Source organism: Nesoenas mayeri, assembly GCF_963082525.1.
Source record: "Nesoenas mayeri genome assembly, chromosome: 10".
Taxonomy (NCBI): Eukaryota; Metazoa; Chordata; class Aves; order Columbiformes; family Columbidae; genus Nesoenas; species Nesoenas mayeri.
The window spans coordinates 3,414,498-3,991,213 of record NC_137560.1 but is presented as its reverse complement, the minus strand read 5'-3'; the positions used below and the strand labels follow the sequence as shown (position 1 = coordinate 3,991,213).

The following is a 576,716-nucleotide window of genomic DNA, read 5'->3' as shown; positions in this document are numbered from 1 at the left end:
TAAAATGGCTTGTTGAATTAAGGAATATATATATACAGGTCAGACCAAACTTCCTCTGGAAAGACCTCTGGCAAACAAAAACCCACCCTAATTTCTAGGATTTCTGGCCTCACTCTCCCTTGATGAGTTATTTATTGGTACGACAAAGCCACGCCACCTGTCAGACTCAACCTCCTCAGCCCATACACCTGTATCTTTTCTATAATTTTGTGATACTCTATATTATTAGTCGTATTTTTCACAACAGTTAAAGGCTAATAATTACATCTTTTGAAAGAACTGATTGATGTATTCATATAACATGCAGAATATGCACAGCAAAGGAACCTAATTAAAGCAGAGCAGAATACCATGTATCTGGTAACAAAGAGAAACCTCCATACATAGCATTCCTCCGTTTGTGTATTAAGTCACGAAAAATGACCTGAATTCTGGTTGATGACACAGAGATCACATCTGCCCCCCTTCCACTGATAACAGCTTGAAAACCACCGATATCGAGTGCAAAAGAGCAGTCAACCACCCATTGAAGCAGGGGAAGTATCGTTATGAAAGCAGCGTATCTTTTCAGATCGACAATTTTATTCTCAATGGAATTATTCCAAGTAGCCAAAGGAAGAAGAACTGAGCCAGCCCTTTGATTTGCAAAATCTTTTCCACCTCCTTTTAAATAGATGAAGTGCAAACCAGCTACAGCAGAGGAGGAGAGGAGATAAAAGCAGAGCCCTAAGTGTTAGATACAGCAGGAGTGCGCTTTGGTAAACCCACGCTGCTGCCAACCATGCGAGGGAACGATTAGAAACAAACAAAACCCAGAACATTTCTAAGCATGTGAACAACCAGCTTCAACTCTACTGATTTCATTACATCCACAACACAGCAATTCGTTGAGTTGAAGGTTGGTTGGTTGTTTTTTCCCCTAGAAAACAAAATCAAATCCAACGCCCTAAACTGTCCTTATTGCAGAAATGCACAATCAATCAGGCCCAACTTCATTAGTTTAACCTTGACAATTATTTATAGGTTTATATTGTCCACATCTAAGCTGAAATATTTCTTGTGAACTAAAGCTAACAAACTGCATTTCTTAACAACGACTGTCGGCTCATGCCTCACCTCATCATTTTTTTTAATAAAATAGACCTTAATAACAAATTATTCAGATGGCAGAGCACCACATGTAGGTATTTGGTTTTGACAGGCAGGGCCTCAGCAAGGATTGGTCATCCCTGTGGAAGAATAAAACGTTAGTCTTCGGTTTTACCTGTACCCTGAAAAGGTGTCATTTACATTTCCTTAAATTATTTGCTTAGGAGCATGAAAGGGAGACAGCCTGTGTAATCCTCTAGTTGTGAACGTGAGGACGGCCACGCTCCAACACAGGAATGCCCCTTCTCATTGCGGCATTTGGGAAAAATCAGCCTGCCAGTTTTAATGAGGAGGGACGTAAAAAAACCCAGATGGCAACCGTTTCGAACGCAGTTTATTGCATTCTTCATTTGGTGACTCAGCTTCATTTCTCAAGCTGTGTACACCCATTACATCGAGAGCCTCAGGTATTTAAAAATAAGATAGGATTACTGCAACTACACCGTGAAGAACAGATCTCTGTGATAGTTTGTTAACTTCCAGACATACACATTTACTTTTCTGGGGTCAAAATAAGGTAAAACTCTTTGAATTCTTCATATTGTTCTCAAGGAAATGCAGTCGGCTCTCAAAACCCCAGTCTGCAGCTCCTCGGACCTGCTCTCGCCTCCCGCTTTGTACAAACAGCATCTCCACGAGCAGGCAGTGGGAACAACAATCCACACGCATTCAACAAGCGGCACCAGAATGAAAAGGCCAACGATTATTTGTGTGCCTCTCCCTCTGTAAACCAAGAATTTCTGTAAAACGAGGCTATTTAGCCTTTCTTTCTGCAAATCCAATAAAACAGCTTAATTGCTAGTTCAGATAGTTCATTATTTCTTAAGTGCTGTTGCTGTCTGAGCAGTCATTAAAAACCATTGTTATTTTCATATTGCAGCGTACTCAGCTTTCAATTATAACCTTGAAGACCGTTGGCTACGCTCCCCATTTTTCCACGTGCTGGTTACACTGCCTGCTGGCCTGTGAAAACACATCTGTCTAGAAATACTGTATAAAAAACCAGATTATTCACAGAATAATTAGCAAGGTCATACGACACATCAGTAGAGTAACAGACTCATCTTTACAGCTGCCATTCCATTCTGATCATTATTTAAGATATGACAGAACTCAAATTCCATGGGTGGCATGACGTGCACAAATGGATGCGGGAAACGCTGCCCTATAGAAAATAGTCTGGGTTTGTGACTTAGTCCCAAGGATTCTTTGCACAGGGAGCGGAGAAGTGGGCCTGACGCTGCTTGCAATATCAAACTTAGCTGAAGACGTCTCCTGCTGTAGCACTTGAGCTGTAACTTCATTAAAGATGAAGCCCTTTTTGCACAGCCATGCACAGATCCTTGACAACTACGTACAGCACGCTGTAATTGACACACACAGCTCCTGTGAGAAAGCAAGAGTTCTGGACAGATCTTATTTAAATAACATTAAATTGAGCTTCACTTTTCATCCTTGTCTTATGGCTTAGCGATCTATATGTTCAGAAAAATGTCATCTTTCTTTCCTTTCTTTAGACAGCTTTTCTTTCTTTCTTTCCACAGCGTAGCTTTCTTTAAACTAGTTTTTCTAGTTAACCAGCACATAAATCCTGTTCATAGTTTTATTAACCAAATGAAACCAGACTATAGAGCTTTCAGTAACTTCCTGGATGTTTATGACAATACAAGGAAAATTATCCCTAACAACAGATATAGCTGATAAAGCATTAAGACTTCTATGGAATGGTGCTCATAGTCACAGTTAGATACAGTTTTCAAATCAATTTATCAGCATATGGTCCTATATCCAATCGCAATGAACAGCATGAAATCTTGATGGACCTTGGAACCTCTACTCACCCATTTTGTCTCAATATCCTGCTCCCTAAAGGGTAAATGAACACAAGCTAGAGAAAATACAGACTATTTCTCTTGGCTTTTAATTCACCCACTGCACACTGGACTTATTTCTCTGTCACAGTACAGTTTTTACCGTGTTATTTGTAAAACTTGTCCTTAATTAAGGATTGGGTAAAATATGTATCTATTCTACAGATCAGTGAAGTCTGAAACATTCCTGCTGTTTCCAGCTTTCTAATAGTATTAAAAACATATAACTCTTAACTGGGTACTCGTAAAGCTTTTTAACACTATCAACAATAAGAAATCACAAGGGAAGTTGGCTTGAGATACGCCGGTTGGTTTGCCTATTACTTAGTTGAATAACAGAGAAGAGTTACTTTACTGTCTTACAACTTGATGTTTTTATAAGTCAGTAAAGATACGATCAAAAGGAATCACCTAGGAAGAAAATCTGGGGTGATTTTTCTCTCCAGAAATCAAAACGTGGCTGTTTTACTCTGCCTTCCCCTCCAAAGCCGCATCGCTGGGACACCACATTTACACCTAGAAACTGGAACAGGAAAAAAGAGACAAAGATGAGCATCATTTACAGAGCTGATGATAACGATGAGAACAAAAGCCCAAGTTTGGCTTCTCTCCTGCTCAGACTTGTTTTTACACAGCCTCATCCATTTCTACCATCTAAAACAATTATTTGATTTTCAATACTTATTGGTTGCCAATTTTCTGTTCATAGCACATCAAGTTCTAGTCTGGCTTTCTGGTCTCATCACAGGTTATTTCTTTGAGCTGTGAGTACATCTAATTTCTGTTTGTAGAATTTTGTTCTCTGATCTTAACATGCTATCAATAGCTGTATTATTTAATTGCGTGCTTTAAAAATCCTTAAAGTACTTTCTCATAGTTCCTGGGATACACTTCGCACTGTTAATGTAAAGTTGCCCAAAAGTTTGGGGGTTGATTTTTGTTGGTTTGTTGGGGTTGTTTTAATTAACAAAAAGCAACTTTGAGAAACAGATAAAGGCAATTAACCCCCAAATCAGAGATAGCGTATCAGGAAGGTGAAACAATTCCTCCAGAAAAGCCTAATTTCATCAATTTCTGTTTGCAACTTCCAAGAGTCTCAACACTTCCTCCAACAGTGTTTCAGGAAGTGGAAAACTCCATGAAAACCTACAGATGGCAATAAACGGGTATCGTGTGCCCTCCCAGGGCCACAAGCTGTTCCTGAGTTTGCAGCTGGTTTAGGAACCATCAGACACTCTAGTTTTTGGACATCCCCCACAAAAAAAACCCCACCCCATCTACTTCTAGCATTTGTCATCTTGTTTTGATTCATAAATCTGATTCTGTTTTCATGCTTGAACCAGCTGTTATGAATTACTTGGACCATCTCCTTCTGATGTGGGAGCTGCTCGTCCTAAACCACAAACCACTGTGGGCAGAAGTTGCTGTTTACCTGGCCCATAACCAGCCCCCCAGGTGCACATGCAGAACCTGCCTTGACACATCTACTTTGGAACATCTCATACGCTAAACAAGATCCAAACTCTAATGAATTTGCGAACAAAACAAGTAAGCCAAAAGTCCACTAAGACCTCTATAAAGTGACAATCAGTCAGTGGGGAGCTGTGGGGCAGCTGGAGAATGGGCACAATCCTGCTGACCGGCACAGAAAAGCAGAATGTTCTTGGTGATACTTCTGGTGGATGGTTCTCACAGGAAAGAGTTACAAAGGATGAAAGGAGGGAGAAATCAGCATATCATATAGAGAAGAAGCATCTAAATATACTGATACCTACAGTACCAGGAAAGCTTCCTCTCGATTCATACGAAGAGCAAAGAGGCTGTTGCTGGCTGCAGCTCCAACAGGCAGGGAACGTCATCTCTGCTATAGAACTGAATAGACATCATGTGTATTTTACCCTAGGTGTCAAAATTGAAAGAGACATATCTCTGCTCATACAAAGCACTGCAATGTTATAACCCTAATAAGAACTAAATTTAGAACACTATAAAGATGCATTATTTTAGGTTGGCCTCGAGTACATTTTTCCTTTTCTCGCTCCCTTTAGTTTTTGGTGCACAACTCAAACATGCATTTCCAGAATAATCAGTTCCAGCCAAGTTCAAAGGATGTCTGCTCTCAACTGCAAAATAAAACAAGAGTTTGGATCTTATTAGTGAAATATATAACTAGCCTTATATCTGTCAACAAATACTTCAGCTAATTATCTGTAATGTTACTTTTGAAGGAAGAAATGGAAGCACGCCATGGCTCCGCAGACCACTGTACTGGCAAAAGGCAACACTGCAGGACCGGTAACGTGAGCTGTGCCTAACGTTACTGGCAGTCTTGTCAGCCTTTTTGTATTTAATTCATCTCCAAGCAGAAGTTTAAGCTCAGGTAAGCTGCAGGGAGGGAGCTCGGCACTGCACCAGGCTAAGTCAGAGCACCGGCCCCACCACAATCACTTCCCATGCCCAGTCAATCTTTTCAACCAAAATGGCAATTTTGTCTTTCCACGGTATTCTGAATTTAGCTCCAGGAAGCAGCGCTACGTGCAGCACACGCACTCGTGCACATTCCAAGGCTGCAGGAAAGCAGGGCAGGTGTTACCGGCTTCATCCTAAGGCCCGTCTGGCTCAGCGCTGTCCTTGCGTTGAGTCGCGCACGGAGCAAAACAAACCTCTGTTCTCAGTGCCATGGCCAGCCTAGGAGAGAACCACTCCATGAGCTGCTCCTTCGTACAGCTCTCCCAAACATCACCTGTGCTTGTAAGAAATTAGTTCTATCGACCTGCACTAAAAAGTGACTGGCTGTAACAAAACGGCTTGCATAAAGAAGGGAAAATTAAATGAGCAGAGGATGGGAAATTAAGAGATTACCAAAAGTGTCAGGATCAAGGAAAGACTAAATACCTCAAAAAATCACACCTATTTCAAGTCCACCCTGAAGGGTCATTTAATAATTTGGAAGCTCACCCCTAGAAGGGTTGGGGAACACACAACCTGCGCTAAATTGAAGGCAAGTTCAGGACACAGCATCCCTTGGGATTAAGCCCTTTAGTATCACTTGTGATATGTTCTGTCTTCAGAATCAGCCAGGGGCTAGAAGGAAGATAATCTTCCATTGAACAAAGATAGCAGGTGAATTTTCTTCTTCACCAAGGGATTGCAGTTTTCTTGGAAGAAAAATGTTGTCCATTATTCAAAAGCTGACACAGCATCAAGATCCCAGACCCTGCAGTGTTCAGAACACAGTGAGATCATTCAGCTCCTGGCAGCACAGCGCAAGCAAAATCTACAGCCAAGATTATGAACTTCAAAACTTGATTTCTCAGAGAGCATTCTCCCCATATAAGACACAACTGTACAGCACAGCTTGTAAAGTACAAGAAATTCTTGAGCGTCACTTCAAAGACCACAACTAACAGGCAGCCAGCGCTGAAAATAACCATGGGATGGGTGGGTGCAGGAGGCATTTCTCAAATTTTTCCTTGGATTCATGATACAAGTCTGGGACACGACAAAACAGAGACAGGGAACTGCTGGAGAGAGTCCAGCGCAGTCACCAAGATGCTGAAGGGAGTGGAGCATCTCCCGTGTGAGGAAAGGCTGAGGGAGCTGGGGCTCTGGAGCTGGACAAGAGGACACTGAGGGGGGACTCATTCCTGGGGATCAATATGGAAAGGGGCAGTGTCAGGAGGATGGAGCCAGGCTCTTCTGGTGACAACCAGTGACAGGACAAGGGGCAATGGGTGCAAACTGGAACACAGGAGGTTCCACTTCAATTTGAGAAGAAACTTGTTGGGGTGAGGGTGTCAGAGCCTGGCCCAGGCTGCCCAGGGGAGTTGTGGAGTCTCCTTCTCTGCAGACATTCCAACCCACCTGGACACCTTCCTGTGTAACCTCATCTGGGTGTTCCTGCTCCATGGGGGGATTGCACTGGATGAGCTTTCCAGGGCCCTTCAACCCCTGACATTCTGGGATTCTGTTAAAGTCAAACAAACAAGTCACACCTTCAATGTGAGATAGACTGATATTATCATGTAAAGCTAAATTTTAGTCAGGGTAAGAACACGACCACAGCACCAGCGCGTGTAACGCCAGGTCCCGTCCCGGCATCTGCTGCAGCTTCATATGCCAACCGGTAGAGCAAACAGAGGAAAACAACTCTTTCACTTTTTTTTTTCAATATATCTTGCACATGGATGACCAGCAAGAAATGCAGGTTTGTACATTAACTATAATCTATTGAACAATCTTCACTAGTTCTTTCTTAAGTAATTTGACTCAAAACTAATGTCCTATTACGAAAGACAAAGCCTACTAGGTCTTTCTTCAAGGTGGGTTTTTGGTTGGAAGCTACAGCATCAGTTCTGAAATGCTCCTTCCTATTATTGGAGAATTTTATAGTTACAATTGCAACTAAAAAAAACAACCCAACACGTCAAAAAACTCCACCATTTTTCCCCATAAAATGCGTGACTACATGGCCTTCTTCTGGCAGACTTACCTAGGCCTTTGTGTTACACAGAAGTTTGTCAAAGATATAAATTGTGATGGCTGGAGGTCAAGGCATGGTTTCCATGATGAAGTTTTTGGTAAACTTTGCCTAATGATGACAGTATATTAACTATGAACCATATAATATCAGTGGTGTAAATTCAACTTACAAACCGTTTCACCACTTCTTTTTGAAAAAGAGTACATGTTTATCTTGGACTAGTTTCTTAATGTGTAAAAATTCATCTTTTGGTTTCAGCAACCAAGTCAAATATCACGCTAAATTAAATTTTTTGAAAGACATGAAGAGTTCTCTGTTTGCCAATTCTAACTTCACAATGAACACTGAAAACGCAGTCAACACGTCCATTGCTTAACGACGGCAAATTTTACAGATGCGTCTGAAAGCGACTGGCAGGCTCTTCTGCAAACATTCTTTTCTCTCTGAAAAGACATTGATTTATAAAAGACCTCTAACAAATTACTGCGACCTTAACAGAAGCTTAGTTTAGTTTAATACCTGTAACAATAAAATACGAGTTACGTCCCCTTATGTATATTGTGAAGTTGGAATTAGAAAGTGATTGTAACCCCTTACGATGACATCTTAATAAGTATTTGGATGCAAAACTTCCAAGCTCACTGTAAGAGGCCAAGACATGAACTCTCAGAGAAGCCACTTGCTGTTGACAAACCTTGTACCGTTCAGAGTTTTGGTTACATCTTCTTGTCTTCCCAATAAACTGTTCCATTCCAAGTATTTGACAGCCAAGACACATGAAGTAAAAAGTCAGTCAGTGTTGTTCAACGTCATTTTAATTTCCACCGAGATAAAATAATAAAAGCATGTTAACACAAACAGAAAATGTCTTGGAAAAGATGATAAGGTATTATAACAGTTTGAGTTTGTAGAAATTTAAGTTATAATTTTGTAAAAATTATACGAAAGAACAACATCTTTCAGTAACATCAGACAGTATAGAAAAAATAAATCAACATCAGTTGTACTCTGATGATCCTTCTAGTAAGAAATTTAAAAGTGCCTTTTAATAACAGTGTTGCAACTCAAAATTAGTGCAATATGTCAAATCTCTTTTAAAGCAGATATTTATAGCAATTGTGCAAGTTCTTACAATTAACAAACCTCAATCAATCTAAAAATTAAGACTAAGTGAGGTAAGTACTCTAATTAGAATTAAACATTCCTTAAATAGCTTATGCACCAATTCTACACGGAAAATACTGGTGTTCCTACATAGAAGGGCTCCAGCCTAAACACAACATCAAACTTGTACTAAGGGTCAGTGAATACTTGGAAGTTAAAGCTCTTGCAAAATATACAGTTTAGTACATTTACGACCCAATGCTGCAAACAGTACCTAAAGCAAAATACACCAATTGAAATAAAACCTGGCTTTACAGTTAGCGCACTCAATTTGCTTTTGAATATGTTATTTTGTTCCCAAATCCTCCCAGAAGCTCCCAGATGCTTGCACATTAACTTCATGTAGAAAGTTCACTGTATTTTTATCTGTAAATGTGAACAATTTGCTTACCAACTATGACTGCAACTATGAGTACCATTACTCTTCCAGCAAGTCAAAAACACAGCACTAGTTGGGGGGAAAAAAACAAAATCAAAATTTCACTGTTTCATACATGACAAGCTGGCAATAATAAGCTACCTTGTATTTCTATATCATATTTTCCGCAAGACTTCTCAGAACCCTAAAATTAGCTTTCCATTTCATTGTCGTTTCTTTGCTCTGTGATTTATGATGCATAGTAACTATTGCCTTTTATATGCAGGCCTCGTTTTAAAAGAGGCAAAAACTAGACTGGTAATGCTGAGCCCTTAATGGCTCATTTGCATTTGGCGCCAAAGGCATTTCATATTTTATTTCTCAAGGTGTTTATAAGTAGGATTTAAGTCACTATCAACAACAGGAATAAAATACAAATTAATGAACTTTCGTTCTAATAAGCTAAGGCTTAAAAGCCTACCGACTGTTTTTTATAGTATTGCACTTTGCTTTAGTATTAAACTGACATTTCAAGCCAGCACAGAACTCGTTTTATAACAATATTTCAACAGAAAAAGCAATACATAAAAAGCACTATCTTAAAAAAAAAATGCCAGTAGGTTCAGTCCATACATTTCCCACCACAGTCCGAACTGCATCACCTCAAATAGGCCTGGGACAGTCTTTGGATACCAACTGCATAGTTCTTTCAACATAAGAGACTACCCATAACACGAAGAGAAGCAATTAACGCTTTTTACAGTAATATTATAGTGTGAAAGACAGTACCCTGGAGTTTATGTCTCCATTAGCTTGAAAGGATTTGTTGCCTTTGCTCAAGACAGCTCCAGAAGTTAGACACCATTACTCTGTGACTGCATATTATCTCTACGGTGTTATTTTACAGGCAAGCTGAGTGTTCTTAAAACATTTTATTAACCCTGATAATGACGTGGAGACTCCTCGCTCCTAAAGCGGAGGCTGTTTCCTACAATTCAGGAACTTGTCATTGCAGTGACAAGTTGCTGAAGTCTTGAGCAGAGTCTCTAATCATCTGTTCTACCTTGGGATTCCCAGCTCCGCTGGCCGCCAGCTCCTTGTCAATGAGCCCCAGGCTGTGCAGATTGAGGATGGAGTCGGCGATAATCCGCGCCGTCCTCTTCTGGTAGCCCCCCGACGTCACCATCAGGATGGGGATTCTGCGCCTTCTGGCAGCCTTGAATACGACTTCATCGCGCTTCACAATTCCCTGCAGGTTCGCAACAGTTACAAAGGAAAAAAGATACCAATGTGATATTTTAGTTGTAGCCTATGGCTTATGGATTTATAGTATTGGATGCCTGATAAGCAATTAAGCCCTACGTTTTACAATATGAATAAATAAATGCATTTAAAGGTCCCATTAGCAGCTTTATATGCATAAGTCAGTTTAAAAAAAAAAAAGGAAAAAATCAAAAATCCTTGAGTTGGTTTTAGAGGACACAACAGATAAAAGTCTTCACTGTAAGTTCATAGAAGAATTCCTGCTCAAAGGCCATAAAGCCTAAACTGAGAACAAAACTTAGAAATGTTCACCCTGTTTCCAGGGCAGGAATTGAGCTCAGAAAGGCTGCCTGGATTCAAAGCGCTTTGTCTTGTGCTCGACTTGCATCCTCTGACAAGGGTTTAGCAAGTTGACCAAAATTTCACAAACCTACAGAAGAACCAGAAATCCAAATCAGATTTTACACGTTTGCAATTGCTAGCTGAATTTTAGCTTGTATTAAAGGAACTGGAAGCTCATTACTAAAAGAATCCATGACTGAAGAGCGAGTTGAAGAATTTAAGTAATGGTAAACCCACAGAAAGGAAAATAAATTCTAGAAAACCTCTTACTAATAGAGAAAGGTATGGAACAACAAAATAACAAAGACTGCTGTGCTGTCATTGACCCATACAACAGAAGACATGCAGTCTCAAATAAGTACACGTGGGGGGAAAAGAGAACTGAGAAAAAAGTGCAAACAGAATTAAAATCTACTTTTGGGGAAAAATGAAAAGCAGAGAGTTCCAGAGGTACATAGGAAGCATAAATAATCCATTGCAAGTCCACAAAAAAAGACTAACAACATAATACACAACAGGTTACAATGGACAGCTCAAAATTTCACTGCAAAGGCTGGAGAGGGGAAAGGAGTAAAATGCTATTAGATACAAAAAATTTAGGAAGCAGCAACAAAAGTGTTACAACAAAATGAATATGCACTACTCAGACTGCTGAGAGGAAGACTGTAAATACATCATTAAAAAAAAATTAGACCACAAACAAATGGTAAAGGGAAGTCATACGATTCAAATGTAGCTGAACAAACACTTTGTAAAACCATAGAACAGTAATGGGTTTTGTACAGTTTGACACAGCCCCATAAAAGAAGAATGGGAGTGCGGAATAATAACTGAAAAATAAGACAAAGGCAACTGCAGAATTCAATGAGGAACAGCTCCTTAAAGACTGTAAGAGAAGAAGAGATGTGCGTCCCTGGGGAAGCAGCACTGCATCCCGAGCCGGGGTGGTCACCGCAACCCACAGGCCCCATCCCACTCCAGCATCTCCAGCTGGGAGCACCCGCGGAACACGCAGGGGCTTCTTCCAGCAGTTGTGTCACCAGCAAAGAAAATGCATGAAATGACAACGACAGCCTGGTACAGTGCCCACTTACAAACAAAGACGAGAGGGACTTACCTGCTACACCCCAAGTTTTCCTTCTGTAGCCTCAAGCACCAAGAAACCATCACTCATTGCACTCCGAGGAGGCATAATTTTGAGTAGAAGGAGGACTGTAGCAAGATATTAAAATATGAATGACATCTACAACTGTAGGACTGAAGACTGGACTAATGAACCTTGATGAGATTAATTATCCAGTTCGCTGTATGTCCAGCAGCCTGGGATTTCAGGCTAGTGGAGTGTGCCCTTCACACCTTGGCCAACAAGATCAGACAGGCAAGAAACCCTGCCTTCATTTCACAAACCAAAGGCCAGAGCTACAGAAACCTTTTCTCCACCAGGCAGCGGAGGCCCTGGCTGCACAGAGGGACGGCATTCTGCCTTTCATCTCAACTTGTGACCAGAAGAATCATCTCACCTTTTCCCATCCCTACATTTTATCTCTTTCCCGACCCAGCACCCAGCAAGCTGTAGCAACTCCTTTTTCAGGCAATTAACATTGCTCCTTCTCAAACGGCAAAAAGAATTTTGAGAAGCCACATCTTAAAGTATTCTCTGCCTACCACCAGCTTCCACTTCACAGAATCCCAGAATGTCAGGGGTTGGAAGGGCCCTGGAAAGCTCATCCAGTGCAATCCCCCCATGGAGCAGGAACACCCAGATGAGGTTACACAGGAAGGTGTCCAGGCGGGTTGGAATGTCTGCACAGAAGGAGACTCCACAACATCCCTGGGCAGCCTGGGCCAGGCTCTGCCACCCTCACCAGTGGAACCTCCTGTGTTCCAGTTTGCACCCATTGCCCCTTGTCCTGTCACTGGTTGTCACCAGAAGAGCCTGGCTCCATCCTCCTGACACTCCCCCTTTCCATATTGATCCCCAGGAATGAGTCCCCCCTCAGTGTCCTCTTGTCCAGCTCCAGAGCCCCAGCTCCCTCAGCCTTTCCTCACACGGGAGATGCTCCACTCCCTTCAGCATCTTGGTGGCTGCGCTGGACTCTCTCCAGCAGTTCCCTGTCCTGCTGGAACTGAGGGGCCACAGCTGGACACAAGATTCCAGGTGTGGTCTCCCCAGGGCAGAGTAGAGGGGCAGGAGAACCTCTCTGACCTACCGACCACAACCCTTCTCCACCCCATCAATGAGATCTTACACATCAGGTCATACCCTCTCCAAGGTCAAACCCAAGCAAGTCCAATCACTCCAGCTTTTCTTTTCTCCTTAGAGACTTTTCCACAGCCATGGAAACAAAACCTGGAGGCTCAGAGCGGGTCCCAGGTCGTCCCACCTCGGTGCATCGAGGACTCTGCAGGCAGGGAGCAATGGAGCAGCTGCTCAGTGATAGAGATTATAAGAATAAGGAAATGCAGAAGAAAGCCAAGCAAACCCAGCAAGGAACCAGAGCTCTGTGCCAAAGGAAGCATTTGAGAAGTAAAGTACTGCAAGACAGAATGAAAAGTGAACAGATCAAGCGTTGGCTCAATTAGAAGGGAATTCAAGAGCTCACAAATCAGTAAAGTACTTTTCTGTATTGAACTGGTGGACACTAAGAGAACCAAATGTGAAAACCGGAGAGAGACAGAAGTGTGGAGCTGTCAAAGAAGTAATCGCTACAAAAAGAAGAATATATGAGATCTGTAGGTCTTTGTTCATTTTGAGAAAAGCAGAGTTGTTCTACCTGGAAGGTAAAGACTTCCATGAAGCTATACAGAATGAATCAAAATTTAAATCTGGTACCAAACTGAGGAGAAGGGAAACTGAACTGAAAAAGGGTAATGATAAAAATTCTGTTTCTTTGCTAAGACTACACGGACAGGCTGCACTAAATTGCTACAACTGGAAGATACCAGAAGAGCAGCTTAAAACAGCTGGGAGTGCTACAGAGATAATTAAATGTAACACACATACTGGAGAAATACATCACAAAATGTGTTAGGTGAGAGTAGAAGAAACAAAAACACTGGAACAGGCACCTGAAGAACAAAAATATTTAGTCAGGAAGAGACAACAACAAAAAAATGCTGAAAGAGCAACAAAGCTGTACCTGTATGAGTCTGTAACAGGAAAACGCTCCCGGTTAAAGTACAGTCCTTACCTTCACCTAACAACGAGCACACTACCCTTCAGCACCTGCTGAGGAGTCAAAGTCTGTTGGTAGATGATATCTGATATCATAAATATCCAATATCATAAATAATGATACAAACCTGAGGCGAAACAGCCAGTCCTCCCAGCGGGTCGCCGTCCAGAATGTCAGTGCCAGCGTTATAAACAATGATATCAGGCTTTAATTCATTTAACGCTCCTTCCACGTGAGTATGTACCTTCTGAAGATATTCCGTGTCCTCTGTACCCCACTCCAATTCCACCTTGCGTTTAATGGCACCTAAAAGAGTCTTGACGTTATTCAATAAACAAAGTATTGCTTTGAAAGAAAATGCAAGGCTTGGCTAAGCAGGAGAAAAAGATAATATTTCTGGAAGTTTTGTAAATACATTACATTTGCACAGAACCTTGAAGAAAATTGTTCAACTACTTGTTTTCTAAGCAAATGTAAGCACAGTGACCTTGAGAAAATTCCACTGAAGAGAGAATATTAGATGCAGGGTAGAAAAAGATTATAGATATATATAGAGAGATAGATACATATATATCTCTGAGACAAAAGTAGAAAATGTTATTGAAAAGCAGCTGATCTACATGTCCCTGAATGTCAGGGATTGGAAGGGCCCTGGAAAGCTCATCCAATGCAATCCCCGCATGGAGCAGGAACCATTTACCAAACAGCAAAGAAATCATAAAGAAAATAATTAACTGAAAAGTAACCTAACTAAAGCATAAGGGAAAGAAAACACTGAATTGCTATTGCACAGGGAACAGCTGGGGGAAAACACAAGGTAAGTATCACTGAGAAATTATTAAGGTGTTTTGTTTTTATCACAACACTCAGAACTTAACAGCAAGGGATCATGAATTTATGTGAACTGCTTTATGAATGTATAATATAACAGGATTCAGCTTTGCCCCAAGCATTTTTAATTTCATGTTCTTACCCTGTAATCCTACCAGAAGAACAAATATCTACTCTTAATTTAAATCCAATTCTTTCTAATGCTTCTAATAAAGAAGGGTTGAGAAGGTAGAGGAAAGAAACCCGAGGCCTGGCTTTGGGTGCTTTTACAGACTTCCATCTAACTCTGAGTCTGAATTAATCACATCTATGTCAGAGGTGTTTCAAGGTACAGTTTCCACCTCACCACACCCTGTGCCTTGAATTCACTGACTTGGAGTCTTAAGTGTGAGCTCAGCACCCACCAAGTGTGCCCAAATGCATTCAACACAGGATGAGACTTATTTATTCTCCTGATTGCTGGGTAGGGTTTTTTCCTGCTTTCCATCCTTGTTGAACATTGGTCAAGCATTCTTTTTCTTTATTTTATAGCATGGACAATAGTTTCAAGATTTGTTTCTTCGTGATATTTTTCCTGAATCTTCTCATTGCTAGAGATGTTCATGTGAGTCTGCACAGCTGTGCTCCTGAGAGCACCACTTAGAGCCCTCCAGGGTGACAAACGCAGAGCTGGGGAGGAGGAGGTGAATACAACGCTTGGGGAACAAATAAGCCTTGTTCTGATGAAACCATTAAGAAATTGAGACAAGATCCCACACCTCTGCAGATCTCTTGTCTTCAACAAAACACAGAATCAGTGATTAGTTACTACCCAGATCAGGGACTGCTGATGGACATGGTGGATCCACAGGCCAGAATGAACACAGCTTTTGCATCTAACAGCTTTTGTCCATCTCTTGCTAATTAGTGAATGTACTTCTACAGCTTTGAACCCTGTAAAATGACACTTGGACCAACAGCAATGCTTTTTGAAGGCCTGAACTTTGAGTTTCAGCTGTCAACTTCTTACATTCACCCCTCAGTGAACTGGTGCTTTCCCCTATTTATTTTCTTCCTCTTCCTAAACTCCTGTGTCATTCCAAACTACTTCCCCTTAGGGTCTCATGGTTGAGCATTAGGCAACATCAGCTACATTGGTTTTTTTTTTTTTCTCCCCCCCCAGTGAAGTACATGGGGCAAAAAGAAAAGTACATAAGAGACTCCTGTAACAAAACGTGAAGAAAATGAGCACGAAGCACAGGGAGCCAATGATGAGTTAGAGCTCAGCCTAATGATTCAGACTCTCAGGTTCAAGCCTCCCTTCACAAGATGCCCTTTTTGGTCTCACCTTCCTCTGCTCACTCAGCACGAGTTTAGAGTATTTAGCTGCTGAACTCCTGTTCAGACACGTTATGCAAACTACAAGGACGACATATTCACCTGCCTTGGGCTGCATGTTTCTGCCCCTTGAGCTTCATCTGCAGAATGGGACCGGCAGCACCGCCAGCTCTGCAGGAGAGGGGCGAGCTCAGGGCTTCACAATTGTCAACAGGGGCTTAATCTGGTTTGGTCCTAATCCATCTGTTCAAAATGTTGCCATTTGACATAAAAACCAATGAATGCTTTTCTTAGGGTAAAAAAATCATTTGCCGGAAATTTGTCTGCTTAGACACAGTTTGCTTTAAAAGGTCATTTTTTAGTTTAATACCTTGAAATACATACACTAAAATTTTCCAAGTCTTTACTAGCTAAAAAACACAAGTCCAATGCACTGCAGCTAATTCTTGCCAAGAATCCAAATTAAGTATGCTTTTCAGAATGACAGTGTCACTGAAGAAATCCAATAGCAGAAGAACATCTCCCCCAATAGACTATGATTCAGTTACAAATTAAGCCTGTAATAAAGGACAGTGTAACAGAATCAAAGATCAAATCAACCTCGGGTATTTGCATTCCGATTTAACCATTATCAAAACCCCACTAATTCGGTGTGACAGGTCACCAGACGCAATAGGCACATCACAATAGAGAACAACAACAAGAACCAAGCACCAGCTCTTCACATTCGCATCACTTCCTTCTGCTTCCCACCTTGGTTGGCATTCAGATGCACCTTGTTCTCTGGATGCTTACAAAACAAGCTCTACTGAAAAGACAACACCTAAATATGTCATAATTTATAACTTTCAGAAGAACATGAAACCTTTTTATACAGTAATAGCTAATCCCTAGTGAATTCTTATTTATAAATATAGTATAAGGGGAAAATTAAGTTTTAACAGTCATCTTCAAATCGAATGGATTATTTAACTCACTATGTGAAGTACAGCAGGAACTTTGGAATGCACTGCTAACAAAGTCCATGTAATACCCACACCTCGCATTCCAGAAATGAGGGGAAACGCTCCAGTGTCAACACTATTGTGATGTATCACAGTGATCATTGAAAAGTGTATGTTGTCCTGGTTTTGTCAAAAAACAAGTTTCTCTCTTAGTGAATTTGCCTGTCAGCTAAAGCTTCATATTAGCTGCATTTTCCTGGAGAACCAGACACATGTTTTGGTGAACACAGCAATGGAATGGGAAGTTATTGATAAGTGTGGATGGACATCTCGTCAGAGGGGCAACGAGAAACAAGTGACCAAGAGACTGACCAACTGTGTATAACAGCCCATTCACGTGAATACTTCATATAAAAGTGGGAGACCACGAGGATCTCGTCCCTCTTCCCTTTTCCTTATGGCCGACATTAGGAGAGGACCTTGCGAGTCATCCCTGCGAACTGAGGCCAGTGACAGACTGAATCCAGCTCCAACTGGCTGCAGAGTCCAGTCCAGGCCTTCGGGTGCCGGCTCTGCAGTTGCTGCGACTTTCAAGATTGGTTTTGTATATTTTGTATTATTTTCTCTATTTTATCAGTAGCATTAGTAAAACATGTTTAACTTTCTCAACTCTCTTCTCCCTGTCCTTCTTTCCCTCCCGATCGCCTGTGCTGAGTGGGAAGGGGGAGAGGAGGTTAACAATACATCTGCCAGGGTTTGATTGTCACCCCACAATCAAAACCCTCAACATATGTTCAATGTGAAATTCAAAAAAAAGAAGGCAAACAAACACAAAACACACAACAAACTACGTAACATTGTTGCAAGGAAGCTTATTAGTCAATGAAGAAGTTACTTAACAACACAGTATGTCTTTTACACTTCGGAATATGAATTTCAATTGTACTTACGTTTAGCAAATCCATCCCCTGGATAAATATATCTATTGTACACATCCATAATATATACCCGATGATCATCCATAAAGTCCCTCTCATGGCCATTTCCCTGAAGGAAATTTACAGTTAGCTATTGCTACCATACTAACACAGAATTAAGTAATCTGCAAATTCTAGAGTAATTAAGACTATAAAGACCTAATATTTAAAACTCCTGAGTCGTCATCTTAGAGTGTTGAAGGTTACTTTGAGGTGTGGAGTTTGGGGGCTTTGAAGACTGCAAGAATTATCAAGATCAGCTGCCTTATATCTCTGTGAAGGTAATTATCATGGATATCGCCATGCATATAAGAAAAATACACAAAAATTAGAAGCTAATTGTCTTCAGCAACATCGCAAAAGCAGCTGTGACCACCAAACAGATTTCTCATCTGCCAAGCATGGGAAAAGACGTCACTTTCAAACACTGCAGGAATACTCATCTTCTTATAGAAGGATTAATAAATAAACAAAGCAGACTACAGCTCCTCTGATAATTCAAACCTTGGTGAGAAGCAATCCCTGGAAAAATTACAAACGGTAAAGACCCAACAGTTTAACCTACTGTTTAATAACAGGAACTCCCCACAAAAAGACTGTACTGGGCGTAAAAACAGACACTCAAGAGCAAACTCATTCTAAATATCATATTGCCCTCTCCCCTATTTCTCATTTTAAATAGTATTCTTTCGGTTCTCTTTTTGACTTTTTTCCATTAGTCTAAAGATCATCTTTTCATGGCAAGCACTAAGATCATTTTGTTGAAATCAGTGTGTATCATCCAGGACCCCAATCTAAGTTCATTTACACTACATTTCCACAGGTACATCTTCTGTTATTCAGTTATATACTTTATGTTCATTTTGCAACGCTTCCCGAACAGGCAGATAAAATATATTCCTGCTACAGCTTCCCCTGCTGGAAACAAAGAAAGAATGGCTGGGCTAAAGCCAGTCAATGGGTGTGAAAAATGGCAACTTCCACCTATTTCTTTAGCACCTTTGGTCCACAAATAAGAAGTTCATGGATAGAAATCAAGAAATACGAGAGTCCCTGGGTGAAGCATTTTCTTATGGAAGGTGAAACGCGCCAGCGCACCAAGAATTGGAACATGCACAAGATAGATATATATATATATATATATATATAATTCCACATGCTGACAGAGATGGCTGAAGAGAATCACAACCACAAAACATCTTTCTATTGCCATGAATAACAACACAGAGTCAGCAACTGTAGGATGCCTTCACTTGCAGATAAGAGAACTGCCAGAGGATGGAAAGCTTGCAGCCATTAGGCTTCCTCACTGCCACGCAGCTACTTAAAAAAGGTTTATGTTTACATAATAAAGTATCTTCAATGCTTCAGACTGGACATCATTTTGGTGCATTAACTGCTTTTCTAAAAACACAATTTGCCTCCTTTCAGGATTTATTTTGGAAATCCTCCCAAAGATGAGATTTGTTCTCAGTACCCGCAGTAAATCCCTTGACCGGGGCAGAGGGACGTGTTTGTCACACCACGAACCCCAGGCCAGGCTTTCCCAACACCGCAAAGATCACTGAACTAAGTGTAATTCTGCTTTAGAGACTCTTCTGGAGACTGTTCTGCCTCAGATCAGTATGCAACTCAACAAGATTTTTAGGTCTAGCCACATGATGGAGCTACAACTCAGTTCAATTTCACTAAACTGGCTTAAGAGCCTTTTGGGCCATAAAATAATTAAACAACTAAACTGTTCACAGTTTCCTTCATCTATGATCAACTCTGTATTCTGCAAGTTTATACTACTATTAGAAAAAATGGTATTTATTACACATTTGTATCTGCAGCACTGAATACAGGTAAGCTACTCACCTGATGAGCATCCAGATCAATAATTGTGGCTTTAGACACGCCTTGTACTCTTTCAAATAAGAACTGGATATATAAGCAAAGAAAAAGGTGGGAGAAAGTTACGAGGTTAGGTGACAGATTAAACTGAAGGCTTGAAGCTTACGCAGTATATTACTGTTCTGATTTGAATGTTATGTGTGTCTATTCATTTCATTCACCAAATAAACGGCTAAATACTTCTAATAGATTTAATTACAAAAGCTCTAGTTACTTCCCATAAAAATATAATGTTGGTATGCAATAAAAACCCCATATGTTTCCACCAGATGAGACATACATTGCACAGTCACCTGTGCAGGTGTCTGCCGACCTGTAGAGAAAGTTCACAGAATCCCAGAATGTCAGGGGTTGAAGGGCCCTGGAAAGCTCATCCAGTGCAATCCCCCCATGGAGCAGGAACACCCAGATGAGGTTACACAGGAAGGTGTCCAGGCGGGTTGGAATGTCTGCACAGAAGGAGACTCCACAACCCCCTGGGCAGCCTGGGCCAGGCTCTGACACCCTCACCCCCAACAAGTTTCTTCTCAAATTTAAGCAGAACCTCCTGTGTTCCAGTTTGCACCCATTGCCCCTTGTCCTGTCCCTGGTTGTCACCAGAAGAGCCTGGCTCCATCCTCCTGACACTGCCCCTTTCCATATTGATCCCCAGGAATGAGTCCCCCCTCAGTGTCCTCTTGTCCAGCTCCAGAGCCCCAGCTCCCTCAGCCTTTCCTCACACGGGAGATGCTCCACTCCCTTCAGCATCTTGGTGGCTGCGCTGGACTCTCTCCAGCAGTTCCCTGTCCTGCTGGAACTGAGGGGCGACAACTGGACACAATATTCCAGGTGTGGTCTTAAGTTGATGGTGAGAGGGAAGAAGGAGACTTCTGCTCATCTCCTTTCTCCCACAAGGTACCAGACACAGGACCAGGGATGTGTCACTGAACAGCATCCCACACTAACTTATAAAGTAGATTCCACAAATGAGGGGTGAGCCCAATGGAACCGAATAATGGGCAGTAAACCCTGTAGTAAGAGCAGCTCCACGCAGGTGTAGCTGGTGCATCCTCGTGTCCTGCACCAGCCTGTAAAGCTGACAGTGACCTTGGTGCTGCCAGAGGCTGGAGCAGAACAAATCACAGCATGGAGGAAGCAACAGCGACAACTGGGCATTGGAATGGGGCGAAGTGAGAGCTGCCCAGGCCCCAAAACACCGGAGCCAACTGCATGAGACACAAACAGGCACAAGTGAGAAACAGCCAGTGACAGCATCCAGCTGCACCGGCACCACATCCAGCCTTTAGGAAAAGCTGCAGCAGGGACTGTCGGCGTCAAAGCCACTTTTAATAATGGAATCCATTTCTTATTCCACTTCTGCGAAGGGAACAAAAAAAAAAAATCTAATTCTTTGGCTCCTAACTCTGACAAGTTACTGTCTTTAATACAGATATCGTAAACTCCAAAGATTTTGTACAAACCCGCTATAATTTCTCAATCTGTCTTTTAATGATAGGGAAAATAGAACACTGTGGATTACTTTGCTGCAAATTACCACGTGCTGAAATTAGCATGTTATGTCATATAGTGTGCTGCAATCATTAGAGCTTTTTAATATTTGATTATTACTGATACTTTATAAATATTCTAGTATACAAATACACCACAGTACATTTGATAAAAATAAGCCCTAATTGCAGAAGACTCTTGGTTCAGCCTTTCAACAGCTGAATACCAAATGTATTCATTCACATTCAGTGATCATTTAGGAGACATTCACATTTTTATTCATGAGTTTGAACCACTCTGAGCACTGCCTAGTGCAGCTTGATTCAGTGAGAGGATTTCTGTCTCTGCATTTGTCTTGATTGTAACCACTGAAAACTAACGGGGAATGTTCAGGTTCGACTGCAAGGCTATAGGGTAATTATCACTGAGGAGACTAAAAGGTGGTTTGATTTGTAGTGGGTTTTCTCAAAAAAATCCCCACAACATTATTAATGCAATTGTAGTGGTTCCTATTTACATTCGTAATTCTGACCCCTGCGACTCTGCCCTTCCAATTAATACTGCATATGCATTATGTCTGCAGCATCACGTACCACAGTTTTCCTATCCCCACCCATCTATAGATGGCTTCATTTTCTACTAGTAAGATGCAAATTAGTTTTTATGGATTTATGTGGATTTTTTTTCCATCTGCACATCTGCTTAAATAGCACCTCTTACCTTTATAGCCAGGGTGATATCGGCATACGCGCAAAATCCTCCACCTTTGTCACTTGAGCAGTGATGAAAACCACCCCCTAAATAAAAATGTTGAGGAAGTGAAAAGTGAGATACTAAGGAATATAGATCGTCTTTGAAAGACACAGAGTTCATGTACATGTCAGGCACATCTTTAGCAAATACCCCGCATAGAGCTGTTGAACCTTTACCAGCAACCTGGGGCTTCTGTACAGACCTTACATGTGGCACAGGACCTGCAGCTGCCCATGTCCAAGGGAATTGTCCCTTCCAAGAGCTGAGACACGCACATCTCTAACACCTGCTGCTCCACGGCAAAGCATCGCTGGGAAAGTTCAGCTCCCCCACGTATGTCTGAGCTGGATAATTAACATTACGGGGCAGGCAAAAAGGACCTGTACAAAGTTCTTTCCTATGCTGAGCACCAGGTCAGAAAAAAAACCACCCCAAACTATGACTATGGTGTTATCAGTATTTGTACATACCCGTGTCCTTTGCAGACACTTAGATCGGAAGAAACTTTGAACAAGTTGACTTAGTAGATCAGTAAATATAACAGGCTTTGGGGGTTGTTTTTCACGTCTATTTAATTTTTAATATTAGACACTCACTTTGTACAAGATGTGTCTAAAATAATGGAAAAATCCCAGAACTGATGAGCTCTATGAAAATGACAAGGCAAGTATTACATGGCATAAAATATTGCTTCAATAGTTTACTGGGTCTGTGTTGCTATTTGCTATGAGCAGGACAGCAGATTTATGTTCACTATATTCTTCAGAATTCATTCAAGTCTTTTCCAGGAAAAACTGCACAGCAAAAAATAGACAGTAACTGGTACAGCCCTGCTCTCCAGCATAGCAACCAATTCCTTCATCTGGTATAATTTATATATTAGCTGATGAGATCTACAAAAATTATAATTTCATGAAAACAAATATTTTATTGAAATAGCTACATCTATTGATATCATATCTGTATCATGTTATCTTTTTTATTTCAAAAAACATTGAATTATAAAACTGCAATACGGGTGATAGTGAACGAGAAAACAAATCTAGTATTCTTTCCTTTTTTTTCCTTTAGGGTTGATTTTGGTCAAACACAATGCAGTGACTATTATTACAAACAGAACACACATCATGCTAAATGAAATTGAGGATACTTTAAACACACCATCTAACGCACTATGTACTTACCCACGTTGATTGCCCAGCCTCTATCAACAGCAAGTTTTCCTGCCTTAAGAAAATGACAGTGAGAACTTCCCAAAGGAACAAACCACCCCAAGCGCAACTCCTGCCGTCCCAACGCACCCACTGAATTCTGGAATATTTTACCACCACAGCTCATTCTGAAACAAATCTCTGAATACAAACCAGACAAAACTATCCTCAGTGTAATTAGTAAAAAAAAAACCAATTGATCTGTTATCTTTATTTCATTTTCTGGCTGTTGGACGATCAAACTGTGCTTTGCAGAGATGAACACCCAGCCCCAGCTGACAAAGGGAAAGGGAAGGTACAAGTGTTGGTCAGAGCGATGAATTAGCAACAAACTGCTTTCTGCTCACGTAAGAATAGGAGTAACATAAGCTCAAAACCCTGAAAATACAAGTTAACATAGTTCTGGCTGAGAGGGGGGACAGAAAAATGCTACAGTATGAAGTGTCCTGACTTGGTTTTTTTGAATGACACAGCATGTATAGTATAGGATATTACCAATTTTTTTCCCCTCATATACAGAAAACCTGTGCCTGTATCTCTCCTTTGAACTCAAATGACAGTCAGAGAAGGGAAAGTATCAACAGAAAAGAGATAAACAAGGCTTGAATTATGATATTTTAATTGGAAAACCTGACTTATCCTGGCCAGGAAGAGTCAAGCAAGTGTTTAGTTGCAGTATTCCTTAAGTGTCACATTAAAAAAAAAGACACCACCAGCTATAATGGGAGAAATAAAAAAAGGATAAAGAGAGATTATTCTTTTTCATAATCACAGAAAGAACGTATTACGCCAGGTCCTGTGCTTTGGCCACAACAACCCCCTGCAGCGCTCCAGGCTGGGCACAGAGTGGCTGGAGAGCAGTCGGGCAGAAAGGAACCTGGGGGGACTAATGGACAGGAAGCTCAACATGAGCCAACAGTGTGCCCAGGTGGCCAAGAAGGCCAATGGTGTCCTGTCCTGTATCCAAACCAGCGTGGTCAGCAGGACAAGGGCAGTGACCCTTCCCCTGTGCTCTGCATTGGGGAGGCCACACCTGGAGTGTTGTGTTCAGTTCTGGGCCCCTCAGCTCAGGAAAGAGACTGAAGTGCTGGAGGGTCCAGAGAAGAGCAACAAGACTGGGGAAGGGACTTGAGCACAAGCTCTGTGGGGAGAGGCTGAGGGAGCTGGGTTTGTTCAGTCTGGAGAAGAGGAGGCTTAGAGCTGAGCTCAGCACTCTCTAGAACTACCTGAAGGGCAGTTCTAGCCAGGTGGAGATTGGGCTCTTCTCCCAGGCATCAGCAATAGGACAAGGGGCCATGGGCTTCAACTCTGCCAGGGGAAATTGAGGCTGGAGATTAGAAAGCAATTCTGTGCAGAGAGAGTGGTCAGGCATTGGAATGGCTGCCCAGGGAGGTGCTGGACTCACCGGCCCTGGAGGTTTTTAAACTGAGATGGGACATGGCACTTAGTGCCATGATCTAGTCAATGGACTGGAGTTGGACCAAGGGTCTCTGAGGTCTTTTCCAAGCCAGTCTATTCTATGATTCTGTGATACATCATATAGGAAAGGAAGTTTGGGCAGTTGAGAGTTTTTCATCACCAGTATTTATATTTGAACAGTTCTAATTTAGTATTAAGAAAACTACTGGGAAATAAACATCATCCTGTTACGAACATGCTAACGTACACAAATTAGATCTTGAGAAAAGATTGTAGTTTCTGAACTATAAAACCCATTAAGTCACAGGGAAAGCACATTATCTGTGATTTAGCATACTTGCGCAGGGATTCCTCACCAAAACTCAATCTTCCCAGATTGCTAAGAAATCATTAACAAGTACAGAAACTCAACAAGAATCTTCACGATAAATGGGACCATCAGGAATAGCACAAGATGGTACTTCTGACTTGTGCTGTACAGATTTTACTGCCTGATGAATCAAAACTGCTTTTAAAGCACATAGCTATTTCCCTATAGCGAAGAATAAAAAAGGTAAAAATAACAATATATGGCATCAAGATCAATCCAAAAGTGACCGGTGGTGTCATCTGTATTTCAGAAGACATGACACAAAGACTTAACAGACAACTCGTGGCTCTCTCTTCTGCATGACCACACTTGTAACTAGTGAATGCACATCTATGAGTTATAGATAACATAAGCACAATGAAAAACATCACAAAACTATATAAAAGCATTAACTAGTGAGAACCAAGTTGAAAAAGATCTCACACATGCTACTGTCAAGACCCTGATGGGCTAATTCAAGTAAAATTAGGAAATGGGATTTAAGAAGTGAGAGCAACAACAGGTGGAGAACAGAGTCCAAGATGGGCAAGACATATACAACAGATGTTATAAAATAAAGCCATTTCCCAGTCATAAGCCTGAATTAAACCAGACTCGGGAAGCTGCAGGATACTTACCCACAGCAAGCGTCACGGAACTCGCTGCTGTCCTAATGATTTTGGAAGAAATCACTGGCCATTCTTACCTCGCAGCTCATCAGAATAAGCAGCAGTTAACTCACTTCACCCAGACAACTTCAGCAGCAAGAGGTGGCTTTTGGATCTTTCCCTCTCCTACCCCCATGTTCAAAAACTCACGGGAAGTCTTCCTTTGCTACTTCTCTGCTCTGATCGCAACTCTCACCTTTTCCTCCCGCCATAAACAAGATTTTTCTGAACACATGCATAGGTTTGTCGATACATTTTGCAACTACTCCGAGTACAGCACAGCATCCTGAAGAGCTACATGACAAATACTACATTCCCCACTATAAATAATAAGCTGTGCCAGTTTGCATCACAGCTCAAACAGGACAATATAATCAAACTTTCTGTAGAGCTCCCAGTGTTTAAATACGTATTACCAGTGGTTTGGATATTACAAAGAGAGTTAAGATGCCACATTTCAAACAATTAAATCGCACTGTTAGCAGGTGTTTCCGAATCCTCATTTAAGCCCAGTCCATTCTATTCCTTTCTCCGCTACCTTTTGGTGACCAAACCTAACAAGTGGCAGAGAGTTACTTTTACATACACACTTGCAAATCCAGCAGCTGGATAGGACACAGATTTAACAACAGAGTACTAAAATACTGAGAGAAATTGCCACTTTTTTCTGATAAAGAATCAGGCATTGAATAGTTCTATCATTAAAAAAGTAAATACAACAGAAAAGCAGGACATTTTATCTTGCCTTAACATTTCACAACAACTGGCTCTAGACTGTCACTTCACGCGGCAAAACCCAAAAGAGCTGCAACACAATAGTGCCCAGACCCACTTATAAATGACAGCAGCGACAGTTAATCTCACGTGAGCCCCACAAAATTAAAGACGACTCGGAGAGCTGCTTCACCAAGCTTCTGTGCTCCCTCACATCATCCTCAGCTTAGGCTCACAAACAGATTCAGCCTTTCTGATTGTTTCTGAAAACTCTACTGCACTGCTATTTAAAGACTACTCATACAAGAGCTCTTCACATTATTTATGTCTTTAATGGATGCTTGATATATTCATGAAGGTAAGCATTTAAAAACAAGAAACCTTGATTTCAGCACACAGATTATTAAGTACCTGCGTTTCTGTTGACAGAAGTGGGAAGCTACCGACTAGCCTGTTTCTGAAAATGATGCCACTACTTTATCACTCATTCTTGGCTTCCCAGTCTCACTTTTAATATCTAGTGGTTGCAATAAATCGTGCTCTCCTATCTGGCACAGAGGTACTCTGAAAGGTTTGCCAACCCATAGAATAGTGTTCTTCAATAACTGGCTTCAAACAGATACAGAAAAAGCAATAGGGGCTTCTATCCTTTTCACGTGCCCCCACTGTAACAGTTGCCTTCAGGAAGAGCAGCTAAAATGCAGCAGGGATCTATTTGTACCATAATATTAATAATTTCAGACAGGATTGTCTTCCATTTAGGTACCTGTTACAGCTCAGTGCCTGCAAAGAGAGATGGGGAGCATTACCAGCCTCTCCCAGCACCACGCTACAGTCTGAGCTCTAATATGACAAAGAGTGATAAGAAGTGCAGAAAAGGTTCCATTAGTTACTGGTTTACAATTACCAAGGCATCCTTTCCTCAACACATGGTTTAAATACCTCATTCCCAGCTCCAGGTATTAACAATTTTCTTTCCTCCTACCTCCTCAGTGTCTCTCATGGCAATTCTCAGGCACATTAAATGTCTGGCAAACCTACACAGCTCTTCCGATCAGAGCATTCACTTCACTTATTAGAAAACAATTCTGTTCAGGTGAAGCAGGCTACATCTCACTCAAGTTCTGCTGAACTGCTTATGTAGTATTTACAATAGAAGAAACAGATTAATCATCAAAATGAGCAAGGTGATAGGATTTCTAAATTTAAACACTTAAGAGCAAACAAACCATGCACCTCTCCACATACAGCACTAAGGCCGCTCAGCAAATTTGTGCTTGATAGATAGCCTCTATATTACCAATTTTGAAACCTTCCATTCCTCGAATTTGCCTGTATTTGACTGCTGTTCAGAACTATTTCAGTTTCTATATATGCTGTACATCCCACCATATCTATCGCTGCTTGCCCAGGCTGCCCCTTGCTCTCTCTTCTGCTCCTGCAAATTACAGACCATACAAACCAGGCCTGTCCCTCACCCTGGTAGCTGCCAGCAAGCTGCAAACTTTGCTCCTGTTTGGGTCTGTACACAAACTCTGTTCCCTCTACAGGGCTTAAGCCTTCAAGTTAGACAAATTATTACAACCCACGGGTTTAGAGTGTTTTATCAACAAGCTTAAATACGATAAAAGGGAACCAAAAGCACCTTACCATTATTGTTCCTCCTGTCTGGGTTCGTAGAGGTCTCAAAACTTTTCTCTGAACAACAAAATTGGGAAGAAAGGCGACCGGTGGGATTTCTGTGATCGTAGCCACAACAAAGGACCACTACAAGGGGGATAAAAGTTGCAGTTAATGAAGTCTATCTTAAGGATGACATTTAGATCTCGTATCGGTTGCTATTTACTGAAGAGGAGCTCACAGGTCCTTCGCAAGATTTTTAATGTTTTTAGGTGGAGGTGACAGCAACTATCCTTATCTGTAACCTCCAAATAGGTTCATCCTGAAGTTGTTAACTAGGAGAATCATCACTTTCCATCACTGTCACGAGGGTTTTCAGATTTTAGTATCAAATGGTAGCAACACAGCTATTTTTCAGCAAGTTAGTATTTCAGAATATCTAATATCCCTGGGACTGGGAGGAAGAATTGTAAAATGTCCTTCAGCAGTATTAATAGCAACTTGATATATTGTTGAAACCTGAAATATCTTTCCCTGTGTCAAGTTAAAAGGATATACCAAGGAGAAAGGAAAAACAACTCAAACAAGAAGTTCAAATACTTAAGTGAACACACAGTGGAAATTTTCAGCATGGAGAACTGATTAAAATATATTTAGCATATTGAACACTTCTGGAAAATGTTTCAAGGAAACATTCTGTTCAAAAGTCATATCAATAAGAATATGATTTGAAGGTTAGAATACAAAATATTTGCAATATGTAAATGCTTTTTTTGCAAACATATAGATCACTTCAAAGAACTTCTACTAACATGGCTGCCAGCGATAACACTCCTAAATATATTTCAAAGCATGAGTCACAAGCAATAATTTACCTCTTCATCCAGTATGGAAACATTCTGGTACTGAGAATTGCGGGTTTGACACCCTGTACAAAGATTGTGAACGGATCCCATTCTCTCCAACATCAGGAAATCTGAGCAGACTCAGTAAATCTGCCACCTGATCACCGTCCGTTCTGTTCACACACGATGGGATGCACAAGCGGTCAATGGGAACCACAGACAATCACACCCTGACTTCAGGGTCCTCCGATATTCAAAGACTTCAGCTTCCCAGTTCCCAGTGCTGGGAACCCGGAGCACCGCGAGGTGGGATGCAGGGGCAGCACCACTCACTGCTCTTCAGTACTAAATACAGTTTGTCAACACCTCATTTTAAGCTCTCACAACTTCTATATTTCTAAGACGATATTCTATTGCCATACTGTCAGTTCTCCGCCATCAACAAAGTGCTTTAATTATCTTGTAACACAGTCACTTTTCCTTGATTAAGCCCAAACTCTATAACATACACATTTAATGGGAATATTCTTGCAGGACTCCACTTACAAAATATTATCACTACTAAACTGAGTTCCTTAACTATAAAACCTTTTCAGTAAGGTTAAATGACCTGACAAACATTTCAAATTATTAGTATTCAAGGACTCAAAGTTACATTGAAAAACCTATATTAGGAAGATAAAGCTGAAGTAGTTGTTTTTATGTCGATACATCCTCAATTAATGCATGACTGATCAAAACCAACCTCCAATGTCCCGCCTTTTATGTTATGCATTCATTGCATTCCAGCATTTTAAAACAACCAACAACACATCAAATTAAAAAATAGAGTCAATTTTGTTCTTTAATATCTAAATTTAAACTGTGTTTAAATCTCATTGGTAAGTGCCTGTAGCCAGTCCCAGCTTGAAGGGAAAATTCATGGACTTACAAATCAAACATCAAACAACTAAAGTGATTTATAATTAGAAACTTGCCTGGGACAAAGCTCTTCAGGTCCACCTTCAGTAGATAAAGAAATTCTGTTCTTAGCTTGAATTAACATAGATAAAATCATAAAGTACTGCAAGAAGCTTGCAATTTTCACAAAAGTTTCTAGGTCAAGAAACAAACACACTATTATGATCAGGAATAAGACACTGCACTGGTGGAAACTGGTGATAACCAGATGACACAACAGAGAAAACCAACCAGCCAAAAAATCATTTTGGTGCATCAGTCTCCTAACCAGTAAGTTGGAAATATTAAAGAAAGGATGAGACTGTTAATCAAATGCCACCTGATCCTTTCCTTTGAGAGGCCTAACAGTTGTTGTAGCTGCAAAGAACACCCTACAGCATCCGTGCAGGGGTGGAGATACTGAAACCTGTCACGCCTTGTTCCCTGAGCCCAAGTCGTCTTGTTCAGTGCTCTTTCCAAGTATATTCAATTATCATCACCTTTAAAATAAGATATTTTTTACATTCCTACACATCTTTACTAACACATCAACAATTAAGTGAAAATTTAGGTGAAGAGGATCACATTTATGTATCTGCTCTCCTGACCTTTTAAATGAACATTCTACAGCAAAATCCACTCAGTTTTTCACCAATGAAGTTTACAAAAGCTGAGCAAGTAAAAGCAAAATGCAGAGAGCAAAGACAAGGGGTGAAAGCACAAGAACTGCATGAACTGAGGAACAAGACAGGGAATCTTAAGCACTTCTGTAGGTGCCCATCTCACCCAAACCAAACCACAGGTTTCCAGCTGTGTGCATGACCACGGGTGACTCGGCAGCTGGAAACCCGTGCTTTGGGTGTGGATGAAATGGGCACCTATAGAAGTTCACGGACGCACAAGCATTACCCTCACATTTGCATTTCAGCATTCGCTCACGTGTTATCACAGAACTTCTCACGGATACAAATGGTTCAATGAAAGGCTCCAGGTCTGGCAGTCGCTTAAACCGCAGTGCCTGTCTCCTTCCAAAATTTCGGAATGCTGCTATGCAGGAAGCTCATTATTTTATGTAACACCAGAAAAAGGCAGTAAGTGGAAAAGTACTGCAAATAAATGATCCAAAGTCCAGTCACTACCTTAGAGACCTAAATTCTTCAAAGGAATATCTGAGGTGGAATCACCTCAATTCAAAAGGTCGAATTTTGTTTTAAGGACTAAAGCAGGGACACAGAGACCGTTCCTTCCAACACAGAACAGATTTCCACATCTCTTTTTGCACATACCATTTTGTTTCTCTTCAGCCAACCCCCAGCCATGTTCTTCAGCTTCTGCTATGACACCAACCACCACCTCTTCTTACCACTCTATGGAATTTCCTACCAAGTCCAGGACCAAATTTTAAATGAAGAATACTCAAGTGATTCACCATTCTGAGAGACCCAGGCACTCTCAGAAACACAAGCACCTCTGCAGTCTCCAGAGCTGATCTCACATAAAACAATGTATTGGTAGACCTGTATTTGTCTGGACTTACAAAAAATAGCACAGCAAACCTTGGATAAAGCCATACAGAGGATACCCAGGGCCTTACATCTAGCCATGTTATCTTTGATTTGCAACTAAGCGCTTTTCCCTGCTTGACAGGAATTTGCTGGCATGACCAATACAACATCTTCCAGTTTCTATGATTGCCGCAAACATTCTCTCAAGAAAAGGGGAATGATGACTGGGTAGTGAGGTGACTGCGAACTGGCTGAAGGGAAGAAGCCAGAGAGTCGTGGTCAATGGGGCAGAGTCCAGTTGAGGCCTGTATCCAGTGCAGTGCCTCAGGGGCAGTGCTGGGACCAGTACTGTTCAATATATTCATCAGTGACTTGGATGAGGGAACAGAGTGACTGTCAGCAAGTTTGCTGATGACACCAAGCTGGGAGGAGTGGTGACACTGGAAGCTGTGCTGCCATCAGAGACCTGGACAGGCTGAGAGCTGGGTGGGGAAAAATTTAATGAACTAGAACAAGGGCAAGTGTAGAGTCTTGAATCTGGGCAGGAACAACCCCAGGTTCCAGTATAAGTTGGGGAATGACCTATTAGAGAGGAGTGTAGAGGAAAGGGACCTGGGGGTCCTGATGGACAGCAGGATGAGCATGAGCCAGCACTGGGCCCTTGTGACCAGGAAGCCAATGGTACCTGGGGTGGGTTAGAAGGGGATGGTCAGTAGGTCAGAGAGGTTCTCCTGCCCCTCTGCTCTGCCCTGGGGAGACCACACCTGGAATCTTGTGTCCAGTTGTGGCCCCTCAGTTCCAGCAGGACAGGGAACTGCTGCAGAGAGTCCAGCGCAGCCACCAAGATGCTGAAGGGAGTGGAGCATCTCCCGTGTGAGGAAAGGCTGAGGGAGCTGGGGCTCTGGAGCTGGACAAGAGGACACTGAGGGGGGACTCATTCCTGGGGATCAATATGGAAAGGGTGAGTGTCAGGAGGATGGAGCCAGGCTCTTCTGGTGACAACCAGTGACAGGACAAGGGGCAATGGGTGCAAACTGGAACACAGGAGGTTCCACTGAAAGATGAGAAGAAACTTGTTTGGGGTGAGGGTGGCAGAGCCTGGCCCAGGCTGCCCAGGGGGGTTGTGGAGTCTCCTTCTGTGCAGACATTCCAACCCGCCTGGACACCTTCCTGTGTAACCTCATCTGAGTGTTCCTGCTCCATGGGGGGATTGCACTGGATGAGCTTTCCAGGTCCCTTCCCATCCCTGACATTCTGGGATTCTGTGAGAGATACACAGTTAATCACATCTGAATGCACAGGACAGGACCGGTTTTGAACACCCAGACACAAGTTATACAGACAATTCCCCGTGAAGTCATCCTGTAGATACTAAAAATGTTATTATGGTAGAGCAAACTGAGCTATGCACATCACACCCTGCTGCAAAGAAGTGATTCAACAAGAAGAGGTGGGTGGTTGTATGGAATTGAAAGCTCACTATCAAGAATAGCTGCAAGAAGATCAAATCTAATGATGTATAAAATTGCATGTAACATTATAGCACAGAACGAAGAAGTGTAAGAGAACTTGGAAAAGCAGTAAGAGAGAAGAAGGTTCACGCAAATAACAGATCCCTTACACAGAAAAGTAAAACATTCCAGAAATAGCAACACAAGGACTCTTGCACTGTGGAAGGGCAAAGATGACTCAAAATAACTTCTTTTGAATTATGAAATGGAAGATTATTTCTCATGCAAATTCCTTCTCTGCCCTCCAAGTGAAGAGGTGCAAAATCAAAGCAATGTCACCTGTGCTCATAAAGCAATCCTTGCATTAAGCATCATCCAATAAAGTACTCCATTTTGGTGCTCTCCAATGTATTTTCAATTTGAGAACCATATTTTACTAGAGTAAATCAAACTTACCCTTTTGAAGATCAAAACCTGCGTACTAAAGAGAATATCATTTGCATCTCAAATATTAAAATATTCCTTATGTTCATTTAACTTTGCTAAAATATTTCAGGTCACTTATATAAAGTGGCAGATCCTCTTTCCACTCCAACCCCTCTACAGTGTGAATTCCCTACTATTTCTATGCTTTTCTTTCAGTATTCTCAATGACAACATTGAATTAAAAATGTATCATCCTACAACCTGTAAAAGTCGATTCTATAACAAATCTAGTAGGATATGTGTTGCCCTTGACACTAATTCTAGACACTTTGCTTGAAAAACACATTAATAAGTACAGCACCTTCAATTTATTAAGGTAGCGCCTTGTGTGAACAACCAAGAGATCTTCATCAGTAGCTTCCCGTGCCTGCACAATCAAGTCATCTGCAACTAGTTTTTCTTCTGAAATAGGAGAAAAATAAAAATTGGCATTGTATTCCATCGCTTAACTTTCCATATTCCCCCCACCAAGGCAGCTACTTGGACCTTAATATAATAACTTCATCTGTAAATCACTGAAAGAACTTCTGTTTACTCAGTGCTTGCAAATTTCGCGAATACATACCTTCTGTACACATAAGCTATTAAGGTAGTGTGTATATCATAAATATTGTTTACAGAAAGTTGTGTAATCACGGTACCTTCTTGTTTAAACTGAAAGAAAAGACGGGTAGTGATGGAGGATGGACAGACACAAAACAATCCTTACAGTCTAGGGCTTGATATACTGAGGAAGCCTTTGTGCTCATACCATCACATATTCACCACTCTTTAACACGCTTTAAGAAATTCCACATTTGCTACTGGTATTTAATTCCTTAAATCAGGGGAGAGCAACAAAATAAATCTAAACAAAATAACTGCTTTGATGCTCATGGAAGCAAATGATTAGGATATTTGTCATACCTCACCTCCATTTAATTTCAAGAAATACTAGTGACCAGCTACTAAATCTTCCCCTTAGGGACCAAAAGATAGTTTATTTAAAAACCTACTCTTTTAAAAACAACTTACAAAATATCACTCCGAGGTTTCAGAAAGCGATCAAAGACAATACGTTTGAATGCATACATCTGGATATACTTGCCAAGAACTTCAAGTTAGGATCAACTAAAAAAGCCGAGCAGTGCAAATAAACAACACTGCTTTGCATATGATCACTATAAACAACAAATATAAGGCACTGAGCTGATCTTCCCAGATAAATTTTGCTATTTAACTGCTGCACAGCTGCAGTCTTCTAAAACAGTTACCTTTTCTTCAAGATATACTTGGAGGTGGAAGAAAACAACTCACAAATGTGAGAGATTTTGTTCTGAAGTGTTATACAAGAACAGCACCTGCAACAACATTTGTCTTGGCAAGCTTGTGCTTCTCCTGACTGAGGCCCGAGGAACGTTTCATTCATTCGTGTGTCGGACAGAAAGCCAAGCTGCTAACAGTGTCATCTGGAAGAAGGAGAAGGTAAGTGCAGGATTTTCAGTGGTGATTTTCTAGAAGATGACAGGGAGCAGTGGAGATCAGCTGCTGCCAGGAGTGGCTACAGAGACAGAGAACACCAGGAACACCCGGGGGTATCCCATGGCTTCTTTCTGCTTTGCAAAGCAAGAGGAGTTGAAGTGACTGGAAAAACTAATTTTCTGTGGAAGACTGAGAGTAAAGAGTGGACACTTGACAGAGAAAAAAAAGCTAGAGGAAAAGACTTTACATGAAGAAGGAGGAGAAAGGCAAAGGTTTTGATTAATTAAGAAAAAAGTCATGAGATCTAAGGCAATTATTTAAGGGAAGAGCCAAAACTCAGTTACTAGAAGAGGAGTTTAAACCTGGTTAAATGAATACAAGGCAGCCTAAAGTCGGAAGGCCAACACTTAACTGTGAAAGATCATCAGCTGAGGGAATCATTAGGAGCATATAAGCGCAAGAGGCCTGGCCCTTGGACAACCTTTGTCTTGCCAAGAGAAGAAGTCTAAAAAAACCACACAAACACCTTAAAACTTTAGATAGAGAGATACCAAGATTTTACAGGCCCTGATGCTAACCTTGGTTCTTATGTTCATACTTTCTTAATGTACTTCTGCCTGTACCTTCCACTTTGTTTAAAGAGCAATAATGAGCACCATCGCAAAAAGTTCCACCTGTCACCAGAGGCGTCTCTCAGAGCTCTTCCCAAACACTATCAGAATAACACCATGAAGTTTATAAAGAATGGATTTATAGAAGCTGCGCTAATCTTTCAGCCTGAAAAGTGCCTTTTGCCAGCAGGCTGCCTGCAGCTGCAGTAGAGTAACTAAGCTACACCCTGCAGCAAGGCCATCATTAACACCTGTAGTTACCAAAGCCACAAGGAACGTCCCAGTTCTCCTTATACCAGGTGTAGCAATGGAAGCACAAAGCTCAGGAAGCCAAACACAGCACTCCCAAACTGTAATTCAGGTCTTGCAAGCTAAACCGTCTGCAAGCTTGCTAACACTGGAAGGATTTTCCATTCACCGCTACAAAACTGAAGCCTGGGTTCTGTTTTAGATCCAAGCTCGGCCTTCAAAAGAAGCAACTGGAACCACAAACAGCAGCTATCCTCAAGAGGAAACTGGAAGGAAATATCGTTCTCGTACATTAATCTAGAACTGAAAGTGTTGGAATCCTCAAAAATCCGTTGAATACCAAAACACAGCACACTGAGCTATGTCCAAAAGGCTCCAGTATTCTGCACCTGACTTGAGCCAGGCTGGACATCAAGATCCTGGTGCTCACTTCAGGGGTGGAAACAGTTTGCAAATACCCAACAGGAATGTTTCCTAGAAAGGACAAGCAAGGAAATTCTGCTCACTTCAAGCTTCCATTCAAATTGCGAAGACAAGAAATACTTAAGATGGTTTAAGACACTCCTACGCTCATGCTTCTCCTCACTCCCTTTTACTCATAGTTTTGGGCCAGACTGAAATGAGTCGAACTAGTTACTCTAACTAGTATTATTTACACCTCCAGGAAGAGCAAACCATTTAATGAGCTTGAAATTTCAATCGTATTTCCTGAGTTTCACTCTGCACAGACACCACAACTGAGTCGAGACCAAAACTGTAGGTGTATTTAGCGGAGCGGGCTAGAATACACATTTTCGAAAGGACTGTGAAACAAACCTTTGTATTAAAAAGCTCTAGTGTAGGATGTTTGCTCTAACACTTCAATTTCATCTTTTAAATATTTCACAGGCAAGATGTTCAACAATGTGTTATACACAGCATCCAACTCACCTCAGAAATCCTACAGTCAAATGAACTTGCTAACATTTAAATCTGCAAATATATAAAAATACTGAAGTACTTCAAATATGATTAAAGAGTGTCGCTTACATGTACACAGTGAGCAATGAAGATGTACAGTCACTATTATATTTGCAATTGTTAACATGAGTGTACACTAACTACATCACTTCCATTAGCTTTAGTGCAAATGTTGGTTTAAGAGGTACCTTCTGTTGTTTTACCTTTCAAGAAATTGATTACTTTTCCCCATTTCCCTGCATCGAATGGATGCAGTTTCTCAAGTCCCACGAATGTGATGTTGTAGTCTGGAGAATATACGATAGGCCAGCATGCTGCCGGGGGGTCCTCGTACAGCGCGGTTCTGTGAGGCCTTCAAAGGCAAAAACCAAACTTGTCACCGTTTTTAACAGCCATTTACGAAGTTGAATGCTTTTATTAAAATCTCAAATTATAAATTAGAGTCCCTATTAAAACCAAGTTCACACTATGGTTCCTGATAACGCAGTTTCCCATGGTTACTGAAGGAAAACTTGGCTGTTTAACTGCTCAGCAGTTAACCCTTCAGCAGTAGGGTCAGGGAGAGCAACACCTCTGACTTCCCATCAGTACAGTTAAACTCTTGCACAGTAATTGGGAAAAAAACCTGAAGAATGCATATGAATTATGCACACAAAGTTCACTGCAGACATTAATGAACGGAAACATTTACTTCTCTTCCCTTTCCAAGCTTGTCAAGCAGCACCTCTACCTTAGAAGGTGCACCCGGTTTTACAGACAGCATAACCTTCAACAAGCACGTTAGAGGACTCACAGTTCAAAGTCTGTACCAAAACACAATTGAAAAAAACAAGCCACACTGTCCCTACACACAATGCTTCTAACACAAAGGTGGAATGATGTCTAGGATCCCTTCCTAGGCGCAACAGATTAATTCGTGACTAGCTCAGCAAAAGCAGAGTGGCTTGGGTTTGTGTCTGTGCAGCGTTGCAACCACAGGACATAGCCCAGCTTGAGATCTCACACCTGTAACCCTTAACCAACACTTTCCTTTACTCCCCCTCCATATTCCTGGATTCTGCAACCCCCAACGGCAGAGCCACTTCAGGGCCTCCTTCACAGCACACTGACCAGACGAGCAGCGCTGGGCTCTGCAGGTACAAGCCCAGCCCCGGTGGGTCTGGTGCTGGGGGGACCCCCGTGTGCACCCCTGGGCCCAGAGCCGACCCCGGGTTCTCGCTCAGCCCGTTCCCCCCGCCGGGGCCCCCGTCGCTCCGTCCCCTGCCCCAAACCGGCCACCAGCTCACGCTGGGACCCCTCTTGCTCCCCGAAATTCAGCTGAACTTGGCAAAGGGCTTTTTGCAACTTACTGCGCAGGCCAGAACGGCCCTTTGTCAGGTGAATACCGAAACAGAAAACCCCTTATTTCCAGCCTAAATACGATCCAAAATACCCTTTTAAAATCCAGCTGAAACAAAACAAAAGAGCAAACACGAAGACAATGGATGTTTTGAGCAGAGCCTGCACCCCACGCAGGGACAGAGCCCGGGCCCCCTCCCCGCGACAACGGGCGGCTCCTGTCCCACGGGCCGCGCCCCCCCGCCGGCAGGGCCTCGCACCGCGGGGCCGGGAAAGGGGCGACTGCCGCGGCCTCCCCGTGCGCTCCCGCCCGCTCACAGCGGACACCTCACCCCGGGCACGGCCCGGACCCCGCCGCCTGAAGCCTCCAACCCGCCAGCGCTGGCGCCGAGCCGGCGAAGCGGCGCTGCCGCAGCCCCAGGCCGCCCCCCCGCTCCCCGGGCGCACCTTGCGGGCAGGGGCGGGCCCCGGAGCCAGAGCGGCCTCCGCCCGCCGCCTCAGGCCCCAGCGCCGCGCCGGGCGCGCCCCCGCGGGTACTCACATCCCCCCGCCGCCCGCGGGAGCGGGCCAGGCCGCGCACGGACCGCGGCGCCCCCGGGACGGCACCCGCAGCCCCGCCCGCCGCGGGCGGAGACTCCGAGGAGAGGGCGGGGCTGGGGCGGGGCTGCCCGGCCCCCCTCGGGCCTGGTCCGGGCAGGGGAAGCCGGTGGCGCGGGGCCGCCGTCACCCGCGGGCGGAGCTGTCGCCGCTCTGGGACAGTGTGACGTGTGTGACGTGCGGGACCCGCGGGGGACAGGACTGTGGGAAACCAAAGACGTGGGAAAGCGAGATGCGTGGTTGCGCCACCTGGATGATAAAGGAAGATCAATACTAACATGACCGGCTGGACGGTCAAATAAATAGCATCACAGGATCCCAGAGTGTCAGGGGTTAAGGGCCCTGGAAAGCTCATCCAGTGCAATCCCCCCATGGAGCAGGAACACCCAGATGAGGTTACACAGGAAGGTGTCCAGGCGGGTTGGAATGTCTGCACAGAAGGAGACTCCACAACCCCCCTGGGCAGCCTGGGCCAGGCTATGACACCCTCACCCCCAACAAGTTTATAGTAGAAGTTAGAGTACTAACATAATTGGATCGTAGCAAAATATAAAGGGCCTTGGCCAGATTGTGCTGAAGTACGTTTCTCATAATTGAGTCACAGCCCACACCCGTGAGAATGGTATCTGGGCTGGATGCCCGCCCCCAAGCGCATGGTGCATGGGAATGTAGCGGAAGATTTGGCGGGGAGGTTGGTTAAATGTAAACACGCTCAAGTGACTTGCAGCTGTCTGTAGAAAAAGCTCACACATCACACTAATTGTTTTACTGACCTTGGGTGCTTGGTGAGTAGAACCTCTGTGCTGGATGACACAGGCCTGTGAGAAACTCTGGGTACCTTATCACCATGTCTGAGATTCCTGCTCTGTTGTGAGAAACAGCGTGAGGTTGTGCCTGCCTGAAGCCTTGAAATACAGGCGAGCTCAGCAGGGCCGGTGATCTTAACAGGGCTGAACTGACCAGCGTCTGTGTCCCCGCTGGTGTCACCTCTGCCCGGGAGCTCAGGTGCCACTTCGGAGATCCCCCAGCAGAGACATAACTAAAATAAAACTTGCTCTTTGCAATGCATTCGTGGCCCCTGGCTCTTCTTGCGTATGTGTATACACATGGGATGTGTGAATGTCCTTGGGCCTGTGAATGAGTGGGAATGTAACTGAAACAAACATGAGTGTGGTGTGTTTTTAATAACGATTATTGGAAAAACATCTCATGTAACATCTTATTCCAGGCCTGTGTCTGTAAATCCTATAAATTGTCAATGGCTAATAAGAGGGCCTCAGCCTGGCTCAGCTCTGCTGTGCCTGGCTCTGCTCTCATTGCTAACGAGACCTCTGCCTGTGTGTGCGTCTTTGCGTCCCGGTGTGCGTCGTCCTCATCACCGCACAGGAGGGGCTGGGGCAGCTGCAGAGCCGGTTGGTAATGGAGCCGGGTCATGGGTGGGCCCGCAGGGTGCTCTTAAAACATCCAACCCCCACTGTGCGTCGGACGCGATTTTCTATCAAGGGCCTCGAAGCGATTGCACGCAAACAGTATGTTTGGATAGGAAAATATGATTCTCATTATAAAATAAAATTAATGAGATACCACCAGGTGAAAAGACATGGCAGGTGAGCAGCAGAATGAGGCAAACACAGGAGAAATAGTGATGTCATGTAACTGAGCAGCAGAACTCCCATGGCTTTTGTCAGGCCGAGGTTCACCCCAGGAACATCATCCCTAATGTCAGACACACAAGAAAAATAAGCTAGTTTCAAGTCAAAAGGCAAGTTCTAAGTGTACTTTACTAATTCTGCTTGAATATATATATAAAAAACGTTTCTTATGCAGCTGTAAAGCTAAATCGATAATACCATCACTAAAAATGGTCCCTCAATAGCAGTGGTATCTATCAAACCAAGGATAAACTTCCTTGTGAGGAATAATGTCTGTTTATGAGAGTTCCAGATAAATGTCTTTCCTCTTAAAATATGCTGGCTTTGGCTTGGCATTCAGTTTTGATGGATGCCTGGACTTCACCTTGGTATTTATTTAGCAGCAGGAGACACTTATCCCAAGAAAACATTCTATCCATTTGACATTATCTTTTAATTAACATTTCTTATTCTTCTGGCCCTTTGTGCACTTTCCTCAGTGTTAGTTCAGCATATCTGCTTTATATTCCTTCTTCCCGACTGCTTAATGCTTGGTGCTTAATTAGCGACTGTTTGGTTAACTAGATACAAATATAACATGTTGTTACTTCATTTTCATTTCAATTAGCTTTTAAACTTAAATTAAAAATAAACTTGCAGCACAGTTTGCATATTTGTTGTAAACTGGTTTTCGTATGCACTTTCCCGTTAGTCATTCCCATCTAAACTATGACCCACACTTCTCCAAGTGGGAAGTTTCCTTATTCACTATTTTGTTCTGCCCAGACCCCAAAAACACCTTTTCTGCGTGAGCGGCAGCGCCGGCTTCTCTTGGTGGCACCCGATAACAACGGCACGTGGTCAGACCGAGGCCCAAGCACTCTTGCTGGGATACGATTCTTTTTCTCTCCAGCAGAATAACAAATACAATCAAGGCACGTACCTGTTTCAGTGAGTTCTAATCGTCTTTTTGCAGATTTGAAAAGCAGGGCAACAAGCATGAGTCAGCAGCAAATATGGGGAGATGACCTTAGTCCCTTAGGATAAAAGCACACATAACAAGCAGAAATTAGTTACAGACCATGCAGAACCCAGCCTTCTCCACATTTCTGGGAATCCTTCAAAATTAGGCCCCAAATACACCACACGAGTGAGAAAACAGATGAATTACAGCCCAGCTTGTGCAGTACTGACATCGTTTGTCAAGCGATAGCTCTGTTTTCCCAAGACAAAGGAAATGTTTTCTCCTTACACCACTTTGCTTCTGTTGAGACAAAGTGCAACTTGAATGGTTTTGACAACGTTATGGATAACACCGGGTCCTGTGGGAAGGAAGTTCATTAATTGCTGCACACTTGAAAGCACAGGCATGTTGTTGTTATCATAAATAACCAGCAGCCTATTAGCTCTCAAGGTCTGGCCTGTTTAACGTGCTCTTCGTCATCCAGGAGATCATTTGTCTCGTGTTGAAAATCACCAAAAGCACATCTGGGAGGACAGGCTGCGTCCCAAGGAGAGAGGTAGACTGCTCCAGTTCGACATTGGTTCTGATAACAGCCCTGTCCTTTGGGGAGCTCTAGTTCAGGCTGCGTGACTGGTCTCTTTAAAATTCGGGATCCACCTGTGCAGATCCATTTGAAGATGGGTCCCTGAGTCTGAATTGCTGGCAAAACCAATTCTTAGCAAGCAGAAAAACAAGGCTGACTGATGTCCCATGTGAAAGAGATGGGCTGGTCCGGCCTGCCAGTCATTGTGCCAGTTTATTAAATCTGTTCAAGTCATTTGTTGCACCGTTCATTCTTTAGTGGAATGAGGGAATTTGGCAAAAGCCCTTCACCAGCATCTCAACCTCCCATAGAACAGAAGATGACTCCTTAGTTCTGATGTGCCCTGATGGCAAAATTACTTAAACAGGATTAATGGTGAAACACGATCAGGGTTTTCCCATGTCAAGAAACAGTGAAGTTAGAGACAAAAGTCAGTGGCAGCAGTTCATGATCCTATAAACACTAGGACTATGGATGCAGTCATCCATAATCTATATCAATGATGGAAGCTTTGGGTCACCTGCCTCACTGTATGATGACAAATGAAGGGCTGATGCCACTTATGGTATTATTTTAACCTCCTAGAAATTTACCAGTCCTGCTTGGGGCTGGAACGATGCGAGAGTTGGAATAATCCCAGAAGGTCTGGTCACGAGCAGCTGTTCTCCTCCTCCTCCTCCTCCTCCTCTTCCTCCATGCCGAGGCAGCTGAGCTACCACCAAAGTCTCACCCAGCTCTTGTCACCACGGCCTGTCCTCTGTCGAGAAAAAAGCTCTGTGCAAATTGGCTCGTTTTGTTTCACTCATGAGGTGCAAAATATCCTTCCTGAAAGGGCAAGACACACTCAGGACTGAAATAAGAGCCATGTCACAAATAATATCCCTTCAAACTACCTTGACTTGGAGGTTTTGAAACAGGTAACATGAAGAAATGTGCTACAGATAAAATCAGGGGTGAAACACTGTTAAAGGGGTATATAGAAAAGGGATTTTTTAATTTATATTGGGACTGACTTCTCCTGTAAAAATGTTTAATGGTAGCTCATTACGTGAACTTCTTACAGAAATGTTAATTAGTGGTTTTCAATCAGAAAACAATACTTTGAGAGCCTGTGCTGCTTTAATCTCTTTGATCCTGAGGGCTTTGATCTGCCCTGTGGTGACATGACTGAGATCAGGCTTCTACTTTCGTGGTGTGTAGAAAATGTGAAATTATCGATTCCTGTGCTCCAGCAGAGCAGGAAAAGGTCTGTGCTTTTTAGAGCTCAGAAACTGGTACAGTTTTCTGCCCTTGCTGTTGCTCAGAGCAGCTGGAAATGCAAGGCCTGAATATTCCTAAAGAAATCATTATTCTCCTCACAGTCTGATCTTCACTCTTATTAACCCAAGTCCTTCTCCCTCGCTGGCTTACATCTCACTGAATTCCTCAGTTTTTAAAACAATAGAGCTTGATACCACTAACTGCTGCTTTGTGCTTTCAGTGTCATGTGATTTTCAGAACGAGACGTGTAGGCTATTGCAACAGAATTCAGATTATACAGATCCCAGCGAGGGTTTCTCTAAACCAGACTTTAAACGGCCTTTTCAAACTCACTAGAGGGACTCAGCTCAATGCCTTGTGCCAATGACCAGGGAAGGAAGCCACAAGACTTCATTTACTCTCAAACACTGCAAATATCTGCAAGTTAATGGCAAAATGGAGAAGACGGTGTAGGGTACAAAGAGGTGTTTTCTGAAGCAAGAAGAGTTTTCAAAGAAGTGATTAATTTTGCAGGTCCCTCCAGACGCGCTTCTTAACCAGGTAAACACGAGCACAGGAGAGACACACAATTAATTAATAACACACTCTCTAATACCTCAGATTTGTGCTCCAGTTGATTTGTAGCCATTCTTCCAAAGCATATTTATGTATGGCATAGAATTTTGTAAATTCATTGCAAATTACAGAGACAACCTGAAGTCTAGTACTTTGTTACCTCTCAAAATAAACAGGGGTGTATATAACACACACAGTTTTCATAATATTCAGTCCTAAGAACAACGAGATTCACAAAAAACTGTTTTCATCTAATAATTGGCATGTTCAGCTGAGCATGTTTAGTTGACATTTGCTCCGTTCTGATTTTTAAGTGCTTTGATAATAAAACTGATATTTAGTCTGCATATAATACTCAAGAAAGCAGCGAAGTCAATCACAAATATCTTCCTGTGTTTTCCAGGGACATTCAATAGAAATCCATTCAGACCACAAGTACTCAGTATACTACCAGGAAAAGATGAAATCCCAGATTTCAGGACATCTTTTTGTCTCTGATGGCCTGAGGCACCTTTCCCATTAACAAGGTAACAATTGCTACAGTTTTCAATGGAACAATTGTGACAATTTCCTAGTAATTAGGCTTGGTACTTAATCAAATTAGAGGTGGGAAACGAAATGCAGTTTTACAGAATATGTCTAAAGATATAAGTAGAAAGGGGGATTCCCACTGGGATAAAGGCTAGGAAGGGACTCAAATGTCCAGTCCAACAGCCCCATGAGAAGAGATTCATCAGAATCATTGATGTGTCCTTTACACAGGACACATCTCTTGGCATGGCAGTGTTCTTTAGAAAAAGGGCCGTACAATAAGGAAGGACATTCAAGCTTATGCTGCAAAACACACACGTGAAAGTTCAAGTTCCCTTGAAAGAATCTTCTCTAAAAAGATAAGTTAATATAGAAATCTGGTTTAAATATAGAGGACAATTATCTTTAACTATTCCTTTGTTCCAGGTTAAAGCCAAGCACATAAAGCATCACCAGGAGTGTGTGTTTTCTGCTACCAGCAGAAAATCAGCATTTGCAACTGGGAACACTTTGGTGTCCCAAGAGAAGTCAAGGGCTCATTGAAAAAAAAATTGCCATGACACAAAACATACTTGAAATATTTCCAAATCCATTCTTCCTTTTCAATATTTTCATATTCGTGTGCTAGCTTCAGATTCATAAATTGCAACAACAATGCCACAAGGGATCTCCTGAAGGAATTTCAATATCAATATTCACCTGAGCACAGCCAAGAAAAGCAAAGGAACCACAACAGTGTGAGCTGTGACTAAACATCCTGGCTTTAGTCCAGGTTTGATAAGCTCAGAGCTATTCAGAAAAGCTCCTTCAGAGTCAAAGGCCTTCAGCTGAAATTTTGCACCGGCACCACGAGATGTTTACACGTTTAGACAGGGACGTCTTGCGGTAACTACACTGGACATTTTATTTGTCCTCAGATATCATGGCACAAGTTAGAGGTGAATTATCAGTAACTGGCACTCAGACAATACTGGGCATCGTGAATTAATAGCGCTGTTTCGCATCGCTTGTTTTAGCACACAGGCAGCCTGTACCAGCCAGCTCCTTCTGTCTGGCATCACCAAACAGATGTTTCAGCTGCTGAATGACGATGATGTAACCACCGCAACAACACAGATACGGCAAAATATAGTTGAATAAGGTCACAGCAGGTTCTGAGATAAGCGCCCCGCACCACTGCATTCAGCCAAACTGGTTATTGAAGGAACTAAACCAGTACAGGAAACACTAAAAACAAAACAAAAAGTGGCATACTTATATGTGCTTATTTTTAAACAGTGAAGAACCCTCCTTCAAGTCATGGTGATTGAATTCCCTGCAGAACTTCCCTGTGGTATTTTTAAATCAATATTTCAGTCATTTTTTAAAAACTGATTTAATTACTACTGATGCAGAAATGCATATACTACCCACAAACATTAGAGGGATTCTGCAACAGTGCTTGCTTTGCTTTGTACCCAGGAAACTCTTAAGGAAGGCAGAAATCTATGAAGTGAAGATAAACCTCATCAAGAAGAAAATAAAGTGCCAAAGGAGAGCCTGTGTTGGCTCTGTGTAGCTACAGCATGACTCTGGGGTTTGTCTCGTTGGGACCTGTATTACCACATCACACTCCCACATCTGGGATGCAATCCATGTTTATTTGCTGTAAAACAATGTAACATTTCTTAGTTGTATTGCAATAAAAATTCCCACTGGTAAAGAATCACAGAATCTCAGAATGTCAGGGGTTGGAAGGGCCCTGGAAAACCCATCCAGTGCAATCCCCCCATGGAGCAGGAACACCCAGATGAGGTTACACAGGAAGGTGTCCAGGCGGGTTGGAATGTCTGCAGAGAAGGAGACTCCACAACCCCCCTGGGCAGCCTGGGCCAGGCTCTGCCACCCTCACTGGGAACAAGTTTCTTCTCATCTTTCAGTGGAACCTCCTGTGTTCCAGTTTGCACCCATTGCCCCTTGTCCTGTCACTGGTTGTCACCAGAAGAGCCTGGCTCCATCCTCCTGACACTCCCCCTTTCCATATTGATCCCCAGGAATGAGTCACCCCTCAGTGTCCTCTTGTCCAGCTCCAGAGCCCCAGCTCCCTCAGCCTTTCCTCACACGGGAGATGCTCCACTCCCTTCAGCATCTTGGTGGCTGCGCTGGACTCTCTGCAGCAGTTCCCTGTCCTGCTGGAACTGAGGGGCCACAACTGGACACAAGATTCCAGGTGTTGTCTCCCCAGGGCAGAGCAGAGGGGCAGGAGAACCTCTCTGACCTACTGACCACCCCCTTCTAACCCACCCCAGGTCCCATTGGCTTCCTGGCCACAAGGGCCCAGTGCTGGCTCATGGTCACCCTGCTGTCCACCAGAACCATAAGAGATATCTATATAGATATATGCATATATAAGAAGATAGTATAAGTAACATGGGAACAAAGATAGTGCACCCTGATGCAATCCCAATGTAAGAAATGCTTGTTTTTTAGAAAGTATCAAAGCCAGGGATCCTTCATAATGTCCACACAGAGAAGGAGAATTTCAGAAGATGACCTCTTGTGTTTTCCTCACCATCTTCCATGTGAATGACACAATGAGAGCAAAACAAAACCATGGTTTTCAACTATCTCAGCAAAACTCTTCGTAATATGGAAGGAGCAGCTCATTTCTTATTTTTCTTCCACAGGAAGTTATTTGGACAAGACATGCTGATCATACCATATGATAATAATAAACCCCCTTCATTTCGAAGAGGAATAAGCTACTCATCAGCTGAGGTATGTCAATGACCAGTAATTAGCACCCTTCTCATTAAGCTACTGTGATTACACCAACTCTTGTATTAGTCCTGCATTAATTGCAGCTTATATCATCCTGATTTGGGGTGTGTGCTGATTTAAAGCAGCAGGTGGGGGTGAAAACTTTTCTGATTTCTCTCAGTGCCAGAAAAGCTGGGAAAAAATCACCCAGACAACAGGTAAGGTGATTCATCTCCTTGCTGCGTGTCACAGGCTTATTTCTGCTGCTCAGCCCTTCTCTCTAATCAGTGACACTTGGGAGAGCATTTGCTGCTCACTCACATTTAACTCTTAATTGATTATGAAATACAAGATTAACTTCAAGGTAAATTCTGCCAGGCCAGCCTGGTCTTTTCTAGTGCCTCAGTTAAAAATATTTGTGTTTGTTTCATCCATGTGTCTTTGGGTTATATTGGCTACTATGACAGAGACAAAATCTCCTATTCGGGACTTTGCACAGCCCCTGGGAATTTGCAACTTTGCATCTATGCCAAAAACTGTTACGGCTGAGTAAGGTGAACCAAAGCAATGAAATTTATTGGTACTGGGTTTTACCTATTGAGAGTGGTATTAACCTCACCTGTGAAACCGAGTTCTTACTAATTAGGGCCGGAGCTTGTCACAGATGTTCACTAATATTGTCATGGATAGGGGGTGCCTGACACTGGAATTACAGAATCATTTATATGTAAAATTAACAAAACTACAATCTAAACATTTCAGTGTCAGAAATCCTTGAGTATGGCCCTAAGCTAGGCTATTTTGAATGAGTAGTTACTTGTGCATGGTGCATCCGCGCTCAGCTGTCCACCGGTGTATTTAGTATTATTAATGCTACTACTCCTATAATTATGACTAATAAAACTCTTTTGGCTCGCAAAAATGTGGCGATCTGTTTACTAGTGGTGGCTCTTGGATGGGTGGATGTGACAGAAAAGGAAATAAATTATTCTCCTCTAGAGCATGGTTTGAATCATGTGCAGTAGATAAAGCTTCAGGGCGCACACTTGAATAATGAGGAGAAAACAAAAGAGCTCAGTGCCATCCTTTCTGTGCCCTTGAGCAGAGCAGGGGATTTGCTGAATGGCCAGATACCAGACTCTTTGAAGAAGTAATTAAAGATTACACAACCTTACATGTGGACAAAAAGAGGTACACTATGTTTGATCAAGTAATGCTACTCTGGTATTACCTAACGTTTCAGTGTGGTTGTTTTGGGAGTTTTTTTAAATGTAATTTTTAGCATACTTTTATCTGACCTTGCTGTATGTTTTGTAACAGCCTGTCTTCCTGCAAGCTATTACTGGGTTATTTGAATGTTTGCATGATTAAACAATGGCATTTTGTGGAAAAGAAAACAAAACTAAATGGTGAATGGGTTACCCTCCTTATAAAATACAATATTCCCCTCTCTGCAGTGCAAAACTAACCCAAATTGGAAGCCACTGTCCATAGAAGCCCAGCTGGACAGCTGCAGCATGTTTGATTCATTTAAACTGTCACAACAACTAAACCTTGGGGGAGGCACCTTCTTTGTGCTTCCAAGGGTGTCGAAGCTGAAGGCCAGGGGTGTGGGATCAGCCATAAGCCAATACTGAGCTATATGGCGATTCTTCTGATTCTATTAATGTGTTTCACAGAACTTATTGCAGACCTCTTACCTGGGAAAAGTAAGAAAAACTGTTGGTCCACTGTTACTAAAAATGAACAAAAATGTTTAAATTGCATGAAAACTTGTTGACAAACACCCTTCTGTGTTTTCAGTTCTGGGTTACCACCACAACTAAAGGACTGTTTGGCAATTCCACCGGGGAAAGGGTTTAAAATTGCACTTTCACACTGGAGCAGAGTTAATCTATCGAAAATATCAAGTCTTGTAGGATTACTGTTGTTTCTAGTATAACTAACTTTGGCTCTCAGCTCAGCACGTGTAACGCTAATGAACTTGTATGGCTCTTTGTCTCCCACAACTAATATGCTTGTTATGCACAGAACTGATGTGAGGTAGTGAGAACTTACTCAAAAGGAACCAAAACCAGTAAGAAAAGCAAATGGGGAAAAAAAGGAGAATACAAATGTGCCTCCTGGATCTCAAGAGGAAACATTCATCGAGAACATAAAAAATGGTGTAATCAAGCTGCCAGCTAGTTAGGAGAAATAAAGAAGATTGATGCTGGTGTCCTCAGGGTGATCATAAAGCCAGAGGAGTAGAGTGATACCAGCTTGTAGAGAGATCTTCTCCTGATAAATGGAGAGAAAGACATTCAGGAGAACACCACCAGCTGGCACTGAGCTTGGTGATGAAAAGCAATGGGAGGCGAACGATCTCCACAGAGTCCTGCACAACCCAGCAAGTGTTACAACAATGGGCTTCCAGCCTCTTGCATCAGAAACCAATCAGAATTGGAGGTGGATTTAGGAACGATTAGCGACACAGCCCTCTCCTGTCATATCCCCCAGGAGATGGAATGACCCTATTGGAAAGTTTAAAGTAAAACTGGAACTAAGACTTTCCACCATATTGTGGGTCTTTTCTATGCTATTTTTTTGGTATTACAACACTTTATTTAGACTGCAAGTGCTGCTGGGCATTGACAAGAGCTTTAAATTGTGCTGGGTGCTCTCTTTCCCTGAGCAGTTAGTGGTAAGTTACAACGGGGCCAGGCGTACAAGCAGCTCTGATTTTTCATTCTAACGTGTTCTACCCTGCATTTGTCAACGTCTGAATTTCATCAACCATTAGACTGCCAATTTGTCTAGTCCAGTTTCCCTGAAGTTCATCACAACCGTCTTTTACCAAGACTTGCATTAAATAATTTTGTCATCTACAAATCCTGCTGACCTCATTTTTCTTTGTTCTAGCCCTCATTTCTGCCTTTCTGGAAAATTAATGAGTGTATTAAATACTAACTACAGTACAGATCCTTGAGACATACTAATATTAACCTCCTACTGAATTGAAAACTGACAGCCTAATGAATTAAATGCACTACATAAGAACAGCAGTGGTGACAGTGAAAATCAGGATTGCTTGTGATTTATCCCTAATCTGGAGAGGAAATAAAAACAAAGCCAAAAACCAACCACCAAAAACTCTGCGAATACAAGCACCTGCAATTTCCATTGACTTTTCTGAGACTTGTGAAAAAACAGGTTACTTAAGGGAAAACCAAAGCCAATTTAAAAGAGAGGAACTGTCACCTCTGTATACCTGTTCCACTTGCTGCTTACGGAATCATTGAGCTATCAAGCAGTACTTCAAGAATTTTTTCCCCTATGCAATTGTTAAAATTGCCCTGGCCAGAATATCCTTGGGATGTCAAAACTTGTTTAGGTATTTGATCCAGAGAGGACAAGGTAGAGAATTCATAGCTAATAGAAGCCTAAAGTAAAAGATGAAGCAAATTAACAAAACTGATGGCTACTATAGCTGTAGACATGTTGGCAGGACATGCTTCCTTGTCAAAGTCATTTAGTTTTTTTCTAGATATCAGAAAATTTCCCACATTTCTCTGACACTTGGCTACAGTATCTGTAGCGGACATTTCTGTAAGCAAAAAACGTATTCAGAAGAAACATCACGAAGCCACACAAAAAAATGGCTGTTTCTTAGTGTTCTCTTACTGTTATAAAAACTGATGTATTAAAAAACTTAGATGTTGTATAAACACCAGCAGAAGATCTAGAGTTATTTTTTAAACTATTATATCTCAGCATATTAAAAAGTGTGTAATTTATACAGCAGCTTTAAAATACTCTAATTGGTGTCTTCCAAGTACGAATCCTCTTGTTTGAACTTTGTACCAGAGAAGAGCTGGAAGAATAATACAGAAAATACTAATGAATATTCATGTGTTTTGAAATAAACCTTTTTCATTCGTGAACATTTTGAGAGAACAAAACGTATACAGGTGTAATAATGCATTTGAATTATCAGCATTCTAATAACCTGTGTTACTGAGCTAATAGGCCTTTTCCTAGGAAGCCATAAAGGTCTTTGGGAAATGTGCTTTTTCTTACTAAAGCTTTCACTGTAGGTTCTAATCAAAGCAGACTCCTTTCCTTAGGTTAGATTTTACTAAACACCTGAAGGCAGATACAGATTCCTAATGTGTGATGCTGAGAAAATTCTGCTAAAGTTTAACAAAAAATGGGAGCATTCTCTCCTTTAAGTTCCATTGGATGCTACCTGCATCATTAGGTACCCTCTCACATTTAGTCACCTGGATCGCCAACTTCAGAAACTAAGACTAAATCTCAAAGATAAATTAGGCACTTAAACCTCAGTGAAGGTCATGGTAACAGGATCAGACTGTACTTTCAGTGGTCATGCCAGGGTAGAGCAGCATTCAGCATATCCTAATACCAGGGTAGAGCAGCATTCAGCGTATCCTAATTCTTCTCCAGATGTCCACCACGCTAGATGTTTGTTGGCCCAGATGGTACAGTCAGATTTACTGTGCTCACACCTATACAGGAGATTTTCACATGTGCAGTGGCTGCACGATCTCCAGGTGCCCAGGCAGAGGTAACGCTACTGTTCTGTCTGAACAAAGTCCTCGTCAGCCTCCATATTTCACCCATATCCCATTTCCAGACATCATACAGGCCACCTAGGAAGCTCCAACACAGAGCAGACCGGCAAAGCGCTTGGTATTTTACACAGGGATATTGAATGTTAAGAATGGAATTTCTAGCATAATGTCAGATTTTTTTCATGAGTTTTAGTTGCACGACTGCAAAATGGAGATAATGACAAGCTGTGAAACACAATTAAATACCTGTGAAGCAGGCTGGACCAGTGGTAAAGTGGCAGTGTAAGATACAGGCCAGAAAGGGTAAAAGCAAGCATGAGGCTTGCACGTGACTAGAGTCTGAGTTAGAGGCAGCAGAAACAAAAACCAAAAAAGGAGAAAGATGTCTGCATGTGGAGATGGCCGTAAGCCGCAAAACTCTGACCTGAGTTTTGCTTGTTGTGCCATACCCTGGGCACAATTTTTTCTCCCGAAGCTGTGTCTGTGTAGCTGGGACTGGATCCCGATTTGCCAGGATTCTGAAAGTATTTTTAAAAAACAAGAGGTCTTTAAAACCTCTGTCCACTGCTTCAGTACCTGCAGTGATCTTGTCTCACTTACACTGTATTTAACATTGTTTTGTTACAAACCTGCAGTTTCAAATTCATATTGAAGACAATTTTGCGCTTCATGAATGAGATGTTATTTCAATGTTCAATATTCCATTCCCCAAGGTAACTTGGCCCACCTGGACAAGTGATCCTGAAAGTAGACAAAATAGAAATGGGCTCACTTCAGTGCAATGCGTATGTGGTATGTAATATTCTGTTGCATATTGCCGCACCTCCTGCTTTTTCTACTAAAATTCTACAGCAGCAAAGTGAAATCTCTGTTGGAAAGACTCACTACAAACAGAACACAATTTGTGTTAGGTTTCTTCAAGATCTGAATTTGTTGTACTTATGTATATATTAGAATGGAAAGAACGGGAATTTTAAATGAAAAAATTGGAACTTTCCAGTTGAAATGCATACTATATACTGCCAGGCTATATGGAGAAACACAGCAGAAGTCTGACTCTTGCTGTGTAGGTACAGAAGCGCTCGAGGTCAATGTCAGTGCTGAGATCAGCGCGGCCAGAAAACTACTGCAGGGACAGAATGGCAAAAATAGAAAAGGCGATGGAATGTTATAAATTGTGCCATGTTGGTGTTTAAAGCACAGAAAATACCAAACCAATGCAGAACAGTGTAAACGTTTAAAAAGCCTCAGAATTATTGTACTTGATGGCGCACTTAATATTTCTCAGGTGTACACACCATAATTTGCAACCAAGTAACCCTGAAAAGATGACAATTCACTTCCCTTAGTATTATTAACGGAGTCATTAAACATATTCACATGCCTGTTTATAAATGGTATTAATTCTTTTCAAGATTTCAGATTCCTGTGTTTTCCTGAAGTTCCCTGAAGTATTTAAAGCAGAAACAAAGGCCAGGATTTCTGTTTGTTTGCTACTTGTGTTGTGAATTCTCATCACTCAGGCGTTCATTCAGTTGTTCAGTGAAAAGCTCATTACAATGATTTCTGTCTGGGTAGAAAGGCACATGGCAAAAGCACTTTATGTAACTGTTTGAACAGACGGCTATAAATAACCTTTTTAATAACCAGAAATTTACATTAGAAAGGTAGATAAACTCTGAAGTGAAAAAGGTTTATTTTTATCTGATGTTACTGTTTCATAAGTTTTCAGACTTATCCTGAATAATCTGGTAAGGCCTTGGGGTTTTATACCATCTGCGAAAGTCTTGCATATCAAATGGATTTATGTGATAGGAGCAGAGATTTAAAAAGAGAGACATTCTTCTTTTGGGACTCAATCACATTCAAAAACTCCCAGTGACATCCCTGGCAGATTAGACTGTGCAAAGAATGGCAAGCTTGGCCCTTATTTTACTGATTTTCTAAACACAAGTGCTTCCTTCTGAATAACCAGAAGGAAATCAACTTTGATGGAATTTTATATTTTCCATCCTTATTACCATTAACTGGCTGCCTTGATTTTGGAAATTGACTGAATTTATGCCTTCTGTTGGCCAAACATCTTCTCTTGGAAGGAAAATATTGGCAGGCATAACCGAAGTGTTCAATTTTATAGTTGCTACCAATCCATCATTATGCCTGTAGAGCACGGTTTTAAGGCTGAGAGGATGTTCTCATAAAACCTTCAATAGATGTATGAAGACACAAAAAGTCTAATACGGTAAATTGAACATGATAACTCTACTACTAGAGAAAGTGATAAAGAAATAATTGAAGGAGGAATGTTGTTTTATATACTCTGTAAGTCTATTTTAAAGTAATGAAGTGTAATGTCCCCTTTTACAATTTGGTCTCTGCAGGTAGGCAGGAGCCATAATGCAGAGGCAGAAACCTCTCCTACGCACATCCAGCCACAGGATCAACACCTAATTAATGAGTTTTGCCAGTCAAGCTTAACTGCTGTGTACATTAATATATATGCAAGACCTTCCATTTAATTTTCAAATAATGGATGGTTCTAAACACATGAGCAAATACCATGACCTGTGAACTACTAACTTTCGTGAGCCTTCTGCCAGCACTAAGGGACACCAGTTGTCACCTTGTGAGTGTTGGTCTCTTCTCCCAAGTAACAAGGGATAGGACAAGAGGAAACAGCCTCCAGTTGCACCAGAGGAGGTTTAGAGGAGGTTTAGATTAGATGTGAGGAAAAATGACTTTACCAAAGGGATTGTTAAGCACTGGAACAGGCTGCCCAGGGCAATGGTGGAGTCACCATCCCTGGAGGGGTTTAAAAGACACTGTAGATGTGGCACTTAGGGACATGAGTTAGTGGTGAACTTGGCAGCGTTAGGTTAATGGTTGGACTTTGTGATCTTAAAGGTCTTTTCCAAACAAAACAATTTTATGATTTTTGTTCCTCTGTTGACTCTTTTTAAGTACCTTTGCATGTGTTGGACTACTTCAAATACTTCTTTGACTGATGTCTCTTTGGTGGAGATATTTTGCCAGGCTCTGCAGCTACAAGGACAGAACCAGACAGCAAACTAAGCAGGAAAAAACCAGAGCAACAAAAGCCATGGAGCTGGTCAGCGAGGGAGAGACACAAAAGGGCAGCTGAGGTGTCTCAAGGTGCAGCCTGATAAGGAGGAAGGAAACTGTCGATCTTTCACAGCGATTTTTGCAGGATACTGTTTTAGTCTTCCCCTTAAACACAGACAACATCAGACAAAAAAAGGCCCAGCACGGTTCTTCTCACGCTCAGTTACTATTCCCTGACCACTTTCTTTCTCCAAGTCTATTAACCTGCCCTTTTCATCTCCTACTCAGCCTGGTGCAGGCAACTCCCCATCGCTTCTTAATCCCTAGAGGAACAGTCTTTTCACTAAACACATTACTATTACTTGTCAGTCAGTCTTTAGCCTTTAAATCATGTATTATTTTACTTGAGAGGTTCAGGAGCCTGACAGCACACAATATTTTTAATCATTCTACCGGGTGAGCCCTGACCCACCCAGTTTAATAAGACTTCTTACAATTACATTGAACACAGTGCATTTCACTGCTCATACTACGCTGAACCAGCCCTATGCTGTTAACAGGACTACAAACAGAGCTGAGAGGGTTATGGTTGGAACTGCTTTGAGTTAGCTTGACCCAGTACACTTTAAAATATCTTCCATGCCTCATTGCCTTATCATTTGGCTGGAATTTCACCTTCTGAGCTTCAGAGTTTGGGTTGGGGTGGGGGGTCGATTAGTGTGGTTTGGTGGTTTTCATTTTGTTTTGGATTTTTGTTTGTTTTTGAGAGAAGCATTTTTTAATATTTTAAGTTATTGAGGCATTTTGAAATATGAAATGCCAGAAAATAAAATAAGGTGTTCCTTGGCCATATGGGTTTTTTAAGTAACCTTTTATTTTCCTGAAAGAACTCAAGGACCTGAGGTTTTCTTAATTCAAAATTTGTCAGAGACTCAGGCCTAAATCCAGGAAAGCACGTGTGCATAACCCCAAGGTCAGACCCATGTTTAGTACTCGTATCGGGTTGGTTTAGGCTTCCTGCACGTGATGAGATCCTCAAGTCCCTGTACTGCCAAAATACGAGACACGTTGTATACGCTTGAGATGTGAAGGCTGGGGAAACATCGAGGCAATTTAAAGTGAAGATGGGCAAACAGGTACCACCATCATTGTGCCATTCCAATACTTTATTTTTTTGAACAAGGATTTTAAATTATTTCACTGTGAACAGAAGATCACCTCATGATATAATGATAGAGGTTTCTTCTAGGTCTATAAAAAACCAGAAACTGATCAAGTGAAAAGATTTAATTCATGTCTCCTTGCTGCCTTGGGAGTGTTTTCAGATCTTCTGACCAAGCAAATTTGTAAAGTCTCCCCCTTTTATTTTTGTATTTCAACAGAAACATTATCAGCACCTGGTGCTTTGTTATTTACTGTGTGTATTTTGATTGCCTCTTAAATTCTTCCACAAATGGCTCAGCTGCTTGGAGAACAACCATTTATTGTTTGCTTTTATCCCTCTCACAATTAAACAGCTCATTAAAGTACTCCCTCTATCATTCTATAATTGTATTCTTTGTGACTAAGAAATTTCCGTTTTTGTTCTTTATCAGACTTACTCAGGTGTACATCGATACTCATGTAAAATTATCTCCTGTTCCTAATAGGTCTGCCCTGTTCCAATTCCCTGCGGTGCCAGCTAACTGCTCAGATGACTGGAGGTATTCTTATGTTCTTTGCACTGTCATTTTAGCGTGAGGAGGGATGCGCTGACCCTATCCCCGTCTCACCACTGCAGTTTGGTAGAAGAAAGCAGCGCACTGCAGCGCCTACACCAAGTCAAGCTGTGACTGCAGTAACTTCTCCCAGAGCGCGTGGCTGTGCCGTCTGCCTCCCAGCCTCCTGTGCTCTGTCCAAAACAGCCTCCGACATTCACACAGTGCTGCCTTGCAGGACTTTCCGTTTCAGTAAGCAGCAAACTTGCTTTGTAATTTCACTGTGTAACGGAAACTGCAGACTTGCTCATCAACGTCCCCTGCTTCACTCTACTTTTAAAATTGCTTAGAATGCTTTTGAGTATGCTCTGGATGATATGCCAGACATTTAATCGCTGTACTTAACTGCCATGTTTCATCAATAAGCTTTAAGGTCCTAAGTGCACTTTGCTGTTTCCTTTGAAAAATCACTTTAAGTCTAAGAAGTATTTGAGAACAACAGTAATTTTGAATACTCATCACTCTGCTGATGAAAGAATGTAAAGACTTATTGAGATTCCAAAACCTACTTTGAAAAGCCAGGATGTACTGGGATACAGACATTTTCTTGTGTCATTCATAGCACAGGATGCAAGGTACTCACTATCTATTTCTTATCCACTCAGCTATAATTATACTAACTGTAAACACATTGTACTGATTTAGTCATGTGCTATTTTATCACATCCCTCCCTAACAGCTGAGTCCTTACTGACTTTATCTTCACAACATGCTTTTGAAGGAAGGTTAGAGATTAATTGACAGAAGAAATAAAGAAAAGAAATAACTCTGTATTTGAGGAGCAATTTCAACTGTAGTGACTTGATTTGCCAGAGCTTTTAATACCATATATCTTTCTGGGCCCAACTCCCAGTGACTTAAATTGCAGCTGTAAAGTTCAGCCCTTCTCTAAATCAGACCACACAATTTCAAGATGTGCATTCGAAAAATGAGTAATATACAAACAGAAGCTGCAGTGAGAAGTGAACTGTCCAGCTGCACACAGTCCTTTGGGGCAGGAAATGGAATAGCCTTGCTGAGGTACTGATAAATAAAACACTAGCTGAATAAACACTGAAAAAAAATACTCTTGGGTAAATAAAAAGTTCTGTATAAGTTTACTTGGTTAGAGTAGATGAAAACTGGTTAACTTCTATACTACCTAAATTAGGACTGGGCAAGCTCCCAGGTGTCCCTAGACAGCATCTTCCTGGGCAGCTTAATTCCAAGATGATTGTCTCCTTCTTAAAATCCCTTCTCTTGCCACATATCTATGCCATCCCTCTGTTGTAAGTAGGGACAGGCAGACCCTCCACATGATAACTTCATTCACTAAACAGCTTTGATTAATTCCAGGAGTGTGACCTTTCCCATGCACCATGAATGGTGAAGAGGTCCTACCGTTAAACACATCCTGAAATGATATATGTGAACGCACACTGGCAACAAGGGCAAATTAAGATTGCAATACCAGCCTGACTTTGGACTTAGAGAACACAATGGTCTTTCAAGAGTACTTTAATGTATGTTCCAAGTTTCTGAGAAAGCAAAGTATCAACTACACAGAAATTCCATCCTACAGAATCATGTTTATACCCACATAAATCAGCAGTTAACGAAGAGGACTAAGTAGTAAGATGCCATCCACTACAAAGTCAAATCAACACCAGGAGGAAAAATATACATTTTGCAATATACTTACAAAATGTAGGGGGAAAAAACCCCAAACAAATGGAGACTTGTGATTCCTGAATTCCATGCCATGCTCTGAACACACTTAAAATTATTACCAATTTGCCAGCTATGGTTAAAACATCTCTCCTTTTCCTTTTCATTCCTACACGGTCCTACTTCCCATGCTGTTCCACCACAGTTTTGAGCAATACACAGGATAAGGCTGAGCTCGTGTTAGGTTGGCTGACGAAATCCAGCTACTTACTGTGTTCCTGGAGGAGCTCCAGTGGGTCAGACCAAAGCTGCTTGTGGTCTTCACCCTGTTTGTGGAGTTGACCTACCACCAAGTTCCTTCTCTTGACTTCTTCACCTTTCTCTGCACTTTGGTCTGCCTAACATTTTTTTTTCCCTAGGACAGAAAGTTATATGAGAAAATAAGTCTTAATTGAAGGGGGTGAGCATATAGAAAATCGATATTTTTATGATAAAGAACCGTTGCTTAACTTGGCTGTCAGCATCACTGTATGTACCATAATGGAAGAGTATAGTATGTAATGTAATACCTGTATCTGTCAGATTTTTTTTTTAGGGTTTTTCTAATCAATTGGATTTGGGATTTAATCCACTTAATGGTTTGGGCTTTGTTTTGGTTTGTGTTTTTTGTTGGTTTGCTTTGTGTTTTGCTGTTGGCTGTTTTTTGTGTTTGTTGTTTGTTTTTTCCCACCGTTTAAAAGCACCGGCTCGCCCCGCTGCGCCGTCCCAGGCCGCTGGAAGGTGCTGCGGGGAAAGGGGTGACAAGAGCCGCTTGTGACCGACTCGAGGCCGCTGCTGGGGCGGCTCCGGCGGGTGACAACCACCACCTGGGCCGCAAGCACCAGCCACAGCCGAACCACCTCCCTCTCCAGGCGCCCAAGGCGTTCCCAACAAGTTGTGCCCCGTTAGGAGCCCGTTCGGCCACACTCTGCGGTGCTCGGACCCGGCGGCCGCCCCCCGCCCGGACCACAGCGCCGGGAATCACCTCAGGGAGGGCGGAGGGGCGAGGAGAGCGGCCGGGCCCGCCCCGTTCCCTCGCCCCCCCGCCCCCCGGGGCGCCCGGCCCCGCCGCTGACGTCCCAGCGCCCTTTCCCGCCCCCGCCGGCGGCCGTTCCCCGCGGCGGAGCATGGCTCCCCCCGCGCCCGCTCTCCTCCTGCTCCTCTCCCTTCACCTCACCGCCTCCTCCAAGCTCAACACCCCCAAGGTGCTGCTGCCCTTCACCCGCGGCACCCGCGTCAACTTCACGCTGGAGGCCAGCGAGGGTTGCTACCGATGGTGAGTGCAGGTGCCGCCGCCCTTCGGCCGCCGCTTCCCCCCCCGCCAGATGCACCTGCGGCGTTTCCTCAGCCCGCGGCGGGAACGCGCGGCCCGGCGGGGCCTGAGCGCGGCCCCCGGCCCGCGCCCCTCGCCCTTCTCACCTCACTCCGGCCGTGTGCGGGGTGGCCCAGCAGCCCGGGGACAGAAATGGAGATAACCCCTGAGGGGAGCGGCTGGGCTCTGCAAACCACGGCTGGTTAATTTCTGCGGCGGGGGTTCAGGCCGCTGGAGGGGGCGCTGTGTGGCGGCCGGGGCTGGTCCCTGCTGAGGGAGATTCCCGCCATGGCCGGGTGCCCCGCGTGCGCCTCGCGCCCGACGTGTGCGTACCCCACGTGTGCGTACCCCACGTGTGCGTACCCCACCGGTGTCCCCTCCGCAGCTTTGAGTTTGAGGAGTGGGTGCAAAGGCTGGGTCCCAGCACCTGGCTGAGCCGAGAGCCTCCTGGCGCTGGCGACGCCCTGAGCACGTCGACTGGCGAAGACAAAAGTCAAGTTTTAAAAGATCGTGTGTTTTCTGGGTTTCTTCTGGAGCCCCGTTGCTGGGCAGGTGGGGTGTCCTGGCTGGGCGCCCCTGTCCCGCTCCCCCAGGAGAGGCCCGTGGGCCAGGCTCGCAGCAGCCGGTTCTGGGCTGTGCTGAGCCGCAGGGCTAAAGAGGAATACCGCTGTGTGTGCAGATTTACAAACTGTGTCCCCTTCGTGTTAAACAAGTGTTGCCAACTCCTTCAGCATGCCAGAATTGTAATTTGGATCACTAATGAGCAGGAGGTACCCACCTGATAAAAAAGTGGCAGTCAGGAGATGTTTGGGGTGATACTTTTCCTCTGTGCCAGATGGATGCATGTCGCAGTTTTCAGTTGTTATTTTGTGGCTGGCAGTTACTGAAATACATCGTGCAGGGCTGTGTTTTCACTCTATATCCGTTCATTTGCCTGGTGGTCCTACACTTCTCATCCCTGGGCTGGCTACAAGCCTTTGGTCTGTGGCAACTTACACATTTGAGGGTGTTTGCACCCAAGAGCAATAATCAGAGTTACTCCAAGAGCTGACTGAAAGGACGTTACTAGGTGAGCTGCTTGTGCTTGTGTAATTTAATTTTTATATGGACCGTCTTAGTGAAAATCTCTCAAGTATGGGGTGGTTTTTTTCCTTACTCTTTAAAGGCAACTGAGTCTTTAAGGCATTTTATTTATGTGGTGATGTACATTTTATGAAGGTAAAATATAAGCTCATCAAAGCACTAGTAAAATCTAGGAGGTGTAGACTGTCTGTCCTATTTTGCCAGTGAACTGCCAGGCAATATTGGGCTGGATACAGCTGTTTCTGCATGTTCCAGGTGAAATCCAGCTGTCAGAAGTATGTAGACCTTTGCAAATCTCACTGAAATATGCGGATGAAAATATATGAGACTGTACTCTAGGGAAGTACCAGATTTGGTCCACATATGTATCTGTAGCGAGGGTGATGTGTAGGCACTTCAGAACATGTTCTGTTGGTGCCAGTTGCCAGTGATAGATCATCCAGGTAGGCTTCAACATGCTTTTCCATCCTCACCCTCTGGCTGCCCTTTGGAGATTAATTTTGCTTGAGAACTGAGGAAACTACACCAACTTCACACAGAGTGTGTTGTCATTTTCTGTACTGGGGTTGTAAATGTGTGTTTATTCACTTCTGCTTTACAGGGGCTGGCAGGAAGTGGGTGGTAAAACTCAACGTGTGCTTACAAAGCCCTCAGGAGGAAGCAGCCGCTGGGCATGTGTGGCCAAGCAGAAGTAGTAGTGCTCGTCGTGGGGCTCAGAGCATGTTTGCTGGATGGCATCTGTAGGCCTTGAGGTGTAGGGGATTAGATCGAAGTGTGCTTTGGAGGGGGGCAGCTCTGCAGCTACATGCTGATGAGTTTCCTGTACTTTCCCCTCAAAGCCATCAGTAGTAGCTGTTCCTGGAAGGAGGCCCGTTAAACTGAAGGAGTTAGGAAGTACCAAATGTAATGGCTTCAGAAGTAGTGACTGCTTCTCACCCAGGGTTTGCAAAATGGTGGGTGGGTTTGCATGCATGAAAGATGGGATTTGGAATGTAAATTGTGAGATTTGGGCCCTTAGTGTATGGAGAGGGGACCAGGGCTTTGTAATGTGGGTGATGGGGAGGTTAGAGGGAGCGGATGGAAGCTGTCTTACAACAGCATCTGTCTTCAAAGTACGTCTTTTGAGTATTTGAAGGGCTGCCTTACTCATCTCAAAGATTCAGAATTCATACCTGAGTGTCCAGTTTTGTGACAAATCAGGCTATGGCATAGAATCATAGAATCATTTCAGTTGGAAGAGACCCTCAGGATTGTTGAGTCCAACTATAACCTCACTCTAGCACTAAACCATGTCCCAAGAAGATGATGTGGCCTTGTTTCTTTCCAGTTTCCCTTTGGGGCTTCAGGTTTACCACTGAAAGCAGGAGATTTTCAAAGTGATTGAAGTGGTGTCTGAGAATTCCAGTGATTCAAAGGGAAAAGGTCAAATTTTATCATCATCCCAGCAGATTGGGAGCAATAATAGAGTTAGAAGAATGGCTTTAAAGTATTTTCTGATTTTCAAGATGCTCATGCAGTCTAGAGTTTGGGTTGCCTTTATGTTAAATTGTTTTTTTTGGTAAAAGCTTTGTTTTCAAAGCATACGGATTTCCCATCTGTAAATATTGTACATGGTACTATCTTCAGGGATAAAACACAGTCTGCGCAGTTATATTTAGCTTTTAAATTACATCTGTATTTATCTTTTAATTACCAGAAATTACACCTGGAAGAAGGAAGGCATTCAGGAGCAAAATTCTCTCCTTGAAATCTGCCTTACCATGATAACATTTTTAGGGAACAGTGGGAGAAGACACAAACAAAATAACCCATTTTCCCTTGAGGCATACAGCATGGCACAGGGTATTTATAGCAGAAATTATCTGTAGCATACAAATATGCTTACATGTCTGTAACATTATTTCATATCTTGTAGAACTGAGATACATCAGAGAGCTGGTGGGAGGTTTAAGATTCAGGAGTTACCTTTGAGCAATAGAACCTATTGGATTTGAACCACAGAGCACTGAAGTCGGAGTTTTAGCTATGGAAAGGTTTCACCTATAAGGGAATGTTCAAAGGCAATAATGGCCCTGAACAATGTTATTTGTTACAAATATGATGGCGAGTTTATTGCCACCTGGAGCCCTCTCTGACGAGGCTGCGTGAAGCTAATTGCCATTGTGAGCAGCACCGGTGGCAGGTGGTGGAGCAAGACCCAGCGGCCGAGCTGTGCAATGCACAGGTACTGCCAGAGAGCCCTGCGGACACTGCTGCTGTGGGACCTGGCCAGCAAAGCTCATTCTGTAGCGTCTTATCTTGTCAGGTTTCTGATATTGGGTTGTAAATTGATCTTATCGCTCCATGAGACATGTGCTGTGGCTTATGTGTTTTAAAAATGTGTATTAAATAGAGCATTGCTGATTTGGGTCTGGTACTTTGCTATAAAGCCGACAAGCTCATCTCTGATAATCTGAGGGTTTTGTTGCTGTTATTTCGTGGATTACCTGTTTTACCACAGGTCTAAAAACCCCTGTCTTTGACTCTCACTGAAAATTGCTTTGTGTGAGATGCTGACTGTTAATTTCCATATTATGAAATAACATCTTAGATACTGATTATAATCCCCTGCCATCCTTCCCCCTGCTCTGGTTCTCGCCTGCTCTGCGTTTCCCGCTGACACATCAGAGCATGCAGCAGGATGTTCTCCCTCTCTCTGGGAGGTGCCTGCGCTGCAGCGGCCGCGTTCCCAGCGCAGCTCCAACTCCTGGAGGCACCACAAGGAGCTCAGAACTGGGCTGAGGTGTTCTTGTGTGTAAAGTGAGAGGGGCTGGGCTGCTGTGGTTCAGCCCTGTGTTACCTGAGTGCGTTGGCTCAAAACCAGACTGGGTAGTGTGAATCGGTGGCATAGTTGTTCTGCCAGAGCTCAAGAGGCAGGGGAAGTAATAGTTGTTTTCCCTCTTGGCTGCTGTGTCAACCTGCAGTGCAGGTTTGCTGTTGAAAAAACTTTTTTCTGCATCTGAGCATAACCTGCCTGGGAAGGAGGACAGAAAGAACAGGGAGTATTGTTAATTTTGGGCAGCATTTACTGCTCAACACCCATTAAATGTTTTAAGACTTTTGCTCTCTTTGGGTGCGGGTCTCACAGTTAAAGTGTCTACATGTGAGAAAAGTTAACAGAATGGAAAATATTGTTGAAATAATGCAAAGTGTGACATTTGTGTTTTGGAAGCAAGCTGTCACATATTAGTTTTATTTTTTAATTTGCCATCAGGCTAAGCTAATTTCAGAACAACTTGGTTAGACCCACATTTATTCACTGCATTTTCCTAGTGGGAAGATGTCTGTCTCTAGCCATTTTCCTTCATGCAGCTGGAGAAAACACAAAGATAAACACTTGTGGTAAAATGCCTTTGGCCACCAGTTGATTTGATGAAATATCCCAGTTACCGTTGGGCACCTGGGCTGGATTTTGATACCCATCTTCACTGGTTTAGCTCTGTGTCCTTGGAAGTTTGTGGCATGCCAGCTGATCATCACTATAAAATCCCCTGAGCAAAAGCTTTGTCCTTGGCTCATTCCATGGTGCCTGATGTTTCCCTTTTTTAAAACAGAACTAGGTGAAGGACTCTTTTCTTCCTGCTCTTTGTTTTCCCAGTGACTAAGAAACATCCTAGGGGAGGACTGAGGGAACCATGGGGAGATAATCTGCCACTGTGTTGTAAAAAATCCATTAGACTTGAGGGAATTCTTTGGGCTCCCTCTGTGTTTGCTTTGGAATAGGTTCAGTTCCCACATCCCTGGTTCTCTGGGAATCTATTTTTTATTACAAAACTACAGTCACCTGGATGCTTTTTTGGCTCTTATATCTCTCTTCATTGTTATATGTCAACAGTGTTAGTCCTAAGAGTGACTAGAAATAAGGTACCTAGTGCGTCGGTTGATCCAATCTTATCAAACTGTTGAAAACTTTAACTGTCCGGTTTCCCTCTGGCTACATATCTGCCCGCATGTCTGATACAAATTCTAAACCATCAGATCAACAAACAGTCCTTGTACATCTCAAAAAAAGTGGATTTTTGTTAATTTAATCAGTTGAGTTTAGTCCAAAGAGCTGACAAAACAAATGTAAGATGCTGAAGCAGTAAGAATCAACGGAGTATTGCTAGAGTGAGGAAGAGAGTAACATTTGCCTGATCTTTAAACGAGCTGATAAATAAATTAAGTATAATCCTTGAAGTATTAACGTGTGGTACTACAGAACAGTAGATACAGTCTTGGCACACAGTTCTGTATCTGGGGGTGGGAGGGGGTGAAAATCATGAATGAAATGGAAATGAGCATTTCTGTGGCCTGGTGGTCTTTATTGCAAGTGTCATTAACTCCTCTGCACGCAGGATTTTGTTCTGAGGGAAATAAATATTGGGACTTTTGTTGGCTTTTCTTCCTCCCCTCCCCACTCTCGTCCTCCCCTGCCGCGCTGTTTCTCACAGGCGCTGGTGCCAGAAATGCTGCCCCTGTCTGCTCCGCGGGATCTAATTTTGACCCCTGACAAGCCCAGCTCTCAATATCACACACCGACGTGCTGCCAAAGGTCTGCTGGAATTGGAAGAGGGTATAGATTGCAGCCTTTGATGTCATTTTAAAGCCAAAGTTTCTTTTTCTTGTTCTCTCTGTGTGTCTTACAGCAGAATAGTGCCAGTGTAATATGCAGTGCCTTGTCCTTTCTGGACTTGACCTTGAATCGGATGTAGCTGTAAAGAGCACGTTCTTTTGGTATTGCTGAATGATATTGAGGGGTCGTCAAATATTTCATATGCGATGGTGTAAAAAAATTGGTCATGAAGTTGTTTTTTTTTAATTATAAATTACAGTAGTAAGCCAAGCCTCAGAAAGGCCCGACTTAGCCTGCCCAGCTCAGGTACTTGCCTAAAATAGCAGACAACCTATTGTTAATAGAACTAAGAATGTATTTGTATTAAAAGAGTAAGAAATTCAGCTGATAATCTACCTCCTATTTTATGAATAAACCACTGTTAAGAGGCCAAGTAGTATCAAATCTCAGGTTCCCTGTGTCAGTGACAACTAAGAGTTAACTGGCATTTGGCTGTAAAATCTTGAAAGTTCCTTTGTAATTGTGGAGTGTAAGTTTACAGCTGAAATTCAATGCAGACTTTTAGTTTATATTTGTTCCTTCCCTTTTCTATTCTGAAAAATATCCTGTAATTACATTTAATTTGACCACACTGCTGTTAGTGCAAACTGTAGTGGGTTATGTATTACAAGGCACAGCCATAGATTAAAAGAACAAACACAAAACACAGCGAACCCCCTGTTGTGTTATAAACACGATCAATTTCAGACTGTAAGAACACAAAACCTGCAAATTAATTAAAAAAAATCCAATGGTAGGGAATATTAAGCAGTGTAAATAACTAAATAATAAAAGTAAAAGTCAATTCCAAACGTATAATGCTTATTTTTAAATGTCTGTGTGCATATTAAGTCAGATTCACGTGCTCAGCTTAAAAAGCCTACCAGCCAAGGACAGCAAAAGCCTTACTGGTTGTGAATACTAACATTGTTTAAAGAAACTTGCTAAATGTTGGAAAACTGTTTTGTGCTTGCCTAAGAACCTACAGAATAACAGGAAAATAACTAGTTGTTCGCTCTTAAATGAATCAATATATAGCGAAGTTAAATGTACTACTGATAGAGAAAATAAATCATATTATTTTAGAAACAATGTAAACCCTAATACAAAAAAATATGCTCATATTTGTCCACGTTGCTTAGGTATCTAGAATATAATAAACTATTTTCAGGTTTAAGCTTCTAGTTGGTGTTCCGATTGTCCATTGCCTACTGCTATGGGTTGTTTTCCTTCATCAGTTAAGATACTTTGAAATTTCTTGGTTAGTGCTTGCTACTATTGTTTCAAAATCCTTTAAAATTAGTCTTTTGTGAGCAGAATGTTGCAGGGAGCATGGCAATATGATGATTTAATAATTCATTGACTTAATGAATTTCGCTCAAGACAAACCTGTTACATCTTCATTAGCAAACACAGTTAAAAATGTTCTGACTGGGCTTTCATGCCCTTGGATTGCCAGATTTTGAGGCCTCATTATTTGGACAGTACCATGTGATAAAATCCAGACCCACAGGTAGGGAAGCAGAGAGCTGACACCAGTGTATTTCTGTTTCATATGAAGTTCTTATGAAAAGTGCATTGGTTGTTGTCTTCCCAGCTGCTTCAAACCAAAGGGATCTCGAGGTCTTGCACGATTGGATTTGTCTTCAGAATTGTGCTTTTCATTGCTTAAGCCTAGAAACAAGGTTTGTCATTTTATTGCAGCGATTACAACCAGACTGGTCCATATTCACCTGGACTGCAACCAAACATACTGCCATATGTTATTTTTTTTAAATGGCTACGATATTGGTTAACAAGAAATGTTCTTCCTCTCTGTTTTGAGTTTGTTGGTTCTGCCAGTGACAAAAGTCAAGCAAACCTCTGTCTAGAGAGAAGGACCTGTAAGATATTGCTGCTGGTTTGAAGCTTCCCTGCAGCTCCTTGCTGAGTTAGCAGGTTTGCCCCATAGATCACTGGTTGGCATTTTCGAACATCCTCCAGACAAAAAGTCTGGGTCAGTCCAGCCTCACAATCTTTAGGTGGGGATCTAGTACCTGGGTTAGATTGCATCGGCCAGATAACGCAATGTTTTCATCAGAACTGCCACCATCATCAGAGAGCACCAATTCCTCAACAGTTTTGTCAGCAGAGCTTTCTTTGATTTGTTTTAATCCTTCATCCCTTGTGGAAGAGCTTTGAGGTGGGATCCCTGGGCAAGCAGGTGGCTGTTTGGGACGCTGGATTCGGGAGCCGGGAGCTACTCTGCAGTGATTCTGGTGGGGACCCAGTGCTGCAAACCAGGCGGCAGCTCGGCCCGCTCACAGGGGTGACGTTCTGTGACTGTTTCACAGTATCACAGTATGTTTGGGATTGGAAGGGACCTCTAAAGATCATCCAGTCCAATCCCCCTGCTGGAGCAGGAACGCCCAGGTGAGGTCGCACAGGAACATGTCCAGGCAGGTTTTGAATGTCTGCACAGAAGGAGACTCCACAACCCCCTGGGCAGCCTGGGCCAGTGTCTGTCACCCTTACTGAGAAGAAGTTTTTTCTCAAATTTAAGTGGAACCTTTTGTGTTCCAGCTTGATCCCATTACCCCTTGTCCTATCATTGTTTGTCACTGAGAAGAGCCTGGCTCCATCCTCCTGACACTCACCCTTTATATATTTATAAACATTAATAAGGTCACCCCTCAGTCTCCTCTTCTCCAAACTAAAGAGCCCCAGCTCCCTCAGCCTTTCCTCATAAGGGAGGTGCTCCACTCCCTTAATCATCTTCGTTGTCCTACGCTGGACCCTCTCCAGCAGTTCCCTGTCCTGCTGGAACTGAGGGGCCCAGAACTGGACACAATATTCCAGATGTGGTCTCCCCAGGGCAGAGTAGAGGGGAAGGAGAACCTCTCTGACCTACTGACCACCCCCCTTCTAATACACCCCAGGTACCATTGACTTTCCTGGCCACAAGGGCAAGACGTGTGACCTGCTTCAGTACTTTAATTGCTTTGAGCACTCCACATTCAGGCCTCAGATGTATATTGCTGCTATCTCAAATGGAATTTGAGGCTTGGTTTTTAATAACTTAGATATTTATTTGTTTTTCCTCATCTTGATGTTTTTGGCACATGGTGAGCTTCCCACAACCTCATTCCTGGAGCCGTTGTCTTTAGAAAAGCCATACAAGTCAGAGCAGGAAATAGCAGATGCATCAATTTTAGGTCAGAATTCCATGTAGACTTACATGTCACCAAAGATGATTATACGACTTTGCGTGTTTTACAGTGTTACACACTTCAGCTAAACAGACTAAATCAATTTTTTTAATTTCTTGATTAAAAAATGTCTCTTACTTGTTCAGAGGCTCTGATGTAGCAAACATCTATGTGGTTTTGCTTGTTCTACGCCTTCTTCTCAACTCCTCAAGTAGCTGTTGCAATGCAGCTCTTCTGAAAGTCTGGTCCTGACCATGTAGCGTTTCTCATGTAAATGATTTTAAACCGGATTTCCGTCCAGCAGTAACTCAGATCCCGCTAACACAACCCCATAATCTTGCAGGTCCTCCACCAGGCCGGAGGTGGCGAGCATAGAGCTGGCGGATCAGGACGAGCGCCAGTGTTCGCAGAAAGCGCTTGTCCAGGCACGCTCCTCCCAGCCCACACGTCTCACGAGTATCATCTTCGCTGAAGATATAAGTAAGTTTTAACTTCGGTAAGCTCACCACTGCTTGGTTTGGGGCATTTATAAATATATGAAGAGTGAGTGTCAGGAGGATGGAGCCAGGCTCTTCTCGGTGACAACGAGCGATAGGACAAGGGGCAATGGGTGCAAACTGGAACACAGGAGGTTCCACTGAAAGATGAGAAGAAACTTGTTGGAGGTGAGGGTGTCAGAGCCTGGCCCAGGCTGCCCAGGGAGGTTGTGGAGTCTCCTTCTGTGCAGACATTCCAACCCGCCTGGACACCTTCCTGTGTAACCTCATCTGGGTGTTCCTGCTCCATGGGGGGATTGCACTGGATGAGCTTCCCAGGGCCCTTCTGATTCCTGACATCCTGTGATTCCATGATCCTCCAGAAACACAGTAGAGATTTAAAAGTGCACAAAGCAAGAAATGTCCATTCGTATGCACAGTCATTTTAGGCTTTCCATGGACATGGGGTTTAAGTTCTGTTTGTTAAAGGCTTCAAATAAATGTTAATTATATTAATGATGCATCCAGGAAAATGGGTAATTCGTTAAAAAGAAGAATGGGGTGGCAGAAAATAATTTTCGGTATATACTTTTTATATAATGCAAATTCAGATGTTTTGCATTTAGAAAGCTGGAAATTGCCTTTATGTCTATCATACAATATATCTGGTTAGTTTTTGTAATGCGAGATGGGCAAAACAGATGGTCAAGTCAGTGTCTTGCAGTCACTAAATGAAGAAGTATATAGGGGTTTATTGTCTGTGGGTAAAAGTCATTAAGTTCTCCAAGATGTGAGCGAAGTGTGACAGTTGCACTGTAGAAACTCTTAAAATGTACTCAGAAAATGTCTCTATTTGTTAGTATAGATGGAAATCACAATTTTTAAAGATTTCTTGTGGAGTTCAGTGAGGAAGGGAGCTGCTTTCCTTGCATGCTTAGGCACAGTCACCCTTTGACCAAGTGTTTCTTAGTCAAGGTCACAACCCAGTTTCAGTTCCTTCAGTATCATGGGCTAAATTTGAGGTGATTTTGTCATCTTGGTGCTCTTGATGAGCACATCTAGTGTTGCTGATTTCATGTGCTCTTTCTCATGTCTCTTCAAGTGACTGGACAAGTGCTTCGTTGTGATGCTATAGTTGATATAATTCACGACATCCAAATTGTGTCCACAACAAGAGAACTCTATCTTGAAGATTCACCACTGGAGCTAAAAATTCAGGCTTTGGATTCTGAAGGTAAGAGGTTTACTAGCAAGAGATAAAATCTATATTGAGAGTCTTAATTGTCTGATCACAGAATCATGGAATATTTTCCCAGGAAGCTTAACTCTAGTGGTAAAGGTGTTTTTTAAAATCAAACCTAAAATAATCAAAAAGAAGGTGTCAGCTCTTAGCAATTGTACCTCCTGGTCAGGAGTAAGAATGTAACGAGAAAGGTCCCAACACTTGTCTTGTTGAAATGTCCCATCAGGATTTAACCAGCTTGAGCAAAGCTGCATGCGGATGTGAACAACTGTGTTGGTTTTGATTTTCTTTTGAGCTGATACAGTCAAAATAATTTTGCACAAGTCCATTTTATCGGAATCCAGTCCAGCATCCAACAGGACGTTCAGAGGTGGTGTTGAAGACCAACTACCTATTGTTTGGATTGTGTGTTTATCCACTGACCCTGTTATTTTCCACTGAAGCAAAGCAAGAGTGTAATGCAGCTTTGCAAAGCTAAAGCATGCATCATTAAAGAAAGTTAGACTTGAATGCATGTTAAATAACTTGGTCTCAATCCATTGTAATTGTATTGCCTTGTGTGTTTAGAGTTTTCTGCTTAAAATCCTGTTTGTTTGGGATTGGGAGCTGTCTGCAGTAAGGTGCATAGAAAGGGAAGGAGAAAGCATAAGCTGTGCAATGTGTTCACTTGGCTTAAAATGGTTTTGTGGCTTACTGTCATAAACCTCCTTTAAGCATAAGAATTCATTTTTAACATAGACATAAGTGTCAAAGGGAGAAACACAAATGAAAATGTATTTTAAAATATAGTAAATACTGGGGTTTCAATTCCATATTTATTTGTGCCAGTGGACACTGCAATTTAGAACAAAACTCATAAGTTTATAAGATATTTGATGTTAGCAGCTTATTACACTTAAAGGTAATAATAAATCTTGGGTTTCAGTCTGCTTATTTCTTTGTTTTTGTTCCTTTTAAACATTTAGAATTGTCCTTGTTCTAGCGGGTCACAGTTTCTAGAAAGCAGGTGCTCAGTTTGAGCTCCTTGAGTGGTTGTGGGTAAATCACACTTGTGCTCAAAACCAGAACAACGTGTGGAAGGTGCAGTTCATGGGTGCTGTGAGCGCACATCACCCAGGTGGGATCTTGGATCCACATGGTTCAACATGAAGGATTGTTTGGCAGGTTTTTTTGATGTCCTGCTAATATCCAAGAACTAGTAAGGGGTTTGTGGTCAAAGAGGAAAGAAGGTGACGGGTGCCAAGGATCTCTGAGGGAGATGGTGACACCTGCACCTATGCCATGGGCTGTATGAAAAACATCAAGTGGTGTCTGGTGCAGCAAAATGTGAACAGAAAATCTTAAATTTGCCAGTAAAGCAAGGTAGATTGTGATTTTTTTAACTAAACACCAATAGCGCTGCTTTTAGGGATAAGATAGAGAACCTTCCTGGCGGAAAAAAGCATCATTTGTGTTCCAGGAAGACTCTCTGCATGTTACTTATGTTTGTTTTAATCGGTATGATTTCTAGGAAACACTTTCAGCACATTGGCAGGGCTTGTCTTTGACTGGACAATAGTAAAAGACACAGAGGCTGATGGCTTCTCGGATTCCCACAATGCCTTACGGTAAGTTCATTTAATTTGTGCTCAATAGTCTTATGTCCATTAAGTTTGTGTGTAACTATTTCCCCCCTTCTAGGCAGTTTACTGAACTGATGCCTAAAATAATGCTTGTGGGTCAATTGTTTCAGGGTTTTTTTAAGTGCCTGGGCATTCTCATCCTTGTTTAATTTAACAACAGATAGTGTTAATGAGCAGCCCAGCTGGCTCTAATGCAACAGCGAGAAATGAATAGATGGAATTGATCTTCTGAACCATCTTGTGCAAAGGAAGGTTTTATCAGTAACACTCTTATCTCGGGATTTCAGCAGATAGTTGGTTGTGGTTTGGTTGGTTGGTTTTGTAGTAGTTTTTGTTTGTTCTGGTTTTTTTTAAGGACAAAGAGTCCTCTTCCATTTCAGAAAGGAGATCTCTGAACTCAAAGAGTTTAGTGTTTCAGTCAACACTTAGTTCTGGTGTTGTAATAGCTTTCCAAGCTTCAGAGTAGCAACCTTCACAGTGGGAAGGACCAAGTGGCTGCTTGTCAGCGAGATACAGCTCACAAGGCCAGGTGAAATAATTCAATGAAGGTATTCAATACATCGTCTTTCAGACAAAGCGGTGAATGGAAAGCACGTGCTTGATAAATAAGCCATGGTGCTTGGTTCATCATCTCTACTGAGTCAAAGAATAAGTTAATTTGCATTTAGAAGTGCTGTATTTTGTGGAAACTTCTATCCAAAGATCCTGAAAGTGCTTTTCAGCTGACAAGATAAGTGGTTTTCAGCATTTCTGTATAACTAAGTATTCCCTCCCTTTAATGCAGGTGAAGTTCTTGCCCCAAAGTCAGCAAGCTCACCTGTGGCAGGCTTAGGAATAGAATCCAGACTGTATGATATTTTTTTCTACTTTTTTTTCTTCCAATATTTGTCACCAGTCCATCTCTGGCCTGTGTTTTGCTGTATTTTATTTTATTATTTAAAAAAAAAATGTATATGCATGTGCACCGTGTAGCTTTACAGTGAAGACGTTCTGTTCTTTAGTGTCTTTAAACAGAAATTTGAGTTTCCATCCTTATTAAACTAACTAGAATTGAAGGCTACACAGCAGTACGTTGTATGGGATGTTTTTCATGTTTGATCTTTGCACTGACATCAACTGGTGTCAACACACCAGGACCCTGTTATCTAACAGTATTGAGCTAGTATTCATCATCAGGTATGCCATGGTGAATCCTTGGTGTTGCTCGACGTGAAGGTGGGTAGAAAAAATGCTTCCCTGATATAGACGTGTTTGACCAGACTGCAAACATGTGAGACATGGGTTTTTCCTCACAAAACAGTTCACAGACACTTCGTGAGTGCCGCTTTAGTCAAAACTTCCCAAACTTACGGTAAGCTTGAAAGATGAAATAGATTCAGTCATGCACCAGAGGCTTCAGTTACTGCAGAAAAGAGGTTCCAAGTGTAGGTAGATTGTGGAACATAACGTAGGAAACTATATCTTCCTTTAAAGAACCTGGCTTGGGTCTGGGATTCTGTACCATATTATGATTCTAAGACTAAAGTGGGGAAACTAGTTCTCATGGAAAGCAGAATGGTTACCAGTTAATGTCCATCCTCAAACCTGTATTCCAAATACAGGGGAGATGGGATGTGGGCAGCAAACAAGACTCGTGGTATGAACTCTGGTTTTGCAGCCTTAGAGCAAAGCCTGTTGAGCCCGTAATATGCCTAAAGCTGCGGGTGTGAGGTACGTGTGGCCCGTCCCTGCAGCGGGACCCAGGCCGTGCTGATGGATCAGTGGGACTTTGATCCACGTCAGTCCATACGCAGCTTTTTGTTTCAGTATAAGTATTTGCTGGAGATGGGATTTTAAGCAAACTAATATTGACAAATGCTCTACTGTTAGCACAGCTATGATAACATAAAAATGTTCTCATGGTGTTACAACTTTGCAAAATAAGCAATGAGCTGTTAATATTTGTACCTGTTCACAATTTGGCTGTGCAGATTTTCCTGTGAAAGCCAAACAGGTCCTGTGCGTGCAGAAGCTGCCAACTTTTAAAACATGGTCCTCTTTCAAGTTCTGTCCTGCCGTTTACCCACTCGTGGCAGATTCCTTTCCCCTCTGTTATTACATCTCATTGAAATGTCTACACACAGAATACTTGTAGTAACTGTTATTTTTTTTTCATAGTCATTTATTAAATGTGTCCTGGCTTCTTCAAATAGGCTGAACTTGTGTTCTGATTTGTTAAGCTGTTGCTTTTGTAAACTTAAGTTTTGGGTCTTTCACATCAGTCGTTCCACAATAATCTAGAGAGCTTTGCAGTCTACACCTACTGTAAAAACTGGAGGGCTTATTACAGACAACATGTGCAGCCTTCTGATATGTCTTGAAAGCCCACAAACAGGCTTCAAACAGACTTTCCTCAGTCACAGAAATTAGCTGCAGATGTCTTGAAGAATGAGTAAAACTGAGATATCTGGTCCTGGGCAGACATCTTAAATTTGCTTAAAAATGGAAATAGCTGGGAGCAGACACTGGTGGTGTTTCTCTGTGGGTTTACGAAGATTGGTTAACAATTTTCTGTTCACTTTTTGTTTCACCTTTCAGTATTCTCAAGTTCTCAGAATCCACTTATATACCACCTTCCTATATATCAGAGATGGAAAAAGTTGCCAAGCAAGGAGATACCATTTTGGTGTCTGGAATGAAAACAGGGAATTCTAAATTAAAAGCAAGAATACAGGAAAGCGTCTATAAGGTAAGAACTTGCAAATTTTTTGTTTGTTTGTTTCATTTATCTAACAGACCGATGTTAGAGGAGCAGTGTAAGTTTGCCGTGCCGTATTTTTCCATTGCGGGTATCAGTGCGGAACCTCTGTCTGACTGGGTTGACTCTGTCACCAAAGATGACAGTGCTGAAAGGGCTGGAGCCAGATGCAGTTTCCTGACCCAGGACGGGGTGTTGCCAGGGAGCATTTCTAAAGCCAACTCTCTGACAAAAGGCCCTGTGGCAGAGGAACACGCTCCAGGGAACTGCTGGAGAGAGTCCAGCGCAGGGCAACAAAGATGACTAAGGAAGTGGAGCATCTCCCGTGTGAGGAAAGGCTGAGGGAGCTGGGGCGCTGGAGCTGGACAAGAGGACACTGAGGGGGGACTCATTCCTGGGGATCAATATGGAAAGGGGGAGTGTCAGGAGGATGGAGCCAGGCTCTTCTGGTGACAACCAGTGACAGGACAAGGGGCAATGGGTGCAAACTGGAACACAGGAGGTTCCACTGAAAGATGAGAAGAAACTTGTTCCCAGTGAGGGTGTCAGAGCCTGGCCCAGGCTGCCCAGGGGGTTGTGGAGTCTCCTTCTGTGCAGACATTCCAACCCGCCTGGACACCTTCCTGTGTAACCTCATCTGGGTGTTCCTGCTCCATGGGGGGATTGCACTGGATGAGCTTTCCAGGGCCCTTCCAACCCCTGACATTCTGGGATTCTGTGAAATACTCCTGTGCCATTTAATTATTCCCAATAGGGGTTCACATTCTGTATATATAACTCAAATCAAACTGGATAGGGCATTTTTAAATGCTTTTTTAAAGAAATAACCGACTAGAACACTTTAGGTCTTTTTTTTTTTTCCCAATAAATAAATATCTAGAACACGGATTATTATTTTGGATAAACCTTTATTTCCCGTTGTCCTTGAAATGAGTGTCATATGAATACTTGGTTAGTATCTAATTGTACCTCATTATATTGTGCCCTCCTTTGGGATCAGAATGTCAGTTCTCCAGGGGTGCTGAACTGCAGCATTGCTGCTTTTCCCAGCCAGCGTGTAGACCCATGCTGCTTCTTTCTTTGTAACTTGTGGGGACTGAGTTTTGAATTTATCTCTGGTAACAGAGTTGGTTTTTCCCTTAGTAGAATTTCCAGGCACCTCAGAGAGTTTTTGTGGGTTATCACTTAGAGGAACGCTGGGCGTTGTGTGAGTATCAACTTGATACTGCACCTTACAACCAAAACTGGTCTATGAAATGGTGGGGTTTTGCTGAAGCTCATCTCCTGCCTGCAGTCTGCTTTTGCAAATTTGTGTTGTATTTAATGTTTCTGCTTAAAGCAGAATTGCCTTGACTATCTAACCCATGTTCTATGAAAGTGTTTTCTAAATGTGTAATGCTAGTAACGTGGCACAAATAGTGCATGTCAAGAATTCTGTTTTTGTTACCGTTCTACCTTTGTTAATTGTGCTCAGTATAGTTGTTCTACATGAGATCAGTCTGATTTTTTCTTGAATGCATGTAGCTTGGTTAGGTATTTATTAGTTTAATATTCATTTTTCTGAATTAGTTTTAAGCTGATACTGTAAGTGAAATTGAAATAATGTTGTTCTGTTTGCAATTTTTATGGCTTTCTGGTTAGTAGTTCCTTTAAATCTGCTGCCAGACTACACATAGAATAGAATTTTTATGATTTATACAATTATCTCATGTATTCCTAATTTACTAGACCAATGATTTTGGTACAGATCCCTCAGTGAAGTTATAAAGGACATGTTATATGGAGGCACCATGTAATACAATAGGGAAAATAAGTTTCTAGATGTCAATAGTCACTGTGCATCTGTATCAAGTTTTTCTGTGTTTTCCAGAAAACGAAACTTAAATTATGTTCGTACAGATGTGAGTTTTTCCTCTCTCAGCCTTGCACAGTGTGCACAGAGCAGATCTCTGTACCATTCGTTATCCTTTGCATTTCCCTCTTATGACAAAATTTGAGATGATAATGAAGAGCCAATTACAGCAAATAATATTTTTCACTTACAGATTATAAATTATTGCCATATGGTCTGTTTCAAACAAATGAACTGCTTTGAATGTGTTTGTGGGTTTTTTTTTCCCTCTCAATCAATAGCATGTACCTCCTGCAGAAGTCAGATTGCTTATTTTGGAAAACATCCTTTTAAATCCAGCATATGACATTTATCTTCTGGTAGGAACATCAATTCAGTACAGAGTTCAGAAAATAAAGCAAGGGAAGATTACAGGTTTGTCCAGTTCTCTCTCTTTCTCCTTTTTTTTTTTACACTTTGTATGAGTTTTTAACTGCTGAGAAATATTTAATTGTGTTTAAACTGCTTTGTTAATATTTATACTGTTGTCCTAAATCACATCATGATACAGCTGTTTAGTTTTTTGCTCTCAAAAAAATGGTGTCTATAAAGGATACACTCTGGCAGATTTGTTAAGGACGTGAAGGTAAGGGTAACCTGGAACAGGAGCTAATGCTGTCATTTTAGATGTAGGCATTTATTTCACCTTGACTAAGAAACTGTGCCTGATTTCTTAGTTAAATCAAGTTTAGATGAGCAGTTTTTCTAACCAAAATATTTCCTTGACAAATGGATTTGCTCCACTTGTACAAGTGTGGGTAGCAAGCCTCATGTCCATTCAAATGTGCAGAAGGCTGTGACTGCAGGTGTTGCTCCCAAGCCGCCTGTGCTGCTCACCAGGGAGTAGCCCAGAAGGGAGCAGCAGGAATTGTGAGTAACTTGTAGAAGGTAATTTGACTGCTCAAAGCTGGCAACGAATTGAATGTTAGGTCAAAACAAACGGGATGATATTAGCTGGAAATGGCAGCTTTGAAGCTCGTTTTTTATGTGTGTGATATAATCACCAAAATGCTGTTTCTGTGAGACGTTGAAAATAATGTGTGCTCTAGGCAACAATAAAAATTAATCAGCAATAATCAGCAGCAGCCGAACACTGACACACTTCTATTGTTTCGTGTGTTGTCTTGTTTTACGTACAGAATTAATGATGCCGTCTGATCAGTATGAACTGCAGCTCCAGAACCACGTTCCTGGTCCCGAGGGGGATCGCTCTGGGCCGGTTGCCAAGCTGGAGCAGGCGACATCGCTTGTGACGGCATTGCAGCAGGGACAGACCAACCTCGTGCTTGGCCACAAGAGTATCCTTCCTCGCTGATGCTTTTCCACCCAGAGCTTCATGGCAGGAGACAAATTTCCACCCTTTGCAGCACAAAAAGTTAAAAGTTCTCCACATTTGCACCAGTAGTCTAGAAAATGAGAAACACCTGGCACAGCCATAGGGAGCAGTGCTGCTGTGGATGCAGCCTCAACAGAGCTGTCCGGTGCCTTGGAATGTTCAGAGAAATTAGGTTGGCAAAAGATGGGTTAAATCCTGTCTGTTCACCCAGTCAGGGTGGAAATGTGATGGGACTTTATTTAATTTTCACATTTAGAGCATGATGTTCTCTAGTGAAATCTCTCTGAAATGCTCACTGTCTTTCAGGATAACCGTTACTTTCAGTGTACAATTAGCTTTAAATATCCGAAGAGGCACAAGGAACAAGCTGATCTTTACTTGACTGTTGTCAAAACTTTTCTGATCCTTTACTGAAACTGCAGGTATCCGCATGCAGGGGGTTTCCAGGCTACCAAACAGCACCATCTATGTTGTGAATCCTGGGTACTTAGGTTGGTACTGACCGCAGTTTTCTTGATGGCTTAATAGAAGTTCTTGCCTTGTTTTCATGTTGGTGTGTTCCTTTATGTGTACATACACGCTTCCATTTCTCATAGTATTTTTCACAGAGCAGTAAATTTATTCATAAAAGTAGCTCAATGTGAAATAAGTTTAGTAGTAAGTAGTATTTATTTTCTTTCCTCTCTGTATTCAGCAGCTTAAAGCAATGAAGGGGCATCTTCAGAGCGTGGGCACCAGAAACAAAATGCTTATATCTGTTATGTAAAGAGGCCATTGATTTGTGCTGTTCAATATTTCCTGTTTTGTAGGATTTACAATTCATCCGGGTGACAGATGGGTCCTAGAAACAGGCAGACTTTATGAAATTACAATTGAAGTGTATGATAAATCGAACAATAAGGTGTATTTATCTGATGTAAGTAAATGTTGATACACTTCTGAGTGTCTGTCTCCTAAATCCTGGCTTGCTTTGAAATTATTTGAGCAGTTTCTTATTTACATTGAGTTACAACATTTCAAAGCGTGTTGTTCTTTGCCTTTTCCTTTTTTCCCTTTGTTTTATTGTTGTTCTTTGTGCATGTGGGATTTTTTGTTGGTTTGGTTTTGTTTTTAAATAAAGCACTCCGGGCAATTCATGCGAAAGTGCTCATTGGAGTCTGTGCTGTAGAAGAAACTGAAAGAAGTTTCATGAAGCTGGTGAGGGGCTGGAGCACAAGTGTGATGGAGCGGCTGAGGGACCTGGAGGGTTCAGCTGGAGAACAGGAGCTGAGGGGAGACCTTCTGATCTCTGAACTGCCTGAAAGGAGCTTGGAGCCAGGGGGGTCGGGCTCTGCTCTCCAGGAACAAGCGCCAGGAGCAGAGGAAACGGCCTCAAGTTGCGCCAGGGGAGGTTGAGGTTGGATGTGGGAACAATTTCTTCCCCAAAGGGCTGTGGGGCATTGGAACAGGCTGCCCAGGGCAGGGCTGGAGTCACCAGCCCTGGAGGGGTTTACAACACATATAGATGAGGTTCTTAGGAACCTGAGTTAGGTTATGATTGGACTTGATGATCTCGAGGGTCTGTTCCAACCGAAATGATCCTATAATTCTGTTCTATAAGTTGAACAATGCACTTGGAACATGTAGCACTGGAAATTGCAGATGGGTGTAACTAGTGGAGTGCAGTACTAATGCGGTTCTCCGTCTCATCAGTTCCCCCAGATATCCTATTGTCCCATCTAGAGGTGATCTTTCCTATCACAGAACGTGCTGACAGGCAGGCTCCGAACGCTCTGGAGGGAGCTGCCCGCTTCCTATCAGCTGCTTGTTGGCAAAGCTTGGAGGATTAGCTGGCATGGAAATACTTCATTGTTTAGTAGCTAAATCAGATTAATTCTAGGTGCTAGATACCAAATTTACATTATTCTTAAAAAAAACCCACAAAATTTAAATAGTTCATTTGCAAGCAGAAAAATTTATTATTGCTTTTCAGAATAACAAGTGTCTGTGAATGTTATTTGATTTGCACTTATTTGCTTCCTGAGATGGAGATCTGAGTTTCAGCTGGGTCTCAAAAGTAATGTGCTATTGGGGCAGTGTATTTGCATGTGTTTCCCCTTCTGTGTTAAAGAATGACGAATTTAAGAAATTATTGTAAAATATGAATTATTTAGTAGTATAAATAATGGCACTTTTCCTGTTAAATTGCACATTGCCTATAATTTTACAAAGGAAATATTTTCTGCCGAGTTAATGCTGTGTCTAAAAGATAATCTTGTTGAAAGACTGGAAGTTTCTTTGAACTGTGTTATTAAACAATCGTTTTCTGATTGATTTATTGCTGATATGCTTCTGACTGTCTGTACAGTATTAATGTCAGTTATCTGTGGCAATACCTATTTCATGTGCTGGCTTTAGAATATCAGAATTGATGCAAAGCTGTCCGAAGAATATTTTGAGGTGCTGAAGTCATCTCTGAATGGATCGTATCACTACGTGAAAGCAATAAAGAAGGGTCAGACCATTATTGACGCTGCGCTCACATCAGTAGTGGATCAGGTATGTTTTTATCACAACTTTTCTGCTTTACTGGTAGGCCTAAAAATAATTGACCTGTGCAATAGTGACTTACTAGTGACATAGTAAAAGGAAACCAAAGAGCGATATGGGTTTGAGCCGTCTTTGTTTAAACAGATTAAGAACCGAATTCTAAAATCCTTACCTCAGGAAAATTGTCAATTAAGTCAACAGAGGATTGGCTTAAATAAAGTCGGTGGGATTTTGCTACTGAGTGCGTGGCAAACACCTGTTAAACCAGTGGTGCACAGCACTGATCTTTTATTCACGACAGATGCTTGTGTGGGCACATATCGTATCTTTGTGCTGGTGCAAAGGTCCTGTCACATTCTCTGAGTGAACTTTACAATTTATTGCGGTAGGCTCGTCAGTGTCATACCCTGGCCTTGTTCTGCATTCAGTTACATTTGGGAAGTTTTCTGTCATTTGGTAAGTGATGTTAAATGCCGGAATGAAAATGTGCCAAATGTATCAGCCTGCAAATTTCTTCAAATTAATATTCATTAACTTTCTGCTAGTTGGGCAGGCTGCTGAATGTATGGCTAACTAGGGCACGTGCTGTGAAAGTGATTTGCTTTTGCTTGAAACTTGGAAAAATTCAACACTCCAACCCATCTGCTGTGGAATGGTTTCAGTGATCCCTTGAGCAGGACTTAGTAGATCCTTGTATATGCTAAGCCGTGCTCATTCTCTGTGTCAGAGAGGTTCTCCTGAGCCAAGTGAGAGCTGTTAAAGTCTTCCTTCAAGAGTCTAGGAAGAAGCAGCGTGTTTTGCCAGAGGGTTGTGGCATTATAAGTACAGCAAAGTTGTAAAGGCCGGTGTTTCAGGGCAGGTTGAGGAACTGCAGATTTTAGGCTGAGTTTTGTCTTTACCTGATGCAGAGCGGAATGTGCAAAGAGTAAATGCAGGTGTGGAGTTACCAAATCAGTTCTCCAGACAAGGTCTCAAAAAATAGAAGTAATGAAAGAGAGTATTTCTTATTGCTGTTTGCCTTTTGCATTAATATGGGCACCTGTATCTCCATCGCGATACTACTCATTTAATACAGTAGCACCCTTTGCTGCGATGAGCTGACCGTTTGCTCACAAGCAATGCTGTTCATAAGCAACCCTAAATAGTTGCTTTCCTTTTTCTCTGAAATGTTTTCAGCAACTTGTTTACATACAAGCACTAAACATTAATTCTAGAAAGCACTATGATGTCATTTATAATCATGCGCTGTTGCTTTTTGTAGGATGGAGGAGTTCATACATTACCCGTTCCGGTGCGAAACCAGCAGGATGTTGAAATCTACGTTCCCATAGTTCTTTCACCCAGCATTTTGACGTTTCCTTGGCAGCCAAAAGCGGGAGTCTACCAGTACACCATCCAGGTACGCCAAAGAAACACCTGTGCGCAGGAAGTGTTGCTCAAGCAGGCGCAGTGAGGCCTGTAACCACTTGCTCTGGATACTTCAGGCACAGTGATAACAAAGACTTCATTCGGAGGAATTTTGTTGGATGTTAGTTACAGGAATTAACGCGGAGTTTAATTCATGTGTGTGCATATACACACACAAAACCAACCCCAAACCACCACAAAAACATAAAAACCCCGCCGACTTTTACCTCTTCTCTTTGATTCGCTTCCTCTGTCCCGCACACGTGGGTTTGGAGTTGCGAAAAACATCCTAGGCACAAAGCTTCATAGTAATAATTACAAGCTGCCATTTACTGTGGAGAGATGGAAATATGGGAGTATGAATCGGAGTGTGAAGCGACAGCAAAAAGGGCACGACAAGATCAGCGAGCAGCGCCCCGTCAGCCTTTGACATCAGTGACCTTCACTCCCCACATCTCTTGCTTCTAATAAAAAGTCCCAGGGAGGGAAGGTGAGGGCCACAGTGTCATTTAGCGAATGCCCTTCTAAAGGAACTTTTCTCTAACATTTCTTGTGTGTGTCTTTGCTCCCATGCTGCCAGTCCTTCCATGCACTTAATGAAACAAATGGCTTGTTTTCTGGTACCCAGAGTACAGTCTAACTGGAGAAAAGAACATTGTTGTTCTCCAGCCAGGACTCTCACCCCACCGCAATGATACTCGGATCCTGTGCTCAGCTCTTTCATGCTCAGTTCCTGCCTCTCCCTTTTAGCATAGAGTGCTGCTGAGTTTTGGGTCTGTCTTCAAGTAAACACATGGTATCTGAAGTAAACAAATCAATCTCATAGGGATAAAGTTGTGTTCTCGTGTAAATCTGAAGGCTGCCGAGTTTAGCGCTGCCATCTGTAATTTTAATTTCTGTGGGATTAGAGTTTGGTTTAATTCATGCTATACCCAACCACACCAACAGTGTGGTAAAAATTCCTAGTACAAATAGGCATTTTCAGTGCTTCATCGTAACTTCTGCTAGAGCCCAGTATGGGAAAGTAAATGTGTTGCTCTGTTTCCTGCCTCTTTTACAGTTCCATTCTTGTTTCACCTTATCTTGCTTATATCATAGAACATTCCTTGGTATTACTCCAATAATATGGATCAGTATTCTCACTATACTGTGATTTTTTTTTTTTTTTTTCATTAACAACATGAAAGATTTCTTCTCCCAACACTTAAATCAGTTTGTGTTTACTGAAACTGAGAACATTTTCCCAGTCTGCCTGTTCGCCAGCACCAGTGGCTGTTTACAGTAGCGCACAGCTTGACTGTTGTTCCTGCCCGTACATCAGCGTTTGCCTCCTACTCGGTGGTTTTTGAGCCAGGCTATTCGAAATTGGTGAATATACTTTTTCTCAAAATGACTTGAAAGGGATTTTGGATCTAGCCAAGTTCTGTTTATAGCTAAAGCAACTCCTTCCAGATGGGATCAGAATGACTCTTCGCTTTTACTTTGTCAGCTGTCTGTTTTTTTGTTGCTGGCGTTGTTCATATTTTTGCTAACAAGATGGTTTCTGTTGCAAGTAAAACAGAGGAAAAAAAACCCAATCTTCCCTTCCCTTCCCTTCCCTTCCCTTCCCTTCCCTTCCCTTCCCTTCCCTTCCCTTCCCTTCCCTTCCCTTCCCTTCCCTTCCCTTCCCTTCCCTTCCCTTCCCTTCCCTTCCCTTCCCTTCCCTTCCCTTCCCTTCCCTTCCCTTCCCTTCCCTTCCCTTCCCTTCCCTTCCCTTCCCTTCCCTTCCCTTCCCTTCCCTTCCCTTCCCTTCCCTTCCCTTCCCTTCCCTTCCCTTTCCTTCCCTTCCCTTCCCTTCCCTTCCCTCCACATAATTTAGATTTGTTTCTTTTCCACACTGCCCTTCTAGATAAGATTTATCATCTTGTTCAGTTTTAGTTTAATTATGAAATGGGTTAGAGCAAATGCTGAGAAAGTTAAAGAAATCAAAACAAGGCACGTAAAGAAAAAAGTTGCTCTGATGTTCACCCTTGTTTTACTCTGATGGAATTTTGCCATTTATTGTGGATTTTGAAAGTTCTTTGGTTTTTTTTTTTTTAAGCTTGCTTTAAAAATGCATGATTCTCTGTGTGCCTTTCTGCACATATTTGGCTCAACAGACCCTTCCTATGGCTCCCAATAATGATGTTTAAAGTCTATAGAGTTACAGCGGTGTAATGATTGTTTCTTCAGTAGCTAGTATTGCACATGTAGGAGGACAATACTTATGCTGGGAAAATGGTTTTGGCCTTTCACTTTATAAAATAAGTACCTGCAGCAGATATTACCCTGTCCTGGCTGCCAAGTGCTCATACAGTGGGTGCAGTAATTTGTCTCTGTGGGCCAGGATATCACGTAACTAGTTCTTACCGTTCTGTAGAATAGTTCCACTCGCTTAAGCTCCTGGAATTGTGAAATAACACTTCAAGAGCTGGCAGCTCTAGGAAAAGGGTGGGTTTTAGTTTGTGGTTGGTTTGAGGTTTTTTATGGGGACCGGCATGATAAAGCTGAGCTGCTACGCTCGGCAGTGAGTGAGTCCTCCCTTGGGGAGCCCCGGGGAGCGGAGCCTGCGCGTTGGGCAGAGCCTCGGGGTGCTGGGGCAGCTCCCGCCTGTGCCCAGCGCCGCCTCCTCACCCAGCAGCCGCGGGAGCAGCTCGTTCCTTGGGCGGCTGCAGGGACACGTGCTGATTTTCAGCATCAAAATACAGCAGTAATGCCGGGAAGAGAGTGACTTTTTTCTTTCTTTTTCTTTTCTTCCCCTCTTGCCTCATTCCCTCCCACCTCCTTTTCTTTTCTCTTCCCTTCCCATCCCTTAACAATTCCCACTGAAAGACATTAGCAGGTACCGAGTGTGTCAGGTTAGCAGCTCTGAGACCCAGAATCAGCACTTTGGCCATCAGCAACAGAGCAAGAGTGGGAGCGTTCAGAAGTACGATAATCCCACGTGCCAGGCCTCCGGTGTGCCGGTTTGTGAAATGCTCTGCTGGCTCTGAGCACTGTCAATCACCCGGAGCTGTGAGCATCAGCCTTCTGCAGCTGGGAGAGAGAGATTTGGGTTAGCGGCACTGGTGAGCACATAGATATGTGCATGAAGAAGCTGACATTCCAATGAGTGAAGGGTGGTAATCTTCTCATCTCTCACTTGCCCTTGCTTGGTTGAAAGTTCTGAGGCGTTATTTTATTTATATTCCCTCAATGATAGCATTGTCATTGCTCAATGTGTCCCTGGTTTTCCTGCAAGATATGGAAAGGCTTGACAGCTGAGAAGCATTAGAACCATATACTCTATAAAATATTTGAAAGGTTTTCTCTTTGGATTCTAGGCTCATGGTGGAAGTGGAAATTTCAGCTGGTCCTATTCCAACCAGGCAGTTGCTACAGTGACAGTCAAAGGAGTAATGACGACTGGAAGTGATATCGGCGTCAGTGTCATTCAGGCGATTGATGTTCAGAATCCATTGCATTATGGAGAAATGAAGGTAAAACTCTTATTTTCCCAGGTCACTCTTATATGAATAACACTTCTAGAAACAGTGAGGAAGCTGAGAATGCCATAGGCATTCCCTTTCCAAAATATTCCAAAGAGATTTCCTCACCTGCCCTATGGCAGCTTCAGTGATGGGTTTTGGAGTTTGTGCTTCTGGAGATTCAAGCTCTCTCCACTGCATTTACTCCCATTTTTGCCCCTTTCTGGTTTCCTTGGCAAGTCTTTTCCCTTGTTGAAATTTGGAGTGCCAGAAGGAAATAGCAGTTTACTGCTGGCCTAGCCACCTGAGCAGGCAAGCCAAACTGAAAATGCATTCTGCAGGGGAAGAGGTGGGTGTTTTCCCTCGCTGTAAAATGGTGACAGCTATCAGGATGTGCAAGGAAATTCCTGCCTGGAGAAGTGGCTGAAATGCTCTACAGTGGATCTCGATAATGAATGTAGATACCAAAGCTGGCCAAGAAAACATAATCTTTTAGGAAAATGAGGAAAAAATGGGAATGACAAATACCTGTCCCAAGAGGGATTTTGTGGTCTCTGTGTGCATCATACCTTATTCTTGGGATTTGGTCAGGGTGATCAGTGTGTGGTGTGGTGTGAAGAAAACACAGGAAAATATATGTAGCAGCTCCCCAGGAAAGAGAGCACAAAGACTGGTAAAGAAGCTGCTCTGGTTAACAATGTCAATCTGCAATCTGAACTATTTTTGTCTAGAATGTAATTGATTTGGAAATATCTACTCGTGTCCTTTGAACACAAATAATTTTCCTTAATGAAGTGCTTGCTCTCTCTGTCAAACTGTTAAGAACTACCAGACCTGCTGACCTGATAGAGCGGAAACTAAAAGTACTACTGTGGTGCATATTTGCTGCTGTGAAGCAGTACAGCTCTGCTGCCTTCACAGATTTGGGCATTTCCATCTGTGCTTTAACGCTGTGCCTTTTGCAAGGAGCTAAGCATAGGAATGGAAGGCTAAGAGGGAAGAGGAAATGTGCTCTTGACCTCAGAAAAGCTAAAAGATGGTGCACTGAGCACATGTACTGACTGGGAATCCAAAGGCTGTTTGCCTGCATAGGCAGAAACAGAATTGGTGCGTTGATGCTGAGGCTGGCAAGCAACCTCCATCTAGTGAAGGCTCTGTAAAGGTGATGCTCTTGGTTCTGAGGGAGCACAGACGTTGATTTAGGAAGCACGTCTGGCAAGCCCTGGGACAGCACGCCTTCCTTTACACGCCTGTAATTTAGCAACTGGTGGGGCACAAGCTGAGTGTATCAAATATGCGTGCGTTAGCTATACACTGTACCTCGTCATGCTGAAGCATTCCCGTGTGCAGCACTGCTGGCGTTGTTGTACTGCACTTCTGTTGCACTCAAGCCCCTTTTGACAAAGGTGTTAAAAAACGTGTTTGGTCAAGACTGCCAAGTCTGTCCCGTAATGAAGACAGAGCTATGGAAGCAGAAATCTTTCCTCTCTTTTGCTTCTTCCTGCACCTACCAGTGCTGGGTTTTTTGAAGGGAAAATTAGCTTGAGTTTTGTGCTCAGATCATTTATGTCTATTCTACAGAATTGATTTGAGAGGTAGTAAGCTTCATGCTTAAAATAATAACGCAAATTAAAATTTGTGCAGAATTTAGTTCTCAGACTTGCTCTGAAATGACTCTGGACAAGCCAGGATGTTGGTTTTTAGCAGTGCGACAGTCACCAGCAGGAGATACAGGAATGAAGAATCATGGTTGAAACTTCTTGTCCTCAAACATAAGTCAAAGCCTGAAGACAGAAAAAATACATCTCTTGATGTGAGCTTTCAGTGTACTGCACAATCTGAATAGGTTATTTTTGAATGCTTTACTTCTAGTGTTAGGAATTGCATTCTACGTAGAATAACTCTTCAGAGTTTTGTTTACTGACCTCAGTGAGCAAGTTTTAGGAATAGTTAGCTGTGTTCCACGAGGATTACAGTCTTAACTCTATACCATATGGCTCAATATTCTATCCTGAAGCCATTTGCAGATGGTTGGCAAGTTAAGATATTGCAGCCGAAGAGCTTTGACCATAGTGATTGTTATGAAAGATGCGGTCAGTCTGTGGTGGATTCTTGAACTTTAATGGAAAAAGTAGCAAATCAGGATAACAATTAATACAGTAGGGCTTGCTCATCAACACACCAGCTATAATAGCGTGGAAGATCTATTTCTGCTGGTCTTAGTTCTGAAAGTAATCCTTTTGATTTCCAGAGTAGCTCTCACATAAGTGTTACTTGTTGAAGCAGAAGGCTGGTAAGTTATGCAGTAGATATTTGTGCACTTATTTTAGATTTCTGACAATTTACTGTGGGGAAATGTTGAGACCTGGACACCTTTAACAATGTTTTGTCAACAGAAATGCAAGAAAGAAAAAAAAAGGCCATTAACCCTTAACTTCACATACGTGCTGCTGTGGGCGCTGGAGGCTGCGGAGCCTTGCGGACTGTGTCAGGTTTAGCTCAAGTATTTACACTGGGAAAGTCAGGGCTGGATCAAGATCTGTCCCAGCTGGTGACAGTACCTCCTGGAGATATTGTGCAACTTAGTCCGTACTTGAAAACCTACAAAGGAAAAGAGAGAATTATAGATGTAAAATGATCTGCAAACTGATGTCGACTTGGCCTGCTATGGGAAGAGAGCACTAAACCAGCGGCAAGCTTTGCCTGGCCCTTTCTGATTCCTTTCTGCAACAGGTAAACACAGAATAACAGAATCGACTGGGTTGGAAAAGCCCTCAGAGATCATCCAGTCCAACCCTTGGTCCAACTCCAGTCCATTGACTAGATCATGGCACTGAGTGCCATGTCCAATTTCAGTTTAAAAACCTCCAGGGCCGGTGAGTCCAGCACCTCCCTGGGCAGCCATTCCAATGCCTGACCACTCTCTCTGCAAAGAATTGCTTTCTAATATCCAGCCTAAATTTCCCCTGGCAGAGTTGAAGCCCATGGCCCCTTGTTCTATTGCTAAACCAATGTTGAATCTGAGAATTGTTTCCAGCCATCAGAGGGAAGTCAGCAGCTGGGATAAGTACGTGAGAGAGCTCATTAAAAGAAGGAGAGCATACTGAAGTTGTTTTTCTTGCTGGTAATGCTTTGTGGAGTTCTGTTCATACACCTGTGTTTCTTTCCACCTTCAGGTGTACGTGACTGAACCCCGTGGGATGGAGTTCACGCCGTGTCAAGTTGAAGCACGTGTTGGCCACGTTTTGGATCTGCCCCTGAGGATTAATGGCATGACAAATGTAGAAACGGGCGAGACAGTCCCGCTCAGCGACTGCTCACACTTCGATCTGCTTGTGGAAGTAGAAAACCGTGGTGTGTTCAGGCCACTTCCAGGTGATTTGACGCCCTCCCTGTTTTGAAAGTTAAATGAAGATGTTACTAAGTCACACTTCTCCTTTCAATCACTGTTTCAATTGCTGTGTACGGTGTTCTTAGAGAGGTGGGATCAGGGTAGTTTTGTTTTGAGGATGAATTTTCTTTCTTACGCAGAACTTCCCTCTGATCTTTTTGCTGTTTTGAGGGACTCTTGAAAGCATTTTGGCCATTGGATAATGTTTAGTTTTTTTAACATGCTCCTGTAACAAAGCTGATGAGTTTTCTCATAAAAGGGCTCCATATTTATTGTGTTTTGAGGTAGCACTGGAAGTGAACACTAAGGTTAGTAACTGCATTGCCTGAATTGTCCAGCGGTATTTTCAGTTCTATAAAGACACTGTTCATTGTTTGCTCATGAGGACCTAAGACTAATCAGCTGCTTAAATTTTGCCAAAGCTGTCATTAAGCCCATTGCTTTAAGAAATGCCTCTTGTCAGGCATATTATAAAGAGTACAGGATATGCATCTTATTTTCAAAGATTGCCATTAATGTCGCTGGGATAAGTGGACATTGAGCAACGTGCTTGTTCCTGTGTCTGCTGAATTCAGTATGTTATTCAGATGTACCATTGTTTTTTCCGAGTGTCTCTTGAATGGAAGCTCTTTCCTATGCCAGGAAAACCATCTGCATCATAGCATATGTTTGCCTGGGAGGCAGCTATTTTACATGTCAATATACAGTATGCTGTTGTACTCTTTGTTTCCAAAAAAGAAAAAATAGACCCCTCCCAAATCTCAAGATATAAGCAGAGAAATCTCATAAAATTACCTTCAGCTATGGAAAGGATGTGTTGTCTGCGGTCCCTGTGCAGGACAGCTTGTCTAAGCACTGTGACTTCTTTGTGCTTTGTTACGAGCCAGTTTCATTTTAGAACAGCAAGATGAAAATAGCAAGAGATAGAGTTATATTAATTTGTGCCCGAATAAAGACTCATGTCCTGCTTATGACAGTGTGAAAATGAAGTTTGTGAGACATGGCTATTTTGTTAAGTGTGGGATTTGAGATGAAAGATGGTAATGAACATTTTTACCCGTTTGGTTGGAGAACACATCTCTACTTAGTTCTGGTTGTAATGCCGCTGTCGAGAAAACACATGTTGAACTTGCATTTGTTTTCCAATATGTATTTATGTATTTTTAATTGATCTGACAGGAAGGCTTAAGCCAACTGCTGATTTTTGCAGTGGAGTCAGAGTGAAAGCTGAAACTCAAGGATACACGACGCTTGTTGTTAGTTACACCCATGGTCATGTCCACCTCAGCGCCAGCATCACCATTGCTGCTTATCTACCATTAAAAGTAAGTGTTTTCACTGTTCCTGAAGCAATTCATCGCTTAAAATGACAAAGAGCAAGTTGATATTAGGTAATGAGTATGTTAACACAGAAATGAGGCGCGTGGTTGATTCACAGGATAAAAGCTTTATGGGCTGTTTTGGGGAATGGTGTTTAACCCTTTCTTTGAGGAGCAAATCTATAGCAGCGTTTGCCTACATGGATGTTGCAAGACAACTACAGAGGAGTGAACAGTGCGATAGTGAACTAACAGACTGATCCAACTTCTGAAACGGAAAGAGAATTTGATATCCTTGCCTAATTTTCAGATTTTTGGCGAAGGAGTCACAGTTGCTGTCACCTGAAGAAATATGCAGGACAGTAACAGGAGTCAGTACTGATTCAAGCCGGGATGTTTATCTTGCTTTGCACAGCACACCTGAATTAGTCTTTTCAGCAGACTCTAGCAGGGTTTAAAATTATGCCAGATACAAATAGTTTGGTTTTTGACTACCCATTTTAAGTGATGAACAATTGGCTTAATGAGGTAGTAAAGGGGCAGTCACCATTCTGTGTCCATGATGGCAAATAGAAGCAGACATAGCTGATGATTTCTGCTTTCTTAGTACATAGTCCTGATGTTTGCAAGAAAGCAAACCTGGCTTGCCTACACAGTAGTGCAAATATACGCTTTTTCCCTACAAATGGGAGAAACGTATTTTACTCTTGGGCAACTCACTAGAAAAAACAGGAAGAACAAACCTGAGTGCAGGGTCAATATATGGAAATATTACACAGTATATTACTCATCTTCATTTATCCTCATCTTCAGAGATCTAACACTGAGTCTGCAAAGCTGAACTCCAATACATTTGACCATATGGGGTTTTTTTCCCCCAAAATCTGGAACAAAAGTTTGTGCAAATCGTACAAAATTGTGACAGTAATGATGATTTTACTTTTAAAACATGCTTTTCCTTCACCAACTATAAATTGCTGGGTACAATTATTTGAAGATGCTGAGGCATCCTGAGCAGACTGTGTAAAATTATATTATTTGCAGCAATGTGAGACATGTAGTCCCTTTAATTAGGAATTTTTCATATGTATGTTGTCATTCACAGTTATTAGCCAAGCCCCTTGAGGTATTGTAACAGTGCTTTTCACATATAAAGTTAAATGATTCTAGGGTGTTTAACAGAGCCAATAAGTGGTGACAATGAGAGCAGATAATCTGTGCTTAGATATCCCAGTGAAGAACCTTGTTCTTTGAAGTGTAGAGCAGTGATTTCCACATTCTCTTCCCTCCTTTCTGTAGAATGAAATACTTATGCCCAAAAATGTGAGGCAGCATTTTGCTATCAGATATCTGTTTTTTAAAAAATTGTAACATAAAAAGTGGGAGAAAGATATACAGAAGTGGAAGGGCAGGCACACACTTGAGACTGAACCTCACACTTTTCCAGATGGTTTTTACCTTTATATTACAAATATAATGAGGGAATAAATGGGAGAAAAGAGGAACATTGATGCCAGCCCTTCCCATGACTTCTCTCTCTCTTCCTACCAAAACACACCTGTGGAAATAGTTGAATCACCCTTTATTTTGGCTGCTATTTCTTTTTTCCTAAACTCCTGAGTAATGTGGTGTTGTGGAACAGAAACCACAAATGGTTATTGGGTATTAAAATGTCAGGTTGACTTCTGTGATTATAAGCAGCACAGGCTGTCCCATTGATGCACATCTATGTAGAATTATTGTAGAGGGCTGATGTAAAACTTGTGTAGGAGAATAATTGCATGCACAGAACTGTGCTGGAGGGAGCACAGCCAAATGAAAGGGGTTTTAAAGAGCAAAATTTGACATCATTTCATTAGTGCTGTCTGCTTAAAAAATGTAGTAGGATACTCATCTCTCTGTGCTCAGAAGAGTATATTCAGGATTTTTCTCTTGTTGTAACTCCTCATGGAAGAGATATGGTTGGAATGTAGTTAAAACCTTTCTTTGGATCTGAGGGTTCCATTGAATATAATCTGACTGGACAGAATCCGTGTAGGTGATGCTCATTATTTTGGTACCGCTCTGCTCTTAAATAACCATGTTTACAAAGTCCTGTGTGGGAAAAACCATAGCTTAATCAGATCTTTCACTGAGAAGTACATTTTGCAAAGTACAACCGAACTGTATGTAAATAGAATCATTAATTTATAACCGTCATCCTTTACAGGCTATTGATCCTCCGTCTGTTGCTTTAGTGACTTTGGGTTCCTCTAAAGATATGTTATTTGAAGGAGGACCTAGACCATGGGTACAAGAACCTTCCAAGTTCTTCAGGAACATCACCGCCGAGGATGCAGAAAGTGTTGCTTTGTCTTTATTTGGACCTCCTACGTCTCGCAATAACATCCAGCACTGGGTTAGAGCGTCTTGCAAAAGCCTGGGAGAGCAAGTAAGTGCCAGAAGGTATTTGTGTTGCCCTCTGTCAAACACAGAGCTAAGGCAGCTGAGAACAGGCTTCGGGCAGATTTATCATACCATATACCTTTTATATAAGAAGTTTTTAAAATAAGGCAGTTAAGAACTTAGGTAAGTACATAGTCTATGCTTTGTCATGCTGGTACAGGTTTTAGAGTGAGCATTTGATAACATTATGTGATAAAGTGCTTTTTGATGGGTTTATTGCAGTATAAAGCCAAGTCACAGAAGCCGTATGTTACAGAATGTGTTAAACAGGTCCTGATAAGTGCAGCTTCAGTTTGCATGAACAGGATGATAGCAGAAGGTTGCTGCAGTAAACTGACTCTTTTGTCTGACCTCTTCCTCTTAACCAAGTGACCTTCCAGTGTGATTCTGTTTATGCAAACAAGTGACAGCCATATGAATGTACTGCCTTTTTATTTGTGCAGGCTTTCTGATAGTGGCTGTAGTCACTTTCCACCTTGCCTTGTTTTCACCAAGATGCAGAAATGATTTATCCTGCTTTACTCACCCTGGCCAGATTACAAAGCATTTAGCTTTGATTTAATGTTTTTCTCCTGTAATTCTGCAAGGCCTGAGCATTTTGGTGTGGCTGCCAAATTCTGTAGCTCGTTTCCTCAGCGGCTATTGTACAAAGCATAGCTCGTTCTGTAAGCACAAATTTAGAAAGGAAAACCATTTTTTTGTTGTTTTCTATGACTGTGTGTGCGTCGACTGGCTGTCCTGAGTGTTGTCCGGACAGATCACGTCTGCATGGGTGGATAAGGCAGGTAACCAGCGCTACCCCAGCCTGTGGGAATGGCCTGCTCTGTGTTTACATCCATGCTATTGTGTTGAAGGCTAAAAAAGGAATTTAAAATAAAACATCAGCTGTTTTTAAACACACTGAAGTGACTCAAAATATTATCTTTGAGCTGTTCTATTCTCACTCTGCAAAAAAAAAATGAAACAAACCTGCATGTTAACTTTTTAAGTTACAAAAGATTTGTTGTTGGACTGAAGCCTGATGGTAATAAACAGGACTCCCTAGGAAAAGTTCCCAGGAATAGTACTTTGATAATGATATAGAACTGTTAGTGAAATATGCACCTGCTTTTCCATCTGCCTGTGTCTTAATGGTGCTGTAAATCCCCAAGACTCATATTTTTGTTTGTTCATTCTGACATCAGCGTGCCACTGAGATGTGTCAGCTAGAGTATGCCTGAGCTCACTAGTTCTTTCCTCTCTCCTCACTTGCCTGTTTTCATAATTGTCCAGGTTATTGAGTTAACAGTTGGAAACAAACCCACGATCACCAACCCTTTTCCAGCGGTGGAGCCTGCGGTTGTGAAGTTCATCTGTGCGGTCCCTTCTCGACTCACTCTGACTCCTGTTTATGGAAGTCCTCAGCTTGATCTCTCCTGCCCTTTGCTGCAGCAGAACAAGCAAGTGGTAAGTCTGAGGAGTGACAGGAAAAGAGGGTGTTGGGAGAATTTAAAAATCGGTGTTTGGATGTCCACGTACAAAATGATTAAGGGAGTGGAGCATCTCGCTTATGAGGAAAGGCTGACGGAGCTGGGGCTCTTTAGCCTGGAGAAGAGGAGACTGAGGCGTGACCTCATTAATGTTAACAGATATATAAAGGGTGAGTGTCAGGAGGATGGAGCCAGGCTCTTCTCGGTGACAACCTACGGTAGGACAGGGGGTAGTGGGTTCAAACTGGAACACAAAAGGTTCCACTTAAATTTGAGAAGAAACTTGTTGGGGGTGAGGGTGTCAGAGCCTGGCCCAGGCTGCCCAGGGGGGTTGTGGAGTCTCCTTCTGTGCAGACATTCCAACCCGCCTGGACACCTTCCTGTGTAACCTCATCTGGGTGTTCCTGCTCCATGGGGGGCTTGCACTGGATGAGCTTGCCAGGGCCCTTCCCATCCCTAACATTGTGGGGTTCTGTGAAAATACAGTGTGTGAGTTGCTGCAAGAGCAGCAGTAACTCCAGTGCCTTGTGGCCATGCTGGTATCATCATTGTCTGCTTCTGCAGAGCAGTCTGAATGGGAGTTTCCTACAGTGATCGTTTAAACAGGTTTATAAAGGGACCTGCCAAAAAACAGGAGTATACGCAGAAGCATTTGGATTGTGGCTGCTCACCAGAGTGTCACTGCGGAAGCCTTTTTGACTTGTCTTGAGATAAACTTTTTTATTTTAAAAGAAAGGGAGGGTGGGAAATGTTTCAAGCAGCCGTTTCGAAGGAAAGTACTTTTTCCCTGTACCACTCCATTCTAGTCTAACGATTCCATTGAGTAGAGACCTATTTTACCATACATACTTTATTACATGAGTGTGTATTTGTGTGTGTCTTCTTAGTGAAGGCACAAACGCTGGTGACGTGAAGATACCTATGGAAGCATATACAACAAGTATTGTTCGGTGAAATCAGATGTATTTGGCTTTACAAATCTGAGTCACAATAAACAGACAGTGTATATGTGTAGATTATCAAGCATAAAGAACACTCTGTTCTATATCCTAATGAGTGCTGTCACGCATTCTCTGCTGAGTATACTGGGGGTTTTGTCGTGTTAATGTTACCAGGTAAATATACAAGTCTGCTTGCTTTCATAAAACAGCAATGTTTATGGAGTTGATGAATCATTTTAAGTAACTTGTATGTAACAGCAAGATGAGGAGGAGATTTCTGCGTATTGTAATTCACTTCAGCCTCCGCCTGTTGTTCTGGCTGCGTTACACGTCAGGCTACATCAGCACACTGCTGTCGCTAATGCATCTCACAAGATGAACGCTACAATTTTGAGCCGTGTCTTCTGACAAACAGCAGTATTTTTCATTATTTGAATCCCAAAGCCAACAGAGTTGAGCTGTGTGGCTCGATTTTTGTTTTAAGGTAATTCACTAACTAAAAAAGCCCCCACCTTCCCACCCTCCCAAAAAAAGCCCTTGTAGTGTAAGTACAGCTTAAAGACTTTGCACTGATGGCTCATTTTAATGAACATCACACACATAATGAGTGTTAAAATAAATCTCATGGAACTCAGCATACTTCTGCACCTGTTCAGTTCAAAGTATTCATTCTTTTTCAGGTTCCTGTTTCAAATTATCGCAATCCAGTACTGGATTTGGCTGCATATGATCAGCAAGGCAGTAAATTTGATAACTTCAGTTCTCTTAGTCTGATCTGGGAATCAACAAAAATGTCCTTGGCTAATATTGAGCCTGACATGCCAATGAAGCTGACGCTGAAAGAAGATGGAAGCGGTCAAAAGAAAATGCACGGTATGGATTAGTTTAAGTGAGCATTTCATTATTTGAAGAAGGTCGGGATTAAATCTATTTGGGAATGTATGAGCTTGATTAAAGAAATGTCTGTAATCTGCAGTCGTATTTCAGTTTATCCTCAATATGCATTTGAAGTGTGCACAATTTGAAACAAACAAAACCCAACAAACCAACCAAAAAAAAGCCAAACAAAAAGCTAAACCAAAACTCAAACCCAATGCCTAGAACCTGTCTTGAGAGAGAAAACTCTTGTCTGTTTAGAAAGATAATAGAAGGGATTAGCAGTGTATATCTCATCCTCTTCTTCCCCATAATCAGATGTATTTGACTTTTTGTGTGGTTCTAGGCTTACAAACTGTTGTAGTGCATCGTGAGTCTGGAACAACTGCCATCTCTGCAACTGCAACAGGATACCAGCAATCCCACCTCAAGGCAGCTAAAATAAAAATACCGGTATGCAGAACTCTGTTTTTTTGTTGCTGTTTCCTATGATGCTTAATGTATAGTGTTCCTGTGTATTTATTTCCTCGGTGCATATTCATGTCAAAATAAGGCAGCTCTGTAGCTGATTCTGAAGACAGATTTGTACCCCCAGGTTTTCATAATATTCATGGCTTTTTCCTGCTTTCCTCTGCAGTACATGCTCCTTTCCATATAAAATACATCGAATTCTTTTTTATTTTCTTTAAGCCATCTGGGCAAGGGGGATTACCGAGAATTGTTTCAGTTGGTTTTGTTTTGATGTAGGTTTTTTTTTAATGAATTGGTGAATCTCTGCTGCTTGTCCTTCACTAAAGCAACCATGTGCTCAGCACAGCTGTCACTGGGGAAAGCAAATGTGTTCTTTCCACTGCCAGACTGGGTAGAACAGTCCTGCATGAGCAGAGCAAGAGCTGGCTGATAGCCTCGTGTGGTCCATAGGTAAAAGCTGGACTGTGACTAATACAGTTTGGCTTTCTTTTTTCCTTTGGTCTCACGTTGATCTTACAGAAGGGAGAGGCTGCTCATATGTCCAGTGCCAGCCCTACGCCTTGGCTCTAATTTTACAAGTCATTAACCACCCCCTGAAATAATTTAGTTTGTAGATACTCAACATAGGGAAGAAGAGCAGCAAAAAGCAGTGGTGATATTCAAAGGTGGCAGATGTAAAGAGATGGCAATTTACTGTTTGTATCACTTTTTTTAACGGAATATAAAGGCAAGTTTCAGTCTATGGGACAACCTGACACGCATACTAACTGCCTCTTAAAATATCCTGCTTCGCTACACTGGAATTGTGTTTAATTATGTTAAGCAGGGTTTAAGTGGGTTTTGACTATATGAAGTTCTGAATTGTGTACCATGAAAAAAAGAGTTGAGACAAAGAGCAAAATATGGATCTAGTGGTTACACTATTTGTAAGTCAAAACAGGTGACAGATGAGCACTAGTAATGTGAAATTCTTGTGATTTCTGTCAGCATGTCCAAGGTTTGGTATCTGGATGGTAAATCTAATGTATGGCCAGTCAAAATGACTAGATTAGAGGCAGTTACCTTGCCGCCTAAGATACTTGGTTCTGTATCTTTTTTTCTCTTAAGAAAATTGAGTTGTAATAAGAACGCCTGATGTTCTGCAATCATTTTGTAATTCACTGTGCTCTGCTTTGTTAAACCAATATTCAATATTCTTTCTTACATTTAGAGATAATTAGAGAAGTGAATTCTCTCAACTTTGCCTCGAGTTCAGAGCAAGTTTATTGTATTTCGGTGTGGGATTCCTACCTGTGAAATGGCACTGGAGGTCTCAAGTTCTAGTCTCTGTGTTTTGTTTTTGGGAGGAATCTTTGATAGTTGGACAGTAGTAGTAGGTACCACTTCTGCTACAGTTCCATAGGTGCTTGTGTTGTTTCTTTAAATACATTAGAAATGAGTTGCTATATTCTGCTTTAAAACCCATCAGTACTTATACTTCTTCCTTACAGACAAAAATGCAAGTAAAAATCTAATAGATGGCATAGTAAGATGTCTAGATCATTGTTCCATGTTTAGGTGGAGCATCCTATTATGTCATTAGGGAAGGACAACATCCTTTCTACATCAAGGAAATTATTCTACTAATTAGGTGAAATGCATACATAATACTAACTTCCTCTAAAAAACATTTTCCCTTTCTAAGCTAATGTAATTATGAGTGAAAGATTAAACTTGTGTCTGGCTCGGGGTTTATGTATTTACATTGAAGGAAGAATTTCTTTTGGTGGCTTGCCAGGAAGAATTCTAAAAAGACGAGCTTAAAGTAGAAGACAACATTCTGTCTCTAAGCTTTAGCAGGTTGTATGGACGCCTCTCCTGTCTGTGTACGTCAGGCTTGGTTAATTGACCCTTCTGCATTGTTAATGCGGGGGCCATTGTTCTTGGTCCGGGTGGGAGATGCAGGATGCAGCAGCATCCTGCAAATACCAGAGATTGGTGCTGTTTTCTGGCTCTTAGTGTTTGCTGTAACAGCTGGAATGGTTTCTTGCAGTACGAACCTCTTCTGCCAGTGTCTGCTGCTATTGAACTGATCCTAGTGGAAGATGTCAAAGTGAGCCCTACTGACATCTCCATTTACAATCACCCTGACGTCCAGGTGAGGAATTGTTCTGCTGCTTTCTAACTGCAGGGAGGAAAACATCGAAAATCATATGATCACAGAATCAGACAGAATAACAGAATCAGCTGGGTTGGAAAAGACCTCAGAGATCATCCAGTCCAACCCTTGGTCCAACTCCAGTCCATTGACTAGATCATGGCACTAAGTGCCATGTCCAGTCTCAGTTTAAAAACCTCCAGGGCCGGTGAGTCCAGCACCTCCCTGGGCAGCCATTCCAATGCCTGACCACTCTCTCTGCAAAGAATTGCTTTCTAATATCCAGCCTCAATTTCCCCTGGCAGAGTTGAAGCCCATGGCCCCTTGTCCTATTGCTGATGCCTGGGAGAAGAGCCCAATCCCCACCTGGCTAGAACTGCCCTTCAGGTAGTTCTAGAGAGTGCTGAGCTCACCTCTGAGCCTCCTCTTCTCCAGACTAAACAAGCCCAGCTCCCTCATGTGTGTAAGGATACTGCCTTTAGCAATATGTTAGAAAGGCGCAGCCTAATTTTGGATGCTCTTCTGTTTTTGCAGGCAGAACTTTTCATCAAAGAAGGTTCTGGATATTTTTTCATTAACACCAGTGTTGCCAGTGTTGTAAGAGTGGTTCATGAGGAAGCTCAAGGTATCGCTTTGGTGAGTGAAGTTTTTTGCTGGTTTATGTCTTTTTCGCATTCTACCATTCTGTGGTTTCATCACAACTGGTTGTTTTCCATGCGTGTGGACAGAGGCAATAACTGCCCCTTGGGCACGTTTGCCTGTTGCAGTCAGGGTGCCTTTGCTCTAGCTATAGAGCAAAGTAGTAGTTTCAGCTATAGAAATAGTTTCCCTGCAGTCATGCTGCACATGTATACTCTGTAAGGCCAGAGACAAGTTGTTCTTTTCCAGTTACAATTTTTTCAGTAAATTGTTCCTGATTTCATAAGCATAAAATGAAAAATAATGTGCCGGAATTATTCAGAAGTGCTATACGAAAGATTAATTGGTTTCTAGAATAATATTGGAATATTTGTTGTAGGCAAGTACTTTTGAAACCTTCAAATTCTTCCAGTGCTATTTCAGGATATTTTGCTATCACAGTATTTCATCCTCATTTTGTGAATAAACACCTATTAAAGAGCTGATTTCTGATCTCCATATGAAGTTTTTAATGTGCCTTTCCACTAGAAGATGCAAGTAAACTACAGTTATCCAGACCCAGGATAGAAGATACATTCTACAATGAGTAACAATACAACTATTTGCATTCTAGCTTTCATTAGACAAGAATTGGAAGTGACACAAGTTGTTTTAAAGAGTAGCCTTCACAAATTTATAATTCACACATTTATCTTGTAATAAATAACGTTGATAAAGCTGTGAAATCATGATGATAAAGGTGGAATTTTTTAAGTTGTTTAGAGTATGCAAAGTGTTGGTGAAACATTTTGGTTGTCTCTGAGAGCCTAAGGTGGGAATATTTGTCCAGCTGGGCACAGAGGAGCAGAAAAATAGAGGAGATGAGCTTATTTTTGTACGTTGTACGCTCTCCTGTTAAATCCCAGTGTCGCCTATGGGTTTTCCTTCCCATGGGAGCCAGCAGAATGCTCTGCAGGTGTCAGTGGAGCCAAATTGGTACGGGGTGGTTTATGGTAAACTGCTCTGAGAAACCCAAGTTATCTAGAGCAGAGGCTTTCTCTTCATTGTTTGATTCTCATTGTATTCTCAGAAGTGTAACGTGTTTGTTCTTCGTATAAAAAGAAAAAAAGACCTAATTATAGTTGTATCAAAGAAATACCTGATTTGTCAATCGTCCTCTTACTTGGGAAGGCGTACCACCAGATTTTGGCTATTCATTCAGATGAAAAGCAATACCTGTAAAGTAAGAATCTGGTAGGAAGTAATACCAATGCTTTATAAGCATAGTCTCTGTCCTTGTTTTTTTTTGACTTATCATTTTGTTTTTCACTCCCCTAAGAAAAGTTTCGTTGCTCTGAATGATTTGTTGTGGATTTCTTGCCCTTGTGTTGGCAGAAGGAGAATACCAGGGTGCCAGACTGCTTCTAGATTAAGACACATTCATTCAATTGCTGCCTGTTTGCCCTAGCTCAATAGTATGATACTTTCAACACACATTTTACAGCTTTACTTTTGCTTTGGTGGAAGAACTATCTGCGCCTAAGGCTTGGAGACTTCTGCACTTGACTGCATCTCGAAGCGCTATAAATTCTATCCCAGGAGTGACAGGCAAATGAAAATAAAAGGTGCTGTAATAGAATTTTCTTTTGGCATTGCAGGTGCATCCTCTGCTTCCAGGATCGGTGACTGTAATGATTCATGACTTGTGTTTGGCTTTCCCCGCGCCAGCCAAAGCTGACATTTATGTATCTAATATACAGGAACTGTACGTCCGAGTTGTTGACAAGGTCAGTGGCTTTGAAACCAGCATTATGAGCTGATCCAGATTGCCCCGAGTCCTTGTGCTGATCACGGACATCTAGATGAGACATGGTCACTGTGATGCGATGCAGTGGTTGGGGCTCTGCTGCAGCTCTGCCACCTTAGAGAAACAGTTTGATCTCCCTGTGTTTATGTTTCTCCCTCCCAAATTTGTCCTTTTAGGTTATAAACCTTTCATACTATCAAGTGTCTCTTGCTCCATGTTCTGCGTGGCAGCAACCTCAACTTTTGCATCTACACAGCAATGTTAATTCATAATTTATATGAACGTGCTGATTTACATTCCCCGTAGTTTAAAGTGCAGGAGAGCAATTCTTTCAGGAGTAGGTTTTGCCCCAGGGTCATTTTCCATATGTCATGTTTTAAAAATGAAGAAAAAAAGGTCCAAGTCCTTTCACTTGACAGCTTGGGTGCGTCTTATACAAAATAAGTGTTGATATTTCTGGATGTTTTAATTATGCCCTTGCCAGCTGAAAGACTTGAATTCATTTATTTAATTTGACACTAACCGTAGCTGGCAGGGATTACTCTTTAAAATCAGTGCTAATCTAACCTTGGGGCTTTATCTCTAATGTCCTACTAAGAGTGTAATACAAAATAAAATGAAAACGTTTATGCTAATAAATAAGAATAGTTGAAATGAGAAATGACTGGATGTGCCTGTGTTTCAGGTGGAGATTGGAAAAACAGTTAAAGCTCATGTCAGAGTTCTGGATGACTCTAAGAAGCCTTTTCTGGCAAAATACTTTTCTGTCATGGATCTAAAACTAAGGGCAGCATCTCAAATTGTTTCGCTTGTGTAAGTGAATGGTTTTTTTATTAATCTGCAAATATGTTTGTAGGCAGAATAAGCAAAAAATGAGTAGAAGTGTTGGCTTGGAGCCATGGTAGTATACAATTGAGTTTTTATTGATTTTATTTTTGTAAAGTTGTAATTGCTTATTACATGGTAAAAAAATGCTATTTGTCAGGAAAATCTCCTAAACTAACAGTCTAAATCTCGTTGACTGAGACTCCATTCATACGCTATAACATTTCACGGAGCTTTGCGCATCTTGGAAGCGGCAACTTGGCAAATAATGTCAGGTGAAGAACTCTGTGAAGACACATTTGATGTTATCAAAGTGCTGGCTTGGCTGGGATAGAGTGAAGTTAAACCATGACACAAACTCTTATCTGTCGCTTCACCTTTTAGAAACAGCCTAAATCATCCTGTTGCCTTGAAGCTTCTTATTTTCCAAGCTCTAAATACAATTATTATAATGACAGAAGAAAGTTTTTTGGACTGTTGAATTTTGAAATGTAGAAATGTGATGGTTACCTTAATTTGCTTAAGGCGTAGTCATACAGTCATTTAGTCATCCTGCTATGCACTAAATAAGTCCTTTGCTTTTGTTATTGCTGTAATTTATTCAATGAACTTCTCTGTTTTAATGGGTTTTTGCTACAGGCCCCTCAGTGAAGCTGTCGATGACCACACTGCTGCTTTTCTGGTGCACGGGATGGCCATCGGTCAGACCAGTCTTATGGCAACTGTTGCTGACAAAAGAGGACAAAGAATCAACTCCGCTCCACAACAAATTGAAGTAAATAATGTCATATGAAATACATGTGTAAACAAAATCTATGTTATTTTAGAACAGTGTGTTATAGTTAACTTATAGTGTAGTAATTAATATGCCAGAAAAAGTAAACAGATCCTTTTCTCCAGAAGTTACCCAAATCTACTCCATTTGAGATAGCAGTGTTTTTTAACTGCAAGCAAGCGATGAGTTAAATTTCTGCATGCTCAATTTACTGTAATTAAGCAAGTGAAGACCCAGTTTTACACTTGTATGTGCTGTTTTATCTGATTGAGATAGTGTGAACACAAGTATTTGTATTTCTGTTTTCAGGTCTTTCCCCCATTTAGACTACTGCCAAGGAAAGTGACCCTAATTATCGGGGCCATGATTCAGGTAAAGGCATCTTCTTCTGTCTTTTCTCTCTTTTGTAGTTTCTATTTTTAAAATAAATGTTTGAAACTTATTTTTCAGAAGATATTCAACTTGGCAATTTAGCTACATTCACCACATTGAATACTCCTCCCAACAAGAACAGTTTCATTCTTGAGCCACCTTCCATTTTATTGTATTGCTGGATCCAAGGTTTTGTATTTATTTGTGTTAAGGTGGTATCAGCTTTCCAGTGTTAAATACAGAATCACATAATGGACTGGGTTGGAAAAGACCTCAGAGATCATCCAGTCCAACCCTTGGTCCAACTCCAGTCCATTGACTAGATCATGGCACTGAGTGCCGTGTCCAATCTCAGTTTAAAAGACTCCAGGGCCGGTGAGTCCAGCACCTCCCTGGGCAGCCATTCCAATGCCTGACCACTCTCTCTGCAAAGAATTGCTTTCTAATCTCCAGCCTCAATTTCCCCTGGCAGAGTTGAAGCCCATGGCCCCTTGTCCTGTTGCTGACTGCCTGGGAGAAGAGACCAATACCAGCATTAACAATCTGTCACTTCCCTGACATGAAGTGTAGTGGGCAGTTCTGCCAACCGAACCACAGAGCGAAGCTGGACTGTGTGTGGTGAAGGGAACAGGAGGGAACTTGTTCTGAAACTTTCTGGGCTGGCTGGAGATCAGCCCGTCGCATTCTGCACAGCACATAGGCCACTTCTGTGCTTTGCTCACTTATTTCGCAGTCTGACATCATGGAAGGACCAGTGTGCAGGAGAAATAAGCCCTGAGGTGCCCTGGAAGGTTCAAACAACTTTTTCTTACTGAAGACATTGTGGTGCTGAGCAGGGAAGGGGTGTGCCCTGTCATGTTGACCGGAACAAAGATCTGACGGGTTAATTTTAGTTGGTTTGTGTGCTCTTAATTATAGATCACTTCAGAAGGAGGCCCGCAACCTCAATCCAACATCATTTTCTCCATCAGCGATGAGAAGATTGCTTCAGTGAACAGCACCGGCCTTGTCACAGGAGTGGCGATTGGGAACGGGACAGTGACAGGAGTGGTGCAAGCTGTTGATGCAGAGACAGGGAAGCTTGTCGTGGTGTCTCAGGTAGTGTTTTCTGATACTGTTTGTGGCTGAAAGAGACTCTCTTTAGCTCATGGGTTTGGCTTTAAAGGGACAAATAGTCTTTTCGTGTTAGTACTGTTATCTTGTGTATTTGATCCCTGGTTTCCTTCAGGAGATGAAAAATCAGGGTTTCTTATTCCCTGGCCTGTGAACTTACGCATTCGCTGACGCAGGTGATACTGTCAACAGACAGCTAAATCTTGCTGTACCTTAAAACAAAGACCTACTGATAACCCAGGGAGACTCTATGAACAGTCTGGGATGTTTAGAATTGATCAGTAATTCCAGAAAAGCCTGAAGTCTAAATAAGCCTCTCTAAAACAGCAGAAGGTTGTCCTTGCCTGCATTACCTTACAGTTTAGTAGCGTCTTATGGCAGCAGAAGTCAGAAGGTAGATGTTGAGTAAGAAGCACGTTGTCTCTGAAGCTCTAGGCAGGCTGTGCCTCGTTCCATGCTGTGATCAGAATCCATCCGCAAAGTTCAGGTGATGAATCCCTGACATTCCATCAGAATCTCTGTCTTGGGCCAAATCTTAGGGCTCTTCATGGGAGGTCAAGAGAGGACATTGCTGCACACCACGAAGCTCTGCTGCTTGAAAGATGGCACCACAGGCCAAGAGGAGACAAAGGAATGGGGGTTTTTTTAAATTAAAAATCTCTAGATGTATGTATCTCTGAACTTTGTAATGCGGGAGCAGCAGCCTGCCCTGGCGCTGAGGCAGGGAGCAGAATGAACTTGAAAGCTCAGTCTTGGAAACTCAGACCAGTGAGGTCCAGGTCTGACCTTTCCTTCGCAGTATAAAGTAGGAATAAAATCTGTCAGGAATGTCAGGATGTGTGAAGAAGGGTCATCAGAGTATCACATCATCCTTTTATTCTTGATTGTCCCCTTTGCTGCTTACCGTTCTCACTTCCTTCTAATCCCCTCAGTGTGTTCTTTGCCTACTGGGATTATTCATCCTTCTCGCAGAGACCCCATGATCTTGTCCTTTGCTGTCACCTCTCAGCTCTGTCATTCAACTCATCACTAATTTTGAGCAGAGCTTTTTTTGTTGTTCCTTTTAAATTTCGGTGACATTTTTTAAATGCCTGTCAATTTACAAAGTTAATGCTTTTATCATTGTTTTAAAGTCCTACTGAGTTATGTCCCTCTGTATCTTCTGTGATCAGTAACACACAAATCACGTAGCAATAGTGATTAAATAATGGCAAAATGGTGAATAGATCCTGAAAGTGACACCTAGTTCAGACCTGACAAGTGCTTACAATGTCTTCTTCCTCCTGTTCAGGACAAAGTGGAACTTGAAGTGGTACAGCTGACGGCTGTTAGAATCCGTGCACCAATTACACGGATGAAAACTGGTACACAGGTTAGTTGATTTGTGATTAGCTTTTATTGCCTTAAAATGCTGACCTGCAAGCTGTGACCATTCTAATTCGGTCACCTGATAATGCCGCCCAGCTCGGAGCGGTTCCTGCTCTGGGGCTGCCACCGCTGCTGCAGGAATAATGTGCTGTCAGTGGGGAAGCTCCAGAGCTGGACATATTCAAAGGGAAATCAGGACACATTTCCCTTGTACACCGAGCTGATTTTTAGAAATTCAGGTCCTGCTGAAGCAGCATCATTTGATATGGAGAAGAGTTCTCTCATCTTCATTCTGTTTGCAGTGGAGACTTTCTTCCTTTGTACATTAAAAATCGACAGTGTGTCTGTTATAGCCAGAACAACAGATGCTGTTCAAACTATCTTTTTGTAAGTCTATTTCCCCTTTTAGTTATTCATTCCAAAATGGCTGGTGGTTCTACCTCACTGGTCCCAGGTGAATTAATTCCTTTGAAGATTAAAAAAAGAGTTGAAAAAGACAGTTTTGTGTTTCTATGTTATGTTGTCTTAATTTGGAGAGCTGGAAGGGGAAGGTTGATGACCAGAGCAGAGCTAATCAGGGAGATCATCTTGACAAAAATGCAGAAAATATAAGAGCATATGACTTGATGCTGCAAATGGGACAAATGAATTATTGAATTAATCTTTTCTGGTGAAAAACTGGCCCTTGTTTTTTGTAGAGCATGTAGCAAATGACAATAAATCAAAACTTGCTTCCTACAAGGTGGTGGTGCTTTGAGTCTTCTGCAACATATACAGCAGCCAAATTATTTTCTTTGGAAGAAATACCAGCTCTTGATGGATGAATTTGAAGTTTAATTCTGTTTGCTCTGTGCGGGTTTGGCCAGCATCCTAGAATTACCTAAGAAAGTTGGTTTCTCTGTTTCTAGATGCCAGTTTACGTAATGGGCATCACCAGTAGCCAGACTCCTTTCTCATTTGGCAACGCAGTGCCGGGGTTAACGTTCCACTGGTCTGTCACAAAGAGAGACACTCTGGATGTCAAGACGAGACACAGTGAGGTAAATTGTGTGCGTGTGTTTGTGTACTTGCTTGCGCGTGTATGTTGGGGAAAAGGAAACTGCTTCATAACGAGAATTGAGAAAATATTATTCCTTCCATTTACCCAAAATCAAAGAGCGACTATCAGTGTTGGATGGCTTTTCTCTGTATCAATGTCAACTCTTTCCATGAGTAAAATTTGAATTACTTTCTCCTGTCCAAGGCTTCTTTTCAACTTCCTGCAAAATATAACTTTGCAATGGATGTTTACGGCAGAGTAAAGGGAAGAACAGGACTGAAAGTTGTTGTGAAGGCCCTTGATCCTGCAGCCAACCAGTTTTACAACATGGCAAAAGAACTGTCCGATGAAATCCAAATTCAGGTATGATAATGTTCCTCGCAGTTAGTATTTTAGTATTTATTTCAGTGCTGAATTCAAGTCTGTATTTGAGGTCTGGAATTCGAGACGTGAAAGAGTAGTTCTGGCTTTGGTTTGTCTTTGAGCCCTTATTCTTGTTTGCGTAATGTTTTGCTATTTGGAAACCTCCAAGCTCCCCAAGTGTTGGTAAGGTTGACACTGAACAAAATTCAGGAGTTAGTTTTTGTTGTAGACCACCTGAAATGGAGGTGAATTGTGTCTTGTGGGTAAGCAGTGTTAGACCTGTTAAAGAACTTGGGTGCTGTAGTTCCCTTCTGCACAATCGTACTTCTTGGTGACAGTGCTTATCTTACCTGTCTACACAGGCATGTTAATTTGGGTCAGGAAATGAATCTCCTGGTAGTTCCCACTTGCTTTGGGGAGCAGCTTCAGATGTGCAAACCTAATTCCTTTAGATAAGAACAAAGCTGGAAAATGTGCTTGAGGAGTCTATCTCATGTGGGCACTCAGTTCATGGGCTCTGGCTTGGGGAAGGTAGAAGTAACTTGGGTGGATGTGGAGGCTCCAAATCTGCTTCTTTTTTCATATTAGTTCATGGTATAGCTACAGCCATAGAAATGAATGCTCTTCAGAATAACTGGTAGAAGACGCTGCCATTCTCAAATATTCATGTTTAATTTTGATTTTTTTACTCTACATATATATTATAGAAGGTTAAAAAAAAAAAGGCGTTATGGTTTTATCTGGGTTGGGGTTTTTTTGAGGGTGAAATAACTGGAAATAAATGACTTGCTGCACAGAGCAATAGGCTAAAATGCCTTTTATTTTCCAGGTGTTTGAAAAGCTTCATCTAGTCACTCCAGAAGTAGAAGTGGAACAGATCTTAATGTCACCAAATTCCTTTATTAAACTTCAGACAAACAGGTCAGTGATTGGTTTTTATGCTGTGATTCGTGTAAACAGTTTATCCAAACTGTAAAGCAATTCTTTTTGAAGTAAGCTGGGTTAGGCTTTTAAAATTACTATCACAGTACATCCATATCATACACAACTTATCTGGTGATTAACAGTATCTTATCTGTACTGTTGGGCTCTGTCAAATCTTGCATTAGTTAGATTGTAGCTAGAAAATTCTTTTGGTATTTGGAACGTATAGATGCTTATTTTCAAAGATACTGAGCCAGTTAAAGCAGTAACCTGCTTCCTCTAGAGGCTTTACGAAACATACTTCTCTGTGTTTCTTACACAGAAGCTATGATTAGATGTTGAGGTTCGAATGTCCTTTCCAACTGAGAAGTCCTTTTTGCATAAGGTGTTTTCAAAGTCTGACATCTTGGACTCAGATCAGGCTCGACGTGTGTTTTTCCAGCACACAGTGTGCAGACAGACAGGAGGACACACGCTGAGCGCCAGGCGTTAGCTGCATTTACTTGTTAAGAGATGGGAACCTTTAGTTTCACTGGAGCTCCAGTGACCATGGTCATTCAGCACCTACTTTTGAAACAGTTCTGTAGGAGCCCCGTCACTTGCAGCCACTTACGTTGTTTTGCTGTCTCTTTGGAGCAGTTTCCTGATTAATTAGTCAATAACCGGTCAGATATCAGTTTGTCTGTGGCCCATTATGTTCACTATCCAATGTTGGAGCCCGTATGTCTGAACTCTACTACCAAAACCAATGGCACGATTGCCAAGAAAAGGGCAACTAAAAATGCAGCTTTAATGCTTTCTTTCTGGGAGAAAGTAATTTCTATATGAATGAAGAATCTTAGGAGAAAAACAAAACAATCATTTACAGATCTTTCAGAAGATACGATAAGTGATACTTAAAAGTAGCTAATGTCTCAGAATGCTCACTAATTACAGTTTATGTATTTGCTCACTTTATTAATATGCAAATACCATGGTGAGAGTTGTTCCAAAAATTAACCTTGTCTACAAAACCATTTCCAGGAAACTGATGAGATCTAATTAATCACATCCCTGGCGTTCTCTCTAATACCAGCATTGGCCCTGCAGACTAATCTCCCTCTAAATATTGTTTACAGACAATGACGGCAGAAGCTGCTTGTTGTAGCCTTAGCCATTATTATCTGGAATCAAGTTTCCATGGGTGAATGATGACACTGTGGGGCAGTGGGTCAAAACTAGATATCATTCCATGCCTAAAGCCAGAGAAGAATTCTTCCAAGTGAGCTTGAATGAGAACTAAAACTTCCTTCTTAGACTAGAACGCAGGCTTTTCAGCTTTTATTGCAGACATGTGGTCTAGACAATAGAGTAGTGAGGTGAGTTGCAAACTGGCTTAAGGAGAGAAGCCAGAGAGTGGTAGTCAATGGTGCGGAGTCTAGTTGGAGGCCAGTACCTAGTGCAGTGCCTCAGGGGGCAGTGCTGGGGCCGGTATTATTCAATATATTCATTAATGACTTAGACAAGGGAATTGAGTGCACTATCAGCAAGTTTGCTGATGACACCAAGCTGGGAGGAGTGGCTGACACTGGAAGCTGTGCTGCCATCAGAGACCTGGACAGGCTGGAGAGTTGGGCGGGGAATAACCTGATGAGATTTAACAAGGGCAAGTGTAGAGTCCTGCATCTGGGCAGGAACAACCCCAGGTTCCAGTATAGGTTGGGAAATTACATATTAGAGAGGAGTGTAGAGGAAAGGGACCTGGGGGTCCAGGTGGACAACAGGATGACCATGAGCCAGCACTGGGCCCTTGTGGCCAGGAAGCCAATGGTACCTGGGGTGTATTAGAAGGGGGGTGGTCAGTAGATAGAGAGAGGTCCTCCTTCCCCTCTGCTCTGCCCTGGTGAGACCACACCTGGAATATTGTGTCCAATTCTCGGCCCCTCAGTTCCAGCAGGACAGGGAACTGCTGGAGAGGGTCCAGCGTAGGGCAATGAAGATGATTAAGGGAGTGGAGCACCTCCCTTATGAGGAAAGACTGAGGGAGCTGCGTCTCTTTAGTTTGGAGAAGAGGAGACTGAGGGGTGACCTTATTAATGTTTATAAATATATAAAGGGTGAGTGCCATGAGGATGGAGCCAGGCTCTTCTCAGTGACAAACAATGATAGGACAAGGGGTAATGGGATCAAGCTGGAACACAAGAGGTTCCACTTAAATTTGAGAAAAAACTTCTTCTCAGTAAGGGTGGCAGAGCCTGGAACAGGCTGCCCAGGGGGGTTGTGGAGTCTCCTTCTCTGCAGACATTCAAAACCCACCTGGACATGTTCCTGTGCGACCTCACCTGGGCGTTCCTGCTCCAGCAGGGGGATTGGACTGGATGAGCTTTTGAGGTCCCTTCCAATCCCAAACATACTGTGATACTGTGATGTGGAAAAAACACAGACTGCATAGCAATCTTTTAGTTTTACATAATATATTGGTGTAAATATGGTTTTACTGATTTAAGAGGGGTCCCCTGTTTTTTGTCATTCTGGTTTGTTTGTTTGTTTTCTTAAGGGACCGAGTGGCTTCACTGAGTTACCGTGTCCTGGACGGACCAGATAAAGTTCCTGTTGTAAAAATCGATGAAAGAGGTTTCCTGAACTCTGGGTCTTTGATAGGATCATCGACAGTTGAAGTGGTTTCACAAGAATCGTTTGGGATCAACCAGACCATTGTAGCTGCTGTTAAGGTAGTATCCTCTCTCTTTGCAGTTTTCTGTTTTACGACTGAAATGGGGATGGGTAACTGCACATTTTGAACTCCCCTTGTGAAAAATGTGAAGTATAGGAATTAATAGTCAGTTCTGAGCTTTGAAAAAAGTTTAGTGTAGGAAACTAGATGGGTAAGCGTTAAATCCCAAATCCTGTTTTAAAGAAAGGCCTTTAAGTGCATGTGCCGTAAATACTTGAAAAAAAGTTTGTCCTAAAAATCTCTTAGGAGGCTGTAATTACACAAGTTCAATTAAAAAAATATGTTAATGTCATAAACATACTTTTTGCAATGTGCATAAAAGGCAAATATCATCTGGAGTAATGAATCTAAATGCAGCTCATGTTGTGAGGTACATAAGTGCTTCCGAGATTTCCAAGATATTGGACCTGTAGCTGCACAGTGCCCCAAAACTTCACTTTCTCTGCCGTTTCGCAGCAGTTCAGCCTTTACACACAGTGTGAATCTCTTCATGAGAACCTGTTTTATCCGAGGCAGTAATTGCGCTGCTGTGGCCAGTATCGGGTGAGCTGTGAGCAGCACAGCCAGGGCTGCCCCATGCGCCGGAGCTTCACCAAAACATGGACAATTTGGGGAAATCTGGGCCAAATCTGGAACAAAACTCAGCAGTTTGTTTCCAGGCTAATGAAACCTCTTTTTTTTTCCTCAAAACTTCATCTGTTGATGGAATGCTGTTCTGTGAAGTCTAATACATCTTTACTGGTTGGGCACTTGGGACATATGGGAATGTATGTCCTTCATTTCTGTTCAAAAGTCTTTGTGCCAAGAACTTTCTGCATCCGGCAACATGAGCCTTGAGACACCCACTGCTCCGCTCCCTTGTATCCCTTGCTACTCTGTCAGCATCTTTCCTGTGCCCCAGCTGAAGGAGAAACACATAATTGAGTGCTGACTCCAAATTCTTTGGAAGTATATTATAATCACTGTGAAGTGGCTTGATATTTTGTGTGGTTTTGTAATGTTTTTTACCATAATGTTCAGCGGGTAGCTCTGTCTTCCTGGCTGGACCGTGGAAAAAGACACTGTGGTGCAGTTTTGCAGTTTCAGTACTGGCAGCGCTGCTGCGAGGCGGTGACAGGGCATGTCTGCAGCTCTGCGAGAGGTGACCTTGTTTCTTCACGGCTGGATCTGGCGAGTGAAAGACATCTGACAAGTTTGGGTTGGCTTGAACGACCTAGAGTGGTACTGAAGTTAAATTCTCTCTTCGTGCACACAGGATATCACAGAATTGAGGAGCTGGTGCACTGTGATCTTAAGCTTGTGAGCCTTTTGTAGTAGGAACCATCTCAGTTCAGCATCTTGTACGACCGATTTGTTTTTCGGTGCTTATTAGGACTATGCTGCTTTTATAGAAATACTATTTTTAACCACACAGTAACCCCATGGGGTCACACAGCGCTGCTGCTGTCACTTTGTGGATGAGGAACACACAGAGGGTTTGAGTGGCTTTGCTGAAGGTCATACAGGAAAACTTGTGACAGAGGAGATGAGCCGGAATCTGTTGTGTCAGTCTAAGGCAGAGTTCTCTCCTTCACGCCGTCCTTCCTCTCTAAGTTCTTGTTTTGTCTGGTTACAACTGTACACAATTAAGAACCGAACTGCTGCAGCAGCATCACTTACCACTTACACCTTCAGCTTTGCTCAAAAAAAGAGACTATAAGGTAAGGAGGACGTTGCAAGTGAGGAGTGACTGTGCTTAGCACGGCAGCAAGCTAAGCACTTGCCTGCACCAGCTGTACTCAACTGAATATTTTTATTTAAATACTTTATAAATTGAGATACTTCAGCATAGCTGTTTTCATCAATATTAAATGTAGCAGTTGCCCCTTGTCGGACAGTGTCTGAGATTTTAAAGTAAAGCAAGCTGGAAAACCTGTCGGGGAAATGGTGCTTTTGTTGGCTCATAACCTCAGCTGGTTGGGCAGATGACTCTGTGCACTGATACTTTAACTGAGTATGTCGGCCTGGGGAATAGACAGTTGTATATACTGGTATTCTAGCCACTTTTTTTTCCAGACTCACCAGAGATGCTGTTTGCTCGAGGCTAAATTTGTCCTTTCCTTTTTAAGTTTTGACATGTATGTTTTCAGATTGCAGGGTTTTACTTTTTAGCGTAGCCTCTTCAGTTAGAAAAAGGGATTTTCCTACAAGATGAGCCTGAGGGCTTCTTTTAAAATAGTTTTATTTATATATTTGAGGGTGCTTGCTTTCTCTATCCTTCCATTACTTATTTCCAACAGCTGTAACAGAAGGAACAGATGGAGTTCTTTTTCTTGGGTCATTTTGCTGGTCAACCTAGATAAGTTAATCAAGAATAGTAACATGTGACTTAAAAGAAAACCAAAAGGAAGAAGATGGTTTTGAAGTCTTTGTCTTCAGACAAACTTCCTTCATTGGAGCGTCACTGCACACACGTGGGGTGTGCACATGTGGATAATCCAGCAGACTTTTCAAACGCATTTGGAGCAGAGGTCAGATGGTGTTTGACAGGGCTCACGAGGGACCAGCTTTGCAGCTATTGCTCGTTTCCTCCGCTGGGCAGGCCTTGGCTCCATAGAAACGGCCTGGATCACCTCGGATTTCTCACCTGGGGCAGTGCAAGTGGGGAAACAGCGACTGTTTCATCCCTTTATTCTCACATATGTTGCAACTGGCTCTGGGTGACCCAGCTCGAGCAGGGGCAGCTGGACTAGACCGTCTCCAGAGGCCTCTTCAACCTCCACCGTTCTCCGATTCTTTGAAATATATGTACTGATAATAAAAGCTCCACGTCTCAGTGCTGTCAGCTGGCTCAACATACAGCAAATGGTTAATAAAGAAAGCTTTGTATATTTGTATTATAAGAACCCCCTTTAGATGACTTTGTAGAGGCATCAAAAATAGGAGTTTAATTTTCACTGCCGCTGTTTTGACAGGTCTACCCCATCTCCTACCTGAGGATCTCCATGAGCCCTGTTCTGCACACACAGAACAAAGAGGCATTGTTGGCTCTGCCCCTGGGGGTGACGCTGACATTCACAGTCCATTTTCATGATAACTCTGGAGACACTTTTCATTCGCATAACTCTGTGCTCAACTTTGCAACAAACAGGTAACTATCAGATGGGCATTTCTGCTTTAAGTGACTCCACATCATCAGGTTCCATACATCAGTGGCCTATAGAATAAACCGATCTTAGGAGCATTTACCTCGTCTTGCCTCTTTTCTCCTCGTGCTCTGTTCCACTGACTCACTGCAGATGGGGAAGGTTCTGGATCGGGAGCTGTCTCTTTTGCACAGCAGAGCCAAGCCTCAAAAGGCCTTTTGGCTTCTGCCTCAAAGAATGAGAAATACTCTAAAACAGCCTTCTGTCATTAGTAACCAATCGCTAATTCCATTACCAGAACATGGCTTGTTTTCTGCAGAGCCCCTTGCAATTGCAACACAGTGATCATGATTAAAAGGGAAAACAAAACTAAAAGAGGTTGTGTGCCAGATTTTCTTTCTCCTACCTAAATGATCTGCGGAAACTTCTGTAGCATATGGAGGTCCCCAAGATGACACAACCTCAGCTTCCAAAATAGATGTGACAGAGTTGCTTCAGCATAGAGCTAATTATTAGCCCCGGAGAGAGGAGCGTTAACCTTCTTGAGCTCACTTGGGTGCCCAGGGGTGACCCAGCTCCACCGCTCTCCTTTGCCGGGGCAGTTGGGAATGCTGAACTGATATACCAGTTCTGAACCAATTTGCCAGTTCTGGTGAATACCAACTGACCACTAATTTACCAGTTCTGAACCAATTTGCCAGTTCTGGTAAATACCAGAACTCACAATCAAAGGTGATTTAGTAACACTATGGCTGGAAAACTGCATATTGGTGTTTAAATTTCTTTGCTTCTTAACTCCCTGAGAAAGGGGAAAAAGACAGATTCCCTCATTCTGAAGTTCTGAAACTCTTAACATTGGGAAGGAGTTTTCATAGATACCTTAGTATTTCCTCAGCATAATGATGTGAGAACTGAAATTTGCTTCAGTAACACCTGAATAATTTTTGTGTTTTCTTTCTTTTGTCTGACTTCATTAGAAGATAACCATTGCTGAAAACAAGAAGTCAAGCATCTGAAAAGAGTTCAATACCTACTATTTATTGTAGAGATAATGACATTAGCAAACTTGCCTTAACATAAAAGCATTTCTTTTTTTATCTACAGAGATGACTTTGTACAGATTGGGAAAGGAGCCACAAACAACACATTTGTAATCCGGACTGTAAATGTGGGTTTGACCTTGCTCAAAGTCTGGGATGCCGAGCACAGCGGAATTGCAGACTACGTCCCGCTTCCCGTGCAACACGCCATTTGTCCCGAGCTCGCAGACGTGGTGGTGGGTGACGTCCTCTGTTTCAGTACGTCGCTGATGAACCAAGAAGGTAAGCGGCACTTCGGTCGCTGTGTTTTTGCAGATATATAATTTGACATCGGTGTGACTCTTCCTCATTCTCAGGAAAACGAAATGCATAATTTACGATGTTTGTTCAGAATCAAACGTCACTCTTCTTGTTAATGGTAAAAATAGGCTTCATCAACTCCTCTAACTTCAATAGTGCTGTGCAATACACGGCTTGTGTTGAATTCTTGCGTTTCAGACTTCAGGCATTTCCATTCTGTTAGCTTGAGAGGTTTGTGTTTTGTGGGAATCCTGCAGAGTCAGGAATGTAAATTCACTCACTGTATTTGATTCTTAGTATTAATGAGTATTTGTCAGGTTAACTGCAAGTCCCTTTGGTGTCGGGCTGCGAGGGTCCTACCACGTGAGACCTTCAAATCTCACGTCTGTGCATTGGGGAGCGTGTGTGATAACAAAAGTCACGCTGTCTGTGCAATGGGTACCTACAAGACACCAAGGTGATCACGAAATGCTTCAGCTAGCACAAGTTGCTTGAATGGTGCCCAAATGGTTTGTGTTCTCAGGCCCGCCAGGCGTGTGGAGCTCCTCCGTACCAAGTGTCCTGCAGGTCGACTCCAAGACTGGCGTAGCAGTGGCGAGGGATTCTGGGGTCGTCACTGTCTACTATGAGATTCCTGGATTACTTAAAACATACAGAGAGGTGAGGCACTGTTAAATCCTACCAGAGCTGCCTTGGTTTGTTTGCTTTGGGTGCTTTTTCACCAAAAATGTATTCTATGATTTATTTTTTTCTATTACAAATATGTAGAAATGTTACTTTTAAAGGAAAAAGTATTAGAAATGCAATTATTTTGATATGCGTCCAAGCACATCATGGAGGATAATTCAGTAAATAGTTTCTATTTTTAGCCTATACTGTTCTCGTACGTTTAGATTTCTTTGCCTCGCTCAGTTGTTTCCAGAGGCTGAACATATTTTGAGTGTGGCTGCTTTTATGAATAAAGTTTCACTGCAGGGTGAGATGCCAACAAGAACTTTGTGAAGCCTTGTGCCACATGAGCGTGCATCACTGACCAGAACTACTCAGTTCAATCCCAGTCGCAGAACGTCCTGAGTTGGAAGGGACCCACAAGGATCATCGAGTCCAACTCCTGTCCCTGCACGGCACCTTTGGGCTATCAACAGTGCGGTTGTACTGTTGACACAATTCACTGTATTGGCCGACATAAGCACCATTATTTTAAAATTAAATTGAGATATAGAGCTTTATGCCTATTAATTTATGGGGGTTGAGTAGAAAAAGTCTTTACTTTACACTTCCACCTTCAGCTGCTACAAATAAGCGCTCAGGTGACAAACCTTCTAAAACTGGGTATCTCTGCAGCTGTAACACCCAGTGGCTCTTATAGGTGTTTTCTGGCCATACATCAGTGCCTTCACCATGCACCGAAATACAGTGCAGGTTAAGACTAGGAGTAAGAAAAGCAATCAACAGTTTTACTGTCTGCAAACCATCTTTACTGACTTAAATTGCCTTGAAAGGCAGTTTTCCAGCTTAGAGAAATGAAGGGTTTTTTTATAAACCCAACCTCTTGGAGTCTTCTGTTATACACACATGGATGTGTGCATATACAGTCCAGTCTGCTTTTGCCTTTAGTTGTTAAACAGTTTTTCTTAGCAATGTACTTCATCCTTTTTTCAGATAGTGATTAATGTACCTCAGAGGACGACGGCAACACATGTGAGTGGAGGGAAAACCAGCTTACAAGGAGTTTCAGCCTCCAAAGTGATCATTTCTATTGGGGAAAGAAAGAAAAATTTGAAAGGTACGATGAAAGCAAATCTTGATGCTAATTGTTAATCGCATGGTGTATATTCACAATAGGTGGTTTGCGCTTGTTTTTACGGGTCTGTGAAGCTGGTGTAGTGAGGTTTCTGTGAACCTCCGATCCCTTTCAGGGATCCCAGGAGCTCTAAAAGAGTCTTAGGGCCACATTACAGAATTTGGAGGGTGTTCTGGGGCACTATTAGGATTTCAGAACTATTAAAATTGGTAGATAACAGAGGTGTCATATTTGACCATCTCAGAAACCAATTAAGAAGCAATCAGCTGATTGTTTGCTTATATATTTAATTCCAATTGCCTTCTTGAAGTTAGTATTTTTCTTGCTGAGAGTGTTTAAAGTAGTTACCATCCTTAAGTCTTTTACAGAAGTTATCAGTATTTCAAGTCAATACAGAGATGAGGCATCATATTGTGTCCTCTATTTAGTAAGCTATATTTTGCTTGATTATGGTTCCTTTTAGGTTTTTGCTTAACACTTAGCACTTGTTCAAATAGAATTTTGTTGTGCCTTATGTAAATTATTAGCCTACAAAAAAAAACATCTTGCCGGATACTAAAATATAAATGGAAGCTTCCAGGATCATATCATTTATTCAACAGACACATCTGAGCTGAAAATTCTCTCTAGTTCGCTCTTTCCTGTAAATAAATTATTGCTGTCAAAAAACCCCACAACATATAAAATGTTCATTTGCCGTCTCTTTGGGCTCAGACCTGAGGTAAGAGCAGCTGTCTGTGATTTCCAGCTGCTGTAGGATCATCATAACCTTGTGAAACTTGTTTCAGAAGGTGGCAGAACAATCCGATATTTCAAGCCATGCTTTTGCTTTTAATTAATTAATTAAAATAATTAGTTATCATTTTCTAATTAATTACTTTAGAGATGAATTACTTCTTTTCTTCTCCTTAGGGGAGTGCTTGCCTGCTCAGATTGAAGCCATTGCTGAATTACAGCCGCAGTCCATTATCAATTGCCATCTAGATTTTAACCATGACGGATTTGACTTCCCAGCACGTGAGATCTTTATAGCTGAGCCCGGATTTGACGCAGTTTCAGGTAAGATGAGATAAGATGTCACACTCCAGATGGACACTTTGCACTTACTGTGATTTAATCCCAACGCCCTTGGCCCAGCAGATTTCCTTTGGAAGCCGCTGAGCTTTGCTGTGTAGGATCTTGGGCTTCAGGGAGCTGGGAATGTGGACTCTCCTTTAACTCCACACTTTTCTGCCTATGACAAAGCCTTTTTTTTTGCCTTCAGATAAAGCCAGAAATCACCAGCAGCCCATGTCATGTATTTTTCAGAGCTGTAGTAGTAAATCAAAAAGAAACTCTGAAGCATTAATTTGCTTGGGGAAGAAACAAACTTTGTGGTTTTGACCACAACTGTAGTTCCTAATTTTGCCAGTTCCTGCTTGTGTATTTGTAGGTATATAGACAGTTCGTGGGACCCTGAGACAGAAATGATGTTGGTGCAGGATGTGGACATCATATGCTGGGGTCACACATTATTGCTGGTGGCTGCCACCTTTTACTGCAGCTGAACTGTGCAAAAATAGATTGCCTTGTGTATACCTTAATTTAGAAAAGAAAATCAGGCTCGGTATTTGTGAAGCTGTGAAAGCAAAACACTTCCACCTTCAGCTGCTACAAATAAGCACTCAGGTGACAAACCTTCTAAAACTGGGTATCTCTGCAGCTGTAAACACCCAGTGGCTCTTATAGGTGTTTTCTGGTCATACATCAGTGCCTTCACCATGCACCGAAATACAGTGCAAGTTAAGACTAGGAATAAGAAAAGCAATCAACAGTTTTCCTGTCTGCTTACCAAGGATCTTGAGATTTCACCCAGTTGTGCTCTACAGAGTCAACTATTCTTTGTGCGTGACGCTGGCCTTTCAAAAGCCACTGCAGTTGTTGCAGCATAACTGACCTCTGGGATTGAAATGAAGGAAGTCGCTTAAATGCAAAAGTCTGGTGAAAGTTCACAGTATCACAGTATGTTTGGGACTGGAAGGGACCTCAGAAGATCTTCTAGTCCAATCCCCCTGCCGGAGCAGGAACGCCTGGGTGAGGTCGCACAGGAACATGTCCAGGTGGGTTTTGAATGTCTCCAGAGGAGGAGACTCCACAACCCCCCTGGGCAGCCTGGGCCAGGCTCTGTCAGCTTCACTGAGAAGAAGTTTTTTCTTAAATTTAAGTGGAACCTCTTGTGTTCCAGCTTGATCCCATTACCCCTTGTCCTATCATTGTTTGTCACCGAGAAGAGCCTGGCTCCATCCTCCTGGCACTCACCCTTTATATATTTATAGACATTAATAAGGTCCCCCCTTAGCCTCCTCTTCTCCAAACTAAAGAGCCCCAGCTCCCTCAGCCTTTCCTCATAAGGGAGATGCTCCACTCCCTTCAGCATCTTTGTTGCCCTACGCTGGACTCTCTCCAGCAGTTCCCTGTCCTGCTGGAACTGAGTGACCCAGAACTGGACACAATATTCCAGATGTGGTCTCACCAGGGCAGAGCAGAGGGGAAGGAGAACCTCTCTTGATCTACTGACCACCCCCCTTGTAATACACCCCAGGATGCCATTGGCCTTCCTGGCCACAAGGGCCCAGTGCTGGCTCATGGTCATCCTGTTGTCCACCAGGACCCCGAGGCCCCTTTCCCCTACACTGCTCTCTAATAGGTCATTCCCCAACCTATACTGGAACCCGAGGTTGTTCCTGCCCAGACGCAGGACTCTACACTTGCCCTTGTTAAATTTCATCAGGTTATTCCCCGCCCAACTCTCCAGCTTGTCCAGGTCTCTGATGGCAGCACAGCTTCCAGTGTCAGCCACTCCTCCCAGCTTGGTGTCATCAGCAAACTTGCTGATAGTGCACTCTATTCCCTTGTCTAAATCGTTAATGAACATATAGAATAATACTGGCCCCAGCACTGCCCCCTGAGGCACTGCACTAGATACTGGCCTCCAACTAGACTCTGCACCATTGACTACCACTCTCTGGCTTCTCTCCTTAAGCCAGTTTGAAACCCACCTCACTACTCCATTGTCCAGACCACACCTCCTCAACTCTTCTGCAATTCAAACATTTCTGGAATTTATCATGCTTTCAAACTTCCCTCTGCAACCGGAGTGCTGTAATTTCTAATGAAAGGTAGGATTCTTATGTATACGCAAAAGATGTCCTGGGACTTCAAAGAAGAGGAAATTACCGGAGACTGTGGAAGTGGAAATAAAAGTGTGAAAGTCTACAGCATGTGTTAGTGACTGTATAACTGTATAACTGTATAACTGTATAACTGTAACATGATCTTCAGAAGAACCAAAGCACCATGGGCTGTATGGAAATAACATGAATTATCAGTTAGATTAGTCCCTATGCCCGTTGTATACAACACTATTACACTTTGCATAATAGTGGCTGCCTCTGTTACTTCATTAAGGAAAGAAACTAAGGGGAAAATGTGTATTGAGCAAATTCTGCTTTTACTTACATTCTGAATCTTCCAGACCCAGGGAGCTTTTTACTGTCTTTACTGCTACTGATAGACAAATAGGTCCCATAAGACACTAGAAAGCTGGTAAATATCTAACCTTTAAAGAAGCTTCCATAAATAATAAAGCATGTCTCCACAGAATGGATGATGGTGATGTTAGCTGACTGCAACTTTTAACATGAGGTGGAGAGAGTATGAAATAAGATGTTAAATTTCGTTTCAGTAAAGTTTTTCTATCAATATTAGCATAAATGTTGTGTTCTATGTAGAATTGAGTCTCGCTGGCGTAGTATAATAAAATGTGACTGGAAACTGCCATTGTAGGGGTTTTTTCGTGATGTTTAGTTTGGGACAAGAAATATCATGTGTTGTTTTAGTGCTGGGATTGCGATGCTTGGACCAGCAGACACGCTCTCCCATTCTTCTGCACATTCCTGAGCTTGCCGTTGGAATTCCACCACCTTTTTAGCTCTTCTCTGAAGATGCCACCGAAACTTCGCTCTGCACGGGTAAAAAAACCAATAAAGATGAGCAATTCACAGTCCACCTGCATTTGTTTTTGTAGGACATTACACCTGTTCCATCACCATGCACAGGCTCACTGACAAGCAGCTGAAGCATCTCAGCACGAGCAAAGCCGCCCTCAGCGTTACGGCTTCAGTCCAAGGCCCCTTCTCTGGGGAGCAGATCAGCGCTGAGGTGCCATTCAGCCCCGGGCTTTACGCTGACCAGTCGGAAATGGTGTTAAGTAACCGTTACACAAGCTCCGATGTGAAAATATTTGGTGCCACTGAAATTCTTGATACCCTGGAGGTGAGTCTATTGCTGGGAAGTAGCCCAACACATGCAAAAGCGTTTTGAACTCTAGCCCTAGGCACACCATGTCACCTTTGCCATGTTGATTGTCCCGGAGGTGCTTTGGAAGATGGAGATGTGCTCTGCTCTCTCAAGCAGTCTAGCTCAGGTTGCTTTTTTCCCTCGGCAGGTGAAATGTGGGTCACCAACCGTGAAGGTGTTTGAGAAGGAGAAATCCTACGGGCTGCCCAGTTACGTAGTCTACACCGTCAGTCTGGCTGATCCAAGACTTTCAAGCCAGGGACCCTTATCAACCACTCTGAGTGTCTCTAGCCCTCTGACTGACCAGTCTATCACTATCCCAGTGACTGTGATTTACTTGACAGACAGAACCAGTGCATCAGTGGGACGTAAGTTTTTCTCTAGACTTCATGTGCCAAAATAAACCTCTAACTTCTGTTCGTGTTCAAGATGTTTTAAAATTTGGTGTGTTAAAATCTGAGCTGGCAGCTAACATTACCATGGACGTGCAAGCTGCTCCTATGACCAGGAGACATGATATAATTGCTCACTGTGACTGAAGCTGAACATAGTTTCCTTTCGGGCCAGCCCAAAATACACTGAAGTTGGCATCAATATCCCAGTGCTAAAGTGTCTGGAAGTAGTTTGGTTTGCTCTGCTTTTATTTACTCTCAAGCATGTAGTGTTATTTTGAAAAAAGGTGAGCATTTTGGGGCTGAGAAAGTAAAGAACACACTTAAGACGTGTGTATCAATGTCTTAAACTGTTATTGGCAGATTTTGAAGACTGCACTGGAAATAGTCACTAGAATTGAAGTTGTATTATCCAAGTTGAATACACTTATTTGCTATAAATAAAAACCTTCTTTTGGCTGTTTTAATTTGAGTTAAGATCTATTAACTCTTAAAGCAGATTGGAGATGCTATTTTAACGCAATATTGTCTCCTCTTCATCGGTTCTACAGATGGAGCCAGTCTCATCCAGCACTTTCTTGCTTCTTACCAAGTCATGTTCTTCACGCTTTTTGCACTATTAGCAGGGACAGCTTTTATGATTATAGGTAAGAGAATGAAAGATTGAAGAAGTTGTTTTTTTCATAACTTCTTACAATGCATTAGCTGTAAGATCTAAAGGAATAATTTCTTTGTGGAATGATTTTTTTTCCCCCACAATATCTTGCAGCCTATCATGCAGTTTTCTCACCGAAGGAACAGCACAGTTATCCCGCGTTTACCCCAAGGACAACTCCTCAACACACCCAGAACAGTAAGCAGCTCTTACCCTGTTACGAATGAATTTTACCTATTTGCAGTGCTGTGGAATCAAACTCTTTCAGAAACATGCAAAAAATACTCCTTTACACAGAATCACACAGAATCACAGAATCGACTGGGTTGGAAAAGACCTCAGAGATCGTCCAGTCCAACCCTTGGTCCAACTCCAGTCCATTGACTAGATCATGGCACTGAGTGCCATGTCCCATCTCAGTTTAAAAACCTCCAGGGCCGGTGAGTCCAGCACCTCCCTGGGCAGCCATTCCAATGCCTGACCACTCTCTCTGCAAAGAGTTGCTTTCTAATCTCCAGCCTCAGTTTCCCCTGGCAGAGTTGAAGCCCATGACCCCTTGTCCTATTGCTGATGCCTGGGAGAAGAGCCCAATCCCCACCTGGCTAGAACTGCCCTTCAGGTAGTTCTAGAGAGTGCTGAGCTCACCTCTAAGCCTCCTCTTCTCCAGACTAAACAAGCCCAGCTCCCTCAGCCTCTCCCCATAGGGCTTGTGTTCCAGCCCCTTCCCCAGTCTTGTTGCTCTTCTCTGGACCCTCCAGCACTTCAATCTCTTTCCTGAGCTGAGGGGCCCAGAACTGAACACAACACTCCAGGTGTGGCCTCCCCAATGCAGAGCACAGGGGAAGGATCACTGCCCTTGGCCTGCTGACCACGCTACTTTGGATACAGGACAGGACACCATTGGCCTTCTTGGCCACCTGGGCACACTGTTGGCTCATGTTGAGCTTCCTGTCAATTCGTACCCCCAGGTCCCTTTCTGCCTGACTGAATGGGAGGTCTGTCATTAGCAGCTATTAAACTAAAATTCACATGGTTACAGAGGTACCTAAGTTAGAGTGAGCTGCAGTCCTTTCTGTAAAACCACATCTGAAATAAGTCAAAGTCAAACTGAAAGTTACTTGCTGAGTTGAAATGTGCTCTGCCCCCCTCAGACTCAATTCTTTAATTAAAGCCCATAATAGGAAGACCTTTAAAATTTTGGTACTTATAAGGTGTCATTTCAACAGGCAATAAGCTAAAGGGCTGCTTCTTCTTGGAATGGCTCATTAGACTCCCTTGCCAGGTGTTCCAGCAGTGATTTGTTTCTTCCTTCTCCACCATTTCTGAGGATGATTTTCTCTTTCCTTTTCCCCTGTGCTGTAGGTTTCTCTGCATCACCTACACTTTCCTTCAGCCCTCAGCCCACCAGCAGGAGAACCAGCCCCTCATCCACGCTCTGGAGCACTGATTATGGTTCATGTTAGAGGCAGCGGGACTCGTCTTCATGCTGGAAAATTAAAAAAAATAGCAGTGCCTTTAACAATAGCAAATTTAAGAACTTTCACAGTTTCAGTAGAATTCAAGTCTTGAATGTAACTAGCTTAATTTTTTGGTTTTGTATGTATTTAGAGCTCGTAGATTATTATTGAGGTTTTTTCATGTTAGTGTTTCAGTTCTCTAAAACTTCTTTTCCCTGTTGTTTTCTGCTCAGCTGACAGGGATGGCTGCACAAAAAGCAGAGTTTATGCTAAGCTGGCTTTCTTGCACTCTTCAAGCAACTAGATGTTATGTCAAAGTGATAGTGAGAAAAGCTTTTCTTTACTTTTGTAAAAATTAACTTTCTTGTTAATGAACTTCTTTTTTAAAAAGGGGAAAACAGGTCAAACATGAGCCAAAAATATGGAGGATTGCATATTTCCAAGAGCTAGTTTTTTATTGTGAGTTCCCAAGTCTCAGGAATGCTCTGCACTGATAAGTGTCCTTCTGTTTAGCCTTACAATGTGATTCATCCCCATCGTTTGCTGTTTTAACATCAGGAATGCTGGAACAACTGTGAATAATTTGGAGTTTTTTACAACGGTAACAAAAAAGAAGAACATAACTGTCTTAGCGCAGCCTCCTTTGGGTACAGCTGCAGCGTTCCCTTCGTGTTACTGTAAGCACTTTCTTTTGGACTGGGAATGTGAAGCCTGTGCCTTTGAAGAGGACCTCTCTTCTGGTAGTAAATATTTCTAATTAAAGGTAATTACCTTACCTGTGTTCTGATATAAATATAATACATTTATATCGGTCGTTTTGCGTACAGAAGTACCTCAATAGAAACTGAGCCTCCTTTTATTACCACTTGTCACCTGCTGCACTGGAAATAAGTGGCTAATTTCACACTTGGGATGAGTGACTTTGTCCCTGGTGTATTCGGGTACCAACTGATCCAGCCACCCCCAGAATCTGGAGTTAAACTATGCAGTAAGATACCACTGGCATCACCAGACTCTGGAATGTTTGTACCACAATATTCAACTAAGAATTCTCATTTGTGATTCTGTAAAACACCATGTAGCATTTAATTGTGTAAGTATTAATGTGGAGGAGTTTTGGTTGACTTTTTTGTTTTCTTCTTGACTGTCTTAAGACACACAGGTATGAAACGCACAGTTCTGGGTACATCGAGTGCTGTGCTAGACCAGGCAGCTGATCACTGTGTGCTCAAAAGAGTTTTGCTTTCTAAACAAGATGCTGACTTGAAGAATTTTTTTCCAAATTAATTTTAAACAGATGAGAAAAAAAAACTTGGTTGCAATTCTTAATCCTAAAGTACTGCCCTGAGAACAGGAAAAAAGGATCTCAGTGGGAATCCTTTATTTTGAGGATTGTAATTGTAATCATAGTAATTTCAGTCCATAAGCAGGATTTTGCAGCTATCAGATAAGGGCTTTGTTTACATATAACGAGTATCACAGTTGTAACTGTGAATAATATTCAGGCTGTCTGAGCTCTCCTAAGGACCATAGTGAAGGTGATGGCAATTGTTCTGTTTCAAAGAACAAAACATGTCATGCAAAATATCTCATGGCAAATAAAGGAATGGAACACAGTTAGTTTATGGTATACAGTTTTGGTTTCAAGCAGCATTGTTACATGTCATTGTATTGAGTCTTATGTAAGTTATTGGCTAATTTTGGCGAAGCGGTGCCTTACGTGCTAGTACTACTTAAAATTGACAATTTGGATGTAAATAATAATCATTTGTATCTGTATTATTTAATAAAGCTTTGTAAGAATCCTCAGTACGCTGTTGATGAACTTTCTTGTCTTTTGGCTATTCAGGATTTGGCACCAGACTGTGTTATTTGTACTTCACATTTTAAAGCCCCGTAGTATTTGCAGACATGATTTCTGAATTGATAATTTTCACTTTTGTTGATTCTGTAATGTTTTTAAATATTTGGACAATTTTTCATCGAGTATTTGTTGTCAGGGCCATTTCCCGGTTTTCACTAAACATCTTCAGTTCCTCCTGAAGTCGGTGGTGGCTGAGGAAGCAGCTCTTTATTTTCCAGGTGTGTTCAGACTTCCCACTTGATTCATTTGGGTTTTATAAGGAAAGACGTCATCCTTCTCCAGCTCCTTTCAGAAAGAAATGAAAGCGTTACGAGTATCTCAGTGCTACTGTTATAAACATTTCAGAAACACTTACAGGAAAGTTTTTACTCTCCTATTCCTTCTCCTTCCCATGCAGCCTACCAGTCTGGCACTGGTTGTCCTGAGAAATGAAGTGTTCCAGGTGGTGAGAGCACTTTGGCAAATGCCCCCTGTTTATTTCAGGTCGTTAATGAAGTGTGAGCTGCCCCAAGCTAGAGCTAGAGGGGCCTGTAAGAGAAATGAATGTATGAATCAGGAGCTGGTGCGGTTCAGTAGGCAGGCTCTTGCCTTCAGGAGCTTGATGGTCTATTGGGTGACTGGGTGGGTGGCACCCAAAATTTCTCTGAATGTGTCGCTGCCAATGTAGAGATCGAATTTATGTATTTATTTTAAAACGACTAAGCTGAGGTTGGAGTTTGTGGCATTAAATGCTGAGTTTTTCCTCAATTCACTTACTGCTTGTTCCTGAGTGGTGGGAGAGGGGCTGCTGGGAATGTGTGTAATTATACAGGTCTCATGTGAGTTTAATTGTCTTTTTAAGGTTGTTAAGTAACCAAACAGCCCTGCACTCAGACCCAAACCTTGGTCCTTTCGGATTCAGCAGGAGCTTTGCGATTGTTCGTAGAATCAGGATTTAGTGGCAGGTTTACCACATCATGTTGGTTCTTGGGCAAAAGGTTTGTCTTTCTGCTGGGCTGACTGGAGCTCCAAAACCTGTGAAATGAGCAAACCTGATCTGTGAGTAGTGAAATCACTGGAGAAACAGCTCGGGCTGTCCTTGCAGCCCCGGGTTTCCATCTCTGAACACGCAACCAGGAGGGCTCTGTGACCCAAACTGGGAGCGCTCGTGTTAGATAGAAACCACGGGATGTGCTCAGGGAACAGCATTGCTTTTCACAATTGCAAATACTTGTGCTGAAAACGCAATTTCAAGACTTTTTTCCCCTCAGACAACAGACGGCAACACAACCTGAGGGGCTCCCGCGCTGAGGGCAGGCGGCCGCGGGGCCTGGGCCGGGCAGGCCCTGCCAAGGCGCAAAGGTGTTTGTGGTACAAAACCTTCCTCTGCCTCACTTTAACCACTTTTTTCTTTTTAAAAAAGTTCTACGGCATGGAGGAGGGAAGTCTTACCATGTATTTCAGGGGTTTTTTTAAACCCTTCTGAGCCTGGAGTGTCGCAGACTTGAATGTGATAAGTCATCTAAAAGGTACAGTTGTGTTCAGCAACTGCCATCCGCCAAGATTAGGAAAGAAGAGGAAATTTTATATTTGAAAGAAATGATCCTGAAATCCCAGTCGTGGGATCTGCGTGGAGGGAGTTTGTCCCCGAAGGGGAAGGAGATGCTGGGTTTACAAACAGTGAGCGGGAGTGCGGGGGATTGGGAGGAGAAACCACTAGGGAAACATGTATTATCAATCATACTGAATAATGTCATACTGAAATGTAACAGAAAAAATAAGAGTGCTCATTAGAGCGCTGGTACCATGTCTGAAACAGCGTTCCGTACCGAATAAAGCTGGCCTGGGGTGCCGTGCGTGTCTCTGAGCAGAAGTGCGGAACGATAACCTGTGTCAATCTCGTGCGTTTTGGTGAAGTGGCTCAGTTTGCTCCCCGGGACACTCGCTGGTGACAATGGGGCTGGTTCTCACCCGCCCGGGCCAGGGATAAAGAGTTCTGTTCTAGATTGTCTTGCTGCATCCAGAAACTTCCTGCCTGTCACCAGTTGCAAGGACTTAATTACACTGGCCAGTCACAGTATCACAGTATGTTTGGGATTGGAAGGGACCTCAAAAGCTCATCCAGTCCAATCCCCCTGCTGGAGCAGGAACACCCAGATGAGGTTACACAGGAACATGTCCAGATGGGTTTTGAATGTCTCCAGAGGAGACTCCACAACCCCCCTGGGCAGCCTGGGCCAGGCTCTGTCAGCCTCACTGAGAAGAAGTTTTTTCTCAAATTTAAGTGGAACCTCTTGTGTTCCAGCTTGATCCCATTACCCCTTGTCCTATCATTGTTTGCCACCGAGAAGAGCCTGGCTCCATCCTCCTGGCACTCACCCTTTATATATTTATAAACATTAATAAGGTCACCCCTCAGTCTCCTCCAAACTAAAGAGCCCCATCTCCCTCAGCCTTTCCTCATAAGGGAGGTGCTCCACTCTCTTGATCATCTTTGTTTCCCTATGCTGGACTCTCTCCAGCAGTTCCCTGTCCTGCTGGAACTGAGGGGCCCAGAACTGGACACAATATTCCAGATCTGGTCTCACCAGGGCGGAGTAGAGGGGAAGGAGAACCTCTCTCGATCTACTAACCACCCTCCAATACACCCCAGGTACCATTGGCTTCCTGGCCACAAGGGCCCAGTGCTGGCTCATGGTCATCCTGTTGTCCACCAGGACCCCCAGGTCCCTCTCTCCTACACTGCTCTCTAATATGTAATTTCCCAACCAGTCTAGGTTAATGCTGGTCTTCAAGGCAATCTGCTCTCTGATAGAACATCTCAAATGCAGCAGCATCATTATCTCCCCCCTTAAAAAGCAGGGCAGATAATGAATAAAACATTGAGCCAACCTTTTTCTTTAAGAGTGTGTGTGATTAGGAGCCAGGATTACTGTGTAGTACTTAAGAAGAGGATATTCTAGCAGCATGTTTGCTGACTTTTGTTCTCTGTATGACGAATTTGAGTTTTACAGGTGTTATTCTAGCATCTTCCCTAATCACTGTGTTTCCTTGCAGATTTGCTGTTGGTTGCTGATATATGCATTCATACAGCACCTGCATGTTAGTCACTCAAACATCCGCCGGGGATTTCTGAAATCACCTTTAGTGCTGGAGGCAGAGTCGGGGTGTACAGGGAAGATTTGGTGATTTCCTTGGCCAGTTTTGTTAATATATATCCACATTTATCAGAAAAGTCCGGCCTACTGTTGTGTTTGTAACAAGCTGAGCGCAAATGAAGCTCATGAATGAGAGCCTTTAGGGGAAAAAATCATTTTAAAGTAAATCTTGAAGGTAAAGTCTTATTGTTTGTGTTGTTTTGAGGAAGCAGTAGCAGCACAGGGTGCCTTCTACTATCCCAGTGCAGCAACCAGGGATATCCCAGCCACTGAACAACCCCTAGAAGCCTAACTGTTGGCTTTAAGTACACAAACATTGATATGGTGCATGGAGCTCAGCTTGGAGAAGTCCTGGACGCAGCGTTTGGTTGACAGGCAAGGTATGTGCTCTCAAATTCATTCCTCTTCTTTTAAGTGGCTTTCCTGGTAAGGCAAATGGAAGTTTATTCATGTATTTAGCTTTAAGTACCTATGTTTGTCTGTCTAGTATTGGTGATATGATTAAAACCATTCTTTTTCAGCTCTTTGTCGTCTCAGTTACAAGTTTAAGGTCATAGCTGGTCTTACAATCCAGTCTGATCTTCCCCATCTTCCCCCTCTGCTTTCCTCTCCTAAGAAATGCACCAACTTTTAAGCTGAAAAAAAGGCATTTAATAAGCAATGGTTATCTGACTTAAGGTCTCCAGGTGACATTAAATCTTGCATTTGTTATTTGTTTCATTGGCAAAATTCAGAAACTTCTGCTTTACTTTCAGTTTGAATGAATCTGGGTTCACTTTTAACTTCCATGCGACCACTTCTCTGTATAGCTTAGGCACAAGATTTGGTAACATAGTTTCCTTGGGTTCTTCTTCAAGCTTGCAAAACTAAAACAAGAATGGGAAACTGATTTTTCTCCTTGATTGATACGTATCATAATTGGATTTGAGCTGTGAATTTACCAACAGTAAACCTAGTACCATTTTCCAGATTTTCCCTCTTACTACTTGTCCGTTCTATCTTCAGAGCTATTTTCCTTAGAGGTACTGTGTTTACCACTGTGGCTGGCCTGCTCCAGAGCTTTTTGCATTAACAAACTATTTCCTACAATTTATAATGTCTTTGCAATTCAGCACAGCATCTTGTTTCTCTGCTCAGCGCGCTGTGTCTGTTTCAGTGCTTTGGGGTCTGTTTTGCCGTAATTACTAAATGGATTGCAAGCTGCAGTTGGTATTTTCCATGTTTATAATTCACCCAATCATTCATTTTTGCTGAGTTCTCTCCTCTTAGTTGCCATGTGATGTTTTAAAGTGCCATTGCCATTCTGCTTAATCCAAAGGACTAAGCCTTGTACTTTTGTGCTTCACATAAACAAGTTTATTTTCAAACTGTTGTGCTTATGGACATGTCAGTGTCACTCTTGTGACCTTTTATTCACTTTCTTTAACTCCATTTTTCGTAAGGGAGTGGTTTCTTACCGAGCAAAAATGAGGTGATGTGAAGCTGTAGTCCCAAACATTCACCTTTGGTGTTAGAATTCTGTTACTTTTGGGAGTTATTCTCATTGCTGACAACCACCTTCTAGTGCAGACCATGGGAAAAAACATCTTAAGAGACTTAATGTTCCATTGCTTTATTTCTAAATAATACACCAATGCAGGTGTTCCAGTGGGTGTGGTAGTTGCATGGTACCTGCACATATCTCTGTGTTCAGAACACTTTAATGGCAAATTTTGATATCGAACAAGAAGCTGATCTAGTGCTGCTGATTGTCTTTTCCTCGTTACCCTCCTAGTAAGTGGCTGCTTTGTGTACACCAGATATCTTGATATCAGCCTAAAGAAAGGCCTGGGATTTTAAGAGGCATTTATTCTGCGCTGTCCTTCCCAAGGAAAAGAGAGAGACCTCCACGCAGTCGGGGTGCAGTGTTTTTCACTTGTATTGCAGAGCTGAGCTCACCCTTGTTGTTCAGCTGGTGTCTGTGCTCCTGCTACAGCATCAGAGCGAGTCTGTTCTGAACCCCGACCCGCAACACCCGAAGGTGGGATGGGATTATGGGCAGCACTGTGACTTCTAATGTCACTGATGCTGTACGGTGCTTTGGATTTTCTAGGGGAAGCAGCAGAAGGAATAAAGGAAATACCAAATGGGCTGAAAGTAGCAGAAACAGAATATAGACAAGAAATCTGTAAAGAAAAATCAGCATAGCTGCTTGAATTCTAAGTTATTTCTATTTCCAGCAAGGCTGAATTTTGAACTATGAAGGGGAGGAGGGGACAGCTAAGAAACATTAAGACATATTGAGAGGAAATGTAATGAAGAATCAAATGAAGGACTTGACTCTGTTCTCTATGAACATAAGAACAAATCAGAGGCAATAAGCTTGATGGATTTAAAGGAGAAAAGGCTTTAAAGCGAGGATTATGATGGGCATAGCAGGAAGAATAATAGTTCTCTGAATGTTACTTTTGGCAGAGAATCCATGTGAGAACAGACAGCAGGCGGCTCAGAGTTCAGTGGTGAGGTCTGAACTGCAGCCGTTTCAAAAGGAATATCCCAGTGTGGAAGATGTTTGAGCCAAAGAGTGGTCGTTTTGCTTTCCAAAGCCCCTGATCGATGGATGGCAACGTAGGGCCAAGTGACAGGGCCTAGAAAACACACGGCAGGGAGTCCTACTGGGATCTGTCTTTGCCCTTTACCCAGGGAAGGTCAGGATCACTCCATCTGCAGTTCTGAAGATCAGAGGATAACAATGATGCTGACTTGCAGCTTTTCCCCTGAAAAGATGCGCTCCCCTGGGGAATGATGGCTGTTCATTCGTGAGAGAGAGAGACAGAGTCTTCTAGGAACTGGAAATATTAACCTGAGTTAATACTGGGAGGAGTGGCTGACACTGGAAGCTGTGCTGCCATCAGAGACCTGGACAGGCTGAGAGCTGGGTGGGGAGAAATTTGATGAAATAGAACAAGGGCAAGTGTAGAGTCTTGAATCTGGGCAGGAACAACCCCAGGTTCCAGTATAAATTGGGGAATGACCTATTAGAGAGCAGTGTAGGGGAAAGGGACCTGGGGGTCCTGGGGACAGCAGGGTGACCATGAGCCAGCACTGGGCCCTTGTGGCCAGGAAGCCAATGGTACCTGGGGTGGGTTAGAAGGGGGTGGTCAGTAGGTCAGAGAGGTTCTCCTGCCCCTCTGCTCTGCCCTGGGGAGACCACACCTGGAATCTTGTGTCCAGTTGTGGCCCCTCAGTTCCAGCAGGACAGGGAACTGCTGGAGAGAGTCCAGCGCAGCCACCAAGATGCTGCAGGGAGTGGAGCATCTCCCGTGTGAGGAAAGGCTGAGGGAGCTGGGGCTCTGGAGCTGGACAAGAGGACACTGAGGGGGGACTCATTCCTGGGGATCAATATGGAAAGGGGTAGTGTCAGGAGGATGGAGCCAGGCTCTTCTGGTGACAACCAGTGACAGGACAAGGGGCAGTGGGTGCAAACTGGAACACAGGAGGTTCCACTGAAAGATGAGAAGAAACTTGTTCCTGGTGAGGGTGTCAGAGCCTGGCCCAGGCTGCCCAGGGGGGTTGTGGAGTCTCCTTCTGTGCAGACATTCCAACCCGCCTGGACACCTTCCTGTGTAACCTCATCTGGGTGTTCCTGCTCCATGGGGGGATTGCACTGGATGAGCTTTCCAGGGCCCTTCCAACCCCTGACATTCTGGGATTCTATGAGAGATGCACATAATCTTCTCTAGTATTAGGGAGCCCATGCATAGGCAATTTCTGGATCTTGTCATCATGGATGTTCTGTGGATAAGGACAAGGTTACATAAGAGCTTCCAGAGATGTGTGGATTTATTTATTTATTGGTTGTTTGGTTTGTTTGGTTTGGTTTTTATTCCAACGTTAACCGCTCTTCACAGCAGATAGTTAGTGGGGGTATCCTCCGAAGTGATCCACTAAGAGGGAAGGGAGCAGGCAACAGGGAAATACAATAGGATTTTTGGGCAGGGGGAAATGCCATTTAATAAAAGGATGCTGCACTGATGATCTTAGCACTGAAGGGAAATGGGCACCAGCCAGTGTTGGGCCTCATTTGGGATAATAATCAGAGAAAATCATCAGAATGCAACAGCTTCCTCACATGAGAGCAAGTCTGCTGGGCTTTCGGGACATGTACTTTCGGGATTTCTAGAATCACCAGGCACATGTGCAGTAACAAAGCCATGAGACACTATAATACGCAGAGTACAGAAATTATCTAGATCCTTTTGTGTGTGGAATGTTCTGCTTTCATCATGGGGGAAAAAACAGGAGCTGGGGAGAAAACCAGAGGGATGGCCTAAGGTATTAAGAAGCAAAAAGCTTCACCATGTTCTCTGAGGCAGCTGTGCAAGATGCTGCCCACCTGGGACATCCCTGCAGTGTGTGTGAAGGCACCACGGAACCTTCCTGGAGAGCCAGGCCAGGAATCACCGCAACAGAGGACTTGAGCCTTGGCCAGTAACAATCCTATCCCAGTAATTATAGACCAACACACATTAATAGCTTACAGCAATCACCTTAAAAAAAAACAACAGACAGAATTGTCAAGATAAAATCTCATGACTGAAATACAATTTACTGATAAACAACCTCTGAAGTTCTGGAACTAGTTTTAAGTAGTTCTTCTGTATCAAATGTATTCACCTTTGAAAGAGACAAGAGGTGGGAGATGCTTTTGTCTTTTGTGGCATACGCTTTACTTAGAAAACAGAGCTCTGAGAACCTGATAAATAGTAAGAAATGGTCCTTAGTAACAAAATAGTGAAAGTTGTCATATTTTATCCAAAAGGAAGGGGGAAAACTCATTTTCTAAAGTAATAACTTGTAATTTGACAGCATGAGTCACTTGTGTTCTTCTGAGTGAGTCATAAATAGAAGAGGCACTAAAAGAGTTATTTTTCAACATTTATTAAGGTAACAAAGAAACTGCCTCTCAGAAAATGTTGCTAATAGGGTAAAAACCCATTGGACAGTGAGGCAAAGCTTCTTTGAAATATTTAACACATTGACTCATTAAAAGTGCTATTTTTATGATCTTCTACTGCTTTAAAAATCCATTTTTTACTGTTATTTTTTCCTGTAAAAGCCAATTAGCTTGCCTTCTGTGGAAGCTGGATCAAACCTATAATCAGAAATATCCTAAGAAGCCTTGAGTTTCAGTATTACAGTCCAGGTTCTACCCGCAGAGACCCACACTGAACTCCTCTGCCACGTAGGCTTTGATTCAGGTCACCGTGAGCACAAACAGAGCTATTAATGATCGTTCAGTTGCATTGCTTCGTGACCGTTCCTACGTATATTTGATCTTTACCCTGATGTGCGGATACATTGAATCTGGGGGGATGCTCGTGGCGATATTTCCAGGCTGGTTCTCCGATGGAATGAGGTGTTCTCAGCCACCCTGTCGCTTTGTTTGCTTCCACTTACCGTTTCAATTTTCAGCCTGATCCCAGCCAATTAAGAGAACAGAATGGGTATCTAAAGGATAACTAAGTTGACATGAGTTTTGCAAAACTTAATCCCTGTGTAAAGAAAACTTTCTCATTCTATTTTTAGTGGTTTGTAAGCTGTGTTGGCTTCTAGATAATCCACACAGACACAGGCCTTTACGATTGCCCGATTTGTATAAAAACCCTTAGTGCAGTCCCAAATAGAGAAGAGAGGATTTGATTATAACGGTATTTGTGAACAGAAAAAGACAGCGGAATAAAGCAGCACTATCCAGTGCAACAGTGACCATGCAACACACGAATAGAATCAGTTTTGGGAAACTGGAAATGTAATGAGACAAAGCTTCATGAACGGTACAAGTTAGACCAGTAAATAACAAAGCAAATAATTTACCTCTTACTGATGTTCTGCACCGCTGAATGGATTTCGTTGTTACTTGGAGTGTTTACTCCTTATTAACAATAAAATCTGCAGCACTGGCAGGCACAAAACTGATATCAAGTGGAAAAGAATGAACTTGAACAAAAGAAGTCAAGGAACAAAAAGGAATGAAGTAACTCGAAAGCAAGTTTGAGCTAGAAGAAAAAGAGCAATTATTTGTAGAAACGAACATGTTATGCAGAAGAAAAATCATTTGAATAGGTCTTGCTGCTTAGCAATGAATAATGCAAGAGAGCACTTATTCTGCATTTCTGACCTTGCAAGCTTTTTGCTCCGTAGACTTCTCTATGTTCTCTCACACACACTCATTGATTAAATGAGAATTTCTTGGGTTTCTAGGGCTAAACCAGTAACCCAGTACACCGGTCTTTATTTAGTACATGTATTTACTTGGCACACTTTTGAGCAGTGTGGGAGGAAGAGGAGGACGGGCTGGGCTCTCACAAGGTCTCACGAGACCAGCAGCCCCATCATTTCCTTGGTCGCTCCTGAGATTCTCAATGTCCTTCAAAATCTGCACCCAACTTCCATTTGACTGTGAATGTTGGGTTGTGTTCTTTCAGAAGAATGTTTTGAAGAAATTCAGTTGGATTTTCTTTGGTTCTTTATTCAGTGGCTCTTTGTACTGCATGTATGTAGAAAAATGACTTGGCAAAGCCATCTGGGAACTGGTACGGTTCTATGAGTTCTTTTTTGTTGTTCACCTGAACGTGTAAAATACTCATCTACCAGCCACTAAAGAGGTGTTCTGGAGAGCTTTAGATCTCTCTGTTTGGGCTGAATGGGGAGTGATGAGAGGCGAGGTGTGATTTTTCTATTCTTTATATTCTGGAGGGCAGCAGGAAACTTGGAAGCTGCCATCAGTCCCTGTAAACAGATGTGCGAGGGTTGCAATCTTACCACGGGGAGGTACAAATCAGTAGTTAAAGCTATGACTAACTAGGTAAGTTCCCTAACAAAGATGGGCTGTTGTAATTGTACACAGGCATGTACACAAACCTCCTTGCCTTTCAGCTGCCAAAAAGGGCCTGTGAGGGACTGAATGTATGTTAGGAAAGATACTGAAGTGCTGGAGCGGGTCCAGAGAAGAGCAACAAGACTGGGGAAGGGACTTGAACACAAGCCCTATGGGGAGAGGCTGAGGGAGCTGGGCTTGTTTAGTCTGGAGAAGAGGAGGCTTAGAGGTGAGCTCAGCACTCTCTAGAACTACCTGAAGGGCAGTTCTAGCCAGGTGGGGATTGGGCTCTTCTCCCAGGCATCAGCAATAGGACAAGGGGCCATGGGCTTCAACTCTGCCAGGGGAAATTGAGGCTGGAGATTAGAAAGCAATTCTGTGCAGAGAGAGCGGTCAGGCATTGGAATGGCTGCCCAGGGAGGTGCTGGACTCACCGGCCCTGGAGGTTTTTAAACTGAGACTGGACATGGCACTTAGTGCCATGATCTAGTCAATGGACTGGAGTTGGACCAAGGGTTGGACCTGATGATCTCTGAGGTCTTTTCCAACCCAGTCGATTCTGTGTGATTCTGTTATTCTCTCCACATAATTTTCCCTTCTCAGCTCTCCCTTTCACTGTGACTCACCAGTCATGCCCAGCTCATGTTGGTAACTTTCGGCTTCGTTCATTTGCTAGGTTAATATTTTATGTTGGTTTAAGTTTGGCTGATAGAAATAAATAGCCTTCAATTCTAGCGCAGGAATTGTCTCTTAGGGAGAAAAAAGAAATCTGTTGCCCTGAGCACCTGACCCCAGCTGGTTTGTTCTCACTGCCAACTGTTTCTTGCATGAGATGAAAATGAATAAAATGACCAAACAAAGAAATATTTTCAGCAAGTACCCAAACATTCAAGGCTAAACATCCTCCTTAGAATGCCAGGATCTGAGTCCAAATAAACAGCTGAACTGAAGGATTATTTTGATAGCATTGTAGAAATATTGGTCTGCTGGAGATGTTTAAAGTCAACTGGAGTGTTTTGTGGAGTTTCATGTTGGGTGTTTTGGTGTCTGACTGTTCCGGGCATGCTGCCTTCATAGCAATTTGTATGGAATGGACTGAATGTCATCAACTCACTGACAGCGTACAGACAATTCCTGCTTCAAAGTGTCATTCATTACACCTGAACTGCATATTCTGCAATAGAAATGATTGCATTTGGTTGTAATTACATTAGTGTGTAGCACAGCGTTGGTGTCAACCTGCTCCATCCCATGATTTCTCACCAGAAATTGTTCTGCCTGGAGGGCTCTGAACACTTTTCTCAGGATAACACCCAGCGATCCAACTCAGATCACAGAAGTAGGGAAACTGGCCTGTGCAACTTGCTTAATCTCAGGGCTTTTTGGTAATATGTGTAGATGGGACTATAAATCAAATGTTTGTCAAAAGAAGGAAACAAAACCAGCTTCCTTCAGCTGTTTCCCGGTTGGGTTCCTTACACAGTGTATGTATATTGTCTACAGACAAAGACTGGAGAATCATAGAACATCAGAAAAGGGTAACTCAACCTCTCTGTTTTGCTTAAGCTTGATGGCCCAGTTGTACCAAAATACGTGTAAATGAGGCTTCTAATCCTTGTTATGTTTCCGGTTCCATGAGTCTAGTAAGTACCATATCCATTTAAAACAGAGCAAAACAAAACACACACACAAAACAAAACAACATAATGGAAATACAGCTGAAAGATTACTAAGGTTCCCACTTAAAAGGTTTGAATTTGCTTTTTTAGAAAGTAGCATTACTAATAATCTTAAATCTTCATATGCCACCAACACTATAGCAAATGTGTTAAACTCATGTAAGAAAATATCTATTTCATAGGCTTGACCCGGAATCTAAAAGTCAAACCGTGCTCTTTTCAGCTCCTGGGTTCTTTTTCCCAGCTGTAATGAGTAACCATATTTTTAATGTGCTTATTCCATAGCCCATCCATTTTTAAAGGAACTGTGCTTACTTGATGCTTACAAATCATGTTCAAATATTGTGTAATTCAAACACAGTTAACAATTCCATCGATGATGCAGGAGTGGAATCTAATACCGCACTATTTACTGCATCTACGCAGGCTCCACAAGTTAGTGGTGGTGGTATTAATAATAATAAACAATTAATTACAATAGCCTCTATATTAAAATGAACAGAAATGCCAGTTCAGTATGAAAATGATTGACTTATGTATTTTTAATGGTTACTGAATATATCTCGTCTGCTTGGAATTTTGTGGGTTTCATTTTTTCCAAATCGGATATCTTTGCAGTTTTAGCAAAATTATCTCCATCCTAAGCTTTCTGCTGCCAGTATTGAGTGTTTGGAATTATTTTTGGCACTTTAATTTTTTAGCGAAACATATGTTTGCAAGTAATATTCCTGTTGAAAGCACACGGCGCCTTCAGTCCTCCTTACACCATCTATTTTGCACCAAGGAATAAGTTCTAAGAAACAGCCAGGCATTTAATTTCTAGTGCCTGCTGAGGTAATTAAGCACCTAATAGATGAGATGAGGTTATAGCACGTAATTTGAAGTACAACATTTACCTTAATTTCTTAAATTTGATTTACACCTTTGTTAAAATAACAATCCTAGACAGTAGGATGAATTGCGTGTCCTGTGTTATCTAATCTTACTTCATGCATCAGGCAAGAGAAGACCCTAACGTAGCACTGCCATAACCTTATTCTACTTTGTCATTACGTTATCTAAGCCTATCATAATGTGAGGTGATTATTGCTACACAGTAAGTCTGTGATAATGCTTCTGTCTTGGGTTCAAGTGAAAGACCATGTACCAACAAGGAGTTTATTCTCGTCTAATAATGTCAGATGAGATTAAACAAGCTGCTTCCCAATATTACAATAAGTTTACATCTTAGTTTTGGAATCAGTTAAAGTGTATATCTTCTCTTTTGCATTGTTGAATACATCTTGTCTGTTACATTGTTCTTATCTAAAACATTATTTCAACCTACTTACACCTGCCAGCTGCACAAGATACAATCCGGTATGTTCTCTACGGTTCCTCTGCAGGTGATGCTGAGTGCCCATCGTACCAATCAGATGGCATCTCGCTGCACGAAGCTGGTCGGTGCTGTCGTCTCCGCTCTCCCTTCATGATCTGACTTAGCAAATCATGGTTTCGTACTCTGGGTAGTGATGGTGTAAATCCTTTCCTCTGGTTCATTATATTCTGCCCTTCTAGCCTATTTTTAGCTGCTATTTAGGAACAGGCCTTATTTGTGTCCTTGAATCACTGAATTACCCAGCAGATACAGTTATGTGTTATATGTGTTGGTGACAGCAGAGCAGTGCTTTTCCTGAGCTGGGAGAAACTGGAAACGTATCACAGTATCACAGTATGTTTGGGATTGGAAGGGACCTCAGAAGATCATCCCCTGCAATCCCCCCCTGGAGCAGGAACACCCAGATGAGGTTACACAGGAAGGTGTCCAGGCGGGTTGGAATGTCTGCACAGAAGGAGACTCCACAACCCCCCTGGGCAGCCTGGGCCAGGCTCTGACACCCTCACCGGGAACAAGTTTCTTCTCAAATTTAAGTGGAACCTTTTGTGTTCCAGTTTGATCCCACTACCCCTTGTCCTATCATTGTTTGCCACTGAGAAGAGCCTGGCTCCATCCTCCTGACACTCACCCTTTATATATCTGTTAACATTAATGAGGTCACCCCTCAGTGTCCTCTTGTCCAGCTCCAGAGCCCCAGCTCCCTCAGCCTTTCCTCACACGGGAGATGCTCCACTCCCTTCAGCATCTTGGTGGCTGCGCTGGACTCTCTCCAGCAGTTCCCTGTCCTGCTGGAACTGAGGGGCCACAACTGGACACAAGATTCCAGGTGTGGTCTCCCCAGGGCAGAGCAGAGGGGCAGGAGAACCTCTCTGACCTACTGACCACCCCCTTCTAACCCACTCCAGGTACCATTGGCTTCCTGGCCACAAGGGCCCAGTGCTGGCTCATGGTCACCCTGCTGTCCCCAGGACCCCCAGGTCCCTTTACCTGCTCTCTAATAGGTCATTCCCCAACCTATACTGGAACCTGGGGTTGTTCCTGCCCAGATTCAAGACTCTACACTTGCCCTTGTTCTGTTTCATTACATTTTTCCCCGCCCAGCTCTCAGCCTGTCCAGGTCTCTGATGGCAGCACGGCTTCCAGTGTCAGCCACTCCTCCCAGCTTGGTGTCATCAGCAAACTTGCTGATAGTGCACTCTGTTCCCTTGTCTAAGTCGTTAATGAGTATATTGAATAATATTGGCCCTAGTACTGACCTGCAACGCAACAACTTACCCAGTAATAGGGTTGATGTAAGAGAAACTATTGTTCCTCAAGACACATAAAAGTAGGGTGAAAATACATGAGATGTGTTCCAGGTGTTGTTTCCCAAGAGGCAGTAGAAGAATCCTGGTTGCAGCAGTGAGTTCCACATTGGGGTGTGTAGGTTTTCCTCCTAAATGAGGAGGAGGGGCAGGAGAGGCGGCGTTTTGGGGTATTTGGGAAATACGCTGAGCTATAGTTTTGAAAATAACTTCGAAATATCAGATATTTGGAGTCTGCAAACTTCAGATACATAACCTAGATAAAAATGGTGCTATTTCAGAAAACCTTTCAAATGAACTATTTTCCTTCAAAACTAAACTATGCAGGTTTTTTGTATCTGTTGTATCTATTTCTGCTCTCCTACTTGAAGACAACATCATACATACAAATATGCACCCTTTTGTGTCACTGCTCTTAATGTGTCTGTCAGCAGCACTCGTGCCTCTGACTTAGCATGTGAGCTGATCTAATGGTACATGGGGACCTGATTCCCAGACATGGAAATTTGGGGGTTCCGCGCAAATAACATTTTATTTGGGTAATAATACTCTTACAGACCAAGACTGATAGCTTTGCCTTCTTCAGATCTATTCAGCTATCTCTGGAACTTAGTTCAACAGCTACATATTGTCATTTAGACACCAGTAAACGAGCTTAACATTTGGCCAAAGGAAGATTTGTGGGTGATTCAGCTGTTGTCTTTCTGATTGTCTCTCTGATTCACCCAGTACATGCAAGTGTAGTTATTTTGGTGTAGTTGGACTGTGTACTGTGATGTACACATATTGTCACGAAATCTGCCAAATGTCATTTTAAAGTCATTAAATGTGCTCTGCAAAAAAGCAGGCGGAATTACAGAGCAGTGTGCCTTGCTGAGAACGCTATTGTAAATGTGTCAGAATTCACTCTGGCTTTTGCACACAGGCTTATCTTTGATGAGCATCCTGCTGTTATGATTAGCGATTGCTATCGCAAATAAAATCCCTTTGGTTTCTGCAATAAAATAAACCAGTTTATATATAGAACCCACTGTTGAATAGGACCTTAAATATTTATTTCCCACTCTTCTTGCTAAATAATCTTCCAGGTGAAGCCTTTCTTCTCATGAAGCAGCTCCAGCAGTAACAGCCAGGTCTTCAGGCAGTCATAGTTTTACAAATGAAAGCAGCAGAAAGCAACCTATTAATGTTACTCATCCAAATAAAGTGTTGTTGTATTTTGTGAGCTTGAAATGATGTAATTGTGCCTTAGCATGATGAGCTTTGTGGTGATCCCAGTGGCAATCGGCATTCATCGCTGTTTCAGGTCCTTGGAAACCCCCGGTAAGTAGCGTGACTTGATGTGTGACGAATGTCCCACCTGCCGTGTTCTCACCCAAGTTTCAGTGTTGGCATTTTCAAAACCAGCTCCCTCGACTTTCAGGTTCTGGTATTGGTGGACCACTCGCAAAAAACAGTTTCTTCTTAGGATTTGGTCAACCATGCTATAAAACATGAGTGCCTAGCTGTACAGTTCACATTTTTAAAAATGAAATTCAGAGGGAGGAAGCAAAGCTTTTTGCCTCTTGGGCTTACCATAGGAAGACTTTGAGGCTTCTGGAGAACTGGAATAATTCCAGTTAAAGACTAACAAGCCAAAATCTAGAAATAGTCGGAATTCATCTTTGAATGGTTGGTTAGGTAAAAGGAGTATATAAGAAAGCAAAACCCTTTGAAAGTAAAATAACTTCACAGCTTCTCAGAAGCAGCCTTATGAAGGCAGTAGAGAAGGTGCCGGGGAGCGTTATAATGAAATCTAGAGAAGCAGGAGACGGCTTTTATTCCATAAGTAGGTTTACAGAACATAGTGATACTAGCAAAGGAAATAAGGTTACAAGTCTCCATCTGCCGTTTTTATGACAACTTGGGTGTGTGGAATAGAACTCTGGGAGGAGAAGGCAAGAAGGGAGAGGACAGTTTGCTCTAACAGGTTTAATGTGAAAAGTGGAATTAAATTCTGGGTCATCTTCCTTTCAGGTTAATATGGTGTGAGCCAAGAATGCTTCTCTTGCTGCTGGAATGCAGCCATGATGTTTCTTTGACACCAAGTCTCACGCATTGCACTGTTCAGTTGTGCTTCAGGACTTCTCTTGAAATATCATTATAAATTTCTCTCATTCCCTCTGCATGAATAGATGCGACTGTACTAAGTCCGCTATGAACTTTTTAGGTTGCTCAATTCCAGATAAATAAAATATTGAAAGTGAATATTTTTTCCAGCACCTGCAGGTATATGCAACTGTATTCAAGCACTAAGAACCACTAACTTTAAATATTTTCAGTGCTATTGAGCTTTAGGAATGTTGTTCTCTGGGAACAGGTGATTTCTAAGTCACTGTTCTTTGAATACTTCAGTTTCTGTGTGTGTTGTAAAGCTGTACTTGTACCTCGTATGAGTGACTAAGTCATCACCTATTTATATTAATTCATCATCTTGATTAGCCTGTAGCTCAGGCTCCTAATTCTGCTTACCTTTCCATTGCCTTAGCTGACGTCTGTGCCTGCAGATAAGCTCTTGGCACGGATTGCTCGGTCACCACTCACTATTCGAAGCTTTTAGCAGCAATTTTCTAGTGGTTTTGGGTGGTGGTTTCTTCTGCATCTTGGAGTTCAAGCATTACAGGGTCCTGTGGTTTTGTGACTCTACAACTGCTCATATACAGATGGTTGTGAATAGAAGTGTTAATCTTTTTGATCAGCATGTCTCAATTAGTATGACGATGCAAATCTGTGGATACATTAGGTGACTAAGTTCCATTATATGGATTTACATGTGCAAAAAGACAAAAGTTCATTCCTGGCACAGTGGTGCCTTGATTGCCCGCAGCTGCTCCATTTGCATGTGCCTTGGATCGTGGTCATTTGTAAAAATGCAGAAGCCTTTATTCAAAGTTCAGAAATAGCTTCTAATTTTCCATTTTTTTGGAAAGTGATTAGAACATGAAACCGTGAAAACTCATTTAACGAGTACCTAAAGTGAGCTAAGACCCATGTCATAGGCATTAAAGCGTGTTTTGTTTACCAGGCTTGTCAGAGAGTGTGTGACGTAGTGTTGCCTTTAAGTTTGCACAAAGGTGTCCCCAGGAAGGAGAACCAGATTTAACTCATGATCCACCCTGGAACTGGTTGTTTCTCCCTCTCCTGTCACTGTGTGACGCTTTACAGACCATCATTTCACTACTATTAATTGTGCTCCCCAGAATGTAAATCTTAACATTTTTATATTCTGTAAATTGCATTGCATAAAACATTTAAACCTATAAAACTTTTCAGCTGAGGACTATTTGTTTGGATTTTTTGCGCAGAGAAGAAAGCAGAAGAGAACAAAGGGAAATGGTTGTTTCTGGAGCCCATAGCACTGTTTTAGTGCTGGACATAGAACTGTGAAGTGTTGAGAACCTTGTTGAGAATCCACGTGTGACACAGAGCAGAACTGTTCACCTCACCTCATCACTGGGAAGGTCGGAGCACAGAGAGAAATGATTTGCACAAGGACCCTCTCAGACCAGAGGCAGAGCTGAAAACAAGCCCTGTGCTTGAGCCGAGTCCATGTCTCAGCCTGTGACACTATCGCAGTAACGAGGAGGTGTTAATGGGAAATACCAAAGCAGAGGTCACAGACACGCAGGCTGTGGCCCGTGATCCACAGCTCTTGTCGGCTCCCACAGACACACCGCTTGCCATGGAAAGTCATTCACCTACAGCATTAAAAGACTAAAGCTATTGTTGCAAGTCAGTGGTCAATAAACCAGCACCTGCTTTAAACTTTTAAATAATACTAATTCTACTTTCTAGCACACCGGAACATTTGAGTATGTTTTCAAGAATCAGTCAAAACTGCCCTTTCCTGATGCACTGTGCATGATGTAGGGCTCGGGAAGAGAAGAAACGTGCTGGGTTGTGACAATATGTGCTGACAAGTATGTGAGTGCATCACTGTGGAGAACCTTGCACATGGAGAACTATTGATACTGATTGCAGCCCAGCCAGCCCCACGCGCGGTGGGCAACACCGTGAGTCCAGGGGGTGTTCCTGCACCCGATTTTCTGGAGTTGGATGGGGAATCTGGTGCGTTATACAGAAGAGATGTTCCCACTTGCATCTCAGTTGGAAGTGCTTTACTGTTAGTACAATATAGTTCATTACCCATGTAAGTGAGAATCTCATCCCACTGTGTACATTGCATTATGTATTTCAAATGAAAATATGTTTCCTAATCTGATGCATGACAGTCTTGCCTGATGATATTTAAATATTGAGCTATTTAAGTATCAAAACTTGTTATCTGGGTTAAACTCCTAGAATATATATATTTACTTCCTATTTTCTTCTGCATTTATTTCAGTTTTTCCAGTGGAAAAAGAAAGAAGCCAAAAATGTTGTGCCTTATTCATCAAAGAACTTAAACATATATCTAAAATTATGCCTAGTTAATTAGTTCCATTTAAAGTTGTTCTACTTGAATGCATAACTTTTTAGCATACTGCTGTTATATACTAGATGAGGGCTTTCAGAAGAGAAAGAGATCCGTATGGAAATGATTTAACTGCATAACGTTTCAGTCTGTAATTCAAAACCTCCTGCTATGTTCAAAGCCCAAACAACAAAGCATTTTTTTTGAAATAATTAATTGGTACGTACATATTCCTGGAGGATTTAGAGATGTTTAATCCGGCAGAAAATTGCTATCTGCTGGACAACAGGGAAAAAGCACGACACAATTCTACCATTATTATTTCTTAAAAATGTAGGCAATTATAACTTGACAAGAATAATTCAATATAGTTAAGTAATGGAGCTGCTCAAAGCTTAATGCGTAGCTAGTGCTGGGCTCTCTGACCCCACGCTAGGCCACTGCAGTCAGCTGGAAATGATGTGGAGCGTTGTGTTTTGGCTGTGGATGGTTTTTTCCCATTTGGATGAAAGGACAATACTAGAACAGTAAAAGAAATTAATAATAATAATAATAAAATTCTAGGAATGGTAACAGGATAAAGATTTCAGCAGCATTGTCTGCAGAATAAAGTGTCGGCCTGTGTGGGAGAAAAAGTATTAAAATGAATCCAAAGAGTCTGGTGAGCTGGGTTTAATGCTATTAATAAATCTAATGAGGATGTAATTGGAGTGTTTTCCTCAATTTAGTTTATTAAGAAAAGGAGATACGGGTAAACTATTCAGAGCCATTTGAAATGTAGCTCTCCAGGTGCCCATCGGTACAGCCTGTTCCGTGTGAACAGTTCTAACCTGGGCTGTTACTGTTATGTTGTTGGATCTGTTCACCTTGAAAATCATCCCAGCAGTGGGGAGAGCTGCTGACAAAGACCCTGACGGGAATTATTTGCTTCCCACGGTGATGTTGTAAATACACGTGCACAGATGAAGTAACTTTAAATGAAGGGTAAAAGTCCTGCCCATTTTGAATCGGTGATAAAATTTTCAGGTTGGAATCTCATGATATAAGCTTTAGAGGATTGTATAGAAATTATCAAATGAAGACAACATTAAAACAAACAAAGCAAAACAACAAACAAAACAAACCAACCAAGATGTCTTGAGCAAATTACTACCAAATAAATGCTGTGACTTTGAGATATGAGATAGTTAAATACCTGATTTCCAGAAGTGTTTCTGAAGGAAATATTAGACTTTGGGAATATAGGCCATATCCTTTACTCTAGAAGGCAAGGCATTATTGTATATTGGATTTGGCAAATTTGTGAGGTGTAAGACTACACCAAAGCAACTAAACATATAATCCATGTCCATGTTGATGTAGGTGTTGCAACACAGTCTCAGGCAGGACCACAGAGGTATCTGATGGGTCTACCCTGTTCCCCCATGTGCCGGTAGGGCAGCTGGAAAGCTTTATTTACAGGCATCATTCAAATAGTGACTAGAGAGAACATTTCTTCAGGGAGCACGACATTTTGGCAGTCTACAAGAAGATATTGCAACCCCCCACCATGCAGTTAGGTTGGCAAGACAGCAAGCAAATCACTAGTTTGTAAATAATATTACCTGCGGAGTTACAGAACTGCAATTTGACTTTGTGGTTTTTTGCTCTGCTGGCGAAGGTACAAGCCCTCTGGGGATAACTTGCTTGGGCTTTTTGGTAAGTTATTTGTAATGAGGACATTTCCCTGCGTGCCATCCAAGCGCACAATAGCGATGGCGGGTGTAAGGAAGCACTCCTTGGTGCTTTGGTACGGCCCACGCCGATAAAACGCGGGGCTTGTGTCAACCAGCCTCGCACGATACGCAGAAAGCATCCCCTGCCTCTTCCCGATTCGTGTTCACATCAGCTGTGTAAACACGCCAGGAACAAATCATCCTAATTACAAGGTATTTAGAAAGCTATTAAAGATGGATTGGTATTTGTTGTTCTTTGAACTTTAGAATTATTCTGATAATCGGTATATTGTGTCTTTTTTCCTAAGGTCAGAGCAAGTTCAGACTCTGCAGATGCATCTGGAGTGCAAATTCCTAGCCCACATAGTGCCAGCACCCTTAGTGAGGCTTGATGTACTCGACTAAATGCTTCAAAACCTGGTGAAGAACACTATGAAAGAACCAGGTGGTGTTTATTGCACGAGGGCTCTATTTATATTATATCTTTTCGTTACATTTGAGGAAGGATTCATGTCCTCTTCCGAATGTTAAAGACAAAGTACATGTCAGCAGCCCTTGATCTCCACAGCGCTGCTACATCAAGTTCTCATTTTGAAATGCATTTCCTCTACTTATGTAGGATTAATGTAATAGAACCTTCATTATTTTTCCTTGTTGTTTTATCTTCCTTTTCATGAACCATGAATTTCTGCTAGGGGTTCCAGAATTATAATTTTAGATAACCTGCATTAGACTATATCTAAAAACTAGGACTATAGGGACCGTGAATGATCATTTAATCTTGCAAATGAGGATAAGGTAAACCTAGATTGTCCTTGATAGACATTTTATTTAAACTCACTCTCCTTGAATCTTGAACTGTCCCTCACTCTGCTCATGTCCTGGTGAGACAAGTGGGTAAGAGTGGTGCGGCCCTCTGGTTTTGGACGGGGTTTTCTTGCCTAATATTCAACTTCTATTTTCTTTTCTGCAATTTAAAGCCAACTTGTGTTCCCCTCAGCTGCCTAGCAGAACAATCAATATCGTCTTTACTACAATGCTTGGAAGACTGACTTTCTTGTCCTCTCCTCTAGCACAAACAAACCTATTTCCTTTCTTTAAGATTCTAAGCAGCGCATGTTTTCTGCCGCATTTATCACTCCTTCTCTAATCTTTGCTTTCAAAGCGTGCAGGTTCAGCACTCCAAATGATGTCTTATCTCCATTAAGTAAACACGGAATAATTACTTTCTATTTCTTGTGTGCAGATCTTCTCTTAGCCCAGCCTACCGTCAGCTGCTTTCCTCCGAGCTGCCAGAAACTCCAGATAGAATTTGTCACACGGTATTCTGTGAACACTTACTCATAATTTGGTATTTCCCATTTGCAATAGTTCTAATTCTTCTGTGGAGAGTTTTATTACTATTAAAACATCTATAATAGGTGAAATAACACGTCGTTATCTTGTTAATATCTCAGTGAAGGGCTAGAAAGGCAAGTGAGGAGGGGAGCTGGCTGGGAATGAAGGGGTTTCTCAGGCAGAATTGCGAATTTGAGCTGCCGGTCCATGGGCTTTGTTCCTGTGCTCCCTGTGCCCACACAGCTCAGGCAGAGCCTGGAAAGAGCTGGATTTTCTTCCTGTGTAGCACCCTCGTTCTTTGCTCTAAATTAGTTCATTAAATGGCAGTACATTTATTAACTGGGAACCAGCGTCTGCTTTGATTAGAGAACAGAGCTGTGGTTTTGTTTCGGTTAATTCCTTCTTTCCTCGCAGACAGCAGTTCAAAGCGCTACGATGATGATAAACCTTCCCCACGTTCTAATGCTTGCAGAATGCGTCCCCTGCCATCTCAGTGAAAGCAGTGAAGAAAATAAATGTATTTAGCCGAGAGCCAGTCTTACTAACAGGTTACTCTTATCTGGCTCTGTAGTTTCACTTTTGTTCTAATCATTTAAAACAGGGTTGGAAACGAAGCTAATGAGTGGAGCTGGAGATGCTCTATAAGCCTCTGCTGTTGTTCCAGCAGCCGATCTCTCCAGCGTGGCCTGGAAGCGCGGAGCCCTTTGCTTCCTTTGTAGCACTGGAACCGGAGTTACAGCTCTGACATGCAATTCCTACACCCAGGAATTCTTTTCTGCTTCCTATTTGGAAACGTAGTCAAAATAAAATTAAACAAAACCCAACCAACAAAGCAAATAAAACCTTAATAAACCATAGGAGAAGGTAAAGGCCTCTTAAGAAAAGCAGCAGGGAGATGGGGGCAAAGGAAGAACAACTGCAAACCCAGCCCAAAACTGTGAGATGCCACTTTTCCGGGTCTGTTTTGCAGAATTAATGGACAAGTTATTTGCTGCACTTAACTGTATATATAAATATATATCTATTTATATGCATAATCTTATATATGATTGTCACATCATTTGTGTCTAGGACTAGATGTACCCCCTGGGATCAGTGCACTATTTCACATAATTCCTTTCCAGAAGGGAACACAAAGCAAATGTAAGGACTGTAAGAAAGGAATTGCCAGTTGTAACAAATACATATTATTCCATTAACCTAATTAACTATAAAATACTACTTCTTAGGATTTGAGTATCTTTTTATATCAAGACAATCAAAAGTTATAGCTATCATTACTGCATCTTATTTCATATATACACATAACTTTCTTCCTTTAAGTTTCTCTAATAACCTAAGTCTAGAAAGTCTAGAAACAAAAGTGTTAATGCTAAGGAATCTTTTGGGGATAGAAAAACTCTACAAGATAATACGTGGCTACATATACTGTCTATTCTTATACTTTTGATATAAAAAATAGCAGTAGCTATTAATAAGTGACATTGCTTGGGTGTTTAAAGTCATCAGCAGTCTGATGACTTGTTTCCACAGGCTTAAAAAACAAAAAGCAAACAAAAGGATGACTTCTGTTTCCTCAGGCTTAAACAACAACGTGCTGTATAAGATAGAATCTTTAATGTATTGGAAGAGGAAAATGAAATTCATAGGGGGATCTAGAAGATATGTTTGCATACTAAATATGGAGCTGAGAGTCAAATCCCCGTTCTGCTCCTTTTCTCCATGAGCTTCAGAATATGTGGATGGCTGCAAAATGGACAAGATTTTTGCCAGTATTTAGAATAGGAATTAAAGTTTCCAGTTGCATTCCTTTTGCTCTTCCACTCTCTCTCTCTTGATCTGTTTCTTTTTCTCTCTTCTTGTAAAAAGAGTCTTCTTAACAGTATGAAAACCAAGGAGACCTAAGTTCTAAATCTCTTATTTTAAATTCCAGCTATTAATGTTGTTGCCTTCTCAAAATTTCCATTGTGTTGGATTTGGTTTTGTTTTTACTTCTCACTGTACATCCCCATGGTTTTATTCATTCACAGCTCTACCTTCCATCCTTCAGAAAACTCCCTTCACACATAATAACAGCACATCATTGACATTTCCTTCCCAGCAATGTCTTGACTTATCGCATTAAAACACCAGTGAGTGTGGAAATCCTGGATGCCTCCTCCTTTTGGGTGCAATCAGCATAAACACTGGTCGTGCACTGAGACATTTCTTATAAATCATTAAACTTTCATGGCTCTTACCTTTCTGCGTTCAGAGCACAGTGTTTATGAGCTTTGGAATTTGCTTGTACAGTTCAGCTTTACTTAGTTGCTCACTGTGCCCTCTAGAAGGAGCAAAAACCAGTTTTCCTGAGCGGGAAGTGGGTTTCATGTTCTGACATGCACTCTGATATTGATTATACCTTTATAAATAATAACATATGTTGAATATACGTATAGTATATTTGCAATATGCAATTCAATGTGCTTCACACACATCATTAGCTAGCTGGCCTGAATTAGCTGTAGACCTATCCAAAGTTGCTCAAAGTTGTTCAGTTCTCACTGAAATAAATGGAAACATTTTCGTTGATTCAGATTTAGTTATTTTAAATGAAAGTATAATCCTGTCCATGCTCACTTGCAGATGTTTACCCAGACATTTCCTTAACTTAGTTTTGTGGGGTCTCATATTTCCTATTTTTTGATTTGGGGTGTAAATGTTGTGTTCTTTGGTTTTGATGAATTTGCGTGTGTGTGTCAGAATCATGGAAGTTTCTTCCTAATCTCACCTTCCTAATTATAAACATTGGAAGGCGATCAAAACAGTGCTGTATCTTTTGAAATGTATGGCTTGCCTCGATAGCAGCTCAGAGAACGTCAAAGAATATGAAAAAATACACCACCGTTCGTTTGCGCGTCAAACAACTTACTGTGAAATAAGCAGCGAAAGGGAATTTAAATAAACTTCTTCAACGCAGCAGTCGAGGCAGAAAGTGTTGAGAGGAAGGGAAATCCATTCTGACTGGTAGAATCCTCCTTAATGAAAATTGCAGATTCGCACGCAGGGAGCAAACAGCTGCGAAGATTAAAGACGTTCCGCCTGCCCAGCTGCTCGTCGCCCCCCGGCTGGCGCTGGAGCGGGCAGAGCTGGCAAGGCGCGGGAGCTGCCGGGCCGTCGGAGACTCGGCCCTTCGAGCAGACCCACCGCTGCCAGTGCCCGGAGTGAGTATCCCGCACACAGACGAGTCTGCCTCTGGATCTTCTGGCAGAAATGAGCACCAGCAGAAGCCCAGCCGGGCCTTAAAGTGCTGCAGCAACACCAGTCAAAAGGCTTTTCTGGATGGGCTCGTTTTTAAATGAAGGTGGCTACATGGAAACTTGGGACTGCAATCCCCAAACTGAGGTGTTGTCCTGCCACCCCACTCCAGTGCTGGGGATGGCACCCAGCTACACACGATTTTTCATTCCCACTCTTTCTATAAACGTGTAGAAAATCAATGCTGGATGCCAGAAGGGAACTTCTGTGTTCTTTGGCTATTTAATTTGTTTGGGGCTTAAAAAACACAAACACTCCATGGAGACTTTTCCTCACTACTTTTAAATTAGATTCTATAATTGCTAGTTTTCTTTAGAAGCAGAAGAGATAGGGCAGCCCCCCTGCCCCAGTGTTGTTTTGAGGATTGGATCTCAAATGAGAGTCAGTCGTACGCTGAAGAAAAGGTAAGGAGATGGTCAAGTAGTACTTCAAAACCAAGGACCAAAATTCACAGTCATTGCACAGTTGTAGTTGAGCCAAACTCTTCCAAGGAAGCCGTTTCTCTTGCTAGCTGCTAATCTCTCCTTTCACAGCAGACTGACCTCACTTACAGAGTGAGCTTAATGTTTGTGCTAATTAACACTGTACTAGGAAATACCCATAATATTTGGTTTGCATCCTTCCTATATTCAGTGAGGCTTTTACAATAGCCCTGAGGTGCAGAAGAGTAGAAGAAGATACCTTTTCCAAAAGCACCACACAGGATCTAGAGCCAATTTTTCCCAAATGACTTCCTTGTGTCAGAAATATCCGATCCCAAAGAGCAAGCAGTGAGCGGAGGGTCGTGACAGTGAAATCTGGGCATCAAACAGTTTTCTTTCAAACTATCATAAGCAGAAATAGAATAACTAAGAAAGGTGGTAAACCAATGTGCCTTCTAATGGGAGTTAGTTTTAATGGTAGAAGTTTTAATAAAATAAGTTTACTGTGAGATGCTCAAGCTCTTCCTTAGGCTTTGAGTCTTCAAGAGGAAATTGAAGAAAAGATTGCTGTTACAAAGGAGAATTTATAGAAAGGGTTGTATTCCAGGCAAATAGAGCATATAGTCTTTTTGACCTGCTCTACAGTCCTGCTAACATCAGAAGGCCCAAAGATACTTGAAAATAATGGTATAAGCTATAAAAAATTTCTGCCTGCTTCACTGAGTATTCTAAAACTACAGTTCCCATCTTGGGCTGCTCATTTGCCAGTTGAGAGGCAGCAGCAAACAGCAATCGCTCGCTAAAAAGCATCTTGAGTGGGGTAGGGACAAATGGCAAAAATGAGGACGAAACAGGGACCTACATCTTAACAGCTATTGTCTCTGCTTTTTTTGTGTCTGTGACTCTGGATTCGCAGTTTGGGAACTTCGCTGTGATAACACAAGTCTGCCCATAATGAGGAGCAGTGCAGAGCTTTTCCCGTGTTGTTCTCTGCTGAGAGAACCGGCGACTGGCCACACTGCCCGCTCGCTGTAAGCAGCCAGGACACAGACCTAAAATGGTGCCAACTCCTGGTTTCGTTTGTTTGTTTCCCTGCGAGTGCTGTGCTAAGCTCATTTTAAGCTATCATCTTTTGTACTGTATTTAAAATATGCTGGAGTTGCGGAAATTATTCTAAACACCTGCTTCGGAGCACCATATTTCAGTAGGGTTGTGTTTTAGTAACAAAGATCTAAAGCATTTTACAAACTGGGCAGCTGGCCCTACATCCTCAGTCTTTCAGCACGGTGCATTCAGCTCCATTTGGCATGGAACGTGGTCTCCTCCTTTCCCTGAGCCTTGCTCTGTGCTGCACATTAGGCCAAGTCTTCTCTCGAAGGAATCCCTGCACTCAGGCCTAACAAAAACTACCTACAGAGCAAAGAAGCACCGTGGGCTCATTTAGGAGACTGTAGATGTGCCAGAGAAAGGAGATTAAGTTGGGCTTTTTCTGTGTGTGCTGAATGAGGAGAAACATATGTTCATGTAGGATGTGCTTGTACCCTATGAGAAAATGAAATTTAATTTATAATATGCCGTCTTTATGTGCCTTGGCTTGGTTTAAAGTGCGGTTTTCAAGCACAGAATTATTCAGTAGCTTCCTATTATTGTGGGCCAAGTGGAAAACTCTCAGTTTCAGAAGATTTGTCCCTGTTTTTTTATGTTGCTTCTCTGAAAATAACACTAGTCATCTTTCAAAGAGTTGTACGTGCTGATATTAGTTCAGATTTGAGGTAATGATTAAAGTGCCACAGAAATAAGTATGCGTTCTATATACAAACTATATATTGGCCCTTTGTGGAAGTTGTGGCAAGGTTGACACAGACTTCATATTTTGGGGGTCAAATTGCAGGACCAGTTTTTCAGAGCTTTATTGAGAGTTGCTGCTCCAGCCACTACTGCCTGGATAATTTCTTAGAGGTGCTCGTGCTTTTGGTGTAGTACTCTGTCAACAAGCAGAAGGTACGAAACAGGGATTGCAAATAATGTTGCTTCATCTTTCAAATCTGCTTTTTGCCGATGTTACAATCCCTATAACCAGTGTGCATTGCACTGATGTGATTGCTAGTTTTGAGTGGCATCAGGGGACAATTTTTTTGTTGTTTTTTTTTAATAATGTAAAGAACAACTGGAGCTACAATTGGATCCAGGCACTGTGATAGTCAGGGTTGCACTGTCAAACTCCTATTTGGCTCCATAACCCAAAATGTTCACAGTTCTGTTTCTGGTATGGAAACAGCTGTACCTCACAGTACATAGCATCCATGGTGAGTGGGAGATGTCTCAGCCAGACAACAGGACATGGCAACGACGGCAAATCCTGCCTGTCACTAGGGTTTGGTGTCAGAATTCATCCAGGTTTCACAGGCTTTTCCCTCTGAAGAGAAAGAGGCAGTAGACAGGTAGGAAATAGGAAAATGGAGGCTGAAAGAGGCCTCAGCAGGCCATCCAGTCCAAGACAGAGACAACAGAACCTTCCTGGATAACCTCACCCAAGCCTTGACTGTCCTCATGGTGAGAGAGCTTTTCCATATGTCCAGTCTGAGCCGCTCTTGCTTGAACTTATGCCCATTGCCTCTTGTCTGCCCACCATGCACGGCTGTGAAGGGTCTGGCTCCACCTTTTCAATCACCTCCTCACAGGTATTACAGAATCCCAGGCTGTTTGGGTTGAAGGGACCTCTGTAGATCCCCAGCCCAGCCCTGCTCACGCAGGGTCACAGGGCAGATCACACAGGTGGGTCCAGGCGGTTTGAATGTCTCAGAGCAGGAGACTCCACACTCGCTCTGGGCAGCCTGGGCCAGGCTCTGGCACCTCCCAGCAAACAAGTTTCTGCTCATGTTCAGATGGAACCTCCTGCACTTCAGTATGTGCCTGTTGCCCCTCACTGTTGGGCATCACTGAGGAGAGTCTGGTATTGGAAAGCTGCTCTTAAGTTCCCCAAATCTGATCTCCTTCAGGCTGGGCAAGTCCAGTTCCCTCAGCTTCTCCTTCCAGGGGCAAGTGCTGAAGCTCCCGACCATCTTGGTTGTCCCCCTGCTTAAGCCACTCCCATTCGGAATGTCGTCCTTCCTTGATGCAGGACATCCCATTTTTAATTAATGAATTGTGTGAGGTTCCTAAAGCTCATTCTTTCAACCTATCTAGATTCCTCTAAATGATAGTCCTGCCCTTGAGCATATCAGCAGGCTTTCCCCTGTTTGGTGTCACCTGCAAACCTCATGAGCATGTACCCCATCACTTCTCTCATGTCCTGATGAAGATGTGAAACAGGACAGATATTAGCACAGCACCCTGAGGAACTGCATTTGGAACAGGCCTCCAGGTAGAATATGACCTGGTGACAACTGTCTCAGCCTGGTCAATCAAACAGTGGTCTATTCACCTAGTTGTCCACCCACCCAGTTCTTATTGTCCCAACTAGGAAACAAGACTGTTGTGGGTGACAGTGTTGAAAGCCTTGCTGAAGTCGAGGTAAATGACACCTACTGCTCTTCTCTTGTCCATTAAATACTTACTACATTAATGAAATGGTAATGCTTTATTGTTTGTAATTACAAATATTTTGATGAATCACTGAAAGCTCCTGATGGGCACATTTTGGCTGTGCTTATCAGTTGGCACTAACCGAGGAAACAGAAAAAAATGGTCAATTAAAAAAAAAGGCAGTCATTTTATCAATGATAATTTAGATTGTTATGAACCATAGCATGAGTAATACTGGCAAAAAACTCACACTTGAGACTTGATTTGGGACAGTCTAGGAGGCAGGAAGGTCTATTTTGAGAGAAACCTAGATTTCTGCTCTAGCATCTGTTCATAGAAATGCTGCTCTTCCATAAAGGATTTCAGGTTCAATGAGCTGAAAAAGAGGATGATGTTGAATTGCTGGTGTAGGGATCCGGCCAGTGACTCGGATTCTGGTCTGAGCTTTGAGGACTGACTAAGTAGCTGTTGAATTTAACACCACACTCAGTTCTTGTGAGTTGTGCAATAGACATTTGAGTTGTACAGTAATGTCAAATTAGGACCTTTCTGGGTCTGCAGCCAAGGCAGAATTTTGACAAAATGTTACTGTCAAAAAGTAAAAGAAGAGTTGCCTGGGTGAGACAAAGCTTGAGGGTCATATTCTTGGAATTATGCATTTAAATTAAGCCTAAGTCTTTTTTTTTTTTGGTCTAGATGGAAGGCGTTTTGGTCTAGAGCCAAAGGTAATTCCTGAAGCTGTCATCCCCTTGGACCTTTCCCAGGGGTGGGAAAAGGCAGAACCTTGACAAGAAATGACAATATGGTGAGGAACCCAGATCTACAGGAGCTGTGTAGTTGCGTGTTGCCTACAGATGGTTACGCTATATAAAGACTACAGGCAGAAACTCTCTCTTGTGTGTTGCCTCATTACGGAGAAGAAAGATGGCAGGATGGAACAGAGCAGAGAGCCTGGCCTGACACTCGTGTTGGGTTTCCAGCAGTTTCCACCTTGGAGCATCAATATCTGTTCTCTTTTCCATGCGTAGCTTTGATGGGATAGCAGCTCTGCTTGCGTTGGCCTACACAATGTACGACAAATGGAAAACAAGGTACCTGCTCATCCGGCCTTATAGCTACTTGTCAAAGTTCAATTCTAATTAGTGAATTTCCATTCCTTCCCAACTTCAGTACTTCACACTGATATGCAAAGCCCTCTGTCCTTTTCTCTGGGAACTACTTCACAGTTCTTAAAAATGCAACTACGAAAGAGAGGACCCTTGTAAGCTCCTCTCAGCGATTAATCAACTTACACACAACAACAAGCCATAGTTGTTGCAATTCCATAGCAAAATACCTTCCAAATCTCTATTTTAATAAGTGTACAGGAGTCCGTTTGTGTTCAGGATGTATAAGCAGAAATTCAGTTAGTGTGAGTGATTATATAGGAAATGGAGGATAGCTTAACTATTTAAAAATGCAGGATGTTGTTAAATAGAGGAAAAGGCAAATTCCCTCCTCTCTTTGGAGTTTTTATTTTATGAGGTGGGAGCAGAGCAGTGTAAATACAGATTTGATTTTGCACAGACTTTCTAGTCGGGTGCTTTATGTTAAACTGAATTGCATCTAATAACTCCAGGTATATAAAATCATTTGAAATTTAAACGAGAAATTAATTTAACAGGCTTTTGCCACCAGAGGCCATAAAAAGTGCAAAGGTTAACGGCAGGAGAAATGAAGTTCTTCACATCCTGATTAACCCAAATCCACTCCCAGCCTGTTTCCTGTTCTCCATGGGGCATCATCACTTTTACTGTGGTCTGCCAAGGTTACTTTCTTTGTTCTTTATTACCCTTTGTGATAAAAATATTATGCTGTTGTATATGCAAAGCTTCTGATAAATGCTCTGTGGTTGTCTGGCACACAAGGAAAGGAGAATCAAAATTTCAGTCCTAAAAGCTGCAAACAGCAGCACCCGGTATTTTTCCCAAAGGAAACTGGCTGATGTGTTACTGTTACCCGAGTAGGGATCACATGGATCATAATCCATTATAAAAACCTTTAGAAAGTGTGCTGTACTGAACCATTTCACCACTGTACATCTCAAACATGACAACGTGCTCTGCCCGTCCTCACCCCAGCTTCAATGGGATGATATTTGTTTCTCCGCATCCAGCTTCATGACAAACAGCGTATAATACTAGCAGGTTTTACACCGCACTCTCCTCATCCCATGGCAGTACATTAACAATATGATCTACTTCTTCCACTATTGCTTGTTTTCAAGTCCTAATTTATTGGTTCACTGTATTCTTTCAGAGAGGAGTTAAAATCCAAAATATCTGAGGCAAACTATTGTGGACTCGTAATACGAGTGGTCAGGAATCATGAATAAAAAACCATAATACAGTTGGTAAGAGCAGGCTCAGCACATTGGATAATTCAAAGTTTAATCAACATGTTCTGAGGAGGTTCTACTTGCCTGCACAAGCAGGGAGATTACATTCTGCGGTAAGAGGAGGACAGCCCTGACTATGGGAATTGCTTTACTGGCATTCTTACATGCATGGAGACTGGGTAACCGGTGGTAAAAACGTATTCCGAGCCAGCTGCTTCTTCCTTTTCTCCTACAATTCATTAAATGATGTAATAAATACACGTAAAGATCTGAAGGCATCTGCTTTATGTTTTAAGAGTGAAAAGTTTCCAAATTCTATTCAGAAACTGGTGGAAATTAAGGGTACTTTTATGAAGTAATAGTTAGCTTTTGCAGAGTACTTTCTGTCGAAGCATTTACAGTTTTCCAGAAGAAATTCAGTCAGGGAAATGAAGCATGTCAGAATTCTCAACAATTGGATGACAAAGTCAAAGCATTCATTAGCATGTAATAGATGAAAGGAGGACTACAGATTACTATAAATACATTGATAAGTGTGTTCAAATGATCTTTTAACTGTTACGCTTGATTATTCAGGTGTGGTTTATTAAACCTCTATAAACAAGGAATGAAATGGATCCTCCTTTACTACTTCTTCGAGGTATTCTGGTTCTTTAAAGAATCTTTGGGTTTCTGAAATGCCTGTTGTTAATCCTTCATCTGCCTGAGAGAGAATCTGAACGCCCGTAAGTGCTCATGTGCTAGAGCCACATGTTTTGGCAGATAGCTCAAAAGAAATGGTTGTCTGTTTCTACTTTGGAAAGACTTTCCAAATTAATTACTGATGAATGTACACATTCTCAGGGGTTTTCTGCATTAAAATAATCAGTTGTGAGTTTTTCATGATCTTATGTGTGAAGCACATTGTGACAGGTACAAAACACAGTGTATTAAGTGCTTCCACAAGATGACAGTGAGAGGAAGAGAAGGAGGATTGCTTTTCTTATTGGAGCAAAGCATTCCCAGTGTCTGCAGCTACGTGACCCAAAAGAAAGGATTTGAGATTACTGTCCTCCAAGGTTTGCATACTCTTTAACTGTGGGGTTTTGATGTTGCAATAATGTTCTCTGGCAGATTTCTTTCTAGAGGGCATCACTCTGTCTCTTTAGTTGTATTCGAGCTTATTGCAGTTCTCCAGAACAGAAAATCTTCCTTTCGCACTGTTTGTGGAGCACATTGCATAGTGGCATCTGGCCTGCAAGGAGGATTCCCAGGTGAACAGAAAAAATAACGAATATATATATATAGGAACAAGGAAAAATAAGTGTCAGTAGAGCTGTCTGTGTTGAATAAAGGCAGCTGCCAATGCCCAGTTGCTGGTGTCTTTGCCAGTATCCTGGGATAATACCCAAGGACTCCTGTTTGGCAAACAGGTGATACAAGGCAACAAGCATTAGTCCCCAAAGACATGAAGTGCGTAGCACATACAACTAGATAGATGTCAATGAAACACCGCTCATAATTGCAAACAGATCTTTGAGAGGTTATTTCCAGGCATTCAGCATCAGAAGAAGAGATAGTGGGGTGACAGGTGCCACAGATGCTTGTTGCAAGTACAAACTGGGACAGCACTGAGCACGGGTAAGAAAGGTCCAGCGGCATCAATCACTTCTCACCACAGCTCTGTGTCGCTTCACCTTACTCACACCACATGCGATTTCATGCGCTGTGTTACTGCATCCAGCCTGAACGAGTTGGGAGAGAGAAGAGCCTGTGCTGCAGAATGGAAGAGACAGATTTGTTCTACAGGCTTTGTCACCTGGAAAAATTTGCGGTTTTCTTTGATAACAAATAATACAAAGACCAACAGAAAATCTGCCGAGCACGGCAGAGACTGTAAGTTATTACTAATACGAGCAGTTTCTCAGTGACAAGTTGTGAAGAGAATTAAACACAACCACTGTGGCATGTGAACTCAAAACTTGATAGACATCTAAAAATCCGCATCATTCATAAAGTTTGAAAGTCATGTATTAAAACCAGCAACAATAAAAAATGATTCATTCCAGACCAGGGTACAAGAGAGAAGGAACCAGAATGGCCTGGGTGCAATCAACACAGCATTAGTGCTTTTGTATTTTGTATAAATATTTCACTGTGCTTGTCAATACATCATTTTATGTCATCAGAGCTATGCTTTCCATGAATATAATGAAGAATAATGGATACCAGATAAAATGTTTGAGAGAAGGGAGCTTATGAAGAGAGAAGAGCAGAAGGGATTTTTCATTAAGAATTCCGTTCCTTAGGGCATACTTAACTCAGGCGATGGGAATTGCTGTTATAAATGGCTAAATGCCATTTAGACAAAAACCTTTGTTTCACAGAACACATGGTCATGAAAGAAACGTACAGCTTCTGCAAGAGTGCTAGGAAACCTTCACCGGAATTAAGGTAGAACATCTGAAATCTTGCCCCATAGCATCAATAATAAAAACGTAAAGGCATAAATATGTTGAGTATGCATTGTGTTTCACAGAGAATGTGCACTGAATGCTGCTTGTTGGTCTCAGGTGCAAATTCTCTTTTAGTTATGATGGTGCCATAACAGTTATGATTGGAACAGAAAGTACAGGGAAATGTCCCCATGACCATAAGGGATATTTCACCAACCACGAGAGGGCCAAAGCTTAGAGGGAGTAGGAGTAAAGGTGACACAAAGGAAGAGTTTTAGAAGGAAAATGTTGGGAACCTCGATCCCTATTCTGTTTGTCCTGCTGATTCTCCCCACAGCTGTGGGGCAGGAGCCTCATTTGCCTTTACCCATCACCATCTATCCAACAACTTGAAAGCTTTAGTTGTTTCAGAGCACGTCTTTGCACACATGTTGCTACTGGATGTGATTACACTGCATTTTAATAAAATTTCAGTAAAGGGGTGCCTTGGATTGCTTGTTGCGGAAGAGGAGCCTCCTATACAGAGGAAGGAAAATAATGTGTGTACAGGGATGAAAAGCTGCAGCAGCACCACTTTTGGAGCTTAGTCAGTAAGGTTATTTCTAGTCCCAGGAAGAAACTTAAACCTAAAGTCCCGTGTTGGAGGGGACCCCAAGTCAGTAGAAGAATTGTCTGATTATTGTTGAAAACATAGCATTGACATCAGAATGCAGTTGCTGCATTAGACCCATTTATAGCGAGTCCCTAGACAGTTCTTTAAGTTGGAAAAAAGTTGAAATTAATACTGACTTCGGCTTTATCCAGAAGTGTAATGTATTTCATTCTTTCCCAGTACCTGGCCAGAGAGTCAGTAATTACACTAGTAGTGTTATCTCTATTATTAAAGATGTATCCAACTAATATTGATAATCTTTGTGCTTCTGGTATAAGTTGTGCTTTCAGGACTTTTTATGATCATATATATGTGGTTTTACCTTTCCTTTGGTTCTTCCAGCCTCCTTAGACATAATGTCTTGGTAGGCAAAATGCCATTTTTCTCTCTGGTCTTCAATTCTTTCACTGTTTTTACCAACAATGGCACGTTACAATGGCAACCGACACTGTGGGTCTGTGCGGTTGTGATCCCCCAGCTGATCTCTGCTGGCAGGAGTGACGCTGTTCTCGCTGCCAACATCACCGAGCACAGCGCAGTGCTCACAACCGGTGCTTTGGTGTATCAGCTATTCCAGGTCTGCTTGGAATCGTCACATTTTGGAGATTTGTTTTATTAATTAATAAAGGAGCTGTTGTGATAGTTTGCTATTAAACCATTATTGAACTAGCTACAAAAAGCTATTTCCCTTTCACTTGATTTTTTAATGGATTTTCTTGTCTTGCTGATTTCTGACACATTTGGGTTTAATGATGATACTTGTCATGAACTGGTCAGCTTTTGTCCAAGAGTTTTGCCTTTGTAGTTAACCAAGGTTCTTGAGAGCATTTGCTGAAATGGGAGATTGAAATTCATATTACTTCAATGTCTTTTATAGCTCCTATAAGTGTTAATTATGTTTCTTAATTGTCTTTTTCAGTTCTTAAACATTTCATAATTGGGAAACAGATATTTGAAAAAGTATGTCTTGTTTATACCATATAGTTTATTGAGAGGTGGAAAAGATGCTGTGTAGGAATTTAAGTTTTCTTGAAGTAATTAAAACCATTAAGTTTTGATTGAAAAAGCCACACCTGGACACCTGAGTCCTGAAATGCTGTCACCATGTCTACTGGGAATCAGAGATGACACTTCTCCTTTGGCTGCTCCCCCATAGGGACTGGCTGCCCTTTGCTACCAGACACACTCTCACTGCCTATTACTATACACAAAGTGTATACTATATACACAAAGAGATTACTATACACGAAGCTCATATCCCTTAAAAATTCCCCTTATTCCAGCCTGTTTTTCTACACGAGTGAAGCTCGGTAGTCAACGTGATACATCTCCATTTCCATGGCAGCCAGCATGCTCTCTGTTGTGATTACTATTTATGTATTACTGTTAGAAAAGTATGTTACAGCTGAGCAAACACTTTCCAAGTTCACCTTCTACCATCGGACTAGTAACGTTTTCTTCTTGCAGACTGTGGCTTGTGTTCAACACTGTTCTACAAACTGACTGTATTTGTTCCAAGTAGAAATGGTTTCTTCTAGTAAATCTCGTGTTCTCCAACCGCAAGAATGCACAAACGTTTTGGCCTCAACAGGGAAGTTCTCTTGCTTTCTGGGCTTTAATTTCTGTGAAGAGTTGTGGTGGCAAATAACACTATTTGGTCAGGTTCAAATGGTCCTTGTCAGGGGTCTCAGTAGCAGATGGGCCCAGGGGCCAGCAGTGACTCCTCTGCGGCTACTGCCTATAGATGATGCTGCAGGAGCAAAGATTTGGGCAGAGAGCAAAGAGCTCGATCACTGAATACAATTCTCTACCTCAGTCTTCAGTAGAACAGGGACCTTCTCAAATATCACCCGGAAATAGAGTCAAAACAAAAATCTGGAAAAAGGAAATATCAAAATATGGATCACTAAAAACAATAGGGAACTGGAAGAATCCAAGAGCTTATTAAAGGTTCTGATTCTGAATTAAACAGTTGTAGAATAATATATCTAATTGTGGAGGGGAATTATATATTATATAGAATATAATAAACAGTTGTAGAATTATATATCTAATGTTGGGGGTGGGCGTTACACAGATTCATTTATTGCATGCATTCTGTCTGCATAAAGCACCTTGATTTAAGCAATATAGGTAGATATTGGTTGCTGCTTTTGCTGCAAGTGTTGGTCTTGTGAATATTCAAGTTTCCTATCCCACTCCTGGCAAATGTCATTTTATGCATCTGGCAACAAATAACATTTATGTGATGGGCATGTCTGAGTATATAATACTCCCTACCCTCAATATTCTGCTAGTTTTAGATCCATGAAAATGAACAAAAGTACTTCTATTTAAAGAGCTTTTATGGGTGAACACAACTTTTCATACTGTGATATGAAAAAAGTACATTTTCCAAGGCAGTTTGCCTGCTTGTCATCTGTTCTGTGCTTTCGCATGGAGCTAAAGGACCAAGTCATAAATCTCATGTCAGGTACTGATGCTGCTCTAAGAACAGTGTGTTATACCTGTTACAATATTTTCTCATTATTTTTTCACACAAGTAGCATGATTTCAGAGATCTTGCTGTTATTTGGGTGTTCTACATGATAAAGTAGGCAGTCTGGGTTTTTTATTGAAAATAAATGATAGCAAGAGAGTAAAAATATCACTAGCAGGAAGGTTTGGGTTTGTTTGTTCTAAAATTAATATGTCAACTGAAATCTACTGGATTGTGAAGAACCACTTAGAGCTTTAAATGCAATGTCTCAGAAACTCCTGGTAGTAGAAGAGAATACTACTTGTAGCACTAACATTAATCTGACAAGGGCAATGTTATGCCTTGTGTACTTATATTCACAGCTAAAGAGAAGTCAGACTCTAAAATAGCCTTACTGCAATTATTCCTCTTTTCACCCTTTGTGTTCCCCATCCTTCCTCAGTTCTGATGTCTCCCCGCCTGCTTTCTCTTTGACCTATAGCTGAAAAATGTTGGGAGATGCTGTTGGAGATGTTGGTTCTCACAGGCTTTGAGAATGTTCTGTCCTGAATTCCAAAGGGTTCGTCACTGCCACCTTCATTTATACTTCTAGGGAGAGGCAAGTGTCTAGGAACAATTCCTACCTTATGAGAACTCATCAGCTAAATCCTTGGCCAATGTGACGAGAAAAGTGAGATGTCATTAAGAATCAGAATATGGTGACTTCCATCTGCAGTGATTTGGGATAGAAAAGACCCAACCCCTATCTGCGAATTCCCACCAGAGACTTAACCACAATGTGCTCACTGGAACATTGTACATGCAGTTGTCAAGTGAGCATCTATCTTTTGCTATGAGAAATTAGATAGATGTTCATTGTGTCATGAAATATCCACAGTTTTGACAGGAGCAGAGGGGCTGCATTAGTTTTAAATACACTGAACTCAGGGCCATGCACGAGATCCTGATGCAACTCAGTGGAAGCAAAAGTTGACTCTTTTTTGTTTAAAAAGAATGACCTGAATTCCACAACATTTCTTGGGAAAGGCCCATTTCCCTCCCACCCCATTCACCATGAAAAATAGTAAATTCTCAGCTTCATCCTGCTGAGAAGAAGGAAAATATTTGCGATCAGAGGAAAAGTAATGGATTTGGAGCCAGGGTAGGGGGGACATTTGCCATATGCTCGATGTGAAGTTCAGACAGAAATTGCTTAGGTAAAAAGCTGAAGTGACCTTTGTGGAAAGCCAAGACGAGCGATCAGTGAACAGAGCAGCAAGTGCAGAGGCAGAGATCTGGCATGTTTTCTCAATTTCTAACCCTGTCCTTGTCCACATAGTTTTTATGAACAACTTTGGTGTGGCCGCCCCAAGCCAGCTGTCCAGCAGCGTCATCCTTGTGCACCGAGGAGCAGGACATGGGCCGGCATTTAGGCAACACGGAGACATCAGGAAGATTTGACTCTACCTGATGACCTCTGTTTAGCTATAACTTCCATGGCTCCAAGTGCCCCACTCCAGAAAGGAAATAGCACTTTTATTCATTCACTCCTCATTCAGGAAGCGGTGGGGACTTGAAGCCAGGAACCCTGAGGCTCAGAACATCCTTCCCCTCCAGATACCGGAGTTCAAAGGTGGTGCCCAAGACAGACGAGAAAGCAAAATTCCATCTTCTTCTTTAAAAAAACAGGAAAAGTGGGCTTCCCTATGTCATACTGTGCGTTTCTTGTCTTGTTGGAGGGTGAACTGGCTTTTCTGTGTGGTTGCATTTTGTCTCTTGATATTACAACTGGAAAGGCTGAACTTAATCTGTAGAGAAAGTGCTGATAAACACATGGTTTTGTTGTTAACAGACAGGAGTAGTTTCGCTGTTCCATGGGATGCTGATAGCCTGTCAGTGGAAAATGTATGCTTTGACAGTCGGGACATGCTTTATCTTCACATGAAGCCTGGCACGGATTTCCAAAACACTTTCAGTTTATGATAACACATTTTTAATTCTACTTCCTTCCATTGTTCTATAGAAAACATCACCTAATGAGTGGTTGCAAAACACAACATGAAAAGTTCTCAAAAACAACTTTTACTGGGCACAAGTGGCAACTCATAAAAGTTTTTCACATGTTGCAAATACTGACTTTACAGATGGTCGTTAAATAAATTGCAGTGAAACCACAAACTGTGCATTTTTCTCATCAGCTACCAAGTGTACATTTATTAGTTGTGTTTAGGATGGGAAATCACCAAGTGTTCTTTCAGTTTCTTGCTTTGGTAGCTGGAGAGTTTTAAACAAGAGAATAATAAGAGTTGAAGAATTAATTAATTCAGTTTTAATTAATGAAGAGAACGCTACTATATTTTAAAAATCCTGAACAACCAAGTCTCTGAATTCTCAGCATTTTAATTACTACCTCGGTAATAAGGAAACACAGCTACTTTACAGTTAATAGATACCAAGAGCTGAGAAAACAGCAGCAGCTCTAACATCTGGCTGTGATGGATTAAAAGAAATATAAAGTCCAGCCCCTGAGTCTTACTTATCTCATGCAAAATTCTTTTTGAAGCCGTGGGCACTGGCGTTTGGTGAAAATGGAGAATTGTAGTGCCAGGTTCAATACTGCTTGTTATATTATCTACTACATTAAATCCCTGACAAATATTTAATGGGATTAAATCTGTCTTCTGCTCTAGATTTATATAGCACTGCGAGGGCATAAACTTTATTAAAGCTCCATGTAATAGATATTTGAATCATGGCTAGAAAATCTCATTTTAAAACATCACATCAGTTTCACATTCTCTATTTTATTCCTATTCAATCATAACTTCCCCAAATATGTTCCCATCAATTTAATACTTTTTTCCTCTTCCCTCAGCCTCAGTAACTTCTAAGGTCCTCATTTCAGTACGTCTGCGCTCACATTCAAATTACATGCTTCATACAGATCTTTACAGAAATTATTCTATGCCTAGCAAGGAGCTGTGCTTCCTCAACAACAGTGAAAATCAATGAGACATGACACATTCAGTGCACAAGGGGGACGCTGATTCTTAGGGGCTGATATTCACATAACAACTCCTGTCTCTGTGTATGACTCTATGTATGGGTCAGTATACATTCAGATTTTCCTGTAAAAATCAGAAATAGGAAGGAAAACTTACCTCCGCTAATTTTCCACTTTAGTCAGCAAAACATAGTATTCATCTATGAGAAGACCCATACTTCCGTCCTCTTTATTTTGCTCTACAAAGTTAATATGTGCAGCTACGACGACTCTTGTCTAATTGCAGCCAGGCAAAGCGTCTCCTGTCCCCAGGGCCGCTCTGTGACCGAAGGGGCTTTGCAGGGCGCAGCATGATTGTGTGGCCTTTCACAAAGAGCTGTTAACTTCTCTGCTTGTGCTTCAAGCCAAAAACAAATGAATGATCTGGAATGGAAATATTCAACAGATGCTTTGGAACTTGTGGGCCAAATTCACAGTTGTGCACTATTGGAGCAAACACGCGTGGTAAAATCAAAGTATAATTAATTGATTTGCTGACTCAAAACTCAAGTGCTGATTTGAACAGCCCACGGTTGTGTAATTTTTTCCTACCGGACATGACCATAGATGGCACATATATATTATTTACGGTCAGACCAGGTGTCACACTGTGCACTTCTATAAACCCTTAATAAACTTGGCACTGTTTTCAGTTCTGAACTAAGAGAGGGAAAGTTTTGCTTAAGGATCTTTGTACTTTAAGTATATCTTTCTCTTAAGTATCTTCTCTTTGTCACACTTGCCTGTAGGTAAATTCCTGCTCATACTCTTCCCCTGTAGATGGTATCAGTGTAGTAGAAACTTCAGTGATTACACCGAAATATCGCCATATAGGAAACCACTATGTAGCTAGTATATAATCACTATAACTACAGACGTCCACAAATGAATATGGCATTGCCACCTTTTTCTGTGGTTTGCAGCACTTTTTTTTAATTATTATTTTTTAATTTAAATGCAGAGCATAAGCTCCAATTCCACCAGGCTTCACAACATTTGTAATAATGCTGTCAAACCAGCCTCTAAACTATTTTATGAACCATGAGCACATTTTAATCTGTTGGCATTTCCTTAACTAAGACAGCGCTACTGCTGGAGCAGAGGTGTTACATGAGCTGAGTATCTTTGCGATGTATAAATTATGGCATTTGTCTTGTAAATAGAAGTTTGCATTCTGCATTAACGAAGGAACTTGTGTGCATTTAAGTTAAATGGATGATAAGAATTTATTTTTAATTAATATCTGCCTTTATAGGAGATTTCCATTATGTTAAATTAAATTTTAAAAAGCGTTTTACATGAGTAATGTTAGTGTGTCTCGATTCATAAAATTAGCATTTCCTGTCACAGTGGAGCCCTTGAAAACATCATCTGAAAACCAGATTGTTGGAGATTTACTGCTGTGTTGAAATTCTAAGACAGGCTGCTTAGGTGAAAGTATTTTTCACATGACTGTATCAAACCGCACAATGCAGCAAATTCTTTTGCTGTGATTGTATATGCTGGTGGTGAGATAGATCCAGTTACTCATACATAGCATAGATATGAAGCTGAATGACTTTAGAATGTGGCATTTTTTTCCCCACAAGCACACAAACAGTACAAGTTCCCACCCTTAGCGCAGGTAGAGCAACTGTTCTGCAGAAAGCCAAGCTTTCATGCTTTTTAAAAGGTGTAAGAGCTCTTATATGGATGATTTTTAAATAAGAATAAGGAGCTAATTTAAAATATATTTGCAATTGCTATGGACACAGCAATTCCTCCATACAGCGCATACTGAGGGTGGAGGGTGAGATCAGCTTTTAATTTATAGCAGAACTGAGAAATTATACTTTGGCCTATTATAATAGTGGAAAGGCTGTTTATAAAGGCAGTTGCTGCTTCCAGAACAACAATTGCAGCCTGAAGTCAAGTGAAGAGCCTGATAGTGTATTATTTTAATACTAATACAAGTGTATATATGTCCAGAAGCAACCACTGCATGACAAGATCAATGACTCTTTTGGGGATCAACAGATGCAGGGTCTGAAGTTACAAGACCACAGTGTCATACTAAAACCAAGCTCTGCTTCATTACAGTAAAGATCCATGTTGTTTTGTGAGGGTTTGAAGACTTTCAGATCCTGAAGATAAACAGAAGGAGCAGAAGGAAAAGTCACTTAGATACTTAGATGTTAATGAGTCTGAACTGTACTCGGAAGGTCCCAGAGCAGCTGTGGTTGTTCAGCGCTCTGTATCAACAGCTCTGCTCAGTAGGTAAAACACTCCCAGGGAACTACTTGAGAGTGAATGGATGTGGTGTCCGTCCTCATAGCAGAGGAGAGAACAACCTGGGGGTCCTGGGGACAGCAGAGTGAGCATGAGCCAGCACTGGGCCCTTGTGGCCAGGAAGGCCAGTGGTACCTGGGGTGGGTTAGAAGGGGGTGGTCAGTAGGTCAGAGAGGTTCTCCTGCCCCTCTGCTCTGCCCTGGGGAGACCACACCTGGAATCTTGTGTCCAGTTGTGGCCCCTCAGCTCCAGCAGGACAGGGAACTGCTGCAGAGAGTCCAGCGCAGCCACCAAGATGCTGCAGGGAGTGGAGCATCTCCCGTGTGAGGAAAGGCTGAGGGAGCTGGGGCTCTGGAGCTGGACAAGAGGACACTGAGGGGGGACTCATTCCTGGGGATCAATATGGAAAGGGGGAGTGTCAGGAGGATGGAGCCAGGCTCTTCTGGTGACAACCAGTGACAGGACAAGGGGCAATGGGTGCAAACTGGAACACAGGAGGTTCCACTTAAATCTGAGAAGAAACTTGTTTGGGGTGAGGGTGTCAGAGCCTGGCCCAGGCTGCCCAGGGGGTTGTGGAGTCTCCTTCTGTGCAGACATTCCAACCCGCCTGGACACCTTCCTGTGTAACCTCATCTGGGTGTTCCTGCTCCATGGGGGGATTGCACTGGATGAGCTTTCCAGGGCCCTTCAACCCCTGACATTCTGGGATTCTGTGATTCAGTGCAGTGCTGTAGAGGCGGCTCCTTCTTCCTGCTCTCAGGCTCCAGTGCCTTGTGGCCATGGCTCCCAGTTCTCGTCTGGGGAAACCTTTCAAAACTTTCATGTTTCTGGAGAAAACCTCAATGGACTATGCTGGAATTTCCTTGTGTTGGCCTCATACTATCTTATTCTTGTCTCTGGCAGGGAGATTTTGCCCCTTGCTGCTTTCTGTCTCTCAATATTATTGCCGTTGCTTATTGTTCGTAGGTGTTCTTGTTAGTATAGTGCAAACACTGGATATCCTGTTTGCACTGCAGCAAACTGACTGTCTTAGCTATAACACTTAGAAAATCAGTACAATATTGCAAATAAACTATTGCTTTAATTTATTATTACTGAACTAGAAAACCAAAATGTTGGAGAAGTGGGAGAACTAGTTGAATTAATTGTTGCCTCCAGGTTGTCTTTTCCTTTTCCTTTTCTTTTTCCTTTTCCTTTTCCTTTTCCTTTTCCTTTTCCTTTTCCTTTTCCTTTTCCTTTTCCATTTCCTTTGCCTTTGCCTTTGCCCTTGCCTTTGCCTTTCTTTTCCTTTGCCTTTTCCTTCTTCTCTTTCTTCTTCTTCTTCTTCTTCTTTTTATTTTTCTCTTCTTTTCCTTTTTCCTCCTTCTTTTTATTTTTCTTCTTTTATTCTTCATTTAATTTTTGAATCTAAATTTGGGTTCATTTTATTAAGTATTTTGCTAAATGCTCCTGACTGTAGTTTTATTTTCTTGGTATCCTGCATGGAAACCATGTTTGTTACTTTGCCAGGGAGGCTTTTTTGCAGCGCTGCCATTAAAAGCTCGTTGTCAGCTTCCTGTTCCATGATATTGTTTTCCCCTCACTGCACAACAGACTTTGCTATTCAGGCCCGTATCACAGAAATACAGATAGTGATGGGAGTCTTTGTGGATGTTTCCTCATCTGAGCACAGTAATTAGCTCAACGTTGCGTTTCCACCTTTTTACTGCTTCTCTTTCAAGTCCTTGCCACTCTGTCTTGAACCACTGTGTTCAGCGGCTAAGCCGAAAAGGCTTCGTGTGCCACTGGAGGCTCCTGGATCCCCGTTTCAGAATGATGGTTGCAAGCAGCTGGTTTTACCAAGCCCAAACCAGGCCATCCTCCTCAGCCTCAGCCCCCACGTGAGGAACATTATGTGGCTGTAGAACTGATGGCATTAGGATTTGAGTCAGTGAAGCTTCGTGGGCGCAGCAGTGAGAGGTGATGGATTCCAGCCCCGTGTGTCACCTCCCTGACCCAGCCTGCGTTTTTAGCAGCTCGATGGTGGCCTTTGAGCAGATTGATTGCCAGTCTGACCGCCCTGTTTGAGTCACTGGTGCCAAGGCATGGCGAGTTGAGCTGGGAAGCCTGTGGATGTTTTCTGTCTTGGGTGTTCTACCGGAGGACTCTCCTCAAAAAACACCCTGCTATGTGGTTGACTCATGTTCTTTTTGCTTGACAGTACCTGTTGACACTTCCGTATGTGAATGATTCAACTCAGTGTGCTCTCCTCCCTCTCACTTATCGCTGCATCGAAATTGGACATTCTGCATACGAAAATTACAGGTTACAGTGAGCGATGTTCAAAAGGGTGATTCATGGAACAGCAAAACAGGCAATTGTTGCTGGAATCTAGTGATGACTTCATCCCGCGCTGTTGTTTCAGCAACAGAAAGCAGCTTTATCTAGAATGGGCTTCTGACCCTTCACATGGATTTCTGTTTTATCTTTTAATTCATACTTGTCCATGATCAATCCTTTTATTGGTTGTTTTGAAAGCTTAAAAACACGAGAGTAAGAAAGAGGTTGCACCCTCAGTTTTGCACCAAATGCTGGAGGTCACTTGTCACTTATTTCCTTTGACGTCCTTAGGCCAGACATCAATGTACCGGGCTGCTCCTGCAGACAGCTTGGTGTCACGCTGCGGAAAGTCAGATATCGCCCTGGAACGGGCTCAGCTCTTAAGCAGTCAGCAACCAGGGGCAGGTGAACAGCCTCGACAAAGCCATGGGCTGGGAGGATTCTCTCTGTTGTAGCACAACAGCAGAAAAAGTTGCACGTGCAAACACATGTGGCTGAAGAGGACCAAGCACTTGGCTTTCACCCCTGTTCGATGCGGGGATGGAAATGTGGTTGATACACACAGGTGTGACCGTCAGCAGCCACTTTTAGTGAAAAAATCTGCTTGATGAAATATGCTTAATGGTGATACTTAAGACTGAAATATTCCCAGCTAGCATAGGACTTCGTCAATTCAAAATCAGGTTATCTCCTTAGTGGGGCATTAATTAGTGACCTGAAGTGACACACTTGGCGGGGATTATTAGTTTGGGTGTTTGTGTATTGCCTGAGCTTTTCACAGGTATTCAAGCCGCTCCTTTTGAGAGCTGTAACCCAGCGCCAAACACGGGTTCTGAGTCAGCAACTCTGCTTCGAGAACTGACATCCAGAGATGAGCCCAGAAAGCCAACCAGCCTCATTATTCAGCTCTCTCTTCCCACAAGGATTTCGGAAAAGATGTAGCACTGCCACACAGCATATGTCTTCTCAAGTCTGAGTGTTCCCTGGCATGCTAAGAAAAGAATGTGGAACTTGTCTTTAAGATCTGTATGGGTGATATACGTCCCTGTAGAAAACTGTATTTCCGGATATGCATTTACTTGTGAGAGAGGCCAAAATATCCCAAGCAAAACTTCCCATGAAAAGAAGTCCTACGTGTACCTTGAGAGCATGAATCTCAAATAGTCCTCCCAAAGGATTTTTCATCTTTTCATAAATGCCATAGTAATAATAGTTCAAGCGTGAAATCTGTTGAAGCCTTGGCTACAAAACCTAAAGGTTTGGGGTATCTGTAATAAGGAATGTATACCAAAATAGACGGGATACAGAACTGAACGGTTGCCATGCAGTACTGTGTATTTTCCCTTTAGCATGGAAAAAATGTTTCTCCCTAAAAAAAGGTATTGAGTCATTCCTTAACAAAAATTCCTGAATACAGGCAGCTTAGGCACACGGATAGGAAGTGAAACAAATTATCTTTTGATTTTGCTTCTATCATTGAGATGAAATTGGGAATTATTACACTCTAATATCTGTGCCAAGATCACCTTTATCTTGCTATGACAATCAGTCATGGACCAAGTTATATTTTCACTCCAAGTTGTCCTGTCTTTGTGGAGGTTTTTCCAATCTAGAGTGATCCTGTGCTATAACACAAACTCGGTAGCACGTATCTCCTCCTGAGAACCGCGCGGTTAAATCCCTTTGCATTCTGCTGGAAATTTACCCCGTAAGAATGCCATAAAACATTTTGTGCAGATTTAATTTACTTCTGCCACCAGATGGCACTTGCAGTGGGTTTATGTTGGGAAAATAAGTGTATGAGCTCTCCAAGGCAAAGCATTAAAATCAATTTAAAGGCAGAACACTGTTTACAAACAAGGATTTTGCATAACAAGGGACTGCTTGCTTAGCCAGTTGGATTCTGTAGGGACTGATATGCAGTGCTTCAGCAAGAAGCATATTTACTTTCTTCTTTCTAGAAGGAATTATATGTATGTTCAGACAGTGTCAAGAATTCATTATTTTGCACTGAAACAGTGTAAGATGAAGAGAGGCTGAGTTACAGTTGTGCTGACCTCGAGTTCACAACGTGATGCTGTAACTGCTCTGAAGTGGAACCTGGCTGATGAATAATGTCAGCAGCACCTTGCTGAGGGAAAACAGAAAGGAAAACAAGAAATGAAAACAGAAGAAGAGGAAGGAGAAGGGGGAAAGAAAGGGGAAGAAGGCAAAAAATGAAGGAAAAAGAAAAAAAAATAACAAGAGAACAGAAGAAAAAGGTCCCTTGTTAGATTATAGCTGTGGGTGCAAGGGCTTTGTCAGCTTCACTTTCTGAGATTGAATATTACAGAGATAAATCCCTTTTAGATGGACATTCTCTGCTGCTGACTAACGAAGGCAAGAGCTGGTGCTCCCCGAGCTGTGCGCTTGCCCTGGGTGGGACCTGGCGCCCAGGAGACTGTTCACACTGGGTCAATGCCCCACGCTCGCCCTTCCAGCACATCTGGCAGATGTGGCAGCAGAGATCTGGGAGTTTAAAGGGGGAAAAAAACCCTATCAGACAATAACAGAAGCCAAAAAGCAAAGGGTTGAAACCTGCTCGCGGTTGTAGCTCTACCTTTTTGAAAGCCTTTTTTGTTCCCAAGGACTGAATTTCTTGCATTGTACATCGGAAATTCCTGGAGGTCTGCTTTAAAGGTCAATTTATAGCATCAAACAAAGAAAGGACACAACAATGACTTTTTGACAACCAGTTTTTGAAAAACCTCAGCTGGAAAGTGATTTTTTTGCAATGTGAAAGAGAAAGGCAAAGTCTTCCCTGGCTATACATTAAAGTAATGGAAGAACTATGTTCCTCAACAGATCTGAGTAATACAAATAACACCATGAGGTATTTTCTTTATATTGCTTTTTGGAAAATGTCTTTTGCAAGTGAAAGTTAGACTCAAACATTAATAATGCATCTTTCTCCTGTAGTAATTCAGCAACCAAATGCAGGAAGAGACTTTCAAATGTCTGGATCACTGACAGGCAAAACAAAGCTCCCAGTTAACAGCCCTGTCATAGGATTCCTCAAAGGCAAGTTTCAGTATCACTCACCTCAATTTGATTAGTGCCACTTCGGCGCTTCCGTAGAGAGCTACTCACATGAATTAATTCAAGATACAGAGGATAGCTCTTGATTACACGGGACTGTGAAATATAAAGCTCAGTACAATAAAAAGCTTTATACGGAGATCAGGATTAGCTTTTCCATGTGGGAAATGGATCAGATTTATCACATAATTTAAACGTCACCTTCACTCCTAAGAAGGCAGCAGCATTTCCAAAGGTAGAAATCCACTTAGTTGTCAATACAGAGAAAATAAAGTCTCCTGAAGAGGCTGAGGATCAAAACACTCATGAAGAAAATGGAATTCGTGCCTATGGCCGTTGCAGAAGAGTGAGGGGAAAGGTTTAAGAAGCTCACACACTTCTACAGTCCAAGTTTTTCCTTTACAATTGAACCCTGAAGTGAACACAGACACTGGGGACCCCACAGATGGAGAGGAGGATCTACCACATGTTGCCAGGGTGTAGACCTGGCTACGAACATAGATTAGATACCTTTTTTTATTTTCTCTTTTTTTTCCCCTTTTCTGTTATTTGGGTCCTTCCAAACCTTTGTGGCCATGCTACCTGTTTTGGATTTTGTGAACAAAATGTTCGTTTGTTCGCAGGTTTTCCCTGACTTGACTGAAGGCCAATTTCCAGGAGTCTCCCCAGCCATGGCATTTCTGTTTATTCTCCACGCATGTGCCGTGTCAGTGAACCAACCAAAGCTGCCGAGGAGTCGAATGAGGGCACATGAACCTCCCAGAACCCAGGAGCAGCAATTGATCCTTATGGGATGGCTGTTCCTCAGGAAATCTCACAAAGCAAGTCACTCCAGAGAGCTCCTGAGTTCAGAGGAACCCACAACAGTTGGTCACAAGCTTCCAATTAGTCCATTCCATATTTTTCAGAGTCTAAGATCTCAGTTCCTCTTGAGGGACTGGGACTAAACTAAATTTCTCATTAGCACTAAGAAGTTCTTTTGATATGGTGTTTCTCCTTGTGTTCTTCTTAGCCAAGGGGAAATCTCTCAACATCTGATTAACACTTTGTTGGAGATCCCAAAGACGATTCAGATCATTTATTCTCCTCTGGATAAATGACCCAGTTTAATTTTGACAAAGTAATATGCACAAAGCAGACTTATGAAAAAAACATAGCGAGTTCTTTTTGCATTGCATTTCCAGAATTCACATGTCCATCTTGGCTTTGTAGAAGCAGCACATTCCTTTATTTTTATTTTCAAGTAGAATTCCAGTTCATCTTTAGAGTGAATCAAGTTACTTTTGCCTCCAGATAGTCACTGACAGGGTCAGTGCTGGAAGTTCCTTTGCCTTAGAAAACTGTTCCCTCCGCCAAGCTGTAATCCCCACATAACTGTTCACTGAACGGTTTGCTGCCACAGTAGTTTTTCATTCCATATGACAGATTTTTCAGCCTGTGATAGAGCCTCCTCTTGAGAGATGGTTCAGTTATATAAAAATAAAAAAATAAATAAAAAATATCCCTTTTTTAAAACAAAAATTCAACTGGAAAGAACCTAGCTGGAAAACTTCCAGAAATTACTGCATTTTTCTCAGATCTCTAAAAAGAGAGCAGGATCAATACTTTTTTAGGGGTACTGATCCAAGTGAAGCCTTTACTCTGATCATTCATACTCATCAGCATGTAACTCAGAGCCCTGTTTGCATGAGCAGCTGCTGAGAGACTGGGGATGCACCATGTTCAAGGGAAGCATTTGAATGGTGAGTTTTTAATAGCACCAGGAACCGTGCACCCAAAGCCACGTGCTCCATAAGGACAATGCACCCTTGAGACCAGAGCGCTCCAGGTATCCACAGTGTCTCGTAGCCCTTGCTTATGCAAGACCAGGTTCAGATTGCAAGAGTAGGAAAAAAGGAAATAATTTTTTAAAATGCCTTTTTGCCACTGTTTGGCAATTATGAAGCAGCAAATATATTTTTTCATGTTAGCTTTGACAGAAATAACTCCCTTATCTTTAAACCTCCACAGAGTTCAATAGAGCTTAACTACATTGCTGTAGGGCTTCTCAATGCCACTGCAGTACAAATGCTGACAAAACGGAGAGGGGCTGATGAGTTACAAATACGAGTCTGCAGATCAAGTGATAAAGTACTTTCCGAGGCTTCTAGGCTGAAATTGTAAATAACAGGCTGTTACTAATGATACAGTCTGGCATCAACACATTTCATTCTCTCCTATGTACTTCTCAACAGTATGAAAGCGAAGGGATAAGCACAGGTTGATCCTGTCTGACCTTAGCATTTTCTCGTTTGGTTTTTCATTTCCTGATTTTGAAGCTTTACCGAAACCATCCTGAGGTTTAGCACCGGCTTATTTGGACAAGAAGCAATTCCAGTTGATTTGTCCATATTGTGACATGTTTTCTTTTTTAGAAAAGGACAGAAGAGTTTCCAGTCTGAATTTGCAAATCTATTTTTAAGTGTTGCGGCAAATAAAATGAAAGAACATAAATTTCACTCAGCTGTTGTCAGTGATAAAGCTGGGGTATGATTTTTACTTCTTGTTTACAAATGAAAGGTTATTTCTCCTATATACATACATATATATATATATATATACACACACTATCTTGAACAGTGATACATTACTAGTTTCTGTCTGGTAAAAAGTAGATGGTACAAAAATCTGAACAACTGCAGACCCATAAGAGTAAAAATATGATGAGTTGGAGCAAACATGGACTCTTCTAATTGCTTTAGTACAAATATATCTTAATGATCACAGGATCACAAATCGACTAATTTTCTCGTCACATAAAAACAACTTACAGGTAGATATAGAGTTTCTCATTCACAGCCTTTTACATGTTTCTTCACCAGTCTCCAGGTCACCTTTTCATTCAGGATGGGGACAAAGCGTAATGTACACTGTAAATAACCATACTGCAGTCAAGGTAAATAATAAACCTCCGCCTTTCAAGTAAAATCACAGACTCACAGAATCTCAGAATGTCAGGGATGCAAAGGGCCCTGGAAAGCTCATCCAGTGCAATCCCCCCATGGAGCAGGAACACCCAGATGAGGTTACACAGGAAGGTGTCCAGGCGGGTTGGAATGTCTGCACAGAAGGAGACTCCACAACCCCCCTGGGCAGCCTGGGCCAGGCTCTGCCACCCTCACCCCAAACAAGTTTCTTCTCAGATTTAAGTGGAACCTCCTGTGTTCCAGTTTGCACCCATTGCCCCTTGTCCTGTCACTGGTTGTCACCAGAAGAGCCTGGCTCCATCCTCCTGACACTCCCCCTTTCCATATTGATCCCCAGGAATGAGTCCCCCCTCAGTGTCCTCTTGTCCAGCTCCAGAGCCCCAGCTCCCTCAGCCTTTCCTCACACGGGAGATGCTCCACTCCCTGCAGCATCTTGGTGGCTGCGCTGGACTCTCTGCAGCAGTTCCCTGTCCTGCTGGAACTGAGGGGCCACATCTGGACACAAGATTCCAGGTGTGGTCTCCCCAGGGCAGAGCAGAGGGGCAGGAGAACCTCTCTGACCTACTGACCACCCCCTTCTAACCCACCCCAGGTACCATTGGCTTCCTGGCCACAAGGGCCCAGTGCTGGCTCATGGTCACCCTGCCATCCCCAGGACCCCCAGGTCCCTTTCCCCTACGCTGCTCACCAACAGCTCATTCCCCAACTTACACTGGAACCTGGGGTTGTTCCTGCCCAGATTCAAGACTCTACACTTGCCCTTGTTCTAGTTCATTACATTTTTCCCCGCCCAGCTCTCAGCCTGTCCAGGTCTCTGATGGCAGCACAGCTTCCAGTGTCAGCCACTCCTCCCAGCTTGGTGCCATCAGCAAACTTGCTGACAGTCACTCTGTTCCCTCATCCATATCATTGATGAATATATTGCATAGTACTGGTCTCAGCACTGCCCCTGAGGCACTGCACTGGATACAGGCCTCAACTGGACTGTGCCCCATTGACCACAACATGGCCACTTCTCTTGTCCCCATTCATATCTAAGGATGAAAAACTACCCCGTGTTTGCTCTGCTGAATTAACATTGCTCATTTCTAGCTGCTAACACTCATTGAACAGTAAAATGTTATATTCCTGCCTGTGAATCGTGGCGGCAGATAGCAGAGCTGCCCTAGGGATGCACCGTGAGAAAATGCAGGTGAAATGGTCCACATCACTAGTAAACCCCATCAGATGTGCACTACAGTATATTTAATTAAAAGGTGCTCTGGACTGTCTAAATGGATCAGGAACCTGAGCCTTCATGGTTTATATGTTGTTGCAATTCATATAAAATGAGTGAATAGGTGTTTTTCCTCCAAGTCTTTTGATGACAAGTACTCACTAAACCATCCAAACACACAGACAGACATTATAGATGGTACGAACAGATTCAGCCTCTGTCATAATCTTCATTTGCAGTCACTCAAGTGCTTCCTGACCGATCTGTACATGTTCCTTTGAATGCTGGCTGGTTTAAACATGTACATATAGGGATACAAGATTGCAAAGGAGCACATACAACAGCCAGGACCTATGGAGATGTATACTGCCCAAAAGGACTGGCAAGGCTGGATTTTAAAGCATTTGCAAGTTATTAAATGCCGTAACTAGGATTACTGTCACAACAAATTATTCTCTTTGATCATATACATATGCATTATGGTATGTGCTGCTTTCAAATGATTTTATCCATTGGATTCAGACTGAATGGACAGAATACATATTGCAAATACCACTTGATGCTGATTTTTCAGGATGTTTGCCCATTTTTTGCCTTTTTACTATTTCAGCTTCTCTTTGAAGGCAGAATTACGTTCCTAATATAAGAAATACTACTATGCCATCCAAGTGAGTTTCTGTTCATAGCATCCTAGTAAGCAACATGCCCATTACAGATGTGAAATTAAAATGAGAAATTAATGTTCAAATTCCTTTGATTTCATCAATGTAGGTGTCCAATTTAAAACAGCCGGGGCCAAAGAAATACGTATTTCTGAGGACTTCACCTTTTATCACAGGTGTTTCTTCTGATGTTTCCCCAATTTCTGTTTCTGTGGCCATTTAAAAAAGAAACAAACATGATCTGATTGTCATGTTTTCTTCTGCTCTTATTCTGAAAAGCAGCGTTTGCTGAAATTGGCCAAGTTCATTCAGTCTGAGGAGTACGGTAGACACAGAAAAACTGACTTGAACTAATTAAAGTATAGAAAAATATTTGAATGGAAATGTATGGAATCAAATAGAATACGACGTCTTAAAGTGGAAAATAGGGGGCAAATTTAACCCTGGCAGCATAGGTAATTATTACTCTAAGTACTGGGTTTTGTTAAAAACAAGCCCCCATCCCAAACCTCCAACACTTTTATATGACCAAGTTTGTTTAATAAACATGGATAAGTTTTTATCCATAAGAAAACACTGGTTTGTCTGTGTGTTTTGTTGTTGTGGTTGGTGGGTTGGGGTTTATTTTGCATTTACACGCTGGTATTTGCTATTATATATCACGTTTTATAGCTTTATAAGCTTGAAAAAGAAGCATAGTGCAATGAAATTAGGTGATCAAAAGAAACGATGATGAAACTTTGAAGTGGATATTTTAGCATTTGCTGTTGCTCCTCGCTTTCAGTGGATTCAGGAAGCTGTAATTTTGGGAGGGTTTTATTAGTTTACTTTCCTCTATTTGTATTCAGCTTCTTAATCTGATATGTAAGGGGTTTTGTCTCTGCCAATAAGCCCGTGCTGTTCATCTTTATTAATGTGAAGTGTTTTCTTCTGGCACTTATCTGCTCCTGACACTAGGTATTTGATGTTGTAGCATATATTTTCTCCTTCAGTCACAGTTTATCCTACAAATTAAAATATTATGTTTTAATGAAAGGTGTCTCTCATTCCAACACTGATTTGGCTTGAATCTCAGCTTAAGTACCAATAAATTATTTTCTGCGCCATTTATAAAATAACTTGTTTGATTAACAGAGGAACAATTACAGCTGCACTCAAAATTTCATTATATTTATTGCTAAATTAGAGCTATAAATTCAATCCAGTCCCCTTTGTAAAATTACTTAACCACTTTCACAGCAAGATTCTTTCTCAATTGAAATGGTCTTGTTTGGTTTCACTCCGAAAGATTAATTTGGGTAGAAAAAAGAGTCGTGCAGCTATTCCAAAGCTGTTCGTAAGCCCTGCTCTCAATATGAACTATCATAATCTGGATTTTAAACTATCTTCTTTTGAGCTTGTTTGTTCTTATAATTGGCCATGAAAATCCCTGTGATGACCATAACCAGGAAACTTAAGTAGCTCAAGGTAAATGTATAGCCCTTATAGCCTCAGGAAATTTCACACAATTAAAACCACATTTGTCTGAGCACAGACCAGGAGCAAACCCAGCTGTGCAAGTTCCTCCCTCTCCAGCTGAATGGACAAAGCCTCCATCACCATGGTGCATAGTGTAGTGAAGATAACGACACGCTGTCACCAATGATTAGCAGAACCACACACGCTTTCTTCCTTGTGCTGATCCTCCGCTACAGTGTCATAGAATCTGAGAATATGAGGTTGGAAGGGACCACAAGGATCATCTGGTCCAAGCTTTCTTGGCACAAGCCCGGTCTAGACAAGCTGGCCCAGCCTCCTGTCCAGCTGAATCTCAGAAGTGTCCAGTGTTGGGGAATCCACCCCTTCCCTGGGGAGATCATTCCAATGGCTGATTGTTCTCATCATGAAAAATTTCCTTCTTGTGTCCAATTGGAATCTCCCCAGGAATAACTTGTACCCATCGCCCCTTGTATTTGCCATGGGAGTCCTTGTCAAAGGGATCTCCGTCTGCTTTGTAGCCACCCTTTAAATACTGGAACATGGTGATGAGGTCTCCCCTGCGCCGCCTTTTCTCAAGGATGAACAAGCCCTGTTCTTTCAGCCTTTCCTCATATGGCAGGTTCCCAGTTCTCGCATCATCTTTGTGGCCATCCCCTGGACCCTCTCCAGTCTGGCTGCACCTTCTTTGTGTAGCGGGGATCAAAACTGCGCAGCGTCCCAGGTGTGGCCTGACAAGTGCTGAGCAGAGCAAGGTAGTGACCTGATCCAGCAGATCCAGGCTGTGCTGCACTCCTGGATTATGTTTTCCCAGGTGCAAAACCTCACACTTGACCTTGTTGAACTTCAGAAAGTTCTTGCTCGCCCACTCTTCCAGCCTCTCCAGTCTTCCCAAGGCCCTTGCGCTGCCGGTATCCAAGGGCTTCTGAGGTGGTTTGCAGCTCCTCTGCAGATCACACAAGGGGCTGCACCTGCAAGTGCCCCACAGGATTTTATTCCCCTTCCTCTGGCTGTGCTAAAATGCAGCATCTGTCCCACAAGCCCGAGCACCAGCGCAGACACCCCCAGCACACGGTCAGTCCGTGCCACGGCCACATTGCCACATCACTGGCCCCAAGAAAAAATGTGAACCATCTCTTTAAACAGCACACTCCTTTAGAAGCCCATTATTGATGTTTCCTCTTTCCCCAAAGCAGCAAAATATTCTTTGCTAATTAGTCCCACACTTTTCTATTAGTTGCTTGATACCTCACAGCAACAATGCTTTTTATTTTACAGGACACAAAAACAGTCACAGTCCTTTGTTTGGCACAAAAGGACACTATTTTTTTTTGCCTAACCTTCTGTGATATTGCCTACCAAAATAACATACATAGAATTCACTGAAACCAAGAAAAATACAAAGGAAAGACTTTCATGAAAGGCTCAAGTTAAAGACTTGGTGGAAGTTAGGTACTTAGATGGATTAGCTCTGGACCAAACTCTGCAGGCAAACTTCCAGATTAAGCTACATAACCTGGAAGAGCCAATTTGTCATCTCTTTCATAAATCAAAAGGCAATTCAAACAAATGGTAGCAATTGGTACACTCAGAATCAGAACTCATAAAAAAATAAAAAATTGAACTTTCTACTGCCTTGTGTATATGCCTTGAAATATGGTCTGTAATTCTGTCATGCTTAGCTTGTGATAGTTCAAATTGGTCAGGGTAAAAACACAGCCTAGTTGTGCCATAAAAGATATACAGGTGCTATGTGATGATGCAAGCTTCATTCAGTTAGATTGTGACTGGGCTGTGTGTAACCAGGAGAGGGGAAAGAACAAGTCAGAAACACTACGGTTTCTAAAAGACTTCAGGTATTTTAAGGTTGTGCTGCCTTTGTTTTTGTTGTTGTTGTTGCTGCGGGCTTTGTTTGTGCTTTTATTTCTGTTTGTTTTTTTCTTAATACCTTAGAGCCAGGTATCAGTCTCATGGGCACCATAGAGTCTGCTGGGGCGATGGTCCAGGCCGGCAGAGTTATTTCTATTGCCTTCTTTCTCTGGGGAATCTCAATAGTGTGCAGCACACGAGCTACAAAGAATGTTGATTTCTCTGGTATTACGCAGCTGATTCCCCATCACCAGTCCCCTGGAGATGAACCAGCACTTCTGGGCATGTGGTGAGTACATAGTTACGAGATAAGGAACACGGCTCTCACACATTGGGACACGTGAAAGAGGGTACACAGACGTTAGGCACATCGTGTGAAAGAGGTTGGTATCTACTTATAAACTCTAATAACAGGATAAACTCTAACAGCAGGATAAAATTACTTAATGTCTAAACATGGTGCAGCAAAACCAAGGGGAGGGAGATAACTAAAGGGAGGTGAAAGTAAGAGAGAGAAGTACGAACAAGAAAGAAGAGACTTCCGATAAAATTTTGCAAGAGGGAGATGGAGGGCAGAGTTAAGATTGAGCACAAATCACTGCATGACTTCTAGGTCCTTGGGTTTTATATCACACTGACCTAATTAATTTTACATGCAAAATATGCATCAGAGGCTTTTCCCTGGTCTTTGAAAAATTACTTCAGCTGATTTCTCACCCATAGTATTGTTAGCCACACCAAACCACTTTTGAAACAGTGACATTTTGTACAGTACGATAAACTTAAAGACAAAACATCCAAGTTAGACAAGCACGTTGCAAGTACAAGAACCAGGTTGCATAACCAGACAGGTAAACATGCCTGATCTGTATCGGGCATTCAATGGCTTATGGAGTCATGCAGCAGCAGAGATGCCTCTCTGAACCCCCATCAGAATTTGGACCAGACGTGAACAAATACCCCTATATCACAAATTATTCTCTGCAGGGTATCAAGTTGCCAAAAAATACCAAGACGTGAGGCAGCCTAAACTTGAGACCATCCTAAGGTTTTTTCCAAAGTGTGACGGGATATTTATGTCTTGCTAGTTAATTAATTAGTAAGAGGATTCTACTTACTAACATTTCTTTTCATATTTAAATCTTCCTTGGCACTTTCCCAGATGAGAATTAACCATGTGCTGCTTCGCTTACAAAAACGGACAGTCTGAGGTAAGATGTCAGCAAGTAATAAGAATGTTGGTTTGGTAATTTCCATATTCAAAAAGGATAGGCTCGATGTCACTTAATTTTCTAACTGAGCAAATCTGATCAAGCTGGATCTGCTTTTACAATCTGTCTGAGACAGAGAGATTGAATACATTATTGATTTCATAAATACGCTTAGCTTCTAAGTTTACCTCTTCTTGCTGATTTACGGAGGGTGATGAAGCATTCAGGCCTTTGAGGCTCACAGACCAGTCCCCTCGGACGGAACCATCCTGGTTCTAAATGCTGAGACCCAGCAACACAGATGAATAAAAAACACCTTGTCACCTGGCCCAGGGAGCCCAGTGCCAACCCCAGGGCATTTCCCAGGGTTTACTGTAGTTTTCAGTCTAATTTATGGTTTCCTGGAAAAAGCACTTCCAGTAGGTTTGATTTTCTCCATGTTATCTATGGGAAAGGACAAACAGGCGAACTTCTGACTGGCAGGCTGAGTTCATTATCTTGTTACTGTATCCTCTCAACCTCCCTCCAAAATCAGCCAGTCAAAAGAGAAGCTGATATTCCTCAGCTTCTCTAACAACAGTGTAAAACACTGGACAAGATACAACTTTACCATTTGGGAACTGAGGCATTTTTTTGTAATCTGTAGCAGAAAGGAGGAAAGTAATCACACCTTAAAGGGCTCTGCTTCCTCAGCAGCGTTGCATAGGTCCCATGAACTCAGTGATTTCTACTTAAGATGTCTTTCAAACAGCTACTAGTTGTGCTAGCTGCTGCTGCTCCACTTCAGCTGTCCCTTCTGAGAGAGGCCTTATAAGCTTTTATTGTCTGCAGATACATTAATGAGTTTTGAGCGTCTTACTTTGCATTTTATTTTGCATAAAAGAAGCAAGTTCAGTTTCTTAATTTGTTGCTTTAACCCCTGACAAATATTCTAGCTGCCCCAAATACTCCTATGCAGGTTACCTCAGTGAGATATTGTGATGAGCAATTCTTTCCACAAAGAGCAAACTGGTCTTCAGCAAATATATTCTGAACAAATAGTATTTTGCAGAAAATAATTTTTAACAATTCTAATGAAAAATACTGATCAAGTTATTGGAAAAGAAGTTTGGCCTCTTCAAAGAGCAGCTAAAGGCTTTTCTGTGAATTCATGATCCCCACTAGTCACTTCCATAGTCACAACAGCTCCTTGTCGCATGTATCCAGAGCATTGTAAGAGCGTTGCCGAGGCAGAGGGGGACAGGTTGGGACATACACCGTCCACTTCAGACCTCCATTCCCAAAGCTTTGGCCGCTCAGGCCAAGGCCAGATGGGAGAGCCCGAGCCCCCAGCCTCGCCACGGCCACGCTGCTGGGTGTCCCTCTTCTCACTCTGCTGAATCAGCCGTGCTCCAAAAGCAACGCAGCCTGCAAATGCTAATAAGAGCTGACTCCACAAGAAAGGGTTTGTGCTTCAGTGGCAGCAGAAACAACTGCTGTAAGAACATTTTACTAATTGAGAACTTGCAAAGTTTAAAGGTGAAGAGGTAGAAAAATGAGGAAAAAAAAGTCAGGAGACATTGAGAGGAAGGGAGGAGAAAAGCCTTGTCTTCACCTTCCTGTCTTCTTCCTGCACTATCTCCCTCTGTTTCCCTTTCCTATGCCCTGTTTTTCACAAGCATTCCCAGCGTGCATTCACTCGTGATCATACAGGACCCAAATCTCAGCAGCCTTTCTTGGCTTGATACAACCTTAACGAGAAGCATTGTTTCACCAACAGAGGTTTTACATGTCAAGGCTGCTGACGGGCAAGGCAGCGGGCTCTGCTGCGGCCGTTCGCACGGCTCTGACTGGGGGCACACTGCTGGCGAGCCCCCACCTCCGAGGGAGCCGACACCCCGGTGCTGTTGAACAATAAACAACCGTTCCCCAGATGTGCCAGGGAAAAGCTCTGCTCTTCTCTCGGCTCTCGCAGACCGCGTTCCCTGCATGGCTGCCCTACCCGCCTGCCTCCGCGCACAACGCGCGTCTCCCTGGCCCCTCCGCACCGCCGGGCAGGAGCGCTCCAGGGCCTTCGCCGCTCCGCATCCCGCACCTCTCCGGGCTCGCCCCAGCGCGGGATGCGCCGCTCCGAGCCCGCTCAGCAGCCAGCCCCCCGGCGGAGGCAGCCGCGGCTACTTAAAGCGCATCCCCAGCGGCAGCGCCCACCGCGGCCGAGGCGGGAGCGCGGCCGGATCCGGCAGCGGGGCAGCCGGGGAGCCGCAGCCTCCCATGCCAGGCTGCGAGCTCCGCGGGGGCGCTGCCAGGCGAAGGGCTGAGCCGGCTGCGGCTCTGGCAGGGCGGGACAGCGCCCGTGCGCCAGCGGCGGCGGGGCTCTGAGCGGCGGGGCTCTGAGCGGCGGCGGAGCTCCGAGCGGCACCGGCGGCAGCTCCGCGCCCGCAGTCCCCACCGGCCCTGCCCTCGCTCGGCGCGGGGAGCCGAGCACCAGCAATGGCGGATCGGCCGAGGAGCCGCTGCGTGCCGCTCCCACGCTCGCCTGGGCAGCCGCTGCTCTAGGAGGGGAAGAGCGGAGCTCGCAGGGGGGCTGGTTTCCGGCGGGTTATTTATTTCTTCCCTCTCGCTTAAGTTCCCAGCGGAGCGGGCTGGCCGGCACCTGCGCCCCCCACCTGCTTCTCGGAGGGCGAAAGGTGTGGGGAGGCCATGGAGAGCCCGGCGGAGAACCCCAGCAAGGCGGCGGAGTACCTGAAGGAGCTAAACAAGATTATTGAGACGCAGCAGGAGCTGCTGGAGAAGCAGAAGCGGAGGATAGACGAGCTGGAGCAGCAAGTGGCCAAGTTGTACCACGAAAATGCGTGTCTCCAGGACGAGCATCACCGGCACCTGGCCACATGCAGGCTCCAGCAGGGCGTCCCCCCCGCGTACCCGGGGGTGCTGAGCGCCATCCAGGAAAATGCAAAGCACGAAAAGTAAGCGCTGCCCGGGTTTGTTTGCCTTTTTTCGAGGAGGGTGTTTTTATAGCGGGGCTTTCCTTCCCCTTCGCGTCCTGCCTTCGGTTTCCTAAAGCTGCCCCGCGTACGAACCCTGGGAAGCAGCGGGACTCCCTGCAGCGTGTGCCCGGGAGCGAGTTCCGGTGTGCTCGGTGGGCAGCTCGTCATGAAGGAGGCGGAGGGGGCGGCCTGAGCCCCTACACCCCAGCCCGTCGGGATGGCGGTGCCTCGCCGGTTCTGTAGTCGGGATCCCGTAGAGAACGGGCCCCTGGGGTTCCGAGCAGCGGCAGCGCGGCCGGGGTCTCCCCCGGGCAGGCTCCTCTGCTCTTTCCCCGTGTCGACTGCTCTCCCCGAAGCCGCCCCTGCTCTCCCCGGCCGGGACCCCGGCAGCCGTGCGCTCGGGGATGCCCCGGGCACGCCGCCCTCGCGGCACCGCAGCACTAACGGGCGCTGGGAGGAGCGGGGCGAGCTCTGCCCTTCTCCCCGTGGCCTGTTCCCGGCCGCTTTCAGTACTGTGACCACCCCGGCGAGCCGCGAGCCCTCGGGGGACGCGGGGATGAGGCCCCAGGGGAGATGCCCCGCCGGTGCTCCCACGGCCGTGCCTGGAGCGGCCGCGCTCCCGCCGCTATCGAAAGTGACCCGGGGAGGGGTCAGTAAACATTGGCCGCTCGCCACCGCGCGGGCTGAGCCGTGCCCCGGGATCTCGCCCGTTTCGGAGACGCGTTCGCTCCCGGCCCTTGCGTCTATTTCCATCCTTTATAATCTGTAATTAATCGTGTGCTTCGTTACAGCCACGGAAAGCTGCTTAATTGCGCGCGATTCTTAAGTAAGAGGAATTCAAGAATAGCAATAACTAAAGTCGTGCCGCTTACCCGACGTGTTTCTACTTATGGAAAAGTATTTAAGGCTTAGTTTTACTTGAGTGGAGTGGGAAAAACATGCATTATATTAAGAGCCCACTTCGCTGCTCTGGTACAAGACAATGGGCTATTTGTAATCCGGTGCACTCGAATTCCCTGGGTTTCTCAATCAGCAGACGGCAGTTCGCTTCTGCCGCGAGCCGCCGCTTGCAGGAGGGACCTCCCGCCGAGAAACGCCGCTGGCCGCTCCGGGCGAGCAGGGAGCGGGAGCCGCTCGCCATCCTGGGCCGGGGGCTGCGGGTGCTCGGGGCTGCCAGGCCAGAGCTTCGCGGAGCGGGGCCGCCCGTTCCGCCGCAGCTCCGGCCGTGCGCCCGGCCTGGGAGCGGGGGAAACCACCCCGGGCTCCCTCCCGGCTCCGCTGCTCCGTGCGCTCTTGGCCGCGTCTTCCTTCCCCAGGCCCCGGGGGCAGGACCTGCGGGACCGCGGGCTGCGAGCGAACCGGGAACTGCCGCGGGTCCTCGGAGCCCGTGCTGACCGCGGCTGTGCCCCCAGCGGGACGGTGATGGGGGTAGGAAGCGCCGCTGCTTGCGCTGAAATCGCTTTCTTAGCGTACTGGTGTGGAGGTTGGAGATGTGGAAAAGGGTCGTTGCTCGCTCAGTGCCCCTTTGCTTGCTCCTGTTCCCCAGTGCCTTGCACCTGGCTGGTGTAGCAGAGTGGGAAGGGAAGCAACTCTTCCCCACCAGCTCCCTTCCTGCTCTTAAAGTGTTAATGCTTGTGTGGTTTGTTTTTTTTTCCTCTGATGCTGGGGTAATAATTTTAGGCATTTTAATAAACAGAGATGTCTCTATGAAAACTAAGCAAATAGTTTCTTAAACAGACTGTAAACAGACCTTGAACAGATAGCATATGCTGTCACTCAACAATCAGTTCTCTTGCTATAAGGAGTAAGAGCTATTTCCAGAAAGTCTGGAATATTTACACGAATCCTACCCTATGCATCCATGTCCAGTACCCGAGGATTTTTTGTGGCTGTACTTCTAGTACAAGACATCAACTCAGCTATCTTGTCCCATTTATCTCTTGCAAACGACATTACTAAAAATTGTACAAATGGCTTGCCTTGTTTGATAATATTTCTCTTCTCCAGCCCAAGACTCATTTGCAGAGCCCTCTTTGGGCAGGCAGCTCTGGGGACTTGGAGGCTTTTAAGTCTCTTAACTGGATTTCATGCTGGGATCAGAATTAATCCGGGATATTTATGGCAGAGTTGTATTGCTTTGAGGCATAGCCTGCAGGGCTCAGTGGGGGAGTGGGGAGACAAGTCTGGTCCTAGGCTGGGCGCTTTGCTCACGTGTGTCTCTGTGGGGAGACAGATTTTCAGAGCCACTTTCATCTGAGGGACGTAGCCCGCTCTCCCCAATCATCCTGTGTCTGTCCGTGTCATCCCCATCCCTTTGCGAGGAGCAGTGCTGCCTGTTTCCCCAGAGATGCTGCCTCCGGGGCTGGGGGGTCTCACCGGGGGCTCCCCATGGCACCAGGTGGGGGTTGTGGCAGAGGCTGCTGAGGCTTCAGCTGTGTGGGATCAGGGTCGAGAAGCCAGCCACAGGATCAGTTTACCCTGTAGCTGGATACAAGAGAGAGAGGAAGTCTCGGACTTAGAGAAAATATCCTTGCTTTAAAGTCTTCTCCCAGTCCCACAGTTGTCTTGGCTTTCTGCAAACAGAACATGCAGGTTCTGGGTGTCTGTAGCTTCCTATTCAGAAGCTCAGTTTTGGTGCCCCCAGAATTAAATGTCATGTGCATCTTGCATATGTTTGGGTGGGGAATGAGGATCTCTCGTGACTGAAGTTCAGTATCAAATGTCGGTGGTGCTTGCTCTGGGCATCTCTGGTGTTAGGAGAGCGGTGGCATGTCCAGCTTGTCCGTCCTGCCCTCGGTGCACAGACCCCCTCCCTCTTCCTCTTTCCAGGGCAGCAGAACTGCTTTGGGTGAAGTACCAGCCGTGATATCTTCCTTACCCTCAGTACTTCAAAGCTGAAAGGGCTGGAATCCTTCTTAAGGGGAACTGGTCTTCTCTTAGCCAAATGCTTGAAGAAATCAGTACTTTTAGAAACTCATCTGTAGTGCTTGTACCTTGAGACTTGAATGGTTTTTCCTACACTGTTCAGACTCCTGTCTCCGCAGCAGTTTACCCTGTGTCAAGTGGATGTGGATCATTGATGCTGGAGTGTTGGGACAGCTGCTTCCTGGTTAACTTGTGTGATACAAAGGGAGGCATGGAAATGTTATACAAGATGCTCATGGTTAGTACTTATTAATAAAAGATACTTAATAAAAAGTAAAAAAAAAAAAAACAACCCACACAAAAAGCCCCACAAGTCCAGAAATATTTCAGTTCATACAATGGTAAGAATATAGAGCTGAAGACTGATTAAATAACTTGGCAAAGCTGGCATGTTTTGTAGAAATTCTTTAGCTAGATCTTGTGTAGGGTGGGGAAGTGTTAGTGAGCCCTGTAATAGATTTCTGAAAGAGAAAAAAAACCCCACAACAGTCCAGTAAGGTAAAAATATTCTGGTTTATGTCCTTCCAAAAAAGGAGCAGAGTGGAAAGGCGGTGTGTGTTGTGCAGGCTGCCCTCTGAGGGGAGAAGAGCAGGGGGTGCAGATGTGCTCCTTATCTTGCAAGGAGGATGTGCCAGAAAAGGCTTGGGTGCTGTTTCACTTAATTTTGTAGTAATTTGCAGAGTGCAAATTACTCTTAAAATCTACAAGTGGAATTGAGGATAATTAGTTGATTACGAGGCTTTGTTAGATGTAATGAATCAGCATGTTACAGATAACAATAGGTATTTAACTCATTAGGTTGCATAAGACTAATTTTCGTTTAATCCGTTTCATTTAACATCTGAGAAAACAGCAAGAACTTCTAAAACTCAGATCCTCAGCGTAAGGAAGATGTGTTCAATGCATTCATTTTGGTAATGCACATTTTTGTGTAAATATGTAGAAACCAATGTACTGGATGTTCTCAAACCTTTGCCAGTACAGTTTTTCCAGCTCTGACAAGCCAACAATGGCATGTTAGCAGCTTGGGGAGTGATAGTGGTACTTAACCTAATCAAGTTAAAAACTGTGCTGCTTTCCACTGGAGAAGTGCCTGGTAAGAGTTGGAGTGGGAGGCAGAGGATAATTGTCTGCTAAGATGGAACAATCTTAGAGGGCTGTTATTTGCAACTCAGTCTGAATTCTGCACCTGGCCTGCCTGATTTATTTGTAAATGAGTCTAGGACTGGCTTTGTTCTCCAGGGGGAAAATAAAGTCTCAATTCAGAGCTCTAAAAGATGCCGGCTGTGTTTGGAAGATGCTCCGAGCTGAGGTGTGCTCGGTGCAAGCCGGTGAGTGGAAGTTGTTGCTCTGGTGATGGTCACATGCGGAGGCTGCGCTCTGGCCTACATAAACCCAGCCTGTGGCTTTGCGTGTGGCCGCTGGCACCGAGCGCTGCCCTTGCACACAGGCTCAGCGGGAAGCCAAAGATTGCATTAGTGTAGAGACCAGCCTGACTTCTCGTATTTTTTTCCCCCTCCAGAGATGTTCTTTACTGAGACAGACAGTTAATATGACGTAAATCTTATTTCGTTGCCTCTGTTGCTCTTGAAGAGCAGCTTGTTTTTGTTTGCTTTGGCAAAGTAGAGGTATCCAGCATCTCTTAAAGTATGCTCATGTTTGGGCAGGATTTGGCTTTTTCTGCCTTCCTGTCAACAAGGATGTAGATGAAAGTGCTTTTCTTAGGTCCTGTTCCCAATCAGCTGTGTGGGAAAGTGCCATTTGTGGCTGGAGTCCCGCTGGAAGCAGCCTGCAGTAGAAATGCAGTTATTTCTAAAAGATGCACCTCTACCTATGTAGTTTATTTTGCTCACGAAGAACATATTTATGTCTAAAATGAACAGTGTACTGCCACAGTATACTGCATATTCTGTCAGTCCAATAGCAGATAGGGACGATGTAATTCTGAGGTTGCGCAGAATGTAAACTCGCATCTTCAAATTAACCTAAAAGAGTTCTGCCCACTTTATTTTCAATACATAACTGGAACAGTGTGGCTACTGAGCTACGAGAATAAGGATTTGACACTGAAGGGAGTGCTTTTGCATTTGCAGCACTCATCTCGGCATCCTCCGTGTGGTTTGGACGTTGGCAGATGAGTGAGCGCCTCTTAGAACAGGCATTTGTTGTTCTGGCAGACTGCAGGAGATCGATATTGGGGAGATGTATAATGAGACCTGAACTTGCTAACTAAACTCAACTACATTATTTTGGATCTCTGTTGAAATATGGGTGATTTCTTGTACTTAACGTCTGCTAAATGATAACATGTAAAGACAAATGAATTTGAAAACGGATGTGGACTGTATAAGTAATAAAACAAGTATCAAAAAACGTGTGCGAAAAACACAGCAATAATAAAATAGTATGCTGGTATCAAGAAAGTTTCTGGAAGTTAGAGGAGGGAGAAAAAATACTATCTGTAAAGAAAACAACAAAAACGTGCTATTTTGTGAGAGGAAAACCAGTGTGGCAGAAAGTAACCCATCCTATAACATAATGTGATTAAAGATGATTTCAAAACTCAAAATCAAGTGAGCCTGTCCCATCTCAAGCAGACTAGGCCTAAGGAATTAGAAGTTCTCAGTGGATGTGAAATCCTTCCCTAACGAAGCCTTTTATTCTGCTGACACAGAACACAACTTTTAGGAGCTTCCGAACTTCAGAGCTCTTGTGTTCTGAACTTTAAGAACAAAGTATGGTTTTATGCTAGTTAGTGCTTTGGTGTGCGTTGACAGTGCATTTGGATAAACTGAGCTTCCTGTTGAGTGAGAGATGCTAAACTTTGGCCTTTTCCACCTAAAGTAACAAACTTTGGGGAGAATGTGAAGCACTGACATACATGTTTCTGAATCTGATTTGCAGTCTTGTTAGCCTGGTTATGTGCATAGGGAGACAAATCTCCATCAGTCCTTAGGGAAAGTGTCTCCTGGCAAAAAGTTGCAGCATTTTGAAAACTGGAAGCAAAGTATAACACACTCAGAAAGTATCTGCAGGAAGAGCTTATTCAATGGCAGATCACAGAAACTATGAGGAAAAAAGAACAAGGTATTTCAAGGTATTTTCTTACAGCATCCTGATAGGGGGAGTAAATTATTAAAATAGTAAATTATTAAATACTTCTTGCAAGTAGCATCTCAAAAAGCTTAATTTCATTTTTTACACCCGGTAAAGCTAGGTGGCTCTTATTTATTCATGTGCTGGTCAGTGATGCTAAACCAGAACTGCTGTGCTGCCTGCCAGAGCGTGGCCTTTAGAGGCTGAGTTTCTGTGTGGAGCAGCTGCAGAAGCACACGGGTTCCTCCGGGACTTTCTCAAGGGTATGAACCTGCTTAGGAACATCCCCAGGCACTTCCTCTGCACTTCTACTTTTGACACGATTTAATTTGTGGCCCCCTGTACGGTACAGTTGTGCAAACCTGCGAAGCATCGCAGTAAACTGAATTTCCATTGGGTTTATGGCTCGTTTGGGATTACAAGCCCTAATATGGGAAGAGCTGCCCATCAGGTAGGCAGCCTGTACCTGGAGGAGTCACTAATTTGTTGTTTCGAGCCTTTTTCCGAGGGCTCCCTCCTGGTGCATGTGGGTGGCCGGGGCAGCCCCTGCTGCGCACTGAGGGGGCGGCGGGGAAGCTGCTTAGGTAAGTGGATTTTGCAGGCCAGAGGTGCTTCCTGATATGCAGCCCACACTTGCATTATTCTAATTTGATCCTACCATTCCTCCTCATACCCTCGCTATTATGTTAATTCCACTTTTTTTGTGTGTGTGTTTTGCAGCCTGCAGATACTTTTAGGCTGTTCTTGCCAGCGCTCCTTGTCTTTCATCTTAGCTCAGTGAGCCTGTGAATGAGTTGCCATAATTGCATCCTGCCTTTATCCTTGCCTAATTGTACTATTTTTTTCCTCAGCAGAGTTGCTGAATTAGATATTTGGACAAGCCGAGCAGGCTTGGGTACCGTAGAGCAGCGTGATTTGAAGAGGGGGGATCTGCTTGTTCTTTGGTTGGGCTTTAGGTCTCTGGTGGCTGCTTTTTCTCCCCCTCTTTGCTTAGGGGGCTCCTCTGCAGCTTCTCCCCGGTATTTCTGTGGGATGCTGTAATTCAGAGCTGCTGTAGTTCGCTGTGTTCCAGCGGTGGCAGACAGGCTGGTTTGTGCTAGCTGGAAATCTGCATGAGAATTCGTTACTCTTTTGCAGTCATTACCACGGTATTGAGATGAAGGACAGAAGTAGGAGGTGTTTCTCTAGTCCCATCTGGTGACCTGTTGTTTGTCCTTGGCAAAAGTAAGCACCGATAATGATTGCTGTTTTACAGATGGGCAAGTCAATGTTAAAGTTAACGATTGTCTTTTAACAGGTTATGCAGAGATTTAGGTGAAAAGTTAGCGCATTAAATATCAAACTCAAGCTTTTTAAAATCCTCTGTTCCTTCATGGCTGTATACCAACCTGGGTGTTTTTAATGATATTATTTCTATGGTTAGTGTAGGGAAAAAGTGTTGCTGCAAAGTGGCCCAAATATTTAAACAGTGTAAACGCTGTGAACCAGAATCTGGGTGCCTGAGTCTCTTGTTCTTCAGACAGCTCGGTATTTAAAGAAGTCTTTGTTCATCACACCGTGTGTGGTTCTGGATGGGTCTCAGCGCTCCCCATCCCAGAAGAGCAGGTCGGTCTCGGTGGCTCCTGCTCCCTCTGCTGTCTCGGTTTGGAACTGCTGCTGTGAGAATGCGTCTATACTTCTGTATGTATACATACAGTGGAGAATCTGCTTTTGAATGGCAGCATCTCTACTACTTTTACATCTCTCCAAAGCATTAGAATGACTACTGTGAATGTGGCTGAAGATTTGAGTTCTTCCTTCTAGCGTCTTAAAGGGTAAACCTTCCTTTCAAATAGTACTATTTTAAAATATACATAGAAATGACTCTGCTGTAAGGCATCTGTGTACATGGAATGAGTCTTAGTGCTGTGTTAGACAAGAAAAATACTGCTACTGGGTAGCTCTTTTTAGCAATTGACTGAAACATGATATACATTATTTGCATTTTCTGAAGATTTCTAGTCAGACGTCCCCAACAAACATGAGTAGAGACAAAGACATACATGTAATACATCCTTTACTGCACCATGGTAATTCGGATTTACTAAGTGTATTTGTTCTGAATAACTGGACAAATAAAGCAGAGGAAGGAAGGCGGGGTCTGTGCTGGGTTTCTAGTGGCTGAAAACAACAGCAGGTGATGTGAATTGCACCTAAGAGCTTTTAATTACTCTTTTTGGGCATGGGAATGTGTAGGGTGAACAGAGGGAAGTTGTGTTGTTCTAACAAAGCCAAGCCCCCCAAGCCCTTTTCCCAGGCGGTGGGGCTGGGTTGTCCCATCTCTGCGGGGTGATTCCTGCCCGAGAGCTTTGGGCTGTCAGATGGTGCTTGGTGATCGCACTGGAAGGCTCGGAGTTGTGGAGGGTCTTGGCCTGGAACCTGTTGAAAACTTCAGGTTAATGGAGCCTCTTCCTTACAGAATATGAACCACCGTGGTGGAGACATAGTCTCACCAGCGTGTTGTCAAAGGAGAGCAGAACTTGATCATCTAACGCGGTTTTAGTTTTTCCTCTATTGGTCCTCTGTCCACTTGAACAGCGCTTTCCTCTACTGTGAACACGGCTTATTAGTTCTGCTACTTAGTTTCTACAACTATGCCTCTTTTTGTATTCTTTTTATTGGCTATATCTAATATTTAGGTGTAAACTTGAGTAGCATAAGGTCTGCCTGTGTCAAAATAACTATTGATCAAGGTGAGATAATGACCCGCTTTCTGAATTTTTTACTAATGTGCATTTGCACTAACATTTGAAACAATCTTTTCAGGGTCATATCTGGAGTCTCTAGGGTATCGTATGAGGATGTTGGCAGCCTCTGTTTGGAATCTGATGTGTTGTTTTTTATGGAGTGGATGGAGTGTTGTAGCACTTCTAACAATCATCAACCGGTTCTTCTGAATTAATGCTGCCATGGTAAATGAATCCCTATCCGATTTCCAGGCTGCCAGTGATGAACCAGTATGCACCAAGCTGTATACTTGGAGAAGTTTGAATTACTGGCAAAACGAGTTGGTTTTAATATATTTTAATATATTTTCTGATGCTAAACCTACTATTTGTGCCACCCGCTGTTAATTTCTCCCACCTGCCTTGAGGATACAGGCTGAAGTTCTCTGTGTACAGCTGGGTGTGATGGAGTGCCATGGGGGTCACCGTAGGGCCCAGCGTGTGCCAGAGCTGTTTCCTGAGGTTAATTACAGATGGCACTTAGTCTGGCAGTTGCTCGATGGGTTTGAAGTTGAATTAGTGAATTGAACAGCGCTGCTTTGGTGACTTGGGGGACGCCATGTGCTGCCTTTCCTCACAGGCTTCACTCGCTCTTGTGTGCTCCAGAAAAGTCAGGAAAGCAGGAGGAGGAATCCAGCTTGGGTGTCCTACATAATATAGAAGGTTTATTCAGTTATTTTTTTAATCCTTAAGGTGATTGCCTCAGTCCAATTACTGTTGAAATAGTCTTTAAAAGTCACAGCAAGCAAATTTAATCAGCCTTAAGCAAACACTGTAAAACAAGGGTTGTTCTGTAGCTTGGCTTCTGCTCCAGTGAAAATGGAGTGTCTCCAGGTTGGAGTTACTCAGAGATGGATGTTGGTCGTGCCCAGGAGACACCATTGTAACTGAAGGAAGAATCTCTTTGAAGTTCTGACTGCATTTAAATTAGGGGAACAGTGGTTGATCATTATTGAAATAATACGGCATGCTGGCATGGTACCTCCTGTATGGAGAGTGTCAACCTGAGCGTCTGCAGTACTGCTGCCCCAGGGGGGTCCTTGTCCCAGATGGACCTGCTGCTTGGGAGCAATATGGGGCACAACAGTTTTTAGCAGTGGATCAGCACACCTCCGTATCTAGTTGGGGCTGGTTACAGATAAGGAATGGGATGCGTTAATACGAGGTGAACATTATCTCTGTTCACTTGACTAGTCTAAGTTGCCTCTATTTCAGAGGTTCACTGAGCAACGCTTTGGTTTTGATAGTCTTTCTATGGATGCAATTATTCTTGGCCATGCTTGGGGAGTGTAAAATTTTCTGTTTGGTTGTCTTCTGTGCACTCCTGGAAATACAGCAAAATGTCATGGATGTGTGTGAGAGATTCTAGACAAGTCATTGTCATCCAGTTTAGGTTCAAGCGTGTCACATCATTCTGCAATTCCCATCTCTTAGCATGGCTTTTCTGAATTTAGAAACATACCTTTCACAAGAATTAAGAATTTTTGAGAAATGAAAAGCAAGTAAAAAACCCCTTCTAATGCACTGTAATACATAACAGTGCTGTTTTAATATGGTTTCTTGGTAAGGTAGACGCATAGAACATTGAACCTTAAAGGCTTCTAGGAATTTCTTGTGCACTCAAGCCTATGGAGAGGTGACTTCTGTTTATTCTGCGGATGTGCTCTGTTATGTAGCGCTGACAGCCGAACGGTGCAGGTGCCACTTTGCTCTGGGGGTGTACCCTGCAGTGCAAGGTCCGTGTCCGTGTGGGTCACAAGTGCTCCCGGTGACGTGCAGCTGCAGGGCAGGGTGCAAACAGGCGCTCACCTCCCGCCCTGCAATGCAGCTGGGATGTTGTAATTCTGCTAAATTCAGAGGGACCTCTTAGCAATTCTGGTCATGCTGGCTGCAGTGGAGGGATTGCAGGGAGCCCAGCTATCATTCTTCTTCATTCTTGCTGCTTACCTTGCTACATTCACTTCATCTTCCTTTCACCAGTGATTTCAAAGTAGAGTGTGGTTCAGACTACATTCTGCTGGGTAGTCTTTTGTTCCCTGAACAGTTTCCTTAGTGAGGCAGACATGTATTCTTCCAGAAATGAAATTTAAGCCATGATATTCAAATCCAAAACAACTTGATATATCTTCATTTTAGATTTTTGTCCTAAGTGTCTGGATCCACTGGTGCCGTAGACCCCAAGGTATGTGTGCTGTGCCATACGTACGCACTGCATTTTAGACTCGCTTGCTTTCTTTGGGTTATGCAGTGGTGTCCTTTGTTCAGGAGCAGATGAGGCTATTGATGTTGAGTCCTCATGGTGAACAGTAAAGCAAGAATTCACAGCAGTAGGAACTTCCCTTGGGTTTTTACTCACTTCTTGTTACGATTAGTGGTTCCTCATTGTGGAGAATAGGTGTATTTTGACTTTTTGCTTGTGTTCCATCTTTGTATGTAGGCCCATAACAAACATTTGTTCAATCTTGTTTTCAAGTTGGGGAAAGTGTCTACACTTCAAAGACCATCTGCTTTAATCTGTTGTTGTTCCTGCTTAGCTTTCTGCTTGACCTAGGCAGGTGTGTGGATGGGGATTCTTCAACTGTAACAATGTTAGTAAAATTTAGAGGTAAAACTAAACATTTCTGATGTTTGTCTTGATGTTTAATAAGAAAAAAATGGCCTATATAATTTTGTATCTTAATTCATGCACATAACTTAGATAACTGTGTAGTGCCACGTAAGTTTATTTGGCTCTAGTTACAGAAAAGTAAAAGGGTTATGTCCAACTCTTCCTATTGATGGCATATTTACCTTTATGAAGTAAACAGTTGGGAGGATTTCAGTCTTCATATAGTGTGGTCTTGTCTTCTATTGATCTCCCCTGTTGAGGAACCTGAAGTGTGAGGTATTTACATGCAGGGGGTAGGGCTGTGATCTAATGCTAGATTTGAATAAGGTAAAATCTATATTCAGCTTTCAGGATTGATTCTATTTTAAGCTTTTAATTGAGTCCACCACTTCTTGAGTGCCTGAGGTTGTCATGTGTTGAGAGAATGGCTTAGTCTTGCAGAAAAGGAGAACTTTTAGTTTAAGGCTGTAACATCAGTGCTAGTACAACATTAACGCTCACACGGGATGCTCACGCTGCCGTGTGTGTTTGTGGGATGTGTGGCTGTGCTACTCACGTGTTCAGAGGTGTAAATACCAGTGAGGAAGGGAAGAGAGTTGGTAGCACAGAATGATAATCTGAGTGCAAGAACTTATCCGTGAACTTCTCCTGAATGGCTTGGGAAGAAAACTCTGAAGGCAGCGATCTGAGACTCTTCTGAGACTGTGGGGTGAGTCAATAGCTACTCCTGGCTTGCAGGGTTACGTGCAGGCAGCTGGGAACTCTGGTACCTGAGAGGGAGGAGGCAGGGAAATAACTGCTGCTCCTGCTTTGCCCGGGTGCTGATGTTGCACCCTTTGGGTTTCCTGGTCTTTGCTGCTTAAAAAAGGCATAGTTGGACTTGAACCTGGATCCTCTGTTAAGCAGCGTAGGCTGCTTTTAATACTAAAAAGGTGATTTCCATGCTGAAATCTCTTTGTAGCAATATGATTAAAGGGGGCTTTGGTTGTGCACAAGTGTTCAAGCAGTACAGTCGTCTGTCTACTGTTAACTTAGGTAATAGATGAAATCTCATGCTAACCTGAAACAATTCATCATTATAAGCTGTACTGTACAGTGCAGTCCCACAGTGCTCTGCCTTCTCCCTTCTGGCCTGTGCACATACCCAGGGCAGAGATATTGTCCTCTGAGAGGTGAGACTTAGATTGTATATATGAATTAAGATAGCAGTGCAAATGTCTGAACACATAATTTTCTTTGTTGGATTTGTTATGTTGAATTCTGATCGATGCAGTGGACTGTCAAAGAGGCTAAATGACACGTGTCTTCAGCTGGACCTCACGCTTTAAAGGAAACTAAGAATTCCTATAAAAGCAGAAAAAGAAGTGTCTCTGTTTTCTACCCTCTCTGCTTTCTTTCTCAGTATAGTGACAACTTTAAGATGGTATAAATGTGCCTGTCTCAGAATTCATCAGGGAGAAGCCAGTGCTGACACTGGTGCTCAGAAATGGATATCAGGCTTTCAGCTTGTAGGGTTTTATGTGCTGGGTGGCGACTTTCCCCACCTGCGTTTTTTCAGGAAATCTTACCTTTATCCCAATGTATCTGACGAGTAGCTCCTAAGCAGCAGCAGGAGGGTTGTCTGTCCCGCCTGCTCCCTCTGCAAGCAAGAAAGTATGATTTTTTTAAACACACTGAGTTATGTAACATTTCTGGAAAGTGCCTTCCAGCACTGAGCTTTACTTACTGCCTAACGTGACGGGTCCCCAGAACTTACTGACGTAAGCCACGATCTGCACCTCTAGCTGCTCATGTAAAACATGTTATTTCCTTGCACTTACTTACTTCTAAGGATTATGTGCAGTATTAGAAACTTGCTTGAGCATTTTACTCCAGAATAATGAAAACTGTTAGTAAATCAGGTCCCAGTCTGGTTTGTCTCCTCATAGGACATAGTCTGAGTCTCCTCTCTTTAAACAATGAGAGTCTCTCAGGGGTAAAGTGACTTTTTCCATCTTTAAAAAGTAGGTGCTTCCCAGATTTTCAAGGAATGATCGGAAGTGATTTTTTATTAAACGAGACAAGGTGTGACCCTCTGAAGCTGTTTCATTCATCATCTTGCTCTGAGTGAAGGAAATTATTAAACTAGAGGAAGAGTCCCTTTTACATAATGTTATTATATTTAATTGAGAATATACTTTGCTTACGATAAACTGTGCAATGAACCTTGGTATTACCAACACCTTTAACTAACTTTACGAAGGTAACTGACTTTGGCGAAGGTCCTTGGAGCTTTGGTTAATATTCTAACTTGTCCGTGTTGGTGTTTTTGTCAAGTCTTCATGTGTTATGTTCATGTATGGTCTTGTATTCTGTCTGAACAAATACATTGTGTAGCAGTGACTTTAGCAGCTTGCTGTTGTGATAGTAAACATTGACTACAATGGGTCTGATGTGCTGTGTAATTTCAGGGGTGAACCTGGGAGCCACCGGAGACTGAAGGGCAGGATCTCTAGGCTGTTTCCCCTGAGGAACAGTTATGAACTGTAACCAACTTAATACTACATAATTTTGAACCCAGCCCTAGAAATGTGATTCTGGATTGTTTGCGTTATAATTTAATTATGATAAAGTTTTCTAGGTTCTAAAGTTCACCCCTATTTTGATAGATCTGGTTGCCATGCTGAGTGCAAAATATGGAAGCGGCTTTCCTTGTAAAACTCATTTATGAAAGGAACTAAAAAGGCCATTTTAGAGACAAATAGCCAGTTTCTAAGACATTGTGCTCCTTGGTAGCTGAAATGCCAACAAAATGTCTCAAATCTCTGTCACCTGCTCAACTAAGCACAGGATTTTTCACTTGTTCCTTGTGCTCAGCTGAATAGATGTGTCTATGGGAGGAGAGTTAACTGAGCAATTCTCGTTCCGGCAGCAATGATTGCGAGTAGTCATCTCTTAACTGGTATAGATCTGTTCATTTTCCAAATAATGGGATTCTTTCAAGAAATTGGTCTTAATAATTGATGTCCAATATATTATGTTATCTTCTTCAATTAAAATCCTTGCTTTATTTTAATGAAGGGAAAGTAGCAGAAAAGACTCAAGGATGCTGCCTGTGCCTTTCTACCAACTTATCAGATGGTGACTTCAGTTCAATGTGAATTATTTGTCAGCAACAAAGGCTTTTTAAAATTTCATTTCACTCGAGCAGGTTGTTTCTGTTTCCAGAGAGTAACGACAACATGGGGTAACTCGATCTCCAAATGTTAGGTGGATTCCTGGGAGATGGAAGAACTTAAATCTCTAATTAGAAGTCTGGCTTAGTTGAAATAGAAAGCTGACTTGTAATACATAGTGATGCCTGAGATGCGGTGATAACAGCCAAAATAAACCGCAATGCATTGAGGACTGTGAAGCCTGTGATGCTGTCAAAGCAGATAAGTTGTTCTCTTCTAATTCTGTATTTAGTATAATGTTCAGAGGTACTATTGCTCTCCCCAATACACTTGAGAAAATGTAGTGAATGAAGAGAAGTTGAATATATTAGCTGCAGCTTTGCAGTTTGAGACCTCCTATATGATAATTGTTCCTTGAATTGAAAAGCTTACTTTAAAGCTGATAAATTCAATTCTTATTTTCCAGACACAGATGAATGAATTGAGCTTAAGCGTCTTTGCAAGGGCAAGTTTAATGTCACAGGACCTGTCTCCTGGTCCAGATTAAGTGTGTGTGCAAACCAGCAGCCTGTTCTCATCTGGGAAACACGGGAGCAGGATGAGCTCTGGTTGGCACGGGCTGGGATATCCCAGTCAGGGTCCAGCATGTGCGCAGGGAGCCCACACAGCATGGGTTTGGAAACTACAGAAGAGGAGGAGGTGAAATACAAGAGGATTAAAACTAGAAGAATCACTCTGAGGTACCTTGGATGGAAATTGTGATCCCGGTATGAGATCAGTAGATTCAGCATTGAAGAGTTTCACTGACTATACTAAAATAAATTGCTCTCGTTGACTGACTCACACATGCAGCCCAAGGGACAGTAACTCCAAGGTCACTGCAAATGTATGTGTGTTTTGTTTTTATGCTACTCGCAAAGGGAAGCTAAACAGAGACTGGGACTTCTGCTGGAGATAGTTGTGGTTTATCACATTGTGTGGCAGTGTCTTTACCTGATGCCCCAGGTATGCATTGGGTCCATAGGAAGCATGTGAATACCTGTGCACACCAGGTGAGCTTTCTCATACTTGAGGACTTAGTGGGTGCTGCTTTGTTGGCCTGGTGGCTGTCAGAAGGAAGAAATGTGTCCCCCTTTCCAGGGCAGCAGGTGGTCCCGTTGGGAGTTTGCTTAATCTTTCCCAGCTCTCCTCCTGAGGCTGGTGTGAGGAAGGCAGGCTTGGCTGGAATTCTGGTAAACATTTGACTGCTAACTGGGTCCTATGATTTTGTTTATGATATTCTTGTAGGAGTGTGACGGGGTGGGCAAGCCAGTTGGCTTTTGTGGTGCTGATCCCCTGCCACGTGTGGATCTGTTTGACAAGAGGATACTTGCTTATATAGCAATTGAACCTCCATGGCATAAGTATATGTAGCAAAAGTACGTTGTTCTGATATTGCACAGTGAGTAAAAAAACCCTGTCTCAAAATACCATGTCCCCAAACAGTGCAGGTAGAAGACTGAATTATTTATGGGCTAAACTTGTGATCTCTCCTGTGGCTGCTATATTTAGACAGCAAGTGGTTTTATTCTTGTTTTGCATTTTTATATCTGGTGGCCAATCTCTTTCTCTCATTGGGAGGCGAAGGCTCTTTCTGTAAATCCGGGTGCTTTTCTGAGGCAGGTTTCCTCATTCCAGAGGAGAGCTCGTTTTCATGTTCTTCTGTAGTTGGTAGTGGTGATTCTGGCGAGCTTGTTTCTGTGCTTATTCTGCCTGGTTCTTCTAAAAGCACTGCAGATATCCCCTCTCACATTTCACTTTGTTTGCTTAGCTTTCCCAAACTCGCCGGAGTTTATATTTGGGGTCCATCTGTTATCTTGGCCTCACATGACAATTGTACAGGGGCTTGTTTCTTCTCACTTCCTCATGTGGATGTGAGTTGTTTGGATTTATTTTCAAACTTAACACTGGTATGTAATTCTTTGATGTTGTTCTACCCACGGAGTTGCAGATATTTTTATTTGGATGTGACCAGTAATCCACTGTTAAGCATCAAAGTCAGTGTCGAAGGCTTCCTGTTGGTAAAACAGGATTATGAACATCAAAAGGTAGCTACATAGCACAAACTTATTAACTATTAATTATGCTATTTCCGTGTACATGAGTTGCTTTTGGATTTGCTCCTTTGGTAGCTCTGGGAAAAGGGCCGTTCCTCAGGTGCCTGGGTTATCTTCCGCACTTTTGATAACGTGATTGTTCATGATGGAGGGTTTGAGCTGAATTAATACATCACCACCACAAGAAGGCAATTGTAAACCCAGCCCTGCTCATGGACTTGCTTTGATAGCAAGAAAAAAAAATCACGTTTCCCTCTATAAAAGTAACGTGAACAATATATTATACTTTAGAAAACTTCATTTCCATTTACCTGCTAGTTTTTCTTTAAAGAAACCCAACACACAGCCCTCCCCCCAAAAAATCAAACAAGAAAACAGCAACCAAGCAAATCTCTTCCTGATTCCAGTGGGATTTCACATGTGCTTTATTTTGCCTTAGTCAGGCAACCATACCAAAACCAGCTACTAATGTCCTTCCTCATCCAACAAAATACTCAGTTTGTTGCATGGCTGGAGTACTAAATATAGCAGAGATAGTTCTGAAGGCGGAGATAAGGTATCTCTCTGTGTTAAACACCTCTCCCTCCTCCCGATTTCCAGATAGCTTTACTGTTTCCATCTCATCACTCTGTGCACTTATTGCTAATATAACCTGTCTGACGCTGAGGCTCATTCCAGGCAGCTCTTGGGTGGCTGAGAAGATGTTGAGAAATGAGTCTCGGCCTTTTTACTGCCTCTTAGGATGAGCCTAGAATGCATCATTATTCTAATTCTTGACATTTCTCAGTATGCAGAAGAAAACGATGGCATTTCTATCCTGCCTTCGTGTGCTTATGAAATGTAGCCTGCCTTGATAAGTGGTGAGTGCGGAGCTCTTGCTAAGTATAGAATCCATAGGGGGTGGCGAGAGACCGACTTTCCCGTCTGCTCTTTGGAATGGCAGTCATTTTCCCTCCTTCAGAAGATATTTTTAGATCTTTACAAATAAGAGTGATGTGGCGCAGCTTATAACTGGAGGCACTGAAAATGAGACACAGGGAGATTTTTATGCTTAGAGCTGTATTTTTATTAGAAAAATATATTTTGATGCAATATTTGACTAAGCAATCCGTTGTACATTGGGGTTTTTCAGTGGTAAAGTTATCAACATATGAAACATCCAAATACAGTTTTGGAAAGCCCTTAAATAGTCCTCTTGTATAGTAGCCAGATGCTCTTTGTAATTTGGATTTTCTTCTTGTTTTGGACTTTAAAGTTGAAGGCAGCTCTTCTTTTTCCTACTTTCTTGGAGAACACTTTTCTACAAGTGGCATTTATAATGATTTTGGGTACACCAGCATTTTAATGTGTGTTCTTAGAACTGGGTTTTCTTGGCTTTTTTTTTTTTAAATCCGGTAAGAAATACCAAGTGGGCAGATTTGAGCTGAAGCTCCTTGCCCATGAAACAATGTCCTAGTTCAGAAGCGTTTTGCTACTATTGCAGCACTTTAAGCACCTTTATGCTAAAGAATCAATCCTTGCGCTGCAGGAGGAAAGGGCAGAAGAAATCATGGCATTGCAATAGAAAAGGGCATAGTGAGAAGTTTGTTACTTGGATTTAATAATTTAAAAAAACCAACATCATGCCCCCCACACCAAAAACCAAACCAACAAGAAAAATCCCACCTCCAACAAAGTCCTGCTTCCAAAGCAAAATAATTGCTGTCTGATCTTTTGTTTGTAATTAAGTAAATGGGTCAACCAGAAGTACTAATAAGTGTGGCAGTCTTACCCTAGAAGTCTCAGTAGCTTGTGTTGCTGACAAAGCAACAGCATAGTAATTAAAATTAAGTCTATTTTGTTTATTGCTTGAGCTGCCTGTAGAAGTGGATTACTGAGCACCCAGGAATGGGTTCTGACAACAGGGTTATTTGATTTACTGGTTCTGATGCTCTGTGCTCTCTACCACCATTTTTAGGTGTGTCTGTTGGAGATCCAAGCATTGGGCGATACGGGATTAAATCATGAATGTGTGTAAATAGAGCTAGTAGTGATTTGGACACACTTTCAGATGTCATTTGCCATTCACATGTCAAGAGTGTCGGCAGAATTCAAGTTTTATGAAAGTGGGTGTAGAAAGCCTAGCTACAGTGCTAGTGCTTTCTACTGAAACCATCTGGTGCTGGATCTGTGGCATTAATGAAAAACTTGTTCTTTATGTAAGAAAGGAGAGAAAATCCTTCCAGAACAGTCAGCCTAGAAAACATAAGGCTCTTTCCTGTCCTCTCTCCCTCCCGTCAGAAGCAGAATTTGGAGAACCCAACTGCAAGTACTACATGAAATGCAGCTAAAAGGTTTCTGTGACTAAATGTCTCATCCTGCTTAGGAAACATTCACTGATATTTTAAATGCAAAGTTGGAAATTACTGCTGCGTCCCTGTCATTAATACTGAGAAGCGTGTTTCAGGCCAGGGATCAGATGGTGTGTCTGTGGTTATTCACGGAGCAGACCCAGACCCAGATAGATTTTGAGGGTCATAGATCTTTCCTGTTGTGGACCCACCTCAGGAAAAGCTGAGGGAGTTGAAAAATGTGCTGAATTTCATGAGGGATGCTGTCGGCTTGTCTAGAAATGCCTTTCTTTGCTGGCTGGTATATAGCAAGCTTACCCTTCATGGTAATCTCATGTCAGTATAAAGTGTGACTGGAGTCTTGAGGTGAATACTTACAATTAAAAACCAGTTTGATGCTTATAAATGGAAAGAGTAGGCTTGGTAAGTATGAGAATTTAAAACTTTTTTTCCCAAATGAATGGAAAGATCCCATGCTTAAGTATTGGGGAGGAAGTTCAGGCCAGAGATCATGATAAAATAACAAGAGACAGCAAGAGTTAAAGAGCAAGGACCAGCCTGCAGAAGAACATATTTGTATCTGTGTTATCATGGAAGCCTTCAGTGACGGAAAATGGGTTCAGCAGAGTAACCATCAGCGTTGTCTCACAGCTTCAAAGCCCAGGTAGTTCTGGTCTTGCACCAGCTTCTTTGCCCAGGTTGTTATTTCAGTGCTGGGTGCTGTGTTTGCTGGGCACCACACCTGGAACTCATCTCTCTGAGTGTGATAACGAACTTAAAGATTCTTTACCAGTAGGCCCAGTTCACCTCTTCATGTAGCGTGACCTTTTCTGGGTGGAAGTATAATATGAAATTCTAGCTGAAGGGTGATTTAGTTAGCTTTAATGGCTTTCCAAATGCAGTGACATTATTTTGGTGTTTTCATGCTGAGTTTGGAGCTAGGTGCTGGTTATCTGAAGGTTTTCAGAATCTCCAAGTATATTTTTTTCCGTTCTTTATTTTTGTGTGTGTGTGTATTGTTGTTGTGTGCTGTGGTTTGGTTTGTTTCTGTCCTTCCTGCTCAAACAAGGGCTGGCAAACTGAACATGCTTCGAAACAAGTAGCATGACCACTAGAGCAGTTGCCTGGTCTATTAATCCGTGCTTTCCAGCTTGCAGAGCTCTGTTTTCTGAGGACAGGCCATGTCTAAGTGCCTGCCTCCCAAGCACATTGGTGTTTGGAGTGCACATTTATCAGGGTTTATCTTCTACAGAGGGTAATCCTCCCAATGCTTCCAGTTTACCTGTCTTTAAACACTATCTCTCCTCATTTGTTTCTTCTGGTTGCAATCAAATCAAGAGATCTTAGCCAAGTATGGCTTTGGGAAAAAAGAAAAATAGGTACATATACACGCAAACAGAAGAATTAAATGGCTATTAACAGCGGCAGACTGGCAAGCATGAATTTTAAACATCTTTGCTTAAGTGGATAGCGCAAACAGCAAGTTCCATCTCCTGCCCTTATTGCTTGTGTATTTGGTTTCATTTTGCATTAGGAGCAAATAAAATAAGCTATTTCTCTAAATGCTTTTAATATAACAAGGGATGAAGCTGTCGAGATATTGGGCAGCTCACCGATGGCTTAAAAGGTCAGTAATTAACCAATGTTCCTCCACACTCCAAAGCTCAGGGCGTGCAAGCAGGTGTTATTTCCAGCTCTTAGGAACTGATCACCTTTTACCGAAATCTGGGGCTCGTTTTATAGACTCTCAGCTACTCTACTACAATTATTTGCCAAATAACATGTTTGTCAAACCAAATAAAGTGAGGACATGTTGGTTCAGTTTTTAATTTCTTTTGAGAATATTAGATGTGAACTAATGACTCAGTTATCAGAGGTTACTATCACATTCCTTGTAAAATCTTCCCTTAATCTTTTTAAGACCCTCATGCATTGATGCAGTGTGTCAGGTTTGGTTGGGTTCTTAAGGCGGTACTATAGTAAAAATGAGGTATAGTAGATGAATTTTGTAGAAATTTGATGTAGTGGAATAGCTGTAGTTTCCTCCTTGATGGTTTTTACTCATCCCTTTAATGATCCATTCTATGGGTGACTTAGTTTGGTATTTTGGAGTCATTTTGGTGCATGTATTAGCACATTTTTGCTGGATTTACACAGTTACTAATAAAAATGATACATCTATAAGACCTCTATCAGTAATTGTAAAATAAATGTAGTAGCTTGTGTTAGTGTATATGTTGACTTAGTTTTATTTGGGAGAGATTACAGTTAGTTTTCCCTGGTAAATTTGAAATACAGTTTTGATATTGAACTGATGACTCTCTTGTCATCTTTGTGTGTTCCAGTAGATGATGAGCTCGTGCTTTTATGTGCCTTTTTATAGTTAAGCTGCCTGTTTCCAGATCATGTGTTTGAGGGCCAAGCCATGTAACCTATCTTGCTAAATCAGCTTAACTGTAGTCTGGCTTGCACGACACAGAACGATAATAGATTCCAAATTTAATAATGCTAAATGACATAAAGGCAAGGCAAGCTTCTAACCATCGCCCCTCGCAAATAGTTTTATTAGACTTGTAATTGATGTATGAAGTAATTAGTGCGTACTGGAGGGTAGTGCATGATTTAAATTCTCTGGATAGATCAACAGGCTGAATGTTAGCAGCATAAAAGTAATTATTTGAAGGTCCAGAAGCATGATAAGGACATCTTGGAACTCAGTAATGTGTTCTTTATACCAGCCGGCAATGCATATTTACTCCTAAAATTCCCCTCTAAGTGAAGAGTCATGATTTACTTTTTTGTCACTTATAGCAAGAACTGCAGATGGGGAGCTGTTTGTTAATACAGCAGGCATTGATCTTTGATGTAGAAAGATGTGTAGCGGTGCTAGAATCTCACAATAAATGCTTAGGAATAATCCACATTAACACTTGCATATGAAATGTATTTGGGAACCCACTTTGAAACTGGGATGGTGTTTGAATAATTTAATACACACTGCAGTGGATAATTGAGGGTTGCTCTACTCTGCTGGAGATGGTTTTGTGTGGAGTAAGATGCTCAAAAGGTGGGGACAACCTTACAACTCTTCCGGTTTTATTTTAAAACTGAGTAAAACTGCCTTTGGCCTTGAAGGAGCCGAGACTTACAAATTACAGGCTGTAAATTCAAGTGGGGGTTGTTAGGAATGAATGCTTCTGTGCAGTTCCCTTAGCAGTTTGATTTCTAACAGCGTTCGGTTTCTCTCGTATCAAATCAAGCGGGACTAAGCTTTGCTAATCCTTCCCGAATGCGTTAACTTCTAACACACGAGTAGCTAATGCCGTCAGCGGGACTCCGGGTACCAACGCACTTACAGATTCTGCCGAGTTAGGATGAAGTGCCGGTGCCCTCCCTGGCCAGCTGTGTGCCTGAGGGGTCACATGAAGACTCTGCCGCACAATTATTGTTTTCCTTCCTATGTACTTAGCATACATGGTGTCACCCAAAAGCGGACCGGAGGGGGGAAAAATAAAACAGCTGTCAAGATGTTCAAATATCCTGTTCCAAATGAAGCTCTTTGCAGGCTCTGGGAGAGAAGCAGGTCTGTGGCCAGGAGGGAGGGCAAAGGCAGCTGGAGAATGGGGGAGCGGGCAGCTGTGGGATGGGCTTTAAAGTACTTGTGTGGGGAGCATGCGGTAAAAGCTCTCACAGGCTTCCCAGCCATGCTTGTCATTTCAGGGCATCCTCAATTTAAAGAAAAGAAGGAGAAATAAATCTGCAATATAGTCATATAGGAAGCTGGGAAATTCAGTCTGAGTATGGTGTAAAAAGAGGGTAAAGAAGTGCTGTTATGTAGAGGGGGAAGTTTTGTTACATCTCACAATATTTACTATTTGAACTCCTACCTGCTACAGTCATGGTTTGGAATTCCAGGGTTTGTTTAATGAGATGATGGTGTTTTTAAACTATTTCTTTGGTACAATTTGCCGTGGCACATACCAACTTTTAATGGTACATGGGGGAAATGTTTGGCTTGCAGTGAAGCGCCAGGAGTGATAGACTGGCCTGTATGTTTATCTGCAAAGGAGAATGTTTTGCTGAAGGCTTTGCCAAAATCCTTACACTTAAAGGGCAGGAGTATGAGGAAAGGGGCTCAGTATAACGGATTTGTAGAGAAGCTGCTCATTTCCTCACTGCAAATTCAGGTTTAAACAGATCGTGCTTTTAAAATTGAGGCATAAACAGGTATGTTCTGCAGAAGCCTCATGGTTAGTGCAGATTTTAAAAACCTGCAAATGTCTCCTGGCGAGCACAAGCAACAACAGCATTTACAAGTGAAATATAAATCATGTTGCAGCATTGAATTTTCATTTTTATTTGCTGTGATGGAGTTGTATTAAATATTCAGCTACTGTTCTTTAGCCGGTGCAAATGTTTAGTTTAGAGGAGAGCTGAGCAGCTTCTGTTATGTCACCAGCGTGACCCAGTTCTGGTGTTCTCCATTTAGCTTGCCAGCACAACTCGGGGCACTGAGTGTAAAGTTATTTAAAACTATTTTATTTAAACTTGTGTAAAACTCTGAGTAAATGCTTCGCATCAGGTGAGAATAATTAAATTGATATAACTTTGATTCAAGTAAAACTAGGGCAATTTAAACTGGTACTATTGTGAATAGTTAATGTGACTCTTTGGGTGTTAATATTGTCATTACGCTTTGAAGTGTGTGTGTACATGTACACATGAATTTTGCTCAGGCTCGTGTCTGAATGGCGGGTGCCTGCTCTCGTTTGTTGGAGGGCGGGCTGTGCGTCTGCACCTGCTGCCTTTGCTTCACCAACAGCTCCCGGTGTTTGTACCGTCTGTGCGATGGAGGTTCTGCCGCTAACACACTTTGATAGATGAACCCTATGAAGCCCTGACGGCCGAGGACACTCAGGAGCCCTCCCAGCATCTCACCTTATAGGCTGCCCTATTTACCCTCTTTTTCCAAGAACTTAAAAGGCTCTTGTTTGTGTTTTTGTTGGTGGGAGAATAGAGAAACTGAAGAGAAGGAAAACTAAAAGCGCTCTTGGCAAACTCTCCGAAGCAATTGTTTTCCTCCATTGCATCTCATTTTGAAGCTTGCAGATGAGCTGTGTCAGCTTTTCAGGTGTCCTCATGAAAACAAGGGTTTGGGATATGTTGCAATCCTAACCCATCCCAGGGCTGGGAAATATTAGGAAGGGGCTCCTTGGCCTTGGCTCTGGAGTAGAGCTGTGGTTTGGTTGTGTGTTGTGGCTGTTCTCTTCTTTCCCCACTTACTGAAATAAAAAAACCCCCATAATCCAAAACAGTCTCTCAATGTAAAGTTCTGTTTAATCTTTAAACCCATGCAAAAAATTGTTTTTATTTGTAAGCAATCCTTGCTAATACCAGATTACCAGTGCTGGCTCTGTACGGAGTTTATTCAACTGTTTCATAGTAAGTGCTGGTATTTCCCACAGATGCAAGCTTCTTATTAAACCAAGCAAGAATACATGATTTTTGTGCTTTAAATGGCTATTTTTTTTTCCTGTATTCCTTGTGGAATTGTAGCAGAACATATTGCATAAACATAGATTTGATTTTTAAACTTAAAACTGGATGCATTTGGAAACAACTTTTCTTAATGTAATCAGTTGTTCTTGATAACAGGTGTAGTTTAAATGGCACTTAAGATAACAGTAGGTGCTGTAACACCTTTGGATCTTTGTAGTAGGAAAAAATACCCTTGCTGAGGTGTCATCTATGACTGAATGGAAAAGCTCTGGGTCTGTACTGTGCTTATATCCCTTTGAGTGTTGATCCTGTGTGTTATTCTTTTAGGCAGTGCTTTTCTCATCTAGGTAGGACCCCACCACCATAGGAACATAGTTTTCTGAAAGGAAGAGACTTTTTTACAGCGATTTCTGCCTTAGCATGTGGGAAAAATACCTTGACTGCGTTTCATGGTATGTGAACAAACGCCTGAGTGGCAGGAGGCATGGAAAAAATAATCTGCAACACAGCTAAAGATGAGAGTGAAGTGGTAATTTCTAAAAGCCAAAACAGGCTGGGGTTTGATGTGCCTGTCACGACATGAGGGTCCTTCCCCGGCTTTGACTTCAGTTTCCTGGAGGAGAACAGAAGGTCCATTGCGAAACTCTTGAGCTTGTGGGAGGGAAATGAGTGTGCCTGTACAAACTGGCCTCTGCATTTTGGGTGAAATGATATATTTAGTCCACGGTCAATACAAGCAGATGTGTGCCGCCTCCCCTCGTTTGCTGGTACTTGGTGGCTGAGGAAACCCCAGTCCGCAAAATGAATGTAGCGCTTGCACAATACTTGTAAGAGTAGAAGCTTCATGTCAATTTTGATGTATTTGTTGGGTTTATAAGCAAGGGCCCTGATCATGGATGAGTTTTGCACACCTGAGTTTTGGTGTCCTGGGTAGGTAAGAACAACTGTATCTAGTGATGGTGTATGTGTCTTAAATGACGTGCAAAGTTAGATGCGTTCTCCTTCAGCAGTACTTCCAAAAGTTCTGTGTTTCCTTCTGAGGTAGAAAGTCAAATGCATGTAGGATTATGGTTATGAAACTCATGGATACATATGTGTATACTTGTTGGGTACAAAAATGAAGTACGTTAGCATCCTATTTTAATTTAAGACATTCACCTCCCTCTCCCTTGTGCTCACGGGATGAACAGAACAGAAAATGCCAGGGAACTGGCTGTCTCAGAAAAGGCTTTTACTTAATAATCCAGTTCTAAAAATCCTGCCTTTTTACGTGGCCCTTGAGGCTATCTGTTGAGCATATGCTTTGTATCTTCATTCTCCTCAAAACCAGAGGGATATAGAACTTGCTTCATTCGTTCTTTGAGGAATCTTCGCCTGCCAGCTGGTGCCAGCTCACTGCTATGCCAGGTCACTTTGCAGCTCTCTGCAGATGAGGCATGAAATCCATTCCCTTTCCCATATTCTTTTTTGAAAGGCTCGCCTGCATCTCTAACAGTATCCACTGTCTTTGTGCCTTTAGCTGACCTCTTATACCACTTGTCCAGGTAGTTTTGATGCGTAAATACAGGTGTCAAACTGAAGGATATGTGGCTCTAAGCCAGTGCTCTTCATTGAGAGTGGAATCGAAACAAGAAAAATTGCAAGACTTGTAATACTTAAAATGATCCCCCTGAACTGAAAACTTGTCCCTGGAAGAGTAGTGCCCTCGCTGTGAACAGGCACTTGTCCTCGTTAATACCTGGGTGAGAACGCGAGTAATTAAGCAGTCTCACTTTTAAGAACTGTTAGCTTGATTTTCTGAATAGCTGGACAGAGTTTGTGCTGCAGCATTGTGGCCAGAACGCCTGGCGGAGGCTGAGGGATGGATCACTGCGAGAGCTGCTCCCAGCTGGATTAGCTCCAAACCTCTAAAAATAGCTTGCAAGCCATCAAAAGCGAAAATGCTTTTTCCTCCAGTGAATCATGTATTCTGAAGGGAGGGCACATGAAAATTAATCTGTGCTGCCTTCCTTGGGCGGTCGTGCAGCGAACCAGCTAAACAACAGAGAGCAGTGCTACTGTACACGTTGAATAGGTGGAATTTCTGCAGCCATATTACAGTATAATACGTGGCAAATGAGGTTTTAATTCTGCTTAGATTAAAATGAAATACTACAAGAGATTATTTTGCTTCTAGGTACTTTTTTTCCGCCTAGGTTTCTAAGGTTGCATGTGAGAGACACTTATGTTCTAATATGTCATCATTTGGATCGTTATGAGCAGATTGAATTAGTCGTTTTTCTGCAATCCTTCTATTACACTTCAGCATTTGTAATAAAGCCTTTTGTATAGCAGGTCATTAGTGATCTCTGGTATTGATTAGCTCAGGTTCAATAGCTCCTGGAGCTGAGTGGGCTGTTCCAGCCCTGGTCTCACTGGCACGTAGTAGGAAGGGCTATTAACTTCCTCACATGCAGCTTCTTCGCTCTTTCTCCTTTTATTTCAGGGTGATAAATACTAAATTGGACTTTTATGACACTATGACAATTTTCAATGGTACTTCTTATGTTGGTAATTACCAATGGAAATGCAAACTTGAGTTCTTCTTAAGCAGCGTTACAGTTCATGCTTCTGCCAGCAGAGTGGTATCGGTGTATCAGGAGGCACTTTTTCTTATCCAAGTGTTGTTGAGGTTACACAATAATATACAGATGTGATTAACTAACAATTTACACTTTTAGAGAACCTGGCTTTTACTTACAGAAGCTGCAGAGAAATAAACTAGAGAAACAAATTGGGAGTTAACTGTGCTAATCAGAAATGCTGAATGCTGCTGCCCTGCTGGCTCTGGTGTTTCCTTGTCAGACTGCAAGCAGCAGAATTGCTATCGAAGGCTGCTTTTAGTAACATGACAACCAGCAGAGGTGTTTAGGAGCATGTGAAGCACACTCGGTATTTACAGGAAGTGTAGTTAATCTTCTGCAGAGAATTAAACTGGATATTCCCAACTATATGCGATTTATGATGTCCTGATGTGTAGAAATGCAGTTTGGAACCATTCTGCTCCATCCTTCTCAGCAATGCTGTGAAGTATGTGTTGGCTACACGTTTAAAAATAAAACAAACGTTCCTGTTAGTGGGTTGGAAAGTCCTTGTTGTTTCTGGGCTGGTTAGGAACCTAATTTATCCGGAGGAGATCTTTTCTCAGCTGCTGGTGGTGAGCAGACAGCAGGACCATAATGAAGAAGGAACTACTCCTAAACATCCATTTTCAGTTAATGGGGCTTGGAGTAGCTAGTGATTGAGACAAGTGCTATTAAAACATCCTAATGTCTGCTGGAAGAAATAGTCATTGTACGGCCCTGCAAACTGGAGCTGCTCTTTCAATTATGGACTTGGTGGATGGAGTGACTATGGAAAAAAAGAAAAGGCTTCTATTACAGAGAGTGTCTGTTCCGAAACATCTTTTAGATGTGGACAGTGGTTTGTTAGGCTTATTTTTGACAATGTATATATACAAGGAAGCAAAAATTCTAATAATAATCTATTTTTAAGGATTGTTACCACAAAACTTTTTAAAGCGTTGGTCAGAACTGCTGTGTGTGGTATTGCCTGAATTTTAGCTTAGAGCACTTCACATACTTGTGTGTCTCATCTTTAGCACCAAGTTTGGTTGTCAGCACTAAGTGAATTAAATCTCTCCTCTGTGCTGTCAAAAGTGATGGGAATGGGAGAGGAATTCTCTTTATCTTTACATAAATGGATAGAGATGTTAAGCCAGCAATCTTATTTTCACATTGAATTTAATCCAGTAAAACCTTCTGTTACAGTCATGGAGTTTTTCTGGTGGCTTTATCTAAGGGCTTGTATTTCTGTGTTCCTTATGCATAGTTCTCTGCTTCCTTGAGGTTTTCCTTTTCTTACCCAAGGGACATTGCAAACAGAAGTGGTTGCTATTACACCTTCCACCTGTCTGAATTTGGAAAGATTCATGACTTAAGTATCCTTTAACCTTGCTTTGTTTTAATTTTTCAGCCCCATTTGGTGATGGAAATTCACTGCATTTTTTTTAATAATGCATTTTGTGCATTGACGTTACCATGAAAAGACTTAGACTGTTCTTCCCATTGTTTTGCAGAGGGTATTTAAGTGGTGAAGCACTGTAGGTGGTTGTGCGAATAAAGACAGGCAGGGCAATATCTGTATAGCATGTGGGGAGATGGGCCAGTGATCACAGAATGGCAGAGTGTTGGGGATTGGAAGGGACCTCGACACATGCGAGCAATGGTAAAACTAAATATACAACATTGGTGCACGTGTGGCTTTCAAACCTTCCACTGAGAAGCTTCATAAGGACCACTTGGTGCTGGGTCTCCCTTTGCAGGATGTCGATCACCTTGCTTTGTTTTGTAGTTTTCCTCCTATAAATTTGAGAGCTTGAGTGTTGACTATTTAAAAATAGACTTTTCTCCTATGACTTTCAAATGGGTTTTATTGATAAAACAATAGTAACTTTGGAGGAGGGGGGGCGGGAGGGGAACTAAAGCTCAGAGCTATTAATGGGACTACTGAAGAACATGTAGAAACTGCCAGAGGTAGGAGGAAAACAGGTCTGTGTTTTCACCATAATCGCAAACTTATAATCCTTTAATTTAACCATTTAATCCTTTAATTTAACCATTGCTAAGACTGAAATAGCAAGTCTCAAACAATTATCTCCTGAATCATTCAACTGAGGGCAGCAACCTGATGTCAGTGACATACAGAGATAAATACTACTTTATATAATTGATACTTATTTATACTACAGTAGTAAATGATATTATATCATTTATGTAATAATTTGTGTAATTAGTATCAATTTGTGTAATTAATATAAATCTTGATATGAAAATCAGAGGGTAAAAATTAGATGCTTAATAACACACTGATAATAAACACTGTAAGTATAATTCTGCAGAATTATGCTATAGGATTTGATAGACGTCTGAAGTCTATACAAATGTACCACAGACATGCTTGGAGCTTCCAGCTTTTTTTTGGGAAGTCTTGTTCACCTCACTTGTTTATATCCCTAAATGTCGACAGTTTGAGGTGTTTGTATTTGAACTCTCTGGAATGAATTATTCTTGTTTTAGTAGTGATGAATAAAGATGCACTGAATGAAAAGCAAACCAACCACCCCTTTGGAGGGATATTGAATTAACGTATGCATGTTCTAAGCAATAGCAGGATCTGCGAAATAATTTAGCAAGTAACTATAAAATGTCTCAAATTCAGCAGATGCTTGTGATTGCAGCCTCAGACTCTTAATACTGTGTGTACCATTTAACTGCTCGAATAATAGTCTGACTGAAGAATGATTGAAAAGTGAATTGAACAGTGACACCAAGAAATGCTATTAAACTGTTCTGTAAAAGCTGAATGAAACGGTCTTTGGTATAATTGCAGTTCAGATTCACAGATAGCTGGAGTTAAGAATACATAATGGAAATTCAAGTTATTATTAGACAAATTGTGAACTAATGAAACAACAGTCTTTCCAAGGTATTTTAAGAAGGATTTTAAAAGTAAGACTTAATCGAATGCTGTCTGTAATTCTTAGTTGGCACAGTAAAAATTAAGTAAATGAATGAATCTGAAATATCTTCTTTGTACCTTTTACTTCAGCCTGTTTCACTGAAGCATCTTGAAGAGTTCTTGCCAGTAGGGAAGGCCATGATGTTACTGAACAAATTGAGAGGGGAAGGATCAAACAAATGGACCAGGGAATTAAGTCTTTAAAAGCTATGCATTATGATATTGATTAGCAGACCTTCATTTGAGCAAATGTTGCTGTGTCTTTGTTTCACCTGTGAAATATGGGTTTGTGCCCTGGATGATGTGCTGAGCAGTCAGTGTTATTCAGTGTAGGAAACAATTATTTTGCAAATACAATAGACCCAGGCAGGATCTCTCGACAAAGCGTATTTTAATAACGATTTGGCAAGACCAGGTGTTCTACCTAAAGGGCACCTAATAGAGCAAAAATCCCCTGCTTATATCCCCCCAAAATCCCGGCTGCAATTTCCCTCCCCTGGTCCCCATTGGTTGGTACTTCAGGGTTTACAGATCACCCCAACGCATATGATACCCCTCCCATTATCAGTCTATTGAAGATATGGATTCCTGGTACTCTGGCTACTCTTCCCCTAAATTAACTTGTAAATACAGGTATCAGTGTGTATACAGGTGTCAGTACATGTTCCGGGAAGATACTGTTTTACATTAAGAATTCACAGTCCGATGTCTCTCGGTCCTTCCCCCTAAATTAACTTGTAAATACAGGCATCAGTACGTATACAGATATCAGTATATATTCCAGGAAAAGACTGTGTTTTACATTAAGGATTCATAGGCTGATGTCTCTTGGTCCTTTTCCCCTGCTGGCTCAGGTGCCAGGTCCTCAGTTATGTAAAAACAACAGCTCTTTGTTACATGTTCCTTACACTCAGAGTTCTGAGGCTGTGAAACAGCTGGATTGAACCCAGTTCTGCGTATTGCTAGAAGCTTCGGTTCAGGTCCTGTCTGTCACGCCTGTTGCTGTTCCCACCGATCAGTCACCGCCGGGTGACCGGGGAGCTGCTCACTGTTTATGGCCGTGCTGGCTAATCCAGAGTTTTCACAGCACACGGGGTAGCGACTGCAGGTTTTCTGCTGGTGTGGTGATGGATGTTGCTCCTCATTAACTTTGCCATCTCATCCCCTGCTCTGGAGAGCCCGTCAGCCTGGAGATCCAGCTGCACTGGCACCCGCTCTGGTTTTCCTTCTGGTGCTACTACGTGTCAGCTTAGCAAACTCTGTGGTACTCACCAGAAATACTGAGCTTCAAGCATTGAAATAACCGTTTGTGGGGGGGAAAGTTGATTCAATTTGACAATTTTCTGAAGAAAACAACTGTATTTTTCTTACACTTTTGGGATGGTTTATTCTGTTTCTGAGGCGTACCGGATCAGAGTAATGGATTTTTTTGTAATCCAATACAGTGTAATAAAACCCATGGACTCTTGTGAGACTTTGGACAGGATCTCTTTAGCAAATGCCTGAGATAAGCTCTTGTGGGTGCTGGTTTTGCATCTCATTGGCAGTATAGCAGGCAGTGGCCTGGCTAAGGAGGAAGAAATTGGGATTCCCAGTTGCTTCCTTGCGTGAAATGGATTTGCGGTGCTGATGGCGTTTGGGTGCTGGTCCCACAGAGCCAGGGCCCTCGGCCCTCTGGGCCTGGCTGGGCTTTGCTCTTGTGTCCCGTTCAGACCAGTGGTTACCTGCAAAGAGGCCTGAACACTGAATGGGGAGGTCGTAATGTTTATTCTTTCTGCTGAGGAATAAATATTCTTAAATAAATATCTTCTGTGAGCTAGAAGGTGTGCAGGAGAGGCCCCGGCTGCAGCACAAAGGCTTATTGAGTCTTTCCTTTTCGCCCTAGGAATATATGATATTAGAAAGATGAGTAGCAAGAGCCTGAGAGCTTGGATGTCTTTACTGCTGCTGTGCAAAGATATGAGCTAAAATTTTTAGTGTCTGATGGATAACATTCTGTAGAAACAGTGTTTAGTGATGCACCTCAGTTTGTCCAATTAGGTCAAATTGGAAAATACCTATATAGTAGTAAGTACTAATTATGTAGATAGGCAATACGAGGCCTGTTTACTGCCCATATTGTGTTAAATCTGCTTGATAGAAAGCTAATCTCTTTTTTAATGGATCAGAGTGATTAATACTTGATCATAAGACAAATGCTGCTTTTGTAATCTGAAGAGTTTGAAAGGCAAGATGGGGTCAATGGTTACCATAAGGCTGTGCCTGATATGTAGAGATCATTTTTGGTGATAGCAATTAATGAACTGTTTAAGTTATGGAGGACATTCATATTATTGACACTAATGTATGTATGAGCTGAATTTTTAATTGTGTAGATGTGCTGATTATGGTAATACTGTTGGATAAATCAGACTGAATTTTATGAAGTTCAATTTATACGTAGAACTATATAGGTATCTTTAGAAACATAAGATTTACATGCTCATTTAAAAATGTGCATTTCAATACTAAGGAGTGGTGTTTGTGTACATGTATTGCAGAGAGAAAAACTTCTTTTATAGTTCTCTGCTGCTGGAGAAGCATGAAAAGTAATAAAATGGGAATTATCCCGTTTGACATTTCAAATGAAAATTGTTTAAACTTTGAGCATAAATCTAAGTTGATGTTTTATTTGAAGTGCTCTGTGCTTTGATAAATTGTCTGCCTTTATTGCTGGGTTTAGGTAGGAGATTGAGATAAACCAGAAAATTGGTCTGCTATAGAAGATGAGAGAACATTACTCAGAGTTGTGGCAGAAGTCTTCAAAGTACCTGAAATAGCCATCAACTTTGAATCGTTCTAGATCTAGAGCACTGCAAGTGTTGAACGACTTATGTAGACAGGACACCCAGATACAGGTGAAAAATCACATGCAAAGATGCTGATGCCTTGGAAGTGATGACTCTGTGCACAGTCTGTGTCAGCAAGAAATGGATCGGCCTGAAGGTGCTGTATTTTATTTCTTAATCACATGAATGATAGAGAAATAAAAGACAAAATGGCCAGTAAAAGGCTGTGTGTGTTCTCCCCAACAAGTGGATTTGGCTTACTTACTGTGCTACATAGTGGTTTTATTCTAAGGCGTTTTTTGCAGTTAATATTGGTGGGTGATTAAATTAGAGGTTTGAATAGTCAGGTGTGGAAATGTTTTGCTTGCAACTTCAGGTAGAAGTTTGCTGTTTGACTTTTTGGTACGAGTTTGTGTGTAGTTGTAAGAAATTGCTCTCTGAGTGTATACGCATAGACACACCGTACATGATATCATATAATCGATCATCTTTGTGTGGAGTCTTAGCACACAGGCATGGTCAGGTTGAGTGTTTTAAGGGAGCTGATAAGACAGGTGAACAGAACATTTGCCCTAAAGGTTTGGTAACAGACCTGCTCTGTGAAATGCGCTTTTGAAATGTAGAATAGAAAGAAATAGAATGTAAAATAGTAATGGAGAGAAGTTAGCAAGACACACTAGTCTAGGACTTAAATGAACTCTTAGGATAAACTTCAGTGTTATCTAATGCATCTGGTAGTCTCTCAGTGAATCAGACATACTTGAAGGTTGCATCTGGTGACACTAGCAAGTGAATCTAGGAGTTTCCACTTGAAATAGAATTTCTGTAGCTTAAGCTAAATCTGATTTTTAACTGGAGTGTTCTAACAGCTTCTTGCTGTTTGTGAGATGAGACGTTAACTTGTTCTTATCATTAACTTTATTTGAGCAGCACAACTTAGCATTTGTACCAGTCAGAGTCTTTCCTCAGTTGAGAGATAGAGCCCGACCTTGAGAAGATGTGAAGGTCTTTTGTTCAGAAGGTGGAATATGTGCATCCCTCTGTGTTTCCTTTCTGGAAGTGCCTCTGTCATCAGCTGTGTCACTGCAACTGGAGGCGAGGAAATAAAAACCCAAACCACCACCACCAGTAATTCCATGACAGTACTTCTGGCTTATGTTAGTTGATGCCATTGGCTTGAGATGAAGACCCAAATGGCCTAGGAAGCTTCAGTCTGTGCCAGATCAAGTGTCATACAGCAAACAGCTCTGCTGAACTGTGCGGAGTGAGAACTGTTGGTGCATGTGAGACCTGTTCCTGGGTCAGATGGATGCTGGAAGCTCATCAGGTCTTTGGAACATTAACGTCAATCACTTCCAATGAAAAAGATCACAAAGGAGTAAAATGTATTTTTGTAGCATATGTGGAACGCTACACTTGCTTCCTGTTTGGAGAGGGAAACAGTGCTTCCATTTTGTTAACATTGCATGAAACTAGGAGTGCTTCCACTTTGCATTTAGTATCTTGACAGAACCCCACTATCAGTAAAAATAGTAATAGTGCTTCGTAAATACAGAAGTCTTACAGTGTCAGAGGTACGTGGTGGTTTGAAAAAACAATCTCACGCTTGTGTCCTCTGGTAGTAATTAACTGTTTCAGTAACGATAATTTTATTAGCAACCTTCCTGTTGGCTGTCCTTAATGCTGTGCATTGCACAGGTGTAAATGTAACCTTAATAAATGTATACTTAGGCAAATGAAAGCTATTCTTGCTGCCTGCCAGTACCACCACTGTGGAGGTATTCAGGTTTATTAAACTCTATTAAGATGCATTTGGCCACTCTTGCCCAGGTAGCCTGTGGGTTCTGTGGCCTTAGGTGCTAAGTAAAAATGTCACAAGCTGCTGGGAAATGAGATCTGACTATTCTTCTTGTCATTAGTGTCGTGCGGTGGGTCTTTAATGGTGCTTCTGTATATTCGCTTCTGTTATCAAGATCACTTTTGTCCTTTAGTTCTGACTCCCTTCAATTTAAAATGAACTATTTAAAAATAAGCATATTAAAATAATGAGAGCTGGTGTTTTTACAAGGGTTATTCTAAATCCTTTCAAGTAGAATTCACGCTGGAGGTGGACATGGAACAAACCCAGACTCTGACCTTTCCTGAACTTGAAAACTTGGGTTTGAATACTTGATTTTGTTGCGCTTTTGGCAAAGAACGACAGTCAAACGCAACTACCAATTTCTTTCAATGTAGTTGTGATAAAGAACATTGGAATATTAGGAAACTCGTCTCAAACGATCAAAAATAAGGTAATGATCTGAGAAGTCCTCTCTAAGATAAGCTTCCTTGCGGAAGCTAATGGTAATTTATTCAAATATAGGTTGAGTTATTTTTCCAGTGGCTATTTTAGCTCTAAATGCCCAGAAGAACCGGTTTCCTTTCTTCATGAAGGAAAAGACTTTAACCCTGTACAGCCAGAAGTGATGGTCCCGTTACACAGACATTCCTTGACTTCTGTTTCATTCCAGCTGGTTCTGGTTTGCTCTGTAGAATAATACTTGATTAAAACCTAAAATTATTTTACTGATTTAAATGTGCGTTTTTGGCTGAGGTAAGAGCACATCTGCAGTGTACATGTACCACGACTGTGCCGTATCTGGCTGGTGCAAGATGTAACTTTCTCTGCTGTTTTCAGAACATAGTTATTCATAGAATAAATGGAAAACTTGCATTAGTGTATATGACACTTGCCACATTATCCTTTAGGCAATTGACTCGGCGCATATGTTGAGTAGGAAATGGTTTGCAGTATTTCTCAAGGCTTTTGTGTCGGATTTCTAGTGAACAGTTTGTGGAATATTTCTCTGGTTTGCTGCCCTGGTCTGGTGCCATTTGAACAGGTGCGGGAGCAGAAATACACATGATGAAATGGTCCTGGTGGTTTGTCAACAGCGCAAAGCTGAGTCTCAAACGAGCTTTTGAAGAATGAGATTGAACTGGCTGGCTTCCAAATGCATTCCAAAATTGCACAGTAAATCATGTACCTGCAATTCCTGCGAGCGGAAGAATTAAACCCAGTGAGAAAGGAAAAGAAATGAGTTTACAAGACAGTCTTTGCTATAGTTTAAGGATGTGATTTCTATAACATATAGGATAATGAGAATGGACATATTTTTGCTGTCCTTTGACTGACGTTGCTCTTATACACATGGTTCAGCTGCTTTCTAAGTTAAAATGTGTTGCATGGAGTAAGCGTTTTGCATTGGTGAATGAAAAAGCGCTTCAGTGTAACTTATGTAACTCATATAAATCACTGCTATAGCTACAGTTCAAAGGCAGATTTATTCTAATGTCTGCAAATAAATAGCCTACACACCAAGATGAAAAAGCGCAGTAAATATAGTGGAGCCAAACAACACAAAAGTGGCTGGTTGGCTCCTGGGTAGGTGAGCAGTTTGCATTATTGAATGAAGTAGTTCACGTAGGGAAAACCAGTTATAGTAACAACAATTCAAGTATTAAAAATAAGCGCAGCTTTAGAAAGTAACCTGCTGTGGCTGCACCGTGCATATGTGTAGGTTAAAAAAGTTATTGCATATACATACTTTCTGGTCATTATTAATAACATCTTAAAGTTGAAAAGGCTAATACTTGGATTTTTAGTTACCTCTACCTGTCCATAGAGAAGTCACAGAGATGCAGTGATATAGAAACACATAGCGGAGCATCATCTTCATGGAACCGTTCGCAAAACTGATTTTCCTGTGGGAAAAGGGTTTTATCCCAAAGAGCTCCTGGGTTTGTTCAGATTTCTGTTATGCCAATTATAAGATACGTGGCCTGGGGCAATTATGACTGCACAAGTAGCCAAATTAAAGGTGAACCTGAAGAACTGAGGAATTGTGACAGTTTCCATCTAGTTCCCTTCTGAAAAAGAAAAACCGAATGTTTAAACATCTGTTCCCACGTCTTCAGGCTGCGCTGTTCATGCAGCATCACTGAGGGCATGAGAACACCTCTCTGAGCACACACGTGCTGGGCCCTGCGGCTGTCTCAAGTACTTCCAGAATTATGGCCTTAAAGAGTGTATTTTTAATCAGTCTGTAGCTATTATTAATTGGCATTTATGTAATATTACAAATTCATCCACAGGTTAACATATGATGCGTGATAAGATATAAATCAACCCACCACAGAAGTAAAATGAGGCATTTTTTGCTTTTGTACATATTTTGGAGGCATAGGATCGACCAAGCTACTGAGGACTTGAGTAGAAGAGCATCCAGACTTCAGGGTTGGGATTTTTGCAGAGGTATCAATTATTATTTTCCATGGTGAGTGGATTAACTTCCCATTTGTTTTCAGCACTGGTGGCCTGATTTAGAGCTGGGGCATCTCTGGACAGAGAAGCTTTTGTAGGACTGAGATTTGCATGGGTCCTTCTGAGCTGGTGCATTTGCACTCGTGGTAATGGTATTGCAAAGCAGGGCAAAGTAAACGTTTTGAGACTACTGACAGTGGTCAGAAAATACCTTTTTCTGGAAGCTGTTGAGCCACAGGTGATGCTTGGAACAAAGACTTGCTGGCCAATCAAAAGGTGTGTGAGAGAGGGAATAGCTTTGGAATTTTTACTTCCCTTCCAAAAAAGAACTCGTTATGCGCCGTAAGAACAGTCTTGATGAAGTTTGTCTCCCTCCTGAATGAAATATGGAACGCAGTGACCTCCAAAGACACGCTGTAACTCTAAAACACTTCAGGTCTTTTATTTAGGCCTTGGAACAAGGACTGAGGATCAGGCAAATCTAACTGGAACTGAAAGCTTGCTTGGTAAAAGCTGCATGTGGGATCTGATAGAACCTGTGGGCTTAGGCCTAGCATTATCAATATACCATGCTTATGGAAAGCATGGTTTGCATCTTTCTATTAGAATATGCTGCAGTGGAAACTGGGTGAAAAATTCAGAAGTGGAAAGTTAGGAGTTAGATATGGAAAGTATTTCCCTTATTAAGTGATGGATTTTTTTAAACGCGCCTTTACTAATGCCATAATTTGAGCTATCCCTTGAGCATTAACGTGTCTTCTTCAAGCTTTTCCCTTTTGCAGATTTATCTGTGTCGAAGTGCTGTTGACTGAGTTACCTCTGGAAAACTCTCGACCAGCAATCTTGTTTTGGGGATCTCCTGGCGATGGCGTAGCTGAACAAGTATGGCTGAATCTTTGTGTTGGCAGCGCAAACAGGATCCTGAGCTGGGATCCAGCTCCAGCCAGCTCGTCCTGACAATGTTCACCTTACGCTCATTTTCACAGAGAAAATACATTCAAGCTCAGTCAGATGTTTTTAGCATAAAAATAGACTTTGTGACTTTTTATTTAGAAGTTGGAGATGAGAAAGGCAGAAATGAGTTCACTCATTTCACAGGCATTCATTGCAGTCCCTGCCTAGGTTTGGACTTGTAGTCACAGCAAAATCTGCAGGGTTCTGTCTCTAGGACGTTCTTTCTGTGGTTTTCTTTCCCTCTGAGCAGCCCATAGTTTTGTTTAATATGGCAGCTGAACAGCAACTGGAAGCACAGGAAGGTGTGTGAGGGGGATGTAATTAACTAGCTAGGTATTAATTTGTTCATAGTACCGCTTGCATGAATGCAAAAAGGAATCTTTAAATACTGTGAATTCAAGATCAACACTTAAAATAATACAATATCTTGTGTCTTTTTTAAAGAATTAGTTCTACAGTATTATGACTACGTGACAAATCATGATGAATGCATCCTCTTACTGCTTTCCCTTTAAGGTAAAGGCAATTATTATTAATGTTAGAACTTAACAGGACATTGGTAAATGTTGAGATGCGTTTATGCACATTTAATTGAAAGCAGAAATGATCAGCAAACATCAATGTAATGACCTGTGCTAACCTTGACATGGTTGACTAATGAAATTATACCTTGTCATTGGTGGTCTGTGCTAATGTCATTGAGTTATCTACCTAAGAATAATCTTATTCATAGGATCCAAAAGCAGCGCCATGCAGTCATCTTCTCATAGATTCTTAGCCATTGCCTGCAACTCTGGGAATTAACTTACTGGAAACAAACAAGTGCTTCTGGTCTTTTATAAGTGGGAAGTTTAAAGGCCAGGAATGAAGTCATCAAACTTAATAATACTGTAGGTGTGTATCACAAGACCATCTTTCATAAAGAATATGGAAAATAAGCACTCAAACTATTATAGTCACATTCTATGGAAGTGACAAAAAGTATATACTGTGTTTTTCATCTGCCTCCAGGAATCTCCTACATCCTTTCCTTTCCATTTGCTGTAAATACTCATAACAACTGCGGGAGTGGGTGAAAAATCACGCTGCAGCTGCTTGGAACTGAATACGAGTCAGAATGACTTGGAATTGCTGTCTAAGTGCTATCTGGTAAAACTTTGTGAAGGGGGCAGGATTAAAAAATGGAATATATAGATTTGAAGTCATTGAGACATATTTAAAAATTAGACAGTCTTTTCTTAAACATCTATTTAAGTTTTGTTCATCTTTTTATACAAATCTGAAGTAGCTTCAGTGAACATAACCCAGAATCAGTAAGCGCTTGCGGCTCTACTAATCCATTTTAAACCCCAGTTCTAATAAAAGTTTGCTGGTTTCTTCTGCCCTAGTCCCCATGACTGAGCTGAGTAGCTGGTAAACCTGCCACCGAGAATGGTCCAGACCCTTATTTCTTTCTGTAATGATGTCTTACTTTAGTACTTGCTCAAGAGAAGCAGCAATAAGAACAAGGCTCCCTTAGGCGCTCATCTCAGATGTCCAAATGGCCAATTAAAACACCCCCACACACACACTATTAATATCTGCTCTCAGGGGTGGTTATTGGTGCTCCTTGTTTTCAGTGCCGTAGCTGCTGCTTCTGGAGGTGACACAGAACATGAGGAGGCCAGTGACTTGTTTGCTTGTTTTACTTTCCTTGGCTTTTCTATTTGCTGTTATTGTTTGAGAAACAGGATCAAAATATTACAGTGCTTCAGTGTTTGTGTAACTTTCTCAAGCGTTTAATAGTAGTGATGTGTCATTTTTCCAGTTCATAGTTGCATTCAGTCAAATATAAACCAGCCTTGGTTTAGAATGTGTGACTGTAAGCATGCATCATATATCCCCTTGCTCAAAGGCTCTTTCCCTCTTCCAGAGGATCTCAGGCTTTCCAAAGGTCTGTGGTGACCCGCTGAGTGACCACACTATGTGCACAGCACTATGGAGGTGTCCTTCTGTAAGACACAACTCGTATGTTAAGCAGCAAAGATTTGCCCTGTAGGAAAATGCACCTTTTCCTGTACATACTTTACCTATGTTGCCTGGCTGGAATGCTGCACTTGCCATACTGGCTCATGTGTTCGCTTAATTTCTCACAATATATTCAGGGCAGATCGAGATAAATTGAAATAGCAATGCAGGCAATTTACCTTCATGGAAAAGTAGCTGCAGACCTGCTGGTGCAGACAACTCCTGTGCCGGAGTTCTCTTCAGATTAACAGCACCTTACCTGAGAATATCGCACGTTTTCAGGCTGTCAGTGATTGTGAGACAGATCTTCCTGCTTTGTTTATGGACTATTGACGTTATTATACCATATTACTTCTTCAGGCATAAAATTCTTACTGAAGTCTGCTCTTTGTGTCTCGGTCTGTATTATCTAAAACTGCATATGCTTTGAGAAATGGCATTTATCTGCAATGATGTCTGAGCTATTGCAGCTGAAAGATTCTCTGTAAATTCTGTATTCTCTTAGAACGTGGAACTGAGACTAATTATGTTCAGTAATTGCCTTTTAACCTTCCAGTAATTACGAAGAGATAAAGTGAACAGGTTCAATGCTTGCACATGGCAATTTCCATGTATAATGTCTCAGAAAGTAAACAATCCTTAGTAAGTTATACATTCATGTGGTACCGCTTTAAAAAATTGTCGGATTATCTTGTTTTAACTGAACCAGTTAATTGTTAGGCTTTTAATGGTAACATTCTTGGGTTTGTGCTTCTAATATATCTGTCCTATAGAAATGAGTGAAGATGAGTGCATGCACAAAAATTGCTTGGAGTTTATAATATAAGCCAACCTGAGCTCTTTCCTGGGTTTTCTATGCACACTGAAATACAAAGTAATGACAGGAGCATTATTTGCTGTCTAAAGTTGTTGAGCCTGCTGAAGTAAACTAGAGCACAAATGTAAGTAGGAAAACTCTTGTCTTGCTGGAAAATAAACCTAAATTTACTGTGGCCTCTCAAAATCAGGAAGAAATAATTCTGCAATATGTATTGTGTTGTGGTTTAAGGGAGATGGAAAAGGAATGAGCTGGGGCTGCTTAGGTAGCATGCATTTTGAGGTGCTAAAATAAGGCTTTCTTATTCTTAACTTTGGTATTACTATCAAAGACTTAACTTTCTCACTTAAAATTTTAGGGTTGATTAATCTTCCAGGAGTGTCTGTGAACAATGTGCTTGACTGAAGATGGTGTTTTTCAGGCCTGGGCTGTACTGATTTTGCTTTCTGAAAACTTGTGTAGTATTGTAAGTAGAGAAATTAGTAATTCTTGTTCTAGTGTAAGTGGCTGAGCTAAACTGGTCTTATAAAACAATTGGTTTAGTTCACATAATCTAATTAGGAAGCTCCTGTAGTAGCCAGGCTTTCATAATGACATTTACTGAAGAGCAGGACTCCTAAACCTTAATGCTTTGCTGATGTTCGGAGCAATAGAATTCAGAGGATTCTATTTCTTCAGTAATAACTGTTCATTCTTTACATTCTCCAGGAAACCCCCCGAAATAAGAAGTTTCAGTGGCAAAGGTGTAGCATAGGATGAGTTGTAGTTATGTTGCATTAATAGTGTCTGTGGACAAGCTTAATGCTGAATTTGCGAGTGCATCGTTACATTAACTGCAGCTCACCCTGAGGATACCGAAACCACCATTATAGGCGGGATAAAAGTACCGTATGGCTAACGGGGGGAAGAATAATCAATGCAACTTAATAGCCAAATGAGCACAATGGATAGGACGTTCAGCCTTGTGGAGTTTGGTGCAAATAGCTGGAACAAAAATCACCCAGTGGCAGATGATGTGGGCTGCAGGATGAGTTGGCTGCCGGCTCCTGGCCGCAGCCCAGCTCCTCGGGAGCAATCGCTGCGCGGCAGAACAAACATCGCGCTCCAGATATCTCTGTCCCTTTTGCTTTCCCAGGGATTGAGTTGTGACAAATGCTGAAGGGGTGTTTGCAGGGAGGGAAAACTATCTCAGGAGTTCAAGGTGCGTTCGCGGGAAATCTTGGCTCATAGACATGGTGCAGCGTCCACAGCCAACTCGGTATCGCGCTCAACAAACTGCTGCTTTCGAGCCAAGGGCTGGGAATATGAGTTCTGTCGTCTTCTCACCTAAAGTACACCGTTTTTAAAAGATGACAGTCCTAATAATGTGTATATCTGCACAGTGTGCACCTTTCTATGCAAAAGTAACAAGGACCTTTAAATCCTATCATGTGGAGTTTATTACGATATTAAGTTGAATTGTATTTGGATATTTGTAATTCTTTTGAAGAAACTTACATACTTTTCTGTTTCAGGTTAAAAAAAATAAATATCTGCCACTAATGGACATACCTCTTAACTTTCTTCTCAGTATAGCTCAAATAATTGTAACAGTGAAGATGCAGCAGAAAAGGCTTCAGTTGCCCAAGGAAAGACCAAGTGCTTTTAGTAGAGCTGGTACATTTTGTGCTGATGTTGCCATGGGAATCCCCATGTTCTTGCTGCTGTAGTCTGTTACGCTAGTTAAAGTTGATATTGCTGTAGTTGTGTAGGAATTGCACTCTTGATAGCAGCCTGACTTATTTAGCTATATAATGAGCAGGGCAGGCTTGCAATGCACGAAAATATCCTGTGTCCTGCCCTTCCTCTGCTTCTGCAGACAAGTTTGCTGCCATACAAATGCATGGATCTTTGTTAAAACCTGAAAAACTGGTGATTATCTAAAGGAGGAATTGTACTGAAAATATTTTAGTTGCATGACACTTGAGCTGATCTGGAGTTGTAAAGGTCTCTCTAAAACCTGTTAGTGGGGCAGAAACTTAGTGCAGCTTGCAGATGCGTTTTCAAGTAAAATACACCAAAGCTCTTGTATGTGTGCTGTCCTTGGCCTCTGCTCAGCAGTGACTGAGCACCAGGTCTGCAGTGATCACATGTGGGGACTGGAATGGGACTCTGCAATTGTTATCCACAATTCTGCCTTCTGTGAGATGCGATTAGTTGGGGACTCATTGTGCCAGGTAACAGTGATCCATCAAAATAATTTCATCAACTCAAGTGACTATTCAAATGGTGGACAGTTGATTTATTGTAAGAGAAAAGGAATGTTAAATTTCGATATGTATGTAAAGAAGTCTCTGGAGTATCATCAGTGTTTGATCTTTGAGCTTAGCTATTTGCATGGGTGGAATGTTATTGCTTTTGTAATGTCGGAGTGCTATAAAAATGGGCTGTTGATGGATGAGCATCTGAAAGGATGCTCCTCCCCCAGTTGTACACCTATTGCATATGAACTTGTGTTGGTTTACAAAGTTGAAGATATTAAATTTCTTACATGTTTTGATTGTTGACCTCCTAGAAGGCAAAGTCTGGTAAAGCAGTGGATGCATTGACTGCCAGGCAAACATTATCATCATTTTATTTGCTTGTGCCAGTACCGCTCATTGGGCGTAATTTAAATTTTGCTGGCAGCTCAAGCACTGCTGAAAATGAATTAATTTGTTTATAGACTTCTTTGACAACAGCCAGATAAAACCACATTATCATATTTTGAACAGAAGGCACAAAGCCAAATAAGGGCCATCTTTCAACTTGGCTAAAACTTGCTGAGGTTGGTTATACACCTTCTCCTTTTTCCTTCCCACCTGCATTTTGTTTCCTTTGAAAACCTTTTCATGGCAGTGTGATCTTACCTAGATATAGTGTTGGTTTGCTGGATAAACAGCAGGTCCTGTTTTGCATTACTGGTGCATGTTAGAGCAAAAAGAACCTAAAAAGTGGGAGCAAAGGGGCTGTTCAAGATGGTACTTGGGGCTGGAAATACAGGTTAGAGGCCCTGAATGTGTGTCCATAAATGAAAAGAATGGAGGCTGAGTGGGCTTTGGTGCAGGAGACTGAAAAGTTTGGGTCTTGAGGTCACCTGGACTTCTCAGCTGTGAGAATCTTCCCATTATCTCAGTGCAGCAAGGGCAAAAGGAGGGCAAGAAAGAGAGTGAGGAGGCCAAATGATGTCTGTTGTGTATCTGCAGCTGTGTGACACTGAGTGTTTCAACATCCCAGAGCTTTGCAATGAATGCTGCTTTTAACAATGGAAAATGCTGAGACAAAATGCATTGGCAGGAAAAATAACACTGAGAACGTCACTGTGGGAATAGTCTTACTTGCTGCATAAACTGGCCTTCTACGTCTCTCTATATAAGGAATTTATAGCAAAGATGCAAAGTTGTTGCACAAGGTATTATAGTATAATAGCAGCCAACAGGGTTTTTTTGAGGGGCGGGTGGTGGTAGGAGGTTACTGAGTGATTTTTAGCAGGAAGAACTAACCTCAAATGTAAAGAACCTGAATGTGCTCTTATTCCAGGCAAATGAGTATATACACGGTCTACTTGCACTTCAGGTGCTATGCCACCAGAAATCAGGACTGGAATATTACTGTGAACAATAACACAACATGTGATTGATTTTTGTAGTGCTGTGAGGGTTTATAAACAATAAGAACAACAGGAAAACTAGGTAAAGTTGATTGAGATCTCACAGGGAGTGTTTGAGTGACATGGAGGATAAAGAAGGTATTTGAAGTAATGCTTCTAAAAGCTGGATGGATTAGGTGTTAAAACTCTCCCTAGGAGTTGGAATTGCACTGAAGTTTGCATTTGAGGGACTGATTTTTAAGAAAGAAAATAAACAAAAACCACAAACTGTGTCAAACACTGCCTCCCCTGCCAAAGAAATCAAACCAACCAAACAAAACCAAACCCAAAAATCAAACAAATGGAAAAGGTGGTTTTCAGAAGGTAAGAACCGGGCTATGTTGCTTCATCCAGTACCAAAAGAATGTCAAGAAATGGAAATTGTAACCTCAAGATTATCTAAGGAAGGGCATTGTATGGGGGGGCTGGCGCAGTCAATAACCACTGCAGCTTGTGGGACAGATGGAGTCTGACTAATAGCAAGAAAACCATTAGCTGAAGTATGGCTGTTATAATTGAAGCTGAGGCCTCCAGGCATCCTCTTTAGAAGCCAAGAATTCTGTCTATGGGATTTTTCTCTTTTAGTAGCACATTTTTTAATTTCTGCATGCAAAGACTTAATAGTTAGAAGTTACAGTGTTTCTCAAGGTTTAACTGCATAGATGAGACCAAACAAGACTTACATTCTGTTCTTTCTGCCTTTTCTCTGATTTACCATACTAGAATATACACCTGGTTTTGCCTTCATCTTTTTAGGTTTTTAAATTTAGTCTTCATTGGAAAAAATGATTAGATCAATGGCAACAAAACTGAGGTTGCAATTGATACGTAGTGGGTAGTTAGCAAAGGATGATTGGGACTTAACCATCTACCAACGAAGATTTGGAAAGTCAAACAGCTCGTGGTTGGAGTGGTGACGTGTCTCTTCCCAGCGAAAGCCACGTCGGGTCCACTGGGAGCAAGTTTTACGTCTCAGTGTTTCATATTTGGCGTCACCTCAAGTGCTGCGGCCTCGACTGAGAGGTTAATCCAGAGGTGAAGTGCGTTAGGGCTTTAATAGTTTTCCCGCATCTTAGTGTGAAATCCAGTTTGTGCTCTAAAGCACCATTTGATTTTCCTAAAAGGTAACTTTGCCATTTTAATGACAAATCGCTCAGACTTGTAATAATCTGTGAGTGGAATTTGATGTGCAGATGCCTCTTTTGAAGTAGGACTTGACTGTAGTTTACACTGAAAATTTTATCCATCAATGCTTTGGTTTAAATTGTGTAGGGAGGTTTCAGATGCTGGATTTTGATTTGTGGTTACCGTTGGATCAATGACTGAACAAGTTCCTGGGATGGAGGGTTGACACTAACTGTGTCCTTGTACGTTTTATTGTTTGTTCTTTCTCCTAAAAGAATAAATATAGTGAGATCTTGTCTTATATGAAGGATAAGTATAGAGATGTAATAGCCTCCAAAGCTTGAGGATTAAAGACATAAATTCAGTATGTAGAAAACTGGTCATTCTTGTTGAAGGTTTCTTGGCTGCTCACTCTAACTAATCCACGTTTTCATCTAAAATACATTATAACAGCCCTCTGCAGGCAGATAATTTTATTAAGGAAAATAAAAATACTTGATGCAAATGAAGTACAAAGCTTGATTTGATCATTTTCTGAATGCTTATGGCTGATGATTGCATGTCGAGAGGCTAAATTGATGATCAAGTGTTCTGCTGTAGATATCTTCATGTTCTGAAGAGCATTTAGCTGCCATTAGAGGCAAGGACCTCTGTGAGGGAGTGTTTTAATTGGGGCCATGACTACTGAAAGGCCGCACTTGCCTCTTAGCTGTTATTTGAAATGCAAGATACAAGCACGCACTCCTTAGTAAAACTCCAATTTGAAAGAGATTTTTCTTTCGTCACAAGGCCTTGCCTGTAAATGGGAAGTCAATAGGAAATAAACCCATCTAGTGGCTTTCCACTTATGTTCACTGTTAATTTAAGCTGGAATAATGCCTTCTGTAAATATATTCAATCCAGAGGAACACCATATGCTAATATTCATTTGTAGTTCTGCAGAAAAGTTTGTCTTCCACTTGCTCCTGAAGCAAAAGATGGTCATGATATTGTTGAACTTGCCTGGAGATTTCTCATGTGCAGTTATATATTGGAAAGCTGTTTTGCATTGCTTCATGATTTCTGGGGGTAAGTTGCATTCTCACTTCCTCAGCTATTAATATATAAATATATATATATATATATTTAAACCTCACTCAATTAACTGAGCTGTAAAGAAACATCTAAATGAGTTTTGATTGGGAAGGTCCTGGTTCCTGAGCTGTGGTAGGGGTAGACAAGTCTGCAAGTCAGAGTTGAAATAGTAAATGGTTTCACATATTTCAGCTGCACGAGGAAAAAAAGAAAGGAAATTGGCTCATTCGTAACATTATTAATATAACAAAAATGAGATGTTTTTCAAATAGAATTGAGGCAGACGCACCATTTAAATTTTTGTAATATTAATTGTTTTCTTATAAGCAATTACAAACAAATGAACAGTAAAGGAGGGAAGAAATAGCAAAAGGTAAAATGGCTTTGAGAGCTCAGAAACCCAAGATGTTTTATTGAGTTATCTTCAGATTCAAGTCTTCTGATGCTGACCTTAAGAGCACCCCCTGCTTATCAAAGCAAAATATTTACTTTCCTTCCATATGGCTCTTTGGCAATATTCTTAATTAGTCATAAATTGGCTTTGCTGAAGATTCTAATTGCTTAATCTCACGAGACAGGTATTGGTACTGGACTTCACGTGAAGTGGAAACTGCAGAGCCTTTTTGCTACTGTAATGCATTGTTCTGGGGGCATTAGCTTCAAAAAACTCTTATGGCTGCAGGGAAGGGTAATGGGAAGCCTTTGTAAATAAAGCTTTTTTTCCTCTGTGTTCTGCTTGGCTGTATTTTTCTGTTCCGTGGGTGGTTTTCCGTGCAGGAATCGCATTCAGAATGGAGAGGAGCAGAGCTGGGTCAATGCGGTGCTTCTGAGACATACGCCAGGCTTCCTGGGGCTGCACGAGAGAGGTCGCACTTTAACTGATGCTCCAGCCCCATTGCTTCCCTCTGTGGGGACGGACTGCAAACACTTTGGACAGCAATGTAAAAGTATTTCTCAGTTGTTCTGTGTTTACACCAGCACTGTCAGTCTGCACGCAGCTGTATAACGTGTGCCCTGGCAAGAAGAAATTGCACCTCACTCCCTTCCCCTGGGTAATGTGGGCAACTGTGTGCGCAAGGTAACGGTATTTCTCCAGTTACCTAGGAATGCCTGGAGGTAATTGCATCTGTATGCCGAGTTTTATGTGTATTTGGCTGGTTTTGTTCAATATTCAGGTACGGAAGGCTGTTCCAGGCTATCCAGGTGGTGGGGTGATGTAGCATCTGCCCATGTGGGTCTTCATTTGCATGCTGGAGGAAGCGCGTTCCTCTGCCTCTCACCGAGCGGCCAGATGGTTTCTGTAACCTTGAGGTAAAGCCTGCGGAGGGGGCTGCTTTTTGTGCAAATAAGGTGGGTTTTGTATCCTGTCCGCCGCTTCAAACTATTTTCAGACAGTAAGGGAAAAAGCCTTGGTTACTAAAAAATCCATCCTAGATGGACAAGGTGAGCGTAAGATGATGCGTTCAGCCCAACTGCTCGTTAGCCCGAAGCTCAGGAGCATATGCAAGAGTGATGGCTGGGCAAAGAAATTAAGTTGATCTCTATGAATCTCTCAGAGTTTGGAATAGACATTTCTTGGACAGAAGTGGCTCTAGACAGTCCAGGACTAGATATAACAAGCTCTTCATGGAGTTATATAGTTATAACTATCATGCAAGTAGATGCACTTGCATGGTAGTTATCATAGAGATGTTTGCTGCTTCTCAGGCATTGAGAGATATGTCTGCTTGGGGTTTGCAGTTTAGCTTTAAAGGACAAAACTGGTGTCTGTTACCTGAGGAAGTGGCTGTTTTTAGTGTTCCTGTCCCAGCTTGCACTTAGAATTGATATTTTTAACATGGTTACTAGGAGTGTCTGTGTGTGTGTAACACCTTTGTAAGGTTTTGGTAGTCGCTGCCATGTGAGCAGTGCATTCCAGGACCTGGAGCGTAAGGATGCTTCATAGGATGGAGATCATCTCCACAGGTATGAGTGCACATGGCAGGCACTTGAGGACTGCACATAGGAAATCCGTATTAAAAAACAATAAAAATAAAATCTGTGATACTATATTCTTACTTAAGATAAAGAAAATCACTTAGTTTTTGGCTAATGTGAGTTACAGAAAATGTAGGACAAAAAGAATGTGATTAGTGATGTTCTTTGTGAAATAATGTGCTGTTTCACTGAGCTTTGTGGTTATAGTTGGTGCTTGTAGGGCTAATATCCAGTCGATTTGGTAAGCTTATCAAGTAGGTCCTTTCTAAGCAGTCAGTCGTGAGTTGTGCTTTAGTACCAACTCTCTCTGGTTGTCCCTGCGTCCTCTCTGGCACAGCAGCATCCATTGTGCTGTTCCATATCAGTGTGCCCGGGGAGAAGTGTCATAACCCGCAATTCTCTGTGCATGAGTAAATACCCTGGGCTGGGCACACAGGAGCAGTTCCAGCAGCACAACTGGCAATTACCTACTTTGTTGCTATGGTATATGATGGGGATCGGGCACCTGCTGTCATTTTTTTCCCCTTTATTTCAAAATGGTGACTGAAAATGCCTCTTATACAACTTACATCAGATCTTGCAGGTAGTGATTCATGTGTTTATCCGTGTATTAACTTCTCTTCATGATGCCATTCCATGTGGGCGATGCTGTACTTGCGTGCATGATCTGCAGCAAGATCCATTAGCCTAAGTACCAGCCCAAATTGTGTTTGTATGTAGTCTGTTACGGGTTTTAAGCTTTATATTGTTTGGGACTTAACTGCAACTCCTTTTTCACTTTTGATAATGGAAAATCACATCTAAACCCTTCCTACTTTTCTGCAGCCCAATTGTATTTATGGATTTTTTTGAGGGTACAAATACACAACGCATATGAGCAGTGGAATGGTGCCCAGTGAACCAAAGTGTATGAAGCATTAAGAATAATGAAACAGAAAGCTTTCTATGCATTTATCATTACATGAAACCAGTATTCTAAAACATGGAATATTACCAAATTTTTGGGGTTTTTTTCCTGTATCTTGAAGTGACCAAGAGTCCTGAGGCCTTAATGTGAGGTTGGTACTGTTATAACTTATCTGGAGTTTCTTGAAAGGCTATGCATCCTGTGATGGGTTTGGTTTAATGATGTGGCTGAAAAGGTGTCTCTTCTCTTTGACAGTAGAAGCCCTGTAATAACATAAGAAACAGCATTGTATTGAAAAGATCTGCTCACTTGCTAGAGACAATACAAACAGAGCTGTACATCTGATAATAATATCATGAGTAAAATACAAACTGACACCACTGAAAGTGCCAATGTAAATATATTTATAAGCTACAGTTCCATCAAATAATATGGGGTCATCAGCTTTTACTGATACCTCTGTTTTTCTCTTCTGTAATAGAATAACCTGTCCTGCTGGTATAACTGTAATATAAGCCAGTACAACTGGTGTTTAGTAGTTAGGGGTACAGTTCAGCATTATTTGCATACTGCTGCAAGCATAGAGAAATTAAAGATTGATGTCTGATGTGGAGTAAGACGAGAATTCATCCTTACTAGAAGCTGTTTATTATAATACAGATGACTTGGTGTGAAATGTAGATTTCTGATACTAGAAATTAGAGACAGAATTTTGGAAAATGGTTCTACCATTGTACTGAGTTTTGGTTAAGAGCAAGAATAGAAAAGCGAAACAACTAATCTGATTTTAATGTATAGTGTTGCTGCACAGTATGTTGAGAAGTACACTCACTCTTATTTTTGGTTGTCACAGAATCATACACAGAATCCCAGACTGTCAGGGATGGGAAGGGACCTGGAAAGCTCATCCAGTGCAATCCCCCCATGGAGCAGGAACACCCAGATGAGGTTACACAGGAAGGTGTCCAGGCGGGTTGGAATGTCTGCACAGAAGGAGACTCCACAACCTCCCTGGGCAGCCTGGGCCAGGCTCTGCCACCCTCACTGGGAAGACGTTTCTTCTCAAATTTAAGTGGAACCTCCTGTGTTCCAGTTTGCACCCACTGCCCCTTGTCCTGTCACTGGTTGTCACCAGCAGAGCCTGGCTCCATCCTCCTGACACTCCCCCTTTCCATATTGATCACTTAGTCTCCTCTTCTCCAAGCTAACTTGTATGTTAAAAAATGTTTCATGATTACATATCTCTGGAACATTTGCACTTGTCCTTTATGTAAGAGCGTCCCCTGGCTTAGAGACAAAGGCTTTTCCCAAGCCATTCACTGGGTGTAGGTGTGAGCTGTGCCTTTTCGGGGGGTCCCATTATGGTGTTTTTCGCTAACTGCACTGGAAGGACACACAGATATGCAGGTTTTAACTTCCCAGTCCCAGCCCAGTGTTCGGGGTGAGGTGTTTCCTGCTGTGCATGCGGGCTGTGGGATCCGCTGGCAGATATGGAGGGAGCCAGGCTTCAAACCTACCGCTGCGTGAATGACTTGCGTTCTACTGTAGTGCAATTTTGTTCCATCACCCACTTCATTTTCACTTAAAAGGATTTATCAGACGTGCTTGTTAATGGGGAAGCAGAATTAGCCCGAAGGATTTCAGGCAGCAATAGTAAAGACTGTCAAAATGCTTGAGGGGAAGCGTTACAGATCTTAGTCCTCCTGTAATTGAAAGAGGTGAATATCTCGTACATGCTGACCCTGTGCTGTCTTTCAAGCTGACTTGGTGGGCTGGGCTGAGGGAGTCTCTTGCTGGCAGAGCCCATCCAAACCCGTTGAGGCCATGGTGTCCCTGGCAGGTGGGTGTGATGGGGCTGGTTACTGCACAGCCTCCTGAGACCTTCCAGAGCGCAGGAGGTGACTGGGCTGGCTGGGGCTGATGGCCTCTGGGAACAGGGCGTGCGTCCACAAGTGTCTCCCTTCACACAGGCTACAGGGCAGAGATGAATAAATGTTGATTCCTGAGTCAGCTTTGAACAGTGACTTTGGTCTCCTTCTTTGATGTGACCAGTTTGGGTTTGTGCTCTCCAAGAAGTTGGAGTGTGCAAGAATTGCTGGGTTATCTCGATGTATTTCCCTCCAGAGGACATGGTGTAAGAGGTACAGCCCTCCCTCTCCCCACCTGTGAGCTCCTTATGTGCTTCAAGGGGTCACTGCAATAGCCAGAGACTTCTGAAATGGGGGATGCTGCAGACAAGGGATCTCCTGCTGTTGAGATACAGTGTTTATAAATATGTAGAGGGTGAGTGTCAGGAGGATGGAGCCAGGCTCTTCTCAGTGACAACCAGTGATAGGACAAGGGGCTATGGGTGCAAACTGGAACACAGGAGGTTCCACTGGTGAGGGTGGCAGAGCCTGGCTCAGGCTGCCCAGGGGGGTTGTGGAGTCTCCTTCTGTGCAGACATTCCAACCCGCCTGGACACCTTCCTGTGTAACCTCATCTGGGTGTTCCTGCTCCATGGGGGGATTGCACTGGATGAGCTTTCCAGGGCCCTTCCAATCCCTGACATTTTGTGATTCTGTGATTGATTCTGTGAAAAGTATGCTATAAAAACATCACAAGGGATATGGATGCACCATCTCTGATGTTGAAGCAGCTTTGATATTCGTTAGCTGCTGCACCTTTACAATACCAGATTTTGCTGTCTTTTCTCACAGATGTCCATGGGTTGGTGTTACTTGTGTGTTTCAGCAGCGGACAGGAGAGGTTTGTAAGCTGGTTGCTCCATAGTTTCCTTCCGAGTAAAGTGCTGGATCAAAGCAGAACCAGGATGATGCCTGTACAGGGAGAGGGCACCAGGAACGCGAGCGGTTCCTGCCTGGCTGTCCTGCTCCTGCTCTGGGGTGAAGCCTTTAGCTAGGTGCTGGTAACGTGCTGGACAGGGAAGACTTCACCAGAAGCCGCTGTAGTCCTGCCGGTGCGATCAGGGGTCTCAGAGTATTGCTACCCATGATGCTATTGCAGTTCTAGTTTTCGTGCTGGTTTTTGGATGGTGCTAATTACTGTGATCCATCTCCTGTTCAATTCTTATAGGCTTTAGGACATAAGAGATGGACATGGAGATGCTGTAACAACTACTGTCACGTTGTGTTAAGGGTTCCCCCCGGCAATGTGTGTAATCGTTATCTGGGAGGTGAAGTAATGAGAGCAGACAAAGATGCGGTGCCAGGTTTGAAGGCTGTTTGTTATATACTAGTCTATCAGCTTGCTGAATTATTGCTAGGTCAATTGCTTTATACTCACCAAAATCAAACTTTCTATACTATGAGGTAAATACTTGTTCTGGTTTCTGACATTGGAACACTTCTAGCAGTTTAAGTTAAAAAAAACCAAATCACATCAGTGACATGTGGGTCTCTTTCTGTTATTGTTCTTCTTTTCAACAAAGTACTTCTGTGTGCTTTTTCCTGTTTTCAGTGTGCACATGGCTTGATTTAATAAGCACACTTTTGTAGAGTGACGTAGAGAAAGAAACTTTGCTTGGCATTGCCATAGGGAAGCCCAGTTTACTCTGTTGCTTCTCTTGACATCTTCAGTTTACCTTTATTCTGAGTTCACATTTCTTTCCAAATATTGCTTGTTACTGGCATCATCTGGTCTGCTCCTAACCCTGATGTGCATCACGCGGGACTTGTCAGCTGCAACCTTCCAAAAGAAACTCTATGTACTGTAGAAAGCTGTTAGAGATCCTGTCTACAATGGTGCTAAATTGAAGTGCTATATTTAAGGTGGCCACTAGACTTTCTCCTATTATTTGGAAAAGAACAAAAATACTATTAGGATATTACTGTTCTCAAACAACCCATAAAAATAGTGGTTTTACTACTGTGCAAGGTAGTTTTTAATGTCTGTATTAGGTGGAAATGCAATGCAGCGATCGGACTTCTCTGATTTAGACTTCTCTGATTTATTTTCTTTTAGTACTGTGGTGGGCAGGTCCAGGAACATGTTTTTTGCAGTGGGTGATTGTTCCTTCATTCTGTTATGCATAATAATAAAATCCTGCTAGAAAGCATATAATTAGTGGTCAAATGGATAATATTTCTCATCCTGAAAATTTCCTTGTTATAATGCTACTGACTGGGCAGGTCTTACTATATTTAGTGTTTTATCAGTTCTTCTAAGAGTCTGCAGCCTAGGAGAATTTTTGATCCTGTCTAATATACAAAGTCTTGCAAACTAGCTCATTTTTTGGCAAGGAAAATCTCCACCCCATATGTTTGTGTTACTGGACATACTGTTTTGTCCATTGCTGGCAATGCAGTCCTGCTGGGCAGGAGGGCAAGGGCAGGACAGCCAGCACATGCTGCCCACGGCTCGCTGGGCTCTGTGTATCTCATACCGCTACCTGGACAGCCAATGGGGCTGCTTCCAGACTCTTGGAATAAGAGGGTTTCTTTTCTTAGCAGAGTATTACACATCTGTTGTGATCCATAGGGGCATGTAACAGCATTCAGACACAGCAGACTAAAAAAAAATCCTAGAAAGCTCTAATACCCTTTAGATGGGGCTGGTGTTTTCCTGGGAACATCTGCTTTGTTTGGGTTGCTGCTCAGAACATACACCCATAGAAACTTTCAGCTGGAGCACACTAATGCCTACTCATGAGAGAAGCAGTATCGTTTATATAGCCATCAATGAATTATCCCTGAAGCTTTCTTCCTTCATCTGCATTACAAATGCCGAAAGACTTCATATACTACAAAACCTATGACTATAACCTATGAGAGGTGTAGCTTGCTTGCTTGAGGCTAGTTCTGTGCTCAAAGCAAGGCTTAATCACATGCATTAATTCTAGTATTGCTCTGTAAAGATTTGGTTCAGACTCTTCCTTTTATAAAAAATGGAATTGGAATGCTCTGTAGTATGTGGTTACTGTATACTCATACCTGCAGTAGGTCTCCTAAAATAAAGTTAGTTTTGTGGCTTGCAGGAAGACGTATTTCAGATGGAGTATGGTTGTTTTGCATGGAAGTTTGACATGTTGCTAGAAACCTGGGCTTTTAGCCAATTCTTTTTAGGCTGATGGGAGTTACAACTCTAAATAGGTGAAGAGATGTGACTTGGCTTACTACCCTGTGGGTGCAATGAAACAATATTAGTCCTGTCCACTTGTGGGGTTTTACGGTAAGATTCCAGTTCTGATTTGGCTGTTTCTCTGCCCTGGCACATAAAGCAAAATTTTGCATCCTGGACATGAATTTTAAATAGTTTTAAAATTGTTGTTTGTACTTTCTACATAATCTGTTTTATAGAACATTGCCATAACTCATTGCCCAAATAAAGTACCTGCTAAGCTTGAAATTATTGCAGGGCTAGTTGTGTACATCAGTCTACATAATATGCCTTAATGTTTCTGAACAATATTTTATTTTGAAAATGATTACTTTCATGAGTCAGACTGAAAGCTAGTCCTGAAGCAGCTTTACATTGTGCTGTTTCACTTCTGAGTATATTTCTAAGAATAAACAACAAATCAGGTTACATAAAGCTTGTTTATTATTACTTTAAGAGGGGGCAGTAATGGAGAGAATTTAACATTTCTTGCTGGAGTGAGTGTCCTGGTTTTGTTAAAAACAAGTTTCTCTTTTAGTGAATTAGCCTGTCAGCTAAAGCTTCATATTAGCTGCATTTTCCTGGAGAACCAGGCACATGTTTTGGTGAACATAGCAATGGAATGGGAAGTTATTGATAAGCATGGATGGACATCTTGCCAGAAGGACAACGAGAAACAGGTGACCAAAAACTGACCAGCTGTGTATAACATCCCATTCACGTCAATACTTCATATAAAAGTGGGAGATCACGAGGATCTCATCCCTTTTTTCCCCTTTTGCTTATGGCGACATTAGGAGAGGACCTTGCGAGTCGTCCCTGCGAACTGAGGCCCAGTGACAGACCGAATCCAGCTCCAGTTGGCTGCAGAGTCCAGTCCAGGCCTTCGGGTGCCGGCTCTGCAGTTGCTGAGACTTTCAAGATCGGTTTTGTATATTTTGTATTATTTTCTCTATTTTATCAGTAGCACTGGTAAAACATTTTTAATGTTTCCAACTCTCTTCTCTCTGTCCTTCTTTCCCTCCCAATCACCTGTCCTGAGTGGGAAGCAGGGAGAGGGAAAGTGGGGGAGAGGAGGTTAACAATACATCTGCCAGGGTTTTGTCACCCTGCAATCATAAATCCTCGACAGTGAGGCAAGGACTTGCTAAAATCTTTTGAGTGAGGAAAAACCATGGGATGAGCTCTGCCTCTGAAGCTGGGCTGCTTCTGGGGCTTAGGACCTTCCGCTCACCTCGGTAAACGAGAGACGTGCTGGTTGGGAATGGGAACCTTGCATGTTCCCAGTTTGAGCAGATTTTCTGTCTCATGCTTTTCTCAAAGACTTCTTCAAATTTGTAATATTCCTGCTAATGGTGTCCAATTTCTATGAGCTGACAACATGCCACTGAGAATGTTTTTCTGAAAAATTGCCAACCTACTCAGCAACTGGAAGCCAAGATACTTTGTTTGCCATTTTCCTGCTTGCTGTATTTGTAGGAGATAGTTGTAGCTGTCATTTTGGTAACATGAATAGAGATGTTTTGGAGATCTCCAGTTTTCACACACAGATGTGGTCTGATAGAGGGTGATGGCAGTACTTCTTTTAAACTTAAAATCCTGAACGATTTTTAAGTCACTTCAGTTTGCTATCTCATGTAAGTCCTCTGTTTTTTGTCTGTCTTTGCCTTTGATTTTTCATTCAAGGTTTGTTGTGATGGTACCTGTTCTTCCTGACCCCTGCTTGCAACAGAATTACAGTAAACACTGATATTAGCAAAGTCATTTCTGCTTCTGTTGACTATAGCAATCTTAAAGAGGATGTGTTTTGCTGTATTTCCTACTGAGAATGAAGTTTCTGGGATCAGGAAAAAGACAAAATTGTACTTCAATGGGGCGTGCAGATTAATATTTAGTTCTACTTGAAATACTGGAAACCAGCCAGAGATGAGAGGAGAAATCTTGGAGAAAGTTGTATGACATTTATCACGTCACTGATTAACTTAGATTTATCAATGGAATGTATTCTGTTTCAAATAAAGTACTGTAGCATAGAACATACAATATATACTGTAGCCTTTTCTTCCTTTAAGTTCTACGTTAAAAGAAATAGTACAATATATTGCCAGAATGTTCTTCACCTTTCTCCTTGTTTCAGCAGTGACATGGTATCTTTTATCTGGTTCAAAAGGAAATAATCATCTAGAGCCCAGCACTTGCTTACTGTATAAGCGGGAACGTTAAATATTGATCCAAAATCCTGGCTTTTAAAGAATGATTGAAGAAAATCCAGTGCTTTATTTCAAACTACTAGTAGTAGTTTGTTTTGTTTTCGGCCCTGCAAACCAATTACTCATTTCCTGGGTAGAACTTACCAGCTCTGAATAACTCTCTGGAATTTGAGTAAATCTTAGCCTTGAAAATGCAAATTTAGCAGGTGCGAAGTTTAGCAGCTTTTCTTTTATTTGTAGGATCACCAAAAGTAGAAAGAAGGGCTGGTGGTCCATCTTCCCCCATTGTTGGCTGTGCTGAGTTGGAAGGTGGTCGGCTTGGAGGGCCCTTGATTCCAGCACAGGGCATCTGGCAGAGGCCCAGCCCTTATCTTGCATATCTCCTTGCCTAAAACACCTCGTTTAAAATAATTCTTGAGTTTTAGTGGGAGGAATAGTGGGTCTAGGACGGCTGGCTGCTGCTTCTAGTGACCTCAGAATGCCTGGAGCACTCAAAGACATTTTCCCTGTTTAGGTGGTTTTGTTATTCTAGTCAAGAGGAAAGGCAGAAAATTAAGGCATTAAAAATCCAGTTGTCTCAGCTATATTTGAAAACTTAGTAGTACAAGCAATTACACATAACATCTTTTCAATTGTAAAGTGTATTTTCTGCAAGATGTAATTTGCTGAAAACTGAGTGTGGGAAGGTGTCAGTTGAACACTTTATTCCTTAATTTTTTCATTACTCATGGGCATGCATAGGTGAGCTCATTTCTTTGTGTTCACGTAATTTCAGAGATAAGGCAATCATGTAGAAAAAGCTGCTTTGAAGTTACCATTTCTCTTTTGGAATAAGTATGTGTATCTAAAAACCAAATGACTTATAGTGACCACACAGGCTTTAAAATGGGAGAGGGGAAGCACAAGAGACTCAGGAATTAAGATGGTGTCAGTTCTGAGTTCATGAAGCTGCAGCCTGATGCTGGAGTGGTGGGTGTCCAAGGGTGGACGCTCAAGGGGTGTCCAAAGGTGGACGTTGGACTGCGTGTGTTCACCAGGATGGCAATGCAGACCACTCCTGAAGTCTTATGCATGTTTATATCTTAAAATGTTTTGAGTAAAACAACGTAACACAGCTGAAGTAAAGCCATTCAATATCAGATCCTGTCTTCATTAACAAGAATTGACAAATTGTTATCTCGTAAATATTTTACTTAAGAGCTCTTCTGGGTGTGGATTTGCAGGATTGTTTATCCATTCCATGGTGGTTTATAAAATATTTTTAATATGCAGTAAAATAAAATCTATTGGTAACATAATTATACCAGTAACACCCAAGTTCTCAGAGCCCTTACAAAAGCCAAGAGTATTTATTCTTTGTGTGGGCAGATACTGTGTTTGGTACACAAAATGCTACTGTTTTTATAGTGATGAGCGATACTGCTAAATGAAAATCATCCTTCTTTCTTCAATGAAGGGCAGCGATAACTCTTCATCACCTCAAGTAAAAAGACAATTGTAACAATTTTAGAGAAGTGGTTTTTGAAACATTGTTAAGCTTCACCGGGAGCCTGGGGAGTTCTGAGGTCACAGAATGACCTTGGTTGGAAAAGACCCTCAGGATCACCAGGTCCAACCATTAACCCACCCCTGGCACTGCCCCATGTCCCTGAGAACCTCCTCTCTGGTCTGTTCAGCCCTCCAGGGATGGTGACTCCACCACTGCGCTGGGCAGCCTGTGCCAATGCCTGACAGCCCTTGCAGGGAATAAATTTTTCATTATTTCCAATCTAAACCTCCTTCTTTAGACCTATCACCAGCTTTGTTGCCCTTCTCTGAGCTCACTCCAGCACCAAAATGTCTTTCTTGTCATGAAGTGATCCCACCACCCCTCTGGCTGCCATTTTGAGCCCTGAGGTGATTCTGGTGCCCCTGGTGCCACCATTTTGAGCCCTGAGGTGATTTTGGTGCCCTGGTGCCACCATTTTGAGCCCTGAGGTGATTTTGGTGCCACTGGAGCCACCATTTTGTGTGCTGAGGTGATCTTGATGCCCCCGGTGCTGCCATATTGAGCTCTGAGGTGATTCTGGAGCTGCCATTTTGAGCCCTGAGGTGATTTTGGTGCCTCTGGAGCTGCCATTTTGTGTACTGAGGTGATCTTAGTGCCGCCATTTTGAGCCCTGAGGTGATTTTGGTGCCACTGGAGCTGCCATTTTGTGTGCTGAGGTGATCTTGGTGCCCCCAGTGCCGCCATATTGAGCTCTGAGGTGATTCTGGTGCTGCCATTTTGAGCCCTGAGGTGATTCTGGTGCCCTCGTGCCACCATTTTGAGCCCTGAGGTGATTTTGGTGCCACTGGAGCCGCCATTTTGAGGCCTGAGGTGATTTTGGTGCCTCTGGTGCCACCATATTGAGCTCTGAGGTGATTCTGGAGCCGCCATTTTGAGGTCTGATGTGATTTTGGTGCCTCTGGAGCCGCCATTTTGAGGCCTGAGGTGATTTTGGTGCTTCTGATGCCGCCATATTGAGCTCTGAGGTGATTCTGGAGCTGCCATTTTGAGCCCTGAGGTGATTCTGGTGCCCCTGGTGCTGCCATTTTAAGGCCTGAGGTGATTTTGGTGCCTCTGGTGCCGCCATATTGAGCTCTGAGAAGATTCTGGAGCCGCCATTTTGAGCCCTGAGGTGATCTTGGTGCCGTTGGTGCCACCATTTTGAGCCCTGAGGTCTGCTGGGTGTCCTGGTGCAGCCACTTCAGCATTGGCCTTTCCAGGCAGAAGTTGCTTCCAGAATTTTCCGCTGTGCTAACTTATGTTTCAAAATATAACATGCTATTAGCTGTCAAGAACATGACCTGATATTCTTACTTGCAGGCATATTTGGCGACCTTTCTGTAACGCACACTCAATCTGCTGAATTCCAGCCCCTTCCTGCTACACGATTGTCTCTGGGGACAAGAGACTAAGTTTATTTTTTCCCTTCTTTGCGTTCTCAGTTTGTGCTTTTGGAATCATCCAGACCTCTTTGAGCTTGAACAAAAAGGTGATGATAGTATGTAAGGAGGCAGGGGGGAGGTGGGGGTGGGGGGCGGGACAAAGAAATGTCAGGTTTTGGTACCTATTTCTACAATAGATTCTGAAAATTAGATTTTAATACTGTTGGCTTTCTGGCGTTAGACTTATGAAACTTTTACTAGTCATAACTTTTTCTACTGCTTCTAGCATAACATGCAAGTTGCCATTGGAGAGGGAAGTCAGTCTAATAAGAAATCAGACTTTTTTTTTTTCCTTTTCAGTCAAACTAGGGAAGATTCTTTATTTCCTAAAGAAATGCCCTTGTGTTTGATTTTGAGGACGCAATTTGGGTACTAGCTAATAGTGGCTTAAGTGCTAGAGTTTGCAAATTCATATTGATCACCTTTTTATTTGGGTCCCTGCTGAGCCTATGCTGTGGAAAAAGGGTGTTTTGAGCCTTTGTTTTGCCCTGGAATCTCCTGCTTTGCTTTGTGTGTTTGGTTCCTGGTTTTGCAGAGCCTGCTGATGTATTTAAGTTTTCTGTGCTGTTTCGGAGTGAAGAAGGAAAAGAATTGGGCTAATGGTTGTATGTTTTCTTCTGGATTTTGAGTTTGTTCGTGAAATTCTGGAAGTATTATGCTTCTGTTTCTCTTTGTGGGAGGAAGCTTTATCAATACGAATGACACTAAATTAAATTTCCTTACTTAAAAATGTTGGGGGGAGGGAGGAGAGGCTTTGTTCCAGTTTTGATTGCTCAAATTATCTCACCTTGAGAAAAATATGCCCTTTAAGAGCTTCTGTAACTTAGTATATCTTGTCCCTTATTCTTGCACTACTATAAAATTCAGACAAGGGTGGGTTTTTAAATATTTTAAAGTACTTTTATTTGCAAACCTTAACCCTTTTTGAGTGGTGCCTAATAAACCCATGGATTAGATTCCTAAACATTTTTGCCTGTGGGCTTTTCAACTAAAAAAGAAAAAGGTATAATGCAAACTAATCTGCCTCTAGAACAGTGTCGGAGGCTGGTGCTTTTCACTTGCAAATATGAAACATAAATCTTTGTTATTGCGCATTTACAGAAGGTCTTTATTGAGGGTTCAGGAGCATCAGCGTGTATTTTAATATTGCAATGATCACCTTTACCTGGTAACTGTTTTTTAACTTCTAGTATATTCACTCTAAACCTAAGTAGGCTGGTTTCCTATTTAAATGTCTCATTAGTAGGGAAAGTACAACAAGCCTTAGAAAAACGAAGTGAGATAGAAAGGGAAAGAATGCATGAGAAGGGCTACCATTTGTAGGCTGTCTGGCTTAGAAATGTTGGAAGAAATTATGTCCTAATTATTTGTGTATTGCTTTACAGGTCTGAAGGAGAAAGTTCAAGAAGCATCAGGTATGTGTACATTGTATTCTTTCTGTCTTGACGCCTTTTTCTAAGAAAATACTTTATTTAAAAAGCATAACTTTATTTAAAAGTGTTAAATAGAAACAGGTTGGTTGGTTTGTTTTTCAGACATGAGGTTTGTTTGTTCTACTTTGCATGCCATTTTTTCTTTGAATGAAACACCTTTTACTGTGGATAAGTTCAGTAACAGATAACATGACATTTCCTGAATGCTTCTATCTCCCAATGTGGTTTAAGACTCAGTTCTTGGTTTTGATAATTGCAGAAGATTTATAGTTTCCAGTGGTTTTGATCAAAATGAGTACTAAATGGTTATTTGTGTTAGCAAAGCTGTGAGCCAGCTGTCTGCCAGTTTTGAGGTCAACATCTGTATCGGTGACAGGTTTCAGGACTCTCTTCATCTCTACTTGACAGCAGAAGCCTTTGTTGACTTGTTACTACAATACTCATTATGCACTTGGAAGATTCAGATAATTTAGAGAATTTAAATAATTATCAGACACTTTTAACTTATTCATTTAGTATTTTTCACTTTCGAGAGTATTTTCTTGAACCTACTTCTTTGGGAATGTGACTGTGTGAGTCAAACTTGCAGAGCTTGTAAAGGTGCTCAAAACAGGGCTGAAGCTTTAAAATTCTGTACTTGCATCTGAAAGTGCTCCACATTCATTAGACTATGACAATTAAGCAGATGTCTTGATTCTCAAGGAGGGAGAGTTGGTCCCCGATAATAAGGTCCAAAATGTTGGCTGTGGGTTCCCCTTAATAAGCTGCAGCTTGTTACAGGGATTGTCTGGACTTGGTATCTAAATACATTGTATTTTGTTGATTTAAAAATAAAGGACGTATGTGTTGTTTGACTGATGGGCTGCAAGACTGGTGGAATAATGTTGTACGTCTGGTCAGCTGAATCCCACACCTTAGAGGAAGGGTGTGCTCGGGCTCGGTGCCTCCGTTCAACCCGGCAGTGCTGCACAGGGCTTGTTTGTCCTGTGTACGGGCTTTGGGGCTGCCACGCTGAAAACCAAAACCTTTGGAAACCTGCGGGCAGTCAGCAGGAGTCTTGGACCACTGATATAATCTTCTGTTTCAAGGCTGTTCAGTGAATTAATTCTGTTATTCAGCATGAACTTGAGTTACTCCAAGTCAGTTCTAGACATTTACACTAGCCTAAAATTAGGCGAACGGATGAATGTGGCAGCGGCAACTCAAGCAGAGCTGGACTCTTCAAATGCTCCTTCCGTCCAGTTCCTCCATCCTTCTTAAACCGTGTTTATTCACAGGTGAAATGTCACTGAGGATGTGCTTTTATGTTTCTGCATATGTAAAATCCTGGTCAGCTCTTGTCTTGAACAAAAGCTTGCTTGTCTCAGGAGCTTCCTTACATTGCAGTTAATTTGCTTCATACTGTTTTCCTTTATTTCTGGCAAATGAAGATGAAATGTAATAATCTCAAATGAAGTTGTAAGGTCAGTCAAGGGGTTAAACTCTGAAGAGAAGAAATGATCATTCCTGCTTACAAATATACCATCAAAACACCAGCAAATCAATATGCTAACTGTACTATGCTAGTGTCTTCTGCCAAATTGTTCCGCTGAATTCATGAAATAAAGTGCAGCAAGAAGCTGCAAGCAGGTGAGAAGCCAGGAATGAAATGTGATGTCTCAGCATTGACTGGGTAGGTGCAGTATTGACTGAATTTAGTGAAGGGCTTATATATGCGGTTAGTAAGGAAAAGTATTGGTTGGGATTGTAGGGTTTGACTTGCACTAGCATTAGCCCTTAAGAGAAAAGGATCAGTCTAAATAAATTCTGAGATGCAAGCATTTATTTTTTTTACCTCCTTTTGCCAGAAGATGATAGTTGGGCACGTATTTCTCAGTCACTAGGAATCTGTATCCTAGGGCAGTTTAGTGGAAGCAAGACCTTTTCTCTGGTGTTCCCTGCTGGGTGGGCATGAGGTGAACCAGCACTGGAACTATTACGACTTGTATCTTGGCATTTCCAGCAGGCGCAGACAGGGAGTGTGATGCCCTAAGCATTTTGTACTGTTGCTCAGTTGCAAAAGTTATTGCCCTGGTGGATTTATTTCAGTAGCTTTGTAGCTTGTCATAATGATGAAAATTTATCCAAAAGATGTTTAAGTGCTCTGAAATGTAGTAAACATCAAAACTGACTTTGCAGACACGAGGTTAATGCAGAAAAGCAATATGGTTCTAGGCAATATATTGAAAACATTAAAAATTATCTTGATTTTTTTTTTTCTTGGCATTGTCATTGTGACAAAAATAATAATTTATCCCATTGTTTGTGTGAGTCCTTATAATTCTTTCTGCTTATAATGTTGTTGTACTGTAATAAACTTGCATTGGTTTCCTTTTGGTGAATACCATGTCATTTTCAAGCCTAGGTATTTGTTAAATCATTTAAAGCTGATAAATTGCTTTGAACATTTTTCATTTGTGTATGTAATGAACACGTACACGGTGTGAGCTATGAAATTGTCAGTGTGATGGTCCTTTTTAATTACCTGTCTTTGTTCACGTTTTCAGTAGAAAATGCAATTTGTTTTACAAGCAATTTTAATATTAGTAGTATGACCTGACAGTTACAGGTAAGAATGTCTATATGTAGTATAATCTATCCCATCCAAGTTTGCAAGAATAGTATATCTTAAGGTTGAGTAACTAGATGTTCATCTTACCTCTACTATGGACCTTGGGTTTCATGAACAAGGGACCAGAACGGGGGATTCAAGCAGCATTATACGGTGCAGAGTGACTCAGGTCATCAGTAGCATCTCTGACTGACAAACCTCTAAAACCTGCCCAGAAACAATAGCTCTATTCTGGCTTTTCTTCTTTTCATGTTTTTATTCTTGCAAGAGATTAATAGTAATATAAATGGCTTAAAGAGGTAAGATTTAATTAACTATTTCCATAGGTATTCCATTGTTGCTTTTCTGCAAGTAAAATAGGTGAAATGAAATACATTTGTGTTGAGTTACTCATTGCAACTGCTCCAGTGTTAGGTTAACGGTTGCAGTGTCAGTTTAATGGTTGGACTTGATGACCTTAAAGGTCTTTTCCAACTTAAATGACTCTGATACGATGATATTCCTGGTGTAACACTTATGCTGCAGCCGGTCCTTTGCTCAGCTGTCAGCGGCACAGAGCAGCTCTCGGCTTCAGCCAGCCCTGGAAATGACCTGTCCTCTTTAGGCTTTTGTTCCTTCCCAGTTGTGTGCTTTTTAAAGGAGAGATGAAGTACAACATGGGGTAAGCTGTAAGTAACAATACTACATAAGAGCAGATGGTTCTCATGGCTCCTGAACTGAGAGGTGCAAGGCCGTTGCCAAAAAGCTTGTGTTGTTCTATGAATACCCACTTAATTTAAGAAATCTGCATAGACATAGGGGAGAGCCTAAAGGATAGTTTAGGGGGAAAGGCAGTTGAAGTATTAGCCATGGAGAAAACGGCAGCTAAGTGATTTAGCTGAACCAAAAGAAAAGTCTGAGACTAATTCTTACCAGCATGTAAATAGATGGAAGACATGGAAAGTTTTGTGTCTGCTGATCATGCAAAAAGGGTAATTTCTGCTAAAGATGTACATTAGATTAAGTGGAAAAGTAATTGTTTAATTTACTTTAGGGCAGGAAGGGATTGGAGAACATCAGCCTCTATGCTGCATGGAGAGTGGGAGCAATGGCTGTTAAACAGACCCTGACAAATTCAGTAATGGAGCCAGAGAAAGTCCAGCAGGAAGCAAAGTTTTCTTGTGTTGTTTTGTTTTACCCCTGTAAAATCTACATTAAGTGTGTGACTCAGCCTCCTCTCTGCTAACCAGCAAAGCACAGGTTTGGGGGAATTAGAGACACTCAGACTTGTACAGCTCATTTTCAAGCTCATCTGTATTGCTTTGCAATCTGAATGGCTTAGTGGCTACATGTAAAGAGGGTCATTTCTGGCTGTTTTTTGTAATTCCACGGAGATTTTTCTACAGTTCTTAGTGTGTCCTTAAAATGTGTCAATCACCATTTGATACTAATTAAAAAAAAATAAAGATTCCCCAGTAGATTCTACATAACTGTCCAGCTGACCCACTACAGTAGGGTGGAATGTGATGAGATTTTTGATGTTATTAAATAAGTTCTATTACTGCTAACAGCATAAAATATATGGAAACAGCTCCTAGTAGCTGAGATGACTGGGGAGTTGCCAATGGCTTTAAAAGTATGTAACTTTAGAATTTCAGAATGAACGGACAACAATGCATTCATCAAGTTGTAAAAAATGCATTTGTGTCAATTTTGAGTTGACTCTACACTTGTGATGTATGAAGTGCATAGTATGAAGCATCTCCTTTTACAGAATAACACACACCATCTGCTCTCTGTGTATAGACAAGCAATATTTGGGACTTCACTGGGATAACTACCTTCATCCATCCCTTTGTGCTTCAGTTCTGGACTGCGAGTTATTAGAATAAGTATAGCAGGTGCTCATCCATATAATCTGAGGTGACAAAGGACGGACATTTGCCACAGTGACCTTCTTGAAGACAATTTTCAGGCAGAAGAGCTTCCTGCCAAAATGGTACCTGGTGCAGGAGGGTGAGGATGAGAAGTTGTGCCCAGGGCCAGGGACACAGCAGCGAGCAGATTTTTCTAATTTTAGCCCCAGTGTCTTGCCCATGAGCCTTAAGTTGGATCCCTGCTTTAAATTGTGCACTTTAACCATGCTTGGGGAACTTGATGGTATTGACATACAAAGAAATGTTAAATTCTAGCTTGAGATAAAATTATACAAGTAGTGAAGGCTAGAGACGCAAGCACTAGTTAATGAGTATTCTTAAAAGGTAAGTAAAATTGTCTCAGCAGATCTCTTTAGTAACACACATCTCTTAACATCTTAGAATTAGATTAAGCTGCTGTTAATAAACAACTGTAATTGGTTTTTTCCAGATATTCTTGGAGCTGATGAAAACAAATTAGCCCTATATTATCTGTTTCTGAAATCTTGTGCCAGCACTCCTGTTCATATGTAACTAGAATGTCTGTTCTGCCCCTTTGACTGCCAGAGAAATATGCACTGATCTATAAGAATTAATACCACTGATCTATAAAAATTAATACCAGACTCGATTTCTTTTTCCAAAAAAAAAGCTGGTAAAACCAATGTGGTCGACTGTTCAGGACAGTGGTAGACGTTTGGATGATAGTAAAAATAGGTAAACTCTCTGAATTATGCACTGTAACCACCACTCACCATTTCAGCACCGGTGAAAGTTGTTTTGAAATGACTTAATAGTAAGAATACATATGTATGGTGGAGTGGTATGTGACTTATAAGGGCTGTGAATGCCTGTACAGTACAAAGTGAGTGTAAATTATATTAACAGTGAAAGGGTTCATGATTAACCAGGAATTTTTGCTCTCTTCCCTGTTACTTCAGTAAGACTTGTGTCAGTAAGACATGGTGAGATGGCAACAACTTTTGTGTCAAGCAGAATAATTTTTGTAGCTGTTGCTTTCTCTGGACAGCCACTTGAACAGCAGTGGCTCGGCATGATGGTTGATGGCAGATTTCCCCATCAGCCTTCAGAGAAATGTCCCTGGATTCTTTGTCAAGGGCAGTGGACAAAAGGAGGCTGGGACTCTTGGTACACTGTGAGCTGATTTCATCAGAGACTCTGAATGGTTTCAGAGAGCAGAACATGGTCATATATATCCTCTAGTTGATGGGGAGTCGTTATTTGTGCTCTGTAATACAGTTTTCCCGAGTTTTTTCACTTCATGTTCTTTTTACTTTTAAGTGGATCGAACTCACAGTAGCAAAGCCTTTTCCTCAAATGTAATTGCATTCAGTATAACAAAATAACTTGGCAGTGTCAGTAATGGCATTTCAGGCACTTAATTTTCGGGGAAAGGGTTATGGAAATTGATTGTAAACTGCAACTAGGTCTGCAAGATTTCCTGGTGATACTGAGTGCCTTAAATTTTTTTTTAAATACCCAATTTGAGGTGTTTTTAAACTTTTTGATTTTCAAAAAAGGTTGAGCATATACCTCCAAAATTGGTCTAAATGGTTCGAATTACATATCTTGCCAAGCAGAATTACTATGAAATTTCAAAATAACTTTGCCACTCCAGGATTAATATCTAATCAGAGTGACCTTTTAGCATTGAGTGGCTACAACAGTAGATGTTTTACCTTGTGAAATTTCAGGAAGTTAACATTGTTTATGTGAGAAGCACACAACTTATTACATAAACCTTCTATTGTTTTTTCACATGCACTGTTGGAAGAAGTAAAACGAGAGTAATGCTGTGCTTTTTTGGAGGAAGTTTGGTCAAGAAGCCAATTAACTGAGTTCTAGTTCTCAGGCAATAAAGCCAAAATCATATTATTGCCTGAAGGTCTAATGTGTAACTGTGTGATAGTACCAGCTGGTAGGAGGAAGATGGTTGAGGAATCCTCTTTAACCTGTCTTCCAATTCCATGATTTTGTACTTTGCATAATAAGCTTTTTATTTTTCTGGAATTGCTTTTCAACATATTGAAGAATCTCTATACATACCAAAATGACTCAAAGGCTTCAGGTACTGTAAATGATTCTAAGCATCACAGCCATGTAGACAAAACATTCTGAATGGATTAAGCTGTTTTGTTGGTGTGTGTTGTTTTATTCTTCCCTCCTTTTTTCCCCTACCCTCTAATACTGTTTCCTTAAACTCAATCTGCAAGGAAATACAATAGCATTTGTACTGATAGGTGAATTAAAAGGGCTGAATTTTTTTTGTATTAGTTGTGTAAACAAAGGTAGGGGTGTGTTAGCAATTTAATGGAATTTTTGCTTCAGGTCATGTATTACACTAATATTTTGGCTTCTGAATTACTGAGATTCCATTTTTTTTTTTTTCTCTACTGAAAAGTAGAATCAAGTTTTGTTAAATATCGGGTACCGTCCAGGTGGATGAAGTAGCATATGCAAGCATTTTGTCTAAAATTATTTCCACTGGAGACAGGCAGCTGTAAGTTCTGTAAGTTGAAGTGCTGATTGTGCTCAATAGAATTCTCTTGACAGGCTGGCAGTTGGTGAATTTCTCATCTTGAAAAGACAAAGCTTGGTAAGTGGTTTTGCATTAATTCAATGCAGCTAATTCTTATACTCAGTTCTTGAAGGAGTTGTTCACAAGTAGTCCCATTGGTTCATATGCAAGATAAGGCTTAACGAGCAACAGAGCAACACGTGTGCACAACTTAATTCAGGAAGTTGAGTGCTTGTAGTGCTACAGGATTGCTTTTTTGTGGTGATAAAGTAGTTTAGATTTCCTTCATTATTTTGCCATTCCAGGGAAAATTCGGAGTTGCTTTTCTTCTTTTCTTTCAGAATTCACACGACAAGCTGGCTAAATCTAGGGGATAGAATATAAGTATAAAGAAGGAGAAAAACATAGAATATTTTATCCCTCCTGGGTGCTTCATAATGTTCTCCAAGGGCTTTCATTCAAGTTGGCTCTGTAGCATCTGCTGAAGAGCTCGTAACAACCCAGTTGAATTCTTTTTTCTGCTCTAGCCAGGATAAGCAGGAAGGCCATGCATGTGGAGCAGATTTTTAGCCCATCTATTAGCTGTTTGGTGGGATAGTGAGAAACACCTCTAAATGAACCAGTGTTTTAGCTGTGCAGCTGCATTTGCACATACAACTGGCCAAAGGATTTCATTTTAAAAACCAGAATTGTGGCACAATGAGGCCAGCAGAACCTCCCTGCTACTCCAGCTGTTGCAGGAGTTCCAGGGGAGGACGGGGAATGATCTGAAGTTGGCTTACCATGGGAATTTAAACTATATCCCTGTGAGGACGTGAATAAAATCTGACTTTAGGGACAGAACTAATAGCTTACTTTTATGTCCAGAACTCTGAAAACAGTCTACACTAACTATCGGAAATCCATGTGTCTGCGCAAACTGATCAGATCATGAGTAGGAGACAATGAGCTCTGTTAATGATTTGCCTCTGTGTACTGGTGAAAAAAAAAAATATCTGCTTCCTTGCATGTAACCTTTTGCTTTCAAACGAATTCAGATATGTGCTGCCATCCAGAGACCTGGGCAGGCTGGGGAGTTGCATGGGGAAAAATGTAATGAAATATAACAAGGGAAAGTGTAGAGTCTTGAATCTGGGCAGGAACAACCCCAAGTTCCACTATAAATTGGGGAACGAGCTGTTGGAGAGCAGTGTAGGGGAAAGGGACCTGGGGCTCCTGGGGACAGCAGGATGACCATGAGCCAGCACTGGGCCCTTGTGACCTGGGGTGTGTTAGAAGGGGGTGGTCAGTAGGTCAGAGAGGTTCTCCTGCCCCTCTGCTCTGCCCTGGGGAGACCACAGCTGGAATATTGTGTCCAGCTGTGGCCCCTCAGTTCCAGCAGGACAGGGAACTGCTGCAGAGAGTCCAGCGCAGCCACCAAGATGCTGAAGGGAGTGGAGCATCTCCCGTGTGAGGAAAGGCTGAGGGAGCTGGGGCTCTGGAGCAGGACAAGAGGACACTGAGGGGGGACTCATTCCTGGGGATCAATATGGAAAGGGGGAGTGTCAGGAGGATGGAGCCAGGCTCTTCTGGTGACAACCAGTGACAGGACAAGGGGCAGTGAGTGCACACTGGAATACTCCACTGGTGAGGATAAGAAGAAACTTGTTGGGGGTGAGGGTGTCAGAGCCTGGCCCAGGCTGCCCAGAGGGGTTGTGGAGTCTCCTTCTCTGCAGACATTCCAACCCGCCTGGACACCTTCCTGTGTAACCTCATCTGGGTGTTCCTGCTCCATGTGGGGATTGCACTGGATGAGCTTTCCAGGTCTCTTCCAATCCCTGACATTCTGGGATTCTGTGATTAGACACTACAGATCGGATTGTAAAGTGAAGGTAGCTTTGGCTCAGATGCAATGTGATACCTTTGGTTCAGAAGCAGTGCATCAATTTTTAGTTAGTAATCTGCCCACTGAAAACTTGAAACCAAATTATCTCACTGCTTTATGCAAGTAGTTACAATTAGACTAATTCTATCTAACAGAAAGCAAAAAATGCAGCAAAAAATAGCAGTACCTTTTTTAAAAAATTTGTATTCTGTGTAATTTGATGCCTCAGTGTAATTGAGGAATGATCCTTGGATTAGGATTTAACCATGATTTAGATATCTGGTTCCTCATCTGAGCTGTTTTAATGATGCTTCTGGAAGTATTCCAGTAAGTGCAATTGTAAGTAACTGGAAGATGAAATAAGAGAACTATGTACTGGAGAAACTGAGACCACAATAATATGTTAATGAAGAGAGCATTTTAGGTTATCACAGCAAAAAAAGAAAAGCAAATATCCTAAAATATGCATTCTAAGTAATTGAAATCAAGACTGAATCTTCATTTGTGACGTAACTGCTTCCTAGGACCTCTTCTAAGTCAGTTGGAGTGGTTGACAATTTGTGTTTATGGCTGAGGTGGTGATTGTTGTTTTTTTCCCTGCAGTTCTTGCTTTGCTTTCTGGAGAAACAGGAAAGTCAATTTTGGTTGTGCTATTAGGAGGCTCTCAATAGCTTTCTCCTTACTCAGGGAGTGCTCAGGGGCTCCTACCTTGTGCTGGCGGTGCACTCCCATTCAGAGGCATGGAAAATAGATCGCCAACAGGGTTTCCTGGCAAAAATCTAATGCAGATATTGTTGTGCTAATACTGCTCGTGCAACTTAAATAGGACACAAACTTGTCTGAAGTATTTGCATTGCATAGATGGAGGAGTGGAAGGAGCACAGAGGAAATGGGGAAGTGCTGCTGTGCCCTCAAACCCCATGGAAGGACTGCTGCCCATCTTGGAAAGCACAAAACCCCTTCCTTACAGTTTCCTATAGACCTGGACAGAGAGACTTGAGCGCTCTACATACATGGTGTCTTTCCATGAGTTAGAATTCAGACTACTTGAATCACTAGTCACTAACATCACCAGAGGCTGAACTTGTGTTTTTCCTGAAATGTAACCAGCTTTACTATTACAAAATCTGTTGTTCCTCTTGTAGCACCAACAGTTCTAACCTGTGTAATGGGTATATTAAAAGCTACCATGCCAGCCCGTTGGCTGCCTTTCAAAAGTACTTTCAGAGTTGATACGTGGGATGCACAAGTTGAATCCAAAGAGATTTTCTTCATTGGCTGAAATGGACAATAATGAGAAGGGTTTGGTGTCCGGTTCCCCATGTGCCAGCCCAGCCCTGACCAAAGCAGGGTGTGAATTTGGGCAGCTACGTGTTGCTGTGGGAAGCAAGTTACAGAGAGTGGGTATGTCCTGCATGTCTTCTGGAGGAAAAACGTGATGTTAGTTAACAAATATGTGAAAACAACTTTTTTCCAAAATCTGCTTAGGATTTTTCAATATTATTTGGCTTTAAAAGTGAAAGAAAACTTCAAACAAGATCAGGACTGATTTTTGTTTATTGAAGGTTTTGGGTTTTTTTTATCTACAAACACAAAAATATGGCTACATGCACAAGACTGTAATGAGAGACCAAGCATTGCACCTGTCCCTTTTGGAATCAGTCAGTAAAACAACAAGAACATCCTTTTTGCAGTTGTTTGGGTTTTCTTCTTGTGACTTTAATTTTCCTTTTTTTATATTTTGATAAATCTTCACATTTCCTCACACCGTTGTGGCATGAACATTCCCCTCTTAGTGGAGTGGAGGGGAGAAGTTTCTACAGTGGAATATGGGAATTTTAAGTTGGCATTAGAAATTTCTGAGATGCTACTAGATGTGTGTTTTCCACTATTAGGAAAGAGAATCCCTGTAGCTCTCAGGCAAATAAATTGTGCCTCTGGCCACAGGTTTCCCAGTCCAGTAGCTGTGAAGAGGAAATGTCTTATACTAACATGCTCAGACAGGGGAGCATTAGACTTTTAACTGGAAGAGAGAAGGAAAAAACATAATTCAGATAGATAACTGATTATATCATTGTGTTATGCCAGCACAACGGCGTATAAAGTATCTTGGAAACCCATTGACTTAATTACTGTGTCTTTAATGTTTCAGCTCAATTTTCCGTCTGTCTCTGTGTCTCCAGGAGTATGTTCATTCTTCTACGGTTTGAAATCAAGATCACACAGAATGGAAATTTTAATGTAGCCAAGTGTTTGTGATGGGAGATTTGAATGGGTTTTAATTTAAATGAGCTGTAAAAAAAACTTGGGGGAAAAAATAAACTTTTTATAATGAAAAAGCAGAAAGGACAGATGTTTCTATTGTCTAAGCAAACATATCTCATGATTATAAATTATACTTATGTTGTTCTGAGTTCTTTTGTAAATGAAGCTGTAGATTTAGCCTTCATGTCAAAGATGAACAACATACAGTACAAAAGCCTTTTACACATACTTTATCTTATTAAAGCATAGTGAAGGCTGTAAAGGTTTCTGTGACTCCTTTGGTAAAAATTACTAACTGAAAGTTTTAACCTTTTGGGCCTCTCTGCTTTGCCCCATCATTAGCTGTTGTCTGTTGGGGTTAAGAGGAGAGAGGAAAGCACTTGGACTCGGCTCCATAATAGATGCCCTCACTAGCTGAAATACCATATTGATTCCACAGTCGTATCTGCTGAACATATCTGTAAATACCTACCAGCTAGTCTTGCCTAATTTCTGCCATCAATTTGGCCTCATTAACTTCTTGTGAATTAATTCAAGCACATTACTTGAGATACCCCTGTAATTCATTTATAACAGTTGAGTTTAGCAGGGGAATAAGATTCCTCCTCTGAATTTTAATGCAAGAAACACTATCTCTATACAAAAACAGAGATTGCAGCCAAAATTGATATAGCTGCACTAAATACTACGTACACTTACTATATGGCAAATCGAAAAAGACTTTTGAAGATAAACCAGGAGCAACTTAGTTAATATTTTAGTCAAGGTTTATTCTGACCTGTGTTGTGTATGGTGCAGAAGTGAGGAGTCCAGAACTATGTTTTGAAATGTTACGAGTATGTTAAAGTGAATGTTAGAGAATGTTCTCTGGATATCTTCAGTCTTTCAGTTTCTTCAGGTGCTTTTGTTTATTATACAATCAAATGTAATGTGATCTTCAAACCTTTAGAAGTGGTAAGGACTGGGGCATATCACCCATGGTAAAATGAACTTTGAACTCAATCAAATCCTTCCTTTCTAGATACTGTAAACTGATCATATGCATGAAATAAGATGCCTTGCCATTATTCATTTTTAGGAAAAAAATGTCCCTTTGTGCTCCAACAAATATAAAAAATCCAGCAAGAAGTCATTTAAATCACTAGCTTTCTGATATAAACCCCTCAGCTCTGCATAGATTGAGGAAAGTTTCCACTCTGTGAAGAAGATGAAGCTTTCAGCTCACACATTTTCATTTAAGATGTGCTCAGAATACACTAAGATAAGTTGGGCTTGCCTGGGATGCCACAGCTCTTTTTCATAATCTCTTTCTGCTGCTGTTTGTGTTGAGATGAACTGCATTGAAAAGCACTGTTGTAAGTAACCTCCTGGCCAATGTGTGTATTTGCAAAAATGACAATAGATGTTTCAGAAACAGAACTACAGAGGACTAAATGCTACTAAGATAAAATTAGAGAGATATTTGAGCCTTTGTTTGATTGTACACTTTATCTATTGTAAATGAGCATTTGACTTTCAAGAACCAGGTCTACTGTGGCTATAAACTACTGTGCTATTTTTAATCCTGTGGCACTAAAATGTGCTGTGCTTCCTAAAGTAATTGTGAATTAATTGGCATTGCAGCTCTGCCTACAGCAGATGTAATCGGGTTCCTTAGAGAATGCTTTCCATGACGTGCTTCAGAATTGAGGTATCTGAATCAGTTAACAGCCTTGCTTACAGACCTTGGAGAAATTCATAAGGATATGTGGACAAAGGTGTCATCGTTGAGTAACATGCACACATGTGCATGTGTGTATTGCTTCAGGATGTAGTACTTGCTCACTTCAAAACGGTAGCATACCCAGGCATGCCTTTGCACTCTAAACCTATCCGTTCTTGCTTTCTGAGATTCATCTTTCTGTGAAACTGGAAGCAAAAGTTACTTCCCCAAATCTAGATTCTTAAGAAACAGTTGACTTCTGGTAGTTTTCCTGGACCCTCTTGGGAAGAAGTAGTATTGCTCTCCTCTAGGGCTCGGTGTGGCAGGCAGCACGTAAGGAAGAATTTACGCAGACCAAGAACAGTGCTACTAAATGATAAAAAGCTGGGAGCTACTTGATCTTTTGTTGCAGCTACCTTTGTTTTAAGAAAAAAGAAATCGGAGGAAGCTGGACAAACCCACCAAGGGCTCTCATAGTTAATTGATGGAATTTATAAGTCTGACTGAGGAGTCCAAGTTCTGGTTGATGGGTTTTTACATTATTCTTGTGTTCTGTTTGGAAAACCAAGGTGTGGTCAGCTGAAGTATTTTGGCTGAATCCAAAGAGGGCTCTCAAATTTCAGGGCTAAGTGACCAAATATTTCAGTGACTTCTGGCTTAGCCACTTGGCTAAATTGCTTTATAATCCTTGTTCCATGGAGCTAGAGGTATTTTTTGTGGACGTGTCCATGAACCAGTTAAAAAGGAGGAGGACTTGCAGGGGTTATGCTGATGCCATCATTTCAGAGAACAGAACTGCTGGATTATATTGTAAAAGAAAAAAAAAGCAGAGAAGTGATTTAAAGGGAGACCAAAGATAATAACTTGTCTCCTGATTTGCTGTTGCATTTCTACTAAAACCTTTGGTCTCTGCCACTATATCGAGATGGTGACTGGAACGTTTTACTGTATCAGGTCAGGACTGATTCTCTGAAGGGTTCTCTGTGTGCTGTGGGGTGAGGGAGGGAGCTGCTCTTTGCTCACTCCCTGATTTAAACAGCTAATTCTATTTTGGATGTAGCTCCAGCCCTAATGTGACCAGAATCACTTCTGTCCTTCTTGCCCTTGTTGTATAAGACCTTTGTTTTATGGTAGTCCTTTATAGAAAGGCTGAGAATGCAGGATATGGTTCTTTCAAGTCTTTGCTTCAGCATATGAGTCATTCCTCAGTGTTCTGGGGTAGCAAATGTATGTGCTTTCTGGTGATATAATCCTCACAATGCCTAAACATTATTAATGTAATACATGTGCTATTTAAATGTTTCTCTAACAGCAGTCTTGTTGAGAAGAAATGGTGGACAAGTTTTTGGAAGTCTGGGTTTTCAGAAGAAGAAAGTGGTGCTGTTTTGATGGCATAAACCAGAAAGGCTACATGTTCTCAGGATCTCCACTCCGTAGTGCTGTTTCATTATTTTAAGGGGTTTGCATAATCGTGGCTTATGTCCTTGTTCTCTCCTAGGATACGCTTGATAATGACTGCAAATTCTCTTTGGAATTCCTGCAGTAAATCGCAATAACATTGTTTTCCTCTATAGAATATATGGTCAGTCTGAGTATTAAATATTCAGAATTTAAACTGAATTGGAAAAAAAAATTGAATTTTTGTATGTGTATATATGTATGCAAATTCAAAATAGCCTATGAGAAGCAGTCCTATTCTATAATAATATTAAATATATGTAATGACTTCAGTATTTGAGGGACTCCAAGAAGTCTTTGAGGGTGCTCAAGACATTTAAATACATATCACTCTACATATCTTAATCACACTGAAAAGAATAATCTTTTAATTTCCTGTTTCAGCTCCTTAGTAGATGCTAACATATGTATGTGTTTATGGTGGTGGAATTGTGTAGGCAAAAAAAGTGGGGGCTTAACACATTTTCCTTTCCTTTTGATTGGAATTGATTTTGTAGCAAAAGCAGTGTGGACACATGCTAAGCAAGGAAAGCTGAAGGAGCCAGAGGTAAACTTCAAGGATAACTCCTCACTTCAACCTCCTGGATCTGCGTTTTAGGGACACCTGGTAGGTTATTGAACAGACTGACGTACAGTGTTTATGTGAGAGCTGCAGTGCTGTCCTTCCTAACCTTCGCTCTGCTGGGTGTCAGTTCTTGAAATACATTCTCTACATCCATTTTCCATTCTATTTTATATTTAAGTGCTAATGAGTCTGGAACACTGTTCTTGGACCATGCTCAGTGAGTAGTTCTTTATATTAAGCCTTCCTAACAGTCACTCCACTTCAAAATTACATTAGACCATCAAAACTATAGCATTAACCAAAAAAGAAAAAGAAAATAAACCACCTCATTGTGTAATTTGAGTGGTATGAGTTTCATAATTTATAAAAATAAGTAGGGAAATGCTTCCATGCCTGCTCTACAGATAGGAATAGCAGCTGGCCTTCCATTCCTCTCCCGCCGCTGTATGTCTTTCACCATTCATGCCAAAGTCATTACCAGCATGAGGCTTTTATGGAGGTCTCTCAGTGTGGTTCAGTAATCAACATCTTAATTATCACTTTGAGGATCCTGCTGCTGTTTCTTAGCCAAAATAGCGCAATACAAAAGATTTAGGAGTTGTACATTAAATTAAATATATATATTTGTGTGTATGTGCTTAGCTAATGGCAATATTGCTATCTACTCCCTGAAAGGATGGAATGGTGCAGGCAGACTTCTATGCAAACAAATTAATCACTGGTTCTTTACTCAGGATGATGTGGTTCTGAAAGCTCATCTGTTGTCAGTTCCATTCGCAAGTGAAAATTATTAGCTAATAAAATGATGCAAGTTGGAAGAGTAAGTGCCCTTAACTAAACCTGCAAAAGAGGAGTGTTAACTTCTGTTGTGATTTCCACAATTAAAACCTAGGCTATAGCTTTTGTCATCCAGCAGTGAAAAGTAACATGGTGAGCAGGGAGTTTCCTCTTAAACGAAGCACACGGACAGTCTGCACTGATCTCCAGCAGCTGTTTCTAAGTAAACTCTTTTTCCTCCTGTAAAGTCTCCAAGTGATGTTAGATCTCTGGCTTGAGCATCTTCTTGTTTTGCTGTATCATTGAAGGAGCAAATGAACTATGTGACGGAGGATGCAGATAAACATCTGCCAAAGCAGCATGAATTCCAGGCAGCTGTAAATAATTCTTGTTAGAAAACTTAAGCTTGTCATTTATGCTCATTTTAGGGGGAACTCAAGATATTACTTTTCAAAATCTGAAATTTTATTTGTAGCTTTTAGCTTTTAATTGCTTTGCAGCAGATGGAGCTGACACACGATACCTTTCTATGTTAAAACCTTTTGTGTACCTAATTGATTCTTAAATGAACTCTTGGTAAAAAGATGGCGTAGTGTGGATTTGCTTTTTGGAATACCACGAAATGAAAGCAGGAGTGTTTGAATTGTTAAGCTTTTTTATAGGGGGAAAAACAGATGTAGGTTTCCAGGTCTAGACTATAAAGTGCTGTTGTACCACTTTATTCATTACTTTATTACAAACAGAGGCTTTTCTCTTGAAATTTATTCACTGTGTTTTGTCCTGCATGTAAACCTTTGTAAATGTGCTGATTGTGAGTCAGAGGAAAAAGAACTGACAGTCACTGTAAGCCTAACATTCAAAAATACTCTATTACAGTGAAACAACTGACATGCAGATATATCCAAATGCTTGGGATGTTTTTAACAGCTGTTTTCCTTGAGAGAGAATGCTTATGATAAAAGTTGTAGAAATGGAAAGGAAAAACAATTAAAACATGTCCTTTGTATTGTTGCAAAAGCTTAGGAAAGAACTTGGAATACCAGTAATGGAGTTGGAATTGTCTGCTTGGTGTAACAGGAGTTGTAGGAATGACTCATGTCTTTGATTAAAAAATTGCTCACACCAACTTGGGGTAAGACAAGGAAAACAAATGGGGAGAAGTATTATCTTGCTTATCAAGGGAGTGTGTGCTTCTAAAGCTCAGAATATAGAGTCAGGCATGTACTGCAGGTCTCCAGACAAAGGTAAAAAAGCAGAAATATTACCCTCTTGAGTACTTAACAGATGTCAAAAGCAGAGAGAGCAGTTCTTAGGTTTCCTTTGGCCTTGCAGCTCCTGAGTCCAAGAGCCCTGCATCACAAGACTCACTCTTTCCCCCGGCATGTTTGCATTGGCTCCATAGTAGGGCACAGGGGTGCTGGCTGTTGGATGTGTTGTGGTGTTTGGTTTTGGTTTTAAATTTCCATTTTGAAAAAAGCTCTAACAATGTAATTGAGATGACCCCTTGCTATCAAAGCAAAAGAGTCTTGAAGATGCTTGACTTGGTTTGGCAATCAGGGATGAACTGACTGTGTGAAGGTTGCAGTGATTTTGAAATAGTGTCAGTGGCTCCTTTTCCCCCAAGTGTAATTGCTTCAAAGTAACAAGATTGCATATACTCTGAAAACACTTTTCCCTGTCCTCCGGGGTTTGGTAGGTAATGCAGTGTGGTGTTACAGATCGAGGATAAAAGAGGTGACAAAGCAGGACAGGGATACAGGGATACAAGCTGTTCCACACCTTAACTAGGACAGGAGCAAGGATTCCAACATTCTTTCCAACTTATTTATTCTTTGTCTCTGAACTCATAGATGAATCCAAAGAGGAAGCCGTTAATAAATTGCTGGAAGGTTTGCTGTGCCATGGAGTACTAGAAGGATCCTGTTCTAGGGTCCTGTGCTGCAAAATGTCTGTGATTCAGCTGACATTTGATTGATCACTTAATTGAATCAAGTAATTAAATTAAGGCCACAGTAAGCAGAAAAGCTGATTAGGCAAAACAGAAACACTGTGAATTACAAAAAAAGAGGTGAACACTGATTTTTTGTGTGTGTGTGTGCACTAAATGAATAAAAATTTAAAACTGTGTCCAGATTGGGTATTTTACTTTACTAATATTTAGGAAGAAGGTAACACAGTATATTAACATTACCTTTATAATAATGAAAGATACCTACACTTAAAATAAGGAAGACCTAGAGCATGAAATAGTATAATTTTTCCATGGTAAGAAGTTAGAAAGGCGTTTAGGAAAAAGCTAACTTATAGAAAATTATGAGCTTGGCATTGAGAAGCCTCGGCCAACCAGGTGGCATCAAGTAACTTCCACATTAACCTGATCCCACCGAAATACCACAGAATCAAGTTTGGTAAGCTGGTTTTAACTAATCCATCCGTCTTCTGCGAGAGACCTGCGATCTGACAAAGCCCAGCTCAGCTGCATTCTCTTCCTTGATTTTTCTCCCACAGACCTTGACTAGGAGCCAATCAATTGCAAACAGTAATTAAAACAAAGTGACAGTGACTTCAAATAACTTCCTAAGTGCCATTTTGTGTACGGAATAACGACAAATACCTGGAGATAAGAGAAGGCTGAGTGCATTTTAATATCTTTATAATGAATAAATAATCTCCTCTGTATGGTTAATGAAAGCAGATACGATGTGAAGGATGAAAATAGTTTCTCTTTGGGAATTCCTTTCAAAAATGTGTCCTTTTGCAGTCTTGACCAACTAGGCTCAGATAGAGTGTGCCGTGAATTTCTGATGTCTGATGCATCTAGAAATCTCACTATCTAATAAACCCAGTCTCTCTCCAAATATTTACTAGACGGCATCTTAAGTCACATTCGCATATCCAGCCTTTCTTCTCATTCTGTGGCTGTTGGTCTGCAGTGTCATACATACTGAAAAATACCACGTAATTAGGAATCTTTTCTATTAGTAACACTTGTCATTGAAATAAGGGCAAGTATTACAAACACAGAGCAAGATTCTGCTTTTGTAGACACTTTTGACTGTTATGCTGACACTAAGTGGGTATTTTGATACGTCAAGTGACAAGATAAACACAGCACAGTTTGCTATTGCTGCTTCTTATAGTTTCATAATGGATGTTCTTCAGTCTAAAAAGGCACTGTACAGCAAAAATTCATTCATTGCAACTTCTTTTAGTTCAAGCTGGCATGTAAACAACTTCACAAATCGTCTAACCCATTTAGAGGTTAAAAAAGCAAACCAGAATGTATTTCTTTGAAGTACCTTATTCCTTTCTATTTCTATTCTATTACTTTTCCTGATTGCTTGTTAGATGTGAACATAAGTAAAGATTAAGCACCTTCAGCATGTCTGCAGTCGCCAGCTCAGATGGTGGTTGCTGCACACAACCAGGCAGCGCTGGCGTCTGCATTTGCGTTACCACCAAAAGGCACAAGACAGTGATTTTTCTCGGGGACCCTAAAAAAAACCAAACTGTAGGATCATCATATAAATACCTAGAAGTCTACAATTTTACCTGGGAAAATGGTTAAATATCCTTAACCTGTGTATGTTATTTTACAGAATTGTAATAACTTATTATAACACTTTTCCTCTAAGCCCTTAATGATGAGATCGTTGCCCCATTTCCCTTTGAGCAGGCGGCTGTACCGGTATCAGTTGCAAGATCCCATCTGGATGGACAGCCTGAAAATCTTTCCTGACTGGTTCTCTCTGCATTTGAAATGGTCTCTGATTTTTCTGATGGTTTGTTATTAAAAATCACCCCACCACCCACCCCAAGTTGTGTCAAAATGACAGCTTGTTTTTGGGAGAGAGCTTTGTTAGTTGGCTTTTGTTATGTTGTGCTCCTAAAGACTCTGAAATTGAATAATACTTTTGGCTGCGTACTGTAAATTCTCATTGAACGCATGTGGTCATAGTTACCTTGGATTGTTTTGACATAGAATGATGCTTTTGAGGTACAGCAGAGTGATTTATCAGGAATATTTTAAGCATTTTTTTATTTCAAGAAATATGCTGGAGTACAATATAAGCCCACATTCTTCTGTGATGTGGCTTCAGTGGATGTGTTAATATTGCTTGGAGGGCTTTAGAAACCAGTCTCAGCTCTGCACATTGAGTGCTGCTGGCAGATAAAAGATCTTTCCTGTCCCCTGCCTGATTTACTTCAGTTCTTAGCTCTGGAGATGCTACTTTTCTATCCCTCTCCCGTGACTTCAGCGTTGCCTTTGTTAAGGGAGCAATTTATCTTGTGTGTCTTTGGTGCCTGATTGCTAATTGGCATTTCAGAACACTGTCTTAATACGTGTAACGGCCGCTCGGATTGACTCTCCTAATTAGGTTAAAACACCTGCAAAAATTAATGCAGTCTCTTTCAGGGTGCCAATTCACATTTTCAAAATGCTACTTGAAAAGAGGTTCATCCTAGGTTATAAAGTGGCTGTGTGAAACTATTGAGGGGTAATCATTGCTTTAAGAGTTTATTTTGATGTTTGGACTTGTGTCCCATGTTGGTTGTCTCCTGTTGCTGCAGATGGACCTTCCAGGGCATGATCAACTACAGCACGGGAGAATTTTAGCAAGTTTTGTGATGGGCAGGGAGCATCACTTTATCATTTTTCTAGGGGGTATGTTGTTTGAATAAAGAGTTTTTTTCCCTATTTATGGTTGTGGGATTTCTACAACTAAGATGAATGAAATATGATTGCTTTAAGCTTTTTATTATTTGTTGGCATATTTCTGACGCTGGCTGATTGCTCGTGTTGCAGCTTGCCATGCAAATGGTTTATGCAAAGGAAAAAATAGAAACAAGTTCCCAATAAATAGAACTGAAAATATTTTTAGAAAACCTACTGCTTGCGGACCTGATCAAATAACCTGCACCCTGTTCTGTCAACACATTCTGATGAATAATGAAATAATGCTGGTTCTCCATCTTATGGAAGGAAAGGGCTTATCTAACCGCTTGAATCTGTGCCTGTTTTTGCATACTTTATTTTATATGATAGTTGCTAATTAATAGTAACAAGTTCTGAAGCTGGCAGTCACAGAATAATGGAGATTTAGAACAAATATTACCCACTTTATGTTTAGAAATCTTAAAATACACATTGCTTGCTGATGAACTATTTCCTGAAGCACAAAGCTGCATTTAAGATGTTTGTAGATCATTTTTACCGAAGAGGGCTCGTCTGTTTTCTTTCCCTGACTGAGACATCGTGTGGAAGGGCTTTACAGAGCTCTGCGGGCTCTGTTTTGGAAAACCCACAGGAGTCAGTGCTGCCAGCACTGCTTGGGCTGGAATTACTGGGCTCTGGGGACGTGGGGAGCTGAGGTATCCCAGAGTAAATTCCCATTTGTATTGCTCATGCTGCTTATTAAATCACAGTTCTCTACTCTAAGTAAGCAGCAATGGTTTTAGTTAACAAGGATTTGTGAGTAATTTCTCTTCATCTCAAAATCCCAAAGGTGTCTGTATTAAGTCGGCAAGCCTGATGCTGCTTGGTGGTGTCCTGATACATAACTGGCTTTGGGAGGGGAAAACATTGATACGTCTTGATAAAAGACCTTGTTACATGTAGCATGTGTGCAAGCTACTGCTTCTAAAAACAGTGTTCTGCTGCTTTGAAAAATATCTTCTAAAAATGTCAAACCAGAGTGGTTCCTGCTTTGAAGCGGCGGATAAATGGATTTATTTTCAGTGGCGGAAGGCACCAATACCGCAGCTGGAATATGTGAAACAGACTTTTAGTGTCATTTTGTACCAGTGCTGTACTGGCGGTTACCCAATCCTTTGTTCTGTTTTCTGAAAAGTGGAGTCAGTTGCTCCTGCACTTGTGAGAGGTGGCAGAACCCGATGCCCACCCTAACGAGAGGTCACAGACATGATGCATAAAATGGTCTTGGTGTTCTGTCCTGCATAGAGTCAAGTTGTTTTAGTACTTTAAATAACCGCTGAATGTACTAAATTACTTATAGAGATAGGATGTGTATTATGAGGTTTTTATTTCAACTCCTGTTACCTAATCTGTCTCAGGTTCTTTTTTCTTTAAGATTCAGCTGATGGGAGTATCGGTGATTTTCTTGAAGCGAATTTCTGTGTTTTTCTCCCCAAGAAGTCATGTTCATGATACTGAAGCTGAGTAACTTGCATGAAATGCACATAAGTTACTGTGCTTTACATAGAAAACACAATAGAAAGCTAATAGTAATGCAGAACAGCTAGTAAATAAATAAAAATGTAACATGTTAATGTTATTTGTTTTGTTATTAGTAAATTAATACTATGGTGTTTTAAATTACATCTGCAGATGCCATTTTTGAAGCGAAGGAACAGTAACTGCAGCACAGTGACTTGGAATTTATCACAGGTGCTGGCTGGATGGCCAGGAATCCTGTTCAGGTCCATCCCCAGTTGCCTCACTGTCCACTTGTGAGCACATTTTCCTCATAGGAAGAGTGATGAGGGAGGAGGAGGAACCAGAAGCCACCATGCTGAAGCAAAAAGAGCGTTGGTCGGGGACTGAGCTGGGGTGACAAATGGGTGGTATGTGCTGCTGCCTTCAAACAGGAGAGCAGCAACACAGGACATGAAGAACTGGGTTAATCTTCGCTGAGGGCAGGTCTTAAAGATAGTTATTCCTGGTGTTAAATAATGTAGGAGAAAGGGATGTGATACACAAACATGCCTATCAATAAAAAGGCCAATATATCCGATCCTCTTCACCAAAGCATAGACCATTTTAAAGAGAGTGAATTCCTGGCACAGGCACAGCTCTACAGTACCTCCTGCCTCTTACAGAACTGCTGTGCAGTGAACTTGTTATGAATTTACAGCAAGATATTAAGTATTTCAAATTTGCTTTTCATGTGAAGATGCTGCACACAAATTAGGCTGCAGATTATTGGCTGAAGTCCTTGCAGAGAGTTGGTAGGAGACCATTTGTATGAGTTTCTTTTCGATATGGAGGAGCTCATAGGATGTGAAAGAGTGGACTTCAACTGTTTGAAATACAAGGCACCTACCAAGCCTGGCAGTGACAAGCCATCTCCTGCAATAAGGGCTCTGTAATCTGCACATGTGAGGAGTCTGAGGGTGCAGAGACACAAGGCTGGGGTCTGGTTCCAGTTTTTTAATGCGGTGTGAACACCGATGTACTTGAAATGCATTTATAACACTCTATCACCATATAAGTGAGCTAGGTGTGATATCTATGCCTGTAGTTGGATTTGTGAGTCTAAAATACTTTATGCTAATGCTGAGAGATGGTGGGAAAGACTTGTTGCTCATTTTGGAAACAAGTGTATAGGTAGTTGATAGTATAGACTTTGTAGGCTTTACATCAGGGCCTATAGATGCCATGTCATACACAAATTAATACGTGAAATACTTAGTATCTTTTTTTGATGGAATTTTTGAAGTACTGTTGAGAATTTGCATGAATGAGATGTGGGATAGAATGGTATAAAAAGTGGAATCAGAGCAAGCATCTCCTCCTGCTTCACAAGCCGTATGCTGAGGGAGGGCAGAGCTGAGGTGTTAGTGTAGGATTTGATTTCCTTAGACTTCTGAGAAATCCAAATCTAAGAACATATTGAAATATTTGAGAGATCTTGGGGTGGATTTGCTCAAGCAAGTGGAGATTCACGCTGAGATTCCTCCACAGACAGATCTGAGATGGCCCTTTTTATAGACGTCCCACCATGGCAGTTGTTCTTAAAAGCAAGTATCTGATGAGTCTCTGCAAGTGAAACAGGGCTGGTGTACCATGTCAAGAATAAGAAAAAGTGGCCTAAGTTTTCCTGATTTACAGTCCTCTAAAAATATGCTAACAAAGCTGTCAGGTCTGCAGGCAGCCTGGGCTGAAAATGGGCTGAATCCTGCAAATGTCAGAGTTCAAGCTGCGGGTCTGAAACTCCAGCGGCAGCACCGAGTAGCTGGGCAGTGCCTGGGGGAGCAGAACGTCTCTGGGCAGAAAATACCCACCTTAAAGTTTTCCTGCACTAGTTTAAAACAAAAGCGAGTTCAAATGTAAACTTAACTGCTGACTAAAATGTTTAAGAAGTGTTATAGAATTTGTTAACATATGATTGTAATGGCAGAAGAGAGCACTGAGGTGAAAACGTGAAATAATTTATGATTAAGAGGCATGGAACAGAAAGTAGAAAAACAGCTCTACCTCAGTTAGAAAGCTTCAAGCCCGACGTTGCTGAGTGTTGGAAAATTCCTTATTTATCCTATATCACACACACTGTGGTGTTAACTGATAGGCACAAAACTGGAAACCTTCACATATATAGAAGCTTCGCACTGATTTAGACAAGATCAGAATGTATCTGTGGTGTGAAACACCGCGCTTGGCTGCTGGTAACTGGGAACGTCGTCTATGCGAGTGTCAAACTGGAGCGAGCCCCTGCCTGGGACAGAACACTCTGCAAGACAATGCACCTTTTTCAGCTTCATGAAGACAGTTTGTACCTTGCTCCTGATTTTCTAATGTTTTTACTTGCTTAGGTTCTAACTGTTTGGGCTCTGAGCATCTCATGAGAGGGCCTTGACTGCATAGTAAGGCGAGTGCTTTGAATACGTGCCAAGAAATGACTTTGCTCCCTTCCTTCTCCTCCTAGAAAGTCATACTGTAACTGTGGCAAAAAACCTTCTGACTTAGGTTTTCCTTTTGCTGCTTTTCTGAAAATCTGATGGCTGAGTCTGTGTTTGATGTGATCTGGGTGGCATAAACATCTCTGCCTTCTTGCCAGGTTCCCTGGAGAAGCCACCAGTCCTGTGCTGAGCAGTGTCTCGACCCGGCCCCCCCAAACCTCCTGCTCCCCTCCAGCACCTGTGCTGTGCCACACAGAGCATCCCAGTGACCTGGAACATGAAGCTATAGTCCTTTGAAGGGATTTTTCTGTTTACTCTATGGATAGCTTGGATTTTATTTTGTTGTCCTACTTTAGCTTTAAATTCATATATTATTTTATTCAGGGGAAGAGCAAAAAAGGAGGAAAAACTAGTAGCTCAGCTTACGTTGCCAAGTTCATCTAATACAAGTGTGGGAATCATGCAGTTCAGTCCCTGTGGCACAATTCAGTTGACATTAAGGTTTGGAGGAGATTTTTCAGTGACTTGGTGGAAACTAGATGAGGCTCTTAAATTATGCATAAGCAGTGTGCTGACTGCCATGGTATGAGTGATTTTTCACCTAGTGAAGATAGAAGGAATGTTTTTAAGACTATAATTGCAGTTTGTAGCTAGGTGCAAATTGCTCTTGCTTTTGTTCGACTCTGCACGCTTTCTTCAGTACATTAAAGTTTGATATGCATAAGGTGCAGCACTGATTGGAGATTTACATGAGACTGAGGGTTGGGCAGTCAGTTACCATGGCTGTGGCAAAAATGTTTCTGACAGAATCCTAATCAAGGCCTTTGTAGATGAGGAAATTGTACTGTACATCTACAGCACTCTGTTCCTGTGGCTTAGTGACTGGCAGTGGTAAAGACAGCGATACTCCTGCTGTAATACTGGCTGTGAGTAAGGAAAATGAGCTTTTGGGAGGTGGTTGATGTTGTATTACAAAACTCTGGTGGTCTGGTAGGGTTTGCCCCTGAGATAGGCGCTGGGAGCACTACTGGATCTTCTTCCTTCTCCTCCAGATTGTCTCATCTATTTCTGATGCCCAGTCTCCCATAATAGGGTCTTATAATGAATTTCCCTGAGGTCTGCCCGTTGAGGATGCTGCTGGCTGTTGTGGTACCACCAAAGGGAAGTCTTCCCTAGACAGAAGCCCTGGGGGTGGTGGCTGCAGGTCTGCAGCTCTGGGATGCTGGTGGTGTTTGCTTGCAGCAGGATCTGTCTCTGAGGAGAAGCAGGGGGATGGAAAGAGCTTTCTGACAGTGTACTGAGACCTAGGAGTAAAAGTAACCATTAACACTGTTCATCTCAAATGTGGATTGTTGCTAAACCCAGCAGGAAACATGCGAGTATCAGGAGCAGTGTTGCATATAAAGCTACAGATCCAGCAGTAGAAGTAGTAATGAAATATGTGAGTTTTTTGAGACAGGCAGGATGGTTTAAAAATTTGTTAGCTCTGTGAAGCTGCAAAATCTCTATAAAGAAACAGAAGTTGATTGCAGTAACTGTTGGGTTTGTATCCCCGCTGCTTGTAGCACAGTTCCCGACTCTGCTCAAATGATGATTATAAAGTACAGCTCTTGAAATTACACCGTTTTGTTCTGCTAGTCATCATTTTTCCTACTGAATACCATTCAAATGTTTGCCCTCTTCAGCTGATACTTTCATCTGAAATATTCAATTGTCTAGAAAACAACCTAAGTACATATTTAGGGAAAACAGTCTGTATTTATGCTTTAACATCTAAGCTGCTGCAGCTCTAGTTCTTACATTCAGGCATGTTAGGAGGAAAACAGGTCTGTATATTTAAAGTAGGAAAAAAAATTCACTGAAAATTAACATGGTGACGTTGAATGATGGCACCAGTGCAATGGTTTTCTTAAATGAGCCACACTTGAAAAGCTGTTTCAAACATACTCTTAGGGCTTCAGGCTTTTCTTACCACAGGGCTAAGTGCTGCTGAGGTGTACTATGTGATCTGCTGGGCATGGAACAGAATGTGGACCTCACCACGTTCTTGTGGCGTCATAATGAGGCTTAACCTCTATTGTGATATAAATTTTAATAGTATAATATTGAAATTGTTCTAAGAAATTATTCCGAAAATGTGTTTTCCAGCAAATTGTGTAACTTGCCGAGGTGCAGCTTTAATATGCTTCAAAGCTCTGGGAAGAGAGAAACTTTGCAACCAAATGTTTTTCCTGCATCCCATCCAGGCCCATGGAAAGTTCAGCAGAGCAGGATGAGGAGCCTTGTATTGTTGCGTTTCAGGTCGTTGGATGATAAAGAACAACCTTATTGTACAGCTAAGAATATAGAAGATGGTACTGAAATAAGTTGTTTGCCAAAGCAACTCTGCGCTAGATTAAAACTGAGTTGAGGTTTTATTCAGGTGGTATTTATATGTGGACAGGGCAAAGCCACATTTAATGTTCAGTAAGACATGATGTTTGTTCTCCTGTGCAGATGTAGACTTATTTCTGGGTAGCTGAATGTTAATACGTAAAATTAATGTTCTTACAACTACACAAAATAGCTAACGCTTCAGACTGAATGTCAAAATTATGAAAAAAACATAGTTTTGTTTCCTACATTAAATATAACTATTTTTGGTCTTTGAAAATGCCATGTTCTACACAGAAGATCAGATGCAAAATTCACTGTTGATCTTTTGCCTTCTCAACTGCCTAGATAGTTCTTCAATTAAAGATAGGGATTGTCTTTAATTCTCTTAAATTGTTCTGTGCTGCTACTGTCAGGAATTAAGTAGCTCCTAGATTTCTTCTTATGGTGAATAAATGGCCTTGATATTGAGGAGCTAAGCATTATAAATGCCACTGTCATCAATCTTCTAGCTTACCAGAACAGGAGCTGCAGTGCTTGACACCACCAGGAGTCAAGCTCAGTGATTCTGAAGCATTTTGAGTAGCTCTGGCATTGGGAGCACATCGTTTCAAGATTACAGGGGTTTGGAGCTCTGTAGTCCTTTTGTATTACTGGCTTTCTTTAGTCCTCTCTGCACTATTGCCCTAACTGAAATATTAGTTCTGAAGCTGAAAATGCAGACAAAAAAACCTAGCAATCTAAACTGACTTTGTAGATCACACTATACAGCATAACCCCTTAATATTGGGTAGGATGATTTTAGGATGAAGAAAAACATTTAGATATCAAACTGCTGCAGGATAGGAGAAGCATTTTTGATTTAGTTGTTGGCTGGATGCAAATATGTTGGAGATGCTTCATTTCTAGATGGGTTTTTCTGCAGGGTGGCTGCAGGCATGTCCAGTTCTCGTCCAGCAACATGTGGGTTTATCCCCTTACTGCTTACAACAGGGATTAGCCTGCAGTGCACTGAGATGCTGCTGGGGAGGACTCCCCTTCCTCCCCATCCCCACCAAAAGCAAAAAAACCCTCATCCTTGAAAGTTTCTTGCTGTAAAAAAAGTAGATATAAAGTATTTTTAAAAAATCAGTGAAAGTGATTTTTGTTGTTGTTGTTACATATTCACACACACTGGAAGTATAAGAAAAGGGAAAGTTCAAGCTTTGCTCGTGGGAAATGTTCTAGGTGTTGTTGGGGAGAACTGCGTGTTTGTTGTGTCTCTGTCATATCTTCCTATTTTTTCTCACAGCCACCTTATCACTGTGAACCTGTTTTTGTAGATAGTCTATCACTGCACTACAAAACATTCCGCCCTCTGTAGTGCTGTGAAGTTTGAAGTCTTCCCATGAAGAAATGGGCCTGTAAGGAGCCAGGATATTTTTCTTTGTGAAAGGAGATGGTTCCATTCAGTCACTGTACCCCAGAGTGACTACATTAAATTAGATGATGTGGATTTGTAATGTTGACACTCTGTTAGGCAGGGGTGGGTTCTGTGAACTTGTGTGCACATTGGCACATGTATCTTAATAAGTATGTGTTGGCTTGAATGGCATTGCTGAAATCAGTAGTTCTGCTGCTTTCATGGGGAGCAGAACATGCCCAACCACATTAAAGCAGCAGTGTGGTTTTATTGCAGGAGTTGTATACTCATTTGCCCAAATCTGATTTTGAGATTGTTGCCAGCTGAGTGAGATTTGTTCAGGTGTTTTGATACAGTTGGAAGCCAGAGGATTCAGCTGGATGTGTTTTGGCCCTGTCTGAGTCGTATTAATATTAATAGGTGACATTAGTCATGGTCCAGGTAGAGCCCCAGGACTTCTCTCAGCCTGCCTGTGTGTGAAGCAGAAGCTGTGACTCTGAGTAAATTGTGCTTTCGCTAGTATGCTCTGGAAGGAAAATACACGTGATGTTGTGAAAGCAGTGGTGAGCCTTGACTTCTTGTGTCAACTTAAAATGATTTTGTAAGTGATGATAAGGGCTTATGTTCAAGGACAAGTGAGCCCTGCTTATGTCTAAACTGTTGGTGAAAGGCTGCTGTGAAAAACCTTAATGAAGTTTCTGGTACAGAAAATCTGCAACTCTGGTATATTAATGAAGTGCTCATGGGAAACAGAGCGACTAGGAGTGATCTTATTTCAAATTAATGCTTTCTCTCTGCTCGTCTGCATCTAGCGAGCCGAGGGGATGCGCAGACGAGAATGCCCGGCGTTGTGCTCCCTGCCAGGCGAGTGCTGCTGGAAACGGGCATGGGAGATGTGGTGTTGGAGAGGGTGGAAAGGAATGCGATCAAGAGCGCTCTGAGCTGAACATCACCGGGGTGGGGTAGAAATACCCCGACACTGGCAGACTCCTGCCTGCCTGGGGGTCTCGGGGGTTTGCAGGTGTTTTCTTCCCTGTGTCAAGATGAGAAGAGGCTCCACATGGCCCTGGGGTGAGGGTTGCTGTCACTGGCTGGTGGAAGCTCCAAAACTGATAACTTCTTACTTCAAAGAGACTTTATACATTCCCCTCTCCATTTTTCTATGAGAAGATGCACCTCTTCCATATTTTGACTGGATTAAAACCAGAAGATGCTGCCCCTTTCGCAGGCTTTTTCTTTTCTTGGTGAGTGTCTCATTAGCACTTTCTGCTTGCGAACGTGGTCAGCTACTGGGAATGCATTGAAGTTTTAATTGCCTTTGCTTTATTGGCCTATCTGCACATCTTTAAAGCTCTTCCTGTTAAAAGCTTTTTTCTGACACACCTCTTGGGTGCTGCTGCTTTCTAATAAAAGCTGCAAGCCTTAAACTCAGTTGTCCTCTGTGCATCTTGGCTTTGTGTTCCCAGTCTTCTGGTGGTGCGAGGACACCTGCTGTCTTGTTAAACCCTGGGCAGAACGTGTCATCTTCCTGAGTTTGCAAAGCCTGGTCTAGCTGGGCCTGGGGCCAGGCTTGTCTGCCCACAGCTTTGGGCAGGTTTGGTGGGGTGTCCTGAGCCCTGCTCGCAATCAGTTGAACTCGGAATTTGGGGAATCCTCTTGGTAAAACTTGCCAAATTCTCCAGGTTAGAATGTTTGAAATTCTGTGTTTACAGCTGGTTCCGTGTTTAAAAAAAATAGATCCATAATTAAAAACAAAACAAAAACCAAAAATCCGTGTGTATAGCTGGATCTCATCCCAGTTTCATTACACTTCAGTCAAGTATTAAGGAGGTTCTTCTCATTGCACAACCTTTTCTGGTAATGTCTTCAAATAATCATAAAATTTAAGTCTTCACTAAACAGTCTCAGAATTAGTTTTTTCATATTTAAGAAAAAACATTATCTTGGGGGGGGTAAAAATCAGTATTTTCTGTAAAGCTGTGTTCAAAGGGTTTTACAAAAGTGTTAGAAACCACTTGAATAGATAAGAAATATTCATTGAAATCCTTGGAGGAAGTTTTTCTTCTCTCTTTCCAGCACAGGCAGAAACAAAGATGTGAATCGCAGGAGTGGTTTATTTCAGTTTAATACGTTGCTAAACACTTCTTGGTTTGGAAGATCCAGGATGAAGTATCTCTATTATTACACTGTTGCTAGACACAATTTTTTCTGACAGAGTACTATGATATATAACAGATTTTTTTTTTCCCTTTTCCTCTAAGACATTTCTTGTGTTCTACTTGTTCTTTGGTCAAAAGAGATGTCTGTATCATGTACCGTTTCTATTATTCAGCCAAGACTTGGTTAGAAGCTTAATGTGAATCAAAACTATGCCTGTAGTATACCTCAAGAGTTATTTTGGGGCTAGAGAGGGGAGATACTAAGTTTGGGTAGACATTTGTAAATTTCCCAAACAGTTGTAAAAGTAGTTAATCTTAAATAACCAAGCTCTGAGAATTTCATAAATTATTTTACCTGTTTTTATCCCAAAGTTGAACTTTTGAAACTGGGTTATGACTTGATTTCAAATTTTACCATGCTTTTTCTTTATGGCTCTAAAATCTTTAAAAAGCTATACATTGACATTCTTTGTTTTTTTCATGGTGTTAAAAACGTGGCCAGCTCCTGGCATTGACGCACAGCAGGACCAGGCAACAGGATATGTTAAACCTCCTGGATGTTCTGTGGGGCTGAGCCAGGGCTGTTGCTGTCAGACAGAGCCCAGTGTTACACAGAATCCCAGAACGTCAGGGGTTGGAAGGGCCCTGGAAAGCTCATCCAGTGCAATCCCCCCATGGAGCAGGAACACCCAGATGAGGTTACACAGGAAGGTGTCCAGGCGGGTTGGAATGTCTGCACAGAAGGAGACTCCACAACCCCCCTGGGCAGCCTGGGCCAGGCTCTGCCACCCTCACTGGGAAGACGTTTCTTCTCATATTTAAGTGGAACCTCCTGTGTTCCAGTTTGCCCCCATTACCCCTTGTCCTGTCACTGGTTGTCACCAGAAGAGCCTGGCTCCATCCTCCTGACACTCCCCCTTTCCATATTGATCCCCAGGAATGAGTCCCCCCTCAGTGTCCTCTTGTCCAGCTCCAGAGCCCCAGCTCCCTCAGCCTTTCCTCACACAGGAGATGCTCCACTCCCTTCAGCATCTTTCTTTGTGTCACTGCCTTACTGACCACGGTGTACAAACCACATAGGGAATAATGTCCCCAGCTCTGCTCGCTGTGTGGAACAGTGGGATGAGCAGATCAGGATTGTGTGTTTTAGCAGCTATTCGTGCTGGAAAGTGCCAAGAGAAGCAAGTGAGCTTGTTACCAGCTTGAAAAAGCATTTGGGAGAAGTGACACAACAGTCGCTTCAACCTAATTTTGGTGCTTTTAAAGGAGAAATTCATGGTGTCTTATTAATAAAAGAGAAGTTAGTCTGATTTGGTGCCTGGAATACTCGTACTTGAATAGCTTCCAGTACTTACAGGTTGAATTAGAACTGGTGCAGAGAGTCCAGCTATATGAAGTTCTAAAGCCCTAGTTTACAAAGGAAGGATTCATATGAGCTGCAAAACTTGGGTTTGGCCTTCAAAAACACCAAAGTATTTTAAACTGTTGTCTTACTTGTAAGTATTTGAAGGCTGAGGATGCAGCTGCAGTTCCCCGGGCAGCGAGAGGAGCTGTGTGGTTTTTCCTGCAGACACAGAACCCCCAATCAGCTTCATGTTTCCTTCACTGGAGCCACGTGCCTTTGAGTCCTCGTTACTTTTAGTTCTGTAAACAAGTACGTACTTTCAAAGACTAGAGATGATTGAGGATCGAGTTTTATAATCAGCTTGTCCTTGCTGAATGGAGTCAATAGGGGTTTGATCCAGCTTTCTGCTTTATGACTGTTTCTACTGCTGCTCCTTAAAAGTGAGTGAGCCAGTTGCAACAGCGTGGCTGCTCTGTATTGACTGTTTGTTGTTCTTTCCCCGTTTGGTCTGAGGGTAGTGGTGGGGGAAAGACAACTGAAAAAAAAATGAAGTGGTAGTACCAACCCCTTGTGCAATTCTTGGTTGTGGAAGCATTTCTGCTGTGCTTTATGCAAAGGGCAGTTAAATTACCTGGTCTAAGCTTCCACAGGACTTCCTAAGATGATGGGCAGGTGTTCCAGAGGAGTCTTATTCCGTGACATTTGTAGTAGAAGGAGCCTGCAATATTGCTCTTTCCTGGTTGTGCATTGCATGTTCCCTGAGAAGTGTTGTCATCTTTCAGAGTGGCTTCTTAAATTACTGAAGATAAAATAGCATGTAGAATCATAAGTAGAGAAGCTGGGAAAGCAGCACCCACCAAAGCAGCCTGGTCCTGCAGAGGGTGGTGGTGGAACGTGCACATCCCAGGAACGGAGCTGTGGGACAAGCCGTGCAGGAAAATCCTGCCGTGTAACAGCAGTGCGTTGCTGGGCAGGGTGCTTCTGGGCAAGTAAGTTTTTTTTCTTAAATATATTTTTAAAGTGTTGCTCAGATGATTTACATTAAATCTTGTCAACTACAACTTTTACACAAGCTGCTCTTGCAGTAAGTAGAATCTCTAGCCAGAAAATGTTGTTGGTCTGCTCTCAAACAATAACATTACAGAATAGCTTTGCAGCAAATAGCATTTACTCTGAGACTTTCTATGGGGTTGTGAAGTAGGCATTTGCTCATGTGAGTATGGGGCAAGTTTCAGTTACTTCATTGAATCCTTGGACCTGCTGGAGAAAGGACTCTAATGTGGAAGAGAAGAGGAAGGAGGCGTTTCAGGAACTCACCTAGCACTTCAGTAAAAGTGAAACAGTTTTTCATAATGTTAATTATTTGACAAATTTTCTCTGTTGGCACATGCTTCAGATTCTCACAGAAATGGTAATTTTCTGTCACAGAAGAAAAATAACAGATGCAAACTCTGTCATGTAGCGTGATCGAACCCCTGTAGTAGATGTTTTATGAAGAGAATGCTGTATACAATTTTATAGCTTTTCTGAGTTCATGAACATCTTAAATTTATCTTTTCAGATTGGACTAAAATCGAGGCCCGGGAATTTAGTGAAATGTTTAATTTATAGTGTGCCTTTGCTACTTTTTATCAGTCTTTCCTCTTGTAGTCTAACAAACCCCAACCTTCCTACCTCCGAGAGTGGCCATGTCAGCTCCTGATTCACAATCCCCTTCATTTGTTTCCCAGTCTGTGAAACAGGGTGGTACCAGCTGCTGGAATACGGATCTACCTCACACCCTAAATTAATTCACTGATGTTTAAAAGGGCTTTGAAAAGTACTAGATGTTATTTGTTGAACTAAACCACTCGCAAATATGTGCTTTATGTAGGTAGGAATGATTAAGAGCATCTTGTGTGTATCTGACAGACTGTCAAACAAAACCTCACAGAATATTTATCCTTCCATACAGCCTGCGTTATAACATGCTCTGGAAAACCCAGAATGCCTCCCAAATTCTTTGCTTTAACATACCTTTTATAAAAATATTTAAATAGAAATAAAATGTATTTTATAAACCTGTACATTGCCAAGACCTAAATGCTAAAATACAAAGAGGGAAAGCTAGGTGAAATTCATCACCAGATCTGAAGTCAGAAATTAGCCTTTTCTCAAGTATTAATGAGTGGGTTTTGGTCCTTGGGAAATTGTTGCCGATGTTCAGAGTGCTGCTGGCTGGTTTTGCCCATCTGTAGAGCACGTTCCTATTGCGCTGCTGTTCGCTTCTTTCCTTCCTACCTGCCAGGAAAGCACAGAGCAGCACTGAGGCACCAACGTGTGTTACACGTCTCCTATTTCTCCAATTTCTGAATATGCTGCTGGAGGTTCATGTGCCTGGGATGCACACCACTGTAACGGTGGCAGCATCTTCTGTTCATTAATTTCCAGCTTTAGTAATGAAAGAGAGAAGATCAAGAAAAGTTATTAGACTCCAAGCATGCATTCATGGCATGCTTGATGGGTTGAGTGTGCACAGAAAGAAGAGCTCAGCAAACAATGCCTAAAGGAGATGAGAAGTCGGGCTGAGGGGCTGGGGACACAGCGGTGCTGCCCCATCTTCTGCTCAGCTCAGCTCCTGGCCTGTTGCAGGGCTTGGCAGCACAAGGGGCCGGGGCTGCTCAGCTGTCTGGAGCACTAACAACCTGTTATTAGTGATGATTGTGCTTAGTCCCAGTATAATCATAGAATCACAGAATAGTTTGAGTTAAATGGACCTTCCAGGCTCATCCAGTGCCCCCCCTGCCATGAGCAGGGACATCTTCACCAGCTCAGGTTGCTCAGAGCCCCATCCAGCCTGGCCTGAGATGTCTCCAGGGATGCATCTTGATGTCAAGCTACAGTGGATATTCTAGTGAAGCTTGCTCAAATTCTTTGTGATTGACAGTTCTTCACTGGACATCATATTTATATAATGTGTTACTTTGCTGATATGATAAAATTCCATCTAGAAGCTGATATCTAAGGAACAGCCCAAGCCCATTTCTGCCTGTTTTGTTGGTGGTGCCCATGTCAGTACCTGCTGTTGGTCAGGCATGACACAATAATGGTTTCTTTAATTATTATTTTTTTTTTTTTAAATCTGAATTCAACAAACCTAGGGGTTAAAGTGCAGTTAATGTTGGAAGATTTGTTTCATTTCAACCCTGTCAGGCTTATACTGGTCATTACTAGCAGCATATAGAACTCACTGTTGTTTTTTCATGTTCTTTGCAGTTTTTGGGAGGACTGCTTATAAACAAATGACTCTCTAATGACTCTGGGATGATTCTGATGTATCATTTTGCTTTTGATAGGTATCATAGAAGCCAGGTATTGCATTTTGTCTGTACCCCTAAAAATACATTCCTACTTGTGCAGTACTGAGTGTGGCTGAAGAGTTTTGGGGCGAGGTAGGTGATATGTGTGGCAGACAGAAAAGTCTCCAGGAAGATTGGGGGGTGTGGAAAGGTGTGGGGGTGTTGGTATTTTATGTTTGCTATTTATACGGTCAGAGCTACAGTTGATAAAACCAATGGAAATTTCCTCTTGATTTCAGAGAAGCTGAATTGGATTCCTTTGCAGAGCAGTCCCTAGTGTGTATTTCACATTGTGCCTTAAGCCCTGTGGCCAAGGAACCTCATATTTTTGCAAGTCAAATGACCTCGATGTGATCTAGCAAAACTGATTCTTTCTGAACTCCTGGGTTTGCAGTTTCTAGCATTACTCAGCATGGCAAGTGTATCAGTGCCATATCGTACCATGGGATTATCTTGGTTTATGTGACTGTGCAGCAGTGGGCACTTTGTTTAAAAACAAAACCCAAACAAATAGATAAACAACAAGGTGGGGAGTGAACTTAAGATCACTTAGGAGCTTTTGTCTCACAAATGACTCACTGCTTTCAGGGCCCAGTTTGGTGATGATGACCATGGCTACTCCTGGAGCCCTTGTGCTGTTACTCTGAGTCCCTGAAGCCTCATGCTGTGAGGATGATCACGTGGGCTCCTCTGGGTCTGCACTGGGCTCCATGATCCCTTAGAAGCACATCTTAGAATCATAGAATCATTTTGGTTGGAAGAGACCCTCAAGATTATCAATTCCAACCATAACCCACCCCGGCACTGCCCCATGTCCCTGAGAACCTCATCTCCGTCTGTCCAACCCTCCAGGATGGTGACTCCACCACTGCCCTGGGCAGCCTGTTCCAGTGCCCCACAGCCCTTTCTGGGAAAAATTTTTTCCTAATATCCAATCTAAATGTCCCCTGGTGCAACTTGAGGCTGTTGCCTCTTGTCCTGTCACTTCTTCCTTGGGAGAAGAGACCAACACCCTCCATGCTCCAACCTCCTTTCGGGCAGTTGTAGAGAACGAGGTGGTCTCCTGATATCTGCTTTAACTCTGCCCTCGCACCAATGGTCACCTGTCACCTGCCATCAGCGGTGTCTTTCAGCCCACACTCTCTCCTCTCCCTTGGTTATTTTTTTATTAGGATGCTCTGTTTCTTTGCAGGATGCATCTGCACACATTTTTCCCTCTTTGCCACGCACTTTTAGCTGTAAAGGTGTGAAAATGGGCCAGCTGGGGTGATGATGTGCTGCACCCGGAGCTCCCCAGCCCAAAGTGCTGCTGCTGGTTTCAGGCCGAGGGTGGATTCAGTACAGTAGGATCAGGTGTTCCTGATGGAGAACATCACTGGTGGGAAACTTTCTGGATGGTCCCCACAGCAAAAGGAGTTTTGAATTCAATGCTACATCCAATGCTGAGCACCGATGAATGAGCTTGGAACTTGGATCACGCGATAAACATGTGAATAGTGGGTGACTTTTCCAAGACTCATTTATCAAGAAGCAAAGAATTGGTACTAATGAAACATTACTAAGCCATGTGGCTACATGGCTCCATATTAATGACTATAATAGTTATAATTATTATTACCTTTGTTATATCCACATGCTCTACTGCATAAACCAAGCCTAAGAGAAGGCAAAGTAGGACCCAGATCCACTGGACTGAAGTTGTCTGAGGATTTCCATCCAGCAAGCAGGGAATATTTGTAAAAATGGTTTCTTTAAGATAATACAGGTGTGCCTGTCATGATGGCTCTGCTGTCAAATTCTTTGATAATAGCACTGTGGGATGTTTTTATATGCATTGTAGGTGGCATTACAAACCATCCCCATCTTAATGGGGAAGGGAAAGCTCTGGGGGACTGACTGCCTCGGTGATGTTTGCATCGTGTAGAGCAAAGCAGAGATTGGCATCTGGCCAGGCTACCTGAGCTCTAGTATAGGAAAAATGTGCTTGGCCTCTTCTTCTGTAAAGTCCCTTCTTCCATTTCTTGTAAAACTCTATTTAATCTCAAAACCACAGCAGATTGTTGTGGTGGTCTTTGTTTTGTTTTGTTTTCCCCCTGAGAACTGTGCCAGATTGACAGAAAGTATCCTCCCTCAGGTGATAAATTGGAAAGCAGGTTATGCTACATATTGTAGTTTAAACTATAGTTATATATTGCAGTTTTCTCTAAAAACAAAATGTTTACCTCAATTTAGACTCTTCAAATTGTGGCCCAGCATCTTATTCTCTCTCTTTTGACTTGCAAAAGTAAGATTGGAAAGAAGGACAATTTGACCATTGCGCCATAAATTTTGTCTGAAACAGAGTACTTCAAATAAAGCTGTTATGCCGATTCTGAAGAATCAGATCTCTTTTGATAGAGACAAAAACATGCCCCTGATTTATTTTATTACATCATCCATGTCTTTGTTAACCCCGGTCACCTCCATCTCTCTCACGGCAAGAAATGCTGTTAGTTCTCAGAAAAGACTTATGAGGGGTTTGAATTATCTTCAGTTTACAAGAAGCAGCTGCAGATGAGTTCAAAGCAAACGCCTTGCCTGCTGTTCCGAGAGGGAGCTTTTTATCGGATAAATAGCTAAATCAGAGCGCGGATGTGTCAGTGGCGGCAGTTTGGAGATCAAGGTTCAATTTCTACTTTAATGAGGCCTCTCTGGGTAACCTCCCTTAAGTGGAAAGCTTATACTATCTCAGCCTACACTGATTTAAAGGCATATAAATTAAAGTATTTATTACTGTACAGTTGTTTCAATTTTGATTATACTTCTGAACAAAACAAAGGCAGAATTTTCTTTAAAATACTCAAGATGATGTTTTCGTTATGCTGATACATGAATGCAGCAGGTGTGAATTTATCCATGTACCTGCCTGTATAAAGAAGAAAGGTAATTGCATTTTTCTCAGTAGAATTTGGCAAGTTTGTGTGTTTGAGTCATACAAACCATACTTTAAGGCATAAATAGTTGAAGGAAAGAAAACTATGGTGGCTGAGAAACAGAGTATGTACTAAACAAACTTGTGTTAGTGGAAGTCCTATCTTCTTGACTGTAATTGGAAGCTGCCTGAGGATATGAAACAGAGCAAAGTGCTGCAACTGGCTGGTGTTGGTGTGACACCAGCTGGGACACTTCATTGCCTGGGCCGTAAAGCCCCGCACAAGCACTGCCTGCCAGGACAGCAGCAGCTACCAGCCAGCATCACAGAAGGGTTCAGGGGAAGACATCGTTTTAAATATGTAGATCTGCTTTTTGAATTAAATAAAATTCCTATTTTTGGCATTTTCTTCAAGTACATTTAGTTTATAAAATATTGGAGGAATAGTTGGGACAGCAGCCTTGAGACTAATTAAAACATTTTTCTGTGTATCTATTTATGTTTAAAAGGCTCTCTAAAGATGCAAAGAAAGGCTGGTTTTGTTTTTATTTTACAATTAGAATTTTGGTTTGGTATAAAAGCTATATCCGGGAAAGTAAAGGATTTTCAGAGAATGTGGTTTTGATGCAGAATTGCCATTTCTAGTAGCTCATCCCTTGGAAGAACTTCAACATGTTTTAATGACAGACAGATCATGCTCTTTCTGCACAGAAAGCCATTTCCATACCAAATGGCATCACTGTGCGATATTGTCTGCAGTTCCAGGAATGATATGGCTGTTAGAATTACCATCCCATAGGCTTTACTTGACCCTGAAGCAGATATGTATATTTTTTCATATGCCAAACATATTGAGGTTACTGACAAATGGGGTAGATACAGAAATGGCTAAAATGCCAAATTCTGTAATGCTGGAAAGTATCCCAGTTGTGGATTACAAAGCAGCATGGATTTATTGGTGGTCAAAAAGAGGTGGAACTAAAATTAGAATTAATTAACATGGATGCAGTTCAATACTGAGCTTTGGCGTCAGAGCGCTGGAGAAGTTACTGGGAGAGAAGTGCTGCTGCTCACTGGACACGCACCTCGTTAGACTCCGAAACGCTGTCAAAGCCTAGTCATACATTGATTGCCAAGCGAAGAAAGTGGCCTGTCACGTTCACTTACAAAACCATTTTCATAACAGTGAGGAAGGAAATAAGAAAATAGCATGTGGAAAAAAATAAATTAAAAAAAACTAAGATGAAAACCAAAACACCCTGTTATGTGGTAGAGCTTCCCTGAAAAACATAAGTCATCTCCAGAAACCTGAATTTAGGGGTGCAAATCCAGACCCTTTCAGCCTCTCTTCTTTCCTAGCAACATTTCTGTAATGAAAGCTCTTTTCCAGTTTCTGGTTAGCCTGTGCTTTATCCAGCTCAGAGTGATGTGCTGCTGCGGTTTGAATTGCAGCACTGAGGTTCAGGCCTGTTCTGTCCCAGACAAATCTGCTTTGGGAACCTGCTCACTATTGTTTTCCAATAGCGAGATGGACTTGGAGAGTAGGAGGCGTGAATGTCTTGTGTCTCATAGTTCTGATATAAAAGCCACATTCAACCAGAAGCATCAAACTGGCCTGTGCGTGTATATGGTGCTATAAGATCTGTGCTATATACGAAGAACATTGCTCTGTATTGACATGGCCACAGTGTAGACAGTAAGTGGTAGTGCCATCAGAAAAATGTATGCCCCTATTTAATTTTGCTACACGCTTGCTAAAATATGTGTATTAATATCTGAGAATTTATTTTTATCCTAGGCTTTATAGCTTGATGATCCGGGACTTTCAGAGTTTTCTCCTGATGGGAGGAGTGATTGCAGCCTGCACAAGTCTCAGAACATTCCCATGTGTGCTGCCAAGAATCACAATGCAGTGAGCAGAGCTGTATTGGAGACTGTAATGTGAAATCCTTTAGAGCAAATTTCAGTGAGAGCTTTGTGTCCTTTCTGGTTACCCACCCAGGCTGGCAGTCCCGCTGGTAGCTGCTGATTGCTGCCTCAGACTCTAAAGGCTGATGCACAAGTCAGGCTTCAAAGTGAGAAAATAGGCTGTTGCACATACTGCATCCAAAGAAATCTAAACCACATGGAAAAGCTGCTCAGACAGAGCAATGTTACTGTGTCTGCGGCTTCCCGGTCTTGATCAACAGAAATCTAGTAAATACAGTTCTAACCTGTTCTGGCTCTGAACCACTTCTCTTGAGTTTTACACTTGAGGTTTGGCCCTTTCTGCTGTGAGGTTTTGCTGGGTTGCTCTCACTCACACTTTAAGGGGGTGCCATTGGTTTGAATTCTGCCCTTTTGTGATGAATCTTCCCTGCTTCCCCTTCCTAATATCTCAGTTTGAGAAGTGGGTGTTTCACCTTAAAGAGATCATCATATCTTTTTTGTCTCTCACGCCAGCTGTTCTCAGACTGGCTGCTCAGGGGCTCGTGCCAGCTCTGCTGCGCAGCATCAGCGATGCTTCCCAGAGGCACAGCCCATCTTTGCCCTGCAAAAACAAAGAACCAAAACAATCTTTTTTTAATCTCTAGTTTTTCAGTATCTCACAACTAATGTCTTAGTGTAATCTGATTATTCTCGTAGCGGTAGTGTTGGTGAAAATGGGTTTAAAAGGTCAGACATTGCGAAGAGGAAAAGGCATGTGCTACTAAGAGACAAAACCTAAAGAGCTGTCATGGGGCTTTGGAGACACCCTGAAGGTTAGACCATAGATGAGAATGTGATCATTTGTAGCCGTGAAGGGTGACAAAAAGGCTCTTTCCACCTTCCAGCAAGGCAAAAATCAGCAGTAGTCTGCAGTGGGTGCGCAGCTTGCACAGGAGCTGCGTGGCTGTGGGTGCTACAGCGTCTGTGCACCGAGCTTGGCTGGAGGAGGCAGCAGGAGAGGCGTTGGGACAGGTCACCTCACACCGCATGGAAACAGGCCTCCCAAGGGCTGTGGTGCTTCTGGGGAGGAATTCTGCTCAGAAGAACACACACAAACTGTGCTTGTTGTGGCCGAGGATTCCTCTTGGTGTCATTCTCAATTTGGTGACAACCAATGATAGGACAAGGGGCAATGGGTGCAAACTGGAACACAGGAGGTTCCATTTAAATGAGAAGGAACTTGTTCCCGGTGAGGGTGTCAGAGCCTGGCCCAGGCTGCCCAGGGGGTTGTGGAGTCTCCTTCTGTGCAGACATTCCAACCCGCCTGGACACCTTCCTGTGTAACCTCATCTGGGTGTTCCTGCTCCATGGGGGGATTGCACTGGATGAGCTTTCCAGGGCCCTTCCAACCCCTGACATTCTGGGATTCTGTGATTGTGTGAGCGTCCAGAGGGTTTGTAGCTGTGCAGGAGCGATGTCTGTCTGCGTGGTGCTCCCGGGCTGCTGTGCCGGCCCTGCTGCCATCTCTGGGAGGTGACACGGGGGTCTGTTGCCCCCTTCTCAGTGAGCTGGATCTGCGTGAGCTCGGTGATGGATGTGTCAGTGCCAACACATTGCTGATATGCAGGCAAATACAGCTGCTGATCACCACCCAGGTACAGCCCCTGCCTGTTGGAGCAGCTCTGGGTTTCTCAGGCTGGTGTTCCCGGGGGCAGCACTCGCTGCTGGAGCCGACCGGCTTCCCCAAGAGGGGACAACCACTGCCGGGGACTGTTCCACTCATTCGTGGGGCTACTGAGGTTCATGTATTCCTAGAAAGGCCCAATTTAAACTAACCTGCCACAATGGCACAGAACACATCACTGAACATTTCCTTTGACATGAAATCACTTCCTCCTCATTCATAGAAGCTCATTTTCCAGAGAATATTTTTATTGATCTTTTTTCTTGTCTTCTTCTTAGGGCTGCTGTAGTCAGTGATTTTGTTCTAAAGCTTAGATTACTTCTGAGATCTCCTCCGTAACATAGTGTGATTCATCATATTAGAATATAAAAAGGCTGGAAGTCTCTAGTACAGTGTATAATATGACAAATACAAGTTTTAGAAACTAAAAGGATCCGGTAAACTATGAATTCTGCTTTAGTTTTGTCAATTTCATGTTTTAAACATGCAGTGTGTTGGGGTTTTCTTATCCCCATTCATGTGGTAGTGAATGTACAGGTGCCAAAGTCAATGGGCTGTTTATAGAGGAGCAACACAACATACTGATCCCAGTCTGCATTACTGGTAGGTCATCTCATGCTGGGGGGCAGCATGGACACCCCATGGGTCTCAACAGTGCTGTAAGACTGAGCCAGCAGTGTGGCAGTGACCTGACTTTCCTCTCCAACCTATGTGCCTGCCCTGGATTGGGTAAAATGGATGAACCAAAGGTTCCAGATCAGCTGGATAATCCCTTTCTGGCACCAATGAATGTATCAGTTGCATCTTGTGAACGTAACTCAGTGTGACAAAGCAGCGGTGGCAGCTGGGACCTGTGTCGTGTGCCAGCTGTCCAAGCACGTTTCTGCCTTCTCTCACGCTTGTCAGAGCAAACGTTGAGTCGTGCTGGTTTTTGGAGGAGACACGAGTCTTGACCCCTTTGTTCTCCTAAGATCAAGAGCGCTGCCTGAACAGTAAATGGCCTGGTTTGGTGCTGTGTTTAAGATGTGGATGGTGAAGGAGGAAAACTTACTTTATAAGAACTGGTCTGGGTTTTTTTGCCTCTCAAATGCTTGAAAAATATATGCTTGAACACAAGAGCAAACTTCATTTTCCTGGAATGCTCTAAAATAGATTTTTGTATATGTAAAAATAAGATTTTGGAAAAAAGAGTTATTTTTAACTTTATGAAAAGATGCAGAAAACTCAGTCCAATTTGACATGTACCATCACTTTAAAAAATCCCTTGAATATTTCCAGATTTCTGAAGGTACCTCTGAAGTCTCCAGTGACTCAGACTCCTGATTTCTCTATTCTTCCTTCTTATCTCTTTGACTGAGATGTTGTGTTTTAATTTCTTGTCTGATACAGGAACAAGCACCTGTGAATTTTTCCCCTCCTTAGAAATACATGGTTCTGTTTTCCTTCTCTCCAATGTACATACGGACACGCATACAGCATTTTTAACTCGGAGGTTGTTCTCACCATGGCTTTCCCTGTGCGGGGCTTTCCTTTCTATTTCCAGGTTATATTCTTGAATATTTTGAAATGGTATAAGCATAAAGAATTGCTCATAATTTTACTCTTTTCCTCCTTTTTCCTTTCTTTGCACATGGAGATCAGTGTGACCTTATGATGTGTATGTTTGAGTGCAGATTGAGGAATAAGCAATGTCACACCATTGTTATCCATATTTTTTTTCTGCTCTCCTCAATAATACAGCTTTTTGCGACATGTGGTTAATACTTCAGATGAGAAATAAAACTCATGTTAATAAAAAGTTTATGCAAATTGTGCATCTATTTGATAAATAGGATTGCAGTCAGAACCATCTAAAACTTGTTGATGATTGTAAGATATTCTGAAAAGCGCTTGACATTAAAAAATGTTCTAAACTGGAAATGGATCGCTACTGGGGGACTCGGGATGCTTGGATGTTTTTATCCTTTACTGTTCTAAGACTCTTTAGAAGTGGGACATATATTTTCAAAAATACACCACCTTGGTCTTGTTCACCTGGCTTCATTTATCAATATCAGAAGAAATAGCTAACAACAAATAATGGACCTTCTAGGGGCTTTCCTTTGATTATCTCCTATTTCAAGTCTTCCTGCTACGTGCACTTCAGTTAATTTTCAGTGCAACTCTAAGGTAAACATTAACAGTTGTTTCACCTGTGCATGTGAAAAGGAAAGCAATTATTGTACTGTTTCCAACAATTTCTAAGGCTGTTTGGAAGATCAGTTTGTGCAAGAAAAATATATTGCTTGGAGGAAGCTATAGATCCCCTTAATGGAGACGTGGGAACCTTGATGAAAAGCTTGGATATCGTTAAGGAGGTAACAAAGAGCGATGGTTTCTTCACAGAGGTGATGGGGCAGAGAGGTTTATGTTCAGGAAAGGTACTTTGTACACTTCAGGGACAGTTTATTAAAGTTAAGTTCTTCAATTACAACAGAGTTGATTGAATAAACTGCTTTTAAAAGTGCAAATAACATGTTTGTTTTACATGGAGTGTAAATCAAGGCATTCATATTTACAGTGAATCTTTTAGTCTGAATGAAACTGGTTTAAAGTACCATGGATTGTCTTTTCCAAAACTGAAAAAAAACCCAACTCACTGGTACTCTTTGAGAAAGAAAAAGAAACCTATTCCTCTGTGCAAATCCAAGAACGTTGTTTAGGGCCAAGGCTGTGTAGTTGTCAGCAGTTCCAGCCGTCTTCTGCTCTGGGTGGTGGCAGCAGTGCCTCCGTGGTCCTGGGGCTGAAATGTGGATGTTCACTAATGGAAAGGCTTGTTCTTGACCTTCAGTCACTGAATGTTGTAGCTGAGCATAGGAATAAGTTTTTATTATAAGTTATTGGAGTGGGACCATTTAGAAAGAATGCATGAGAAGAATGGGGACGTCTTGATCAATATCCGAAAAGTCGCGAACGATGAGTGGAGTTTTTTTGTTTGGATTACAAAGCATATTTGGAAGTGAAAAACCTTAGAAGTTGAGTTACCTTTGCTTGGTTTTCAGTTATTTTTGTGTTTATGACAGGAATTTTAATCTATAGGTTACAATTGCCTTTATCTGTTATTAATTTCTAAGGTAGTTAGCCAAAAGTTCTTTCTGAACCTAAGTGACTCAGTAACATCAGCTTTCATACGTCTGCATTTTCACGGTATGGAAAACTCTCGGAAGTTTAAACATTTCAAGGTAGTCACCAAGAAATTGCTCCAGTGCCACCCCAGTGGAACTCACTGTACTGGGTTCCAAACAGCCTGTCCAGCCCCACGCTCCAGACCTTGCTGTCATTTCTGAGTTTCCTTCTGCCAGCCTGACCGCTTGCTCTTGAGGAGCAAAGAAAACCACCTTCCAGTCCTGCAGCTGCTGGGGCTTCTTTCGGGTTTTTAGAATGTGCTTTTTCTTTTAACATAGCATGCTATATTTTGCACAACACCTAGGATTTTTGCCTGGCAATCTTATTTTCAGTTTTGATGTGTATGCTTCCAGGATATTCACAGCCAGAGTGTAAAATGAGAGCCATATCAGTGGGCTCTAGGCAAGTGCAAAGCTGATAAAGTTTCATGAGGCTTTGAAAATCTCCAAGTTTTGGAAGAGTTACAAAGCAAGGAAGTTGTGTGCAACTTGCTGCTGTCATAGTGCTGAAGCTAACGCTGACAAACCAGCCCTTTCAAAGACCTTAGTCATTAGGGCTGGAGCTTTTATGAAATATTAGGTTTGCACACCACTTAAAACTGCCCAGTGAAAAGGAATGTCCTCTTCAGGTCCCGTTCCAGTCAGAGGTCTCAAATACTGACAGCATAAGGGCCCGAGCGCTTCTGTCCAGCTCAGCCCTGCTACAGTTGCTGAGCTGCTGGGTGCTCGATGTCGTTTCGTGTTCCACAAAGCCACCCATTTCCACGGAGCCGTGTCTTCCCATGGCTGCTTCCCTCTGCTATACATCAGGGGAGGATTAAGAGCTAAAGAAACATGCTAATTACTTAGTGGGATCAGCAACTGCTAATGAGATGGGGTGCTACAGTCAAACGCTGCTCTGTAACGAATCTGCCTTCAGATAATTTGCTCAGAGCAGATTTTTGTCTCAGTGAACTAGATAATGTTTCACTTGAAGCAGTCAAGTTATTAATAGCATTAACAGGGAGAGGCTTCTGGTTTAGCAGACAAAACCCCCAGGCACATGGTCCTGTTCTACTGACGTAGGACAATGAGCTGTACCAGCGGCTGTATGAGGCACTCAAGGGTGTTGGTTTTATTTGGAAGCAGGAGCAAATAAAAAGGTTGTGATGTGAAGGTGATCGTGCCAACATTTTGTTCATACCCTGTCTTGTTGACTTCAGGTGGAGTACGGGTCAACAAATGATGGTTCCAGACCTTGATCATGCCAGTGTTGATTAAAGAATGAATCTGGAAAGATGTTTATCGCATGTTGATTTTGAAAAATGTGTTGTAACTTTGAAGCAGAAGTATACCCTTCTCAATGGTGTGACAAGAGACAGGGGAGTCAATGTTCTTCATGCTTCCAAAAGATCACTAGATTCCCAGTATACTTGGGTTATGGAAACTGGGCTAAAAGAAAAGCAGGAGGCCCACCTGCTGTCGAAGTATTATGAGAGATGTTATCCAACTAGCTCATTGACATCCAATTCCAGAGAGAAGGTAGAAAAAATCCTATTTATGAGCAATATTCCTGTAGAAAAGTGTAGTTTGTAACACTACAGGAGATAATTACAGTAATTGAAAATCCCAACACTACAGGAACACTTAGCTTAAGAAAAGAAGCATTAAGTAGCTTAACACTTTCAAGCTGTCAGGAGAATGGTGACCCAGGCTTGTGTAGAGTAGCGTTCGTAGACGGACTATTTGGATTTGGTACATACAACGTAGTGAGTCAGAGACCATAAAGTGGCGGCGTTAGAGATCTGCAGATAATGTAGGTTTGTCTCATGAACAAGTATATAGATAATAAAGGAACATGTCAGTAAACTCATGGCTCTTTCATGAGTCTGAAATTAAAATTTCAGCACTTTCTTAAATATGGGGTGGGTGGGAGGAAATCACTAGGACTATAATTTTGTTATAATGTGGCTAACAATGCCTTTGGGTTTCATGCTTTGGAGTGCGAAGATATTATCGTGACAGGGGACAGTGGAAGTCTCAGTATGAAACAGATATGAGACTTGTCAGTGTTTGTGATTGTGTAGAAATTTTAGCATAAAAAAAAACAATTGCAGCAGAAGTTTCCTTTCCAAACACCTTCCTTTTCAGGATTGATACCATTTTTGTTTAAATTCATTTACCTGAGGAAGTGTTGAAGAAGCACACAGAATGTATGCTTTGCTTTTAGAGCTTCCTTCCAGTTTTATAATAGCTGTAAGGCTTTCAATTTTGCAGAATGCTTTGCTCTCAGCTACCAAATGATGTAGTTTTGTGGCAAAGATCAATGTTTTCATCAAACTATTGGGTAACATCGGCTAATGGAAGAAAACAGTGGTGCTTTTCTGGTGGGGTGCTCTCCCACGGGAATTGCTGTGTCCTCGCATGGTGCTGTGAAGTCGGAAGAGAAGCTGTTCAGCCAAAACAGCGGCTTCTCCTTCACTATGGAAAGACAAGCAAACGTGGATGTTCAGGGAACTCGCTGTACGGAGAGAAAAGAAATGCGAACTTGTGGAGCAGGAACAGAAGTAGGGAGCAAAATACACAGAGAATGTGATTTAGTAACCAGGAGGTGTAGGGTTGGAAGCAAAATATGAAGGCAAGTCAGCAAGGATTAAAGAACAACTCCAGTATTAATGAAGATTGAGGGGTAATTGCTGCCAAGAATACAAGAAGTACCTGATGAATGACAAACCTGAAAGGTGGTGGTTGGTGGGTGTATTAGATGGTGCCTGGAGGGGAAGGTAATCGTCCAAATACAGAATGGCAGCTTCCATCATCAAGCACAGGGTTGGGAAATAATAACAAGGTGTGGGCCATTGATTTGGTGGAATTTGCCTTCTAATTACCATCTTTTTGTACCCCAGCATAGAAGAGTACCAAAGCTTGACGTAACACATGAAGCTTGCAATAGAGGATGTAGAAAACCAGTAGCAAAATTATTGGTGATTGTCTCAGTGCACGTGTTTTCAAGTTGCATTAATGCATCAAAAGGGAACCTTTCAGTAAGCCAATATGGAAAACCTATAGGTGACGGAAGAGTCTCCCCCCACACTCCAAACATCTTGCTGAATTGTGGGTGGGTAAGATAAAGATACCCAGGGCCTGGAAGTCACTGCAAGAGGCTGGTCCTGTCCCCAGTGACAATGGAACCCCCACTGGGGACCTCAACCAGCGCGGCTGGGACCAGCGGCTGACAGGAGAAACCTCTTCTCAAAAATCAAACGGAAGTCCCCAACCCCCTCCAGAAAACAACGTACAGAAACTGGACAATGGAAGCAAAGCAGAAGCATTGCTATGGGGGGGGATTTGGATTCTCATTAGAGGCAGACGTGTTTCTGAATATCATATTTTGCAGTTATAGCACTGTAAGAGTTTCTATCTGCAGATTTCCTGATTTCTTGAGAGACTCATTGGGTACCATAACTTACATTTTCACACAGAAATGAAACTTGAGTCTAGTCATGAAGGTGTTCAAATGCTGTCGTACCAATGCCGTGCTATTTGAAATGGCTTTGGGGTGCCTCGCTGCGATTTGTAGGGTCGGTTCTGTACCGTATCAAAGGATGCTGCCTTTGTATCACCTGAGTGTTGGCATTTTTCTCTTCTGATTATACATGTCCTGCATATTGTACTATTTTAGTAAGACTTCTCAGCATTTATTTGACTTTTTAAAGGTAACAAAGCTCTGTATCCATCAGGAAGAGGATCAAGAGGTGACTGTTCTCAATACCAAGTGAATTAAGCCTGCTAAACCCTGTCCATTAATACGAGCCTGGGCAGTCCAGCTGCTGGGATTTAGGAGTGGGTTCAATTTATCCATGACTGAAAATTTTGTATGGTTGGTGTTAAGTCCTCATTAATGTTGGAAACTCATAGTATGATCAATCATTCTGCATTAAAAACAAAGATCTCAAGTTTTTGTTGGGCTTCTCCTAGGCTTCCACAGGGAGCATACTGTTGTGTATGTACGTGTCTTTATCTGTGAACATAAATAGATGTTTACGGTTACTTGTGAGAATTACGGTGTATTTTTTCATGGAGAACTGCGCACTCTGGTCTGAGCAGCAGGGAGCCCTAAAAGCTAATTTACTTGAGCCCTTTACATGCTCTAGGGATAACTGTCGTGTCCTGATGACTATTGCACCTCTGCGGAAAATGTGAGCTGAATGTGTTGAGATACCTTTTGCTGTGAGATGGAGTCTCATGTTAGCCTGGAAATCTTTTCCTTGGTTTATGGTAATAAATTCCCCCCAAATGTGCTTGTAAAACATGCACTGGAGGCTCGCTGGCTTTGCAAAAGCTTGTAGCCGAGCAGCCTAATGCTGCTCAAAACGTTTTTGTTTCCTTTTGCTCCATTCTGGATCAGCGCTGTTCTGCCACCTCCTCTGCCTGCCTTGCAATACACTATTGAAATTGCTTGTACATACTGGAGCTTAGAAGATAGCACGTTAATTGTGCACAAGATAGTGTGTCCGACCATAATTATATAAAAGTTTCTTTGAACTTTAAAAATAGACGTATTTATAAGTAGAGATTAACTATGGGTGTTTATCATATTTGCTCATAGAATATGTGAGAGTATTTCCCCAAGTATGTCTCTGGATCTCTTGTGCAGATACTTAATGGAGATGAGCTGTTTGGTTTTAATGTTTGTGCAATGGAGAGGTGAAAACTTCAAAGAGTTTGATGTTTAGGAATGTGGAACTTTCACCTGTTAGAAACAAATGCAGCTCCGTGGCTGTGCTGTGAAGCTTTGCCCTTTGTTCTCTGCATCCGGGCACCTTTTCTGAAACTGGCACATCCAGGACTTGGTGCTTTGATCTTCTAGTAACAATTTTCCAGTAACAATTTTCTAGTTATTATTTTCCTTATTCAAGGATGTAATAGGGAGTCCAAAAGTCAGGAGAATTATAAAATACTTGCATTTATCTTCATAAAAATAATTCTGGTGGCTTCACTGGGTATATTTGCACGACTAAGATGAATTCTGTTCATAAGAATTCAGTTCCTGCCTTGCTAGATCTGAGGAATAGTTCCTGGTGAAAAATAAGAGGAGGTAGGGAAGGAATTCAATAACTCAATTCAAAAGCAATAAAAGCAATTCCATTTGCCTTTTTTTTCCCCCTTCCCTGGGTCTGGTGGGTTTGGTTATTTCCAAATGCAAAGTGTCAGTCTCATCAGGTTGTTTTCCCTGGGTATAAAGATGGTTGCCTGGGGAGGAAAGTCACTTCATTTCTGTTTCCACATCTGTTTTTTAGAGGTTGATGGTTTTCAGGCTGGGTTCAAAAGGCCAACATTGGTAGTGTAATACTATGGCTGCCTATTTTTCTCAGTGCTCTGTGCACCAGGTTGGGGTTTTTTCACGCTTTGTGTAGATATGTATATACAGAGCTGGCGACCAGGATGGGGGACACACCTTGCAAGTGATCTTCTCAAAACCGCCCTTGGTGTCTTTTACCATTAAACAGGGAATAAATGAGAAGAGCTGTCTTCTCAAGGCCAAAAATACTGCTCTGGCGCTATCTCACTTGGGGCAGTGTTCCACACATATGAAATGCTCAAACTTAGAAATGCTTTTGTTTTCATAATATCTTTGAGGAGGAGAAAACCTAATGTTTTCTCTTCCTTCTGTATGTATATTTTTTTCCATTTCCTGCTCTACACCTATTTTTCCCTGTCTCTACCATTTTGTTCTTGGTGGGTTTATTCCAGTTTTCTTCATTCATCTACTTTTAATTTTTAAAGCCAAATGGATTTTCCTTATTTCCTGATGCTTTCCTTTATGCTACTTAAACATCATGCTATGGTAAATGTGACAGTTGGTTGGACGTTTTCCACAACTGTAATTTTTATGCCAACTGCATATATAAAAAAAAGCTGTTGTCTAGACTTCATAAAGATAAAAGTTAAATTGAAAATGTCTAGATCTTAAAGTCTGAATGCTGTAACAAAAGTAGAACCCAATGCAAACACTCGTGAAGCTAGAAAAGAATCAGCACACATGAAAAGAATGTAAATAATTCTAACATAAAATTAAATGTCCCTGATGCTTTTTTATTTGGTGTCTAGTCAGGGTGAGCTTGTCACAGCCTCGAGAAGAACTCAGATTTCTACCGCTGTGTGGTTGCTTGCCAAATATCTGTACAGCCATTCTATTGAATATGGTCGCATTTACACATTGTTAATGCAGAGTTCATTGTTATATCAACTAGTGTAACAAATTCAAAGTAGAAGAGGTAATGAAAAGCTCAGGTATATGCTTTTCTTACTGTGGAAGTTTATGCCAGAGGCAGCGTTAGTATTCCCAGTCCATCCCCAGTCCCCATAGCAAGTTTGGAGAGCCGAGAATATGCTGAGCTGCTCTTTTGTTTCTTCATATGGGAGGTGGCCGTGCTCTAAAGGACTTGGGGGGGAAAGAAGCAGAATAAAAGAGCTATTGCCTACATATAGATTCCACCCTGCTCAGTGGGCTGTATCCAGCATGGTTTGGTAAAACTTAAAACTGGAGAAAACCATTGCAGTATCAGCCATGCCTTTCACCCTGCTTTGCAGTGCAGGACATGAACACACGAAAGCTGGCGCTCACGGACCTCGGAAATTTTTCCCAAGCAGTTTGTCACCACCTGTACAAAGTGTATCTATTTACAGGCACAGACACATCTTACTTATCGGGAGCTTCACGCTCCTTTTCAAAGGGTCGGTAGAAACAGCGATTGTATCTTGCTTACACTCCAGTATTTCTTTTTTCCCTTGCATGTCAGCCTGTGAGATGAAATTGACTTAGCAAAGAGGAGTAAAAACTGCAGGCAGGGAACTGCTGATAGGGTTGTACGTGGCTTTGAGGTGCTGTAACACAGCGGTGGTGCTTTTGTTAAAACATGATATCAAGTATGTTTCTTCTTGAGTTTTTATGTTCCTTGTCTTTTGATGGCTAGTTATGAGGGATGTTGAGCAAGGTCAAAAGCCCAAACTTCTAACAACTGCGCCCAACAGAGTGGTTAAGTTATCTATTTAATAAAATTCCTCATTTTTTACCTTTCCTTATTGCTCTCGCAAATGGTTTTCAGGGAAGCTCTACATATCCAAGGCACATCCAAATCCCAGCAGATATATTCGCACTCACATGTGCACCATGGGCCAGTTCTTGTTCAGTTTGCCCTCAGTCCTTTGCCTGCATGCACAGAAACCTTGCTGAGGAATATTTTAACTTTTCATTTAAGTGAACACTTTAGCTTCATTACTGTCATTTGATGTAATTCCTCCAAGTTACGTACAGATTTTAAGTTACATTCAGGTATACGGAAGTTTTACTGAAATTTTATAGAACTGGAGTTTAAGATAATGACATTAACTGAAACAATTTGTTGTTACTAAAGAAATGGTGTCCTATGCAAAACATTAAATTTAATGAGGAACTGGTATCTTTTAGATGATCTGGCAGCTTGGGCTGATTTGCCCTGCATCACTGTGCGTTTAGTAAAAGGAAGATTATTTATATTTTTAGGTGACAATGTAGGTCTTGAGCATGAGCGTCTTGCTCATGCATCTTGTGGAAGATGTCCCTGCTTATTGCAAGGGGGGTGTACTAAATGACCTTTGAAGGTTCCTTCCAACCCAGACTATTCTATGATTCCGTGAGCAGGACAAAGGTATTGCAGGTTTTTATGCCTTTCTGGGATACTCAGTGATTCAACAATGTCCTCCAACCCACACATCTCATAATGGCTTATGGGTTTTGAGCAATATATGGTTTGGTGGCCCTTTGTGCTGGGGTTCATGTCATCAGTTAATCTCTTCAGATGTGCAGATATTAGCTGAAGTGAGCGGTCCTGCTGGCTGTTTTCCTGGCCGTGGGGGCTGTGGCCCTTCATCCCATGGTGTTTCTGGTGGCTGGTCCCGTGTCCCACGGGACCCCGCAGAGGGACACTGCTGGGCAGCCTCCTGTCCCACGCCTCACCTTGGGAATCCCATTGCTCAGTCCAGAGGTGCCCGCCTGGTCTTGTAGTGTTGGCGGGATGAGGAGTTGCTCCAAAGGTTTCCTTGACTTGTGATTAGTTTGTGTCCGTGACCATGAAGAGGTATACTTGACCCGCCCATCCTAGTATATGCTAGTGTTGGCAATGTCAAATAACACTACATATATGCAATAATCCTGGTGAAGCTCAGTATGTCAAGTCAATAAGGTGCATAGATCTGCACAGGTCAACTGAAAAAAACCCAAACCAAAAGAGTCCACCCCAAAAAGAGAGGTATGAGCTCAATAGCCTCACTTATTGAAGGTGGCAAGAAAGTGGCACCCTCAGTGCTGTTGTCCCCCTGACTGCACAGAACAGCCCAGATGTTCTCTGGTCTATCCTGCCCTGGGGCTCTCTCGGTGACATTGCCCCAGCTTCTGCCGGGCCTCTGCGGGGTCTGGACACTGTGCCCAGAGCTGGCACCCTCCCTTGACGCTGAAAACACCTACAAAGGTGTGTGTGCCCTTATCTCTGTGAATGCCAAGTCCAGCTGTGATGTTCCTGTTCTATTTTTGGTTTTAGAAAGTTGTAGGGAGTTGGGAAAACACTGGCTTTGTGAAGCTTTAAGTTATGTGAACTTAGATAAAAGGAAAGCCCTGGTGAGACCACACATGGAAATCTTGTGTCCAGTTGTGGCCCCTCAGTTCCAGCAGGACAGGGAACTGCTGGAGAGAGTCCAGCGCAGCCACCAAGATGCTGAAGGCAGTGGAGCATCTCCCGTGTGAGGAAAGGCTGAGGGAGCTGGGGCTCTGGAGCTGGACAAGAGGACACTGAGGGGTGACTCATTCATGGGGATCAATATGGAAAGGGGCAGTGTCAGGAGGATGGAGCCAGGCTCTTCTGGTGACAACCAGTGACAGGACAAGGGGCAATGGGTGCAAACTGGAACACAGGAGTTTCCACTTAAATTTGAGAAGAAACTTGTTCCTGGTGAGAGTGGCAGAGCCTGGCCCAGGCTGCCCAGGGGGGTTGTGGAGTCTCCTTCTGTGCAGACATTCCAACCCGCCTGGACACCTTCCTGTGTAACCTCATCTGGGTGTTCCTGCTCCATGGGGGGATTGCACTGGATGAGCTTTCCAGATCCCTTCCCATCCCTGACAGTCTGGGGTTCTGTGAAAGCCAGCCCCACCGTGCTGCTGCTGGAGTTCTGATCCAGCGCTGATCTGTACATTAACGTTTCACCCATGTGAAACCTTGGCCTGTTGTGTCCCGGGCTGCAGAACACGAGCGCAAGCTGCCGTCTGTCAGTCTGCCATGTAACACCTTTATCTCCGAGTTCCATACTTTGAATCTGTTGTACGGGCTTTGCTGAAGCCAACATTTGGGATAGGATCAGATTTCCTGAGACTCGGTTGCTGCAGTCAGCAGAGCAATTACCAGCAGATATTTACGGAGGAAGAGCTGTGGTTCCCTAACAGCATTAGGAGGCAGCACACAGGTTAATAGGGACTTTTAATTGTAGGAAAACCAGCACTTTGTTCTCCTTTACATGAGTAGCAATGCTGATCAGTACAGGCACAACAAAATGGTAAGAACCCAATACAATAACAGCGTGCAACTAAAACTTGAATTATGATACTCATATTAATGCAGCAGAAACCTGGGAGGTCCTGCTACTTAAACTTCAGTGAATGCTCATTATAAATTAGAGTGAAGAAATATTTTCTGCTGGCATGTGGGAGGCTGCTGCTCCCCAGCGCTGCGGGAGGTACTCGTGCAATTTTGAGATTGGTAATGGGTTAACGGCCCTTTTCCAAAGAAAGGAAACATGGTAGAGCCCACTCGGATTGTTTCATATCAATTAACTCAGCCTAAGGTTTAACTCTTCAGTTCATTTCCCTGCTCTGCTTAGAAGTTATTGTGTAGATTTTTTTCTAAGCCTGGCTAGTGAGCTCACCTTGCCTAGGTCAGGATTATGTTAGAACTTAAAACTTTCCCATTTCCTTTCAGTCCTTACTTTGCCAGTTCATGCCTATTTCTTCTAATGCTGATGATGCCTTTCAACTGCAATATCTTCTTCTCTGTCCTGGGAAACAAATTTTCAAGAATAACAGTGAAATATTTTATACTATTGTAAATAAATGAGTGATGATGAGGATGGTTACTTCATACGTGTGTGGTTTAAACATTTGAAACATGAAGTTTTGCTGAATGTGGGGATGTCGTAGCTTTATTCAACCTCAAGGATTTGAAGTTCATTGCTCTTTTTAACACTTTTTCAGCTTTTGGAATGCGCCAAAGGCACCACTGTGGCGTGTTATTGCGCTGTGAAAAGTGATCGATTTTTATGATGCAGTTATAGCAATTGTGATGTCTCAAGGCAGCTTTCAGCACTCTACTGCAGTCACACCTTTGAGAATTTTGGTTTGTGATGTTTTTTAAACAAATAAAAAAAAAGACAATCAAACAAAACCCACACCGCCAAAAAAAACCCACAAGCCAAAAAACCAACCAAAATTTCACCTCAAACCAACCAACCAAAAAGCCCAAATAAAACCATGCTGGCTGACAAGATCTGATACTCTCCATGTCTAGACTGTTCTGCCTGGAAGGAAAAGACAGCAGAAAGATTGATTTTTCAGAAGCTTAATCACGAACTGGACCAATACCACGGCTATCGCCAGCCATCAGTTGCTGCAGGTCAGAACTGGGGCTGCTGCACTCATTTCTTATACTGTAAGTTTAGATGGTTTCCTTTGGATCTCACGCTGCTGGTTCCGGTTTAAAGCAGGAGTTTTTCCATTGTTTCTTGGTTTTCTTCAGTCTGCAGTTTAGATTTACTGATGGAATCCTATAGTTGTATGAATTTTGTAAATACTTCCATCTCGAAACCTCAACAAAAGAGAAATTCTAAATGGCTTCATAAAATTCTTTTGTAGTTTTCCTTGCTGTTTTTCTAATAGTATTTTCAAGTGGAAGTTTCCAAATTGACCTAAGAGTTTCCCAACCGAATTTACTAAAAAAGCATCAGTCAAATCTTACTGTTTCTAAACAAGCGTTATCGCTTCCCCGCCTCTGCCGTGCTCCAAATGTCCTGGGTGTCTGAGGAGGACCAAACGGGTCCCCAAAACTGATGAGAGGTGAGTGAACGTGCTTAATTCAACTGGTGCTTCCGTGCTGCCTTCCTGGGCCCATTCCAAACACCTTCAGGAGCCTGCAGGAGCTTGTTGCTCTACCTTCCAAAGAACTGAGTTGTAAAGGAGCTGCCATCGATCATTCCCTGCTGGTCTCTAGTGTATTGGTGAGGGCATCAAAGGGCACGATGAAGTGCTGGGATAGTGCCGGTCCTGAGCTGGGATAACAGCATTTCCAGAAGGTTTTGCATCAAGCTAAGTAATATTTGGATTTGGAAACTCTTGGTAGATGATCTTCTGGCCAGCTGATAGAAGTGGCAATAAAGCACTTCCCTGCTGGGTGGATTTTGTCGGTTTATCTTTTAGTGGGAAGTGAAAATGTCATTATTCTGCATAGCTCTAATAATGTCTGGAAATGAGCAAAATGACACTGAATCATGCTTTTCTAGCTTCCTATCAGAATATTGCTTGTGATTTTCCTAGTGGCACGACTGTTTATTCATGCTTGCACAGTTTCTTTTCCTGTGTCTCTGAGCAGAGGGTGTGGAATGTTTTCCAAAGCCAGACATTGCCCTCTCCTGGCTCCTGCGGGAATCAGACGTTGGCAGAAGCCCCCAGCCCCCGGAATCAAACATGCACCCCCTGGCATGGTGACCGCCAGCCTGGGGAAATCTGATCCCCTTACCTGGGATGAATTACTCACTTTTAAGACTTGATGAAATACAAAAACTTAATGGGCTGTGTCTAGTAATAGCATAACATTTTGGCTGACAGAATCGTTTCATGCAAAGTTTGATCTCGTCAAAACTTCTACAGACAAGGGACTCATCTGCTGACTCATCAAAAGGGTTATTTATAATGTCGTGGTGCTTCAAGTAACATTGTTTTTACCATAAAACAATCTGTTCCTCTGCCTCCTTTCAGCAGATGCTTCCTGTAAGAGAATAGTCAACTTATATAAAGTTTAATAAGATACTTTGGATCTTAAAACATATGTACGCTATAAATAACCCTTAGTTAATCAGACTGGCTTTTAAATCTTCATATTTTGATGTTTTGCTGAATAGCTGCCTTTCTTTTTTAGAATGACCTTTCACTAGTGGACTAAAATATTTGACATAGACTGTGTTAAGATCCATTTCTGTAGGGGAAAAATAAGTTGGTTTGCTTAATAGTGCTTAAAGGATGATGGAAATATTTCTCTGAAACATCTGTTATTTAAACCTGCCAGGTTGTTTAACTTCTGAAGAAGATGGGCTTGATTGAGCAGCCTTCGATAATCAGCTGAAAGAAATAACTGATTTAACAGTGTGCTTTTAATACTGAAACCAAACCAAAACCAACAAAAACCAAAACAACAACAAAACCTCCAAAACCCCCAACGCTTCAGCAATTCCCTATCTCTCCTGTGAAGCCACATCTATGTTATTCAATATCTCCTGTACCAGTTTTAGAAGTTTGTTCTGATATAATGTGATTTCACTGGTTTGCTTCATTTTGATTTGAAAATATCTGGCAATTTCATACTTCCTATGAAGTGGTGAAAAGTAAGTACTTGTAAAAACCTCCAAAGGCACTTTGGTACATGGATTGGTTCTGTTAGAACAAAATGCTTCCGTATCTGAATCTGTTCAAAGCAGAAGGAGAAAGGAGAGTGGGAGTCCAGTGGAAGAACAAACAGACAAAATCCCTTTGTGACCTTATATCTAATTTTGTAACCAAGAAAAAGAACCTCATTTCTTCTTTTCTACTGGAAGCAGATAGCACTGAAAATGTTGTGAGACAGTCTCTGTGCTGGGCACCTCTAAGCAAGTTTCAAGCAAACAAACAAACAACAAAAGGAAACACAACCAAAACTGACCTCCAACACCTTCTTCTGCCTCAGTTTTCTCCATTGAGTGGGTCAGTATCTGGGTAGGAAAACGTTCTGGTGCTGCAACTACTGAGACTTGTTATATAGAGTTTTTTCCTTCAGATTTGCAGGGAAAAGTGTGCGTACACTTTGCATCCAGACAGCATTCGGTAATACAAAAGGAAAGCTTTTCTGTGAATTTGTTGCGAATTTCTCCTTGCAACATCCATCTGCAGGGACTGTGCTTCTTAGAGGCTGGACTTCTGGAACGAGCCATAGTATTTGTCATACTAAATGTATCTAGACAACTTGTTCGCTTCTTATTCTACATTGTTTCACAGTATTCTTTTATTTATAGCAACTCTTTTTACAAATGGAATCAAAAGTTTTCATTAACTTCTAATGAGCTTCACATTATGAAGGAATGCCCCCTTCATTTTATGAGCTAAGTTACTGCCACTGAAAACTTTGAAAGCTGCATTTGCTGTTTTGGAGTTTACAGGTGTTATTTTAATCTAGAAGCTGATCCAAAGCAAGTATTGCAGGTTCCACTTTTTGTTTGTTTAGCAAAATGCTTTGTAACACCATGAAGGGAAACACTATGTTACTGTCAGGTTTATAAATCAGTTTTATAGTTTGTATTCCCATAATAAAGCTTCTGTGCAGTAGCCGGGTGTGTGGTTGAAGAGTAGTGACAAATAATAAAAGCTCTTCATTTTTATCTGAAGTCACATCTAAAGTCTTCTAAATACACATCAAGAGATGTGGCCTTGAGGAGGAAAAACTACATACATAAGAATTGCTGAATGAGTTTTGTATCGTAAGTGTAGATTCCGATGCGACTAGTGAAATCTTCACAGTGCCTCTGGTGTTCGGCTGAGCTGGAATTTTGTGCACCGACTTCCTAACTAATGTGGTTTTCATTAGTCAGTGACTCAGGCTTCTATAAATATGCTTTAAATAAGGCAGACTAGTGCCATATTGTATCAGTGTCTGAATAACGAGAGCAAGTGAGAACTGAGTCATTTTAGTGACTCATCTCGTGTTAGAGAGACCTGGTGTTACGCTTTACAGTCTAAAATCTACTTATAAATGTGTTTTGGAAGACAAATTGTGTGAGATGCATTGCACTGATCAGAGAAGCAAAGGTTGCTTGGCCTTGTACATAGTAGAGATCCCATCTAAGCTCATTCTCTTCTTCTGTGGTGCGTAACCCATGTTTCGGAGCCAGCTGGCTGTCCCACGCTTCTTCCTTCACCTGCTGGGGAAGAGTGAACGTGGAAAACCACCTTCCTGGGAGGTGAAACTTGTGCTTTGTTTGTCTACCCAGACAACATGACAAGGGCCAATTTCCACAAAGGAGCCACCGGCAGTTGTGGTTTTTCACCTCGGCAATTCATGTTGTTATAGCAACAAGGTAATTCAGATGTTGATTGTGTACAAAGCTTGAGCTGGTTCACTTGGAATCATTTTGCAATGTGTGCAGCCCTATTCGCTCAGTGTATCTGGAATGCACCTTCATCTATATTGTATTGTGACATGCCAGTGATGGGCACACCTGTTGCCCTGGGTGAGAAAAGCAGTTTTTTCACTTTATGGCATGGAATAACGCTTCAGGGAGTGCTAAGATTTGTTTTTCACTTACACCAACCTTCAGCTTGAAGTAAAGACTAAAGTCTGAACCACCTACGGTAATAGCTTGTCATCCTTCTCTTTTTATTTTTAAAAGCCTCTCATGTCTCTAGCTAATTATACCTTCTCGAGAAGCTACAGATTAAAACAAAGCACTCACCATACATTGAGAAAGTAGAGATGGACTCAGAGCTGCTGGCAAGGCTGTGTATGTTGTATTTCTTACTATGGATGACTCACTCTTGGTATTTAAGTTTCTTCATTTGCCAAAATCATTCCTGTCTGAACTAAAGTAGGCAGAATGCTCCCCAGCGATGTCAAGTTTTGATACCTGCTGCCTCTATTTGTCCCTTTGCCTTTCTGCCCAAGCTCACTTTACACTGAACTCGGGTTTAAGAAGTGAGGCGTTGGGCTGTGCACCCAACATTCCAGAAAGCTTTCCTTACCTACAGCAGGAGAGTATTGGCCTGGGTTTAAGTATGTAGGCATAGATATTCAGCTGTTTGCTTAAAAATATCCTTGTTACCCATCTCTATTAAACTCCTCACTGAGCTGTGAAGTTTTGAAGCTTTAAAGGCATGTGTCATGCCTAAACTGACCCCATTAGCTTCGTGTGATGAAACTTTCTCTGTTTACTTTTTATTCTAAGTTTGCCTCAGTTCATGCAGACACGGCAGAGGAAGAGCATGCGGTGCTGGTTTAAAAGCAAAAGCCCCAGCTCTCATCCTTTGCCTTCCCCTCTCCAGCCGTGACCTTCGTTCCGCTCACCCTCTGCGCTAACACACTAAATGAGGCTTTTTGTAGGATTTCTCTGGCTTGCTGAGCTGCCTCAGGAGCCTGCTGGCTTTGTTCTCGCCACGGATTTCTTTCAGCAGTCTTAGCAAGTGTTGGTTTTGTCCTAGATAAGCAATCCGCATATATCTTTGTCATCTCCTTCAAGACTGGAAGATTGTGACTGTCTTGCAGGCATTAAAGTTCTTTTAGTAGAGCGTTAACATACCGAACTGTATCAGTTCTCAGTTTGTGCCCATTCAGGGGCAGAAGAATATGCTGCTCTGACAAAGCATGCAATATTCGATGCCACAGCTCCGCATTATTGTCTGAAATATAATCCTAAATATGAGGATTTTTTTTTCCCAACTAATTTTTAGGGGGCATCAGATGTAGCATAAAGAAAAAATGATGCTCGGATATAGCTCTTTAGTCAGGATAAGTGGTCAGATGTCTAGCAACTTGCTGCATAGTTCTTCATAACAATATCAGCATTGTCAGAAAACTAGTGTTCTTCTCATATATTTGCAGTTAGTTCTAGGTAAAATTTTTTGTTCCATTTTAAGATAGCCTAAAATAGTATTTTTTGGAGCAAATGTTACAAGAAATGCCCAGTTTACCATTTAAGTGAAGTGGAAGCCAATTAGCTTTGTTTCCTGCAAGAAAAATACTCTGATTTATTTATACTGGAAACATCTTTGAATAGAACAAAAATATATACTACTGAGGCTTGCAAAACCTGAATTAATAGGCACGCTTTTTTGAAATTCATCTAGCAAACGTAACAGCCTGCATGATTCTGGAAAGAGAACAGCTTTACCTACTGCAACTTTGATCGCTGCCGCCGGTACCATCTGTCTCCCTTTGCCTGGCGAAGGTGGCTCCTTGCCCTGGGCCTCAGCACTGAGACCTCCAAAGATGATTAAGGCTGCAAGTTGCAACCTGATAATCTGCTTGGTAAAACTCCTTCCATCATTTTTATTAATAAGCCTTCAATGATTCTTCTCCTGTAAGGAAGTAAAAAGTTGAGCTTTCCATGAAAAGCATTTTATTTTCTTTTTTTTTTTTTGCCAGAAGGGTGACTCTATGGGGCAAGACAGCTGCTCTTGCTATTTGCTGGAAATTTTCTTCATTTCTTACCAAAAAAAGCGATCTTGATCTTGATGTTGCACTGCGGCGGAGTGGCAAAACACAAGAAGGGGATCAGAAGTGACCCAAGGAGTCGGTTCTGCACAAAGAACAGGGAACCACACTGTGCCCCTCAGCCTGCGGAGGGGCTGGGGAAAGGTTTCATAGACAGCTAAGAGACTTTTATAGGGAGTCAGGTTTTATAGAGAGCTAAGAGTAATCATTCAGCATCCCTGTGACCATAGCTACTGAGCAGAAAATGAAAGCTGATTAAGAAAATAGAAGTTTTTTTGGGTTTTTTTTGTCTGTGAAGCATAATGAAGCTTTATCATACTCTGGCACAGAACATAGTTGTTGTTGAGTTCAGACAGATTCAACAGACACCGTCATGGGAGAAAAATGTACCCAGGATCATTAACCTCTACGACGCTCCTGCGGCTGGGGAGTCACCAAACTGTGAGTTCTTGGAAACTGGGGAAGTATCAGAGTGTGATGGAATCCAACTTGTTGGAGTTAAAGTGAGCTTGGAGGTCACCAGCTCCAACCTGCTGCTCCGCGCAGGACGACACTGCAGTCAGACCACTTTTGATGTGGAGGGTTTATTTTTGTTTGTTTGGGGTTTTGTTTGTTTGTTTGTGGTGTAGTTTGGTGTTGGTTTTGGTTTTGGGGTGGTTTTTTTTCCCCTTTGTGGGGGTGTGCTGGGTGGGCTCTGCTGATAAAACACGATGGGGAGTCCTCAGGAAACACTGCTTTGCCAAGACCTTCATTCTTCCAGCCTATATTAGAGACAAAGTTCAAGAATGTTGCATTTTAATCACTATTTTTTTATTTTTTTCAAAACAATACTAGCTGGTAAAGTTAAGTTGTGTTTAGATCTTCAAACCACTGAACTCAAGCGTGCCTCGGTGGTGTGGCTGCTGTGAGGGGTGGTCACTAGCAAGCCACAATGGGTGCATGAATATACAACACATTGACTTCGTAATGTGCTGTTCTGTTTTCAGACATTTGCATAAGAATTTTAGACAAATTTATGTTCAAGAGGCTTATGGACAGAATTAATTGTCATATTTTTGTGTTTTATACTCAGAATTGCATATTATATGTAAAAAATTGTATTGAAAGTGTTCTTAATTTGAATTTCAGGAGGAGCTGAATAAACATCCCTATAGTAATGTATTCTAATGTGTCATTAATTATGCCCTAAAACCTGTGAAAAGACCTTAAAATATACAGTTATGGTGCGTATACTAAATTCAACATATGGGGCTGATCTCGGCTCCAGGATTAAAGGCAGATCCTGCTTCAGAGTATCCAAGTCTCTTTCCTTTCTGCTTTCAAGAACATACAATCTGTAAACTTGTGTCATCTTAGCTCCCGATATCTTTAAAAGCTGAGGACAAGTTGGGGTGGGGGGTGGTTGGGTTTTGTTGGTTTGTTTTTGTGGTTTGGGGTTTGTTTTTTCAACTTTACTGTTGAAATATTAATATTGCTGTAAAGGCACCTTCATTGCTGCAGCCTAGGGTGGCTAATATTGTAGCTATAATCAAAAAGAAAATAAAAATGGGGAGAAAAAAGTAATTCTTTGAGTATTTTCTATCTGGTCTGGCTATTCAGTAACTACAAGGAGGGCAGCATCTCATTCTCTGCTCTTATATTATTTGCACTAATCAAAGCAAGTTGGTAGCTGCTATATGTGGAGGAGAATTGAAATGGGATAATCACACAGGATTTCTTCTGTATCAACCATTCTGAATTTTAGTGGTAGAATTTCTGAAGTTTTTTTCAAACCATTTCTGCATGTAAAATAATAATAAGAAGGAGGAGAAGAACATTTCCGTGACTTGACCCTGTTCCTTCAAACTTTCAAAGATGTTGCCCAACGTTGAACTGCTCAATATATAAAAATGCAATAGCCTGTCCTGTGAAAATGACCCATTTCTGTGCATTTAACAGCAGACTTCTGCTAGGAGCCGTCTTACTTGTTTGTGTTGGTCTGAACAGAAATTTAAATTACTTCAAAATCTGCTTTTAATATTTATAACTGAAGAACGCTACGCAGCTTCAAATATGAATAAAAATGAGATGCACTAAATTACGTCTTCAAAAAAACCCAATTGTGTAGATGTTTTTAGGATTGTCCCAGCGGAGCTCGGCTCTGGTGCCGCGTTCCCAAGGTCACGGGGAGCGGCTGGAGCGGGTCCCGAGCGGGCGCGTGCGGCCCGTGGCCGGTTTCCAGCTCTGGAGCAGAAGCTGGCGCGGGTCCCGCGGCTGCGGGCGAGCAGCTGCTCCATCCGCCGCCTCTGCCGCGCCAGCCCCGGCCAGCGGGAACTGCTGCCAAGTGGTACTTGAGCATCTACAAGGATATGTGTTCTGTGGTCCTTGTGAGGAAATTAATGTGCTGTGTGCAAACTGGAATACAGCTCTCTTTTATGCTCTGAACTCCACACGTGCAAGTGTTTTATTTGTGAAGGTTTTCGCAGAAGAACCTTGAGAGGATGGATAGTTAATAGTTGCTGATGATACAGAACTGGGGGGAGTGGCTGACGCTGGAAGCTGTGCTGCCATCAGAGACCTGGACAGGCTGAGAGCTGGGCAGGGAAAAATGTAATGAAATAGAACAAGGACAAGTGTAGAGTCTTGAATCTGGGCAGGAACAACCCCAGGTTCCAGTATAAGTTGGGGAATCACCTGTTAGAGAGCAGTGTAGGGGAAAGGGACCTGGGGCTCTTGGGTACAACAGGATGAGCATGAGCCAGCGCTGGGCCCTTGTGGCCAGGAAGCCAATGGTACCTGGGGTGGGTTAGAAGGGGGTGGTCAGTAGGTCAGAGAGGTTCTCCTGCCCCTCTGCTCTGCCCTGGGGAGACCACACCTGGAATATTGTGTCCAGTTGTGGCCCCTCAGTTCCAGCAGGACAGGGAACTGCTGGAGAGAGTCCAGCGCAGCCACCAAGATGCTGCAGGGAGTGGAGCATCTCCCGTGTGAGGAAAGGCTGAGGGAGCTGGGGCTCTGGAGCTGGACAAGAGGACACTGAGGGGGGACTCATTCCTGGGGATCAATATGGAAAGGGGGAGTGTCAGGAGGATGGAGCCAGGCTCTTCTGGTGACAACCAGTGACAGGATAAGGGGCAATAGGTACAAACTGGAACACAGGAGGTTCCACTTAAATTTGAGAAGAAACTTGTTCCCGGTGAGGGTGGCAGAGCCTGGCCCAGGCTGCCCAGGGGGGTTGTGGAATCTCCTTCTGTGCAGACATTCCAACCCGCCTGGACACCTTCCTGTGTAACCTCATCTGGGTGTTCCTGCTCCATGGGGGGATTGCACTGGATGAGCTTTCCAGGGCCCTCCAACCCCTGACATTCTGGGATTCTGTGTGGTTTTTTGTTTGCTCTTAATTCACCAAAGAAAATAGTATCTCATCCCTGCCTGTAGCTATATTGGAAGCACCAGAGAACCAGCATACACAGCACAAAAACCAACCAACCAAGGAAAATGCCTGTTTGGGATTTTTTTTTCTCCGAAAGTGTTTTGGACACTAGTCTCTACTTCTGAGACCTGCATGCTTTTTAGAGCTAAGCTTAACTTAAACTGAAGAGTTGTAGTGGAAAAACAAATCATGTTTCAAGGTGCTGCTGGGAGTTGTAGTTTACTAGTTACTTTGTCCAAATCATGTTTTGCATTATGAAAATGAACAGAAAGAAGTTTAGAGACCTGGTGGCCTTTTGATTTGAGATCCTATATTAAGTTTTAGCTTTAGTTGTCTCTTCACTCCCTTTAGAAGTACTAAATTAGTTCTCTGCTGTGCAAAGTTTGGGCATATGTTAAGCAGAAAAGGCGATGCTGAGGAAAAGGAGGAAGGCTGGTTGGGTGGGTGTTGCTGGGCTGTGGGATTTCCTTGTGGGGAAAAGGTGTTTTGATTGCTATTTCACGTCAGAGTATTGCGAGTTTGTTATTCAGGCCTCTGAATGAAGCATGCTTTGAAGCATTTGGATTCTTGTGTTAATCTTGACTCATCTCAAATGAGAATGTAAGGAACAATAAGTACTCTGAATATTGCTGCTTTTGAATATTTAGGGCAATACATGACGCCCTGAAGTGGATTTTTTAAACTTCCATTGTCTTAAAACTGCCACAAAGCTCCTGTCCTAAATCTGCCGTGATTCTGCAGATGCAGCTATGAAGCTGTACGCGTTTGAAATAGCTGAGCCCCTCACTTCCCCTGCAGGTAGCAGATGGGAATATTATGGATGCTTTTTTATGAGCGGTTTCTCTAGAAGTTGTATTGCCTGTTGTGTTGTTTCTATGTGCATGCTGTATATTGATGGGCCTTTTCTTTCAAGAAATCCCCTTTGGATGATGCATTGCTCTCCTTCTGTAAGTTATAACTTCAAGTGTAGCTTGGAATGAACTGCTCTCTTTCTCCATTTCTTCAGCATCAATCACTTCAATGCAATGTTCTTATTTGATATCATTCGGTTGATGGACACTCCATCACCAAACAGCATCAAACTGGTGTGCACATTCACATTCCCAAAACTACTGAATGTTTTTAAAAAATCCCTTTGACAGTCCTCTAAGCTGGAAAGAAATTTTAAAGACTAATAAATAAAATGCATGACTTAGAGATGTCAAGGACAATGTATCACTTCTGGCATAGGAAACCAGGTCCTGATGGCGACGTTGGGATGAGCTATGTAGCAGTCATATAGCAGTCATAGTATTAAAGCTGATTAGAAAGAGGAGGGTAGAAAAATACCTCAACAAAGCTGATGGTGCAGCTCTGTTCTTGCTTTGCAAATTCCCCCCCCATGGTTTCCCAAAAGCAGCTTGATTGCAGTAATTGGCGTTCCTGGGGAGCGGGGTCACCCAGGACTCCCCAGCTCTGCTGGGATTGTCGTAGTAGCTCCTCAGGTTCTTCTATAAGCTTGTGGTGAATGTAAATCAAATGCACGTTAGAACTGCAATAACTTAGCACTTCAGTGAGCAATGCATCCAGGAAATAGCCAGCTGGATTTTGAGTTGTATTGACCCTGTGGAGAGAGGTGGCATTGGAGTTTTTATTAGTGTATTGATATAAGTTGTCTTCAGTCTTGTCTGTTTAATTGATATAATTGATCCACTGAGCATCTAGCTAATAATTCTGGGGTAAATATTCTAACTAGTCTTGTCACTGAAATTGAGTCTAAGGCCCTTATTGTGAAATTTGCCACGGCTCTAGTTGCCAAAATAATTAAATTACCATTAATTTCCAATTTTCCCTCCCTCTAATACGCTTATTAAGCTGGATTTTTATGAAAACAATTAAGGACAAAATATTCAAAACGCCTTTGCAGTAAACAAATGCTAAGAAATAATAATGAAATGTCAGTTTATTTTTATGTAGAAATTATTAAAAAAAATAATGCTAGTGTCATTGTGTTATATGGGATCCGTTGAATAGCAGCTGAAGTCAACAGAGGTTAAATCTAGGAATAAAATGCATGATTAATATGAATGAAGGATGTAGGAAATACCTCTGAACTTTTAACATTTATTTGTAGCCCAGCTGAATACTTTTCTGACAAGGTGCCCTGGCTTAGTTGATTGTTGGGTAAATGGCTTAATAATTCTGGGGTAGGTCAGAAATATGTATTGAAGAATAAAAACATGTGCGATATCCAGTGAATTGTGATACCCTGAGCTATAGACAGGCACTTCTCTCTTTTATCTCTTCTCATATGATGTACTACATTGCCCATTACTTTGCTAATGTTTGTAAAACATCTTCTGATGACAGATACAGCTTTACTTAGAGAGCGGAAGATCTGCAGGCGTTAATTACATCCAGCTCGTTAGTATTCATTCTGCTGCTGATACTGACTTGCTATTGTATATGTATCATCCCCACATTCTCAAAGGTGCATGCGGCAGAATTTTTCCCGGCTTTTGCATTTTCAGCTTCGTCATCCAAATGATAAACGAATGAATCTGAACAAATAAGTTGTACTTATATTATATAATTAATAAGACAATAAACATGTCAAATTAAAACTAGCAATTAAAAGCGTATCCCAATTTTGAAGAAACATAATTGCTTTCCAAATACCTATTATAATGTGCTTCATGAGCAGTGGAGTATTTTCTGAAAGAGGACAGGGGCTGTGACTGGTCTTGGGAAGCCCAGGAGAGGGACTGAGGCCAAAGTGCTGCACTTAGTCCTTGGCCGCACCTGCTCCTGGGCTGGGTTCAGGTGTTCCTGCCACTCCCCATGTTTTGCACGTCTGAAATGGTTCCGTCTTGGATTCTTCCTGTGCGTTTTGTGTGTTGTTTAATCACACTCAAGCCTATAACTTCATAGACTTTCTTGTATCTTTGTTCTCCGTTCATAGCCTACTTGAGGTCTTTTAAGTTTAGAACAGGTAGTGTATTTATTGTCCAGGGAAGAGCCTGGGGTAAATATTTCCACAGTTACAGAGGACGGTTCCAAGCAGTTTGCAGGCTCCCAAGTTTTCTTCTTCATAATGAAGAGATGAGACAAAATCGGAAACTTAATCTCAAGTAAAATCTTGAAGTTTGCAGTTCTTGCAAAAATTGCTTGCGATGCTTTGTTTCATTTTTAAAGCGATAATTTTAGCTGGGATGCACAGCTGTGAAAGACTGGGGATGGCTGGTTTGTCTTCTCGTCCCGAGAATTCTCACTTAGGGTAATAATTGTGTCTAATTATGGGCAATCAAGCAGAGTTTAAGTCTGCTATTTGGAAGAGAATCTGTTCTTGCTGAAAAATCAGAAAAGCCCTCAGTTGATGTAGACTTCTTGCGATGTGCTTCAATAATATATAGAACATAAAAAGATAGAGGGGGAAGCAGAAGAGAACTGGCAGCATGTGGCCAAAGCTGCAGAATGATACAAAAAAGGTCAGCAAACCATTCTAATTCTTCACAGTTCAAACTGAAAGTAATGGATGTCCATTATGTTAAGTGCTATTCTGCTCATGTGGTCCAAAGGCTGTGGGGTAGTTTGAAGCTGTTCAGATAATTTTGCATCTAAACCTAGCATTAATCTCATATTCGATGTTCTAGGAGTTATCAAGCCTGTAGGATGGTACAAAAGGCCTCTTAATGGAATTTTAGTGGTTTGATTTTGCAGAATGATTTTTTGTCACTAATTTATCACATAAATATTTACTATGAGGTAGTCTTTAGCTCTTAAAAATAATTACTCAGTTGTTATTTTTCTGCCAGAGACCATGGAGTTTCTGATAATTGAATGTATAATGATGTTAAAAGATATGTTAAAATACCCAAACCAACCAAAGAAAACCACACCACAAAACCAACAGTGCTACTTATTGGCTTAAATGTTTATCCCTTAGAGGCCTGTGCTGGAATGATAAGTACTAGTTGTGAATCTGTATGTCATGGTTCGTGTGAATATTTCGAAACTTTTGTCTTCAGCTGTTAGATGAGGATAATGGATAATTATTTAAAATAGCAATGTTACCTGAATAAACTGACTTGAGCGTCTCATATGAAGACTAAGGGATTTTGTACCCGGTGTTCAGAGTGCATGCATCTCTTATTTGGTTACAAAAGCAATAGCATGTAACAGAGTCGAGTACAGCATATCTCTATACGCATTTCTTCATATCAGTTTTTTGCCAATGCAGTTGGATTACCTGAAAACTTGGGATGCAGTTTCCAAACTGATCGGAACTGTTGTCAGCAGCACCATACGAATATTTCTATAGATTTCACTTCCAAAATGAAATGTTCCAATGGAAAATATGCAGACAAGGAGTTGTTTCAGTGGGGCAGGTAGTCACTGAGATTTTTTAAGCTTTTGTAGCTTTTAATGCATCTTTTGCTTTGTAGTTCAAGCATCATTGTGTTTGTTACCAGTGGACATAAGCAGCACAGATGCTGTGAACTGCAGCTCTTCTGAAACGTTTCTGGCTAATTAGTATTTAATTTTCAGATCCTCCTGCTCTTTAGCAGAAATCATTCGATGTCATGAGCAACCTTGAGCTGGAAGTACCTGTACTGGACTGTAGCTCATGGAGTGAATACAATTAAGCTTTCTTACCTTGTTAAGGATTGTGCCTCGTCCTAGATATTGCAGGGAAAATAGTTCCCCTAACAAGCCATATGTGCATCTTGATTAAGAAAGCAACTCGACCCATAGGGTTGCCTGAGCCTACTGTAAAGTGCTTTATGTGGGGACTGAAGCAGGCACAGAATTGGGAAGGTCAACCAAAACCAAACAAACAAAACCCAAAATACACCACAAAGCACACACACATCACAAAAACAACCGCCACAGACAGTTTCTGCTGTGTTTTGTGCAAAGAAAAGTTCTATTCTGCTAACCTTGCATGTGAGGGGAGGATATTAGTGATTCACCTGGCTTTTCTCATGGTGCGCGAGTTCTCTTACCCTTCATTGTATTTGCTGCAGTGAAAGAAATACAATCCTATAGTTGAAATGAAAATGTATCGAAGGTGTGTATATACACAGGGAAAATCAGGTATTGAGCGTATTCTGCTTTTATTTAAAGCAAACAAACAAAATCCTTGGAAAGGCAAAAAGGAAAAAAAGTACAGCAAGTAACATATATAATGTGTTTACCATCTTTTGTGGGCATACTAAGTGCCTAGAGAACTTGCTGTTATAACACTTACATTTAAAATATACCAGTTTGTTAAGTGAGAGTTTGGGTTGCTTTAAAGAGGTGATTCTGTTTCCAGAGTCACATGCAGTGCAAGGAATGGGGCAAAACTGGCACAAAACAGAGATTCCAAAAAGGGGATGGAAAATAAGGGTTCTGAGAGCTACTCACCATATATATGTGTCTGTAGTCAAATAAGGTTGTCTTAATAAAGGGGTTTAAGTTGCTCAATTTAATACAGTGTGTTCTAAGTGGAAGCATCTGTTAGGACTGACTGAAGGCTTGCAAAATTATTTGATTTGGGAAGGATAGATTTCTTGGTTTTGTAGACTTCCTTTTGAAAGAAGTTGTGGGAGGAGGTATAAATAGTTATTTAGGGCCTTATTTTAGCAGAGTTCTTAAGCGTAACTTAAAAGGAAGCAGTTTCTTAAGGTTTAAGTTGCTGAGCAGAAAACAAGACATTTTAATAGTCTACAAGTAGAAAAAGAATTTATTGTGAGTGATAACATACAGATTTTCCCAGAACCTGGTTCTGCTGCCAGTAACAGTTAACACTTGTTTTATTGTCATGAGAGCCAGCAAATGAATTCAGCAGCTCCTGAACTGATGTTCAGCTGAGGCTTCATTTGGTGAAGTATCTTCCACTTGCCTCTGAAGCAGAGCAGCAAATGCCTGCAGGGAAAAGTATTGGGTTAAATAACTGCTTGTAACTAGATTGATGGTAAATAGAGAGTATATAAGATAAAATAGATAAATGCATCTGTATATTAAGCTCAGAGTATAAAAGGATAGAATTAGTATTGCGAAGGAAATTCGGCTCAACCAAATGTATATCAAGTAATGAGTAACAACCACCTTTTTCCACCGCTACTTTGAGAACAAAAGAGCGCTGGACCCCCGTGGCCAGTGTTTGGCCATGGGGATGGTTCCCGTGGCTGGTGTTGTCCTATAAAAACAACCTTTGTGTTTTCTCAGATTACCAGTTGCTCATATAAACAGCACGGCTGTCAGCTTTGCCCCCCACCCCTGTACATGTAACTGTCACCAAGCCACTTGGTACTTACATTTTTAAAGACAGACATATTAAAGCAGACCCCGAAACATTCCAGGTAAATTCAGGCCTTCATTTAAAATCAATGAGCCAGCAAGTAGCAGAGAGTGGGTTTGATCTGTAAGTAAGTGTCAGCTGTGGTGCGGATGATCCCGCAGAAGCTGTCTGATGTGATATTGTTTGATACTGCTCCGGTGACCTGCTTATTCTTTGCAGTAATTGAAGGAACAGATCTCAGCAGAGAAAAATGGATTTTGGAAAGAGTTCACTGGCTGTGCAGGTTATTGGTGTTTGCAGGTTATTTGTGTTGGTAGGACTGAGTAGAACCAAAAGCTTGTTGTGATAAGCTGCCCTTGCTGAAGCCCATGAGAGTTCTTCCCAATCATTTCAGTTGGGTCAGTCTTGGTATTTAATACTTCTAGAGTGCAAACTCATTGGGATAATGTCTTTGCACGCAGTGGCATTGAGAACCAGATTGTGCTGGTATCTTGCTGAGCAGACTTTGTAATGCCCGGGAAAGCTGCAACCCTCATGTTCCCAGTTCTGTCCTACTTACTATATTTTCCTTATGAAGGAAAGGCTTTCTTCCAAGATAAAGCCATGGCTAAATAGCCTGTGTAGTTACTAACTTTTCACTTTGTGGTATTCAATCAATTGTAAAACACGTTAATTCGTTCTGCTAAGATACAAGTGTGGGCAGACTTTATCCTGTGCTTACTCATCAGGCCAACTTCGTATTGTTTTAGGGGAGAACTGAGGAAGACAGTGAACTAAAGATGTGTTGGCTCAGAAGGCAGTCTGAGCGCATGGTGGAACACAGACTGTGAAAGTCTACAATCTTGAATAAAACGCTAAGGGCTCAGATGAATTTAGAGCCAGATAGTATGCTGGGTTTTTTTTCCAGTTATCGCTGTATCTGGACACATCATACAAAAACTAGAACCAAACTGCAAGCTTGTACCAAAAACATGAAAAAAATGCTATGCACTACAAAAGCTTCATTACTATTATTCTGTCAAAATTTAAAGTTTCAATGGCTTTCATTACAGCCTAGAGAGGAATAGCTGTTAAATTTCTAATGCATCTTTCCTCTATGAAGAAATGGCTGCTGTATTGCTGCTTTTGGGTATGTTTGATACTAGAACTCTTGTAGGAAAGGCAAGTGAAGAAGCCGTGGGCATCAGCTCTGAACCTGTGCGGTTACCGAGTTACACCTGCACGCAGCACCTGAGAGCCTTTCTGCAGCATTAACGTGGCTGGATTCTAGATAATGCATCTGTCCTGTGCAATTTGCTTTTGCTTATGGATTTCACTTGTTAGTCTTTTTTTTGTATTCTTCAAAACTGGGCTTTTCAAAAAATAGCTTAAATGATTAACTGTTTCACAGGTCTAATAAACGAAGTTACCTGACCGGAGTGTTTCCTCCTTGATCTGCAGCAATTATCATGCAGAGAGCACCTTTCTGAATACCTGTGTAACTTGTTCTTCACTTTTCATTCAACTTGTGTGCTTCAGTGCCAGGTATCTGTAGAAACTGGGTTTAAACCCAGAAGTATCAAACCAAGCTGACGAGACAGTTTATATATTCTCTGCCTCAAAAGACCAGTGGTGATCGAGCTGCTTGACTTTACAGTGTGTTGGAAAGCTGTTTTATGGGGCTCTTTATGGAACAGTTTTATTTTCTTAGCAGGCAGGTATCTGCGTGATGTATTGATTGCTATTAGAGGGTTTTGGCTGTGATGTGCAATTTCACTATACGTAAGCACCTTTTAAAATTGTACTGTTTCTTCAGTGCTTTGTATTTGGTACCTGCTAAAAATGAGGCAGTGTTTGAATCATTATAAAGCTGCTCTGGAGCAAGGGAAGGTACCTTCAGCCTGTCCAGTGCGATAGAAAACCTACTTGTCTTAAATCTGTATCTTTGTCAATTATCTTAATTTGTGGGAAAGATATTTAACTTGCCAAGTTAGCAGGTATCAAGTAATCATATTAATGTCTTGCAGTGTTGTTGATGTGTGTTTCAAGGTATGGATGCTTCAAATCAGGCCTTCGTTATGGAATGGTGGTGTTTTGCTAAGGGCCCTGATGATGCTGTGAGCCCATGTGAGTCGGAGTTACAGGCTCAAGCTCACGGTGAAGCTTTTGTGAGCTAGATAAACAAAGCTATGTAGGAACTGCCACATTACACCGGATTCTGTGTAGTTCACTCCTTTTGTGCTGCCTGGGGCAGCACCACATCAATGTTATGTTTAGACAAATGTAGCTTCTATGAAGTGCATACTTGTTAAGTACCTGTTGGTGCGGTATCCAAGTATTACAGGCCAATGATGTGGGGGAACTGAGAATTTTGGGGTGTTTCTTTCCCCACTAGCTGTGGTTTTTCCTATTGCGCTGCTGCAGCACTAACATGTAGTGATGCTATTCCAGAGCTGTGGCTACCCTGACAATTCTACAAATTATCATCTATTTTACTTTTGTCGGGATGGAAGGTGAAGCTGAGCGGGTAAACCTCAGTGCACGGCTGCTACATTAAATTCTTTAATTGGTTTCCAGTGTAGCAGGAACTTGTGTGTAACAATTCAGCTTGGGGCAGATGAGCAACCAAAAGGGAGCACCTTAGGGTGTTTTGACACAAAAGATAGTTGTATGCAAATCAATTTGGACCAAGCATTATCAGAATAACTCCTACCTTACCATTTTTGTTTGTTTGTTTTTGTGAATGTACATTATTTAGCAGCATTTTTGGCAGTTCATGCTTCTCCTTAGCCTGGGGAACTTCCCAGGCAACGCCATGATAGGTAGCATTTGGCCGACCACCTGCTCTCTCTTATTCTGGAAATATTGCAACTGGCCATGAAACAGCTATGAGCTGGTCACTTGTGCATGGCAATGAGCTGCTCTCATCAGTGTGTTCTGGTATATGTTTCACTTCATAATGTAAGCAGATGGTCATTGTGTTGATTGATGAAGCAAGGGAGGAAGCTTGACTGTCTCGATAACCTGAGTGCTGAGCATTGGACTGGGGCAAGAAGTGGGGAAGGGCAGGAGAAAAGCAAAGTGATGTGGTGCGGTCGTTGTTTGTTTGGTTTGTTTTTCAAAGGACTGCTGTGGACAGGAATAAAAGAAATGCAGGTTCAGGTGACTCATCAGGCCTGTACCTGTGGTCATTTCCCTGGAGATACAGATTGTTCGTGCTCAATCATGATGCTGCTGGAATATTTGCACCACTGACGGTGGTAAATGGGGAGAGGTGGGAGGGCAGTAGTTTGTAGAGTTGTGAAACTTCTCACTCGGCTGTTGCTATTGATGATGGCAAGTCTTTTGAAGGGAAAAGAGAAATATTTAAGTAATAGTCCTTCAGTATTTTTTTTGCAAAGAAAATGTTGTAGGGTAGAACAAGAGATTTAAACAAGAAGCTAATTCTCTAAAATACTCAGCAAATATCCTTGTTAGCTAAATTGGGAAGTTTGCAAATTCCCAACCTGGATCAGTTCAAAGGAACAGCTTGATCTGGTTATTCATTTTGTAATTTTCACAGCAGAACTACAATATACAGAGGAACATTCTCTTGAGCAAGAGCTTAATCTCGTACTTTGGTTCTTGTTTCTCCTAGCTGCTGATTAGCTTTGCTGTCTTATCAGTTTATGTCATAGTATGTGACTATAAATTGACTGTGCAGTGAAGAGGGAATACGGCTTGTCTTCACAGATGCTGCTGTTACCATGGAGATAAAAGGACCAATGGCCTTTTCTTGGTTTGGACTGTACTACAGTGTTCATACAGAGATGGTGCATTCGAAAATGCAACATTTGGTGCTTTTATATTTCAGTCTAAATATCAAATGAGAAGCATATTGCTTTTTTCTTGGTGCTGAAGTTTAATAATAAATACAGATTTGGGACCTTTTTCTCGAACAGAAAGCAGACCCACCAGGAATGTGAAAACACTGTGGCTGGTTTATTCTTGCTAAACCTCCTCTCTGGGAAAAACCTTTTGGCTTTGCAAAATATAACCCCGTAGAGCCTTTGGGTTTATCTGATGCGGTGTTGATGCTGGTTACATCACGAGCTTACTTATCTGTGATGTTCCACTGTGGCTGATCGTGAATGAACATGCAAAAGCTGTGAATGTGATTTCTTTTTTTCCTTAAGAAAGAGCTTTTCTACCTCAGATTGCGTGAAAGAAAATATAAATACCAAATCCACAGCACATTGAAGGATGGCTTGCAGAAGGTGTTATTTGTGAGTACCTTTTCCTTCTTCATCTGTCGTCACGTCTCTGATATCTGTGTTGAGGATTCCAGGAGTGGGAGTAGTGATCAGTTTATTGTTTGGTAGGTTTCTTTCCATGAACCATTTTTAGGGTGTTACCTTTTCAGCAGATGAATGATCTGTATATTAGAAATGCACCCGATCGTGATTGTATTATTATATATGGGTATTTAAAAATTTAACCTAATGAAGTGAATAAGCCTATGTTTAGCAGTTGTGGGGAGGGTGGGGGAACAAAAGCAAAACCAAAACAGTTTGCCTACAAGAAGTAATGCAGGATGCTAGGAAATCTGTCTATGATGAGTCAAGAATCTCTCTTCCATTTTGTTTGAATGCTTTGTCATATTAAATGTAATCTGCCTCTTAAATACATGGGTACTAATACAAGGATATGGTCTGCAATCTTCAGTGATATAACATCAATAAGGCACAATGTTGCTGTGGGGTTTGTCATTGTATGCATGTTTTATCAAAACCTAAAGATGCATTAATTTCTGATTATTTACATGAACAGTTTCTCAAACATCAGAGTCAGCACAGGAGGAGTTGAATTTTTCATTCATTTAATGCAGTGCAGCAGCTCTCCGCATGAGCTGTCACATTTGGCACAGGGGCTGAGTGCTCATCTACTTGTAGCCAGATGAAGGACAAATGCTAAAGTTTGCGTAGTGTTTGTGGTGTCAGCATCGCTGTATGGACGGAAACCACGCTGGGTGGTTTTATTGGGCTGAGTTCTAGCAGTTGCGCGTGACCTTTCCATGCGCTTTCTCGTTCCACTTCAGAGGAGAACCAGAAGAAAATGGTCAGGGGTGCAGCTCAGCTGGCTCTGCCGCCCGCTCTCGCTGCCATCGCTGCTTCACTCTCGACCCAGGGCTTTCAAATGGCTGTTCCTGCTGTTTGCATTTCTGAACTCTGCTTTTCACATTTGCCAGAGGATTATACATTAAGCAGATGCAATTGTCATCTGTAGCCTTTTCCAGTTATTTTAATAGTGCCTATGAGGGTCCTAATTTGAGTAAATCTGCTTTATGTTCAGTAGTCCGGTCCACATGCAGGCATAGTAAGTTCAACCATTCAAGAATAAACTACTCACAATTAATATTGAAAGAGTATTGAATTAACCTTTTGTTTTATGGTGATGGTGTGAACAGTTATGTTGAAGTGGTTTAAAATCAAAATTAACTTGGAACTGGACACAGGGAGTTGAAGTAAGAAAAGTGAACTTGGAAAAGAGGTCGTAGCCTTCCATGTATATGTGGATCAGCTTTATAATGTGTTTATGCAAAGGGCAGGTAGTCATGTTTGTGATAGTCTCCATTTTAATTTGTGTTCTGGGATTTGGGGATTTTGTAAGTCTCAGCAGGGGACAGAATTTCTCATAGTGCTTATCATGTGCTATTAAAGAATGTTTAATTGCCGTAGGTTAGACTGATGTTGCAGTCTTATTTATAGAACCGCCTCGTACCGTATCTTCCCCTGTTGATGCTCACATGTTTCATGTCTTCTACCCACCTCAGCATGTTGCTGCAGAAAATGAGACATGAACTGGGACTTCTCCTGGAATTCCTTATTTTGACTCCTATTTAAGAAAGTTGATGCTGACAGTTGAGAAGGAGGAAAATGTAAGCCCGGGGGCTTTTTTAGAACTAGCTCTCTAGAGCATACATATACAAAACCTTCATGTTGTTTGAAACTGGTCTGCTCTTCATACTGAAAATGTATATTAAACAGTTAAATACAGCAGCTCTTTAATGCATGACTAAGTTTTGAGATGAAAAGTTAATTACTGTAAATCTGTCAACGTTCTAGTAATTTATACGCTAAGGACTTTTGCCTTTTAAAAAATGAAATAGATCTTTTTTACACCTTAAATAAAACGTAAAAAGCTGGATTGTTGCTGTTCTAAAAAGCTAAACCATGTCAAACAACTAGGATTAGCAAAAGCATTTTTTCAGATGCTGCACTGAACAGAACGTAGTTGTTGTAGCATTGTTTTAAATAACAGGATTTGCCTTGCTGTAAATCTCTTATGCTACATCTGTGTAATTTCATTCTTTGGACATCACTATTTTTCCTCTTGCTTGAGCTTCAAATCCAGTATGTATAGATGTCGCTATTTAGACTTGGCTTTACTACGATTGTTGCTGTGTGAAATTACCAATGTGGCTGTATTTTGTAATATGAGTTGTAGTTTCTTGGGAAATTCTGGGTCCTCATTTAATGACGTGGGAAATACAGAAAAGATGCAGTGAATCTATCAGTTTTCTGATTTAATCGAAAATATTTTGTTCTTCTATTGATGTCTCTCTGCTCTTCTTTATGTCTGGTGTTGGACTGTGTGGGATTTTCCTACAGATCTGGAAAGTGCCTGGTAAGCACAGCAGATAGAAGAACATTTTATGTGCACTGTAAATTATGGTACATCACCCTTCGGAACTGATGGATTTGTAGTAAGACTTAATCAAAACAGAAATAAATGTTCCTAATTATAAGTGTCTACATAGTAACAATCTTAATTAAATTCACCCTAGTTACAGCTAATCTGGTATTGGAGGCTGCCTACAAACTGCGTTGGCTGGGATGCAAAACAATCACCTCTTGTCTGTTTCTAGAGGCTAGTACTTCATTTTTGTGAAACCCCAAAAGCTGAGGATCATGATTATCTAGAATGTTAATAGGCATTGTGCTCTAGGAGTGGACAAAAAGAACTGCTGTTTCTCGTTTAGCATGCTGGGATGGTACAGCCGTTATTTCTCCCAAGAGGCGGTAATGATTTTCATGCCCTTTTGGTGGAGGGAGGTCAGTGAAAGCGTATCTAGTCATTCTTTTGAAAAATCCAGCTGCGGATGCTTGAGTTGGGTAGTATTAGTCAAAACAAGAACCTAGCAGGTTGCATTTCTACTGCAACATGTAAAAATGCTGATATTCAATCATTTTTATGTCTTCTTGAGCAAAATTCAGCGGTCTGTACTCTAGCACACGTGCTACTTTCTTAGGACTGCAGATTTCATTGATCATCCTTGATAATCTAGTGAAACTATCTCTAATTTGTATGAAGAAAACCTGCTGTCCTGTAATGCTTTTCAAGTAGGCTATTTGGTTGCTGCATGGGAGGGGGGACAGAAAGGGAAGGAGGGAGAAGCCAGCGCAGCAGGTCTAGAGCAAATGTTGTGCTGCTGTATGAGATCTGGGCAGTTTCCTGACTCTCAGACTATGGTACAAGGTAAATATATTGATGTTTACTTGCCATGAGCTTTCTTGTTACCTTCCTGTGATCTGGTGTACAGAAATCCATCTTGTTGAAAGGAAATGATGGGAATAAAGGTATTAGTTTTAGTTTTTTAGAGTGTGTGATGATCTCTGCCAAGTGCCTGTGAACTGTAAGTTTTGTTATGCGCGCAACCATAAGAGCGGTAACAGCATTTAATTTTGTGTAGTTGCCATTCAAAAAAAGTACCTGCTGTGATTAATAAGAACACCATGAAAAAAACATTGTATTTGCTCTATGCCACCACAGTCTCTCCTTTACACACTTTGGCTCTGCACTGCTGGACATAGTAGATGAATACAATTTTTTAACAAGAAAAAAGTATCAGTGCTACTTCAAAAGCCAAAATCACACTGTCCTGTGTAATTTGCGTGAAGATCTGAGTAGTGGAAAGAATGTCTTTGTTGTCAAAACAGTAGGAATTTGTCCTTGTGAGTGTGAATGGCTCATCTTCTAAAACACCTCTTAGTGGACGTGTGCACGGGCAACTGCAGCCCAAGCTGGACTATGTGGAGGTTTTATGAGTTGCCGTATAAAGCTATGGGCTGTTTGCTGGGGATCTTTCCAAAAAGCAACTTGTCTTGTGGGCACAGTCAGTGTGTTGATTCTGAAAGCATTTCTAGCATCTTCATAAATACGTTAATATACAGACTTTCAGCTGGAGTCAATACGAGTCTGTGTAACGACTTTTATTGTTAGTCACGTATTTGAAGATCAGTTTGATTATATTTAAAATTTGTTTCTTGTTATGGAAATGGTTACATTTATTAAACAAGAAGAGGACAGAACTTACTAGTTTTTAACTCTAGTCATTTCCAATCTCAGCTGTAGCCACAACTCTGGATTGATGCAAGAAAGGACATTTTTCAACTTGTGAAAAGATGTTATTCTTCTTCAGGATAAAATGTTGAGAAGTTGAAGTATTCATTCTATTTGCTCGCGGGCAGGAATCCAAACAAGTGAATATTTCTCAGCGACTTCAGATGACATTGAAGTGCATGGGTTTATATAGGAGATGAGCTTGTCTACCACTTCTGCTATTTAGCAGCTAATTTTAAAAAGGAGATGTGTTAACTAGCACCAGAGTGCCTGAGGCAGTCTAGGAGCCTGTGCTGGTGTAAATTCTTCCTAGTGCTTGCACATACTTGTTGGAACACAGCACCTCTTGGAAAAATGTACCAGGGGAAAGGGAAGAATACTGGCAGATGGAGGTGAACAGATTGTTGTTTCATGCGCAGAAAGGAATACTGTATGAAGTCATATGGCTGTAGAAAAATGCAGCACTTAAAACGAACAGTCGTACCTGGTAGAGTCCTGTCATCAGCCACATCATTAAGTTTATAAAAAGACAACATTTCTTCCAGCTGTGCATCTGTACCGAGACACTTTTACTAGGTACCCGTGATACAACAGCCTTCTGTTTGAAAGCTGAAGATCTTTTTAGAAAGAAATTTGAAGACAGTGATGATACAATAATGTTGTCTACCTACTCACAGATTTACATATGCTTGAACAGTAGTGAAATAAAACCGGCTTGGCTATCATATTGTGTGCTGTTCAGAGCTGGGAGGACAAGCTTCCCCAGGCTCTCAGTGTCGCGCTGCCTGATGGTGGCACAGAGGCAGGGGACAGGGGACAGGATGGTGCTGACCAGCCCAAGAACGGGGCTTTGGGAAACAGCAAGAGCACAGCTCTTCACGCCAAAGGCATTCCAAGTGAATAGCTTGCTATTCTCTTCTCCCATGTTGTTTTAAAACCAATATTGAGAAAATGTTCTACTGAGTTTGGGAGGCTTGTTGGTGAATGTAAGAGAAAACGAAAATACAGTTATAGCTTTATGTGGTGATCAGTAATCTGTTGGTTTTTTTGTGTGTTTGTTTGGTTTTTTATTTGTACCTCTAAGCAAGAGTGAAAGAATGAAAAGAATGGTCATTTCTATTTGCTGATGGATACAAAAGTGTTGTTAAATTGAACCGTTTCTAATGGCAAACATAATAGAATGTATACAGAAGTGAGCAGAGCAGTGGAACCTACTGTGAGTCTGTGTGCTTACTTCGTAGCTGGATTTTTCTTGTGACACTTGTATCTGGAGGGGAGGATGTGATTTCAAGGGGTTTTTTTTAGACTTGGTTCTGTTTTTACTGTCTGACTACTCTTAAAAGAACTTTCTTTAAAAATGGAGAAGTGGTTCCCTGTCTCTGAGTACTTGGGGAGAGCTGGAAGAAACTTGGCCTGAAAGCAGGGAATGGCAAAGCTTCCGTGGCCACTGGGGTGTTGCAGTGATGGTTCAGAAACTGCACCTACCAGAAGAACACAGGTCAGTGTGGTGGTTGAACCCAGCAGGCAGCTGAACGCCACACAGAAAAACCTAAAACTCATGGGCTGAGATAAAGACAGTTTAATAGGACAGAAAAAGAAGATAAAATAGTAATAATAATAGAAGATACAAGTGGTGCACAGGGCTCACCAACCCGTCCCCGAGCAGCAGTCATGGCCCTGGCCAGCTTCTCCCAAGTTTGTATATGGAACATGACATGGTATGGTATAGAACATTGCTTCGGTCAGGGGGGTCAGCTGGCCTGGCTGGGTCCCCTCCCAGCTTCTTGTGCCCCCCTAGCCTTCTCACTGCAGGGCAGGGTAAGAACCTGAAAAGTCCTTGACTTGGTGTAAACATTGCTCAGCAACAGCTAAAATATCAGTGTGTTATCAACATTATTCTTGTTCTAAAGCCAAAACACAGCACTGTACCAGCTACTGGGAAGAAAATGAACTCTATCCCAGCCAAAACACAGGACAATCAATTTAATAATTTGTGTTGTGTCTTTTGAAGGCCACAGATTAGAGATGTAGAAACTAAACTTAATAGGACTAAGTATATGATACTGTGAATCGGGGAAGTGATTACTTCTCCTCCAACTCATTTAAATGTATTTCTCCTGATGTCTTTAGGTGTTTCAACCGAGCAAAACAACTGTTTGAAATGCAAACTTGTACTGAAGGCGGATGGAAAAATGTAGCTATATAGTGTTGGGGGAAGAGGTCAATAAAAAAAGGTGTTTGAATGTTCAGCTTTTTCCGATACGTTCCAGAGGAGTAAATGAATGGAAGTACTGTTTTAGCAGATGATTGAAGGCACTAAATGCTACATATGAATCTTGGATTGCACAAGAAGAAGGTGGATTTGTGTTGGGCAAAATTAGTGTACTATGACAGAGGCTGTAAAGCCTGGGCCTCATCTGATGGAGCATCAGTTGGAGCATCAGTCAGTGTGATCCAGAGGAACCAAATGACTGGGGCAAGATATCCCCGCATTGCAAAATTTGGAGCAGAGTCCAAACCTCATGTTTGTTTCTGTGAGTAGCTGGACAAAGAGCCTATCTCTGAATACCCTAAGAAATGGCTGACATCTAACCTTACATATTGAACGTACGTCTTTGACATCTGAGATGTTCTTTTGGACAACAGCAATGACATATGGTAACTTAATTACAAGTCTGCAGTTTAACATTGTCGTCTGCTCCATACCTGCACCGATGATACACAGAGTAGTTACTGCTTGCCAAACCTTTGGCACTTCCCATTTGCAATCAAGGTGACTGGACTTCTGCATTTATACTGCACCTACAAAAAGCAACTCCAAGCAGTTGCGCTCCTAACCAGACTTGTGCGGTAGGTGAGTATTGACCTTAGCTGCAGGTGAGCAAGCTGAGATTCTAGGGAAGACTTTCTCCTTATTGTGTAGGTTTTCCTGGAACCTAGGAAAGCCAGAGTAGGACAGATTTCTGCAGCCTGGTAGGAAGGTTCTTTTTGGAATAGCCAGGAGCAAGCTCTGTTCAAAATGCTTGGTTGAGCAGAATGGAATCCAGACAGATTCTTTCATACATTTACTGGTTTATTCTCTGAAGAAAGAAGCACTATACATGAGAACAGAGAGATTTGTATGGAAAAAAAGGGTGGTGGGAAGGGAACCTGGGACACCATCATACTAATTTCCTCCTTTTGCTCCTATTGAAAAAAAAATGAGGTATTCACAAAGCAGGAAGCAGTGATTTCATCAATGTGATCGGTTTCCCTACCCAGTGCGAGCCTGCAGAGCAATGCACACTTACAATGTGGGTCTGGGAGCTGTGAGGAGCAACTTGTGTGAATATCCTATGTTTTTCTTGTCAGAAAATACAGCTTTGGTGTGTTCTACCCTGTTCCATCAATGTTTTCAGTAGCATTGTCTGTCTTTGTTTGGAATTGTTCTGGTCATCTTCCCAAGTGGTTGAAAGGTGTCCCCCGTCACTAATGGTGCGGTGCAGGGCGTTAGCAGGGTACGGCCCGTGGTGGCGATCTGCCTCGTGACTGAATTGCAGTGCACTTCTGCTTCCAAAAGCTCAAGTACTTTACAGGACTTACCATCAGTCGCTGCCTTTAAACAGAAAATCCAGCTCATCTTGGCCACGCGGCTGCTGACACACTGTTGGCAACAGAAATCAGAACAGGCTGACCTTGTTCTTTTTGAAAAGGCTTAGTAACTGACTCCTCTATGAACAAAGACTCTTTTCTTTTGCCTAACTACTCTGTTTGATCTTATAAGCAAGTGACCTCACAGGATTCACTTTAAGTCTCAGGGATACAGAAGAATCAAAACCAACCTTCTGAAACATTTGTCAGGGTGCCAAGCAAAAGGGGCAGGGGGAGAAAGGTGCATGTATGTACACAAACACACATTCTATTTAATTCTTTACATGCTCAAAAGTTCAATGAGGCTTTCCAATGGAATGGCTACTTCCATGCTGGCACACCGGGAGAGCGAGGAAATATTGATGTTATTTATTTATTTATGATTTCCTAGAAGAACGTCGTGTCTTAAGCAATGTGGTTAGGTGGTTTTATCATGGAGGACTTAATGTGCTACACATTGTTCAATGTTTCCTGACACAAACATCAAAAAAGCTGAGAAGTGGACTATGTGTTGCTTAAAGATTTTCTAAGCTTTACTTCAGATGCAGTACCTTGTCTTGTTTTGCAACTCAAACATAACGATTTGTGATGCACAACATCTTTTTGTGTTGTAAATATATTTCTTTTTATTTTTCCATGCTTTGAACAAATGACAGCAATTAAATTTTTATCACACAGAACATTGTTTAAAACCTGGGTGAAACTTGGGTCTTTCAAATGTATAAGTGGCATATTGCAGTATGTTTGTAATGCTGGGCCTGAAGAAATCTTATGTCCATATTCATCACATTATTCCTCCTCATTTTTAAGCACTGTATTTGTAATGCCATTGACAAAGAAACAGCTTGACTGGTGCAGAGTAACACAAGTCTGAAGCTCCATTTCCATAGAAATTTTAACCCTCAGTGTTTAGCTTTTACTTCTGTTCCGCATGGCAAGGCAAAAACAAAGTCTGAAATTGGCATTTTATCTTAATTTTTCAACAAAACTTTGACTCTTCATTGCAACAGTTCATCACCGTCATCCTTGATGTGTATATTAAGCCATGGGACTATTTCCCTCCTTATTTCCTGGGATTCAGAATTGACAGCTGGACATCAAATTTCATTCACAGTTATCCTGAGTTTCAAATATTCCTGTTAGCACCTGCTTTTCCCTCCAAAGCCCCTTTCTAAACACTTGGTGTTTTGACTTTGTGTTTTTCCTTGTGTCGTAGGTCTTTAAATACTCTGCACCAGTTTTGCTGTCCAGCTCCATTGTACCATACCCAGCTAGCTGTCCCTGCCACACACTCAGAGTACAGGTAAGAGTAGATATGGTCCACCCACTTCTTATTGCTGAACAGACATCTCATGGTGCCATTTGACGTGAGGAAAGGGATGATAGTTTAAGTTTTAAAAGGAAAAAAAATATTAGAAAATCGTATCAAACATTTTAACATCTCATAGGGTAGTTCTGTTCACTTCTGTCAGGTACTCTTGAATTACACAGTGCAGTGAGTTTCATGTGCTTTAAGAGGCACATCCCTCAGACTCTGAAAGGCAGGAAGAAGCTGGTTGTAGGTTTAGTTCTCACCTAACGAACATATTGAAATGTTGATCTAATTTCTGTAGGATGTTGATGTTGTCCTGCACAACACTTGTTTTTAACGCTGGCTAATTCAGGCCAGATGTGAGGTAAGCCAGATGTGAGGTAAGCCAGGTGTGAGGTAAGCCAGGTGTGGTGGCACAGCCACGCTGAAAGGCACCAACCTGCACAAGGCTCTGCGCTGCCTTGTGATTTCAATGGGACGCAGGGATTTTGCAACAGATGCAGGCCCTTGATGCCAAACCGTGTGCCTTGAATATATATTAAAACATATATAGATGTCTTCTAGCAAATAATGCTTTATTTAACATAGATGTCTTTACTATGTGTTTTCCAAGTTCTCTTTGATCAAATACTGGAGAGCAGTAATTATGCATCTTAGTACAATTCACTGTCAATGTTTATTTTAAGTCATTTTGTGGAAGCATTAAAGGACAGCTAATCTAAATAATTAGAAATGTCAAAATTGTTAAGAAATTGTGCATGTCATGAAAAAATCGTCTTTAATTTTTACTTTTACTATTAGTGATTAACTTAGTGACAATTGCCAGCTCATGAATAATATTAATAATAAAATATTCAAGTCTGGTGCTGAAAAATCAAATCACTTTGCACTGGTAATAAGGAAAGACAAAAACAAACAATGAATCCTAAATCTGTAAATGCATAAACATATTTCTGATTTGAATCTTTCATCTCTTAGTTTTCTCTAATCACGCATGTTTGGTTTCATCCTGTTGTTTTACGTTGCAGCATCTGTTTGTATGTTTGGGTTTTTTCTCCATCAGAACTCAGTTTTATTTGGTGGTAGTGAATCCGTGGTCGAGTTGTAGGACAACTTAGTGTTCCTTCAGTGAGGAGCCAGGCCTGAACACTAGTACATTCCCCACTGACTTTTTAACTTTGTGCTTGAAAAACCCTAAATTCCCCTGGCTTTTTTTTTTTTGTCTTTCTGTCTTTGTACAGTAGAAAACCAAATGCCCTACGTGTGGCAGGGATCCGTGAAGCATGTACAATTTTTAGAGCGCTAATGTGTTAAGCCAACATACAGACTTGGATAATGGCCAAACATATGCCCTAAGACCTTCAGCCTTTTGTTTAAGGATTGGAGCGTGTGAAGGAGCCCATTATTGACCTCATTTGCCCTCCAGGATGTTTAGGTCTCAAACTCCCCAGCTGCGCATACATATATAGTCATAGCCCAGTGGAGATACAGGCACTGCCAGTGATTCATCAGAGAAGGATGGAGCAAGCAGCGGGCCGGGGCCAGCTGCCAGGAGCAGTGATGTGCTTTACCTCGCGTGGTTCAGCAGCACGTGATCTGTGCCAGCCCACTGGTTTATTATGAGTGATTAGATAAGGGAGGTCAGGGATTAGATGTGTCCTTTTTCTCCTCTTTCCTCCTCCCAGCCCAATGCACAAGTTACCTGGGTGTAAGATGAGCTTTTGCAGAAGGTGTTAAGGAGCCAGCGGAGTGGTCTGTGGCACAGGCGGCCAAGCGAGAGCGGCCAGTGGGCTGAGGGAGGAATGTCCCCCCCTGTCACCACCCGTGGAAGCTCCTCTTGGGCACCTGGCTGTTTGAAGAGCATTAGGATACTGGAGCAAGCCCAGAAAAGGGGCCAGCGTGGTGTCTGTGGCCAGTGCACTGACAAGTGAGGAGATGCTGGGAGAAGTCTCAAGGCTGGTGCTGTCTTCAACTCCTTAACAGGAGAGTATGGAAAAGGTGCAACCAGCCCTTCTAGGAGAGGATAGGACAAGAGGGAGGTTCTCCTGCCCCTCTGCTCTGCCCTGGGGAGACCACACCTGGAATCTTGTGTCCAGTTGTGGCCCCTCAGTTCCAGCAGGACAGGGAACTGCTGGAGAGAGTCCAGCGCAGCCACCAAGATGCTGAAGGCAGTGGAGCATCTCCCGTGTGAGGAAAGGCTGAGGGAGCTGGGGCTCTGGAGCTGGACAAGAGGACACTGAGGGGGGACTCATTCCTGGGGATCAATATGGAAAGGGGCAGTGTCAGGAGGATGGAGCCAGGCTCTTCTGGTGACAACCAGTGACAGGACAAGGGGCAATGGGTGCAAACTGGAACACAGGAGGTTCCACTGAAAGATGAGAAGAAACTTGTTCCCGGTGAGGGTGGCAGAGCCTGGCCCAGGCTGCCCAGGGGGTTGTGGAGTCTCCTTCTGTGCAGACATTCCAACCCGCCTGGACACCTTCCTGTGTAACCTCATCTGGGTGTTCCTGCTCCATGGGGGGATTGCACTGGATGAGCTTTCCAGGACCCTTCAACCCCTGACACTCTGGGATTCTGTGAAGAGGCAACAAAAGCAGAAAGGAAAATTCCGATTGGATAAACCATGGGGGAGAGAGCAGAATTTCATCATGAATGTAGTTGAACACTGGAGCAGAGGCCAGGAGAGGAGGTGGGATCTCTATGTGCAGCTGGACACAGCCCTGAGCAACCTGATGGTGGTCACCCTGCTTTGAGTTGGAATTGGACTATAGATATCTCCAGAAGTCCCCTCCAACACAGGTTATCCTGTGATCCAGATGCACTCTGTCCTTGGGAAGGAAGAAAGAGCTGCGAGTTTGTTCTGTAGAATTCACCTTCAAATTATATTGTGATGTTAATGCCGTCCCAGGTAGCACGTTACAGATGTGGTGGTGTGGTACAGCCGGGCTGTTAGTCTTCCTCCTCTCAGGAATTTGTTTGCTTTACCCATGAGTTACATTGCTGAAGGTGTTGTATCCAAACTAATGGCCTCAATTTGACATCGCTACATCTGCAATCTCTTAGTCAAGTATTATACAAATTTCGCACCTGTTTTTGTAAATGACACATATAGGGGAATCCTATTGCTCTGAATGACAGTGAGCTACTAAAACTCTAACAAGGCTGGGCTTTAAATTTCCACATAGATTTAATAGTATTAAATTTAGGGTTTAGTCTTCTCATGTATCAATTTATAAATAGAAATCACTAAAAACAAAACTAACAGAAATGGATGCTTCAGTCTAACTTCAGTTTTGAGGCTTTATTTAGAAAATATGCAGTGGGATTAATTTTGTAGCCCAGAATTAAAAATTAAATTTGCTCTGAAAGAAGCAATTAATGAATGCACTGCAGTGAAATTTGGAGCATCTCTGATTTGCTGCTAGCTAATTGCTGGATGTTTTATTCACTCCAGCAGTTTTATTTCTAGTCAAGATGATCTTTGGCATCTGTTTTGAATTGTTAATAGGGAAATAATGCATTTTTAATAACTGCAGCTATTGCAGTAATCCCTTGCTTGCTCATTTTACAACGTTCAAAATAGACAGAAATAATAGAAGTTATCTTGCATAAGAAAAGTCTTAGGAAGCCTAAACATATAACGTACTTCCAGCTCGTTATTTGTCTGTGTTCCAGTTACCCACATGCCTCCTGGGATTGCTTTTTTTGATTTATTTTTGCTTGGAATTTTTTTTTAAAAATAATAAAATCAGTAGTATCTGTAGCTTGGCTTCTTTGACTCCCTTCCTCTTCCTGCCTCCCAAAAGCAGAGCCTTAAGAACAACATACTGGAGTTTGAAGCTGCAAACTCCGTGAGGTGCTCTGTATTTGTTAGTGATGATTTGAATACAGATTTTGTATCTGGTGTGAAGGGCAAAATAAAGGAGCCACGGTTAGCCTGGGAGAGCTGCAAACGCCTGCAGCCACCGAGGCTTTTCTTGGAGCTGCTGAGGCTCCTGCCAGACATGGGCTGTGAGATCTCAGTGGCCAAACCGCTGGAGTGTGTGCAGAGCAAAGCCCGAGCTCAAATGGCATCGAGGGAAAGGAAATTCAGTCGTGTTTCTTGTTTGAAGAAGAGTCTCTTCCCAGCATTTTCTAAACATATCTGTGTAAACAAACTTCAGTTAGTACCAAGGCCAATGGTACCTGGGGTGGGTTAGAAGGGGGTGGCCAGTAAGTCAGAGAGGTTCTCCTGCCCCTCTGCTCTGCCCTGGGGAGACCACACCTGGAATCTTGTGTCCAGTTGTGGCCCCTCAGCTCCAGCAGGACAGGGAACTGCTGGAGAGAGTCCAGCGCAGCCACCAAGATGCTGAAGGGAGTGGAGCATCTCCCGTGTGAGGAAAGGCTGAGGGAGCTGGGGCTCTGGAGCTGGACAAGAGGACACTGAGGGGGGACTCATTCCTGGGGATCAATATGGAAAGGGGCAGTGTCAGGAGGATGGAGCCAGGCTCTTCTGGTGACAACCAGTGACAGGACAAGGGGCAATGGGTGCAAACTGGAACACAGGAGGTTCCACTTAAATACGCGAAGAAACTTGTTCCTGGTGAGGGTGTCAGAGCCTGGCCCAGGCTGCCCAGGGGGTTGTGGAGTCTCCTTCTGTGCAGACATTCCAACCCGCCTGGACACCTTCCTGTGTAACCTCATCTGGGTGTTCCTGCTCCGTGGGGGGATTGCACTGGATGAGCTTTCCAGGGCCCTTCCCATCCCTGACATTTTGGGATTCTGTGATTCAGCCTACTTGTGTAGGTACCAGACGCCTTATACTGATAACACACACATGCACTTCTGTGCACCTGAGAGTTGTGAGCTTGTTTGGTTCCAGTCTGAGGACAGCTCCGCAGCCCACCTCTGAGAAGCTTTCCTACTCTGCTGAAACTGGAGGGGGTTTTGGTTTGATTTTAATGCCCCGTAGTCCTGATGCTGCTGTAGCTGTCACCTCTTCAGGCTGCTGTGTGCTGGGGGACAGCAAAAGTTGTTCTGGGAATGGCTCCACAGAGGAACATTGAACGCAGAACAGTGCCCATGCTTGGGAATAGAAAGTCTTTATACCTGTATTCTTTGTATGGCTATGTAATAGATGCAACTACAACTGTGGACCGATTTGCTTACCACTATTACTGAAGCATCTTTTCATCCAATGTGTTTATTCACAATTATGATTTCCTTGTTCTGATTTGCATGACATGTTGGCTGTCACTCATTCCATTCACCATCCACTTTACCTTCCATCCTTCTAATATTAAATTAGATGCCCATATCATGTCCAAAGACCATTTTCAAAATCTTGAAGCTAGAGATTTTTATTTTCTTTTTTTTTTTTTTTTTCCCCAGTGATACCTGTGAAAACAAAAAGATAATGCAAAGGATGTTATAGTACCAAAGAAATCCCATCATTTTCTTGCAGTCTCTGCCCGCTTAATGTTTAATCAGCACCTCTGGGAGGTAAAAATATTATTCTGAAAATACTGTACTTATGTGAAATTTTAATATGGAATCTTTGTTTCACCAGGTAATGTTGGCTTACATGCAACAAACCGCTGTATGGAAGATGCTAGAAGGATTGGTTGTGCTATTTCTTTTTGCCTGAGCCCCTGATAGGCATTGTAGCTGTTTTGTTCCCAGAACTAGTTAACACAGAAGCTTAACCTACACTGATGTCTAGCTGACAGATGCTTCTATACTGTATGAGAGCGGTTTGGTTTTTCATAAGCTTTTCAAGAGCACAGTGGGAATTCTTGCATGCTAGGTACACTCAGGGAGAATTTGGAGCTTGTTGCTGAGATTCTTAAAAGTGAAAAATACCTATTTACAGATAAATCTGGTCCTTTCAATTCTTGGTTTGCTTTTTCCACTGATGAGCACTGTACTGTTTCCCAGGCTTAGACACGTAGTGAATATTTCACAGATCCTTCATCCAAGCATCTGTAAAGACATCCCACAGTACCCAGTGTACGCCGCAGTCCTGTGGTAGTTTCGCAGGGAACAATCAGTCCCAGGTGAAGCTGGCGTTGCGCTTCACAACCCTTTGTACTACTGACATGCGACTATTGATTGACATTTTCTACAAAAAAAAAGAGTTGAATAGGAATCCAATTTCTAACTGAATACCAATTGCGTAGCTATATAACTTGGCACATTTAAGCACTGTAGCCTCTCTTTGTGGTATGCAGAGATTTAAAAGCTTGAAAATGTTTTTTCATATTGAGCTAAAGAGTAAAAGCAACATGGCTCAGACCAGCCAGCGGGTTGCGACAAAGATGCGATATACAGATGAACAAAGCAAACCAGATCCCAGCTCTGACTAAATCATGCACTCTGTGCTAAGTCAGTATGAGGTTCAGATGATTATATAAGGCATCTGTGTTCAGACCCCATGGCAAAGGAAAGCTGGCATAATTATAGTAATACTTGTAATTTTCCACTTGATGCCTACATGATCTGGCGATGCAAAAAATGGTGAATTGTGTCCATACTGTTTGAAAACAACCAGGAGCTGGCAGAATATCATGAAATTTACTATTTGGCTTTGGATTTACTTGGTTTTTTTTCTTCCTTCATTGTGTTCCTTTCCATCCTCCTCCTTTAGCTTGTTATTTAGTTTAAAGGAAATGGCCACTCGTGGTTGTGTTACTGATAAAGAAGTGACCCCGTCCAAGCTTCCTGCTAAGCCGGCATCCCTTCCTCCACCCGCCATAAAGCACATTGTAGCATTACAGATGTAGGTATTCCACAGTGCTGTTTAATCGCCTCTGTGTTGTCTGGTTCGTAGCACCATTCATGACGCTGGCAACTCTGCATGGAAACAGAGTTCTTCCTTCTACTTTAAAAGGAGGTGGGGGGAGGACTAAAGTGCAGATCTGTCAGTAATCAATATTTGTGTGTGTAAATCACCAGCAGAAGGGGAATGCATCTGTTCTGCCTTTTCAGTGGGATATGGCAGTGAAAATACCTGTGGAAAGCTTCTTTTAAACATATTAAAAATAAAGGAGCTATGGCCACAGTAGGCTGGGTATGTGTATGACTACTTAATGTATTTTTTCTTGTGGAAAAACAGCAATTGCCCTTTCAAAAGGCCTTTTGCTTCAGACTTTAAGTGTTGGCCTAGGCTCATTTGATTGTTCTCCATTGTGTTGAATGTTCTCAGACTGAAACGGGTTAATTGGACGGTACTTACAAACAAGTCACAGTATTTGTGGATTTAAGAACAAAACCACAAGAGTCTCAAGCTTGATTTTCCTAATGCTGTTCCCTGTGATTCTGTTCCTCTGTCTTTTTTCTTTCTTGCCCCCCGCTTCCTTGGCAGGGAAGATAATGTTCTGCACCAGTTCTGCTGTCCGCCTTCGGGGTCTAGTAGTCCATCTTCAAGATAACAGCGAAGCTCGGGGGCGCTCAGTGTGCAGTCAGTGCTACATCTCTATAGTCCATCTCTCCTCTCTTACGGGTGTGTATGAGACTGACACTTGCATGGATGCCATAGGATTCTGATTCATGTCAAGTTTGAGTTGTTGCAAATGGCACAGCCGTCAAGTTTTGCCACTGATGCTTGGTAATCTCCTCTCTGTGCTTTTCTACAGCTCTCTTCCTTGTGTCCAGTATTGAAACCACATGCAAACTGTAAACAAATAAGTAAAATGCACCATTTATTTACAACTAAAATAAACAGAACCATAAGTCTTTAAGTGTACTGTGAGTTTTGTTACTGTACGGACACGGTCATGTGGTATGAAGGGTACAAACTAAAATGATGCTGAGGATATGGGGCGGGAATGGAGCTGTTTCTTATAATCTGTGTTTTTACTGCTAACCATCCTAGAAATTTTTTTCAAGGTCATGTAAACACCAGTGTGACATTCTGTGGATGACACCATGTAGAGATTAACCATTCTTTCTTTGCTTTTTGATTATTCTGAGGAACGAGCGCAGTTCTGTTGTTGCAGCAGACGCTCTAGCTGTGAGTGATTGCATTTCTAAGCTGGTTTGAGGTCTGTCTCCTCATTTTGTCTGCCTGTGTTTGTGAAAGTCCTGTATCAAGCACTAGCAGAAGTACAAGATCATGACACATGTACTTTCTGATGAAAATATTATTGTCTAAGCTGTGCACAAGGTTGTCGTTAAAGGAACGAACTTGTTCTTGAATGGCTTTGTAACTTCAACCAGGTAAATGTGAACCTGGCCATGGGTGTCTAAGACAGAGTCCAAGTTACCATTGCCCAAAAGGCACGTTGATCACATCTTTCCAGACACATCGTGTGGCTCTGAAATAACTGGGTGCGAGGGGAAGAGCTATTAAGTCTGTTGTTGCTATCAGAAGTTAAAATATTACTCCAAAACTTCTGGAGCTCATGTAAAGGTAGACGTGGTTTGGTGTAGGGTGAATATTGACATTTACATGTGGTTATACGTGGCTTTGAGGATGGGATAGAAGGAGAATCATCATGATGAAGAAGGGGAGAACTGTAAAGGTAGCAGAAGGCTCATTTTCATCCTGTATAATGTGGTTTTTTTTACGACCCTGAAGGGATACGTATTAAAAAAACCCAGAATACAGGTTATTTGCTTTTCCGTTTGATTTGATCTACTGTTTCTTAGCATTTTACCAATATTATCTTTCCTGTTAAATGTTTTCTTGTGCTCGCTTTAGTTATGATCTTGACGTGTGCAGGGCCTAAGGAAGAATTTGCTTGCAGAAGGTTATGTCTTCATGATTTTGTAACAGTTTGTCCTTTATTCTGACTGCAGACTGTAAACAATATATGGCTGCTTCTGTTGTTTGTTATTCCGTGTTTCTTAGTTTCACGTGTTTCTTAATCACTGGGCATTACAATTTATTTGAATTACTGTAAAATTTGAATATTATGTACGCAAAAATTGGGTATTAGCTTATGGCAGTTTAATACATCCCTGGAAGTGCTCTGATGCTTTCTGGGCAGGGTAAATCATCGCAATGTTCAAATGGTGCTTGCAGTTCTGGCCTTTTGCTGCTGTAATCTCAGAGTTGCTTCCCAAAGATAGAAACAGTAGGAACTTCTGATATTTTGACTTGCTTCTTTCCCTCCCCAATACAAACAGCAATTAACTCTCTCTGCTTAGTATACTCAACTAAAGCACTGTAATTATTCGCTTCCATAGGGTAGGATTTGTCCAATCTTTCAATGAGTATCTTTATATCTTTGTGTAAAGGAAAAGAAAGAAGAAAGGCTGCTGGTTAAACACCAGAATTAAAGGCAGCGCCTCCAGGTGCCATCCCTCTGGCCTTGAAGAGGTGACATTTGATTATCCTGAGTGTGGTTATAGTTAATGATGTGTCTCGGGAGAAAATGAAGGCGAAGACTGCTCAGTGTTATTAGCTGTAACGGGACACTAGCATTGGTTTCTATCCGGTAGTTTTCCAATTAAGGAAAAATGGTGTCATTATAAGTTGGTGGCATTTGAAACAATTGGAGTTGGTATCCATAGTATCATCGAATCGTGGCATTTACTCTGCATGGAGCAAATAGAGAAGCCGACCTTCTGTGGTGCAGGGAAAGTCGGAAATGCAGAAGTAAACATTTTCCTATTTAAATAAATCATGACTGGCTAAATCAAACATGCTGGGAATCTCAGGATTTATTGCAAAATCCTGGTAGGGGTTCTCTTTCAGTTAAACAGAGTTTAAAAGTAGATGACCTAAATGGTGCACATTGTTATCAAACAGAAACATTTCCTTTTTCTCCTCATTCCTAGATGAATTTGCATTGTTTCTGTGAAGAGTGAAACTGTCTCATTGTGCATTCTAGTATGGAAGGTGGAGTAGAAATGGCATTTGTCTTATTTTTATGGGCCACATTTCTTTGCTCAGGAACTCAGGGGACTGAAGAAAAGCTGCTGCTTTGAGGGCAATGAGGGGGAGAGTTTCTCCTTTGCCACCTTCAGGCACTTGCATGTATTAGATGCAGACTATTATGTTTTTTCTTCTGCAATGTAGAGTTCTCCTTTGCAAACATATTCAGCTCTTACATTCCTTTGAGTGGTTTTACCTAAAAAGGTGGGTGAGGCTTCAGTTTTGCGGAGCGGCAACTGACTTGCCGTTATTTTCAGCGCGTGTTATTTGCCCTCTGTAGCTGGTGGTGCGCAGTCATTAAACAGCTCAGAGCAGCATGTGTGTGGTTACTTTAGCTTGGATGGTATAGATTTTGATGTGCCACTAGATGGAGCAAAAACCAGTTCAACTGTGATAAATTAGAGGCTCATCTCCCAAAGCAGACTTTAAAATGACTCGAACTAGCTGAAGAAAAAGGTTGTATAACATGGGGAGAAGAAATAATCTCAGATCCTGAGCATGACCGAGATCAAGCTTTTAAATTTAGGGTTTTTTTAATTTTCCCTTAGCCATTCCACCAGTTGTGTATAATAATTGAATGTGAATTGCCACAGTTTTCAGCAACTCCAGATTCATCATGAATTTGAATTATGGATATCGCGTATGGCCAAGGAAGCTCCTTATTTAGCAGGTGCCTGGGGATGGCAGAATGTGGTGTGCAGATCAGAATGTAGCAGCATTAAAGCAGCATTTAAGGTGAGGCACAGAGTCCTTGCCAAGTGGTGGGGACTCGGCTGCTCCGTCCGCACGTTCCACAGACACCGCCTGGAAAGGCTCCGTCCCCTCGGAATCCTCCCGTTTGCAAGGGTGACACTGATGTTACACAACGCCGGTTTGTCCAACAGACCGTCTGAAAGTGCAGCGCTGAGTCCTTTGCCACCTCGGGTACTGAAACGGAGCAGGGACTTCTCAGGAAATGTAAACCCAAAACATCTACACAAGCGTCTGTGAAAGAACTTGTGTTGTTGCCAGGGCTGCAAGCGGTGGCAGAATGTTCTCATTCTCCACTAATGCAATAGTCCCTGAAGCGGAAGCCAGAGGGAGCTCCCCGGCAGGCTGTGGCAAAGCTTGCCCCTTCAGTCACTAGAAATATGGCCTGTTCTGTTACCTGAAGATGAAAACAAAGAGGAGAGCATCTCTGTTTAGTTTTGCACGCTATTACCACTGGAGATACAGAACTGTTTGATCCTATGGAATGACATAATGCATATATATGCCAGCATGTCCAAGAACCAATGTTGTTTACGTATTTTAGACTTATAATCATACATACGTTGTTTGCTTGTGTGGTTTGGTCTGCCTCTGCCTTTCTCAAGTTGTAATGCAGAATATGTTCCAGGGAAGGTGCATGTGTTTAACAATATATGAATAGCCATATGCGGTATCATACATCCCACTGTCGGATGTCTGAGGGTTATGTAGGAAGGAGTATAAGAACAAGATGAGCACACAGCGGTACTTCTCCTAGGCTCCGGTAGCTTTGAATGAGAAAATAATCCATAGGTGATGTCTAGTAGGTTTGCTAACAAAAAAAGGGAGAGGGAGAGGGAGAGGGAGAGGGAGAGGGAGAGGGAGAGGGAGAGGGAGAGGGAAAGGAAAGGAAAGGGAAAGGGAAAGGAAAGGGAAAGGAAAGGGAAAGGAAAGGGAAGGGAAAGGAAGGAAAGGGAAGGAAAGGGAAGGAAAGGAAAGGGAAGGAAAGGAAAGAGAGGAAAGGAGAGAGGAGAGGAGAGGAGAGGAGAGGAGAGGAGAGGAGAGGAGAGGAGAGGAGAGGAGAGGAGAGGAGAGGAGAGGAGAGGAGAGGAGAGGAGAGGAGAGGAGAGGAGAAAGAGAAGAGAAGAGAAAGAAGAGAAGAGAAGAGAAGAGAAGAGAAGAGAAGAGAAGAGAAGAGAAGAGAAGAGAAGAGAAGAGAAGAGAAGAGAAAAGAAGAGAGGAGAAGAGAAGAGGAGAAGAGAAGAGAAAAGAGAAGAGAAGAGAAGAGAAGAGAAGAGAAGAGAAGAGAAGAGAAGAGAAGAGAGCATGAAAAATTTCAAATAAATAGGTGTTTCTGCTGTTAAAGCAGCAGAAATTCTAGTTGTACTGTTCTACCTTTACTGAATTAATTATAAGAATTCAGTTAAGGGTACCACACCTGTATTTACAGGGCATTTGGCTTGATGAACTTTTTTGCTCATGTGCAGGTATGTTTCATATTCTCTTTGAAGTTCCCAAAGGTGCCCAGCGGTTGCTCGGGACTGGCCAGGAGTGCATGAGCTGGGCAGGGTCAGAGCTCCATGGGACTGATCCCCCTCCCGTCCTGCCACTGAGGACACTCGTCCCTCCTTCCCCTGCGCAGCATTTACCTGAAGGTGCAGGGGGGAACTCCGAGCTCGTAGGGGCCGGTTCCAGCCTGTGACCAGGGGATCCCAGTTCTCACAAAAAGGATAAAGGGGAGACAGAACTTGAGTCAATCCACAAGGAGAAACAACACCCAGTGAGTTGAGAGGGAGTTTTCCTGCTTATGTCTGGATCAAGTCCGGCCTTCTGTTCTCTGCTGCTTGCTGATCTTTTGTGCCTCGGTGCTGCTGCCATTGGGTTTCCACCCTGGAACACACAGATGTTCATTTACTGACCCTGAACAGAGGCTTTGGAGCCTTTCTTGGGGGTGGGAGGGACTCGGAGTGAGTTATCTCTGTTTTTCACACCAGAATGTGTGCATGGTCAGAAGGAAACAGTATCTGTACAGCTAATATGTTTTAGTTTGCATAGTAAGTGTATAGCAAACATCTGGGTACTCATTAAAGAATGCTTCATTAAATAAAGGTGCTAATAAGAGTGGGAGGTATCCAAGATCCTGCTCAGTATGGCTGCTTCGTGCTCAGCTAACAGCTTGATCTGCAATTAATGTTTTACCTTAGTCATTGCTATAAAATATGGGTGTTGCTGTTTTCCCGTTAGAGTTGGGGCTAAGTTATTAGAAAATCTGAAAATAACTACCTGTATTTACTAAACCAGCTGAGCAGCTGAAATTTCAAATAACCAAACACCATTTCTTCCTACAGTTACATTTATTTCCATATTCAAGGGAAAAATTGTACACAAAGTATTATTAATGAAAAATACGTCCCTTGCTAATTTCAAGTGTTTCAAAGCAAATGCTTTTGTTTCCACACCCATTAGAGTTCTTTGCGTTTGTTTTTTAGTTGTTATTTGTATCCTCTTTGACCTTTAGTGATTTTTGGTTGATGCATTTGTAGAAAAATGCAGATAATCAACACAATTTATGATCCATTTATGTAAGCATTTTTTTTTCTGAGTAAATGATGCCACATCGCGTTCCCCTCTGCGTTTTTTCTTTCCTAGCCAATCACTGGAGCATTGCACACCTGAAAATCAGGTAGAATTGCAATCTATCTTGCTCTTTCCCTCAATTAAATTCATCTTCATGGAGAATTCACTTAGTTGTAATTGATATTTTACAACAAGATTTTGGCAGAGGCTGGTGTAGCGCAGATAATGAATCTCAGTCAGGAAATCTTGCTCAAATAATTTTCTTTGGTAATCCCAGAAGCAGCATTATTAACCAGGTGACATGTGACAGTGCGGGGAACGGGCAGGCAGCCCACAGCTCCGGCTCTGCCATGCAGCAGATGTTTCTGACAAACAAGTTTGTTTGCAGCTCGGTCACGAGGTGTGTGATTCAAGCCATTTTGCTCGCCGTTGTTCTTTGTTAGCAGGCAAGCTCTCCGCTGCCTGCAGAAGCCTCCAGATTGCTCCTGGGGCTTTGGGGTTCAGTGTGAAATCGAGGTGCTCTCCACCGCCGTTCAGCAATTCTGGAGCCCGCAGAGACACGGCTTCTGCTTTATTATTGAAGACTCTTTTAAAAATGTATTTTCTTCTTGATTTCAGGAAGCTTAATGAAAATATGTTTCTTTTTGCCACCACATGAACAGTAGTAGCTCTCCCTGCAAATTGCTTAGTTAACTTTAGTGCTTCAAGACAAGAAAATAGCCACTGCTTTATAGAATAAAACCGAAAATGAGTAATAGGCATCGTCAACTCATTTAACATTTTGCATCAAAGACTTAAGGATGATCAAAGAGCCAACAAGGGAGGCAGAGCTGTAGGTGTGTAAGTGGAGCAGCAGGAACCCTATCGCTTCATTGCAGAGGAGGCAAAATGAATCCTGAGCTTTGCTTTCATGTTTCATTAGGTGCTCGTCACAGCCGCAAAACTTAGGCCAGCTTGAGGAAGTCCCTAGTTGACTTAGCCGTGAGAGTGGAGAAATCTGGGAGGCAGTTTTCATTAGTCTTCATTTCAAGATGCTTTATCTGTCCGAACCTGGAGTGGTACACTACGCAGCAGTGGAGGCTGCAGTGTAGATGAAGTGCTGCCAGCTCTACCAGATGTGCAAGTGTCTGCCAGTTGTTTGTTTCAGTGAATTCTCTGGTACTGAAAAGTTAAATGCTATAATAGTCTTTGGGTAATAAGTGTGAAATTGAAGAATGAGGAAGATTCATTTAAAGCTTACCCGCTTTAGGTACTTTGACAATTTCTTTCCATGTTTTGTGTTTTGAGGGCTTTTCTAAAACCATTTCACAGCATTGTGTGTGTATATACAGATGCAGACAGACATACAGCAGTCTCCCAAGTATGGCTGTTTCCAGATACAGCTCTATCCAGATGGCACTCAGAACCTTTGGCCCTCTCAGACGCATCTGGCACTGCGCAGTCTGATTTCTTGGTTTGCATTGATGCTGTACTAGCTCCCGTGGGTACAGAAGTACCCTGAACTGCCCTGCTGGAAGCACTGTTTGGAACTTAGAATGGATATGGCAATCACTTTTGAACTCTGAAGTTATGTAAAGCATGTGGTCATCTTATTGTGATTTCAACTGGCTCCTTTTATTATGGAAAGTCAGGGTAGTGAAAATTCTTATTAGAGTAAATTTGATTTTTATTTATACTATATAAATGTATGCGTGCATATGTATATTCACACACAAATATACAAAATATATATTTGAAAAATATGGTACTTATACACTCTGGTGTTCGCATACCCCCTAAAGTTTCTAACTGTTGGACAAGAGCCACTGCAGATGGGGCCAGTGCAGAGCCCTGGGCCGCGGTCCTGTGTCTGCCCGGCTGGAACCCGGCGCCCATGCTGGATCCCTTTGGCACTGTCTCAGATTCTCAGGTATGTTTACAATGCCTCTCAATTCACTCAGCACACGTGGGCAATGTAAACTGTCAGTTAACTGGAAAATCCTGCGTCCTTCCTATGGCCGAGGCTGCTCTGTAGCTTCCCGTCCCGCTTCCAACACGCGCGCCGCTAACCCCTATCTTCATTGTTTTGCCACAGACATGCTGACGGAGCTCCAGTTGTGCTTGGTTTCCAATTCTGTAGTGTAGTAGTTTGCTAGTTGCACGTTATTATATTTAACTTAAATTTGTAAGCCTTTTCTTCCAGAAAACAATGATGCTTTTTGAAAAATCTGAGCCCATGTTCAGTTCAGTAGGTTCATAGCCTACAGAAGGAGCAGAATTAGTGAAACATTTACTGGACATGTGTAGTGATAAAAAGGTCATTTTCCATGTTTAGAAGCAGCATCATAACCTCTGACAGACTGATGCACTACAATTTAAATCATTGCATCTGCTTATGTGGATACCTCCATCCATTTTCTTTCAGAAATTATGAAATCAATAAAACTGATTCTGCTTTACTGAGTAATAGGGAAACAGCACATTGATCACAGGACTTTGAATCCATTTAACAGCTTGTGTCATTCAGTTACATTTCCTGGGAAACAAAAGCGGCACACATATTGATCTATAGTATCTGTCTTGTCATCTGCTGCTGCTTCTTAAATGCTAGGTAATCAAAGAAAAATATCACTGACATGCAGAGAAATAATCATTGATTGGAAGTGCATGTGTTGAGGTAGGTTTAAAGTCAGATGAATTCTGAAATTGTAATCCTGATGTTTCTGGGCAGCTACAGGAATGACGAGCTTTGTCGTGGTACGTGAGAAACGAGCTTCTGGCAGCACAGGCTGTGGCTCGTGCTGCCTGCAGGTGTGTGCGGGGAAAGATGCTCCTCTCGGAGCTGTTTGTTTTCCTGTACGTATGTAACGTTTGCAGCCTGAGAACTGCAGGGAGGTGCCTGCAGCATATGGTCATACACAGAAGTACTTCAGCTGCAAACTCTCAGAGCGCTTGTTCTGAACCGTGGATTTAAAATCTGCTGATGTGAGGATGAGAAACAAATTGTTTCTCTAGAAACTAAGATGAAAAGCGGAGCAAAGTCTGGCACTGAACCAGCCCTGTGCTGCAGCCACGTACTGCTCCACACCAACAGCTCTTTTAGGCTTTGAACTGTCCGCAATCGTAATGTTAAGTATGTATAAAGGAGATATACCCAACAGGAATGGTCTCCGTGTTCAAGGATGAAGTTGTAAGTCTCTGCTCTTAGGATATAATGTAATGGGGCCAGTTTGGTGTGTTAATTTTCACATTCAATGATTGTTTTTTGCTTTGCTGTATCACGCTTGCACAGAGCTGCCACTGGCTGCTTGAGGAGGGCAGTACTCACACTATATAGCTCTCAAAAGGACACACGATATCCAAACACATTTTAAATTAAGCAGTCCATTTTAGGTTTACTCAACAGCCTTTGCTTTCTGTTATTTTTCAGCCAAGTATTCTGAAATGCCATACTTGTAGAATTTAGATCTTTGTGGGTGGATACTGGTTTGGGGACTTGCGCAGAGTGTCCTGGTGTCTACTGAGGCTTCTGGGCTTTCTCCCTGTGGGAGGATTTTCTTACCCTGGGTAAGCAGTCACACACAGGACAGCAGTTCGCCTGACTTGGTTACTCTAAGTGCTTAATTCACAGTAATCAAGAAACCTTACACATAACGTTGAAGCGGTTTCAGATCTGTGACTCTCAGGAGCAGCACTGTCCTTGCAGATGATCCGCAAACAAAAAAGGAAAGGCAGCTTCTTCTGGCCACAACAGACAAAGATGAGAAGTTTGAATGGAGAGTCAGTTTGTCCAGCCATATTGTTGAACAAGATGTTTTCAAACACTTCAGTCCTCAAATTACATTAACATGCTGGACCTTTGCCTCACGGAGGATTAAACATAGATCTCGAAACTTTAATGTCTTCAAATTGAATTATATACAATTGGCTGCTTCTATCAGCAACACAATTCCTCTTCCTTCTTTGGAAAACCTCAATTCCCATGTTGTATGTATGGCTGGGGTTTGTTTTCATGGCTCTAAACTCAAGCTGCAAATAGTAGTGAAGCTTGTTAATAAACATCTGATCTTCATGGAACTCTGGGAATAAGTGGCGTTTAAATAATAGGCTTTACTTCTAATAAACCCCAAACTGCATCACTGCGATGTTTTAGTATGAAATCAGTTCCTCTGGCAAGATGTCACCTTGAAAATCAATGCTGACTGACTCTCCTTTGGAAAACCCGGTAGAAGGCTGGGGTGCCTAAAAACAGGGCACACGGGATCCGTGTGAGCTCTGAAGCTGCTTCGTATGGCAGAGTGGTGGAGAGTCTGAAACAGCAGGGCCATTGGCCTTTACATTAACATTGGCCTTTACATTTACATTACTCCTTTGCTGGAGTTAATGCAGCTGGAGGGAGGTTTTAAAATGAATTGGTCAAATAACATCTTCCACTGTACGGTGTGTTACTACACAACTGAAATTAGAGCACTTCTTGAAATACAAACTTCTCCATGTCCCCCCATTGTTACTCTTGCTGGTTGCTCTAGGAATCCAGGCCCCAACTTTGTAAGCGTGAACTGAGTTTAATTCTGTTGTCTCTGTACAGAAATTCGGTTTTACTTTTGCACAGCACTCTCAAATTAATAAAGCCAACTCAGCTTCCTAATCTGACTATTTTCTCTAGATATTTCCTAGATATTGCTTTTCTTATAGATCTAAAATCTCTTTGAGATACTGTGATTGTATTTTTATTTGGAAAGCATGTTATAAAAGGAGGTGTTTGGGCATTCTTCTGTGCTGAACACTCCTGGAATCGCGCAGAACCCCGGGATGCAAAGAGAAGCCTCCTCAGGGAGGAAAAAAGAAAGCAAGCTTGTGTCTGTAGGTTGCACAGGGCTCAAATAAAATTCAATTACATTTCTAGTATGCCAAGTATAAAAATGTGTTCAGAGTTTTCCTAAAGCTCTTGTTTTCCGCTGATCTGTTTCTGGCTTTGAAGCAAAGCTTTTGGTCACTTCGCCGTGTGGTGTCTGGAAGAGATCCAATAAAAATCTCCCATTGATCAGCTGTTTTTCTGAACAATCAGTTGCCTGCTTAGGTTTGTAATCCAGCTTTAGCTGGTAGAGACCCGGGACAATGAGCTGAACTCCTTGAAATGGCAGGACGGGCTTTCCATGCGCAAAACCTCCAGAGCCAGCGCAACCCTGCTCAGGAATCCGAGTCATTCAGAGAGCGAGTCAGGAGAGCTTTTTATTTCAAAGAGCAGCATTGAACATGTATTTAAGTACTTTGCTGTCTAAAAGGTTCGTTAAAATATTTGGAACACAATGTATGAAAAGAGAAAATTAGAAGCAGGAATTTCAATGGTATTCTTTAAAATTCCTAGTCCTTCCTTCTGAATGCTGCCTTTTTGTATGTGAGCACTGCTTGTTATGTCAGTAAAGCTATATCTGAAAGACAGGCTTAATTTGAACTATATTTTCAGGTTTTGTTCCAATGCCTGATATCAACTGAGTGATGTTTAGTCCTGGCCTACTTACCCACGCAGTCCCGCGGTAGCCCCTGCGGTTCAGCCAGCCAGTCATGAGACGGCTTTTCTGAATCGAATCCCAGTGTGAACATCGCTGTCGGGAGCAGCGCAGGTTTCCGGGAGCAGCATCCCTGTTGTCAGATTGCAGCGGGACCCCAGAGGCCTCAACGACACCAGGGTCATGAGTTGGTGGCAACCGTGACTCAGAAGAGCCATCCCACATGAGAAAATCACCCGTCCAGGCCAGTATCTTGTCTCGGACAGTGGTCCATGGCCTTGCCAAGGTCGATAGACAGGAAGAGTAAGGCAGCATGCAGTTATACGTCTGCCTTCTGTTCTTGAAGATATCTTGATTCACTCGCATTGCGCTAATTAATGCAGGGCACAGCTGCATGGCTGACAAATGATTCTCCAGCCAGAAAAGACATCTCAGCAGAGCTTCCAGCCATGTATCCGTCAGATGCCTCCTGATTTCTGGGAGGAGCTCAATCTCTTCATTAGTTTCTGGTCTGTGATATTCAAATTAGAATTTCCCACAGCTTGTTCCTTAAGGGCCATTTGTTTGGGACGTGAGGCGAAGGGCTGCGTAACAAAAGCCAGTGCTGAACTGCCAGCCACTGGGGTCTCTGGCTCAGGGCTCTTTGGAGTCTTTTTCGGAATGTGCCCTCCGTGCCGGCGGGGCAGATCTCTGGGCACAGCAGGCTCCACTAGTGGGGGCACTGCATTACTGAGCAGAATTTAGATGTGACACACTAAAATTAATGCCAATGTTACCTTACAAGTTCTAATTCTGTTAAGTAACTTCACCATATTGTGAGTGCTTTGGTGGTTGGTCACTGAGCAACTAATTAAAAGGGGGCAGGCTGAAGATGTTCCAGCTCTGTGTTGAAGTGCAGTGTTCTGAAGCTGCCGTGGTGCCGTGCAGTGTGTGATGCTCGGCAATGCTGGAGCCAATGTGTGCTGGGTATCCAGTGAGGCTGCCTGCAATCCCATCACTGCTCATAATAGTGACTTCCAGCAAGTTCACGCAGAATATAAAGGGCTGATTTTATTTGATGGCCCATATAGTGGCTGGAATATCATTTCCAGTTTTGTTTCTGTGGGAGAGTGTTATTCTGGCTGTGATCCTTCTTTTTGCCTGCAGTGGTTAGATGCTTCGGCCTTACCGAGCAAATGGACTAGTAAGATCCAAAGTGTTCAGCAGTGCGAGGTTTCACACCATCCTCAAGCAAGGGTCAATGTTTCCATGTAATGAAGCCGCACTTTGGAATATTAAGAAATCATTTGATCCTTTGTAACTGAGCATGTCACAGAATCAGCCTGTGATGAAACAGGATTCTTTCTTCTGTGTGCTGCCAGTTTGTACAGAGAAGCTGTGACTAGCAGCAACTCACCGAGCAATATCTAGCACAGTGTCTTAAATATTTAATATATTATTCTGCCTTCCTTTCCTCAGCATTAAAAAGGTGCAGTACCATGCTGCTTCTCGCACCAAAGGTTTGACAGAGCTCAGAACTGTCTTTTCCCCTCACACACATGCACCCTGAGTTGTCATTTGCGGATGATGCATCTTTGTACTGTGATGCTCTGTGGGAATTTCACTTCTTAGCCAAAAGATGATATATTTAAACAGTCTTTATTTGGGATCAAGCTGTGGATTTGCTTCAACTACAATTATTTAATCTGCCACCATTGTGCATTTTCATGCCAGAAGAGCATCTTGGCTTTTCTCAAAGAGGTATTTTTCATGCCGTTTGCAGAATGTCTGCTTATGATATGTAGTTATTTGTGGCTTCCATCAGCAATAAGCGAGGGAGCGCTGTGCTCTCGCGTGTCCTGCGGTTCACAGCTAATGAAGCAGCCGCAGCCATCTGCACTGATGGAACCGGACTGTCCCATCCAGGCCGGCGCTGTCCCCAGGACGGGGCCTGTCGCAGTGTGCGGACTCTCGCAGCATCATCTGCTCTGCATAGTAAGAACCTCTGTGTAACTTGCACTCCGTCAAGGGAGTTAACAAACACTCTGTAAAAGGTTTATATTACAGCACAAAGTGCTGGACGACTAGAATTCCTGTATTCTGTCTATGCAGTCAGCAGGAGCGCAGTTCCTATGCGGCTCTGCGCACGGTGCTTACCGCTGTCAAATTGACGTCTTTCTTAGAAATGTCTTAATGATTTACATTGTCACCGTTCCATACTGAGACACCAAATAGCTTAAATTAAGGTCTCTGTCTGTAATGCAGATCAATAACACTCCCTGTCTATTATCACAGCTGGGGAAAGCAAGATAAAAGATTGTCAGTTCTTCATTCTCTGCCTTCTCGATGTCCATAAGTCATAAGGAGCTCCATTTATGCAGTTTCAGAAGTAATCTTCAGTAAGAGTGGTTTTATATTTATGAAAAAAGTTTCTTTCATCACAAACATAGCAAAATAAGACAGAACTTGTGTCATTGCTCAAGGTACCAAAAAGCTAATTGTATGTCTCGCTTCAATCTGCTAAAACATTTTGGAATATTAGCTTTTAAACAGCCAATTGCTAAGGAACCTGTACCCTTGGGCTGGCTCACTACCCAACTTAAATTAGCCCCCTGTCTACACAGTGCGAGTAAGAGGCGTTACACCCCTGGTCTTGCTTTTTGCTTTAGGACAGAACTCTCAACTGGAATTGTATTTACTCTCTTTGTCTATGGATACTCGAAGCCCGCTGAATCAGACAGCAGCTGTCCGAATTTTAGACTTTGATTTCTTGGTAATACTTTTATTTTCTCCTGTGTAATACCCTGCAGAAGTGGGCTATTGGTGATTTCTGTGCTGGCTGATGAAAAGAGATGCAAGCTCTAAGCAAGTTTGTAATACAGGAGTTGCGTGTATCCATATTTTAGCATTGAAAGAGGTTGTTATTGCCAACAATTACACCCATTCTTCAAGTTTCACGCCGACCACGTTAGTGCCGGCTTATCCCACCAGGCACAGCCCTGTGTGCCGCGTTTAGTTACAGTTCATGCAACGATTCCTCTGCCTTTGCTTGAAAATGTCAACAATTTTCATGACGAAGAGATGTCATTTAACTGACTCATCCCTGAAACTGGTGCACTTTTCCACAACTCCCTACCTAAAAGGCCCTTGCAAACTCCATGGAAACCAACTCAGATACAGAACAGCCTGCAGGGTTGTTTAGAGCATTTTTCCCTGATAATGCAGGATAGTTCCGCAGTTTGTTTTCTTCATAAGTCTTTTAGCTCCATTTTCAGCATGTTCCTTGGGCATAGTTCTGCTGTTTGCTGGGGCTTTTCTTCATTTCTTGTGTATGTACAGAGTGGAAATTGTACATATATAGACAAATCCATTATATTTTTAATAGTGTGTTTTTAATAGTTTTATCATCAGACAGTGCATAGATTTATTTCTGGACTACAAATGCATGGAGACAGTGCCCATTAGGAAACAACAAATAGGATTGTTAGAGCATCCTGCTTGATCCTTGAGAGCAGTGCAATTTTCTTTTTCCTGCCCAGTTAATTTGTTTAAAATGAAACAAACCAAAACAACCTTGAAGTAACCTAAAATAGATATATTTTTATTGTTCCCGAAACAGGCATTCCTGAGATTACTTTGTGTAGAACAAGATCTTTTGTTTGTTGTAACTTACTGATACTTTGTGCAGGATTTGGGTTATTGTTATGCTTGAAATTGACTTTGCATTTTTGAGCAGTGTTTGGAAAGAAAGCAAAAGATTTAAATGATATTGTGGATGTAAAGAAAGAAGGGCAGTGATTATATGATTATACTAAACTTATTCTGTAAATTTAACAAGGTTTAACTAAGTTTCTGTATCCCAAATCCGGATCTTTCTAAAGATTTCCAATATGATTTCTTCTATCTCCACTGGCTTTTTTTTCTTGGCCATTAAACTTTGTTTTTCATGTTGTCAGTCTGCTCCTGAGATTTTCATCATTCGTGTGGGTGTGCCCAGGTTCAAAGGCCGGGGCTACAGCTGCTTCTGGGCACGGAACCCTCTGTGATGTACGTCTTGCTTTCCATCCTGCTCCCCAGAACTGCTCGTGGATTTCAGCCACAGAACCCCAGAATGTCAGGGATTGAAGGGCCCTGGAAAGCTCATCCAGTGCAATCCCCCCATGGAGCAGGAACACCCAGATGAGGTTACACAGGAAGGTGTCCAGGCGGGTTGGAATGTCTGCACAGAAGGAGACTCCACAACCCCCCTGGGCAGCCTGGGCCAGGCTCTGACACCCTCACCCCCAACAAGTTTCTTCTCATCTTTCAGTGGAACCTCCTGTGTTCCAGTTTGCACCCATTGCCCCTTGTCCTGTCACTGGTTGTCACCAGCAGAGCCTGGCTCCATCCTCCTGACACTCCCCCTTTCCATATTGATCCCCAGGAATGAGTCCCCCCTCAGTGTCCTCTTGTCCAGCTCCAGAGCCCCAGCTCCCTCAGCCTTTCCTCACACGGGAGATGCTCCACTCCCTTCAGCATCTTGGTGGCTGCGCTGGACTCTCTCCAGCAGTTCCCCTCATCTCATGCAGCTTTTCCTCGTTTTGCCATGATTGAAGAAACGACTTGTACAAGGACAGGAGGTTTCTAAGCTGCAGACTTGACCACAGGAGGCTCCACGGTCAGCTCTGAGCCCTGCTGCTCCCCGGTGACACGACACGGGGAGGAAAAGCCACTGCAGGGTGTCCCTGGGTGACACGGGTGCCCACCTCCCACCCCCTCTCTGCAGCAGTCGGCGTTGGGAGCCCTCCCAGCACCGTGGTGCCTGTGGGACGCGCTGAGCACACTGGCAGCTATTGCGGCTCTGTGCTGCCAGCTGCCAAATTGATTAGATCTGGGGCTTTTTGCGGCTTGGGCTTTTTCACTGCCGTTACCAAGTACAAACCCACTGTTACTAACAGCATGCTGAACTGCCTCTAGCAGCAGCGGAGACGTTTCTAGCAGATTATCTTGGTAAAAACCTTTCGGGAGAGCCCCCAAAATGGAAATTGTCCTTTTTCCTATATATTTGAAAATGTATGCGTCTCCTGACTGGAGCTTTTGGTTGCTGGGGAGCCTGCCTTAGGTGTCTGTCTTCAGAAAGAAAATGAGGTGTTTTTAATGAAGCTGTAATCCCGCTGCTTGTGATTGTATAAGGAGTCTCTGAGGTCACAAGGAGCTCCGTGGTGTTCGGCACCACAATCAAGGTTGCACTGGGGTGGTGCTAATCAGCGCCTCATTACCATCTCGTCTTTATGCACAGCGGATTGTCACTGCACAAAGACACGGGCTGTTCAGTATTTATTTGTAGTAAGAAGGGCCCAACCTGTGAAGAGAAGATTTTAAAATCTGTGTTCAAAGCAAGGCAAAAAGTCACACTCGCTGAGCAGGTTGGCCCTCCGTGACACACTGTGCTAAGCAGTAAACTTAATTAGAAGTAAATTAAGTTGACCCTTTTCAATTGTTAAACTAACAAGGAGTCACGAAGCCAACATATGTAAGCCACCCCCTCAATATTCGTCACTATTCACAAGTCCTGAACTCCGAATGCAAACAAATTACAGGATGGAATAAGCTCCTAAAAGCTATTTTAAAGCTTTAGTGCTTTAGTACAAAGCTGTTTGGACAATGCTGTTTGTTTCCATTCCTGTACAGCTAATTCTTGCATATGCTGTGTTTATGGCCTCCTCCCTTCACACAACCCTGTTTATTTTTGTAAATATACTAGTAATCTTGGGCTTAAAAGTAAATATTTGCAGTTATTTTACACATAACCACTGTAAATATAATGAATATAATTCTAATGCTAATTTTATGAAGCTCAATAGACTGTACACACTTATGACTATATATGAGCAAAGGTTGAACTATGGCAGTCTGTGTAAGGGATATAAATGGGTAAGTACAAATAACCATTTAAAAATTTCTAGCATGATGACGGAGTGTTCATTGTGAGGCTTTGGCTAATGTTTTATTACAACCTGTGGAAAAACTGCTTTCACCCTTAAAATTTAACTCTATGTCATATATATATGTTTATATGAAAGCTGCAGTCATTCACAGTGAGAGCAAGTCTGCTGGGTAATACCACACGACATGGTAAAATATTGCTGTTTGAACAGTAGCTGGAATCACCTCTGTCCTTTCAGTATCTTAACTAAACTCTCTGCTGCAATAATTCTTCAGGAAGACTCCGTAGTTGCCTTTTTGGGTAGAGAACACACAAAGCCACAGCGATTTTAGAGCCAAGCGCACGCAGCGCAAGACTGAAAGGAGAAGACGGGTCCTGAAATGCTTAATATAGTGGTGCATGCAGTAGAACTTGTGTCAGTCGTTCATAAAACAAAGTATTGTTCATTTAGAGCAAATCTGGCCAGGGGAGTGCTTTTAGAATACTGACAATTGATCACATGCAACGAGTTCAGAACAAGGTTGTAATTCCCCTTTCTCTGCTATGTAGGAAATGGCTGTTGGGTTTTTTTGGTCATGTTTAATGGCATGCTAAGTATTGTAAAATGTCAATAAAAATGAAAGCGTAAAGTCATTAAGCATTTGATGTTTAAGGACATTGTCTTTTTGAATAGTTTTAATAGTTTATAATTTTATTCTTTTGCTGTCATCTCAGGACGTCACTGGAAACAGGAAGCAGCATCTCAACTGATCCGCTCAGGTACTGTAGTAATACAGATGTTCATTTTAGGTTGGAAATAATAAAACTTACCTCTATTCTGTCCCATCTGTACACATAACATTCTGTTACAATGCATAGCCAGTAAAGGCATTGACAAAAGAGCTGGATTTTCTGTTTGGGAGGTGCTATTTCACTGTTTTCCAGGATTTCCCATTTGAAATTCAGTTCCAGTTTCGAACGCTGTATTCGCTCTCCAAGGAGCACAAAGGGGAGGGAGGAGCTGGGTTTGTGCACGCACACGGGCCGCCAGCTCTCAGATTTGTAGACCCCCAGGTCGTGCTGAAAGCACTGGCCCTTCCCTGGCACTTTTGTGCTGCTTTGAGTGAACAGCACCGACTGCGTCAAAATGTCATCCCTGCTTTCCATTGCTCAGCGTTTTGATAAAAGCACATGTATAAACTTCAGAGAGCACCGTCATATGAGTCACTGCAGCAACCAAGATTTTACTTTGATCACTCAGTTTAGGAAAAAACGCATAGTGCTGTGAACACTGCATATCAAATGGGCGCCTTGCATCTTTTATTCTCGTAGTTGCACATTAAAGTGTGCATCAAAGTCGCAGACTTCCTTTGATTAATTTGGGGCAGAGTGCTTCACAAACTGACAGTTGTTTTGATAGGAGTGGAATCTTCCTTTGGAGATGTGATGGGTTGAGGATGCGACTTTTTCCCACATTGTATCGTTTTAACCTTGCTTGAACAAAACAGTAGTGGGATTTGTTCTGTTTAACCTTATTCAAATTAAAGGCCCTCTCTGTTATTTATTTTCCATTATTTCCCAGCGTATGTTCCTCTGAAAGTCCAGCGTATGCCTTATTATCATTTCCTAAAAGCACAGACTCACAGTCCCCATGGGCTGTGATATTATCTTTGTGTTCAGCTCAGCAGTGCAGCCCTGAACACTGTCCAGTCATGACCGTGGTTTTCTTCCCATGTCTCGTGTTGACTGAACACTGTTCCTTTGTGTGCCAGGACAATGCAGGAAACAATGACACCTTCTCCTTGCCCTGCTTTGCTGCCACTTATTTTAGCAAGAACATGGTATAACTGGTTTGTGATTTCCCGTTCTCTGGGATAAGGTGCCCAGAACTGGGTATTGCCGCCATCTCCATTCCCACTAGAGAAATCGTTGTGAAAAGAGCAGATTTTATTACAACGTTTCTCCTTCTGGTGGAATTTTTTTTGTGGGAGGATATCAGTGAGAAATACGAGGAAGAATTAGATAAACCTTAGAAGTGGCTAAATTTTAACGTTTGGTGGGAAAAGGAATAGAGAACATTCTTTGAATAGGTTGAGCTGCGCTGAATGGACGTGTTTGCTAGAAACAGCAGTGGTTGAATCATTTTAAGTTGCTATGGGATCATAAAAACATATGAATAATTCCTTGTTTAAGACTATTTTGAATAAAAAGAGGCAGTGTGATTTAATATCCACCAACGTGGCCTCACGACCTCTGAAGTCCAGCACACAGGAGATGTGGTAAGTTCTCATTAGTATGCAGTGGGTGGGTAACGCTTTCCTAAGCCTGCAACAGAGAGCTGCGGGCTGGTATGGAATCCCTGATTACGCTGCTTTATATTTCAAACAATAGCTTTATAACAGCTTATATTCTACCTTTTACAACATTTTTTTTAAAAAGCTGTAAGTTATCAGACATTTGGAGATGTTCTTCTTTATCCCATTTGCTTTCATAAAGCGTGTGCTCAGATGTTTGCTAAACTACTTCAGACACATGATCTTGAGAATACTTGTCATTTTTGTTAGAGACCTGCCTTTATAAAAAGGTATTTGGAAATAAACAGGCTTGCGTACGGTGAGTCCTTTACAATTTTGAGAACTGGGGTGAAATCATATCCGGGAGTTACCAGATGAGGATGTAAAAATGCTGCTCTAACTACAAATGAAATGCTTTTATTGTGTTTAAAAATTCTAGAGTAAAACAATCATAGAGGAGACATTAAAGAAATTCCCAGGTTATATCAGCTAAACCAGTGATTTTTTCCTATGGTTAAATAATAATTGAAGAAACAGCATGTAAAATCTAGTTGACTTCAGTAGGTCAAATACGCCCGTTCTGGAGCTGTAACTGAGCAGAATTAAGGCGACTATTTTTAAGTCAAATGAAAGATATTAGAAGACTTCTAGTTACTGAATGTGTTCTCATGAACCTGCTGCACAAATTTGCCATTGAATGACCCATAAAATGGAATGTACCCATTAATATGATCCCATCCAGTGTCCTGTCAAGCAATTAGTATTTTCTAGTCAGGCACCTTTTCTTGCATTTTGCTCAGGAAGTTCCTGTCCCTATCAAGGTGAGTTTGATCTCAAAGAACCACTCTCCTAGTTCTCATCTGCTCTGGAACATTATAATCCAGACTTCTTAATTTTCAATGGTGTGTAGGTTCCCCACCAGACAGGTCCATACATTTCCCCTGGGTTTATATAGACTGCACTTTGATTCTGTACATTCAGTTTGACAGTTCCACGGTTGTGAGATCAGAGAAAGGTCCAGTGCCATAAAGACTAAGGGCTAAGGAACAATTTCCTTACATACATTATAAAGAGAAAAAATCTGTACAAATTGGCATGCTATGTATATATGTGTGTATATTGTGTCTTGTGTAATTTCTTGCATATTCTGCACAGTATTCTGGATATTTTGAGTTGGACTCTGTCAGTTTTCAGGTGGTATCTGAAAATATTTTGTTTCCTAATATTTAAATCCCAATGTGGGCCTTCTGGAGTGTTGTATTAACAGGCCTGTTTCAAATGATCCAGAAACTTAAATATTTTAAGCTTTGCAGATATTCATGGCGTATTTGTCATCTTGTGTAACAAATTCACCGCCTAGTGTTTGTATGAGTTTAGAGAACAGACATGCAGAAAAGATATTCGGCATTAAGAGAACAAAAAATTCTTACTATTCTACTTCATGAAATTTGGGTGGCTTGGAGCTTTAATAAACAAAAATGAAGGATAGTATCAAATGATGATTAATATTCATCTGTGGGGTGGGGCATAAACATGAGAGCTGTTTGAAGCAAAATACCTTTGTTTTGAGTTAGCTGAGCATGTCTAGGCAGCAGAGCTTCCCTTCCAGTAAAGGCGGGAGGGCGCACTGGAAGGGAGATGGATTTTTGTGTCCCTGGTTCTGGGGGTGTCCTTGAAGAGCGTGTCACCCAGTGGGTGTCACCCAGCGGGTGTCACCCAGCAGGTGTCACCGAGCGGGTGTCCCAGCACAGCTCTTCATTTCCCTGCCTGGGAAGGGATGGTTGCTGAGGTGCTACCCAGAGATGCCAAGAGGGCCAGCAAGGCAGATCTGGTTTATCACAGCCTTAACAGGAGACCATTTGATTTGCTGTATCAAGAAAGGGACCCGATGTACAGGAGTTTTGTGTGCCATTAAGCCTCCCAGGAAGTAGTTCAGCATCTATTCGGCTGCACAAAATCCTGGTTTGAATACCTTACATATATTCCTTATATGATCCCTGGTTTTTAACGTGATGCGCACATGGAATTGGTATGGGAACCACACTCTCTTGCCCTTGTCGTATTCCTGAGCTCCACAATGTACAAATCACTAGTGTGAAGTGTTTGTGTGTGGTTATTGAAGTACTTCATCCTGGAATCATGGAAGACTCACAGAAAACAGTTTTCTTACTGCAGGGTTACAATTTCTGTACTCCAGGCAAGCAGGCGGATACACTGTTTTTCCAGGCAGGTGAAATATCTTTCAGGAATGTTCCTGGCATAAGGGTGTAAGTAAAGAAATAACAGTAGTTTAATGTATGTAATTTATGAAGGGTTAAAGATGTAGGTAGACAAGGCAGTTTTCCTGATTTCCCCACCCTCAACCCCAGTATTTAGAATCAGCGTATTGGTAACTCCGGCAGGCGCTGACTTCACGCCGGGGTTGTTTTATACAACACTCTCCCTCATCAGTGGATTGATTTGCTTCAGCCTTGGAGCTCCATGGATTGACGAGACAGCCATCCCTAAAAAAGGAGCTGTTGTGCTATATGATTTTCACGTTGCTCTTTTTTTAGCAGCTGCTTCTGAACCACTCGTCAGAAGCTCCAGGACCTCACCAGCAGAGCTGCCTCTGCACAGCAGCACTCTAAAGGACTATAGACGTTTTCCTTACGGTACCAGGGCTGAAGCTGCAGCACGTCTGGAAATTCCTGCTCCTATTAGGTCTGGGAATTCTAAGTCAAAGGTTTCAGTCAATGACTTTCTGAAAGAACTGGTTTTATATCCAGGGTGAGCGTGAGATGAAGCTTAATTGTCTTTGTTGTTTTCCTCTGGAAGACAAGTAAAAATGAAGAACATGTTCAGAGGATGGTGCTTTTCATTTGCAAAAGTCCTAATTAGCATTTTCTCTGCATGCAGAGCGGTATAATCAGCACTGGTTGCTGTCAGAAAATCCATGGGCATGTAGCTACTGCTCACTGCAAGTCCACTATTTAGAAGTAAGTAATTAAGGCAACAGCATTTTTTTGTTCTTTTTGGAAAGGGTTTGATGGAGAGAAAGAAATTGCTTTGCAATGTGAACAGTTAAAACAAAGTCCCATTTCAGGATCAAATCTTTGAATGGTGTCACTTGAGCTCAGTTGTCTCTTCTCCTTCCTTGGCTCTGTGAATCCCTCTTCTTCGTTATGGCATGAGGCATTCCTTACTGCTACTACTTTATTTTACTTTATTCTACTTTATTTTACTTTTAAAATTTTATTTTATTTTATTTTAAATTCCTATTAAAAGACCCAAATCAAATGCACATCACATTTGTCCTTTCTTACTCAAGTTGCTTTTCTCATGATCTGTTTGTTCCACCACTCACCCTGTATTGTACATGGAGGGAAACACCAAAGTTGTGACATAAAGAGTTTTGAATGTTTTCTAGGCAAAACTGATGCATTTCTTTACTAAAGAAAGTGCCAATTCTTACTCAAATATATTTATAATTGTATTTCAAGTCTCCTTACACAACCAGTTTTCTAAGAAGTCGCAAGGCCCTTACGTAACCAAACAGTGACAATGAGTAAAACCAGAAACCAAAAGGATCCCTAAATATAGCTGATTATCCAGGCACTTGTGGAACCAGATACGTCTGCATGGAAAAGAGCTGCAAGTGAAGCTTTAGGGCTTTGGTTTTCTTGTCGTATTTTTCAAAGTGTTAAAAAATGCTCTGGTGTGTTTGGTTGGTTTGGTTTGATTTTTTAAAGACCGCTCGTCCAAGTGCCAGTATCTTTGCTTTTAAGTGCTTCCCGAGATTCTGATTTTGGTTTTGTTGAATTCTTAAGTTCCTGTTACCTCTTTGACACTTTTGGAAGCTGTATCCTAACTGGTCACTGTTAGTGATTTTTAAAAACTCCACAGAATGAGAAATACCCAGATTGCAGTTTCTGAGAAAGCAAACCTAATAGCACAATGGACATGAGATGGGTGAGTCTCCACTAGGGCACTTGTTATTTAAAAACAATGACAAAAACTTCCAAAAAAAATTTATATATATAAAAATTGCTGTTGAAGTCTTCTCTTGTGCTGGTGACGGTTCCTGCATATTAGCAGTTCTGCATTTTTCACTCTTGCTCAGAGCATCCTTCAAGCCTGGGGAAATGCCTTACAAGTAATTGGCACGTTGGTGGAGGGAGGAAAGGGAAGGGGAAGTGGTAGAATTGGGCCAATGTCTTTCATAATTAGACAGCAGCTAAATTTGGACTCGAGTCTTTTCAGAATAAAGCAATGTCCTTTTCTTGTGTCCAGCCAAAGGTTTGCAATAGCAGATTCTGCTCCTCAGTTCCAGCAGGACAGGGAACTGCTGGAGAGAGTCCAGCGCAGCCACCAAGATGCTGCAGGGAGTGGAGCATCTCCCGTGTGAGGAAAGGCTGAGGGAGCTGGGGCTCTGGAGCTGGACAAGAGGACACTGAGGGGGGACTCATTCCTGGGGATCAATATGGAAAGGGGGAGTGTCAGGAGGATGGAGCCAGGCTCTGCTGGTGACAACCAGTGACAGGACAAGGGGCAATGGGTGCAAACTGGAACACAGGAGGTTCCACTGAAAGATGAGAAGAAACTTGTTGGGGGTGAGGGTGGCAGAGCCTGGCCCAGGCTGCCCAGGGGGGTTGTGGAGTCTCCTTCTGTGCAGACATTCCAACCCGCCTGGACACCTTCCTGTGTAACCTCATCTGGGTGTTCCTGCTCCATGGGGGGATTGCACTGGATGAGCTTTCCAGGTCCCTCCCCATCCCTGACATCCTGTGATTCACTGTAGTTCAGCTGCCGGCTGCAGGAGGACAATGGAGCTGGGCTGGCGCTGCAGCCGCGGCCGCCCGGTCCCATTGCCGGCCCCATTGCCGGCCCCATTCCCGGCTCCATTGCCGGTCCCATTGCCGGCCCCATTGCCGGTCCCATTCCCAGTCCCATTCCCGGCCCCATTCCGGGTCCCATTCCCGCCTGCCTCGGCAGAGCCGCGTTCCCCCGGGCGGCCCCGCTGCCCGGCAACGCCGCCCCGCACCCTGCGGCTCCGCTCATTAGCCCCGCTTCACACAGCCCGGGCGGCGGGTGTGCTGGGAATACGATAAGCACAATGTGCTCTGCGACTGGGGAGGGTCTGCGCTTCTGCCTGTCTTTTTTTTCCTCTCCCCTCCCCTGTCATAAGGAGCCCACAGTTTTCATAGGTGCTGGCAGACAATGGAGCTGGTGTGATTTACACAGGAGGAGCTGATTAGCAGAGTTGTGCGCTGCTCTATTTAAAAAAAAAAAAAGCCTGCAGTTCCCATGTGATGGGATCACAGCTCTGCTGTGATTATAGGGCAGTTGTTGTCAGATCTGATTGAGATAATTGCGTCTGTTTTCCGAAGTTCTGCTAGCTTTAAGGATGCTTTTCAAAGGTCCTTCAAAAACCTTAACGGGAATATATACACTTTGTTTGACCAGAGGTCTTTTGGAATGGCCTAAAATAGCCAAAAGGAGAAGTGGGATTTCTGTGTAATCACCGTTATCCCGGTATCACTGGGGACTTTTGGAAAGATAAACTGCAAACCGGATCAAAGAGCGCACATGAATTTGTATCCTTTGTGCGACTGGCTCTTTGTACGGCAGCGGGACAGTGTGAGCGTGCAGGTGCTGTGCCATGTGCACCACGGGCGCAATTAGAAACACTAATGCAGCAATAAGGAGAGAAGTGTGTTGGACTGGATTTGAGTCATTCAGATCATAACAAAAAGAAGTGTTGTGTTCAAACCTAGCTGCAGACTACAGTCGCTGCAGCAGAAGCGTCTGAAAATGCTGAAGTTAAAGGCCTTCTGCTTGGATTACTGGCAGTTTTTATGTCTCCAGCCTCTTCACGGTTTCTATAAAAGGTAAGAAAACATTAACTGTGAAATGCTTTTCAGAACTGGGTGGCTGCACACGATGCCACCAGTGCTTTTACTGACTGTTCTGCTCTCTTGCAGAAAGGCAAATATGCAGGGGAAGAGGGAGTGGTAGAGAATTAATGAGAACTTGTGACAAAGATTGTAAAGCTGCTTTTTTATTGCATTAATTATCAGCCACTTTTGTCTCTGTGCATACAGATGTGAAAGGTGAAGATGCTGTTTGGTTTTAACATTTACTTTAAGTCACATCATCTCAGCTAAGACTCAATTAGTACTTCTCTGCTGTTTTATCCTTAGGCACGGTAGCTTGGCTTGTGTAGTCTACAGACTGTAAACAGCACTAGGAGATTAATTGAAATGTCATGGAAATTTATGTAATGCAGAGAAGATCCTTTTTTTCCCAGAGATATTTAGTAATATAATAGTTCATCTTTCATCCCCCTCCCAGTGCAAAGGGCGCATCACAGTCATTCAGAGCAGTGGGCACTTCACTTAGGCAGGTCTGACGTCCGGCTTAAGTGATTGATGGTGAACAGTGATCAGAAAGAATAGGACTGGGTGTCACATGCCTTGAGCTTGCCTATTTAATGGAACAACAAAATAAGCAATTCCATTTAACGTGTCCCTGAACTTACCCTGATGCTTTTTAATCTAAACTTGATTTATGCTCCTAAGCAACAGGGAATTATGAGTATTTGAATTTTCTGGAGAAAAAGTGGGGTTCGCTTTATCGTTAACAAAACCCATGCAGTTATTTAAAACAGGATTCTGTCCCTGTTATGTACACTTTCTGGTCTATTGTCAGCCTACAGAAAGTGCTTTGTACAAAATGCTAATTGCAGCTGAATTTGTCAGGCAGTGACTGAAGGCTGGAGAACGGAACTGCTCCAATCTTTTTCAAGGTTTAAGGGGTGCCCCACACTTTCTGGCATTGACTGATACAGGACCCTCATCTGTGCCCATTGGCTTGCGAAGTTTCAAAGGATAGCTTTATTCTCCTCTTCTTGCACCTTTTCACAGATTTCATCTCTGAGCCAAAAAAATTCCACCTTATTCCCAGCCCATTGTGATGTCTTCCTTGCTGAGAAACTGTATAAAATCATAGGCATATAGCCAGACTGTTGTGACACAAATAAATACAGCTAAACTAAAGCTTTATGTCTTGGGTTCCTGGTGAAATCCCGGATTTGTTGCAAGCAAATTACTGTGGTTATTCTACATCTCCTAGTGGAAACCTCTACAATAGCTAAGGACTGTCCATTTATTTCCTTCCAGATAGTTGATTTATTTGTCATCAAAACCTGGAGGTACTTGAGCCCTCCTCCTGGAGCGGGTTTGCATGAGCAGAAAAGAGGACTTAAGCACTTAGATAGAAGCGCTTTGCTCTCATCATTTTGGGAAAAGGAAAATTGAAGGAAAGTTGCAACTTCCTCATGTTTAAAGCAAAATAATTTCTAGATGATGCACAGCAACAAACAAGCGTGAAAAGCAAACGGTCCAGAGTAACAAACCTTAAATGCAAGGAGGTTCATATTACCAAAAAAACCAAACCAAACAAAAAACCCCCTACGCTTTCTTGAGACTTATTTTCAGTCTTTAATCATGTTTTATAAGTAACCATAGATTGGTTTAAAATGCTCTTGGAAGAGTTTTGTGTTTGCCTGCATGTATATATGTCTTATTTTATATATAAAATGAGATAACCAAACCAAGACTTGAGCAACATTTCCATTCCATGAGTGTCACTCCCTGAATGTTCAGTATGAGCAGTGGGGTTGTTGCCTGCCCTCTGCTACACCCTGATGCTGCGGGGGCAGACGTGTCAGCGGATGTAACGGGAGCAAACTCCAGCCGTCTCCGCTGTGACTTCAGGTGCCGGGCTGCGGTGACAAGTGTGGGGACAGCAGTGCCTGAGCCCCCGCTGTGTGCAGGAGGTTCGGAGCAGAGCCGGGGGGGCTGTGAAGAGCTGCCCCCTCCCGCCGAGCCACGTGTGCTGCTCCCGCGGGTGACTCAGAGCCACGGCCTGGCCACGAGAGCGCTGCTCATGGCTCCCCGTGCGCTTGCCCTCCCCAGAAAGCTGTGCATGGCAAGTGTGAGTGTTCCTTGCCTTTTGTGGGCTGTCTGAGCAGAGCGTGGCTTTGCTTTTCCGTTGTGGTCTGTGCTCAGAACCGTGGTACATCTTTCTTGCTGCTTTGGAAGCTCAGTGCCTTGCTTCTTTCTGTTCAGAAATCACACTGGTTTTCAGCTCTTGTGACTCAGGGAAGTTTGGTGGGATCATGTCTGCCTGATCTGGACAATTATGATTTATGGTATAACTTTGTCTTGCACTGGGAATGGAACTTTGCATCTCTGTCTCTTCACTGAGCATTTCCTCAGCATAGCAAGGGAAAGGGGATATAGGACAAAATAAACCAGCTGTGGCTTTAGTCCATTTCTTAAATTCGGCAGCAGCTTCAGCAGCCAGGACTTTGCCCATCACATGTACGTTTATGAAACAAAGTTACTGCAAGGTCATCTCAGAGTGGCTGGGTTGGAAGGGACCTCTGGAGATGATGCAGTCCAACCCCCCTGCTAAAGCAGGGTCACTTAGAGCAGATTGTGTAGGGTTGTGTCCAGGATGCTGCTCCTTCCATCACATGTCTATAAACTAACAGGCTGCTTTTATCGAAGTTGCAGCAGATTGTACACACCAAATTGGGTGGACTGGGGTAGAAACCTGGTCAAAGAATGTTTGACAATTCACTAATTTATGAAAATCAGATTGCAAGTCTTTTGCCATTAACACTGAGCGCATTTTGGTCAGTGTTACAGCCCCTCACTTAAGTGCTGGTTTTCAGTATCAAATACAAATACTAAAAGTGTAGCGATATATTTTGATAACAGATTAAAGTGTAAGATGAGCAAATCACTGTAGGATTTCTGTGGGATTTTGAGGATGAATGTCTGATGCTTTACCCAATGGATTATCTTAAAATCCTGTGACTTCAGGTTTAGCATGTGAAGATTTTGTTTAGCCACTGGGTGCATCGTGCTGTGCTTCTGCCAGCTGGTGTGGAATAGCCCAAGCGAGAAATTGTTACCATTAGCATTGCATTAAAGATAAAGGATAAGGTGAGAAAAAATGTGACTGGCAGGGAAGGAAACTGCAATCTGGGGTGGGGGGGATGGATTTTTCCTCTTGCTTAAAGAAGAGTGGTTTAAAAACATAATGTGCTCAGTTTGTACAGGATAATTTACTGGAATCCAGTTGCTTGACAAACAGAATGGTCTTTAGATTATTTTGTGTGACTTTTCATTTTTCTTTCATGAGTTTGCTCTCTCTAAAGGAGGCATGAGCCTCCTACAGAACAATCAGGACCGTTTCTAACAAGCGCCTGATTCCCGCTACCCGGATGGAATAAGATAAGTGAGCAATGCCTGGGTTTTTTAAGCAGGGATTAGTTGAAGTTGTTTCTGCTAGCCTTCAATTGGGACTACCAGTTCCAACACTCTGATTCAGGATACATTGAATCATGCACTTAAGCCCATCTCCGGGCAAGAATAGGTCTATACTTTGGTATATGATTCAGTCCCATTAGGATGTTTCAGTGATGATTATAAATGAAAATGCTTTCATGAATTTGCTTGGTGGGAGCAGCTTATCACAAAGAATATCAGAGCGTAGCTGGGTGTCAGAAGCTACTTGAAGCCACTCTGATATGACACTGTGGGGCACCTTCAGCTCCGTGCTCATCCTCTTTCCCCCTCTGTTACCCAAGACACGTTTGCAGCATTTGAAGCCATTAAAGGTATTGCCAGGCTTAATTTAGATGCAGTTTCAAAGACAGCACGTGTGCTTTAAATGATCTATGTCAGGATTGTTCTCTGGGTTAACTCTTTGTTAAAAAGAATGTGCTTTGATAGTCTTTGTTCCTTAATTCTGATCTTAACAGCGTGGACTCTGCGTCCAGGATGATGTGAGGTGGCTTCAGATGTGCAGAGGATGTGCTTGCTAAGAGGCACAGAGCAGAGCTGCTGTTTCCCTTAAGCAAAATGCAGCATAAAACAAGACACAACTCAATTGTCATGAGTTACTACATAGTTAAAGGGAATGCTGTTGTTAAATTCATTATTTAGAAGCAGATTTAATAAAGGGGAAAAAGTTATAGGTAGTGGTTTATATACAATGCTATATTCCTATATCCCTGGAAACAATAGCTGTACACAAATCTCAGTACCAGTGAGCAGGGGGAAAAGTCCTTCCATTCTAGTTCCTGAGGGCAGGGAACTTCTGCTCCCTGATAACAGTGATGTCAGCTGGTTTGTCTTCCTTCTTGCTGCCATTTGAATTATGAGCTCCTTTGCAATATCTGGAACAAAACCATAGCTAAGTGGGTGGGAAAAATTCCTGAAGCTTTGTCTTGAACTCACGCTTAGAGTTCACCATATATGTTGTTAGAGACAAATAGTTTGCTCTCAGTTGACAGTGACTTCATCCAGAGCGGGGCTGAGTCATATGCCGAGAGCTCAGCTCGTTCTCCAGAGGTTTGTGCTGGCAACGTTTCTGCAATTGCAGAGCAGCTGAGAGCATAAAATTCTCTCCTCCTTATCCCCCCAAATCCACCATCCTCTTGAAATCCAGCCTGCAAACAGCGCGGATTGCAGTATTCCCACACTCAGCATAAAAATGATTAAGAGGAAACTCTCAGATAAATATACGGAATAGCAAAATGCCTTAAAAACAGAGCACTTGTCTACACTCAGGGAACTAAAGTGATTTCAAGCTGAGAAATTTGAATTAAAATCCTCATTAATCTGGTTGAATTCTTCATTGTAGTGTAATTAACGCTATTTTGTATCTGAAAGAGAGTCTTCCTGCAAATGGTCAAAATGAATTGTTCATACACCTTAAATTCGTACTTGTGGTTTGTCTGAACTGTCCGGGCTGCTCTCCCTCCTGAGCTGGTGGACGGACAGACAGACATCTCGCAGGATCCCTTTGCTGTCCATCCCCTGGTCTCCTCGGTGGGTGCGGTGGGACTTGGGCATTGCTGAGCAGGAATCCTGTGTGGTGTCGCTGCCCTTCCCGCTGCTGGAACTGATCAAGCGGCTTTCGGGCTGGGCACAGTTCTTGGTTTATGTGTCTTTTTGTGCCTTTGAAGTCTTAACTCTTCCTCACCCCCTTCCCTCGCCCCCAGGAACCATCTGTGAGTCTTCAGATTCTCCCTTCCCACCTGTGCAGTTTCACCTTCCCCAAGCAGAGCTTCTAAGGCCGGAGAGCGCGGTGTTCGCCAGACTTTGCCTCCCATAGCTTCTCTCCACTGTATTTAGATGCAACCGATGGGCAGACCCTGGAGCGGCCACATTTTAATTGTGCGCTTGGCTCTGTGCCCTGCGCAGGGGGAGGTGGAAGCTTTCTGAGCTTCCTTTGATGACTTTCCAGGATGAAGTCCCAGCGAGGGGAGGTTGGGAGCGCGGCGGGGTCTGGGGACACGCGGGGAGCCTGGCAGGAGCTGCCGCTCCAAGAGCCGCTGCTCCAAGAGCCTGGGGCAGCAGCACAAACCTGCCAGCTTGTTGGGGACCAGAGGGGCTGCCCTTTATCAAAATACCAAAATCATGCAGACTGTGTCTTATGGAGGGACGGGTGCGCGGATGGCATGGGTATAAACTCCCAGGAAACATTGTGCTTTGCATACTCTTAGAATGTTTGTGAAAAATCAGGAAAGGAAGTTTAAAATGGAAGGAAATAAAATATAAAGAAAGGCCAATGAAAAAATATGTGGTGAAAAGATTTTATTTAAACCTCCTCTATCTACTAAAAAAGCTGACTTATTACAACTTGCAGGTTTAACGATACACCAAATAATCTCAAAAGCCAGAACGCTTTTCAGTCTTAAAATATAAAACCATCTATTTCCAAATATTTGTAAGACTTCCTTCAGTCCCTAATTGGAAAGAGCTGTTGTATGAAGGGAATGCTACCTAAGTTAAAAATAGGTCTGGAACTGCCCTGACAACCAGAAACATGATAGCTCTAATATTCACATTTTATTTTTCCAAATGACCTATAAATATAATCTACATAATAATAGAAATGCTGTTAAATTCTGGTTCATGATCATTTTGTCCTGGTAGAAACTTCAGGAAAACAAGCAAATTGCCGCCTTCCCTCTTGACGGCGTGTACGCGTTTCCCTCTTCACAGGAATGTTACACTAGCCTAATTTAGGCTGAGCCTGTGCACGGGTAAAGTAGGAAGATTATCTTGGCTGCAGACATGTCAGGTGTAAAGTGATGCGTGTATCCGCAGCACATGAGTGGGGCAGGAGGCCGATCAGATAAGGTGTCGTGGGTGCCGTGCCTGCCCTGCACTCTGCTTATCCTGCGGGAATGCACCTCAGGAGGGGAGAGAACCATGGACTGTGAGACTCCAAATTAAGCTCTGCCTTTCTATTAATATCATTTAAAAGTGATACACCACCTACAACTTGTAAAGGAACCTAGTGGGCTCGTGTTGCTCTGGGTTCTCTTAGCAATCAAACCCACTGGGAGAATCCTTTTGTAATGACTAAATTATGTCGTATGTGCTTGGAAGTGGCCAAGTTGAGGGCTCTGACAAACAGCTTCTGCTGGATTTTGCTCCAGTGTTTTTGAGCTATTGATTCTTCCAATAGTTCTGACTCTCCTGCTCCAGCTCTTTGCTCTGTGTGCTGGCAGCAGAACCAAACCCGTGCGTCTGTTGGGGCTGGTTTGTGTTGTCTCGGTTCAGCCTCACCTGCAGCAGCAGCTCCAGGCGCTGCTCCGCGCTGTGGACAGTCCGCTGGCATCTCTGTGTCTGAATTAGTGACTCTTTGAATTAAAGATTTCTTCCTAAAAAAAGATGCAAAATGTTCTGTAAAGTCGAGAATTGCTTTCTCTGTTTCACAGACAGTGAAATGCAACTTCAAGAGAACTGGTCTGTCCACTTGACGTAGAAATGTGGAAAGAAACTGAGTGAAAAACCAAAGTACAGTGTGACCTTCTGATTCAGGGGAAAGCACTTCATGGTTGTGCCTACTGGAAATAAAGCAGTCGGTGTCCTAGGGAAACATAATGGTGCTTGGTTTGAAAAAAACAGTGGAAGTGGGAAGATATTTTGGAAGGAGGCAGAACTCCTTGCACCTTCCAATTGCAAGTTGGCAGGATGATGACATCTTCCAGTACACGAACCATTAGCAAGGACACGGTTATGGGTGCAGAGCCTGCGGTGCTGACACGGCTGTGGAGAGTGATCTTTGCAAGTGGGGCAAATCTAATAAAGATTGTCCGGGAGTATAATGGGAGGGAAAAAAATCTCCAAACTAAGTCCATCTGTTTGGGGAGTTGTGGCTCATCCAGAGCGAGGTCCCATGCACAGTGTGGCTGGGTGGGTGCAGTGATGTCCTGTGAATGGAATCCGCTGTTTTATTGCAAGAAGAGATAACTGAAGTTTTCATTGCCACACCCAAAGAGGAATAATAACTGTCTCCAACCAGCCCTCGTTACCAACCCACAGTCTCTGCCTTGGCTGGGATTTCTTGGCCAGACGTGTGAGTGTGGGAGAAGATTGTTACTGGAATCATTACAATAGATCATGATTGATGTACAGAATGGAAAATCCATGTCAAAGCCAGACGTGGTGCCAAAAGGCCCTTGTGGTGCTGGGGCTCATCGTGACTTGTCATACAGTGAAAGCAAACAAGGCTTCAAAAAAGTGAAATCATTTGATATGCTAATCTGTGCCTTGTTTCAGGCATAGTGATGCCACTGCGAACAAAGGAAGGAAAGTAAACAGCTAAGACAAAAGGGCCTTACTGTCCTATTGCTGCCGGAAAAGCGCCTCTATTCTGGAATAAGATAATAGTAAGAAATAGTTGATCAATTGGTGTCCTCTTTGATAGCTGTTCTGTCACCTCCTAGGTAATCATATTGCGAAGGAGCTGTTTTTAGCCAAGACAGCCCATTGTGAGAGACAGAATTAGCCGTAGGTTTTGATTAATCCCCAGTTCTTCACACCCGTGTATGTACAGAAATGATCAGCTATTAGCTGATGCTATTGCACCCGTGCTCGGCATATCCAGCATTGTTCTCCCTGCCTTCCTGAAGCTTTGCAGGATGCTCCTGGCTTTAGCACACCTCTCAAATATCAGCTCAAGGAGCATTTCACCGCAATCTGCTCTTTGTATTTATACCAAAATAAATAGCATTTCTTTGCATCTGAGATTTGGTTATAGAACTGGAACACTGGAGCCACATTAACTCATGATGTGATTTGCGCAGTATTCAGGATTTTCTGGATGTGTATTACTTCGTCTTTGCAGGTTGTCTCTCAGTTGTATGTTCCAAATTAGGGCCTGCTGTTCCCTGCAAAATTAAGGCTTGCTTAGTGGAGGAATAACTTGATTTGCCCAGTCTCACTGGGAATTAGTGGCCAAATGGGCCTAATCAGGACAGGGGCTGAAATACTCTGTGTACTATTTCATAAATAGCCTCTTTTCCATGGGAAATGCAAAGCAATGATTCAAAACACAAAATAAACCAAAACCCAACAGCCCCCACCCAAACCACCCCACACCATCTCACTTCTGTCCTAGGATGCTCTCACATGGTATTTTAATCCATTTGCTCACTGCTTGTGCATAAATTTTAGGAACATGGGTGAAGAAGATGATTTAAATGCTGTTCTCTTGTAAGTTTCATCCACCTTGATTTATCTTTAGAGACAGATAAAAATAATATTCCTGCAGGTGCTGGTAATATCAAAATATTGCAACTGAAGGTGAATCAAGGACTGTGTAATCTAAATACATGAATTACATTGAGGCCTTAAGTATAAGCGCAAAGAGATGTAGTTGACACAACTGAACATGCTGTTCGATACCTTTGTACTACACAGAAAATCAACTACTAAAATAGTTTAATACTCTGTATATAATGAGATTATTTATGCTAAATAAAATAGTTCAAGTGCACGCTATATAAAAATTGGAAAATCTTTCTTATAGGTACCTCGTCTCTCAAATTCGCAAGTAAAGGTAATGGACAAAGGTTCAGCTCCTCTGCCTGAGCTTACAAAGCTCTTTCCATCCTTGAAAAGGATTCCAATGATAATGTTAAGAACAGTTGTATGAGCTTTCTAATGTAATTTTTCTTCATTAAGCTTGCTGATTTAAAACGTGCAAGATGCCGTGGAGCTTGTTCTTTCTTAATGAGCCATCAATAATTTGCACCAAAAGCCAGTTGTCAGAAAACCCCAAACCAGAATCTGTTTCTGGATAGTAGCAACAGTCACGAGATCCTCAATAAAATGCAGTTGTGCAACAGAAATTAGACATCTAATCATAAAAGCCTACTGATCTATGAAAAGTAGCATGGCCTTAGTTTCTTGCTTAATTAAGCTTTAGAACGTAAACATGTATCTAATGCCTTTGATCCAGAAGAGCTGCTGGTGGTGCTGCCGACCTCTTTGAGAGCAGAGCGTGTGGGCTGAGCGGAGCTTCGGGACGTCTTCATCTGTCACAGCAACAGTGCCGACCTTCAGAGTGGTCTTGGAGAAACCAGGGCAGAATTTAAAGGGCTTGTCCTGCAATTAAAAAGATTCCCAATAATTACAATAACAACAATAATACTGTTCTTTGAGGTTGATTCCGTGGCAGTGTGTGTTGAGACGTTTAAACTTACTGCTAGAAAAGCTACAGGCAAAATTCTTCATGGGGAAATTGTGTTCAGCATCACGTGTGGGGTTTGTGCTTTTGAGGGGTATAAACTGTCCTAAAGACAAAACCTCGTTAGCATTTACCTGTCCACAAGGTTCCAGCACACTGAGAGAATCCCATATGCATAATGAAAAAGTTGAGGTTTAGTTTAGGTTTTATGGGTGTTTTGTGTTTTTTCTTTTAAATCAGAACTTGCCATTTTATTTTTTGTGTAGTTGTGTAGGGTGTGTCATTGCTGATAATCACTATTGAAAGTCATAACTTTGCATGTCTTCGAATACGGCTTTGGAAAATGACTCATTACTTCTTTTGGCACGAAAAAGTTTATGACAGTACACAAGAAATTTTGCAAACACTTGAGAGCTTATTCAGCCTAAAGCATTTGATTTAGTGTGTATTTGGTAAGCGTTTACACTTCTCGTCAGTGATTTTCTAGGGCTGTTTTACTGGGCTGTTTCTTCAAAGTGAAATAAATTAGAACAACTTTTTGTAGGTGTTGCATAGGTAGGTTTTTCTTACTTGACAACTTGGAGCAATATTGCACGTAGCTTTCTGAACGGCCTCTAATAATCTTTTCTGGCTCGCAAATAATGTAAACAATGAGTCTTGTAAATCACGAAGAAACAGTAACCCGAGACTTCAGAGGAGAAAGTGGCTCCTCGGAGCCGGGTGAGCGGAGGTCGGAGAAATCGCTTGGAAATGGTGAATCAGGGCTTGGCAGCCGCGGGAACCTTGGGCTGACTTCGGCGTGTGCTGCTAAACTTGCTCGTTCCTTGAGTGACTTGGAATCTTTCTCACTTTGCAAACACTTCAGAGAAGGTCATGAAGGGAGATGGCAGTGCAATGTGGAATCTGATGTGGAAATACTGCATTTCTGTCAGGACAATCAGGTACGGTAAGAAGATATTAAACTTCGTTTCGTGCTAAGTCTGAAAACTGCATGCGTTAAAGATCGCCTGTGTACTACTTGTATTCTTCCACCCTGCATGTTTAACTCTAAGTATGCTGAGATGATGATTAACTGAGATTCTTACTTGTCCTTATACTAAAGCTGTGAAAAGAAAAATCCAGATTTATTGCAAAAAATCTCCAAGGGAAGTGGAGTTTTCATGATTCCAGAGTCTTGGAAATACCAGGTGAAAGTTGGAATATGAAAGAAACCTTTTCATGAACACTTGCCTACCATAATCTTCTGTTTATTAATCCAGAGATAACAGGGTGAGTGTTCTCAGCATCATTTGCTTCAGACCAAGGGGGAGGGGAGGAGGAAAGAAAGTGGCTTTGAAAGCGCAGTAAAAGTGCGGAGTTCGGTGCCTCTGAGCTGGTGAAGTGCCCCAGTGTTACCTGTGTGTGTATCTGAAGCGCGGGCGCGGGCTGGGGCTGCGTTCCCGGGGTGGCCGCGGTGGGACACACTGCCAAGCACGGCTCCTCCGCATTCCAGGGGGGTTTATTCCAGCAATGGAGCTGTGAAGTGAGACAGCGACCGTGGGTTCTCACAGTGATTTTATAGATTTCAAAATAGCTGGCCGTCTTCAGGTGATAGTTTCTCCACGTCACACCGTTATATGATTTCAGTGGTATGTTTTGTCATGCAAGCTTCCCTTGAGAAATCACGTAATCTAAGTAATTACTCCATTTCACGCTGCATAATTATTCTGTGCTCAGGAAATAGTTCAGAGAGCTTGAATTCCTGCGTGAACTTTCATTACAACCAGAACAACACTGTGGAGAGCTTTTTATCATCGGGATACCAAAATGAAGCTAAAAAGTCCCTTAGTTCCCAGCAGACAGTGAGTCAATATACTAGACACTGGATATCATCCCTGGGAGAGAATTCCGTTAAGATAAAAGTAATTTTATTTATGATCTGGATTTAAAACTGGAAGCAGAGGGAAAGCCTAAACTGCACTGAAACACTGCTTCAATCCAGAGAAACAGCCTTTCTAGCACAGATGTTTATCCCGTACTGCTGGAAATGTCTGAGAAAAGTCCTGTGCAAAACTCCTACATTTAGTTATTCCGACTAAGACTAAGCTTCCAAGTTTCCTTGCAGCACTTGAGTGTGACTGCTTTGCTGACATTTAACATAGAAGTTGTGCTTACCTGTAAACAGCCACTTTTTCTTTCTTTCATCAGTGGCCTTACTGCTGTTCTGAGTATGTAGGTTGAATATTAACTGAATTGCTTACAGCAGGGTTTATTTATAGAGCAGCTTGCCGGCTACCACAGCTAGTGTAAAGCAAAGTAGCATTCCTCTTTGTTACAGCACTATGAGTAGTTTCAATTAATGGTTCTGGTTATTTTAACAGATCCTATTTTCTTTGGCAGTGACACCAATGAGTTAGGGAGCATAAAAAACCAGAATTTTTCCTTTGTGGAAAAAGATCTCTGCCACCTTCATTTGCTTGTCTGATATCCTTCAGAAATCCCGAAGCTCTCGCTGCGTTTTGGAAGGCTTCAGTAACCACTGTGGCTCATGTTCTTATCCATCAAGTATGAGGCTCCACCAGCCTTTCTCCCTCTCGCCTCCTGTTTGTAGGACGCCGAAGCCCGTGCAGCTCCTCCTGGGGATGCCAGCGAGCTTCAGGGTGTTGGACGCCAGCAGCAGGAGTTTGTTTTCTCCCCTGGTGTGTAAGCAGAGGCGTTTCCACCCGCCCGCGGTGCCGCCGCGTGTGCTGCGTGGACTACACTGGAGCGTTGTCCTGCAGCTCCTGACGTGTGCGCGAGGCCCGAACGGCGGGTTTGATGCCCCGCTGAGAAAACAGTCCCACGCCAAAAGGAAAGTTATTTTTAACTGGGTTTTAGGGTTGGTCTTGTTTCTATTGGACTCCAACAGCTTTAAATATATATATATATTTGGGTGAGGCTGTGTCTGTTTTAATTAGACTGTGTGGCTTAGGGGCAGAGGGATCGTCTACATCCTTGTATATGTGTTTAAGTTTACATGACTAGACCTTAAAATCATAGGGTCCTGCCTGTTAGCAAGGTGAAATACATGTGTATTACCAGAAGAAAATGTAGTGGTTTGCTTTTTGCATAGGGGAGCTTTAGGTAATACTGGCATAAGCTTAGGAGAGAGCAGGATGCTGTCATGCGGAAATACGCTGCACTGTCTGAATGATGTCTTTGTTTTGGTTTGGCTTTTTCTTTTCTCCTGTGGGGTGTTGACCTCCTCCTAGAGCAAAATGGCAAAAATTATAAAGATGGAGGGATTTCTTCACTAATGTACCCAAGCTGAGCTTGTGGCACTTGACATGAAGCTCCTGTCCCTTCAAAGAGCTCCATTCCCTGAGCCCACGTGAAGCCCACAGTGTTTCCAGCAGCCTCAGTCACTTGCTCTTCCCACTGAACCCTTTGCTGTCCCAGTGTGTGTGGGGGGCTCTTCCCACTCTGCTGAACATCGCTCCGAACATCAGCAGTTCGCTGCCTAACGTCCACTTGTGCTGGTGTTTGCAGGTGGAAAACTTTCCCCAAATCAGAGAGTTGACAGTGTGAAAGCAGAACTGGGGTTAAAGCATCACTAGGCACTTAGTGCTGTTATATTTTAGTAACACGCCACAGGTGGGATAAGTATATAATTAGGGAATTGTTTGTCAACATATTCAGATTGGGCATTGTATTTATAGGGTCACATCAGTATTAAATCGGAGGACCACGCGTTCTGTAAAGACAGGAGCAGATTGGCTGCATATGGAATTACACGTTCCCTCCGTAACGTGCTCTGTGCCAGCCGGCCTGTGGGGCTGGGCCGGTGGTTAGAGGAGCAGACTGGAGCCATCTGAATCAGCAGATCCACAGCCCGCAGAATAAATTAAAGGGTTTATAATGCTGTAACACATAGTTTTCAGCTTGCATCTTAAAGTTCCATTTGCAAGCAACGGAGGAAAACAGTCAATAGTTAGCTCCGAGTGCTCTACACATCTGGAAAAAAGTAAGAATTAGTCCTCAGTAGAGTTGTCATGGATTTTCTTCACTTATTTTCCTTCTGCTACAAACATTTTCCGTCTCGGTTCAGTCATACTTTATTTTTAGTTGTCTGCTATGAGTTGGTTGGTTTTTTTTCTGGAGACTGACAGAACAGTGTTGAGTTTTCAAGGAAAAAAAAATAACACCCTGCGAAGTGAAAGGGTCTCAGTTGGGCTTTAGTTGCCTGTTGGGCAGTGGGAGCTGCTGGCGCTGTGTCGGGACGGGCAGGCGTGGAAGCTCGCAGCACATCAAGGCCTTTTGAGATATCTCGTCTAAGGGCTTATTCATAAAAGTTCTGAGCATCCACACTGCGTCATGAAAGCTCAGACTACTCTAAATAATAACGTATTAACCAGGGGTCAATATAAAGGAGTAACAGAGTGAACGGGGGGACAGCGCTGGCACAGCTCAGGGTGGCTTTGCTGTACGGGAGGTGCCGTGGGCTGCAGACAGGACTGAGCCAGGGCTGGAGATAGTTTGCCCTGTAGTTCACTGGCAAATAGCAGCAGCATTCTCATCTTAAGCCTATTAATTGTCACACGTAACCAAAGAAAATGGGGTATATAATCAGATATTTAATTGACGCATTTCTGTTTTCATCTGAAATGGAAATAGAACACCCAGCTTTGTCATGTGCAAAGTGCTGCACTTGAGAAGCTACAAGACAAAACCAAATGCAACTCATCATTAGTACTCTGCACGCTTTAATCTTTGTTTAGTGCATAGCTTTCTATAGCCGTTAGCCTTGTATTTTAATATAGTACAAGTGTCATTATCCTGGTGCAAATCTTCCTTTGGGTTAAAAGATCTCTTCAGCCTGACGGTGCCAGTAGCCACATAGCGCTTAATGAATTTTTAAGAAGCTCTTCATGCCAGTATAACAAATCATTGTGAGGTTAGGATGAAGTCGGTATCTTTATAATTCCGTGTTAGGTGTGCATTTGTCCTGTGCATTTTGCATACTAAAATCCATTATTGTGGGAAAAGTGTGCTGTGTTTCTCCTATTTTCTCTGGTCTACATGCAGGAATCCGGAGGGGAAATCATTGTGGCATTAATTCCCCTGAGCTCAGCTGCTCTAACTACAGCAGACTTGTTCGAGGAGTGAATTACACATTACTTTGGTTTGCTTTTGCAGTGGTATTTTTGTAACTGTCTTTAAATACAACTTCTGTTCAGCTGGGGTGTATCCATGTTTACATTGGCTGGATTATTTCAATCTGATTCTTAATGTCAATTAGCAGTTTGGGATTTAAGTTCAGGAGGGGCACAGTTACAGATTACAGAGCTGTTAGAGCAGCGGACCAGAACCTCTTCAGCTCCGTTTGCTTTTGGGTTTTGCTCTGAGCACTCAGGAAAATGCTCCTGCTTGGTATATTCATGGCTTCTTTTTGTCTTGTACTATATTCTCTTTGTGCATCACTTATTTATTGCTAAAAGCTAAAAATATATAGGCAGGGGCAGTTAAGAGACAAATAATTGCAGAATATGGAAGTGGTGGACCAGTGTGAGATCTGAAGGCCCACATCACTTTTATTCTAAAAAGTTTTATTCTAAAAGTTTTGCTCTTTTATTTTAAGGCTGAGTATGGTACGAAAGGACCCAAAGCCAGGTTAGCTGATTAGCTAAAAATGAAGTCAACGTCTAACCCTTTCCGGAGTGTTGAGGATTTTGCATTAAAATACTTGCATCCAGGGTCAGCTCAAACCTTTAGTTTGGGCTCAGGGCAGCGCTGGGTTTAAACTGTGCCGAAGCTCTGTCCTTTTGTGACGTGGGCTATACGATATGCATTGAAAGTCTAGAATTCAGAAACCTGATCAAGGGAGTCCAGAGAAGTTAACAGACCTTTTTATTATTTATTCACACAGACCTTTCAAAAGAGCTTATTGATGCAGAACCATACGTGACTGAGCTGGGGAAAGTGTTTGTCTAGTGATGGGGGTGTTCAATCATAGTTAAGGTAGCTTTTTGTATTTTAATACTTGCTCTAGGTGATAAAAATGTGACAACTTTTAGAGCAGAACTACTGTTGGAGGTTTACTCTACTTCCACTGCTGGTCCTATTGCTCCATGTCTTCTCAGGCCTACCTAGAACCTGGCATTTAGGGTTTGTTTTGAAAGGATACCGCTGCTGCTGGTGCTCTTAGATTGTTTGGTTTGTATTTTTTGTATTTTGAGAACTCCTGAACCAGCCTCCCAGCTTGTCTGTCTGCTCCAAACGTGCAAACAAGAAACAAACCACATGGAAGCGTTACCTGCTCTTCAGTTTGAATGGGATTATCTTATAGTGGACTCTAAAGCAAATGCGATAGAGAGAAAATAAAGCTCTGAGCTTATCTGGTTTTAATAAGATCATGCGTTTTCCAGAAGGATTCAGATGACATTTTAGTACTTGGTGAGTAGTGATCAATTTAATGCTTATGAATCGTGTGATTAATGTCAGTGGATACTGTGAATTGATCACAGCATGAAAAGCATGGTATGTGAAATGATTTTAATGAAAAAGGCTTCTGCTTAAATGCCTTGGAAACTTTTCACTCCTTTAATAATAGGAATTCATTTTGCTATAGAAGTGTAATTTCTAATTCTTGTTATATTTTTGAATGCTATGTAAATAATTCTTTGCCGTTCTCCATGCAATATCTGCCTATTAATTGTCTTCTTTGACAACAATCATAAAATGAGCACGAAGTTAAGCCAGTAAGCAAAATGTCCTGTGTTCAGTCATCTTCTAGCAGGAGACAATAAATTCATTCGTATAATTAACTGCCTGACAGGTATCAAGTGACTGAAGTGTTTGAAGTGTTATTAGATTGTTGGGGTTTCTCCTGCACTGACGCTGCGGGGGGCCGGGGGGCGGCAGAACTGCTTCATTAGGAGACTTGAGAGTCTCGTGACAACTGCAGTAATAGGCAAATAAAAGAAAATAAAACCATCAAAGCTCATCACCTCTGTATTTACTTCAGCCCCTCCACCCGGTTAATGAAACTTAAGCAAGACCAGAGCGGGCGATGCACGGCTGCCTGTGCCGCGGCGCGGGGGAGCGCGGCCGTGCTGGGCTGCACACTGATCATTAACAATCAAATGTGCTCTCCGGTTAGTCACACCTGTGTTGATCTTCTGGAAAAGTCTCAGCTACATGCATGGCATTGTGCATGTAAGGAGTGTGTGATATCAGAGCAATGAGCAGTATTCTTCCCTATCGTCATGGTGTGACGGAGCCTGTTTTGTACAGGGGGCAACACCATGGCTGCGAATGACACAGGAGGAGCGGCCACCCTGACATGAAGCATTCTGGTTCAGCTCTCCTGAAAGTTCTTTGTTTTTTCACATAACTTGTTTTTTCTAATATGAAAGTCTTCTTGGACACTGTAGTTTACCGCCCCATCCTGAGGGACAGGTTATGTTCACAGCCACCATTTGCGTTCCTGAGTCTAACTGTGTATTATTTGGGTACCAAGAAATGTGATCTTCCCAAGGAGACCCTTGACAAAAGCATCCAGAGGTGCTGCTGGATGAAGGTGGTGCGAGCTCCTGTGTCCGTGTATTCCCTGTGGTATCTGCTGCGTGTCGTACGTCCAGAGCCGGTGTGAGACGGCGGCTGGAGAAGCCGCGCCGCTGCCGGTGCCGCGTCGTGCCGTTGGTGTTGCTGCCTGCGGTGCCGCTCCTGGAGCAGCACCATTTCTCTGGGAGCTTTGGCAGACCTGAGAGTGCTGTTTCACCTGCAGCCTCCGTGCTTGTTTCTGCTAGAGCAAGAGGTGTTTCCAAAAATCCCAGCAGGTTGCAATAACTGTCAAAAAGGCAGAAGGTGAAGCCAGTGCAGGCTGGTGCAAAGGGAAATACGACCTTTCTGTTGCTTGGGAGCCTTCAGAATATATTATGAGTCTTATGGATAACACATTTTTCTATTCAAAGGACCGTGGGGTTGCAATCTAGTCTGTTGCCTGCAAGCTGTGGAAGAGGATCTCTTCGGCTCCGGTTTTGTGACGATTTGTTCCAGCTCTAAGCGGGAGATGCCACTGGCTCTTCCCCTCTTTGGGCAGCCGGGGGGCAGGTGTGGGGCTGGATCAGTCCCTGCTCAGCAAGAGGGTTCATTGCACCCCGCGATGGGCACCCAGTGCCACGGCCGAGGATGCTGCGCAAGGAGCTGCTGATGCCTCCGGGAAGATAAACGGCACCTTTGTGCTTTTGCCTTGGATCCTCTTATCTAAGAGCGAGTCTTGCTTGCCTTTGGTAGAAGTGGATAGAGGTAATAATAGCTATTACTGGCAGATACCACTATAAAAAGAAAAGCTTTTATAAAAGCTACAAAACCAGCTTCATTGCTGGTATTTTTGGTTTTTAATATGTTCCTAAGGAAATGGAAGCTGATTTAACAGAAATTTGAGAACCAAATTAGCAGTTAGCATTTGTTAAATTGCATATTTTTAATATTAGACGTTCAACTCAGATTTAAAGCTTGGTTGCAATTTACTTAGAATTGTTGGATGTCCACAAAATGCCTTCAGGCCTTATATACTGCTAAACATGAATCTTGCATAGGCAGGTGTGTTTGCATCAGCAGAGGTTTGTGTGGCCTAATTCCCTTTCATGTTTGAATCAGGAAGAATAAACTATTACATTGAATCAATGAGAGAAGAGCAGATTGATCTTTTCAATAGCTTATTATGTGTCTGAAATGATCTTTTGCTATTTCAAACTGAGTAGAAACTAGGCATTATGGAAAGCATGCTTTTTAATCTGACTGTTGAGGAGAGCTTCATCTGAACTGCTACAGGCAGCTCTGAATTGAAGCACTTTTCCACAAATAGCGATACTGCTGTCCTGCAGTGTGTGTGATTTTTCCCGGATCGTACATTCAAAGACCTGATGATCGAATCGCACTGTCTGTATAGTTTCAAGTTAATGTAACAAACACTTGCGGAGGAAACAGGCCAGTGAGATGGAGATAAACACTTGAATTCTTTCCAAAGGGCCAGTGCTAATTCCTTACAAACAAATACATGGGAAAGAACCCATACATTAAAGGCATCCTCTTGAAAAACTTGTCCCAAGTTGTTTATCCTCTTTCAGACTCAAAACCCACTGCGTTTTACTGGTTATTCCACCTGCATATTCCGAGCTTTGTTCCTCAGCTTATTGGGTTCTGCACAGCAGTTTGTGTCCGCACCTTGTGAGACTGTTCCACTTGGTGCCCGTCTCGCAGGGCCGGGCATAACCTTGGTGTTTTGTGGGATAAGGATGGGCTGGAGGGGTGTCAATGGTAACTCGTAGGTCCGTGTTGTGCCTGTGCCGTGCTAGCCTGCTTCTTCTCATCCCATTGTCCCGACACATCGGTTTTATCGGTGTAACAATACGGTATGCTACATGGTGATAGATAAGGAAAAGAATCCATGGTAAAAACAGGCTGCCAAAAAGATTAATGGGTTAGTATGATCAGGGCGTCTTACGCCATTGTGACTTCTGGAGGAAATGTTGGGCAAACAAAAGCACAGCCACACTGGCAGGGCCGTTTCCTCCAAACCAGCGGAACAATGAGGTTTTGAAAGGAACCGGGAGTGGACTCCCTGCAAGTGGATGTGCCATGGCGAAGCGAGGATGGAGATGGGCGTTCACACAAAGATACAAAATGGAAAGTGTACAGTCACTGAAAGATGCCCACATCCCAAATTACTACAAGTCCCAGACCCAAATATTGAAGGGCAGCAGTAGCAGGCGTGTGGCTATTCAGTCACTTCTTTAAACCAAAAAAAAAAAGCCACACAAGTACCAAAAACCCTGTGCAAGTTATTTCTGTATCTGATACTCCATACTTCATAATATGTATTCAACCGTTAAATAAGCTTACTGGCTTAGTGGTGTTTTGTATCCATATTTGAGCCTTTTCTCAGACTTTAAAGAAAAGATGGGATATTTGAGGCACTTAGGAGCCTTATGGGAACGCGCTGGGAAAGCTCCGTGAGCGGTCGCTGCTGTAACGCTGGTTTGGGGAGGCATAAGACGCTTGGTTCATGTTTGTAAATGTACTGAAGGTTGCTGGTTTGGTGGTGGTTTTGTTAATGGAGTAGTTTATATAGCTGTGTTAGGAAACCCTAGGGATGAGGACTAAGAAAGCTCGCACAACAGGGAGTCTTGAAGCCTTAATGCAGCTCACTGTTTTATAAAAATTTTCATCTGATTGTTGATGACTGTAAAAGATCTGAATTTAGGGTCTGCAGGTATGTAGTATCCTGCACTATCTGCTTTTCTGAAGGAGTAATTCAGGGGGAGCATAAAGCTGCATTTTCTAAAATGAAAATAAATAAGGGTGGGAGAAGAAAACCTTTCATGACTTTGTTGTACTTTTAGGGAATGAAAAAGGCCAGCTAGGACACTGCCCTAGCTCTTGTCTAGCCTTTCAAGAGCCGGTTTTGACGAGGCGATGATGTGCTGTGCTCTCCGTCGGTGCCTGCTCAGAACCATTAGCTCGCTGGGGCTATTCCATCTTTCATTTTCTAGGTGGTGAGGTCAGGTACGTGGTCTTGGCCTCCTCCACACCAGTGGCTAATGATGCTGTTAATAAGAGAACTGTGTGCCTCATTTTCTGTCAAAGAGACAGAAAAAATACATCTGTGTCCTTAGGGTACTGATATCCATCTGTGTCTGAAACAGATGAGGCTGGTAAGAAAGCAGAGCTGTGATGGTAGTCTCAGCCTTTCCCCTCTCTGTCTCTGATTTTTCTTATCTATTGAAGCACAAAAGGTGAATTTCACTGTGTCTTAATCTGCTGAGAGGGGAGAGAGGGAAACGTTTTTGTCCAAGTAGTTGGTGTTCATTAAAAAGGGAGGTGAACTTTGCACAGCGCTTTAAAAAATGGCTGTAAGATCTGCCCCCAATGCGTGCTATTCATTCATTCTTCATAACTTTGCTTTCAAAAAGCTTTTAAAACTCTGAAGTACAGGGCTAGGATGCACTTTGGGTTGTGAAATTATCTTTGCAGACCTTGGTATTTTTTTCCAACGGTAATTTCAGAGCTCATATGTCAACAAATCTGTGTATGGTATTATCATTTCCCTCTGGACTTTTCAAATCTATACCTCCAGGGGAAATCTAGGGACCACGTGATGCCAGCTCTGAATACATTAGTAAGAATGAAGCGTAACACTTATTAAAGATCAAATCCTTTCGTTGGAGGAACGTCGTATTTTTCCAGTTAGGTGGTGCATCAATGCTCCGTCACGTTGACTAGATCTTTCTGGATGTCCGCTAGACCGACAAGCTCTAACCAGCTTGAAAAATACCTGGAATCCTCCTCTTGGCATTAAAATGCACAAACATTTGCTAAAGTAATTACTTTTGTTGAATGAATCAGTGGCGTGTCTTGGGAATTTGCTGCCGCTCAAGACTTTTTTCCCCCCACAACGTGTGTGTCACAAAGTAATTCCTCGCAAGGGCTGCGAAAGGCTTGATATAATCAATCCACACACAAATACATATAAGTGCATTAGTTCTTGAATAGCAGGAAGACACTGGAAGAATCTCAAACTAAGGCATATTGTTCTTTGGCAAATATTTTTCAAGTGTTTCTTCCACTTCAAGCTGGAGATCCTTCTAATTAAAGAGTTATGGCAACAAATGCTGCAGCCGAGGGTCAGGTACAGAGTTCAGACCCCAGATGGTCAGTATCTGTACATGACTTATCTACCAGATGGGGTCAAATGTTCCGCTGGATTTTTCATTCTTTTCTCTCACCCTTCCAGTATTAAGGCAATTTGTTATAGTCCTATCAAATATTTATGTTGTTTTTCTCTCAACTTTTGCTAAGAATTATTTACATAGTGGGGGTTCCCCAGGGCGTATTTCCTGCTGCTTGAGATGTACTTTGTGCTGCGTTCTGACTTCCAGCAATTGCCGCAGTCGGCGTTTCCAAGGACAGGAATAAAAGGCACACACACAGGGGTGAGGAGAAAAGAGGGGTGATGCCTTGGTGATGCACACGGTGACACAGTGATTGAATGGTGTTTTTTTAAAATAGACCTTACATATTGTAAAGTGAGCTTTCTCGTGGAGATGAGGACTTGGATTTCTAATTCCTGGAGGTTATTGCCTTTGGGGCTTTTGGAAGACTATGCTGTAGGAGGTTACAGTTTCTTTGGTTTCAAATTCCAAAGGCAAGTGGTTCAGGAGTTCACATATAAGCAAGAAGCGAGACAGAAACAGATTCTGAACTCTAGAAAATATGGCAAGAAGGTCTTACCAGAGCAGCAGCTGAGTATCGCAGTCATTGCTTTTCTGTGATCGATTTTACATTGCAGTAAGTACAACGGTCAAACGTGGGACTCCTAAGCTGTGCTTAGTATTCGTATATACCTTCACAACTTCAGATTTAAAATCTAAGATTAGAAACTGAGTTAAAGGTTTTAGAGAGATGCTGGTTTAGATATTGTGTGTTTTTGTGTTTGAAAGATACCGTATTCTTGCATTTGTCACTAGAAAAACTATATTGTACATGAAAAGGAAAAACAAAATTAATCACCCCCACCTGCACACCTTTAAATTTTAAGCTTCTGTACACCTGGAAGAGAGATCTGCCTGAATTTACTCAGCCTGAACGCCGATCCCAAGGCTGGCAGGTTTGGCTGTGCCTCTGCAGCTGCTGTGCCGCTCCGTCCGTGTGCTGCACTTGCCAGTAGGAGTAAGGATGGATTTCCATTCTGACAGGTGCCACGATCACACTTCTGTTGATCCTTCTCTAAATAAATCTATTGTTTAAATGTGGTTCAAATGAATGATAAATGCAATCTATAAGGGACTGGTTTGGTGCTGTTGAAATTCAGTGGGGGAGCTCCCACCAACTTGAACGAGGATTTCACTTTTGTCCTCATGAGGGAAGCAGTGAACTTGGGAAATGATCTGCAGTGTTTCTGATCTTAGTGGCCTCAAACTGATGCCTTTAGAAACAGTTCTGCTGTCTTACAGTTTGCAGTTGTCTTTATCCTTTCTTTAAAAAAAAAAAAACACCAAACTTTGGAACTCTTGCTACAATAGCAATAAAATATTTCTTATATTAACTAGTTTGTGAGTGAGTCTGTTCTGACTGTACAGAAGTGGGAGAACACCGTCAGAAATAAACCGCTGCCTGAAGTTGAAGGAATTGATTTGTTAACAGGACATGTAGAAGAGCCTCTTTCTTCTCTACAATTAACAATTTCTACTCATTTGGCCGATTTTGTGGAATCGCTTTTCTGCTAATTTTACCAGGTCAGTTTTAGCTTTAGATATTATAGGTGGGGATTCAATGATATGTGTACAACAACATGACAGTAACAGAGAGAAATGTTCCTTTACGAGGGACGACCTTTTCATATTTTCTTCTATTCCCTTTATTGTGTCTCTGTCGCTCAGGGGTAGAAATCAAGGGATTGCAGAGGTTCTGAAAAAAGCTACCAAAGCAGTGGGATGTGGGCTGTGCTGGATGCCACAGCAAACCTCAAAGCCAAACAACTTAATGAAGAGACAAAGCTCATTTTGTGCAATCTTGCTGCGTTTCTTTAAGCAGATTTAGGGACTTGGCACAGCCCATGTCAGGCAAGGCAGCAAGAGTGTCGGTCACTGGAACCCTCCTGCTTGGGTGCTCTCAACAAACCAGCATCCGGGCTTAGAGTATAAAGGTGTTTCTTAATTAAACACATCAGTGTGTCACAAAAAGAATGCGTTAAAAGACATAATGAATCCAGCATTGAGGTAACAAAATGCTATATAAGACAGGCCACAAAAGCCTGTTTTGTTAGATCTTTATGGAGTTCTTTTTCTATTTATAGGTATTCAGCAATAAGCTTGGCTTTGACATATGATGTATATAGGTGGCAAACACTATTGCAGCACTGCCCCTCGAGTTTCCTCTGGGTGTGTACTGACTCCCACGCTTATTCTAATGGCACTGCCGCCATGGCCAAGCACCTTGCTAAAGCCATAGCACAGGTGGCTGATAATCTGTTTTAATTATAGTTGACATGCTCTAATTATAAAAGTGATGTGGAAGCTGACAGGCAATTCCGAAGAGCTTTCCGTCCCGGCTCCCAAATCTTTCTGTAGTCATACAGCTTCCAGCTCACAGGCTTTTCCATTATTCACCCAGAATTAGCTTTGAAGGAAGAATTTTTTTTAAAAATAATCTAAGCCTGGGTGTATTAAGACTTGAGAGAGAAATGGAATGTAAATAAGAGCCCTCGTGGGAGCACTTTGTCTTCTGCTCATCTACAGGGAACTCTTAACGGGTGAGCTTGACAAGTCTTATTGGTTTTTGGTTTGGTCCCTGTCCCCCCATTTCCCCCTGTTCCCCAGTCCCTGTCTCTATTTTCCCTTTTTAAAAACTAAACAGCTCTATTTACTTTACATTTTTAGTTGCTTTTACGGTGACCGACCCCGTTATCAGGTGAGCAGATCTCTGTGCTTTGTTAATGGCCTTTCCCACCCGCCATCACACTCATGCGCTCAGCTGGCTGTTCTGCAGGTGATGCCGCCCGGTTTGGGGGGAGCTTTGTGTTTTGGTGGTTTTAACTTGGCTGTAAAAACAAAAGCCATGCATGTGTTTAACTTTCTGATGGCTTGTGGTGGCGGAGGGAGCCGCCGGGCTGCCTGGGCAGCTGCTGAACCCACTTCATCATTTTAATAGAAACTAGCCCCCCTCTCAGCGGTCCGCGGCCAGCAGTCCGTCTGCCCAGGCCAAATTAAAAGCAGTTTTAGCATATGATTAGCTGTATAATAAGACAGCGCCAGGGGTGTGGAGAACAAAGAGTGTAGGAAGGCAAACGGACATGCATCCTATCATTTTGTGTTCTGTGATTCAGAAAGGAACAATCGTTTTCTAAAAATTATACCCGTTCAATGGAAAGTGTTCTGAACCAAGATCATTTCCGAGCAACAAAAGAGGCTAAACATTAGCCTTTAAGCTGTAGTGTTGACATAGGATTTAAGCTTCATCCAATGCCGCACGTGTGAAGGACTGTAAATTCCAAGTGCCAGGAGATAATGCTGCAAGACATGTTTCTTGCTTGCCTTTCTTTTAATTTTTCTGCTATTGATAGTGTTCCTTTTTAACCTACGCAGTGCCTGAGTATGTTTCCACTTGTGGTGCTTTGGAACTGAGACACTGAGATAATTACTTTTTCCAGCGGTTGTCATGAGCTTGCATAGCTTTCCTATCTGCTTCCCTCTTCAAAGTCTCCCTCCTTCCTCCGTCAGTATTCCCAAGCACATCTCGAGTGTCCAGATGTTTGTTTGGAAATTCTATCAAGGCAATATCTAAATGTCAGATAATGTAACCATGTGGCACATAAATAATTTCCTTAGTTCCCACAGCTACAGATGTTAAAAGAATACAGTGCATGTTGAAATTATCTTGTCTCACAAACTTCATCTAGAGACTGTAGCACTTATAAATTCATGTTTATAGTTTAATGATAAAGCAATAATTGTATATTTTATGTGATTTCTATGGCTATTTAAATTATGGTGAGCAGGCTTTCAAAATTCCCCTGTAAAGAAGTTGCAGATGTTTCATCAGCCATGGAAACTTGGGATTCTGATACTTCCTCATCTACTACTGGTCTCTGTTGGGTTTTGGGGCTTGTGTGGTTTTTAACAGTTCTGGGCTGAAATAAAACAAAAATTATATTGGATAGAATACCTACTCAGGGTAGGGTATGTTAGGTCGATCTTGCACATGTTGGGGACCACAGAGAATTGTGACCGCTTCTCTGGGCCCAAAGTGGTGAATGGAGCCAAATCCAGTTGGCAGCCAGCCGGTCACAGGTTTTGTTCCCCAAGGCTCAGTATTGGAGGTGCCAGTGCTGTTTAATCTCTTTATCAACAATCTGGATGAGGGGATGGAGAGCACCCTCAGTCAGTTTGCAGGTGACACCAAGCTGGGTGGGGATGTTGATGTGCTAGAGGGTGGGAAGGCCATACAGAGGGATCTGGACCGGCTGGATCGATGGGCTGAGGCCAATTGTCTGAGGGTCAACAAGGCCAAGTGCTGGGTCCTGCACTTGGGTCACAACAAAAAGGCCACCAGCATCCTGGCTTGTATCAGGAATAGTGTGGCCAGCAGGACCAGTGAAGTGATTGTGCCACTGTACTCGACACTGGGGAGGCCTCATCTTGAATCCTGTGTTCAGTTTTGGGCCCCTCATCATAAGAAGGACATTGAAATACTGGAGCAAGTTGAGAGAAGGGAACAGAGCCGGTGAGGGGCTGGAGCACAAGTGTGATGGAGCGGCTGAGGGACCTGGGGGGTTCAGCTGGAGAACAGGAGCTGAGGGGAGACCTTCTGATCTGTGAACTCCCTGAAAGGAGCTTGGAGCCAGGGGGGTCGGGCTCTGCTCCCCAGGAACAAGCGCCAGGAGCAGAGGAAACGGCCTCAAGTTGCGCCAGGGGAGGCTGAGGTTGGATCTGGGAACAATTTCTTCCCCAAAGGGCTGTGGGGCATTGGAACAGGCTGCCCAGGGCAGGGCTGGAGTCACCAGCCCTGGAGGGGTTTAAAAGGCATTTAGACGAGGTTCTCAGGGACATGGTTTAGTGACAGAGTTGGGTTATGGTCGGACTCGATGATCCTGAGGGTCCCTTCCAACCAAAACGATTCCATGATTCTGTGATTCGGTACTCCGCATCTCTCCTTTCTCTCTAAATAGATTATCTAAAAGAAATAGAATATTTTCAGGTGAAACTAAACCAAATCAAGGTGAATTTGGGTGGTCAGATTGTTTTCAGTCATGTGATTCCAGTGTGATTTAGTACTGAACAGAAAGACTGAAAAAGAAACAAACCCAAGGACTGGCACCTGGGAGAGGTCGTGCAAACTGGGACCAAGGGAGAGCCTGAGCTGGGATCAAAGAGGGGTTTGGAAGGATCTCAGATCTCTTGAGGAATTAAGCGAATCATATTCAGTCCTTGGTTTTTGTTATTGAGTCAAAATGCCCTCCCTTGCCATATACTGCCTTGCAGATCTTTCTACTATTCCACGTTGCAGTAATACATAATATGGATATTTTGGTGGTTTGAAGTTAAATAGTATGCTTTCAGGTGACAAACAGTTGCATCTGTGCAGCAGAAGCCACAAAAAATTATACTGCTTGACGGAGGTAAAAATTATTGATTATAGACATTTAGCTGATTACATATCTGCCTAGTGGTATTTATTCTGGAAATCCAAAAAAATTATGATGATCTGCAAGATGATTGCAGTTGAAATTGTACATACAGACTGTAGTATGACAGCTTAACTGCTCTAGATAAGGGAGAACAGTCCATGTGTTTCTATGGCTATATTGATATGTATGTATTTGCATATAAAACAATATCTAAAAGACTCAAAAAGAAAGTCTTGCTTTTTCAAGGTGAGATCCAATTCATTCAGTTCAATACTTTAGCTACCTCCATAGCTAAGGACACAAAGGCTGTATGTCGTGCCTGCTCTCAGAGCTGGATGTTTGATGTTTACTGTCATACATGACATTCTACAGATGAAGCAGTATCGTTGGAAGCTTTTCCAGGTCAGCTTAATGCCAACACCCAGGTGTGAGCCCCAACAGGTTTGAGAAGGGCTGAGTTTCTGTTCGGGCCTGTTTCTAGTTAAAAACGGAATGAGTGGCTCAGCTGTAAACTTAAAGGAGGAGCTGTAGTATCTGAAGAGAAGATTCTTCATCCAGCAGGAACATTAAGTGTGAAATGCCACAGCTAGAGAGATAATTGAAAGAGACAGGCAGCACTGCTGCCGACAGTAGAGTATCCTGAGTGTCTCTGGCCATGGGAGTTACTCACGCTTTTAAAGCACCAGTTGGTGTAAAATCCTCCATTCCGTGCTCACTCCCACTCCGGAGACCCTGAGAACATGGACATTTAGTCCTACAATAGTTTTAGTTCTTGAAGTAGGTTCTATTTTAATGTGGATATATATATATGTAAAATTAGAAATATTAAAACGGTGCTGCTGTGTCGTGCTTTCCGGAGCTCACACGCAAGACAAATATACGTTGGTTTTGAACAGGTACGCAAAAAATCTGCGGGTAATTTGAACTGTAAGAAATCCGCCATGACGCGAGCCGTGCGTGTGTTCCTGCTGTGCCCGGGAACAAGTGAATTTGTATTCCAGTGGAAATAAAGGCAGCATGATAAGTTACGCTTACAGAAGGGATGTTTGTGGGAACAGAAATTACTTCCAGTCCAAACCCCTCGAATGTGTCGCAGTGTGTCCCGCACCGGCAGCCGCTCCCCCAGAACCCCCCGACGTGCCCAGCGTACCCGCTAGTTCTCTCCATTCTTAGCAAGGGCTGATGTTTATGATGAACACATGCAATTGGGCTTCAACAATAACAGACTTGGCCATTTTTATTTTGTAAATTTGCTTAAAGTTTAAAAGTAGACACCTCATTATTGCTTCATTTGATCTAAATATGTCTTGATTTGTTAGGGGTTAGGAGCATTTCCTCTGACAAAAATGAATGAACGCTGTGCTTATGTCTAAAAAGCAATCCTATACTCTTGATTCATCTGAATAGTAATAAAGTTATAGCCACATGATGTATAAACTGTGTTACTTTGTTTAGGAATATAAACTGAGTTATGAATGGTAATTATTAGTTTCTGAACAGCAGTTGCTGTGTTCTGATTTCAGTAAAAGTCTGTGCTGTTCATGGTGCCTTTTTGTTATCTAAGTAGCTCAGAGTGGTGCAAATACCTCTAAAAATCTAAGTCCATACAAATGGAAAAGAGGAGGGTGACTCAATATATTATACAAGTAAGAACCTGTTCCGAATGATGAGCAAAGCAAAGGAGAACAAATTTATGCCATCGCAGTTAGGGGCAACATTTTAAATATTAAGACCAAGATAATTCTAATGGTATTAATTACAGCTAGTAAATTTGTCAATGAAAGCAGAAGAAGTGAACTCAACTTATTTATTGTGGTTTGGAAACCAAATTAGGAAATTATTTCACATCTTACAATAATATTTTCTAGTCTGTATTTCCAGAAGATCAAGAGCACCTGTCAAATCAGCACATCTGGATAAATTCTATCCAAATGCTTTTAGAAGATGTCGCCAACTAATTCTCTCCAGCATGTAATATTTAATTATTTTATGGGGATGGGGAAAACAGAAACTGTAACAGTGCAAGTTAATGTAATATCCATGTTTGAGAAGAAGGGATGCAGAGGATTGATAATGTGTGTGAGCCTGCTGCTGCTTTTTGACTGAATTGTTGAGCAGCCACTATGCAGCTTGATTACGTTACCTTTTGTCTTTGATGGAGATGGCATTTATTGCCATCGATTGAAACAGCCTTGCCTTGTGTTTCTAACAGATGTTTGTGTGTGCAAGGTTGTGTTGCTTGTCGTGGATTTGAACAGTGGATGAGCTACTGTGATCTCCCAGCTTTCTGATTGAGTACGCCATCAGGAAAAAATGTTGGTGCCCATGCTCCTAATGTGTGTATCTATATTTGTTACTTATAGACATGTACTGCTGGAGTTCTATGATCGTCTTCCTGCACCCCGGTAGCTCATGATGCAAACCCCTGGGACTGTGTGTACCCCACCTGGGACACACCGCTCTAAGAACTGGAATGAGAATTCCTCTTGGTACATGCAATTCTGATAGTTCGCAGAACATAGCTGTGAATTAGAGTTGCTGCAGAGCAGCTGGAGTCACAATGATATCACACTACATACGTTTTAATATTCTGGTAAGAAAATAATTGTAATATCTGTAGATGACGCAAACTCAGGCCTGAAGAGAACAGCTATAGGATAGTTTGGTCAGTAGAGCACAAGCAAATGATGTGAATATTTTAATACATTCGAATGTAAAGCTGACTGTCTGTAAACGAGGGTTGAAGCCCACACATAGAAGAATGGGGACTGTATCCCAAGGAACTGGTTCTGTGAAGGTCCAGGGAGTCATGTTGAGTAAATGAGCAAACTGATGAGAGCCAGACTAAGGTAGGAGAAATGCAAACTCATTTGCTCAGAGTGTTTTCAGCATTCAGGAAGGCTGAAAGAATGTTGGTAGCTTCTAACTTTGGAAGATGCTAGGTCTAGGATACGTTTTCAGATATCAGGACAAATCGCTGACGAGATTCCTATTTTCTGTTCTGTTTCCCCTGGACAGTTTCATTAATAACTCGCTGCAAATACGGTGAAATTTTTTAGAGGCAATTCCAGATATGACACACTGTACACATGGCTTTAGAGCACTGTGTCATCAATTGCTGCTTGAAACAAATGGCTTTGTGGCCCGGTGGTCCTCTCAGAACAGAAAGCTTCAACTGCACAATAAGCCCTGCTTGAGGGTTTGAGGACAATTTTTCTCTTTTCTAGTAGTTTCCTCTAGTGACAAATCAATGTATCCCTTATTACTGCTTAACACCAGGTTTTACTGGCTGCCAAGGTAAAATTAATCTGCCTAATCAGAATAAATAAAGCATTTCTAGCTGTGATGAAGACGTGCAAAGCATCAAGCATTCTAAGTGAACTCTTAGTGCAGTGCAGCCGGCCCACGATCCCCTGGCCCCGGGAAGGTTTCACATCCACTCTGAGCACAGACCTGCACATCCCACTTGTGCTTTGGGTGGATGATGAGCTGGACAGACCCTGCAAGGACTTGATCTGTGCATTCTAGGTAAGTGTGGCAATTAATGTTACGCTCCGTCAAGTGCCAGATGGGACCGTTGCCTTCTGTGTGCACACAAAGCACTCAATGCAAGGCAGCATGTGCAAGCTCCTCATTTGCTCTTGGTTAATGTTTAAAACTTGCTTTTTTTATAAACTATACTCACTAGGCACTTGGGGTACATAGTGCCTGGTGTACTGTGGATACCTCTTTCTGACAACTCGCCATCTCCACTGTATCTTGTGGTGTCTTTATGTATACAGCTGTGATTTGTGCAGAGCTTGCACCTGCTTTGCAGAAATACAAACTAATCTCGTGTCCTGATAAAGCAAGAAGGATCCATGGGCAGAGCTTTAGAGGTTTAGTCCCAGGTTTAGAGCCTCCCATTGCATTGCAGAGCTCCTCAATAGACTTTCTGTGCCATGCGCTGGCCTTCTGGTGCCATAGGACTCCATCGTTCAAATGCATCCCTTTCTCATACCTTAGAATTAATTCTAAACCCCCTAACCCAAATCGTTTAACACCAAGCTTAAGCATTGCTAACTTTTATTGTGTACATCAGTGTGTTAAAATAAAAACCCATCTCGGAGGCCCTGAGAAGTCTGATAAAGCATGAAGGTGCTACCACTGACCGTGCTAAGCGCTGGTGTTGTGGTATGAAGGACTAGTCAATAATTCGGTAAGCTAAGGCAGTCTGTTCTCTGACACTGGTCAAGAAACCAGATGCTAAAACCCTCACCCACATGTGGCGTGTCCTCTGTTGTAAATCCCCTTTGCTCCAAGCACCACAGAGAAGCTTTAGCTTATTTCCTCTCTCAGTACATACAACAGAATAGGTTCCTTATTGTCAAAGCATTGGCAGGTTGCTGGTTTTGCTGATTCATGCACCAGTGGAAAAGCTTTTTGAAGAGCATGAAGGGAAGATTAATGCGATTAATTCACAAAAGGGAGGGAGAGGCTGCAGATTTTGCAAGCTCATCACAGAACCATTTTCAATACTGTTGTTTTGTGTGTGGCCATTTCACTGTTCTCTAAATGTCTTGCCAGGATACTCTTACTCTGTTTTCCACTGACACACTTGACATCTTCTGTAAGAAAATGAAGGAACAGGTCGTGTAGAGTTAATTGGGAACTGAGTTATTTCCATAGGCTGCATAAAGATCACGATTTGGAAGCAAAAATAGCAAAGCTGCCCTAATGTTCATTTGAGTCCTGGAGTTTCTGAGCAGCTTTGAAGGCTCCATGAGGCTGAAGGGTGGTGGGAAGTGACCCCTTCGGGGATGCTGGGAATATCTCTGTGTAAAGTGTAGGGAGCTGATGTAATGAGATGACACCAGGCCAGTCTTACCTTTATCTTGTTAACACAAATAGCCCTTGAAAAACACATCTGTTTTTAGGAACTGTGAATTAGCATCATTCTTCCTGTATTTCTGTCCTTCAACTGACTATTTGCATGTTAGCAGGAAGGGCTTTTGATGCTGACTTGATTCCAAAACAAAGAATCAATTCCTATTTGCTGTGTATCTCAAGCGTTTGTCATGATCCAGCTCTCTTACTCGATTCAGCAAAGCTCTAAGCACATACGAACAACCAAATAGACGTAAATGAGTAGTACAGATAAAGGAGAGTTAGGTACTTTCTTTAGTAGCTTACTGAATTAACGTATAACACCAAGTTTCTTAACAGCAGTTTTAGGAAGAAAGGACTGGTAAAGCAAGAAAACATTTTTCCTAACAGATCAATCTAAATAATTGATCTTTTTAATCAGTATAACAACTGGGAAGATATAAATATATATATACTGGATTAAAGGATTATAAAGCGCACTCATCAAGAGGGAAATGGAAAAAGATGCTGTTCTTCCTGTCCCATTTGTCATACTGGTATTTATTTCCAAAGAGCGTTCACTCCTTTGGAAAAAGTGCAACAGCTTTTGTGAGGCCAAACCTACTCCTGACACTTGTAAGAAGGAAACTGTAGCAAAAGGTGCTGCTTGGTGATTAATAAACGTTGAAAGCAGCAGCAGTTTTTGGAAGGTAAGACTGAAATGGGAGTTTCTGGGCTATCATCACTAATCCCTTCTACTTCGAGCAGGCGTGTTGAGTGCTTTTGTCTCATCATCCAGTCATTTTCCACAGTTTGCTACTCACAGAGCTAGAAATCTTTTTATTTCTATCTTAATTCAGTTCCAACTTGAGCACGTTTCTTCCATTGCTTCGGTCATCCAAAGAGGTCTTTGTACCCAGGGCAAAGTTTGATTCACTTTGTTTTTAGTAATGCTCAGGGCAGGGCTGGAGTCACCATGCCTGGAGGGGTTGAACAGATGGAGATGAGGTTCTCAGGACATGGGGCAGTGCTGGAGTTAGGTTATGGTTGGACTTTATGATCTTGAGGATCTCTTCCAACCACACTGATTCCATGAATACGGAAGACCAGTGCTGTTATTCTAACTGAGGTCTCACCACTGTTTTAGAAGGGTATTGCCGGAGAACACAGGCGGTGATTAAGTTTAACGAAGCAGCAGGAGCAGCCAGCGTTCCCAGAGGGAATGAACTTGGTGCGAGTGTCTTACCAGAGAAGAGGAGGCACCAAGCAGTAGAACCATTTCTTGCCAGCTGCCTTTTGGCAATCTGACGTGAATATATATAGGTTTTTTAATGCCTAACTTGCAGGCTCTTCCTTCTATCCCTGCACCTTGCACTGACAGTTATACTGGAAAAAAGAAACAAACCCTTCCCCACGGCACATAATTTTTACAACTATGAGTTTGATGCTTCCAGTAAAAGTACCAAGTAATATACCTTAAAATCCCTGTAGTAATATTATCCTGCCCTATCTGTTTGTATTAGATTTTTAGTGCTGTGGGATATCTTCCAGGGAAGTATGATAAACACAATAAACTAGGAACTGTATATATATGTACATTTACATACATTATTTAGAAATGCAATCTTTTTGTTTCTCTAAATGAATTTTGAGACGTGAACTCTTGAAGAACTTTGAAATGAAACTTGATCTTTGGCTCTAAAACATCTTTTATCTCAGGAGATGGTGGGCAGCATTAGCACGGAAGATAAACGACACCTGTGTTGCTGCAGTCTGCTCTTGAAAGAGTTTCTGCCCATGTACTCAACCCTGCAAGGCTTTTCTAACTGAGAGGAATGCATCTAGATGTCGATGCTATCGTTAGCAAGCAAGCGAAAGGGAAAACTGTGGTTAGAAGAGGCTGCTGCTTAACTTTTTGATAACATAGCCAGGTGACACCGTAATTCTATGGCTGGTTTTGGTGACTTGTGTTGTAACACCGAGAAGTCAAGCACCAGCTGTGTTTGAATGACAAAGCAGTCACAGCTGTGAAATCTGCCGTGCATCCCAAGCTGATCCAGTATCTGGAGCTGCGGCTGCCTGAACTGCAAGGCTGGTTCAGCAGGTGTGCTGCGAAATAACGGGAATAGCATAAAAAGCCATTTGGGAGAGTTTAATAAGAGTGTGAAGCTCCTTTTTTAATTTGTAGAGCCCGTGTTTTACTTGCTTGTAGATAGAAGTAATTTCATTGTACTTGGAAACGCATTCAGGTACAGTTTGTGGCTGCTGTAGTTTCTATAAGAATTCATGGAACTGCTCTGCATTTGTAGATGTGTGACGAGCTATTTTGTTTTCTTACGCTTCAAATAGATGAAAACAAAGGCTAATGAACAAATGACCGGGAGTCTAGATGCCAGCTCATGGCTTAATTTGTCTGACAACTCCACCATATAGTCTGTGGCAAAGTACAGTGCTTTCTGATGGCTCTTCTCCACAAGGTACAACTGGACTGATTTCAGAAGCAAATGGCTACTTTTATACATTCCTGTTGTCTCTGCATTTGTAAACATAGAGATTGTTACCAGCCCCACGGGATTTCATTTGCTATGTGATCTCAGCTTTCATAGTCTTTATACATATTATCATCTGTTGTGTGTAATGCAACTACTGAAAGATTAATCAAGTTGTTGTCTTCAGCTTTTGGGGGGGAGGGGGAAGAGGAAGCCGTGCTTAAAAGGCCAGAAAACACAGAGTTCTGGTGGAGTAAGGAGCACTTGAACTCCCTGGTTCAGCTGCGCTTTAGGCAGTTGTGATATGGATGGAAATTTTGTGAGTGTGTGTGATTTTTCTAATAGTTCTTAATTATAATGCACTGAAACTTGTAGGTTTCTAAAAATAACTTATACCTCATCATTTGTACACGTTCTTAGGCATGCAAAGGTGTGTTCCTGAAGGGAGGGGGAGCACAGCTCAGGATGTGGTTGTGGGAGATGGGAAGTAGAATTCTAAATACTTTTCTGGATGTCTTTTGCTATGTTTCCCTAGCTTTTCCTTTTTGTAAAGATGGAAAAGACCATCTCTTCTTTACATAGTAGGAGGAGGAGAAGGGTTATTTAAAGTTATTTAAAGTGAATGAAAATTAATGATTATAGCAAGCACTGCAAGTCAGGAGACACGAGTTCTATTTGTGGCTCTGCGGCTGGCTGGTAATTGCTCTTTGGCAGTGCTGCCAGGGCGGGATGCGCGTTGCCGCGGGCTCTGCCTCCTCCTGTGCCCACCAGCCGTGGTGCTGGGGCTGAGCAAACCCCTCCCCGGCCACAAAATACCCCAGACTAACCCAAAAGGCAAGGAGGTGGTGACGAAGCAGGATGGGATGTGTTTTCAACCTCACCAATCCACGCCAGCAGGAGACGCAGCAAAATGTTGACTGTGCTGCATCTCATAGGCCTTAATCTGGAAAACATTTGAAAAGATTCTCTTCAAAATATTGACCTTTTGGATAATGTGGCTTCCCCGAACTACACGAGATTCTGGGCAAGTCAAAGAATCCAAATGGTTGTTCAGCAAAGCAAAAGCTGTCTACAGAGTTTTGACCTTGGGTAGACATAAAGACCGCACTTCTCCATCAATTGCTCGCTGGGGTAAAAATGAAACTGCCCTATAACAGATAAAAACGTCGTGCTTTTAATGTGCACATAATAAACAAAGACCAAAGATTAAAGGCATTATCACACAACGTAGCCTCATCTGGGTGTTCCCGCTCCGGCGGGGGGATTGGTCTAGATGATCATTTGAGGTCCCTTCCAATCCTGTGATTCTGTGAACGTTTAATTCATCCTAGGTGGCTACACTATTGTCTTCCAAATCATAATGAGGTATAACTAATTTGGTTGCAATCTATTGGATTTTGGTGTTTTTCTGGCTGCTGAGACTTCTGTCGGAATAAGCCAAGCCCAGAATACCCAAGTGCTGCGGTTGTTTGTAGGAGTAATGCTGCTTGTAAGAAAATATATGACTTTCTGTTGAAGTTTAATTTTTTATATTGGAGGGCAGTATTTTCCTTGCATAATTTTTCTTTGGGCTACTCCTCATCTGACCCTCATTTTTCAAAAGAAATGAATTAAAGAAAAAAGACGCCTGAAAACCTCAACAACAAAAAAAGCAAATTTGAATGACTCCAGTTTTAAAACATTTTGTTCAAGTCAGAGTGATGTTCCCTTTGTGAAAGAGCTGAGCTGCTTTTTGCAAATTGGACCTTGGATAATGCATTTTTTTATCAACCTCATTCTTTGTAATACGCTTATCTCCTTTCGGCACAGCTGGCTATTAAAACTTTGTATCAGTCATGGCTGTATATTCATGGGATACAGGCTCTACAGATGATGTGCTGTAACTTGGATTTTGGACCAGTTCTGAGAAGACACAAATGAACAGTCTCTGCTGGGAAACTGTAATGAACTGTAGTTATATATGTAGGCGTCTTGAAAATTAAATCTACATTTTGCTGGTTTGTTGCCGAAGTTGTAGAAGAAAAAAAAGCAGAAAAGATAAAATGGCTGGAAACTATGGAAAAGGATCAAAATCGCCTTGTTTTTTTTGAGTGAATAGTCATATTGAAGTGGCTTATTTCTGTAAGCAAGACACAAGGGGTTACCTTAACATTATCTGGGGTTGGAAGCACCTCACAGGGCAGCTAAACCAGAGCCTCTCCTTCCCTTGGGAGATAAAGGATAACAACAATCTGTAAGTTACTGAGATGGTTAATTCAGGTGTAAGGGAAATCAAAGAATATTAGCAGCAGTAAGTGTGGTTGTGGGGCAGCACGGAGGGTGCGGTACCTGTAGGAAAGGTCGATGAGGATCTTCTGCCAGCCCTGGGGAGACGAGACGAGGAGCTGGGACCAAGCAAGACCTGACAGGGTGTGTGAGAAGGCGGCAGGAGGAGCAGGGGTGGCAGAGGCACCTGTGTGAAGCGGCAGCGAAAAGCCCCGGGGGTTTCAGTGTGAATGAGCTCTGTAGCACAACAAGGTAGAAGACGGGGAGCTCAGATCTGCCGCAGCTCAGCGGCTCAGCTGGGGCTGCAAAACAGACGGTGCTCCGAGAATCCATGGAACCACTCCGGGGAGATAACGGGGCACGGACAACTGAGGAAGGAAGAGTGGGGTATTGGGGATCGTCACCCTCAGTAAGCAAGGACTAAGTAGAAATGAAGCAAATAACAGAGGTTAAGCCCTAGCAAAAGGCTTGGATATTTAGAAATGTGATCTGCTTGTATTAAGTCAGATCTAAGTACCTAATCGTTACATCCCAATTTAAATTATACCGCATTGAAAGTGTTACAACTGTTTTATGCTTTTAAAAAATATATTTGTGTCTACATCTAGATCTGCTTTATCTTTCAAATGATTTCTTTTTTTCGACAGTTATGACCCTTTTTCTGTTAATCTCCGGTGGGTTTGTTTTATTTAGGCGCTCTCTGATTATAGTGTGTAATGACTGCAGTCAGGCTTGTCTTCATTGTCTCCTATCCTCCCCTAAATGGACACCCTGCCAGCAATTAAGCTTCCAATTGGGAAATAAGGAGAATGTGGTTGAGACTGCATCACTAAAGAATTGAACATATTTCAAATAAACTACAGCAAAATGACAAAAAGTGTCTCTCCAAAGCCAGCGATGATAATGTTACAAGTGCCTGTGACAGCCTCCGAATGGAAGAAGCCGATGGCTTTACCCGTGAATGGAGAAATAGATCTCTCTCTCTGGATAGGGAATATTGTTCCAAACTGGGGGATGTAAGGATTGTTCCCAGACATGAGGAATGTGCCACATCCTCCTTACCGTACACTGCAGGTAACAAGGTAACAAATGTGGTTATTAACGTGTGTAAGGAGAGCAGGGTACAAACTCCAACCGACATCAGAGTTATTCTGCTGTCCAACTGTTAAGGCTGTTTAGCATTTGAAGACATACTACTTGTTTGTGCTTTATTTTTAATGAAGAAATGGGATGTGCAGCAATTCTCCATTTTTAACCAAAATTCTTGCCTCCGCCCTTTCTTTTTTTGCCTCAGTTTCCCCACCTTTGAAATAAAGACCATGCTGAAAGCTATTGCCTCCTTCAGCCAGCTGTTGCAATGGTCAGCAGCTTGTTCTTTGGAATGTCCTGTGTTTCAAACCATTTCAGGTGTAACAGTACCACCAGAGCCCCTGTCTGCAGAGCAGGTTAGGCTGGAGTTCCAGCTCAGCCCTCAGGTGCGGTACAAAAGCATCTTGAGCAGCACCGCAGGCTTTGCAGGTTCCGTGGGGCGGACTTCTGCACCCCCAGCACTCGTTTACTGCTCTTTCTGCATCTAAAATGGCCAGTATGAAAACAAAAATCTCTCCTTATATTTGTCTCTATTCCCCGAAGACATTAGTTTGCATGCGGCACAGCACTGACAGAGTTTTGTTTCATTTCGCAGCAGTTTCTGCTCTTTGCAGACTGGCTGGGAAGGTGTCAGCCTCCAGGATTCATTACTGTCTCCACAGAAAGCAGCCATGAAATCATCTGACTTGATGTTCTTTTCTATCTCCATTGCTGGCGCTAAATTATTCCCAACAATGTAGCTAAAATTGCTCTGTCTGTTGTCTAATTTCAAACCTTCTATGTAGTAATTTCTTAGAAGGGGCATTATTGTAAAGGTAATTGAAATCACACTGTATGTGACAGCGTATGCAGGTTACCTTCAGCTCTGTGTTGGCAGTCAGTAATCCAGAACAGAAAAAAATTGGTTTGAATTTACCTTCAAAATTAAATTATATGAGATTCTGCTGAAAAATTCACTCTCTTTGAGAGCGAATTAGTTTCTGTTCTAGAAATATTAGAGCTGTTGCACCCAGCCAGTAATCTTAGCACAGAGTTTATCTGCTCTTATTACTATGCTTATGAAATATATAGGAGAGATTTGGGGAATTCATGAAGGTGTGAAGACCTTTTGAAGTTGTATCTATGAGCTAGAGAAACATTCTGTCAGGTGCTGGAACCAAGAAGCCTTGCACTTTACCTTCAATCCATTAAATCCATCCCATTCGCAATGACTTTTAGGCCGGACACTGCCGTACTGAATTAGATAGACTGAGTTGGGATATTTTGGCTCTGGAATGCAATCAGTTTTGTGGGAGGACCAAGGTGATCGATGTTTGAGATTAAGGTTTCCCAAGAAAAACCATGTGCTTGGTGGGGTTCGAGCTGGCAGGTCTGTCTTTGCCGTTGCAATCACTGACAGCACAGCGGGGACGTCGGCTGGCATGGTTGCCAGACTGCTTGCAGACAAGGCCTTGCTTTTATAAGATGTGTTCTCATCGGGGAAGAGCTTGGAGTTGTTTCCTTAGCATGTGTTAAAATATAAAGTAACACCCGCTGTGTGGTTTGTATGTGCGTGTGCGTGCCCGAGGCAGCGTCGAGGGGGCTTGTATGTGGATGTTGTTCAGTGGCTAAACAGAACCAACATGGTCCATCTGGCACCTTGTGCAGTCCTGGAGGTGGCAGGCATGCCAAATGGAAACCGTGCGGATGGACGAGTCCAAGCGGAGAAGGGAAGCGTCACGCGTTTGACAGTAATGCCCTTGTAGCTGCAAATTGCAATCTGTGTCCAGTCAAGGCAAAACTTCCTGGCACTTGGTCTTGTCTACGGGTCTGCTTTGGGACACAAATAATCAATGCAAATGAGTATTCTCTAACATTACATGGGTAAAGAAAAGTAGGATCAAAATTGTGTGATCTTGAGCTTCTTCTCTTTTGACTTTCGGGGAGACTCACCTGAAAAGGTGCTAAACTTTGAGCTTATGTGAGAGGAGCAAATTACTCTGTGTAAAAGCAAACTGGCCACTTCCGTGTCATTCACACAACTTTTGTCAGTATCTATGTGAACCCTCCTTTCCCGGGGACCACAGAGCTCCTTCAGCTTCTTCATGCCCTGCCTGCTTTTCTCATGCACCTGTGTTTAATGCCAGGTGTTGAGCTCCACAGCACGATGTGTTCTGTCTCTGAAAGTCAGAATCCTCGTGGTGTCATCCCAACTGATTGGCTTTACCAACAGGCTGCGAGCACTGAACTCTTAGGAGGTTTCAAGGAGAAAGCATCAGGAAAAGTACATGAACTCTTATGACTTGATGACCTTCTCCAGCTCCCAAAACAACTTCAGTAGTGCAGTAAAAATAACACAAAGAAACGAAGCTGTTCCCAGAGTGTACAGCTGGTCAGACCTGCAGCTCGTGGCGCTCACAGAAGGATGAACACAACATCCAGCCAACCTCAGACCAGAAGGTTTCTTCCCAGCTCCAACTGGTGTTGAAGCCTGCAGGCTTGACAGTCTCTGGGATTTTATCATTGTGGGTATAATATAGATTGTTCTTACCAATGACTATTTCAATAATATTTTGCACTTAGTTGGCATCTTCGCATTGAAAATTTCAGAAGTGCTTAACAGAAGAGAGTGATCATCTCCAATTTTTCCACAGGTAATGCTGAAGCTCGTTTTTAAGGACTTCTGGGGTGCGGTTTGGAGAGGCAGCACAGTCATATTTTGAGCTCAGGCTTTCTTTTTTGCTTCTCCCCCTCTTCTCCTTGGAGCTGTCTCCTGGAAAGCCATGGCAGAGGTGGTGCTGCAGGGCCTGGGTGCAGGGGGTGGCTCAGCCTGCCTGACCCCCCGCTCACCGGGAAGCTCTGCAGGAGGTTTTGCTTTATGTGTGGTTTGACCTTGAACTCCGGAAGCAAGAGCTGTCTGTGATGTGATGACGAATGATGTGACACAAGTGACGAAGGAATCGTACAGCATGGAAACTGTCACGGATCACTTTTCGGCAGAAATGTCCTGAGAGGTGTCTCTCTGGACACCGTCCTCTGACAGAAAGATGTTTGTAGGGAGGCAGTAAAGAGAGGTTCTGGTTGCACCGGAGATCTTGGACTCAGGTGAAGGCAGCGATGGAGAAGGTGAGATGGGAGCCCAGCACCCAGGCTGCTCCCATAGCCTTTTAGTCCCTCTGTATTTCCTGTCCTGGCTGAATTATCTTCTAAATGTCTTTGTGCGTTTGCGTGTTGGAAACACTTACTGCTCGCAGCCATCGCTCTGCAGTGAGCTCACTTGCCTGCATAAGGAATTTGTCTGAAAATGCCTGTCAGCACTCCAGCCCTTTGAATGCACTATTTCTGTCTCATAAAAAGCTTCCACTTCATGTGTCCCTGCGGAGGTGACGCAAAGGTTGGAGCAGTACAAGGGAGGAGTGAGTCCCTGCACCAGCAGTCCCTGAAGATCTCTCTTCAGTCCGGAGGTACCGAGGGGACAGGGAGTGAACAACTGACAGGGGACGTGCATGGTTGGATACAGGGGGTTCGAAACGTGGCAGCCTCATGTGACAATCTGGTTTTCAGATACCTGTGATTTACTGTATGGAGTGGTTTGTCAAAAGGGGAAAACCTGCCTGTCTACTCCAAATTACACTGACCAGTTCCTGAAAGAGCCTCCAGTCCTGGGTTCCCAGGCTTTTTCAAGGTAACCGTTAGTAATTCTGTCCCAGAAAACTAATAGAGCTGAATGAAATAAAGTGATTTTGTGATCAGAGGAGTCTGATATGTAAGAAATGAAGCAGTGCACAGTGACTTTTTATTGGATTTGAGAAAAGGATTGTAAAAACCCTTGGGGTCCACGTTCAGTCCTGCTGAACTCGTGGTGTTTCCAACCCAACCAGGGCCAGGGACGCTCTCTTCTCTCTCAAGCCAAATACAGTCAGTAGCGTTATGTAGTCAGATACTGTCGTAACACGTGCTGTACGTGTATCTGACAGGTAGGAAAAGCTGCATGTGGTGCTTCATGCGATCTTTCTATATATTATGCTTCTAATATAAAGCTCCAAACCTACTGCTGCATCTGTGTGCCAAGCTCCAGAAAAGCAGCTGACAACTTTTTCTTCAAAAATTTACCTTTTCAAGGGATATCAAAGCGTCTGGCAAGATAATGGAAAAGATTTGGCATTTAGTTGAAGGGATCCTGGTTTACTTTTTTCAGTGTGTGTCTGTGATTTGCTGTTGTTTGAACTGTGGCAACTAGTGAGCATCAGTTGGGGTTGGCTTGGCAGTATTGGGCTGTACTGAGACTATTCTAAAGCACATTAAAGTGAGTAAAAGCTTAGCTCAAATTTCATGAGTTGTATAGAAACGGTGTAAATAGTGTTGGTTTTTAAGGTAATTTATTATTTTAAAACCTAAACTACTTTGGGCTGCCCCACACAAAGAAATATCCTCAATCTAGCCCATGTGTTGGGTTTCATTTCAAGATGGATTGAAAATGCCGCAGTAACAGCAAACGCAGAATGTGCATTTTGGTGTTAAAGGAGATATTCCTGCTGAAGAGAAGAGATGGGGGAAAATTCTTTCCTCTGAAGGCCGGAGAAGCCCGAGCAATAAATGTTTCAGGGAAAGGTGCTGAGCACCTGTCTGTGTCTGATAGAACTGGGAAGAGCTGCGCTTCAGCACTGTGTGACGTGGCAAAGTCTGGCAGAGCAATGGGCAGAGTTCAAGGAATACCGGGGGGCTCCCAGAGGCTCGTGTATGTTCTGTCTGGTGTGGTGATGTTTAAGAAGATAATCTGGGGGGAAAAAAAGAGTCATTAATAAAAAATTATTATTAAAAGACAAAATCATTTCTGTTTAGGCATAGAAGTTATGCTACAGCATTTTGATGCTTATACATCACTGGTATCATTCCAAATTTTGAGCTCTAAGTCAGTAATAACCCATTTGGGGCTGAGGAGTTGAATATTACCTGAGAATTAGCATCAAACTGCAAAAGTGGTTTAATTCTAGGAAAGCACACGTAGCATCATCATTTTTATCCAGCCCAGCGTCTGCTGCTGGAGCTGAGACGCGCTGCAGGGCTGAGAAGGGCAGTGCCCTTGCGGTGGGGTGGCTCCCGGGCCCCAGCTGCACGGCGCGGGGTGGCAGCTCAGGGTGGCAGCTCAGGGTGACAGCTCCGGGTCCGGCGGCGCAGAGGCTGCCGAGCAGGAGCGGCGGTGCGGCCCAGCCCCGCGGCTCGTCAGCGTGCTGATCAGCACAGCGCATCACCCAGCGCCCAGCCCTGCGCTCCAGAACGAGGCACCGACCCAGCTCCAGCCTCCCGCGCCGCCGGCTCCGGCTTCGGAGATCATTGCTGCACATCCGCCGCAACGGGAAACTGTGACAGCTCCACCTGGGTGTTTGGTTTTATTTATTCATGGCCCGCGGAACAATGAAGTCAGAGGTAGGTGAATGATGCAGTGCAGGAAGTTGCTGCAGCAGTAGCTTTGCTACAGAGGTGATGATTTAATGTATCGGGCTAACGGCGGAGGGAAATGTTAATACATTCTGTTTGTGCATGTATTGGGCAGGGGGCGAAGCAAAGCAAGGCTTCCTAGGTGCAGCAGATGACATTTTCTAATTATGTAGCTTTCCGTTATGCCTGAAGTAGTCATGTACAAAGGTTGTGCTTTCCTTAAAATGATAGAAAACCAGTCTTTTCCAGGCAAAGCTATCCATTTAACTTGCTGGAATTAACGGAATGTCATGTTTCATCCTTATAAATGCGTATCAAGTTCTCAGCAAAAAAATAAGCCTGTTAATCATTGTGGCTGATGTGCTGTGTTATGTAGATTGCTGGCATTGATTCTGGGCTGTAGGTTCAGGTTTCACATTTGCATTCAGTCAATCAAGTCTGTGCCCACCCTGGATCCCTTCTGGTGAAATTCTGTTGATTTTGTGGCCAAATGTATTTATTCTTTTATTTTCTGTGTCTGCTTTTAAATAAATCATCAGAACAATAACCAGTCCCATGGCAGAGGGAGCAGAATGTTTCAAGAAGCAAAATCCTTCTATTAAATGACATGCAGTGTATGCAGTTGTTAAAGGAGGGATGTTAATGCAAACCAGGGGGATGCTTCAGGATTATAACAAACCGGTCTCCTGTGTGTCTTGTCCCCAGGAAGGTTTGGGGACACAGATCCTACCCCGAGTTCCTGAGCTCGTGCACTGGCCTGTGTGTGTAGGTGCTTTGTGGTTGTGTAATGGGGCAGGGGGGTCCAGGCCTTGAGACTCAGGGGATTAGTTTGTTTTTTGCATAACACTTAGTAACGTAATACATTTCTTGTGCTTAATATTTTTTTCTAAACAAATTTGTTAATTCATGGCAGTGTCATTGGATTTAAAAGGTATTAGTGCTAGTAGATTAATATCTTTTTATTTTAATGGGATATTAATCGTTGCTGGTTTTCCCAAGTTAATTTACACTGCTTTGGATGTGGTTTGGCTGCGTTCTGTCCAAGCTGATGAATGGAATCGGAGCTGCTACCAGCACCCAGGGCAGGAAGTGGCGAAATTCCCATTTGAAAACCGAAGCTCTCATAGGTGCTGCCTGTCAAGAAGTCAGTGCTTTCGGTCTTTACGCACTACTTTGATTTGGAGACGGTGGCCTTTCAGACCTTTTAACGTCGACATACGGCTGGAAGTAAAGGAATGAAAAATACCTTTGTCACAGCCTAGTTAAAGTTAAAATTCAATAGCCACAACGCTGGTAGATGGGAATCTATATGAACAGAATGAAAAATACCTTGACGTGTCACATGCTTATTGATATGAATGTCAGCAGTGTTCCTCTGCTGGGGATAATATGCAACCACTAAATTTGAACCTAAGCCTTGTGCTCTGTGCAAGTCCACTGGTCAACAGATTTGGGGGGGCTGAACGAGGGTGATGTCTAACTAGGGAATTTCTCCAAGCAGGCTGAGAGGTGTCAGTCACGTCACGTCGGTGGATTGAGGAGCAGTTGGGGCTGAGAGCCATCGTCACTTTGGGAAGGTCACAGGCGGAGAAATCCAGCGTGGCTTCCGTAAGCCCCAGCTCCCCAGTTCCTCCCAGCACAGCCCAGGGGAACGTGGGCCCTTCCCTGCTCACAGGGGTTTGGGGTTTGGAGAGCGTTGGCCAAGCCCCGTGCGGGGCTCCCGAGCGCTGTGCCCCCAGCTCAGGGCAAGGTCGCGTGCCACCCCCGCGGGGCCGCCGCCAAACCACAAACTCTGGTTTGTGCTTTCTTCAAGTGCGAAAAATACTACTAAATATTACTAAAAATTACTTCTTTTCCTGAATTATTATTTAGTTTTGAACATGATACCATTTAAAAGCATTAATCTAGGCAATTTTTTCCCCAATTCTTTTTCTAAAATAAATAACATAAAACATTTTTTTTCTAATTTACATAAGAGTAACAGATACTGTTTGGCAATTTAAGTACTTGAATTTATAGATGCATAGCTTGATTAGAATTGAAGTATTTGTGCTTGCAGTTACATATATGCTTACATGTTTGAAGACCTGGAGCCTTTTGCATGCGTGTTTTGGGGTTTACTGTAATCTGGATAGTAAGGATTGTGCGCATTGGATGTGAAAGTTTCTTATTCAGTACACAAACTGGGGGGGGGAGCCCTGGGGGACTTAAGTCCTTGTTGCCGAAATCATGATTTTGATAAAGGGTAGAGACAAATTGTGCCTCATTGCTAGTCAAGTCATGCTCTTCATGCCAGAGGAACTCCAGTAAAAACTGAATGGCCCCCATGCCGAACAGCCGTCGAGCAATAAACCCCTGCATTTCCATATACATGCTTGCCAGTTGGAAACCGTGCCCATGGAGGGCAAACAGAGCAGCAGCAACTGCATGAAGACGGAGCATTTTTTCATTACTCCGTCAACAAATTTAGTCGTTTGGGAGTCTGGGGTTTTTCTCAGTGTAAATAGTATTAGTTTTGCTGTAATGCGCATGAGGGCATCGCTAGTTTGCTGCAGTACTGAGCGCGTACGGGGCTGTTGAGCGTCGCTGATGTTCTTTCTCCTCCGCTCCCGAGCTGCTGGGAACAAAGGCGGCTCGTGCTGGGGCGGCGCTGGGAATGGGGGTTTTCCAGTATATACCAGTGGGTACCTGGGCGGCTGCTGGAGGGACAGGCAGCGCTTGTTTTTAAGATTCTTACCTGTGACGCTGTCACAATGAGAAATGCATCCTCAGCGAGGACAACCAGGCGTCTCAGCATACATGGAGAGAGCTGGGAATTTAAATAGGTACATTATGCAATTGAAATGTTGATCTCTCAATATTTTGACAGTGTTGCTTCCCCAACGCTCAATCTTCAGAGTACTGAAAAGCTTCTGAAGGAAATCCACATTTTCCAGGAGAGATTTTTTTATTAAGGAAAAAGAAACCAATTGCAAGCAAGTTGGATCTTGTTTTGAGCCTCTCCCAGGCAGAAACCACCGCACTTGGCAGAGGGGACTCCTTCAGAAGCACAGCCTTTACATTTGTCTGGCTGTAGAAGGTCATCAGGCTGCCATGCTGTGCCCATCACAAAATGAAATCACCTCCTGAAGCATGAGAAGGGAGATGGAACAAACAAAGAAGTGAACTTTTTAAAAGTTCACTTTTCAGCAATACAAAACTATACAAAAACTATCCATCTGTGCCCCTCACAAGAAACAGCATAGCTGGCCGTGTTTGCCAAAGTGAAAAACCCTGCTGAAATTCAGTTTAATCCAAGCTCCTCATTCTTTTAGGTCTCTGGAAAAAAAAAAAATCACAGGCCTTATACATGTGATGACTGAGCAGGCTGGAGTTTGGGAAGTGTTTTAGCCACTTTGGTAGAAAGCTTAGTTTTCTAATGTGAGCAGCATGGACCAAGGTGATGCTGTCTGAGGGTTTTTCAAAGCTGGTGTGTAGTAGCATCCTGCAATAGGGAGCGCTGCTCAGTCCTTACACGCTGTAGTAGCATTCAGAGGTACATGAGGCTCTTCTCGTTGACAACCAGTGATAGGACAAGGGGCAATGGGTGCAAACTGGAACACAGGAGGTTCCACTGAAAGATGAGAAGAAACTTCTTCATGGTGAGGGTGTCAGAGCCTGGCCCAGGCTGCCCAGGGGGGTTGTGGAGTCTCCTTCTGTGCAGACATTCCAACCCGCCTGGACACCTTCCTGTGTAACCTCATCTGGGTGTTCCTGCTCCATGGGGGGATTGCACTGGATGAGCTTTCCAGGGCCCTTCAACCCCTGACATTCTGGGATTGTGTGAGCAGGCCGTGGTTTGGAGAAGGGGAGGACAGCCGAGCCTGCTGACTTCTCTTATCATTTTTCAGATGTTCATCTGGAGTTGCAATGAGAACTCCTTCATTTTTAATATCAGGCATGAGATGCCTGTGCCGTAACCTTAAGGAAATTGAGTTTCATGGGCTCTGGATCAGATCCTTAATGAAGCTAGGTTTGCAGGGTTTGTTGTTTGTTTTGTTCCACAAAAAAATAAATACATACATTAAATCAGAAATATGGAAGTTCTCATCCTCAAAACGTTTTTGTAAACATTTACTGATTTATATGCACAGCACAGGCGCCCACAGTACAGATGCGAATGTCTTCATTTTTCCAGATGGAAAGACTGAGGGAGAGGAAGGGAGAGAACGGTTTGTTCAGCTGCAGAGGAAAGTTGATATTAGAGGCAGAGCTGGATGCTGGCAATCTGTGTTCCAGTGCTGTGCCCTCCCAGCTGCCTGGGAGCATGAGCCACCATCTATTTCATGTGCTTGGACAATGAGATAGAAATGTTTTTAAAAGTGTGATTTTGTGTGTGTACCCGCTGTGTACATGACATCTGCAGAATACAGTGGTTGGCAATGATTCTCAGCTCTTTCCAGTGAAACCTGATCTCTGAGTTACACTCGGTGTCTCGTAGGCAAGGCTGAATTGACAGTATTATTTAAACGAGTGCAATCACGTCACACGTTACAGCATAACGTACTGCTTCGCACTTTGTACTGCTGTGTGTTATGAGAACGCTGGGGAGGCATAGCTGGACTGCCTTGAACGTCCAATAATGAGCACAGCGATCAAAACAGTGGAAACGACTAATATTTACAGACAAACAGAAAAAGAAAACTCATGCAAATGAATTTCCCTTCCCAGTCTTTCCAGTTTTCCCAGCGTCAGTTCAGTGCTCGGATCCACTTTGCAGATCCAGAAGGCGTCAGTGGAGTGGCGAAGCAGAACAATTATAGTGCAATTAGATTGGAAGGCAAAGGGGAGAAAAGCCAGCGTCTCGGGAGGCCAGGGGCTGATGATGATGACCTGTTCAGGCTTGAGGCAGATCGTTCAGTACCGATGTTGTGCGCTCCAACGGTATTTTCCTAAGATTTAAGCTAAGAATAGAATCAATCGAGACAGTCTTCAAAGCAGCGATCGGCAGAGGGGAAGGTCGGGATCAAAGAGTGTGGCTTGAGAAATGGCCCGTTGTGCTGCTGAGCCTTTATTAGGGTATTGGGAGCAGGCAACGAAGAGTGTTGGTTCAGCTGTGTGCCCCGGCCGCGGGGCTTCGGCCGGAGAATATTCTTGGATTCAGTTCCAAAAGGGGAGGGAGGGAAATATATTGCCTTTGAGACACTGCTCTCTTTTTCCCTTGTTTGATAAGTGCAGGCAAAGCGGGCTGGCCTCAGCTGGGTTTCTTTCCAGTGAAGGGCCAGAGGAAAATATTTCCTGGTAATAAGACCTTACTGGTCGGATACTCTCTGTAGGACATGTTAGTGTAACTGTGATGTTTTGTATCTCTTGATTAGCATGATGAATAGACTAATGGAAAAATAAAACACCGTTGCGTTATCAGTAACGGAACTGATGAGATGGGAAATGGGCAGGGGAGAGGGACAGCCTGATTTAAGTGTCTGAGTATAAAGCATTTGTATCCCATGGAATAGCTTATCTGTGCCATTATGCTCTTAAATCAGTGGCACACATGAATTTCAAAAGCGTTGCTTGGGGGTTGAACTGATATAACATTAGCCTGCTAGCAGAAGTATGGAAGGCTGGGTGGAAAGGAAATAAGCCAAAGAAAATAATTGCAGGGTTACATTTCACTCAGCTGTCCTTTCCTCCTTCCTTCCCTTCCTGTTTGTGTGTTACTCTGAGCCCTGTTGTCATGGGACTCCTCTGTAACGCCATTTGTTTTGTCACTCCATCCCACCCCAGCGCTTGCCCTGAACTTTATAGCTGCCCAGTCCCGCTTGCTTGGCTGCTCTGTTAATCTCTTCCCACCGCACTGCGCTTCAGAAACCCTGACTCCTGCTCAGCAGAACATGCCACTGGCTGAGCTCACGGCTCTGGTCTGCAGCCCCTTCCTGGCACAACCTTTGTCCCCCTGGCAGCCTCGCTGGCCGCAGGCTCAGCAAAGGGACCCAAAAAGGCGGCTGCTCACCTTGCAGGGGCGGACAGGGCTTTGTGCAGCGGGCAGAGCAGCCGGGAGCAGGTGTGGGCCGAGCCTCCCAGCCTGGGGCAGCTTCTCCAGAAGGAGCAGCTGCTGCAGTGTGAAGTTGCAGTGTGGAGCGCACCAGGGTGACTTTTCATGCTTTTGGCCCCAGAATGTTTGCCCGTCAGTCCAGCCACCTTCATTAGCACAAAACACACATTCCTGACATTTCTGCAGTAGATAGCAGGGCAGAAAAGGAACAGAAATGTGGAGGACTTTGTTTCTTCACGAATGCTTGCTTCTGCATTCAGCCGTCCGAACGCTGGCTGGAGCTGCTGCGTTCTCCCGTTTCCCCAGCAGACGGGTCACTCCAGCCAGGCGGTTATGTGGTTCCAGACCCGAAGCTCACACCCTGCTGCCTCCAGCCTTTACAGAACCTACAGCTTTCTTCTGTTCTTGTCCTCATTTCTCCAGAGGACTGAACAAAATCCCTACTCCAACTTTCCCGTTTCTCCTTCGCGCCTGCTCTTTTTTTTGAAAATATAAGGAAACCCGCAGAGGAGATTTTGGTGCAACTTCTGCTCCAGTCCAGAGCTCAGCCATCAGTGGAAGTGGATGAAGTAGCTGTCAGCTGGAAGAGAATACGAAGCATTAGTATGCAAAAGGACCAAAATGCAAGCAATTCACATTGCTGCCGAGGTTTCTGTATCCCAGGACAAGCTGGTTGCTACAGCAGTGTCAGATCTAGGAAGTCTGAAATAAAGCAAGATGCCTGGTGTGCATGTTTGCATATCAATACTAGAAGTGTTTTCTCACTTGCGTGTACCGCACAGTGTAACTGGTGCTGGAGGGCAGGAGCAATACCAGAGTTCCCAACACTTGTGCATGCAGCCAGCCCTTAGGTTTGCTCTGCAAGCTTGCTTTTCTTGCAAACTCCAGTGACTCGTCTGAATGCTGTATCTTCCACACTATCTTCTGGGTCCTGTTACCTGATCCTTTTGCATATTCTTCTGCTAAGAATATCTGATCTGAACAGCTTTGCCCACTGCAAAAAATTTCAGCCCCTAGCAAAGTTTCCCAGCTGCTTCTACCTGGATAAACAGGTTCCTGGAAGGCAAGCACCACTTCTTGGAGAAATCCAGTTTGTGAAGCAGCCCAGCAAAGGGGTGGAATTTTTTGTTTATGTAGCTTTTGATTTTAATTGGATTGCAAGCAACCAATTTGTCTCTTTATCCAATCTCCTTATTGCACTCGTGTCCATGTTCTCAAGACTGTCGTTATTAACTATTTTAGAAGCTCAGGCAGGGACCCTGTCTCATCTCTCCTGGGGTATAAACTGGGAGGTAAAGTGGAAGGATGAGAGTGGAGATATGTAGAAAGTTGACTTTTATTTTTTGTTTGTCTTTCTTTGAAAACTTTATAAAAGGGAAAGCAGCATTCAAACCCAAGATTAACATGTTTCTGAAGGATATCTTTTAGTGAACATCATTACATCCTTCAGGTCTCAACTTTGGTATTAGAGTAGGACAGACTATGACGAAAAGAGATGCACTCCCAGAGTGAAAGCTGAAGAGCTGCGTGCCTTGATTTATCATTACGGTGCTGCTCTGTCTCCCTTATCTGTTGCTCAGACTTCAGTAGATAAAACTCTAGAAGGTTTATTGCCTGGATTGGCTAATATCCTGGCTGAACCATACAAGATTGGCTGTCTGATCCAAACAGGACTAAATCACACCACACAGATGTTTTGGAGAACACAGAGCAGCCAGGAGGTGGTAAGAACGTGGTGATGGGAGAAGAAGACCAAATGCTGATGAAAAGAAACGCTATCTGCCGGGAGCCAAATGTGATCTGACCAGCTTGCGTCTTGGACAGCGGCTGCGTTCCTTCCCTTGCTTGTGATCGCTGTAGAATGGTGCCATTGAAGAGATTTTATTTTCAGTTGGTTTTCTTATGGAAAAAAAAAATCGCAGGTATTTGAATAATCTAGGAGAAGTGAGCCACCCTCTTAGGATATGTTTACTCGGCCTTTTAAAATGTTCACTTCCTCTGACATTTTTATTTTTCTTGGCACAGAAACGCTAAGTCAAGCTGTTTCCCCTTCCCTGAGCTCAGTGTTTTTAAAGGAAGCGAATGCTCCGTCTTGCTGAAGAATTTCAGACGGCGCGATGGAAGGGCTGTGGATAGCAGAGCAATGCCCACTTGCAAGGGGTCCTCCCACATTTTCTGGCTCTCATAACGAACTAAGAGCTTGCAGCTCAGAAAGACCGTGTGGTACCCATGCTGCAAGTCTTATCCAACTCTGGATAATATGATTACAGCAATAGTTTAAAGGTTAGCCTATGTGCTGTAAATATATGATCTTCTTATATGAATTTTCTTATCCTAAACCCGTCTAGAATGGCTGAAACTGGATGAAAAGCGCTTCACAAGGCCTGTCATTTCAGTGGAGCTTCCTTAGCAGCTTTTAAGGCATTTAAATTACTGTAGGATGATATTCTGTCATCTCTTAGCGAGGCTCACACTCTAAACACTTCTATACACAACTGGAATTAAAATGGAATTGACTAAATGCTGTCTCTCAAATTCACGGATTGCCTAGTGATTGTCTGGGTGCTTTCCATTAATTGTGGGCTCATATCTAATAAAGCTGGGTTACTTGGAGTTACAAATTGCCCTACCACATCTGACCTACTATTTTACATTTTACAAATATTAACTCTTTCCATACACTTTAAGTATATGCATATAACATTATAGGCACAGTTTTGGGTTTATTATTCTATGCTTTAGGATATTGAAAGAGCAAGCTTTTCTACTGTAAATACATAGTTTCTTGGGTGAAAAAATATTTGGCACACAAGAAATCTTTTAAGAGCTTATGAATATAGCAGATAAGATGATTTCGGAGTCATCTGCACATGTGCCATTTTCATGGTCTCTGATTCTCTGGCAGTACATTTGCTTTCCAGGGAACTATGTGCTCCACTCTCTCCATCATTGCACCCCAGTAAAATTCATTGTGATCATTGCAGCAAATGCAAGCAAAAAGCACCACATGCTGTTACCCTTTTTTAGGGAGCAATGATGAGGCTGCTGAGGGATGTGAGAGAAAAAAATATATTCTAATATATATCTCATATGTAGGACCAGTTTTCTATGTAGCTGGCTACATGGAGAGCCCAGTGAGATGGTCTCAAGTTTATGTCCATCAGTTTCTAGGCTAAAAGATGTTGTCTCCTCCCCATGTTTGAGCTGTTACTGTGCTTAATTCTTCCCTGGCAGATGTTGTCCATCTTGTTTTGCTATCAAGGATAGGCTCAAGCTACAGGGGAAAGAGTTGAGAGAAGTGATAAGTAGCTCGTCACTGGTTTGAACTCCCTCCCTCCCACTGGGTTCAGGTGGTTGCAGAGAAGCAGCTGCACATGTGTCCTGGGTCCGGCCGGCGGTACCTGCAGCACACGGGGCTGCGTCAAAGTTCCTGCTGACCCTTCTGTTCAGGTGAAAACAGCAGAGGGGACGCTTGTTTCTCTCACATCCTGTATTGAATTTGAGGTGCGCGCTGTGAAAAATGAGTCTGCCGCATGAACGTTACAGCTCAAAGCAGTACAGAAAACTAGCGAGTGTGTCCAGGTGCAGAAATGTTCATACTCTTGAAGTGCATATAGCAGGATTTTCCTTTTAGTCTTTGCTAGCTAGCCAGCCAGCCTGCAGCCCTGACACAGCACTTCATACAGACAGTGGAGAGCAATCGTCAAGCCACAGTGGTGCTGTTTGCTGACACCTGCTGCAAAAAGTGCCGGGTACCGGGATGGTACCAGCCAGTGCACAAGGGAGCTGTGGGGTCTGAAAAAAGCTGCTGTCACCTTACTGCGTTCAGAGCATCTCTAGTTCTGGAGCACAAACATGGCACCAGATTGGCAAAAGTGGGATGTTAGAAAGAGAAATTGTATTGGTTTGATCTGGAGCAGTGGATGATGTTAAAACTGGAAATCTACATAAATCAATTGGTCAAATAATAAGCTAATCTAATGCCCTAAAGCTATCGGACACAATCTGTCGGGAAATGCAAGTTACCATTCCTGCAGCGAGGGGGATTTAGACTCGCTGTGTGATACTTCGTGGTTTGTACCTCTGGATATATTTTGTGAGCAGCCTAAATATTAACAACAATACTGAAATTCTGAGGTAGCATTGAGAACATCTCCTCCCACACGTATCTAGATATCTTAAATAGATATCTTAGATCATACATGATCTTTCACAGCTCAAATCTGATGTGTTTGAATTCCTAGAGGAAGAAACGTCTGTTTTCGTGCATCTGGAACACTTAATGAGAGGGCTTGCCTTGCCTGACTATACTTGTCAAAACACTGTGTCACTAATGACAGAGAAACTAATTTGTGACTGTCCTGACAGCACAGTCTCTGCCTCTTGTTGGTAATGTAAAAGAAATAAAGGTTGGTGAGCATGAGGTGAAGTGAAAATATTTGAGAGGCTTAACAGCAAACTGTTCAACAGTTGCTGAGCATCGTGCTACCTTTGGTTTGGTTTTGACGGGTGCTCTATATCTGGAAGTATTCTAGAGAATCAGAACTAATGGAAATTAATATTTTAATTGCTCTCTTCCATTGTGCAGAAATAACTAGATGGTCTCTGTTCCTTAAATAAGAATAGAAAAGTCTGTGACCAAAGCTGGTCACACAGCAGCCCTGTTCGGAATGGTTGGATCACTGCAAAGAGCCTTCCTTCTTTAAATAGCCACCCTATTAGCGAAGAATGGCAGGACAGCTCTGGAAGGTGTTTCTGTGACATTAAATTAAGCCTGTACAGTATCTGACTCCCTTCTCTGAAGCCGGCCTTCATCTGCCCAATTCTGACAACCCCAGCTTGAGAAGGGTTTCTCAAGGCCTGACCCTGAGTGAGATCAAGTCTGGCCAGCTGAGATACTTCATATAATGACTTTGGGGCCTGGGCCTTTCTGATCTGGAAATGGAGAGCAGGTTTTCTGTCCCGGAGGGCGGGTAACGCCGTGGAGAAGCGGCGCAACTCGAGGATACACTCAGGGTAGGGCAGGCAGGAAGCTGTGCCGAGTCCTTACGGCCAGAAACCACAAAGTCTGCTCTCTGTGAACAGGTGCTTTAATTATACAGATATGCTGAGGGTCACGCAGACACGAGAGATGGTGTTTTACACAGGGGCACATCAGCTGACTTCATTTGCAGAGCTGACTCCTACACTCAACAATTAATTTTAAACCAGAGTTTACCTTCCTCCCCCAACCACGTAGTTGCAATGTCAGCATGGGGGAGCTACCAGGCAGCTTCTCCTAAGTGTAATATAAATCTGATTTCCTGAAGAATGCTTTGCTATAGATGCTTGCCAAGACTCTTTCTGTAACAATTAAGAAGGGTTTCTTTGAGTAAAAATATCCGTGCTGTTTGGCTGCCAAAGCATTGCATGTTTCTGGACCTTTAAATTAAAAGGAAGGAACTTTTGGTTAGAACAACATACATGCGTATCTTAATATGGAGTACTTCTGAAGCAATTCTTGACAAAAGCAGGTTTGATCCCTCTCAATAAGGCTCCAGAAACTGTCCCCAAACACTGTAACATCCTTAGGGGACTTGGAATGCATTTTTTTCTAAAAAAAATAAATATTTAACCAGACTATGAGGAAATATATTTTCAATATTCATAAAATGCTCCAAACAACTGCTTATTTTTATTTGCCAGAATAGGGTGGAGCAGTGGGGTTTGTGGCTGAGATCACCCCCACCAAGAGAGATGACCTGTTGGCTGTGTGTTCAGTGGTGATACAACCCTAATTTCATGTTCGTCATGTTTTTAATTCTATAAATTTAGACTAGAATTCTCAGAGTATTTTTTCTTGCAGTCTCAGCACACAGACTCCTTATTAGCTTGTGCAAAACGTCTGCAATTAAAATTCCCTCGGGAGTCTGAACAATTTTGTCCTGGCCTGGTTGCATCTCTGAGCTTCTGAGCCTCTCTCCGCCATTCTGATGATGCTTTTATTTTTCAGCACATTAAAGGGCAGAAATGAAAGAGTGAGTTTAAATTGGAATATAATTAGTTCTTTTGTGGGTCTGCAATAATTAAATGCGCATATGTGGACAGGCAGTCAAGACAACACTGGTTTTACTCACTGAAAGCTGGACTGTGGCTTTACTCCAGAGCAAACTGCTGCTGCGATGCGTGGCAGAGCCCTTTCCATGGCCAGCGCTGCGGGATCCTCCTCCGGACGGCTCACCTGGGCTGTGGCCACTTGCTCACCCTGAGCTGCCATTTGCAGTAGGGCTAAAATGCCACCCTACATGTTTGTCGTAGAGCGAGCTGGCGTTTCGTGACAAGCGAACGCCAAGTTGCCCGATGTAATTACTGTGAGTAATAGAGAATAGACATTTTGAGTGTCTAAGGAAATGCTGTCTTGTGAAAGCTCACATATTTGGTTGGCTTGTGGCAGCAGATTCTTCCTGCCAGCAAACCCGAGGAATGCCTTCAGCACGCCGTGGTGTCTGCCGAGGATTGAGCGCCGAGTGTCCGGCTGAACAAGCCCGATCCTCAGGGCTGCGCTGAATAAACTGTTGGTGGGCCTGTTGCAGGGCAAGCTCAGAGCGAGGAGTCCTCCAAACTGCCTCTGAGAGCATCCCCGGCAGCCTCTCTGGGCAGGGCAGACCCAGCGGTTCAGAAGCACACACGTGCTGGGCTGGGAGCCTGCCACGGTGGGTTAGAGTGTGTGCAGGTTTGCTTGGACACCCAGGACATGCTCCATGTCTCCCAGTTCATATCATAGAATCACAGAATAGTTTGGGTTGAAGGGACCTTCCCAGCTCCCCAGTGCCCCCCTGCCGTGAGCAGGGACATCTTCACCAGCTCAGGGTGCTCAGAGCCCCGTCCAGCCTGGCCTGGGATGTCTCCAGGGATGGTTCATCCACCACCTCTCTGGCCAACCTGGGCCAGGCTCTCACCACCCTCAGGGCCAAGGATTTCTTCCTTATGTCCAGCCTGAATCTCCCTCCTTTAGTTTAAAACCATCACCCCTTGTCCTGTCGCAGCAGGCCCCGCTAAAAGGGCCGCCCTCTTTCACAAGCGATACCTTAGCTCTTGACGGGTAGCTGAATTCTCCCTTTTCTTCCTTTCTTGGTGCAGTAAAATAGAGCAGGTACAAAGAAGAGAGGAGGGCCAAGAATGACTTTTGAAGCAGAAATGGAAGCTTTCTTCCCCTACATGATGAGGTGTCTCCCACAGAGTTTATTTCTTTGAGGAGGGGTGGAGGGTCAGGGCAAAGAGTAGAAGAGATTTCAGTTTTACTCAAGATGGCTCTTTTCTGAATGGGCTGACATGTGACAATGCCTGTACCCCAAACCATCTGGTCCTTACTGTGCTGGGCTGTGAAAACAGGAGTACAACCTGGACAGAATATCACCAAGAAAACTAGGTAGTGTCACACTGGGGACTGGGCAGTTTTATTGTTTCTTTCAGAAAGCAGCTGAGATGAGAACTTGCCCAGTTTTTATTCCAGTCTATATATCCACACTGTGTAAATAAATTTGAAGTGAGGGCTTTTAAATGCATTTTTACAGCTTGTTTTAAAGGCAATGGAAGCAGGTTACCAATATAAAACTGCTATGGAAAGTGGGACGTAGTTATTACCGTAGGAAACTTGACCTGAAGATAAGGCCGACCTGGAGTAATGACAACCTTACAGCCTGTGGAAGGAGAACAACTGATACAGGTGAAGAGCTGTTGAGAGCTGGAAGATACTTGTGTACAGACACATGGGGTAAACCAGAATATGTTAGCATAAGTGCATTTCTAAAAATAGCCCAACAGTCCCTGCAGTGCGTGACCTGAAACGGGAAGATGCACAACACAAATTATTGCTGTCTCTCTGTTATCATGGAGAGCACATAACAGTTTACACTGTGCACGGCAGCGTTTTGGGCACCTGCTTAAGTGAAAATTCCAAAGTAAATGTTTTTCCTTTGGAATGCATTAAAGAAGACCTTCCAGCTGTTGGTAAGGACACTGTTTCACACCCTGCTCTCGAGTCAATTGAAGCGGAATTTAAAAATGCTGTCGCATCCCACCCTGCACTGCTACCTCATTTGCCTCACCCTTGGGTTTGAGAGCAAGTACATTTTGTAGAACTAAAAGATGTATTATGCCTGTCTGTAAAACTAGGTGTACACACACAAAATCAAGGAACTAAAATACTGTTTTTAAAAGTAATTTAATCGATAAAGGGCTATTTACTCTTTAAAGATTTAAGCATAACGCCATGGGCAATGCAGGACCAAGAGGGCTCCGCGTTGCTCCAGCCGTTTCTCGACCCCAGAGTAAACAACACGGCATTTGGCATGGGGGTGAAATGACAAGAGGAAAACAGTCAGCTGCATTCTGGGATGTGAATAATGCATCACCTTCTAAATACAGTCTTAATATTCTGCAATGAAGATGTTTGTTAAAACACCACTCCTGCCTATTTCAGTTCTGTTGACGAAATCCAATGGCTAAGCTGCCTTTTGGAGTTGCAAAAGGACTGCAAGGCCTCTCTGATGTTATGTTGTAATTACGACGGCACATGAGCGTTTAATGAGAATCAGGAGACATGAAGCTTTGAGTCCCTTTAACTGTCAGCCTGCAGCAAAGAAAAATGCTAAAGCGGAGCATTTCTGCTGAGCTGCCATTGCTGACCATGGTGTTCTCAGTAGTCTGGTGCTGTCTGAGCCAGCAGGGCAGGCTGGGAGAGCTCTCACGGAGCTGGGGGGAAGGGGGGGCTTTTTTTTATTCTCCACAGTGAAAGGCAATTAACTGTAAATTCTACTTAAAGACTTTAATAGCACACTATGCAGTTCATCTTCCACTCACCTGCATGTTTATACCTGAGAATTAGGTTGTTATGTTGTTGTTTATTTACTGGTTTGGAAAATATCTGAAGAGAATTTGTTGATGGAGGTGAGATGACAGGATGATTATCTGTCAAATCAGCAGGTATTTACTGCTGATGATACAGGAGTCGGCCTAGGCAGAGAATGGCAGGTTGATTACATGAAGAATTTTCTTTAGTCCCGTTTCCTCTTAAATGTTTTGCTATTAGGAGGCTTGCTTTGTGTCACAGCCTGTAGTGGCTCTTGCTTTGATGCTACGTTCTTCTTTCCACGCTGTTATTTCTTAAGTTATATGGTAAGTGACAGATGCAAAGGAGATTTGGGGGAAAAGAAACAAAAAACCAAACAAAGCCCCACAAAGCATACCTCCTGCTGGTTAGAATGAAGAAATAGGTAGTCCTTGCAAGGTGATTATGAATTAGTTACTTTAGTTATCCATGCAATGCTGGAATTGTTTTCTTAAGGAATTACTTTTTTAGTGCTTATTGGCATACCTTTACATTCAAAATGTTGACTTTGAGTGACTGCTAACCCCATAATCTGCCTCATTTCATACCTCTTCATCATCAAAGGGACTTTTCTCCCAGCCCCTCATTGCGTCAGGGATGCCGCTCTGCATCGGCCTGTGGCAGGATGGTGTGGAATTACGTTTTGTGCGATGTACAGACAAGGAAATTATGTCCCTAAGTGACAGATTCTTTATTCCCATTAAGTTAATATCTTTGGTGGATCTTGGAAGTGAAAATGTATTACTTGGAACTAGTTTTCCTGGTTTATTCGGTGTGGGACAGCGTGGTTTGAGCTGTGCTGAGCACGAAGGCAAAACTCTTGTGGCTCATTCTGACTGTGGTCCTGTTTTATTGTGTACGGGTTTGGTAGTATACATGTGTAGTCTAGGGACTTGGTGCTACATATGTCAATAAAGTTAACCATACAGACAAACATGTATGCATTTCTCAGATTGGAGTGTATAATTCCAGTAATGGTGTGCAGGAGGAAGAGCGCTCCAGGTGAGGCTGTTGTTTGGAAATCTGATGCTTGTGAGTCTTCCCATTTTCCATTTGTCCTTTTCCCAAGTGTTTCAGTGATCTAGAATTGGGAAATTAAACTATTGGGGTTACTGCTAAACTGAGGGAGTGCGGTCTGGACAACCGAGTAGTGAGGGGGACTGTGAAGGGAAGAAGCCAGAGAGCCGTGGTCAATGGGGCAGAGTCCAGTTGAGGCCTGTATCCAGTGCAGTGCCTCAGGGGGCAGTGCTGGGACCAGTACTGTTCAATATATTCATCAGTGATTTGGACGAGGGAACAGAGTGACTGTCAGCAAGTTTGCTGGTGACACCAAGCTGGGAGGAGTGGCTGACACTGGAAGCTGTGCTGCCATCAGAGACCTGGACAGGCTGAGAGCTGGGCGGGGAAAAATGTAATGAAATAGAACAAGGGCAAGTGTAGAGTCTTGAATCTGGGCAGGAACAACCCCAGGTTCCAGTGTAAGTTGGGGAATGACCTATTAGAGAGCAGTGTAGGGGAAAGGGACCTGGGGGTCCTGGGGGACAGCAGAGTGACCATGAGCCAGCACTGGGCCCTTGTGGCCAGGAAGCCAATGGGACCTGGGGTGGGTTAGAAGGGGGGTCCAGGCTGCCCAGGGGGGTTGTGGAGTCTCCTTCTGTGCAGACATTCCAACCCGCCTGGACACCTTCCTGTGTAACCTCATCTGGGTGTTCCTGCTCCATGGGGGGATTGCACTGGATGAGCTTTCCAGGGCCCTTCAACCCCTGACATTCTGGGACTCTGTGATTCTATTTCCAGGTGACCCCTCAGAGGAGGGTCGTGCTCTTGGCCTCTGTTGGCCTTGCAGGAACAGGAGAGCCCGGGTTCCTGGGCCAGGATGATCAAATGCAGGTGCCTACCAACACCAAACAGATAGTTTGGACCTAGAAGTCATCTATTGAGCTGAGACTAGACACGATAGCAAAAATAGTGTTTGAATCACCTCACATCAAAATTGGTTTGTTCTGTTATTTTAACACTTTATACGTAAGTAGTCTTTCGATATAGCTTATGACTCGCATGAATATGAAAATTTTATTCCCGTTTCCTCAGAATTAAACATCTGTAGCTGTAAATGGTGTCTTTTGCACTTGTAAATTTTATCTTGTTAATATTTATAAATTCTTCTACAAAATGCACTTGCATTTAAGGTATTAATGTAGATTTTATACTTTCTTACAGGGTACCTTAATATAACGAATGTAAAATCTGATTTAGAACATGCAGTAAAAAAAATATTAGGTTTTACTACACATAGAAGAAACAAAATAATGAAAATGTGATGCGTTTACTAACCTTAAAGTCACTATTTTCTTTCTGTGCTTTAGAAAATATGAACAAAATAACACAGTTCTTGTATATCTCATTGGTTGGGATACTCAGCTGGTTGTTGATAAGAGCCATTTCAGTTTCAGCCGAACCATGAAGTTTTATGCAAGTATTGGATATGGTTTGAATACATTTGCTATATTTTTGTCTCATTTTGCACTGTTTCTCCATTTCATATGCTTTGCTTTGGTAAGACGCACAGCTGTTTCATTATTCATCTCTAAATCAAGAGTAACTCTGAAATGAACCATATTGGAAAAACACCGCTACTAATAATGTTCCTGCTGTTTCATGCCCTAAACAATGCCTGTCTTGTTTATCCATATGTGTATTTGTAGACCCAGAATACTCTTTGCAACTTAGGATAAGACAAAATACTTAATGACGATTGCAATGGTTGTCCATGCAAAGGAGGCACCTTCCCTGGCTGCTCTGACAGGGATTGTGCAGGGAGTCCTAGCAAGGTGGGCCTGAGAGACTGGAGGAAAACCATTTTCCCAAGTAAATATTGGTAGCCTTCTACTTTTCTCCAACCGTACAACTGAAGCAGAACACATAGTGTGTCGCCTGGTGTGAAATTCTCTCAGATGGGAAAATGACACCTTCATGAGAGAGCACAGGAGAAACGGTTCCGAGGCAGCCGAGTGCCAAGCGCTGACATGGGGAAGGCTCCGGCTCTCTGTGCACACTGACCTAGATGCTCTTTAGCAGTGTCAGGTAAAATAATGCCCAGGCTACTTGGCTGGGTATTTTAATCTGCAATGCCAGATGTACATGAGCAGAAAGAAGTGGGGATAGGCGTGTTTCTCAAAGCTGAATTTCTTTCTGCTTCCATCTGGCAAAGGTGACTAAGTTGTATCTCCTAGAGTTTTCTTACAGGAGCTGTGTAGAGACATAGAGCTGCTTCAGCAGGGGCTTTGTTCCAGCTGTTTTCAGCACCTGTCTCAGGCCTCCGAGGTTATTCTGTTTACTGTCAGCTAAGTCATATTATTATCCTACTTGAGGAGTTACGGTATTTTCTTGCTTGGTTCAATTTACAAGGCTGCTTGGATGATTTATACACCAGTCTTCCCATACTGCAGAACAAAAGTATACATCCATATTGAGCTTTTTATCATAAATTGTAATTAACTGGAAAATTAATTGGAAACTCCAATTATTTGTACCATTGAAATAGACTCAGGAGACTAAGTGAAGAAGATGTTCCTGCTGGTTGAGCCCGTGCAATAGTAGATCCAAACTGTCTGCAGTAGCAAGATCAGCTAACAGCCTCCTGCTGTTCGAACACAACAAAGAAAACATGAGCAGGTTTCTAGAACCGTTGTATTGGCAGCATGGGTGACTCAGTTCTAATGAGCCCACTGAGGTCCAAATAGAGAGAATGGTGCAGAGGAAGCTGTCAAAAGATGGCTACATGTACAAACTATTGGTGTATAAATAAAACATAACAAAAATCACATCTTAAATTCGGGCCAGGAAGACTTAATTTTCAGCATGATGCTCATTTTTGTCTGCCCTCTTGATTAGAGTGTGTCTGACCACACTTTGCAGAACTGAGCCAAGATGAGATGGTTTTTTTGTGCCTTTGCCTTTCACCCTGCAGGGAACCTTCTAATAGCTCTGGTAAATTGATTAAATTATCTTTTGAACGAGACAGGTTTCGAACGAGGTGGATTTGCGGACGCTCCCCATAACAGAAGCCGACTCGCTTCAGGCATTTGTCCCCCAGCTGGGACTTTGCCAAACTCAAACTGTCAAAGCACCAGCTCTGGGTAGCAGCCGCCCACAAGGCCTGTTAGCGTTTATATCCCAGTTCTGCAGCTTTGGCTTTCACGTGAAGTCAGGGCGTCTTTACCTCCTTCTCAAACACAGAGGGAATTGCCACCAATCCAGGAGATGCAATTCTGTGGACCACAGCAGTACCTGTGAGTCAGCGTGTGCTCAAAGGCATCAGTGCAGAAATCACAGACTCACAGAACGTCGGGGGTTGGAAGGGCCCTGGAAAGCTCATCCAGTGCAATCCCCCCATGGAGCAGGAACACCCAGATGAGGTTACACAGGAAGGTGTCCAGGCGGGTTGGAATGTCTGCACAGAAGGAGACTCCACAACCCCCCTGGGCAGCCTGGGCCAGGCTCTGCCACCCTCACCCCCAACAAGTTTCTTCTCATCTTTCAGTGGAACCTCCTGTGTTCCAGTTTGCACCCATTCCCCAACTTATCCTGTCACTGGTTGTCACTGAGAAGAGCCTCATGTACATCTGAATGCTGCTACAGCGTGTAAGGAGTGAGCAGCACAGCACAGCTTCCAGTGTCAGCCACTCCTCCCAGTTTGGTCTCATCAGCAAACTTGCTGATAGTCACTCAATTCTCAGAAATAAAACTAGCTGTGAATTTTTTGGTAAGCCTATTGCCTGCCTCTTTGTGTTGATATCATGTAACTGTAGATGCAGTCACATAACAGTGTTTGTGGAATTCATGTGTGTGAGGGCATGGGCACGCAGACCCCTCTGAATAGCTGAGTGTTCTAAGGGAAAATGTGTTCTAAGGGAACATGTACTCTGGATACAGAAAATCTGACAGGCACTTGGAATTAGCCTAAGTAAAGAATGAATCCCTCAGACTTTTATATGGTGATTGTGTAATAAAATCCATAACAGACTAATGTTATTTTTATTTGAAAATTTTACAGAAGTGTCTGGACTTCGTATTAACAGGTTTAAAATCATTAATCCTTCATTTTTAGAAATTAATTAATTGAAGAATGTATGTGCCATTGTAATTCCCTGCGGGAGCAGCACAGCATTGTGTAAAGCCGTGCAGAGCGCATGCGGAAATTCTCAGCAGACGCCTGCTCGAGAGTGTATCTGGGAGCTACAAGGAGAACAGAGATTTGTGACACAGTTTGACTTGTGTTGCGGTGGTGGAGGGAAAGGATGAGAGGATGAACTTGGATGGTGTATTGCACTGCACAGTGAAACAACCTTTGGAAATTTGGGAGAAACAATGAATGATGTTTTTCTTGTTAGCATGTATGTTCTGTGGCCTGTGAGCAGGACTGAAAGGTGCAGTAGCATCGCTACCGTATTTCTGAGCATCCAGACAGAAGCAGCAATTGCGCTAAATACCAGTTTTTGCATGAAATCGTGTTGCAGCCAGTGCTTGTGAGACTAGAATTCAGCACCTTTTATTTTAAACATTTGGGGTTTTTTTTGCTTTATGTGTATTTGTTGGCATTGTAGGGAGGGTAAATGTAGGTCTGTGAAACAGGCTGGGTTTTGTCAGAGCTCTTAGGGTTTTGTTTTAGGCCAGTTGTAGCTGGTTGGAGCCAGGGTAGCATTGAATAGTCAGGTTGTAGAAAGCTTCACCTTCCTTCAACATTAACATTACTTCTTCCTTTCATCTATCCTAAACTGCAGCTTCTTCCAGCAATCATAATGCTACAAAGTACAGCAAATAACATAGGCAAATACTAGCACTATGTGTCACCGTTGGAATACTTTCTCCAGAGTTAACAAACAAATAAAAACCCGACCTCTCAGTTTGGTCTCCTTGGAATATTATGCAGGAGCTCTGAAAAACGGATGCCCAAGAATCATTTCTGTTTTGTTTCAGTGTTCATATAGATGTTGTTGAGGAGTCTGTGGTTTCACCCCATGGCTAGGCAGTACTGACCAGAGGTTTGGGCAGAAAGGCGCAATTGGCATCTTCTGGCTTAGTCAGTCCTGGGAAAGGCCCGAGAGGAGCCATGGGGCCCTTACACAATGTCCATTCTAGGGAAAAAAATAAGAGTTTTAGATTGTCCGTCATACTCAGATAATCTTTCCACATCCTTCAAAATGTGCTTTTTTGCTGTGGGTTTCAAAAAGAATCCATTTGCAATAACTCCAGCTGGGACTGTTTGATGATTTCACTCCCTCTGGCCCATGGGAGAGGTTTCAGGACAGCACAAAAAGGGTGCTTTGAGTACTTCACCATTAGGGAAAGCTAATTCGATCAATAAAATCCCAAACCACAACAAACACCTTCCTGCTATCAATATTGAAATTAACATTCATCCTTAATAGCTAGAGTATGCTTATAAGTAGACGTTTAGCAGAAAATAAATGTAAGGAAACTTCATCAGCTAAAGAATATCAGGAGAGGCTCTGCTGGCTTCATAAGCAAGGTCAGAACAACAGGAATCATCCCATTTATATTTAGCCCAGGTAAATACTTTGTCTACAATACGCAGAAAGAGAACCATGTAAATCAAGATGCGTTTTTGCTGCCAGTTTTAAGATCAGCCACACATCTGAAAATAGTTACTTGTTGAAACTCATTGTGATGGGTAAGAAATACTGTGGGTGACAAAAAGAAAAGCTACTGAGACGATTGTAAAGCAGGCAACTGATGCAGTTGGGGCACATTAAACTATTTTTGCAATTATTTTTGTAAAGTTTTTTGTAATCATCTACCTATAAAAACTAGAGGATTTTGTTGTCAGTTGAGAGTATCTGAAAGTCATTCTGAAAACAATACAGTAGCGAGATTAAAAATTCTTATTTCTTTCATTATTTTTTGTAGGAAGAAAGATAACCACTGTAAATCAAGTATAGCTGAGTCTCTTTAGATGAAATTTTAAACTGATTGAGCAATACTTCACATTTCAATTACTTTGCAGTTCATAATTTAAACAAAAGATGGCATAATATCCAAGCTGGTGATTCGATCAAGTAAATGTAAAAGGTTTCGAACGCTTCATTTGGAGTTCCAGTTATTTTCATTTTTCTTCTGTCTCTAGGAAGTCACAAGTCTCTTCCTAGGCTTAAATACCAGGTTTTTTACTTGCTAACTAAACATAAACTACTTGTGCTACACTCTACCTTCTTTTCAGCAGGGTTGCAGAGAGGAATAACCTTTGTGTGACACACATACAGGAATAACGAGGTGGTTGGTGTGAGCGCCCGCCTGCGCGGTCGCACGCGCGTGTCTCCTCGGGCTGTGTGAGCAGCTCTGCGGGTTGGGTTTGTGTTTCGGGCCTGAAGTCTGGCACAACAGTCTGGGCCTGGTGGGGCTAGTGGGGTGGTTTGATAGGATAAGGTGTAATAAATGTCTCTGGGAGGATGGGCATGGATTATAGGGGGCGAGGCCCTGGACGTCACTGCTGGGAATGCTCGCAAGCGCTGCTGGAGCCTGAGGAGGTGTTTAGGCTGGTTTGCACCTAGGCCGCCGTGGCTGACGTTCCACTCGGCCTCAGGTTTCCACCAAGAGTAAAATTTATCCTCATGTTTGTTCAAGAACAAAATACCTGCAATATCTGCAAACAGGTTTGCCAGCAAAGCATTTGATTGTGCCACCTCTTTGGTTTCACCCCTTTTGGTCCCTTCGTGCTCCTTTGGATCTCCATAATGGGGTTTGCGCCTTAAGCTTAGATTTGGTTTAGAATAGGAGTTCAGATCTGCAGTCCATAACATATTGTTCATACCAGAAGCCTCCTGAGGCCTCTAGATGACTCCTAGTCTGTGAAACAGCATCTTCCATCTGTACCTGCCAAGCTCAGGAGATGGGAAGGTCACGGCCAGGTTTGCATGGAACAGCCTGGAGCTGTGTTCATCTGGAGATGGAGGAAATCTCTCCAGCCTCTTAATGTGAAAGGGGATAAATGGATTAAATTGCCAGGCCTGGATGTGTTGGGCTGCGGAGGAGGAGAAATTGGAGTCCCTTTGCATCCAGAGTGTGTTTCCTCCATATTAATAGAGTTAAGTAACATTGATATAAACTGGTTCGCTGAATAATCTCATGGTGGGTGCCAAAGATCACCCATTTACAACACATCCTTCAGCTCTTTTATTACCTCAGGGTCATTTTTATTTGCCGAGTTACTGCAGTTTGTAGCGTGGGCACCTGGATTAGTGGGGGAAAAGGATATTTGATGGTGGTAAAGAAAACGAATTTGCATTTCAAATGACTTCCCATTCTGATCTCCAGATTGGTTAGCAGCTTTTCCTAAGACACCTGGGGGTGGTGCTTATTGTCAATTAGCTGTTTGCATTTGAAAGGGTACCCACCCTTAACTATACCGTGCAATTAATTAGCATAAGGGATTTTCATTTTCTTTTTGTTTAAGACTTAGATGAGACTTAATTTATTAAATATTTTCTGTGACAGGGCAAAAAGTCAATCAGAAGTTAAAAGCACCTTCAGTAATGTAGTTCCTTGTTCTTTTGTTACCGGTGACAAAAATGTGATTCTTTGCCGCTTTTGCCTTTTGAAGGCAGTGATTAAAAATATGCTTTGGTTTCTGGTCTAGGTCCCTTATTGCACACTTGGTGGGGCAAGCTATAAGCTTTTGAAACAGAGGCCGGTGTCACAGGGGCTGCTGTCGGGGCGTTCCCTGTGGATCTAACAGTGGGGACACACGTTTCTTCTTTCACTTAACATAGTAGGAAATGTAATTAGTTTTCTGCACCGAGAGTTTCAAAGAGGAATTTTCCTGGTCCTTTTTTTTACCTTAACATACATGTATAGGTCTGCTCAGCATGACGGTGAAGGGACAGCGTGAGGGAGAAATCTGCGAATAAGCAGGATGGAACAAATATTTAAGTCTCCTTATGCTTGAATTTATCACTCTGTAGTAATAAATAACCTGCCTCTAAATCCCTGATGCATTGCATGTAAACTCCAGTGCTATCATTTAAACTGGGTATTTTCCAACAATTTATTCCTTCTTGTTTAATAATGCCCAGAAAGGCAACGTGATGTTTTCCTGCCCTTTCCCATGTTGGCTCCTCGGTTTCATATTCCATAGAGAGGACTGTGAAACCCGCTGTGCTGCCGCCCAGGCTCTGCCGCGGGGAACTGCGAACAAAAATACCCCTTTGGATTAATGCTCTTCATTCATGTTCCTATGGAGCATTTCTCTGCTGAGGTGTGCGTTTATTGGTTCCTATCCTATTTTTGTTTACTTTAGATCCAGCTTAAAATACCATTCAAAGCTTCTATTAGCTATAAAGGTTACCATGGAAAAAGTCAATATTTGTTTGTGTAGTTTACGCTAAGATTGAGTTTTTATGGTTACTGAATCTAGTTCACTGATTTAAGCCAATTATTGGAGGCTCAGATGTTGTTACCACACACAGTGGTATTGGCAGTGCCACAGCTGTTTCCTGAGGTATGTATATATATATCTATATATATTCATATGTATAGGGTGACCATAGTACAGTAACTCGTTTTGCTATGTGATCATTGCTGGGGAATGTGGTTCTGTAGTTTTTCCTCAGTGACCACCCTTTGCATTATACATGGCACTGCGAGCAAGAGGCTGGCGCTGGATCATGTGGCAGCTAAAAATCGTTGTGTTGCAGTCATGCACAAATACAGAAGCCGTGAAAATATTTTCCTAAAATACCTCTAAACCTAACTTTATCATGCCAGTAACAAGACCTTCCTTAGAACCTTTTTCTTACTCATTTGTTTCAATATGCAGTCAGTAGAAACATTATTTCTTTACCTTCAAATTGGATTTTGGTCAATTGTTTTTATGTAGATATGGGACATTTCAGTGATGCTTGTCATTTTAGTAACAGTTTAAACTTAGTTGTTGCTATAAAAATAAGCAACTGTAACACAATCTGAGCTTCAAGGAGAAGAAATTCTGGATATAGAATGTGCTCGTAGAAATACAAGTCATGGAAAATATGTGCATGGTGTGGCATGTTATCCTGAGCCACATGTCACCAATGCTGAGAGAAAGACAGTTCTATATAGAGCATAAATTAGCAACATTCAGATATTTACTTTAATACTGACTAATAATTACTACCACAAGCTTTCAGCTCCTATTCATGGGGGTTGTAATTCTTTCACATATTTATTCAAAGAAACATAATTCTGTATTTTCCAGAATTAGAAAATATGAGTAAAACCATTTAAAAATCAGTCATGTCTTTTTCCGCTTGACTTTATTGTGCGCACAGAAGCCCGTGTGCACACAGAAGCTCATACTCATCTTACTACATTTGTGGGTCATTCAAACAGGGAAAAAAACCTAAACACCAAGTCAACAAAACAGTGCTGTTCTTGAGGGCTGAGAGCTTCTGAGATGTTGGTCACGTGGAGCATAACTAAGCATTGCTAATCTCTGCTGTCCAGTAATCCCAAAGAAAGGCTTTTTCCAGAAAGCATGTTATTACTGCCATAAAATGAAAGCAGGGGGAAAGGGGCTGTGGAGAACCTTCTGGTGTACATATATATATATATGGAATAATTTTTGAAGAATGGTTCCATTTCAGTTAGTTTACACTGGGTGTTTCAAGAGCGTTAATATACTGTGTATTAGCTACCTGCATTATATGGATCATCTCAATGTTCATGTTCTGTCCAGCTTCATTTACAGATATTTTATTGTGGTCAGTTTGCTAGCTACTGCATAGGTGGTGTATCATCTTTGTATCAGCTTATGTCAGTGGATTTTTCTTATGGCGCTTTTCCAGTGGTACTTTGTAGTAATAAACAGTCCCAAATCATGATAATCTTTCCATTCAAGTGCCATTTGGAGCAAATACCTGGAGGTAAAGAAAAGAAGTGAATGTTTGCATTGCTTTTCTCTTGTGCCTGAAGTACATGCTCAGCGGCTCTTGGCATTCAGTGTGCACCTTCGGTAAATGTCTCTGCCCTGAGTAACGTGAAACATCCAAACCTGACCTGCCCAAGCCCACTTTGAGTTAAATCCAGTCGTGCAAGGGGGCGGGGAATGGAGAAGGTAAAGCCACTGCTTTCCATGCCAGTATGAGCTTAATCTCACCACAAATCTGTTCCATTGCTCTAGTGACTGAGAATTACTTTACTTTTTCAGCCCTTTATTGTGACTAAGTAACAACCTGGAAGGGAGAGCTCGTGGCCCCAGCTTTCTCTCTGTGAGCTCTGCCGGTTCAGAGCACCAGGATATGTTCCTTACATCCCAAACAACAAAGATGATGAAGTGAAGCAACTCCCATGTGAGGAAAGGCTGAGGGAGCTGGGGCTCTGGAGCTTGGAGGAGACTTAGGGGTGACTCATTCATGGGGATCAATATGGAAAGGGGGAGTGTCAGGAGGATGGAGCCAGGCTCTTCTGGTGACAACCAGTGACAGGACAAGGGGCAATGGGCGCAAACTGGAACACAGGAGGTTCCACTGAAAGATGAGAAGAAACTTGTTTGGGGTGAGGGTGGCAGAGCCTGGCCCAGGCTGCCCAGGGGGGTTGTGGAGTCTCCTTCTGTGCAGACATTCCAACCCGCCTGGACACCTTCCTGTGTAACCTCATCTGGGTGTTCCTGCTCCATGGGGGGATTGCACTGGATGAGCTTTCCAGGCCCCTTCCAACCCCTGACATTCCGGGATTCTGTGATCCCAAGTTTCCCAGTCCTGAGCCAGGTGGACTTGGTGCCCACCACCCTTGCTCAGCAGCGGCACCGAATGCGCAGCCAGCGAGGTCGTGGCACCGGTGCCGTGAGTTGGAAGCACTGAGGTGAGTCCTGAGCTGCAGGAGCTCCAGCGAGGAAAGTGAAGGAGCCGCTCTCATGGCTTTGCTCTTAGGACACGTGTATAACAGCATCAACAAACTTGTAAATGCAGTCACCTTGCATTCACAGTACAGAGTCCTGCCTTTATTGCCCCTGAGAACGCAGATTAAAGATTTCCTTTTCCGTTTTACTGGGTTTCGATGTACAGTCTCTGGCAATTATAGAGTAGCGTACTTGGCGTACAGATTAACTTCTTTCTAGAGGGGCTCTCTGGCTCCTTATCAGCCTCTGTGCTTTCTTTGGGGGATTTCCAAGCGCTGTCCTTCTGTCCACAGATTTCTGATCGCAGCTTCTGCTTCTCAGGTGGAGTTTCTGCTGAGGTGAGTCACGGCAGCATTGAGCACAGCTCGAAGGAAAGCCCCCTGCTAAATTTGTCTTGAAAGGGAGGTTGCGTGATATTTGCACAAAAAATAATTGTTCCACGTGCCTGTGGTTCTGACAAGAGAAAGTTTAAATATCTTGATAGTATTAGAATGAAATGTAGTTATCTAGTGACTGACAAATTTTGTAGAAAACCAAAACTGTGGGGGAGCAGAGGCAGAACCAGAGGATGCAAATGTTAGGTCAGAAGCAGCGTGACCAGTGTTCCATAGTTCTCTGAGAGAAAGACCTAAACGCTGCACTAAATAAAAACTCTTATTATTTCTGATGTTCCTGTGGATGCAAATAGTCAGTGCTGTAGTGCATCTAATAACATAGGTGACAACAGCTGCCTGCACAAGGGGGGGCTGGCAGGATCCGCTACTGACTTCAAGGGACAAAACCAGGTCAGAGTATTGACAGCAGAGAATTTCGAGTCGGGAATCCTGGCTTTGGTCTAATGATTTGACTGTGATCTAATCCTCTTTGCGCCTCGCGGTTCTCATTGCTGAGATCCCGGATATGTGTTTTACGACTTGCTATAATTTACAGGGTTGTCTAGTTCACATGCTTCCACACTGGATAAAACAGAGTATCTGAGCATTTTGAAACATTGTTATCATTGCAGGATTTCCTTTTTTTGGTCCAAAATTGGGCTCCTTCTCCAAATCTTCTAGCCAGGGCCAGGCAGGGAGTTTGCTGCAGAGCTCAGGGTGTCGTTTGACAGACCATTTCTGCCTCTGTGGAGCAAAGTATCTTGTTTTATGAGAGAGGACAAAGAAGCAAAACATGTAGATCAGTTTCATTTTTAGTGCTGCCACTGATCTGCAAGGTGACTGTGAAAAGCTATTCTAATTTTCCTCTGCTTTGGTTTCTACTCTTTGTACTTTGATGTATCCACCTTTTACATAGCGATAATGCTATTTTATGTTTTGTAAGGTTTGAGATAGGTAGCTGAAAAGTAGAATTTTGAGTCTGCAAACCTTGAAGTCAGTGGAGATTTCCTTTGCCTTAAATAGGCTTTGGATCTGTTCTTAGAAGAGCAAAATGCCTACAAAGGTTCATTGTTTTGCCTACTCCATAGCAACCGACAACATAAAGTCTTTTCCCAGATGTGTTTGTTTAAAGGCTTTATAAGTTCAGTTTACAAAGTGAACTGAACTTGTAGCTGTTGTTTTAATGCCTATTTTTTTTATATTGGTATTAAAATAATAAGTGAACTAGTATGCAGCCATAGGAAATTAAGAAATGTACATGAGAGAAGATAAGAAATCAATTTTGCGGAGGAAGGAAGGGAGGAAGGCAGTGCAGCATCCATATGGGTTACCGTATTTTTTTCAATGAATGAATTGGATTAATATCCCCCCAAAGCCCACTGTGAAGAGGAATAACATGTATTTTGACCCATGTATGTGTTTTATTTTACAATGCTACATGGTTGTATTTATACTCTGCAGGAAGAAAGCTACTCCCTAGTAGTTTCTTCCATTTTTTTCTGGGTAACCCTTTGCTTTTATTCAAGCAAAATGCAAGATAAATGCCCGTTTCAGCCTTTTAGATCTTGGAAATAATGGTGTATTAAATGTGATTAAGTTGGGAATTACCCTTAAGCAGGGTCATAATTACTGTAGATTTAGATGGCACGTTATACAAATTGCTGTGTGCTCATAATTACAAATTGAGTTTGCACTCTAGGGGTTTATAAACTTTGTCTTAGCTATTAACACATTAAATAACAGTGATTTATGTAAATTACTGGATAAACCAAAATTTCAATGTTGTGCTTAATCTAAGTTTAATTATATTCCTGTATTAGAAATAAAACACGGTTAGCTTCAGCAAGGCAGATTGAACAGTCTGAGATATTGTTAAACAGGATAGCGATAACACAATTGGAGCTGCCTTTGTAAGTTTGTCAGCAGCACTCATGGCCGCACCGCCTGCAAACTGCAGCGGCACTGAGCGAATGGGGCAGGCAGCTCCTCCCGGGGCCGCGCAGTTATTTACCTCCGCAAGCCCATAGTTTGAAATCTTTCTTGACTTCCTCTTGCACAGAGATTTCCTGGTTCCGTATTCTTTTCATAGGTCAAGTTGTTTTGTTTGTTTTTTGGTTTTTTTTGCTGGAGCAGTGATGACTTTGTGTTGTGCTATTAGTTGCATTCCAATGGATACTAAGACATGAAAAGTCACTTTACTGTCTCCTTACCCTGCACGGCATATTCCTACAGTATGTTGGCGGCAGCTCTAATGCCAGCTAGCTGTCAAAATAGCAGTGGGAGAACAACAAAGCACATACATTCTCCTGTTGGTTCTACCAAAGCTTTCTGTACAAGGTGCAGATAAATGATGTGGTATAGAAGCCCTGTTTGACTCTGTGTTGTTAGAAGAGCTGCTGCTGCCACTGTCTTCTAAGGCCTGAAACGTCACCTCTGTGTGTAGAGCATCAGCACTGCACCTGTGCAGTCAGGACAGTGAAATAACGGAGCTATGTGCAACCAAAAAAATTGTCCTGAAAAGTCAAGTCTAGATAGCTGTGAAAAATCAGCCCCAGTTACCTGAGTGAGCATGGACTGTGCAGTATGGATTGTAGTGGCCGCTACCTGAGGGAGATGGGATTACACAGTATGGATTATGGCTCAACGAAGGTGGCTTTGGAATGCTGAAATGTAAACAAAATATCCCTCCTGAAATAATTGCATCTGGCTGCCTTGACTCGGAAACCACAATTTCCCCTGTTGGAATACATGTGAGATCTTAAATATGTAGATGACTTTGGCATTTAATTTCTACTTTATGTTTTAAAGACCTAATAAAACAAGAAGTGATTTAAGAAAAACTTTGTAGGGGAATGGTCAAAACAAAATTGAGAATTCTAGATGCTTAACATTAAAGGGGGGAAGCTGTAGCAATTATCTATGTTGTATTTGACATGGGATGTGTTAGCATTGCTTGGTGCTTTGCTTATCTAATGTGTTCAGACCTGTAGAAGGAAGATTCTGTTCAAAGTGGGTTCAGAAAAGCACATTCTTCAGAAAATTCTGTGACTGCTTCTGAGGTCAGAGCTTCTTGGCCACCCTTTCCAGTCCACGTCCTCCGTCACAGCCCACGGTACAACTGTCTGCGCTTGGTTTCTAAATGGAAACTGGTTTCCAAAGCAGCGGTTGACTTTTATGGGCTGCCTGTGTCTGCTTTGGATTTGTCTCTGTTTGCCTGTGGAGATGACGCTTGACACGGGAGCACATTGAGTCAGGACCAGAAAAATGTGGGATTGTTGTTATCCCAGAATTTCTGTAGGGAAGAGGCTGTCTGGATAGCTGTTGAGAGGCGGCATTGCAGTGGAAATAGTCTCTGGTTATGGGCTCGCAGTGACGTTACTATCAAAACAGTCGGTGTAGGTGTGTCCTTCCTTAACATATTTGAGTTTCACTGAAAGCTGGTTAAACCCAGACTTATTGGAATCTGTGCCTAATGCTTCCTTAGGAAACTATGCAAAACACACACTCGATCCAAACGTTCAGCTGGGTTTAAGTAAAGTTTTGCTTTGATTCTTTTTATCATCCAGAAATGTGATCAGCTCTCAGTGTGTGTATTGTAAATAAGAGGTATGTTGTATATACAGCACAAGGGCACAGCTGGGCCTTTCATTCTGCTCTTTCTTGTACCTCGATCTCCTGTTTGAGCAGCATTTGTAGTTCCTGACTAAACTTCTGAGTTTCCCCAAACCACAGAGATCAGCCAGTGCTGCTGCTTTGTGCTGGAGCATTTCCATTCCCAAAAACTATAGTGCAAATTGCTCTGTCCCTACACAAAATTGCACTAAATATTGTGCAAATGATTATGAATGAAGCCCTTGGAGGCACCCCCACCGCTCCAAGACTGGTTCGTTTCCTTAATTAGCTCCCCCTTCTCCAGCAGCCTGGCATGTAGGTGAAGACAAGGAGTGTCTGTGGTTAGATGGTTTGCCCGGCTCACATAGACACGATGCTTTTTGTGATGAAGGGAAACTTCATTTGGAAAGCAAGTTGTTTTGACAGTTCCATGAAACAGGAAACCCCAAAGTTAAAACTCGTCTCGCTTTCTTGCCTTATTACAGGATATTAATCATACGGGCCTCACTGATTTTTGAAACACTAATTTCTTTGTAGCTATAGGCAGCACGATTTGTCTGCTGGTTTTACAGTGCAGTTTCAGCTGTTCTTGCATCCCGTCAAGCTAAAATTGCCGTAAAAATAGTCTACCAGTGGAACCAGGACTTGGCAAGTATTCTTCAAAGTTGTTTGTGATTCTGATCTGTGACAGAACTCGGCTGTGTTGTCCCCGGGAATGTCCTGACAAGCTCTGGACCTGCAGGGTCCTCAGTTCTTCAGCGCTCGGATTAACCTTCAAACGTGCTGCAAACCCTTCTGTTCTCTGGGCTTGGGGCAGGAGGGCTGGGAGAGCATCCAGAGCCATAGGCACCTTTGTTAAACGTGCGTGTAAAGTGTTGTTGTGTCTGAGAAAATTACAGAACGTCAGTGTTCTCATTTGCAGCTGCGTGGTTTCTACCTAAGAGGCGTATATATAAATTAAAGCGCCTTTGACGGTGTTCTAGGAGATGAGATGGTTTTATTTCATGAATTACTAAGTGACAATTAACTCTGTTTAGACTTGATTTCTTTCAGGACTTTGATCACTGCTGAGGTTAATCTGCTAGGAAAAATGAAACAAAAGGAAACAACAACAAAACAAAACCAACCAAAAAACCCATTCAAATAAAAACAACAAAACACCCCCTCCCCCAAACACAAAGCAAAACAACAAAAAACTAGGAAGGATTGTTATTCATGTGTCAGATACTGTGATGATGAAATTCAGTGGGTGATGTGCGTGTTGTTTGTTGGGTTTTTGTTTGGTTGCTTTGGGGGTGTTTTTGTGCTTGTTTGTTTGGGTGGTTGTTTGTTTGTGTGGTTTTTTGGTTTTAATTCCTGCTGGCGCGCGTGGAGCAGTGGGGGCCCCGTCCCCCCGTGACCGGCGCTGTGGGGACGCGGCTCCCGCGCTTTTCCGTGAGCGGCCGCCCTGAGGAGAGCGGCGCGCGCCGCGTTCCCCGGGAAACCGCCCTCCGCGCGGGCGCGTGGGCGCGCTCCCGTGCTCCCCCTCCACCGCCCGCGTCGCCGAGGGGAGCGGGCGCGGGGGCGGGGCGGCCCAGGGGCGGCTATGGTGGCAGCGCCGAGCTCCCCGCCCGCGACTTCGGCACAGCCATGTGGTGCCTGCACTGCAGCTCCGAGAGGACCCAGTCGCTGCTGGAGTTGGAGCTTGACAGCTGGTAAGAGCTGCCCGGGCGCTCGGGGGGCCCGCGGGACTGCGCGCCCCGTCCTGTCACACAAAGGGCTCCGCTCCGTGGCCGCGAGGCCGCGCCGGGGAGCTGTGGCGGGGGAAGCCGGGCGGAGCGGCCGCTCCCGGGTGCGACAGGGCCCGGCTGTGCCGCGGGGTCCCCGCTTTGTGTCGGGGGGCGGCGGGGCCACCCGCGGCTCCGTGGCCATCGCGCCGTGCGGGACTCGCAGAGCCGCCTGTCCGGACTGGGAAGACAGACCGCTCAGATGAGGTATCCGAGTGGACTCGTGCATGTGTTGTTGCTGGTGGGTGCCAGACAAAGCATAAACCCGCCAGAAGCTCTTTGAGAAGGGCGCTGTTGGGATGTGATCTCGCTGTCCGCGTTCCCACTGAGGTCTGTGCGTGGGCACGGGCGTGGAAACGCTGCTGTGCGTGGGGTTTGGTGTGGGGATCACAACACGCCGGGTGTCACAACATGCCGGGTGTCGCACCGGCGGCCGGCTCAGCTCCAGAGCCCGGGCACAGGCTGCGCTGTGTCCCCGTCAGCCCGCGGGGCCCTGGGGAGGTGCCTGGAGCCCGGTGACACCGCTCAGGGTGAACCAGCCTCTGCGTGATCGGCCAAAAAGAACGAGAAACAAAGTTTAGTTCAGAGCCCTTCAAGGTGGGAATACTGAATAACTCATGCAAGAAAAAGGGATTTACCGTATTAATATGTACAGCCCCTATTGTTGTGATGTTGTTAACTAGCGACATAACATGTCAAAATTACAAAAACACACTGCTCTGTTATATGAGCCACTTGAAAACTCGATGTAGAAACTAGTTTTTCTTGTGCAACGTCGTGTGTGGATTACGACAGACTAAAGTAGTTAGCCTGGCAAGTGCACTTGCAAAAGAAAATTATCTCCGATGCATCGTGAAAGTTTATTCCACCAAATAATTGGATGAAATTCTGAGTGGATTGACTGTTAAAGAAATATTCGATTTAAATAAAGATAGGCAGCGTCTGAAATTGGGTGTGTGCATGTGTGGAAAAATAGAAAAGGAGGAAGTGACTGGCTTCAGTGTGACTGCATATGAGTGCACCAGTGTCTTTTCTGGAAAAGAAAGGAAAAATGTTTTTTGATGAAGAAAAATGTTTTGTAGTACAGTTTAGTGACACATTTAATGATTCTTAAGCCCATTTTTACCCTTAAGGAAAGTACTGAAGTTGAGCTTGTACCTTTCGTGTGTGTGGAGTTGCTAACGTTTGCATAAGAGACCAAGCCTTTGCATGGCTTGTTAAAAAACATAATTCATAAATGTTACTGTAGTGCCAGATTTGCCTGTATTCATACAATTACATTCTGCCATTCAGTCATTGTTTCAGACCTTTTTCCTCCATTTGCACATTGCTGTGCACTTCCTTTCAGCTAAACTTGATTATTCTGCCTGATGTGTTAAAAGAGGAATTGCTGAGTGCTTAGTTTGGATGGTTGTGTTTAACCATGTCTGTTCTTGTGGCAGATACCTTTCGTATAAACACAGAATTCATTACATCTGTCTAGTGCATCAGGAGAACTTAAGCTGTGCTGAATAAAATGACTCATTTCCCATTTTACTTCTACTTTTGTGCCAGATTTGTTGTTGTGATGTCCTCTTCTAGTACCTGAAATTCCAGATATTGAGAGTACTGTTATATCGTAGTCAGCTGGTTTTTTTCTTAGTTAAATAGTTGCTCAGTGTTGGGGTTTCATGTGTGAAGTCAGCTATCATCCATTGTTTTTTCCCATTTCTACTAATCTGAAGTAATTCATTGTCATCAAAATACTGTAGTCCAGGAGCTGGAGCTAACTATTGAAAATTACAGCACTCTGTATCAACAGCATTTAGTTGTTTCTCTGCTCCTTTAGAAGCTCTCTGGGAATCCTAGTGCAGTTAATAAACAATTTGGAATTCAGTTTCACTGAATAATTCGCAACTTTTAGGTAAGGAAACTCAAAGGATTCCGTTTTTCAGCTGAAAAGTCCAAACACCAAGTTGAACAGTAACTCTGATCTGTTGTTCTTGTTACAAAAGTGTGTTGGAAGGTTGCTAGGAGTTGACACAGCGAGTTCCTGCTGGGCAAGGAGAAGGTACCTTTGCTGGCAGCTGGCAGGGTGTTCCTCATGAGAACTGGGAAGGGATTTCTTAATACAGGCATCCCCATGGCCTTACATCATTTTTCTTGCTCCATGACCATTTCATATTTGCAAAATGAAAATTCTCTGAAGAGAACTGTGTTTCTATTTTATATTGCTATATGAAGTTAGTTAGTCTTCATGAGAATACTCTTCCATCACTTGGAAGCTGGGATTGTTTCATGCCTTGGAGGGTCCTAGAGGTCAGGGGTTGGGACTTAAGGTGGAACTGCTTTGAAACAACGGTTTACCTTTATAGTGCTCATGTTTTCTGAGGTGTGAGGATAGCAATTCAGGGATCAAACATGGTGAAGAGCAAGATATAATTATGTAGCTGATAAGCACACTTATGTGATTATTCTAATTATACTTGCAAACCGTATTTGCCCTGAACGCCAATAAGAAGTAGCTGGGAATGATAAAAGCCAGCCTAAAAGCAGCCAGCCTTCTGTCGGTGGGTGCAGGGCATCATCCTGAGCAAACCCAGCACTTGTGGAGGTGCTACCTGTAGGTATTTAACATCTCCTCACATATTTCTGTTGTGCTTCTTGGTGTTTGACACCTCTGATACTCAGACCTCAGGCGTCTCTAGCAGAACATTGGGAAACTGCTAGAGGTGAGAAGTTGCCTTCCTGGTAGAACTGTCCACCGGCTGGTGTTCCAGTTGAAATCCAAAGCACTGCACTGCCTTAGCTTCATAGCCTCAGCTCTGGGATTCTCAGTGAGTCCAACTGGATTTGGGCTGCTATCAGAGCAGCTTTCTTTTGGAAATATTAATGCCGTAAAGATGGCCTGGAAATTATCCACTAGGCCTTCATAGAATCTCAAGGTCCAGACAAATGCACCCTCCTGGTTGTAAACTCATGGGGCTTCTGGTTTCTGCCTGATTCTGACAGGTGCCAAGGAGTGCTTTAAGTTATTGTGTTTTTGAATGTTATACTATTTGAAAAAACTGTCAAGGACCACAATTTGAGGAGAAAAAAACCCCACTTTGTTGCTTTGTGCATCCTGATAAATGGACGTAGATAAGCTGGGTTGTTGCATCTGTTGTGCCTCTTCATTGCAAGGATTTACCATTATTTATGAAGGACATTAAAATGCAATTTTCTTGCTCTTTCAGCATTTACATAGTTCTTTTTCTGTCAGAATCAATGGCAAATTTATTGTTAATTTCTGAGCCAGCCATCTTTTAATCACAGGAGCTGTCAATCAGTTATTGCTTTTTATGTTTATTTAATAACAGAACTGCAGGAGACCTCAGAAACTGTAATCAGGATGGAACCCTGGTTGCTCTATTTGTTACATTAAATAGATGAGGGTGTGCCCCTAACCCAGGCACTGCCTGAGCAACAGAACAACTGGAATTACGAAGAGATGAATCTGGGGTTTGGGGAGAAAGTGTGTTGGTGAGTTGTTTTTTGTTAACCGTGTTTTGTTTAGATTTCATTTATATTTATACAGAGGCTACAATCCAAATTCGTATTCTCTAGTTTTCTTCTCTATTTTGGTTGCCTAACAAGAATCTGTAGTTATAAGAGCTAAATCAGGCCTTGGATTTGGAAGTTCATTTTTAGTATCCTGTATGTTGTCATTTTATGTCAAAACTCATGTAAGTACAGATTTTGTCTAATTCATACATCTTTGTTATACAAAAATAGCTACCGATCATGAGCTTTTAGCAAGACTTATTAAACAAAAACACTTTAGTTACATAGCTATAGCCCTTTTTGTGTTTTTCAGGAATTCATTTGAATTTTATTTGGAGGAAGGACGATTCTAGTTAGGGTACAGACAGAGATGGCAAGTTTATTGCACTGCTGTGATTTGACTCCAGGTTTCCAGAGAAGAACAGATGCTGCTTTAATCCACTGTAGCACAAAGCCCTAGTATTACGTTAAAGGGGACTGCAAATTTAGCTAGATAAATCTCCTTTTGCTTCCTCACAATAGACAAAAGGCTAGAAATATGTTCATAAATTATTGTAAAGATGTCTTTAGTAAAAATAAAGTCAAAAAGCCAAGCTTTGCTATGGTAAAAAAATCAAACCCTTTTGACCCTGTGGGAGAAGCAGCAAATTAGAATGGTGGCTTTGATAGCCTTTAATACTGAAAATTGATGTAGTATATCTGTTAATCAGATTCTTTCAGTCGTTCAGTGTCATCTGAGTTAAACTTGTGCTTAAAAACAATGGACCCAATTCCCTGTTGCCTTATGTTGTGCAAGCACAAAGAAAATGCAGCAGTTACGATTTGGCTTCCTTTCACGTAAGTGGCTATGTAGAGGGCAGGGCAATAGAAAAAGAGCCCTGAGCTTGTTTTGAGGGGTATTTGCGTTGTTTCATCAAAAAAAATTCAGTCACCCTTAAAATTTGACGGATTAACAAGGATGGATGTGCCATGAGTTTAAATGTTTTGGTAAGAACAGAGAAAAAGGAAACTAACTTCCTTCTGTTTGTTGATATATGCATGACTTTTGAGGTCATCTATATGCAAGGATGCAAACCTGATGGATTTTCTGTTGCAGGGTATGTTTACAGCCGGTCCTAAAACTGCACTACAGGAAAGTTCACAATTTGACTTTAATTTTTCACTCTCCACCTTTGTAGTAGAATGGACCAAACTCCATCTCAGATCACATGGAGAGTTAAGTACAGTGGTGGCCATGGGCTTTGTAGCTTAGCCAGCTGCACGTTGGACTGTATCTAACTTGAGTTCAGTGCATTTTGTTTAGTGTAGCCTACAGCTGTAATGATTATGGGTTTGATCCTTTCAGTTTTTGTGAGTCAAGTTGGGGTAGGCCATGTCAGTACTTGCACAGAACTCGCAGGATAAATCTTTGGGAAGGAAGGGAAGATTTAGCTGGAAGCACTCCTGCCTTTAAAGAGAATACCAAAGACAGGCTTTCGCTTGTCATTCAGATGAGATGGACAGCAGTGTTCCTGATCCAGCTGCCCTTCCTAGGGCTCTAGGAGTACATAGAACAGAACAAGCCTGTATAAACCCCTGACTTTCTGGTCATGTTTTAGCTTAATAACAGCTTTTCTCTCAATCTAACTTCCCTCTGGATTTTCAGTTGGGAATAAAAATTATCTTTATTTTTCTTTCTGACATGGTTCTGCTTTATTGCAACGTGCTGTGAAACAGCTGTTGAATTTCCATTCTAGAGGTGGCTGGGGTGACTCTCATGCTTTGAAGTTAGTGACATTTTGCAGGGTGTTGAATGTTAGATAGTATTTTCAACTGTTCTTAGATTCTTGAAGGAAAGACAGCTCGTTATTGTTGTTTATGTATAATTTTCTTATATTTTACTCTGTGAACCTTATTTAGAAGATACCAGTGACGTGCGGAACATTTGTTAGAAAATGGTTTCAAGAAGGAGCTGATTCTAATGCTTCAAGTTTTGGGAGAGTGGGACCACAGCTAATAGTTTCCTATTAATGCTAGTAGAGTTAATGCTTGGTGAAATTGAGAGAGAACAAGGTTTGCCCAGCCTTAATGGAAATTCTCCCGAATGGTGACATCCTGGTGCAAACTTGGATTCTTTTTTTTGTTATTAAAAAGCAATTAAGATTGTTTTATTAGGTTAGCCTAGAAGAAATAAGCATTTCAGGTTTTCCTGTGCTGCCACAGTCCAGCATGTTACATAAGATTATTTTGGACTGTCTTTGGTTGACATTTTCAAAATCTGTCTTTGCACAATATTTCATTTTAAGTTCACAAAATGGTGACTGTTGTTTTCAGGAACTGGACTTCCACCTTTGTTCTAAAAGACCATTGTCCATTGTGGAAAGATCTATGAATTAAGTTGTGGTAAAGAGCCTGTAAATTCTAAGAGTGATCAGAGTTGTGTATTTTAGACCTGCTGTTCTTTTGTGGTTGATCTGCCTCACGTACAACCCCCGGCTAAGCAAGCGGTGTCAGCAAAAGTCAGTGCAGATTGTCCGTGCTTCTGGGAGCGAGAGTTTCAGAGCTGCACGGGGCATCTGCGTGGTGCACGAAATGGAGCTGCTGCAGGCTGCAGTACAGCCGAACAAGTACTCTTGTTCTGTGCATGTGCAGTAAATCCTCTATTTTTAGGTACTGCTTGGAAGTAGCTAATAAAGTTATTTAGAATGTAAAGCAGATCTTAAAATTTGATAATAGATAAGCTTTGTAAGGAGAAAGTTCTTGGCTTACAGTAAGCTTTGAAGTAGCGTTTATAGGTTTCCAAGACAGGAATTGCAACCTGTGTTACTTTTTAAATGTGATCAGTGAGGTGGGTCAGAAGTCCCAATGAAAGCCTACATTTAATTCCTCACTAACAGAGAAAGAACTATGAAGTACAGGCTCAGCATAATGGAGAGGAAATGTAAAAGGAAGGAAGTTTGTGGATCAGAAAAAGCATCTGTCAGCTCTTCAACTGATTTAGAGGCCATAAGCAGTCTTCTGAGGTCTTGTTTTCCTAAGAGTGAAGATTTACACATAGTAAGACACACAATATCCTTCTCAGTGTCTCTGCAAATATTTTCTGTATTTAAATGCATTGCCTTGAGTCTAAGTAACAACTGAAACATTTTCTTTTCTACCAGACTCCATACCTCAAACAAAAGATTTCTTACAGTTTTATTTCCTTAAACATGATGTTCTGTACACTTTGATATAAAACTTGGGTGTGTTGCAGAGGATAAAAATCTCACTGGTTAGCAGTGATTCCGTTCCAGTAGGTTACAACACAGACCGCTGGGTGCGTGCACAATGTGCAAGGCCAGTTCCCGTTCTCACTAACTTGGTAGCAATGTTCTGAACTTCACTGGAAGCAGGAACAAGGATTCTGTGTTCTCATCTATTTTCTTTCCTACCTGGTGAGATTCTCCCATGCCCGTTGGCATTTGTGCGTATTGAAATTACATTGTACTCCCACAGAGAAAACTAGTAGGGTTTCTTTGTCTTTTGGGTTTACGTCTTTTTGGACTTGGCACAACATAGTTGGCAGTCAAAATGCAGGGTTTGTGTGGTGTTTAAAACTGAGTCATACTATTATATTACATTATATGTACTTCTAGATTCATTTAGATCAGCAGAATATCTTTCTCTGATCAGGCTTTTAACAGTCCATCTTTTTTGAAGTACGTTGCTCTATAACCTTATGAGGTTTAGCTGTAACTTCACAGAGGAGTCAAACAATCACTGAAAGCTGAACAATCCATTTCTTTCTGATCTTAAAAGTGAGAAAACTTTAGCCAACTATTTCCTAAATCCAAGTGAGAAAACGAAGTATCTCATGTTTATCAGTGACATTGCTTTAAAGCACAATATATTATTAACTAATTGAAATGCAATCCCTTAGTTGTTTTAAATAGGTCTTTTTGTATAAGGTTTGTTTGCAACTTCAGTTAAAATAGGACCTAAAGGAATACAGTTGTGTTGTGGTCTGTGACTTCACCCGATACAGTGTCCAATACAGAAAGATGCTTTGTTGTTATTTCTGCTGCCTGGAGCCTCAGTGTGCTCTTTGCTTTATGATGGTTCTCAATGTCCTTCTGCCCAGGCACACAGACACACCTGAAGAGAAGGGCTGGCCTGCTCAGTAATTGTTCCTGGCTCTCTATACTGCGTCTGATTTATAATAATTTTGAATAGCAAAGGGGCAAAACCTTAAAATGAGTCAAATTATAGACTTTATCCAGTGTATTTTATCTAAGATGAGAACATACTTTTGTTCTAGGTATGAAATTTCAGTGCCTGAAACATTTTGTTTACTCAGCAAACAGTATTTTATTAAGGATCTTTAAAATAATTCATGTTTATAGAGTATATAAGAGAGCAAAGAAGAGTGTTATCCACCAAGGCCTGAACGGGGAGAGGAATCTAGTGATCTAGTGTTAATATTTAGTCTCTTCCAGAACCTAATTGCCAGCAAGCTGCTTCCTCAGCAGTGCCGTTCCGTGTCACCGCTGCCTCCGGTGGGCTGGACACAACAGCTGAAGCCACAACAGAGGTGAAATGCAAGGATGGCTGCTGCAGGATGCCAGGGATTTTTGCGTTATATCAAATGCTGCTTCAGCTGTGTGTGCAAATCAGTTTTTTCTCAGCTGCAGAAACTAAATCTTCCTCTTTAAAATGAGCGTTGTTTAAAGGTCATGTAATGATATGAATGGTAGAAGGTTTGTTCATGACTTACTGCCTTAAATTCCTGCTGTATGTAGTGTAGATATACTAAATAAGAGGATTCCAGTTGCTGAATGATATATCTGAATAAATAATAAGTAGTTGAGGTCAAATTCTACCACAGCTGCATTGAGAAACTATAGTTTTCTGAGCTTATCCTATTGTGTAAGAGTTTACATAGGAGGAACAGGACAAAGTCTGCAGCGGTAGGTAGACCTTCAGAGATTTTGTTAAATGCTTGGATACCACAGTTACACTGAAAAATTTTTAGCTTTAGTCCCTGTAAGAAGATAAGCATCCTTTTGAAGCATACATGACATTTTCTGACCTTAGTATGTTTTATGTTGATGCATCAAGAGGAGAAGCTGACCATAAAAGAACCCTCTAAAAATGAGGCTGGTAGATTTGAGAACTCTTCCTCCACAAGCCTCAAATTATTACCATAGTCATCTTTTAATAATATTTTATCCATTTTTAAAAATAGTTTGAAGTATAGAATATGGTCACTACTGAATAAACATGTGCTGGGTGATGATTAACCCAGATTAGCAGAGAATGACGTCTGTCTTTACCTGAGATAGAAGCTAACATTTGTAAGCTGTACTCAGGTTCTGGTTACGCTGTCAGTTTCCTTCGTTACTTTTCAGCTGCTAAATAATGAAAATAAAACACAGCTTTACCTTTAGTGGGTAGGGTTCAAAAGGTATTAAATGGGTTCTGGGTGAGGGTTGGTTGGTTGGTTGGTTGGTTTGACCCTTCTGTAGTAAATACTTGTGTCTGGTGGCCAATATGCTGCGCTGTTTGAGTTAGACAAAGGTGATTTGTGAGGTGTTTCACCTTCCTTCTCCTCCTTGGAGGCTGAAGATTATCTCAGGTAAGCTCTTCTCAAGTGGATATTCTTAGTTCTTAAATCTCTTATAAAGGTCATTCCCTAAAATGGAGACATTGGGTAGGTTTTTGTTTGGCTCTCTTTTCATCTTACTGTTGTGCATCTGCATTTCAGAAGAGAAAGTGCATCGATTCCTACACTCCATTTTGGCCTGGAGAAAATCATCTCTCATCTTTCTTCCCCTGCTCTCCACCACTATTCATGGCATATAAGACTGTGAATCAAAATGCCCTTTTAAAAACAAAAACAAAAACAAAACACATTTTGGTAATGACTTTTATGGGGTCATTTAGTGAGAATTAAAACTTGGTAGTGTCCAAGTGAGTAGATGTTGGGGTTTTTCTGTAATGTTGAACCTGGAACTTGGACCCGAGAGCAGGGGAAGGTTTGCAGTGCACATAGTGGTACTGTCAGTGGTGTCAGGGGGGTTTGAACTGCAGCTGGTGCGATTGGCAGTCTCATTACGTAGAACATTACAACATGAAGTGGTTGCTTTGTTAGTGTTTGCTTCTGAGACACATGCAAATTTTGTCTGGATTTTTCTTGCAATGACATTTAAATTCAGTCAGATGAATTACCTGGGACATTACTTTGATGTACATTCAAAGGTTTCAGTTGGTTTTAACCGAAACAGCAGTATTGAGAGTGCATTGTAAGTAAAACGAGTTGGTCAATATTTCTTTCCTGGATCAAAGCTTTTGTCACTGCCTGTGAATACTGTTGTCCATCATAATGGCTTTGAACTTTTGGCAGGGTATATTTGAAAGTAGATTGGTTCGTTAATGTTATTGCGTTATTGAATCTGGGCATTTGTGTAAGTTCTTAATATAATTGACTTTTGTTTACTGGACAGCACAAAACAGACATGGCAAATAAGAACTAGATTCTAATCTGTTGCAAACTGTGCTAATGATGTACTTCTGCTCAAATGCTCTCACTCCACTGGGGAATATTGCAGTGGTTGTGGGGGAAGAAAAATGCTAAAAACCTAGCTTGTATGAACTACACATGACAAGTTTTGCGTTTTAAGAAGTTACATTAAGAACTTTTTGTGGAGAGTAATTTGAGATAATACAATGCATGTATCAGAGGTTTAATTAAATACACCTCCTGGTTTCTAGGAGAAAGCACCACAGGTACTGAAATGTAAGGCAGCTTTGAAGCAGTGGGGTGTACCCTTGTGTCAAATGAATGCTTCTGTTCAGATTAAGTTGTCTATGGGGAGCCATAGTTTTAGTTAGTATTATGTTTGTAATTGTCATTTAAAATTTCACGTTCAAACTAGGACTTCATTGCACTTGTAAAGAGAAAGTTATATGCAAGAAATGAACTTTGGTAGAGGTTTGTTCCTCTGTGGAATGCCTAAATTTGACCTAAACATTTTTGCCATTTAAATGGGGTTTTTTCAGGCCTCGATGGAAGTGCCTGACCATACCAGCTGCTCTTGCAGCTGCCATCATGCGTCTCTGTTACCCAGAGTTAGTTCCATGGGCGACTTCTGGTCTGCATTCTTTGAGCTAGGTAGAGAATTTGGATCCACTTCAAGTGGGTATCTATAATTAGGAGTTATGATCAGAGTTTGACTTTTTTAGCCTCCAAATTTATAAAGAGGTAGTTGGCATAAACCAGATGCATAGCACTTCTTCCTTCCTGAGCATTTGGGCCTGTTTAGGGTATTTATTTTTGAGTGAGGCAGAAGTTTTACTGGGAATCATGTTTATGAAGTGAGGTTTGAATACAAAAAGCTTGACTCTTTGGTTTGCATTTAAATCCATCTCATAAATCATATGGCAGAGATATAATGTTAATGCTTATGGATAGAAGAGTATCTTGAACAAAGGAATAAGCTTGCTGAATTGTTCTAACAGTAGATATGACTTAAAGAGAACCAGGTTTATGTGCATTTTTCCTGAAGAGAATAAATTACATGGATTCAGGGAAAAGTAAGCAAGTTAGAGAGGGCATGAATTTGATTGAGGAATTTCATGAAGAACTACTCATGCAAGTGCTTTGCTGTTTAAATTCCTCATTAAGTTTGATTTGAATTCAGGTTATACAGACTACCTGGAGTTTTGACTGCCGTCTCTGGCAAGTGATGCTGTGCCACAGTCATGCTTTCAAAACTGCTTCCTAACGAACAGTGGCCAAGCTGAGCAGTTTTATCATCTCATCCTGACTGGTATTGTAAGTTGGCCATGTGTTTCTTAGTGCGTTCATATTACTTGTGCATTCTTTCCACATTTTAGAAGAAAAGAAATATATTCTGTGAACGTTTGAACTTGTATTCTTACTTTTAAGGATCTAAAATGCTACAGAAAAACCTTTAAGATGTAGCAGCACAAACTTCTTATATTGTCATACTTCTCTTTATGTCCAAAACAAATTTTTTACAGAATGAATATAATGCTGATTGGTTCTCATGCCTGTACCATCCAGTTGTTAGGGCCTGTTTTCAATTTAATGTCTTTATATTACACTGTTGAACATCCATTCTAAATGAGTGATGAAAATAACTAGTGATTTCAGAGAATGTTCATTGGTAAAATGATTTCTCAAGTATTTACTCTGTTTTGCTGGGAGGCTCTTTTGGTTCTATTTTAAAATGTTGCATGCAGTTTTGGTTTGGCATTTATATTATTTAGAAGTATGTTGAATTTCTTCGTTGCTTTGAGTTCCAAACTAAATCTGCAACATACTGGTTTGAACATTTGGATGATTTCTGTAAGCATATGTTCTCATTATCTTTGTATTTTAGTCCTACAAATGCACTGGGACACTTCACTGCTTGTAAACTCTGAGGTTTCTGGAATGAATAATTCTTTGCATCTGATGGTTACTGTTATTTACCTCCTCTTTATATGAGTGTAGTTTTAAAGATAAGGTACTGGGCCTCAGTAAAAAGGGAGTTTCTGCTTTCCTGGTTATCATCTCTCATAGTATAGTCTCTCCAAGAGGTAAATGCTTGTGCCTATGGATTCAAACCTGGAGCTTCTCTGATCATTTTGCCATTATTGTCAGTGGAAATGAGTAAATCTAGACTCATGGAAAAGTTTGGAGTTTGCTCCTTACTGAAATGTAGATCTTGAGGACTCTTTCTAGTTTCCATTTCAAGCTCAAATGTTGAAGTTTTCTTGTTTTTCAAAATTTTGTCTTTATCGTGCTTCTTTGTCATTTTGCTGAGATAACAGCTCGGCAAAATTTAAAGGAAAAGGAAGGTGTGAATATAAAAATGAAAAATCAAAGAATAACAGTAGATATTTAAACATCCTGAATAATATGTTGTCTTAAAACATGATAGTAGTTTTAGAGTACTGATGGCTAATTACAGCCTTTGTAATCAGAAGTAATAACTGAAGGTATAAAATGAGACACAGGGAAGAAAAGACCTGCCGAGATTCTGCTGCTGAAATGCCCAGAGAGGAAACGTTTTGTTTTGGTCACAGCTAACCACACATATGGTAGTTAGGCAGAAGGAGGGAGGAGACAGAGCGTTTTCTTATTAGGTAATTCTTGAAATGACCTTACCACCTGAGTACTGGGTAATAACAGTAAAACCATGACCTTTTGCTAGCTAGCAAAAATATCTGCTTCCCATTTTGTCAGCATGCATCTCCCATGTGGTTGTTTAATCCAAAGATACAACCATGCACCATGTTACTCAGCTTTGACATCTAGGCAAAGGAGTTAGAAAAGCAGCTTTTGGCAGCCGCTCCCTGCACGTTGGTTTTAGCCTTCGCTTTGGTTCCGTCGCTGTTGTAGCACAGGGCACATCACGGGTAAGTGCAGCATGAGTTGCACCGCGGGCTGACCCGCAGCTCACTGCCGGCCCACGGAGCCAGCAGATCCTGCTCACATGCACGTATGTCACTTCAACTCATGTATTTTAATTTAAAGTTGTTTGCAGAGTGTGTGGCTTAGCTCTTGCAGGAAGCCTAGAGCCATACCCACACGAAAGAAAAGCTAATGCCTGAATCCATCCCTGCTTGGTATTTAATACTGGTTTATATTCATTGAAAAAGTAAAATCAATTTGATTTTCACCAATAGTTTTACATATCCATCAAGATATGTTAAAAATACTGTACTGAGTCTGTTTCCATTTTGCTCTAAGCCTTTCATCTTCTCTATTGTTCCTTGATGCAGTGGTGTTTTGGGTATTTTTTAGCAGTCTTTACAAGTTGAGATTCATGCTGGAAGAAACTTCCAGTGTCAATTTCTGATAAAATACTGATACAGTCAGTGCCAGCCGCTCTTGCAAAAAAGTAATTTAGAGGTACAAAGAAACAAAGTTTTTCCATGTCTCTGTTGTAAAGTTTTGTTCATGCAAAGTCATATTAATAGTACTAATTATCTTAAAATATTTGATTTCCATTTTCACTCTTCAGCTGCTCCATTCTCTGCTTCTTTGTAAAATATTGGCAAATAACCTTTCTCTTTTTCTGGTTTGGCAGATAATGAATGTCTATTTTCTGCTGAAACAGGAGTGTGATAAAACAATTGGAGTTCTAAAAATGAAAGGTTAATTTCAACTGGTTTGCGTTCTCCTAATATTACCCAGTTGCAATACTCACCATATTGCCTGTCTCCCTAGCAGTATGCTATTGCACATTGCTGCGGGGATGAACCAAAGTCATCCACTAGAGTTTTTTAGAACTAAAATTATCAGTAATTCTACTGGACGTGTATAGTAGACGGCAGATGCCTCAGATTGGAGACCTTTCTTAAGAAGTTATTTCTAATTCCAGCTGGGACTGGGCCAGGTGTTGTGCTGTCCATTTTTGCGGCATACTTCATGTACCGAATTTCTCACCCCTCTGAGAAGGACAGCGTGTGCATGGTGCCTATGGGAAGTATTGCTAGAGGGGTGGCCAACTGCTCCCCTGCTCACAGGGGACTCATTCAAATTCTTCTTGCAAGCCTGGAGCGGAATCCCTGACATTTTTGAGCGTTGGCATTTTTCTAAGCGGACAGATAAAATCCGCCCGTGTAACCTTGCAGGAGGTGGCTCATGTTCCGAGTCCGTTTTGAAGCAAAGGTGCCCTTTTTAGCATATGGTCTTGCAAAACAGACGTGGGTGGGATGATTCTCAGTTCCCTACTCCTGTTCCACAATGCTCTGTGTGCGCTTCCTCCATAGCGGAACGATACATCTTGTCATCCTTAACCATGGTGAAATATTTTTCTTTTCCAAACTTACATAAAGTAGTAAGAAATAGAAAGCAAGTTGCTTTTCTTTTGTCAGTGGTATTTCATTTTTATGAAATAACTCGGATGAAGCTTCAGTTACTCTTAGTTCAAGGGACAGGGAAGAGCTGAATGGGAGAAAAGCTTCAAATCCGCAGTTTGGCCTGTGCATGCTTGTTTGCTTTAGAGGGCTTTCTGCGCCAAGAGATAATTACTGCCCCGCTTCAAAGGTCAGCTGAGATGGCGGGGAACGGGCCTATGAGCAAAGCGAGAGCCAGCGTTGCGGTCAGTCAAGGATCATATTTATGTCTGGAAAAAGTCTGAAAGACAAACTAAAAACAAAGAAGAAACCCCTGACTTCAATCAGAGCCTTAGGCAGAACCTCCTCCATTTTTTTCTGATGAGGGCAGTACCCTTTTTGTTGGTGAAAAGGTGAAGTGATCCATTGAAGTTATTATTAAAATGTCAACATGAGATTATAATCAATGTGGAAGGGTTATTAAGTAGTTCACAATTTAAGGGTGAGGAAGGCAAAAAGGGGAAGCAGTGACAATTCCTGACTTGCTGTTAAAAACAAATTTACCATACTTGTATGAAAATGACTTACAAATAAGCTTGTAATTAGGAACCTGAGGTACGAAATAGTGTTGCCTCACAGCAGAACAGAGAAATGTAGTTTAGTATTTAAAGAGAGAATGTGAAGCAGTTCAGTATCATACTCATTTCTTTAATGGTGACTTTAGAGGGAACGATTTGTTTGTTTTTGATGGGTGGTTACACAGTTTCAATGTCACTAGCAAAACTCTGGATAATTAGTGATTTTTAAGTTGAAAGCCAGCTGTATCATGGAGGGAAAGGGATTAGTTTCCTGTCAGCTTCCTTTTGGAAAAAGTAACGTGTGCACACTGAAAATATTTCCAGCTTGGGTAAAGTATGTTTGAAAATACCTTTCGGGTAGAGTCATATTTTGATGGGCGAAGAAAGAGGACTTGCTTTCAGTTTTACATATTTATAGAAACGTTTTGAGGAATCTAAAGGGCTTTTTTCTCCTTCGCTTTCCAACGTAGCCAGTGTTGAAGGTCTGAGCGCTGCTGCAGAAACCGCTCTGTGAGCTCTGTGTGTGCAGCCAGGCTCACGCATTTCACTGCTGAGAGGCAACGGGAAGGCTTTGCTTTTTTCTCTTCATATACATGCGAAGGAAAGCAAAATAAGAAATACAGAGTGTGGTGGGTGCGTGGAATTTTACTCCTTTAGAGTGTGGATGTGCCTGTTCCTGAAACAAGAGGTAGGGAAGTGCTGCAAGTGCTTATATTCATGCGTGTGTGGTGTGTTTACTAAGCCTTTTGTGGCATTTGAAAAAAGTCAAATTTTGTTTCTCTATTAATGCTCTGTGTACGCAGGACGGGGCACATGGTAAATATTTATGTGAAACATATGAAAAAGGCAGACTGTGGAAGAGTGAGAGTGCATACCCTGTTACAATATAAGAATGCCCTACTGTAAATACAAAACAAATACGAATTACTGTTAGTCACCAGTACTCCAGGATAAACCTTGAGTAGGACTCAGTTTAAAATGTTTCCTATTGTGTACATAAAGTGTTTGTTTCTTTATTCCTTACCAATAACAGCATTCATGTGAAAATGAAGTGGTTTATTTGCCAGATAGCTCCTAGTGTGTTTTCCCTACCTGAAACTATAGCTTTCATTAGCTAGAAACACCATCCCTTGGGATGCTTTACTACAAAGTATCCCGTGGGAGCAAACCTTCACTAGCGGGAATAAATGAGATTTCTCCTGGAAGTACTTTTTCCCAACTTCAGTTTCTAGAAAGACAGTAGCTCACAAGATCCATTAAATCCCAAATCTCCTTTGAGTAACGTGAAAGTAATCCTCTTATGTCAAACTGTAGTATAACAGTAAGAAAGTATTGCTTTTATTTGTCAAAGCAAGGAAAGACACAAATAAGCATCTCCCATTTTGAACTGGAACAAGTTGGAAATGAGCAGTCTTACAAGAAATTAAAAGTTTTCATTTGTTCTACACAGAAGCTGCTGAGTGACTTACTCAGGATGTTATTAGTAATTACTCTAGAAAGTTAAATGACGCTTGAAACCTCCGTTCTCCAGCTTGATTCATGCTCTGAAGATGACCTCTGTAACAGAAATAAAGACTTGCTTAGATTAGAGTGAAAATGGTGATGTTTGTTGACATGAAAGCCACATTACCCTATCCTAACTGCAGCTGAATTTGAACACAATGAGTTGGATGTCTATGTAAAATGATACAAAGCAAAACTATGCTATTTGTTGCTGAGAATTTTGGTATACAGTGCTCACCTGTGGATTTTCCTGTCTTTTCCTTCTGCCTAGTGTTGAGGGGGAAGCTCCGAGCAGTGAAACTGGCACATCTTTGGATAGCCCATCTAGCTACCATCAAGGACCTATAACACACAGCTCAGCTATAAGTCCAGACCACTACGATCATTCTGCTTACGGGCTGTATTCCGTCTCCCCTGGACAACAAAGGTCTCGGAGGCCGAAACTTCAGCACTCGACATCCATACTGCGAAAACAAGCAGAGGAAGAAGCTATTAAAAGGTCAAGATCCCTTTCTGAGAGCTATGAACTCTCTTCAGACCTACAAGATAAGCAGGTATTTGAGCTTTGTGACCTAATCTAGGAGAATGGCAACGTGCCTGTAAACTGGGAAAAATATTTTCCAGCATCACTTCAGTTGTGATGCTGAAAAGACCCTTTTTCCTGCAACCACCTTAGTTCAAAGTAGTCATACGTCAACATTTCTGAGGTTTTTGACTCTTGTGTGTGTGTCGTCCCTGTGTCCCATATGCCTTTCCCTCTTCCCATAAACAGGGTGCTCTGAGTTTCACTGATAGATGGACAGTAGCCAATCCATCACTGGTTTTTAGGGGGTTTTTTTCAGTGTGTTGTTTTGTTGGTTGGTAGTTTTTTGTTAGAGATCTTTCTTGCCACGGAATATTTTGTTTACTGTGAATCATTGTGGTATATTGCATAGTCACTCTGACTTTTATGTTAACATGGCGATAGAGGAAGCAGGCAAAATTCCACAGACAGGAAGCAGACTACTCCTGATTTTGAACCACACATTGATAGGTGGTGAAATTTATAGGGGCAAAGTCTCATTTTCCATCTGTTTATTGTCCTGAAAATTCAGGTTGGAGAATCATATAATTTTGTTCCAGAGAGACCTGGAAGAACAGAGCTTGAGCTCTGACATAAAGGTCAAGTAAATAAATATCTGGGAGAGCAAGTATGAGTTCAGATTAGCCTGTGTGCTCACCAAATTCTGTACTGGAGGGATGACCTACCACAGAATCCCAGAATGTCAGGGATCTGAAGGGCCCTGGAAAGCTCACCCAGTGCAATCCCCCCATGGAGCAGGAACACCCAGATGAGGTTACACAGGAAGGTGTCCAGGCGGGTTGGAATGTCTGCACAGAAGGAGACTCCACAACCTCCCTGGGCAGCCTGGGCCAGGCTCTGACACCCTCACCGGGAAGAAGTTTCTTCTCATCTTTAAGTGGAACCTCCTGTGTTCCAGTTTGTACCCATTACCCCTTGTCCTGTTGCTGGTTGTCACCGAAAAGAGCCTGGCTCCATCCTCCTGACACTCACCCTTTACCTGTCAAGCTCCCGATTCTTGATCTAGATCATGCCAGCTCTGCTATTAAATTGGACCTCCTTGTGAGATCTAAAATGCGACTTCCCTTTCCACCTTTGGCAGTCATTTTTGCTAGACATCTTGTAAGGGATTGATATAGAGTGCAAGGCTCACAAAAGCCATCTCCTGCACTGCAGATATTCCACAGAGCCTAATTCCTTGCCAGTTTGATAGAGAATGAGGACTGCAGATGTTATTTTGTTTTGTTCAGGGAGTCCTGCACAATAAAAAGTGACAATGATACATAAAGGAAGCTTGGTACTGAAAAGTTGCTTACTGCTCTTAAAAAGCTCTCGTTGAAATCTCAGAAGGTACTTAAAAACTATTTAGGAAAATGTCCAAGGCTTTACCTACAGGCAATGTGCATTAAATATGCATTAAAAAGGTGCATTAAATATACATTAAAATTTATTAGGATTATCAGTCACAAGTCTAGGCAAATTCCAAAATACTCAGTTAAAATTCCCACCAAAACCCCATAAGTTACAATAATCAATGGCGATGCTATTTTCTGTGTAAACCTGAAGGACAACAGCTTGTTTGCATGAATCAGGTCCAGGTAATTTACTTTATAGAATATTAAGTTTTGTTTTAAATTTTCATATCAGCTCTGCTAGTTTTATTTGGCACTTAATTTTGAGAGGAGAACTAAATGACAATTCATCATTTGTTTTGAGATTAGCCCAGCAAAATAATCTCTTACGTAGTTGTTTCAAGATGCAGTCGAAAGGACAATTCCTGAGCAGTGATCTGGATCTGAGCCCATCTGAGAAGTTTGCCTCCTCAGTTTATTAACTGTGCATAATAGTTTTTGCATGTAGAATTAAAAACGAAAAGGTTCGCAATTAAAAAAAGACAGAAAGGACATCATCTTTAATGTGGGAGGGGAATGGGAGCTGCTGGACCTGGCAATAGCATTGAAACAAAAATGTCAACAACTCCTGAATAGAATGCATGATGGACTAGAAAATGATTTTGATTTAGTTCCTCCCATAGAAAGTGACACACATCAGTATCTGAACTTAGCAATTACTCAGAGAGATCTCCAAAGTATGAGGGGGAGACGTACATGTAATCTAAGTAATTAAACATGGTGTCCAATGAAAAAGGGGACTTAGATTTGCAAGCAAGGAGAAATGACTTTTGAATCCTTGCAGTATAATGAAAACTGTGTGGACTTACACAAAAATGCTGTCAGAAAAATGGGTTTAATTTAGTACTAAACATAGTATTTTGTGATAGATGTTTTGTTTGAATAATGTGGATACAGGACAGACTGATCAGAAATTAAATATTGGGGGCAGAGAGGAGCAAACAAGTTATTCATCTTGTTCACTGTTTTTTAAATAAGCAATGCTTTTCCTGTTTTGGAAGGAAAGGTTTGAAAATATCTAATGAGTATACTAAAAGTATTTTTGTGTCATTTTCACTAGGTTAAATTGCTAGCATTTATAATGTATTTATTTTGCATATTCATTCTGTTAATTGGAAACACTGGCAATGTCGACTTTAATTACAAGAATGAAAATAGATTTGAATTTGTATTTAGAAAGTCTGAAATCTGTTGTTGCTTTGAGGCAGACTGGGGGTGTGGGTGTTCTCTCAGAGCAACCTCTCTGGGAGCATACGGCCTGGGAGGCCCAGTTTTCCCTTGATATCAAGCCTGGGTGGGTGAAACCATGTTACCTGGTTTTTATTCACGTAGAAAGTGATGCAGTCCTGGAAAGGCAATAGCCGCTTTTAGAGTTTCCTCCCAAAAGATGGCAATTTGCGTTATACTTGGATTTCACTTCTCTGCAGTTGTCCCTTCAGAGACAGAATGAATGCATTATGCTGCATTGGAGCACTACCTTGTCTGCTTGGACAGGGGCACACCGCTGCTAACATGTGAAAACCAAAATGGAAACACACACACACAAATTGCTAACACCTTTATTTTATGTGACAGTATTCACGTAGTCATATTTTTGTCTGTATTTTTGTGGTGGAACTTGCAAATGACTATTCGGTTCAGCATCCATGCAGTTGTTAGTCTGGAGCTTTCAGTTTTTACTTTCTGAAACAGTATACACTTGGAGAAATTTCTGAAAATTAAAGTTGTAAGAAGAAATTTTTTTTGTTATGCTTTAACCTTGTTATAGCCTGCATCAAGTTACAAAGTAATTGTGTTCACCCTTTCACAGGTGGAAATGCTAGAACGGAAATATGGAGGCCGTCTCATAACTAGACATGCTGCTCGTACTATACAAACAGCTTTTCGCCAGTATCAGATGAACAAAAATTTTGAGCGTCTTAGAAGTTCTATGTCTGAAAATCGTATGTCAAGACGCATTGTACTGTCCAATATGAGAATGCAGTTTTCCTTTGAAGGACCTGAGAAAGTCCACAGCTCTTACTTTGAAGGAAAACAAGTTTCTGTTACAAATGACGGGTCAAAGCTGGGATCCCTGGTACAGTCTGAATGTGGTGACCTTGGAGAGTCAGCTACAATGAAGTCTCCAGCAGCATCTACTGATTTTAGTGATGCTATAACAGAACTGGAGGATGCTTTTTCCAGGCAGGTGAAATCCCTTGCAGAGTCCATCGATGACGCACTGAATTGCCGCAGCCTACATTCTGATGAAGTCCAGACTCCGGATCAAGTCAGAAGTCGTGAGATGGAAAGGGATAGTTGTGCTCAATCTAAACCAGCAATTCACAATGTGGATCACAGGAAGCTTGATGAGATGACAGCGTCGTACAGTGATGTTACGTTATATATTGATGAGGAAGAGTTATCTCCCCCCCTTCCACTTTCCCAGTCAGTAGAGAGACCGTCCAGCACAGAATCTGATTTGAGGCTCCGGTCTGTAAACTCTTCTCAAGAGTACTGGTCCATGACCCACAAAGATGATAAGATAGACACTGATACGAGCTGCAGGAGTACCCCATCCCTGGAGTGCCAGGAGCAGAGGATGAGAATGGATCATCTCCCCTTGCTGACTATAGAGCCACCCAGTGACAGTTCAGTGGACTTGAGTGATCGCTCCGAGAGAGGTTCCTTAAAGAGACAAAATGCCTATGACCGAGGGATCACTAGTCAACAAGGAAGCCCAAAACACATCCCGCACAGTATTCCTGCCAAGATTATATCCCGAGAGGAACCGGAGGCGAGACATAGGGCCAGGCCTATAGACAGTCATTTAGCTATCAATGGCACAGCAAACAGGCAAAGCAAATCCGAGTCCGATTATTCTGATGGAGACAATGACAGCATCAACAGCACTTCCAACTCCAATGATACAATAAATTGCAGCTCCGAATCTTCTTCTAGAGACAGCCTAAGGGAGCAAACCTTGAGCAAACAAACATACCACAAAGAAACTCGCAACAGCTGGGATTCCCCTGCCTTCAGTAATGATGTTATCAGGAAACGCCATTATAGAATTGGACTGAATCTTTTTAACAAGTAAGTTACAGTATTTTGTCCTTTTCTCTGTGTTCAGTAGAAAGGTAGCCGCTGTACCAGGAGTATTTTCTCTTGTATCAGATAAGTGAGACTGGTGTCTGATACTGACTTTTCAGTGAAAAATAAGCTGCTTGTTATGACTGTTCATGTTCGAGTGCTTACAGGTTGTTGTCTTCATAGTTCAACAGCTTCAGGGGAAAAGAACAAATATAATTATGTGTGTATATATATAAATATATATATATAGTAGTAAACTAGTGAAGAAGTTGGATCAGATTCCTTTCTTATTGAAAAATGTGGTGGCTTCATCCTGATCCATTTTTGGTGTTATAACACATTCAGATCTCTTCCTGCCCTAATCATGCAGGTATTGTAAAACTTGCCGTATGGGAATTAGAACAAGCAGCGTAAGATGAGTTTCCTGTTTAACGCAGGCAGGACCTGGAATTTGGTCAGTGGCTTTCATCAACACTTTGATACTAAAAAACAATGCGCTAAATATTTTTATGCTAAATGAACTTTATTTATCATAAAATTATCATAAGATTTTTATTTCTGCCTATGACTTAGTTTTCCCATGTATGGAGTTGTTTAAAATTTCTGTAAAATGACTTTTAAAGTTTCTTCGTTGGACACTCCCATGTGGCTGTAGAAAACCATGAATATTAGAGGATAAAAAATAATATGACTCTAAACTCTATTGACATTACTGGGGTTACACATATCTCATTAAAACTATCTCATTCTGAAGATAAGAACAGGTTGGCATTAGAATTCCTAGTTTTTCTTCACTGTTTAGTTGCTGCCTTATGTGGCAATTTCCCTGCCCTAGAATGGATATAATTTACTTAAACTTTTTCTGGTACTAGTGCTTAGAAAGCTCCTCAGAACATTTAGATGTAAGATGCAAAGCACCAAAATTTTTGCCTATTTTTCTTTAAAATATTGTTAGCAGCTCACAGTGTTTGTATAAGCGTTTGGGATTCTCTACAGAGTACTTCAGGAGTTCTCTATGAAAATTGTGTAGCTTCTGAAGAGCTAATAGCTATTTGGGCGTGCTGCCGTAGACCTTGCTGTGCTGGCTCGTGCGGCTCGAGTGAGTCCAACCCTTCTTTTCAGCTTGCGGTGCTGTGATTTGTTTTGTTTGATTAATAGGTCGGCGGTTCATCGTATAATGATATGTTGTAACATTGCAGATAATTAAAGCTTTTTGATGCCATCACGTGAGGCTGTGCGTTACAATAGGAAGTATGGGTTGGCCAGGTTTGGCTGTAAAAACGTTCAGGTTGGTTTTTTTTTCATCTTTGCAAACAATTAGTTGGCTTTTACAGAAGCTTTTAACCAATTGGAAGTATGTAAATCACAGGATGTCTGCAGCGTTTGCTGCTCATGAAGTAGACTGGGTAGAAGAATATATCGATTTGCTTTTTTTAGAAGGTTTGAAAACATTAACACCCGTGGTGTGGGGGGTGAGGAGGAAGGTGCTGATGCTGTTTGGCTGACATTTAAAAGTCTCAGTGTTTGCTCTTTTTTTGCACAGTAATTAAGCCTTAAGCAGTCAATGATCAGTGAACTTCAGGCTTGATAATACACTCTTTTGAGTCAATTGCAGGAGGGCGTAGGAAAAAAGGTGAATTGAAGTGCTCAAGCAGCAAGCGGAGATGAGAGCGAGCACTGGAAATTGTCACATGCTTCTGATCATGTGCCCTATCAGTAGGAAGCTGAAAGTGAAAAATAAACATCAGGAATAGAGAAGAATAGAGACTGTCACTTGAAACACATCTAAGTCATCTTGCTGAATGGACTCGAACAAAGAGAAACCTTTTTTCTCAGCTGGCTGCTTGCAAGGTGACTTGCAGTTTCTTAGCAGTGAGTTCTAAAGGCAGCACTCCCGCCAGCTCCTCTGTGCCTGGTCTTTTGCTGTTTGCTGTTTCCTTCCCCCACCCTATTTTATCTCCAGTATTGATAGAGACCTGAAGATTCTTGTTACCTTCTGCTAAGTCACTCTGATTCTATTTATAGCTCAGATAGTCCTCCAGTATCCCATGTATCTTGGTTTTGATTATGGTGCTTCAAGTCCGCAGATGGTGACATTTTCACTAATAGCCTTATTTCCCTTCTGTGCAGTGTCAGGTATTGAACCATCATAGAATGTGATGCACTTGAATCTGTAAACCCTTTGAAAAGGGACCTGGAAAACTTCCAAATCTTTATTTTTTAAAAAGTTCAGAAGGAGATTCCTAAGACTGTATCAGGTGCGATTGCAGATTGCATTTTGTGAGGTCAGTGAAGGGATAGAGATTGTGTTCAGGCACTTGCCAGGATTTACCAGTGATGATTTCTTTTTCCATTGAGATATGTGCTGTACAGGTGCATTGGTTTCAATCAACTTCTGAGCATTACGCTCATTGTTCTCGGCACATGAAGTATGTCATAGCATCTTGTGCGTCCAGGTGTTTTTGAAAAGAAAGCCGTGCCCTCGGTGTGAGTTCCCTTGCCGAATGCTGCTGCTGCACATGCGGCACAGCGTGAAGGAGGATTGCCCGGGCTGGTCTGACACGGGCCGGAGGAGGCGTCTGCAGGTCAGGGGCACTTTCTGCAAATCAGTCCCAGCTTTGCAGCTTCACTCTCATGACATGGCATGTGTGATCTTTCATGACACATTTATGACCACAAAATGAGGGAGTAGCACAAGTCTTGGCAGCGAGCTCCCGAGAGGATGTGTGCTCCACCCGTGCGGAAGGACTGTGTGCAGAACTCAAACAAGTGCCTTTGAAGTTACCTATTACAAGAAGTCAAGTTTTTTCCAAGTGTCAGCATGGACCAGAAGAAATGTTAAAGATGTCTTTTACGAGAAGCCCAATTAATTTCATTGCATCTTTGAAATCTTTCTTGGAAATTAAAATCTCAAACCTTAATTAACAAATAATAATGTTATTTCTTTCTTGTACATGGAGCTTGGCTGAAATGCAAAGAGTTTAGAACCCTAAAGAGGTGCATGAATTGTATTAGAGAAAATATTTTTGCTTTGTTCACTATGAGTGTTGAAAGGATGAAGTTTCAAGCAGCATGGAAGGTCACTATTCTCACAGTTGAAATTTCAACAGATGCTTATAATTATTCTGGCTTTCCTGTTACAATAAGAATTTCCAGAAGCCAAAGTGCAGTTTTCCTACCAGAGGCTGTTTATTAGAGCAGCCAGTTATGGATGAAGTGAGATTTGAGCACAACTGGTGGGCTAGTTGACTTCATCACCATCATAAAGCAAAACATTAGTAGCACGAATGTCCTTAGAGAACGGTAGAGACAGTAGAGAAAAAAAAATGTAGGTAATTGAAACCCATTTTTCTAGTAGTCACATCACTTGATCATAGAATCTCTTTCTAACTATTATGTGACACTCGATTTGGAACCTTAGTGTTGATTAAATAAGTATATTTTTTTAAAGAAGGTCTGTGGCATCTGCTATACCGGCATGTAAAGTGTCACCCAAACGGAATGATTTCTGCCAAAGAAATTGCAGCAAAGTAAGAGCTTCTGTACATTCTCCTGGTTTTGAATGGCAGCAGTGACTTCACCCTGGCAATGGGCTGTCAGATGGTGAGCTACCATTCATCGCCTTCCAAAAGGAAGGGTTGCAGGTGCAGGCCCAGAGCACAGGGGCTCCCAGGGCAGCTTGCTGAGCCCAACTGTGTTGAATTAGGCATTTTCTTCAGTGCAGTTTGAAAGGGTTGTAGTCTGGGAGAAATTACACTGGAAACCATTCCTTCCTCATAGGCAGAAGAAAAACACTACCTAGAAAGGTTTATTTTGCAGGCTTCAAACCCTGCCAATGCAAATCCAGCCTTTGAGACTGGTTTGCTTATAAACAAGGCTTCAAGAGGGCTTTTGACTGCTGCTTAAAAAAAAAAAGTGAAAAGGGCTGCGATTTGATTCTCATGTTTGTTTTGACTGCAGACTGGAAATACCAGGTTTGCCAGTTATTGCGGCCCAATCTGGTAGGATTTTCAGGTTCCATTCTGCTATCCGTGCACTGATGGGTCTGACAGATTAAACAGGACCAAATGGTTTTTAACCTCAGTAGTCTGAGGAAACACGTCCTGCCCTTGAGGCAGCTTTGCGGTCGGCAGTAGCAGACTGTAATGCTGTGCAGAGCTGTGTGTAGGAAGAAGGACATTGCTGTGTTCCCTTCTCGTGTGCCACCGTGGCCGTGGCGCTAAGTCTGGCTCCTTTCCAAGTATTTGTGGCCACCAGGTATGTCTCTTGATAACACCATCCTCAGTTCCCATCTCCCAGCCTGCAGTGACACACTGAGCTGGGCCATGTGGAATGCAGCACAGTGTAGCGCTTATTCAGCTTTTTCTCGGGCAGCGGACACAAACACTTTCTGTATTAATAAAGTGTTTTCGACAAAACTTGGAGAGCGTTAGAATGGTTTGAAAAGTTGATGTGACTGTGCCTAGTAGTATAAAATATGGGAGATAAAAGTTTGCATTTCTCAGACTCATTTGCTAATCTAGCAGAGACTAGAATCATATTTAGTATCTCCTTTGGGATATCAGGTAGCAGAAGGCACAGTTAAGTGTCCTCTCATCTGGCAGCATTCCTGCGGCACTGGGATTTCTTGCCATGGGAACCAGTCTTGCTTGTGCTGGTGCCAGTTGTTGCTGTTGCTGGTGGAGAGGGCCTGTGCAGTCCATCTCATGGGCCATTGCCACCACGCCGCTCTGCTTTTTCTGCTATGGCATCATTTTGTTAAAGGCTTTTTTGGTGTGGTGTTTTGTTGAAGGTTTTACGGCCTAATCTTGCACATACATCTTGGAGGTAAACGAACATAAGGCCATTTAACATAGCTAGAACAGAGGCTAGGCTATAAATATTTTTACAATAAGTTTTCCCAGATGACTTTCATTCCCCACCCCCCTTTTTTGTCCTCTCTTGCTTTCTGGAAAGGGTAGTGACAGATGGAAAACTGTTCCCTGTGTGTCCTCAGCCCATTACAGCATACTGTTCTGGAGAGTTTTCTGTAGCTTCTTTTATGAGGAGTTATTGTCAAGGTTCCCACTATTCCTGAGTTCTCTCAAAGGGTTTATTAACAGAGCTGAGAAGGCATGAGTATCTGTTTGCATTATGCAGTGATGTATCGTCTTTTGACCCTATCGGCTTCATTTATTGCATGATGGAGATGATTTTATTCAAAACTGAAACATCACTGTTGATGTGAATTGTTTACTAATTCCAGGAGCAGACTCTTTAAAACATGCCTAGATTCCTTGGAATGTTAATTTAAGTATTTCTTTATTTTATTAAGCAGAGAGGGACTTTACTGTTGTTGCAACATCTGGACTGCAGATTATTCAGCCACAGAGAGTTCCAACAAAAATTAAAATCAAAGCACTCCATGTAGCTTGTCCTCTAACATGCAGAGGAGTTAGTAAGAAGAGAAGAATGTTCTTAGTGTGACTCTCATTATTTCTAAAAACGTTTAGCCCTAAGTGAGAACACCCAAAGGGGAAAAAAAAAGCTCTGTGTGTTTTGCTTTGTTCTATGCATGTTTTATCTTTTCTCCCCGAGGACCCATTTTTCCTCCTTTTTTTCCAAAATGGGTGCTTTAATTAGTATACATTATGTCTCACCTATAAGAAACAGCTGAAATGTCTAACTCTGAGAATTCAACCAATAGAGTATTTAAACGCTGGCTTCAAATATGCACACAAGGATTCCCTTTTTTGCTGTTAAAAGGGAGTATAAACTGTACCAAATGTTGAAAGCAAATGTAGCTGTCGCAAGGCTGCTCTGCGAGCAGCAGAAACTGTGTGCGAGCGTCCCTGGCACCGGGATGGAGCCATTACCTCATCCACGCCGCCAGCTCCGCCTGCCCTTGCGCATTCTGTGCACACGGCTCCCGCTGCTACGTGCCAGGAATCGGCAACCGCTTCACTCTAACAATGCCAGGGTGCGTGCTCAGGATACGGCCGGTTTTTTAGAAAATCAGCCTGTGAATGGGGGAATTTGACTGGGTGAGCGGCTCCCAGCCAGCCATCTGATATGACTCTGGATGCCAGAATTACCCCTGCCCCCAAATCTCAACTGATCAAGTTTTGGGGGTGAAAAATGTGACCAGCTGCCTTTGCAGGCGTACAGCGGCCAGTTTGAATAGGAAGTTGGGAAAGCTGTGTAAGGGACCCTTGGAAGAAGAGTTAAGGAAAAGAGAAGGCAGCACCAACTCTTTCTTCCTGTTTAACAATTCACATCTATCTACTGAATTGGGGTTTGGTGGATCTATAAATGGAAAATCTGGAGATCTTTAAACAGTACTTTTGCATTGCAAATTTAAGAGGTATCCCTTTTAAGGTAAAGGTGATTGTCAGTGTTTCCCATTTACAGTCAGCAGAGTTGCAGAAATTGAAGCTGAAGTGCTTCTGTTAGGTGTAACTGGGGTGAGGGTGTGGAAAGAGAATTTAAGGCAGGGACACTAGAAAATATTAAGACAGGAGCTGTTCCTCAATTTCAAGGACATAGTCATCTCCATGTGTCACTCCTGACTGCAGCTGCATAAACATGAAAGCAACAGCCAGCCCTGGCAAATAGTTCTGAGAGAGCCAGCAGGTTTTTCATGTATCTTGTCTCAAAGTGGAGTATGTTTTACTCTGCTGGCAGCTCCAAGCTCTTTTCCCTGCTCCTTGAGAAATGCAGAGATGCAAAGGGGTCAGAGGAGGTGAGAAATCCTCAGAGACTGCTTTAGTCCATTTATTTAACTAAAATATTTCCTTTCTTGCAAGAAAGGAAGCAGCAGGAAAAATAACAAAGGCTGTCCACTGCCAGAGAGGGAGTAATGAGGATCTACAGAATCTGCTCCAGCACCGTGACTCAGGGTTGGTTCGCTGGCCAGGGCTTGCCCGCTACTGCAGTGCAACTGCTGGGGTGCGCCTTAGGATCCTCCTCACTGTGCTAAATGTTCCTCAAGGCTGACGCTTCTCATACCTAAAAAATCCTGTTTCCAAAATAGCTTTAAACTCTGTTTTTCCTCCTTTATTAGAATAGCCCAGACTTTCTGCTTGGACACTTTAGCTTTCATACACTTTAGCTTTCATACACTTTTTACAATTTTGCAGTCAACTCAGACAAACCTAAATGCTCAGTAAGCAGCACTGATGTTTGGTGTATAATTCCTAGCACTTCACTAGGAAATAGTGGCATAAGGAAACTGATTGATCAGATAGAACTGTTCAGGTCACTTGCCCGATTTTGTGCAAAGGTTGTCCACAGAGTTTCCTCTCTTTATTTTGCTCCCCCACCAAACAGAACTGGGCACTGAGATCACTTCCTAGTAAATTCTTTTGTGGGTGACATGAATATAAATGAACTTTCACTGAATGGAGATTACACCGGGTAATTTGGCGTAATTGCAAGTAAGCTGTGACCTTTACATGGGTGGTGGTAGTTTTTTGGTTTAGTCTTGAATGAACTTGGGAAGCTCACTCAAGACTGAGAAGATTAATGTACCATAATGTAGTGGGGAGAAGTCTTCCCCAATGGGGGGGAAACTTTAGAGCTCCTGCCCAAATAATGTGAATAACTTTCTCGCCGTTTCCATGAGATGCAGAGAAGCCGTGAGAAATGTGTCGTTTCTTGGTTTATTTTCCTAAGCCAGAGTGTCTTTCTTGTAATTACCAGAAGATGCAGTTTACACCTGGTTCTTTTTTCTCTTCATGACAGGGTTGTGTAGCGTGAGGAAGGCACAGATCAGGCTTCCCAGTCAGTTTTCCTTTCAGTCTGTTTCTTGTGCTGCTGCAGAGCTGCGTGAGCTCTGACAAGCTGACGCTAGTTTTGGTAGTATTTTAAGGATATTGAGTTGTTTTCTTATTTCCCAGGATGTTTCAAATAGCCATAGTGATTCTCCTAGCTTTGTTGTGGCAGCAGTAGGATATTCAGCAAAAGTAAAGGAAGAAGTACAACCACAGAAACAAAATTTAGCTGCTTGCTTCAATGTTCAACTAGCTTCTTATTGCCAATTGGCTATTTAAAAATATTTAACTTAAATGATTCTAAGAAAAGTCTTAGATTCTCCCTGTTAAAAAAACCTTCCCTGAATTTTAATGTTAAACTAGTGCTTAGTTTCGAGACAACAGTAAACATTTTCAAAATGGGATCTCTAGTATCAAAGGCAAGGAAGATTATTTTCTTTTAACAGAGGGCTGGCATCATATTTGCATTAAATTCTTCACCCCCAACCTGAAACGATTGGCAGCAGCAGGTTTGTGACCTGTTTTTGTTCGCAGTGTTGACAACCTTTAGGAAATGTTTGTAGTTCTGGTTTGCTTGTTTTCTGGATTCTCTCAGCTTATGTTCCTTTCAGTGTAGCGTGTGTGTGTAGGTGCCCGAATGCAGACCAGAATCTAAAAAGCACAGATGTGCCTGCCAAAATACTGATGTTCTTTCTAGTTGCTTCACCAAGCTTCTCATTTCTCATGTTCAGTCGAGCTGGCTTTGTCCTGCTTGTCTCAGAAGACTGTAAGAACGGTGTGTTTGTGGTTATTTACATTGTGTGTACAGACCTTTAGTTTACCTCCAAAGATACTTTTGGCATTGCTCGGTGTTGGAAATCTAGGCTTGGGCAAGCTGCTTTCTGTCCTTGTTTGTTTAGTAATGCTTCCATTTTACAGCTCTGTTATTGTCTGAGTACCTAAAGGGAAATACAAAAAATTTCATGTGGTTTTGGATGATTGTAAGCTTTACACGTTTGGCAAGTCACAAATAGGGAAGCCTTTAGACACTTTTGTACTGTGGTTTTGTTGAATGTTTCTTTTCGAGGTAGCCCTGTTGGCCAGGGTGGGCACGGGCGCTTCCTCCGCACCGGGGCTTGGTTTGTGCAGCTGGCTCTGCAGCGTGCAGGAGCCTGGCTGGCTGGGGGCTGGTTTGTCAGCAACAGCAGCGAGAGCACTGGCTGCTGCCGGTGCTGCTGCTGCCAGTGCTGCCAGTGCTGCTGCTGCCAGTGCTGCTGCTGCAGCGCTGCTGCCAGTGCTGCTGCTGCCAGTGCTGCTGCTCCTAGTGCTGCTGCTGCAGCGCTGCTGCCAGTGCTGCTGCTGCCAGTGCTGCCAGTGCTGCTGCTGCCAGTGCTGCTGCTGCCAGTGTTGCCAGTGCTGCCGCCGCCAGTGCTGCCACCACCAGTGCTGCTGCTGCTGAAGCACTCACCAGCTGCAGTGCTCAGGTTTAATGGGCCTGTTTTGCAGTAAGACTGGCTGTACCAGTAAGACTGGTAGATAACAGTAAATGCTAAATTTGTACCATCTTTTGTACCATCTAGAATTCAACTAAAAGCTTTTCCTCTATGAATTTCACTTTCTAAATTCACTGCAGTATTTTTGCAAAAGTAGTGTTTCCTACAATTTGAAAGGTAACATTCTCAATATCAGGGTAATGCAAAGCTGCACTTCCCAAGTACCGCTGGTGCTACTTTACAGCATAAGATGATGTATTTCTACCCATGTTTCCTCTGGTGGCTCAATGGGCAATCTCTGTGTCTGTCCCTTTCGTGCTCTCAAACTCCAGTAGGTGTTGGACACCTTTGAAGACAATTCAAGCAAAGGAAATGTCGAACCATGGACTGGAGTTATGTAATAATGACAGTCCATATTAATAATTCATGGAGCTTTAGGGCTGGTTTATTATCACTGGCAATGGGGATTTCCTGTAACAGCTAGTTTTGTGATTATCTTTACAGGTTGATAATACTCTCAGGTGGTATAAATGATTGTAACTACACGTATGGTAAAGCTGTCTGTCAGTGGTTCCTCCGACCACGTGAAAGTTAATTGCAACAAGTAATGATACATTCAGAATTATACGTGTCTGGATCACTACTCTACTCACTGATTTGTTCATGACAATAAAAGTATTAGGAATGCAGTATTTTTCTAAAGATACTATGCTGCTTATATACATGTAGGTTTTAGTGTAAGGAAAAAATGACCACCATTCATTTTTTTTTTTCATTTATATATTTCTAGCTTGGATAAGGGGCACTTCTCTCAGGAATGTACCCACTTCAGTATTATTACCCGTGATCATCCCTTCTACCCCACCCTCCAAAGGAGAACTCATTTTTAGGAGAGCCTTGTAAATCACATTAGCAAACCTCCTGAACATACTGACCTTTTGTGACTTGTTCAGATTCAATGTACATAGCTGTTAAAGGAAAAAAACCCACTAGTCCTCCTTGGCTTCACAAGCTATAAACTCCCAACAAACCACCGCTCTAATGAGATCCACACAAATGTCAGCAAGTTATATGAACCTCCACTGAATTTATGCTTTCAGTACTGCACGTAGAACTCACTAAATAAATAAGCCATCTCCTTCTAGTTACTATTGTGCCCAGGGAGGAGGGGAAACACAGTGATGTGCATGGATTTACTGGTGTCTTGGCTCTTGAGGGAATGGGTTTGGGTTTTAGGGGTGGTGTTTGTTTTGTGGTGGTTTTTTGTGATGTTAAACTGTTGTCCATGTGTGATTTTTGCCCTATTCATTCCTGCCATTTGCTTCCTCTTAAAGATGCCACTTTGCAGAAATTGCTGCAGGATCCAACCTGTCTTCAGAAACACACAGCCAACATTTTGGCTGGAGCAGCCCAGTACTCTCTCAGAAGTGTGCTGACTAAAATAAATGGGTTTGATCTGTTATTGTGAAGTTTCCATTACTTTCTCCATAGCCATTTTTTCTCCTAAGCCATCCTAGAGGTCTCATTATTAATCAGCTTCTGGAAAATTCCTTAGCCCTTCATGCAACATCTGAGAATCTTACGTAAATATGTTTTTGCACACCTTTTTGTGTTACTTGGGTTTTTTTTCCTTCCTCTCAGTAGATTCCTTTTGATTTGTTTGCTGATTGGGGGGAGCGGGGGGGGGGTTGTATTTCTTTATTTTGCTTATTTTTTGGAATAGAACACATTTTTAAGCTTTATTTTGGAAGCAGTCTGTAAATATGAAGAGTTTTCTAACTATGTATATTATCAGCTATGTAAGGTGCTGTCTTTAGAGGGTGTGTTTTGATATTAGTTAATGCATTCAAATCTGAAAATAAATGCTCTGCTTATGCAGCTTCAACGATTGCTATTTATAGAGTTCTCATCTTGCGTGTTATTGGCAGGAGTAATTAACAAACCATCACTGGGAATTTTCCTAATCACAAAAGACTCTTAGTTGCAAGTACAAAATGGTCTGCGCTCCATTGCGAGGATGACGGGGATAACTTGTGTCAGATGTCCATGGTCCTCTCGTGTCCCACTCCCTTCTGCACCCAGTCATACACTTCAGGAACGGTAGGGTTTGGTGAAAAAGAAAGTTTGTGCAATATAAAATAGCTGCGTTTACCAGCAGTAGAATCCCTGTTGGCTTTTAAAGGCTGCCCTCCCAGAGCCCTGTCAGCTGCCTGGGGGTTTTTGCCTTTCATTGGGAAGGAACAAATGCATTTCTGGGAGTTTGCTGATAGTCAGCACCACAACCTGTGTGTCCTCCTGTGCATTTAAGAGGAAAACCCTTCATGCTTAGTAATATTTGAAATTTGTGATATTGGGGATGACTTAAATTGTCATGAACCCGTCTAGTACTTCAATTTGTCCAAATTTAAAAATAGGGAAAATATTTCTTCGGTTTAAAGATAGAGAGGAAAGGCACCCTTGTGTACATTTTTCCCTTAACCTGTTGTTAGCTTCAGTCTTTAGGTTAAATTTCACAGCACTTCAGAATGCTCTGACAAAGTCACAGTTTTCTGTTAAGTACTTTTCCTGTGGAATAAGTGAGTGTCCCAGCTGGTGTGGAGGAAGCCTCTACCACAGCAATAAACTCCTAGCCTGCCCAGCTCGCAAGGTGATTAAAATAACAGAAGGGAGATTGTTCTTTAAATAAGATGTTTGATAAAATTAAATTCAATTTCTTGATCAAGAATGTTGAACGAATTCAAGGTTTCAGGTCATCAAAAATAGAAATATGAAGAGATATTGTTGGCAAGCTAGACTTCCAGAACAGAAACCAAAATCAGCGTTTATGAGCTGAATGGGAAACTAGGGAGATACCCATTGCATAAGAAACTTTATCTTCCTCTGATACTTAATACATTTAGCCATAGAAACTAATTTTATTTAGAACTGTATTTGTGCACCTCCCCATATAACTCTTAACCTTTGGAGTTCTCCTGCAAGCAAATAATTTGCTTTGCTAATAGGAAAACTGAAAACATGGTGTGCTGCCTTGCTCAGCGAGTGGTACCCGACAGCTCCAGAGTGGGACCAGCCTCCCCTGGCTGCTCATCCTTTACACCGCCCGTTAGCAGATACTCCACTATAGACTGGCATTACTCATGACAAGGTACCCAAAGATGACCCGAAGCTATAGCTCCTGTCTTGAAGAACAATTGTCCTCCTAATGCTTGCCTAAGAAATCCTGTATCCCTGTTGTAGCAATGACTGTCAGAACCTTCAAAGAAAGATCAAATTAAAAGTTACAGTTGTCATCTCAACGCTCGTTAGAAATTCCCTGGAGAAGCCCCAGTGAGTTCTTTATTAGTAGCGGTATCTCTGTACCGGCTTAAGCTAGGCTTGCCCGGCGGCTGGGCTCAGCCCACACGGAGCTCTTCAGTTGAGATTGGTCATATTCTCCAGGTTTACAAGTGTTTTTCTAGAATAGAACAACAAAGTTAACAGTTCTTAAAGGACAGATTTCAAAATAAGGTGACACCATTTTATTGATCTCTAGTTGGCAAATTCAGTGGGTCAGAGTTGAAAGAAAGAAAAGACAGAGAGAAAGAGAAAGAAGGGAAGGGAAAGGGAAGGGAAAGAGAAAGGGGAAGGGGAAGAGGAGGAGAAGAGAGAAGAAGAAGTTTCTTCTCTATGGAAATTACTCTTACAGCTGTTACTCTGAAGGTTATGCCACTGCTACCACAATTTGATACATCAAATAAAGATAGGAGTAAGAGAAGTCTTCATTCTTACAGTTTGGAGTTTTCAGGTAATATTTTCATGCGATTACAGTTCAGAGTTTACATTGCTTCCATGTTACAACTTTTATTACAAGTTAGACTACTGTCAAATAAACAGACACTGCCGACCTTCCTGTTGCTTCACTGCGCCATGAAGGAGGAATCAATGGGAAAAGAGCTTTTGGCTTCCAGTGTGTGTTATCAAATGGGTTTTTGAGCTCCTTTTGGAGCCTTACATAAAGTTATCTGAATAATGTGATTTCAGTTGCCAAACCAGAAGCAGAGCTTCTTATGTGAAGAAACAGACCCTGGCTTATGTAAAATTGTACAACCACTTTGGAACTGATGCAAAATAAATTATGTGTCTCCTTTGTGATGGCTTTAAATGTTCAGGCTTGTGGGAGTGATAAGAAGTCAAATTGTGGTTTAGTACAATAAGCAACAATCCAGCATTTTCTATATGTCAAGTAAAGGTGATCTTTGGATCAAGTTGTACTCTGTGACCACGTTCTTTTTTTGTGTTTTGACGATTGCTGGGAAGGAGCTCTCCGAACCTTACAGACAAATGTAGCTCACTGAAAGGCAAGACTGAGAAAACTATTCCTGGTTTTGTTGGATGCTTCAAATTGAAATTCAGAAATATTAAGGCTTCTGAAGTACAACTGAAAAGCATATGAACGTAGCAGTTACATTACTTACAAGAAAAAGGGTACTTTTTGAGTGTTGAAGGAGATTCATTTTACAAGATTGCATTTAGAAGATGACCATATGTGTAATCTTATTTAAGATGAAAAGAGCCACAAAGCCCGATGCAAGAAACTGGGGTTTGAGAACTCCCTTTTGATTAAATTATATAATATATTCCTTTGATCTATCTAATTCTTAATAGGGTATTAAGTGTAATGTAAAAGAACAGGACAACTGAATGGTGATGCATTTAGTGATGTTATTTGCAATTAAAAACCCTGAGGAGGGGTTATGGTTGTATGATGAACCCTTTACAAAAATAGTATGGTCACCTTGTCCTTTGAAAGTGCTTTGCTTGCCTTATAGGACGTATCTTTCAGGTCATCCAGAGTGCTGCAAACCGCTCACTTGGACAGGTGGACATTATATTGCCATTCCTTACAAAATAAAGATGATGATGAATTACTGGTTCTGTGAAGATATCCCTTTAATATCTTTAAAAGAAATAATGATTGTTTGTGGTATCACACTGCTGGAAGACAGTGCACAATATGTGCTGTGAGAGGAGTTTTACATCACTTCAAAACATAAGCAGCATTTGCCTTTATAAGAAATGCATTTCATTGCCAGAAATCAGTTCCATCCCCAAGCCTCCTCCCCAACATATGCTTCTTAATACATTAAAATTAGTAGCTTCAGCTTGCTTTGTTTTGAGATTGGAAAATAGTTACAGCTAAATCTAGCGGTAATGTACAAAGAGATGTAAAATACTCAAGAAACTATGAAAGAGGGAAATCTGGGGCAATGGGTGTGTTAAAGGTCAAGAAAAAAACCAATTAAACTAGATGGGAGCTCCACTATTATTAATTGCTTCTTTCTGCATGACAGGCTTTTCTTTTTTCCCCTTTATTTTTTGGATTCTCAGCTTGCAAGTTCTACCTCTTCGGATGTTGTTGTTCTCTAAGGTTGGCTTGAAGGTTAACCTTTGCCAGCAGGGGAGCAGGAGGTCAGGGCCGTTCTTTGTTTCAGCAGCAGGTTTTCAGCTCAGTTTCTGGAAGGTCCATCTCTCCCAGCAACACGAGCATTTAGTAGCAAAAGCTTAAAGCTTGTCTTTTGCATTGACAAGTGTTTTGACTTTCATGCCTGAAGCTGTTTGCATATAAAGCTTCTCTGGGAAGGGTTATGGAGCAGGGAAATGTGTAATAACATGCAAAGCTGTGTTTCAAAGCTAGTAAGCTATTAATGGTATGTTCTACGGGAGAGTTACACTTCTCCTGAAACTACACTAGCCCATACTAGTAGTGCATTAGTCAAAAGTGGTTGGTAAAATTGTCATAGAATTTTAATCAGATGCCTTCAGGTCCAGTGGAAGAAAATTAATAGTTTTGCTTTTTCATTTCTCCTTAGAAAACCTGAGAAAGGAGTCCAGTACCTGATTGAGCGGGGTTTTGTGCCGGACACTCCAGTCGGCGTCGCCCACTTTCTCCTGCAGAGGAAAGGTCTCAGCAGACAGATGATTGGAGAATTTTTGGGAAATCGGCAAAAACAGTTCAATCGGGATGTATTAGAGTGAGTATTGCGTGTGGGGAGGAGCTGAGCGTATTTCAATGTGCCAGTAAGGGCTTCATTGAGCTAGAGGCCGGAATGGTCTCTGAATGTTCTGGGCCTGTCTCTGCCTTTTCTGAAGGAGGGCGAAACCAGGCTAAGGGTTAAGAAAGAAAACAGGCACGTGAGCAAATACTTATTTCTTTGCTTTCCAGCTAAGTTACTGCTTCGTTTTGATCCAGCAAGGTACTTAAAAGGATTTATATTCCCTGTATTCATGTACATTTACGCTAATTTATGTTTTAATTTTATTGATGTTAAAGGATGTTGTTTCAAAGTCTTTTTCCTTCCTTGGGCTCTCTAATAATTTACTGAATGAAACAAAATAATATTATATGCAACATAAGGCTTCATCAGTAGCAGAACATGAAAATAATTAGTGCAGCCAAATGGCTCAGATGTTAGATAAACAGGGATTGCAGCGTGTGCAGGCATATGCTGACAAGATCTATACAAACTGTTCTTTTCCAAAAGATTAGAAAAACAAAAACTGTTTTAAAAAAACAGAGACGTTCAAAGCAGAAAATTAGACTTTTAGCAGCTTGGCCATGAAGTTACATTATATACAGAGTAGACCAAAAATTAAGTTAAGAGGGTGTTCATTTAAAACATGTATGCCTTAGGGGGGTGCTCTTTTTTTTAAGGTTATGGTATCATGATAGAAAGTGTCTGACAATAGGTTATATTTTCTGTGCATATTTCTTATAGACTGCTCTCATCAGCTTCATACTGCAAAGATGTTGGTCACGTTCTTGGCCTTGCTGTTATGCTGTCAGGACTTATGTGCCTCAAATTGCAAGCCTGAACACAGTAGTAATGCAGCTAATGGCATGTGTACATATGCCACAGACCTTTTTTTAGAGGTCTTCTCTTTCTTTCCTGTGCCTCGTGCGGTCTGACACGCAGCAGAAAGCAGTGGGAGAAGCTCTATAGCCGAGCATGCGGGGACGGGTGGCAGCCAGCCTTACAGTACACAGTCATAGAATAGGGCTTGGGTTTGATGCAATCCCTGCTCAGCACGAGGCATCATTAGCTGCTTGTAATAATCGTTTGGATTTTGCAATTATGAGTCAGACTAAGGTGAAGACTTTCCAAAGAGTGCATGTTGTCTAATTCTTTAAAAGAAAACAGTACAAGTCCAGGATGAGATTATAAATAATCTTAGGTGATTCACTTTTTGATCTTGAACAAATCGTTTCCCCTCACTGTCTCAAACAAACTAGTAGAATATGGGTAAGAAGTGTGTCTCTGCTAAGCCGGATGCTGTATCCACGATGAGGTGAATCATTAAGAGTAGGTCATAGTCACCTACCTACAACCCCACAACAATCCTTTTATTGAAATTAATCTGTTCTTAAGTAAACTGTTTCACCTATGCTTTGGGGTGAGGAACACCCTGTAAGCAGTGCGGTTCTCCTGACAGTGTTCTGAACCTTGTCTGCACATAGGAACAGTGAATTTTTTCTTAAAAAGAGACAATAGAATAGCATTTCATGTTAAATATCACATTTACAGACTGTAGATAGGTTTTGTTGAACTGATAATAATTCCAGGCTGTCACATAGAAAAGCTGTTTTAAAAGATGATCCTTTTTCTGTGTACACAATTTAATTTCAAGTGACTTACTTTGATTTGTGTTCAGCTTTCCCAAATCCTGTAAATTACAGTATTTCAACTATTTGAAATATTTTTTTCACTGGAGCTTAGAAGCCTAAATCTTTGACCAAGACCTGCATCCTGACCCTAGTGCAGTTGCTACCTGGTGGTAGCTGGACTGTAAAGGCACTGCTTGGGTGACGTGTGGCTGGTGTAGCTGGCGTTGCAGACATCAGACGTGCTTCCCAAAACACTGCTGTTCTGCAGTGAGCTTCAGATTTCTGTCCCTGCCTGACCAAGCAGTGCTTGATATAAGGATATAGCTGAGGGCCTGACCAAGCAGTGCTTGATGTCATAGGGATGTAGCTGAGGGTCTGACCACCAACAGTGGCTTGACTTTGCATTAGGAAACAAAAGTGCAGTCCCTCAAAGAATAAAATAAAACCATCATAAAGAACACTGTTAAACATGAGAGGGAGAGTATGATGTTGTGTTACTCTGTATGGGAGTCCATCATTTCAGTTCATTACATGGTTATGCGCAAGAGCACAGGCAAATGGTACCGTAGAGAATCCCAGCAGTTTGGCTGCGGTGACCCAGCAAATGGTACATTCCACTCTTCTTGCCGGCGTTTTGTGGAGAGGTGGTGGGCAGGGGCTGGTTCCCAGGGAGAAGTTTCAGGTGATGTGGTGAAGCCTGGCAGCTTCTTGCTCTGACCTGCCCGGGTGCAGTGAGGATGTGCACGGGCTTTCTCACCCACCATGTGTGTGGACTCGGGCTCTCCTGCACGGACTACAGCCCATTTAATCATGTTCTCTCTATCATTATGATCATGATATTATCAACAGTTGTAATTTTATTAGCCATTGTTTTAAAAAAAAGCTAAACAAGTATGTCTGGTCTTACTTTCATGATTCCTTTTGCTGTATTGACCTAACCAAAGTAACTATTTTTTTCATTACATAGCCACTAGAAAAGTTTTGGTTACTATTTTAAAATATTGCAGGAAAGTACTGGTTCCAGTTAAGAATATTGACCATGGTGGTGTATCTGCTGTCTCCGTATGTCAGAGAAGAGATTAAGACCCCTCCCGGTGATGTTGTTGGCCAGGGTGTTTCTGGGGGTTCTTAATTGCTCTAATTCCTTCATTTTGACTCCAGCCTGTCTGCACATGTGCTTTACACCTTCGAAGGAGAAAAGAGATTTTGAAAGTGTTACAGGACTCGCAATAGGTGGGAAGACTGTGAGTGTTATTGCAGAACTGATAATAGGCTTTTAGGTGTGGATTGGAAAGGGTGTGAGAAAGGCACAGCTTGTCTGCTTCTTTCCTTGTGCTTCTGCGTAACAGGAAAAATATTCAAGGTGAAGGGAATAAATTGCTTTGGTATTAATCTATGTTGGCCACAACGGTACTAGAAGAAAAGTGTGAGTTGATTTATCATGGTATAGATATACATTTAAGAAGGGCTTTTAAAACTGGATTGTGCTTGCTTTCTGTGGTTTCTGCGTTACAGTGCTGTTACTTGCCGTGATTCATGTCTGGTCATTTAAAAACTAAAGGCAAGTTTAAAGAAAGGAAACTTAAGAGTTTCTGATTTAAAAGTAGTCTTTAAGCAAAGTGTTAGAATGTCATAGTTCATGTTGTTGATTATATCCAAGTGGTTCCTTTTTTCATTTTTTATCAGCACTGTGTTTTCAGAGGAAGAAAGTAATTATTTCTCCATAAATGTTAACTGAAAGACATGGCAAATGATGGGGAAATGAGAATTACAGTAATTATAAGAGAGTATCCATGCAAGATCATTTTTTTTCACAGTATGTAAGAACATTCCTAAACGCAGCCATTTGGTACAGATTATCGTGCTTGCTGCTGGCTATTTTAGGTGTGATATTTTGAACAGTATAAGCTTTTATTATTTTTATAGTCATTCTAATAATTGATTAGCCTGGAAGCACAAAACCAAGAATTAGTCTTGACAGTGGTATGTCACTTACATTGGTCAAACATTTGTCCTTCCAGCAGCTCTTTTGTTAACAAACATAAAAGGCCCTGCTTACATGTACACACTCTCATTGATCTATTCTTTGCAATCTTTCCTTTGCACCTTACCTACAATTATTGCAATTGCTGCTGAAAGTTTCAAAAAACCTCCATTCATCTCTACAAGAGATGGAAAATAGAAACGTTCTTTTGGTCTCAAAGTCTTGTCTCAAAGTACTGTGTTGTTAGGAATTAAAAGCCACAACGGCAATGTGTTTTTCTCCTAGCTGTGTGGTGGATGAGATGGACTTCTCAACAATGGAACTGGATGAGGCACTCAGGAAATTTCAGGCTCATATCCGTGTTCAAGGAGAAGCCCAGAAAGTCGAACGGCTCATTGAAGCTTTCAGGTATGATGCTGAAGTGAATTGCTCTGGTCACCAGCAACCTGTTGTCTGACAGTCCAGCTGGAGGACTGGGGACATTGAGTGTGTTCCACTTACTCCTCTGCTTGTTTGCAGTGTCCTCATGAGCTCCATACGGTGTTGGTTGTGGTGGTTTTGCCAAGTTTGAAACAGGAGGTTTTATTTGCTGGCGCTGTTCATGTATCTTGTGTTAACATAGTGAAGTTTCTCCATTAAGAATTCTTTCTGGCATCAGTTGGAAAGCTATTTAAGGATTTTTGAATGTCTCTTTTAATGTATTTGGATATAATAGTTTATATGAGTGGAATTATAAGACCATATACATTTTAGAGTATATATAATCTCAGTCTTTCATTAAGCATTTCAACAATAGTGGAATAAAAAGTATTAACTTATTAATACTAACACAAATGTACTTTATCCAGGGCAGTATGAGATGTAAATCATCACATGGCACTCAGCTATTAATAATTAATAATAAAATTAATGCTGTATTCTTACCTGGTGTCACTGAAAAAAAAGAAATACTGAAGTTATCGTAGCTCAGAATCTGTACTAAGAAGTGAAGTTATGTGGTAGTAGAAGAAAAAAGCCTTCCACATTCTAGGACTGGCTTATGAAAATGTGTGGACGGAAAGCTAAATATGTGTATGGAACACGAATAATGGCTTGCTCAGCCCCTGGAATGTAGCAGTTGGTTTATGTGATGGAATTAGAACAGTAATTCATAGCTCTGACGGCTTCCCCTCTTTGCTTTTTTACAGCCAACGATACTGTATCTGCAATCCGGGTGTTGTGAGACAATTTAGAAATCCTGATACCATCTTCATTCTCGCTTTCGCCATCATACTGTTAAACACAGATATGTACAGCCCAAACGTGAAACCGGAACGCAAAATGAAGCTAGAAGATTTTGTCAAGAATCTAAGGGGTAAGCGAACACTAAGAGTGAAAGCTTTGCCCTGTACCTGTCACTGGAGCGATGCTGTGTGTGTTCTGGGAAAAACACAGAATACCAGAGCACTTGATCCTGATTTCACCTGACTTAAAACTACTGGCATTTTTACAGGCTTTAGTTATTTCTGGAATAGTTAAAACAGAATTAAGCGTATAGTATTTTGTCATTTTTATCTTGTCTTTCTTGAATGAATGTATAGTCAGGACTTTTTATCCACATGTATGTATATATGTTGGGGGACTGAAATCACTATGTCATGATGAGAACTTTTAGAAATAAACTAGAGACTTAAATTCTCAGAGTGGAAAAAAAAAATCCCAACTCCAAAACCTTTCCGAAAGGTAAACAGTAAATAGCACAGAAATTTAATTTTGATTTCTTCATTGGCATATTTTCTGATCAACAAACTGTTTTCCAGGGTATCCACACAATTAGACTGCCAAAAAAATATGGCTATTATTTCAAATCTGTATCTCAAGAGTTTTCTATGCTGGTTCTTTCTGCTGAAAAAGAGCAGGTTTCTATTAAGTATCAGCTCTGCCACTGCAGATCTGAGGAGGAAGATACCGGGTCAGGGAAGAATGGATCAGACAGCATTCACCTTTCATCACAGCAGAGTAGAGAAAGAAAATGAGGCAGAAGTCCCTGTCCCTTTTTTTCCTTTAAGATAGTTTGTGCCCATAGGGAAAAGCAGCTTTTACTCTAGTTCCATTACTGTGTGTTTGTGCAAAGGGCAGGAAAATTGCCTGCTCAGTACTGCAACCCTCTCCTCCTCCTCCTCCTCCTGCTTTTAAGCACAAAATAAGCGCAACTTAGTGCACAGTGTCTCCTCCTTTGCCAACAATAGCTGTAGCGGCATGGTAGCAGAACAGGCTCACTACCGCAGGCACCAGCAGGTGCTGCTGGACTGGGGAACAGCCCTTGGATACCTAAAAGTGGGCTGATGGCAGGAAGATAGAGTAAAGTTGCTTATTGTATGAAAATACGTTGGCACATCTCAGGTGCATGACAGTTTGTATTCATGTGTGCATGTCATACTTCCATTTTAGGACTGACTAGTAAAAATAAATTCCTTGTGGTGTCCTGGAATTTCAGATCTTGAAAATGAAAGTCCTCTCTGGTGATTTTATTCCTTTAGATTTCTATAAGACCGCAATGAACGATCTATGCTTAGCGGATGGTTTAGCTTAGCAAAATTTAAGGTAGTGTTGGGATTTTATCGTAAAGTGCACAGTGGTTACAGAAGGCCTGATATTCCTCTCTTAGCATAACGCCAGAGTTATATTTGTTGTGTTAAATTCAGTGCATCCTCTCTGAGCTCCAGCCCAAATACCAGCAGTTTCTTCTTATTATAGGCATTTCTCTAACAGGCCGCCTTGCCTGTAACTTCAAATGACTGGGTCGCAAAGGGTGCGCTGCGGAAGACTTGCTGGCGTGGAACAGAATAGAGGCGGTTTTGCTTGATTCTAGTTGCAAAGAAACAATATTTTATCACAGTATTTTTAATGTGAGAAGTTTTCCCACTGTGTGACAAAATCCTCTACTTTGGCTTCAGGATGGGAGAGAAGAGCTTATTGCTTTAAAACCTGTTTAAAAAATAGACGTGTATCTCCCTGTCCCCAGGAAATCCAGCTTAAGCCACTTATTGAAATTGGACTCCTTCCACTGCTATTAAAAATTCAGGATCAAGCATTCACAACACTGTGGCATTTGTTAGAATAGTGACCTGCCAACAATGATCACAGAGTGCTAAACAATAATAGTGTAACTAGGCTATTTTGTTGATTGGTTTTTCCAAAGTCAATTAAGTGGTTTTGAAATCATATAGGAAATATTAGTGAAATTAATTTTATTGGATGTTCGTACGGTTCTCTTGTAGGAAATTATTTTATGGTGTCGAGGGTTTTGATTGCGGGGTGACAATCAAACCCTGGCAGATGTATTGTTAACCTCCTCTCCTGCCCCGCTTCCCCATTTTGCCCCTCCCTCTCCCCCCTTCCCACTCAGGACAGGTGATTGGGAGGGAAAGAAGGACAGAGAGAAGAGAGTTGGAAACATTAAACATGTTTACTAATGCTACTGATAAGAATAGAGAAAATAATACGAAATACACAAAACCAATCTTGAAAGTCTCAGCAACTGCAGAGCCGGCACCCGAAGGCCTGGACTGGACTCTGCAGCCAACCGGAGCTGGATTCGGTCTGTCTCTAAGCCTCAGTTCGCAGGGACGACTCGCAAGGTCCTCTCCTAATGTCGGCCATAAGGAAAAGGGAAAAAAGGGATGAGATCCTCGTGATCTCCCACTTTTATATGAAGTATTCACGTGAATGGGATGTTATACACAGCTGGTCAGTTTTTGGTCACCTGTTTCTCGTTGTCCTTCTGGCAAGATGTCCATCCACGCTTATCAATAACTTCCCATTCCATTGCTATGTTCACCACAACATGTATCTGATTCTCCAGGAAAACGAAGCTAATATGAAGCTTTAGCTGACAGGCAAATGCACTAAAAGAGAAACTTGTTTTTTAACAAGAACATATGAACAGTATTGAGTAATACTGGGACAGAGGCAAAATGGAATTGTTGTTCTGCTTCCTCTCAGTGGTGTACTGCCAGGAGGAGGTCATATGGAGATTTTAGTGTCTAGAGGGTTATTTAGGTATTTATAACTTGTTTGAGCTTTGATACCAAATGGAGGAAACGTAAAAAAAAAAAAAAGCAAATTAGCCTTTTTATGCCTAAGTTTTAGATTAGCCAAACCTGCGTAATTTCCATCAATGTCTCAGGAGCAGTAAGCTGTGAAACAGCACAACATCAGCAAGTACATGAGCAGTCGTAGGCAGCATTGGCATTACTGTGAGCGGAGGAAACAAGATTGCCCGGGTTTTCCTCCTCTCCTTGCTGAGCAGTGACAGTGTGTGTTAGACCATTGAGAGCCAGGCTGAGCACAGAAACTGTTGGCTTCTGCAGGTGTGGACGACGGCGAGGATATCCCACGAGAAATGCTGATCGGGATTTATGAGCGAATCCGCAAACGGGAACTGAAGACAAATGAGGATCATGTATCCCAAGTCCAGAAGGTGGAAAAACTTATAGTAGGAAAGAAACCGGTAAGTTCACTTTGCACTGCCCATCAGTTACTAAGGAGATGGAGCACAATGTACAGTGTAGAACAACACAGAAGTGTGTTGCTTACAAGTATAAATAGGTTGATAAATGGCAAAAGACAGAAACTGTCAAGATAATAATTTGCTATAAGGTTGCTTTTAGTTTTGGAGTATTCACAGTGCAGTGATGATACGAGTCAAACTCCTTTCTGTACGTGAAGCTTTACAATTCTGAAATTACACCAAAATATCTGCATTGTAGGCAGTTCTTGTGCTTGTTTCAAAAGAATTGAAGTGTTTTATTAAGGTGATGTTGTAGAGAATTGTATTTCAACATTTACGGTATCAGTTATGGCTCCATAATTTCCAGGACTAATAGAGAATCTCTGCTCACGTCAGCGTCGTTCTCAGCGTGGCAGCTGGCCGTGAGAACTGGTGTTTGGAAGGGGAGGTTGTGTCACATTGGCTCAGAACTCACCTGGAAATCAGATCCCAGGGGTTCCAGTGCTGGGTTTCAGCATCCAAAGATGCCTCTTGCTTTGTTATGGAAAAAATCCTGAAATACTCTGCAGTATAAATTAAACTGCAAAGCATCTGTTGGAAAAGGAGAGAGAAAAGCGAGGCCACAGCATTTTAGAGCTGAGTGAACACAGAGATATTAAGACCAATATTTTACCTGCTAATGGTGATATCTAATGTGGAGAGGGACGATAGATCGTCAGCCTTCTTGAATCCAAGTCCTAGAGTCACGTTCTGAAAATCTTCATGTTAGTAGTGCCCAAGGCAGCCTTCAACATAGCCAAAAAACCCCTAGACTTGCATGGTTTTGAAGTCCTACACCAGTTTTTTATCAGCTCTGGGGAACTTTACTGCAGCAGCAACTGGTGGGTTGGGGGATCTTTTATTAAGAAAAGAGCCTGGATCTCAGGATTCTCCCTGTTACTTGAAAAGAGCTTCGCATTATAATGTCGACTCGGACAAGCCTCACTGTGGCGAGCAGAGGGGAGGAGAATAAGGGGCCACAAAGCAAAATTTCCATAATAAAAGCTTTTACATATTATTGAGGAGAAGGGAAATAAATATTCTAAAATCAGTATCACTTATGCTTTCATATGAAACTTATTTTCTGTAATTGTTTGAGGATTTAGGTTTATATATAGGCTTCTGTGGGAGACAATTCTTTTTTTCATGGTTCTTTTTTTATTCACGCATGTGGCAATTCAAATCCTTAAACGAATCCCGAACTTGTAAATTAAATGGGATTAAGAAAACAATGCCCTCAATGGAGTCCTAGGCTCAAGGATTCTTCTGTTGAGGGACTTTTTAACTGTGTGAAAGAAAATATAGGAAACAGCCAACAGTCTTTATTGATAGAAATATTTGTTTTTACTTTATAGGCATTTAGCCATAGTAAGACCGTGCCGTATTTACTTGCTATGATACAATACTGTGTTTCTCTGAAGTTTAACGAACTTGTATGTGTCTTTCTACTGTAGATTGGATCTCTGCATCATGGACTTGGTTGTGTAGGTATTTCTCTCATACTCCTTCAAAATTTATAGTCATTTTAATGGGCAGCATTTTCTTAAACTGGCAATAATGTATTCTGTTACATTTTAACCTTTAAAAATATTTGGCTTCTTTCAAGCAAAATTTTCCTATTGTTTTAGTAATAACTCTCCAAAGTATAAAGATTTTCTTAAAAATCTATTTCCCAGAGACTGCTTCATTTATTGCAGAGAGTTTTCTAGACCTTTTTTAAGTACACTTTGTATGCATTACAAAAGTTACTATCACTGTAGAAATTAGCCAGTGAAGAATAAACAAATAAGTAAAATGACAGTTGCACGCTTCCAGCTGGGCCCTGGCGTGTTTGCTCTTTCTGGTCCATTCAGTATTGAATCTAGAAAGATATTGCCAGTTGATTTAACAGTTCTCTTCTGGAAGGTAGATGAACATAGAAAATACTGATTCCAGATTTAAGCTATTGGCGTATTCAAAAATAATCCTAAAGCTATTTTTCTAATGCAGTATTCCACTTTAATTTCACGATAATATTATTGCTAGTAGTTTTGAGCAAAGAAACGACCTCACAGCAAAGGAGTGCCCATAGTGCGCTGAAATCTGATTACCTTATACAGATTTGACACTAATCTTTTTTTTTTCTCAATTCTAACTTTAGCATCTTACTTGTGACAAACCAGAGAAGCAACTTCAAACTTTCCTTTGGTTTTTCAGTCTTCTGTTTCTTGCTTTTTCTGTGTAAACAATTAAAATCATGCAAAACTGGCTTCATATTGCAAAGTGAAGTCGTTGTTTCCTGTCTAGTGGTGCCACTGCACTGCAAAAGCAAACGGAAAGATGTGACCTTTCTGAAATACGGTGGGAGGCAATCGGGGCAGCTCACGTGTTGCTCTGAGCCAAAACACGGTCTGGAGATCAGTTCCACCACCAGCGCGCCCTGGGCTTGTCCGCGAGTTCAGCCTGACTCCCCGTGGGGGGTGTGGTCTCACTGGAGCAAACCTCAGACTGCCCAGTGCTGGGGAAACGGGAGGTAGGAGAGAATGAGAACACGGCCCACTTACTCCTGCCGCGGTCCACTGAGAGCCCATGGAAGCGGTTCAGTTACCCACGTTGCCTGAAAATAGAAACCACGGATTTCTCCAGCATTCTTCAACACGCTGTCTCCTTTAGAACATGACAGATTTTGTCTTAAACACCTTCTCCTTGCAAGCTGAGGGAAGGCAATTAAGCTAACGCTACAGATAAATGCTATTAGCGTTTTATCTGTTATTAGTATAGTCATCGTTGGATTTGGGGAAAAAACTGGAAACTCACCAAATGACTTGATAACCAACCAGGAACAAGGGCAGATGGTGAATCCAAAACTCTTTTCCCCTCTTTTTCCTTCTTTTTTTTCCCTTCGCCCACCCTGTCTCCTGCAGAGGAAGCAGCAGCATTGAGAGTCTTTGGCTGTTTTACTCTGCCTAGTGAATCTTAGAATTCTCATGCAGAATCAGGAATCATAAATAAATGTAATACATAAATGAAATATGTCTAGTTAACAAAGAATATGCTCTGCTTATAATCTTTAAAGGTTTTCTTTTAATACTGTTGACATGATCTCATCGTATGTATTTGAAAGAAAGGCAGCCTCAGTGGCTCGGAAAGAGCAGCTTCAGGGGTAGCTTCAGCAGACATTTCAAATAAGAAAATGGAAAATTATTCTCGGTTTTCTTGCTGGCATAAGAAAATCAGCCAGCCTGAAAACGCGTTTACTTTTTCCAGTGCCACCATTTCCTTGGTGTCGGAGAATGATCAGATTGCATTAACTCCGTGGCTGACAAAACATAATCTACAACATCAGTGTATTCATCTCACAAAAGCTAAAGTCACTTTGCATCCTTTCTTCTAGTAAAGATACGTGAAAATGCTCAGGAAAGCAAATATCTTTTGCTTTGAGCCCCTCCTTGCTTTATCTTAAGTTCTTTCAAGGTTTTATTGTTTCACAAAGTAAAACTCTATCACAGAATCACAAAATCACAGGATGTCAGGGATGGGAAGGGACCTGGAAAGCTCATCCAGTGCAATCCCCCCATGGAGCAGGAACACCCAGATGAGGTTACACAGGAAGGTGTCCAGGCGGGTTGGAATGTCTGCACAGAAGGAGACTCCACAACCCCCTGGGCAGCCTGGGCCAGGCTCTGCCACCCTCACCCCCAACAAGTTTCTTCTCATCTTTCAGTGGAACCTCCTGTGTTCCAGTTTGCACCCATTGCCCCTTGTCCTATCGCTGGTTGTCACCGAGAAGAGCCTGGCTCCATCCTCCTGACACTGCCCCTTTCCATATTGATCCCCAGGAATGAGTCCCCCCTCAGTGTCCTCTTGTCCAGCTCCAGAGCCCCAGCTCCCTCAGCCTTTCCTCACACGGGAGATGCTCCACTCCCTTCAGCATCTTGGTGGCTGCGCTGGACTCTCTCCAGCAGTTCCCTGTCCTGCTGGAACTGAGGGGCCACAACTGGACACAATATTCCAGGTGTGGTCTCCCCAGGGCAGAGCAGAGGGGCAGGAGAACCTCTCTGACCTGCTGACCACCCCCCTTCTAACCCACCCCAGATACCATTGGCCTTCCTGGCCACAAGGGCCCAATGCTGGCTCGTGGTCATCCTGCTGTCCACCAGGACCCCAAGGTCCCTTTCCCCTATGCTGCTCTCTAATAGGTCATTCCCCAACTTACACTGGAACCTGGGGCTGTTCCTGCCCAGATTCAAGACTCTACACTTGCCCTTGTTCTATTTCATTACATTTTTCCCCGCCCAGCTCTCAGCCTGTCCAGGTCTCTGATGGTAGCACAGCTTCCAGTGTCACCACTCCTCCCAGCTTGGTGTCATCAGCAAACTTGCTGACAGTCACTCTGTTCCCTCATCCAAATCATTGATGAATATATTGCATAGCACTGGTCCCAGCACTGCCCCCTGAGGCACTGCACTGGATACAGGCCTCAACTGGACTCTGCCCATTGACCACATCTCTCTGGCTTCTTTCCTTCTGCCAGTTTGCAGTCCAGCTCAGTACCCGCTCATCCAGACTGCACTCCCTCAGTTTAGCTGTGAGGATGCTGTGGGAAACTGTGTCAAATGCCTCACTCAAGTCAAGGTAGATCACGTCCACCGCTGTGCCATCATCCATCCAGTTGGTTATGTCCTCGTAAAAGTCAATGAGGTTGGTCAAGCATGACTTACCCTTGGTGAAGCCGTGTTGACTGCCCCTAATGACCCCCTTATCCCTGATATGCCTTGAGATGGCACCAAGGATAAGTTGTTCCATCAGTTTCCCAGGGATGGAGGTGAGGGTGACTGGTCTATAGTTACCCGGGTCCTCCTTCTTGTCCTTTTTGAAGGCTGGAGTGACATTTGCTTTCCTCCAGTCCTCAGGCACCTCTCCTGTTTCCCAAGACTTGGCAAAGACGATGGATCCCCAGTAAAACTTTGATTGGCACCCATGTACAGGAAGGCAAACTGGTAGAGAATATTTTCTAGCAGAATTTTGATGAAGTTTGAACGTCAGGCAGGGTTGTGCCATATAAATATTTTCTTATTGTTGGTCCTTTGATGAAAAATTCTAATGGGCTTAGAGGTAAAAATATTTGAAGTATTCAAAAAAAGACTCTGGATATGAAAGATGCTCTTTCGTGGCTAAATATTGTTATATTCATCAAGAACTTTTGTATGATTATAGGTCCTCTCTCTACCCCACCGGAGGCTTGTTTGCTACTGTAGGCTGTTCGAAGTTCCAGATCCAAATAAACCTCAGAAGCTTGGATTGCACCAGCGAGAAATATTTTTATTTAATGATCTTCTTGTGGTAGGTACTTCCATGTGGATAGTCTGCCTGTCTCTGTTTAAATCAGTGGCAACTGAGTGCAGGAGCATTCCTAAAAATAAATACCTATTACCTGTTACTCTCTGTGCTTCAACAATCTTGGGATGATTTGGATTTAAATTTTCTTAATTTTCTTTATTATATATAATTTGCTTTTAAACTGAAACCTTTTCTTGATTTCTGCACTCTAGTGTAAGAAAGTAGTTCGATGTAATAGCTTTTACTGTAAAGAGCAAAAAATACCTCCAGTTTACCCATTTTCCTAATGGATAAGTGGAGACATTTTTTATTCTGGGAATAATGAATTCATGTTGTGGAAAAACAAAAATACCACTTTGTATTCTCCACATGTTATATGAACCAGACTTGTTTATTAATTGAAGTAGAAATAAGATATGTTGAAATACATTTGACGGTTGACTTTAATTTAGTGCACATTTGATTTGACCCAGTCTTTTGAAAACCAGACATACAAACCTGTTGCAATTACTTGGTTGATTTACTCTTAAAAATAGGAAAATTCATTGCATTCTATTTGGAATTTATTTGGTCATTACTTGACAACTAAGAGCTAACCTAAATATTTCATGCTTTTTTTTACAAAAAAGGCACGCTTTAGATGCACATTTTTATTGTATGTAATTTTTACGTATCTTCAGACCTTAAAACTAGGAAGCAAATTAAAAAAGTTAATCTTTGTGATTGTGAGTATAAGCTCCTAGTTGTAAATGTGAACTCAGGTATAAAGTGACGGAACATTGTCATCTTCAGGCTGCAAGTTTTTCTGTTATTTTTATTACTTACTCAGACCTCAGTGGTTTCATCAAACTATTTGGGGAGTAATACAGACCCAATTTGTCAGTTCTGGTAAAACCAAAGAATGGTTGCGTTCACAGTTGAGGAGAACCTCCAAAGTGATGCGAAGCAGCAGGATGTTACTTCGGTTGTAGCAAAAAGGAAAGGTTTGCACAGCTGCAGAGCTTTGACTGAGAGCGATGCCTCAACTTGGCAGGTCCCACAGCACAGAAGAGCGAGGGCTGAGAATGAACATTGCGGGGAGGGCTCCGTGGGTACATCCTGCCAGCGGTCAGAGTGCAAGGAAAAAGGGGGAAGGAGAGTGTGGTAGCAGCTCAGTTTGTTAAAAAGGGACAGTTTTTAAACATATTTACATTTTGGTAGCATGTACACAATGAAACAACAGTAATAACAAAGTCAGTAAATAAGATTTCTCTGTCTGTACAGTAATTGTATTTTAGATTGATGCAGTTGTTTTATTTTCTTTCTGGAATGTCAAGAAGTAAAGCTCTGGAGAGTGGAGAACATAAAGGCTTTGTAGGTAGACAAAATATTGAACCTTCAACCGTGTTTCTTTGGTAGTAGTAGGTTCAATATATCAGTTGCTTAAAAAAAAATTACAAGTTCATCTTTTCTGGTAGATCGTAGCTTTCTTTGGCATAAAATGTTTCCTCATGTGCTAATTCTTAAGAACAATAATTTTCTGCAAATACATAGGGTAAAAGGGATATTTAACTTCATTTATTTGGTAACTTTCAGGTGACCAAGATTTTTCAAAAGAAGAAGAACTCAGTCACGTACAGTTTCCGACAGTCCTTCTCCCTCTATGGAATGCAAGTTCTTCTTTTTGAGAACCAGTGTAAGTCTTTCCTCTCTTTCTAGATGACCATTTTATTTAGAAATAAAATGAAATAAGAGCTTGTGTGAGTGAAAGGGGTGGACAGAACTTCTTTCCAAATTGAGGAATAACTTAGCCCTCAAGTTTAAAACAAGATGGTTGAAACAGCAAGTCTGCTGTTACTTTTTTGGTTGTAGTTCGAAGCCAAAGCAAGCCAAATGTGTTGTTTGTGAATGCTCTCAAAGAACAGAATGTTCGTAAAGAAACAAACATGCCTGGAAGGCAGGAGGGCTCTGCAGAGGATCTGGATAGACTGGAAAAATGGGCTCATTCCAATGGGATGAAGCTCAACAAGGCCAAGTGCTGGGTGCTGCACTTTGGCCACAACAACCCCCTGCAGCGCTCCAGGCTGGCACAGAGTGGCTGGAGAGCAGTCGGGCAGAAAGGAACCTGGGGGGACTAATGGACAGGAAGCTCAACATGGGCCAACAGTGTGCCCAGGTGGCCAAGAAGGCCAGTGGTGTCCTGTCCTGTATCCAAACCAGCGTGGTCAGCAGGCCAAGGGCAGTGACCCTTCCCCTGTGCTCTGCATTGGGGAGGCCACACCTGGAGTATTGTGTTCAGTTCTGGGCCCCTCAGCTCAGGAAAGAGATTGAAGTGCTGGAGGGTCCAGAGAAGAGCAACAAGACTGGGGAAGGGACTTGAACACAAGCCCTATGGGGAGAGGCTGAGGGAGCTGGGCTTGTTTAGTCTGGAGAAGAGGAGGCTTAGAGCTGAGCTCAGCACTCTCTAGAACTACCTGAAGGGCAGTTCTAGCCAGGTGGGGATTGGGCTCTTCTCCCAGGCATCAGCAATAGGACAAGGGGCCATGGGCTTCAACTCTGCCAGGGGAATTTGAGGCTGGGGATTAGAAAGCAATTCTTTGCAGAGAGAGTGGTCAGGCATTGGAATGGCTGCCCAGGGAGGTGCTGGACTCACCGGCCCTGGAGGTTTTTAAACTGAGACTGGACATGGCACTTAGTGCCATGATCTAGTCAATGGACTGGAGTTGGACCAAGGGTTGGACTCGATGATCTCTGAGGTCTTTTCCAACCCAGTCAATTCTGTGATTCTGTGATTCTGTTATCGCTGTCTCTCAGTTAGCTGAAACTGAATGTATGATACTAAATAATGACTCTTATAGTGATGTGTTAAATTCAAACCCCTATTTATTTTTCTGATTTATAAATAACTTTGTGCCTAGGTAATGTATACTCGTTCAAATATAAATACAAAGCAGAGAGTCTGGGTTAAAGTTCGTATTTTCTCACACCTTTTGTTTGTGTCAGTTGTTATCTACATCAATCCAGTATTCTTTTTATCTTTAATACTTGTCAAGCTTAGTCTTAGCAGACAACAACCCAGCAAAATAATCTAGTTTGCTAATGCTCCTGCAGTTTTTAAGCCCAGAGACTGCATCAGAAATACCGTAGGCGAGCACAGCTGGTTGTGTGGCACAGAGGGAGACAGTCTGGTTGACCTGACTTAATGGTTTGGCAACCAAACCTTGACCTTCAGGATAAATTGGTTACAAGTCAGTGTGACATTCAGTAGTTTCTGTGCTTTCCTGTTGTGGAAAGTTCTCAGTGTTTGCTTGTCCTTGAGAATGTGCTCCAATGCTCCGCTCACTCACAAGCAGTCGCTGCTACTGAGTCAAAGCATCTGGAGATTTCAAAAGGGAGGATTTTGCGGAGCTTACAGCAGCGATGTATCCTACAGATTATTTATATGCATACACGTTCATTCTCTCTCTCTTGTGCACACAGTATAAGATACAAAATTCATTTTTAGAGATGAAAGCCAAATATTTCTATTCTGGATTCTACGAAAATATAAGAATATATAATTCCTCTGATGTCAAGTTAAATAAATTTTTAAATAATAAAAATCACATAAGCATATTAAGTAGAAACACTATTCAAGTAGACATAAAAATATCTATAGAGGAACTAGGAGCAAAAGGTTGGGTTTGTCCCAGTGAACTGGAGGCATTTTAACAGAGACACCTGAGCAGACCTAGTTGGGCTCCTGAGGTGAATTCACTGTGGTGAGCTGGTTGTATTTCTGATGTCGGTGCCTGTCAGATGGAATGCAGTATTTTCCAATTGGGAAGGAGAAATATTCTTCCTCTCTGGTTTGTAAAATTCCTATTCTTGGTGTCCCCTGTCCCCAGCAAGCTCGGGGGGGATTTTGGGCAGAGCCATCACGCCATTCAGTACATCCGTGTGCAGCAGCTGTCACAATCAGCTGCTTTCCAGTGAGTAACACTGAGTGTCACTAGAGCAGAAGCAACAAAAATATTGGTCTGACTGCTGGTGAGATTGAACAAAATGTTCACATTGGTGATAGAAGAATTGACTTCTAACGACAGAAGTAAATTGTACTGAGGGATGGATGAGCTCCAAAAGGGAGAGTAATGTCATGTATCTCTAGTAAATAAAAAGACCATAAGGGAAGTATATTTTACATTTTCAGTCAAAATCTCGCAGTAGTTGGCACCTTTTTCTACCTGAGAAAGGTAAATGGACTTCACTTTTTAGTTGCAACTCTAGTTCGGAAGTGAAGGTAGCCTTTGAAAACACATAGCACTGGCATTTATTTCTCACTGGTTTAAGTCTGTATGGTGTTGAAACCTAATGACTTTGAGGAGAAGACTGCGTTACATCATCTGCTCCTTGAGGGAACGGAGTTTTAGGACGTGGGAGCACTGGAACTTCAGGTTGAATACTTAAGTAAATATTCGAGAGCTTTAGCAAACCAATAAGGTCAGGCAGTTGAGTGAAAGAAAATATGGTGAATTAGAATGCGGATTTTGAGGGGTTTTGACACCCCATTTCTATAGGTCCGTGCTTCAAGCGAAGGCTGATTCTGTTTTCTACAGCAGAAGGTATCTTCGTTATAAGCTATCTTTCTGTAAATGTACCTTTTTTCTGAAGCAGGAGATATTCTTGACCAGCTGTTAAAATTTCCATTCTCAGATGTGCAGCTAGAAAAGAGGCCAAGACATTCTGCTGAAAAATCTGCCTTTTGTTGTGCAGATGCCCGTAATATGGGCCAAAGAGGCAAAAAAACACACCAAAGCCACCCATTTTAATTCCTCAGTGTATAATTTAACAGATAATTTTACCTTTTTTTTTTTTTAACAAATTAAAAATGAAAGTAGGATGTCTAGGGAACACAAACAAATAGGAAATCCTAGAAGCTGTACATGCTAGTGTGTTCGTCTTCCTGCAAACATTACATTAAATGTATAAGGCAGTTCCTGGTACTTCAGATGTATTCAAGTAATCTTTACTCAGCAAAACTTTGATCACAGTTGAGTAAGGGGCAGGGGCATCTGCTCCATGACAAAATTCCATGCCTGCAGACTTTTATTTTGCTGAGTTTGTTTCCTATACGGGGAATATGGTAATATTAATAAAAGGCCTTCAGTTGTGGGTGGGGGGGGCTGTTTTATAAAAAGAAAAGTAATTGGAATAACCAGAGCTTAGTTTTTCTTGACTCTTTCTTCTAGATTATCCCAATGGTATCCGGCTCACGTCAGCGGTTCCAGGAGCAGATATCAAAGTACTAATAAATTTCAATGCACCAAATCCTCAGGACAGGAAGAAGTTTACAGATGATTTGAGGGAATCCATTGCAGAGGTTCAAGAAATGGAAAAGCACAGAATAGAGTGTAAGTACAAAGGTACATATAGTAGAGCATTTTCAAGCTAATCACATCTTGAGGATGTGTATAACCTATTAGAACTTTTAAAAGTTCAAAATTATGTGAGCTTCTTTTCATGGCTTTGATTCTAGAAAGAGATAAAAAACAGTGATGTCTGAAGGCCCAGCCAAGTTCATTGACTATTACTTACTGCAGTACAGCTGCAGTGGCAATTTAGCCTGGGCAAACCACAAATAGCGATGGCCAAAGGAGAGATGAGTTTGTAATTTGTAGTATAAATTCCAGTAAGAATTTTAGGGATAATTTACATTACTCTGAAATTCTCAGCGATGGCTGTTCAAATAAGTTTCTTCTTCATTTCTGTGTTCATATTCCTGTAGTCTCTCTATTAGGTCGCCATAGTACAAATTGATGTATTTTGCTGGAAGTTACATGAACGTCTAAACATAGAATGTTATCTTCTGTGTTTGCAAAAGAGGAATAGCCTTCCATCCTGTATATTGCAGTGTAAAGCTGTTAGTACAAGGTTGAAATTCCTTTCTGGCATTTAACAGTGTCAAAACGAACTCTTATCTATTCACAATAGGGGACCACATACAGAAATTGTGACGTTCCCATCTCAAGAAATACAAATTGCAAATGGCTTTTCTTTATTTCAGCCGAGCTAGAGAAGCAGAAGGGAGTGGTGCGTCCCAGCATGTCTCAGTGCTCCAGTTTGAAAAAGGATTCTGGCAACGGGACGCTGAGCCGCGCGTGCCTGGACGACAGCTACGCCAGCGGCGAGGGGCTGAAGCGCAGCGCGCTGAGCAGCTCCCTGCGGGACCTGTCGGAAGCAGGTAAGCGCAGACACGGCCCCGCTCGCCCTGGGCGGGCACAGCGAGGCGTGCTGAAACCACAGCCGTTCTAAACAGCTCCGCTTTGGTAGTTCGTGTTTAATTTCTGTTTGTTTTTTACCCTTGTTCGATGAAGCAACCACTATTTGAAAGCATTTAAAGCATTGTAGATTGCTAGATATACTTTTAAAGGAGAGTGAAGACAGAGGAGAAATCGTAAGTGTTCTATGAAAAGAAGACTTGTGCTAGGTGTAACCCACTTAGTGTTCCTTTCTTTTTTTTCGTCCCCTTTACTTCTTCCCCTTCATACAATAGGCTTAGAGAGAAAAGAAAAGAAACTGGTCTCTGTGTAATGACCGCTTTCTGTGTATTTTGTGCTCAAGCGTACCTGTGTTACCACATTGATGAATGAAATTGAGTGAAGCCCTGCTAAATTCTGCCTAGAGCTATGTCGTTCAGATACAGTGTGTCCCTGATGCTCTTTTATTGTTTTGTAACTCAAGGTATAGTTCCCAGTTCTTGCAAAAGAGGTTGTTGTGAAATGCTATTGCCAATTATAAGGAAGCCCTAGTAGAAAAGAATACTGATATCCCACAAAACCACTGATGTGCCTTAGAGATTTATTAACCAATTAATATTGCTAAAGACTAGAAAGGAGTGGTGGTGTGATTTTTTAGCCAAAGAAAAGCCAGGGGATGTTTGGTACATTTTTATTCTATGGTTTGCCTTGGTAATACGCAACTGGCACACTCATATAGTACAGGCTACCACAGGTAGTAACCTTGTCGTTCAGTGTTAGACGGGATTCCGGTCATTTGCAAGAAGTCATATCTGAACACCATGCCCACTATCCAGAAAGAACTTTTGGGGATAGTAGAAACTATATTTTTTTTAATTATTATTTTTTTAGTTCCTAGTCTGTGTTACATACTCCGATTTGTTTTTTTAATTGCAGTGGTGCTTTACAGTATAGTCATAATTTCAATACTGTGTATATCTTTGGTAGTAGACACTACATGTCTTTTTCCTTTTTTAACTAAAGAAGAGCTTTTTGCTATGCTGCAATAATAAAACTGATGTAAACTGGAATTATAGCCTGTGTTTTGTGGGTATATGTATGTGCATACAAATACGTAAAAGCGAGCTCTTTCCATTATTTTATTCTCTGTTGAGGCTTTCATACTCCATTCATAGGCCCATTTGCTTCATTAAAAAGACCTAGTGCCTTGATCCAAAATCAGGCTGAAGTTGAATATCGGTGCTTGTTTGGCTTCAATGGATTTTAGATCAAGGCACTAGTCTTCCCCACTATCATATCTCCAAGTTGAGGACACTTCCATCATCCTTTGTTGTTTTGTTTTTATTCATGACAATGAGAACTAGCATATTGTCGAATATGTGAGTTCAGTGAGTATCTGTCCCCAGAAATGTGATTTCTCATTATTTTTTTTCATCTCATGGGAAATTTTCATCCCTGACTTTCAAACATTGCCATATATTTAATTTCATGTTATGGATTTTATGCAATAAACAAGTATTTCTAATCATGAAAACATTTCACATTTCAACAGGGCATGCCTACAGTTGACATGCTTATTACTAAAAACAACTTTTGTCCATAATAAAAAGTAGAAATCACTCACGGACTGCAGGGTTTATCAATGAGTTTGTTAAACCCAACTAAACTTAATTTTAACTTTAACAAGTTGAGAATTATGGAGAGTTTCTGTTTGCTCTTGTGCAGTGCAACTGACCTGAGAAATTACATACCTGTTATTTGCTTTGTTATTCGGTGTCATTTTAATGAGATTGTACGTCTTTTTCTGCGTTTTCTCAGTGAATAGCTTGCATGTGAGGCTGCTTTTGTTTTAATATAGGCCAGATGATCCATAGAAAGACAAATCTGTTTCCATTAGCAAGACACTGCAGCTCTCCAATAGTATGGAGTTAGGTTGCCTCAGTTCTTCTGTTTGTGGTTGAAACGGGATCCAAGTGAGGAGAAACAGCAGCAGCAGGACTGTGTGTGGCTGTGTGTCTTTCTGTAGGAAAAGGCATGATAGAAGTGGACGCTCAAAGAGTTCCTTTCTACATTTGAACAGAAATAAACCCAATAAATAGGAGGAAATTGCCTGGTTGCCTATTTATGCAGCAAGGCAGATAATTGTCCAATGAACATTGCGAAAACAAGTTGAAAATTTTAAAATGTTTATTCAGTGAGGGGGAAATCTGATTGAACAGCATTTTGGTTGCACGGGTATATGCCAAAACTATTTAAGAAAACAGTGTCTTACTCTCTACCAGATATCTCAGTAGTAAATGGTGCCTGTGGAAAGTGACTTTAAAGTTCTCTCTTGGAAAAGTATGATGACTCATAAGCTGCTTAGATCTGATTCTCCCCTGAATGATTCTGACTCCTGAGCTGTAAAGCCTAAGGAAAGGGAAGATTTCTCTGTCAGGACACAAAGTCGGGAATCGCTTTCTGACAGTTGTGCTTCCATGCATTTCCCTCAATAGCTTAAATCAGAATTGCAAAAAGGATGTGCATGAGGCTCTCGTGGTTTAAAGATAGCGTTGTTCATTGTGGATTGACAGATACATAAAATTATTAGAAGACAGACAAATTGTAATGTAGTTAAGCTGAGTTTTAGCGGGTCAGATAGAATTCTGGACATTTCACCACTTACTCCGTATACAATGATGTGATAAGTAGGTTCACAGAAAGGTGTGCAGTCGGTCGTGGCCATTAGTGGGTGGGCAGAAGGATTTGGTGGCTGAAGCAGAGCATGGGGACCAGACTGGGTGTGTTTCCGATTCTGGATCTCTCAGATTTCTTGATGGATTTTAGGCTTAGTCTGCAATCCAGTGACCTGGAGCTGCTGGGGGACCCAGCGTTTTCACACTGAGTTTAGGGGTGAGCACCTGTGGAGATCCCGCTTTATTCCCCCCCATCTTTAGCCTGTAAAGTGGAAATAATATTTACACACTGCACTGGTTTAAAAATCGTAGTTTTATGGGTTTCCCCAGTAATACACAACTGGCATGCCCGTGTAATATTGGAATCCGCACAGAAGTGCAGGATGGTATAATGGTTACCATGTAAGTTGTGCTTGTCTCGTAATCCCCTAAGCTATCTCAAAAGAATCACAGACCAGTAGAGACCTTTGGAAAAAAAGGCCGAAACAAAACCATACAGTAGTTCCAGAATTAAAATAATGCTATTTGTATATTGCATATAATCTCAGTCGTCACCTTTAACTTTTTAAATGCTTCTACCTTCCAAAAAAAGCTGCTTTTATTTTTTCCTTCACAATGTCATCATGTATTTTTTTTTTTTTTTTAATTTCCTATATCCCAAAATGTGATGAAAAGGACTGTGGAACTTCTCAGCATTGTAATCACCTTAAAAAGACCCTGAGTTCATGCAATTACAGCCTCCCTTAATCTGCTGAATCCATCTGTGCTGGGATGGGCAGTTCCTGGGCTCTCTGGTGCAGGCAGGGTAGCAACAGTAACGGGTATGATAGAATTTCCTGCTTTTTAAAAAGAACCCAGATTTGTATGAATCAAGTCTTTGGTGACAGGCGTATGTTAATATGAAACTGTTTTATGAGTATGTTGTACCAAGATACCCCACACTGTAAGTAAATGCCATTGTATCAACAACTTTTCTGTCTTAGGGAAAAGACAGAGTTTTCCAGCTTTGCCCCCAAAAACAACGTGAAAATAGGAAGGTTACACAGAGTCTTTTCACCCTGGAAAGTGGTGTCTCTAAAGTAACAATTAGAGCATAATTAGATAATTTTGAGCAAGTCAGGTTGGGTAAGAGCTGTAAGCTCAGTAACCAGACGGTTACAGATTCTGCTGCTGTTGGGAGTATCAGTTTTGCAGCCTTTGGAGGCCATTATAACATGTAAGAGCTGCTACATTAGTTTGCTTTAGTGAAACCTCTATTTAGTACTATTTCCAAACCTTTTCCCCCAGACATACAAAGGCAGCTCGTAATCCAGAGTTTAGATAGCAGTGTAACTCACTGGCATAGAACAGGGTTTCAAGAAATAGAGGGTAGCAGTGAGAAGTATTTACACTTAATGTAATGATCTGCACAGCTGTGAGATCATTTTCTACAAGGTAGAGTGGATTTTTATGAATGAAACTCTGTATTTTCTTTTGGAATATTTAAGTTTGTAAAAAATATTTTGGCCATTTACTATTTCTACTATAAATTTGGAATATTCTTAGTCCTATATGATGCATGTACATCTATGGGACATATTTTAGTTATGTAAGTATAAGATGATTTCTGACAAAGAATATTCCTATCTAACATCAATGAATTGTTGGAATGAATCAGAAAAGATAACTGAAATTTAATTTTATAAAAATAAATTAAAAACCCCTCTTACATCCTTAAAAATTCCAAGTAGATCAGAGTAGATTGAGCAAAACTGGCCTTCAGATTTGATAAATACCACTGTGGTTTGTATCACAGCCATTAATTATTATGTGAGTACTGAGCTGTGCTTACATACAGTTCTGGTCGAGAGTCACCATTTGGATGCTCTAGGGAAACCTTTTTGAGAGGGGAGAGCAGAGAGCAGTGTCACAAAACACATCCTGGCAGGTTTCCTCAACAGCTTTCATGTTGCCCTGTAGGCCGATACAGAATCGGATTCCATTTGTTTTTAAGAAACTAAACGAAGCACTCTTAATTGTGATAGTGCCTATCTCAGGGAAATTAAAGGCATTTTAAGTAGGACTTTGTGTTTGGTCTTGGCTTTGCTAGTACTAATTTGCCCTGAAGTTATTCTAAGCAAAAATCTGTCTCTGTCCATAAATCCTGTGTATGTACCATGTTCATACTTACTTTATTAGAGACTTTGCCTTATGCAAAAGGCATTAGATTTTCCTGTTTTCCTTCATTTTTGGCCACATGTAATGACTTGTGGCAACTGTCAGCCTTATTTGCAATATTGACTGCTAAGTTAAGAGATGGCAATCTTCCTTTGTGTTCTTGTATTGGCAAGCAAGAGTTGTGTGTTAATCAGTACTAATCCCGGTAGCAAAGCAGAAATATATAAAAGCCTGACCAGCAGTAAAAATAAGAGATTATCAAAACCAGTTTTTCTTGGGGGGTTCATAAGACAGTACAGTCATGGTTTTGATGAGGCCAAAACTGCGGCAAGAGATGAACCACCAAACTTTTGATGAAGAGCCTCTCTAGGGGAATTGTTCAAAATTGCAACAAATTTAACAAGCTGAACAAAACACCTTGACCACGAACACCTTCCCCTCAATTTAATGTCGACATAGAGCGTTTTGTACTGGACAGTAACTCTCGGTGATAAAGACAGAGCAAGAAATGTTCCAGTAATCTAACCAGAACTGTAGTTCTTAAGAGAAACTTGGGTTGCAGGGCAGCATCCCATGGCCAACCAGGTCAGAGTTCTGCTTATGGATCCCGTAGGTGGTATTTTTAGATGACACCAATCTCATAAGATTTAGGGATAGTCTAAATTGGTGTATGAGAAGATATGTCAAGAAGTAAGGGTGACGCTCCCAGCAATCACTGTTGTGTCCCACTTACCAACCAGTCCCAAAGTGTTTCTCTTTAGCTCTGATACCAGTTGCTTCTGAAGGTTCAGCGATGCTGAAACCTTCACGTTCCTCTGCAGTTCACCCGTGACAGTGTTGGATTCTGAAGGCAGCGATGTGCCAGTGCAGGGTGGAGATCGGCTTTGATATTTGGCCTTGGAGGAAGCATGGTGAAAATGTAGGGTTCTGAAAACATGCAGATTTTAGAGAAGCTTTGAGAACCTGACCGCTCCTCAAAGGTTAGCTTTGTTTATACAAAGTGTTTGGAAACATTGCACAGCAATTTTCAAGAAGCTATCCTTGCAAAAACATCTATTTCCACTGCAGCCATACGCTATTTTCCTTTCTGTGAAATGAGAGGGAAAATCTGGGATCCCGTGTCCTATATATAGCTGCTGACATACTCTGGCTCTTCAGGCGAACCGTCGAGTGTTTCGTGGGTAGTTCTAGGCAAATGTCTGGCAATTGGAGAACGTTGGAGAACAAATCTGTCATACTTGAAGATAAAGCACTGCACAGCTAAACAAACAAAACCTAGCCATAATGTCAAGACAGATTCCAGATTTACTGATAAAAAATTAAGTTTAGTTTTTTAAAACCTCATGAAAGAAGATAATATGAAATCCACTGAGGTTCAAAACTGAAAATGAAATGGTGAAACTGATGCCCCTCACTGATCCCCCACACTGAAGTTCAGAATACACCGATATTTTGTATTTAAATACACCCCACCCCACAAATATAGATGTATATTTGTTACCAGTCTTTAAAGAAAGAAACTTCATAGACAATTAGATTCCAGGAAATTGGACAATTTAAAATTGTTGCTGGTCAACACCATAACCGTACAACTAAATATAGATACTACAAGTCATGTACTTTAAGGGTTGTACAAAATAAAAAAAATCACACCCCGCTAATGCTAGTTGGATTCACAACAACAATACCTCTTAAACATTAGTCAGGTACGGCAACTTTATCTTTATTAACGAATGGCCTTAGAAGTCGCGGTTTCTGCCGTAGTAGCTGCTGTCCCGGTGCGGTGCCATGTCCCCCGCAGCCCCTCTAGTTGTGTGTAGAGCCCCCGCTAGCGACGCAGGGCCAGCAGCTGTTTTTCACCCGGGTCTTGTCTCAGTCTCTAATCTCTGGTGTTGCATGTCCTGGGCAGGCAAGCGTGGGCGACGCAGCAGTGCAGGATCGCTAGACAGCAATATGGAAGTAAGTAGGAAGTTCCTGATGTCTAGCTGGATGTGATGATGTGCATTTCAAACCTTTCTTTTATATACATATTTTTTTGCTCTTTTTTCTTCTAACTTATAACCTGCCTGCCTCGAATAAAATGCATGCCTAGGCTACTCACTCCGTATTCTTCCAGCTTAAAAAGCACTGACAGCTTGTTCTAGACCAATGCCATTTTTGGTTTGAGCTAACCTTGTTCCCTTTGTTCCTGCAAGCATGGTTCAATGAATATGATGTGTCCTTTTGCCACCATTTCAGTCTGGTCCCAGCTTAAAAGCCCACTTGCTCTTTGTTACCAAGTACACTGTTCTTGCTGTTTGGTATTTAGCTACAACTATTGACTTTCATGCTCAACCATTCCCATTGCTTATTTTCAAGTTAAATTGCTAAATGTCTGCAGTCATGACACCATGGAATTGCACAGATGGGACATGGGAGGAAAAAATTCTTAAGATAGGTGAATTCAATGTGGATTTCATGAGATTTCATTCATCTTCAAACCATTTATATATACTGTTCATGTCTCTGAATTCAGCTTGCAGATTTTTTTCTCTTTTTTTGTTTTTCCTCCTTTTTTTGTTTTCTTTTGTGTTTGCTTTAGGTAGCTTGCAGTTTAAATCTAGCACACTTTGCCTAAGTACTGTCGTGTCCCATTAGTCTTTTTAAAACATACAAAACCCAGAAATTAAACACACCATTCCAGGCCAAATAAGGTTGGACCGCAGGTCAGAAGAACACAATCACATAGAAATCTTAGTGGCAAAAATGGTGTGGTTCCATTTAACACATAATTCAGAGGTAGGTTTTAGAAGCAGCACTGTGGCGTATAGTAGTGGAAAAACTACTATTCAAAAAAAGTTTAAAATACTGTTTTGAAATCTGAATTGTAACTGTAATATTTGCTGCTGTGTGTTTAACTATTTAGGTTGAATTTAATGTAGTTTGATTTTTTTGTTGTAAAAAGTCTAGTATGGTATTTTTTACGGTACTTTAAAATGTATTTTTCCTTTAAAAACACACTCCTAAGTCTTACGTTCCTCTTAATTAAAGTCATAGCATCTGATATTCAAGTACTGAGAGAAAAAACACCTAATGCTTAAAATATCCCAGGAAGGGCATGAATGCCTCATTGGCAACTTAGAGAAGGTGGAAATACATTTTTTCCTAGAACTCTTAACGTAGTCCACCCATGTGAACACTGAAGGAGGAGTTGTGGGTCAGTGTGAACTTTTCCTCTTAAACATTTTAAGATTTTTTTAATTTTTATTTCTATTAATTTCTTTTTAGGGGTCCATCATTAGCAGTCCTCACATGCGCCGAAGAGCTACATCAACCCGAGAGTGTCCATCTCGCCCTCACCAGACTATGCCTAACTCCTCCTCACTCCTAGGTTCCTTATTTGGTAGTAAAAGGGGAAAGCCACCTTCCCAAGGCCATCCACCATCCGGCTCATCCCAGCAGTCTCCGCACCCCCCAGCAATCCCCCACCAGCAGCACCCCCAGCACCCCCCCGCCATGCACCACGCAGGGCCGGCCGAGGGGCAGGCGCCGCACGCCCACCACGCGCAGTACTGCCACCTGCAGAACCCGCCACCCTACCACCACCACCACCACTACCACCCGCCCCAGCACCTCCAGCACCCGCACCAGTACCACCAGCACGTGCCCCACGCCCAGCACGCGCCCTACGTGCCGCACGGCCACGCGCAGCACGGCCATGCTCCCCACGCGCCTCCGGCCCACGCAGCTCATGCCCCACACGCCCAGCACCACCACGGGCCCCCGCCGCCCCCTGCCACCTCCGCCAGCACTAAGCCCAAACACAGCGGCATCAGCACAATAGTCTAGAGCGGCCCGGCCCTCCTCAGAGCTGTAGTTTTCAACCACGTTACAAAGGCACTTACAGGAAGCAACAAATCGTAGCATCAGTTTTTACCTAGACAGACAATTTAATGGAGTTGCGTGAGCTTACAGGCTTGCTGTCACCGAATAAAATAATTCAAGTTAGCACACTCAATACTGGTTTTACTTACCCACTCGACAGACACCATCTGGTTAGCTCTTATTTCCAAACTGCCTTGTAAACATGCTGCTTGCTGAATATGAGTAAAGCTACCTTTTACACCAAATCCCTCCACAGTTTTACCTGCATCATCAAAACTTAGTCTATGAGAAAAGGAAAAAAGTGATACAGAACCAAGTGTTGCATTCTTGCTCTTTTATTGTCAATGGGCAAAAAAAAAAAGTAGACCTGATATGGTTGATGAAAGTACATAAGTAAACTTTATATAATATAAATATATACATATAAATATATATATATACTGTATAGTTAACATTTGTGCTTGGAAAGCAATTTTTTCAGTCCACAAAACTAGCAATATATAGACCTTACAAGGAATTCCACTTACTTGATAGGACAGTATAATAGATGAATAGTATATGAAAGAGTAGACCAAAAATATTAAAGGTTAGAAACAAATTTCAGACATTTCAGTATTTTCATTGAAAGTCCTCTGGACTTGCTAAAGATTTCTAAGCAATCATTACTAAATGTGCCAAGTAACATAGCATTTAAATGTTGTAGTCAAATACTGCTTTGTATAAATCCTTATTTTATTAACACGATAGTATCATACGTAATCAGTATTATAACTGCTCTGCTATTCCAGGTAAGCAAACTTGTTAAGATGCAGTAATTATACCGTAGCAATGTAGGATGGCCATTTACCAGCAGCTGGTCACACAAATTCTTAGACACTTTAAAGGCTGTGATAACTGTGAACTTACATGATCCACATTTCTTTTGTATGCATATGACTTAACAAACACACATGAAGAGTTCCAACAGGTGCATGTATACACTGCAAAAACATTCATCTCAAACATGAAAATGGCAAACTTCCATCTTTCTCAGCTACTTTGTTTCCTGTTCACCATAATTTCTCATTTTTACCCCCGATGAAGCTGAATTCTAGTCAGAGTGTTTCCAGGTGGAAGTGCTCTAAAACTTGAAGGTTTGTTTTAGAATTTAGTATAGGGTTTTTATATAAATATCTATTTTAAAAAGATGTAATTCCATGTAGCCATGTGCTAGCAACAAAGTGGCTTCACCATTTTTACTCATCACATTTGTTAGTTTGAAAGTACCCAGCACTCAGCAGGCTGAGTTGATGCTCAAACCCTCACTTTCATAGTCCAGTTAGCTGCAAGACATCACATGAAAACAGGCTGTGCTGTTGTTGCTTATGTGTTGTAATCAAACCATTTGCAAATTTATATACGATTTTTATCCCCAAATCCTGTACAAAGTTATACATGGCGCCTACTTTGTAGTTTCAGCATTTTGAGCCACTGCAAGGACTTTACACCTAAACAGTAGAGACAAAGGAATCACAACTGCAAAACTGTACCAGCCTAAAAGCAAACCTTGAAGAGGATGAGCAAAAAGTTCCATGTGAGATGGGTAAAAGTAATAAATAATAACAACCAGTCGATTTTCTATTTAGCAGTAATACCATTGTCAGGAATAATGACCTGAGAACAAGAGAGTGACTTTTGGTATTGGCTCGCTCATGGCATCTCTAATATTGGGGGGGACGGGGAAGAGGTTGAGTCTTTTTTTCCCTTTCATACCATTGATATCACAATACCAGCAAAACTGCGAACTGAGCACTTTGTTAACCTCCACAGAGAGCAAATACAGCAATCTAGAGTTTAGCCTTTTGTTTAGAGCTGTCCACGTTTGTTTCACACATGTGCAATATGTTTTCCCCTTCTGCTCCTTCTCCTCTAAATTATCCTCATGAAAAGAATATAAAATTAGTAATGACGTTATTCTTTTTTAAGTATCACTCATAGTATTCTAAATTCTGCGGCTTACCTTAAGAGGGCTCCTCGGGGTGCCCTGAGGCTCTGTTCCTTGCAGTTTAAAAAAATATATACTGTTCTTATAAGGGAAAGTAGAACTGTCTGCATGTCATCTACTGTTATTAGTGTGAGGCTACACTCTACATATTGTATATTTGCAAAATATATCAGTGTTACTGTTGATATTAGTTGAAGTAAAGTGATAACATATTTCAATATGTAGACTTTTCTTCATACATCTGTACCAATGGTAGAGTCTAACTGTAATTTATAGGTTGTTCCAGAAAAGATAAAGAACCATTCAGGTATGAACATCTTTCAGAAACCGCATCTTTTAATTAAAACGGAGGTAAGAGTGCTCCTCTGCCCTGAGTGATGGAGCCTGTACTTGTTTCAGATGCAGAGTTACAATGTAAGTAACATTGCTTGCGTATGGAATACAGAATATGCGGTAGCAGTGGAGGGGAAAATCTGACTCTAGCTGCATTAATTACCAACAAAGATGTTAAATCTCCCAGATCTGCATTTGCTTTATGTTTAAAAACCCCTTTCATTCATTTAAATTAGGGTTACATGTAACTATTCTAAACTTACGCAGTAAGCCACATTTTAATGCCGGACCACTGATTTTCCATGTGCAATCAGTTACATATTCAGGAGACATCACAAATGTGCATGCAAAAAGAACATGTACACGTGCTGTGTGCACGCGTTTGTGCCTGCCCTCCAGGCGCCTTAAGTCGCATGTGTAAAATCACAGGTCATTTTGAGGCTACTTGAAACAACAAAACTGGTCAAATAAGAGCACAGTATTTGTAAACTCGTATTAGTTTCAGTCAATGAGGAGAAACAGTGGACTTGATTTCTTTTCTGTTTTTTTAGACTCTGTGTTTGTACGTACTTCAAACAAACAAATGTGTCTTCGTGTCAGCGTAGCTGCTTGTTTCAGGTTGTAGTGTAACCTCTCAGACTCCGTCCTTGACTGACAATTGCTTTGAGCAGTGTGGGTCATGCCTAGAGTAGGAAGTTGATAGTACTTTAACACTGTGGGTGCAGGAGTAAAATGAAGAGGGTTTTTCCTCAAATGCATTTGCCAACTACAAACTGGTACAGAACTGCATAGAGTGACCATGTTTCTCTTTTCCCATAAACAATGTGGCAAAGTAGTAATGCCGATTGGAAAAAAATGAAAGGGAAACGTAACGAATGAAGGTGTGGCAACAAAAATCTTTTCTGGGACAACAATCAATGATATATATTTGGGATTCTTATTTTTTTAAGTTAAGAATGAAATGTAAAACAATGTAAAAACAACAAAAAAACCAGTTCATCCTAATATAATGTGCGTCTTGTATTGCTAAAGAAAAAAACCCAAGTCTAACATACAGTGTAGAATGATTTTCCCATCATGTACTGCATGCAGCAGAAGCCTCTTGTTTCTTGCTAAAATGAGCTGAAAGACAGTCAGCAGATATTTAAACAATCTCTAGGTGTTGACTTGCTGTTCCATATGAAGCTGTGTGTTTTCTGCAGTTAAGCATGCATTTTGCTGTTCCGTTGTAAAATACCATCGCACTTCTTGCCTGCAAAATGGATTCTTGTGTATATATTTAAAAGAAAAGTGGAACCAATAACAAGATTCAATTTGGAAAAGAGAGAAGGGGGTGGTGAAAATGGGACCAGTAGGGGGAATAGATCATTCTCTAAATTGTACATAGTGTGTAAATTAGTATTACTATAAGTCTGCAGTCACTTTGAGGTTGCCTATCTCCTGCTAGGAACTTAAATCAGCTTTGAGTTGTATTAAACTGTTAGAATTAGGTCTTGAATGCAGACTCTTAAAGACTTCAAAAAACATTATGCTTACAAGAAGCTTCTGTTCTGGGGAGGCTTGAGACCCCTTTTGTAACTATGGGGAAGAAAGGAGTGCTTTCATTTTAATATGCATTCTGTTTGTAAGTAGTAACAGACCCTATTGATGTAAAACTATAACTGTGATCATGTGGAGAAATCAAATAAATCGTTTAAAACTCTTTGTTTCTCATTTTCTGTAATCCAAGAACTTCAACTCTTCAGACTTGGAAGAAATTCCTTCCAATGGTATCCTGGCCCTGCTCAGGCAATGGGATTTCTGCTGCTCCAAAGGGGCCAAGAGTTCAGTCTTCGTCTTAAATTAAAGATAAGTTGGTGGAAATGGTGGTTGGTGCTGTGGAGGCTGGGATCCCCTCTCAGTAGGTTTTGATTGGTGGTACGATAAAGAGCAATCAATAAAAGACCTAGATCTGCGAACAATGAGAGGTGACACTGAAGAGGCTTTTTGGTGTACTGTTTGTCAGAACATTCTAATATTGAAAAAAAACAACAACAGTAACTAGATTTTGAATCTTCTTAAACATGAGCTGTCGGGCACATTCAGCTGCTGCCGTTCATCCTCCGGCTGTGCCGGTGCCGCAGGATGGCTCGTCGGCGTCGGACAGGGCGTGGAGAGGAGCCGCGGTGCTGCGGAACCACCCACACGGCAGTAAGTGACGCCACCGCGCAAGGATTGGCCCTTGTACCTCTATTGGTTTGTTGTGCGTCTTAATTTATGCCACAGAAGGATCACTACACGGGCACATTTGTCACATGGGGCCTTCGCAACATTTGATGTTACGCTCCTGCCGTTATTTTAGATAATAACCTGTGGCGTACTCAGTTGTGTTGGTTCTGTGCATTTCCTGCATTCCCAGGGGATTACAGTGTGTGTGTAAACCCTGCTAAAACTAATGCTTAGCTCAATTCAAACTAAATCCTGTGTTTGCTTGTTTTTTCTATGAATTTTAGGAGATTCTTGAATGATTTTGTGGGAGTAGTCAACTATGACTTATTTCTGAATGGCTGTATTTTCAGGATGTACATCTTGATCAATGATTTTTTGATGGGTAAGTATCCATTTATCACTAGGAGCTTCTTGGCAGCCGTACAGCCCATCGGAAGGTAACCGATGCCTCACAGAAACCTGCTGCTACTGGAAACAGAAGAATTTGCAGTGGAGTTCGTTACTGGTACTTCTATCCCTGTTTTAGAACTTAGGATTTTAAGAATTTTGATGCACCTACATTTTGCGAAGGCCGAGGGTCTGTCTTTAACTCTGAAAAGCCTTTAAATTTTGTTATAAATCTGGTCTTTCTTATGCTGGGCTTTTTTTCCTGTTCCATTTTTAAAGTAGGACCTAAATAACATGTCTAAATGCTGCTGCTTCCTACCTAAACTAAGACTCGGTTGAAATCATTCATGGTGTGGCACTACTGAAGGAAAATAAATAGCCAAAGGAACATCAGCAGCAGTTGTGGTTTGTGTGGTAGATTTGTACTAGTGGCAGTAATGCAAGTAACTGAATTTAAAAAAAATGTAGCTTAATTGTGTGATAGTCTAATAGCTCACAGTTGTTGATGGGGGGTTTTACTTTTTAATATCCTTATTTGAGATGCTCATCTTAATGGAGTTGCCTGTTGCCTTCTTGCTGAGGATGGGCAATCTTGCCCTAGCATTAAGAAAAAGGGCAAGATTTTCTGTCATCAATTGCTACTGAAAACCACATATTTTGCAACTCAGGTGTTTGGAAACTTTTCCTGAACTCTGTCCTGTTTGTGCATTTTAGATGTTTGTGTGTGTGTATCAGTACACACAGTAATTGCAGGAATGAATTGCCATGTGATAACAAGACACTTGCAGCTCCTCCAGTCAGCACACTACAAGAGGGGGTTACTTTCCAGGTATTTTCCCTATTACTTAGTTGTAATAAAGAAGTGCAATATTGAAATGACAGGGAAATTAACTAAAGACCCTCATGGGTTTCACTTCAGAAATAGGTTTTATCTGTTTCTCTCTTCAGGTTTTTGTTGACTTAAAACCTCATTAATTCTGTTTAACTTCTCTTTTTTTCCAGTTGGCCGTAATGATTGATTTGCATTCAGGAGTTTCATAAAAACAGGTCTGGTATCATTTTGCCAGGTATTTATTTGGAGTATATATAATGGTAATAGTTTTGTGATGTCTTCTTCATCAGCTACAACCTGAACCCCAAGTATTTTTTAACGTCTTGCACGGTATCGCAGGTGCCGGTCACACAGAGTCCAGAACATCTTCCACGCACTATTGCTTATCCCTCAGCTTTTCAGACTGAGCTTGAAACATTAAGACCACTTCTAGGTTCTTCTTTACACTCAAACGGTCACAAGGAATCAGAATTAGGATGCTGTCAGGATTGTGTAATATTTCATATTTCAGCAGGCGTATGTACTGACAAACGTATTTGCATAAGATGAACAAGGTACTTATAGAAACATGCCGTAATAAATCTTCATGGGTATGATAACTGCATTATATGCGCCTTTTCCAAAAGGGTTTTTAGCCTATTTACTAGCCTCTTAGTGATTTCCGCTGCTATGCTTTGTTGATATAAAATTCCTAGAGGAGAATATAGCACAGCTGACTTGAACGAACTATCTAAAATACACAAATGATGGGAAAATGTTTCATTTTAGGTGTATTTTTAGTATGTATTCTTTTTGTTTCCTATTATTTCAAAAATTAAAGCCAAATCCTGTGTTACTTGGCAAAACTAAATCGACTGCAGGATGAGGCTGATCATGAATGCTAGAAAATGCTTCAATGAAGATCTCTGCTTGAAGGACTTCCTAAGCTAATTAAGATTTAAATGGAAGTTGTGTGGGTGATGCTGACTTGGAACCACTACTTTTTTCAGCTGGTTAGATTTATTATTTTTACCATATGTATAAATGAATATTTTTAAGGATAAAATGTTATGTTTAAAATCCCCTTTATTTAGCATTTTTGCAATAACTGAGATGTGAAATTAGCATCCTGGTTCACAAGGCACAGCTCAAACAAATCACACAAGCATACAATTTGTCAGCTCCGTTGCAAAATGGCATACACAACTTCAGCTTGCTTTTATTTCTTCGTATTTAGGCCTAGTGATTTAAACAGGTATATATTATGAGCATGGAAAAGATAATCTGTCTTTAGGAAGCTGAATAAGGTAAGTTCCTTCTAATGCAAATGAAGTGTTGTGCATGCATCGTGAAAAATGCTTTCTCCCTACAGCTTCTCATTTCTGCTACAAGATAATGCATTAGCAAGTGTTTGACAAAGAAATAGGCTTTAGTTTTTTGTCTAGGGAAATGGCAAAAGCAAGGACTATGCAGGTGTTCTGGGTTAGGAGGCTGTTATTCAGCAGTGGTGTCACAGCTGGAAATTAAAGCAGCTGAGCATTTTCTCCTCCATAAGCTCACCATATGCTCTTGACTGATTACTGTTTTCATTTTACTGGCTAATATTCCTTCATATTTATCTCCAACAACAGAGAAGGACATTTTTATTTAATGATTCATCCTATATATTGTCTTCTCCATCTTTCTGGTCATCCTGTGTCTCTGCTTCTGTCTTGGCCCTTACTCCAGGCTCCAAAACTTCTGTTTTGCTTGAACACTTGAATTTTGAAGAGTGGTGACAAGAAGTAACATTTCTAGCTCAATGAGAAATGTGTACTGAGTATTCTAAGTAGGACTTCAGGCATCCTAGGTGTTTATAGCCCTGAATTTTCACAGCATTTCAGCAACTTTTAAAAATGTCTTTGATGATGTGCTATAGCAATTTGTAAATTTTCAAAGCAGCTTGCACATATATTTTATACATAAGGGTTGAAGAAACTTTGTTTCTACTCTTTCTAATTGTTTTCTGCTACCACAGCATTCAGATTTCTGGATTGCTGGACTATTTCATGACCCTGCTCACATACTTGCAAAAACTGCCAGCACAGCTTCATGCAAAACAGGTGTCTGTCTGTCTGAAAGACAGGGAGGCAGCCTCAACAGCTCCTCCTGACTGTGGATTTGACATAACTGGAAGAGAAAGCTGGTGAAAAAAGCACTTGCATTTTGGCTCATCTGTTTCTCTTTCCATATATGAGAGGGGAGAAACAGATGCCTCATCTAAAAAATTATTAATAAAATGTTCTTGAGCTCCTGGAGCTCTTTCCTTGCTCTCCAACAGCAGACTACCACATTTATTTTGGCAAAGAGGCTCTTGACCCATCTCCCTTCTGTATTCATTAATAGTGCCAGGATGTGCTTTATGCAGTTACTGCAGGATCTTTTTATAGGCGCCCTTGTTCTCTCACTTACCGCTGTCATTTTTGTGTGATAGAAACCCTGCGCTCTCCAGGCCAGCTTCCTGCTCTCCATCCACAGATGTGCTCCTACACAATTCCACCGGAACAGCCGGTTTCCTAGATTGAGAGCTTAGGTTTATCTCCTTCACAGAGTTATACTTTATTCCAATACAATGTTTGGCCTGTTTTTTCTCTCTTGAAAAACTGAAGCATATTTGACTGTAAAGAAAAAATTGTAATCCTTTATTATTTGAAATAATACAGTTTAGAAAATAAAATACTCATAATTTAGTGCTTCCTTTTTATCTAACATGACAGAGCTAATTGCCAGTTTGCCTCTAAGTGTCACTGTAAGTTGTGAGGAATCCCTTTCACTCACTGTATGTATCTGTTTCTTTTTCAGGTACTTAGGATAGCCACAGTACAATAATTCTGGATGCATGCCAGCTTGGACAAATGTATTTATACAGTCACGTGTTAACATCTGTGTTTCAAACACATCACGTTACTTCCCCAGCATGTAACCAGGAGCAAAAGCGGAAATACCAGTTCCTGCTCTCACCTTTCCGAAGATCTCATTTGTAAGCCAACTTTTTTTTTCAATATTGAGAGACGGGAGCGATGATGCAATAAGGACATCGTCACATGCCCATAGGGGAGACAGTTATGAATTTCAAGTGCAAAACTTTCTTACCAGCTGTCTGACTGAAAAGGAGAAAACAACAATTGCATAAAGGGAGGAGAGGCTGCTAAAGGAATTGTATGTATTTTCCTGGAAGTGCTGCAAAGACTGGTGAAGATCTGTATAAAGTAATTTAGACCTACAGTGGCACTTTTTCAGTAAGTAAAATATCGATAGCTCAAAGAGCTAAATATTATCAGATGTTTATGTTAACGAATACTATTTTTTAAGCAGCTATTGAAAAATATGGTAGGGTAGAAAGGAAAACTGTAGCATAATTTCATGATACTGATTTACTGATCTATATCTCTTGTATTAATTCCTCCTTAAGAAAGCAAATTCATGTGGAATAGACTGCAGTCGACCTGACTGTGGCAGTCATGGCTGATCGCAGAATGTGAGTTATGAAAAGCTGTCTGACAGCTGAGGAATTAGCTGGTCCAGGAATGTAGGGAAGAGTGGTCTAACAATTCCAAAGGAATTGCTGAAATTATATAAACATGTGAGCAAATGTGGAGTGGCAGAGAAAGCAGAGATGAGTTGTAAATAAAAGAGGGAAAAGAAAAGGGTTGGGCATGTTGCTGACGCAGAAGGCAGATTGATTTATTTATTACGTTTTTAGCAGCATATTGTGCAGTCTTGTGCAGCGAAGTTTGAAGTTGTTTATAGGTCAGCATGGTAGAATTAAGTTGCAGCTGCCAGGAGTGTGCTTTCAACTGCAGTTGTGCGGGAGGCACAAAGTCAGTGGTGTGATACCATTTGCGTCAGTGCAGAAACAAAGTGGTTTCCCTATGTGCAAGTGATAGTCTACTTGTATTTTCATGCTGTGAATATACTGTCATCCACTATGACTTGTTCTGCAATGGAGAAAAAAAGGAGGGATTTTTTAGGATATGCTAACAATACCCTTCTCATGCTTAGGGAATGAACACACAGGGTGGAGTGTGCTGGCTGCTCTTTCAGTGCTTTTGAACTTCCTGATGAGGCATCGTTTTCCTGCTGTTTCCCAGCCGCCCAGCCCTGTTTTCCCTGTTTGGATCATTTTTTTTAAGAAGTCTTTTACTGCATTCTTTGTTTATCCTTTCTTTAGAGCTGCCCCCTTTGTACTGACCCGAACCAGTCTGACCTGTCTCAGTAGAGTGTGGCCTCAGCTTTAGCACTTGCACCCCTGCATATTTAGTGTGGGGAGGATGTGAGGACCCACACCTCTTCTGCTGACCCCTCCCTGGGGAAGTCCCAGCCACCACAGCTCTCCCAGCACTGGGATGTGGCACTGGGCGGGCGTCACCCTCTCCTACACTCCACCATTCCACCGCAGTGCCACTTGCTCAATCACCCCCTTGTGGCATGGGGCTGAGCAGCAGAGCAGGCTTCTTAGTCTTACTATCCATACCAACACCCAGCTATAGATATAAGCACCCTATAGAGGCAGGAACATGGTATCACTCCACCCCAGAGACTGCAAAGCGCTGGAGCCGTCTCTGTGTTCTCTACCCTTTTTTAAAAAACTTTTGATTTTTCTGGTACGACTAGATATCAACTCTTGCTTTTCCACCTTTCAAAAACTATAAGAAGTTGGACAACTTAACCAGAACTGAACACTGGAGATTAGAAGCTCAGGATCAGCCCTGGTAGCTGGTACTTCTGTGTTTCTGTAACCACAAATCTGTGAAATTACTGTAATCTTACAGAGAAGCAGGTTCCTGCAGGTAGCCTTTCCTATCTGTTGCCTTTCTCAAAGGGCTAGCAAAAGGGCTGCCTTTTCTCTCATCAATAAGGTGCCCATGTTTCCTACAAAGGCAAGTAGGGTACAGAACATCAAAAACTCACCCTTCAAGAGACTGTCACAAAATGAGCACTTGGCAGTTGCATCTTATCCCCAGCTAATAGTTATAATTCATGGGATCAAGTGAGACGGGTTTGTTTCCTCAGACTTCCACGCATTTGGGCTCGATACTGTGGCTGACTCACCAACCAGTGTGTGAAATCTTGCTCACCTCCTCTCAGACGTCCAGCATTAACACACTTGGTAGCTTTGGCTTCCGTCAGCCTGCTCGGTGTGCACAGTGCTCCGATGGATACTGCCTGCTTGCCAGGGCCAAGGATTTGAGGATCCCGGCAATGTGAATACATACATACACAAGAAAAACCCAAAACAGTGAGCAAAGCTGCTTGAGTTGGATATCGGGCACATTTTTTTAGCTTTTCCCTTCCTTGTACCCTCGGAGTTGCAATACGGTGCCTGAGAGGCAACCAAAATGGCAATTTATTTGCACTACAGGATTAAAGGATTTACATTTTACAAGTCATAAGTAAAGTAAGCAAATAAGTAAGCAAAGTAAATCAGTTCATTAGGTCTGTGTTTACTTTTAGTACTTGTTGTTTTGTTAAAAGCCATTTTGTTAAATCCCTGCCATTCTGAAAGTCTTCTCAAATACCAAAACAAAACGAGGGCAGCTGAAAAATGAAGGGCAGCAGGACATGGTGATTCTTAAAATGAGAGAGTAAAGACAACCTTTGAAGGACTTGAAAGAAATAGTTCAAACAAATTAATTCTACCCTTGTGTAAATGAAGTTTAGTATTCATAAAGTGCTTATGTGTCGGTGAGCACTTACCTGCAGATGGGAACAGCAGGTACTGGGTGGTGAAGCAACAACCCTGACTGGTGACCTTGGGTACAAAACTGGGGCGGTGTGTATTTCCTAACCAGCAGTCAGTATTTGGGCAACCAACTCGGGAAGCTGGCATTGGTTTGACACTTGGTCTTTGAATACAAGAACTGCTGTCAAGGACGTGGCAGCTGGAAGCGAAGGAGAAATATAGAGCCGAACATCCTCAGTGCAGCACAGTATTTACCTCTGGTCACGGCAGCGTTTTGTCTTTGGCACTTGGTTATCCATCAGTTGTCTACATGAGCCAAGGGCTGTTCAGGTGGGGGCTGTCAGCTCCTCACATAATCCTCCTCCTAGGAGTTGGGTTCTGCGATTTTTGTGGTGATTTCCACCATCTCGTACGGTTCAGCACATCGACCAGGTCTCCAAGGGGGTGAGGTGACCCAGTCCTTGGCAGGGGGTGTTCCCTCTCCTGCCTTGTCCTGGTGCCTGGTTCAAGGTGATTCAAGGACATCCCGTGTGCTCCAAAATACTTCATTTGGTCAGGCTGTCCAGCTGTCTATGGGCCCGTTTTCTGTGGGCGCTGCTGGGTGCGGATGGACTCCAGCAGTGCGGGCGGTGCAAAGCACCGCTGCGAGCGGCTTCATCCCCCAGCGGCACCATTTCTGTGGCCACGGTTACCCCTGCGACCGGCGAGTGCACGGGTCTGTGTGCCACCCCGCCCCGCCCCGCCCCGCCGCTGCGGAGGGACCAAAGGGCGTTCGTTCGTGTCACCGCACCAAGCGAGCGCCGGGGTGGTGTCACCCGACCGCAGGGCGGCGGGAGGAGGCGCGCGGCGTCACGCGGTCACGTGTCCCGGCGCTACCGTCAGTGGGATGGCGGCCATGAGCGGAGTGTGGCTGCGGTTCCTGCGCGCCGCGCTGCCGGTGCCCCTCGGCCTCCCGGCGCCCCTCGGCCTCCCCGCTGCCCGCCGCCTGCGCACCGCCGCACCCCGGCCCGCCTTCGCCAAGGAGCTGTTCCTGGGCTCGCTGCGGAAGGTGAGGACGGCCCGGCGGGCCCGGCTCGCGCTGCGGCGGCGCCTCAGGGGGCGCGCGGGCCGGGCTGCGGGTGTTCGTACCGGGGTGCGCGCCCCGGGCGCTGCCGGCCCGCGGGGTCCCCGCGGCTGGGACAGGGGGCGCGTCCCCGGCCCTCCCCGGGGCGGCCCCGCTGTGCCCGGTGCCGGCTGCCGCGGGTCCCGCCGCGGGCCCGGGCGCAGCCGCCGCCCCTGGCTGTGCCCGGTGAGCCGGCCCGTGCGCGCACAGCACGCGGTGTGGTTGGTTGTACACGCTCACGAGCGAGCGGCGTCGGGAGGGGGAAACTTCACACCCCTCTTCTTACGGGCCGAGCACGGTCCGTGCGGCACCACGAGTGCCCGCGCTGGCTCTGGGCGCTGAACACGGCGTGCCCTGAAACTGTGTCACGTCCTCCTCTGGTTACCTCAAGGAACGAGACTTTATGCAAACTTTTGCTGACAGTTTTTTGTAGGAAAGGTCGAAGTTCTTGTTGTGCATCGAGATGTTACTGGACCGAAAAAGCTACAAATTTGAGTTATAACACTGTATTAAAATGGCACTTGTTAATCCGGTATTTGGAGTATGCATTTGCCAGAGACTACAGGGTCAAATAAATTGAAAGAAGAAAAAACTCAAATCCACTGGAATGACTTGAACAATAAAGCCTCCCAAGGCAGACCTTGGGCTTGACAAGGCTTGACCTTGTCAAGCAAACTATTATGAGAGGTCGCAGTCAGACTCCATTGCTTAAACCTCTGTTTGTTTATGCCTTTTTTTTTTCCCCCCTCTCAAATTTCAATGCAACAGTTTTCTGAAAAAACTATAGCATTTACTAAATCCTGAATTTTTGGAGCTGATGTGATTCTTCAGACTATAATGAACAGTTTTGTTTGGGCAGAGGTAAACTCTTCTATTTTAATAGGCAACAGGTGATAAAAATTAGGTACAGGCTTCTCATGTAATCATTCACTGCACATGTTAGTTGCTTGGATTTTTAATTTATTCAAGCCATGTTGCTTTGAGTTTATGACCAAAGCACCATGGTGATGATAAGGAGCAGTGTGGAACCTCCCAAACTTTGTACTTGTGCCATTAAACAGGTGGAATATCCTGTGTGTTTCCAAGGGACAATGTTTGTGGGCTGAGCTTTGAAAACATTGTAACACTAAATTTATTCTGATACAAGTTAGAATTAGCCAGTGTTTTTAAATCACAAAATAGGATTACAGTGACAAAATTCACAGTTGATGAAGGATTTTTGCGTCCTCGTAGTTGTTAAAATATCCTTATTTCTCCCTAATGTTTTGTTCTTCGGGTAATACCTTCTGATTTATTTTTGATTTGCAGTAAAGTTGAGTCCTGTGGATTTCTTTCTGAACATTTTCCACAGTTCTTAGTTTTCACAGATTTTTACAGTCTAGTATTTGAAAGGCATATGTTCTTGAATTTTTATTTCAATTGTACAATTCATGCTTTTTAAAAAATAAAAAGTGTTTCTTATTTTAGGAAGAAGTTTTCCCTTATCCAGAAATCAGCAACGAAGAGCTAGAGGAGATCAACCAGTTTGTAGGACCTATAGAAAAATTCTTCAGTGAAGAAGGTATAATTATTAGTTTATTTTTCATGCAAGTGGTTTAGTGATTATGAAATGATTTAACTATAGCCGTTGAATAAGATCATTCTAGTTGAAATATTTGAGTTGGTTTTTGCATCTACTGCTAGTCATACAGTGCTGCTGGTTCTGTAGGCATGTTCATTTGTGGCTCTTTTATATGCAGTATTTGGATGCTAATGAGAAGACATAAATCTTCAAAAGAGAAAAAAGCAGAAAATAACAGAATTCTGTAGTAGAGTTAGGATGTAAAACTGTTTTTAACTTGGTTGATTAATACTATTTACCACTTCATATGTTGTGATATTTTTTCTGAAACTTTTTAACTGTCCTAAAACTGGTTTTAACAAAACTCAGCAGACATATTAATAAACGATGACTCACTGAGAAGCTATGAAAAATCAAAAGGTTTTATGTTTTTAAAGCATTAGTGATTCTACTTGGGATTAGCCATATGCATTCCAGATAGGGCTGCAGGGTGTTTCTTCTATTATTGGCACGATAGGCCAATTTTAGAACAATTGTAGAAAATTGACTTTTACAGACAGCAATTTCTGAGCCAGTTAAACAGTATCATCTCAGATTTCCCGCTGACAAAGATAGTAGATCTTCATTGCCAAACACTGCAAGAGTTTGAAGAAGCCTGTGATTGTCACAGATCACAGTTTATGAGATCCAGGTAATTTTAACTGTAAAATTGCAGTGTTGCTTACTGACAGTAAATTAAGAATTTATGCAGATTATGTTTTTTAATTCTTTGCTCTGTTGGGGAACGTAATTTATTGAGTAAAACACCTGATATTTAAGGGAGGAATAACAAGGTCAAATTACAGAGGCTTCCAAACTGAAGGTGGAAATTGCTTGTCTTTGGTTGAATTCACAACTATTTCTGGTTTATTGGTTCATCTCAGCAGAGTGTGTATGAAGCGTGACAGTGTCCAGACACTACAGATAGGTCTGTATGGGCATAAGGGGGGAAGAGGTAAAAAGCCACCTTTCTCTCCCCAGAGCAGCTGATGACATACCACCAAGATGTATCTGACGCTATGTAGCTAAAAAATTAGCATGGGGAGCAAAAAGTGTTTTTTAAAATGAGTTTTCTTTCTGAGTAACTTCTCTTAGCTGCCCCCCCGTTAAATTTCATACCGATGTTACAGTGTCGTTTAACAGGGGTGAAAGCTCCATTCCTTTTGCAGTGATACTTCTTTTTGTGTACTTTTTGGAAAGGTGGTTGGTGTTCATTTGCTGCAGCTTACAGCCTTCCTGAGCTGCCTAATGTGACTCTTGTTTATTTTCTCGGTCACAGTACAGAGTCCTCTTGTAATCTCCCAAGAATTTTAATAACTCAGAACTAGAGTTTTGTAATTAACTCCTTTATGTACTTTTTTTTTTCCTAATCATGACCTAGACATGATTCACATAGAAAATTCTGGAAATACTTCACTTACTGCAGTCATGGAATCTGCTAACATGCGCATGTATAACCTGTACACATAGAAATGTTTGAGAAAATGAAATAAAAACCACTTCCAAGTCCTCTTTTTGTGTATGTTGTGACTTTACAGCTATGACCAATATTCTTGGGACCTTCCAGTTCATTCTGTATTTTGACTTAGATGGTGTAGTAAGGTGGGGTACTTAAGTGGAGCATTGTTCCTCAGAAGCAGAACTGGAACTTCCCAGAAGCCACTTTGAGAATTCACCCGCCCCAAGGGGAGTGGAGCAAACAGGACAGTCAGTAGGATCAGGCTGAGGCTAGAAAGAGGAATTGTGAAGTTAGGGACGAGGAGCAGCAGGCACACTGTGTGTTTTCTGAAGATGCTCCACAAGACTGGAGGAGAAGTACAGCAGCCCCTTTTTCTGTAAGTTATTCCAGGTCTGGGCTCTCAGGCTGATAGTTCAGTTAGAGATCGTACTGGTGCGAACTCGTAGCATGTAGTGACCTTGTCTCTGATTTAAGAACACTGCAGTCTCAGAGGTTTTTTTTTCTGCCCTAAGAAACATGGTTTTAAATTATAAGACTTCCTGTATTTGCAGTGGACTCTAAGAAGATTGATCAAGATGCAAAAATCCCCCCTGAAACTTTAAAAGGACTGAAGGACCTGGGTCTCTTTGGCGTGCAGATTCCAGAGGAATACGGTGAGTACATGATCACGAAAGGATAACCCAGTAGTCTATATTAAGCAATGCATTTTTTGGGTCTTGCAAAATGTGTCTGTACTGTCCTGTGCGTAGTCCTTTGACTCTGACATCTAAATTAGGAGCTGAGGCTCCATAGTTGATGAAGAGCTGTGGGCCCCAGGAATGTCTGCTGGCCGTGCAGGGAGCTCTGTGTACTCTTACCTTGGGCGCCTAAGTAAGATAACTAATTTTAGACGGTGTCAATTCCTCTTGGCATAGCATTGTCCTTTTTGTTCCATTTTTGGATGCAGTAGAGTAGCTTGATGTTCTGTGGGACTTGGCTGTTCTTGCTGATGGTTCCTGAAACTACACCAGGTCCAAACTACATTGTCTCATGGAACTGACCTATCAAAGCTGTCACGTGAAGACAGAAATATGTTTGACCACATAGAAGTGTAAAAGTATAATGTCTAGTTATTAAAAGCATAGCTGCTGTATAAAATCTTCCCTATGCAGTACTGAACAAAAAGTTTATGTCTTGAAGGACATTATAGTGCCAGTTGAGATTGGAGCTTTTTTGTTTATTTAATTAGGCATCTGTGCTTCATTTCTGTAAGTAAAGTGTTTATATACAAGCTCATTAAAGTATATCAGATAACTTGTATGTTCTGTAACATGATGTGATCTTTGTTAATTAATTGTTAATTAATGCATTAGAAATGGTATTAAATGTTTTTCATGGGTATTCAGAACTAGGCAGGATGATATGAGAGTAAGATAGAAAAGAGGTTTGTAACCTCTTTTAAGTTCTTCTCTTCAGGATAGAGTCTGGGGAGGAGAAAGATCTGGACAGAGCACCTTAACCCAGGTGGGGAGAGAGGGGTATTTAGGAATTAAGAAATATATTGGAAGAAGACAGGAGAGTACTGTCTGCTGAAAGGAGGTGTTGGAAGCAGAGGAGGACAGAGCTCAGAGCAGAGTGTTAGGAAGCATCATGACGTTGGAAGTATAACTTACTATTGATTAGCTAGAAAGAAGTTTCCTATTCTGCTAATTATTTTAAAGAGTCTGAAAGGCAATGAATTTGCCTTAAAAATCATACTTTAGTTCAAGAAAATGTTGTTGTTTTGATTTTATATTGTTTTGAAGCTTATGAAATAATACTCTCTCTCACCTTCCAGTTGCTGCAAGGTCACAATCCATTCATCATACTTGTCTTGTAAACATGTATGCTGGATAAAAAACAGAGGGTGGAAAGCAATCACCTTACTATAAGCAAGCTGCTTTTCTCTGCACCATAAATATTGTGCTTCTAATTAGGTTATTTCCCATTTTCTGTAGTTTAAACCTCTCTATTTTTGTTGGTGGTGCCTGTCATGCTTTAAAACTCTTCAGTGACACGTATTCAGTGCTTCGTGCATTGCATGGTGTTGTTCATAATGGTTTGTAATATTGGCATATTTGCCAGAGGCATTAAAATGCAGACCATTCATGAAGCTCATGTAAATGATGGAAGAGTGGCTCTCGTTCACATGGGTGGCACTGGAATTACTGTGCACATTGTCAGGAGTCTCCAAGCTGAATCCTGAACCCAGCACTGCTTAGAAAGGGGAAAAAGAGTAAGAGCATGTAGGTAGGAGTGTGAGTTTTGATTCATTTAAGCATGCTCTGAAGGAGAAGGGGGTAGGGGGCAGTGATGTCAGTTCATGGTATTGGGGGACATGTTCTTGCATTTATTCAGTAATTAATAAAAGAGTAGGATATTGAGACATCTGCCGAAGTTAAGTGTTCATTACCCTGACTTACGCCACTGTCCCAAGTAGAAAATTATTAACCCGGACAAAAGATTATCTTGAATAGATAAGGTTGTTTATTCAGCAGTAATACATAAAATACTCTCAAATTACATGGAGCAGCATTCTAGTCCTGGCTACATAAAATTCTTGAACATTAGACTCACAGAATGTCAGGGGTTGAAGGGCCCTGGAAAGCTCACCCAGTGCAATCCCCCCATGGAGCAGGAACACCCAGATGAGGTTACACAGGAAGGTGTCCAGGCGGGTTGGAATGTCTGCACAGAAGGAGACTCCACAACCCCCCTGGGCAGCCTGGGCCAGGCTCTGCCACCCTCACCCCAACAAGTTTCTTCTCAAATTGAAGTGGAACCTCCTGTGTTCCAGTTTGCACCCATTGCCCCTTGTCCTGTCACTGGTTGTCACCAGAAGAGCCTGGCTCCATCCTCCTGACACTGCCCCTTTCCATATTGATCCCCAGGAATGAGTCCCCCCTCAGTGTCCTCTTGTCCAGCTCCAGAGCCCCAGCTCCCTCAGCCTTTCCTCACACGGGAGATGCTCCACTCCCTGCAGCATCTTGGTGGCTGCGCTGGACTCTCTCCAGCAGTTCCCTGTCCTGCTGGAACTGAGGGGCCACAACTGGACACGATATTCCAGGTGTGGTCTCCCCAGGGCAGAGCAGAGGGGGAGGACTCGTATAGATGCAGCATTGATTTATCCTAATGTTCTTTTCAAGCTCCTCACAAATTGTCTCTGTATTTGCATCAGCAGATCACAAAATTCCTCCAGAAAGGATGTGCTGGTGTCAAGTTTGTTTCTTGATACATTCACATTTTTTGATTACAGGCATTTTTGAAGTGGTATATTTTGTCCTCCTCTAATACCAGCCTGGCAGTCTTCTTGGGAACTGTTTGGAGGCAGTTTTGGTGCCTAGGTCGTTCTCTGCTGCCTGGCCTGCAGCCACTGTGTGGGGGTTAATTGTCTGGGGTTGGCACGTAGCCTGGAAGTGTCTCCACAAAAATTTGTTTTATCCTGTAAGCACAGAAATTCAGACCAGAGCAATTTTTATACCGAACCTGTTACCATTTTCACATACAGAGTGTTTTAAACAAGCTTGTTTTCCACCATTTGATGGATTATACTGTATCTGCATGCATGCTTGAACACAAACAAGTCTGTTTTCTGAGTAGGATAAAATTCAGCACAACTCATGCTTATTAAAAAAGTTACTGTTTTCAGAATGCATTCTTCTAGCACAACCACAGCAATGTGCTACTTATTTGTGGACATGTTATATCCAGTCCATACCAAGCCGCTCCCCGTTTAACAGTCATATATTCTTGATGTTTATGTACTTGAAAGGGATTTTTGTGGGGAGGGAAGAGGAAGTTAAATTGTAAAGTATCTACTTAGAGTAAAATGTAGTATTTGTTCCAGGTGGTCTTGGTCTATCGAATACCATGTATGCACGTCTAGGAGAAATCATTTCTTCAGACGGATCTATCGCGGTGACTCTGGCAGCTCATCAGGCTATTGGGCTGAAGGTAACGCTCTGCATTTATGTCAAGTAGTTCTACACAGCTTGCAAAGAAAAGGTGAGGTGGATCAATCTAGCAAGATCAATCAATCAATCAAGATCAATCTAGCAAGTGTGTGAATTTTAAATCAATTTTCTGTTTATTGTAGCCTCAGGTATCTACCTTTTAGTGCATTCTGTGCTGGATGGAGAGTAGTAGTCTGAAGTTTGAGGTAGCAGTAAATTCATTATAATAACAAAAAATTCTTCCTGGGATTGAGCAAACAATGCTAGTTAAAAATATGTACTTATTCCTCACCTTACTTAAAATGTCGCCATCCGTGGAGCAGGGATAGTGAGCGGAGCTGATTTGTAAAGTGGTTTGGTGAGAAGTGTGGTGTAAGTTTGGGTCAATCATGATTTTGTTGAGTAACTGTATCTTAGCTATATTACCATTGTTAAGTTAGCTTTGTGATGGACTTTTGTATTGAGTTTGTCCTTCATAAGAACCCTGCTGTAAAAAAACAGAGTGTTGTGCCTGTGTAATGAAATCATTTGGAACCTAATTAAATCTTGGGTTCTGTCTTCTGATTAGGAGCTTTGAAAATGGCTGCTTTTTGGGTTATTAAAATAAAATTATAGTACTGAAGGCACAACAGATTACAAAGTACCTCTCAGAACAACAAGTACGTCTTCACTTAAGCATAAATAAAGTGAAGCCTACCCTATAAGGCAATCTTAACAATAAGCCATTTCCGCTAGTCATTTGAACAACCATGTGCTAAGAACTGACGTATTTTAATGTCTGATAAATAATGTCCATTGTTTATTAAACTGTGTCTTGTTACACCATAAAATTGCAAACTAAGCTTCCTGAACTTGGTGAAGCTTGTCAGCTTTTTTTCTTTTTACACAGGCTGATGCTGAAAAGTTTTCTATTGATTATTTAGGGGCTCCTCATCGCTGGCACTGATGAGCAGAAGGCAAAGTACCTGCCTAGACTGGCGTCTGGGGAGTACATCGCAGCTTTTTGTCTCACCGAGCCTGGAAGGTACTGGCTTTGTCATTGGAAAAGCTTCAGAAAGCACCAAAACGATTTTTTACTATTTTCATCGTCATTACAGCGGTTGTTTGGTTAATATATTAAATCCTTATTATCTGGCATCACTATATAGGTCGATCTTCTTTCCTTATTGTTTTTAAAGGTACACTTCAAACTGTGTAATTAATCTTTCACCCAAGGTGCTGCTTATGGCAGTTTCTGTGAAATCACTGTTGTTGTTCCCATCCCAGGAATTAATCTGCTTCATTTCTGGCATTACTGAATATTAATTGAAAGGATACTTTGTGCTATGGTAGAAATAATATGCTGTGATGGCTGTTCTAGGATGCATTCGGTTGTATTGTAAAATTATAACAAACTGTATTGAAGGAGCTACTAAAAATAATAGGAAGAAATGTTGGTCTTTCCATAGAGTTTAGAAAAGTCATCTTTCTAGCAGCAACTTCATTTCAAAGATAAAAGTTACATTTATTATGTTTATTCATTGACTGTTGCAAATTGTGTTAATGCAGAAGAGGTACAGTTTTCTTAAAAACACGGAGGCAGGTGGTTTCCTACGTGATCCTTTGTAAAGGAAAGGGATTAAAGGACTGAGACCAGTTGAAAGTTTGAGGTTGAATCTTGCTTGCCTGTACAAAACTACAGTTTGAAACGGTCTCTTCTGAATTCTTGTCTGCTGGAGTGACTTGCAGTGAGCATTTGAGTTCCTTGTGGATTTTCATGTAGCTGTGACGTAGATGCGTCCCAGCCATCAGTGATGGTTTAATTCGGGAGTCCTAAGCTGGGTTTTGACTCTCAGAAAACTATCCCACTTGCAGGTAAAATTGAAACTAGCACAGATATGAACAGTGATCCATGGAGGATAAAAACAAGGGCTGTGTTCTGAAATCCTTCAAATGTCTTTATTTAGCTCAGTATTATTTAAAAAGATGGCTAGTCTTAGTGACTTTCAACATCCGTTTTCTTAGAGACCTTACTTCCAGTGCACAGAAGCAATCTGTTGAATCTAGTTAAGTTTCCTTGGCAGTTAAGAACTCAAGTTTATATGCTACTCTTTCATACAACTGTAAACGTTTCTTTTTAAACTATGGGAATCATGTTTATTTCCTTAAACATTAATAATCTGTTTGGCTTTTAGTGGAAGTGATGCTGCGTCCATCAAGACAAGAGCCACCCTCAGTGACGATGGGAAATACTTCGTACTGAACGGCTCCAAGGTATCCGCTCATGGGCTGGAAACGCGACGGGTTTTGTTACAAGTTTATAGAAGGCGTCTCTGTCTTCTGCAGCGTTGCCATCAGTCCGTTTATTTTGAGGTTTCCAAGCTAGTGAAGACAAATGATGTCAAAAAGAGAACCCGTGTTGTTTTAGGTCCACAGAGAATAGAAAAGCACAGACAGGTTCAGGGAACAGCTTGCACTAAGCTGTTGGTAAGAAAGGTGGGAACAGCCACTCAGAAGTTCCTTCACTGTATTGCCAGCTCACGTTCTTTAGCTTCAAGGCAGCGTTGGTTAGTTAGTTGGTTAGTTAGTTGGTTAGCCTCTGCTGTGACAGCACAGGCAAAAAGAAACCTAAATCCACGTTTTCCCCTCTTTTCATGCCAGATTTTATAGGTATTTTTGAAAGAAATCTTGACAGTGAACTGGAAAGAGGGCTGCTTGGAGCATTTCTGCTGCCAGAAACAAGGGCAGAATGCAGTCTTGAAGAAATGTAGAGGTACTGGATTCAGCAGTGCTTAATTTGCTGCAGACTTGATCTGTAGTTGTTGAACTATTTGTCTGTGATGTGGAGCGACCAGGCTGTGGGAAAGGCCGTATGGATGTGGCGTTACTCAGAGAATTTTTCATCAGAGTTGAAATTCTTGTGGGCAAAGTGTGTCTACAGTCTCTATTACCCTTATATCCCTCATGTCATAAGTAGCAGGATATACAGGCTTCTGTGAAAATGCGCCATGGATTTTAATGTAATTCAGATTATATTACAACCTATTTTTATAGTTGCTCTAAACATTCTGTGGTCAGCTTCCCAAAACTAGTAGCAGAACTTCAATTAGAATTTTAAGGGGAGAAGCAGCAATTTTTCACCACTCTGTTCTTTGTTGGTCTATTACGAAACACTTGAGAACAGTGCTCACAAAATGAGGACAAGTATATTTATGTGTGTCTTTCCTCTCTCAAAACAGGTGTGGATATCAAACGGTGGCATTGCTGATGTTTTCACAGTGTTTGCCAGGACAGAGGTTGTTGATAAGGATGGAGAACTGAAAGACAAAATCACTGCTTTCATCGTAGAGCGGGATTTTGGTGGCGTCAGCCATGGGAAGCCTGAGGATAAGCTCGGCATTCGAGGATCAAACAGTAAGAACCACTTAAAACGGTTAATAGAAATTGTTTTACTGTTTTAATGTTTTGATTTGTTTAGATAATCTGAATTCAGAGGCTAATCAATATCTATTCCATATAGCAGTATAAGTTTCTTTACTGAGCTTGTCCTACGAGTCCTTCCTAATGCAGGGTCTGACATAAGAAATCCATATGGTGTGATTCTTTGCTGCACGTGAAGCTTCCCTCACTATTCGTGGGAGACATTGCTCAGGACGTTCAGTAACAAGCAGCTTTAGCCTACAGGGCAGCTTTCATTGGCTCTTCTTAAGCTTGCTGAAAATTACAGCTTTTCACCGTCTGTCCTTTGGACTTGATTGCTGTATCAGTTCCATAAAATAGAGACAAAACTATACTTCTCTGTTTATACAATGCACATTAATTATATTGTTAATATTTTACATTGTTGTCAACTACAGTATTTTCCCAGATTCTAACTTCTTTGGCAAAGCATATGTAATTCTGTCATAAAGAGTGCATTAGGAAAACTTTACTCCTTGTTACAAGAGGAGTCATTTAATGTTCCTGAGTGCCTTTTAAATATTTCTACATAATTCAACAGCTATTAATTCTGTGTTTCAGCCTGTGAAGTGCATTTTGAAAACACAAAAGTGCCTATAGAGAATGTAATTGGAGAAGTAGGAGGGGGATTTAAGGTAAGCAGTCACGAGTAACTACTGATGGTTTTTAAAAGCCTGAAGGCTTTTTTTCCTCCCTCCCCATGTACTGACATTTCTTTACTGGTTGTATGAACGTGGCCAAACTGGAGAGTGCCAGAGGAGACTTCTCCATTGATGTTCTTTGTGTTAGTTGGTTCCATGATTTGTTTGGGGTTTTTATTGTTTTTCATTAAAATAATAGAACATACTGTTCTTTTCAGAAGAGGGAGCAATTTCTTCAGCAGAACTTCTGAACTGAATCAGGGCAATGTCTTCTGCTGTTTTCTACAGCCAGAACTGTGGATGGTGCAGGAGGAGCAGGGAAGGGGCAGGAGGAGCACAGGAGCAGGAGGGGCGCAGGGAAGGAGCAGGAAGAGCACAGGAGCAGAGAAGGAGCAGGAAGAGCACAGGGGCAGGAGGGGAGCAGGGAAGGAGCAGGAGGAGCACAGGAGCAGGGAAGGAGCAGGAGGGGCGCAGGCCGCACAGCTGCCTCCGGCATCAGTTCCTCCCCTTGGCGTCAGGAAGGTCTGACACCAGTACAGACAGCAGCGCTCACTTTGCTGCTCTGACCGTCCTCTGAGAGTCTGACGTGCAGAATTTGCAAAACTGTTATTAATTATCCTTCTTAGCTTTCTTACTTATTCTGTAGCAGACAAATCCAGACCTAAATGCTAAATGAAACCATTTTCTTTAATGTAGTAAACATATCAAAAGATGACTTTTGTTGGTTTCTTCTTCAGATAATTACCACAAATGAGAATGTAGGAACGGTGACTTCTTGCTAAATTTAACAGTCTTTGAGCTGAGTCATTCATGTTTCTCTTGTTAAGAAACAATAATACTAGATTTCAAAATCTATTTTTATACATTATTGATCTCTGTTTTATTTCTACACCTTTCATTGTTATTCCCTTTCTTGCGTGTTGCTGAAAGGGCTCTGAAGGAGGAAAGCTGCCATTGTAGGTCAGCTGCAGGGAGGATTTTTATATTTGGCCGTTGTGTACACACATGAAACAATATTGTTTTTCTCCTTCATCTGTTTGATGAACTTCAGCAGTGCTGTGTTTCAATGTCGTTTGTCTAGTTGCAGATAAATACATTTTTATCTATCTACATTTTACCTTAATGTAGCTTGAAGGAAGGATTATTTCCTGGTCACATCAGGATCTGAAAACTGTCTCTAATGTGAAACTGGATGTCATGCTCACCTTGAAAGCCCAGTTGGGAACCATTACTGCTTCGTTTTCTTCCCAGGTTGCCATGAATATCCTAAACAGTGGAAGATTTAGCATGGGCAGCGCGTCCGCTGGAGTGATTAAAAGATTGATAGGTGGGTGAATGAGGTGTGTGTGGTGCTGGATGTCACGCAAAAAACCCTCATCTGCATAAAGTATAGAATGCAGTTAATGCAAAATAGTAACGTGAGCCTTGATCATAGCAACATCACTGCGTTGTCAGTCATAACATGCTTTGACTTCTTTAAAACACTAACATAATTTTTGATAAATTTTTTATTAAAAGCCTGTAAGACTGAAGTTTTTTCAGTGCATGTAGTGGGAAGTTATTGCAGCTGTTGATTTTTCCTGAGGCAAAATATTCTTATGGAGAATAACCTATATACTGTTGTATTTAAAAGGTGCAATCTCCCTTAAAACTTCCAACTTGAATAACTTGCTCCAGGCTTACATGCACTAATTAGTAATAAAATTGGTTTCTACCAATAAAAACAGTAACAGAAATCCCTCTGAAGTAATTAATTAGCACTAACAGGTGCCTTGTCTAAGAGCACAGGTTCACACCTGTGATTCTTGTTCAAAAGCCTCTGGCAGTGTGTTCCCAGGCGGGACCAACAGCCTCGTTGGGAGGGTGTTTTTCACAGGCTGGCGCTGGTGCAGCAGCGAGGGGCTGACACGGGTACAGTCTGACACAGCTGTGTGTCAGACTGGGGCCGCAGGCGCTGTTGGCAGGAATGGGCTGTCACGGTTCCAGAGCTGCGGGGTTGAAATGGACTTCTTTTCTTTCTTTTAAGAAACGACAGCAGAGTATGCTTGTACCAGAAAACAGTTCAATAAGAAACTGAGCGATTTTGGATTAATTCAGGTAATAAAATATGAAAAAGCAAAATCTCTGTGCTTTGTACTCACTAAATGCAAGGACATGGATCATGCTGGGTATCTTTTGGCTGTACTAGTTTAAAGGTGCTAAATCTGTGTAAACTTAGTGCAGAGTTCCGTACACTGATCTTTTAGATGTCTAGAATGATAAATGTAATGAGCATTATCTTTTTATGTTTGTTTGGGTTTTTTTCATGGTTGTTTTGCAGTGGTACTTTCTATTGAATTCTATTGATTTATTTCTATTGATTTGTATTTGAGAATATGTTAAACATGCAAAAACTGCTGTTGCACTCCTAAGCGTCAGGCTTGACCGTGGGATCGTGCCCGTGAGTGCCTGTGTGACTGACTCGGGGCTTTCCCGTTTGGCAGGAGAAGTTCAGTCTGATGGCGGTGAAAGCGTACGTGATGGAGAGCATGGCGTACCTCACCGCGGGCATGATGGACAGGCCCGGCTTCCCTGACTGCTCCGTGGAGGCGGCCATGGTCAAGGTAATTAATGCCATGGGGACGCTTGCCTGCAGCTTTAAATCATACAGACTAATTCCTCTCTGGTTTTCAGTTCACACTCCAGATGGATGACAGGCTCAGGTGGTCCATTTAGACATATGATACAACCACCTCAGCTGGGTGAAAAAAATAGACATTGTTTTCTCTGCATCCCATGCACTGTTGATTACCTCACATTCAGGCTTTTGTCACTGTACAAAATAAAAGCTCTGTACAACTAGTTTGGAATATCATGGTCCTCTTAAACTCTAAGTGGCAAAAAGACACTCAGTTACTTGTGGGCCAGGCTGAGGTGCTTCTGCACGGGCTGTAACTCAGAAATGGCTGCAAAATACATCAGGAGAACGAGTCGGTCCCTCTCTGGGGTGTCACAGTCTGGGCTGGGAGAACTCCCGGTTCTCATCCTGATGATGGCCCTGTGGGGTGCTCGGTGCACAAGCACTCGTGTTGCACTGGATCTGGGCAGGCGGAACGTGCTCCCACCCCAAACCACAGCTGCTCTGGGGCTCCCGCTCTCCGGGAACGTTTCCTTGTAGAGATGGGTTTGTGGAGTGCGAGGTTTGACCAAAGTGCACACGCCCTCAGCCACAAGGATACGATTTCAGGCGAGTTTTAAACAGGACTGTTGCAACAGCAGGACAGAATATATCAGCCCTGTCACACAGGTACAATAACGGGCGGTGTATTCTGCGTGTGATGTGTGGCACAGTAGTTAACATGCTGTTCTGGCAGGTGTTCAGCTCTGAGGGCGCATGGACTTGCGTCAGCGAAGCACTGCAGATCCTTGGCGGCCCTGGCTATATGAAGGATTACCCCTATGAACGCTACCTCCGAGACACCAGGGTCCTCCTGATTTTTGAGGCAAGTATGAATACGCTTTTTACTGTTAACTGCCATTCACACTCAGATTTTATAAACCGGAGCTGAAACCGTAGTATTCAGTTGAACAGGCCTTCAGTCCTTTCATTGCAAAGTCTGTAATAGAACAGACTGAAGAACTAAACTTGCTTACTGTGGAGATACAGGTAGTACCTTCCTGTAAGAACACCAGGTCTGATGGCTTTTGTAACCAGAAGGTGTGAGTTACAGTAGGAACTGGTACCAGCCTTACCTCTGGAAAGAAGACACTGGTAATATATATGCATGGTCATATAGTGTTTTGTATATATACACATATATATATACTGGTAGTTTGTATGGTTTCTTCTTGAGCATTTAGAAACTTTGTTTTAACTACACTGTCACATGAGAAGAAACAGCCCCAGTTCATGAATTGGGTTTGTAGTTGTTCTGGGTAGACTAAAAAAATCTAAATTAGCGTCAGAGCCTGCACCTGTTGAGCTGACGAACGCCACTCACCCGGCATGTGCAGCAGATAGATAGCTGTAATCGCGCATGCTGACTCAGGATGAAATCAAGTACCACGGCTGCCCAAGCAAGAGCCTTATGGGAATGAAGCTGGCCAGCTTGCTTTGTATCCAGCATAGTTTGAAACCTTCTCACTGCTTTTGTTGTCATGTATCTGTACACATGATAGGCTTGGTAAGAGTTATGGGTAAAGTTTTCACTTTTAAACTAATTCATAGGATTTTCTATGTTTTTTGTGGCTAAGCTGCTCTGTTGGTGCCTGGACTTGAATAACCTTTCCTCTTGTGTGCTTCTCACAAGGGAAGTCAGGAAATTCATAAAAGATTCATGTAGAAGTTTAATTAACTTATTGGTGTGCATTTATCTAAAAAAACCAAAGTTGGCTGTGAAATGTCTTGTGTTTCAAGCGGGATTGTCAGTGACCCGAGTCTCGGTTTGAGACTCGCTTGTTCTTGATGGACCATTCATAAAACGCTCACTGTGATACCAGAGCACGTGTGCTGACATGAGGCTCAACTTCTGCGCAGCCAAGTGAGATCAGAGCTTATACCTGAGCTAAAACAAAGGCAGGAAATATTTATGGATGGATGAAGAGTAATCTTTTAATACATTTTTTTTTCTAAAATAGCTTTTAATGTATAGACAATGTTAGCACAGCATGATTTAGATTTTTTTTAAATACTTGATACCAACATCACTTTGTGTTCTGTTTTGTTTTTTTCCAGGGAACCAATGAAATTCTGCGACTGTATATTGCTCTGACGGGTATGCAATATGCAGGCAAAATCCTAACTGACAAAATAAAGTATGTTCTGATTTATTGCTAATAGTTTTTAATAGACTCAACAGATGCTGATAACTGTTTAACTATAGATAAGAGGGGACACTGTAGGAAAAAGCCCGTGGTATTTTTCAATGTATTCTCTGTCTAAAAATCAGTTCAATGTTATAGGGATGTGGGGTTTTTAATTTTAATTGGATGTTTTAAGAATCTTGGCCTTATTGTATTTTATCTTATAGTTCCAGCTGGTGTAAAATTCTTTCTTACAGGACCAGTAATTAAACTTTTATAAAGTTTTTATATTATTTTATAAAGTTTTATTAAGATTTTATATCAAAGTTTACGGTAAGAAAGACAGCTGTGTTGCACATACTGAGTACACATCGTCATCTCTGGAACTTATTGTATATTCGAGAGGAACTGACCATGAACTATGTCACATACTTTTAAGGCCATATAATTGTTCATAGTAAAATGGCTCAAAAGACTCGATGATTCATAGGCAGAGTGCAGGGGTTAGAGAAAGCGCTTAACATTTCAACTGGTTATCTGAACCTCCTGAAACTTCCCGTGCAAACCAGGAACGGCCTTTACCAGCTGTTGTTCACCCTCTGTTGCAGAGAAATCAAGAGAGGCAACGTGGGGCTGGCGCTGGGGGAGCTCCTGGCCAAGTTACGGGACACCATGGGCAGGAAGGTGGATTATGGGCTGGTTGGTGATCGCGGGGTGGCCCATCCCAGCCTGCAGGTACGGGGCGAACGGCCGGGGTGACACCTGGGAGACTGACACATTTCAGCAGATGTTTATATCATTACAGGGGTAACGACTTAGAGCAGTCTTCATTTTACCTTGCTGTGTACACATAGAATATCTATAGCTAAGTCTATATTTGTAGCCATTGTAGTAATTCATAGAAATTGAGACTTCACAGTATCCAAGTCTTGCTTTGTCTGTTGCTGCCCTTCATAATAAGCTCGGTTACAAAACACAGTATTTTTTCTGTTAGCACAGGTTTTTTTTAGGTAAGAATGCAAACAACATAACTAACTATGACCAAAGCTGAATGTTCTGTTAAGAGAAAATGGTGCAGTGTCTTTTTCCTATGATGTTTTGTTAGCAGTTTGAAAACTACAACACGCTGGGTTTAGTGTCCGAGCCCCTGCACTCCAGGGCAGCTGGTTCAGGCACACGGGTAAGGGGAGTTGTGAGTCGGGTCCGTTCACATCAGGAGGTTCAGGACAGGCACCGCCTTTGGGTCAGCGCACACACGGGTGGGTCGTGGCACCTGCAGCGGTTCTGACCGCGCTGACAGCTGGAGGCCAATCTCCCCTAAATAGCTTACTTACATTCATATTACAAGAATCAGCATTGTGAATTAGTTGAGTTTAGGAATTAATGAAAGGCAAATATGACACTGGAAGTGTTCTTCCTACTTAAAATCAGAGGTTGAGACTGTTGGTGAATTCACACAGTAGTACCTCATAATCTTTCATTTTCAGGGTTTTTCATAACCTGCAGCACTTGGAATAAGAATTAGTTTTGCTGTGCAGAACTAAATGTTGCATAGGAATTTTTCAAACTATTGCTTGCATAAGCATAAAGACTATACTAAAAAGTTATCAAAAGTAACATTTTGAGCATTTTCATGTATATTTTATAGAGGAGAGTAAGTAGTGCCTATCTGCCTTCCAGCAGCAAACTGGATGAATGGTAGAAAGAGAAAATCCAGTATTAGTTGGAGTTCAGGCCCCCAGGGCTGCATAGAAACAGTGATTTTAGTTTTATTTTTCCCCTTAGAAGGCCGGCTACTCACATCTTGTATTTTCTCTTTTGTTTCATAGGAAAGCAGCAAGAAACTTGAAGAAAACGTCTATTATTTTGGAACTACAGTGAGAGGCCTGCTCAGTAGGTTTGGCAAGGTAACTTACTTTTTCTGTTCTCTTCATTACTGACTAGTTTATCCGTAGCCATTTGCTGCTGTTCCTCCATACTGTACAGCAAACAAATGCAGAATTCTGCCCTGCAAAGTGCTGTAGTTAAGAGGAGGGGCTGAACTTAGAACCCCGTGGCTTTTCCATTCTGTGCCAGTCTGATGGTTCTGGGAGTGCCCACCTCAGCTAACACGTCTTTTGAACAGCCTAAATGTATTTGGTCTTTAATTTCTGTGATGTTTGGCATTTACCAAAGTGGTATCAAGACACAGCAATTTTACTGTTGGCTGCAGACAGACTGTTACAAGGTGGAACATACATAGTTAATCCAAAACATAGTTTAAGTGCAGTTAATCCAAAACTTTTTTACTTGGGGTAGAATTCAATATAACAACTTACCTGTCTATGCTAAGTAAGTATGAACCTAAATAAAACCATGAAAAAAAAATCACAGAATCATTTTGGTTGGAAAAGCCCCATGTCCTGAGAACCTCATCTCCGTCTGTCCAACGCTCCAGGGATGGTGACTCCAGCCCTTTGGGAAGAAATTGTTCCCAAGATCCAATCTAAATGTTTGGTTAAAGTCTTAAATTGACAAACTACAAGCTAATAATCATTTTTACTCTTCTAGACAATAGTGGATGAGCAGCTGGTTCTGAAGAGGGTGGCAGATATTGTCATTAATTTATATGCAATGACAGCAGCTATTTCCAGAGCCAGCCGCTCTATCAGTATCGGCCTAAGAAACCACGACCACGAAGTAAGTGCTTTACTACCAGCTGTATCCATTTACTATCTGCACTGCTTGGATCACGTAGCGTAACATGCAGTAGTTACAACCATTCTGCTTCACTACGTGTTCTGTAATGAAGGGGCACGGTCCAGCTCAGCCCTTCCTCACAACGTCACAGCCTCCGCCTGTTCTACAAGGCTGCTCAGTGTTTTACCAGTGAGCCAACCGTCCCCTCAGCTCCGGAATGTGCACGAGGGTGACACGGCCCTGAGAGTGCTCCTGCCCCGGCTCTGCAGAACCGCAGCCACAGAGCTGACACCCCAAAGAACACTCCACATTGGTTAAGAACTTGTATCTGTCTATCCCAGGAAACTCTCCCATAGAATACAGCGCAGCAGAACGTTTCTGAACGGATGGGTGCAGGAGGGCAGGAACCACAGCAGTTGCCTGTCAGAGTTCAAAATACTTTAACGCATACACACGCATTTATGAAAGAATGAGAAATGCGCACGTTCTCTTAAACCTGCTAATACCATGCAGTTCTTCCCAAACTCTTTCCATATAATCATTCATAAATAGTAACATATAATAACATTTTGTTCTTCTATTGACAGTGAAGTAAAAGTTTGGCACACAGGTGGTTGGATAGTAGTTCATTTAAAGGTTAATGGTAACAGTTACACTACAGGACAAGTAAATTTGCTACAAATAAGTGTTAGACAAATGCAAACTGATTAACTTCACTGGCCCTGAGACTCCAGTTTATTTGTGTGTGAGCCCCTTCTGGATTTATTACCAAAACCATCTCCTGGTCAGCTGTGGGTGTGGGGTCGTCCCAACTCTGAGGCTCAGGAGCTGTGGGGAAAAAGATACCAAGAGGAGCTTGCAGGGTGACGTTAGCAAGAGACAAAACTAGACTGTCAAGGGTTTGACTGGTTTTATACAACATTGTTTTGTGTATTAATTTCATTCGTTACTTTTCAACTGAGTTTTACTGTTTTCTCAGGTGCTCCTTACAAATATCTTCTGCACAGAAGCATATTTCAAGAATAATTATGCCATCGCTCAATTACAAAAATGTAAGTGCCATAAAGTAAACTCATTTTAATATTCTTACAGCTTTCACAGACTCCCCACAAAAGGAGGTATTTTTGGTATGACCTGCCTTTAGCTAGGATAGGAACAGAACTGGTACCAATTCAATATAAAGTCACTTCATTTAATAGATAAAACACACTGCCTTGATACTTTTTTTTCCCCCAGCTGGGGGGACGAACATACAATCTGGCAGCAGCAAATACTCCTGTAAAGAAAATCTAAGATAACAATTAGGTGTTTGACCTGTTTGGTTAAGTACTGACTGACCAGTGAGGCACTTGTCAGTGAAACCGTCTGCAATCATCGGTGTCCTCTTCAGAAGATGTTATTTCCTGGCACTGAAGTGCTAAGACACTTACATTTGTAATCTAAAACCCTTTTTGAAATAAATCTAACTGAAGTGCGTGCTGTAAGTAGCTTTTCTAATTTTCTGTCTGTTTCTCCACAGATGCAGATGAAAATCTGGATGACTTTATTAAGAAAGCGGCCAAGCAGGTGCTGGAGAAGAGAGCCTACATCTGCTCCCACCCGCTGGACAGGACCTTCTGAGTCCTCCCGAGTGTCCAACACTCACTCATTTTCTGCAGCTCAAGTGTTTGATGATTTAAAAAAATAACTACTGCATTTACCGAATGTAATAAGTTGTGTTTAGAAGTATTATTTTACACAGAACTACATATAACGAGGATAAATGAAGAAGTTTATTATTTAAATCTCAAGTTATGAGTTTCCCTTGGAGCTAAAGAAAGACAGTGGGGTTTGAACCATGAGATGTTTTCCCAGGGAAGGGAGCAGGGGGTTTGTAAGTATTCTTTTAAGCTTAAATCAGCTCCTTCCTTACCTTAGAGACACATGGAGAGACTCACAGAACCAGAGCAGTTTAGCCTGGAAGGGACCACGGGAGGTCACCTTGTCCAGGCCAGGTCTGAGCATCTCTAAGGACGGGGGTTTCACTTGTCTGAGCTCCCATTTAAATGATTTTCCTTATATTTAATCAGAAATTCTCCGTGTTCTGTTCTTGGCATTGGTCTTAAGTCAAACACTGGCCCCTTTGTTTAATTCTTTAAACAATAAATCGGGGTTTTATTTAAATACAAGCTGTCAGCTCAACCCCATAAGACAGTAGGTTTTTTGATGAGCGTAATTCAGACTTGGTGACGGTTCACACACTTTCCCCTACCCTTTTGCTTACCTCCAACCGTCATTTAGCTTCCTCTCTGCCTGCAAGGTCACTTTTACCCAGTGACACATTCAACAGTCAAGCAACCGTCCCCACACTTGCCTTTGGGAGTTACTTGCTGGCCAGATCTCGTGAGGAAGGTGGTTATTTTGGGTCACAGGTATTTTTACAAACATTTATACATTGTCAGTCATGGAGTTTTCCCCACTTACCGGTATCCCCAGTAACTCGGCGCTAGCGCATCACTCTGGGAAGGCTCTTCTGCTGCCTGAGGGGGTCGGTGCCGCCTCCTGCTCCTGCCCATGGTGCCTTCTTGAAAACAAAACAACGTCTATAGCAAAGTAACCTGACTGGGAAAGGACTCAGAGATTAAGCTCTGATTTCTTTAGCTATATATTCCTAATAGAGTTGCAGTTTTCAGCTACAGAGGTTTACTCAACACCACTGAACCTGTAAAATAATTAACTGTACTAATCAACAAGCTCACCACTGTTATTAAATATTATGAATGACTATGTTGCTTCATTCCTGTTGCTCGACAACTCTCAGGAGATGTGATTTGAAGGAGGAATTTGCTCATCAGATGCTGGAGCATTTAACCGTTGGTGTGGGCTTGGGTGCAAAATTTGTGGGTGACTGTGCCAGCACCGGCCTGAGCCGGGAAAGGACACACGGCCCAGGAAAGCACCAGGGCCAGCACAGGAGTGAACAAATCGTTTCACAGCTGACACGCAAAAGGCTGAATCCCGACCTTGTTAAGCGTCAGTTCTATCTAATGTGGCATTCTAAAATATTACATTTCTGCAAGAACTCGATAATACAATACAGTGAAGCATTATCTGTGACCATTTAATGGCATGACAGCAAAATAAAGGCCAGAACTCATCTCCATCAATAAAGCAAAAAAAAATATGAATTAAACCACTTTGTATCGCACCATAGGTAACTGAGATAGTAACTACAGGTTTCCTGTTAATGCAAAATTTGCTCTTTGATGTAGTTTAATTTAGAAAGTTCAAACAACATGAAACTTGTAGGTACCATTGAGCTCGGAGGCGATTTTTAAATGCAGAATCCCCGAAACACAGACAAGAAAATGAATGAAAGCTGGTGCACCCTTGAATGAGCCCTGGAGTAAACTACAGGTTAGCAATGTACCCAGCTGAAGCACACGTCACTCAAACTCCCATACTCTTACAAACCTGTATCTGAGATGACTACTTAAAAAAAAAAAAAAAGCCATTATGTGCAAACTTTCTGCTTCAGAACCCTTGAACATACAAATCACAAGCTGATTCCTTGTGTTAAGTGAAAACCAAACCAACCACCGTGCCAGGTCAGTCTGTAAAGGTGACGCTCCAGCTTGGAGGTGCCCACAGAGCTGTCGCACAGCCCTGGGGTGGTTTGCTTGCCTAGCGAGTAGAGATCTCCAGCCAAAAATGGCCCAGTAATCAAACAGCTGCAACCAGACAAGGGCCGAGAGACTAACGATAGTCAGACGCACGATTTGAATGCGAGAAGTAACACACTGGGTGAGATGACACTCACAGGATAAATAAAGCACCTGGTTTGAGGGACAGTCTAGTATTTGAAGCAGTGCTGATAGGGATCCAAAGGCTTCCCCGGGCACAGCCTGTTTCCCACCTTAGGTACTCTGGAGGAAAATCTGCAGCACTTGGCGAGCAGCTCTGAGCAGGACGGCAAAGATTTCAATCAAAACAAAACAAAAGGAGGTGGCCATCATAGAGAAATCAGGAGAAAACACAATGGCATAAGAATGAGCAGCTAATAGGAGGCAATGGCACTGAGCTGGCTCGTGGGGCTGAGCCACTGTGTTCACCATTCTCTTACATACAAATAAGCAGAAAATAAATGATGCTGTGCTAATGTAACTGCGTGTTTAGCTTTCATATATCCATCTTGTTTAAATTCTATGTTCCTTCAGCCAGGCATGTCCTCCGGCAAGGATGTTTCCTTTCTTTTTCTGTCAAGGGAAAAATACTCTACTGGAAAATGAGGCTAGTTTGGAAATCATTAAAAACAACAAGAAATAAAATGTTATTTTTTAAATCTGTCTTCCAAAGCAGACCATTGGAAGTTAATACAAGTAACCTCTCCTTTTTAAAGTGATGTCTTTACAATGGAGTAGCCAATTCTGTGAATCAAGACAGAAATGTCTTCCTACGGGTTACAGTTCGAAGCCTCGAAAAATGTGTTCAAGAAAATTGGGATATGAGAGACTCAAGTCCAGTTGCCACAAGCAGCTTGTAACAAAGTGCAAGCTGTACATTAGCTAATAAGCCAACAAGAGCATTTATATGGCATCTAGCAACAAAAGGATGGCTATCGGAATTACAGAAAACAGGCAAAGAGTCCAGGATGGAAAAGTGTCACGATCTGAACAGCCAAAGCAAAGCAGGCGGCCAAGTCGAGAGCACAGAGACGCAGTTCCCAGCCTGACGCTGCCCGCCAGGCGGCTCCCAGCTGAGCGGCCACATCACACAAGGGCCAGCACTCAGAGTATTCCTAAAAATGTAAAAAAAGGTTGGGTGGGAGCGAGTTGGCCTCAAAGGTTTAACTCTGCTTTTGTTACCAACATTCTCATAGATCCTGTGTTTGTTTTTCTAGACCATTTGTAGCCCACAGAGAGCTCCAGTCCCTTTGATCAAAATCAGCTTTAAAAGCACGCTCAGGGTTTGGGTCAGTCATTTATATGCAAGCGCTGACGAGGATTCAGCCAACAAAAGAACGGTGAGGTGCAGGCCACCCATACAGCTTTTCAAATTAATGAGCACAAATCCTTTAGTCTCGCAAGCGGGGGTGTCTGGGTGGGATTTCTGCGGCAGCGGCTGAAGCGCAGCGCTCAGGAAGCCTTTACAGCACTATGGTGATCAAGAGAACACACGGGGAGACAATGTGGCATCCAGCCGATAGAAGCGCCTCAACCTCTACATTTCATTAGGGGACATGACAATTTCCCTTAGAGCTGCTGAGCCAGCTGGTCAAATATGCTGCTTTTCTCATGCACTGCACGCTGGCAGGCAAGTCAGTTAATTGAACAGAAACTCTCCCCGTTCCCTCTGAGCATCAAAGCAAAGAACTACAACAAAAAATTTAAAAGATCAATTTAAAAAAATAAAATTGTGCCCCAGCTCCTACATTTTTCTAAGAGCTTCGTAAGATTGAGTCAACCAGTGCTATCAACATCAATTTTAACAAATAGTTAGTATTGTGCTAAATTAAGAGCGTCACACATGATCTGCCTCCCACACTGCACAGGGTCAGTGCCCAAAGACAGCTCCATCTTACCTTCAAAACTGGTCCTGCCTTCCTGAGCGAGGGTTTCAGAGGTTCACCTTTGGGCAGCAGCCTGGCCCTCGGGCTCCGCGCGGGGAGCCCGGCCGCCGCGGGGCAGCGCGGAGCTTTCGCCTCGGTACCGTCCAACCCAGCCCGCACAGTCCGCTTCGTGTCTTCACGGGGCCAACAACAGAAAAACCAGGCAACAGAAAGCAGTTAGAGGGACAAGTTTTGGCTGTTTGAACTAAAAAAAAAAAAAAGAAATAGGCTAAAAGCCTCTGTTGCAACCAACCGACCATTCACACAAGGATCCAACTAGAACAAGTTAAACAGTTTTAGAGCAATCGCTGGTGCTCACAAGAGACAACCCATTGCCCTGCCGGCTCCGTAAAACGCACATAATGCAGGACTGATCCTGACAGCTTCCAAAGGCTTCTGTACAGAGCACTGCAGAACTGCACTAAGCAAGTGCTTTGCAAGTTACAGCATGATGTGCAGCAGGAAAGTTGTAGAAGATGAAAGATTCTAGCAGCCACAGTAAATCTATTATTTTCTGCTTATAAACATTGCAGTGAATCTCGGGCAGTTCTGTGCAAATACAAACGCGCGGCAAACTTTTCAAAATACCATTGCATAATGAAACACAACTTTGTCGTCTCTCTGTGAGCACGAGGTCGCAGGCTGTGCCCTCGGCCCTGACAGCGCAGGGATCCAACCGCTCAGCCCAGCCCCCCGCACCAAGCACCTGCTGCGGCTCATGGGCTGTGCGGTGGCTGGGCTGACCTTGGTCACAACAAATGCTGCTTGTCACCAGCCTGTTCAAAGGAAGAACAGGCAGCCAACAGAGGCAGGTTTACAGAAGAACCAGCCAGGAAAGCTCTGCACCTCCCTGTCACATTTTACCATAGCCAAAGGAACCAAGGCTGTGAGTAAGTGGAGACAGAAAATCAGAGCATGGCCAAGGTCCTACAGCCTACATCGTTTGGTAGAGTACAAACAGTTTTGCTGCTCCTTGCTAAACCTCTTCCCATTCAAACTCCCTTCCTTGATGGCAGAACTGAACAAGCTTCGGGACCATATGTCAGAGTTGCCAGTTCAATCTTTGTGATTAGTTAACAGATCCATTACCTGTCAGCGGGGCTGTTGTCATGAAGAGCTCAGGTGGCTTCTTATAAAGCTCAAAATCAATGTGCCGTTTGTCCCAGCTCCATCTGTCTCGTGACAATCCTGGCTCCACGTTAGCGTCCTGCCATTTCTGAATGAAAATGGAATCCCTTTGAGAGCCCAGGCCAAAATCACCAGGAAGGAGTCACAAAAAAAAACCTAACCACATTACTGGGGAGCAATCTAACAATTACCATAATAGGATCTCAAAGTCCAAACTTCACCGCACAGGACTATTTCTCTCGATAAGAAGTCTTTCAGTTTGTTACACTTGATACAAAAATCCATTTCATGAGCAAGCTGCTGATTCTCTAGCACTGAGCTGTTATCTAACATACAGACACTTCCAGTGTACGTGAGAAATACCCAGCAGGGGATCCAGTTTCATATTTATACCACGTTTCTCTGCAGTGATATACGGGGGCTGATGCACTTTCCTGTATTTCATACACAGCTGCTAAACTCGCGCAGCAAGACTGTGAGAGGATGGACCCAATCCCAAACCTTACTCGCTGTTTATCTGATCCCAGCAGTAACGCGTGGACTGGCTGGGCAGAGCTGCCAGCACAGCGCGAGCTATAGGCAGGAATATTCATCGTCCCAATCGCAAAAGAGAGTTCAACTTTTTGTGGCCCTCTGACTATCCGCTGCTGAAATACCAGTTAAAACCTTTCCAGAGAAAACTATACTTCCTAAGCTAAAAATTAACTCCCACTCTCTGTTAGCCCTATAACTGCACAGTTTTAGGTAAAACACTGAGAGTAAAGGAGAGCTGAGTCAGTGCAGAAACTGTATTTTAGGAAATCAGAAAAAGCCCAACAACTTCTTTGCCTCCCAGAGGATGGTGTTACAAAAGATGGTGAAATTCTGTGTTTGAGAAGAAAAGAAGAAATGGTTAAATCAACAACATATCAAACCCAGGCTGCTTCAGAATGGGACACTAACAGTTTTCTGCTTTTGTTCCACCCTTCACGTCACACGAATGGTAAGTTCAGAATCAACCTCTGTTTCCAACTTAATGCTGCTCTTCTTTATGTCCGTGGCAAAGGCAGCAGCTGTTACACGGTACTGGTTGGCTTCTGTTACTCTCAGACAGCAAACCTTCTCTGCTCCTTCATGAGAAGATACCTTCTCCAGTATCACGGATCAGAAAAAAGCACTTTGTTCTCACTCATCATTTCACTTCAGCTATCCTCTGACCTTTCTGAGAAACTAATTTGTACGAAAATAAATGTAAGATAAAGCCTGAAAATAAAATGAACACGTATACATTCCTGCAAGGTAAGATAGCAAACCTCCAAGCATTCAGCTTGCACCACTCTGTGCTGTGACTGTGTTCAACTGATTTGGTAGAATTTACTGATCCTGCACAAAACCCTCCTGTTCTATTCCCTTCATTTCCTCACCTTGTCAGTTCTAATGGCATCCAAATTTTCTTCCCAATGGCAGATCACAGGTGCTTGAGTGTACACAACACTAAGTCAGTTCAAAACAGGGAATTGTAAACTAGTCAAGTTGAGGATCCAGTAAACCAGCAGAAAACTAGAAGTTAAATAGTAAAGAATGGAAGGAAGGAGAAAGGACACAGGGGAGGAAGAAACTGATAGAGAGCATGGTTGTGAAGGACAAAGACCCCATAAAACTGTAGCTAAAAATGACAAATAAAAGATGGAGGAAAAATAAGCAGCAAGGGAATTTGGAAACATGAAGGAAGGCTATCATTGGATTGGCAACTCACTAAACAGCCTGGAATCCACTCATCATGGAACGCAATACTGATTTTTCTGACATTAGATCCCACTTGTGGAACAAAGCACGCTATAGTCTGTTCATACTTATTCATACTGACAAATGGATTTTCTGTGTGTATTCAGGACAGAATTTGTGCATCCAAACAAATTATCACCTGGGTGAGCTAGATGCTGATGTACTCTAATCACAAATAGAGGAGTCCCCCTCAAAACAGATTTCCAAGCGCTAGAGCACTCTGCCTCTTTCAAGTCTCCCAAAATGCCCGAGTTCACTTTGAACTGCTCATCTCAGTTTTCTGGTACCTTTTGTAACTCCTCTCGACGTGCCCCACAAGGCACCAGAGGCTGCAGGGTGCTCCTGATGCTGCTCTTCAACCCAGGAACGACAAATCCCTCCGGTGACAGCCACATACTCTTGGATTTTGCAGAGGATTCCTTCGAGGCAGCAACCACATCCACTGGCTCAAATGTGGCTGACAGATACTCAGGACAATAAGTGAATATCTTCTTTGGTTCCTAGAGAAAGATTTTGTTGTTGTTGTTAGTGTGAATTCCCCTTTGCTGAGACAAAAGCACATAAGGTACAGAACCAGTATAATTTCCTTCTTTACGACTGCAAGTAATCATAGATAAAATGACACAAAACATATACTGATAAATATTTTAAAATGTTTTAAAATTTAATTCTATAGATTTAATGACAAGTGGTATAATGGAATCTTTGTAAAATAATCACAGAAAGAAATGTCTTTATTATTTGTGCAAAAAGAGAACTGCAGTTCCTATCATGAACAGTTTCAGAGCTATAGCTAATTTCCACTAGCTGACAGGAAAATAGTACTTGTTATTAAGATTCAAGCCAGCCATCCAGTCAAAAGCAGATTAATGTGATTCTTCAAACGTTTTCTTCAAATCACTTAATGCTGCATACGCCAATGCGGCGATTACCAACTTCCCTCCCTGCTCACCACCATGGGAGTTACTAGTGCAAATCTGTTTGATCCATCTATCTCTTTTCAGTGCTGCTACTGGATCTTCCACTTCTGTGGCTCAACTCACCTTTGCCAGTTCCTGGCGAAGATGCTTCTTTGCGAGTTCTGCAGAATTCAGGCTCTGACAGCTGTAGTTAAAGACAGATTTCCCATCGACAGGAGAAATCCGGAAAGTTTCAAACTTTGGCTTTTTCGTCTTTCCTTTGAGTTGGCATAGAGCACCCGCGGCAGCCTGCAAAGAGATGACATCTGAGTTCTGCCTCAATTGGGAATTCAGAATGTTATGAAGAAAAATACAAACAAGGAAATGATTTTGTAAACATTAAAAACAAAAATCCCTTTAAAAGTATATCTAGATTTATTACACAACAGTTCGTTGTTAGTAAAACACTCCGCAGACGCCATGGTGCAAGAGCAGAGGCAGCACTGCCCAGGCCTAATGCCTCCTGCTCATCTAAACATCTGTTCTGCAGAGCTGCTGCTGATTGTCTTCAAACCAAGTGAGTTCTTTCATTTCTATGATTCCATTAACATCCCAGCAAACACAGTGATATGGGAAACACCGTTCATTAGGACTCTTCAAATCTCCCTGCTGACACAGTATAATTAAACCCTCATACCTTTTCACTGACTTAAGAACCTCATTCTGCTGTGTTCATGGTAATTATGGCTTTGAATTCAGGCTCTGACATAATAGGTAATTACAGCAAGAGAGTAAAATTGCCTTTTGGATGTCACATTTCCTTTCTTTTTTTGATCACATAGCCTGAAAGCTTACCTTACCTGCCATTAAAAAGGAACTTCAAATTCTCTTTCCTACAGAGGACTCCCCAGTTCCTCTATTATCCTCTTGATTAAAGCATGTATAAAATGACAACCGGTTAAACCCCGTACACTGGGAAGACTGCTAACTTTGTACAAGTAACAAAATAACTCTACACTTAATCTATACAGAATTATTAGGCCTAAGAGCTCTGCTGCTCTCCTCCTCCTGGGATGTTATAAACACAAGCATTGGGAAAAATTACTAAAGATAGTCGTCTTTTCCTCATGTAATACTCCTTTATCAACAGACTAACTGGAAAAGGAAACACGCAGGAGTTCAATTTCTTGCAGTATTTCCAAGACAGCACCCTTATGCAGGACAGGAACACAGACTTGCACATATCAGGCAAAACCTCTTTGTATTACAATATAAACAGGAAAAAACATTCAGAATTATTCTTCACAAACCACGGGATGGCTGGAGTCCTCGACTAAGCAATATACTCCAAAAACCAACCCCGACTCCCAGGAAACATGGCAGGATACCCCTTATTTGATGTCTGTGCTAACAGGAAAGGGTTTAGTTTCAATGCGTTTTCCTTGAGGCAACAGACAGGGTAGATGGATGCTGGTAACAAGTCAGAGGGGATCTAAAATTCTTCACCATTTCCTTAAAGCTCAGCTCAGCTCTGTCTGCAACTGCTGGTTTTATTTAGCCAAGAATAAATGCCATTCTGGTTGCCTAAAGGCAGGCAGGTCTTTCACACGGCAAGAGAAGAAAGTGCAATTTTCACATGAGCTTAATTGGCTTGGTCCCCTGCGAGCGTCTGAAGCCTGGATGACTTGCTAAGGCACAATGGGGCAGCTCTGGAGAAGAAGGAGACAAAGAAAAATAGGAACCAAACTCAAAAAGAATTTACAAGTCCTTCAAATAATCAGTTTCCTCACCACTCGTAGAGTGTCTCATCTGTGAGCGCTAGAATAGTTTTCCCCTTTGAGAAGCAATTACATTTGCAATTCCACTTCTGCAAAATAAAATTACCCTGCACCTTTTTACAATGTTTCCACAATACCTACAAACGCCTTATGATTAGTTTTTAAGTCATTGTTTCAGGAGAAGGAGGAGATGTTGACTTCGGACATGAAGTTTTGCAGCTATCGGCCTTGCCTCTTGCATATCGTAATCTACTCACCCTACGGCTTCTCTCAAAAGACGTTTTCCTTGCTATTTCTTCCTTCCGCTGCACATGCTTTTCATTGTCGTTATCTAATGAAGAACATACTGCCTGTTTCACTCCTCTAACTTTTCCTGGTACTGCATAATGATCAGAGGAAAGCAAGAGCGAAGGAGGTTTCTGAGGGAAGAGATCCTCATCAGTGAGGGGAACTCCGTACTTGGCACTCAAGGCTGCGATCATCTCTGCCGAGGGCAGCAGATCCCCGCAAATTACATCCCTCAACCTCTTACTCTGACAGAGGTAACTGAGCCTACAAATAGACATCGACATATTATTAGTTTACAAAATCACTACAGTTCGTGTTACTGTGGAAAAACTATACAACCTTATTGAAACGTCTATTCACTGAGAAGTTCAGGTCAGTTCATGTATGCTGGAATTTAGCAGCAATAAAGAAGGTCAGCAGTTTAATAAACCTACTAGGAATATTCCAGGAAAGCTTCCGGCACCAGATTTAGCTGCAAGTTGACGATTAGTTGCTGTGTTTCTCTCGCCTCTGGCTGCAAAGGCAGTAAAGCAAGCTCCCTTCATGCACCTCATTCTAGCATAGGACCCACAGTTGTGTTGAACATCCCGTAAAATCCATCCTGCCTTACCTCTATTTTACTTCTTCTTGTGATCAAATGTCATTCTGTACGCTGTTCATGACAACGCTTAACTCACATCTGATTTCATTCACTAAGTCTGGCCTGCAAAGCCTGGCGTACACACAAAAGCGGTTCTAAAAATTTGACGGCAATTGAACACCATACGCACAGTCTGTATCCACGCACTGAAATTCAGTTCTCGGTCTCTCTGGCTCAGGCCACAGCAGAGGCCACAAAACAGTGACTTACCTAACAGCCAAACATAGTGTTACAGTTCCTTGCTAAAACTGGAAGTTTAACTCATTTATCATGTAACTGTTCTTTATTTGGAGAGAGTAACTTTAAAAAGTACTGTAAAAGAATTCAAATGTAAAATTACTGCAACAACTACCTCTTCTTACCATTAGTTCTGAACAACACACACAACTGAATAACATTAATTTCAAAGTCACACCAGCTTTAATGACACAAATTGAGTTTATATTGGTACATTAAAAATTAAATTGGCCATTGTGCATATGCATCGCGTGCATTAGTTTTTTTACAGTTCAAATTAATTTTCTGGCTAATTTCAGCAGGAGGAAATACATCAGGAAACTGCGGTTTCTGTTGTGTGCACATTAAACCAGTGCCTGACTACAGCAAACCGAAAACCAATAAAACTGGAGTTCTATGAGTGAGCGGCTGCTCCTGAACACAGTTCACAGCCTGTTCCCTCCAGTGAAGAACACATTTCTATTTCTCTGCATAATCGCAGGCCCAGCAGAATGAGGTTGCGGCAAAAAGGACTGAGACCCAGCACCGGCAGATGCGACTCAGCCATCTGTGCCTACCAAGTATCTAAAATACGCTGTATTATGTTATTTTCTACCTCAAATATTGCCAGCACATAGCTAAAGGAAGAAAAGTATTCACCAACCACTGCTGAAGAAAAGAATAAAAAGAAAAGAAAGACTTTTAAGGACATCATAGTGCTGGCGAGCAGTCGCTTTCATATCGTATTCTTTTCCTCACCATCTCACAGAGCAAACGTGAAACAAATTACAGATGTGTGAATAGGTAACCAAGTCAGATGCAGACCATTAGAATGAAGATACTGAAGTAAGTGTAAAGGCCTGGCTCTTCATTAGCTTAATGAAGGTTCATTAGTCATCAACAAATAAACAGTTCTTGAACTTGGCTGGGTCAGCCAGCAAGGGGTAACAGGTATTGTACACCAGAGTGCAAGATCAGAGCTCTGCTACATTCATTTGTCAGCAACTGCCTTGACATGTGCAAAATAAAACTTGTAGTAGATGGGTAATCTATATGTAATATGCATTATTGAATATGTTTCACCAACAAGCAAGCATGTGGGAGGGTGAGGGGGAAGGCTGCTGTGAGACTACATATATATTATTGTGCATTAGACAAATTGTTTATGAAATCAGACTGATTTTTAGGAGATATTCACTCTTTCTTGTTTCAGGACTAAATGTCCACATTCACTTCAAAGAAGCTTTGCAGGATTTCAGTTCAGACGTTCATCTAAACGAGCCAGTCTGTTTCTAGCAAGAAAGAAAACAACCACAGGTCATCCCTGCTTTCTAAAACCAAGTTGCTCATATTAAAGGTGGATGGTACCTTTTCCCACCTCTTAATAGATGGGTCTTAATTTACAAATAAACAGACAAAACAAATACAGACATTTTTAATAGGTAAGTAATATACAGATAGATAGGTAGATAGAGATGTATGCATATAAGACTTCATTCACTTTCTTTTTCTTTAGTGAGATGAAATGTCAGGGATGCTTTAAGGCAAAGAGCTGCGAATACCTGCATGCTGACAAAGTGAGCAGCCTGGCAGTGATCCAGCAATAAATCACACAGCAAAAGCCCCAAACACAAAGCCAGGAACACAGAACACATTCTCTCAACTCTCACAAAACTTCTCCTTTCTCTAGGCAGCTTAGGAAAACTGTTTCTAGAATTCCCCACTTACTTCAAGTGACTTTCTGGATCTATCAAGTCCTATCCGGCCTCTTTCTTCACTCCATCTCTATGAGAACAGAGCAGAGAAGTAAATCCTTCCCAGCTGGGGCTTGACATCAGAATTTTCTCTTCAATTTATATTACATTCAGATATTTTCTGACATACTATCCTACACCTCTCTCCTCTCCCTTACAAAGTTGAAATTCCTGCCCAAACTAGAAGTGGGCTCACCAATATCCAGTTACCACTACAGCAGCCGTTAGAAAACCACGTTCTGTCTTACCACACCTGATCTAACACCTGAATTATGCATCAGGCCCACAGGTGGCTTTCATCACAGAAAAGATATCCAAGAGTATTATTTTTTTTGTATCAAATATTCACTCTACTTTGCTAACGTTTCATTTCGCAATTCCTTGACTATGAATCTGGTCAAGTCATACCTGGACAAGGCTTGGAAACAGGCCCGAGGAACAATTCCCCTGACATAGAGCAGAGGCTGTTTTGCGATGGCGAACAGGGGCTGACAGAGGCGGCAATGGTAGAAGATCGCTTTCAGCTCCGTGTACAGGCGCTGAGGGAAGGACAGGCCCGAGTTATACAGTATTTTCAGTTGTCCATGTCTGTGAGTCCTGTAACAAAACACCCCAACAACAAGGTTAAAACAATCAGCCCGGGTCTCAGGTTTCCTCAGTTTTGCAGCACAATTACTCTCTCTAATAAAACAGCTTTGCTTTTGTCCTGCAGAGGGAACTTCTACTTTACAGCTTCCACTTCACATGAACTGTTCTAAAAAAACTTATTTTGGACAAAATTACCAAGAAAACACCAAAGCTCTCATGACATAACTGAGTTGTACACGTTTTCTTGTTAAGCTGCATGGCAAACAATTGCAAGGGAGCTCAGCTCAGTTTCAGCAGTGTTGTGCCCCTTAGCAGCCTTATTATAGCTACAAATGCATTATATAAATATTTCTACTACAAATACCAACGTTCATAGTGCAGCAGCAAAACAAAGCTTCCATTTAGGTTACAGGTGAGCACTGACAAGAGACCAAAAAAAACCCCAAAATCACAACCCACAGCACACCCCCACCACAGGAAAGCTTTAACAACAGGCCACAGCGCTGGCAAAAATATCAGTTCTTGAGTTTTTTAAGCATGAAATCTGAGGGAAGACATTCACTTTGAATTTGTCACATTTTCCTCTAAATTCAGAAGAAGAACCAGCTTGAAGTCCTGCTTCCTCATAGTGACTAATTTTGGTTTAGATCCCACTAGGAATTTTTGTTATCATTTAGAACTGGCAGATTTGAGTGTCACTTCCACAGACCAAGTAGCAGCTTAACAAAAAAGAGTACATGTTCCCATCCTTGTCATTTAAACTCTCCACAGATGATCTGTGGTGTAACGTGGTAAAGATGAGAAGATTATGCCTCAAATGAAACAGCCACTGGGACTTGCATCCACTAAAACCACATAGAAAGTATCAGCTACATACTTGCCTATGGATCTTTGAATAGAAAGGGAGGGATGAGGTATAAATCAAATAAAAATCTCTGAATCTAAGGAAATAACTGATGAAAAAAATCTGAAACTCTTCTTACCTCTCAAAGTGTTTATCCCATAGTTTCTTGATTGCTTTGTCTTTTAATCCTTCCAAGACAAAGAGATGAGTTGCTCCATCCACTAAGTGAAAACCAGTAACAATATCCAACTCAGAAACTTCCTCAAGTGTGGTTTGCAGTTTTAATGCAGCATGAGCCATTCCAAACGAGTGTAAAGGATAGCAGTCCAGCTGGAGGGCTTCAGCATTGATTTCTGTAATCTCTTTCACCAGATCATACAATAACGATGAATTTTTGTAGTCAAAAACGTAGATTATATAACCATACGGGCAATTTGTGGCTTGAGCGTCATCACTTTCTGCATCCATTCCCAATGGCACAGCTATTTCCACTCTTACTTTCAAAAGCGAGTCTGATTCTAGATAATGTCCCATAGGTAGTGGGGAACAATTACTCACTGACTCTGTTATTGCTCCATTTTCCTCCCCCAGGCTGAAAACAGCTGTATCTGGAACTGAACAATTATGGACGGAAGCACGGATAGCCAAGTACTTTCTACCCAACAATAAATCAGTGAGACTGACTTTAGCTACCCCATGGGGATGCCACAGTTCGTTCTCCATAAAAGAATTACAGATTGTGGATGTGCAAGCAAGGAAGCTCACATTGCCCACTTCTTCATCTGCCTCATCCTCCCCAAACAAACATGGCTTTTTGGTGCTTTTTTGCATCTTTCTATCCCGGTCATGAACTTCAATCTCCAAAGGTGGACCTCTAAGATACCGCTGTAATTCCCCAGGTGCCATTGTCCCCGTTAGAAGTACATTAACATCCTTAAAGTAGACGTGAGTTCCATGGATCTGTCCATGAGTTCGATGAGGTGGGAAGTTGTGGAATTTGTATTTGCAGTAGGTGGGAACACACAGTCTCTAAAGAACAAAAAATGGGGAGAAATGGATCTCTGTAGCACTAACCTTTTTCCTTTTGATTTTTAACTTCACAGGACACTCAAGTCTTCTAGCTGAGGGATGTACCTCATGGCACTAATTGTGGTTTTCCAAAGCAGCAGGAGGCCATTCTACACGCCTGGATTCTGGCTTTGGAGAATATGCTGTCCCCTTTGTTTGCCTGAGTTTCCAAATGCGTCAGAAAAGCTCTCCTTGTTTCTATACGATTAAAGGAGCATGCTGGGGATGGGAATGGCTCCTAGACCTTTTCCATTTCTCCCTATGCATTCATCTGTAGTATCCAAGGCCTAAAATAAATACCTGTAGCTAGAAGTCAGGAAATTCAACAAGTGTCCAGAGACACTGTATGGAATGGATCTCTATTATTCACCATTTGCTCACAAATCTGGGAAGCAAACGGGGGGTCCATTCCACTGTACTTGTTGCAGTAAGTGTATATCAGCACCACGGCGGCCTGCGCCGAGTCCTGTCATGGGCCATCCTGATAATTCCACATTTGAAACAGTTCATCATTTCATAGAGTATCCCACTTGACAAGGGAAACGAAGTCAAAACTTCTGTGGTCACTCTGTACATTGCATTAGAGACTACAAAGTGATTTGTCTTCTGTATTTATTAATGTTGCACAGTTACTAACATTTTTCCCTGTCTGTCATAAGCCCTGCAGTGTAAAACTCCACCATAGAACTACATGTGCCGTGATAACGTTCCTGACATACTATTAAACTATTTTCACAAAAACAACAACAAAACATCCTACTAATGTTAAGGATCAGGCTGATGTAACTTGGACCAGATCTTTCATGTGCTATTGCCATATAATTCCCCCTCAGCCAAGGAACATGGAAACAGCTCTTGAAATCAAAGGTCTTTGACCTCAATTTCATTTTCACATCAAACGCATATGATACCCAGAAAATAGCTTTGTAAAAATATTTCTTTAAGCCTAAAAATGCAACCAGTTGACAAGAGAACGTGTTTTCTAACTAATTTCTCAAAACAGAATCATAGAATCACAGAATCGACTGGGTTGGAAAAGACCTCAGAGATCATCGAGTCCAACCCTTGGTCCAACTCTAGTCTGTTTACTAGATCATGGCACTAAGTGCCATGTCCAACCTCACTTTAAAAACCTCCAGGGACGGCAAGTCCACCACCTCCCTGGGCAGGCCGTTCCAATGCGTGACCACTCTCTCCGTAAAGAATTTCTTCCTAATATCCAGTCTAAATTTCCCCTGGCAGAGTTGAAGCCCATGCCCCCTTGTCCTATTGCTGACTGCCTGGGAGAAGAGACCAATCCCCACCTGGCTATAACTTCCCTTCAGATAGTTCTAGAGCGTGATGAGGTCACCTCTAAGCCTCCTCTTCTCCAGACTAAACAACCCCAGCTCACTCAGCCTCTCCCCATAGGTCTTGTGCTCAAGTCCCTTCACCAGTCTTGTTGCTCTTCTCTGGACCCGCTCCAGCACTTCAATGTCTTTCCTGAACTGAGGGGCCAAACTTACAAATACAAACCCAAGAACTTTAAACTATATGCTCACCAAGATAGAACTTTTCTTGTGCACAGCGTTTTTTAAGATGCGAAACATTCACTATTTTTTAAAAGTTAAATAGTATTTTTAACACGGGAATAGAAGTTTTTCTAATAAGCAAGTCAACATATACTGACTTGCTTATTAGAAAGCAATTAGTCAGCAAATTGTTGCAAAGGATATAGCGCTGTGGCTGAACTTACTCCAGATCCATCACTCAGAAATCAAAATGGGAAGACTACATATACAAATTATTGCCCTTAGAAAACACAAGGGCTGCGTATTTTCTCCTAGTGCCTATGATAACACAGGCACTAATCCAGCCACATGTTTTTTAGGCAATATGTTAGTCATATTGTCCAATTTTGCAACTAATAGAGAAAGCTAACTTTAAAACCATGCTGGTATTTTAAGCAAAGTTACTTGAGGGTACCAAGAAAATTCCTTGAGAAAGAGGTAGCCGTATGTGTTACCTGCAGCACTTCTATTGGTACAGGTGTGTTTGGGAGGCAGGTAGCTGATTTAATCCTTATAACCAGGGGATTCAATTCATGTTTTTGTCTTTCAGACAGAAGAGGTGTTTCCACAGTGAAAGTCAAATAAGCATCTAAAATTTTAGGATTGTTTTCTGCCAGGTGACTGATCACAGATTTTTCTCCTTTTTAAACATACAAGAATAAAATACTGTTATAGAAGCAATCCCATCAAGGCACCCTTATTTGATGCAATTAGTTACAAAACTCCACTGAATATGAATTAAAATAAAACAAAAGTATTAGCTGCTTCAAATACTATTTCTCTTTTACAGTAAGGAAGAAAATAGTCCCCCCAAAGCAGTGTCAGAACCCCTACTCAGCCTAACTGCTGAAAGTAGTTTATTTTTGAAGTTGCAAACATACAGTTCGCATAACAACAAAAATTAAAGCAGTTCAGAAGCTTTTAATCATAATTAAATCATCATTAAATGTAAAGTGGCATTAAACAAACTGGCCTCTCTGCAAGCAGCTTTCACACATCCAGACTCAGCAGCTGAGTTCTGTGCTGTGTGACTTAGTGCTGTTTCTGCCCGTCTGCACAGAACCAACTACACACAAAAACAGGACAACACAGAGAATCAGAGAATTATTTTGGTTGGAAAAGCCCCCCAACATCATCGAGTCCAACCATAACCCACCCCTGGCACTGCCCCATGTCCCTGAGAATCTCATGTCCGTCTGTCCAACCCTCCAGGGCTGGTGACTCCAGCACTGCCCTGGGCAGCCTGTTCCAATGCCCCACAGCCCTTTGGGGAAGAAATTGTTCCCACATCCAACCTCAGCCTCCCCTGGGCAACTTGAGGCCGTTTCCTCTGCTCCTGGCGCTTGTTCCTGGGGAGCAGAGCCCGACCCCCCTGGCTCCAAGCTCCTTTCAGGGAGTTCACAGATCAGAAGGTCTCCCCTCAGCTCCTGTTCTCCAGCTGAACCCCCCAGGTCCCTCAGCCGCTCCATCACACTTGTGCTCCAGCCCCTCACCAGCTCTGTTCCCTTCTCTCCACTCGCTCCAGCACCTCAAGGCCTTTCTTGGCGTGAGGGACCCAAAACTGTCCCCAGGATTCGTGGTTTGGCCTCCCCAGTGCCAGCACAGGGACGGTCACTGCCCTGGGCCTGCTGGCCACACCAGTGCGGGTACCAGCCAGGATGCTGGTGGCCTTTCTGGCCATCTGGGCACACACTGGCTCGTGTTCAGCTGCTGTCACCAACACCCCCCAGGTCCTTTTCTGCCAGGCACTTTCCAGCCGCTCTTCCCCGAGCCTGGAGTGTTCATGGGGTTGTTGTGACCCAAGTGCAGAACCCGGCACTTGGCCTTGCTGACCCTCAGACAACTGGCCTCAGACCAAGGATCCAGCCGGTCCAGATCCCTCTGTACAGCCTTTCCCACCCTCCAGCACATCAACACTCCCACTCAGCTTGGTGTCACCTGCAAACTGACTGAGGGTGCCTCAATCCCCTTGTCCAGATGACTGAAAAATGGCTACTGAGCCCTGGAGAAAACCACTTGTGACCAGCCACCAACTGGATTTGACTCCATTCACCGCAACTCTTTGGGCCCTGCCATCTACTCAATTTTTACCCAGCAAAGAATACATATATATATGTAATACATGTATATATGTATATATATACATATGAGATATGTATATCTCATATACAGGGTGTTTCAAAAAGATGGACCTAGTTTGAAATCACTATATTTCTGCAACCATGAGCCACCCATGAATCAAACTCTTATCACTTGAAAGGTCTGGCCATAGTTTCATATGATTACCGCTAGATGCCTATTTTTGTGTAATTATAACATGTAGCCACTTTGAAATATTCTGCTTTGAAACTGGGTCCATCTTTTTGAAACACCCTGTATATGTAACGTATATATGAATGTTAACCTAGTTACAGTCAGAAGACCACAGAACAACCCACTCTACACTGACCGATATTCCCACTTTCAACACATTCTGAATCAAAGAATTTAGACGTACATGCTGATGGAGAACTACAATGCAGTTATTTTCGACATCCTGCCCTGCAGAGCACACAGACCTCTGAACATGTGTCAGTCTCCCCCAGATCAAAACCAAATCCCCAATCTTTCTTAAGCAGCCAGCTTTCATCCCTAGAGAATTTCATGTTCTGGATCTTTCAAGACAGTTTCCCCCAGGCAGACCCAGCAGCACCAATGTTTCAGAGACGTGGAGAACACCCAGCACGCTGCTCCTTCCCTGCCCCTTCCAAACAGAATTAATACCTGCGAGGAGAGGCAGGAGATTCAACTGTAGTGAAGCAATGTCACGTGCCACGGTAGCATCACGTCTTTTAGGAACAGAACCTTCTTTAGGAACAGAAGCTACTTTACCTGTTGATGGAAGGCAGAGTTGCACTGAGTACGAAGGAGGAAACATTTTTTTGCAATTAATCAAATAAATTATTTTAAATTTACTACAGTAATTCAGTATTGTCCTTAGAAAAATATTTTTACTATGTACTTCAACACCAACTTAGGCCAGTATTTCAATATGCTCAAATTTCCATTGCACAGTCCGCAATACTATATATAGAATCCCTACTTTACAAGAAAGTTGAATTTGCAACAGCAAGCATTAGAAGTTCATGGAATTACCAAACTATTTTACCACCTTACTATTCTTTCCTCGCATCTATGTGTTACAACACAAATATGGTAGTCTTTGTGATACGTATTTCCAGAAACCTGTATTTTATAACTTCACATCTACAAAATGGGAATATTGTCATTCATGTACCTCACAAAGATACCATGAAGATAAATTCATTAATATTTGTCATTTTCTTACAGGCTACTTATTCTCAAAATTCCTTTTGCCCAGATCCAGTCTCTACCCAACCAGTAAAAGCACAGTTAGCACAGTACTTAAATCCTATTTTCAGATTGTTTTGTCCAACCAGTTCATTAACCAAGTAGAGAATTCCAGCACAAGTAGTTGAAGTTTGACAAAAAATACAGCAAGTGAACACAGCAGCTTAAAAGAACTGTAGAGATGTTACTCCTGCTGGTCCCAGTTTATTATTATTCCTATGATAAAAGGAATGGCAGAATATTTCAATGACATGTTTAATACTCAAAGGGAAGGAGAGGCATACAATGTATTATTAAAGTTTTATCTCTTAATAACAATAGTAATGTGACAAGAAATATTAGCAGCACCAAAATGACACTGGGGAAAAAACAGCCCATGCTGAACTTAAGTAAAATGAGGTAGAGAGCTCCCTACAAAGTGCATAACTGTTTACTGAAAGCTCATAAATAAAAACTTCCGACTGCCTTAGTTTTGAAAGAAATAGCGTGTGGAAGTTTGAGAGATAACTGTGTAAAACCGATCACATTAAGTCACCAGTACCCAGAGTCATGGGAAAGACCAAACTGTAGGGCCTTAGTTGAAAGCTACAGATGAGAGAGCAAAATATTACTCAGTGGAGCTGTGGTTTTTCATTTAACACAAAGAACAAGCACTGGAAATAAAACCAGACCGTAAAGCACAGATCAAAACCTGGCCTCTAGTGGAAAAAGCAAGGTAAGTCCTATGAAACAACAGCTTGAGAATGTCGCAGTTGGAACAGTTGTTCTAGTTCCAACATTACTCTATAACTCTATATACTCTATATAATTTCACAAATTCCATCACTGTTCACCCAAGTCCCTTGAAAACATCTGTCACTTCACCCCTGGAACACTCCAAGTGGTCATTCCTGCCTCACACTACCAGCTGGGGAAACAGGAAAAGAAAGCTCTATTAACTGCTGAACACACACAGAAAACTCACAGCCAAGCCAGGAGTAAAGTGCACGTCCCGTAACTCTTTTTTTTCTTCTTTTTCTTTTTCAAGAGTTCAAGGTTAAAACAAAAATAGAGAGAAGATGAAGAGAAATTCATATCTACTTTTTAAAATTCAGTCCATATTCCCATTCCGAAATTACCTTTTGTGGTGGTGGTTTTGTTCTGCTCTGGCAGGAAGGCCTCATCCAGAAATCTGTTTCTGTCAAATATCTCACTTCTGAAAACATTAAAAATACCTGAAATTAGTTACGAAACGTGGAAAATTAAAAAAAAAAAAATCCCTGCCATCCCAATGATTACACCAAAACAATTTAAATAATCAAGTCTGAAAGAGCCCAATTGCCAGAATATAAATGTAAAGGAGATTAAAAAAGGCAAATAACAGGATACGTGGTCCTTCTCTTCTGAGTCAGAGACCAAGTACCTGAAGAGATGCATAAAGTAAAACATCTTGTAGCACATACAACAACAGCTTACTTTCAGATTTTTCTGTACATCTGTTTTGCTTTTTGAGGAAGGAGAAATGTATCTGTTCTATTCCTGTTTGCATTTGGTATACACTGCAAAACAATTACAGATGGACCAGAAATCTGGAATTAAGAGATTAACAGATTTTTGCTTCCCAAACTTCACCACATCAGCCACTGTCTGGCTCTTCATCAGATGTCATACATTTCACTCCCTAAAGTACACACGTTCCTTACAAATTTGACATATTATTGCTGCTGAAAAATGAATATTAAACAGAAGCAATAGAAAAGTCTGCTTAGCAGAGACAAATCTCACTGCATTTTAAATCTCCTGAATAAATGATCTGGTTGTCCCTGTCTTCAGCCCCCTGTTCTACGTTGTACGTTGTACCTGGAGGGCAGCAGTACAGACATCCCACAGCAAAACTGTGTGAGCAGTGCAGAATCCCTATGGATTCCTCACACTGGGGTGACGGAATTGGTGGTACAATTATTTCAAGGAAATATAATGTCTATCCAAGAATTTTTTTACATCAGTAGTCATAAAACCTGGTCACTGTTTTCTTTAGCTTTATAGGCATGATAATAGCAGTTTGAAAATAAGGGCAACTGATGATGCTTTGAGAGGCACGATGTTTAATAATGAAATAACTACAGTTTGATACATGTAGACAGATGCATGCAGTCTACTGTTTTATGCACACATCATGACATTTATTACTTTTCAAGCCTTTAATCTAGCAAACATCGTATTGCTAGTAACACAGACTACAAGAGCTCCATGTCATCCAGCCACCTCTGAGTGCGACTGGTATTCTGTGCTGGGGACACAAAGTCCAGCTCTCCCTGCCCACTGCCCCTGAGCCTCTCACTGTGATTTCTGTAAGGATTTCAGGTGATGAAGAGCATCTCCAGACTATGATATTCCATCAACAGCGTGTTCTCTCTGATCTATTACCATGTGCAACATCTTCCCTTTATCCTTGGCACTACATCTTTCAAACATCCTTTCTTCCTCCTCATCATAGGAATTTTAATCTAGGAGGTCTTAGCTCTTCAGGGGCTTCACAAACATGATTTTAATTCAGACACGTATCCATGCAGTGAGCAATGAATCGAGACTGGGGCTGTGAAGGTGGAAGCAATCTATGTTTACAGCACTAAAAATAATAATTCGCTACACAGATTAAGCCAAGCATTTCCAAAATAACTCTACCCATCCTCAGAGATGTTCCAAAAGGATTGTAGTAACAGCTGAGAGTGGAGGGAGAGGTTGTTAATAGCTGGTTAAGTAAGTAGTGAATGACAGACTGTCAAAATAATTGCTTGGGGAACAAAAGATCTAAATTTTTTAAAAGTTTACATAAGTAAACTATCGTCCTAAGGAAAAACAACAACCAGACCTGCCAAAATTAAAAACAACAAGGCTGTTTCTCTGCAGTGATTTTTCTTTTTGTTTTTAATTGAGGCAAATGAGTCAGAGGCCCTAGAGACCATCACTATTTATAGGAAGCTCCAGGTGCTGGGGATAAATGAAGGAAACCGTCCTGCGGAGTTCACAGAGGTAACATGGAATTTATGGAGGGATCTGCTGGAAACCTCCCCACCACAGCCTGAGGAGGCGTAGGGGATATCAGCCCATATGCGAGCACTTAGAGCAGTATTAAGATGTTTTCTGGAACCAATTTGAGAGAAGAAATGCGGCATTCAATTATTGTGACTATTGTCCTTCCTGGCTGTAGACTTTAGACATAAAATTAGGGAAGAAGGAAGCTGATTCTTTAGAAAAGAAGATTATTTCCCATGTGCACAAAGGAGTAGCAGAACTTTGCCAACAATAAAATTGGTAAAATATAACTTCTTGAAGTTCAGCTTTGGTGTTAGAGTAGTAGGCTCAACTCACTAGTCCTCCACAAGGAATGCTCACTTCCATCATAATAGTTTTTGAACATGAAGCTAGAAAAAACCATCACCAGGGTCACAATACAGCCCCAGTGATGTACATATGGATATAGTATTAATTCATTTTTTCCTGTTTGAGCTTCACTTTGAAGAGATAAATTTTTCCAGAAGAACCAAATCCTGATAAATATTCTTATAGGGCTCTTGTTTCATGAGTCTGTAATGCCCCTAACTACAATTTCACTAATGATTTTGGGGGTTTTTAGAAAACTATTACAGTATTTCTACCTAAAAAGGATTTTTATTCCAATTAATTTGTGCTGATAGTTCTGTTTGTGTGAAGTCTAAACACATTCTCATAATTTTGCAAAATACTGATCTCATTTGTTCATGTTTCCCCAGAATTTTGTTCCTGGCACGACAGATAGCATAAATGCTGGCATGGGAACAGCAACTGCATAAGGAACTGCACTTTCAGACTTAAACTGAACAAACGTCCTCCAAATATCCTTACGCTTCAGCAACGAAGATGTTTATGGAATGTGGAGCAAATCCAAGGTAAAGTAATGGCCTGGAGTTCTACGTTAAATCTTGCACACCATGGACACCCACCTTTGAGCAGAGAGGACGTGCTCATGGGACACCGAGTGGCAACTACTCACATTCCCAGTCACAGAGCAAGATTTCACCAGTGCTAGTTTTGGAGTAAAAGCCCTGCTTAGTTTCAATACCACCAACTCACATTTGCACCAAGTATTTCCTGCTGTAAGTCACTAACAAATAAAATCCCATGCCAAAGGTTGGGGTTTTTTCCATTTCTATTATCACAAACAGATACATAAGATACAAACACACTAGCCCAATTGATTCTAGCACTTCTGAAGCTTCAGAGTGCCCCATTTCATTTTATAAAGCAATCACATGGTATGTACTTTCATATTAAAAAATACAACGCAGAAGGAAATAGCTCAATTAGCAAAGGCTATAATATGGTGGACGTGAACAGAAGTGTCTGTTTAATCTACAAACCAGAAACTGAGAGCTGTTAGAAACAGAATAGGCAGCAAACCAAGAATTAAGCAAGGTGATGTACCAAAACACAGCTTAAAAATCAAGATTCTCTCAAATCTTACAACAGAGCATCACCTTTGTTAAAGCAGCATCCAGGCTCTAGCAGCTCAGAAGAACACAGCCTGGAACCTAAAGCGACGTCACTGGATTTTCTGAATGTTGGGACAATAGGTTTTTTCAAAGATGGTTTTGCACTTAAATGAAAGCTATCTGAAACAAACTCAAGATGTTGCTTCCACATGCAATTCAACATTATTGCTGATTTTCTTCATCTTTACAAACGTATGTTTTCTTTTTGCCACACAAAACCCACACCATTTGAACGGTAAGATCACTTCCAGATGCACTCATCAGAAATAATAGTGTTCTCATTATGTACAAAATACTCAGGAACATCCATCCGTAACACTGAGTTCACAACTTTGTGAAGGCATTAAGAGTCCTTTCATTGGCTTCATTACCTCTTCAGCAGAATAATAATCTGACTGAATCTTGTTCAGGAGAAATTCTTAAACTTGCATAACAGCTTGAAATGAGAGAGCACATCTTAAAATACAGTATGGATTTGTTACCTTATGCTATCATTGATTTTTTTACGAAACAAAAATGGAATGCTGAGGAAGTAATTTAAGAGTTTATACTTTTCTATATGACATTCTGGATGACATATTTGAGATACACCCTGTTCATGGTTTATTTCTATTTCAAGTGCAAAGTCTTCCATTATGAATAACATCCAAGAAAATATGGATTTTTTAAATGTTATACTTTCTCAAGTCTTGAACCCTCTAACCTTTCCTACCATCTTAGAGACTTACACGCTGATTGTAAGAAATTTACCACTGCAAACTATTAGAACAAATGACTTAATAAACCAAAGAGTGAATCACTGTTCCTAAAACCAGGACAGAGGGAATAAGGAACTATGCTACTACAGCAGCATAAACTCAGAATTACCTTCATTGCTTCAGAACATGAGCTCATGGTAATCTGACCCAATGCAAATTCGTAGTTACAGAGTCGATCCATTGCTCTGCCAGCAGCTGTTACTGTTGACACAACCTCCAACCCTTCAAAAAGAACGAGGTACCCCGACCAACACCACTCCTCACTTGGCCACTTCCTAACACTTGCAGCTCAGCAGCTCCCAGTAGGAGAAACTCCTCGTTCCTCCTCCATCTGTTCTCAATGACATGATCTTATCCCACAAATCTGAAGTCACAGGTTATGAGTGAATAGAAGAAAAAATATGCAAACAAGTAAGCTGAGCAAGGTTTGCTATTTTATATAATTTTTCACAGGTAGCCTCTTCACCCCAAATGCACTATAACAAGCTTGATGTATCAAAGGAGGTCTTAACACTTTTGTTCCTCTCCTGCAACCAGAAGGCATGGGTGCAAAAAGCAGTAGGTAACCACTTCTGAAAGCACAGTATAATTGTAAAACATTCAAAAAAACATAGATACGAAAAAAAACAATTACATATTTTCAGCTACATATTTAACACATGAACATTTCCCTCCGCAAGTGCAACACTCTTACCTCACCGAACAGAAGTTATCTGTCCTTGATGCAGGTGGTAAATCACAATTAGATGTCTCTAGTCCATTCAGCTCAGTTTCTTCTGCTGAAATAAAACAGGGTTTACATTTGTTATTAAGTATTTCTATGTTTTGGTAACTCCCATAAGACTAACAAAATACATCTGTAAAGCTCTAGGAAAATGTGGTGAAAACATCTTATGCAATGTATTTGTAACTCAAAACCACAATCCATTCAATTTTTGTCTCTGTGTCAAGGATAAGTTTGAATAAGCCTAAAATAGAAAAAATAAACTATTTCTGAGGGACTTTCAGAGATCATGCAGAGAAACTAAAATATTATTAAGTCATACTTTATTTCTGAGAAAATTAAGTTCTATGGTAACTATCATGCTGCAATTAAAAACAAAACTAGGAATTAACAAGCAATTAAAGTGAGGTGAGAATGCCCAAATAATTTTTTGTTAATACAGAATGTCCTGTCTGTACTTCAGTAGGTACTGCTGCCCAATAACATACCTTAATGCATAAAAATGGTGTTACTTTTGCTTATTTATTTTAATAAGCTGTTCCCGTTGCTATTCCAGTGAACACTTACCAAAAAAAATAATAGTGTCCAGATCTCTTACACAATGCGTAGAAATATCCAGACATTTATGCAATGTTTTCTATATGCCGTAAGTATGTTACACTACACCTATCTGCAAATGGCTGTTACAGAAAACCACTAGACAGTCACAGTTAATGACTCATCGCTCAGACTCACACTTCATCAGCCTTAATTACAGCAAGATAAGATCAACACTGTATGAATGGCAGCGAGCATGTGCACTTGAATAGCTGAATATGTTCCACACTGGAAACAACAAAATTTGCCATTCTCTGGAAGCAAGCAAAGATGCAGCAATGCAACATTAGGTTTTTATCTGGCTATAACAGGATACTGAGAAACTGCAATAATTCACCTGTTTCACAGAGCACAAGCACTGGTACCCCCAAGAGCACCTGTAGTTTTTCAAAGTCAATTAAAAGAAACATAAAAGACCTTCAGGACATTCATTTCTTCCTTTACGCAGGCAGGTTGGGCATGTAGGTCAAACGCTGGGACTTTCCTGTCCATAAGAAGCCGTGCTCCTGCCCTTTATCTCCTTCAACACACCTTCTACCTTTGCAAATGTCAATATTGGGTCCATCAGTCCTCTCTGGGCCCTCCACTACATGGCACTGCCACCAAAATCCAGATGCATTCTGCCAGCCTCATTACACCAGGAATTCACCTACTCCTGCTTCAGTGGTGCATGTCATTAATCATTAGAGAAAAGAAAATAAAAAATACAACCAAGCAAAGCTGGTGACATAGTGCTTCCCAACATAATGTAAGCAGCCCTCCATCAGACACTAATATAGGAGGAAATCCTATTATCTGCTAAATCCCCAGTACCTTAGTGCAGTAACAAGGTTTCTTTTTGGATAATTCTATCTAAATATTTGGCATGTCCATTGTTGCTTGTAGATCTAACAAAAACATAGACATAACACAGAGTGAAGACCTGGCTCTTAGTTTTGTTTTCACCATAAAAATCTAAAATTAAGGAAAAAAAAACCCAAACAACAAAGAAGCAAACATTTTGTTTGCATTTTCACAAGATTACTGAAGTCAAAATATAGAGTTTCATAATAATCACTTTCTGGTACTTTTGGGACAATTTTATTCATACAATCAACTACTAAATTGCAAGGCAAACCACCCAAAGCAGAAATGTTAAAAATAAGTTCTGTGTTACTTGAATTCAGCCCTTTGGTACATGTAAGTATCCAAGACTCAAGAAGATGATTAAACACGTTTTGTCATGGCCCGCTGCCCCAGGCAGCACGCATTTGTTCATTGTGTTGCTCAGGGAAAGGGTATTTCAAAAGCTTGCATTTTTCCTACTGCACAATGCAGGTCTTGGGTCATTTCTTACAAAGCATCCAAGCACTAATCCTGGTGTGGCAAAACATTACTGAAGTCCTCCTAGAGAGTTCCAACAGCAGAGAAACAGCAAGAATCTGGAAACTTCTGTTCTAGCCATGGCTCTAGATGTTGATGCAACCACTTATAAACACGAAGCAGCAAAAAATTCCAATGCTTTTTTCTAGCATAATTTAAAAACCTTCTGTGAGCCAGCTACATCTCTTGTGTCTCAATTCTATTCCAAAGCTATTAAAACCTTGTTCTAACTATACACCCTCAGTCTTCCTGCAACCCCTTGTTCCCTCAGCACATTCCTCAGTCCTGTTCCTGCTCACCCATTACTCAAGGTGTCATTGCACTCTCCCTCTCTTTTCATCCATGTTAGCCACTTCCAGTTTCCATACTGTTATACCTTCAACAGGAAGGGCTGAAGAATCTTCTTGTGCCTTGGATTTCTTCGCTGCTCTGATTTTTGTACAGCTGGGCGCTGGCTGACTCTCTTCAAAGAGTTTTCTTTGCAACAGCACTGCATGTTTTACCTCATCTGTCAGGAAAAGAAAAAAATTCCCTGGTTTAGACTTCATGGCTTAGACTGGTTGGGCACTCATACCCTGAGCAATGGTTTTCCCATGGCGCCTCTTCCTCTTTCCCTCCTGTCTGTAAGAAGCCACTCTCGGCCTTCAAGTCTGTTCATCTGGAGATAAACATCACCAGAGTTCACAGAATCATAGAATGTCCTGGGTTGGAAGGGACCCACAAGGATCAGAGTCCAACTCTTGTCCTGCACAGGACACCCCACAGTTCACACAGTGTGTCTAAGGACGTTGTCCAGTCTCTTCTTGAACACTGTCAGGCTTGGGGCTGTGACACCTCCCTGGGGAGCCTGTTCCAGTGCTTGTTATTGTCCCTCACAGTGCTGACCAGCTTCAACTCTAATTGAGCTTTGGCCGCAGCACTTTCCTCCCTGCAGTGGCGAGCAGCCCCTCTGCAGTCCTCCCGTGACGCCTGACCTTGCTTCCACTGACCAGATACTTTCTTTTTTTGACATCACTCTACAAGAAGATCCCTGCTGAGCCTCACCTCCCTGACTTTTGACATTCTGGAATAGCCTGCTCCTGTGCTTTTAGGAGGTGGTACTTAAAAAGTGACCAGCACTGATGGACCCCAGCACCTTCAAAAGCGTTTTACCAGGGAGCTGGGATACATAATACCTCTAAGTTACTGACATATGCCTCAAAGACACTGAAATACACCTCAAAGCCTGCAGAAGAACCTAGCATAAAGTGTTCTCCCTGTGTACTGCACAACAATACATATTGAGAAGAAATATGAGGGCAGCTGAGGCTTGTGGGCTTGGAACGCTTCCTCCTGCCTCCCTCCTCTGCCTGAAAGTTGAGACAGCTCTTGAGAAAATACTGAACTACCAACAAGTCTCCATTCCCCAACAACACTCACTTGGGTGCTCAACCGGTGATGAAGAGTAAAACCAAATGCTGTCAGAAATTCCCACCAATTGCAAAGTCTATTTGCAAACAAACCCCACAATAACTGAGTAGACATTTCATTTATTACTATCTGTTCAATCAAAAGAAACCCAACCCTGTATTAACTATCATTTGAAGTCTTCTAACATCACCAAATCTCTACCCAGTGATACACATGGGAAAGAAAGAACAATTACAGTATTTTTACTAACAAATTAGACGTATTTTGCCCTTGTGGCCAGGAAGGCAAACGGCATCCTGGGTTGTATTACAAGGGGGGTGGTTAGTAGATCAAGAGAGGTCCTCCTTCCCATCTACTCCGCCCTGGTGAGACCACATCTGGAATATTGTGTCCAGTTCTGGGCCCCTCAGTTCCAGCAGGACAGGGAACTGCTGGAGAGAGTCCAGCGCAGGGCAACACAGATTATTAAGGGAGTGGAGCATCTCCCGTGTGAGGAAAGGCTGAAGGAGCTGGGTCTCTTTAGTTTGGAGAAGAGGAGACTAAGGGAGGGACCTTATTAATGTCTATAAGTATATAAAAGGTGAGTGCCATGAGGATGGAGCCAGGCTCTTCTCGGTGGCAAACAATGATAGGACAAGGGGTAATGGGATCAAGCTGGAACAAAGGAGGTGCCACTTAAATTTGAGAAGAAACTTCTTCTCAATGAGGGTGACGGAGCCTGGAACAGGCTGCCCAGGGAGGTTGTGGAGTCTCCTTCCCTGGAGACATTCCAACCCGCCTGGACATGTTCCTGTGTAACCTCATCTGGGTGTTCCTGCTCTGGCAGGGGGATTGAACTGAATGATCTTCTGAGGTCCCTTCCAATCCCAAACATACTGTGATACTGTGATATTTTAATAGTAAAATTAATTTCAACAGTAGTTTCAGGCCATCAGAACAAAGGATACTCCATTTCCTCCAGGCTTCATATCATGCTTATTTCTATGGTATGTGTTAAGGACTGAGATCTCATTTCATACACACATACACACATACACACATACACATAAGAGCCCTAACAAGGTCTCTCCCTCTAATTAAGTATAAATTACAAAATAACTGTCTTTGAAACCAGTGACCTTCAAGCCAGTGTGGCCAAAATTTATGGATAGATTCAAGTTACAGGGTTGTGGGAGACAACCAGGGGAAGATTAAAGAAGGGAAGATGAAAGGGAAAGATGCACAGCATAAAAATTGGGCTGTACAGGATTTGCTGCTTCTCAGGACAATAACAACAACAAAAAAATCCATCTTTGAAAAATGAAGACATTCATTCCTATCATTACTACCCAACAGCCTCAAATAACTCGCTAGTTTTCAAAGGTTCAGATTACAGGCCTAATTACATCAAAATTTTCAGAAAATGACTCATGCATTCATTAAAACACTGACAAGTAGGAATTATTTTTGCGAGATTCACATATGAATGTCAAATAATCTCAACAATAACTTATCAATAGATGCAGTCACAATTTCAAGATATGTTATACAATGTGCCTGTTCACATTAGACTTACCGAGAGCCTCTGTGTCCTCTTCTAGTGAAGAAACAACTTTTGGTTTACTAAGCTTCATTTTTAAGGAAGCTTTGTCCTTGGTATCCAAGATTTTTAATATTATTTTGTGATCTTTTAGTTTTATTAGATATTCACTAGTGACAGCGATATCAACACTTTGGTTCCATGATATCCACATCTTGTCATCTTCAAACCACGGTGTAATAGCCTATTAAAACAAAAGATGAAAATCTTTACAGGCGCTGAGCAGGACTGAAGAACTTGTATTCACACACTGACCACCATCACCACTGCTCTCAAACTACATTTTTTATTTCTCCAGCTTGTGCTGGGTCTTACACAACCTCCCTCTTGCTGTGTCAGAGCGGCATATTTTGTTGGATTCAGACAAAGTAGTCTTATCAAGTTACGGTCTGATACAAAGACCTGAGGTAAGAACAAATGGCAATTAAGTTGTTGCTCAGCATGAGATCATGGACTGAAAACTTAGCAGAATGCTGCAAAAGCAAATATATAAACTTGGAAATGCTGAATTGGTATTTACAAAATTAAAGCACCAGCACTAAACTTCACGTGTACATGCTGGTAAACTAAGAATGAAGCACTCGTCAGAGCTGCCAGCATAACATGTGAAACAACAACTTTGCAAGTCCATTTTGATTAACAAAACCATCAAACTGATTCTCAGAAGAAGTTCAAAGCAATCAAAGAGGGCCATTAGAAAGTGTTGTGCGAGGATAAAACCTGAGAATATCCAGTCTCTCTTTCAAAAAAACCCACTCTATTTTATCATCAATGTTTTAGAAATAATTTCTTAACAAGATATATACAAAACAGTATATAAAATTTTTAGGTTCTTGAATTTGAATGCACAGAATTCAGTTAGACACGTGTCTAAATAAAACAAAATTCGCAAAATTCTTTAAGTACCTTCAAAATCTTTTCCTCCTCAACGAAGACCAAGGCATAAATTTCATTTTTTTTCTTCATTGTTAATAAAACTGGTAATTGCCTTCAAATCATTATATCATTATCTTGGTACTTGAAAGATAAAAGCTATAATCCCAAATAAACTGATAATCTAGAGAAAAATAAAATACTCCGAAATCCACCAACCTCCTACTACAAATGTCAGAAGTTACTGCTGATCTGGACTAGCAGAGTCAAGTTTTATCCTTGATATTTGTTCTATATCTGTGTGTGCAGATAAGGCCTAAGCAGCTGTTAAAACAATGTGCAACTGCATCGCTCCCTAACTGAAAGCATTCTCCCACCTTCTGTATGTGACATTTTGGATTACTTAGTTTTATTCTATATTTTACCTTGGAACCAGACTCTGTAAACAGCTGTGCAGCCACCCCAAACAACCCCAAATTCACTTGTCTAGGCACAAGGTCATCTGGTAGAAGGAAGTATTCAATGTGATAGAAACGCTGCGTGCTTGGAACAGATCCTGACTCATCAGCTTGAATTCTCTCTCCTTGCACATCAGGGAGATTGGATTTCTTTCGCATTTGTCCTAGAAAGAATATTAGAATTATCTGGAAGCATTAAACATTATCAAAGATTATACTTTCAGGGGGAATTAGTGCTTTCTGCAATGACCAAATGCTAACAAGTGTTCCAGTGTGACAACAGAAAAATCATTGACTGGACACAGCTGACTGGTGAACATGAAACTCTCATCCCAGTGCCCAGCCCTGCAGTTTCTACCCAGGTTTAACTACTGTCATGGTCCAGAAAGTTCCTGGAACTCCCCCCTCCATCCTGTCTTCCTGCAGCAGGACATCCAGCAATCACAGTTCTCAAAGCACAAGTGTTCTATTGCGCAGGGAACTGCCAAAAAGTGGGATTTCACACTGCGTGGGGGAAGGCTGAACGTACCTGCTCCTGCTATTCCCAAACACTCCTACACCACAAGAGAACCATCCCTCATCTGTTCAATAGTGGCTACCTTCCCCTAAAATAACACTACTATCTTTAAACTACCCCCAAATCATAATTAGCTAGCTGAGTATGTATGCCAAATTTTCCCCATTAGGCAGTGACTGATTAAAAAGCACCAGCTAAGATCAGCAACTTAAATACCTGTGACTACCCAGGAGCCTGCAGTCAGGAAAGGCTTTCAGTAACTGGTGACAATCACCCAAAGATAAAAGGCTCCCATGACCACTGCCATTTTCTTGAGCAACCTACCCAGGAAAATGCAAGTCAACTAACACTTTTTCTAGCTTTATCTCCTTAAACCATTCAGGACTCTGCCACACAAAATTATGAAGTAATAAGAAAAGGGTTCTTAGGAAAACTTGTGTTGGGTACTTACCTGTAGGCAGGGCAGGGACAGCGAGTGACACTGTGAACGTGCAGGTCACGGTGTGGGAGCCATCTGGTCCCTCACAAGCTTCCTCAGACGGGAGGAGGCTGCTGCCTTCCCCCTCTGGGCCCAGCGGCCCACCACTCACTACAGCTTCTGGGGTTTCAGCTTCAAAAGCGCTTGCAGAGCAGATTGTGTTCAGGTCTGTCATCTGGTCTTCATCATCTTCCTGCACATCCTCTTCTTCCACTGTTTTTGAATTCTCACATTGCTGCTCTGCCATCCTGAGGTGGGGTCATGCAGCAGGTTCAGAGGCTACGGAACAAAACAAACAGCTTCATTTTAGCGCTGAAATAAAAAATCCCTACTAGAACCAAAGCAGGAGCGGGGAAGGACAATGTGAGGAGGGGCAAAAATTCCCATTTCAAAAATGCTTTCAAAGCGTGTGGCACACAGGCCCAGCGGATCAGTTTTTGGACCCAGGGACAACCCACACAAAAGGCTCCAAGTGACGACGTGGGGCGAGAGCTCATCAGCGCGTTCCACAAAGAGCGACAAAACGCTCAAGAAAGTAAAAATGGGATGACAGCTGGGGGTCTAAACTACCGCTTTCTTACCCGACGCTGGAGGAAAGCGGAGTTCGGAACGAGTTTATGTTCAGAAAAGCGAGAAACCCAGCAGCCTGGCGCTGAGGCCGCGGCCGCACGGGCGGGCCCCTGGCGCCCAGCCCGCGCCCATAACGGCCACAACGGCCGCCCGGGGCCGCCAGCGCCGCCGAGGGCCCGGGGCTGGGCCGCGCACCCTCGGTACCGCAGACCGGCCGCTCCGCCGCCGGGGGCCGCCTCAGCTCAGCGGCCGGAGAGGCGCTGCCCGGCCAGAGCGCCCTCGCCTCGCAGCCCCGGCCGGGCCCTCACACCCGGCTCGGCCGTTCCCTCGCAGCCCCGGCCGGTCCCTCACAGCCAACTCGGCCGTTCCCTCACAGCCCGGGCCGGTCCCTCACAGCCCCGCCGCGCTGCCCCGACCCGATTCGGCCGGTCCCTCGCAGCCCCGGCCGTTCCCTCGCAGCCGAGTTAGCCCGGGAACCTGGGTGAGAACACCTCCCTGGGGCACCGGTCCCACTCGGTGCCGGCTCCTCAGTCGATACACACCTGGCTTTCATGTTGAAATGTTTTCCACCTTCACTCCTGAATAGTCTGTGTATCATAACAAATTTACACGAATCAGAAAACTTAGGAAACACCACCACGTAAGCCTAGAATTACAGCCCTCACGTTCCCCCCGCAAAACAATCATATTCTCTTTCAAACATTTGCATTTTTCCCCTCCACTGAATAAATGTCTTTCTTGTCTTGAACATGGTTTATGGTACAGCAGGCAAAGCAATGAGGGTTGTCTGCAACCAGTAGTAATTAATTATGCATGCAGCTAACAAACCAGGAAGATGCCTAAGCATGGTCACTTTTCACTAGATTTGAAGAGCACGACCATCCAAATGGCTCAGCAGAAACAGGAATAAACCAGACAGAAATAGATGGAGATACGTTGTTCAGAGACAGCAACACGGGATCATCTACACAGCCAACCCCAAGCGCCAAGTGCTAGTGAGAATTCAGCCATTCATTACTCATCTCTCTCTTTTCAGAGACTCCGAGTGCCTAAACTGTAACTAACATTGTATATACACACACACCTCACCTATTGACTTCCCTCTTCCTTAGCAGCAAAACCATTACATTTATACACCCAATAATAATTATTTTGTCTCCTTGTACAAACTATACATCCCTATTTTTCGTACAAACAGCTTAGTATTTAAGCCTGTTTGAATCCATTTAGTTTGACAATATTTCACACAAGGAGGGTGAAAAAGGGCGGAGTGATTCATTTCACAGATTTCGGTTCTCTTTGTTTTCCCACAGGATCGTGTCTCACAGCCCATCATCAAGAACTCAGGCTGACATCTCAATTGTCTGCGAAAAAACGGCTGACTGGAAATTAAAATGCTGATGGAATAAAACATTGTTATGAAACACCTTCCTGACAGATAAAAGCTTCAGCATTTCAGGGTGTATTCCATGGATGAAGAACACACAGATCCCTGTGTGCCATTCCCATATCTGCCGCTGCCTTCGCGCGTGGCATTTGGTAAATCATTTTCAAACACAACGAGAGCACCTGAATTTTTCACATGAAACTGAAAAGCATATTAAAGCCCAGAAGGGTCCAAATGTTAAAATGATTCACTAGTTTTGTGCTCCTTTCACTAGATGAAGACTCAAATCCTAGATGCCAGTCTTCCACTTCAGCCCTGACACCAAAGCACTGTAGATACCTACTGGGCTTCTATCACACTGGGCTGCATCCAAACTGCAACACTTTTATTTTAAGGACGGCTGTGAGGAAATAAAAGGCTGTGGACAATGTGTCATACCGTCCTTAGGACCAGCAGTTCCGCAGTTCTTCCCTTCCCTGAGGCCTTGCTGCATCTCCTGACAGGAGTGGGACCTGGGTGACCAGCAGCGTTGTACGTGAGGCAGAGCTCGGGGGCGTTTTCCGCTCTTTCTGCTGGAGCTGTACCACTGGGAAAGGAGCTCAAGATTTGCTGAGCCCGACAGGAAAAGAGAGTTTTAAGATCTACTGTGATTTATTCAAAGTGCACGAAGAGTCTCAGCAAGCAGCAAACAGGACACATGCTCCCTGCTTGCTGGCGGAGTCCAAACCATCAGGCCAGAAACTCATGCTCACAGCTCTCAGGGAGAGGCTCATGGCTGTGAATCCTCACCAAAGTGCATGAAACCTCAGAATAACAAGGAGTAGGGGACACGCACATTCTTTTTGTCATCTATGCGGCGCTCTGTCCAGTGTGACATTTGGGGGGACTGGATGCTAAGATGTCCAGCTTACCCGTATGGAACTGATTCTGACTTTCCAGGGATTTCAGGTTCTAGATGTCATGGGAATGGCCAGACAGACACAAAACGGGTCTCAACAGCAAGGCTGAAGCTTCCATCACTCTCTTTGCATTTGCTCCTTACAGTCCATTCCCTCACCTGTACACACAGGCTCCATAATTTCTGGTATTTAGGAATATCCAGGAGAAAAAGTGCTCTAAAAAGGCTAAATCTAAATAATACATGTTTATCCTGAGAATCTACAGTCTAATTTACAGAAGAAATTAAGGCAGCATCAATGTTTCAGAAAGAAAATTCTTTTCTGAAGTAATTTAGATACAGACTCTTAAGAGAAGTCAAAGCCTTGTAGCAGATCACATCTGCTCCCCACAGCCTGCACAGGAACCACTGGCAAACCTACTAGCTAGAGAAAGCCAGGAGTAACACTGACTGAATCACTACAAGCCAAATTCTGGTCTCACTTATCCTATTGTGAATTTCCCATTTTTCCCCTCTACTTCAAAATTTGTTCATAAAAAGATAAACATTTACCCTATGAGCACCACTAAACAAAAGCTGAAAGTAGTAGATGTCTAATTACTGTAGAAGGGTCTTAAAATTGTTCCAGATGCTGAATAGCTGAGAAATGTCAGATACAACACCTGGTTACTCAGAGAGCAGCAGCTGTTTCCCTTGCAGACTCCATAACACGTCATTTCTTCCCATTAAATACTTTATGCCAAGAGAAGGATCACAATCTAATTAGTAACATGGCTCTGGATGAAAAACAAGTTGCAGTCAGGGAAGGTCTTGTGTTAATCCCAATGGTTTCCCAGCAGATCCACAGCAAGAGATGATCTGGACACCAGTTCTTGTCCATTTTAAACAAAGGCACTCTCCTTACTAAGGTTCCATTATATTAGTTACTGGAACTCCTGTATCCACCCGGCATGCTCTTCACGTCACTAAACAAACAGAACATCTTTACAGCCTTTTACACAGTATGAGAATTACCTCCACACTCCCTGGATGTGTCCATCTAAAATCTTGTCTAAGTGTTAATGAAAACATACTGCAGGCAGGAGCAGAACTGCATGACGGACAGGGACCTCCAATTACATTTCTCCTTCTTTGTGTTACTGTACACACACAGCTGTCCCTAACAAACCAAAAGAAAACACCCAACATTTTTTTAGTTGCAAGTAACCTCAAGAATGTGCCAAGAACAACACTGCACCACTAATATTATTTTAACTCGTCTCTGAAGTTCCTTCCGAAAGCAACTGTTTCAGAGAAAAACAGTTTTAAAAGGATCAATAACATCACAGTGTGGCTTTGTTGGAAAGGATTTGGAAAACAAATTTTAGGTACTTAGCACTACATTTTCACTTTTCTCCTTGCTAGTAGAAAGTCTAGCAGGAATATATTTTTTTACTGTAATGAAGTGAACTTTCTGGCAAGATGAGCATCCTCCCCAGGCTCAGCCAGCTCTGTGTGCCGAATGATGACCCACCACACACATCAGACCAGACCGCTGATACCCTGCAGTGTCAGACAGAAATGCAAACTGTGCTGATCCTTGATCCTGTGATATGTATGAACCACACAATCGAATATAAGTATGGTAACTTAAGCTCAAGACTTTTCTTTTCCTATAAACCTAGTTTACATGCCTTAACTGATCCCACAGCTACCTAACACAATTTAAAACATTATTCCATCAATAATGTTGGCAAACAGGCTTAAGTCTGATTGTGGCACCTTTTAACCTCTTAAAATGAAACCATGCAGTTAAGTGATTTTAAAAGCAGTATTTTAATATACTTCTACTTTCCAACTATTACCACAACACTATAGAAAGAGCTATTCCATTCAGACCCTGCTGCCCCATCAGTTCTTTCTACAGCTGGGACTCCTTCGAGACACTTTCATGCTGGAGTACACTAACAGAACTGGGAACAACTTAGTAACACAAAGTCCTTGAATGCTTAATACAACTCTGATATCTCTCTGAGCAGGTTTAGAGAATAAGTTGAAGAACAGGCAACCCTTGTCTGGGTCAGGAGTAAAATCTCAGTGTTGCTATAGTTGGGAGTAAATACAATGGTCACTATGATTACACTGCAACAGGCTTTTCTGTACCTCTGATAGCAGAAGCACTGCACTGGAAAAAAAAATATAAGGTGAAGTGTGGAGCAATTAATGGTTTAGTTCTAAAGAAAAGCAGGCAGCAAAAGGAAAGTTTACTTCTACTGAGAAGAAGCTGCTAAATTAATGTATACTGTGATTAAGTTACAAAAGATGTACCCGTCATTAACCAATTGACATGATAAATGTTTCCTGACCACCTGCAAAACGAAGGGACCTTTTTCAAGTTTTAGATCCTTCTGCGTGACAAGAGGGAGACAGAAGATTAAGTGATACATTGTTTAGAAGCAGAGTGCTTGGTTTATATTTAACTAATAATTAATAGATGTATTGTAAGTAAGAAACTAAACAATTTTAACTAACATCAATTATTACAGATGTATGTCAACATTTCAAAAAATTGTAATGCATATGTAATAATTATGTGAATATAAGCAACACAAGGGCATCCAGTGTTTGGAGCACTTATGGAGGATGATCCCCAGTGTGCTCCATCACTGATAAAATAAAGAATGCCACTTAACGGTATAATTGACTCTGCTGTTCAGTTTATTTCTTCATTTCTCTACCAAGCCCAAGCCCCTAATCAAAGGGAGGCTACAGGGACTTTTAAGGTTTCTCTGGTCCAACTGTTTTCCCAGTTGTCTAGTGTTTAAAAGTACTGGTGGTTGGTTTTTAAGAAAACATGATGCAAAACCCAACTGCTTGGCAGTCAGAGCTTTTCCTTAAAAATCAAACAAAACTGTATGGCCAAAGGTTTAGGGTATTTTGCTGGTATGGAGTATCTGCTTTCCTTCAGAGATGAAACTTTGGTGAAGGTGAATTTACATCATTCTGACATTCTCATTTCCACGTTATAGTGATAACACAGAAAGGCAAAGGCTTGTCATGGCATTTGGATCCTTTGCTCTTCCAACCCAGAAGCCCAGCAGATGGGCAATGAGGAACTCGGCAGAGGCCCAAATGCTCTGCAGTGCTGTTGATGATGCTTCTCTCTCTTCTAGCCAGAGACGCCACCAAGAAACCCAACTGGAAACCGCAGGTGCTAAAATACAGTTTACATTGACAGGTTCATTGCCTGGTAAAGATTCTGGCAGCCTTTAAATCAATCATTTCCACTTGATAAATATTTTTACAACTGAAACTAGCTACACCAAAACAAGTGTAGATCATTGCATTGTCTGGCTCCAGGGCCTTGATGCTTTAGCTGGTGCTTGGGGTCAGTTGGTTTGATGCGTGTGGGTAACAGATGTGGATCTACATAGTATCTGCTATAAACAGTCAAGGTTTATGTTTTTGTCCTTCCTGTCTCTTTCTGGTGTTGCCTTAGAGGGACATTTTGACTCCGAGGCAATATCTTGCCTTAATAATGTTATCAGACTACAAAAAGCTAAAGTTTTATAGGTATATGTGGCTATGAGAGTGCATAAGGAATATATACGCATCCAGCTCATTCAGTCACTCCTCAAGTAAATCAAAGATGCAAGTTACGCGTTATACATCACTTCAAATAGGAGGAAAATGGGAGAAACACTCTTTAAAGGTACAAGAATACATTTTAAAAAGAAAAATAAATCCATGAGTTGGACAGGAGATTCCTAACAACTGCACAGTTATGAAACACACCACCATTTTGGATAATAAATAAATAGATCACTAGTAGATAAGACTCAGCCCTTGAGAACAGGAAGGCTAATGCCTTGGGTTCACCTGGGGAACCCACATCTTGTAACATAAAAACCCAAAGGAGATCTTCAGCCAGACAGCTTTGTATGTTGCCAGCCTACCATAGAAGTCAGATTCCTGATTATTTCTAACAAAGAAGAAGGTCAGCAGCCTTCCAAAGGATGCTTTTTCTTAATCGTGCACAGTATGCAGAAGTCGGTTGACATTCCCATGCAACTGGAGAAGTAAAAGCAGCATCTAGGCCCTGAGCGCGCCAGCAGACCTCACCTGCCCCGAACAACCTCAGGGGGTCCCCCACCCACACCCCCTGCCCAAGGGCAGCATTTGCACCCAGTGCTGAGCGCCCTGTCCTCCCCGAGGGATGCTGTAGGTGCACCTACCTCTGCTCCTTGCCCAGTCTACCTTGGACCTGCACTGTAGCCTTTCCACCAGCCCTATCTGCTGCTGCTCTCAACGAGACTTGTTGCATGGACCCCCAGACCTGGTTTATCCCCTTGCCTCATCTGGGACTGTTAATTGAGCCTGTTATCACACCCCAACTTTGTCAGCCTCTTCAGAACTTGGCCGCGACTGATGCCACAGTCACCTCTGCCAGTGGAGCAGCCCTGCTCGTGCTGCTCCCTGACTGCAGCTGTGTTCAGCAACACAGGTCCTGCTCCATAGGCAAAAAGTGACAAAAAGCGCTGCTTTG

The 576,716-nt window shown here is 42.2% G+C and overlaps 4 protein-coding genes across 10 annotated transcripts; 3 read left to right on the top strand and 1 right to left on the bottom strand.

Moving 5' to 3' along the window:
• Positions 1 to 8,302: 8,302 nt before the first annotated feature.
• Positions 8,303 to 38,473, bottom strand: HDAC11 (histone deacetylase 11). Of its 4 annotated transcripts, XM_080350738.1 has the most exons (11): positions 38,380 to 38,473; positions 36,704 to 36,852; positions 33,521 to 33,621; positions 28,024 to 28,140; positions 23,197 to 23,239; positions 21,980 to 22,056; positions 19,736 to 19,798; positions 17,849 to 17,945; positions 13,934 to 14,112; positions 10,089 to 10,274; positions 8,303 to 9,115 (listed from the first exon to the last, which is right to left on the bottom strand). In XM_080350738.1, coding segments are annotated over exons 1-11 (1,044 nt in total). In that variant the 5' UTR covers positions 38,382 to 38,473; the 3' UTR covers positions 8,303 to 9,085. The 4 variants fall into 4 exon arrangements, with proteins under 4 accessions (XP_080206864.1, XP_080206863.1, XP_080206865.1 ...); XM_080350737.1 differs by having other exon boundaries at positions 8,303 to 10,274; XM_080350739.1 differs by lacking the exon at positions 33,521 to 33,621 and having other exon boundaries at positions 8,303 to 10,274; positions 23,197 to 23,235.
• A 20,432-nt stretch (positions 38,474 to 58,905) lies between these two features.
• NUP210 (nucleoporin 210) lies at positions 58,906 to 123,119 on the top strand (the record flags this gene model as incomplete). The annotated part of the gene is made up of 40 exons (XM_080350422.1): positions 58,906 to 59,054; positions 68,338 to 68,474; positions 69,573 to 69,704; positions 71,224 to 71,320; positions 73,913 to 74,063; positions 76,206 to 76,338; positions 77,103 to 77,261; positions 77,722 to 77,790; positions 78,109 to 78,215; positions 79,697 to 79,837; positions 81,090 to 81,227; positions 84,577 to 84,732; positions 87,897 to 88,095; positions 89,291 to 89,436; positions 91,640 to 91,861; positions 93,148 to 93,321; positions 94,966 to 95,158; positions 95,508 to 95,614; positions 97,665 to 97,769; positions 98,304 to 98,405; positions 100,046 to 100,174; positions 100,880 to 101,007; positions 101,659 to 101,794; positions 102,104 to 102,166; positions 103,085 to 103,264; positions 104,571 to 104,651; positions 105,556 to 105,687; positions 105,891 to 106,049; positions 106,879 to 106,970; positions 109,510 to 109,684; positions 112,641 to 112,816; positions 113,916 to 114,133; positions 114,675 to 114,811; positions 115,814 to 115,937; positions 116,868 to 117,014; positions 120,022 to 120,269; positions 120,442 to 120,661; positions 121,237 to 121,332; positions 121,455 to 121,538; positions 122,703 to 123,119. 40 exons carry the CDS (start codon positions 58,906 to 58,908, stop codon positions 122,801 to 122,803), a joined length of 5,643 nt encoding a protein of 1,880 aa, XP_080206548.1. The 3' UTR covers positions 122,804 to 123,119.
• Positions 123,120 to 184,477: 61,358 nt separating this feature from the next.
• On the top strand, positions 184,478 to 503,461 carry IQSEC1 (IQ motif and Sec7 domain ArfGEF 1; the record flags this gene model as incomplete). Of its 3 annotated transcripts, XM_080350599.1 has the most annotated exons (17): positions 184,478 to 184,743; positions 246,119 to 246,148; positions 330,156 to 330,242; positions 355,525 to 355,569; positions 455,113 to 455,395; positions 458,626 to 459,890; positions 474,960 to 475,121; positions 479,022 to 479,144; positions 479,924 to 480,090; positions 483,089 to 483,228; positions 484,722 to 484,751; positions 488,464 to 488,589; positions 490,162 to 490,261; positions 493,794 to 493,955; positions 494,609 to 494,785; positions 501,543 to 501,592; positions 502,901 to 503,461. In XM_080350599.1, 17 exons carry the CDS (start codon positions 184,478 to 184,480, stop codon positions 503,459 to 503,461), a joined length of 3,774 nt encoding a protein of 1,257 aa, XP_080206725.1. The 3 variants fall into 3 exon arrangements, with proteins under 3 accessions (XP_080206725.1, XP_080206726.1, XP_080206727.1); XM_080350600.1 differs by lacking the exon at positions 330,156 to 330,242; XM_080350601.1 differs by lacking the exons at positions 184,478 to 184,743; positions 246,119 to 246,148; positions 330,156 to 330,242; positions 355,525 to 355,569 and adding an exon at positions 438,293 to 438,357.
• A 12,368-nt stretch (positions 503,462 to 515,829) lies between these two features.
• ACAD9 (acyl-CoA dehydrogenase family member 9) lies at positions 515,830 to 537,348 on the top strand. 2 transcript variants are annotated; one of them, XM_080350374.1, is made up of 18 exons: positions 515,830 to 515,990; positions 517,512 to 517,605; positions 519,655 to 519,756; positions 522,969 to 523,075; positions 523,998 to 524,098; positions 525,249 to 525,327; positions 526,293 to 526,467; positions 527,074 to 527,147; positions 528,405 to 528,480; positions 529,180 to 529,250; positions 529,637 to 529,756; positions 530,507 to 530,635; positions 531,868 to 531,947; positions 532,544 to 532,670; positions 533,765 to 533,842; positions 534,486 to 534,614; positions 535,594 to 535,666; positions 536,134 to 537,348. In XM_080350374.1, exons 1-18 carry the CDS (start codon positions 515,838 to 515,840, stop codon positions 536,232 to 536,234), a joined length of 1,869 nt encoding a protein of 622 aa, XP_080206500.1. In that variant the 5' UTR covers positions 515,830 to 515,837; the 3' UTR covers positions 536,235 to 537,348. The 2 variants fall into 2 exon arrangements, with proteins under 2 accessions (XP_080206500.1, XP_080206501.1); XM_080350375.1 differs by lacking the exon at positions 534,486 to 534,614.
• Positions 537,349 to 576,716: the final 39,368 nt, after the last annotated feature.

Bases quoted from the DNA above. Each gene is read 5' to 3' on its own strand.
- HDAC11 (XM_080350737.1), bottom strand. The intron at 22,057-23,196 runs GTAAGTACATAG...ATTTTTATTTAG, and splicing joins AGGCTGGGCAATCAACGTGG to GGGGTGGTTTTCATCACTGC. The intron at 17,946-19,735 runs GTGAGTAGCTTA...AATTTCCTTCAG, and splicing joins TTGATCTGGATGCTCATCAG to GGAAATGGCCATGAGAGGGA.
- ACAD9 (XM_080350374.1), top strand. From the start codon at position 515,838: ATGAGCGGAGTGTGGCTGCGGTTCCTGCGCGCCGCGCTGCCGGTGCCC. The intron at 523,076-523,997 runs GTAACGCTCTGC...TTGATTATTTAG, and splicing joins ATCAGGCTATTGGGCTGAAG to GGGCTCCTCATCGCTGGCAC. The intron at 527,148-528,404 runs GTAAGCAGTCAC...TTTTCTTCCCAG, and splicing joins AAGTAGGAGGGGGATTTAAG to GTTGCCATGAATATCCTAAA.